The 509721-nt window shown below is 40.2% G+C and overlaps 2 protein-coding genes and 2 non-coding genes across 20 annotated transcripts; 2 read left to right on the plus strand and 2 right to left on the minus strand.

Annotated features, from left to right (window-relative positions):
- Positions 1–48287: 48287 nt before the first annotated feature.
- LOC131276914 (uncharacterized) lies at positions 48288–385723 on the plus strand. 17 transcript variants are annotated; one of them, XM_058290504.2, is made up of 11 exons: positions 48288–48372; positions 73129–73205; positions 85135–85230; positions 135247–135380; positions 176597–176813; positions 262182–262315; positions 306151–306203; positions 317511–317554; positions 317692–317763; positions 327442–327477; positions 328572–329839. In XM_058290504.2, exons 6-11 carry the CDS (start codon positions 262275–262277, stop codon positions 329748–329750), a joined length of 1425 nt encoding a protein of 474 aa, XP_058146487.1. In that variant the 5' UTR covers positions 48288–48372; positions 73129–73205; positions 85135–85230; positions 135247–135380; positions 176597–176813; positions 262182–262274; the 3' UTR covers positions 329751–329839. The 17 variants fall into 17 exon arrangements, 13 of the variants coding, with proteins under 13 accessions (XP_058146487.1, XP_058146491.1, XP_058146489.1 ...); XM_058290508.2 differs by lacking the exon at positions 135247–135380; XR_011647776.1 differs by lacking the exons at positions 48288–48372; positions 73129–73205; positions 85135–85230; positions 327442–327477; positions 328572–329839 and adding exons at positions 105269–105436; positions 303050–303265; positions 346601–346644; positions 385470–385723 and having other exon boundaries at positions 176597–176997.
- Positions 153450–153511, minus strand: LOC131276963 (U7 small nuclear RNA). The gene has a single exon (XR_009184178.1). It is a non-coding gene; the product is annotated as a U7 small nuclear RNA (small nuclear RNA).
- LOC111759753 (U7 small nuclear RNA) lies at positions 279597–279658 on the minus strand. Its single transcript, XR_002793646.1, has one exon. It is a non-coding gene; the product is annotated as a U7 small nuclear RNA (small nuclear RNA).
- Positions 385724–481325: 95602 nt separating the features above from the next.
- LOC101427861 (vomeronasal type-1 receptor 4-like) lies at positions 481326–482231 on the plus strand. The gene has a single exon (XM_058290187.1). It carries the CDS (start codon positions 481329–481331, stop codon positions 482229–482231), a length of 903 nt encoding a protein of 300 aa, XP_058146170.1. The 5' UTR covers positions 481326–481328.
- The last annotated feature ends 27490 nt before the right edge of the window (positions 482232–509721 follow it).

Here is a 509721-nt window from a genome sequence, read left to right on the forward strand (position 1 = left end):
CCTATGAACAATCCCTTAAATAGTTAAGGCAACAGGTAACAGGTTGTAGGTGGGAGGAATAAGGCAGCCAAAGATGAAATTTATATTTCTACCTGCAGGCCCCATGCACAACTCACTGCCCAACAGGCCATAAAAGAGAACAATTATTTACAGAGCACCAGTGGCTCACTTGGTGCCTTCCAAGAAGATCCTGTGGAGGGGGAGACAAGTCTTCATTAGTCCTCTGAAGGAACTAACCCCCTTTAACTAGGTTTCTTATTTGGAAAAGCATTCCAAAGCCCTGACCTTCACAAATTGACCTCTTCTTCTGTTGACCAATCCATAATTACAGTCAACTATACCAGTTTCTTTCTCATGAACAGAGAAGCACAATGTTGTCAGGGCTGGCAGGGACCTTGGAGATGATCTTGCCACTTAATTTTTAAAGAGGAGACCCTTGGGGCAAAGGGCCTGGTGCAGGGTTACACAGCCAGAGTGTGAGACTGAAGAAGACTGTGTCTCCAGGCCTAGCCCATGCTAGTGTACTATTCTGAGCCCATCCTTTAAAGCTCTAAATGGGGCAATTAATATAGCTTGTGCCTGGACCCTTTCAAAAACCCCTGGTTTTTACAAGTTCAGGAACTGGATCTGTATGATTTGGTTAAAATATCCAAACTTTCACAAAAAGGAAACCAACCTAACTGAAGTGCAGTTTCAGGTTTCTCCTCATGATTCTGCTTCTCTCTGATTTCATAAACTATGTGCTTTACCCACATTTCTTTTCCACCAGTTGACAAGCTCATCAGGAAGCAAGGACAAGCTATGCTCAGCAAGAGCATCAAGCTGCCATCCATGCCTCCCTTACCCTGGAGTCAGGCTACATCAGAGCCAGCAAGCATCATGTGGATTGGTGGGTGCTGGTGACTTAGGACTCTGCAGAGCCTGCACTGGTCAGAGGGCCAAAGACACCCACCTGCACACAGTGTGTGGGCATGGGGAGGAAGCTGCAGCCACGTGTGGATCCAGCTCTAAATCATTGAAACTGTCCCAACCATGAAAATTAGCATGGATGTACGAGGACTTAAAGGTTTCTGTGGATCCACGGTTCTGAAACTCTCCATAGTCAATTATAAAAGGGAGAAGTTGGGGTAAGACACAAGGCTAATGCCAGTCCAAAGGGCACATGTGTTGAACTAAGAAAAGGCTCCCTCCTTCTGGGCAACCACAGTCCCACACCAGGGCAAACAGTTTTTCCAACTGAGGGACATCTGGATTTCTGCCCCTATCCATCCCCTTGATTAGATGCCCTTGTGCAGCAAACAACTAGCACAACTTCAACAGGGTAGCCCTGCTAAGAGGAAGGAGGAGAAAAACAAAAGCTCTTAACATGGTATTTCTTAAAACTCAGGCTGCAACCCATTGGTGGGCCATGAAATTTGAGAGGGTGAGAGTGTTTTTAATATATTAGGAAATATAAGAAATCTAAAGTGTCTCATACTTAATTTTTATATGCATATATACATACACATTTGTATGCATGTGTACTGGGTTGAGATGTAAAATGCATTTCCTAGTATTTGAAAGTCACTGACTTAACAAGGTCTAAGTTGCAATGTGAAACTAATTTGGAGGCTTGCTTTTGGCTTTATTCTGCACTGCCCTGGGAGAAGCACTAAGGTATAAGAGAACTAGCATACATTTTGGAATCAGATAGATTGAAGTTCATATGCAGTTTAAATACCACTAAGTTTGGACCTTAGGCAAGCCTTTTATGTTTTCTGATCCTCAGGTTCCTGATCTGTAGATAGGTCTGATAATATCTGTTTGAGAGGGTTGATGCAGTGCCTAGTTTTCAGATTCCTCTCTCCTTTTGACTCTGAAGAGGGGCTGATCCCCAGCAGATATCAACCGTCCAAGGTGCACATTTAGCTGTAAAGAGGGTTTTCAATGCCAGGAGCCATAAATGCTAAGGAGAGCCAGTGTCCTGTATTAAGTGAAAAACGTTAAATGACTTTCTCCCATACAAGTAGCTCTGTCTTTCTGGAAGAGTACATCCCACAGCATGCTTGAGCTAAAATTATAGCTTGGTCCAGCTAATTAAATAATTTAAGTGAAAATGCTACATGTAAGCTGGTTTTGAAAAAGAGAAGTTTGGTAATATGGACACAGTTAGAATTTGGTCTTTTGTTTACAGTAAATGTATTAGATTGCTACTTTGATATTGTTAGGGTACTCTACAAATTAAGTATTAGGCCTTCCAAGGACTAAAATGGAAAACGAAAATCAATCTTTAGGTCACGTAGGTCAAGCCTCTCATTTGCCAGTTGGGAAAATAGGGGCCTTGGGAGTTGCAGACTTCCCCAAGGTCAAGTGGCCAGAGAATGCATGGACTGGGAGTCTTGTCTACGAATTCCTCATCACAAGGCAACCTTTTCTAGAATAATCCATGCACTGAAACAAAAACAAAGAACTGAAAAACTTTTAGGCTTTATTCAGGTGTGTTAATATGAGGAGAACTAAAGTTATTGATTCTCAGCATCTATTTGTAGGATCTCTGCATTAGTCATCACAGAAAACTTTAAAAATGACACCAAGTATGCACAGGAAACTGGCAATCCATAAAAGAAAATTTTAATTCTCAATAAACATATTTTTCAAAACAACTTCCCAACTAATCAACAAAATGCAACCTAAAGCAATGAAATGCCATGTTTCACCTATGACATTGGCAAAGATTGAAAATCATTAGAGTCAATAGTATCATAAATTTTACTCCATAATTCCTACTTCTAAGAAAGCAGAAGATTCATGTGTAAGACTATTTCTTGTAACATATTTTCAGCAATAAAACATTGGAGTGAAAATGGCTTTATGTATTGTAATACTAGACAGTAAATAACATCTTAGAAAAACATTGATGATGTGGAAAAATGCTTATGTCAAGGTAAAAAAAATACAGTAAAATTGTGTATTCTCTATATGCCAAGGCACCATTTATATTATATATATCCAATATAACATCAATTTACTTAAATATGTGTGTTTGTGAGAGAGAGAGAGAGAGAGAGAGAGGGAGAGAGAGAGAGAGAGAGAAAAGTTGGTAAGAATATGTGCAGAAATGTGCACGGTTAACTTTGGACAGTGCAATGGGGGGATTATAGACCATTTTAATTTTCTTTTTTATGTATTTGTGTTTCTTATGCTCCTATAAGATGAACATATATTACTTTCAGTATGCAGTAACAATATTATTTAACAGGCTTGTCTAAAATCTAAAGTGACCTTTATCAAACTTCCTCAAAGAATTGCCTCAGACTTGATTGGACTAAAAAAATTCCTGTTGGTAGGATTTTTGTCATTGAAGAACATTCCTATGACTGTCTGCTTGTATTAAGCATTATGAGAGAAAACAATTAAGATTCCCTTATTATATGCATTCTCTTTTGCCAAATCCTGAAATATATTTCTGGCAATATGATGGTTTAAGCATATTCAGAGAATATTGCACAACAAATTGATAGATACTATATTTTAAATCCCCTACTATGTTAGTGAAGATAAGGATTTCTTAGAACCCAGGACATCAAGGAAGCTCCAATCTGGAGGTGTCTGCATTGCTTTGCCGTTCCTCAGTAACCAAGACATGAGGTGTTTAGAAGCTAGAGACGTGAGGCCTAAACAGGGGAGTCAGTTCAGAGACTCCTGTCCTCACAGGAAGATGAAAACCCTGAAAGGCTGACACTGTGAGTGGGGTGATAAGGAAAACATTCTGCCTAGCAAAGGGAGACGGAGGGATGGGAGGGAGGAAAGAAGAGAGGGGAGAAGGAAGGAAGGGAGGGAGGGAGGGAAGGCGGGATGTAGGAGTCTCCCACAAGGATTCCTAACCACCTTCATTCCCACCATCATTTAGGGTGGAATGGCTCTGGGCTGGTCGTACCCCCAGGCGCCTGACAAGCAGACACAATCCTCTCTGGAGGAAATGTACTTTTAACCCAGGCCTTAATGAAATCCCACAAGCAAAGTTCCAGGGAACATGCATTCAAAAGTTTGAATAAAAAAATCACTAAATATACAAGGAAACAAATTCGTATGACTGAGAATCAATAAATGGTACAACCAGAGTTGTAAGGATATTAATAATTGAATGACCAGATATGAAGTACAAAATATATTTAACATATTTAAAGGAATTAAAAAAGAATTAAAAGAATGAAGAAATATAGAACAATGAAAACCTTGGAATATTTGAAAAACAGTTAAAAAGAACTTTTAAAAAATGCTGTTACAAAACATCAAGGTAGAAATTAAAACCTAAACTTAAAACCATTGACAATGGGGGAAAGGTGACTGAATTAAAATGTTCTAAAATCCTTAGGATGTTCAACATTTATATTAAATTAAATATAAATGTTATATTAAAATTTTCTAGGGAAAGCATAAAAAATAGAAATAGGGAAAAACAAATTTAGGAAAAAAATTCAATCCAAAAAAGAAATTTAAAAATTTAAGAAAAAAAATGAAAATTTATGTCCCAAACAAAAACCTGCATAGGAATGTTTATAGAAGCTCTATTCATAATTGCCAAAACTTGGAAGCAACCACAATGCCCTTCCACAGGTGAATGGATAAATAGCCTCTGGCAAATTCATACAATGGAATATTATTCAGTGATAAAACAGAAATGTACTATCAAGGCATGATAAAACATGGAGGAAACTTACATGCATATTATGTAAAAGAAAGTCTGAAAGAGTACAAACTGTATGACTCCAACCATATCAACCATATCACACTGTGGAAAAGGTAGGACTATAGAGACAGTGAAAAGATCAGTGGTTGCAATGGTTTCAGTGGGAGTGACGACTATGGAGAGTACAGGGCATTTTGGGAGCAGTGAAACTATTCTGTATGAGACCATAGTGGTAGATACGTGATATTACATATTTGTCAAAACTCATAAATCTGTATAAAGAGAGAATCCTATTGAAAACTATGGATGTTAGTTACTAAAAATGTATCAGTATTGATTCATCAATTATAAGAAATTTACCACATTAAGCAAGATGTTACTAACAGGGAAACTGTGTATATGCATGTATGGGCAGGCAAGAGAATATGGGAAATCTGATTTCTCTGCAATTTTTCCGTAAACCTAATACTGTTCTCTAATATAGAACACTTTTGGGGTCACAAAACAAGTCTCAATAATTTTTAAAAGCTGAAATTATATAAAGCATCTTCTCTGACCATAGTGGAATGAAGCTGGAAATCAAGAACAAGCAGAGAATCATAAAATTCATAAATATATGGAAGTTAATACTCAAACAATCAGTGGGTCAAAGAAGAAATTACAAGGAAAATCAGTAAATGCCTTGAGACTAATAAACACAAGAAAAAAACATATCAAAACTTATGGGACATAGCTAAGACAGTGCTCAGAGGAAAAATTATAACCCTAAAGGGTAACATTAAAAGAGAAGAAAGCTAAAATCAAAACCTAACAGCACACCTGGAGGAACTGGAAAAAGAACAGCAAACTAAACCCAAACAGAAGGATAGAAATAACAAAGATTAGACCAGAAAGAAATGAAATTGAGAATATAAAAACTAATAGAGAGGGAAGTGGCTGTGGCTCAATGGAATGGGCTCCCATCTACCATATGGGAGACCCTGGGTTCGTGTCCCAGGGCCTCCTTGAGAAGGCAAGCTGGCCTGCACCCACGGAGAGCTGATGGCCCATGCCCATAGAGAGCTGGCACAGCAAGATGATGCAACAAAGGGAGACAAGCAGACAAGCAGAAGAACGTGCAGTGAATGGACACAGAGAGCAGACAGCAAGCAAGCCACAAGGAGTGGGGGGATAAATATATATATATGTATATATGTAACACTACATACATATATATATATATGTAACACTAGAAAATTTAAAAAGGAAAAACTAATAGAGACATTAACAAAACCAAAAGTTGGTTCTATGAAAAGGTGAATAAAATTGAAAAAGCTTTAGATAGAATGATGAGGGAAAAATATGCAAATAAAATGAGAAGTAAGGGGTGGCATTACTATTGATGTCACAAAAATAAAAATGGACCATAAGAGGATATTTTGAAAAACTACATAACAAATTAGACAACTTAGATGAAATGGACACATTCCCAGAAATGCACAAACAACCTACACTGACTCTAGGAGGAAGATCTCAGAAGACCAATTACAAATAAAGAGATTGAGTCAGTCATCAAACCTCCCAACAAAGAAAAGCCCAGGACCAGACAGCTTCACAGGGGAATTCTACCAATCATTCCAAGAAGTAATCCCCATTAAGCTCAAACTCTTCCACAAAATTTAAAAGGAGGGAACCTAACTTATATTATGAGGCCAACATCACCCTAATTTCAAAGCCAGATAAAGATACTACAAGAAAAGAAATTTACAGACCAACTTTTCTTATGAACGTAGATGCATAAATCCTCAACAAAATACCAGCAAAGTAAATCAAACAGCATATTGAAAGAATTATACACCAAGGACAAGTGAGATTTATCACTGGTATGCAAGGATGAGTGAACAAAAGAAAATCAATTAATGTAATAAACTATATTAACAGAACAAAGGTAAAAACATATGATCACTTTTATAGATGTAGAAAAGATGCCTGACAAAATCCAGCATCATTTCTTAATGAAAACACTTAGTAAAACAGGAATTAGAAGGAAACTTCCTCAGCAAGACAAAGGGCTAACATAATTCCCAATGGTGAAAGACTAAAATCCTTCCCTCTCAGATCTGTAACAAGACAAGGATGTCCACTGTCACTAGTGTTATTTAGCTTTGTACTGAAAGGTCTAGCAAGTACAGTTAGGCAAGAAAAATAAATAAAAATGATCCAAATTGGAGAAGTAAATCTTTCATTCTTTACAGATAACATGATCCTATATGTAGAAAGTCCCAACATATCAATAACAAGGCTACTAGAGATAATAAATGAGTACAACAAAGTGATGGGGTACAAGATCAACACTCAAAAGTCAGCAGTGTGTCTATACACTAGCAATAAGCAAGCTGAGGAGGAAATCAAGAAAAAAAAATCCATTTACAATAGCAACTAGAAGAATCAAATATCTAGGAAGAAATTTAACCAGGGATATAAAGGAACTTTACACAGAAAACTACAAAATATTTCTAAAAGTTTTCAAAGAAGATCTAAATAAATGAAAGATCATTCCATGCTCTTGAACTGGAAGACTGAATAGCGTTAAGATACCAATTCTACCCAAAGTGATTTACAGATTCAACACAGTCCCAATCAAAATTCCAAGTTTACTTTGTAGAAAAAGAAAGGCCAATTATCAAATTTTATTTGGAAGGATAAGGCCCCCAAATAGCCAAAACTATATTGAAAAAGAAGAGCAAAGTTGGAAGACACACGTTTCCTGACCTTGAAACTTAATTATAATTATGCAGGGGTCAAAAGAGTATGGTACTGACACAAGGATAGATATATAAACCAAAGGAATCAAGTGGAGAGTTCAGAAATAGGTTCTTATCTCTGTGGCCAATTGATTTTGGACAAGGATGCCAAGTACACTCCATTGGGAAAGAATAGTCTCTTCAAACAATTGGTGTTGGGAGAACTGGATATCCATATGCAAAAGAATGAAAGAGGACCCTTATCTCACACCATATAAAAAATTAATTCAAAATAGATTAAAGACCTAAATGTAAGAACCAGGACTATAAAACTCCTAGAAGAATATGTAGGAAATCATCTTCAGGATCTTGTGTTAAACAATGGTTTTTAGACTTTATACTCAAAGCACAAGCACCAAAGAGGGGGAAAAAAAGATAAATGGGAACACATCAAATTTAAAACTTTTGTGCATCAAAGCATTTTATCCTGAAAGTGGAAAGACAACCTACTGAATGGGAGGAAATATTTGGAAACCACATATCCTATGAGGTTTTATTTATTTAGTTAGTTATTTAGCTATTTTAGGAAGTTCCAGGGATTAAACTTGGGACTTTGTATATGGGAAGCAGACCCTCAACCAAAGAGCTACACCCACTTCCCTATAAGGGTTTAACATCCAGAAAATATAAAGAAATCCTACAACTCAACCAAAAAAAGGCAAACAACCTAATCAAAAAATGGTTTGAATATGCATTTTTTCAATGATACACAAATGGCCAAAAAGCACATGGAAAGATGCTCAACATAATTAGGTATTAGGGAAATTAAAGTCAAAACCATGAGATACTGTTTCACACTCACTAGATAGGTTACTACATTTTAAAAAAGGAGAAAATTACACATGTTGGCAAGAATGTGTAGAAATAGGAAGACATTTATTGCTGGTAAAATGGTGCAGGCACTGTGGAAGACAGTTTGGCAGTTCTGCAGAAAGCAAAGTATAAAATTAACATTGACCTGGCAATCCCACCCAGGGTATATATCCAAAGAATTGAAAGCAGGAAATCAAACAAATATTTGCAAACTGATGTTCACAAAGGCATTTTTCACAATTGCCAAAAGATGGGAGCAACCCAAGTTCCCATCCACCAATGAATGGATAAATAAAATGTGGTGTACAAATACAATGAATATTACTTGGCATTAAAAAGGATTGAAGAGGAGGTGGGGCAAGATGACATCTGAGTGAAGGGACCTCACAGTCTCTCCTGCAAAGAAGCGGCAAGTGGGGTTGGAGTCTTGCTGGAGTGGGTTGTTTCGGGGGCTTGCAAGGCAGGAGGTGTATGGACGTCGATTTGGAGAGACTGTGACAGAAGCAGTGCCTGCTAAAGGGAGAATTGCGGGTTACAAGCACAGAGTTCGGAAGCTGTGGAGAGGCGGGACTCTTCCCCCTAGGGTTGGGGGCCGCAGTGTTCCCTGAGAAGTGTAAGTTGTGTGGAGGCATCCTGGGCCCCGTGATCCCCAGATGCATGGTCCCAGGTCAGTGTCCCCTAAGCCCCCATAGCCCACAGTCCACACACCTACACACCCTGAATCTGCAGTGTCCTGGACTCCCCTTTCCTGAGTCCAGAGCTCCTAGAGGTCCAGGATTGCCCTAGCCCACCGGTTTTGGACTGACTCCCTGAGTGGGAGGGATTCAGTGGGAGGTGCAGCAGAGGGGCCAGGCGAGTGTGGGTTCAATTTTCTGGTCACCTCCCCACCTTTTTAAAATTTTTTGTGGAGGAGCATAGCAGCTGGCTTGGGAGAGCCTGGGAAGAAAGGAGTGGTGAATCTGCTGAGAAAGAAAAATTTACCTAAATACCCTTGGATAGGAAAATTTGTCTGGGAGAAGGTGGAGTCAGAAAATCAACTAGCCCTCTGGTAGCACACCTAAGGGAGAGGGACTGTAGGAGGTGCTTCAAAGCCTCCAATAGCTTACTTGGGGTTCCTGGTGAGGTATGGGTGCTCTCTCTCTGGAAAGTAAGAGTCATTGTTTTCTGTGCTGAGCTGATTTAACAAGGATGCACTTGAATCCCTTACTGGATCTCTCAGGTAGCTTTCCTGCTGCCCTGGGAGAGAGGGAAGTGAGGAAGGGAGAAAGGGGAACGTCAGATTCCTAAGCATTTCATTTAACTGCAAAGAGGATTCTTGCTTGAAACTTTGTCTGGTATTTTGTTGGTTTGTCTTCTTGTTTTTCCTTCCTATTTATTCCCCCAAAGCCTTTCTTTCTTTCTTTTTTTTCCTTTCTCTTTCTTTTTCTTGGTTGCTTCCACTCCCTTTGGCCTCCCACCCCCTTTTTTTCTTTCTTTCTCTTCTTCTTCTTTTTTTTAAAATATATATTAGATGCTGCAGGGAGCACTTCACATTTGTTGTATTTCCTCATCCTCCATTTCCTCTTTTCTCTGTGTATTGATTTTGGCCACCAACATTATCCCCTTTCCTCTACATCTTTCTATCCTCCATCATTTATTGTTTCTCTTACATTATACCTCTCTTTGTCCCCCCCCCCATTTTTCTGACTTTTTATTTCTAAACCTTTGTTCTGTTTTCTGTCTTATATTCACTCTTTATATTATTGTCCTTTCTTTTCTCTTTCCCTCTCTCCTGAACACACTGGACTTTTAATTCACACTATATTCCTCCCCATATTCAGTTTACTGTCTCATTATACTTATTCTACTTTTCTTATTGTTATAAGTCTGTATAGCTTACATGAGTCTAATATCCATTCTCCTAGATCTCACATGGTTCCTCAGTTAAAATTTACTATCAATACTACTATTATTCATTTCCTTTTCTACTCCTTTGCTTTCTCTGGCCCTAATATTTTTCCTTCAAGTGCATTTAGCCAATGTCAAGGAAATAGAATAAGATGAACAAAGTGACAAATATAAGACTTAACTCGCATGCAAAAACAACTAATTAAACCCCAAACTACATAAGAAGCTAAGCAACTGATTAAACCCATCAAGATAAAATGATAACCAGAGAACAACAAAAACCTACAAACCAAACAAATAATCAGGAAAACATGCCCCAATTCAAAGAACAAACTAAAAACCAGGAAGAGAAGCTGAACATCAAACAAATAATTAAAGCTTTCAACACATATATTAGGGACCAATTTGATGAAGTGAAGGAAGAGATTAAAAATATGAAGAAAACACTTGGAGAGAATATAGAAGAAATTGTAAAAATACATAAAGGATAATGAATATAATGGTGATGAACAGCACAATTCAAGAAATCAAAAATACACTGTCAGCAAAAGACAGCAGATTTGAAGAGGCAGAGGAGAGATTAAGTGATGCAGCAGACAGTACATCTGAAATCAAACAGATAGTAGAAATGATCGATAAAAATAGAAAAAATCCAGCAGGGACATAGAGACCTGAATGACAATGCAAAATGCACAAACATATGCATTATAGGCATCCCAGAAGGAGAAGAGAAGGGAAAGGGGAGAGAAGCAGTGTTGGAGGAAATAATGGCTGAAAACTTCCCAAACCTATTGAGGGAGATGGATGTACATGTCCAGGAAGCATACTGCACCCCAATCAGCATAAATCCCAACAGGCCTACCCCAAGACATATATTTGTCAAATTATCCAATGCTCAAGACAAAGAGAAAATACTAAAAGCAGCAAAAGAAAAGAGAAAAATCATATACAAAGGAGGCTCCAAAGATTAAGTGCTGATTTCTCATCTGCAACCATGAGAAGGCAGAGGTATGTCATAGTCAAAGTACTAAAAGAAAAAAATTGTCAACCAAGAATACTCTACTCAGGAAAGTTAGCATTCAAAAATGATGGAGAGTTCAAAATATTCACAGATAAACAGAAACTAAGAGAGTGTGCCAACAAGAACCCTGCCCTTCAAGAAATACTAAAGGGAGTTCTTCAGGAAGAAAGAAAAAAACAAGAGAGACAGAGTTGGAGGACTGTGTAAGAGCAACTAAAAATACAAAAACAGAAAAAAAATATGACAAACACAAATCCAAAGAAATATGGCTAATATAAATAATTCCTTGAAATTAATAACACTGAATGTCAATGGATTAAACTCCCCTGTCAAGACTCAGACTGGATGATTGGATAAGGAAATAGAACCGTCTATATGCTGTCTACAAGAAACACATCTTAGACCCAGAGATTCAAGAAGGTTCAAAGTGAGTGGCTGGAAAACAATCTTACAAGCAAAGAATAACCAAAAAAGGGCAGGAGTAGCTATATTAATATCAAACAAAATAGACTTTAAATGCAAACAATTGTGAGAGACAGAGATGGACACTACATGTTAGTGAAATGGATAATCTTTCAAGAAGAAAGAACAATCAAACATTTATGCTCCTAAATAGTGTATCCTCAAATACATGAGGCAAACGGTGGAAAAACTAAGTGAAGGAATAGATGCCTCTACAATTATAATGGGGGACTTTACTACACCACTATCAACTTTGGACAGAACATCTCAAAAGAGAATCAATAAAGAAACAAAGACTTTAAACAATATATTAGAGAACTGGACCTAACAGACATATACAGAACATTATACCCAAATAGAGCAGGATAGACATTTTTCTCAGGTGCACATGGATTATTCTCAAGGATAGACCACATACTAGGCAACAGAAAAATTCTCTATGAACTCAGAAAGATTGAAATCATATGAAATAATTTCTCTGACCACAATGGAATGAAGCTGGAAATTTGAAAGCGCCAGAGACCCAGATTTGGCACCAGGATTTGGAAGTTAAACAGCATACTCTTAGAAAAACAGTGGATTGAGGAGAAAATCTCAAAATAAATAAATAATTACTTTGAAACAAATGAAAATGATAATATAACATATCCAAACTTATGATATGCAGCAAAAACGTAATGAGAGAGGAATTTATAGCCATAAATTCAGACATCAAAAAAGAAGAGCATCCACTGCTGGTGGGAATGCAGAAGGATCCAACCATTCTGGAGGACAGTTTGGCGGTTTCTTAAAACACTAACCATAGATTTGCCATATGATCCAGCAATACCACTGCTGGGTATATACCCAGCAGAACTGAAAACAAGGGCACAAACCGATATATGTACACCAATGTTCATAGCAGCATTGTTCACTATTGCCAAAAGTTGGAATCAACCCAAATGCCCATCAACAGATGAGTGGATCAATAAAATGTGGTATATACACACAATGGAATACTACTCGGCTGTAAGAACAAATACACTACAAACACACGTGATAACATGGATGAATCTTGAGAACCTTATGTTGAGTGAAGCAACCCAGGCATTGAAGGACAAATACCACATGACCTCAATGATATGAAATAAACAAGCTGCCTCAGAGAGCTAGAGACTGAATGATAGGCTTACAGGAAATCAGGGGGTGGAGGAAGGATGTGAGCCGACGTCTGCAGGGGTGGAATTTATGATGAGCTGGTGGTAAGTATGAACACAAAGAAGAGATAAAATGGGGGCAATGGGCTGCCTTTGGGGGGGCTTTGCGGGTTTGAGGGGGGCTGGGGATGGGCAGATGAGTAATATTGCCCAAAAAGTAGGGGTAGGGAGGGGTAGCATACGAACACAGGAGAGTGTCAGGTGTTGGTTGAGAGTAAAATGCTGAAAAAATCGTATCAAAATATAATTAAGAGGGTTACCTGTTTAGGATGCTCGGAAGGGATGGCCCGATGCGGGACAGGCTCCTGGGGAATGTCTGAATGCTCATTTTGCCAGAGTGGGTGATACCATTGGGTAGAGACCCAAGTAGTGAGAGTGGGGGTGGACCCACATCCTGGGGAGGACTAATGCCATCAAATAGAGGGAACTGTATCTCTCTGGAGAAAGGGTGGCTCCCAGGGCATTGGGGCAGCTGAGCAATTTAGGACCTGAACACTGTTGCAAGTATCTCTGGACGTGGCACCTCGGGAAACGGAGGTTGGCTGTCACTGTGGGCACCAAGGGGATGGGAAAATGTATGTTAAATGTGTGAAACCAACGTAAATGAGGGGTAAGAGAGGAGTTTCGTGAGAATACACAAGGAAGGATATAAAATATGTAATATTACATCATAAACATATAGGGGACAACAGAATGACAATGTAAACCATAATGTAAAACATAGGATAACTAAAAATGTTAGAAAACTGCGTGTCCTAAAGTATGCACCACAATGTAAGCACAGATGTCACCTGGTTTGAAAGCTATTGTCTCAGACTATGTACATCACTTTAAGTAAATATGTTGTGATAGGTTGTAAGAGTATCGCTGTGGAAGGGAAAAGGTTTTGTAATGGACGTGTGGGAGTGCTGTATATTGCATACATGAATTGCTGTCGTCTAGGGCTCTTGTGAAGAGAAGGTCAATAATTAGGGGGAAAAAAAAGGAAAAAAAAAAAGATAGGATGTAGAATTTTTCCAAGTCAACACGTATTCTATATCTAACCTTTAAACCCATTGCTATATTCCATTTTGCTAGTAAGAGATCCTGACATGATATTGGGGCTTCAATATTCAGGAAGTTCTGGATCCCAGAGTGGTCCAACAATGGCAGTGGAGAAATACTGGTATGGGATACTATTGACAGGAGATATATGGCTGACAGGGAGCTATACAGGACATATGTCCAGGGTGCATGGTAATGTTTGGATATACTCATAGTGGCAACAATTAAAAACTAAAGCTGGGGGGGTACTGGGTCCCTGGCCGGGGGTGCTGTGCCGTGGTCCCTAGGGGAGCAGCGGCAGTTCCCCAAGTGCAGCAGCAAGGACCGAGAAGGAATGAAGGTCCAACAGTAAGCCCCTGATACTAATGACTATGCTTGTGAGCCTATAGGCCTGAAATAAGAACAAGGCCTAGAGCAGCACTGTGCCTGAGAATTTCCTCCTGACAGCCTTCATGTTACTCAAATGTGGCCAGTCTCGAAGCCGAACTCAGCATCTAAATGCAATGCCTTCCCCCCAGCGTGGGACATGACACCCGGGGATGAGCCTCCCTGGCACCGAGGGATCACTATCAATTAACAACTGATAATGCAACTGGAAAATGACCTTGAATTGAAGGTTCGATGCGGATCAGTAGAATATCCCTGTCTACATAGAATAATATGACTTTAAAATGCTGTTTGACCTAATGTAAGGGGGAAATAGAAAGGAGAAATGAGTTTATATGGCTATGAGTCTCTAAAAAATAAAAGAGTCTGGAGGCTGTCAGAAGGATTTCCCTTATGCACAACTGAGCAGAGTCTAAGAGACAGATAAAGTAGATACAATCCCCAGGTATTGGTTCCTTTGAGGGCTAAAGGGACCCACGGGTTCTACGGTCATGGCAGATAGGGTTCACTGCCATGTCAGATGGCCCTTCTATGGAGCTGGTGTTTCTGAGTGATGAAACTGGACCCAGAGGGGATCTCTTTTCATAAGACTATCATGCTACTTTACTGGAATTGTAGTTGGTATTGGGGTTTAAGATATATTTAGGGGATTGAATCTTTTTACTGACAATATGATAGCCAGGCCCTGAGCCTCAACAGACTTCAGCTCCTACAATCTGATTTATTGGACTCACCTCACTCAGCTAAGATGGAGTTGAAGAAGGACAACCACCACACCATGGAGCCTAGAGTGCCTACAACTGAAAGCAGGAGGATTGCATCCAGTAACCATGTGGAATCTGAGCCTCCTCTTGACATAGAGGTGCAACGGACACAACCAATCCAAGGACCTCAGAGAAAAGGTGGCAATGGAGTGGGAAAAGTGGACATGGTGGCTGTTGGGTATGGGGAATGGCAGGAAGAGATGAGATGTGGAGGCACCTTTGGGACTTGGAGCTGCCCTGGATGGTGCTTCAGGGGCAATCACCGGACATTGTAAATCCTCCCAGGGCTCACTGGATGGAATGTGGGAGAGTGTGGGCCATGATGTGGACCAATGACCATGAGGTGCAGAGATACCCAGAGATGTACTTACCAAATGCAATGGATGTGTCATGATGATGGGAGTGAGTGTTGCTTGGGTGGGGGGGGGAGGGGTGCGGTGGGGGTGGTGGGGTTGAATGGGACCTCATATTTTTTTAATGTAATATTTTTACAAAATCAATAAAAAAAAATCCAGTGAAACTGCACAACAGGGAGCATATTGACATCCTCTTTGTAGTAGCTTTTATTGGATCTCTTATTTAAACAACAAAAAAAGGATCCTTTTTTACTTTCCTTATTTTACTCACTAAAACATAATATATCCTGCCATAACCCACTGAATGTACTGGGGGAGAGTGTTAACTACAATGTAAACTATAATCCATGCGGTGCAGCAGTGCTCCAAATGTATTTGCCAAATGCAATGAATGTGCCACAATGATGAAAGAAGTTGTTGATGTCGGAGGAGTGGGGTGGGGGGTATGTGGGAACCTCTTATATTTTTTAATGTAACATTTTTTGTGATCTATGTATATTTTTTAAAAAGATAATTTAATTTTAAAAACTAAAAACAAATAAAAATAAATAAACTTTTAAAACCTGAAAAAAAAAAGAAGAGCAAAAATTGAAATACTAACTGCACACGTGGAGAAATTAGTATTAAAAAAAAAAAAACTAAACCCAATGGAAGAAAAAAGAAAGACATAACAAAGATCAGAGCAGAACTAAATGAAATAGAAAATAAGAAGGCACTTGAAAAACTTAAAAAAAAACAAAAAAAAAAAACAAGAGCTGGTTCTTTGAGAAGATCAATAAAGTTGACAAACCCTTAGCAAGACTAACAAAGAACAAAGAGAGAAGATGCAAATACTCAAAATAAGAAATGAGAAAGGAGATATCACCACTGACCCCAGAGAAATAAAGACTATCATAAGAGGATACTTTGAAAAACTATATTCCAACAAGGACAACTTAGAGGAAATGCACAAATTCCTAGAAACACATAAGCAGCCTACATTGATGAAAGAAGATATTGATGATCTCAACAAACCAATCACAAGTAAAGAGATAGAATCAGTCATTAAAACCCTCTCGACTAAGAAGAGCTCTGGACCAGAAGGTTTCACAGGTTAATTCTACCAAACATTCGGGAAAGAACTAACACCAATCTTGCTTAAATTCTTCCAAAAAACAGAAACAGAAGGAACATTGCCTAACTCATTCTATGATGCCAACATTACTCTAGTACCAAAACCAAACAAAGAGACCACAAGAAAGGAAAATTACACACCAATCTCTCTAATGAACATAGGTGTGAAAATCCTCAACAAAGTACTTGCTAATCATATTCAACAACACATTAAATGAATTATACACCATGATCAAGTGGGTTTCCTTCCTGGTATGCAAGGATGATTCAACATAAGAGAATCAATTAATGTAATACAGCATATAAACAGATTGAAGGGGAAAAAATCATTGACAAATACAGCATCATTTCTTGATTAAAATATTGCAAAAGGTCAGAATAGAAGGAAATTTTCTCAACATGGTAAAGGGTATAATTGAAAAACCCACAGCTAACATCATTTACAATGGTGAAATCCTAAAATCTTTCCCTCTAAGATCAGGAATGAGACAAGGATGCCCACTATCACCCCTTCTATTCAATATACTCTTAGAAGTACTTGCTCGAGCACAGAGGCAAGAACCTGACATAAAAGGCATCCAAACTGGAAAGGAAGAAGTCAAAATTTTACTATTTGCAGATGATATAATCCTATACATAGAAAACCCTGAGAAGTATACAACAAAGTTTCTAGACCTTAAAACAAGTTCAGTCAATTCACAGGGTACAAGATCAACACACAAAAATCAGTAGCATTTCTGTACACCAATAATGAGCAATCTGAGGAGGAAATCAAGAAACAAATACCATTCACAATAGTACATAAAAAAATCAAATGCCTAGGAATACATTTAACTAAAGATGCAAAAGACTTCTACACAGAAAACTGCACAACACTGTTCAACGAAATCAAAGAAGACCGAAATAAATGGAAGAATATTCCCTGTTCATGGATAGGAAGACCAGATATTATTAAGATGTCTATCCTACCAAAACTGATCTACAGATTCAATGCAATCCCAATAAAAATCAACACAGCATTCTTTAAGGAACTAGAAAAACTATGAAATTTATTTGGAAAGGAAAGAGGCCCCGAATAGCCAAAGACATATTGAAAAAGACAAATGAAATTGGAGGAATAACACTACCTGACTTCAAAACATACTACAAAGCTACAGTAGTGAAAATGGCAGGGTATTGGCACAAGGATAGACACACTGACCAATGGAACTGAATTGAGAGTTCAGATATAGATTCTCATATATACAGCCATATGGTATTCAACAAGGCCACCAAACCCTCTCAACTGAGGGAGAATGGCCTCTTCAACAAATGGTGCCTGGAAAAATGGATATCTATAGTAAAAGAATGAAAGATGATTACCAACTCATACACTTATACAAAAATCAACTCAAGATGGATAGAAGACCTAAATATAAGAGACAAGACCATAAAGACCTTGGAAAGCAATGTAGGGAAGCATCTACAGTACCATGTAATAGGAAACATCTTCATTCACTTCACACCAAAAGCGCAAGCAGCAAAAGAACAAATAGATAAAAGGGACTTCCTCAAAATTAAAGCCTTCTGCACCTCAAAGGAGTTTGCCAAGAAAATGAAAAGATAGCCTACACAATGGGAAAAATATTTGGTAACCATATACCTGATAGGAGACTTATATCCTGTATATGTAAAGAACTCCTGTATCTTGAAAATAAAAAGACAGACACTTCTCCAAAGAAGATACAAATGGGTGAAAAACACATGAAAAAATGCTCAAAACCGCTAGCTATTAGGGAAGTGCAAATCAAACAACAATGAGATACCCTCTTACTCCCATAAGACTCATAAGACTGGCAGCTATCAAAAAATCAGAAGACTAAAAGTGCTGGAGAGGATGTGGAGGACTAGGAACACTCATCCACTGCTGGTGGGAATGCAGAAGGATCCAGCCATTCTAAAGGACAGTGTGGCAGTTTCTCAAAAAACTATCTATAGATTTGCCATATGACGCAGCAATTCCACTGCTGGGTATATGCCTAAGAGAACTGAAAACAAGGACACAAACTGATATATGCATACCAATATTCATAGACGCACTATTAACTATTGCCAAAAGTTGGAATCAACCCAAATGCCCATCAAAAGAAGAATGGATAAATAAAATGTGGTATATACATACAATGGAATACTACTCAGCTATATGAACAAATACAGTACAAACACATGTGATAACATGGATGAATCTTGAGAACCTTACGTTAAGTGAAGCAACCCAGGCATTGAAGGACCAATACTACTTGACCTCTCTGATATGAAATAAGAAAACCAAGCTGCCTCAGAGAGCTAGAGACTGGATGATAAGCTTAAAGGAAGCTGGGGTATAGAAGAAGTTTGTGAGCTGACTCCTACATGGGTGAAATCTATGACAAACTGAAGGTAAGTATTTGTACAGAGACAGGATAAAATGAGGGGGGCATAGGGACACCTTTGGGTGGGGCTTTGTGGGCTTGAGGGGGACTAGGGATGGGAGGATGGTTCAGATGCCCCAAGAAACTGGGGGGAGGTAGTGGAGGAATATTTGAACATAGGAGATTGTCAGGTATGTGGTTGAAATTATAATGTAGAGAAAACTCTTTAGAAAATATAATAAGGAAGGTTACCTGTTTCAGATGCTTAAGGGGGGGCATCTGACACAGGGCAAGCTTCTAGGTAGTATGTGAGAAGTGATTTTTTCATAGTGGGTTTTATCATTGGGTGGAGACCCATACAATGAGAGTGATGGTATACCCACATCCTGGGAAGGACTGATGTTCTCAAACAGAGGGAATTGTATCTCTTGGGAGAACTGGTGGCTCCCAAAGGATTAGAACAGTCCAGTATGTCAAGCCCTCAATATTGTTGCAAGTATCTCTGAATATGGTCCTTCAAGTAATGAAGACTGATTGTCACAGTGGGCCCTGAGTGGAGGGGAAAGAGGTATTGAATAGATGGAATCAGTGTAACTGTGGGGCAATGGAAGTGTTCCACAAGATCATGCAATGATGGCTATAGCACATGTTAAATTACATCAAAAATGTATAAAAGTCTATAGGCTAAAATGTAAACCATAATATAAAACATAAGATAACTAAAATTTTAGACAATTGTATAGTCTGAAATATAAACCATAATGTAAACCCAAATGGAACCAAGTTTGACAGCTATTGTTTCAATATCTGTACATCAGCTGCAGCAAATATAATATGAACATGAAAAAAGATCTTTGTTTCAGAAGGGACAAAGCGTTTGATGTTGGATATGTGGGAGTAACATACTGTATATGTGAACTACTGTGATCTAAAACTTTTGTGAAGACAAATTTAATAATTAGGAAAAAAAAAGAATAAAGGATGTAGACACTGAGGAAGAAATGGAATAAATTGCCTTGCCACTGTACATATGGGGTAACACCTACAGCAGTGATGAAAGGCAAAATGTCAAAAATAAAGCTTTTTCGTTCTTTCATTTTTTTTTTTAGAAATCAAAGGGACTATTTATTCAGAGCTTATCAAAATATTAAAATCAATTATAATCCATTCCATGACCAATAAATGATTACACTGAATACCATCAAACATTTCTCATGATTCTCTATGTACACCTTGCAAGTACATTGATGCTTAGTTTTCTCTGTTTAAAAGAATCTTTTGCAACTTTTTTTGTTTCTTTTTTTTTATTGACTTTGTAATAATATTACATTAAAAATATATATGTGAGGTCCCATTCAACCCCACCCCCCCACCCCCCCTTTTCCCCCCCTTTCCCCCCCCCCAACAACACTCGTTCCCATCATCATGACACATCCATTGGATTTGGTAAGTACATCTTTGGGCACCTCTGCACCTCATAGACAATGGTCCACATTATGGCCCATACTCTCCTCCATTCCATCCAGTGGGCCCTGTGAGGATTTACAATGTCCGGTGATTACCTCTGAAGCACCATCCAGGGCAGCTCCATGTCCCAAAGACGCCTCCACCTCTCATCTCTTCCTGCCTTTCCCCATACCCATCGTCCACCATGTCCACTTTTCCCAATCCAATGCCACCTCTTCTATGTGGACATTGGATTGGTTGTGTCCATTGCACCTCTATGTCAAGAGGAGGCTCAGATTCCACATGGATGCTGGATGCAATCCTCCTATTTTCAGTTGTAATCACTCTAGGCTCCATGGTGTGGTGGTTGTCCTTCTTCAACTCCATCTTAGCTGAGTGTGGTAAGTCCAATAAATCAGATTGTAGGTGCTGGAGTCTGTTGAGGCTCAGGACCTGGCTATCACATTGTCAGTCCAGAGATTCAAATCCCCTAAATATATCTTAAACCCCAACATTAACTGCATCTCCAGCACATTAGCATGAAAGTCTTATGAAGGGAGATCCCATCTGAGTCCAGATTCATCACACATAAACACCATTTCCAAAGAGGGGCCATCTGCCCTGGTAGTTAACCCCATCGGCCATGACCATAACTCCCATGGGTCTCTTTAGCCCTCAAAGGAACCAATATCTGGGGGTTGTATCTGCTTTATCTGTCTCTCTGACTCTGCTCAGTTGTGTCTTTCATTTTTTGATACCCCAATTTATTTTTACTTTCATTGTTCTAAATTAGTATGTATTCTATGTCTAACCTTTAAAACCATCACTATATTCTATTTTACTGTTAATGGAACCTGGCAATATATTAGGCTTCATTTTTAAAGAAGTTTAAAGCTACAGAGAAGTTCAACTATGGCAGGGGAGGAACACAGGTGTGGGGTGTTATTGATAGGGGGCACATGGGTGGGAGGGAGTTTTCCAGGGCATATATACAGGGTACATAAAAATGTTTGGATATTTTCATAGTGGTTTCAATTAAAAATGACAAGTGAAGTAGTGCTGAGTTCCTAGCCAAGGGGTCTCTATGACATTCCTAATGGAATAGCAACAAAGCCCCAAGTACAATAAAGATGGTAGGTCCAACAATGAGCCCTTGATACTGATGGCTACAATTGTGAGCCTGTGTGCTTGAAATATGAACTAGGCCTAGAGCTGCAGGGTGCCTAAGAGTTACCTCCTGAGATCCTTCATGTTGCTCAAATGTGGCTACTCTTTAAGTCAAACTCAGCATGTAAATGCATTACTTTCCCCCCAGCGTGGGACATGACTTCCGGGGATGAGCCACCCTGGCACCAAGGGCTTACAACCAAGCACCAGCTGATGATGTAACTGGAAAAAGACCTTGAATAAAAGGGTCAACTCAGACCAGCAGAATATCTCAGTCTACATGTAATATCAGTATTAAAAACTGCTTTTTGACTTTGGAAAAAAGGGGGAAATGGAAAGGACAAATGAGTTTATATGGCTATGAGTCTCCAAAAAGTTGGGAGGTTATCAGAATGGTAACACTTACACATCCTTCAGCAGGGTATCAGAGACAGCCAAAGTATATAAAAACTCAGGTACTGATTCTCCTGAGGGCTACAGATACCCACAGGTTCTATGGTCATAGCAGAAGACTCTGGAGTTCAGTGCCATGTCAGTTGGCCCTACTTTGGAGTTTTGTGTTCCTGAGTGTGATGGAGTTGGACTCAGAAATGACCTTTCTATACATGCCTCTTCTGTTACTTTTCCCGGACCTGTGGTTGGCATTGGCATTGGTGTATACTCAGAAGACCTGAATCTCTGGACTGTCCATGTGACAGCTGGGCCCTGAGCCTCAGCAGATTTGCAACTCATATCCTTTGGTTTATTGGACTTACCCTGGCCAGCTAACAGAGAGGTGAAGAAGGTCAACCACCACACCAGGGAGCCAAGAGTGCCTACAATTGCCTGCAGGAGAATTGCATCCATCATCCATGTGGAACATAAGCCCCCTCTTGATGTAGTGGGGAACTGGACATAACCATCCCAGTGTCCACAGGATGGAATAATAGAATATGAATTTTGAGTGGACTTACTGGTGTTCTTCTGTGGAACTACTGTGATGAGTAATGGAAGAAATTATAGCACTGATATGGAGAAAGTGGCCACAGTAGCTGCTGATGGTAGGGAGAGAGAAGAAGAGATACCATATGGGGGCATTTTCAGGACTTGGAGTTGTCCTGGGTGCTGCTGCAGGGACAGATGCTGGGTATTGTGTGTCCTGTCATGGCCCACTGGTTGGACTGAGGGAGAGTGTAGACTACAATGTAGACCACTGTCCATGTGGTGCAGCAGTGCTCCAAAATGTATTCACCGGGTACAATGAATGTGCTACGATGATGGAAGAGGTTGTTGATGTGGGAGGAGTGGGGTGAGGGGAGCTGGGGATATATGGGGACCTCATATTTATTTTTTTAATGTAACATTTAAAAGAAATAAAGAAGAAAAAAATGAAAAAAAAAAAAGAAAGGAATGAAGAAGGAAGTGCATTTGGCTAAAGTGATTGAGCTCTTGCCTACCACATGGGATATTCCCCTTGCCTTCTAAAGAGATGAGCAAGACAGCAAGCTGATGTGGTGGACTGGCCTGGTGAGCTGACACAAGATGACACAACAAGAGACATAAGGAGGAAAAAATAAGGAGAGATACAACAAAGCAGGGAGTGGAGGTGGCTTAAGCAATTACATGTCTCCCTCCCACATGGGAGGTCCTGGGTTCAGTTTCCAGTGTCTCCTAAAAGGAAGACAAGCACACAAAGAACAGACACACCAAGTGAAAATAAGGCGGGGTGTGGGGGGAGCAGAAATAAATAAATCTATCTTTAAAAAAATAGAATGAAGTTCTGATTCATGCAACAGTATGGGTGATCCTTGACCATATCATATTGAGAGAAATAAGCCAGACATAAAAGGAAAATATTATATGACATAACTTATATGAAATAATTAGAATACGCAAGTCATAGAGTCAGAATCTGGAATAAACATTACTAGGGGCTGCGTTAGAGTAGGGAATGGAGTTAATACTTAAATTGTACAGAATTTCTATTTCAGGTAACTGTAAAGTTTTGGTAATGGATGGTGGTGACTGTAGCACAACATTGTGAATGTAACTAACAGCATTGAATTATATATGCAAATGTGGTTAATAGGGGAACCTCTAGTTCATATGTATACTATTAGAATAAAAATTAAAAGATAAAATGTAGGACTATACAACACAGTGAATGAATTCTATTTGTAAACAATGGAATATAGTTAATAGTATAATTATTAAAATGTTCTTTCAGGAATTATAACAAATGTACTACACTAATGCAAGATGTTAATAATTGGCTGATAGAAGGAAACTGTATTTTATATATTTTATACATGAAAGTTCTGTAAACCTACTTTTCTAACAAAAATTATTAATAAAAATACAAGATAGAAAAGAATTCAATGTAACTGTAATCACAATCAATATAAACAACCTAAACTTTCCAGTCAAAGATAATGATTATCAAATTGAATTAAACAAAATTCACAGTATTCTATTCACTAGAGGCTTACCTAAACCAAAACAAGGTTGAAGATAAAAGAATGGAAAACCAGAACATTCAAATACACATCATTAAAGCACTTGCCTCCCAACAGCCAGAGAGCAGCTCTCTCCTTAAAAAAGAGAGAAATAAAGAAAAATCCTAAGATTAGGTGATCCCTTACTCTTTTGGGGCAGAAGAATTCATAAAGTTCAGGGTGCCTCTTGTTGGGGAAACCAGAGTAGCAATGAGCTCTGAACTTCGTGCCTTAAACTCCACTGGGCTCTTTCAGGTCTCTTCAAATGCCTCCTTCACTTTCTGCACAACTGCATTAGCAGCAACTGATTTCTAAAAAATATAAGCAGATGAAAACAAAACAAGGAAAATATTGGCATAGAGGGTCCATCCCTAGATACACCCCCCACACACATTCACAGGCATCTAGTCAGTTCAGAAATTTAATGCCTATTTTCTTTCTTTTGAGAAAAAAAGGAAATTAGTTTCCAAGACTATCTATTAATAGCATCTTTTATTTACTGTAAGAATGATTTTACCTTCCTTGAAGTTTGTACATTAATTTTACTAATTTATATATAAGAATTTGAGAAGGAACAAAAGTTGAGTCTTATAATGGAGCCTGTGTCTTAAACAAGTTTGGGGCTACATATTTATGCTCACAAAATTACCTATACACCTATAAAAGAAGATCCTTCACTTTATGAGGCCTGATAGCGTTTCAATTTATACTTTGAATTGCAAAAATTCTGTTTATAAACTTTCCAAGACCCCACAAACTGCATAAAACAAGGCATCCTGTGTTACTGTCTCGTGGCTGTCCAGCTCTCAGCTTTAAGAATCCTTATTTAGACTGTTCCCTGCATTGAACTGGACCTACCAGCTGTGAGATTACAGAGCCAGCTCTAACAGGAAGTTACACACCATGGACAACTGCTTTAGGGGCAACGACCTCCCAGCACTTGAACAGCTCAGTGGGTCCCAGCAGCGAGGCCAGGCAGAGCAAACTCCACTGAGTCAGACGGAGTCTCTGTGTGTGCTGAACGCCACTGCTTCACCTTCCATGGGATTCTTATTTATTCCTAAACAGCTATGGAGAAGTTTTAAGAAGAGAGCACCAATCACCTATGAGTAAAAATACCCTTAAAACAAAAGTCTCTGCTTGGCATAGTATTTATCTCTAAACCCCAGCCAGTGTCCTACTTAGTCAATCAAAATTCTACACAATAAAATTTCAGAGCAACAAAGGTATTTGGATGTCCCCTTGGAGTTTACAACCCTATTTGGCTGCATATATTCACTATATATGAACTGAAGCTTAAAAATATTATAATATGAAAAACAGGTGCTTTTAAGCGGGACAATGGCTTGCTTAACTCACCAGGTCAGTGGAGGGAATTCAGTCCTCAAAGAATGTTTTGAAATTCTCAAATTTGAAATAATTTTTTCTGATTCACCTTTTGTTTAATTAGAGAAAAGAAAGGGAAGTAACATTTATTGAACAGCCCACATTTGCCAAGGACAGTTAGCCACTTAACATTCATTTCTACATTTAAATAAATGTCCCCAACCTTATGAAGGAGGTATTAGTCTCATTTTCCAAATGAAGAAACTGAGGCTCAGAAGGTTTAAGTGATTTCTCTGAGGTCACAGGGCTTATTATAGTCCTGGGATTAAAACCCTGTCCTCCGATTACTACCTGTCACTAACTGGTGATGCAACTAGAAAGAGACCTTGAATAAAAGGGTCAACTCAGACCAGCAGAATATCTCAGCCTACAAGTGGATCCGGTATTAAAAACTGCTTTTTGACCTTGAGTAAAATGGGGAAATGGCAAAGACAAATGAGTTTATATGCCTAAGAGTCTTCCAAAAAGAGTCGGGAGGTCAGCAGAGGGGTCACGCTTATGCACACCTCAGCAGAACCCCAGAGAGAGCCAAAGTAGATACAACCCTGGGTGCTGGTTCTCCTGAAGGCTATGGAGGGCCACAGGGTATATGGTCATGGCAGATGGACTTGGACTTCTGTGCCATGTTGGAGGGCCCTACTTTGGAATTTGTGCTCCTGAGTGTGATGGAGCTGGACTCAGATGTGACCTTCCTACACACACCCCTTGTCACTTTTACTGAACCTGTGGTTGGTGCTAGGGATGGTGCATACTCAGGGGACTTGAATCTCTGGACTGCCCATGTGCCAGCTGGGCCCTGAGCCTCAGCAGAGTGGCAACTCCTACTCTCTGGTTAATTGGACTTACCCAGGTCAGCTAACAGGGAGGTGAAGATGGTCAAACACCACACCAGGGAATCAAGAGTGCTAACAACTATAAGCAGAGGAATTGCATCCATCATCCATGTGGAATCTAAGCCCCCTCTTGATCTAGAGGTGGAGTGGACATCACCATCCCAGGGACCACAGAATGGAGGAATAAAATATGGATTAGAGTGGACTTATTGATATCCTACTATAAAACTTTTGTGACTACTGATAGAAGAAATTTTAGCATCGAGGTGGAGAAAGTGACCACAGTAGTTGCTGAGGGCAGGGAGGTATAGAAGAAATGTGATGTGGGGGCATTTTTAGGATTTTGAGTTGCCTTAATGATATTGCAGGGTCAGATGCTGGACATTATATATCCTGCCATAATCCACTGAATGTACTGGGGGAGAGTGTGAACTACAGGGTAAACTATCATCTGTGTAGTGCAGCAGTGCCCCAAAATGTGTTCACTGAGTGAGATGAGGGTGGCACAATGATCAGGGGGTTGTTGGTGTGGGAGGAGTGGAGGGGGTATATAGGAACCTCTTATATTTTTTAATGTAACTTTTTTTGTGATGTATATATCTTCAAAAAGTACAATTTACAAAAATGATGGGGTAGGGGGTGGGGAGCAGGGTATATGGGAACCTTTTATCTTTTTTAAGTTTTTTGTTTGTGTTTTTTAATGTGTCCTTCTTTGTGATCTATTAACTTTAATTTAAAAAGTGTAAAAAATAAAATAAAATAAAGTATATCTTCACTAAAATAAAAACAAAAAACTTTCCTCCCTGAGTCAAAGCTCTGCAATGGCACTACAAAACTTTCATAAAGAGAAATGGTGTCACTTAAAGACATAATAATAAATACACACACACACGGTAGAGCAGTTAAAGGGGACGAGAAACTACTGTTATGAAAAAAAAAAACCCACGTCACATTTTTTCATGCTTCAAAGTGGCCCCATGACATACATCATCAATAATGGAACCAAATTAAAGTTTCCAACTTGTCCATGAAGTAGTTCCAAAGATATTTCACTGCCCAAATTCCAACAGAGTTGATGCTTTTATTTTTCTTTAAACAAGAACCTTCTGGTGATTTGTAAAAGAATACCTAAATTGTGTTCCATCCACTTTCTCAAACTCCTATCTCCCATATCCCCCATGATTGGAGAAATAAGGCAATGATACTGCTTTTGCATGAAAATATTATTAGCATTTCCTTCCCTAAATCCTTGTACAGCACATCTCTCCCTATGAAGACCCCACCGAGGGCCACACCTGAACTGCGGTCTTTTCTCCCAGTGTCTGATGACGTCAGACACACTGAGTTCTGTGGGAAAGTGGGGTGAACCACCAGAGACAACCCCTGGACCACAGAACCAGATGGCCACACCCAGGAGCTCACCCCTCTTCAGGATACCTTATGCCCTGGGCTTGGGGAGTGAGACCTCTACAAGATTCTGAAATTGGGCATACGATAAGGCTAGAATTGCTGAAAAACATTCTTTTCATAGCAGTGGTTCAAACGTGAAATTGGCAAGGTGAGGTTTTCTGCAGGAAATCATGCAGCATTACCCACCGTTCCACCCACAGATGTAGGACTGTGTTCTGGCATTTCCCAGGACTCCCAAGCAGGTCATAGCTATGATGTAGAACTTTCCATTCCCCTGATTTATAGCTCATTCTAATTAGTGAATGCCAGGAAACTATAATGATTAAGTGGAATAAATTATAACTATTTGGTGATAAAAGGAAAATAATACATGAACAGGTTTTGGGTAAAATCAGACACAGGAGATATAGTCACAAATAAAACCTGCTTTCTTTTTAAACTGGGTAACCCTACATTTCCAAATAAAGGAATGCACAATATTAAGCTTAGCATAATTATGGATACAATTAGCAGTACAGGAATGTCACCCTGAACTGATGATTTTTAAAATTATTATATGAAATGACATGACAGTCAATTAAGTGAGCAAGTGAAGATCCTGCCAGAATTGCTTAAAGAAATGGTTCATAATTGCATTAATATGATCAGAAAAGTGTATTTAAAAAGTTATTTACCAAATGCCTGAAACCAGATTTCCCTCTGCTAGGAATTCGGCGTTATAGCACCTCCCACCCAGGATTGCCTGGAGGATGAAATGACTTAAAACATATTAATCATGTAGAATAGGATGTGGCACATACTAGGCATTTATGGTCATGTATGTATAAACCCAAACACTTTAGTAAAACCAATGTTAGGTATAGACTGCCATTGTGTGTGAGCAGAAAAATCTTATAGATGGAAAATATATGGGTTCGTCCCACCTTAAATCATGCAACAAATAATCTACCAGTGCTAAAACTATCCTATTTCTCCCAGTACTATGTATTTGCCAACTGACAATTATTCGATTTGTTTTCTTTTAGTCCAATTACATAATTCCCAGTTACAAGCAAACTTTTCTGATCTAATCTTTCATTAATCACTCATGAAAGATTTAAATAAACGTGGAAAAGTTTGAGTATTAGGGGAGGTAGAGCTCATTTTCTGCAGATATAAAGATCCCATATCAGATGCAGAAAAACAGCTCTTCAAAATTTAAGTTTACAAAAGAATGCTCTGGTGACAGAAGAAACTGTGGTCCTTAAACATTTCGATATTATTTTCAGTTAAAGATTAAAAAACCACAAAATTTTAGTCATATAAAAAATAGATGAATCAGTAAATTTAACTCCTAATGCAGTGAAAGGTCCTCTAACAAGTCAGCTATTTCGAGACACCAATGTGCATTTCAAAATCAATATGCAAGCTGCAGCAATACCTCTGTCCAAAAAAATCTATCAAAAATAGCCCCAACACTGAAATCTAGATTAGATATGGAGAGAAGAATTTTCATTCTCTACCCACAGGGAGATGGGTAAAATGTCAGGACAGGGAAGCGGATAATCAGATTCCTTTTTAAATCGTTTTTCTTTGAAAACACAGATTTTAAAAATTCCATATTGGAGCCGTGTTTAATCTGATTAAACACACGCCCGTGAAACACTGAGATTTGGGGGAGCTCAGGTTTGCAGAGCAGAGCAAGCGCATCTGCACAGGAGAAACCAGGCTGCGCTGCTGCTCAGAGCTGACCCGCCCCGCCCCTGAGGTCCCCGCCCAGCAGAGGCCACGCTGAGCACCACGACGAGCGCCTCCCCCGGCCCCGGATCCTCACCTCGCCCGGCGGCAGAAGGACCCACGCGGCTGCGGGGACCGCCCAGCTCCCGCCCACCCCCGCGCCCTGGGGCTGCCTCCCCGGGGAAGTGTCCCCAGCCGCGCCCTAATCTGCCCTGTAGGCCCCCAACTTTCCCTGGTTGGTTAAAGGAGAATAAAGGACAGACGCCCTCCTTGGGAGCCGGAGCCGGGATCTGGGAGGCGGCTTGGGAAAGGCTGGGTCTGCGTCTCCCCGGGTCGCTGTGGGTGGGGGGAAAGGGGGGTGACCTCTGCGAGTCTCCTCCGACGGCAGGACCTGCCCCGCGCCGCCACCACCGGCCTAAAGGAAGGCTGGCTGGAGGGAGAGGCGGGGCCGGGAAACCCGACCTGAGCCCAGAGAGGCAGCTGCGCGCCAGCCGGGCCTGGGGGCGCAGAGCCGCGGAGGAGCCACCTGTGCGCCTGCGCCAGGAGGGGTGTACGCAAAGGGGCCCGGGGACAGCGACCACCAGGCCGCCAGGCCTGGCCCGGAAGGGAGTCATGTCCCAAGCTGGGGGAAGGTAATGCATTTACATGCTGAGTTTGGCTTAGAGTGTGGCTACGTTTGAGCAACACGGAGGCGGTCAGGATGTAACTCTTAGGCACCTGCAGCTCTAGGCCTAGTTCACATTTCAGGCACACAGGTTCATAAGCATAGTCATCAGTATCAAGGGCTCATCATTGGACCATCCTTCTTCACTTTCTTTGCCCTTGCACTTGGGGGGTTGTTGCTATTTTGATAGAGCTCCCCTGGGTAGGAACTCAGCACTCCCTCAGTTGTCATTTGTAACTGTAACTGCTATGAAAATATCCAAGATATATCTGAATATTTTTATGTACCCTATATACATACCCTAGAGTACTTTCTAACCATGTGTCCCCCATCAATAACACCCCACACCAGTGTTCCTCCCCTGCCATAGTTGAACCTCTCTGTGGTCCAAAACTTCTTCAAAAATGAAGCCTAATATATTGCCAAATTCAACTATTAGGAAAATGAAAAACAGTGATGGGTTTAAAGATTAGAAATAGAATACATACTAATTTAGGAAAACTAAAATAAAGTAAGAATAAATTGGTGTATTTAAAAAATGGAAAATATTATAAAGCTTTGTTTTTGGCATTTGGCCTTTCATCACTGCAATAGGTGTTGCCCTATAGGGACAGTGGCAAGACAATTTCTTTCCTTCTTCCTCAGTGTCTACATCCTTTTTTCTTCTTCTGATTTTTCATTTTGTCTTCTCACAGAAGTTTTAGAGCACTGTAATTCAGATATGCAATATAGGGGACACCCATATATCCAGCATCAAACGCTTTACCCCTTCCCCAGCAATGATCTTTTTACATGTTCATGTTACATTTGCTGCAGCTGATGTACAGATATTGAGGCATAGCTTTCAAACATGGTTCCATTTTGTTTCACATTATGGTTTATGTTTTAGACTGTATAATTTTCTAAACTTTTAGTTACATTATGTTTTACATTATGGTTTACATTTTAACCTATAGACTTTTATACATTTTTTGTGTGATTTAACATGTCCTATATTCATCATTGCATGATCCTGTGGAACACTTCCATTACGCCCCAGTTACCCTGATGCCATCTCTTCTATACCTCTCTCCCCCTCCCCTCAGGGCCCACAGTGACAATCAATCTTCAAAACTTGAAGGATCATATTCACAGAAACTTGTAACAGTGCTGAGGGCTTGACATACTTGATTGCCCTAAACCACTGGGAGCCACCAATTCTCTCGAGAGACACAATTTCCTCTGTTTGAGAACATCTGGCCTCCCCAGGTTGTGAGTACACCTTCACACTCATTGTGTGGGTCTCCACCGAATGATAAAATACAATATGATAAAAGGGGCCCCCACAGACTCCCTAGAAGCCTGACCGTATGCCAGATGCCCCCTCCCATGCACCTTAAACAGGCAATCCTTCCTTATTGTATTTGCTAAAGAGTTTTCTCAACATTATAGTTTCAGTCACAAACCTGACAATCTGCCATGTTCAACTGTTCCTTCCAGCCCTCCGCCTAATTCCTTTAGCCATCTGACCCATCCTCCCAACCCTAGCCCTGCTCAAGTCTGTAAAGCCCCACCCAAAGATATCCCTATGCCCCCATCTTATCCCTTCCCTGTACAAATAATTACTACCAGCTTATAGATTTCACCCATGTAGCTGTCAGCTCACAACCTTCCTCTCCCCCAGCTTCCTTTAAGCCCATCATCCAGTCTTTAGCTCTCTGAGACAGCTTGGTTTGCTTGTTTCATATCAGTGAAGTCATGTAGTATTTGTTCCTCAGTGCCTGGCTTGCTTCACTCAACATAAGGTCCTCAAGATTCATCCATGTTATCACATGTGTTTGTATTGTATTCGTCCTTAGAGCTGAGTAGTATTCCATTTAATGTCTGTAACACATTTTATTTATCCATTCATCTGTTGATGGGCGTTTGGGTTGATTCCAACTTTTGGCAATTGCAAATAACACAGCTATGAACATTGGTGTCCATATATCAGTTTGTGTTCTTGTTTCCAGTTCTTCTGGTATAATCCCAGCAGTGGGATTGCTGGGTCATATGGCAAATCTATAGTTAGTTTTTTGAGAAACTGCTAAACTCTCCTCCAGAATGGTTGGATCCTCCTGCATTCCCTCCAGCACTGGATGAGTGTTCCCATTCCTCCACATCCTCTGCAATGCTAGTAGCGTTCTGTTTTTTGCTGCTTGTGTATTGTGTATGAAGTTCATGAAGCCATTTCCTATTACAAGGTCCTGTAGATGCTTCCCTAAATTGTTTTCCAAGGTCTTTATGGTCTTGGTTTTTATATTTAAGTCTTTGATCCATCTTGCATTGATTTTTGTGTACAGTGTGAGATGTGAATCCTCTTTCATTCTTTTGCACATGGATATTCAGTTGTTCAAGCATCATTTGTTGACGAGGCCATTCTCTCCCAGTCTACTGTGCTTGGTGGCCTTGTCAAATACCATATGACTATATGTGAGGATGTATATCAGAACTCTCAATTTGGTTCCATTGGTCAGTGTGTCTATCCTTGTGCCAATACTATGCCATTTATAGTACTGTTGCTTTGTAGTGTGTTTTGAAGTCAGGTAGTATTATTCCTTCAATTTCATTTTTCTTTTTCAATATGTCTTTGGCTTTTCAGGGCCTCTTTCCTTCCTAGTTAAATTTCATAGTTAGTTTTTCTAGTTCATTAAAAATTGCTGTGTTGATTTTTATTGGGATTGCATTAAATGTGTAGATGAGTTTTGGTAGGATAGACATCTTAATAATATTTAGTCTTTGTATCCATGAACAGGGAATATTCTTCCATGTATTTCAGTCTTCTTTGATTTCCTTGAACAGTGTTGCATAGTTTTCTGTGTATAAGTCTTTCATATCTTTAGTTAAATTTATTCCTAGGTATTTGATTTTTTAAATTTACTATTGTAAATCATATTTGTTTCTTGATTTCCTCTGCGTATTGCTCATTATTGTTGTACAGAAATGCTATTGATTTTTGCACATTAATCTTATAACCTGAGACTTTACTAAAGTAATTTATAAGTTCTAGAAGTTTTCTTGTAGACTTTTCAGGGTTTTCTATATATAGGATCATGTTGTCTGCAAATAGTGAAATTTTGACTTCTTCCTTTCCAATTTGGATGCCTTTTAATGTCTGGTTCTTGCCTCAGTGCTCGAGCAAGTACTTCTATCACAATGGCAAATAGAAGGGGTGATAGTGGACATCCTTGTCTTGTTCCTGATCTTAGAGGGAAAGAGTTTATGATTTCACCATTGTAAATGATGTTAGCTGTGTGTTTTTCATATATACCCTTTATCATGTTCAGAAAGTTTCCTTCTATTCCTATCTTTTGCGGTGTTTTTTTATCAAGAAAGGGTGATGTATTTTGTCAAGTGCTTTTTCCACATCTATAGATATGATCACGTGATTTTTTCCTTCAATACGTGGTGTATATTACATTAATTGATTTTCTTATGTTGAACCATCCTTCCATACCAGGAGTGAAACCCACTTGGCCATGGTGTATAATTTGTTTAATGTGTTGTTGAATATGATTAGCAAGTTTTTTTTGAGGATTTTTGATAGGTTCATTAGAGAGATTGGTCTGTAATTTTCCTTTCTTTGGCTTCGGTATTAGGGTCATGTTGGCATCATAGAATGAGTTAGGCAATTTTCCTGCTCTTTTGAGCAGAGTTTCAAGCAAGATTGGAAGAGTTTAAGCAAGATTGGTGTTAGTTCTTTCTGGAATGTTTTGTAGAATTCATCTGTGAAACCATCTGGCCCAGGGCTCTTCTTAGTTGTGAGGGTTTTAATGACTGATTCTATCTCTTTACTTGTGATTGGTTTGTTGAGATCATCGATTTCTTCTTTCATCATTGTAGGCTGCTTGTGTGTTTCTAGGAATTTGTCCATTTCCTCTAAGTTGTCCTTCTTGTTTTGAGATTTCCTCCTTGACCCACTGTTTTTCTAAGAGTGTGCTGTTTAATTTCCAAATCGTGGTGTGAAATCTGGGCTTCTGTCCCTTGCAAATTTCCAGCTTGTTCTCTTTTGAGATGTTCTGTCCAAAGTTGATAGTGGTGTATTAAAGTCCCCCACTATAAATGTAGAAGCCTATATTCTTTCACTTAGTTTTTCCAGTGTTTGCCTCATGTATTTGGAGGTGCCCTTGTTAAAAGCATAAATGTTTATGATTGTTTGTTCTTCTTGAAAGATTATCCCTTTCACTAATATGTAGTGTCCATCTCTGTCTCTCACAATTGTTTTGCCTTTAAAGTCTATTTTGTCTGATATTAATATAGCTACTTCTGCCCTATTTTGGTTATTGTTTGCTTGTAAGATTGTTTTACAGCCATTCACTTTCAACCTCCTTGAATCCCTGGGTCTAAGATGAGTTTCTTGTAGACAACATACAGATGGGTCATATTTCCTTATCCAATCTTCCAATCTGTGCCTCTTAACAGGTGAGTTTAATCCATTGACATTTAGTGTTATTACTTTCAAGGAATTACTTATATTAGCCATATTTTCTTTGGATTTGGATTTTTCTTATGTTGTTTGAATTTTTTTTCTCTTTTTGTAGTTTTAGTTGTTCTTACACTCTCCTCCAACTCTGTCTATCCTGTTTGTTTCTTTCTCACTGCAGAACTCCCTTTAATATTTCTTGAATGGCAGGTTTCTTGTTGGCCTTCTCTCTTAGATTCTCTTTATCTGAGATTACTCTGAACTCTCCATCATTTTTGAATGCTAGCTTTGCTGGATAAAGTATAGTTGGTTGGAAATTCTTTTCTTTTAGTATCTTGACTGTGTCATACCACTGCCTTCTTGCCTCCATGGTTTCAGATGAGAAATCAGCACTTAATCTTATGGAGCCTCCCTTTTACATGATGGTTCTCTTTTCTCTTGCTGCTTTTAGGATTTCCTCTTTGTCTTGCACATTGGATAATTTGACAAATATATGTCTTGGGGTAGGCCTGTTGGGATTTATGCTGTTTGGGGTGCATTGTGCTTCCTGGACATGGACATCCATCTCCCTCAATAGGTTTGGGAAGTTTTCAGCCATTATTTCCTCCAACACTTCTTCTGTCCCCTTTCCCTTCATTTCTCCTTCTGGGATGCCTAGAATGCATATGTTTGTGTGTTTTGCATTGTCATTCAGGTCCCTAAATCCCTGCTGGATTTTTTCTATCTTTTTATCGATTAATTTTACTATCTGTTTGACTTCAGATGTACTGTCTTCCACATCACTAATTCTTTCCTGTGCCTCTTCAAATCTGCTATTATTTGCCGAGTGTGTATTTTTAATTTCTTGAATTGTGCTATTGATCCCCATTATCTTTGTGATTTTTTTGTGCATGATCACAATTTCTTTTGTATGCTCTCCAAGGGTTTTCTTAATATGCTTAATCTCTTCCTTCACTTCATTGAATTGGTCCATGATACATGTTTTGAGAGCTTTAATTACTTGTTCAGTGTTCCACTTCTCTTCCTGGGTTTTAGTTTGTTCATTGTATTGGGCCATGTTTTCCTGATTATTGGTATGGTCTGTAGTTTTTTGTTGCTCTCTGGTCATCATTTTATCTTGTTGGGTTTATTCTGTTGATTATCTTCTTATTCTAGCATTGGGGTTTAATTAGTTGTTTTCATGTGCGTGTTTTAAGTCTTCTCTTTCTCACTCTTTTCTTCTTATTCTATTTTCTTGTTGTTGGCTAAGTTCCCTCAAAGGAAAATATTAGGTCCAGAGAAAGGAAAAGGGGTAAGAAAAGAAAAATATAATAGTAGTATTGATAGTGATTGTTAGCAGAAGAACCATGTGAGATCTAGGAGAATGTATATAGAACTCATGGAATCTGTGTATAGTTATAACCGTAAAAAAGTGGAGTACCTATAATGAGATATTAAACTGAATATGGAGGAGAGGAAGCAAGATGGTGGCTGAGTGAACTTACCTTGCGGTCTCTCCTGGGAAGAGGCAGCTGGGCGCCGCTGGAGGTTCTCCGAGACCAGGCTTTTCCGGGATTTTTGCAGGCTAGGAAGTGTCTGGACATCGATTTGGTGGGAAGGTATAGGAGAGGATTGGTCTATAAGATATAATTTGGGTTCTATTTCCCAGAGGTGAGACCTGCACACGGGTTGTTCCCTCCTTGGGGGTGGGTGGAGCCGCAGTACTGGCACTGCAGTCGCGCTTTTTGGTGGCTCTGCGGTGCTGGGGAATTCGCGAGTCCTGGGCAGGCTGTTGGGGGGTTGATGGGATGGGACGCCTTTGCGGATCGATTTGGGGAGACAGACGGTGTTTTGTTGTGAAGCAGGGGAATTTTTGATTGCGGACACAAGTAATAGCGCTTCCACCTGGAGCCCCACCCTCACAAGCCTGGCTGCCGATCTGCAACGGATTTAGATTGTTGGGAATAAAGGGACGTAATTGGGAGGTTGTTACAGGGTGCGGCGAGGGAGGGGGACACGTCTGGAAGCCGATTGGGGAATATTTTGCGAAGCTTGGGAACTCCGGTTTTGGAATCTATTGTCGGCGTTTCCAACTGGAGCCCAGCCCACAGCCGGGCTTCTGATCTGCATCATTAAATTGGCTGCGGTGTAGAGGCACCCTCAGGTGGCCGTTTTGTGGGATCACAGGGTGGGAGCTGTCCAAAAGCTGAATTGACGATATGTTCACAAAAATAAACCCTAGTGAGTAAGTGAATTGCAGGGTTCAGACATAATATAGTTTGCGGATCCAACTTCCCCCATAGGGCTGGCACACAGCTGCGGGGATCCCTGAGGGTTGTGTTACACTGCGGGGTTCCCAGGCTTCCTATTGACCAGATTTGAGGTTGCCAGGTCTGAATCCCCTAAACTCCAGTGGCAAACACCCTAGAGACTCACACCTCTTGAGTCTTCAATATCTCAGACTTTCCACCCCTGAATGCATCATGCCCTGAGGTCCAACTGAGGTCCTTGAAAGCCCTAGTCTTCAACATATGTGTTTTTTCTTTATCGTTTCATTTTGTTTTGTTTTTATTTTCATTTTATCTTATTTTTTACTTTTTTTTAATGTCCTGATTGCTAATATTGCATTACCCCCTAGTCTTTCCTCCCAGGGTATCCCCCAAAGTCTTTTTTTTTATTCAGTTATTTAGGGTCTTTTTTTTGTTGTTGTAGTTGGTGTTGCAATTGTGGTTCGTGTAAATCTGTTTTTTTTTCTTTCCCCTACCTGTTCCCCACCCTTTGCCCACCCCCTTTTTCTTTCTTCCTTTCTTCTCTTTTCTTTTTTTATTTTTTATTTATTTTTCTTTTTCTGTTTTCTCTCTCCCTCTTGTCCCTCATTTTCTACTTATTTTATTTTAACTCAATTATACAATAAGTGCTGCAGGGAACACCTCACATTTGCTGGGTTTTCTCATCCGCCACTGCCTCAATTCTGTGTGAACTGATTTAGGCTACCTACACTATCCCCTTTCCCCTACATCTTGATATCCACCATCATTATTGTCTATCCTATATTCCACCTCCCACCTCCCTTTCTTTGATCCACAAAGTGTCTAAGTCTTAATTTCTAATACCTTTGTTTTGTTTTCTGTCTCGTATCCACTCTTGAAACTATTACCTTTCTTTTCTCTTTCCCTCTCTCACGAAAACAATAGCTTTTTAGCTCATACCGTATTTCCCCCATATTCAGTCATCTATCTCATAATAGGTACTCTACCTACTGCTATAACTCTACACAATTTACATGATTCTAACCTCCATCCTCCCAGATCTCATATTCTTGCTTTGTTAACATATATCACCAATACTACTTTACACTTTTTCCTTGCTCACACAATTGCCTTTCCCTGGCACTAATACTTTCCTTTAAAGTGAACTTAACCAGCAACAAGAAATTAGAATAAGAAGAACAAAGTGACAAAGAGAAGATATAACACTTATGCAAAAACAACAGCTAATTAATCTCCAAGATTGACAAAGAAGCTAAGGAACTGATTAAACCTGTCAAGATAAAATGATGACCAGACAGCAACAAAAATCTACAAATCAAACCAGTAATCAGGAAAACATGGCTGAATCAATCAACAAACTAAAAATCAGGAAGGGGAGAAGATCTTCGCACAAGCAATGAAAGATCTCAGAACATTTATGACCGACAAATTTGATGAAGTAAAGAAAGAGGTTAACAACATGAAGACAACACTTGGAGGGGAAATTGCAGACATACGCAAAAAGATAACAGATATGATGGGAATGAACACTACATTTCAAGAAATCAAAAATACACTTGGAGCAAATATCAGCAGACTAGAAGAGGCAGAGCAGAGAATTAGTGATGTGGAAGACAGTACATCAGAAATCAAACAGATAGTAGAAGGGGTCGATAAAAAGATAGAAAAAATCCAGCTAGGATTTAGTGACCTGAATGACAATGCAAAATGCTCAAACATACGTGTTATAGGCATTCCAGAAGGAGAAGAGAAGGGAAAGGGGTCAGAAGGAGTGTTGCAGGAAATAATGACTGAACACTTCCCAAATCTACTGAAAGAGACAGATGTACATATCCAAGAAGCACAGCGCACTCCACTAGTCATAAACCCCAACAGGCCCACCCCAAGACATATACTTGTCAAATTATCAAATGCTCAAGACAAAGAGAAAATCCTAAAAGCAGCAAGAGAAAAGAAATCCATCACATACAAGGGAAGCTCCATAAGATTAAGTGCTGATTTCTTATCTGAAACCATGGAGGCAAGAAGGCAGTGGTATGATATAGTCAAGGTACCAAAGGAAAAAAATTTCCAACCAAGAATACTCTATCCAGCTAAACTAGCATTCAAATATGATGGAGAGTTCAAAATATTCGCAGATAAACAAAAACTGAAAGAGTATACCAACAAGAAACCTCCCCTTCAAGAAATTCTAAAGGGAGTTTTGCAGGAAGAAAGGAAAAAGCAGGACAGGTAGAGTTGGAGGAGAGTATAAGAGCAAAAAAAAAAGAGAAAAATAGAAGGAAAAAAATACAAACAAAATATGACAAACACAAATTCAATCAAAATATGGCTAACACAAATAATTCCTTGAAAGTAATAACACTGAATGTCAATGGATTAAACTCACCTATCAAAAGATTCAGACTGGGACAGTGGATAAGGAAATATGACCCATCCATATGCTGTCTACAAGAAACACATCTTAGACCCAGAGACATATGGAGATTGAAAGTGAATGGCTGGAAAACAATCATACAGCAAACAATAACCAAAAAAAAGGCAGGAGTAGCTATATTAATATCAGACAAAATAGACTTTAAATGTGAAACAATTGTGAGAGACAAAGAAGGATACTACATTTTAGTGAAAGGGAAAATCTGTCAAGAAGATCGAACAATCATAAATATTTATGCTCCTAACAAGGGCACCTTTAAATATATGAGGCAAACGCTGGAAAAAGTAAGTGAAACAATAGATGCATCTACAATTATAGTGGGGGATTTTAATACACCACTATCTACCTTGGACAGAACATCTCAAAAGAGAATCACTAAAGAAACAAAACATTTGAACAGTATATTAGAGGAGCTGGGTCTAATAGACATATATAGAACATTATACCCAAACACAGCAGGATATACATTCTTCTCAAGCGCACATGGATCATTCTCCAAGATAGACCATATGCTAGGCCACAAAGAAAGGCTGAATGAATTCAGAAAGATTGAAATCATACAAAACAATATCTCTGACCACAGTGGAGTCAAGCTGGAAATTTGCAAGGGACAGAGGCCCAGGTTTCACACCACAATTTGGAAATTAAACAGCACAATCTTAGAAAAGCAGTGGGTCAAAGAGGAAATATCAAAAGAAATCAATGACTACCTTGAAACAAATGATAATGATAGCACAACATACCAAAATTTATGGGATGCAGCAAAAGCAGTACTGAGAGGGAAATTTATAGCCATAAATTCACATATCAAAAAAGAAGAAAGAGCAAAAATTGAAGAACTAACTGCACATTTGAAGGAATTAGAAAAACAACAGCAAAGTAACCTGACAGGAAGAAGAAGGAAGGAAATAACAAAGATAAGAGCAGAACTAAATGAAATAGAAAATAAGAAAGCACTGGAAAAGATAAACAAGACCAAGAGCTGGTTTTTTGAGAAGATCAACAAAATTGACAAACCTTTAGGAGACTAACAAAGAAAAAAAGAGAGAAGATACAAATACACAAAATAAGAAATGAGAAAGGTGATATCACCACTGACCCCACAGAAATAAAGACTATCATAAGAGGATACTTTGAAAAACTATATTCCAACAAAAATAACAATTTAGAGGAAATGGACAAATTCCTAGAAACAGGTAAGTAGCCCATATTGACGAAAGAAGAAATTGATGATCTTAACAAACCAATCACAAGCAAGGAGATAGAATCAGTCACTAAAAATCTCCCAACTAAGAAGAGCCCAGGGCCAGACAGCTTCACAGGTGAATTCTACAAAACATTCCGGAAAGAACTAACACCAATCCTGCTGAAACTATTCCAAAAAATCGAAACAGAAGGAACATTGCTGAACTCCTTCTATGATGCCAACAATACCCTAGTACCAAAGCCAAACAAAGACACCACAAGAAAGGAAAATTACAGACCAATTCTCTAATGAACCTAGACGCAAAAATACTTAACAAAATACTTGCTAATCGTATTCAACAACACATTAAACGAATTATACACCATGACCAAGTGGGATTTATTCCAGGTATGCAAGGATGGTTCAACATAAGAAAATCAATCAACGTAATACACCATATAAAAAGATTGAAGGAAAAAAACCACATGATTATATCTATAGGTGCAGAAAAAGCATTTGACAAAATACAGCACCCTTTCTTGATAAAAACACTCCAAAAGATCAGAATACAAGTCAATTTTTTGAACATGATAAAGAGTATATATGAAAAACCTACACCCAACATTGTTTACAATGGAGAAATCCTAAAATCCTTCCCTCTAAACTCAGGAACAAGACAAGGATGCCCATTGTCTCCACTCCTATTTAACATTGTCTTAGAAGTACTTGCTCGAGCACTGAGGCAAGAACCAGATATAAAAGGCATTCAAATTGGAAAGGAAGAAGTCAAAATCTCATTATTTGCAGATGACATGATCCTATACATAGAAAACCCTAAGAGATCTACAACAAAGCTTCTAGAACTCATAAATGAGATTAGTAAATTCGCAGGTTATAAGATCAATGCACAAAAATCAGGAGCATTTCTGTATACCAATAATGAGCAAGATCAGGAGGAAATCAAGAAACAAATACCATTCACAATAGTAAATAAAAAAATCAAATACATAGGAATAAATTTAACTAAAGAGGTAAAGAACTTATACACCGAGAACTATACAAGACTGTTCAAGGAAGTCTACTAAGACCTAAATAAATGGAAGAATATTCCTTGTTCATGGATAGGAAGACTGAATATTATTAAGATGTCTGTCCTACCAAAACTGATCTACACATTCAATGCAATCCCAATAAAAATCAACACAGCCTTCTTTAAGGAACTAGAAAAACTAACTATGAAATTTATTTGGAAAGGAAAGAGACCCCGGATAGCCAAAGACATATTGAAAAAGAAAAACGAAATTGGAGGACTCACACTACATGACTTCAAAACATACTACAAAGCTACAGTAGTGAAAACAGCATGGTATTGGCATAAGGAGAGACACACAGACCAATGGAATCGAATTGAAAGCTCTGATATAGAACCTCACATATATAGCCATATAATATTTGATAAAGCCACCAAACCCTCTCAACTGGGAGAGAGTGGCCTATTCAACAAATGGTGCCTGGAGAACTGGATAGCCATATGTAGAAGAATGAAAGAGGATTACCATCTCACACCTTATACAAAGATCAACTCAAGATGGATCAAAGACCTAAATATAAGAGCCAAGACCATAAAAACCTTGGAAAGCAGTGTAGGGAAACATCTACAGGACCTTGTAATAGGAAATGGATTCATGAATATCACAGGAAAAGCACGAGCAGCAAAAGAACTAATAGATAAATGGGACTTCCTCAAAATTAAAGCCTTCTGCACCTCAAAGGAGTTTGTCAAGAAAGTAAAAAGGGAGCCCACACAGTGGGAGAAAACACTTGGCAACCATATATCTGATAAGAAACTTATAACTTGCATATATAAAGAACTCCTATATCTTGAAAATAAAAAGATAAACAACCCATTTAAAAAATGGGAAAAAGATTTAAACAGACACTTCTCCAAAGAACAAATACAAATGGCTAAAAAGCACATGAAAAAATGCTCCAAATCTCTAGCTATCAAGGAAATGCAAATCAAAACTACAATGAGATACCATCTTACTCCCATAAGATTGGCAGTTATGAAAAAAACAGAAGAATACAAATGCTGGAGAGGATGTGAAGAAAGGGGAACACTCATCCACTGCTGGTGGGAATGCAGAAGGATCTAACCATTCTGGAGGATAGTTTGGCAGTTTCTCAAAAAACTAACCATAGATTTGCCATATGATCCAGTAATACCATTGCTGGGTATATACCCAGCAGAACTGAAAACAAGGACACAAACCGATATATGTACACCAATGTTCATAGCAGCATTGTTCACTATCGCCAAAAGTTGGAATCAACCCAAATGCCCATCAACAGATGAGTGGATCAATAAAATGTGGTATATACACACAATGGAATACTACTCGGCTGTAAGAACAAATACACTACAAACACACGTGATAACATGGATGAATCTTGAGAACCTTATGTTGAGTGAAGCAACCCAGGCATTGAATGACAAATACTACATGACCTCAATGATATGAAATAAGAACGCTGCCTCAGAGAGCTAGAGACTGAATGATAGGCTTACAGGAAATCGGGGGGTGGAGGAAGGATGTGAGCCGACGTGTGCAGGGGTGGAATTTATGATGAGCTGGCGGTAAGTATGAACACAAAGAAGAGATAAAATGGGGGCAAGGGGTTGCCTTTGGCGGGGGCTTTGCGGGTTTGAGGGGGGCTGGGGATGGGCGGATGGGTAATATTGCCCAAAAAGTGGGGGTAGGGAGGGGTAGCATACGAACATAGGAGAGTGTCAGGTGTTGGTTGAGAGTAAAATGCTGAGAAAATCGTATCAAAATATAATTAAGAGGGTTACCTGTTTAGGATGCTCGGAGGGGATGGTCTGATGCGGGACGGGCTCCTGGGGAATGGCTGAATGCTCATTTTGCCAGAGTGGGTGGTACCATTGGGTAGAGACCCAAGTAGTGAGAGTGGGGGTGGACCCACATCCTGGGGAGGACTAATGCCATCAAATAGAGGGAACGGTATCTCTCGAGAGAAAGGGTGGCGCCCAGGGCATTGGGGCAGTTGAGCAAGTTAGGTCCTGAACACTGTTGCAAGTATCTCTGGACGTGGCTCCTCGGGAAATGGAGGTTGGCTGTCACTGTGGGCACCAAGGGGATGGGAAAATGGAGGCTAAATGTGTGGAAGCAAAGTAAATGTGGGGTAAGAGAGGAGTTTCGCGAGAGTACACAAGGATGGATATAAAACATGTAATATTACACCATAAACATATAGGGGACGACAGACTAATAATGTAAACCATAATGTACAACATAGGATAACTAAAAATTTAGAAAACTGTATATCCTAAAATATGGACCACAATGTAAGCACAGATGTCACCTTGTTTGAAAGCTATTGTCTCAGAGTCTCTACATCACTTTAAGTAAATATAATATGAATAAGTTATAAAAAATATCGCTGTGGAAGGGAAAAGGTTTTATGGTAGATGTGTGGGAGTACTGTATATTGTATATATGAATTACTGTGGTCTAGGGCTCTTGTGAAGAGAAGTTCAATAATTAGTGGAAAAAAAAAAAGAAAAAGATAGGATGTAGAATTTTTCCAAGTCAACATGTATTCTATATCTAACCTTTAAACCCAGCGCTATATGCCATTTTACTAGTAAGGGATTCTGACATTATATTGGGCTTCAATTTTCAGGAAGCTTTGGATCACAGAGTGGTTCAACAATGACAGTGGAGGAATACTGGTATAGGATACTATTGACAGGTGATATATGGCTGACAGGGAGCTATACAGGGCATATGTCCAGGGTGCATGGTAATGTTTGGATATACTCATAGTGGCAACAATTAAAAACTACAGCTGGGGGGTACTGGGTTCCTGGCCGGGGGTGCTCTGTCATGGTCCCTAGGGGAGCAGTAGCAGTCACCCAGGTGCAACGGTAAGGACCAGGAAGGAATGAGGGTCCAACAGTGAGCCCCTGATACTAATGACTATGCTTGTGAGCCTATATGCCTGAAATAAGAACAAGGCCTAGAGCAGCACTGTGCCTGGGAATTTCCTCCTGACAGCCTTCATTTTACTCAAATGTGGCCAGTCTCAAAGCCAAACTCAGTATGTAAATGCAATGCCTTCCCCCCAGCGTGGGACATGGCACCCGGGGATGAGCCTCCCTGGCACCGAGGGATCACTATCAAGTACCAACTGATGATGCAACTGGAAAATGACCTTGAATTGAAGGTTCAATGCGGATCAGCAGAATATCCCTGTCTACATATAATAACATGACTTTAAAATGCTGTTTGACCTAATGTAAGGGGGAAATGGAAAGGACAAATGAGTTTATATGGCTACGAGTCTCTAGAGAAGAGTCTGGAGGCTGTCAGAAGGATTGCCCTTATGCACAACTGAGCAGAGTCTAAGAGACAGATAAAGTAGATACAACCCCAGGTATTGGTTCCTTTGAAGGCTAAAGAGACCCACGGGTTCTATGGTCATGGCAGATGGGGTTCACTGCCATGTCAGATGGCCCTTCTTTGGAACTGGTGTTTCTGCATGGTGAAACTGGACTCAGATGGGATCTCTTTTCATAAGACTTTCATGATACTTTACTGGAATTGTAGTTGGTGTTGGTGTTTAAAATATATTTAGGGGATTTGAATCTCTGGACTGACAATATGATAGCCAGGCCCTGAGCCTCAACAGACTTCAGCTCCTACAATCTGATTTATTGGACTCACCTCACTCAGCTAAGATGGAGTTGAAGAAGGACAACCACCACACCATGGAGCCTAGAGTGCCTACAACTGAAAGCAGGAGGATTGCATCCAGTATCCATGTGGAATCTGAGCCTCCTCTTGACATAGAGGTGCAACGAACACAACCAATCCAAGGTCCACAGAGAAAAGGTGGCATTGGAGTGGGAAAAGTGGCCATGGTGCCTGATGGGTATGGGGAATGGCAGGAAGAGATGAGATGTGGATGTGCCCTTTGGGACTTAGAGTTGCCCTGGATGGTGCTGCAGGGGCAATCACCAGATACTGTAAATCCTCACAGGGCCCACTGGATGGAATGGGGGAGAGTATGGGCCATGATGTGGACCATTGACTATGAGGTGCAGAGATGCCCAGAGATGTACTTACCAAATGCAATGGATGTGTCATGATGATGGGAGTGAGTGTTGCTGGGGGGGGGAGTGGTGGGGTGGGGGTGGTGGGGTTGAATGGGACCTCATATTTTTTTTTAATGTAATATTTTTACAAAATCAATAAAAAAAATAAACTGAATATGGGGAGCAATATACTATGAATTAAAAGGTCAGTGTGGTCAGGAGAAAGGGAAAAAGAAAAGAGAGGACAATAACATAGAGAGTCAATTGGTGATAGAAAACAGATTAGAGGTATTAGAGATAAAATGTCAGAAATATTGGGGGTTAAACAGAGAGAGGTGGAATGTAAGAGAAACAACAAATGATGGAGGAGAGAATGATGTAAAGGAAAAGGGATAGCATTGGTAGCCATAATCAGTACACCAGAAAAGAGAAAATTGAGGATGAGGAAGCACAGCAAATAAGAAATGTTGCCTGCAGCACTAATATAAAAAAAGAAAAAAGGAAAAAACAAAAGGAGAAAGAGAGAAGAAAAAAATGCAGAGAGAGAGGGGAGAAAAAAGAAAACAAAAAGGGTGGAGGGGGGATACAGAGGAAGAAAAAACAAGAAAACAGACCAAGAGAAAAGACCAGACAAGGCCCCAGGCAAAGAATTCTCTTTGCAACTGAATAAACTGCTTAGGAGTCTGACCTTCCCCCTTTCTCCCTTCCTCCCTTCCTTCTCTCCCAAGGCAGCAGGAAGGCTGGGTGAGGGCTCCTGTAGGAAATTCAAATGGGTCCTCAGGTGAACTCACCTGAGAAAATAATGACTCTTAATTTCTTGAGTGAGTACCCACCCCTTGCCAGGAACCGTAAATATGTTATTGGAAGCTTGTTAAGCACGTCCTACTGTCCCTCTCCCTTAGGTGTGCTACAAGGTGGCTGGTTAATTTTCTGACTCCACCTCCTCCCAGACCAAGTTTCCTATCCCAGAGCACTCAGGTAAATTGGACTCTCTCACCAGATTTGCCTCTTTTCTATTCCTAGGCTCTCCCCAGGTCAGCTAATATCTCCTCCAAACTCAATGAAAAGGGGGGTCCAGAAAATTGAACCTGTACTACTTGGCCCCTCTGCACCTCCGACCTAAACCCTCCCATTTCCAGAGTTAGTCCACGTCCTGAGGGGTAGGGCAGTGCGGATTTCCAGGAGTGCTGGGTTCAGAAAACAGAGGCTTGGGAGAATGTGAACTCAGGGTGTTTAGTGTGGGCCACGGGGGTTTGGGGGACACAGGCTTGGGGTTCATGTGTTTGGGGGACACAGGGCTTGGAAACTCTGCCCCATGACTGGCAGTTCTCAGTGACCTCCGCGGCTCTTAGCCCTAGGGGGAAGGGGCTTACCTTCCCATGGCTTCTGAGTTCAGTGTTAGAAACCAGCAGTTCTACCTTGAGCAAACACCAATTCTGCTGCAGTCTCCCCAGATTGATGTCCAGACACCTCCTGCCCTGCAGCTTCCTGAAATTGCCTGCTCTGCTAGGACTCTGTCACCATAGAGCCGGTATCTTGTAGGAGAGATGATGATGGTGTACTTACTCAGACGCCATCTTGCCCCACCTCCTCTCCATCATTTTTGAATGCCAGCTTTGCTGAATAGAGTATTCATGGTTGGAAATTTTTTCTTTTAGCACCTTGTCTATATCGTACCACTGCCTTCTTGCCTCCATGGTTTCAGATGAGAAATCAGCACTTAATCTTATGGAACCTCCTTTGTATGTGATGGTTCTCTTTTCTCTTGCTTCCTTCCGTATTTTTCTTTGTCTAGAGCATTGGATAATTTGACAAGTATATGTCTTGGGGTAGGCCTGTTGGGATTTATGCTGTTTGGAGTGTGTTGTGCTTTCTGGACATGTACATCCATCTCCCTCAATAGGTTTGGGAAGTTTTCCGCTATTATTTCCTCCAACACCCCTTCTGTCCCCTTTCCCTTCATTCCTCTTTCTGGGTTGCCTATTTGTTGAAGAGGCCATTCTCTCCCAGTTGAGTGGGCTTGGTGTCCTTGTCGAAAATGAGGTGACTCTCTATGTGAGGATCTGTATCAGGACTCTAAATTCAGTTTCATTGGTCAGTATGTCTATCCTTGTGAGAACACCATGCAGTTTTTACCACTGTAGCTTTTTAGTATGTTTTATGGTCAACTAGTGTGATTCCTCTGATTGGATTTTCTCTTTTCAATATGTCTTTGGCTATTCAGTGCCTCTTGCCCTTCCAAATAAATCCCATAGGTAGTTTTTCCAGTTTATTAGAAAATGCTGTGTTGATTTTTTTGGGGATTGTATTAAGTCTGTAGATTTGTTTGGGTAGAATAGACATCTTAATGATATTTATTCTTCCTTTCCATGAACAAGGAACATTCTTCCATTTTTTTACTCTCAATTTCCTTTAACAGTGTTACGTAGTTTTCTGTTTATAAGTCATTTACGTCTTTAGTTAAATTCATTCCTATGTATGTGATTTTTTTTTAGTTACTATGTTAAATATTATATTTTTTCTTGATTTCCTCCTCAGATTGATCATTATTGATATACGAGTTTGAATTTTAAGAGCATGTCGGACAGCACGTGATTGGGTGCCTCATGCTGTCTGGTCAAGGGTAGGGCCCCTCCCCCTTAGGGGCAAGGAGTCCCTGAGCGGGCAGGACCTCATTGGCCCAGGCGCTGGCGTGGAAGCTCTGCCCCTCAAGTCCCGCCCCGTCCACGTCGTGGGGGGCTCCTCTAAGAGCTCGCGGTGTTTGGGAAGCTCGCGGTGTTTGGGGAGCTCGCGGTGTTTGGGGAGCTCGCGGTGTTTGGGGAGCTCGCGGTGTTTGGGGAGCTCGCGAGAACCTGCTGGCGTGTTCCTGGTAGGAGGACGTGTAAGCCGGCGTGGGGACTGCGGAAGCACGCGGCCCATCGCACAGGGACCCCGCCTGTGGACCCACCCCACGGTAATGGTAAGTTTGGGGACCCAACTTGGCGTCGGGGTGGGGCGCAGGTGGGCGGGGACCCCCAGAGGCGCGGAAAAGCGGGCGAGCCAGTCTCCCCTTGCTGCGTCGAGGGGGCACCCGCGCCGCGACCCCTAAAGTTCCTGCTGGCTCCCCTGTGGGGGGTGCGGGGGGCGGAAAGTTGTGCGCGCCTCCCGGGTCCCGGAAAGTTGTACGGGGCGCCCGGGTCCTGCGCGCCCTCGCGGCCTGTTGGGGACCAGGCAGGGCCGCCCCGGGTGGGGGCGCTGCTTCCGCGGGCGGCGCGGGGCGGGGGGCGCAGGGTGTAGTCGGGGGTCCCGGCCCAGCCCAACTGTCCTGCGGCTCGGGGCCCCATTTCAGAATAAGGGTCCCGCGGCCCACGGGAAGGGCAGCCTGCCCCTCCCTCCCACAGCCCTACCTTTCCCCCACCATGGTCATGTTCCCCCCCACTGTCCCCCCTTTACCCCCACGGTCATCCTGCCCTCACCACGGTCCCTCTTGTCCTACCCATGGCCCCTTCTGCTCCCCCACCTACTGTCGCTGCTCTCCCCCACGGTTCCTGTTCCCCCAAGATTCCTCCTATCCTCCAGGATCCCTCCTCCCCTCCATGGTCCCTTCTCCCCCTCCACAGTCCCCCCTCCCTCCCTGCATTCCCCAAGGTCCCCCCGGGGTCCACCCCTTTGCCCCTCCCTCTGCCCTCCTGACCCTCCCAGGTGCCTGGGACCATCCCCTTTCAGTGCCCACTTCCCAGGCCCTACACTTTGAATTTTCCTCTGGAGCCAGGCAGAGGCTGCTTGGCTTTCTTCTCCTCCCACGTGGGAGGTTAAGGCTCAGGGCCTGGCCTGCAGCAGCTGGCTCTTAAAGGGGTTACTGCTGAGGGGACTTGATGGCTCCCAGGGGAAGGGCTCCTGGGAAGGCCCAGGGGGAGTGTGACTGACACCTGGTGTGTGCCTGCAGGGAGCCCAGTGAATGGGGACCCCTCCCGGGTGGGGCCTCTGGGTGCAGGTTTGTGCCAAGCCTGGGAGTTTTGCAGGGATCACAACAGTTTGCAACTAAAAGTGTGTATCCTTCCCCAGTGGTCTGCAGGTGTGGGCCCCTCCTCCTCTTAGGCACTTGCATTCTTTGGGTCAAAGCCCTGGTGGGTCACTTGAGCCTTTAATTGTGTGTCTTTCCTGTTTTACTCCTTTCTGCTCTCTGAGATTCCACAGGGCAGGTGAGGTCTGGATTCTAGGGGCCCACTCCCACTGTGTCCCCTCCTGGCTGTGGCTGCACTAGAAGCCCTGGGACAGCTTCAGCCTTGGCTTCCCTCAGAGCTCCCCATGGTCCCAGGAACACTCTTTTCCTTTTGTTAGTGGTTATAAGTTTTCTTAAAAGTTTGATTTCTTGGGGTAATGCTGGGTAGACATGGTTGGTGAACTCTTGCTAAGGTGGTAGCTTGCTAGGGCTGGAGGAGGGCAGCTGGCCAGTGGGGGCCCCTGGATTTGGGTGCCTGCTAGGACCCTCTGCGCAGACTGGGGAAGGGCGCCGGCTGGTCAGGCCACCTGCCGGAGGCTGCTGAGGGAGCCCAGGGGTGTGCTGAGTGTTTCCAGGAGCTCTAGGGAGCCTCTCCTTGGCAGGGAGGTGACTGGGTGACTTGGGGACACCATTCTTGCCCTGCTTTGTCTGCCAAGAGCAGTCACCCACCTGGCCTTAAAGGAGCCGGGCTGCAGAGGAAGCCTCTGTGTTTACTGTTCTCAGCCTCTTAGAAGAGTTGTTCCCGTTCTAGGGGAGCAGTTGAGGGCTGTGGAGCTGCTGTTCTTAGGACAGATGGCCTGGACCTTCTCAACCCCCAGCCCCTTCTTTTGTCCCCTGCAATTCCCCCTGAACTTCTGCAGGTGGTTTTCACAGGGTTGCCACCCTGGAGGGGAGTTGCCAGGCAGGGCTCCTGGGTGCCCTGTCACTTCCGTACAGATGACCACACTGTTCTCCTAATGCACTATCACTCAGCAGATCCTAAGTATGACCAGGAAGAATATAATGCTATTCTCAGTGGAAAAATTCGGGAAAGTTTTATACCAAAACCTTAGCAATGACATTTTTGGATGAGGATTAGCAGTCTTATTTTTTAATTTTCAAAGAAATTAATTTTATTGATACACCTATATTTTTTAACAAATCAGTTTTATTGATAAATGTTAATAAAGCATACAATTCATTTAAAGTGTCTAATGCATGGCTTTTGTATAATCATGTGCATTCATTACCTCAGTCATTGGAATATTTTCATTATTTCAATAATAAGAAAAATAAACTAATGAAATTCTTCACCCCTCTATTTGTTTTCCCTGCTGGAAATAGCTTCTATTTCTTGCTTTTCTAGCACAATTATTTATGTTTTAAGCAGTTTCATTGAGTTTTATTCACATACCATACAGTCTATCCAAAGTGTATAATCAGTGGATTTTAGTATTATCACAATGTTGTGCATCCATCACCATAAAATATTTTAAACATTTTCAGTACTCTAAAAAGAAAAACCCCATGTCCTTTAGCAGTCCTTCCCCAGCCCTACATAACCACAAATCTAACTTCATCTTTATAAACTGATTTACATTTTTCATAAATGGAATCTTGCAATATGTCGAACTTTGTGTCAGGTTTCTTTCACTTAGCATAAGTGATATTAACATTTTGTAGTGTGAACATACATTTGTTCAGTTTCAAAGAATAGATTATCTCTTTTTTGTTACCTCTTTTTCTTGAGTTATAAATTACATCTTAAGTCTCCAATTTTCAACTCTTCAGTGTAACGTCACTTTTTTTTAACTTTATTTTGTACATTTAATAATTGACTATATAAACAATAGTTTTAAAAAAGAAAACACTTGAATAAAAGCATACATTTCTAAATTAAATATATTAGAAACATATAAATTTTTTTCAATCATATAATATATTACACGGTATATTTGGTTCATAGTAACGCAGTCATATGGTATTTGTCCTTTTGTGTCTGGCTTGCTTCCCTCAACGTAGTGTCCTTTAGATTCATCCATGGGGTCACATGCTTTCCGACTTCATTTCTTCTTACTGCTGCATAATGTTCCATCACGTGAATACACCACAGTTTGTTTATCTCTTTATCAGTTGATGGACACCTGGGTTGTTCCCAACTTTTTGCAATTGCAAATAATGCTGCTATGAACATCCGTGTGCAGATAGATGTCTATGCCTCTGCTACAGATTTTCTGGCTATATTCCCAGTAGTGATATTGCAGCATCATGTGGGAAGTTTATATTCAACTTTAGGAACCACCAAACAGTCCTCCACAGTGGCTGTAGCATTCTGCATTCCCACCAACAGTGAAGAAGTGTTCCTATCTCTCCACGTCCTCTGCAGTACTTTTGGTTCTCTGTCTGTGGCAGGGGAGGATCATTGGTGCAGGTGTCAGTGATAGGATAACATGGAGGAAGCTCACCTGGGCATATATATAAGGCATATAAATGTGTGTTTATGGAGCATTGCCACGATGGATGGAGATTCATACAATAACCAAAGAAATATCAAATTCCCATTGTGGGGAGCTCTGCTACATTCTCTAAGGTCAGCAAGAATCCCCCGAGTACAGGAGCAGTGACTAGTGAAGGAGGATGTTCTACTAATGGACACTTGATATAGATGACTGTGCTTATGAACCTTTACGCTCGAAATTGAAACTTAGACTAATATTACAGGGTGCCTAAGAATTGTCTCTTGGGAGCCTCCTTGTTCAAATGTGGCCTCTCTCTAAGCCAAACTCAGCATATAAATACTATACCTTCCCCCCAGTGAGGGACATGACTCAAGGGTATGAGACTCCCTGGCACTGAGGGATTACTACCAAGCACCAACTAGCAGTGCAACTGGAAAAAGACCTTGACCAAAATGGGGAAAAGATAAAGACAAATGGGTTTATATGGCTAAGGTACTTCAAAGTGAGATGAGTCCAGAGATCATCCCAGAAGTAATGCTTCTGTATGTATCAGCAGGATCTCTTTGACTGCCAAAGTAGATACTGCCCCAAATAGCTGGGCTCCTGAGGGTTCTAGAGGCATCTAGACACTTGAGTCAGGGCAGATAGCTCAGGAGTTTGGTGCCTTGCTGGTGGTCCCTACTTTGGAATTTATGTTCCCCAGAGTGACAGAATTGGACTCAGTTGTGGTTTCCCTACACATGGCTCTTCTGTCCTTCTATTTGAATCTATAATCAGTACTAAAGTTAGTCCTGTAGAGCCATGCGTACCCTCCAGGTAGGATGTGGACAGGCCCTGTGGGGTTGTTTCCAAGGATAGCGTGGAGCGGGGTATGTGCCTGAAATTAGATAGTTGAAGGTGCAGATCTATTTATGGATGTACCACCTTTTGTTATCCATGCACCAGCTAATAGACATTCGTGCGTTTTCCCCCCCAGTTTTGGCTGCCATGCACTTGCCCTAGGAATTATTGCATGGATATGATTTCATTTGTCTTGGACAGATTTTTTGAAGTGGAATTAGCAAGAATTATGGTAAGTTTATATTTTTAAGAAACTGATAAGATGTTTCCCAAAGTGGCAGCACCATTTTGCATTCTCACCAGAAATGTATGAGAGCTACAGTTTTCCTACATCTTCTTTAACAGTTGGTATTATGTCTCTTGATTTTAGCCATTCTAGTAAATATAGCAGATTTTAATGTGTATTTCCCTTGTGATTAAAAGAATGGAACGTTTCTTCTTTTGCAAATGTGTATTCACATATTTTCCCATTTTTAAGTGTTGTTTGTCTTTTTTTTTTTTTTTTAAAGCGTCCCATTCATCCACAGTGCACAATCAGTGGTGGTATTCGGCACTGTCACATAGTTGTGCTTTGATCACCTCAGTCATTTTTACAGCATTTTATTTCAATAATAATAATAATAAATGAAAAATCAAATAAGAAAATCCATCACCTCTCCATCTCTCTATGCTTCCACTGTCCACAGATCCCATAGCTATTTTTGCCCAGATACTTTTTTTCCTCTATAAATTGATTTATATTTACATTTCATATAAATGGAATCCTACATTATGTTACACAATATACGTAGGTCATAGTAATGAAAGGTTCCTGTATTTGTCCTTTGGGTCTGGCTTGCTTCATTCACCATACTGTCCTCTAGGGTCATCCATGTTGTCATATGGTTTATGACTTCATTTCTTTGTACCACTGCCTAATATTCTATCATGTGAATACATCATAGTTTGTTTACCATTCATTGTCTGATGGACACGTAGGTTGTTTCCATCTTTTGGCAATTGTGAATAACGCCACTATGAATGTAGGTGTGCAGGTGTCCGTTCATGTCACTGCTCTCATATTTCTGGGTATATACCCAGTAGTGGTGTTGCAGGGTCACGTTGCAAATCTATATTCAACTTCTTTAGGAACTGCCAAATAGTCCTTCACCATGCTGTACCATTCTGCATTCCTACCAACAGTGAATAAGTGTTCCTATCTTTCCACATCCTCTCCAACACTTGTAGTTCTCTGACTTTTTAATAGTGGCCATTCTGATAACTGTGAAATGATATCTAGTTTTGATTTGCATTTCCCTAATCATTAATGACATTGCATATTTTTTCATGTGTTTTTTGCCATTTGTATTTCTTCTTTGGACAAATATCTATTCATGTCTTTTGCCATTTTATAATTGGATCATTTGTTTTTTTATTGTTGACTTGTAACATCTCTCTATATATCCCGTATATTAAACTCTTATCTGACATGTAGTTTCTAAGTATTTTCTCCCATTGAATTGGCTGTCTTTTCACCCTTTTGACAAAGTCCTGGGAGGTGCAAAAGTGTTTACTTTTGAAGAGGTCCCATTTATCTAATTTTTCTTTGGTGTTTGTGCTTTGGATGTTAAGGTCTAAGAAACTTCACATACCACAAAGACTTTAAGATGCTTCCCTACATTTTCTTCTAGTAGTTTCATGGTATTTGCTTTTATATTTAGGTCTTTGATCCATTTTGAGTTGTTTCTTGTATAGAGAGTGAGATAGGGGTCCTCTTTAAAAATTCTTTTAAGTATAGACAACCTGTTCTCCCAGCAGCATTTGTTGGAGAGTCTGTTTTTCTCCCATTAACACAGACTTGGTATGCTTGTCAAAAACTAGTTGACAATAGATGTGTGAGGGTTTATTCCTGTACTCTCAGTTCTATTCCACTGATTGATATCTCTCTCTCTATGGCAGTATCATGCTGATTTGTCCACTGTAGCTTTGTAATATGTTTCAAGGTCAGGCAGTGAAATTCCTCCTTTGTCACTCTTCATTTTAGAATGCTTTTGGGTGTTCATGTGCACTTTCCCTTCCAAATGATTTGGTAATTGTCTTTTTTGGTTTTTTAAAGTAGGCTGTTGGAATTTGGATTGGTATTGCAGTGGATCTATCAATCAATTTGGGTAGGATTCACATCTTTATGATGTTTAGTCTTCTAGTCCATGAACATGGAATGTCTTTCCAATGGTTTACGTCCTGTTAAATTTATTTTGGCATTGTTTATTAATATTCTCCATATAGGTCCTGTACTTCTTTTTTTAAATCATCTTGCTAGATATTTGAGTCTTTTTCTTCCTATTGGAAGAAAATGGAATTTTCCCCTGGTTTCCTCCTCAGATTGTGCAATAGTAGTGTAGAAAAATATTACTGATTTCTTCATGTCGATCTTGCTGCCTGCCACTCTGCTGAACTCATGTATTAGCTCCAGTAGCTTTGTTGTAGATATTTCAGAATTTTCTAAATATAAGATCATGTCATCCAGAAGTAGAGTTTTACTACTTTTCTTAATTGGATGCCTTTATTTTTTCTTCTCTAATTGTTTTACCCAGAGCTTCTATTACAATGTTGAATAACAGTGGTGCTAGTGGGCTTCCTTGTGTTATTCCGGTCTTAGAGGGAAAGCTTTCAACCATTGCCCACTGGGTAAGATGTTAGCTGTGGGTTTTTCATCTATCCTTTTTATCAATTTAGGAATTTTCCTTCTATTCATCTCTTTTGAAATGTTTTTATAAGAAAGGATGCTGGATTTTGACAAATGCTTTTTCTGCCTCGATTGAGGTGATCGTGTTTTCTTTCCTTCGGTTTGTTAACATGGTGTATTACATTGATTTTCTTGTGTTGAACCAGCCTTCTGTAACAGGAATAAATCCCACTTAGTCTTTTGATATGCTGCTGGATTTAAATTATAAATATTTTGCTGAGAATTTTTGCATCAGTATTCATTAGAGAGATTGGTCTGTAATTTTCTTTTCCCTACAATGTTCATGTTTGGCTTTGGTATTATGGTGATATTGGCATCCTACAAAGTGTTGGGTTATTTTCCCTCTTCTTCAATTTTTGAGAAGAGTTTAAACAGGATTGGTGTTAATTCTTTTTGAACCGTTTGGTGGAATTCACCTGTAAAGCCAAATAATCCTGGAGTTTTCTTTGTTGGGAGATTTTTGAAGACAGTTTCAGTGTCTTTAAATGTGATTGGTTTGTCAAGTTCTTGTATTTTTTCTTGTAGTGTCAATGTAGATTGGTTGTGCATTTCTAGGAATTTGCCCATTTCACCTAAGTTGTTTAGTTTGTTGGCATACAGTTTCTCAGAATATCATCTTATGATCCTTTTTAGTTCTGTGGGATCAGTCATAACTTCCCTGTCATTGAAAATTGTTTTTATTAGGTTCTTTTTTTTTTCTTTGTTAATCTTGCTAGAAGTTTGTGAATTTTACTGATCTTCTCAAAGAACCAGGTTTTGATTTTCTGTATTTTATTTTTCTCAATTTCATTTATTTCAAATCTAATTTTTATTATTTCTTCTGTTTGCTTTGATGATTGGTTTGCTGTTCTTTTCCTAGTTTCTCTTGTTATTCAGTTAATTCTTTGAGTTTAGCTCTTTCTTTTTTAATACCTTCTAGAAGTATAAATTTCCCTCTCAAGAATACTGCTTTAGTCAGCCAAAGGGGTGCTGATGCAATATACCTGAAATTGATTGGTTGTAAAGAGTGTTTATTTGTGTTAGGAGCTTACAGATACCAGGCCAGAAAGCATAAGTTACTTCCCTCTGCAAATTCTATTTTTACGTGTTGGAGCAAGATGGCTGCTGATGTTTGTGAGGGTTCAGGCTTCCTGGGTTTCTCTGGGCTCAGCTCCTCTGTTTTCTCCGCAAGGCCAGCTGTAGACTATGATGCTCTCTAGGCTTTGCCTCTCTCCACAAGGTCAGCTCTAGACTATCAGATGAATGGCTCTGTCTCTGTACCTGGGGCTCCAGCTTCAGCATCGATCTCCACCATCAAAACTCGAATTTTTTTTTTTAGGAAACAATAGAAATGGAGAAATTTAATGAAGATAAAGGGACAAATAAGCTTAATGAAAAATAGATCGAAGAAATTTGATAGTGTTGTATATGTAATATATTTCAATAAAATATAAACCATTAGATATTCCATATTATTTTTACTCCATTAAAATATTTTCATTAAAACTTCTAGGAGAAAGACCGGTTTTGGAACTCTGAGCTACCATCTTAATTTTGAACATCATGTATGGAATTTCTTTTATTCTTTTTTAATTAAAACTCGAATATTAAAAACCCCAATTCTGTCCTTTACCATGCTTTTCATCTGTGAGTCCCCGCCCCCTGGGGCCCATCAATGCCTAATGACATGGCCAAATCAAAGCCCTAGTCATAACTTAATCATGTCCACGTATAGACCAGATTACAAATATAATCCAATATCTATTTTGGAATTCATAAGTGTTGGAGAAAGTGGCGCTTACTGGGACATGGAGACTGATATAACCATAGGCAGAGAAAGAATTTACTGGGAAGCTCTCCCAAGAGAGGGGGTCTGAAGAACAGACTTCAACCCCCCATCAGCATGGCGGGGGTCTGAAGAGAGTCTTCAGCCCGCCCCTGGAATGGGGGATTTGAATTTATATAGAACTTTTCTAGGTGGGGACATGGTAGTTGATGGGAGGGGGTTGAGGGTTCGAGTGAGGTGCAGGGGCCAATAGGAAGCCCTAGAGGTGAAAATTTTCCCTGATAGTGGCTAGGAGATAGTGGGTTAGGGAGTTATGGTTTCTTGGCATGCTGCAGGAGCAGATGTTTCTTTGATCTGTAGGGATTTTATCTCCCTCTGATATGCAGGTAGGGAAGGTTTCCATTTCCCTTTACTCCCGCCTGTATGTGATGTCTTTGTTTATCCTGTGGGGTAGTGCTGTGCCCTTAGACACGTAGGCTTATGGGGGATGGAGTTAGCCTTTCCCCAGTGCATATCAGGGGAAACTGAGTTACAGCTTGTTAATTATTGCAGGCCTATAACAATAACCATATCAAACTGCTACAGGTGCCTTGGCTGTATCCCATAAGTTTTGATAAGTTGTGATCTCCTTATCATTTGTTTGAATACATTTACTACTTTAACTTGTGATTTCTTCCTTGACCCACCGATTATTTAGGAGTGTGTTGTTTAGCCTCCACACATTTGCCAATTTACCTTTTTCCTGTCTGTTATTGGTTTTCAGTTTCATTCCCTTATGATCGGAGAAGATGCTTTGCATAATTTCAATCTTTTTATATTTATTGAGAGCTGTATTGTTCCCTGACATGTGGTCTATTCTAGAGGAGGATCTATGGGCATGTGAAAAGAATGTATAACCCACTGAGTTTGGATGCTGTGTTCTGTATATGTCTGTTAGGTTTAACTTATCCTATTGTTTAAGTTCTCTATTTCCTTGTTGATCTTCTATCTAGTTCTACCTTATGATGTGAGAGGTATGTTGAAGTCTCCAATGATTATTATAGGGATACCTATTTCTCCTTTCAGTTTTCCCAGAGTGTGTTTCATGTATTTTGAGGGAACTTAGTTAGGTGCACAGATTTTCTTTTTTTCCTCTCCCCTTCCCCTCCCCAGTTTTTTTGTTCTCTGTGTCCATTTGCTGAGTGTTCTTTGCCCGCTTCTGTTGTTGTCAGTGGCATGGGAATCTGTGTTTCTTTTTGTTGCATCAACTTGTGTCAGCTCTCCGTGTGTGCGGCACCATTCCTGGGCAGGCTATACTTTCTTTCGTGCTGGGTGGCTCTCCTTTTGGGGTGCACTCCTTGCGCATGGGCAAGGAGTCCCTTGCCCTACACGGGGGACACCCCTGCGTGGCAGGGCACTCCTTGCGTGCATCAGCACTGCACGTGGGCCAGCTCCACAGGGGTCAAGGAGGCCCGGGGTTTGAACCGCGGACCTCCCATGTGGTAGACAGATGCCCTAACCACTGGGCCAAGTCCGCTTCCCAGGTGCATAGATATTTATGTCTGTTACATATTCCTGGTTGATTGTCCCTTTTATTAATATTTAATGGTCTCTTCTGTATCTCTTCTGACTTTTTTGCATTTATAACCTGTTTTGTCCAATATTAGTATAGGTAACACTGCTCTTTTTTGGTTACTATTTGGATGGCGTATCTTTTTCCAACCTATCACTTTCAGCCAGTTTGTATCCCAGGGTCTAAGGTTGGTCTCTGGTAAGCAGCATATGAATGACACATCCTTTTTTTAATACATCCTGTCAGCTTATATCTCTTGATTGGTGAGTTTAATCCATTTACGTTCAATGATTTTACTTTATTTTATTTTATTTTTTTAAAGATTTATTTTTTATTTATTTCTCTCCCTTTCCCTCCCCAACCGCCCCCGCCCCATTGTCTGCTCTCTGTGTCCACCTGCTGCGTGTTCTTCTTTGTCCGCTTCTGTTGTCAGCGGCACGGGAATCTGTGTTTCTCTTTGTTGCATCATCTTGTGTGTCAGCTCTCCATTGTGCGATGCCACTCCTTCACGCTGGGCGGCTCTCCTTACGGGGCGCACTCCCCCCATGTGGCACGGCACTCCTTGCGTGCATCAGCACTGTGCGTGGGCCAGCTCCACAGGGGTCAAGGAGGCCTGGGGTTTGAACCGTGGACCTCCCATGTGGTAGACAGACGCCCTAACCACTGGGCCAAGTCCGCTTCCCAGGTGCATAGATATTTATGTTTGTTACATATTCCTGGTTGATTGTCCCTTTTATTAATATTTAATGGTCTCTTCTGTATCTCTTCTGACTTTTTTGCATTTATAACCTATTTTGTCCAATATTAGTATAGGTAACACTGCTCTTTTTTGGTTACTATTTGGATGGCGTATCTTTTTCCAACCTATCACTTTCAGCCAGTTTGTATCCCAGGGTCTAAGGTTGGTCTCTGGTAAGCAGCATATGAATGACACATCCTTTTTTTAATACATCCTGTCAGCTTATATCTCTTGATTGGTGAGTTTAATCCATTTACGTTCAATGATTTTACTTTATTTTATTTTATTTTTTTAAAGATTTATTTTTTATTTATTTCTCTCCCTTTCCCTCCCCAACCGCCCCCGCCCCATTGTCTGCTCTCTGTGTCCACCTGTTGCGTGTTCTTCTTTGTCCGCTTCTGTTGTCAGCGGCACGGGAATCTGTGTTTCTCTTTGTTGCATCATCTTGTGTGTCAGCTCTCCATTGTGCGATGCCACTCCTTCGCGCTGGGCGGCTCTCCTTACGGGGCGCACTCTCCCCATGTGGCACTGCGCGTGGGCCAGCTCCACATGGGTGAAGGAGGCCTGGGGTTTGAACCGCGAATCTCCCATGTGGTAGACGGATGCCCCATCCACTGGGCCAAGTCTGCTTCCCTGATTTTACTTTAAATGCATTATTTATTTCTACCATTTTCTTCATGTGTCATGTCAGATTTTAGTCTGTCTTTTTACTCTTGTTGTTATCCTTTCTGGTATTCTTTCTTCTCTGCTCTCTTCCAAGCCTCTCCCTCCTGTCTTTTCTTTCAGGTTCTAAGGCTTCGTTTAATATATCCTTTGAGGTGGATTCTTTATTGTGAACTATCTTAGATTCTCTTTGCTTGTGAATATTTTATACCCATATTCCTATGTAAAGGACAGTTTTGCTAGATGCCGAATTCTTGGTCGCCAGTTTTTCTCTTTCAGTCTCATAATCGTGTCATTCTGCTGTCTTCTCACCTCCATGGTTTCTCATGAAGAATCTGTATGAAGTTTTACTGGGTGTCCCTTGTAAGTGATGTTTCCCGTCTCCCTTACTGCTCTCAGAATTTTCTTTTTATCTTTGACATTTATGACCTTCTGAGTAGAATAGACTAGGTCTATTTGGATTTCTTCTGATTGGGGTACAATGGGCTTCTTGGACATGTAGGTTCATTTCTTTAATAAGAGTTGGGAAATTTTCACCTATTTTTCCTCAAATACTCCTTTTCCCCCTATCCTTTCTCTTCTCCTTTTTGAGCTCTTATGACATGTTGTCATTCTTCTCCCTGATCTCATACTCATTTTTTCCCTTTTTCTCTCTTCTTCAGTTTCAGCTGTTCTGTCTTCAGTATCACTTATTCTTTCTTCTGTCATTTCAAGTTTGTTGTGTGTGCCTTTAATGTGTTTTTGATCTCACCTATTATGTCTTTCATTCACATCAGCTCTTTTTTTTTTAAAGATTTATATTTATTTCTCTCCCCTCCCCCCCCGTTGTCTGTTCTCTGTGTCTATTTACTGCGTCGTCTTTGTCCGCTTCTGTTGTTGTTAGTGGCATGAGAATCTGTGTTTCTTTTTGTTGCGTCATCTTGTTGTGTAAGCTCTCCGTGTGCATGGAATCATTCCTGGGCAGGCTGCACTTTCTTTCTCGCTGGGTGGCTCTCCCTACGGGGTGTACTCCTTGTGTGTGGTGCTCCCCTACGCAGGGGACACCCCTGCGTGGCTGGACACTCCTTGCGTGCATCAGTGCTGCGCATGGGCCAGCACCAGACTGGTCAAGGAGGCCCGGGGTTTGAACTGCAGACCTCCCCTGTGGGGAGACGGATGCCCTAACCACCGGACCAAGTCTGCCGCCCACATCAGGTCTTTTTACTTTTTTTCACCTGAATTTCAAATATTTCTCTGTGCTTGTTCAGTATCTTCTTGATCTCATTCATTTCTTTAGCCATATTGTCTTTCATCTCATTAATTTCAGAAATTTGTACAATCTTGTTAACTAGTTATCTCAAATTGTGCATCTCTTTTGGGGCTTTGATATATTCCTTTTCCTGGGCCATTCTTCCATTTTCTTAGTCTGGCTTGAAAAGTTTTGCCAATGTCTAGGCATCTGGTTAAGGTGCAGTTTACTGAAATGCTCAGTTTCTTTCTCATTTTGGGATTTAGTGGCAGGAGGCTGTGAGTTAGTCCTGCTCTTTGATTCTTGGTTCAACCTGGATCATTAGGGTTGTCCATGTTAGTTGTCAAAACTAGGGTCTGGACCCAGTGTATTAGTCATCCAAAGGGGTGCTAATGCAAAATACCAGCGATGTATTGGACTTTATAAAGGATATTTATTTGGGGTATAAGCTTAGTTACCAGGCCATAAACTGTAAGCTACTTTCCTCCTCAAAGTCTTTTCCAACATGTTGGAGCAAGATGTCTGCTGATGTCTGCCAGCGTTCAGGCCTCCTGGGATCCTGTCTTCCCACGGTTCATTTCTCTCCAGGATCAGCTCCTCTGTTTTCACCAGAAGGTCAGCTGTAGACTCTGAGGCTCTCTAGGCTTTGCCTCTTTCCACAAGATCAGCTGTAGACTATCAGGCAAATAGCTCTGTCCTCTCCTTGGGGCTTCTGCTGTGTCTAAGGGGCTGTCTCTATTCCTTTGATGATGTTCTCCTGTGTGTTCATTTCCTGGGCTCCAGCTCAAAAACTCCAGCCATCTTTTCTGCCGTGTCGTTTTCTCTGTGAGTCCCTGTCCCAATGGGGCAGGGATGCAACATCCTACTGATGTGGCCCAATCAAAGCCTTGACCATTATTTAATCATGTAATCCTCTGAATTCAATATAATCTAATATGCCCAGAGAAAAAGACCAGTTTACTAACATAATCCAATATATATTTTTGGAATTCATCAGTAGTATCCAAGTGCTACACCCAGTAATGGGTTGCAGACTTGCTTCGTAGGGCCTTGGGAGGGAAGCTATAAAGGCCAACAAAAGCCTCTCTAACATGCTTATTTTTCATTTTCTCCTGTGTACTACCTAGTTCTGCTAGCAGATGGCACTCTTTGGCAGCCCTTTCAGTTCAGTGCCTGGTTGGAGTGTTCTTGCTGTAACACAGACTGGATCAATGTGATAAAAGTTCCTGCCTGGAGATTTTTCCTCAGAAACAATTCTCCAGCCTTCTCTGGTAGCCCCCTCCCTTTTCCTGGGTAGGAAACGATTCCATTCCCCTCTGTGTCCTCAACAGTCATTCCTGTTTAGTAGAGAAGTAGATCGAGAGGGTCAGATCTCTTTAGTCCTTTGCAGGCTCCCAAGGCCAATGATAGTATGTCTTCTCCAGCCAGGTGGGGCTCATGGGACAGTGCAGACCAAATTTGTGGGTCAAAAACTGAGCCAGCCTTATGCTGTATCCCCCTCTCTCATTTCCTGCAGAGGTGCCTCCTCAGCAATCAGTCCTGGCCATAAGAGAGGGAGACTGAGTGTCAGATTTCTCCATTTCAGTTAGGGTCCCAAGGTAAACAACGGGGCTTTCTCACCCAGCCTGGAAAGGGTGGTGGAACACAGCAGACCAGATTGGAGGGTCAGAAGCTGTCAGCCCTAGGCTGTGTCCCTCTTCCTCCCCTTGCCAGGGGTGGTAGATCCCTGGAGACCCCTTTGTGGGTGGCCAGCTCAGAGCCTGGGTATTCTAGTGTCTTTAGTGTGGGGAGGTTCCAGCAGTAGTAGCCCCTCCTTCATCCCTCTATGTTCTGGGTGGTGTCTGGCCTTCACCTGCTGTCCTAAACTCTGGAAGATCTTTTTCTAGTCCATTTCACTCTGTCCTCCACCTAGTTTTCTGGCGGAGGAGAGAGTCCCATGTCTTTCTAATCCACCATGTTCCCAGAAGTCCTCAGTAGTATCTTCTTTTTTTTCCCCCCTCCCCTGCTCCCACCCTGCTGTTTTTGCTGTCTGTGTCCATTTTCTGTGGGATCTTCTGTGTCTGTTTCTGTTTTTGTCTTCTCTTCTCATTTTCTCTTCTAGGCTTCACCAGGATTCAATACTGGGTACCTCGGATGTGGAGAGAGGTTCCCTGTCACCTGCGCCACTTCAGTTCCTGGTTTCTTTTGTGCCTCGCCTTGATTCTCCCTTCATCTCTCTTTCCTGGCATCATCATCTTGCTGTGTGACTCACTTGCTCAGGCCCTTGGCTTGCTGCATCGACTCTGGCTCATCACGCGGGCACTTGGCTGGCTGCATGGGTGCTTGAATTGCCACGCAGGTACTGGCTTAATGCACAGGCACTTGGCTCCAAGCACCGGCACTCCTTTCCCAGGAGGCCTCGGGGATTGATCCCAGATTCTACCATATGATAGGCAGAAGCCCTGTCACTTGAGCCACATCTGCTTCCTGCTAGTATCTTCTTGACATCGCCAGTGAATTCATTCTCCATGGATCTGTGTAAACTGACACTGCATTTACCATATATACTACAGGAATTTCTACTTGATTAGAAGCAACCTTTTTTTGGTGGAATCAGTTCAATCCTAGGCAATCCATTCTAACACATTTATTCACTAATGTTTGTATTAAATATAATAATTACAGGTATGAAAATATTCATATCTTACCATTTAAAAATGGTCACTTAATAATAGTGTATTTTTCCATCCAGTCTTCCTTTCTTCCACCATGTGTGTTTGTTCATTGAATTACTGGCCATTAACAGTGGGACAGTCATTATGGAGGGACGCAGAGGGTCAATGCTGACTCCCTCTGAAGTTGCTCTTTAGTTGTATTTCAACCAAGGTTTTGGACACTAGCTTAAGAACTGAGTGGAGGGAAGTGGACTTGGCCCAGTGGTTAGGGCATCCATCTACCACATGGGAGGTCTGTGGTTCAAACCCTGGACCTCCTTGACCCATGTGGACCTGGCCCATGCACAGTGCTGATGTGCCCAAGGAGTGCCGTGCCACACAGGGGTGTCTCCCGCAAGGAGTGCACCCCATAAGGAGAGCCGCCCAGCGTGAAAGAAAATGCAGCCTGCCTAAGAATGGCACCGCCCACACGGAGAGCTGAGACAAGATGACGCAACAAAAGAAACACAGATTCCCGTTTCTGACAACAACAGAAGCAAACAAATGAAGACGCAGCAAATAGACACAGAGAACAGTCAACTGGGGTTGGGGGGGGGGAAGGGGAGAGAAATAAATAAAATAAATCTTAAAAAAAAAAATGAAGAACTGAGTGGAATCAGAATTCTTATTTGTCACAGACCCTACTGTGTGACTCATAGCATTTTAACATCGAGAGGGTCCGTGGCACTGATATAATCCAGTGCACTAACTTTTCTTCCCAATACCTATATGCTGTGGCAGAGCTCCTGGCTGTGACATCAGCGTGAGGGTTGACAGGTCATTCTGTGTGATGCTTCACAACTCTCAGGATTTTGATCTAACCCAGAGTCCTATGAGTTTTCTTTTTGTTTTGGACATCAGGAACTATGCTAGAGTCTGAGGTGATCTGCTCAGCTAGCTTCCCTAGACCCTGTGATCATGGATGGATAGTTTGGTCTCTCTGTAGAGTCAGGTAATTGTAAGCACATGCACAGATGGTGGAACTCCCTTGCATGGTTTCTTTTTTTTTGCTGTAGTTGTTTTAATGGTTTTTTGGTTCATTTTGGTGATTTTTTAAAAAGATTTCTTTTCATTCATTTATTTCTCCCCACCCCCTCATTGTTTACACTTGCCGTCTCTATGTGTCTTCTGTTGTTTCCTTAGGAGGCACTGGGAACTGGACCTGGGATCGCTAATGTGGCTGGGAGGCATCTAATTGCTTAAGCCACATCAATTCCTTGCCATTGTTGTGTCTCTCATTATGTTTTTCCTTTTGTGTCTTTTGTTGCATTGTCTTGTTGTGTAAGCTTGCCATGCCTGCCCAATGTGCCAGCTCACTGTCTTTTTTAGGAGGCACTGGGAACCAAACCATGAACCTCCCATATCATAGGTGGGAGCTCAGTCCCTTGAGCCACCTCCACTTCCCTGGGTGTTTGCTAATAGTCCCGTGACTGAGTGATAACTGCAGGTCTGTAGTGCAGAGCATTGGAGCCACATGCCTGGGTTCACATTAAGGCCAGTCCCCTTGGAGCACAAGAGCTTGAGCAGTCCATCTCACCTGGGAGAAATGCACACAGTCGCCCCACAAGCTCACACACAGTCTCACAGTCACACCACAGGGACCACACATGGATTGCCTTAAGCCTCCACACAGCCTAACCTGTAACTTCCAAAAGGAACAGATCCACTCTTGGGGACTGTTAGGAAGGACAGAAGTCCTGAATTGAAAATCTTTCATCATATCCCATATCCCCATTTTACAATGAGGATGGGATCAGGCTAGGTCTACAGCCTAAAGCTTGCAGGAAGCCCCCTATTTTATGTCACCTTTTCCCACATTACTTCTATAAGCCCAGAATACCTACCATTTTCATTTGCTCTCAAGGTCACCTGCAATGGCAGAAAAGAAAAAACAGTGAGGATAGGATCATGTTGTGTGTTTTCAGGTCTTCATGATTTTAAAAAACAGTTGGGAAACAGTGGTAAATTCAAAGACCCCATGAATAAGCTTGGAAACACCTGTGGGGAAGGCTCCAGCTCTTCCTGGAGGATGCGATTTCCAAGTCTATTTACCAAAATAGGCAATTACAAAAGTCTTAGTCAAATAAGAGAAAATGTTGCTCTGATAATTAACACAACCTTTCTATTTGGTTTATAACCAGATGCTGCCATTTTTAAAGCCCTCTTGTGTCAGGGTCTGTTCATAGGATTCTTACTTTCAGTTCTTCCTTCCCCAGAACAGCAGCTAATGTCTATAGGTATAACATATAGTAAGATCTGTACTCAATGTGAAAAGGAATGTGAGAAAGAAACATTTCTGTCTTAGAAAAAAACAGATGGCCTTACCTCAGCATTAGAGGGAGTCTCCTCATCTGCTCTGTCACTAGCAGCCCCTCCATCAGGTCTTCCATGGAACTAAAGGGACACAGAGTAGCCGTCAGTACACTGGGTGCAGTTCATGCATTACCTGGGGAACTTTAACTAGGACAAGGGGCTACGGTGATCAGGGCTGGTTGGGTAGAAAGTACATGTGATGCTACTCAGACTTCCTTTGTGCAAGAAAGAGAGACTAATGAGAACAGGAAAATTAGAAGTAGAGCCCTTGGCTTTGGAGCATAAAGGCAATCTAGTGAAATAGTTCATCTAATATTGGTTCTAAATTACACACTGAGTCAAACACAGAGCCCCTATCCTTCTGCCCATTTCGAAGCGCAACTAAATTTCCATTATCTCCTTGACATCAAGTTCATTACTGATTTGCCTGTCCCACGTATGTTATAAGATTTTTTAAAATTTCATAGGTTGACATAAGCATAATAAAAATTCCCATTTTAACCCTTTTCTACTGGTACAATTAACTCATTCACCTTAATTACATTAACTATTTTTAATATCACCATTAATCTCCAAAATTTCTTCATGACCTGAAACAGAAGCTCTTTATCTATTAAATATTAATCTCATTGTCCTTCCCCCAAATTCCTATTAATAATCCTTAATTGCCTTCCTTCTGTTTTCTTTTGTAGATGTTTCACATATGCAGAATCATACACTCTTTGTCTTCTGTGTCATCTAATTTCACTCAGTATAATCATGTGGATGTCATCCCTACAGTAGGATGTCTCAGAACTTCCATTGCTTGCTATGGCTGAATTCCATTGTATGGATGTAGCCGTTTTTCCTTTTTTTATCCATTCATCTGTTGATGGACACTTGCATGGTTGTGAGCATTGGCTGTTGTGAATAATGCTGCTGTGAACATCGGATTGCAAGTATGTGTAGTCCTGTTTTCCAATACACAGATATATATCTATGTGTATATATGTATGTATATAGATTTGTTAAATTGCTGATTATATGGTTACTCTATATTTCACTTTTTGAGGGATTGCTCAAAACTCTTTTCCACAGTACAGGACAGTATGCCTTGGTCAAAGCCTACAGAGCTTTTCAACAGATATTGAACCTTCCTAGGGATGTATTGATACTGGCCCTTGAATTGTGCTTCCAACTAAACAATGAATGTAGTATGCTGAGCAAGAAGAGGAAAGATGGGAGGGGAGGATGCAGGAACCTCAGAAGTATCTTTTCATTTTTATGTGAATCTAAAACTGCTCTACATAAAGTCTGTTAATTTTTTCAAAGTATGGAAGCATTATTTCAGGACGTGTTTTAGTCAGAGGGGTGCTGATGCAAAGTGCCAGGAATCTGTTCTTGCCATAACCTAGAAAATTGTAGGAGAGAGTGTAAACTACAATGTGAACTATATTCCATGTTTAGAGAGAATGCACCGAATGTTCTCACTTTCATTCCTTAAATAATTATTTGCTTCTCTCTTCTTTCTCTTTGTCTGGATAAAGGTTTGTCAATTTTTATCAGTCTTTTCAAAGAACCAAATTTTGGTTTCATTGATCCTTTCAATTGTTTTTCTGTTCTTTATCTCACTTATCTCCACTCTAATCTTTATTATTTCTAGTAATGTTAAGTTTGGCTTAGTCTTCTTTCCTTGAGATATGAAGTTAGGTTATTGATTTGATATCATTCTTTCTTAATGTAGGAATTTATAGCTATAAGTTTCCCAATGAGCAGTGCCTTGCTCCTTCCCATAGTTCTTGGCATGTTTCTTTATTTTTTCCTCTAAGAATTTTCTGATTTCCCTTGTAGGTGGATTTCAGAAAATTATCCTATTGTTTATTTAAAATGGGTCATATATTTTCCACTTAAGAATACAATTCCAGTTTTCCTTCTGTTATTGATTTTTATATCATTTAATTGTGGTAGGAGGGAAACTTCGTGTGATTGCAGTTTTTTCATTTTTATTGTCTTGTTCCCTAACATATTGTCTAGCCTGGAGAAGGACCCATGGACACTTTAGAAGAATGTGTATTATACTGTTGTTGAGTGATGTTCTGTATATGTTTGTTAGGTGCCGTTTTTTTTTTTTCTTTTGTGTTATTGTTCACATCCTTATTTTCTCTCCTGATATTCTGTCTTGATAATCGATTCATTCTTGAAAGTGGTGTTTTGAAGTCTTCAACTATTATTTTACAAGTATTTCTTCTTTCAGTTTTGCCAGTGTTGTTTCATGTATTTTGTGGCTCTGTGCATATGTGTTGATGATTGTTATACCTTCTTGGTGGATTGACCCTTTTATTAATATATAATTTCTTCCATTTTCTTTTTTTGTAGTTTCATACTTCAAGGTTATTTTTTTGTTAGTAGTATAGCCACCCCAGCTCCCTTCTAGTTACTCTTAATATGTAATATTTTTATTCACCTTGAAACTGTTTGTTTCTTTGCATCTAAAGTGAGTCTCTTTAAAATAACATAGGTATTCCAAATAATTTTTTAATACGTTCTGTCAATATCTGTCTTTTAATTTGTGAGTGTAATCTATTTATTTTTTAAAAGATATTTAGATTATGTGATATATAAAAAACATAGCAGATTGCCATATGCCCTGCTCTACATCTTTCACATTTTCCCACATTAACAACATCTTTCATTAGTGTGGTGCATTTGTTACAATTGAACATCCTTTGGTGCATTCCCTCTAAGCATGGAATATAGTTCACGTTATAGTTTACACTCTCTCCTACAATTTTGTAGGTTATGGCAAGATACATAATGGCCGGTATCTGTCACTGGAATGTTATTCAGAGCAATTCCATGTCCCAAGAATGCCCCCCCCATATTACACCTGTTCTCCCCTCTCCCTTTCCTCAGAACCTCCAGTGGCCACTGCCTCAACATCAATGACACAAGTTCTTCCATTGCTAGAATCACAATAATTCTATAGTAGAATACCAGTAAGTCTACTTAAATCTGTAGTTCATTCCTCAGTCCTGAGGATTCTGGGATGGTGATTCCCAATCCACCTCTTGTTAAGAGGGGGCTTCTGGAAGGGGACATGGCCCAGTGGTTAGGGTGTCTGTCTACCACATGGGAGGTCCATGGTTCAACCCTGGGCTTCCTTGACCCATGTGGAGCAGGCTCATGGGCAGTGCTGATGCACGCAAGGAGTGCCCTGCCACGCAGGGGTGTCACCCATGTAGGGGGCCCCATGCGCAAGGAGTGTGCCCGGTAAGGAGAGCCGCTCAGCGCGAAAGAAAGTGCACCCTGCCCAGGAATGGCGCCCCCCACAAGGAGAGCTGACACAAGATGATGCAACTAAAAGAAACACAGATTCCTGTGCCGCTGACAACAGAAGTGGACAAAGAACACGCAGCAAAGGGACACAGAGAACAGACAACTGGGGGCGGGGGGAAGAGGAGAGAAATAAATAAAAATAAATCTTAAAAAAAAAAAAGAAGGGGCTTTGATCCCATAGAGTAGATGGATGGGACTATCTTGTTTGCATTTGCAGACTCTCTCTGTTCCTTGGGATAGGCATTGTCCATCATCATCTCCTTGTTGTTTGTCCTGGGTGAGTCCAATGAACTGTAGAGTAGGTGTTGCAACTCTGATAAGATTCAAAGCCCAGCTGGCACATGGACAGCCCAAAGATTTAAGTGCTTGTATGTACCCCTTTAATATATTTATTTCCACGCAATTACTTTGAACATCAGGATTTATTTAACCATTTTAATATTCATTTCCTGTTCATCTTATACTTTTTACCCCTCTTTTCCTCCATTGCTGCCTACTTTTGTGTAGAGTTGATCTTTTGTCATAGAACAGTTTGATCCCATTCTTATTTCTTTGTATATTTTTTAGATATTTTCTTTGTGGGGTTATATTGTAGTTTATATTTAACATCAGAAATTCATAATAATCTTGTTTGAGTTGACACAAACTTATCTTCAATTTCAACACAAGAGAAGCTAAAAGTTAATAATTCTTAGATAAAACACTTATAAACAAAATTTAATTCAGAAATGAATTACATTTTAAGATATATAAGTGAAAGTACATTTAAAGCTAATTTATTCTGAAAATACATGTGCATTTAAAGGCAATGACTAGATTTTGTCAAGGTGGTGGCATTTTTTTCCTTTCATAACAGGAACTTAGGGGTAAAAATTAATAATCAAATACAGAATGAAAAAAGAAAAGGACAGGTAGAATAGAGTGAATGAAGACCCATATTTAAGGTTGGGAGAGGTACAGAACCAGGAAATACCCAGAACTAAGCGGCCATATTTTTGAGCATTTTACAGAAAGAACAGGAGAGTCAGCTTTGTGAGGTTGGGAACACTCTTCTGAATCACAGTATTACCTACAAATTCAAGGGAAAAAAAATCATATAAAATAGCCAATAGAAAAAATACTGATGTCAGTTGGCATAAGGCAAAAATGGAGTAAGTGCAGAGTAACAGCACCACAAAGAAATGAAAAATCCTCATTTTGATGTACTTTTATGCTGTACCTTTTGAAAAACAAGGTGTATAAGGTATTCAGAAAACAAAGTTAGATGTGAAAAGACATCAGATAAGAAATACTCAAAGAATGAAGGGACAGGAATGAGGAAAGCATATGAAAAAAAAAGGAAAATCACTTCAAAATATAATGTAAGACTAGAAGAAACACAGTGACTGATAATGCTTTATAAGAAATAGAAGGTGAAATAAGAAAAAAATATTCAAGAGAAATTAACAAAGATTGTAAAGATTTGGGGAAAAGTGTCAGAAGTTAAGGATAGGTACAGAAGAGCCAATATATAAATAACTGGAGTGCATCTAAAGAGAAAACCAAAGCAGAGACCTGAAAGAAATTTAAAAGTTATCCTTTTTTTTTTCTGGAAGTGGGAGGAATGTGTTGAAGCCATTTAGGAAAAGTGCAAATTGAGCACTGGAAGAGAATGATTATAAGGGCAATATATATTCTAGTCAAATTGATGGGCTTTAAAGAAAAAGAGAAATCCTTTGTGCATCTAGGAAAAAGTAAGTGGCATGAACAGAACATTAGAATCTCATCAAGGATTTTGAAACCATGCATCATGTCGAAGGAAAATGGAGTCATTAGTTTTGTATCAAAAAAATTGACCTGCAAGTATGAAAGTCATGGAAGTTCCAAGTTTTATAATCAGACCGTGGGCCATGTGTAGTATTGTTCCAATGTTCCCTTCCATGTGAGTGAGCAGCAGAGTTCAGTAAAGGAAGTGTTTTAACTATGACTAAATGAGGGTTCTATGAGAGAGGGAGTGTCCTTGGCGGAAGCCACTAGGAAGACTGACTCGGGATAATTCAGGAAGTTCTAACTCTCTTTAGGTTGCATATCTGTATTTGTGTTTATTTTATTGATAAATATTAAGAAAAACAAGTAGTAGGGCCTATTTCTAAAACTCACTTTAATCTATCAAACTGAAAACTAAACTTTCACTGAATTGGCTGGTTAGAGAAAGGGTATAAGGGATTGAGTCATGAGACTTCTCCATTTCTTTGCTTTTATGCCTTCTTTCAGTCTCCAAACACCACCTCCTCTCAGGCTCCACCAAAGACCATCAGTTCATGCATGGTTTTTGTAGCTGTCAGTACTAGGACCTGCAACGCAAACACAGGTTCTGGAATCTGGAAAGGCAGAGAGATGAATGGAGGAGGAAGCTGTACATGTTGACCCTACAGACACCTATAAGCCCTCTTCTCTATATTGAGGAGCTCTTGGATGGATGACCAAGCACCCTAGGGGCTTATATGGAATGGGTTGCTGTCCCCAGGTAGAAGTTTTCAGGACATCCTTCACTTCCTGTGCCTGTTTTTACCAGCTAGTTCTTATCTCCACTTGCATGTTCACATAAAATATTAATTGCAGCCACCCTTGTGTTCCCCTCAGTTCTGCTGAATTTCCTGAAGTGCCAAAAAGAGAGCTCGAAAAGCAGTGGATTCCATATGCACTTGTTTCCCTTCCCCTCTTCTGACCTGCTCCACATTTCCTCTTCTTTCTCTTCAACTCTTTTTAGTTCCCAGATCTTTTCTCTTAAACCTAGTACAGGATAATTTCTGGAACCACACTTGTTCTGGAAAAGTGTTGACAGCTGGGAGAGGGAGGGAAGGAAACATTTATGCGTGTCCAGTGACCCAGTGCAGGAAAATACCTGGTGGCCTGAGGAAAGTTCACAGGGAGGGGCATGAGTAGAGTTTGGGGGACAGGGCAGACTGTCTCACTGGAGCTGTGGGTTCTGAGAGAGCAGGGGGCCCTCAGCCCTGTGGTCCAGAGATGCTGTGGTGGACCTGGTTCATTCCAGGAGACCAGGTCAGCAGTGTTGTGAGAGCCAGTGTGTGAAACAAGGCAGTCAGTAGCCCCTTCACCAAGTCCTCCAGAAACCCTGCCAGGCCTTGGAAAGTACTGGGGGGCAGCTGGACAGCAATCTCTCTCAAATGGGAGTCAATTCAGGTTTTATTCCTAACCCTGGAATTTTGGATTTGGGTGAAGAGTGGAGGCTAGAAGTGAGTTCAAGGATATGCATCCCCCTGTCCCCAACCAGGACACACACTCACACCCCTCCCCTGCCCCACACACTCACTAGCACACCACACAGACTTACACAGACTCCCCAATCCCTGCACACAGAATCCATGCCACCTTAGGGGAACACTGATGCTTACAAGAACTGTAGTTCTTTACCTGGAAAACGACTTTCTTTAACCATACTGGAACCATTGTTTCTTCTAGGAGATGGAACCAGAATGATTCTCCAGACAAAGCCAGCAAGAATGCTCTGATTTTCTTATGCAGAATTTTCCTCAAAAGTGAGTGATTTCAGAAAATGTACTGTTTTTGCTTGTTCTTAAGTCATACCAAATTACAGAAAGGAAAACTGTGTATCAGATCATGCGGTGTATTGTTTGTTCAGGTACTTAGTTCTCTTGGTGCTTTAGAAGGATAGATGGGAAACGGTGGTCAAGTCAGAGGCCCAATAAGGAAGTATAGGGACATCTGTGGAAGGGCACATGTTTTGCTTGAAAATAAATCTCTCAAGTCCATTTTGCTTTGCAATTGCGAAATTCTTAATCAGTGGAGAAACAAATGCTGCTGAGGTAACGATCCTTACCATGTAGTTAATAATCTGCTGTTGCCTTTTGTGATGCCTTTTTAAAAAAGGGGTCAATTTGAAGACCCCAAGCACATTGGGGTTTTAGCCATGAATTACTCAGGGAGTATTCTGGTCTTGGACAAGAGGGTAGAGTGTTTAGAGTGTGTGGTTTAACAAGTAAAATATAAGCTGCTGCTGGGCCTCCTTCTTACTATAAGAAGAATAGCGAAGACAGTAGGATGAAAGAATTGTGAATCAGAGTGCTTGGTTTTGTAGTTAATGGCAACCTAAAATAACTTGTAATGAGCAGTTTACAAATGGTACAAAAATTCAGTGACAATGTCCCTTGGTGCCTCCCATTTGTTCTGTATCTCACCTAAATTTCCAAAATTGCCAGTGTTTTCTTGACATCTTTCAGATCATTTCAATCTCCATGTATCCACATATGCTGACTAAGCATTTACCATATGTTTTACCATTTTGGTGGACTGAATTCAATCCTGGGCAACACAAATGCTCTGGATTTGAAATCATCTCATTTTTTTCCCTCAAAACTGAGTGTTTCCATAGTATGCACTGATTTTGCTTGGTCTTGAGGCATCCTGCATTTACATAGAAGAAAATGCTATGAGAGTTCATTCTGTATAGTGTTTGCTCAGATCTTGGTGATTTTAGAAAACCAGATTTTGGTGATTTTAGAAATAGCAGTAAAGTCAAAGACCAGAAGAATAAGTGTAGAGCTGTGCCTGTCCATTTGGTGGTAATTATAAAAGTCTTATTCAAGGAAGAAAAATTACTTCTGAGAAAAAGGCTCCTTACCATACAGTTTATAAGCTGAGGCTGCCTGTTTCATTAGGAGTCCCCTCTCCAAAATTTCTCCTCCCCAAAAGTGGTAGCTAGCATTTGCAATGTACGTAGTCATATTTTCATGTCTATACTCAATTGAAAAAGAATGAATCCAAGGAAGGAACATATCTATCTTAGAGAAAAAGAGGTGACTTTATCTTGGCATTAGATATGGCCTCCTCATCTACCCTGTTAGCCCGAAGCTCCTCTAATATGTCCACCAAGGGAGCTGGGAGGCAAAGAAACTGTCACCTTGCTCAGGGAACTTGACTTGACTTGGGCCAGGAAGGGGCTAGAGTGTATGGAAGCTGTTGGTTAACAAACGTGGACTGACGTCCTACTCAACATTGCATCATAGAAGAAAGAGACCAAGGAGAGGAGCAGGAAAGAAATAAGAAATAGACTTCCTGGTTTTGTAGTTAAAGACAATTCGTATTAGTGTAAAATAATCAGCAAATAGTCCTGTGGTGCTGTGCTACACTGTGATTCAATGACAGAGTCCTGTTACTCCTCCTGCCCGTTTTGAAACCGAGCTAAATTGCCAGTATCTTTTTTATTCCATCTAAGACAGTTTCTGCCAACATTGCATTTCTCATATATAGGATTTTAAAGAATTACTAAGGTAACATTTAAATAACATAAAATTTGCCACTTCAGCCACCTTTTTTAGATTTATTTTATTTCATTTATTTCTCTATTCCCCTCCCCCGCATTGTCTGGTCTCTGTGTCCATTCACAGCATGTTCTTCTGTATCTGCTTGTATTCTCATTAGGTGGCTCCTGGGACCTTCCCGAGTGGGAGAGAGGCAATCATTCTCTTGCTCCACCTCAGCTCCCTGATCTGCTGCTTCTCTTATTGTCTCTTCTCTGTGTCTCTTTTTGTTGCTTCATCTTGGTGTGCCAGCTCTCCGCATGGGCCAGCATTCCTGCATGGGGCAGCACTCTGTGTCGGCCAGCACTCCGCTCAGGCCAGCACTCTACATGGGCCAGCTCACCACATAGGTGAGCTTGCCTTCACCAGGAGGCCCTGGGTATTGAACCCTGGACCTCCTATATGGTAGAGGAGGAACCCAATTGCTTGAGCCACATCCACTTCCCTCATCAATTTTTATGTGTGTAATTCAGTGGGATTAATTACATTTACACATTGTGTTTCCATCACTACCGTCCAATACTAAAGCTTTTTCATCACCCATACATAAACTCCATATATAGCACTCCATTCCCCCTGACCCAATAATAGAAGTCTTTGTGAATTTATTCTAGAAATTTCCTATTAGTAGAATCATACAATATTTGTCCTTTTGAGTCTATCTTATTTTACTTAGTATAATGTTTTCAGGTTCATTCATGTATTAGCATGTATTAGAACTTGATTATTTTCAAAGACTGAATAATGTTCTATTATATGTATAGAACAGAGTTGGGTTGCTTGAGCTATTTGGCTGTTATGAATAATGCTTCTAGGGATATTGGTGTACAAATGATTGTTTGGGTCTCTATTTTCAATTCTAATATACCTGCTAGTAGGGTTGTAGGTCATATGGTAATCCTTTTAAGTTTTTGAGGAGGCGCTGTGCTGTTTCCAGAGTGGCTATAAAATTTTTCATTCCCACCAGCAATGTATGAGGACTCTTATTTATTCACATCCTAGCACTTGTTATTTTCCTTTCATTTTTTTTATATTGGCTATCATAGTATAACTCATTTTCATTTCCCTAATATATAATGTCTTTGAATATCTTTTCATGTCCTTATTGGTCATTGGTATATCCTCTGGAGAATTATGTTTTCAAGTCCTTTGCCCATTTTTAATTGGGTTGTTTTTCTTTCTGTTGTTGTGTATGTTTTTTTTTTAAATTTTTATTCTCTTTTTTTTAAGATACATAGATCACACAAAATGTTACATTAAAAAGTATAAGAGGTTCCCATATACCCCCACTTTCCATCCCCCCCATTCCTCCCACGTCAACAACACACTCATTGCATTTGATGAATACATTTTCCAGCACTGCTACATAGCATGGATTATAGTTTACATTGTAGTTTACACTTTCTCCCAGTGCATTCAGTGAATTGTGGCAGGATATATAACATCCTGCATCTGTCCCTGCAGTGTCATGCAGGACATCTCCAAGTCCCAAAAATGCCCCCATGTCACACTCCTTTTCCTTTTCCCTGCTGTCAGAAACTCCAGAGGCCACTGAGTCCACATCAGTGAGATAATTGCTTCCATTGCTAGAGTCACAATAATTCTATAGTAGAATACCGGTTAAGTCCACTGTAGTCCATATTTTATTCCTCTATCCTGAAGACCCTGGGATGGTGATGCCAACTCCTCTTGATTGAGAAGGGGCTTCTTTCCCACATGGCTGGTGGATGTGACTCTCATGCCTGCAGCTGTATGCTCTCTTGGTTCCTGGGTGTAGTGGTTGTCCATCCTCACCTCCATTTCAACTGACCTTGGTAATTCCAATGAACTGGAGTGTAGCTGAGGCTCAGGGCCCAGTTGGCACATGGACAGCCCAGAGATCCAAGTCCCATGGGCATATAGCATTCCCAACCCAAACAGAGATTCAATAAAAGGGACAGAAGAGGCATGTGTAGAAAGTCACATCTGAGTCCAACTCCATTACACTTAGGAGAAAGTTCCCAATTCGGGCCCACTGTTAAGGCACTGATCTCTTGAGCTATCTGCCATGACCATAGGACCAGGGTGTCTTCATAGCCCTCAGGAGCACCACTACCTCAGGTTGTCTAGTATCATCTTTGGCTGTCTATGAGACCCTGCTGAGATGTGCATAAGCATGATCCCTCTGATGACATCTCAACTCATTTCGTAGTCTCTTAGCCATATAAACTCATTTGTCTTTACCATTTCCCCCTTTTAATCAAGGTCTTTTTCCAATTACATCACCAATCTGTACTTGGTTGCAATCCCTTGTGCCAGGGAGCCTCATCCTCATGAGTCATGTCCTACGCTGAGGAGAAGGTAATGCATTTATATGCTGTTAGGTCAGAGAGTGGCCATTTTGGAGCAACATGGAAGTTCGCAGAAGGTAAGTCTTAGGCACCCTGCAATACTAGGCCAGGTTGAAATTTCAATGACAAAAGGTCCATAAGCATAAGCATCAGTATCAAGGTCTCATCATTGGACCATCCTTCTTCACTGGTCATTGCCCTTGCCCTGTGGGGATTGTTGGTGTTCCATTGGGGAATGTGTCAGAGCTCTCCAGATGGGAACCCAGCACTCCCTCACTTGTCGTGTGAAACTCTACCCACTGTGCCAGTACCCAATGAACATACAAACATATCTACACCCTGTATATCCATGCCAAGGTGAGCTCCCTCCCATACATCCCCCATCAGTGACACCCAACAGCAGTGTTCCTCCCCTGCCCTACTTGAACCCTGTGTGATCCAAAAGTTCTTCATAATGAAGCGTAATATATGGCCAAATTCAATTAATAGGAAAATGAAATAGTAATTCTTAGTTTAAACATTAGAAAAGAAATACATGTTAGTTTAGAACTAAAAAAAAGCTTAAAATTTGGGGTATTAAAAAACGGAAAATATTGCAAAAGTATTTTTTGACATTTTGCCTTTTATCACTGTAATAATAGGTGTTGTCTTATATGTACAGTGGCAAGGCTATCTTTTCCATTTCTTCCTCAGTGTCTTACCTCTTTTTTATATATTTTTTGTTATGTCTTCAAAGAAGTTTTAGGTTACATTAAAGTCACATACAGAATATAAGGGACTCCCATATACCCAACATTCTCCCCCTTCTCTCCCTTCCCCACCAATGATATTTTTACATGTGGATGTTTCATTTGCTACAACTGATGTATAAATATTGAAACATAGCTACTAACCATGGTCAGTCATTTACATTATGGGCTACATTTTAGAATGTCCATTCTTTATAAGTTTTTAGTGAAATTCAACATGGCCTTTATCCATTGTTGAGTGATCATGCAGAACACTTCCATTGCCCCCCAATTGCCCCTCTTCCATCTAGTCTATTCCTCTCTTCCCCTCCCCTCCTGGCGCACAGTGACAACCAAGCTTCAGTGCTTGAAGAACAAGATTCATAGATACTTGTGACAATGCTGAGGGCTTGACATACTAGCCTGTCCTCCTCCGTTAGGAGCCACCCTATTCTTGAGAGACAACATCCCCCCTGAAATCATCAGCCTCCCCAGGATGGGGGTACAACACCTTCCTACTCATTGTGTGGCTCTCCATACTGTGACAAAATGAGCACCCACACACACCCTAGAAGCCTGCTTCAGGTGCATCCTTTTTCAGATGTTCCTCTTCCAAACCCCTAAACCAATAACCCTTCATTGTCATATTGCTAAAAGGTTTTCTGAACATGGTAGTTTCAGCCACATACCTGCCAATCTCCTGTGTTCACTCCCCCAACATTCCCTCTAGTTCCATGGACTTCCAACCCATCCTCCCCGCCTTAGACCCTGTTAAGCTTGCATCGCCCAACCGGATAGTATCCCAACACCCTTCATATCCCTTCATTGCCCAACTACTCACTTCCTCTTTATCTGAATTTTGCCTGTGGGTATTTGCTCACAACCACCTTCTACCTTTCTATTTCCTGTAAGCCTGTCTTCCAGACTCTAGCTCTCTGAGTTGGCTGGGTTTGCTTAATTCACATCAGAGTGGTCATGTAATATTTCTCCTTTAATACCTGGCTTCCATCACTCGATATAAGGTTCTCAGGATTCATCCATGTTATCCCGTGTGTTTGTACTGTATTCCTTCTTACAGCTGAATAGGATTCCATTGTATGTGTATATCACATTTTGTTTGTCCATTCGTCTATTGAAGGGCATTTGGGTTGACTCCAACTTTTGGCAGTAGTGAATAATACCGCTATGAACATTGGTGTGCATGTATCCATTCGTTTTCAATTCTTCTGGTTATATACCCAGCAATGAAATTGCTGGGTCATATGGCAGATCTATAGTTAGTTTTTTGAGGAACCACCAGTCTGTCCTCCACAATGACTGGACAATTCTGCATTCCCACCAGCAGTGGAAGAGGGTTCCTATTCCTCCACATCCTCTACAACACTTGTAGTCCTCTGTTTTTTTAATAGCCGCCAGTCTATTGGGTGTAAGATAGCATCTCATTGTAGTTGCTTTTCTCTAATAGTGATGTTCGGCATCTTTTCAGGTGCTTTTTAGTCATTTATATTTCTTTTTTGGAGAAGTGTTTGTTCAAATCTCTTGCCCCTTTTTAAATCGTTTTGTTTATCTCTTTATTTTTTAGATAAAGGTTTTCTTTATATATGCTGGCTATTAGGCTCTTATCAGATATATGGTTACCGAATATTTTCTTTCATTGAGTAGGCTGTCTTTTCACTTTCTTGACAAACTCCTTTAAGGTGCAAAAGGCTTTAATTTTGAAGAGGTCCCTTTCATCTGTTTTTTTCTTTTTTTCCTCCCGCTTTTAATGTGAAGTTCATGAAGCCATTTCCTATTACAAGGTACTGTTGATGCTTCCCTATATTACCCTCCAAGGTCTTTATGGTCTTGGCTTTTATATTTAGATCTTCGATTCATCTTGAGTTGATTTTTCTATAAGGTTTGAAATGGTGTTCCTTTCTCATTCTTTTGCATATGGATGTCCAGTTCTCCAAGCACCATTTGTTGAAGAGGCCGTTCTCTCCCAATTGAGTGGGCTTGGTGGCCTTGTCAAATATCAGGTGACTGTATATGTGAGATCTGTATCAGAACTCTCAATTCGGTTCCATTGGTCAGTATGTCTATTCTTGTGCCAATACCATGCAGTTTTGTAGCTTTGTGTAGTCTATTTAAAGTCAGGTCATGCGATTCCTCTGATTTGATTTTCCTTTTTCAGTATGTCTTTGAGTGTTCAGGGCCACTTTCCCTTCTAAATAAATTTCATAGATAGTTTTTCAAATTCAATAAAAAGTGCTGTGTCGATTTTATTGGGATTGCATTAAATCTGTAGATTAGTTTGGATAGGATAGACATCTTAATGATATTCTTCCTTTCCGTGAACAAGGAGTATTTTTCCATTAATTTACGTCTTCTTTGACTTCCTGAAAGTGTTGTGTAGTTTTCTGTGTATGTCATTTAAGGCATTAAATTCATTCCTAGCTATATGATTTTTTTAAGTTACTACTATAAATGACATTTTTTTTGTTGATTTTCTCCTCCGTGATCTTTACTGGTACATGTGTTAGAATTTTGCATAAGTGGTGTTCCGCTAGCAAGTCCGAGAGCACGTGATTGGGTGCTTGGCGCTGTCCGTCAAGGGTAGGGCCCCTCCCTCTTGGGGGCGTGGAGTCCTGGAGTGGGGCGGGCCCTCATTGGCTCAGGCGCAGAAGCTCCGCCCCTCAAGTCCCGCCCAGTGCACTGCGTGGGCCTCTCCTTTAAGAGCTCGCGGTGTTTGGGGAGCGCACGAGGACCTGCCGGCGTGTTTCGGGGGCGCAGCTGGGGACCCCGAGGGCAGGAGGGGCATGTGTAGGCCGGCGTGGGGGCTGCGGGAGCGCTAGGCCCCGGCTTCCAGGGACCCCTCCCGTGTCCCCGGCCCACGGTAGCGGTAAGTTTGGGGACCCGACTTGGAGTCGGGCGGGGCGCAGGCGGGCGGGGACCCCCAGAGGCGCGGAAAAGCGGGCGAGCGAGCCTCCCCTTGCTGCGTCGAGGGGGCGCTCATGCCGCGCCCCTAAAGTTCCTGCTGGCTCGCCTGCGGGGTGCGGGGGGCGGAAAGTTGTGCTTGTCGCCTGGGTCCTGTGCACCCCCAGGGCTTGTTGGGGACCGGGCAAGGCCGCGCCGGGTGGGGGCGCTGCTTCCGCGGGCGGCGCGGGGCGGGGGGCGCAGGTTCCAGTCGGGGGTTCCCGGCCCAGCCCGACTGGCCTGCGGCGTGGGGCCCTGTGTCAGAATAAGGGTCCCCGCGGCCCACGGGAAGGTGGCCCGCCCCTCCCACAGTCCCACCTCTCCCCCACCATGGCGATATTTCCCCCCACTGTACCCCCTGCCCCCCAGGGTCCTTCCTCTCCCCTCACAGTCCTCCTGCCCCCCCCCCCCCCCGTCTCCCCCCATCCTCCTGTACTCCACTACTCCACACAGTCCCTCCTACCACCTGGAGAAGGGTTCCCCCACGGTCCCTCCCATCTCTCCCATCTCGGAAAGTCACTCCCCCACAGTTCTTCCAACCCCGAGGCCCTTCCTACGCCCACAGTCTCTCCTGCTCCCCCATAGTCCCACCCCCTGCAAGGGCCCTGCCCCCTCCACCTTTCCTCCCCCCCACTTTGGGGCCTTTCCTGCCCAACAAAATTACCTCTCCCTGCCCTAAGGTCCCTCCCTGCATATGGTCCCTCCTAGGCTCTTATGGTCCCCTTCTCCCCCCCCAAAGTTCCTCCTCCTCGCTTACTGTCCCTCCCCCACATGATCACCCCTCCCCCGTCACCGCCCCATGGTTCTCCCCCCATAGGCCGTTCTGCCCCCCATTGGTCCCTGTCCCTCCAAAATCTGTCCTTTCCCTCTCCATTCCCTCCCCACATGATCCCTCACCCCCACAATCTCCTCTGCTCCCCATTACCCTTCCTGCCCCCCTCACTCCTGTTCCTGGATGGTCCCCTCCTGCTCCACCATGCTACCTCCACCCCCACAGTTTCTCCCGCCTCCCCAATGTCCTTTGTCTTCCCCCAAAGTCCCTCTTCCATCCCCACGGTCCCTCACTTCCCACAGTCCCTCATGACTCCCCTTTCCTCCTGTCCTCATGGTCACTCCCACCTCCGGAAAGTCCCTCCCACCAAGATCTCCCCCTCAGGGTCTCTCCTGCTCTTACAAAGTCCCTCCTTCCCCCTTACTTTCCCTCTTCCCCCACAGTCCCTCCTGCTTCCCCCAGGGTCCCTCCCCCCCTCAGTCCTTCCTCCTCCTCATGGTCCCTTCACCCCACTGTCCCCGCTTCCTCCCCATAGTCCCTCCTGCTCCCCCCACAGACTCTGCCCTTGTCCCTCCTCTCCCCCAGTCCCTTCCCCCCAAAGGTTCTTTTGGTCCTCTCCAACATCCCTTTTGTCCCCCCCCCCTCATAGTACCTCCCCCAAGGTCCTTCCTGCTCTGCCATGCTACCTCCAACCCCCACAGTTCCTCCTGCACCACTAAAGTCCCTTCTTCACCCCCATAGTCCCTCTCACCCATGGCCCTTTCTGCCCCCCATGGGTCTCTGTTCTCCCCCACAAACCCCTCTGCCCCCCCCCCCCCCAATACCTTCTCCCTGCCAAGGTTCCTCTGTTCCTCCAAGGTCCCTCCTGTTCCCCACAGGACACCTCCTGCTCTACCATTCTCCCTCCACTCCCACAGTTCCTCCCGCCTCCCCAGGGCTCCTCCCCCCACGGTTCCTCCTTACTGCTCCGTGCTCCCTCTTCCACCCACCCTACAGCACCTCCTGTCCCCTGGGTTCCTCCCCCCCACTGTCCCTCCTGTCATCTCAGTCCCTCCTTGCCACCATGGTCTCTCCTGTCCCTCCTGTCCCTCCTTGTCCCCTTCTGCTCCACTGTGCCCCCCCCCACATTCCCTCCTGCCTCCCCTTGGTCTCTCCTGCCCACCACAGCCCTTTGCCTCCCTCCCCCCATGACCCCTTCCTCACCCCTTTGGTCCCTGCACCCCTCCATGGTCCCTTCTCCCCCTCCACAGTGCCCCCTGTCTCCCTGCATTCCCCTGGGTCCCCCGCATGGTCCACCCCTTTGCCCTGCCCTCTGCCCTCCTGATCCTCTGAGGTCCCTGGGTTGCTTCCCCTTTCAGCGCCCCCTTCCCAACCCCTGCCACTCCCACCTGGAAAGGTGAGGACTCAGGCCTGGCCTGCAGCAGCTGGCTCTTAAAGGGGTTACTGCTGAGGGGAATTGATGGCTCCCAGAGGAAGGGCTCCTGGGAAGGCCCAGGGGGAGCGTGACTGACACCCGGTGTGTGCCTGCAGGGAGCCCAGTGAATGGGGGACCCCTGCCCTGGAGGGGCCTCTGGGTGCAGGTTTGTGTCCAGCCCAGGAATTTTTTAGGGACCACACCAGTTTGCAACTAAAAGTGTGTATCCGCCTCAGGTCTGCTGGTGTGGGCCCCTCCTCATCTTAGGGACTTTGCATTCTTTGGGTCAAAGCCCTGGTGGGTCACTGGAGCCTTTCATTTTCTGTCTTCCTCCTGTGTTGTACTGGGTTCTGCTTTCTGGGAGCACACAGGGCAGGCGAGGTCTGGGTTCTAGGCGCCCACTCCCATCGTGTCCCCTCCTGGCTCTGGCTGCCCTAGAAGCCCTGGGACAGCTTCAGCCTTGGCTTCCCTCAGAGCTCCCCATGGTCCCAGGGACACTCTTTTCTTTTGATAGTGGTTACATACCATATAATTTCTCCAAAGTGTATGATGCGTGGCTTTTAGTGTAATCACAGTATTGTGCATTCATTACCACAAAAATTTGAAGACATTTTCAGTACTCTAAAGAGAAAAACCCCATGCTCCTTAGCAGTCCCTTCCCCAGCCCTACATAACCACTGATCCAACTTCATCTTTATAAACTGATTTACCTTTTATGTAAATGAAATCATACAATATGTAGTACTGTGTGTCTGGTTTCTTTTACTTAAATGATATTATGATAGTAATATTTTTTAGTGTTAACATATTTTTGTCCAATTTCAAAGAAAACAGTCATATATGCAGTTTTATCCATATTTAATTTTTCGCTTCTTTAAAGATAAATAGATCACAGAATGTTCCATTCAAAAACATAAGAGGTTTCCATATACCCCACTCCACCCCCCACCCCCACTTCTCCCACATCAACATCCCCTTTCATCCTTAAGAAACATTCATTGCATTTGGTGAATACACCCAGTGAATGCCCCATATCACACCTTTTCCTCTCTCTCCTTGCCATCAGCAACTCCCATGGCCATCGTCTCCCTATCAATGATATATTTTCTTCCATTTCTAGAGTCACAACAGTTATATAGTAGAATACCAGCAAATCCACTCTAATCCTTAATATATTCCTCCATCCTGTGGATCCTGGGATGGCAATGTCCACTCCACCTCTAAATCGAGAGGGGGTTAGATCCCACATGGCCAATGGATGCAATTCTACTGCTTGCAGTTGTAGACACACTCGGTTCCCTGGTGTGGTTGTTGACCATCTCATTTCCCTGTCAGCTGACCTGGGTAAGTCCAATGAACTGGACAGTAGGTGTTTCAACTGTGCTGAGGCTCAAGGCCCAGCTGGCACATGGATAGCCCCGAGATTCAAGTCTCCTGAGCATACACCAAGCTCAGCTCCAACCGCAGGTTCAGTAAAAGTGACAGAAGAGGCATGTGTAGAGAGGTCACATCTGAGTCCAACTCCATCACACTGAGGAGCACAAATTCCAAAGTAAGGCCCGCTGGCAAGACAGTGAACTCTAGAGCCAGCTGTCATGACTGTAGAACCTGTGTGTCTCTGTAGCCCTCAGAAGCACCAGTACCTGGGGTTGTATCTACTTTGGCTGTCTCTGAGATTCTGCTGAGCTGTGTGTAAGCGTGACCCTGCTAATGAACCCCTGACTCATTTTGAAGTATCTTAGCCATGTAAACTCATTTGTCTTTACCATTTATCCCTTTTATTCAAGGTCTTTCTCTAGTTGAATCAGCAGCTGGTAGTGATAGAATCCCTCCATGCCAGGGAGGCTCAGGGTGCCTGAAATTAGGTAGTTAAAGATGCATATATATTTATGGATGTACCACCTTTTATCCATGCACCAGCTAATAGACACTCATATTTTTTTTCCAGTTTTGGCTGCCATGCAGTTGCCCTAGGAATCATTGCATGGGCACAATTTCATTTGTCTTGGATTTATTTCTTGGAGTGGAATTAGCAAGAATTACGGTAAGCTTATATTTTTAAGAAACTGACAAAATGTTTCCCAAAGTGGCAACAACATTTTGCATTCTCACCAGAAATGTATTAGGGCTCCAGGTTTGCCACATCTTCTTTACCAGTTGGTATTATGTCTCTTGGTTTTAACCATTCTAGTATGTATAGCAGAAGTTTTTTTTTTTTAGATTTATTTATTTATTTACCCCCACACCTTGTGACTTGTTTTTTTTTTTTGCTGTCCTCTGTGTCAGTTCACTGAGTGTTTTTTTGTTTTTTTTTTCCGTCTGCTTGTCTCTCTTTGTTGTGTCACCTTTTCTGTGTCAGCTCTCCATGGCGCACCGGCTGTCAGCTCTCTGTGGTGCATGGGCCAGCTCACCTTCACAAAGAGGCCCTGGAATGGGAACCCAGGGTCTCCCATATGGTAGATGGGAGACGGAGCCCAACTGATTGAGCCACAGCCGCTGCCCTGTATGGCAGATTTTGACATGTATTTTTCTAGTGATGAAAACAATGAAATGTTTCTTCTTTGGTAAATGTGTATTTACATGTTTTCCCATTTTTAGAAACTGTTTGTCTTTTTTTAAAAAAAAACAAAAAAAAAACAAAACAAAAACATATAATTCATCCAAAGTGGCCAGTCAGTGGTATTCGGCACAATCACATAGTTGTTCACTAATCACCTCAGTCATCACTAGATCATTTTCATTATTTCAGTAATAATAATAAGAAATGAAAAACAAATAAGAATTCCTCACCTCTTGATCTCTCTATGCTTCCCCTGTCATCAACAGATCCCATTTCTGAATACTTTTTATTTCCTCTAAAAATTAATTCATGGTTTACATTTTATATAAGTGGAATCATATATTATGTTACACTATATTTAGGTCATAGTAAAGCAAGATTCCTCTATTTGTCCCTTTGTGTCTGTCTTGCTTCACTCAACATACTGTTCTCTAGGTTAATCCATGTTGTCATATGCTTTATGACTTCATTTCTTTCTAGTGCTGCATGATTTTCTATTGTGTGAATACACCACAGTTTCTTTATCCATTTATTGGCTTATGGACAATTGTGTTTTTTCCAGCTTTTGGCAATTGTGAGTAATGCCATTATGAATGTAGTTGTGCAGACGTCCATTCATGTTACTTCTCTCAGTTCTTCTGGGTATATACCCAGTATAGTGGTATTTCAGGGTTATGTGGCAAATCTATATTCAACTTCTTTAGGAACTGCCAAGCAATTATCTGCAGTGGCTGTACCATAATGGTCCTACCAATAGTGAATAAGTGTTCCTGTCTCTCCACCTCCTCTCCAACACTTGTAGTTCTCTGACTTTTTAATAGTGGCCATTCTGATAGCTGTGAAATTCTATCTCGTTTCGATTTGCATTTCCCTAATCGTTAATGGGGTTGAATATTTTTTCATGTGTTTTTTGCTGTTTGTGTTTCCTCTTTGGATAAATGTCTACTCGTGTCTTTTGCCCTTTTTTTTTTATTCCCCCCCCCACCCTTGTGGCTTTTTGCATCCTGTCTGTTCTCTGTGTCCATTTGCTGTGCTTTCTTCTGTGCCTGTATTTATTTTATTTATTCCATCCCACCTTGTGACTTGCTTGCTGTCTGCCCTCTGTGTCCATTTGCTGCCCGCAGTGATTGCGGGCTGGGTGGCACTCTGTAGCGCCCGGGCCGGTGGCTCTGCACAGCGCGTGGGAGAGCCTGCTTTCACAAGGAGGCCCCAGGACGTGAACCCAGGGCTTCATATATGGTGGATGGGAGCTCAACTGATGGAGCCACAGCCTCTTCCATTTTGCCCATTTTTCCATTGGGTCATTTGTCTTTTTATTAAGTTGTAACATCTCTCTTTATATCCTGAATATTAACCCCTTATCGAACAGGTAGATTTCTAAGTATTTTCTCCCATTGAGTCAGCTGCCTTTTGACCCTTTTGACAAAGTCCTGGGAGGTGCAAAAGTTTTAAATTTAGAGGAGGTCCCATTTATCTGATTTTTCATTTGTTGTTTGTGCTTTGGGTGTAAGGTCCAAGAAACATCTTTAAAATGTTTCCCTCCTTTTTCTTCTAATAGTTGTATGGTATTTGCTTTTATATTTAGGTCTTTGATCCATTTTGAGTTGATTCTTGTATAGAGAGTGAGATAGGGGTCCTCCTTAATTCTTTTGGTTATAGATAACCTGTTCTCCCAGCAGCATTTGTTGAAGAGTCTGTTTTTGTCCGATTAACACAGACTTGGTAGGTTTATCAAAAACTAGTTGACCGTAGAGATGAGGGTTTATTTCTGTACTCAGTTCAATTCCACTGATCATTGTGTCTCTCTTTATGGCAGTATCATGGTGATTTGTCCAGTAGCTTTGTAATATGTTTTAACATCTGGCAGTGAAATTCCTCCTATGTCGCTCTTCTTTTTTAGAACACTTTTGTCTACTCATGTGTACTTGCCCTTCAAAATGATTTCGTAATTGTCTTTTCTGTTTTTGTAAAGTTGACTGTTTTAATTTTGATTGGTATTGCTGTGAATCTATAAATCAGTTTAGGTAGGATTCACATCTTTCTGACATTCAGTCTTCCTGTCCATGAACATGGAATGTCTTTCCAATTGTTCAGGTCTTTTAAAATTTCTTTTAGCACTGTTTTGTTGTTTTCTACATGTAGGTCCTGTACTTCTTTTTTTAAATTGATTCCTAGGAATTTGTTTTTTTGTTGCTATTGTAAATGGAATTTTCCCCTGATTTCCTCCTCAGATTTGTGCACTACTAGTGTATAAAAACATTACTGATTTCTGCATGTTGATTTTGCTGCCTGCCACTTTGCTGAACTCATTTATTAGCTCTAGTAGCTTCGTTGTAGACCTTTCAGAATTTTCTAAATATAAGATCATGTCATCCACAAAAAAAATATCTTAGTTCTTTTAATTCCTTTTTCTTTTCTTATTGCTCTACCTAGAGCTTCCATTACAGTGTTAAATAACAGTGGTGCTAGTGGGCATCCTTCTCTTCTTTCCGGTCTTAAAAGGAAAGCTTTCAACCTTTCCACAGTGATTATGATGTTAGATGTGGGGTTTTTCATATGTGTCTTTTATCATATTAAGGAATTGTCCTTCTTTTCATCTCTTTTGAAATGTTTTCATAAGAAAGGATACTGGATTTTGTCAAATGCTGCCTCGATCGGGATGATCATATGTGTTTTTTTCTTCCTTCCTTCAGTTTGTTAATGTGGTGTATTGCTTTGATTGATTTTCTTATATTGAACCAGCCTTGCCTACCAGGAATAAAGCCCACTTGGTTGTGATATATAAGTCCTTCGATATGCTGCTGGATTCAATTTCTAAATATTTTGTTGAGAATTTTTGCATCAATGTTCCTTAGAGAGATTGGTCTGTCATTTTCTTTTCCTTGCAGTGTCCTTATTTGGTTTTGGTATTATGGTAATATTGGCTTCTTAAAAAGTGTTGGGTTATTTTCCTTCCTATTCAACTTTTCATGAGAGTTTAAAGAGGATTGATGTTAATTCTTTTGAAGTGTTTGTTAGAATTCACCTGTGAAGCCACATGGTCCTGGAGTTTTCTTTGTTGGAAGATTTTTGAAGACAGAATCTGTGTCTTTAAATGTAACTGGTTTACATTCTTGTATTTCTTGTATCAATGTAGGTTGGTTGTGCATTTCTAGGAATTTTCCCATTTCATCTACGTTGTCTCGTTTGTTTGCATACAGTTTCTCAGAATATCCTGTCATGATCCTTTTCAGTTCTGTGGAGTCATTCATAACTCTCCCCCCCCCTTTAATTTCAAATTTTATTTATTTGTTTCCTTTTTTTTTTCCTCTTAATCATGCTAAGTGTTTGTGAATTTTATTGATGTTCTCAAACCAGCTTTTGTTTTTGATATTCTCTATTTTTGAAATTCTCAAATTTCATTTATTTCTGCTCTAATCTTTATTATTTTTTTCTGCTTGCTTTGAGGATAAGTTTGCTGTTCTATTTCTAGTTTCTCTTGTTGTTCAGTAAATTCTTTGAGTTTAGCTTTCTTCTTTTTTAATACAGGCTTTTTGGTCTATAAATTTCCCTCTCAAGACTGCCTTTGCTGTATCCCGTAAGTTTTGATAAGTTGTAATCTTGTTTTCGTCTGAATACATTTACTGATTTCACTTGCAATTTCTTCGACCTCCTGATTACTTAGGGGTGTGTTGTTTAGCCTCCACACGTTTGTGAATTTACCTTTATCCTGTCTGTTTTTGATTTTCAGTTTCATTCCCTTATGATCTGAGAAGGTGCTTTTTCTAATTTCAGTCTTTTTATTTCTTGAGAGTTGTGCTGTGCCACAGCCTATGGTTTATCCTGGGGAAGAATAAATGTGCATGGGAAAAGAGTTAATAACCCACTGAGTTTGCATGCTGCATTCTGTATATGTCTGTTAGGTCTAACTCATTTTTTATATTGTTTAAGTTCTCTAGTTCCTTGTTGACCTTTTGTCTCATTCTATCTAATGATGTGAGAGATGTGTTGATGTCTCTAATGATTAAAGTAGAGATGCCTATTTCTCCCTTTAGTTTTCCCAGAATTAGTTTCATGTATTTTGGGGGACCTTGGTTAGGTGAATAGACATTTATGTCTCCTATATCGTCCTGGTTGATTGTCCCTTTTATTAATATTTAATGTCCTTCTGTATCTCTTATGACTTTTTGGCATTTATAATGTTTTGTCCAGTATTAGTGTAGCTACCCCTGCTTTTTTTTGGTTACTTTTTGCATGGAGTATATTTTTCTAGGCTTTTACTTTGAGACAGTTTGTATACCTGGGTCTAAGGTGTTTCTCTGATAAGCAGCATATGGATGGCCATGCTTTTTCTTTAATACATCCTGTCAGCCTATATCTTTTGACTGGTGAGTTTAATCCATTCACATTCAATGATATTACTGTAAATGCATTGTTTATTTCCACCATTTTCTTCTTTGGTCATCATATGCCATATCAGATTTTGGTCTTTTTACTTTCTTGGTTATCCTTTCTTCTATTCTTCCATTCTTTCCTCCAAGCCTCTCTCTCCTATCTTTTTCTTTCAGATTCTAAGGCTTCCTTTAATATATCCTTCAAGATGGATTCTTTATTAAGAACTGTCTTAGTTTCTCTTTGCTTGTGAATATTTTATACACACCTTCACATTTGAAGGAGAGTTTTGCTGGATGCAGAATTCTTGGCTGGTAGTTTTTCTCTTTCACTATCCCAATTGTATCATACTACTGTCTTCTCACTGCGATGGTTTCTTTTCTTTTATTTTTTTTAAAGATTTATTTATTTATTTTATTTCTCTCCCCTTCCCCACCCCCACCCCAGTTGTCTGTTCTTTGTGTCTATTAGCTGCGTGTTCTTCTTCGTCTGCTTCTGTTGTTGTCAGCGGCACAGGAATCTGTGTTTCTTTTTGTTGTGTCATCTTGTTGTGTCAGCTCTCTGTGTGTGCGGCGCCATTCCTGGGGAGGCTGAACTTTCTTTCGCTCTGGGCGGCTCTCCTTAAGGGGCGCACTCCTTGTGCATGGGGCTCCCCTACGTGGCGACACCCCTGCGTGGCACAGCACTCCTTGCGCACATCAGCACTGCGTGTGGGCCAGCTGCACAGGGGTCAAGGAGGCCCAGGGTTTGAACCGTGGACCTCCCATGTGGTAGGTAGACGCCCTAACCACTGGGCCAAGTCCGCTTCCCTCCATGGTTTCTTATGAGACATCTGTACTAAGTCTTACTGGGTGTCCCTTGTAAGTGATGGTTCCCGTCTCCCTTACTGTTCTCAGAATTTTCTCTTTATCTCTGACGTTTGACCTTCTGAGTAGTATGTGCCTTGGAATAGGTCTACTTGCTTTTATTCCGTTCGGGATATGGTTGGCTTCTTGGAAATGTAGGTTCATTTCTTTCATGAGAGTTGTGAAATTTTAAGCTATTATTTCCTCAAATACTCTTCCCACCCCCCCCTTCCCTTCTTTTCACCTTCTGGAACTCTTATGACATGTATGTTGTTGCTTTTTGTGTTGCCATTCCACTCCTTGAGCTCCTGCTCATTCTTCTCCATTCTTTTCTCTCTCCAATTTTAGCTCTTCTGTCTTCAGTATCGCTCATTCTTCTATCATTTCAAGTTTGCTGCTGTATGACTTTTATGTGTTTTTTTAATCTCACCTATTGTGTCTTTCATTCCCATTAGCTCTGTTACTTTTTTTTTTTTGTTACTTTTTAATTTCGGATTTCCAATTTCCTTTGTGCTTGTTCAGTATCTTCTTGGTGTCGTTCATTTCTTTAGCTGTGATTTTTTTCATGTCATTAATTTGATTTCAGAATCTGCACGCATCTTGTTAATCAGTTCTCTCAAATCCTGTATCTCTTTAGGGGCTTTGATAATATTCCTTTTCCTGGGCCATGTCTTCCATTTTCTTAGTCTGGCTTGTAAATTTTTGCTCATAAGAGACATCTGATTAGGATGCAGGTTAGTCAGATGTTCAATTTCTTTCCCTTTTCTTGGGATTTGGTGGCGGGATTCTGTGTGTCACTGCTGCTGTTTGATTCTTGGTTCAACCTGGATCATTAGGCTTGTCCCTCTTAGTTGCTCAAAATGGGGTCTGGACCCACCGTTTGTACTAAAGGAGTGCTGATGCAAAAAGCAGAAGTCTGCTGACCTTTATAAAGGGTATTTATTTGGGGTAGAAGCTTATTTATCAGGCCATAAAGTATAAGTTGCTTCCCTCACCAAAGTCTTTCCATGTGTTAGAGCAAGATGACTGCTGGTGTCTGCAAGGGTTCAGGCTTCTTGGGTTCCTCTTCTCTTGGTTCATTTCCAGGATCAGCTCTTCTGTTTTCACAAGGTCAGCTCTAGACTATGAGGCTCTCTAAGCTTTGCCTCTCTCCACAAGTTCAGCTTGTAGACTATTAGGCAAACAGCTCTGTCCTCATACCAGGGCTTCTCCTGTGTCTAAGGAGCTGTCTGTCTTCCTCTGGTGATGTTCTCCTGTGTGTTCACCTCCTGGGCTCAAGCTCAAAAGCTCCAACCATGTTTTATGTCATATCGTTTTCTCTGTGAGTCCCACCTACCAAGGGGCAGGGATGCAACATTCTTAATGTGGCCTAGCCAAACCTTTGATCATTATTTAATCATGTACATCTAGGAATCCTATATACTCTAATTGCCCAGAGGAAAAGACCAGTTTACATGCATAATCCAGTATTTCTTTTTGGAATTCATCAGTAATGTCCAACTGCTATACCCAGTAATGGTTTGCAAACCTGCTTCCTAGGGCCTTGAGAGGGAGGGTATAAAGGCCAGCAAAAGCCCCTCTAACTTACTTATTTTTAATTTTCTCATATGTACAACCTAGTTCTACTAGCAGATGGCACTCCTTGGCAGCCCTTTCAGTTCAGTGCCTGATTGGAGTGTTTTTGCTGTGAGGCAGACTGGATCTGTGTGGTAGAGGTTCTTGCCTAGAGATAAAGAGACTTATAATTTAAACTTTCTCAGAAACAGTTCTTCAGCCTTCTGTCAGCCTGCTCCCTTTTCCTGGGTAGGAAATGATTCCATGCCCCTCTGTGTCTTCAACGATCATTCCCACTTAGTAGAGAAGTAGATCGAGAGGGTCATGATCTCTTTAGTCCTTTGCTGGCTCCCAAGGGAAACAATGACATGACCCCATCCTGCTCGGTAGAGCTCATGGGATACAGCCTACTAAATTTGTGGGTCACAAGCTGTCAGCCTTAGGCTGTGTCCCTCTCCCTCCCCTTTCTGGGGGTAGTTGATCCCTGGAGACCCCTTTTTCTAAAGTTGGTCAGAGGCCTGCGTGTTCTAAAGTCCTTAATGTGGGGGATGGTGCCAGCAGCAAGAGCTGCTGCTTTCAACTCACAGTTTTGCTGTTGCGATTCCCCTCCTTTGTCCGTCTCTGTCCTGGGTGGTGTTCAGCCTTACCCTGCTGTCCTAAACCCTAGAAGGTCTTTTTCCAGTCCATTTCAGTCTGTTCTCCAGCTGCTTTTCTGTTGGAGGAGAGAGTCCCATGTCTTCCTAGTCTGCCATCTTCCTGGAAGTCCTCACAGGTGTCTTTTGACATCTCCAATGAATTCAGCCTCCATGGATCTGCATAAACTGACACTGCATTTACCAAATATACTACAGGAATTTCTACTTGATTAGAGGAAACCTTTTTTTGGTGGAATCAGTTCAATTCTAGGTAATGCATTCTGTCATGTTTCTTCACTCATCTTTGTGGGATAAGATAATAATTATAAATCTGACACCATCGATATCTTACCATTTAAAAATGATCATTTAATAATACTGTATTCTTCCATCAGTCTTCCTTTTCTCCACGAGGTGTGTTTATTCATTGAATTACTGGCTCTCCATCTTCCGTCTTTAACAGTGGGACCGTCATTATGGAGGGACACAGAGGGTCAATGCTGACTCCCTCCAATGTTGCTCTCTAATTGCATTTCAACCAAGGTTTTGGACATCAGTTTAAAAACCAAGTGGAATCTGAGTTCTTATTTGTCAAAGACCCTCATAGGATTTGAGCAGCTAGAGTGTCCAAGGTAATGATATAATGCAGTGCACTAACTCTTCTTCCCAATGCCTGTGTGTTGTGTCCAGGCTCCTGGCTATGACATCATTGTGAGAGTTGACAGGTCATTGTATGTGATGCCTCACAACTCTCACGATTTTGATCTAATGAAGAGTCATATGGGCTTTCCTTTAGTTTTGGACACCAGGAACTATGCCAGCATCTGAGGTTATCCTCACAGTTAGCTTCCCTAGGCCCTGTGATCTGGAGGCCACCTAATAAAGATGGACAGTTTGGTTTCTCTGTAGACTCAATTGTAAGAACGTGCACAGATGGTGCAACTCCATTGCATAGTTTCTTTTTGTTGTTGTTGTAGTTGTTTTTTTGGTATCTCTTTGGTTGTTTTTTTGTAAAGATTTGTTTTCAGTTCTTTATTTCTCCCTACTCCCATGTCGTTTATACTTGCTGTCTCTATCCATCTTCTTTTGCTTCTTTAGGAGGCACTGGGAACTGAACCTAGGACTTCTGATGTGAGAGGTAGGTGCCTAGTCACCTAAGCTGCCTCTGTTCACTGCTTTGTTGTTTCTCTCATTGTTTTTCCTCTTGTGTCTCTTGTTGCATCATGTTGTTGTGTCAGGTTGCCATGCCTGCCTATCATGCAGGCTCACTGTCTTCTTTAGGATGCACGAAGAACCAAACCACGAACTTCCCATATGGTAGGCAGGAGCTCAATTTCATGAGCCACACCCTGGGTTCACATTAAGGCCCCTCCGCTTGGAGCACCGGAGCTTGAGCAGTCCATCTCACCTGGAAGAAATGCACACAGTCATCTCCACAAGCTCATACAGTCTCACAGTCACACCACAGAGACTCACACATGGATTCCCTTAAGCCTCCACACAGCCTAACCTGTAACCCCCAAATGAACAGATCCACCCCTGGGGACTGTGGAAGGAAGGACAGAACTCCTTAATAGAAAACCTTTCATCATATCCCATATCCGCATTTTACAGTGAGGCTGGGATCAGGCTAGGTCAACAGCTTACAGCTTGTAGGAAGCCCCCTATTTCATCTCACTTTTTCCCACAATATTTTGATGAGCCCAGAATACCTACCATTTTCATTTGCTTTCAGGGTCACCTGCAATGCAGAAAAGAAAACAGGGTGATGATAGGATCATGTTTTGTTGTGTTTTTCCAGGTCTTGGTGATTTTCAAAAAGAGATGGGAAGCAGTGGTAAATTCAAAGGCCCCATGAATGAGCTTGGGAGACACCTGGGGAAAGGCTCCAGCTCTTCTTGGAAGAAGTGACTCTCAAGTCTATGTACCAAATTAGGCAATTACAAAAGTCTGAGTTAAAGGAAGGAAAATGGTGCTGAGATAATTAACACAACCTTTCTATTTGGTTTAAAACCAGATGCTGCTATTTATAAAGCCCTCTTGTGTCAGGGATCTGTTCATAGGATTCTTACTTTCAGTTCTTCCTTCCCCAGAACAGCAGTGTGTGTCAATAGGTACAACACGTAGCAAGATCTGTACTCAATGTGAAAAGGAATGTGAGAAAGAAACATTTCTGTCTTAGACAAAAACAGGTGGCCTTACCTCAGCATTAGAGGGAGTCTTCTTATCTGCTCTGTCACTAGCAGGCCCTCCATCAGGTCTTCCGTGGAACTAGAGGGACACAGAGTAGCCGTCAGTACACTGGGGTGCAGTTCATGCATTACCTGGGGAACTTTAACTAGGACAAGGGGCTACAGTGATCAGGACTGGTTGGGAGAAAGCACACATGTGATGCTACTCAGACTTCCTTTGTGCAAGAAATAGATTAATGAGAACAAGAAAATGACCAGAAGTAGAGTCCTTGGCTTTGGAGCTAAAGGCAATTTAAATTAATGTGAAGTAGTTCATCTAATATTGGTTCTAAATTACACACTGACTCAAACACAGAGCCCCTACTGTTCTACCCATTTTGAAACCCAACTAAATTTCGTGTATCTGCTTGACATCCAGTTCATTACGGATTCGCCAGTCCCATGTATTTTATAAGATTTTGTTAAATTTTATAAATTGACATGAGCATAACGAAAATTCCCATTTTAATCATTTTTATTGGTACTTAACTCATTGACATTAATTACCTTAACAATCTTTAACATCACCATTGATCTCCAAAATTTCTTGATGACCTGAGAGAGATACTCTTTATAACTCTTAATCTCGTTGTCCTTTTCCCCTAATTCCTATTGATAATCCTTAATCTCCTTCCTTCCTGTTTTCTTTTTGTAGATGTTTTACATATGCAGAATCATACACTCTTTCTCTTTTGTGTCATCTGATTTCACTCAGTATACAATCATGTTAATGTCATTCATGTATTAGGATGTCTCAGAACTTCCATTGCTTGCTATGGCTGAATTCTGTTTTATGGACGTAGCAGTTTTTCTTTTTGTATCTGTTCATCTGTTGATGGACACTTGTGTAGTTGTGACCATTGGCTATTGTGAATAATGCTGCTATGAACAGTGGTTTGCAAGTATCTGTAGTCCCGTTTTCCAATACATAGATATATATCTATTTGTATATATGTATGTATATAGATTTGTTGGATTGCTGGTCATATGGTTACTGTGTTTCACTTTTTGAGGGATTGCTCCACTGTTTTCTACAGTACAGGACAATATGCGTTGGTCATAGCCTGCAGGACTTTTCAACAGATACTGAGCCTTCATAGGAATGAATTGATGCTGGCCCTTGAATTGTGCAAACTAATCGACTACTGTAGTATGCTGAGCAAGGAGGGGAGAGATGGGAGGGGAAGATGCAGGAACTTTAGAAGTATCTAAAGTATTCATTTGTTTGTGAATCTAAAACTGCTCTGAATACAGGATGTTAATATTTTTATAATATGGAAGCATCACTTATCAGGTGTATTAGCCAAAAGGGTGCTGATGCAAAGTAACAGGAATCTGTTGGCTTTTATAAAAGGTATTTATTTGGGGGAGAAGCATATAGTCAGAAGGCCCTACCTAAAGATCCCTCTCAAGGTACTCTAAGAAGTAATTGGTCACCTGAAGTCATTTACCACGCGTTGAAACAAGATGGTGGGCACCTCTGCAAGGGTTGAGCCTTCCTTCTTCCCTTAAGGCTCCATGATCCCAGCTTCCTCCCATCTCACCTGTAGGCTGGCATGAGGCTGAGCTCACAGGGCTTCTCAGCTGCTCTCTTCGCTTCAGCTTCAAACTATCAGGCTCATCTCTGTATTCTTCTCTGCATCTTATTCTGTGTGCTCCCTGAGCGAACATCTGCCTTTTCTTCATTTAATAAAGTGAAAGTGAAACCTTCGAATTTAATATAATCAGAGGGATATCATGTCCACAGGAATAGACCAGTTTACAACCATGATCAATATCTCTTTTTGGAATTCATAAATAATATTAAACTGCCACAGGAAGGATGTTTTTCATGTAATGTTCAAAATTAAACTAATAACCAAACTTTAGGTTAAAACACTGGCCACTATTAGATGTGAACAAATCTTGTGTTGTAAATGTATCCTTAATTCTGTGATTGTGGCACTTCTGATTTAATTAGTAAATTAAAGTGTTCACATGTGAAAAAAAGAATATGGCTTAGGCATTTTATGAATTTTCCCTATATATGGGACTGAATAAACTGCAGTCATTATTCTTGAATCGACATGATTGCATTTCCATATTGCCTTCGGTAGGGCAGTTCCTCGGTGATATCTTCCCATGCTCCCTCTTCTTGGGCAGATAGTGCTTTTCATGCTGCTGATGGACTGGGTGTCATGTCAGTAGGTTTTTTGACTAAGAAACAAATTTTCTCTTTTTAACCTTGAGACAAAAACCTGGGAAAATCATTCCGGATTGAAAGAGCTGTTGACAACTTACAGTCAAAGCTAGGAACATTATTAATACTTTATTTACAGTTGAAACTTCTGATCCCCTTATTCATAAGTTGCCTAATGGACACATGTGAATTAAAGTCAGAGTTCAAGAAAATCTTGTCATTTTATTTTTACATAAAACACCCAACAGGTTGATATGAAAGCTTGTGAAATTTGCAATAGGTGATGTGCCTACTTAGCTTACCTTATAATTTTGGGCAGTATTTGGAAACTGTAGGCTTGGGAAATTTCAGCAATATGCACAGATGCTACATCTCCCTTGTACAATATCTAATACTCCCATTTCACAGTTTAAGGAAAGGCTCATTGTATCAACATTGAGGTTACTTGATAGGTGTATGTTAGACTGTTCACATGAGTTTGGGAACATTTGTCTCCACGCCTGGGATCCTCCTTCTGAGTTGTGTGTATAATAAACAACCCTACTACCTATGGGTGATGAGGACTGAATGTGTTCCTGTATGTAAACTTTGCAGTGGTCAGATTATATTCTTGACGTAGTTGACAGTGGCAGTTGTCCTGTGTAAATAAGACCTATGTTTAGGATAAATACACAGTAGCATATATACACACACATACATGTGCAATTATACTACTTAGACTTAAACATTGACAAACTGCAACTCCAATTTATGGTAAGCTAGACCCCCCAATGGGAATCCAGCTGATTCCAGGAACTGTAGTAATGTGATCAAAGATCTCTTCCTGAAAATCAGTTTCTCTCACCACATCCATCATCCTCACTCCACAAGTGAAACGTTATCACTGTGATATCCATTCTAAAGCCAACAAGGAAACACCATCATAGTCCTCTAGATTTCTTTCCACAGCCAGGAGATAACAGAATTTCCTCTGTACTTGAGGCCACCTGTAATGAAGGAAAAGAAACGCTGTGAGGTTTGTATCCTTGTAGGTTCTGTTTCCACGGATTTTTTGCTGTCTTTCTTGCTCCAGAAAAGCAGATGGAAAGCAGCGGTCATGTCAGAGAACACAAAAGCAAGATTAGAAGATGTCTTTAGAAGAGGCCTTGAGGAATTTTATTTCAAGTCCATCTGGTTGACAATTACAAAATTTTTAATTGAAAGAGGATAAATGTCAGCCATTAAAAGTCCTTATACCATACGCTTTCCTCTCTGGTCTTATCGACCTTGAATGCCCTTGGAACCAGGCATCAGCTAGTAAGGGATTCCACTCACACACACACACATGTACACACTACACACACAAGAGGATGGTACCTAAATTCTATGATCTGCATCATATTTTCAAATCTGAACTTGACTGAAAACAAAAAAAAACAAGAAAGCCACATAAGTACTTAAAGCAATAAAAGTAATCCTTATCTAAGAATTGGATGGGTTTTCCTCTTCTGCCTGGCAGTTGGAAGCTTCTCCAATGTGTCCCCAGCGGGAACCGAGAGGACACAAAATAACTGTTAGTACTTTGGTGGTTTTGCTCGTGAGTTACTCAGGGAAACTTTCTTGTTGAGAAATGGCCTCTGTTTATCACTGTTGTTTAACAGGTATGAATTGAGCATTTTATCTTCAAAGAAGCTTTAGGTTACAGAGAAGTTATGTACAGAATAGAATGGATTCCCATATACCCAACATTCTTCTCCATTACCCTTTCCCCTTTTAATAACATTTACTTGTGTATGGTATATTTGTTACAATTGATGTACAAATATTGCAACATTTGTCAATGATTTATATTATGGTTTACATTGTAGACCACACACTTATATAAGTTTGATGAAATTTAACATAGCCTGTATACATCATTGCAAGATCATGTAGAGAAAAAGAATAAAAGCACAAAAAATAAAAAGGAAAAGAAAAAAGATCATGTAGAACACTTCCCCTGCCCACAAAATGCCCCATGTTCCATCTAGTCTGTTCCTCCTTCCCCGCCCCTAGGTACCCATGGCAACCACCAAGCTTCACTCCTTGAAGAACAAGATTCATAGTTACTTGCAGCAATGTTGAGAGCTTGACATACTGGCCTGTCCTACACTATGAGGCACTGCTTATGCTCTCAAGAGTCTCCCTCCCCTCTATTTGAGAACATAGCAGTAATTCTCAGGATGGGACTCCATCACATTCCCGCTCATTATGTGAGTCCCACCCATGACACAACACACTGTGAGAAGGCGAACACTTACTCCCTAGAAGCCTGCCCCAGGTGTGCATTCTCCCAAATGCTCTCCAGAACACCCTAAACCAGTAACTGTCCCCTACCTTACTGCCAAAACAACATTCTGAACTTTGTAGTTTCAAGCAGGTACCTTCAGATACCCAGATGTTACCTGGTCCCTCTCCAAATGTCCCCCCTATTCCATGAATAGTCCAACCCACCCTCCTCACTCTACCTCACACACAGACCATCCCTGTAGTGTCACTTCACCACTGACATGCCCATCCACTGAACAGCTACATACTTCTACCTTATCATAGATTTTTTCCCATATGGGCATTTGCTCACAACTTTCTTTTCCCTGTCTCTTGTAAACCTGTCTTCCAGATTCTAGCTCTGTGAGTCTGCTCAATTTATTTAGTTCACTGAACTAAAATTTATTTAGTTCACTTATTACACTGAGGTCATATAATAATTGTCCTTCAGTGCCTGTCTTAGTTCACGCAACATAATGTCTTCAAAATTCACCCATATCATCCCATGTGTTCTTACTGCATTCCTTCTTACAGCTGAGTAATATTCCATTGTATGTATATACCACAATTTGTTTATCCATTCATTGGTTGATGGACTTTGGGTTGTTTCCAAATTTGGCAATAATGAATGATGCTACTCTGAACATTGGTGTGCATATATCTGTTTGTGTCTCTGCTTTCAGTTCTTCTGGGTATATACCCAGCAGTGGGATTGTTGGATCATATGGTTGTTGTATAGTTAGCTTCCTGTGGGACAGCCAAAATGTCCTCCACCATGGCTGTACCATTCCACATACCCACCAGCAGTGGATGACAGTTCCCATTCCTCCACGTCCTCTCCAACATTTGTAATCCACTGTTTTTTTTTAAATCATTGCCCGTCTAATGGGTGTAGATGATATCTCATTGTACTTTTGATTTGCATTTCCTTAGTAGTGATGTTGAACATCTCTTCAAGTGCTTTTTAGCCATTTGTATTTCTTCTTTAGAGATGTGTCTGTTCAAATCACTTGCCCATTTTTAAAACGGGTTGTTAATTTTTTTATTTTTGAGGTGTAAGAGTTCTTTATATATGCTGGATACTAGGCCTCTATCAGATATATGGTTACCAAATATTTTCTCATATTGTATAGGCTGCCTTTTCACTTTCTTGACAAACTCCTCTGAGGTACGTAAGTTATTTATTTTTTTTTTGAGGAGGTGTAGGATTCCTTTATATATACTGGATACTAGTCTTCTTTGATGTCCTTTAACAGTGTTGTGTAGTTTTCTGTGCGGAAGTCATTTCCATCTTGGGCTGTTCAGTTCGTCTTTCTTCTTTCATCAATGTAGGCTGCCTGTCTGTTTCTAGGAATTTGCCCATTTCCTCTGAATATCCTTTTGGTTGGCATAAAAGTTTTCAAAGTATCCTCTTATGATACACTTTATTGCTGTGGCATCAGTGGTGATATCTCCTTCCTCATTCTTATTTTATGTATTTGCATCTTTTTTTTTTTGTTAGTGTAGCTAAGGATTTGTCAATTTTATAGATTTTCAAGAACCAGCTTTGCTTTTGTTTATTGTTTCTAGTGTTTTTTCCTAGTGTTTTCTTATTTTTTATTTCATTTATTTCTGCACTAATCTTTGTTATTTCCTTCTTTCTACATCATTTGGGGTTAGTTTGTTGTTCTTTTCAAGTTTCTCCAGGTGCCTAGATAGGTCTTTGATTTTAGCACTTCTCTTTTAATACAGGCATTTAAGGCTGTGAATTTCCTTCTCAGTATAGCTTTTGCTGCATACCATAGGGTATGGTACTTTGTGTTGTAATTTTCATTTGTTTCAAGGTAGTTACTGATTTCTTTTGGAATTTCCCCCTTGACCTACTGATTGTCTAAGAGTGTGTTGTTTAACTTCCATATCTTTGTGCCTAATCTGCTTCTGTGCCCCTCGCTGATTTCCAGTTTCATTCCATTGTTGTCAGATAAATTATTTTGTATAATTGCAGTCTTTCGGAATTCATTGAAAGTTGTTCTGTGGCCTAGCACGTGGTCTATCCTAGAGAGTGATCCACGTGCACTTGGGAAGAATGTACATTCCAGTGTATTTGGGTGTAATGCTCTGTAATTGTATTTGTTTATTTAACTTTCTTTCAATTCTTTGAAAACTAATACAGGTTGAACATACTTTGCCTAGATAATACTTTTAAAAATATTTTTTATTTCCTTTTCAAAGACACATAGATCACACAAAACGTTACATTAAAAAATATAGGAGGGGGAAGTGGCTGTGGCTTGCTTAAACAGTTGGGTTCCCGTCTACCATATGGGGGGCCCTGTGTCTGCATCCTGGGGCCTTCTTGTAAAAGCAGGCTTGCTGGCAAGCTGGGATGTGCTGCCAGTCCGGGTGCCGCAGTGTGCCGCCCAGCCCGCATGGCCACGGAGTGCCACTGGCCCCTAAGCGCCACAGAGAGCTGACTTAGCAAGGTGACACAAGAAAAAGGGAGACAAGCAAAAAAACCAAAACACAGAAGAACTTGCAGCGAATGGACAGAGAGGAGACAGCAAACAAGCCACAAGGGAAGGGGAATAAATAATTTTAAAAAACCACAAGTTAAATACCGACCCAAAAGTACACACTGTGAATGGACACAGAGCAGACAGCACACAAAATGCTACGGGGGGTGGAGATTAAAAAAAATACATTCTTCTAAAAAACAAAATAGGTTCCCAGATGCCCCACTCCCCACTCCCCCATCTTTCCCACATAAAGAGGTTCTTTCATTAGTGTGGTACATGCATTGCATTTGATGGATACATTTTGAAGCACTGCCACACAGCATGGACTATTATTTAGAGTAGTTTACACTCTCTTCCAGCCCATTCAGTGGGTTATGGCAGGATACATAATGTCCTGCATCTGCCCTGCAATATCATTCAGGACATCTCGAAGTCTCAAAAATGCCCCCGAGTCCAGTCAATGACATAATTGCTTCTGTTGCTAGAGTCACAATAATTTTATAGTAGAATATCAGTTCCATTCTAGTCCATATTTTATTCCTCTATCCTGAGGACCCTGGGATGGCGATGCCAAGTTCTTCTCTTGATTGAGAAGGGGCTTCTTTCTCACGTGGCTGGTGGATGTGACTCTCATGACCGCAGCTGTAGGCTCTCTTGGGTCCTTGGTGTGGTGGTTGTCCATCCTCACCTCCGTTTCAACTGACCTGGATAATTCCAACTGGAGTGTAGGTGCTGCAACACCACAGAGGCTGAGGGCCCAGCTGGCACGTGGGCAGCCCAGAAATCCAAGTCTCCTGTGCATACTGCAATCCCAGCACCAACCACAGGTTCAGAAGAGGCATGTGTAGAAAGTCACATTTGAATCCAACATCATCACACTTAGGAGTACAATTCCAAATTAGGGCCCACCATTAAGGCACTGATCTCTCGAGCTATCTGCGATGACCGTAGGACCAGGGTGCCTTCATAGCTCTTAGGAGCACTACTACCTGGGGTTGTCTAGTATCATGTTTGGCTCTCTATGAGATCCTGCTGAGACATGCATAACCACGACCCCTCTGATGACCTCACAACTCAGTTTGAAGCCTCTTAGGTCTCTCAATCTATCTTCCAGACTCTAGCTCTCTGAGTCGGCTCAATTTGCTTAAGTCATATCAGAGAGGTCATGTAATATTTGTCCTTTAATACTTGCCTTGCTTCACTCAACATAAGGTTCTCAAGATTAATCCATGTTATCCTGTGTTTCTGTACTGTATTCGTTCTTAGAGCTAAGAAGCATTCCTTTGTATGTGTTATACCATATTTTGTTTATGCACTCATTTGTTGAGGGGCATTTAGGTTGATTCCAACTTTTGGCAATAGTGAATAATGCTCCCATGAAACATTGGTGTGTATATATCTGTTGATATCCTTGTTTCCAATTCTTCTGGTTATATACCCAGTAGTGGAATGCTGGGTCACGTGGCAGATCTGTAGTTAGTTTTTTGAGGAACAGCCAATCTCTCCTCCACAGTGGATGGATCATTCTACGTTCCCACTGTCAGTGGATGAGGGTTCCCATTCCTCCACATCCTCTCCAACACTTGTAGTCCTCTGGCCTTTAATACCCATCAGTATATTGGGTCTAAGATGGTGTCTCATTGTAGTTTTGATCCCTTATAGTTAGTGATGTTGAGCATCTTTTCATGCACTCTTTAGTCATTTGTATTCCTTCTTTGGAGAAGTTCTGTTCGAATCTCTTGTCCTTTTTTAAAATGGGTTGTTTGTTTTCTTATTTTTGAGATAAAAGATTTCTTCACGTATGCTAGATATTAGGCTCCTATCAGATATATGGTTACCAAATATTTTCTTTTATTGGATAGGCAGTCTTTTCACTTTCTTGACAGACTCCTTTGAGGTGCAAAAGGTTTTAATTTTGAGGACTTCCCTTTTATCTATTTTTTCTTTTTCTGCTCCTGCTTTGAGTGTGATGTTCATGAGCGGATTTCCTGTTACAAGTCCCTGTAGATGTTTCCTTACATTATCTTCCAAGGTGTTCATGGTCTTGGCTTTTGTATTTAGAGCTTTGATCCATCTTGAGTTGATTTTTTAGTAAGGTTTGAAATGGTGTTGTCCTCTCAGTCTTTTGCATATGGATATCCAGTTTTCCACCCACCAATTTTTGAAGAGGTCGTTCTCTCTCAGCTGAGTGGGCTTGGTGGCCTTGTCGAATACCAGGTGACTCTATGTGAGGATCTGTATAAGAACTCTAAATTCAGTTCCATTGGTCAGTATGTCTATCCTTGTGAGAATACCATGCAGTTTTTGACCCCTGTTGCTTTATAGTATGTTTTAAAGTCAGGTAATGTGAGTCCTCTGATTTGATTTTCCTTTTTCAATAAGTCTTTTACTGTTCTGGGCCTTTTGCCCTTCCAAATACATTTCATAGGTAGTTTTTTCAATTCAGTAAAAAATGCCGTTTTGATTTTTATTGGGATTGCATTGTCTGTAGTTTAGTTTGGGTAGGATAGCCATGCTAATGATATTTATTCTTCCTTTCCATGAACAGGAAATATTCTTCCATTTATTTACGTCTTCTTTGATTTCCTTGAACAGTCTTGTGTAGTTTTCTGTGTCCGTCATTTACAGCTTTAAAGTTATTCCGATATATGCGATTTTAAAAATTTATTATTTTAAATCATAGTTTTTTTTTCTTCATTTCCTCCTCAGATTGGTCGTTACTGGTGTACATAACTGTTGTGATTTTTGCACAGGTGGTGTCCCGGGGGCAGGTTCCACAGTACCATGACTGGGTGCTTGGCGCTGTCCGTCAAGGGTAGGGCCGCGCTCTCTTAGGGGCGTGGAGTCCTGGAGCGGGGCGGGGCCTCATTGGCCCAGGCGCAGGCGCAGAAGCTCCGCCCCTTAAGTCCCGCCCAGTCCACGTTGGCGGGGCTCCTCTAAGAGCTCGCGGTGTTTGGGGAGCGCGCGAGGACCTGCTGGCGTGTTCCGGGGGTGCCCCCCGGGACCCCGAGGGCAGGAGGGACGTGTTGTCAGCCGGCGTGTGGGGCTGCAGGAGCGCTTAAGGGCCCCGCCTGTGTTCCCACCCACGGGAGCGGTAAGTTTGGGGACCCGACTTGGCGTCGGGGCGGGGCGCAGGCGGGCGGGGACCCCCAGAGGCGCGGAAAAGCGGGCGAGCGAGCCTCCCCTTGCTGCGTCGAGGGGGCGCCCGTGCCGCGCCCCCTCAAGTTCCTGCTGGCTCGCCTGCGGGGCGCGGGTCCCGGAAAGTTGTGCGCGGCTCCCGGGTCCTGGAAAGTTGTGCGCGGCGCCCGGGTCCTGCGCGGTCTCAGGGCCTGTTGGGTCGCAGGGCCGCGCCGGGTGGCGGCGCTGCTTCCGCGGACGGGGGGGCGGGGGGGCGGCTCAGGGTGCAGTCGGGGGTCCCAGCCCAGCCTGGCTGGCCTGTGGCGCGGGGCGCCGTGTAAGAATAAGGGTCCCGCGGCCCACGGGAAGGGTGGCCCGCCCCACCCCCGCCCTCCTTCCTCCCCCGCCCCCCACACGGACCCTGCTAAACCCCCCCTCCTGTCCTCCCCATGGCCCCTCCTACAACCCCTCCCCCCACTGTTCTTTCTCTCCGAAAAGGTCCCTGTTCTCCTAAGGTCCCTCCTTCCCTTCAGGGTCCCTTCCCCCCTGATACCATCCTGCCTTCCCCATGGTCCCTCCTCACCCCCAAAGCCTCTCCTGTCCCCTCCAAGGTCCCTCCTCTTCCCCCCACAGGTTCTCCTGTTCCTGGATGGTCCCTCCTGCTCTGCCATGCTACTTCCACCCCTACAGTTCCTCCTGTCACCCCCACTGTTCCTCTTGTCCTCCCCCCTAAGGTCCTAGTAGCTCAGACGTCCCTCCTGCCCCCCTATGGTCCTTCCTCCCCCCTTCCCTCCTGCATCCCAGGCTCCCTTCACCCTCATGGTCACTCCCACCTCCCCAAGGTCCCTTCCCACCAAGGTCTTTCCTCACCCTCGAGGTCTTTCCTGCCCCTTCCAAGTTCCTCCTCCACCTCTACCTTTCCTCCTCCCCTCAGTCCCCCCTGCTTCCCCAGGGTCCCTCCTGCTCCTCCACCATATCTCCTCTTGCCTCATGGTCCCTCCTTCCCCTCATGGTCCCCCCCCCATTGTCCCATCTGCCCCCCACAGTTCCTTCATTCCCCAAAGGTTCCTCCTGTCCTCTCCAGCATCCCTTTTGTCCCCCTCCAGTCCCTCTTGCTCCCCCCAAGATCCTTCCTGTTCTGCCAGGCTTCTTCCACCCCTACAGTTCCTCCCACCTCCCTAGGTCCCTCCCTCCCCCCCATGGTCCCTCCTCACCCCAAAGTCCCTCCTCCAGCCGACATTCCCTCCCACCAAGGTCCCTCCTGCCACCCCATGGTCTCTACTCCCCCCCCCACCAACCCCATAGTATCTCGAACCCCCTGAAGTCCCTCTTTTCCCCCCACCAGTACCACCTGCCCTGCTGCAGTCCCTTTATTCCCACAGTTCCTCTTGCCTCCCCATGGATCCTCCCCCTCAAGGTCCCTCCTTCCACCTCCATGCTCCCTCCTTCCCCCCAGTGCTCCCTCCTCTCCCCCCATGCTCCCTCTTATACCCCACGGCCCCTACTGCCCACCCATGACCCCTCCACACCATGGTCCCCCCTGCCCCCCCTCCCACCCCCCATGCTCTCTCCACTCTCACATTCACTCCTGCCTCCCCACAGTCCCTCCCCTACATGGTCCCTCTTCTTGCCCAGTGCCCCCTCTCCCCTTCCAAAGTCCCTCTCCCTCTCCTGTGGTTCCCCTCCTCCATGATTCCCCCTGATTACCCCACCCACGGTCTCCCCCCTAAAGTCTTTCCCCCCCATTCCCTCCTGCCTCCCCTTGGTCTCTCCTGCCCCCCATAGCCCTTCCAGCCACCCCATGACCCCTCCTCTCCTCCATGGTCCTTTCTCCCCCTCCACAGTGCCCCTTCCCTCCCTGAGTTCCCCAAGGTCCCCCCATGGTCCACCCCTTTGCCCCTCCCTCCGCCCTCCTGACCCTCCCAGGTGCCTGGGTCCTTCCCCTTTCAGCGACCCCTTTGCAGGTCCTACACTTCAAATTTCCTCTGGAGCCAGGCAGAGGCTGCTTCGCTTTCTTCTGCACCTGGGAAGTTAAGGCTCAGGGCCTGGCCTGCAGCAGCTGACTCTTAAAGGGGTTACTGCTGAGGGGACTTGATGGCTCCCAGGGGAAGGGCTCCTGGGAAGGCCCAGGGGGAGCGTGACTGACACCTGGTGTGTGCCTGCAGGGAGCCCAGTGAATGGGGACCCCTCCCGGGTGGGGCCTCTGGGTGCAGGTTTGTGTCCAGCCTGGGAGTTTTGCAGGGATCACAACAGTTTGCAACTAAAAGTGTGTATCCTTCCCCAGTGGTCTGCAGGTGTGGGCCCTTCCTTCTCTTACAGACTTTGCATTCTTTGGGTCAAAGCCCTGGTGATTCACTTGAGCCTTTAATTGTGTGTCTTTCCTGTTTTACTCCTTTCTGCTCTCTGAGATTCCACAGGGCAGGTGAGGTCTAGTTTCTAGGGGCCCACTCCCACTGTGTCCCCTCCTGGCTGTGGCTGCACTAGAAGGCCTCGGACAGCTTCAGCCTTGGCTTCCCTCAGAGCTCCCCATGGTCCCAGGAACACTCTTTTCCTTTTGGTAGTGGTTACAGCCTTTCTTAAAAGTTTGATTTCTTGGAGTCATGCTGGGTGGAAATGGTTCGTGAACTCCTGCTAAGGTGGTAGCTTGCTAGGGCTGGAGGAGGGCAGCTGGCCAGTGGGGGCCACTGGATTTGGGTGCCTGCTAGGACCCTCTGCACAGACTGGGGAAGGGCGCCTGCTGGTCAGGCCACCTGCCCGAGGCTGCTGAGGGAGCCGAGGGGTGTGCTGAGTATTTCCAGGAGCTCCAGGGAGCCTCTCCTTTGCAGGGGGGTGACTGGGTGACTTGGGGACACCATTCTTGCCCTGCTTTGTCTGCCAAGAGCAATCACCCACCTGGCCTTAAAGGACCCTGGCTGCAGAGGAAGCCTCTGCGTTTACTGTTCTCAGCCTCTTAGAAGAGTTGTTCTCATTCTAGGGGAGCAGTTGAGGGCTGTGGAGCAGCTGCTCTTAGGACAGATGGGCTGGACCTTCCCCCAACCCCTTCTTTTGTCCCCTGACCTTCACTCTGAACTTCTGCAGGTGATTTTCACAGGGTTGCCACCCTGGAAGGGGGAGAGCCAGGCAGGGCTGCTGGGTGCCCTGTCACTTCCAGGCAGATGACCACACTGTTCTCCCAATGCACTGTCACTCAGCAGACCCTAAGTATGACGAGGAAGAATATGATGCTACCATCAGTGGGGAAATTCAGGAAGGTTTTATACCAGAACCTTAGCAATGAAATCTTTGGATGAAGATTAACAGTCCTTTTTTTTTTTTTTTTAAACAAAATAATTTAATGATATATGTGTATATTTTTAACAAATCAGTTTTATTGATACTTATTAATAAAGCATACAGTTATTTCCAAGCATACCATGCATGGTGTTTGATATAATGACATAGATGTGCATTCATTACCTCAGTCATCATTAGAATATTTTCATTATTTCCATAATAAGAAAAAGAAACTAGTAAGACAGTTCTTTAGCCCTGTATCTGTTTACCCTGCTAGAAATCACTTCTTTTTCTGGCTGTTCTAGCACAATTATTTATGTATTAAGCAGTTTTATTGAGACATATTCACATACCATACCATCTATCCAAAGTGTATAATCAGTGGCTTTTAGTATAATCGCAATATTGTGCCTTCATCACCATAAAATTTTTTAGAACATTTTCAGTACTCTGAAAAGAAAAACACCATGCCCCTTAGCAGTCCTTCCCCGGCCCTCCATAACCGGAAATCTAAGTTCATTTTTATAAACATATTTACATTTTCTATAAATGGAATCATGCAATATGTAGTACTTTGTGTCAGGTTTCTTTCCCTCAGCATAAGTGATATTAACATTTTTGTAGTGTTAACATACATTTGTTCAATTTCAAAGAATAGAGTCTTGTATATGCAGTTTTATTCATATTCATATTTCACACATGGTTTTACAATGCTGAAAAATAACTTTTTGGTTACTCTTATCTCTTTTTTGTTACCTCTTTTGAGTAACAGATCACATGTTAAGGCTCCAATTCTCAACTCTTCAGTGTAACCTCACTGTTTAAATTTTAAACCTTATTTTGTAAATTTAATAATTGAATATGTAAGCAATAGTTTCTTAAAAAAGAAAATACTGTTGAATGAAGATATACATTTCTAAATTAAATATATTGGATACATATAAATTTTTTTCAGTCATACATTACAATATATTAGGTTCATAGTAATCCAATCCAGTCATATAGTATTTGTCCTTTTGTGTCTGGCTTGCTTCCCTCAACATAATGTCCTTTAGATTCATCCATGTTGTCACATGCTTTCCGACTTCATTTCTTCTTACTGCTGCATAATGTTCCATCGTGTGAATACCTCAATTTGTGTATCTGTTCATCAGTTGATGGACACCTGGGGTGTTCCCAACTTTTCACAATCGTGAATAATGCTTCTATGAACATCCGTATATGGATGTCTGTGTCCCTGCTACAGTTTTTCTGGGTATGTACCCAGTAGTGATAATGCAGCATCATGTGGGAAGTTTATATTCAACTTCTTTAGGAACCACCAAACAGTCCTCCACAGTGGCTGTATCATTCTACATTCCCACCAATAGTGAATAAGTGTTCTGTCTGTCCACGTCCTCTCCAGTACTTGTGGTTCTCTTTCTGTGGCAGGGGAGGATCACTGGAGTGGGATGTCAGTGACAGGGGATAACATGGCAGGAGGCTCACCTGGGCATACGTATATAAGGCATGTAAATTTATGTTCATGGGGCATTGCCATGGTGGATGGAGATTCATAAAGTAACTGAAGGAATATCAAATTGCCATCTAGGGAGCTCTGCCACATTCTCTAAGACATCAGCCAGAATCCCCCGAGTACAGGAGCAATGACTAGTGAAGGAGGATGTTCTACTAATGGACACTTGATATTGATGACTGTGCTTATGAACCTTTACACTCAAAATCAAAACTTAGCCTAGTATTATAGGGTGTCTAAGAATTGCCTCCTGGGAGCCTCCTTGTTGCTCAAATGTGGCCTCTAAGCCAAACCCACCATATAAATACATTATCTTCCCCCCAGTATCAGACATGACTCCAGGGTATGAGACTCCCTGGCAGGAAGGGATTACTACTAAGCACCAGCTAGCAATGCAACTGGAAAAAGACCTTGGCCTAAATGGGGAAGAGATAAAGATAAATGAATTTGTGTGGCTAAGAGATTTCAGAGTTAGGTGAATCAGAGGTCATCCCGGAGGTAATGTTCATACATGTATCAGCAGGATCTCTTTGACTGCCAAAGTAGATTCTACCCCAAACAACTGGGCTCCTGAGGGTTCTGGAGGCATCGAGACACTTGAGTCAGGGTAGATAGCTCAGTAGTTTAGTGCCCTGTCAGTGGTCTCTACTTTGGAATTTATGTTCCCCAGAGTGACAGAATTGGACTCAGTTGTGGTTTCCCTACACATGGCACTTCTGGTCTTCTTTTTGAATCTATAATCAGTACTAAAGTTAGTCCTGTAGAGGCTTGTGTACCCTGCAGGTTGGTTGTGGACAGGCCCGGTGGGCTGCTTCCAATGGCGGCGTGGGGGAACGGGGAGGTTGCCTGAAATTAAATAGTTAAAGATGCAGATCTATTTATGGATGTAGCACCTTTTCTTATCCATGCACCAGCTAGTAGACATTCGTATTTTTTCTAGTTTTGGCTGTCATACAGTTGCCATAGGAATCATTGCACAAACACAATTTTGTTTGTCTTGGATAGATTTTTAGAGTGGAGTTAGCAAGAATTATGGTAAGTTTATATTTTTAAGTATCTGACAAAATGTTTCCCAAACTGGCAGCACCATTTTGCATTCTCACCAGAAATGTATGAGGTCTCCAGGTTTTCCACATCTTCTTTAACAGTTAGTATTATGTCTCTTGATTTTAACCATTCTAGTATATATAGCAGATTTTAATGTGTGTTTCTCTAGTGATGAAAAGAATCATTAGTTTCTTCTTTGGTAGGTATGTATTCACATTTTTTCCCATTTTTATGTGCGATTTGCCTTTTTTTTTCTTTTTAAAGGCATGCAATTCATCCATAGTGCACAATCAGTGGTTTTAGGCACAATCACATAGTTATGCTTTGATCACCTCAGTCATCATTAGAGCATTTTTATTATCTCAATAATAATAAATGATAAAACAAATAAGAAAATCCATCACCTCTCGGTCTCTCTGTGCTTTTTCTGCTGTCCACAGATCCCATTTCTGGCTATTTTTGCACAAATACTTTTTTCCTCTATAAATTGATTTATGTTTACATTTTATGTCATGGAATCATACATTATGTTACACAATATACTTAGGTCATAGTAATGAAAGCCTCCTGTATTTGTTCTTTTGTGTCTGGCTTGCCTCACCATACTGTCCCCCAGGTTCATTCACATTGTCAAATGGTTTATGACTTTATTTCTTCTTACCACTGCATGAGATTCCATCATGTGAATACATCACCGTTTGTTTCTCCATTTACTGGCTGATGGACACCTGGGTTGTTTCCAGCTTTGCAATTGTGAATAGCACCACTATGAATGTAGGTGTGCGGATGTTTATTCATGTCACTGCTCTCAGTTCTTCTGGGTGTTTAGCCAGTAGTGGTATTGCAGCATCACATGGCAAATCTATAGTCAACTTCTTTAGGAACTGCCAAACAGTCCTCCACAGTGGCTATACCTTTCTGCATTCCTTCTGACAGTGAATAAGTGTTCCTACCTTTCCACATCCTCTCCAACACTTGTAGTTCTCTGACTTTTTAATAGTGACCATTCTGATGCTGTGAGATGATATCTCGTTTTGATTTGCATTTCCGTGATCATTAATGTTGAATATTTTTCCATATATTTTTTTCATTTGTATTTCTTTCTTTTTTTTTTTTAAAGATTTATTTATTTAAATCCCCCGCCCCCCCCCCCCCCCCCCCGTTGTCTGTTCTCAGTGTCTATTTGCTGCGTCTTGTTTCATTGTCCGCTTCTATTGTCCTCAGCGGCACCGGAAGTGTGGGCGGCGCCATTCCTGGGCAGGCTGCACTTTCTTTTCATGCTGGGCGGCTCTCCTCACGGGCGCACTCCTTGCACGTGGGCTCCCCTACGCGGGGACACCCTTGCGTGGCATGGCACTCCTTGCACGCATCAGCACTGCACATGCGCCACCTCCACACGGGTCAAGGAGGCCCGGGGTTTGAACCGCGGACCTCCCATGTGGCAGATGGACACCCTAACCACTGGGCCAAGTCCGTTTCCCTCATTTGTATTTCTTGGACAAATGTCTGTTCATGTTTTTTGCCCATTCTATAACTGGATCGTTTGTCTTTTTATTGTTGAGTTGTAACATCTCTCTCTATATTTTATATATTAAACCCTTATCGACGTGTGATTTCTAAGTATTTTCTCCCATTGAATTGATGACCTTTTCACCTTTTTGACAAAGTCCTGGGAGGTGAAAAAGTGTTTAATTTTCAGGAGGTCCCACTTACCTAATTTTTCATTTGTTTTTTCTTCTTTGGATGTAAAGTCCGAGATACCACCCTGTACCACAAGGTCTTATGTTTCCCTACATTTTCTTCTAGTAGTTTTATGGTACTTGCTTTTAAATTTAGGTCCTTGATCCATTTTGAGTTGATTCTTGTACAGAGAGTGAGGTAGGGGTCCTCCTTAATTCTTTTGGTTATAGATAACCTGTTCTCCCAGCAGCATTTGTTGAAGAGTCTGTTTTTTTTCCGATTAACACAGACTCGGTAGGCTTGTCAAAAACTAGTTGACCATAGAGGTAAGGGTTTATTCCTGTACTCTCTATTCAATTCCACTGATTGATGTATCTTTCTTTATGGCAGTATCATGGTGATTTGTCCACTGTAGCTTTGTAGTATGTTTCAAGATCTGGCAGTGAAATTCCTTCTATGTTGCTCTTTTTTTTTTAGAATACTTTTGGCTGTTCACGTGCACTTTCCCTTCCAAATGATTTCGTAATTTTCTTTTCTATTTCTGCAAAGTAGGCTGTTCGAGTTCAGATTGGTATTGCAGTGAAATCTATAATATAATCAGTTTGGGTAGGATTCACATCTTTATGCTATTTAGACTTCCAGTCCATATACACGGAATGTCTTTCCAATTGTTTAGGTCTTTTAAAATTTCTTTTGGCATTGTTTTGTAATTTTCACCATATAAGTCCTGTACTTGTTTTGTTAAATCAATTGTTAGGTATTTGAATCTTTTAGTTGCTCTTGTAAATGGAATTTTCCCCTGATTTCTTCGTCAGATTGTGCAACGCTACTGTACAAAAACATTACTGATCTCTCTGTTGATCTTGCTGCCTGCCACTTTGCTGAACTCATTTATTAGCTCAAGTAGCTTTGTTGTAGACATTTCAGAATTTTCAAAGTATGAGATCATGTCATCCACAAATAGAGTTTCACTTCTTCTTTTCTTACTTGGATGCCTTTAATGTTTTTCTTCTCTAATCGCTGTACCTAGAGCTTCTATTAAAGGTTGAGTAACAATCGTGCTAGTGGTCATCCTTGTCTTGTTCCAGGTGTTAGAAGGAAAACTTTCAACCTTCCCCCACTGGGTAAGATGTTAGCTCTAGGTTTTTCATATGTGCCTCTTTTATCATATTCAGGGATTTTCCTTCTCTTCATTGATTTTTTTGAAATGTTTTTATAAGAAATGAAGCTAGATTTGGTCAGATGCTTTTTCTGTCTTGGTTGAGATGATCATGTTTCTTTTTTCGTTCAGTTTGTCAATGTGGTGTATTACATCAATTGATTTTCTTACGTTGAACCAGCTTTGCCTACCAGGAGTAAATCCCCTTTGCTTGTGGTGTAGAAGTCTTTTGATGTGCTGCTGGATTTGATTTATAAGTATTTTGTTGAGAAATTTGCATCAGTGTTCATTAGAGAAATTGGTCTGTAAGTTTCTTTTCCTTCCAGAGTCTTCATTTGATTCGGGTATTACGGTGATGTTGGCTTTCTTAAAAGTGTGGGTGATTTTCCCACCTCTTCAATTTTTTGGAAGATTTTAAACAGGATTGGTGTTAATTCTTTTTGAACGGGGGTAGAATTCACCTCTGAAGGCATATGGTCCTGGAGTTTTCTCTGTTGGGAGATTTTTGAAGACAGATTCAGTGTCTTTATATGTGATTGGTTTGTTAAGTTGTTGTATTTCTTGTAGTGTCAATGTTGGTTGGTTGTGCATTTCTAGGAAATTGCTCCTTTCCTCTAGGTTTTTTAGTTTGTTGGCATACAGTTTCTCAGAATATCCTCTTATGATCCTTTTTAGTTCTGTGGGGTCAGTCATAACTTCCCCCCTTTCATTTCAAAATGTATTTATTAGGTTCTTTTTTTGTTTTTCTTTGTTTATCTTGCTGGGGTTTGTGAATTTTATTGATCTTCTCAAATGATTAGCTTTTTTAAAATTTTTAAATTTTTTAATATTTTAAAAATTTCCCCTTCCCCCTTGCTTGCTTGCTGTCTGCTCTCTGTGTCCATTCGCTGCATTCTCTTCTGTGTTTTTGCTTGTCTCCTCCTTTTTTTTGTTGTGTCACCTTGCCGAGTTTCCACTCCGCGGTGTCTCTATGCCAGGCTGTGCCCCGTGGTGTCTGTGGGCTGGGTAGCTCTCCTCCGCACTTGGGGGCCCAGCGGCTCTCCACAGCATGCAGTGGAGCCAGCCGTCACAAGGAGGCCCTGGGAGGCGATCTGAGGGCCTCCCATATGGTAGACGGGAGCTCATCTGATTGAGCCACAGCTGCTTCCCTCAAATAACCAGCTTTTGGCTTTGATTTTCTCTATTTTTTTCTTTTCAATTTCATTTATTTCTAGTCTTTATTATTCTGTTTGCTTTGAGGATTGCTCTGCTGTTCTTTTTCTAGTTTCTCTTGTTGTTCAGTCAATTTTTGGAGTTTAGCTTTTTCTTTTTTTTTCCTATAGGCTTTTAGGTCTATAAATGTCCCTCTCAAGACTGCCTTTGCTGTATCCCATAAGTTTTCACAAGTTGTGATCTTGTTTTATTTGTCTTAATACATTTACTGATTACACTTGGAATTTTATTTTTTTAATTTTTAAGGATTTATTTATTTCTGTATCCTTTCTCTGCTCCCCCCTCTGTGTCTATTCACTGTGTGTTCTGTGTGCACTTGTATTCTCATCAGGCTGCACTGGGGTCTGTGTCTCTTTTTATTGCATCATCTTGCTGCATCAGCTTTCCGTGTGTGTGGCACCACCCCTGGGTGGACTGTAGTTTTGCTCGGGGTGGCTCTCCTATCCCAGTGGCCATTCCTTGCATGGGGGGCATTGTTACACGGGGGCGTCCTTAGTGGGCCAGCACTCCTTGTGCGCAGCAGCACTATGTGTGGACCAGCTCACTCTATGAGCAAAGAGGCCCTGGCCATCGAATCCTTGGACCTCCTATATGGTAGGTGGACCCTCTATCAGTTGAGCCACAACCACTTTCCATATGTCTTCTTTGACCCACTGATTATTTAGGGTGTGTTGTTTAGCCTCCACACATTTGTCAATTTACCTTTTTCATGTCTGTTAATGATTTTCAGTTTCATTCCCCTATGATCTGAGAAGATGCTTTGTGTAAAGTTCAATCTTTTTATATTTATCAAGAGCTGTATTATGCCCTAACATGTGGTCTATTCTGGAGAAGGATCCATGGACACATGAAAAGAATGTATAACCCGCTGAGTTTGGATGCTGCTTTCTGCATATGTCTGTTAGGTCTAACTTACGGGTCATATTGTTTCAGTTCCCTGTTTACTCGTTGATCTTCTGTCTAGTTCTGTCTAATGATGTGAGAGGTGTGTTGAAGTCTCCAGTGATTATTGTGGAGATGACTAGTTCTCCCTTCATTTTTCCCCGAATTTGTTTCATGTATTTTGAAGGATCTTAGTTAGGTACATAGATATTTATGTCTGTTTTATCTTCCTGATTGATTGTCCCTTTTATTAATATTTAATGGCCTTCTGTATCTCTTCTTACTTCTTTGGATTTATAGTCTGTTTTGTCCAGTATTACTCTTTGGTTATCCTTTCTGTTATTCTTTCTTTTCTACTCTCCTCCAAGCCTCTCTCCTGTCTTTTTCTTTCAGATTCTAAAGTTTCCTCTAATATATCTTTCAAGATGGATTCTTTATTACAAACTGTCTTAGTTTCTCTTTGCTTGTGAATATTTTTTACCCTCTTTCATATGTGAAGGACAGTTTTGCTGGATGCAGAATTCTTGGCTGGCAGTTCTTCTCTTTCAATCTCCAAATTGTGTCATACTACTGTCTTCTCACCTCCATGGTTTCTCTTGAGGAATGTGCACCACATCTTACTGGTTGTCCCTTGTAAGTGATGGTTCTCGTCTCTCTTATTGCTCTCAGAATTTTCTCTTTATCCCTGACGTTTGACTTTCTGAGTAGTATGTGTCTTGGAATAGGTCTATTTGGATTTATTCTTTTTTTTTTTTTTAAAGATTTTTTATTTATTTCTCTCCCCTTCCTGCCCCCTCCCCCCAGTTGTCTGCTCTCTGTGTCCATTTGCTGTGTGTTCTTCTGTGACTGCTTCTATCCTTATCAGCAACACCAGGAATCTATATTTCTCTTTGTTGAGTCATCTTATTGTATCAGCTCTCCGTGTGTGCGGTGCCATTCCTGGGCAGGCTGCAGTTTCTTTCGCGCTGGGCGGCTCTCCTTATGGGGTACACTCCTTGCACGTGGGGCTTCCCTACGCGGGTGACACCCCTGTGTGGCAGGGTACACCTTGCATGCATTAAGCACTGCGCATGGGCAAGCTCCACATGGGTCAAGGAGGCCTGGGATTTGAACCACGGACCTCCCGTGTGGTAAGCGGACGCCCTATCCATTGGGCCAAATCTCCTTCCCTGGATTTATTCTGATTGGGGTACAGTGGGCTTCTTGGCATATAGGTTCATTTCATGAGAACTGGGTCATTTTCACTTATTATTTCCTCAAATACTCTTTTTTCCCTCTTTTCCCGTCTCATCTCCTTCTGAAACTCTTATGACATATATTTTGTTGCTTTTTGTGTTGTCATTGCGCTCCCTGAGCTCTTGCTCATTTTTTTTCCCCTTTTTTTTCCTCTCTTCAATTTCAGCTGTTATGTCTTCCTTATCACTTATTCTTCTATCATTTCAGGTTTGCTATTGTATGACTTTAATGTATTGTTTTTTTTTAATGGTTTATTCCCCGCCCCCTTTGTCTGTGCACTCTGTCCATTCCGTGTGCGTTCTTCTGTGTCTGCTTCTATGTTGCTGGCAACTCTCAGAATCTGAGTTTTTTTTTTTTTCATCGTGACACATCCATTGCACCTGGTAAGTACATCTCTGAGCATCACTGCACCCCATAGTCAGTGGTCCACATCATAGCCCACACTCTCCCACATTCCATCCAGTGGGCCCTGGGGGGATCTACAATGTCCCGTAATTGTCCGTGAAGCACCACCCAGGACATCTCCTCGTCCCGAAAACGCCTCCACATCTCATCTCTTCCTCCCATTCCCCAAACCCAGCAGCCACCATGGCTACCCTTCCCACACCCATTCCACATTTTCTCTGTGGACATTGGATTGGTTGTGTCCATTGCACATCTATGTCAAGTGGGGGCTTAGATTCCACATGGCTACTGGATACACTCCTCCTGCTTTCAGTTGTAGACACTCTAGGCTCCATGGTGTGGTGGTTGACCTTCTTCAACTCGATGTTAGCTGAGTGCGGTAAGTCCAATAAATCAAAGTGTAGGAGCTGAAGTCTTTGAGGCTCTGGGCCTGGGTGTCATATTATCAGTCCAGAGATTCAAATCCCCTAAATATATCTAAAACCCTAGCACCAACTACAATTCCAATAAAGTAGCATGCAAGTCTTGTGAAAAGAGATCCCCTCTGAGTCCAATTCCATCACTCAGAAATGCCAGCTCCAAAGAAGAGCCATCTGCCATGGCAGTGAACCCCATTTGCCATGACCATAGAACCCGTGGGTCTCTTTATTCCTCAAAAGAACCAGTACCTGGGGTTGTATCTACTTTATCTGTCTCTCAGACTCTGCTCAGTTGTGCATAAGGGGATTCCTTCTGACAACCTCCAGACTCTTTTTTAGAGACTCATAGCCTTAGATTCTCATTTCTCCTTTCCATTTCCCCCTTACATTAGGTCAAACAGCATTTTGAAGTCATGTTATTATATGTAGACAGGGATATTCTGCTGATCTGTGTTGAACCTTTAATTCAAGGTCCTTTTCTAGTTGCATCTTCAGCTGGTATGTGGTAGTGATCCCTCGGTGCCAGGGAGGATCATCCCCGGGTGTCATGTCCCATGCTGGGGGGAATGCACTGCATCTACATGCTGAGTTTGGCTGTGAGAGTGGCCACATTTGAGTAACATGAAGGCTGTCAGGAGGAAACTGCTACTCTAGGCCTTATTCTTATTGCAGGTGTATAGGCTCACAAGCATAGCCATTAGTATCAGGAGCCCACTGTTGGGCCCTCCTTCCTTCCTGGTTCTTGCTGTTGCACCTGGGGGACTGCCGCTGCTCCCCCAGGGTCCATGACAGTGACCCCCCCGGCCAGGGGCCCAGTACCCCCCCAGCTGTTGTTTTTAATTGTTTCCACTATGAGTATATCTAGACATTACTATATACCCTGGGCATATGCCCTGTATAACTCTCTGTCAACCATATATATCCTGTCAATAACATCCTATATCAGTATTCCTCCGCTGCCATTGTTGAACCACTCTGTGATCCAAAACTTCCTGTAAAGTGAATCCCAACATAATGTCAGCTTCACAAGAGTCTTAGATCACCGAAATTCATATATACAATATACAGTACTTCCCCAGATTCACCATAAAACCTTTTCCCTTCCACAGCGATAATCTCTTAACTGTTCATATCATATTTCCTGAAACTGATGTACAGATTCCGAGACAATAGTTTTCAAACCAGATGACATCTGTGCTTACTATGTGGTCCATACTTTAGGTTGTACAGTTTTCTAAATTTTTTAGTTATCCTATGTTTTGCCTTATGGTTTACATTATTAGTCTGTCGTCCCCTATATGTTTTTGGTGTAATATCACATGTTTTATATTCATCTTCGTGTACTCTCACAAAACTCCTCTCTTGCCCCCATATTTACCTTGGTTCCATCCATTCCACATCCATTTTCCCCTCCCCTTGGGGCCCACACCACCAGCCAATCTCCATTTCCCGAGAAGCCATGTCCAGAGATACTTGCAGCAGTATTCAGGGCCTGACTTTCTCAACTGCCCTAATGCCCTGGGAGCCATCCTTTCTCACTAGAGATACAGTTCTCTCTATTTGACGGCATTAGACCTCCCCAGGATGTGGGTCCACCCCAACTCTCACTTCTTGGGTCTCTTCCCAATGGTACAACCCACCTTGGCAAAATGAGCCTTCAGCTATTCCCCCGGAGTCCGTCCCGCATCAGACCGTACCCCCTGAGCATCCTAAACAGGTAACCCTCCTACTTATACTTTGATACGATTTTCTCAACATTTTGTTCTCAACGAACACCTGACACTCTCCCATGTTTGTATGTTGCCCCTCCCTCCCCCCAATTTTTGGACAATATTACCCCTCTGCCCCTCCTCAGCCCCCCTCAAACCCAGAAAGCCCCACCCGAAGGTAACCCCTTGCCCCCATTTTGTCCCTTCTTTGTGCTCATACTTACCGCCTGCTCATCAGAGATTCCACCCCTATAGACGATAACTCACATCCTTCCTCCACCCCACGATTTCCTGTAAGCCTCTTTTCCAGACTCTAGCTCTCTGAGGCAGTTTGTTTATTTCATATCATTGAGGTCATGTAGTATTTGTCCTTCAATGCCTGGGTTGCTTCAGTCAACATAAGATTCTCAAGGTTCATCCATGTTATCACGTGTGATTGTAGTGTATTTATTCTAACAGCCGAGTAGTATTCCATTGTGTGTATATACCACATTTTATTGATCCACTCGTCTGTTGATGGACATTTGGATTGATTCCAACTTTTGGCGATAGTAAACAATGCTGCTGTGAACATTGGTGTACATATATCTGTTTGTGCCCTTGTTTTCAGTTCTGCTGGGTATATACCCAGCAGTGGTATTGCTGGGTCATATGGGAAATCGATGGTTAGTTTTTTGAGAAACCGCCAAACAGTCCTCCAGAATGGTTGCATCCTTCTGCATTCCCACCAGCAGTGGATGAGTGTTCCCCTTTCTTCACATCCTCTCCAGCATTTGTATTCTTCTGTTTTTTTCATAGCTGCCAATTTTATGGGAGTAAGATGGTATCTCATTGTAGTTTTGATTTGCATTTCCCTGATAGCTAGAGATTTGGAGCATTTTTTCATGTGCTTTTTAGCCATTTGTATTTCTTCTTTGGAGAAGTGTCTGTTTAAATCTTTTTCCCATTTTTTAAATGGGTTGTTTATCTTTTTGTTTTCAAGATTTATGAGTTCTTTATATATGCAACTTATAAGCCTCTTATCAGATATATGGTTGCCAAATATTTTCTCCCATTGTGTGGGTTCCCTTTTTACTTTCTTAACAAACTCCTTTGAGGTGCAGAAGGCTTTAATTTTGAGGAAGTCCCATTTATCTATTTGTTCTTTTGCTGCTCGTGCTTTTGGTGTGATATTCATGAAGCCATTTCCTATTACAAGGTCCTGTAGATGTTTCCCTACACTGCTTTCCAAGATCTTTATGGTCTTGGCTCTTATATTTAGGTCTTTGATCCATCTTGAGTTGATCTTTGTATAAGGTGTGAGATGGTAATCCTCTTTCATTCTTCTACATATGGCTATCCAGTTCTCCAGGCACCATTTGTTGAATAGGCCATTCTCTCCCAGTTGAGAGGGTTTGGTGGCTTTATCGAATATTATATGGCTATATACATGAGGTTCTATATCTGAATTTTCAATTCGATTCCATTGGTCTGTGTGTCTCTCCTTATGCCAATACCATGCTGTTTTCACTACTGTAGCTTTGTAGTATGTTTTGAAGTCAGGAAGTGTGATTCCTCCTATTTCATTTTCTTTTTCAATATGTCTTTGGCTATTCGGGGCCTCTTTCCTTTCTAAATAAATTTCATAGTTAGTTTTTCTAGTTCCTTAATGAAGGCTGTGTTGATTTTTATTGGGATTGCATTGAATGTGTAGATCAGTTTTGGTAGGATAGACATCTTAATAATATTCAGTCTTCCTATCCATGAACAAGGAATATTCTTCCATTTATTTAGGTCTTCTTTGATTTCCTTGAACAGTCTTGTATAGTTCTCGGTGTATAAGTTTTTTACCTCTTTAGTTAAATTTATTCCTAAGTATTTGATTTTTTTATTTACTATTGTGAATGGTATTTGTTTCTTGCTTTCCTCCTGATCTTGCTCATTATTGGTGTACAGAAATGCTACTGATTTTTGCGCATTGATCTTATAACCTGCGACTTTGCTGAACTCATGAGTTCTAGAAGCTTTGTTGTAGATTTCTCAGGGTTTTCTATGTATAGGATCATGTCATCGGCAAATAATGAAATTTTGACTTCTTCCCTTCCAATTTGAATGCCTTTTATATCTGGTTCTTGCCTCAGTGCTCGTGCAAGTACTTCCAAGACAATGTTAAATAGGAGTGGAGACAATGGGCATCCTTGTCTTGTTCCTTTGTTTAGAGGCAAGGATTTTAGGATTTCTCCATTGTAAACAATGTTGGCTGTAGGTTTTTCATATATGCTCTTTATCATGTTCAAAAAGTTTCCTTGTATTCAGATCTTTTGGAGTGTTTTTATCAAGAAGGGGTGCTGTATTTTGTCAAATGCCTTTTCTGCATGTATAAATATAATTATGTGATTTTTTTCCTTCAATCTGTTTATATGGTGTATCACATTAATTGATTTTCTCATGTTGTACCATCCTTGCATACCTGGAATGAATCCCACTTGTTCGTTGTGTATAATTCATTTAATGTGTTGTTGAATACGATTAGCAAGTATTTTGTTAAGTATTTTTGCGTCTAGGTTCATTAGAGAAATTGGTCTGTAATTTTCCTTTCTTGTGGTGTCTTTGTTTGGCTTTGGTGCTAGGGTAATGTTCGCCTCATAGAAGGAGTTTGGCAGTGTTCCTTCTGTTTCGATTTTTTGGAATAGTTTCAATAGGATTGGTGTTAGTTCTTTCCGGAATGTTTTGTAGAATTCACCTGTGAAGCCGTCTGGCCCTGGGCTCTTCTTAGTTGGGAGATTTTTAATGACTGATTCTATCTCTTTGCTTATGATTGGTTTGATAAGATCATCAATTTCTTCTTTCGTCAATATGGGCTGCTTGTGTGTTTCTATGAATTTGTCCATTTCCTCTACATTGTCATTTTTGTTGGAATATAGTTTTTCAAAGTATCCTCTTATGATAGTAGTCTTTATTTATGTTGTGTCAGTGGTGATATCACCTTTCTCATTTCTTATTTTGTATATTTGCATCTTTTCTCTTTTTTTCTTTGTTAGTCTCGCTAAAGGTTTGTCAATTTTGTTGATCTTCTCAAAAAACCAGCTCTTGTTCTTGTTTATTTTTTCAAGTGTTTTCTTATTTTCTATTTCATTTAGTTCTGCTCTTATCTTTGTTTTTTCCTTCCTTCTTCTTCCTGTTCAGTTACTTTTTTGTTGTTTTTCTAATTCCGTCAAAAGTGCTGTTCTTCAATTTTTGCTCTTTCTTCTTTTTTGATATGTGAATTTATGGATATAAATTTCCCTCTCAGTACTGCTTTTGCTGCATCCCATAAATTTTGGTATGTTGTGTTATCATTATCATTTGATTCAAGGTAGTCATTGATTTCTTTTGAGATTTCCTCTTTGACCCACTGTTTTTCTAAGAGTGTGCTGTTTAATTTCCAAATTGTGGTGTGACGTCTCGGCCTCCATCCCTTGCAAATTTCCAGCTTCACTCCCCTGTGATCAGAGATATTGTTTTGTATGATTTCGATCTTTCTGAATTCATTAAGCCTTTCTTTGTGGCCTAGCATATGGTCTATCTTGGAGAATGTTCCATGTGCGCTTGAGAAAAATGTATATCCTGCTGTGTTTGGGTGTAATGATCTATATATGTCTATTAGATCCAGCTCTTCTAGTATAGTGTTCAAATGTTTTGCTTCTTTAGTGATTCTCTTTTGAGATGTTCTGTCCAGATTTGATAGTGGTGTATTAAAATCCCCACTATAAATGTAGATGCATCTATTTTTTCACTTAGTTTTTCCAGCGTTTGTCTCACGTATTTAGAGGAACCCTTGTTAGGAGCATAAATATTTATGATTGTTCGATCTTCTTGACAGATTGTCCCTTTCACGAAAATGTAGTATCCTTCTTTATCTCTCACAGTTGTTTCGCATTTAAAGTCTATTTTGTCTGATATTAATATAGCTACTCCTGCCTTTTTTTGGTTGTTGTTTGCTTGTATGATTGTTTTCCAGCCATTCACTTTCAACCTCCATGAGTCTCTGGGTCTAAGATGTGTCTATTGTAGACAGCATATAGATGGGTCATATTTCCTTATCCAGTGTCCCAGTCTGAATCTTTTGATAGGTGAGTTTAGTCCGTTGACATTCAGTGTTATTACGTTCAGAGAATTCTTTGTGGTAGCCATATTTTGGTTGGATTTGTGTTTGTTATATTTTGTTTGTAATATTTTGTTTTCCCCGTCTATTTTTGTCTTTTTTGTTGCTCTTACACTCTCCTCCATCTCTGACTGTCCTGTTTTTTCCTTTCTTCCTGCAGACCTCCCTTAAGTATTTCTTGAAGGGGAGGTTTCTTGTTGATATACTCGTTCAGTTTCTGTTTATCTGTGAGTATTTTGAAGTCTCCATCATTTTTGAATGCTAGTTTAGCTGGATAGAGTATTCTTGGTTGGAAATTTTTTTCTTTTAGTACCTTGACTATATCATACCACTGCCTTCTTGCCTCCATCGTTTCAGATGAGAAATCAGCACTTAATCTTATGGAGCTTCCCTTGTATGTGATGGTTTTCTTTTCTCTTGCTGCTTTTAGAATTTTCTCTTTGTCTTGAGCATTGGATAATTTGACAAGTATATGTCTTGGGGTGGGCCTGTTGGGGTTTATGACCAGTGGAGTGCGCTGTTCTTCTTGGATATGTACATCTGTCTCTTTCAGTAGATTTGGGAAGTTTTCAGTCATTATTTCCTGCAACACTCCTTCTGACATCTTTCCCTTCTCTTCTCCTTCTGGAATGCCTATAATGCGTATGTTTGAGCGTTTTGCATTATCATTCAGGTCCCTAAGTCCTATCTGGATTTTTTCTACCTTTTTATTGACCACTTCTACTATCTCTTTGATTTCCAATGTACTGTCTTCCACATCACTAATTCTCTGCTCTGCCTCTGCTAGTCTGCTGATATTTGCTGCAAGTGTATTTTTGATTTCTTGAATTGTGGTGTTCATTTCCATCATATCCGTTATTTTTTTGCGCATGTCTGCAATTTCCCCTCCAAGTGTTGTCTTCATGTTGTTAACCTCTTTCATTACTTCATCAAATTTGTCGGTGATAAATGTTCTGAGATCTTTCATTGCTTGTGCGAAGATCTTCTCCCCTTCCTGATTTTTAGTTTGTTGATTGGATTCAGCCATGTTTTCCTGATTACTGGTTTGGTTTGTAGATTTTTGTTGCTGTCTTGTCATCATTTTTTCTTGACGGGTTTAATCAGTTCCTTAGCTTCTTTGTCTAGTCTTGGAGATTAATTAGCTGTTGTTTTTGCGTAAGTGTTATATCTTCTCTTTGTCCCTTTGTTCTTCCTATTCCAATTTCTTATTGCTGGTTAAGTTCACTTTAAAGGAAAGTGTTAGTGCTGGGGAAAGGCAATTGTGTAAGGAAGGAAAAAGTGTAAAGTAGTATTGGTGATATATGTTAACAAAGCAACAATATGAGTTCTGGGAGGATGGAGGTTAGATCGTGTAAATTGTGTGGAGTTATAGTACCTTTAATGAGTACCTTTAATGAGGTAAGTACCTTTAATGAGGTAGACGACTGAATATGGGAGGAGTATGGTACGTACTAAGAAGCTATTGTTTTCGTAAGAGAGGGAAAGAGAAAAGAGAGGTAATAGTTTCAAGGACGGATACCAGATGGAAAACTAAACGAAGGTATTAGAAATTAAGAGTTAGACACTTTGTCGGTCAAAGAAAGGGAGGTGGAATATGGGAGAGATAGCAGATGGTGGAGGATATCAAGTTGTAGGGGAAAGGGGATAGTGTAGATAGGCTAAATCTATTCACAGAGAAATGAGGCAGTGGAGGATGAGGAAATCCAGCAAATGTGAGGTGTTTCCTGCAGGACCTATTGTATTGTTAAGATAAAATAGAATAAGAAGAAGATCAGGGACAAGAAAGAAAGGGAAAAAAAAAAAAAAAGAGACTTTGGGGGATATGCTGGGAGAAAAGACTAGGGCATAATGCAATGCCAGAAATCAGAACATTAAAAAACTATAATAAAAAATAGAAATAGAATAAAAATAAAAACAAAACAAAATAAAACAAAGAAGAAAAAAATGCAAACGTTGAGGACTAGGACATTCAAGGGCCTCAGAAGAACCTCAGGGCGTGGTGGATTCAGGGATGGACAGTCTGAGGTATTGAGGCCTCAAGAGGTGTGAGTCTCTTGCGTGTGGGCCGTTAGAGTCCAGGGAGCTCAGACCTGGCAACCTTGCGTCCAGTTAACAGGAAGCCTGGGAGCACCACAGTGCATCACTGCCTTCAGGGATCTCCGCAGCTGGATGCCAGCCCTATCGGTGAGGTCTCATCCACAAGCTCTATCCTGTGTTCTGTGTTCTACAATTCACTTACTTACTAGGGTCTGTTGTGTGGATATATCACCAATTGACTTCAGGAACCCTCCCACCCTGTGGTCCCCGGGAACGTCCAACTAGGGGCTCCTCTAGGCTGCAGCCAATTTAATGACTCAGATCAATATCCAGTTCCGGGGGAGGGGCTCCAGCCAGAAATGCTAATAACAGAGTCCAAACCCGAAATTCCCACGCTTCACAAAATATTCCCCTAATCAGCTTCCAAACGTCTGCCACCCCGCGAGACCCTGGTAGCGTCTCTTTGTTGCTATCCCTTTGAGACTGCTGTAGGTCAGCATCCGGGCTTGGGGGGGGTGTGTGGCTCTAGGCGGAAACGCTATTGTTTGTGTCCGCAATCAAAAATTGCCCCCACTTTGCCCTAAAATCCCCGTCTGTCTGCCCAAATTAGTCCACAAGCACTTCCCTTCCCACCAACCCCCAATAGGCCGCCCAGGGCCCATGAACTTCCCAGTACTGCAGAGCCTCCAAAAAAAAAAAAGAAAGAACAAAAACCCCACCGCCGGGCTCGGCCCAGCTCTCTCGGTCGTCGGCGCTCGGCCCGGCTCGGCACCCACCCCCCCGGACGCCGCCGCCGCTCGGCACTCGGCCCGGCTCAGCCAGCCGCCGCGGCGCCAGACGCCTCAGCTCTGCCTACCCAAGGAGGGAATCCTCCACACGTAGCTGGGATGTCCGTATATATTTCACAGACGGATCCTCTCTGTTACCTTCCCTCCAAATTGATGTCCAGACACCTCTGGACCAGCAAAAGTCCCGAAACAGCCCGGTCCCAAAGAGTCTCCAATGCCGCCCAGCCAATTCCCCACAGGAGGTAGTAACCGGGAAGTTCACTCAGCCGCCATCTTGCTCTCCTCCCTCTCCTGAGTTTCTTTTTGTTGCATCATCTTGCTGCGTGTGCTCTCTGTGTGGGTGGCACCACTCCTGGTGGGGCTGTACCTTTGCACAGGGTGGCTGTTCTTGGTGGGGAGGCACTCCTTTGGGGGGCACCCCTGTGCCAGGCAGCACTGCTTGAGTGCAGCAGCACTCCACGTGGGCCAGTCACCACACGGGCCAGGAGGCCCTGGGTATCCAACCCTGGACCTCCCATATAGTAGGCGGAAGCTATCAATTGAGCCACATCTGCTTCCCTTTAATTTGTTTTTGATCTTACCTATTGTGTCCTTCATTCCCATTAGCTCTGTTAATTTTCTTTTTCTGGTTTCACCTTTTTCTTTTTGCTTATTTCAGCAAGTCCTTGATCTCATTCATTACTTTAACCACATTGTCTTTCATTTCATTTATTTGACTTTGGGAATTTGTATACATCTCGTTAATTACTTCTCTCAAATCCTGCATCTCTTGGGGGTTTGGTGTATTCCTTCTTAGTATGGCTTGTAAATTTTTGCTGATGCTAGGCATCTGATTGGGATGCAGTTTATGCAGATGCTCAATTTCTTTCTCTTTTATTGGGATTTGGTGGTGGGAGGCTGTGTGTTATTCGTGTTCTTTGATTCTTGATTCAACCTGGATCGTTAGGGTTCTCCCTGTTAGTTGCTCAAAACTGGGTTCTGGACCCAGTGTATTCGTCAGTCAAAGTGGTGCTAATGCAAAATATGGGAAATCTGTTAGCCTTTATAAAGGGTATTTATTTGGGGTAGTTGCTTATATACCAGGCCATGAAGTATAAGTTATTTCCCTCACCATGCCATGTGTTGGAACATGATGGATACCGATGCCTGCCAGGGTTCAGACTTCGGGGTTCCTCTCTTCTCAGGGTTCCTTTCTCTCCAGGATTAGCTCCTCTGTTTTCTCCTCAAGGTCAGCTGTTGAATGTGAAGATGTCTAGGCTTTTTCTCTTTCTACAAGGTTGGTTATAGACGATCAGGCAAACAGCTCTGTCCCCTCCCTTGGACTCCTGCTGTGTCTGAGGAGCTGTCTCTAATCTCTGGTGATGTTCTCCTGTGTGTTCACTTCTGGGCTCCAGCTCCAAACTCCAACCATCTCTTCTGTCATGTTTTTTCAGTGAGTCTCCACCCGCCAAGGAGTCGAGGATGCAACGTCCTAAAGATGTGACCCAATCAAAACGCCTTGATCATTATTTAATCATGTAAATCTCTGAATAAAATATAATTTAATATGCCAGAGGAAAAGACCAGTTTACAAACATAATCCGATATTTCTTTTTGGAATTCATCAATAATGTCAAACTGCTAATATCAAACCCAGTAATGGATTGTAGACTTGCTTCCTAGGCATTGGGAGGGAAGCTATAAAGGCCAGCAAAAGCTAATTGAACTTATTTTTAATTTTCTCATGTGCACTATCTAGTTCTGCTAGGAGGTGGCATTCTTTGCAGCCCTGTCAGTTCAGTGCCTGGTTGGAGTGTTCTTGCTGTGACACAGGCTGGATCAGTGTGGGCAGAAGTTCTTGGCTGGAGATTAAGAGCTTGTAATTTCAACTTTCTTAGAAACAGTTCTTCAGCCTTCTCTGGCAGCCCCCTCCCTTTTCCTGGGTTGGAAGTGATCCCACTCCCCTCTGTGTCCTCAACAGTCATTCTGTTCAGTAGAGAAGATTGAGAGGGTCAGATCTCTTTATTCCTTTACAGGCAAATAATGGCTGGGCCCCGGGCTCATGTGACACAGCAGACCAAATTTGTGGGCCAAAAGCTGAGTCAGCCTTAGGCTGTTTCCCTTTCTCTCCTGTTTGCTGCAGAGGTCAGTCCTTTTTTTTTTTTTTGTTATTTATTTATTTATTTTTTATTGACTTTGTAATAATATTACATTAAAAATATATATGTGAGGTCCCATTCAACACCACCCCCCCCACCCCACCTCTCCCCCCCCAACAACACTCGTTCCCATCATCATGACACATCCATTGGATTTGGTAAGTACATCTTTGGGCACCTCTGCACCTCATATACAATGGTCCACATCATGGCCCATACTCTCCTCCATTCCATCCAGTGGGCCCTGTGAGGATCCACGATGTCCGGTGATTACCCCCGAGGCGCCATCCAGGGCAGCTCCACGTCCCAAATACGCCCCCACCTCTCATCTCTTCCTGCCCTTCCCCATACCCATCGTCCACCATGTCCACTTTTCCCAATCCAGTGCCACCTCTTCTATGTGGACATTGGATTGGTTGTGTCCATTGCACCTCTATGTCAAGAGGAGGCTCAGATTCCACATGGATGCTGGCTGCCATCCTCCCATTTTCAGTTGTAATCACTCTAGGCTCCATGGTGTGGTGATTGTCCTTCTTCAACTCCATCTTAGCTGAGTGTGGTAAGTCCAATAAATCAGATTGTAGGTGCTGGAGTCTGTTGAGGCTCAGGACCTGGCTATCACATTATCAGTCCAGAGATTCAAATCCCCTAACTATATCTTAAACCCCAACGTTAACTGCACCTCCAGCAGATTAGTATGAAAGTCTTATGAAGGGAGATCCCATCTGAGTCCAGATTCATCACACATAAACACCATTTCCAGAGAGGGGCCATCTGCCCTGGTAGTAAACCCCATCGGCCATGACCATAACTCTCATGGGTCTCTTTAGCCTTCATAGGAACCAATATCTGGGGGTTGTATCTGCTTTATCTGTCTCTCTGACTCTGCTCAGTTGTGCATGAGGGCAATCCTTCTGCCAGCCTCCAGACTCTTTTTTAGAAACTCGTAGCCATATAAACTCATTTCTCCTTTCCATTTCCCCCTTACTTTAGGTCAAACAGCATTTTAAAGTCATGTTGTTTTATGTAGACATGGATATTCTGCTGATCCGCATTGAACCTTCCATATAAGGTCCTTTTCCAGTTGCATCATCAGTTGGTATTTGATAGTGGTCCCTCGTTGCCAGGGAGGCTCATCCCCGGGTGTCATGTCCCACGCTGGAGGGAAGGCATTGCATTTACATGCTGAGTTTGGCTTCGAGCCTGGCCACATTTGAGTAACATGAAGGCTGACAGGAGGAAATTCCCAGGCACAATGTTGCTCTAGGCCTTGTTCTTATTTTAGGTTTATCAGCTCACAAGCATAGTCATTAGCATCAGGGGCTCACTGTTGAACCCTCACTCCCTCCCGGTCCCCCCGCTGTACCTGGGAGACTATCGCTGCTCCCCTAGGGACCACGACAGAGCACCACTGGCCAGGAACCCAGTACCCCCCCTGCTGGGTTTTTAATTGTTGCCACTATGAGTATATCCAATCATTACCATGCACCCTGGACATATGTTCTGTACAGCTCCCTGTCAGCCATATATCACCTGTCATTGGTATCCCATACCAGTATCCCTCCATTGCCATTGTTGAAACACTCTGTGATCCAGAACTCCCCGAAATTTGAAGCCCAATATAATGTCATGGTCCCTTACTAGGGAATGGCATATAGCGATGGGTTTAAAGGATAGATAAAGAACTTGGATAAAGTTAGATAAAGAACTTAGATAAAGAATGTTGACTTGAAAAAATTCCACATCCTATCCTTTTCCCCCCCCCCCCAATTATTCAGCGTTTATTCGTAGGAGTCCTAGACCACAGCAATGCATATATATAATATACAGCACTCCCATACATCCACCACAACACCTTTTTCCTTCCACAGCGATACTCTTACACCCTATTCACATCATATTTACTTAAGGTGATGTACAGAGTCTGAGATATTAGCTTTCTAACATGGTAATATCTGTGCTTACATTATGGTGCATACTTTAGGATACACAGTTCTTTACATTTTTAGTTCTCCTATGTTTTACATTATAGTTTACATTATCAGTCTGTCGTCTCCTATATGTTATGGTGTAATATTACATGTTTTATATCCATCCTTGTGTACTCTCAAGAAACTCCTCCCTTGCCCTCCATTTACTTTGGTTCCACACATTTAACGTCCATTTTCCCTTCCACCTTGGTGCCCACAGTGACAGTCAACCTCTGTTTCCTGAGGAGCCACTTCCAGAGATAGATGGAATAGTGTTTAGGGCCTAACTTGCTCATCTGCAGAGGTCAGTCTTTGACAATCAGTCCTAACTGTAAGAGAAGGAGATTGGGCCTGGAAAGGCTGGTTGGAAACACAGCAGACCAGATTTGTGGGTCAGAAGCGTCAGCCTTAGGCTGTGTCCCTCTCTCTCCCCTTTCCAGGGGCAGTGGATCTCTGGAGACGTCTTTGTGTAAATTTGGCTCAGAGGCCTGAGTATTCTCAAGTCTTCAGTGTGGGGGAGGGTGCCAGCAGTAGTAGCCTCTGCTTTCAACTCAGGGTTTCACTGTTAGGATTCCTCTCCTTTGTCCCTCTCTGTTCTGGGTGGTGTCCAGCCTTCACCTGCTGACCCAATGCCTAGATCTTTTTCCAGTCCATTTCAGTCTGTACTCCAGCTGCTTTATTGGAGGAGGAGACAGTCCCATGTCTTCCTAGTCTGCCATCTTCCTGGAAGTCTTCACAGGTGTCTTTTTTTTTTTAATTAATTAATTTCTCTCCTCTTCCTCCCCCCCCCCCCCCAGTTGTCTGCTCTCTGTGTCCTGTGTCCATTCGCTGTGTGTTTTTCTGTGACTGCTTCTATCCTTATCAGCGGCACGGGAATCTGTGTTTCCTTTTGTTGTGTCATCTTGTTGTGTCAGCTCTCCATGTGGGCAGTGCCATTCCTGGGTAGGCTGCACTTTTTTTTGTGCTGGGCGGCTCTCCTTACGGAATGCACTCCTTGCGCGTGGGGCTCCCCTACGCGGGGGACACCCCTGTGTGGCAGGGCATGCCTTGTTCGCATCAGCACTGCGCATGGCCAGCTCCACACGGGTCAAGGAGGCCTGGGGTTTGAACCGCAGACCTCCCATGTGGTAGGCGGACGCCCTAATCACCGGGCCAAGTCCGCCGCCTTCACCAGTGTCTTTTGACATCTCCAATGAATTCAGCCTCCATGGATCTGCATAAAGTGACACTGCATTTACCAGATATACTGCAGGAGCTTCTGATTGATTACAGGCAACCTTTTTTTGGTGAAATCAATTCAATTCCAGGCAATTCATTCTATCACATTTATTCACTAATCTTTGTGGTAAATATAATTATAGGTATGAACACATTGATATCTTACCATTTAACAATGACCACTTAATAATAGTGTATTTTTCCATCCAGTCTTTCTTTTCTCTATCATGTTTGTTTATTTCTTGAATTACTGGCCCTTAACAGTGGGACTGTCATTATGGAGGGACGCAGAGGGTCAATGCTGACTCCCTCTAAGGTTGTTCTCTAGTTGGAGTACAACAAAGGTTGTGGATACCAGGTTAAGTACCAAGTGGAATCTGAGTTCATGCTTGTCAGAGCCCTACTGTGTGACTCGTAGGCTTTTCTTTAAAATTTATTTTTACTTCTCCTTTCCCCCTTGCTGCTTGCTTGCTGTCTGCTCCCTGTGTCCATTCCTTGCGCATTCTTCTGTGTCTGCTTGTATTCCTTTGTTGCATCATCTTCCTGTGCCAGCTCTCCACGGATGCAGGCTGTCAGCTCTGTGCAGGTGCGGGTCAGCTTGCCGTCTCAAGGAGGTCCTGGGAAGCAAACCCAGGGCCTGTCATATGGTAGATGGGAGCCCAGTTGACTGAGTCTCATCCTCTTCCCTGACTCATAGGATTTTAGCATCTGGAGGGTCTGTGGTAACGATATAATCCAGTGCACTAACTTTTCTTTCCAGTGCCTCTGTGTGGTGGCAGAGCTCCTGGCTGTGACATCAACATGAGGGTTGATAGAGGATTCTATGTGATGTCTCACAACTCTCAGGATTTTGATCTAACGCAGAGTCAAAAGGCCTTTCCTTTAGTGTTGGACATCAGAAACTGTGCCAGAGTCTGAGGTTATCTGCACAGCTAGCTTCCCTAGGCCCTGTGATTTGGAGGCCACCTTATAAAGATGGACAGTTTGGTCTCTCTGTAGACTCAGGTAATTGTAAGCACATACACAGATGATGGAACCTACCTTGCATGGTTTCTTTTTTTGTTATTTTGGTTTTTTTTTTTTTTTTTTTAATATTTATGTCTATTTCTTTATTTCTCCCTACCCCCTCATTGTTTACCTTTGCTGTGTCTGTCTGTCTTTGTTTTTTTAGGCAGAAGGACCTCTAATATGACAGGGAGGTGCTTAATCACTTAAACCACCTCTCTTCCCTGCTTTGTTTTTTCTGTCATTGTTTCTCCTTGTGTCTCTTGTTGCATCATCTTGATTTGTCAGCTTGTTGTGGCTGCCCGCCGTGCCGGCTTGCTGTCTTCTTCAGGAGGCACTGGAAACCTCTTCTCTCTGCTTTGTTGTGTCTCTTGTTGCATCATCTTATTGTGTCAGCTTCCCGTGTCTGCCCATAGTGCCATCTCACTGTGTTCTTTAGGAGACACTGGGAACCAAACCACGGATCTCCCGTAAGTAGGCAGGACCTCAGTCTAATGAGCCTTATCCGCTTCCTTCTGTGATTTCTTCTGGTCCCATGTCTGAGTGATAACTGCAGGTCTGTAGTTCAGAGCATTGGAGCCACATGCCTGGATTCACATTAAGGCCCCTCCCCTTGGAGCACCCGAGCTTGAGCAGTCCCTGTCACCTGGGGGAAATTCATACAGTCACCCCCCCACAAGCTCACACACAATCTCACAGTCACCCCACAGAGACTCTTACATCGATTCTCGTAAGACTCCTCTCAGCCTAACCTGTAACCCCCAAATGAACAGATCCTTCCCTCGGGACTGTGGATGGAAGGACAGAACTCCTTAATGGAAAACCTTTCATCATATCCTCATTCTACTTTGAGCCTGGGACCAGGCTAGGTCTCCAGCCTACAGCTTGCAGGAAGCCTCCTATTTTATCTGTTTTTCTTGTTACATACTTTGATGAGCCTAGAATAGTTACCATTTTCATTTACTTTCAAGGTCTCCTACAATGGCAGAAAAGAAAATACAGTAAGGATTGGACCATGTTGTGTTGTGTTTGTTCATGGCTTGGTGATTTTAAAACACAGATAGGAAACAGTGGTAAAGTCAAAGACCCCCTGAATAAGCACGACAGATACCTGTGGGTAGTATTGGTATTAGAATAATATTGAGTCTTACCATCCATGGACAGTGGATGTCTAGACATACATTTAGGTCTTCGAAAATATCATTCACCTATGTTTGCTAATTGTTGAATTGCTTCACCCTTTCATTAAATTCATTGCTAATTGTTGAATTGCTTCACCCTTTCATTAAATTCATTCTTAGGTGTTTTATTTGTTAGAGGCTAAATGAATGGATTTTCCTAAAAAAATCTATTTCTTATTATTTTCGGCTGTATGAACAAAACTGACTTTTGAGTGTATGTGTAGTACAATTCAAGTTTACTTAATGTCTTCACTTGTTCCAGTAGTGTTGTGGATTCTTTGGGATTGAGTATTTAAAACTCTATGTCATCTGTGTATTAGGACAGTTTACTTCTTCCATTCCAATTTGGATGACTATTTCTTTTTCTTGCGCGTTTGCTCTGGCTGAAACTTCCAGTATAATGTTGAATAACAGTGATGAAAGTGAGCTAACATCTTGTTCCTGACCTACTGGGAAAGACTTTCAGTCTTCCGCTTTTGAGTGTGTTAGCAGTGGGTTATGTCAGTGCAGCTGTGAACAGAGTGGAATGTGTTCCCCCAATGACTGTCCACTCAGAGAGCAGCAGAAAGCCCCCAGGATGTGGGGTGCCTGTGAGTGCATTTCTAAAATCCTGGAATAGGAGCTAATTGTCTAAGACCTACATTTTTGTGGTTTTGAATTACATATTTCTTACTAATATGCATGTGTTCCAGTTTTAATAATAAGATAATGATAGTATGCCTGAAATGTTTGTGTTCTTAAACTTTAAAAATTCCGAAAACCCTATTAAATGAACTTTTCTTTTTACAGGTTATTTATAAAATAGTACTTTAACTGGAGCAAGAACCAAGTACTCACCGGAATCCTTGAGGACCATGAGAAGTATAAAGATTATTTTGCGGGATGTTGGTGTATTTTCCTGATGATAGATATAAAGCCATAAGGTGGTAATATTTTATTCCAGATATTAATGACATTGAACCTATGTGATTGTGAATCTAAAGCAATGGAAATTTTTAAAAAATTTGCGGAATATAAACTGCCGTTGCAAACACTAAGTATGTATGAAAAGATTGATATAAAATTAAATAGAAATTTAATCACTCTGTAGGCAAATGACTCAAAGTATAAAAACAAAACATTTCATCATAAAATAAATATAAGAAACTAAAATCTAATGATTGTAGGAATACAGTACATATATACACAAAGAACATAATTTAGAAATGAAATCCAGTGTAACTTACTGAAATAACTTAGATAATTGATTTTGAAAATATATGGACCTTTAGATTTTGGTGATGTGGTAATGTTCTCTTCAAGGGAGGAGTACATATAAAAGAAGTGTCAGTTGGAGAAAGACAAAATAGATAACAAAGGGTGCAATAGAAGTAATGAGAGTGAGGGCCCGTTTATAAGAATGATAGAAGTACAGAATCCAGAAATATCAGGAAGAAAGCTTTCATCCGTCAAAACCTTTCATGAAAAATCTAGAAAGAGAAATCTGTGTTGTTGAGAAAGCTGTTTTGAATCTCACTTTAATCCACAATTTTTTAAAAGTGTACGAATACCAACAGAAAAAAATGCATGTTACTTTCAAGTACCTGTGTAATACAGGGAGAAAAGGAGTAAGTGAAGAGTATCTTACCGCGAATGAAAGCTCTTCGTCATGACTACATGATGTTCTGAAATATACTTTCTGAAAAGAAGATAAAAGGCATTAAGAAAATGAAACAATGTATGATAAGACATCATAAGTTGAAAAAAACTCATAGTGAATGAGAATACCATAATAAGAACAATGGGAAAATAGTTCAAAAGTGAAATGTAATCTCTTAAGAAATAGGGTGACAAGATGATACTTAAGTACAAAGTGAAGGTTAAAAGAATAGAAAGAGCTAAAAAGAAATTAAGTGGAGAATGTTAAAATTCGTAAAAAAAACCTTTCTGAAAAGATGAGGAATGGTACAGATGGTCCAGTATTTGCACTCTGGAGTGCCTGGACCAGGAGGCGGGTGGGGCCATCCCAGTCCCTAGGCCCTGGCTAGGCCCTGTGGTCTGGGTGGGCCTGCATGTGGGTGGTCCTGGAAGCTGCCCCCTTCCCTTTCCTCCCATGATGCTCAGCTGCAGGCTGCAGGCCTTGGCAGTTGGTGGGTGGTCCTGGAAGCTGCCCCCTCCCCTTTCTTCCCATGATGCTCAGCTGCAGGCTGCAGGCCTTGGCAGTTGGTGGGTGGTCCTGGAAGCTGCCCTGCCTCCTCCCATGATGCTCAGCTGCAGGCTGCAGGCCTTGGCAGGTGGTGTCCAGGCTTCAGTAGCCAGGCCTTGGGTGATGGCTGTGGCTCCCCAGGTGCCAGGCCACCTTGAGCTCTGCAGCCTGGGGATGTTTGTGGTAGGTGTTAGTCCTGTGCGGTGAGGAGGGAGCCGACCCTTCTGCTGAGTTTCTTGTCCTTTACTGCACTGAACGTCCTGTGGCAGGAGTGGGAGGTGGTGCATTTGTCTGCCGTGGACCTGAGGGGACTCCAGAGCACTGATTTGTAAATTAACGTGGTGTGTTCCTGCTTGTCCAGGGCAGTCCTGGTTTATGTCTGTTGTCCTACTTTTTCATGTCACTCCCTCTCACTAAGAATATCCTGATGTGACTTTATGTTATATGGTCATGTTATTGGGTGTATAATGAAATTTACTTAAGAAAGTTTGACTTAATGGCTGAATAACTTAATAATTCAGGTAAAAGTTTAAAAATAGGATGTACGATCAATCACAGATATATATGCTTGTACCTGGCTGGCCTATTCATTCAAGGAGGTGAGAGAAATTGTAAGTGGATGTCTAGGAGGGGGTAGAACTGAGGGAATGGACTGGAGAGAGAGTGGCTTACCTTTAGTTGTGTACCTGTTTCAACATTTGATTTGTTTATTAATATGAGCATGTGTTTATTTTCCACAAAATACAAAATAATAAATACAGATTATGGGGAGGGGTCACTCCAGGCATTTGAAGTATGTCCTGTTATGTGCATTTTCCTTCCAGGAGGCCCCTAGTCAGCTGAACATTCCTAGACAATAGGACAAAATTTTGGTTTTATATTCCTGTCCTTTGTTTTTTGAAATGTCATTAATTATTGATTCAAAAAATTAATGACTATAGGGTTATTCTAATTATACTTTTGTTCCTGTATGAGTTTTGTTAATTTGTATCTTTCAAGGAGTTTTGGGTCATTACATGTAAGTTATCAAACTCTTGGACATAGGGTTGTTCATAGTCTTGTTTGAGTATCCTTTCAATGTGTAGGGAACTAGTAGTGATGACCCCTCTTCCATTCCTGGTATTGGTAATTTGTATCTTCTCTGTTTTATGTTTGATTAACGTAGAGGTTTATCAGTTTTATCTTTTCAAAGAACAAACTAATGCTTAATCTGGGCTTAGTTTTCATTTTTTGCGAGTAATGTGAAGGAGTGCACTTGCTGGACTGTATGATAAGTGTATATTTAGTTTTAAAGAAACGGGTAATTTTCAGAGTGACTATCATCTTTGAGCACTAAAGAGAGATCCAACTTCTGTGCATTAGCAACAGCATTTGGTATTGTCACTTTACATTGTCTTAATAATGGTGTAATTTGCATTTCCCTAATTGTTAATTATATCATTGCATCTCTTCATGTACTTATTTCCTATCTGTGTATCTACTGTGGTGAAATGTTTGTTCATGTATTTTACTCACTTTCTAATAGTAATGTTTTTATGATTGAAGTTTGGAAATTCTTTTATTATATTCTAGATAGGAATTTTTTTTTTTTTTTCCTAGAACCATGTCTGGAGTTTGAACCTGGGATCTCAAAAGTGGGAAGCCAACATTCAACCACTGAGCCAAATTGGCTCGATCAAGTTGTTTTTTTTTGTTTGCTTGCTGGTTCTCTGTTGTTTTTTTTTTTTTTTTAAGAGGTATTGGAACTGAAGCTGGAACCTCCCATATGGGAAACAAGCACTCTCGCTTGAGCCATATCCACTCCCAATTTTCTAGATATCTGTTCCAGATATCAGCTCTAGATTTCCTAGATATGTGTTCTTTCTTTGTCATAAGTTTGCAAATATTTTTGCCTGTCAGTAGTTTGCCTTTATAATTTATCATTTGCAGATCAGTATTTTAAAGTTTGTTGAAGAACGATGTGTCATTTTTGTTTTTTTATGGATCTCTCATTCAGTGCACTCTTCCTTAGGATTCTGTCTCCATGTTTTCAAATATCAAATAGTTTTGATGATGCCCCAGTATTTCTATTGCCTATTCTGACCACTCCACTGATTCTTCTGCTTCTATGTAAAAATTAAAAAAAAAAAAAAACTTTTTTGTTTTTAAAGTAGCTTTAAATGACATAAATGTTCCATCATAAATATAGGGGATTCCCATGTACTCTACTCCTTCCCTCTACCACACTTTCCCCCATGAACAACATCTTTCATTAGTGTGGTCCATTTGTTACACAGCTACTGCTTTGTCTAATCCACCATGTATCTTGCCGGGACTACTGTGAGAGCTGCCTACCTGGTCTGCATTTTGATCTGCTTGCCACTGTGGTTCTTATCTTGTAGCCGTTCTTATCTTGTAGCCAGAATGAGCCTGTTAAAGCCTGAGTCAGATCCTGTCCCTTGTTATTCTTTACTGAACCCCCATATATTCCCAGCTATAGTAAAATATGAAGTTCTTATACTGGACTACAATGTGTGCACCAAGTTTTAAAAACAGTTTTATTGAGATATATTCACATACCATACAATCTATGGAAAGTGTCCACAGTTACTTTTAGTATAATCAAAGAGCTGTGCACTCATCAACACAATCAGGTTTAGAACATTTTCTCACTCCAAGAAGAAAAGCCCCATACCCCTTAGCAGTCACCTCTCAATCCCTGTCATCCCTCAACCCCATCCTTAGCTAACAACTAATCTTAGTCCATCTCTATAAATTCCTTTATCCTGACATTTTATATTAATGAAATAGTAGAATATGTTAGTACTTTATGTCTGGTTTCTTTCACTTAGCCTATTGCTTTCTTAAATTGTTGAAAATTTTTAATAGTGAAGTTGTATGTTTATAGAAAATTCATGTAAAAAATACAGTGTTCCCATGTATCTCTCTATTGACACTTGGCATTAGTGTGGTACCTTTTTTAGGATTGATGAAGGAAAATAAGATATTACTGATACCTATAGTTCATAGTTTTCATTAGGTGTTTTTTTCCATATACCATTCTATTATTAACAACATATAATAGTTTCATACATTTGTCATAATTCATGAAAAAATAGCCTTGTATTTGTACTATTAACCCCAGTCCATCATCCACAACAGTGTTCACTTAAACAATCCCGTGTTTTGGCTTCTAACTTTCCTTTCTAGTAAAGTACATGACCTTAAACTCCTCCTTTCAATCTTACTCATAAACATAATTCTGCACAGTTAACTACATTCCCAATAATGTGCTACCATCATCACTATCCTAAATAGAAATTGTGCACAATTCAAGCATCAACTCTACATTTGCTATACCCATTCTGTCCCTGGGTAAGTTCTATTCTAGATTCTAAATCTCTTGAGTTTGCTTATTATAATTAGTTAATATCAGTGAGATCATACATTATTTGTCCTTTAGTGTCTGGCTTATTTCAATGCATATAATATCCTCAGGGTTCATCCATGTTGTCACATGCATCTGGACTTCATTCTTTAATAAAGCTGGATAATATTGTGTTGTATGTATTTACCACATTTTGTTTATCCATTCCTCTCTTGGTGGGTATTTGCTGTTACCTTTTGTATTTTGTGCGTTAACATTGGTACACAAATAATTGTCTTAAATCCTGCTTTCATTTGTTTTCGATGTATATCTAGAAGTGGGATTGCCAGGTCATATGTTAATTCTAATTTAACTTTTTGAGTTACTGCCCAACTGTTTTCCATATTTGGCTCCATTATTTATATTCCTGCCACCAGTGTATAAGGTTTGCTATTTATATACATCCTCACTAGCACTTGGTATTTTCCAATTTTTAAAATAATAGCCATTTTAATGGGTGTGATGTGATAACTCATCATACTTTTAATGTGCCTTTCCCTAATGGCTGATGAATTTGAGCATCTTTTCATATGCTTATTGGCCTTGGAGGTTAGCTGGTGACTGTCTTCCTTGTCCCCTTGTCACTGGCTAATTCTTTGATGTGGAAATACCTCCTCACCACTTGGCTGCTTCCTTCTCCTCTGATCCCCAGCTCCAATCTCGTCTCCTCTGACTTGGGTAAAATAATTTTTTTGGGGATTCCAGGGCTGGACATTGAATCTGGGACCTTGTTTGTGGGAAGCTGGCACTGAACCACTGAGTCAGTTGGTTTATTCATTTGCTTGTTTGTTTTTAGGAGGCACCAGGAACGAAACTTGGGACATCCCGTATGGGAAGCAGGTGTCCAACTGCTTGAACCACATCCACTGCCAATATCTTTCTTACCTGCTCTGTTATCCTACCACTGACCCCTCATGTTGTATTTGCTGATTCTTTAGCTTTTGCTCCCTGGATTGTAAATGACTCCTATAAGGTTTACATTCCTCTCTCCCTGCCCTGGGCCTAGCACAGGGTCACATATACAGTCATCACTCACTCACCATTTAGTAGAGTGAAAAGAGTGGAGGACAGTGCCTGGTGCCTGGCTCTTTCCACCATCTGTACGATGCCTCTCCTGGCAGGGGAGGTGCTTTCAGACCATCACATCTGCAGGACTTGGATGTAGTTGAGACTCGCTGTGGGCTATGAGGTCAGCCCAGCTTGGGTGGAATTGTGACTCCTGTGAAGTCATATTCACAGGGTGTAGCCTAACGTTAGACTTCCCTGTACCTAGATCCTGACATGTACTTGCTGGGTCACTTGAGGGAGAGTACTTGAGATCTTTGTGCCTGTCGCTCATCTGTAAAATGGTGATTAATAAACATACCTAAGTTTTAGACTTTGTTTTATAATTAAAATCTAACGTTAGCTTGCCTGCCTCCTCAAGCAGTCTCCTTCCATCCTTTATTCCTCCGAAAGGAGAGTCATAGACTCAGTGGGTCCTATGCGTATTTTAAGAGAAATTGTCCAGAAATATGTCATATCTTAGGTATATGCATTTTACTATACAGAGCAGAGGTGACTTTTCATCCTTTGTTCGCTCTGGTCCTAGGGCCTTGATGTCAGTCCCACACTCTCTAGGTGAGCTGTGATTTGTCTAAACCTTAATTCAAAGCAAAAATAATCACCAGCTTCAAAACACTAGATATATCAGATGTGTTTTATTGTGTGTACTAGCGATGACTCTGCCCGTTCCACTGTCAGACTCCCCTTCCCTGGGCCCACCCTCTTCACCCCAGGCTCCCCATCTACCATTACCTTCCCCGAGGCTGCTTTTACCCTGGGCACCCCATCTGTCCTTTCCCTGGATCCACTATATCTTTTTTCTTTTTTTTAAGATTTACATTTTATTTCTCTCTCCTCCCCTCCCACCCTTGTTGTCTGCTCTCTGTGTCCATTCACTGTGTGTTCTTCTGTGTCTGCTTGCATTCTTGTCAGCAGCACCAGAAATCTGTGTCTCTTTGTGTTGAATCATCTTGCTGTGTCAGCTGTGTGTGTGGCGCCGCTCCTGGGCAGGCTGCACTTTTTTCATGCGGGGCAGCTCTCCTTGCAGGGTTGTACTCCTTGTCCATGGGGCTTCTCTACACGGGGGACAACCTGTGTGGCAGGACACTCCTTGCATGCATCAGCACTGCGCGTGGGCCACCTCCACATGGGTCAGGAGGCCCTGGGTTTGAACCCTGGATCTCCTGTGTGGTAGGCGGACGGTCTATCAGTTGAGCTAAATCCCTTCCCAATCTTGAATTCCCATCCCTTAAAGTCAAAACACATTTTTAATATTTCTGGGTCAGGTTTCTACTCAGGTTTCATCTGTCGTGCTGCTTTCCTCACCATATTAACTGGGACATCAAAACTTTAAAGAGTTAAGTCTGGCTTCATCTGTCTCCAATTCTACACATCAGTGGCTTCTTTATACTTGATTTACAGAGAATAGATAAATTATATAAAAGAAAAAGAACCAGGTTTTTAACATTTATTTCTCTCCCCTCCCCCCCCACCCTGTAATCTGCTCTGTTTCCATTCACTGTGTGTGCTTCTGTGACCACTTATCTCCTTATCAGCGGCACCGGGAATCTGTGTTTCTTTTTGTTGCGTCATCTTGCTGTGTCAGCTCTCCGTGTGTGTGGCGCCATTCTTGGGCAGGCTCCACTTTCTTACGCGCTGGACGGCTCTCCTTCATGGGGCACACTCCTTGCGCGTGGGGCTCCCCTACGCCAGGGACACCCCTGCGTGGCAGGGCGTTCCTTGCGCGCATTAGCACTACATGTGGGCCAGCTCCACACGGGTCAGGGAGACCTGGGGTTTGAACTGTGGACCTCCCATGTAGTAGGCGGATGCCCTATCCATTAGGCCAAGTCCACTTCCCAGAACCAGGTTTTATTTCTAAAATGTCTGGAAGACTGACAAGAAAAATGGGAAGGGCAGGAGGCACCTGTGGGCAGCAGTGGACTCTGCTGGCTCCATGTCCGGAGGGGATAGGCCGAGGCTTCCTCTCCTGTCTGAGTAATCTGACTGCTGGGATCCTTCCAGATGACAGCCCCAACCCCCAACTTCTGTAACAAAACTGCAGGAAACAGAGAGGAAATGGAAACCTTAGTCTTTGGGGCTCCATTTGGCTCTAGGAGTGCAGAGAACAGGTGTTGATTTGTATAACACTTTTAAAGTTAACAACCCCTGGTCCAGCCTGCAGGAAAGTGGACAAGGCTGCTTCTTGAGGTTCTGCTGCCTCAGGCCAGCATTTGTCTCTTAAAACTTGTCATGGTAGAGCCGCACGTGGAGAGAAGTGAACGGGCTGAGGGCCCAAACAGTTCTGTCTCCTGCAAAGCCCTGACTCGTGGTGACAGAACCCTGTAGGCAAGGCTCCTCCTAGTGGGTTCATGAAATTAAAGGCTGGGATGGATGTGAATGTAAATCCAGTATGTCTCTGAGAGGTGCCAGGTCCTCCACAGGAAATAAGGGGGCCCTGCTGGGGCACACCCCTGGGTGTTGGGCAGCATGTAGGGCATTAGTGCCTTCATCCACAGGGTTATTCTTAGGGGTGCTGGCCCCTATGTTGGCCATCGGGTGCTTTGGCTCCAGGGCCCCAGGTCTTTAGGCCTAAGCTTACCCCAAAGTGATATGTGGTGTGGGGGCCCCACTCCTTTCTCCTCTTATACTGAGTGCATCAATGTTGGAGCTCAGATCTGTGATCTCCACTTGGCTCCCAAAGCTCTTATGGGCTGCTGAAACCCGACCTGGAGACGACTGGAGTGGTACTGCCGAATGTTGAGCATCGCTGCTTCATGCTGGGGTTGAAATAGGTCACAGCACAGGGCGTGTTGGTGGTGGCTGCAAAGCCAGAGGCATTGCCTGTGGTGGAGGAGAACACGGTGGGGGTGGACCCAAAGGCCAGCTGGAGCCTGGCGTGGCTGCCCAAGGTGAAACCTCTAGGTATCAACCCACCAAAGCTAGCAGTGGTGATGCTCAGGTGTACCTGGCCTTTAGCAGAGGCTGAGGTGGGAGTTGCCAGGTTTTCAAATTGGAAAGAATGGTCAAAGCCGAGGTTTCCAGGAAGCTGCCCACTAGGGACTCCACATAGGAGCTGGGGTGCTGCTACAGGGTTAAAGGGGAGTTTACACTTTGGGGTCGGGCTGCAGAATCCAAGTGTGTGCAGGCTGGGGGTGTCTGTGGCTGAGGCAGCGCCGCCGCTGGATGTGCCTGAAGGGCCTGGTCAGATGGTAAGAAGCTGGCACTGGAGCCAGCAGGAGGCCCACAGAGCAGTGGAGGGGGGAGGGATGTGGTATTCATCAGGGAGACCCGATGGTCAGAGGAAGGTGGGCAGTCAGGGCTGCAGGTGTGCTGGTTGAGGGGCTGGAAGTGGCTGCAGAAGCAGCCTCTGGAAGGCCCGTGGAGTGAGGGTCCCCAGGCCTAGTGGTGGGAGGGGTGTCCATGAGAAGGAGTCAGGGGAGTCCACACACGCCGGAATCGCTGAGCTCATTCTGAATATGATGGGATACCTGCGGAGGGAGGAGGTGCTGGGAGCTGTGCGGAACTCAGAACTGGCATCAGTTGTAGCTGTCACAGACTCTGGGATGCACAGGGACTCCTCTCTGGAGTCTCCCCGAAATTGGCTTGACCATGCAGCAGCTGCAGGAGCAGGCTCTGGGCTTCTTTCACAGTTCCCACCTTCTGTGGTGCCGGGATCCAGGGCAGAAGAGGACCTAGCACACAGCCCAGCCTGGTTGGTATCTGATGGTGGGGTGGCAGCAGGGCTCAGCTAGGTGAAAGAGGCTGAGGGGAGAGGGTGTGCCAGCACGTCAGGTGGGGCTGGGACAGTGAGGAGAGAATGGGTCTGCTGCGCAGCATTTCTTCTGAGGGAAAGGACCCTCTGAGGTGGCTGCTGCAGTGGATCCCAGGATGAGCCCTGGGCCTGGGGAGTCCTTCCCACATCTCCTCAGCTGTGTACTATTGTGGGGGATGCAGAGGCAGCTGGTGGAGGAGCAGGCCAGGGAATGTCCTAGAAGGCTCTGAGGTGCTGCATTCTGGGGTGCTTCAGTCTTACCACCCGGGGAACTGTTGATTCGTCCAGCGCACTGTTTCCTTTTCCTGGGTCTAGATTCTCAGCAGTGACTCAGTACCCTAGCTGGTGTGTGTGTTTGTGTGTATGTGTGTGAGAGTGTGATGGCAGCCTCAGGTGGGCCCGTCACCTGTGTGACAGCAGAGGAATTTTACGTTAATGGTGCCTGGACTGTGGAATATGGGTGAGCCATCCCCTAACTTTTTTCTGCTCTGAGGTGACTGAAGCCTGATTGATCTGGATTTTTCTCGGGGTTTTCATGGAGGCCGAGGAGATAGGAAGATGCCCATCCTTGCTCACATTCTTTGTGTATCTGTAAAGCAGCTGGGAGACAGACAGGGCTGGATCTCTCCTCTTCTCAGGGGCAGCACACCTGGAATGGAGCTCTCTGAGTTCCTGACAGCATTTCCTATGTGCATGGTTCAGAGAGCTCCAGGAGTTCTGGGTGGAGCTGCTTTCTGTGCTTTGGCAGGGAGTTTTCTCTTAAGGCCCAGGTATGGGCAGGAGGGAGGCCAGGCTTGCCCTGACCCTCAAAGGCCTAACGCAGACTCTGCAGTCCCGGAGCCATCGGAACCCTTCTTTCATTGTCCTGATAGGTCTTTGGCCTTGTTAGGAGCACAGCTTGCCCAGGGAACTGCACCCCTAGGATTAGGAATGCCTGAGAATTCAAACTAGGGGGCCATGAAATGGAAAGTCATACGTAGGTTCCTCCAAGAAACCCAGACCCCAGTGACGACCACAACGAAAAACGCTGTAAGTTGCGTCTAGTTCAGGGACATCATTTGTTTGTCATTGGTTAGAATTCCTCTCTAGGCCACTAGAATTAGCAACACATTTTCAACCATAGCTATTTATGTTCTTTTTCTTTTTTATAAACTTTAACCTCTGAATACTTCGTGTGTGATTTCAAAATATGTTCTGTGACTGAAAGTACAAGAAGAAAAAACAAAACCAATGTCATGCTGTAGCCAAGAGAAATGATTATTTTTGTTCACCTAAAATCCCTGTGTGCCCCTCTTTTAGCTGCTTAATTGTATGTCCTAGATAAAGGCCAATATGGTTCTCCTGTTTTTTACTTTGTTTGGAATTGTTTTCAGTGTTTGCTCTGGGGATAACTTCTCACATACTAATCAGTTAATTTTTTAACAATTCAAATAAAAGGTAGATCCCTCACAGTGATATAGAGTATTTAAACTCCTACTCTTGGTTATACTTGTCATATGCATTCTCTGTACATGTGGTATGGCCATCTACCCCCAAAATGGTCTAATTTCTGCCAAATATTCATTCATATATTAATTTAATGATATCTGTTCCTGAAGTTCAAAATTTTCCTCTTATAATTATTTTTATTCTTCCTGAAGATGTTTCTTTCGCATCTTTATAGAGCAAGTTGTCTAGTGATGAATTTAGATTTGTCTGTCCTTCCCGTTTTCTTTTTTGCCTTGAATCCTTGGACAGGTTTTGGTGTATGTAGTATTCTGGGTTGATATTATTTTATTTCAGCACTTCAAAGATCCTGTTTTACTCTCTTCTGGCCTCTATTGGGTCTGAGGAGAAATGACAGGCCTTCAAATTGTTTTTCTCCTATAATGTGTTATTTTTCTTAGGGTCCTTTCAGAATTTTTCATCTTCGATTGTCAGCCGATATTTTAAATGATGTGTCAGGGTGTGATTTTCTGAGCTTCTCAGATCTGTGTATCACAAGGTTGGGTAGTGTTCAGGCTGTTTTAGCCCATATTTATTCTGAACCATTCTGTGTCTTCTCCCTTCAGCATTTAGCATGAATATTGACTGTCCTACAGGTTTCTGAGGTTCTGTTAACTTTAGTTTAACCTTTTTGCCTGCTCTGTGTTCTTCATTATATCACGTTACTGCTCTGCGTTCCATGTCACTGATTCTTTCCTCTGTTACTTCCATTCTCTTATTTATCCCACCCAAGGAACTTCTGAATTGTGGGTTGTTGTGAACTTAGAAAACGAACATACATAGCATCATACAGGGCTCTCAACGTCACTCTACCACCAATGCCTTACAATGTCAAACATTTTTAATCTTTAAAGAGCATCCTCAAAATATTACTAGTAATCAAAATACCTTATGATGGTGTATTTTTCCCCAAACCCACCCTATCATCATTATTTTTATATGATTTATATGTGAATATGCATAAACAATAGTGTGTAGTGGAAGTTGTGAACTTAACAAAGCAAACGTGTATAACATCATGAAGGGGTCCCGTACATCAGCCCACCACTGCGGTCACCCCTCGGGCTGATGTGTGGTTTGCTGGCTCGGCGGGGGAGCGGCTGCGGTAGGCCTAATTCCGCTGCCCCCATAATAGGGTGGTTGGTCGGGTCCACCGCCACCCCTGAAGGGAGCTCGGCATGGGCGCAGAGTGCCCTCGGGTCTCCCCTTCTCGGCAGCCATGCTTCCGCGGCCGCCCCTCCTCCCGGATGGCGCCACACGATGCCTGTGGGGCGGCACCCTTCTTCTTCTTTCTCCCTGCGCAGGCGCAGGGCGGAAAATTCCAGTCTGCCCTTTTCCCCTCCCCCGACAGCAGCAACAGCCAGGCGTGGGCGGAAAAATCCAGTCTGCCCTTTTCCCTTCCCCCGACAGCAGCAGCAGCCAGGCGTGGGCGGGAAACTCAAGTCTGCCCTCCACCCCAGCAACAGCAGCCACCAATCCCTAAACCCTGCCCCTTCCCCCAGCAACAGCAACAGCCAATCCCTAACCACCACCCCTCCCCCGTCCAGTACCGCCCACTGACCTTTCGCCGGCAACCAATCAGAACAGGGCGTGGCTTCGACCAATCAGCCTTCCCCAGCCCCTATAAAACTGTTGCCTCTCCCTCAGTAAAGTGGACTTGCGTGTTTACCTTGTCTCTGCGGTAGTTCTTCTGCCGTGCACCCTCCAGTCCTGAGAGCCCCCGACAAGGGCCTGGCCTCCCTTGTCCCCAGTTCGTCGCCTGCTTCTCCGGGCGACCCCTTCGTCGCCAGCTTCGCCGGGCAACCCCGTCAGCCGAACTACTCAACCCCTGTGAGACCGATCCCTCGTCTGCTGCCGGACCGACCCCTCGTCCCAAGTGGGACCGACCCCTCGTCCCAAGCGGGACCGACCCCTCGTCCAGAGTTGGACCGACCCCTCGTCCGCAGCCAGACCCCACCTCTACCGACCGAGCAAGCCGCCGCAGTTGGCGCCCAATGTGGGGCAAGGCAACCGCACCTCTACCGACGGAGCAAGCCGCCGCACACTGCCAACAGTGTTCATTGTTACGTGACATTTGTAACAAAATATGAAAGATTGTAATCAAAATCTTACTACTAACTATAGTCCTTATCTTACATTTGGTGTATTTTTCCTCCAACCTACCTTATTATTATTTTTAAAACATTTTTTTTGACAGAAGTTGTAAACTTAGGAAACAATCATGCACATGTGTAGAATTCCCATACAACACCCCTCTAGCAACATACCACTGTGTGATGGCACATTTGTTAAAGATTATGAAATAATATTGGGTAATTATCAGGTTCATAGCTTATATTTGGCACATTTTTTCCATACTCGTACATTATCAGCACAGTACATCTTTGGTATATAAGCATGAATATTACGCTATTATTGTTAACCACAATCCGTAGGTCATTTCAGTTGTATTTTTCTCATGCTTCTCCATATTCCCATCCCCCCTGCAACAGTGATGTATATCTCCTATAGATCACAAAGGACACTCTGTCCTCTGTACCATCAACCAAAATTCTCATCCGCCTCTGTGTTTACTGTGTTAGCCCCTAGATTATTCCCTAGCTGTCTGTCAATTGCCTTTATATCCCTAGACTACACTTTTCAGTCACATTCCCATTTATATAACAGATGTTAATCACTCTAATATATTACCATTCAGCTATATATGTTTTCACCCTTTTACAGTACTTTTAATTAAAACGTCTGTATAAATTAAATATCAGTAGTCCATGTCAGTCCTGCTCTTATCTCCTTGAAGCATCCACTACCTACTACTGAGTCTTCAAGATACTTTACTACATTTTTTTCCAGAAGCTTTATGGTTTTTGCTTTTGTATTTAGGATTTGGTTCTATTTTGAATTAATTTTTGTATAAGATGTGAGGTAGGGGTCCTTTTTCTTTCTTCTGGCTATGGATATCCAGTTCTCCCAGCACCATGTGTTGAATGGACTGTTCTCCCTGAACTGGGTGCATCTGACAGGCTTGTCAAAAATCTCTTGACCCTTGATGTGAAGAGCTGTTTGTATTCCTTGAAAGAATCAGTTGATATCAAAAGTTTGGGAAGTCTAGTATTCAAGCCCCCAGCATTGTTGCAAGTATCTGTAAATCTGGTCCCTGAAGTAGTGAAGATTGATTGTCACTATGGGCCATGAGGGGAGGAGGGGAGAGGTATAGAATAGATGGAAGCAGGGTAACTACGGGGCAATGAAACTGCTCCATAAGATCATGTAACGATGGATATAGGCTTTGTTAATGTACACCAAAAATGTATACAAGTCCATAAACTAAAGTGTAAACCATAATGTAAACACAGGGAAACTAAAAATTTAGAAATTTTACAGTCTGAAATATAAACCGTAATGTAAACCGAAATGGAACCAGGTTTGGAAGCTATGTTTCCAAATCTATACACCAGCTGCAGCAAATATAACATGAACAGGTAAAAAGATCGTTGCTGGGGAAGGGGGAAAGGGTTTCATATTGAATATATGGGAATCCCCTCTATTGTGTATGTGAATTACTGTGATCTAAAACTTTTTTGAAGACAAGGTTAAAAATCAGAAAAAAAAATTAAAAAAAGAGGAATGAATGTAGACACTGAGGAGAAGAAATGAAAGAAAGTGCCTTGCCACTGTACATACAGGGCAACACCTATTACAGTGATGAAAGGCAAAAAGTTAAAAACAAAGCTTTATGATATTTTTTATTTTTATTAATACACCAGTTTATATTTTCTTTATCTTCATATTTCTAAATTAGTATGTGTATTTCTAATCTTTAAACCCATCAGTTTATTTCATTTTCCTATTAAGTGCATTTGGCAATATATTAGACTTCATTGTTCAAGACATTTTGGACCACAGAGAGTTTCACCTATGGGGAGGGGAGGAGCACTGTTGTGGGTTGTTATCAATGTGGGTCACATGATTGGGAGGGTGTTCTCCAGGGCATGTATATAGGGGCCATAAAAATGTTCTGATATATGTTGGGTATTTTTATAGTAGTTACAGTTACAGATGACAACTGAGGGAGTACAGAGTTCCTACTCAGGAGAGCTCTGTAACATTCCCCGATGGAACAGCAGTAATCCCCCAAGTGCAACAGCAAAGACCAACAAGGAAGAATGGTCCAACGATGAGCCCTTGATAATGATGACTATGCTTATGAGGCTGTGTGCCTGAAATGTGAACTAGGCCTAGAGCTGTAGGGTGCCTAAGAGTTACCTCTTAAGAGCCTCCATGTTGCTCAAATGTGGCCAATATCTAAACTAAACTCGGCACGTAAATGCAATACTTTCCCCCAGCGTGAGACATGACTCCCAGGGATGAGCCTCCCGGGCGCCGATAGATTATTACGTCACCAACTGGTGATGCAACTAGAAAGAGACCTTGAATAAAAGGTCAACTCAGACCAACAGAGTATCTCAGCCTACATATAGGATGTGTTAAAAACTGCTGTTTTACCTTGTATAAAAGGGGGAAATGGCAAAGAGAAATGAGTATATATGGATGACAGTCTTCAAAAAAGAGTTGGGGGGGGTCATCAGAGTGGTCGTGCTTACGCACACCTCAGCAGGACCCCAGAAACAGCTTAAGGAGATACAACCCTAGGTACTGGTTCTCCTGAAGGCTATGGAGACCCACAGAGTATATGGTCATGGCAGATGGATTTTGAGTTCTTTGCCATGTCAATAGGCCCTACTTTGGGATTTGTGCTCCTGAGAGTGATAGAGCTGGACTCAGATATGACCTGTCTACACATGCCTCTTCTGTCACTTTTACTGAGCCTGTGGTTCGTATTATGTATGGTGTGTACTCAGGAGACTTGAATCTCTGAACTGCCCATGTACCAGCTGGGCCCTGAGCCTCAGCAGAGTTGCAATCCCTACTCTCTGTTTCAGTGGACTTATCCAGGTCAGCTAACAGGGAGGTGAGGATGGTCAACCACCACACCAGGGAACGAAGAGTGCCTACAACTGCAAGCAGGAGAATTGCATTCATCAGTCATGAGGAATCTATGCCTCTTCTTTATATAGAGGTAGAGTGGACATCACCATCCCCAGGGTCCACAGAATGGAGGAATAAAACATGGATTAGAGTGGACTTACTGATATTGTACTGTGAAACTATTGTGACTAGTAATAGAAGAAATGGTATCATTGACGTGAAGAATGTGGCCACAGTAGATGCTGCGGGCAGGGAGAGGGAAGAGAGATGTGATGAGCGGGCATTTTTGGGACTTGGGATTTTCTTAAGTGATATTGCAGGGTCAGATGCTGGACATTATATATCCTGCCATAACCCACTGAATGTACTGGGGGAGAGTGTGAACTACAGGGTAAACTATTCTCCACGTGGTGCAGCAGTGCTCCAAAATGTGTTTGCCAAGTGCAGTGAGTGTGCCACAATGATGGGGGAGGTCGTTTGTGTGGGAGGAGTGGGGTGGGGGGCTGAGGGGTATATGGGAACCTCTTTTTTTATAATGTAACCTTTTTTGTGATGTATTTATCTTCAGAAAAATACAGATTACAAAAATGATGGAGGTGGGAGTTGGGGACTAGGTTATATGGGCACCTCTTATGTTTTTTTAATGTAACATTCTGTGTCATCTATTAACTTTAATAAAAAGAAATGTGTTAATAAAACAAAAACCGATGGTTTGTGAAACCATCACTTCATTTCCATTGGTCTATGTATCTGTCTTTATTTCAGTACCATGGTGTTTTCACCAGTATAACTTGGTAATACGATTTAAAGTCCAGAAATGAGCGTCCTCCAACTTCAGTTTTCTTCTTTAAGGTGTTCCTAGTATTCAGGACCCCTTAACCTTCCAAATAAATTTGATAATCATGCTTTCCAATTATTTTAAAAATGGTGTTGGAATTTCTATCAGAATTGCATAGAATCTGTATATCAATTTGAGTAGAATTTACATCTTAATGTTATTTAGTCTTCTAATATGTTAGCATGGCGTGTTCTTCCAATTATTTACAACTTTTAAAATTTCTTTTAATAATGAGTTGTAGTTTTCTGTATACAAGTGATTTACAATGTTAGGTTGATTCTTAAATATTGGTGTTTTATCTGTCATTTTATTTTACCATTCTTGACACTTTCGGTTACTTTTTCTTACATACTCTATATTTCTAGACTCTCCTGATTTTTCTTTTCAGGCTGTAACATACCCTTTAATATTTCCTGCAAAGCTGGTCTCTTGGTTATAAACTCTCTCAATTTCTGTTTATCTGTGAATATTCTAAACTCACCCTCAATTTTGAAAGACAGTCTTACCGGGTATAAGATTCTTAACTGGAAATTTTTCCTTCACAGTATCTTAAATATATCATACCAATGTTGTCTTCTTTTTATGTTTTTTAAGAATACCCAGTTTACTAAGGCGAACTTAACTTTATTGTTAAATATGTGGAATGTGGGAAGCACATGTGACTCATGTGATAGGGTCTCTGCCTACCATAGGGGAAGTCTCAGGTTTGGTCCCTAGTGTCTCCTGGTGAAAAAGAAGAGAAAGTGTGCCTGTATGGCAAGCCATTGTCAGCGTGACGAGCCAAATGTTTACACTAAGCCAAGTGCCCATATGGTGAGCCGAGTGTCCTCATGGTGAGCTGAGTGTCCACATGACAAACTGAGTCCCCACTTGGTGAGCCAAGTGCACACGTGGGTGTCTGGGTGGTATACTGAATGCCCACACGAGTGCCCGTATGGCGAGCCAGTGCCTGCATGTTGAGCTGAGTGCCCACACAGTGAGTCAGCACCTGTGGGAGTCATGCAGCAAGATGATGACACATTAAAAAAGAGACAAGGGAAGAGTCAAGGTGAAGCGCAGCAAGAGACCAGGAACTGAGGTGGTAGAATTGACAGGGAACTTCTCTCCAGATTAGAGTTCCCCAGGATGGAATCCTGGTGAATCTTAAAGGACAAAGATGAGAAGAGAATACAAAAAAGAGAAATTGATAAAGAAGATCACACAGCAAGTGGACACAGACAGCAATAACAGCAGGACAGGGGATGTAAAGAAAAAAAAAAAATATGGGGAAAGTAAGGGTCTTCCAGCAAGAGCCAGAAGACCTACTGAACAAATTCTAAAAGACCTGTAACACTCACCACTCTCTCTTGCCTCCATGGGAACTCTGTACTTAATCTTATTGGGTGTCCCTTATATGTTATGCATTGGCTCTCTCTTGCTCAGAATTCTCTGTCTTTGGTATTTGACATTATAATTAATATGTCTTGGGGTTGTACTCTTTGAAATTATACATAAGGGAGTGCGTTGTGCTTCTTAGGTATGGATATCCATGTCCTTTAATAGGGTTGTGAAATTTTCTACCGTTATTTCTTAAAACATTCCTATTACCCTTTTCCCCTTTTCTCCTTCTTGGACACCTTTTACACATATATTTGCACATCTTTTGTTGTCATTTAGTTCCCTGAAACCTTGTTCAATTTTTTCCATTCTTTCTTCCACTGTTCTTTTTTACTTTTGCTTTCAGAAGCTATTTCTTCCAGCTCATCAGTCCTTTTTTCTGCCTCCTCAAATCTGTTATATGACTCCAGTATTTTTAAAATTTCATTTATTGCACCTTTAATTCCCATAAGATCTCCAGTTTTTCTGTATGTACTTTGAAATTTGTGCTCGTCCAGTGCCATCTTTTTTTAGTTTTTTATTAAGTTGTCTTCTCTTTTTAAAAGATACATAGATCACAGAAAATGTTACATTAAAAAATATAAGAGGTTCCCACATATATCAACTGTCGCACATTCATTGCTTTTGGTGAATACATTTTGGAGGACTGCTGCACCACATAGATAATAGTTTACATTGTAGTTAACACTCTCCCCAGGCCATTCAGTGGGTTATGGTAAGATATATAATGTCCAGCATCTGTCTCTGCAATATCATTTAGGATAATTCCAAGTCCCGAAAATGTCCCCACATCTCATCTCCTCTTCCCTCTTCCTACCCTCAGCAACTACCGTGGCCACTTTCTCCAGATCAATGCTCCAGTTTCGACCATTAGTAGTCACAGTAGTTCTATAGTAGAATACCTGTAAATTCATTGTAATCTGTATTTTATTCCTCCATTCTGTGGACCCTGGTTTGGTGATGTCCACTCCACCTCTATATTGAGAAGGAGCTTAGAGCCCACATGGTTGATGGATGCGATTCTCCTGCTTGGAGTTATAGGCACTCTCAGCTCCCTGGCATGGCGGTTGACCATCTATACCTCCTAGCTGACCTGTGTAGTAAGTTCAACAAACCGGAGAGTAGGATTTGCAGCTCTGCTGAGGCTCAGGCACATGCCCAGTCCAGAGATTTAAGTTCCTTGGTATATACCAACCCCAACCAACCATGGGTTCAGTAAAAGTGATATAAGAGGCATGTGTAGAAAGGTCACATCTGAGTCCCAATCCATTAGACTCAGGAACACAAATTCCAAAGTAGGGCCCATTGGCAAGGCAATGGATATATTAGGCTTCATTTTTGAAGTAGTTTTGTACCATGGGGCGTTCAAGTATCGCAGGCGAGGAGCTTCAGTGTTGTCTTAATATATCTAATCTCTTTAGTCATCTCATTGAATTTGTTAAGGTGATTTGTTTGAACATCTATGATTAGTTGTCTCAACTCCTTTATGTCATCAGGAGGCTTACCATGTTTCTTTACCTGGGTCATATCTTCCTGTTTCTTTGCATGGATTGCAGTTTTTGTTGGTATCTTGCCATCTGGCTTACTAGATGTATTTATTCTGGGTGCAGTTTCTCTCTTTAGTTTAGTGTTTTTTTGTCCTTTCTCCCTTGCCAGTTGTGTAGTGGGAGCCAAGGATATAATTGGTGTTGAACGCAGTGGAGACTCAAGCTGCCCTTGTTTCCCAAGGACTGATGAATCTCCTCCCTTCTTTCTCCTTTGCAGGGTATGGATAGTGCCACAGCTGTGTGGAATGATCCAGGGTGCGCAGACCTAGACTGTAGTCACCTAGAGAGACTGAGGAAGCTTAAGGTCCCCTCCCCTGCATTGGCAGGGATAGAGCTGCATGTGTGGGCAACATGCTATGCTGTACATGTGCAAAATGACCATAGTTGCCCTGGTAGTCTTCCCAGTATTCAGTCTGGCAGCCGAATGTTCCTGCAGTTCTCCAGAGAGGCTGGTGCAGGGCCCGCCAGCTTCCTCCCTGGTAGAGGTGGGGTTGATGCCTAGGCTAGGGCTGCAGGCTGATCTCGGTACAAGAAGCCAGTCCCTACGATCACTATGATTTTCATCCAGCCCAGCTTCCCCTCATGCTGGGGGCAAAGTCAAAATGGTGTCCACTGGCTTCTTTCTGACTTGGACAGGTGCAAACTTTACCTGTTCTTAGGGTTCTATTTCAGCCAGCCATATTTACTAATCACTAGCTGCAGTTGGTGGCCAACCATCCTTTCCTTCCCTGTTTTTTGGAAAGGGAGCTTCCAATTCCAGAATAGGCCCTGAAGCAGTCAGAGTAGAATGACTGTAGTCCTGTGAGGCATGGCCTTTATTTTCCTGGAGAGGCTGGTGCAGGGCCCCACAGCCTCCTCCCTACTGGAGGTGGGGCTGGGGTTTAGCGTAGAGCTACAATCTGATAAGAATGGAAAGAAGGCTGTCCTTACATCACTGGAATTTTCTCCTTGTGCCAGGGGCAGAGTTAAAATAGTCGTTACCAGCCTTGTTGCCACCAGTGTGCGCTGAGGAGCGGCCTGGGGGCCTCCCGAGGTAAGGAGGAACAGAGCACAATAACACACAGTAACTCAATAACACACAGTAACTGCTCTGGAGACATAGGCTGGTGGGGCAGGTCTGATTTATTAGGGAAGTGCAACAGCTTATAAGGGCTGGAGTGGGGGTTGAGGGGAATGTGGCATGCGCTGATTGGCTGGGCAAAGGGGACGGAGTGTATAGGTTGCTCGCTCTTGTTGCTGGGGAAAGAAGCAGCTTTCAGGTTGGCGAGCCAGGTAGCGCCGGAGGCCATCTCGGTACAATCCGAGACATTTTGCTAGGCTGAGATGTGCTGCCTACAACACAGCCTCTTTCTGACTTGGATAGGTTCAAATTTTAGCCATTCTAAACATTATACTTTAGACTGCCTAATTTACTTTACTAATCAGTATCTGAAGCTGGTGCCCAGTCTTCTCTTCCTCTGCCTTTTTTGGGAAGTGGAACTTCTGATTGCAGCTGAGGAATAGCTCTGAGATGTCTTGTGCTGGCTCTGGAAGATGGGCGCCAGCCTCTGGGGTGTGGAGTGTTCTACTTATAAATCTTCTCTGCAGATGGGCAGTGTCTCCTTCCATGCTTTCAGGGATGTTGGAGGATGCTTCTTCTGGTCTCCTGGAGCCCCCAAACAGGTGCTTTAGTAGATAGCTCAGCGTGATTGCTAACTGTCCTGTGGCATGAACTGACTCTCGGAACTCCTTCCTCTGGCCACCATCTTGCTGGTTTGTCCCTGAGTTTAGATGTTTTATATGTAGGTCTAAAGTTTCCCTCTTACATCTTTTTGTTGTTTGTTTCTTTGTTTTGAACTATCTTTTCTTTCACTCCAAGGAGAGTATTTACCTTTCTCATTGAGCAGAGACTTAATAACTGCTTTGTCTCATCATTCTTTCTGTGGTTCCTTTGGGGCTGTATCTGCTGATTGTTTTTTTTCCCCTGGAGAACAGACCAGATTTTTTTAGTTCTTTTTTTTTTTTTTTAATTTATTAATTTAAAAAAAAATATTACATTAAAAAAATATGAGGTCTCCATTCACCCCCCCACTGCTCCCACCCCACCACTCCCCCCACAGTAACACTCTCCCCCGTCATCATGACACATCCATTGCATCTGGTGAGTACATCTCTGGGCATCGCTGCACCCCATGGCCTGTTGTCCACACCATAGCCCACACTCTCCCACGTTCCATCCAGTGGGCCATGGGAGGACATACAATGTCCGGCAATTGTCCCTGCAGCACCACTCAGGACAACTCCAAGTCCCGAAAATGCCTCCACATCTCATCTCTTCCTCCCATTCCCCGCACCCAGCAGCTACCATGGCCACTTTTTCCACACCAATGCCACATTTTCTCGATTATTAACCACAATAGTTCATGAATAGAATATCATTAAGTCCACTCTAATCCTTACTGTATTCCTCCTCCTTGTGGACATTGGCTTGGTTGTATGATATGGCATGATATCCTGGTTGCATGTGGTTGTTATTTAGTTGTGAGACTTCTGAAAGATTGATTTTGCTAGTTGGGACCTCTTGCTATTCCATATGAATTTGAGGATCAACTCTTTCCATTTCTCCAAAAAAAAAAGACCGTAGAGATTTTGAGAAGTATTGCATTTAATCTGTAGATTACTTTAGGTAATATCTTGCCATTTATTAGGTCTTTAATTTCTTTTCAGTAGTGTTTTGTGGTTTTCATTGTACAGGTCATTCATCTCTTTGTTTAAATTTATTCTCAGGTTTTTTTTTTTTTTTAGGTGCTGTAGTGAATAGAATAGTTTTTTTTAAATATATGTTTTATTTTTTTAGAAGATAAATAGATTACATAAAATTTTATACAGAAATGTAAGGGGTACCCAAATGCCCCACTCTCCACACCTCCCACTCTTCTCCACATTTAACAACTTCTTTCATTAGTATGGTAAATTCACTGCAGTTGATGAACACATTTGGAGCATTGCCACTAAGCATGGTTTACAGTTTACATTTAGTTTACACTCTCTCCCACTCAATTCTGTAGGTTATGGCAGGGAATTAATGTCCTGTATGTGTCGTTGCAATGTGCTTCAGGACTATTTCATGTCCCAACAATGACCCCATATTTTACACCTCCTTTTCCCTCTCCCTCCCTTCTGCTCCTCTAGTGGCCAGTGTTTCCACATCAATGATAAAATTTCTTCCATTGCTTGAATACCAGTATGTCTGTAGTAGAATACCAGTAAGTCCCCTCAATTCCATATTTTATTCCCCAATCCTGGAGATTCTGGGATGGGTGATGACCACTCGACCTCTAATTGAGGGGTGGCTTCAATCCTATATGGCCAGTGAACTGGAGAGTAGCTGCTGGAATTAATGGAAATGGTGTTTTTTTCCTTAATTTTTAAAAAATTTATTGAAGTATATCACTCATACAGAAACATGTAAACAATAAGTTTATATTAATAGTTTTGAGCTTACAAAGGAAACATATATAACATCAACAGGACTCTTATACCTCACCCTACCACCAATACCTTGCTTTCTTGTTAAACATTTTCCAGTAATGATTAAAGGGCAACATAAAATATTTCTACTAACCAAAGCATTTTTCCCCCAACCAACCTTGTTTTGTTATCTTTATCTCATTTATGTATAAACATACATAAACAAGTGTATAATAAAAATTGTGAACCTACGAAGCAAACATGCATGACATATGTATGGGATCCCATATATCGGCCCTCCATCAATACCTTTCGTTATCGTGAGACATTTTTTATAGATTATAAAAGAATATCGAGGAAATTTTACTACTAATTATAATCCTTTTATTATATTTGGTAGGTTTTCCCCCAACCCACCCTATTACTATTTTTTAATGTATTTTTATGACAGAAGTTGTAAATTTAGGAAATAATTGTGCACATGTGCAGAATTCCCAAACAAATCCCTCTATCAGCATACCACACTGTGGTGGAATATTGGTTACAGATTATATGATGATATCATCCAGTTGTTACCATATCGATAGTGTACATATGGCACATATTTTCCATACTGCACCATTACCTACACAGTATACCTTTGGCATAAATGCGAGAATACTACATTATTACTGCTAATCACAGTCCATCTGCCGCTCCAGTTGTGCTTTTCCCATGTTTGTCCTCTCCCACTGTATTGTATATGATCAAATAGTGATGTGCATTTGCTCCTTCTGACAAAGGACACTTGAATCTGTACCATCAACCACAATTCTCATCCACCTCTTGGTTTTCTGTGCTATTCAGTTCCTAGTTATTCTTTAGGCATTTACAAATGTAGACTGTTGAACGAGGGGCTCGTTGGGGTAAGGACGACGGAGACAGACTCACTCCGGAGACGGGTTCATGATGCACGTCTGCTTTATTGAGGAAGTTGCAGCGTTTATATAGCGGTTTGGCTTACGGGGCATAGCTGACAGGTGGAGGGCTCACGGGAGGAGGTTGAGGTGGGGCTGGAGACATTTGGCTCAGTGCTGGTGCGCCATCTTTTGGGTGTGCCCAAAAGCGTGTGGACTAGAGAGAGTGCTCATCTAGTCGCTCACAACACAGCCAGACTGAATGTCTCTGCCGCTCTACCTACATCTCCCCCTCTGTTATTAACTAGAGCCTACTATACTAATTTCCTTTCTTCAGTTTTTTGGGATAAAGCTTGAAGGCTTTTGTTGATACATCAATAGACAATACATATGACAACAATTAAGATTCCTATTATAAGCCATAGCAGAAGGTTGGGAGATGATAGGAGGGACTGTACATGCTCTAGTATTGCAGCTAGTAAAGAGGTGTCTACTCCGGAGGCTCAGGTGTTGTTAATCGATAAGATTTGGGATGTTAAGAGTTGGGTGAGGTTGAGGAACTGTGGAGCGTCCATGTCCACGGGCATAAGAAGAGGCGGATGTCGTACTGCGGTCCAGAGCAGCTGTCTGTGTGCGGAGTTTGTTGTGAAGATCGAGCAAATGAGGAGGAAGAGGGTTTCGGGTGTTGCAGGGGCAGGTGCCATACGTTGGGCTTCTGTGCATAATGATTCGATGTTTCCCCGTGTGATGCGACACGTGGGATGGGCAGGAGTACGGTGTTGATGGCATCGTCTCACAGGGCCGCCTTCTTCTCGCCTTTCTTCCAGGGACAGGTTATTTATGTCGCCTGCGAGTAGAGTGACTGTCTGGGGGGTCATCTTCGGCGGCGGAGGATCGGCCATCTCGTTTTTCGGTGGGCACGGCGAGCTGTATCAATCTGCTGGGGACCCAGATGGGCTGGTCTGCGTTTTCTGGAAAGACACAAGCAGACCCTCATCCCGGTATTAGTAGGAGATGGGGCCCATTCCATTGTTGCGTCAGGGGGTCTTTCCAGCGCACCAAGGGCATTGGTGTGGGTATAGAGTGGAGTCCTCCCCAGTGCTTGTTGGCGGGAGAGAGACCTTCAGAATTGAAAGAAAAGTAATTTAGTGTAATTAGGGCTTTTGTTATGATGTTTTTGAGTATATCCCTAGGGTCCTCCCCCTTTTGTTTTATTATGTGTTGTTTCAGGGTGGCATGGACACGTTCAACGATGGCTTGACCCTGTGGGTTGTGTGGGATGCCTGTATAGTGTTTGACCCGCCATTCAGAACAGAAGGATTGGAAGGATTGGGAGGTATAACAGGGTCTGTTGTCTGTTTTTACACCCCCATTTGTAGAATGGCCTGCAACAAGGCAGAAGTAGCATGACGGGTATGCTCACGAGAGAGAGCGGTGGCAAACACAAATCCGGAATATGTGTCAATAATTACATGGACATATTTCAGTGTCCCAAAAGAGGGGACGTGGGTGACGTCCATTTGCCGTAAGCTGTTATGATGTAACCCTGTTGGGTTGACTCCTTGGGGTTGAAGTGGTCCTGGTGGTAACAGGGGACACACTGCGCGCAGGGGCGAGTTAGGTGTTTGCATTGTTGGTGAGAGAGCGAATGAAACAGCCGCTTGAGGGCATGTGCAGACATATGGAATTTGGCGTGTAAAGTGGGTGCTTGATCAATAGCAGGTGCAGTGAGTATTAATCAATGGATTCGTCTGCTTGCTGGTTCCCTCGTGCTAGAGGGCCAGGCAATCCAGTATGTGCTCTAATATGTTGTATGTACCATGGCTGTGCTCTGTTTTCAAGGATAGCCTTGGTTTGGGTTAAAAGGTCATCTAGTTGGGTTTTTCTTAAGCGGAAGACTGCATGTGGAAGGCTATGTAGGGTTTGTACCACATATGCACTGCCGGAGAAGATATTTATAGGGATATTCTGACAATGATATAGCGCAAGGAAGAGTGCATGTAGTTCTCTGAACTGTACTGAGCCGTCATGGGGGCATTTTATAATCCGATCCATTTGTTTTTGTTGTTTTATGAGTACTACATGGAATGACTTATTGGCGTCCGTAAAGACAGGGGTTTCATTTGGGAGTGGCTTGGACGGCGGGTAAGCGTTCTCATGGAAACTGCACGGCAATTGCTCGAGGGTGGAGAGAAGTTTGTGAGCGGGCCGATGATGATCTATTTGCCCAGGGAATCCTGCTACAAGCGTTTGTATTTCGAGGTTGGTTTGGAGGAGGTGGGTGATATGCTCTCCTGTAAGAGGCAAGATTAATTTGTCTGGCTCCTGGCCGTAGATGCTTTTTGCTGTGTATCGTAATTTTCTCCCCAGTAGGCAAAAGTCTGTTAATTGGGGTATGATTTTGCTGAGACTATTGAAGGAGAGGTGCACCCAGTATAGGGGCTCATTTTGACATAGAACTCCAGTGGGCGTTCCTTGGGTTGCTAATACTATGGCAAGGAGAGGTTTATGAGGATTAAATTTGGCCAGTTCTGTGTTTTGCATTTGGGAATTGATATATTTTATGACGTCTTCAGCTTCAGAAGTGAAGACACGACGACTCGTGGGATTGGGGTCTCCCCCTTAAAGGGAAAAGAGGGGGGCTAGTTTATGTAATGATAGGGATAGATGTGGTCTGATCCAGTTTATGTCCCTGCAGATTTTCTGCAGTTCACTTAATGTGCAGTTTTGTGTTATTGTTAGAGATGGTGACAAGGGCTTGATGCCCTTATTGATACGATATCCTAGAAAGCTGAAGGGCGATTTAGTTTGCACCTTTTTGGGGGTGATTTGCAGTCCCAACTGTTTTAGATTATGGAGTAACACCTTAAAACAGTTTGTTAAGTGATCCTGATTAGGGTGTGCTGTGAGAATATCATCCATGTAGTGGATGATTTGGCAGTAAGTTTGCAGTGGTAACATGGCATTGCCTACGAAATTTTGACATATTGTGGGACTGTTTTTTCATGCCTTGGGGGAGGACTTTTCCATTGGTACCGCTCAGCTGGCAGAGCATGGTTAATTGCCGGAACTGTGAAGGCGAAATATGGGTGGTTTTGTTTATGCAATGGGATGGAAAAGAAACAATCTTTTATGTCTATTATAAAAATATAACTATTTTCGTGTATAGCTGAGGGATGGGGGCCCCCCGTTGTGGTGAGCCTATCTTTTCCATGTGAGAGTTGGTGGCCCGTGGGTCATGAAGGAAGCGCCATTTGCCTGTTGCTTTCTTTTGTATAATAAATACAGGGGTATTAAGGGGGCTGGTAGTGGGCTCTAGGTGCCTGAGGTCTAGCTGTTGTTGGACAAGGATTTTGAGTTGAGTGAGTTTTTCACGAGGCAGGGGCCACTGGTTCACCCAGATGGGTTGTTTAGTATCCCATTTTAGGGTGACTGGTAGGGGTTTCATGATTGTCATTAGTGGTGGAGCAGTGGCCTTTAGGATTGGGGGAACTGGTCGGTTGTTAGGACAGTTCCGAGCTGAGGCATTTTGTCTCTGCCCCATAGGGTATTAGGGAGTTGTGTCAACACCAAGGGTTGGAATTGTCCTGCAGTACCATCTGGGTCTGTCCAAGTTAAGGGTTTTGAAACTTGGCAGGAAGTTTTTAAGCCATCCACTCCCTGAATAATGGGCCCGATCTGTAGGGGCCATTCTGGCTCTAGATCTTTACTACTTAGGACGGAGATATCCGCCCCTGTATCAAGCTGCCCTACTATGGATTTTCCATTGATATCTAGGGTTAACCACGTTTTGTTTTGGGTGATGGGGACCGTCCAATAAATGCCTGGATTTAATCGAGTTTCCTCTCTTACTGGTGGGGCTGAGAGGTGCCCTGCTTCTCATTTAAAGGCAGTAGGGTTTCTCCACGGGCGTTGTTGTGAGACCTACAGTCGCGTTTCCAATGGAGCCCCTTGTGGCACCTAGGACAGATTGGATTTGGCTTGCCAGGAGAGGATTTTTGTGACTGTTTTTGCGGGCATTCTCTCAAAATGTCTAGTAGAGTGACAGTGGAAACAATTGCCTGAGTTTGATTTGGGGGATACCTTGAGATGCTAGGCTAGGGTGGCCACCAACATGCTGGTGGATAGCGAGCCGACGTCACGACAAGCTAGCACCCAGTCTTCCGGTGTGCCCTTGCACAACGGAGCGATGGCTCTACGGCATTCGCCCTAGGCCCCCTCTCATTAAAGGTCCTTTACTAGCATGTCCGCTGCTGTGGCATGGGTGACTTTTCTCTCTACCGCTTCCTTAACTCGGCCAGAAAAGTTAACAATGCCTTCATTAGCGCCTTGTACAAGTTTAGACATTTGAAGGGGATTTCCTTTTGGATTTATTTTTTTGAATGCTCTCATAGTGCATAAACGGCTTTGATCAAAATATTGGAGGGCCCTGTGGCCTGGACAGTAGGAGATGCATATTGGCCCTCTCCTTGTAGGGATTCTGTGGGAATATTAACTCCAGCCCACATTTCTTTCTCCCAGTATTTCAGCCTCATCATAATAGAGTGCTTTCCATTGGATATAATCCCCAGTGGGTAATAGAGCGCGTGCTAGGTTTTTCCAATCAGTGGCACAATTAAGGTCTACATTGAGGTTTTCTAATAACATTTGTGCACATGGACTGTTAAGGCCATCCTCTTGCATGACACGGCGTAAAGTGGTGATTGTTTTTTGTTCATGGGGATACCGTTGTGCTGGGCGGGCAGCAGTGGGGTTTACATTAACAGGATAGAAGTGGGGCCATGATTCTGCTCCTGTGTTAGAATGGGCATCTCGTTGCCAGCAAATCTGGGAGTAGTTAGTTAACCATGGACTGCTGGTAGGAGAGTCTGAGGTGTCACAGGGAGTGCCCATAGCCCAGGCTTCCTGGGGAGCTGGGTTCTGTGGAGGGGGAAGTTGCGAAGTGGGAAGTGCTGACACGGGGAGTTTTGCAGCAGAGAGTTCCTTTGGCGTGGGGACTCCCATAGCGGAAATTTCCTCTGTAGCGAGTCTCTCTCTCTCTTTTTTTTTTTTAATTTTATTTTATTTATTCATTTTCTAAAAAATATTACATTCAAAAAATATGAGGTCCCCATTCACCCCCACCACCCCCACCCCACCACTCCCCCCACAGTAACACTCTCCCCCATTATCATGACACATCCATTGCATCTGGTGAGTACATCTCTGGGCATCGCTGCACCCCATGGCCTGTAGACCACACCATAGCCACAGTCTCCCACGTTCCGTCCAGTGGGCCATGGGAGGACATACAATGTCTGGCAATTGTCCCTGCAGCACCACTCAGGACAACGCCAAGTCCCGAAAATGCCTCCACATCTCATCTCTTCCTCCCATTCCCCGCACCCAGCAGCCACCATGGCCACTTTTTCCACACCAATGCCACATTTTCTCGATTATTAACCACAATAGTTCATGAATAGAATATCATTAAGTCCACTCTAATCCTTACTGTATTCCTCCTTCCTGTGGACCTTGGCTTGGTTGTGTCCATTCCACATCTATGTCAAGAGGGGCCTTAGATTCCACATGGATACTGGCTGCAATCCTCCTGCTTTCAGTTGTAGGCACTCTAGGCTCCATGGTGTGGTGGCTGACCTTCTTCAACTCCATGTTAGCTGAGTGGGGTAAGTCCAGTAAACCAGAGTGTAGGAGCTGAAGTCTGTTGAGGCTCAGGGCCTGGCTATCATATTGTCAGTCCAGAGATTCAAATCCCCTAGATATATCTTAAACCCCAGCACCAACAGTTCCAGTAAAGTAGCATGAAAGGCTTGTGAAAAGAGATCACATCTGAGTCCAGCTCCATCACGCAGAAACACCAGCTCCAAAGAAGTGCCAACTGACATGGCAGTGAACTCCACCTGCCATGACCATAGAACCTGTGGGTCTCTTTAGCCCTCAAAAGAACCAATACCTGGGGTTGTATCTACTTTATCTGTCTCTGAGACTCTGCTCAGGTGTGCATAAGGGCAATCCGTCTGACAACCTCCAGACTCTTTTTTAGAGACTCATGGCTATATGAACTCATTTGTCCTTTCCATTTCCCCCTTACTTTAGGTCAAACAACGTTTTTAACTCCTGTTATTATATGTAGACAGGGATGGTAGCGAGTCTCTTGGGTGGCTCTGCCTCGTCTTAGCGTCAGGTGGTCCTGGGGGGCCGGTAGCATTGGTGTCTGAGCTGATGGCCCCCACAAATTCCAATAGAGGAGAGTGTAGGGCATTAGTATCGGGCGATGTAGTCGAGCCCCACAACTGTGCGAGGGTTAAGGTATAAGGCGGTGCTGCTGGGGAGCAGTCTGCAGGCATTATATCAGGGATAGGGGCTGGTTCATCTTCCAGAGCCCCTGTAAGGCAAGCATGAATAGCTAGGAGCGCAGGGATAAGGCTGAGAGGGAATGTTTTGTTTTCATGACCCTCTGCAGAACGCACGTGCTTTAACAGTTTAGCCCAGGTCTCAGGGTCCCATAGAGACGCAGTCGAGAGCCAGGGATTGAAGTGGACTATCATATCCCAGTACTGGTTAAGTTCTTTTTCTGATATTTTAATATGCCTACTTGCAAGAGAGTGGGCAGGGCTCGAGCCTTCAGAGTCCGAGGGGAGGAGGGGAGGTTACCCATGGCAAGGATCACTTACCCGAGTCATAAGACGACAGGAGCATCGACTGCAACGAGTCCCTGTTTGGGTGCCACTTGTTGAACGAGGGGCTCGTTGGGGTAAGGATGACAGAGACAGACTCACTCCAGAGACGGGTTCACGATGCACATCAGCTTTATTGAGGAAGTTGCAGCGTTTATATAGCGGTTTGGCTTACGGGGCATAGCTGATAGGTGGAGGGCTCACGGGAGGAGGTTGAGGCAGGGCTGGAGACATTTGGCTCAGTGCTGGTGTGCCATCTTTTGGGTGTGCCCAAAAGCGTGTGGACTAGAGAGAGTGCTCATCTAGTTGCTCGCAACACAGCCAGGCTGAATGTCTCTGCCGCTCTACCTACAGTAGACTACCGTTTTCAGCCACATCCCCATTTATGAACTGGCTGTTACTAGCTATGTGTTACTATCCACTCTATACATTTCCACACTTTTACAGTAAAGCGAATTAAAACTTCTATATACAGTAAGTATCAGTAGGCCATCTTAGTCCTTCTCTTGTGTCCTTTAAGGAACAACCACCTAGTATTTATAGTAAATATTACCAGAGGAATCATGTGAGATCTAGGAGAATGCATATTAGACTCCTGTAAGCTCTGTAGAGTTATAACAGTAAGCAAAGTAGAGTACCTATAATGAGACAGTAAACTGAATATGGGGAGGAATATAGTGTGAATTAAAAGGCTAGTGTGTTCAAGAGAGAAGGAAAGAGACAAGAAAGGACAATAACATAAAGAGTCAGTATAAAACAAACCAGAACAAAGGTATTAGAAATAAAAAGTCAGAAAAATAGGGGACCAAACAAAGAGAGGTGTAATGTAAGAGAAACAATAAATGATGGAGGATAGAAAGATGTAGAGGAAAGGGGAAAATGTTGGTGGCCAAAATCAATACATACAGAAAAGAGGAAATGGAGGATGAGGAAATACAGCAAATGTGAAGTGCTCCCTGCAGAACCTAATATAAAAAAAGTTTAAAGGAAGAGAAAGGAAAAAAAAAAGGGATGGAGGGATCAAGTAAGGAAAAAAAAAAGAAAGAGAAAAGGGCCTTGGGGGGATAAATAGGAAGGAAAAACAAGAAGACAAACCAGCAAAATACCAGACAAAGTTTCGAGCAAGGAATCCTCTTTGCAGTTAAATAAAATGCTTGGGAATCTGACATTCCCCCTTTCTCCCTTCCTCACTTCCCTCTCTCCCAAGGCAGCAGGACAGCTGCCCGAGAGGTCCACTCCAGTAGGAGATTCAAGTGGGTCCTCGTTGAACCAGCTCAGCACAGAAAACAATGTCTCTTTAATTTCCAGAGAGAGAGCACCCACACCTGACCAGGAACCCCAAGTATGCTATTGGAATATTTTCTGAATGTAACATTGAAAAAAAAAAAATAAGGAAAAAGTATATATATAGGGATCAGGGAAGCAGCTGTACCTCAATCGATTGGGCTTCTGTCTACCATATGAGAGGCCTTGGGTTCGCGTCCTGGGGCTTCCTTGTGAAGGCAAGCTGGCCTGCTCCTGTGGAGAGCTGATGGCTGGCACCCACGGAGAGCTGGCGCAGCAAGATGATGCAACAAAGGGAGACAAGCAGTGAATGGACAGAGAGAGCAGACAGGAAGCAAGATGCAAGGGGGGGCGGATAAAATAAATGATAGCAAGTATATATATATACACAACACACACACACACACACAAAATAACACCTATCACCAGGTCTTGCAGATATTTTCCTTCATTTTCTTCTAGAAGCTTTATGGTTTTTGCTTTTATATTTAGGTGTTTGAATCATATTTAGTTAATTTTTGGATCAGGTGTGAGATACGGACCCTCATTCCTCCTTTTGGCTATTGATACTCAGTTATCTCCATACCATTTGTAGAATGGGCTGTTCTGCCAGAGCTGAGTGGGTTTGACAGGCTAGTCAAAAATTGCTTGACCATACATGTGAGGGTATGTTTCTGAAACATCAGTTTGGTTCCATTGGCTTATGTGTCTGTCTTTAGGCCAGTACCATGTTGTTTTTACCACCCCAGCTAGGTAATATGATTTAAAGTCTGGCCATGAGAGTAAGCCTCTGGCTTATTAGAGTATTTATTCTGCATGCAGTTTTTCTCTTTAAATTAGGGTTTCCTGCCCTTTCTCCCTTGCTGGTTGTGCAGTAGGAACCAAGAATGTAGTTGGTGATGTAAGCTGTGGAAGCTCAAGTTTCCCTTTTAACCCCAAGAACCAGTGAAGCTTCTTCAAACTTTGTCCTTTGCCAGGGATAGGGACCGAGTCACGAGTGTGTGAAATAATCCAAGTCATGCAGGCCTGGACTGTAGTTGCCCAGAGAGCCTGATGAAGTGTCATGCCCCCTTCTCCCCTGCTTGGGGCGGGTATGGAGCTGCATGTGTGGGCAGCAATCTTTGCATTACAGGCCCAAGATGACCGCAGCTGCCCTGGTATATTCCCAGTTATTCATTCTGTGCCAACCAAAGGTACCTGCAGTTACCTGGATAGGTGGGGCAGTACCACCAGTTGCCACCCTGACAGAGGTGGGACTGAAGCCTAGCCTAGGGCTGCAGGTTGATCTGAGTGAAAGAAACTATTTCATACCTTCACTGTGATTTTCAGTCAGGCTGGTTTCCCCTCATGCCAGGAGCAGAGTCAAAATGGAGGTGTCTGATCTCTGTCCGACTTGGCAGGTTGATACTTTAGCTGTTCTTAATATTATACTTTAGCCCACCGAATTTACTCATCAATAGCTGATGTTAGTGCACAATATCTCTTCCTCCCCCAGTTTTGGGAAGTGGACCTTTTGATACCAGCCACGGAATAGCTCCGGAGGTGGCTTGTGCCTCCAGTGGAGGATGGGCACCAGCCTCTGTGACGTGGAGTGCTCTATTTAAGAATCTTTTCTGCAGTGGGACAGTCTCCTCCCTCCATTCCTTCCAAGCATGTTGCAGGATGTTCTTCTGGTCTCCTGGAGCCCCAAACAGGTGCTTTAGATAGTTGTGTGATTACTAACTGCCCTTAGCAGGAGCTGACTCTTGGTCCTTACTCTGCTGCCATCCTGCTGGTTGTCCTTGAATTAGATATTTTATATCTAGGTCTAAAGTTTCCTTTTATATTTTTTTTGTTGTTTGTTTCTTTGTTGTGAACTATCTCTTCTTTCATTCCAAGAGTATTTATTTACCTTTCTCACTGAGCAGAGATTTAATAACTGCTTTGTCTGATAATTCCTTCTGTGGTTCTTTTGGGACTGATCTGCTTGATTTTTTTTCCCCTGGACAGTAGATGAGGTTTTTCTAGTTCTTTATATGGTATGTTATACAATTTGGGATGATATTGTGGTTGCATGTGCTTATTATATAGTTACAAACTTCTGAAAGATTGTTTTGACTAGTTGTGGCCTCTTGGTATTCCATATGAATTTGAGGATCGACTTTTTTCATTTCTACAAAAAAATGCTGCAGAAATTTTCATAGGTATCGTATTTCATCTGTAGATCGTTTTAAGTAGTAATGGTATTGTAACAATATTAAATGTGAAATGTGGACACACTGTATCTTGACATTTACTTAGGTCTTTAATTTCTTTCTGTTTTGTTTTGCAGTTTTCATTGTATAGTTCATTCTTTTAATTTAAATTTATTTTCAGGTTTTTTTTTTCTTTTAGATGCTATAGTGAATGGAATTAAAAAAAGATTTTTTTCAGAATACTTAGGTTTCGCAAAATGTTAACAAATATAAGGAATTCCCAAATGCCCCGTTCCCCACACCTCATACCCTTCCGCACAATAACACCTTCTTTCATTAATGTGGCACATTCATTGCAATTGATGAGCACATTTGGAGCTTTGGCACTAAGCATGGATTATAGTTTAGATTGTAGTTTACATTCAATTCTGTAGGTGGTCGAAGGTATATAATGGCTTGTATTTGTCATAGCAGTGTCATTCAGGACAACTCCATGTCCCAGAAATGCCCCTATATTGTACCTCTTTTTCGTTCTCCCTGCCTTCAGCACCTCCAGTAGCCACTACCTCCACATCAATGATATAATTTATTCCACTGCTAGAATACCAATAAGTCTATAGCAGAATACCAGTAAGTCCTCTCTGTTCCATATTTTATTTCCCAGTCCTGAGGGTTCTGGGGTGAGGATACGTATTTCATCTCTAATTGAGAGGTGGCTTCAGTCCCATATGGGTGATGGATGGAACTATGAAGCTTGCAGTTATAGACTCTCAGTTCCTCTGAGTGGTGGTTGTCCATCCTCACCTCCCTGTTTGCTGTCCAAGGTGAGGCCAGTGAACTGGACAGCAGATGTTGCAACTAATGGAATTGGTTTTTAATGCCCATTTCAGATTGTTCTTTCCTGGTATGAAAAAACAAAACTGATTTTTTAAGAGTTTTTCTTGTACCCTGCACCTTCACTAAATTTATTTTCTGTAGTAGTTTTCTTGTGACTCCTTTGGGATTTTCATTATGGACGGCCATACCATCAGAGAGAAGTGTTAGTTTTACTTTTTCATTTCTGATTTCAATGCCTTTTTCTTTTTTTGTCTAATTACCCTGCCAGGAACTTTGAGTATAATTTTGAATAGAAGTGATAAAAGTGGGCAACCTTGCCTTGTTCCTGATCACAGGTTGCAGTCTTTCATTGCAAGTTTTCATTCTTTCTTACATTGACTACGATGTTTGCTGTGAGTTTTTTGTGTTTATCATGTTTTGGTTGTTACCTTTTATTCCTCTTTTTCTGAGTGATATTATTATGAAATCATGGTAGATATCATCAGAAGCTTTCTCTGTGGTATTAAAGTGATCATATGGATTTTTTCTTCTTGGGATAAGTCACCCTTGGTCATGTGGTATAATCCTTCTAATTTATGTTGTTGGATTTGATTTTCCAGTGTTTTGTTGAGATTTTGCTTCATTAGAGAAGTTGTTCTGTTACTTTCTTTTGATGTCTCTATCTGGTTTGGGTATCACAGTAATACTAGCCTCATGGAATGAATTAGGAAGAATCCCGACCTCTTCGTTTCTTTTGGAAGGCTTTGTGAAGGATTTGTGTTAATTCTTGTTTGAGTGCTTGGTACAATTCTCTCTAAAGCCATCTGGTCTTGGACCTTTCCTTGTTGGGAGGTTTTTGATTATTCAGTCTTTTTGCTTTCATAGGTCTCTAAAGATCTTTTATTTCTTCTTGAATCAGTGCAGGTTATTTTTATGTTTCTAGGGATTTGTTCATGTCCTCTAGGTTATCTAGTTTGTTGGCATATGAATGTTCATAATATTCTCTTATAACCCTTTTAATTTCCACTAGATCAGTGATAATATTCCCACTTTCACTCCTTAAGTAGTTATTTGCATCTTCTTTCATTTCTCTTCTTTTGGATAAAGCTTTGTCAATTTTATTAATCTTTTGAAAGAACTAAATTTTGGTTTCATTGATCCTCTCAATTGTTTTTCTGTACTTTATCTCACTTATCTCTACTCTTTATTATTTCCTTCCTCCTAGTAATGTTAAGTTTGACTTATTCTTCTTTCTTCAAGATAGGAAGTTAGGTTATTGGTTTGATACCATTCATTCTTAATGTAGAAATTTATAGCTATAAGTTTCCCTTGTAGGTATAAGGGGCAGTGCCTTGCTCCTTCCCATAGGTTTTTGCATGGTTTTTTTTTTTTTGTTTTTTTTTAATAAGAATTTTCTGATTTCTCTTGTAGGTGGGTTTCAGAAAATTATCCTGTTGGATATTTAAAAATGGGTCATATATTTTTCACTTACTTGTATAATTCCAGTTTTCCTTCTGTTATTGATTTTTTTCTTTAAATATTTCTCTCCCCCCCTTTGCAGCATTTTTGCTTGCTGTCTACTCTGTGTGTCCTTTCACTGTGCATTCTTCTGTGCCTGTATTTATTTTTAAAATTTATTTCCATACACACCCCCCTTGTGGCTTGCTTATTGTCTGCTCTCTGTGTCCATTCACTGTGGGCTCTTCTGTAGTTTTTGCTTGTCTCCCTTTTTGTTGCCTCACCCTGCTGAGTCTGCTCTCCTCTGCTCTTGCGGGTCTGCAGCATTATGCAGCGCTTGCCGATGAGCCTGCCTTCACAAGGAGGCCCCGGCACGTGAACCCAGGACCTCCCATTTGGTGGATGGGAGCCCAACTGATTGAGCCACAGCCACTTCCCCGTTACTGATTTTTATATAAATCAATTGTGGTAGAAGAGAAGCTTTGTGTAATTTCAGTCTTTTAATTTTTATTGTCTTATATCTTAACATACGGTCTAGCCTGGAGAATGATACAAGGATAGTTTAGAAGAATGTGTATTCTTCTGTTGTTGGGAGGCATTCTATATATGTTTGTTAAGTGCAGTTTATTTATAATATTGTTGACTTCCTCAGTTTCCTTTCTAATATTCTGTCTTGATGGTTGATTCATTCTTGAAAGTGGTATTTTGAAGTCTCCTAGTATTATTGTATAACTATTTATTCTTTCAGTTTTGCCAACGTTGTTTCATGTATTTTGCGGCTCCTGTGCATATATGTTGGTGATTGTTGCACCTTCTTGTTGGATTGACCCTTTTCTTAGTATATAGTGCTCTCCATTTCCTTTTGTTCTGAGTTCGGACTTTGAGGCTGTTTTTTTTCTGATAGTAGTATAGCCTCCCTTCTTGTTACTCTTTGTACATAATACTTTTATTCATCTCAAAACTTTCAGAGTATTCGTTTCTTTGGATCTAAAGTGAGTCTCTTCAAAATAACAGAGTGTTTGAAGTATTTTTTTAAAATACATTCTGCCAATATGTGTCTTTTAATTGGTGAGTTTATTGTTTTTATTATTTTTTGAAGATACTTAGATTACATAAATGTTATATAAAAAATAGTATGGGTTGGAGGAAAAATACATCAAATGTAAGAGAAGGAGTATAGTTGGTAATAATATTTTGACGATGCTCTTGAGTAGTTTGTAATAAATGTTTGACACCAATGGATAGAGTTTGTGGAGGGGTGATGTATGAGACCCCTGTGTGATGTTATGTGTGTTTATTTTTTAAGTTTGCAATCTTTACTATACACTTATTGTGTATATGTGTATGAGTGATATACTTCAATAAAAAATATACATACAAAAAATTTATACATACAAAAAGTATTGGGAAATACTTTGGTAGTAATATTTTGACAGTGCTCTTTAATCATTAGTTTAAAAGGTTTAACAAAAATGTAAGGTGTTGGTGGTAGGGTGACTTATGAGAGTCCTGTATGATGTTATATACATTTGTTTGTAAGTTCACAACTATTACTATACACTTCGTTTATGTATGTTTGTGGGTGTGTAATATATTTCAGTAAATATATTTTTAAAAATACAGGGTTTTCCCATATACCCCACTCCCTATACCTCTCATGTTTCTCCCCATTAACAACATTCTTCATTAGTATGGTATATTTGTTACAATTGATGAATACATTTTAGAGCATTGCCTCTAAGCATGGATTATAGTTGACGTTGTAATTTACACTTTCTCCCAAACAATTTTAAAGATTATATGAAGATATAAATGGCCTATATCTGTGATTGTGATGTCATTCAGGGCAATTTCCAAGTCCCAAGTATAACCCTATATTGAACCTGTTTTTCCCTCTCCCTGACCTCAGAAACTCCATTGGCCACTGCTTCCAAATCAAGGATATAAATTTTTCTATTGCTAGAATCACAAATAGTCTATAGTAGGATACCTGGAAGTCTACGTTAGTCCATAGTTCTATTCCCATTCCTGAGGATTCTGGGATGGTGATGCCCATTCCACCTCTAATTGAGAGGGGGCTTCACTCCCATGAAGCAGATGAATGGAGCTGTCTTGTTTACAGTTGTAGACTCTCTATGTTCCTTGAAATGTTTGTTGTCCATCTTCATCTCCTTTTTAGTTGTACTGGGTGAGTCCAATGAGCTGTGAGTAGGTGTTTGCAACTCTGTTGTGATTCAAAGCCCAGGTTGGACATGGACAGCCCAAAAAACTTAGGTCTCTTGGAAGTACACCTTATAATCTATTTAGTTTGAAGCAATTGCTTTGAAAAGCAGGATTTATTTAGGCATTGTAAATTCATTTCTTTTACATCTTATACCTTTTACCCCTCATTTCCTCCATTGCTGCCGCCTTTTGTGTGTAGTTGATCTTTCATAGTGAAACAATTTGATCCCTTTTTTTTTTTTCTGTATATTTTTTAGATATTTTCTTTGTGGGGTTATGTTGGAGTTTATATTTAACATCAGAAATTGATGATAATCCTTGAATTGACTTGAACTTTCAGTTTCAACAGTAATAATAAGAAACTAAAGGTTAATAATTCTTAGATAAAATACTTATATGTATGTATTTCAGAAATAAATTACATTTTGAGACATTTAACTGAAAATACCTTTGAAGCTAATTGATTCTGAAAATATATGCCCATTTAAAGGTAACGACTAGATTTTGGCATGATGACAGCATTTGTTCCCTTTCAGAACAAGAACTTACTATAGGGGTGAAAATCAGTAATTAGATACAGAATGAAATAGAATAGGACAGGTGCAATAGAGGTAGTGAGAACAAAGACCCATATTTAAGACTGGGAGAAATATGGAGCCAGGAAATACCCATAAGTTAGCTGCCATATTTATGAGCATTTTATAGAAACAACAGGATGGACAGCTCTGTGCGGTTGGGAAAGCTATTCTGAATCATACTACCTACAGTTTCAAAGAAAAAAGCACGTGAAATGACCAATAATAAAAATACCTCGTGTCACTTGACATACAAAAGGGAATATAGGGCAAAAAAGGAATAAGTGCAGAGAAACAACAGTACAAAGAAATGAAATATCTTCATTTTTGTGTACTTTATGAGGTACTTTTTCAAAAACAAGGTATAAGGCATTAAGAAAATGAAGTAAGATATGAAAAGACATCAGAAAAATACTCAAAAAATGAAGGGTCATAAATGAGGAAAGAACATTAAAAAAAGGAAAAAATTACTTTAAAATGTAATGTAAGCTAGAAGAAATACAGTGAATGATAATGCTTTATAAGAAATAGAAGTTGAAAAGAGAAAAACATATTCAAGAGTAATTAACAGAAATTGTAAAAGATTTGAGAAAAAGTGTCAAAAGTGAATGCTAAGTAAAGAAGAGCCAATATGTGAAGTCCATGAAAAGACAAAACCAAAGCAGAGTCCTGAAACAAGTAAAAAATCTGTCTTTTTTTTTTTTTTTTTGGAAATAGAAGGAATGCTTTGAAGCTGCTTATTAAAAGTGTGTACTGAGCAGTGAATGAGAATTATGGCAATATGTATTCCATTAAAATTTATGGGCTTCAAAGAAAAAAAAAAATTTGTGCATTTAGAAAAAGCCGGTGGCATAATAGAAAGAAAATTACAATCTCATAAAGGTTTTGGGAAACAATGCATCGTTTCAGTCCTCATCTCCAAAAAAGCCATTGGATGGATGGCTCAGCAACCTAAGGGCTTGTATGGAAAGGGTTGCTGTCCCCGGGTAGAAGTTCTCAGGACATCCTTCAATTCCTGTGCCTATTTTTACCAGCTAGTTCTTATCTCCACTTGCATGTTCACGTAAAATATTAATTGCAGCTACCTAGTGTTCCCTCAGTTTTGCTGCATTTCCAGAAATGCCAAAAAGAAAGCTAGAAAAGCAGTGGATTCCATATGCACTTGTTTCCCTTCCCGTTTTTTGACCTGCTCCACATTTCCTCTTCTTTCTCTTCACCTCTTTTTACTTCCCAGATCTCTTCTCTTGAACCTAGTACAGGATGATTTCTGGACTCACACTTGCTCTGGAAAAGTGTTGACAGCTGGGGGAGGGAGGGAAGGAAACATTTATGCATGTCCCAGTTACCCAGGGCAGGAAAACACCCAGTGGCCTGAGGAAAGCTCACAGGGAGGGGCATGCGTAGAGTTTGGGAGACAGGGCGAACTGTCTCACTGGAGCTGTGGGTTCTGAGAGAGCAGGGAGCCCTCAGCCCTGTGGTCCAGAGATGCTGTGGTGGACTTGGTTCATTCCAGGAGACCAGGTCAGCAGTGTTGTGAGAGCCAGTGTGTGAAACAAGGCAGTCAGTAGCCCCTTCATACAAGCCCTCCAGAAACCTTGCCAGGCCTTGGAAAGTATTGAGGTGCAGCTGGACAGCAGTGTCTCTCAAATGGGAGTCAATTCAGTTTTATTCTTAACCCTGGAATTTTGGATTTGGGTGAAGAGTGGAGGGTAGAAGTGTGCTCAAGGAAATACATCCCACTGCCCCTCTCCAGGACACACAGTCACACCCCTCCCCTGCCCCGCACACTCACCAGCACACCACACAGACTTACACGGACACTACCCAGACCCTGCACACAAAATCCATGCCACCTTAGGGGAACACTGATGCTTACAAGAACTGTAGTTCTTTCTCTGGTAAATCACTTTCTTTAACCATACTCCAATCCTCATGTCTTCCAGGAGATGGAACCAGAATGACTCTCCAGGATGCTCTGATTTTCTTATGCAGATTTTCCCTCAAAAGCGAGTGAATCCTGGGAAGCGTATGTGGCTCAGGGCCTCTGCCTACCATATGGGAGGATCTGGATTTTATTCCTGTGACCTCTCAGTCAAAAAGAAGAGAAAATGTGCCTGCATGGTGAGCCAGTGCCCGTGTCACGAGCTGAGAGCTTGCGCGGTAAGCCATGTGCCCATGCGAGTGCCTGTTTTGGTAAGCCGAGTGCCTGCGTGGCGAGTGCCCACATGGCGAGCTAGTGCCTGCAGAACAAGCAAATGCCCATGTGGCGAGCCGAGTGCCCATGCAGTGAGCCAGTTCTCACGCAAGCTAGTTATGCAGCAAGATGATGATGCAACAACCAAAAGTGAGTGAATCGGAATATGTACTGTTTTGCTTCCTTAGAGTCATGCCCAATAGCCTAAATGAAAACTCTCGAGAATTGGATCATGCTGTGTGGTCTTTGCTCAGGTACTTTGTTCTCTTGGTGCTTTAGAAGAACAGATGGGAAAGGGTGGTCAAGTCAAAGGCCCCGTAAGCAAGTGTAAGGACGTTTGTGGAAGGGCATTTATTTTGACATAGATCTCTCAAGTCCATTTTGCTTTGCGATTACAAAATTTTTAGAATCAGTGGAGGAAAAATGTTGCTGAGGTAAAGACCCCTACTGTGTAGTTTATAATCTGCTGCTGCTTTTTTGGGATGCCCCTTTATAAAAGGGGTCAGTTTGAAGGTGACCCCACTTGACACTCTCCTCTCCTAGGAAATTGTGTATGTCAAATATAATGCACATAATTAGATATACTTACTTGAAGGCAATGGAAAGAGAAAAAAAAGGTAACATTTGTATCTTAGGCACAGAATAGCGACCCCACCTCATCTCCCTGGTCATTAGGAAGCTACACCATCATTTATTATTTCAGAGCTAGGTGGACAGAGAGTATCTCTGAGCACATTGGTGTTTAACCATGAATGACTCAGAGAGTATTCTCACCTTGGATAAGAGGGTAGACTGGAGTTTTGGATTAACAAGTATAGCATGAGCTGCTGCTGGGCCATCTTCTTACTGTCAGAAGAACAGCAAGGACAGTAGGAGCAAAGAAATTGTGAATCAGTGCTTGGCTTTGTAGTTAATGTCAACCTAAAGTAACTTGTAATAATCAGCGTACAAATGGTACTAAAATTCAGTGACAGGGTCCCACGGTTCCTCCTGTTTGTTCTGTATCTCACCTAAATTTCCAAAATAGCCAGTATCATCTTGATATCTTCCAGATCATTTCACCCTCTGTGGATCCACATATGCTGACCATGCATATACCTTATGTTCTATAGGAATTTCTCTAATGAGTAATGACTTTGAATATCTTTTCATGTGCTTATTGGTAATTGGTATATCCTCTGGAGAATTATCTAGTCAAGTCCTTTGCCAGTTTATAATTGGCATGTTTTTCTTTCTGTTGTTGAGTTGTTGGTGTTCTTTTTATATACTGGCTATTTTAACCCTTTCTTAAAATACGATTTGCAACCTTTTCTGTAGGTTCTTTTCACTTTCTTGATAATGTCTTTTGGTCCACAAAGCTTTTGACTTTTGGTAAAGTTCATTTCTGTTTTTTGTCATTGTTGCATATGCAATCCCGTACCTCAGTTTTTTCACCCAAGGAGTAGAATAGTGAATCATCCATGACGTGTGTCTGTGAGTGAGTTAATATATGTAACATGTGTAAATGCTCAGAAAGGTTAATTGAAGATACAATGTCTTGGCTCACATTTGACTTAATAAGACTCAAAGCTGGATTCATACCTGGAAGTGGAAACTCCAGGGTCAGTGCCCTGTCCTTTAAACATGGCTGCTTTGCCAATACACAACTACTTAATTTTAGTCATTTCTTAAATTAAAATGTTTCTCAGAAATGGTGTAGAGGGTCGTGAGCAATTGTGGGCAATATGTATGGTAAGGCGGAAGGGTGTAGTCGTGCAGTGGATGGGTATGACAGTGGGCAGTGATGCTACTGGGTTGGGTGGTGCTGGTTTGTGAGGGGTTAGCGAGGGGAGGGTTGGACTGTCCATGGAAGTGGGGGGAAGGTTGGGGAGGGAGCTGGTGAACACTTGGGATTTTTGGATATGTGATTGTAAGTATAACATTGGGAATGTTATTTTGACAAATATGGCATGAGACGGTTACTAGTTTAGCTTGTTGGATGTGGGGAGCAGGCAGGACAGGGTGCACCAGGGGCAGGCTTCTAGGAAGTGTGTGAATGTTCATCTTTTTATAGTATGTTGTGTCAGTGGGTGCTGACCCACATAATGAGTGGTAAGGTGTGGTACTCCCATTCTGGGCAATCCTGCTATGTCCTCAAATAGAGGGGCTGGAGTCTCTTGAGAGCATAGGCAGTGCCTAGTAGGAGAGGACAGCATAGTATGTGAAGCCCTCAGTGTTGTTTTAAGTAACTATAAATCTTTTCCTTCAAGGAGTAGAGCTTGGTGGTTGCCCTTGGTCCTGAGGGGAGAAAGAGGGAAGAATAAAATAGATGGAACATGGGACATTTTTGGGGTGATGGAATTGTTCTACATGATCTTGCAGTGCTGGATACAGGCCATATTAAATTTCATCCGAATTTATAAGTGTATAGTCCTAATTGTAAACCATAATGTAAATCATTGACCATGGTTAGTCGCAATGCTTCAGTATGTGTGCATCAATTGTAACAAATGTACCATCCACATGTAAAATGTTATTAGTAGGGGAAACAGGAAAAGGGGGAGGATATTGGGTATATGGGAATACCCTGTATTCTCTACATGACTTTTCTATAGCCTGAAGTTTCTCTGAAATTACAGTGAAAAAAATAAGACTCTGGGGGAATAAGTGGAAGAACATGTCACTGAACATGGAAGACAACAGATCTTATATGACAAAAGATATAATGGAAAATTTTTCAATTATTTCAATTTTAAAAACGTTATTGTATTTGTATTTTTAAAACTACCATCATTTCATTTTCTTAAAAATCGTGTTTGATTCTTTTATTGACTTCGTTTTAAGAGAAATTTTGGATCCCAGAAGGATTGCAACTGTTTCAGGTGAGGATCATTGGTGTGAGGTGTCCATGATGGGGAATTCATGGAAAGACGTTCACCAGGTGCATCCCAGTAAGGCATAGGCATGTGGTCAAATGTTCATGTGGCATTGTCACAGTGGGTAGACTTTCCCACAGTAACCAAAAGAATAACAAAACCCAGTTCTGCAACATTCCCAAATAGAACAGCAGGAATCCCCAAGTACAGAGGCAGTGACTAGTGATGGAGGGTGGACATTGATGCACCCTTGATGTTGATGACTCTACTTATGAACCTTTACTTTTGAAATTGAAGCTTAGCTTAGTATTATAGGCTGCCTAAGAGATTTATTCTGAGAACCTCCTTGTAGCTCCAGTGTGGCCTCTCTCTGAGCCAAACTCAGCATATAAATGCACTAACTTCTCCCTGGCATGGGACATGACTCCCAGCAATGAGGCTCCCTTGCACTGAGGGATTGCTACGAAGTACCAACTAGCAATTCAGCTTGAAAAAGACATTGACCAAAAGGGGTAAAGCGTAAAGACAAATGAGTTTATATGGTTAAGAGACTTGAAAATGAGCCTGATAATCATTCTAGAGGTTACACTTATACACGTCTCAGCTGGATCTTATTGACTTTCACAGTAAATATTGCCTCAAATAGCTGGGCTCCTGAGGGCTCTGGAGAAATCCAGACAGTATAGACAGGGTGGACGACTCAGGAATTTGGCTCGCTGAGAAGGTGATAATCTTGGACTCAGTTGTGGTTTGCTTACACATGGCTCTTCTGCCAGTTTTCTTTGAACCTATAGTTAGTAATAGAGTTGATAAGGTTATGTCAAAGAGACTTATACTGTTGAGCTTTCCATGTGCCATTTGGGCTCTGAAACTCAATAGAGTTGCAGCACGTACTCTCCAGTTCACTGGACTCACCAAGGACAAGTGACAAGGAGATGATAATGGATAACAACCATTCCAAGGAACAGAGAGTCTACAACTACAAGAAGATAGTCCTATCCATATGCCCCTTGGGATCTAAGCCCCCTGTCGATTAGACACAGAGTGGGCATCACCAACCCAGAATCCTCACGGTTGGGGAATAAATGATAGATCACAGTAGACTTACTGTTATTCTTCTATACACTTATTGTGATTTTAGTAATGGAAGAACTTTTATCATGGATGTGGAGACCATGGCCACCGGAGGTTTTGAGGGGAGGGAGAGGGAAAAATAGGTGTAATATGGGGACATTTTCAGGACATTGGAATTGTGCTCAATGATGTTGCAATGTCATATACAGGCTGTATGTATCTTGTCATAACTTAAATTGTATGGGAGAGAATTTAAACTATAATATAAACTATGATCCATATAGTGGCAATGTGCCTGTATGTGTTCATCAGTTGTCACAAATGTACAACCTTAATGAGGGATGTTCTTAAAGTGGGAAAATGTGTGAAGGGGAGGGTGTTGTGCATATGGGAATTAGGAAAGGGAAAGATTTTCCTGAGCCCTTTAACCTTCCCAACTCCCAGGGCCTTCTTTTGGCCAGAACTTTGAGGGAGGGCCTGGTGTGGCAGATTAAAACTATAATCTAGGCTGGGGAATTAAGAATCAGTGTATCCTGTAGGTCCCCAATTTAAACATTTTAACAGCTTTAAAATACGGGTGGTTAATAATCCTGTTAACAAATTTCAGTAAGTAAAGGAAAACTTCTTGAAAATCATGGAAAGATATTTTCTAAATTATAGTTAAAACAAATTTAAACAAGTATGATATATTCCAGAAGCTAGCATTAAGTATGAGTATACTCACAGTTTTAAACCTCCTGTAAAGGAAGGAAAAAGAATATTTCTGGAATAACCTATAATGGTTTCAATTTTATTTAGCTTAGGTGTAATCTCCCTAAATTTTTAGACTACAATTAAATAAGTTAATATTATATTTACTAAATCTTTAATGTGACGAAAGTTCAAAATTCATTTTTAATGGAATTAATTTTAAAAAGGAAAAGTAAATCTGCACTCTCTTCAATGAATAAAGTGAACTTCCTTGGTTGCTAATTGTAATTTTTTAAAAAAGACTTGTTTTATTTATTTATTCCCCCCCACTTTGTTGTTTTGCACTGATATGTGCTTCCCATGTTTCCTTTTTTCTTTAAAGAGGCACCAGGAATTGATCTCGGGAACCCAGGTGTGGGAGAGAGGCATCCAGTCCCATGAGCACCCTCATCTCCCTAGTCTGCTGCATCTCCCACTGTCTCTCCTCTGTATCTCACTTTGTTGCATCATCTCGCTGTGTCATGTGGGGATTTCATCCACTTTTAACCAGGGTGAGGACCCATCATCCGTCAAACACCGTAGAAAAGCCAGAGAGGTTCATGCCATGTCAGTAGCAGGAAGTAACTGCAGAAGAATGACCTTTGCCCCTCAGTACCCCTTTAAGAATAACGGAGTGAACTCTCTTAAGGGGGGAGTTGAGGCAGTTTAGTACAGGGTAGTGAGGAGAAGATGAGCCACAACATGGCCAACAGATTATAAATATGTAGCCATGAGACCCCGCTGATTCTTTGACCTTGAGGTTCCATTTAGAGCTCTTTTGTGAGCTGAGGGGAGGCCCTGCATATTCTAAACAGTACTCAATTTTGGCCCCCAAAATTGGTGGGATAACCAATAGCAGCTTGGGCCCCTCCCATTAGCCTTAGTAAGGGGAGGAATAATTAATAGCTTTAAAGGTGCCCGTACTGTCAGAACTCACTTTCTCTCTCTATAGAAGCCTATACAAAATTTTAGTGCTTGTTTCCATCCTTTCCATTTCTCAGAAAGTTCTGTTCTTTCCTCCATTTCTCAATAAAATATTTTTCCTGGTCTAACTAAGGAAAAGAGAGATCACAAGCAGGTGTTATAGATGCAGCTGTGAACAGGGTTCTCTTGACTTCCACAAGTGACAGTTCACTCAGTGTGAGCAGGAGAATGTCCCCAGGGAATAAGAAGCCTGGGTATGCATTTCTGAAATCCCAAAACGTTACCCCATTCGTAAGGGGACCAACATTTCGTGGTTTCAGTTTAAATAGTTCTTACTAATTGTAGATATTTTCAAGATGCTCAGTCAGACAACCATGGTGTAATGTGGCTGGCAGGATTTTATGCATACATGAAAAAATTTAAAATATCAGTAAACATTATTATATCTATTCTTTCTTGCTAGAGGCTATTTCTAAAATTAAGTATTGAATTATAGTATGGGCAAAAGTTACTGATAAGTCTTCGGACCATGATATATACATGAGTTACTTTGGTGGGTCCTTTATATGCCTGATAATAGGAAAGCCAATTGTTGGTAAATTGTAGGTCCAATTAAAATGACTCTGAACCTATGTGACTGGGAATCTAAAGGAATGGAAAAAAATAAAAAACGTATCTAAAAATAAATGCTACCATGAAAACCAAATTCTTAAAAACTAAATAAAAAGAAAGTAACTGAAATCAAATGCCTGATATGAATGATAAAATCAATGAAAGTGCAGCACTAAAATGCAATAAGTAAACAAAATTTAGTAATCATAAGAATAAAATACTCAAATATACTTAAGAGTGGATGAAATTCGGAAGCAGGAAGTACGGAGGTAAGCTGCCATAGTTTTTAGCATCCATCTGCCCAATTGGATCTAAGTCCCCACTCCTTTAGAAATGGATTGGGCATCAGCATCCCCAAATACCCAATATTGGGGAATGAACAATGGACTAAAGTAGACTTATTACTATTCTCTTTGTATCATAATCTTACTTTTGTTCCAGCAGTAGAAGAACTTTATCACTGATATAAAGGTATTGGCCACTGGCGTTTCCAAGGGGCGTTTTTGGGACATTGGAATTGTCCTGCATGACATTGCAATGACAGATACAGGCCATTATACACACTTTGTCACAGTCTATAAAAATACTTCGGGCAGAGTGTAAACTAAATATTAGTAGCAGTGCTTCAATATGTGTTCATCCATTGTAACAAATGTACCACACTAATGAAAAATATCAGTGATATTTGGAAGTGTGTGATGGGGTGGCGTATATGGGGATCGCCTCTATTTTTTATGTAACATTTATGTAATCTAAAATTTCTTTAAAAATAAAAATTTTAAAAATCAACTGCCATAGTTCTAGCATTGCAGACAAATAACAGGAGAAAGAGAGAAAGGTTTGTGAGGTTTGGAAAGCTGTTCTGAATCTCACACGGAGGTCTACAATTTCAAGAAAAAGTTCATAGGTAATGACCAGTAGGAAAAATATTCAAACCTTTTCCCATTCATAATTAATAATAGAGGGAAAAGTAATGAGTAACACCATTGGAAATAAATGGTAGATCTTGATCTTCATATGTTTTACATACTGAAAAGTACTTTTTCAAAAATAATGTAAATGAAATTAGATATGAAAGGATATAATAAACCAGATTTAAAAGCTTAAAATTCTGCATCATCTTTCAGTGATGACTTTAGGCCATGTTAAATTTTATCAGATTTTATAAAACTGTATGGCCCAAAATGTAAACCATATTGTGAACCATTGAGGGAGGTTAGTAGCTATGTTTCAGTATTTGTGCATCAGTTGTGACAAGTGTACCATCCACAGATAAACTGTTATTGATGGGGGAAAGGGAAAAAGGAGGAAGATGTTGGGTATATGGGAATTACCTACATTCTGTACGTGACTGTGATGTGACCTAAAATTTCTTTGAAAAAAAAATTGAAAAAATAGTAATACACTAGGAGAATAAATGGAAAAAAATGCCACTGTGCATACAGGATAACAGTCTTACAGTGATGAAAGGCAAAATGCCATAACAAGTTTTTTTCCTTTAAATGTATTTTCATTATTTTTTAATGTCCCAATTTTTTAAAATTTTTATTTTTACTTTTTATTATTTCGGTATTATACTCCTTACATATAAAATGGTCATTATTGTTTCATTTTCTTATTAAGTGAATTTGGCAATTTTATTGACTTCCTTTTTGAAGAGGTTTTAGATCATAGAAGGGTTACAACTGTGGCCGGGATACTCATTGGCGTGAGGGTCAGTGAGTGGAGATTCATGGGAGGAAGTTCTCCCGGGTATATATATGAAGCATATTAACGTGTTCAAATTTCAAATGTTACAGTGGGTGGAGATTCACACCATAAACAAAAGAATATCAAATTCCCATCTGGGTGATCTCTGCCACATTCTGTAATGGAACAACAAGAATACCCCAAGTACAGTGACAATGACTTGTGAAGGAGGATATCCAGTCCATTGAAGGACCTTTGGTATGGATGACTATCCTTATGAGCCTTTGCTCTTGAAATGGAAACTTAGCCTAGTAAAATAGGGTGCCTAAGAGTAAGGGACTGGGAGCCTCCTTGTTGCTTGTGTGGCCTCCCTCTAAGCCAAATTCAGCATATTAAAGCAATAACTACTCCCCAGCGAGGGACATGACACCCAGGGATGAGCCTCCCTGGAACCAAGGGATTGCTGCCAAGTTCCAAAAGCAGTCATCTGGAAAAGAAAAGAAAAAAGACCTTGATGAAAAATGGGAAAAGCTAAAGACAAATGGTTTGTATGGCTAAGAGACTGCAAAGTGAGTTGGGAGGCCATCCCAGAGGGAGTGCTTATGCTTTGGTTGTCACTGACAGACAAATTAGATACTGTCTGAAATAGTGAAGCTCCTCTGGGATATTGAGATATCCAGACACTATAATCAGGACAGATAGCTCAGGAATTTTGCCCCTTGCCAGTGGGCCCTAATCTGGTATTTTTCCTCCACAGTGTGACAGAGTTAGACTCAGCAGTGAGTCTTCTATCCTGCTATTTGAACGTATAATTAGTACTAGTATTGGTTGGTGTACATCCAAGAGACTTAAATCTTCGGGTTATCCATTTTACAGCTGAGCTCTGAATTTCAGTGGAATTGCAGCTCCTATTCTCCATTTCAGTGAGCTCACCCAGGCACACAGGCACACCCACAGGCAAAACGGATGTTGTCGCGACTTTCCTGGGGTTTCTCTGCCGGGTTAGGGCTTCCGCCTCGAGCCACCAAAGGAAGGGGCTCTTAGCAGGGGTAAGGCAGCAGTTTCAGCCACACAGGCACGCTTAGCCATATAGGCACACACACAGGCAGAACGAAAAGAGACTCTGGAGACAGCTTGATGGGATAAAGCTAGTCCATTTATTGTAAAGGGGGAGGCTATCTTATACTCGTTTTTTGAAGGATCGTGTAAAAGATGGATTGGATGATATTGAGTGAGGTGAGACTCATGTCAGAGCTCTAGTGCTGGTTGCCGCGCCCTTATTGGGTCTGTGCTCACTCGGATTCAGTTGCCTTTTCCTGGAAACTGCTGGTTTCCAGTATATGCTGAGTCATTGCCCCAGGCGCTCTTTTGTTACTTTCTTGCTCTTTTGTTCTTTCCCAGCCCTTTGGTTGCCCCAGGCGCCATTTTGTTTTCTCAGGGGCCTTAGGAAGGGGATCACCACACAGGACAACTAAAAGGAAGGAGATAGATGATGGACAAATAACATGTCAAGGAACCGAGAATTGCTGTAAGCAGGAGAGTCCCATTCATTGGATATATGGAATCAAAAACCCCACCTCAATTAATGGTGAAGTTGGAATCATCATCCCAGAGTCCTCAGGATTGGGAAATGAGCAATGGACTAAAATAAAGTTACTAGTATTCTTTGATAGATTTATTGTGATTCTAGCAATGGAAGAAATACCGTTATTGAGGCGTCATTGAACCATGGATGTTCTGGCATTAGGGAGAGGGGGAAACAGGTGTAACATAGGGGCATTTTTGGGACTTGGGACAATGACATTATATATCTGGCACCAGGGAACCAAAAGAGTTTTCAACTGCAAGCAGGAGAATCCCATCCATCGGCCATGTGGGATCTAACCCCCTCTCAATTTAGAGGTGGAGTGGACATCACCATCCCAGGGTCCACAGGATGGAGAAATAAAATATGGATTAGAGTGGACTTCCTGATATTCTACAATAGAACTATTGTGACTCTAGCAATGGAAGAATTTGTGTCATTGAATTGGAGACAGTGGCCACTCAGTTTGTCGAGGTCAAGGAGAGGGAAGAAGAGGTGTCATTTTCAGGACTTGGAGTTGTCCTGCATGATATTGCAAGGACAGATGCACAACATTGTGTATCCTACCATAACCCACTGAATGGACTGGGGGAGAGTCAACTACAATGTAATCTATAACCCATGCAGTGTAGCAGTGCTCCAAAATGTATTCACCAATGCAATGAATATGCCACACTGATTAAAGAGGTTGTGATGAGGAAGGAGTGCGGGGGGGAACGGGGAGTGGGGTATATGGGAACCTCTTATATTTCTTAATGTAACATTTTGTGTGATCTATGTATTTTTAGAAGAAAGACAATAAAAAAGTTTGCAAAAAGAAATCAAGTAATTTGTCCACATTCCCTTGGACTGCAAGTCAGACAGTGTTGTATCCGTGGTGTGATCACTTAAGTCAGTGGAAACTTCCAGGGTTCATCAAGATTTGGGGAAATTGGATGGGAGGGGCTTCTACACAGGAATGAGGAAAGATAACATGGAGGAGCATGACTGCAGTGTGGGGACAGGGCAGAGCTAGCTTTCTGGAGCTTGGGTTCAGAGAGGAGCAGTGTCACCCTGGCCCTACAGCCCCGAGGCTCTGTCCTGGGTCTGTTTCTTTCGAGAAGTGGTTAGTGGGCCTCTATGAGGCAGTGTGTGAGGCATTGAGCAGCCCCTGCACACAAATCTCCCAGAAACCAAGCCAGGCCTTGGATGGTCTTGAAGGGCAAACTACACACAAACTTCTGTCAAATGGAAGCAAATTCAGGTTTTATTCCTAATCCCAGGATTTGTATTTGGGTGAGAGATGGAAACTAGATGTTTGTTCAAGTATATGCTTTCTACTGCACCTCACCAGGTCAGGGGAGCACGTGTAGTGAACCTAGAAATCCAGAGGCTTTGAGGATTGGCAGTCGTCAGTGCATGAAAGAGCAGGTCTTGTGGGAAAAGATATTCTTAAATAGCAAAATCCAGAAAAGAAGATTGCAAACACAAACGCTGAAATGCCATGGTCCTCTAACCTCTGTTATAGAATTAAAATATGAAAAGAACAAAGCAGAGCTCCTTATGTATTTACTTTCTGTTTTGTACTCCTTTGTTCAGCCTGCAAAGTAGCAGATGCAATATAACTGGTTCTTGTGATCCTCTGTTTGGGTGCTTCAGGTGTCTATCTGGACTGTCGTGCTCATCACTCCTGGTAGAGTCTTACCACTGATCTACAAGTCAATATTTAGGAACACAAACATCTGCAAGAAAGTTACTAGAGACGGTGGCACACCCATCCCTTCCTTCTTCAGTTGCGACCAGACTGGCCACCCTAGATCATGATGCTCTTTCTCCTGGGATCCCAGACCGTCCCAGGGCTCTGTGGAGTCAGAGGCCTTCAGCAAGATAGTTCGTAAGTGAGATAGAGGAGGTGAAACAATCCCTTGTCAACTTCTCACTTCCACATTTAGGTGGACCATCACAGCACTCTCCTGATTACAAGAATGTAGGCTTTTGCACATTACATATTATGTCAAGGCCTCAGTCTATGATAAAAGGAACCTGTAACCTCTGTGTGTCTTGAGATCACAGAGGCTGCTTATAATAGAGAACAGGGATTGGGGTTTTTACAGTTTGGATACTTCCAGGAATACAAATGGATTTTCAGTCTCTCTTTTCTGGTGTACAAAGAAAGTGACTGTTCCATCTCAGAGTAAGGTGATCTTCCCTTGGAATTAGATGGGGCGTCATCATTTGTGCTGTCACTAGGAGATTCCTACAGCAGGGCCTAAGGAAGAGCTAGAAGGTCAAAGAGTAACTGTCAGTTCTTTGGGGTGTTGCTCCTGGGTCATTTGGGGAGCTGTATACAACTTGGGAAGAGGCAAGGAAATCTGGAGGCAGAGGGATAGGAAGCCTGGAATGATGAGTTGGTGAGCCATCATCCTTTTTAGAAGAAGGATGGTAAATGAGAAAAACAGGAAACAAAAGAGAAATAAGATACTTTGGCTATGTAGCTAAAAGCATCCTAATGAAAAGTGAAATATTCCATCTACAAATGGTACAAGCCGTGATTTACTGTCATCTACAAGCCGTGGTTTACTGTCACAATCCCATCACTCCTTCTCCCTCTTTTGAAGCTAGGAGAATATTGAGTGTCCTACTGAACTTCCCAAAGATCGTTTCAAACTCCCCAGATTCAGAGTGCTGCTGTGTAGTATTTTTTCTCTTTAAATGATAAGTAGTGTGTTATTGGTTGACTGGTTTTAATTTTAGGGAAAAGAGCCTTTTTCATAAAGGTAATTATAGAGGTTTTGATTATACTCTTACCTTACCATATTAAAAATAGTGAATGTTGACTTTGTAATATTTTTCCTTTCATGTTCTTTTTCATTACTTAGATAAGAGTATTCACTGGGTTATGTGACTCTCCATGCTCACATCAGCCATCCCATGGTTCATTAGAAAGGAGGCTGTAAGCTCAAGAAGAGAGTTGGAAGAAGGGATGAATACTAGGCTATTGACTACTAGGAACTTTGAGTTCTTGTTGGTTACTGTCCCTCGGATGTGTAGTGTTGGAGATTTGGACCCGAAGGTTATGGGGAATGAAAGAAAGAGAAAAGGGAATAGGAAACAAAGAGAAAGAACGGGAGAGCTGGGATCAGGGGGTCTGCGAGTAATGACTCCTCAGACAGCTTTATTGTTTACAAGGGGCTCTTGATATACTCCAGGGTACGTGCCAAGAAGCAGGCATACGTAGCCTACGTGCCAATAAGCATAAACACATAGCCTACGTGTCATTAAGCAGCAACATGTATTAACTATCAGCATTACCCGTAGTCTAAGGAATTAAAAAAAATCTTAAGGTACAAAGTCTAAGTGTTCTATTCACTACAAAAGGTATGTGCTCATCTTTTCTTTCAGCCTTTAACAGCTTCATCCCATTTGCTGGGAACTCTTATTTACCACATTCCTTAGGTTGCAAGCATAGCCATCGAGACAGCACTAGCATGGAGACAGCACCTCTCTCCTTGAGAGGCCACTGTGCCTCAGTTTCCAACAGTGTAGCTCACAGATTTCATCATTTGTAGGTCTTGAGGTGATGAAGTTATCAAATAGATCCAAATATCTCCCTGATTCTTTTCTGCTTGGACGACGTGCTGAGCAGTGACTGAGTCTTGGCAGAGGTTGACCAGCTTGTCATACTGCTGGTTCACAACTTGCGGACTCCGTGAGCTTGCCAGAAACATGGGGATTTCTATGTGCCTTTCACACTGATACCCATGTCTAAATATCTGGTGCTTTTCATAGTAATAACTATGCCTGAATACCTGGTAAAATGCCCCCAAATGCTAACTTAAATTATGGGACCCTTGAGGCTACCAATAAAGAATAGCAGTGTTTAGAAACCCTATAAGCTGTGCACTTCCAGGTGCACACATGGATGATGGGCATCCCTTGCCTGGTCACTGGTGACTCACGGCTTTGAGGTGAGTGAAGGTGAGAAGTTCAGCATATCAACACGGGCACATGGTTGCGTTCACATTTTGGCTCTGCTCCTTAGGTACTTGAAATCTTGGGTCACTAATCTGTGCACCTGAGAATCTCCATGTGAAAGTTGGGGAGAGTAAATATAATCCCAGGAATGATTATGGTGAGGATTTTATGGGTTAATATATGCAAAGTTTGCAGTGGTCATGGGATTAGTTTTTAGAAAATTTGCGATGGCAGTTACCCAGTATTATGTTTAACACATCTCTTAGAAAACTGACACAGAAACTCCCTTCTCCAAATCACATCACATGGAGTAATGCATACACACTTCCTAATACCTGCACACACAAATCAATGACATGTAAAGGGAACACAGCTACTGCTTTCAGGAATGTAGTACATTCCCATAGTCCTTCCCTGGAAAATCACTTTCTTTAACCACACCCCCAGTCCTTATTCTCACCAAGATCTGGAACCATGGTTCCATTCTAGACAGACTTAACAAGAATGCCCTGGTTTTCCTATCATCCAGATTTTTCTACATCAGTGATTCTAGTTAATGTTCCATTTTCATTTGTTCCTTGTGTCACCTGCAATTGGAGAAAACTCTATGAGGATCATATCATGCTGTACCCTGTTTGAACAGGACTTTTGCTTGCTTGCCACAATGAGGAAGCTACATGGGAAACTGGTCGAGTCACGACCCCATAATCAAACATTACAGATCCATCTGGAATTCACAAGCCTTTCCTCGACATCTATCTCTCAATTCCATTTTGGTTGGTGGTTATAAAATTCTTAATCCTTAATCCAAGGAGAAAAAGAAATACAGCTGTGTGACAGGCCCCTGCCTTATAGTTTATAACTTGCTGCTGCCATTCATGGGTGCCCCTTAATTCATTTATCAGTTGGAAGAGACTCCCAGTCAGTGATCTCTGCCCTGAGAAAATTGTATATATCATCTATAATGTAAATGATTAGATGATGTCCTTACATGAAATTAATTGAAAAAGGAAGAAACCAAAAAAACAAAACATATTACTGGGTCACCTCAGACAATGAAAAGGAATGTCACCTTGCATTAGTTCTGGCCTCTTCACATTTTGCGTCATTTGGAAACACCACAATGAGCTGCTCCTGGCAAGCTAGAAGGAAACAGAATAACTCAAAGACAGTAGTGTGTTACTCATGAAATACTGGGAGTATTCTGGTTAGGACAAGATGGGCGTGTATTTAGAGTTGGAGGTTTAACAAGTACAGTATGAGCTGCCTCAGTACAGTCTTCCACGATGAAAGAAGGATGGCAAAGAGCAGGAATAAAATAAGAATCAAAGGACGGGAAGCGAACTTGGCCCAGTGGTTAGGGCGTCCATCTACCACATGGGAGGTCCGCGGTTCAAATCCCGGGCCTCCTTGACCTGTGTGCAGCTGACCCATGCGCAGTGCTGATGCGCGCAGGGAGGTCCCCCGCGTAGGGGAGCCCCACGCACAAGGAGTGCACCCCATAAGGAGAGCTGCCCAGCGTGAAAGAAAGTTCAGCCTGCCCAGGAATGGTGCTGCACACACAGAGAGCTGTCGCAACAAAAAGAAACACAGATTCCTGTTCCGCTGACAACAGAAGTGGACAAAGAACACGCAGCAAATAGACACAGAGAACAGACAACTGGGGCGGGAAGGGTGGGGAAGGAGAGAAATAAATAAATCTTAAAAAAAAAAAGAATCAAAGGTGTAGATTTGTAGCTAATGGCCACCAAAAGTAACTGGCCATAGTCATTCTTACAGTGGTACTAAAATACATGCTATGATTCAGTGACAGCGTCCCATTAAACTTCGTGTTCATTTTGTATCTCACCTAAGTGGCAGTATGTTCTTGACAAATTCTAAAACAGTTCTGCCTCCATGATCCATATATACTGACAGCAGTTACCATATGTTCTACAGGGATTTCAAGTTGATGATAAGTATCCTTGTTAGTGGAGTGGATTCCATGTTAGACAATACATTTAAATGCACTTACTAATACTTAGTTGGAAAGATAATTATAGAAAATTTGAAAATATTGAAATCTTACCTTCTAAAATCCACCATTTACTAATCCTACTGTAAATAATGCTACTATGAACACTGGTGTACAAATACCTGTTTGTGTCTGTACTTTCAATTCCTTTGAGTACATACCTGGAAGTGGGATTGCCAGGTCATATGGTAGTTCTATGTTTAAGTATTGAGGAATTGTCTAACTATTCTGTAACATTTTACATTCCTACCAAAAATATACCAGTCTTCCTATTCCTCACATCTTCAACAGAGCTTATTACTTTTTGGTTGGTTTATTGTTGTTGTTATTGTTTTAATAGTAGTCATTGCAGTGGATGTGAGGTAGTATTTCATGGTTTTGATTTTTGGTTTGCAGTTCCCTAATGGCTAAAGGCATTGAGTGACTTTTCATGTGCTCATTGGCCATTTGTTTATCTTCTTTGGAGAAATGTCTATTTAGGTCCTTTGTCCATTTTAAAATTGGATTTGTGTGTTTTTGTTGCGTTGTGGAACTCTTCATATATTCTGAATGTTAAACCATTGTAACATATATAGTTTCCACATATTTTTTTTCCCATTCTTCTGGTTTTCTTTTAACTTTCTGGATGATTTGTTTGATGAACAAAAGTTTTAAATTTTGATACAAGATCCTGGTGGTAGTTCTCTCTGTGTGTTCTAAGGTTTTCATAGTTGTACTCTTATATTTAGGTGTATGATCTGTTCTGAGAGGAAAGTGAGACTAATATATATTTACAGAGTTTGTAATATTAATATTATTTAGTACTTCTGATTTTATTCATTTCTTCATGTGGATTTGAGTTATCATCTCGTACCATTTCCTTACTCCAGCCTACAGTACAGCTTTGCTTCCACCCACATCCTTTGTGCTACTATTATGAAGTATATTTCATTTCTATGTTTCATAGGCCCCCAAATACAATAACGTTACAATTACATTTATGTAATTATCCTTTAAATCATTTAATAAGTAATTTTATTACATTTCATAATTCGCAAAATAGTTACCTTTACTTTGCTCTTTATTTTTTCAGGTGGACTCAAATTAAAATCTGGTACTTTCAGTCTGAAAAACTGTAGGTTTTCTAGCAGTCGTATTTGGAATAAGATTCTTTGTTGATAGATTTTTCCTTTCAACACTTCAAATATGTCATCCTATTTCTGTCCATGATAACTGTTTTTGCTCTTCCCACTTTCAGGATTTTCTACTTGTCTTTGTCCTTCAGCATTTTGACTATGATCGTGTCTGGGTGTAGATATTTTTCAATTTGTCTAACTTGGTATTCCTTGATCTTGCATGGTTATATTGATGTTTTTCATCAAATTTGGGGAGTTGGTATTCATTATTTCTTTGAATATTATTTATACTTCTTTCTCTCTTCTCCTTTTGATACTCCCATAGTGTGTGTGTTGGTGTGCTTTTATGGTGTTTCATATTTCTCTAAGACTGTTCATTTTTCTTTCTGTTTTTCAGATTGCATAATCTCTTATCAATCTGTTTTCACATTCACTGATTCTTTTCCCAGTGCCTGTCTACCTTCAAGGCATTCTGACAAATTACATTATTACTGTTATTGGACTTCTGCTCTCCAGAATTTCCATTTGTTCTTTTTATACTTTCTATTTCTTTATTGATATTTTGTTATATGAGACATCAGTATTATAAATTCCTTTCATTCTTTAAGCATGGCTTCTTCTAGTTCTTGGAACATATTTAGAATAGCTTCTTTTAACTTTTTGTCTGCAAAGTCCCAAGTCTAGGCCCTTTCAATAGCAGTTTCTGTTGCCTGTTTTTTTCCCCTTCTGTATGAGTTGTACCTTCTTGTTTATTTGCATGCTCATAATTTTTTTGTTGAAATCCAGGCATTTTATATAATTTATTTTGGAAACTCTTATATTATCCCTGCTTTTCCACCCAAGGCTCTCATTGTTGTTTACTAATTTGCTTGTTTATTTTTTCAGTGACCTGTCTGGGCTAATGAATGAAGACAAACATTTGCTAGTTTGCAGGTTTATTTTCTAAGTGACCTTGCCACTCAGTTTCCCTGAAGTGTGTAGCCTCTACTGTTGCTTCTCAGAGGCCTTGTACATGTTATCAGTCACCCTGAGTCTCCCTACTCCACCACTGACGGTGGTTTGAGCCAGTCTCTCTTTGATTGTGTCTTTCCCAGATTTCTCTGTTAAGCTGCTAGCTTGTCTTCTTGTATCAGTATCAGATAGCTTGTATTCTTCCCTTGATATCAGACACTGCAGGTAGACTCCCCTAATTTCTAGCTTATAGTTCTGTTTTTGTTTTTTTGTTTTTTTTTTTAACAAAGTACCAAGGACCAGGCCCAGGAACCCAGGCCCTCGTACATGGGAAGCAGGTGCTCAAACCACTGATGTGTACCTGCTCCCCTATTGTTTTTAACAACACTGTGGGTCACAAAATGCTCCACAGTATTATCCAATCAAAGTCAGGTCCCATCACAGTGGTAACTTTACAGACCAGAATTTGGGGCTTGCATGACCCCAGGAGTGTTCTATATATGTTATTTCCTTTGTTGTTTATTACTGTTAAACTTCTAGCCAGTCTTTCTTTTCCATTATTGCTTTAATCATACTAAAGGTCTCTTGTTGATTGCTCCCAACCAAAATATCCATTATTTTAGACAGTGCCCTTAGCTTGGAATTGCCCCACTTTGGGTTCCATATAAAGTCAGTCCTCTTAGTGAGAACTATGGAGCTCACTGTTCTTCCAGTGTGCCTCTGCCTCCTGGGCAGAATACTGATGCTACTGTTCTAGAGCTTTGGGTGGGGAGAGTGGCCTGTTTTTCTTAGAAATATACTCCTACTCTATGAGCAGGGTGCTGGGTGAAGGTGGGATACTCTGGTCTTCTTGGCTTGCTTCTCCCAGCGAGGAACTTCTTCCTTAAGCATGAGTTGATGTGAGGGTGATTGTGGCCCAGTATCTGTGGCCTGTTGTGCCTGATATAGAACTTCTTGTACAGAAATAGGGTCTGGGTGGAGGAAGAGCGCTCCCAACTGCTCTGCCACTCCTGCCTGGAATAGAGCTTCTGCAACATGAAGTTCATGGAGATGAGAAATACTGTAGACCTTCCACTCCTGGGATATACCACAACTCTAGAGAGAACACTTCAGTGAGAAGAATTTGTCTTTTAGGCATCTCATGCTTGGAGTGGAGCTTGTATCTTTAAGAGCTGGGGTGGGGGGAAAGGGAGCAGATCATGACTTGAATCCCTGCTCTTTGTACCAAGATGTAATAGATTTTCTGGAAAAAATATTTCTTCATATTCTGTATGCCCTTAGGATCATTTCTAGAGACATTAAATGATTGTGTCTTATATTTTTCATGAGTTACTGTTATTTCAGTTTAACTGGGGAAAAAAGCATGAAGAGCTCTTCACCTTGGTTTTTCAGAAATGTTTCTGGCCCAGAATTTTAAAAAAAACAAACAACGTATAGCATCTATACAATGAAAAAATTTTTTTCATCTCTGGATACTTTTCAAAGAAGTTTATTATCATGGAGAATACATCACCATTTGAAACCTCTTGTGGTCACCTCGTGTTGGGAGGCCATATCTTCCAAGACTTCAAGATGGAAATGGAGACAACATTTTCTGATTTCTTATTTCTGTCCTTAATTGTGGTGGTAGATGTAGGGATAAATAGAAAAGAGAGACCTAATCCAACCTTTTAATTCCTGGCCCTAATTTTCCAGCCTTTTCCAAACTATTTCCTACGTCAATAAATATTTCTATATCCTGACTCTATGACTGGAAAACAACCCTCATGCCATCAACCCACCTTCTCAATATTCTCTTTCTCTATTTTTAAATAACATCTAAATGTTATGTACCAAACTTTGGATCTTAAAATTCAGTGTTTTTCTCCCTCAAAAATCACAACTGTTATAGATCATAAATGTTGTTTTTACTTTCAGTGAATTGTCTTTTTTCAGTAAGTTTTCTTTTTTTAAAATGATTTATTTTTTCATTTATTTTTCTCCCCTACCTCCCCCCACCCCCCCTGGTTGTCTGCTCTCTGTGTCCATTTGCTGTGTGTTCTTCTGTGACTGCTTTTATCCTTACCAGTGGCACCTGGGAATCTGTGTTTCTTTTTGTTGCGTCATCTTGTTGTGTCAGCTCTCCGTGAGTGTGGCACCATTCTTGGGCAGGCTGCACTTTCTTTCGTGCTGGGCGGCTCTCCTTATGGGGTGCACTCCTTGCACGTGGGACTCCCCTCCCCTATGCCTGGGACACATTACACATCAGCACTGCGCACGGGCCAGCTCCACACGGGTCAAGGAGGCCCGCGTTTTGAATCGTGAATCTCCCATGTGGTAGGCAGATGCTCTATCCATTGGGCGAAGTCCGCTTCCCTCAGTAAGTTTTCAATAGCCAAACAAACAATATGGCTGTTTATTCCCAGCTTCCCTTAAGGGTGGTACATGAGGAAAAGTTTCATTATTGCCCAACTATTGGAAGTAGGGAAGGTAATGCATACAGGAATCTTGGGCAAAGAAACCTCCGTAAACATCTCAAAATATTATCCTGCTGTATTTTAGAATTTTTCAGCAAATCACACAGCCCTGGCTGTGTTATTTGGGGGAGGTTGAGTATAAAGGAGTAGAATGGAGAGAGAGTGGCTGCTATAATGAAATCTTAGTTCCTTTTTTCTGTAAAAACAGAGTATAATTTAGAAAAGAAAGAATAATAATGGAATATACTACATCCATATGTTTTCTTTTAAAATAATGATTTGCAAACCTGTTTCTCTTTAGCTTTCAGAGTTTCCACATCCTGTCTAATGAATCCATTGCTCTTGGTCTCTGACATTCCTTGTTCATCTTTTGAGCATTTATAGACTGTTGTGGTTTTACCCTGCTTGTATAGATTTTGGTTGGGCATTTTCATTCTTCTCTGCTTTTTATGTAAACACTGCTTTGATTGCTTCATGCCACATTTTAGAGGATGTCTAAAAGTCAACACCAGCAAAGCCAAAAAAGCAATTTTTCATTTTAAAAGAAGTTGAGAATTAATTACAGATTGTCTTTTTTTATTAGGAAGCCGAAGGGAGTGTTCTCTAAAAATAGTCATCAAAAGAAAATGACAAAGGTTCTGACATGTTTGCATCTTCTCTGATTAGTTTTTCCTAATTTTTTTAAAAAAACTAAGCCCTTTCTCTGTTCAGTAATCAAGTTTGGGATGTAGCCATTCATGCTGGGGTAGGGGGATTGCCTCTTCCTTATTGTTGGCAGTTTTATTGAGATATATTCATATATCGTACAATCCTTTTTATTTTGAACACCTGTATCCTTATTAAAATAGGAATGGCTCAAGAAATAGACCCAATATTCTGGAGAATACTTTACCAAGAGCAAGATTTTTGCTCCTCACTCTAGGGAAAAGAAGAGCTAGAGAACAACCCAACAGTAAGGGTTCCCTCGAGAGAAGCCTGCATCATCTCCATGGATTGCTTCGTGTGGGGGAGCCACAAGTCACCAAACAAGTTTTTAGGACCTTACAGAATAAAAGTTTGGTTTCCCAATGCCCAGGTTCATCTGTTCATCCAAAATAGACACCGAGTCCCAAGAATAAAAATATTCTTTGTGTTTTCCAGGCGTTTTCCCCCTCCCTAAGATTTCCATACCACACCCTTATGTTGTAGAAGCAACTGAGTAATCTCCATGTACCCAAGGGTGTGTAGAAATGAAGTGTGCCACTAAATGGACCATGCATATGAAGTGGAGGTAGATGGCTTTGGTAACTCTGTGAAGCAATGACTGAACCCCAGGCAGGGTTATAGGTGTCTGAACATAGAGCAGCACAGGCAGAAGTCATGGAAGTCTAGTTCCCTGAGGTTTTACAGTAGGTAGGACTTTAAGAACTTAGAGGTAATCCAAATGAAAATAGTGGAAACTCCAAACTTATATGTTATTATGTCTCTACTTTATTATCAATATTTAAGCTTGAAAGAGACTTTGTTACTTATTTTGCACACTTGAGTGTTGTACTGAGGTTAATACAAGCTACACCTCTTAATTTCTATTGCTCTAACCCAACGCATTTTGGACAGAGAGCACTCACCAAAGAAGAAGCTAAATTTATCTTCACTATGTCCCATGGTTGGAGATACATTGTTCTTGAAGGAGTGGAAGCAGTAGTCTATAATGGAAACAGCGTTAGATTGAATTCAGATGTAAATGTGAATTTTGATTTCAGCAAATATAAGTGTTGAATAAGTTTTAAAAGCCCCTTAGCCTTGTTTTGCTTAAATGTAAAATGAAAACAATAATATACTATCTTCAGATACACCTGGTATACCTCCAGGCACATAATTGGAGCCAAATAAATGGGAGTGTTTATAATAATTATTAATTTCTTAATTAAAACTATTACTAATGTTCTGTAAGACAGTGCATCAGCACATTGGGTTTGAGAATGTTCATCCTGAGAGAAATCAAGAGAATTGAAAGTCGATTAAAATATGAAATCTCTAGAAGAGCATAGGAGCTCTAGAAGGAGGTAACTTCAAATTGACGGTAAGGATAATTTAGTAGATGTAAATTCCATATTCCAATTCTTGGGATGTAGTTAATGCTCTTTAAATAATAGCTACTTGTGATCTCCATTTTGGGTAAGAAACAAACGATTTATTTCTCAGCAAAGGAAATATTAATACAGTGACTGAATCTGGGTTATTAGCGTATTGAAATAGTATTAAGCCTAAGGGAAGGAGAAGCTGCAAGAAGAAACACCCAGGAACCAGAATGCCCAAATCAACACCATTAAGAAAGCTAAATAAGATACGGAACACCCAAAATCAAGAAGAGAAGGTTTTCCATGAAAGAGGTCACATAGTCCAGTCAGTGTTAATATGCTGGGACCATGTGAAAAGGCTTCCAAAGGGCTGGCTCAGAGTGCACACAGGAAAGACCCTATTTCTTCAACTACTTAAGAAAGAGAGTGATGCATCTATGCTTAATGTAGAAGTGGAGTAATGATGTGGCTAATCCTAAGTGCCTGGAGAAATATAAATAGAGTCCAGATATTGTGTATATTGCTTTGGTACTGTGCCAATCACACTTCTTACTTTTTAATAAAATTATACTTCTGTAATCCCAGCAGTATTTGAGATAAATAAAAGCACAAGAGTCTTTTCATCATTTTACAGAAAAGGGAAGTGAGACTTAAAGACAGGCCAGTCACAAGTTTGTTCTAAGTAAACTCAGCACGTAAAACCCACTCCCTCCATACCTAGGCTTAAACTGTGTCCAGGCACTAGATGGCCTTTCTCAACTCATTTCTATTTGAGTTTGTTCTCTAAGAATCACTTTGCTCATAATGGAGCACGATGTGCTTTTGTACGACTCCAATAGTACTATCTATATATGTAGCTAACTTTTACCAAGGGCTTTTGTGCTAGGTACTATGCATTATCTTATTTCATCATCACAGTATGAGTGATTACTATTCTTGCTTTATAGATAGGAGAACTGGCTCCATAAGCTCAGATAATTTGCCAAGGTCACAGCTCGTAAAGTGGTAAGTACAAAATCACAGGATGTGGGAGGACACAGTTGACAAAAGAGAAACAGACAAGCATCAGGCAAGAACGTTTTATTCCTCCCTACTACCCCCTACTTATATCTTTTTAAGTAGTAGAGTATACCCATTCCCTAGGTACGGCGGCTTGCTCGGTCGGTAGAGGTGGGGTCTGGCTGCGGACGAGGGGTCGGTCCAGCTCTGGACGAGGGGTCGGTCCCACTTGGGACGAGGGGTCGGTCCGGCAGCAGACGAGGGATCGGTCTCACAGGGGTTGCGCGGTTCGGCTGACGGGGTCGCCCGGCGAAGCCGGCGACGAAGGGGTCGCCCGGAGAAGCAGGCGACGAACTGGGGACAAGGGAGGCCAGGCCCTTGTCGGGGGCTCTCAGGACTGGAGGGCGCACGGCAGAAGAACCACCGCGGAGACAAGGTAAACACGCAAGTCCACTTTACTGAGGGAGAGGCAACAGTTTTATAGGGGCTGGGGAAGGCTGATTGGTCGAAGCCACGCCCTGTTCTGATTGGTTGCCGGCGAAAGGTCAGTGGGTGGTACTGGATGGGGGAGGGGTGGTGGTTAGGGATTGGCTGTCGCTGTTGCTGGGGGAAGGGGCAGGGTTTAGGGATTGGTGGCTGCTGTTGCTGGGGTGGAGGGCAGACTTGAGTTTCCCGCCCACGCCTGGCTGTTGCTGCTGTCGGGGGAAGGGAAAAGGGCGGGCTGGATTTTTCCGCCCACACCTGGCTGTTGCTGCTGTCGGGGGAGGGGAAAAGGGTAGACTGGATTTCTCCGCCCACGCCTGGCTGTTGCTGCTGTCGGGGGAGGGGAAAAGGGCAGACTGGAATTTTCCGCCCTGCGCCTGTGCAGGGAGAAAGAAGAAGAAGGGTGCCGCCCCACAGGCATCGTGTGGCGCCATCCGGGAGGAGGGGCGGCCGTGGAAGCATGGCTGCCGAGAAGGGGAAACCCGAGGGCACTCTGCGCCCATGCCGAGCTCCCTTCAGGGGTGGCGGTGGACCCGACCAACCACCCTATTATGGGGGCAGCGGAATTAGGCCTACCGCAGCCGCTCCCCCGCCGGGCCAGCAAACCACACTTCAGCCCGAGGGGTGACCGCACCTAGGAAGTACTGGTAGGAATTTAGCTCTCTACCTACATCTCTTCTGGGTTCCCCCAAATGCACTGTGACACAGGCTTCATCTATCCATGCATTACCTTTCAAACACTTTACAGATGGGAGAAAAGCTGTATACCCAATAGAAGCCCAAGTCTGCAGTCAAGTCACATAGCCAGAATTCTGATTCTTAAGGCTCTCATTAAGGAATCATTCTCGAAGTCTCTTGCATTTGTATTTTCATACTACATCCTTGATTTGAATTTTACAAATTGTACCCAAATTTGTAAGTCTCACAATTGAAATCTCGTAAACAATTGATTTTGACTCTTCTTGTGATAACAGTGTATATAATGTGCCCGTGTAAAATGGGTTTATCCCCCAGATTCCCTTCCTTCCATTGTTTCACCAGGAGTACTTCTACATTTATATAGGACTGTGCTCTTTGTGCATCATCTGTCTGACATTTTCTGAGGTAATGAAGTGGTCAGGATTAAGTTCAGCACATATATCCTGCAATTGTGCTAAACTTATTCAAGTGGATTAAAAAAAAACATAGATTCCATCTGATGCATGAGCATGTCATCTGCAAATGAAGAGGGTTTATTTTTCTTCTTCTAAACTTGATGTATTTTATGTGTTTTTCTTGCACAGGGTAGAACCTCCAGTACAATATTGACTAGAAGGGGTGAGATTAGATTTCTTGGTGTCTTACTTCTGAGCCCATTGATTCCTCAAATTTTTTAGTTCTTCCATCCCCTCTTTTGGTGACTTCAATTACGTGTTTCTTATGTCACTTGAAATTGTTTTACATTTCACTGGTGATATTTTCATTTTTTAAACATTTTTTCCTAAGCTTCATTTTTGATCCTTTCTATTGCTATGTCTTCAAGGTGGTTAAATCTTCACTTCTTCATTGTTTAATCTGTTGTCAATCCTATCCCATATATCATCATCACAGACATTGTTTTTAGGAAGTTTGATTTAGGTCTTTTAAAAATATTTTCCAAGTCTCTAACTTTTTTAACATATGGAATATAATTATGCCAACTGTTTAATATCCTTGTTTGCTACTTCTAACATCTGTGTCAATTCTGGTTCCTTTTCACTTCCTTGATTCTTTAAATCATCAGGGGTTGTATTTTTCTGCTTTTTTGTATGCCTAGTGATCTTTGATTGGATGGTAGATACTGTGAATTTTACCTTTTTGGGAACTAGATATTTCTCTGTTATCATAAATTTTCTTGAGCTTTGTTCTTGAACATTTTTTACTTTCTTGGAGACAGTTTAATTCTTTTCAGTTTTCCATTTTCTGTTTTTAGGCAGGAAGAAAGCAGACTTTAGTCTAAAGAAGCAAGACCTTTCTACGTACTCTACCCAACGTCATGGGAATTCTCAGGCTTCCCTGTCTTCTGGTTGGAATAGGATCTATTTCCATCCCCATAAGAGTGTGTGGTAATGTTCCTTCTCACTCATTTGTGTGGTCCTTCACTTGGCCTTGAGTAGTTTTCTAAAATGTGTTTGATGATTAGTGTTCAGCTGAATACTCAAGGGGGTTTCTCTGGAGATCTCTGGAGTTCTCTTTCCATGCGTCTCTTTCCCCTCCTCTACTCTTTCCTGTTAATGCTAGCTACCTTCTTCTCATACTTTCAGCTCTGTCTCCTCACTCAAGAGAGCTTCCTATGCTCTGCCTAAATTTCCCCTCCATGAACTTCAGCTTAGACCCACTCAAAGCAGTAATTCAGGTGTAGCAGTTTAATATTATTGATGAATTCCAAAAAGAAATAGTAGATTATGCTTGTAATCTGATCTGTACCTTGGTGTGATTAAGTTATGATTAGGGTGGGGACTCACAGATAAAAGGCATTGCAAAGAACAGAGTTGAGGGTTTCTGACTTTGGAGTTTTGATGTTGGAGTTTGATGCTGAAGACTTAAGATAGTGCCCCGGGAAGTCAGCATACAGAGGAAAGAGAAGCCAGCCCCAGGAAGGAAGGAACCTTGAGCCGAGAGAAAAGCAAGCCCCAGGAATGTAGGAAACCAGGAAGCCTGAACCCTAGCAGATGTCGGCAGCCATCTTGCTCCAAATAGACTTTGGTGAGGGAAGTAAATTATGCTTTATGGCTTGGTATCTGTAAACTCCTACCCCAAATAAATAACCTTTATAAAAACCAACCAGTTTCTGGTATTTTGCATAAGTACCCCTTTGGCTGACTAATACACCAGGTTAATTTTAGAGCTAACCCTATTTGTTTCTTACCTTGAAGAATAACTTTACTTCATTGCCTGATATCCAGTGTCTCCAAAACCTTTGTTTGTTTCTTTTTTTATCTCTTATTCTTTATTTTAAGAAAGAGGGGTTAATCAGATCCCTGTTATTTCATCTTGTCTGGAAGTGGGAGTCTCTTACTTTCTTTTTTCTATTCATTATTAAACTTGTAAATCTCACCTGCATGGTGCTTTGTAAAGTGTTTTGATATTCTTTGTAATTTGCCAAGAGTCAGGTGAAATTAGCATATATACCATACTTCTACAGAATACTTTTGAGTATTTCCATCTTTGATTCTGCCTCCCTGCCCATGAAATTTGAATCTGGAGGAGGTGAGAATTAGTTTAGGAAGAGAAGGTTTGGGGATCCAAACCCTTGTGAGAAAGGTTTGGATCCAGACAAGTGGTAAGCACTATCCTGAACAACACTGTACTGTAGAAATGGCCAAAGGCCAAGGTGCATTACTAGCTGATTATGTTGGAGTTCCCACTGTATTACATATCTGTGGACTTTACCTCATCCAAATCAGATTTCTTGCATAGTGTTTATCAATTAATGCATTATAAATGGAAAGGTCCTGAATTTATGGCATTACCAGATGAACTAGGTTTTAGTTTTAGATCTGGTTTAAGATAATATATTTGCAGGATAAGTAATCTCTCTTTCCTAAACCTCAGCTTTCTCTTTTTTTTCTGGGAGGGAATAAATTGCTTGATTTTTGCAACATAGATTTCTTTGTTGTTGTAAAATACCTTTTGAAGGTAAGTAAACAAAAGGGAGTAGACATCGGAGATCTACTCCCTTAGCTTTTTCCATCCCCAAAACTTTGCAAGTCCTACTTACACTAAATTCTCCATATAAAACTTACTGTATTTGGTTTGTTGTACTTTATTCCCTCCTACAACTGATATTATTTTGTTTTTGCTAATAAAAAAGTGTTGCAGAATAGAATTAATGCCCATAATTTAAATGCAAACAATTTCAGGATATAAATTGAGTTGAATATCATGACTGGACATTTTCCATTGACAAATTATTCTTTGTAAGTTTTAGGGGGAGATGTGCTTGAATTTTCTAACTTAAGGGTGCAGAACAGCTTTGTGGATAGGAATTGTATTACTGATATATTGTTTCTAATACATTTTACAGAAGCAAAATATCTTCCACTAAACAACATCTACTTGCAAGTGAAGAGGGAACAAAAGTTCATAAAAGTGCAATAAAATATTTGTGTTCAGCAGTATGATTGATTTTTTCACTGTGGATTTGTGACCCTAGAAGTTCATTGCTAGATATTTAATATATCAAAATAGCAGAACAAGGAGCTTGTATTAAGAAATGTGTTGTGAAACTTGTGATGTACCAGAGCAAATGGTTTTCTTTTTTTCTGATAGGTTTAATAAAACAGTAGGAATATTGAATTAACTTGGCATAAATTTAGATTGCCTGATGAGAAATTTGATACTGCTTTTGTGTTACCATTTATTGTACAACATACATATTTGGTTTTGTGGATCATCACCCACCCCAGACCCTCAGATTGTCTTGGGTGCTAATGATGGTAATAGGGTTGTGTGTGACTGTGTCTGGGCCTCTTCCTTTGATTTCCTCTTTCTATCATAGAGGAGGAAAAGTTCGCTCTGTAGAAACCTGTCCAAAAGAGAAAACAGGTTATTATAGCTGGCTGCCTTCCCTTCTGCAGTTTCTTTGCTGAAAGCCTATCGCTTTAAAAATTCTTCAGTACTGTAGCACCTTGAAATAGTGTTTTGCCTTGTGATGTTCAGTGTATGCATGAGAGCTTCTTTTTATGATTGAAATAGCCCAGATAGCAGAAAGCCATAAAAGAACATTGTAAATCTACAGTCTCTACATTTTCTCTTTTGAATTGTCTGCTGTTATGAATTACTCTCTTTTTGCTCACATTTTCTTACTTTTTTGCGCCTATAATGAGAAGTAGGTACACACAAAGGAAAAACACTGTCTCTTGAGATTGGTAGGTGGGAGTTAGACAGTTCATGTTGAGAAAGATTAGAAGACTGTGAGCTGGCAGAGGAGGAACAACTTCAGTCCCCATAGTTCAACCAGCATGCATTTTGAGAGTAGAGCCACTAAATGGATGATGTGGCCATAGAGTTTCCAACCAGAGTCCATCTCAGTTCTTAACCATAAAGCTTATAACTGCTGGCTTCTTGGGAATTGCTTTGTGAATTTCCAATCAGAAGGACAGTTCCCAGAGAGTTGTTGAGTCTGGATCTTTGTTACAAAAAGTAATTAAGTGTAAATGAACATCATGGATGGGAAAAAGTCAATAGTTTCCTTTTGATTTGATTTGAATGGAAAAAAGACTAGATTCTTTTCTCTCCTCTACGCTAGTGCAGCAGGGTAATAAGATGGGGAATCAATGGATAGACGTGGGATCTGGCAGAGAGTCCATGTAGACTCTACAACCCCCAAGAGGCTGATGGAAGACCCTCCCCAAGATTCTGCCACTCAGAACAAAAGTTTCCTTGAGGAGCCAGGAGAAGCCCCTGATAGTCCCCAAGAACTTTATCATGGGGCCCTTATGGGGGAATGATGAGAGGGATAATCAGTCAAAACAGCAAAGAGCTGGAACTCCTCCCCTGCCATTAGCAACGGGGTGGAATAATTAATGGCTCAAAAAGTATTATACAGGGTTTCCTGGCCTGTGACCGCCCTGGGGAAGGGGAACTCCCATGGCATCCATTTTGGCCCTGCCTGCCTCTTCCTAGAAAAGCGGGTCTCCTCCTCAATTAGAGCCAAAATGTAAGGAAATTTACTCTGTAGTTCCAGTCACTTCCACAGCTATTAAAGGAATTTCCAGCTTGGTGTACTAATCCTGAATAAAGCCAGCTGCCCAAGGAAGTGCCAGTTCACCAGAAGTATGAATGCCAGTCATTGATCAGCCTGAAATACCTCTTCAAGACAAAGCTAAGTAGTGTCCATGTCAAAGTCAGCTTGTCCTTCTAACTCTAACCCAAATACCTGTTGCTAGGAGAAGGGTAAATCAGACACTGCTTTTTAAATAAATCTTGTCTGTTTTCATCTCTTCAACTTAAATAAGAAGGGCATTGTCTCTTCTCATTAAACTGAAGTAAGAGTACTGTTTTCATCAACTTTGGGAAAATGCAGCCTTTGCTGGCACCCTGCCTTTTCTACTTTCGTCGTCCAGTATCCTCTTAGTGGGACCATATATTCTCAGGATTCTAATTAATTCTTCCACAATCAAAATTTTCTTAACCATATGGGGACTTCATTCAGCTTCGCCCAAGATGCCAGATCTGTCTGCTGCCTCCTGAGCTAGAAAAGCAAGAGGGTTTTACACCTTGCCAGGTAGGGCCTGCAGCCCCTAACCAACATGAAGTAGCTGCAGAAGAATGGTCATCTTCCTTCAGCACCCCTTTAAGAATAAAGTTGTAAACTCTGAGGGGGGAACAAAGCAGAGGAATCAGTTGATGGATCTGGAACCTGTCAGAGTCCAGGTGGACATCAAAAACCCCAAATGGCTGCTGGAACACCCTCTCCAATTTCTGCCATTAGGAACAAATCTTTCTCCAGAAGCCAAGAGACGCTCCAGATATCCCCCAAGGATATTATCATTGGGCCCTCATGGGGAATTGATGAGTGGGGTAATCAGTCAAAACATCAAACAGCGGAACTCCTCCACTTCCATTAGCTAAGGGGTGGAATAATTAATGGTTCCAAAAGGAGGCACAGGGTGGGGAGTGGGTTATATAGAAACATTTTGGTTTTTTTAATGTAACATTTTGTGTGATCTATGTATCTTTAAAAAAAAGCAAAATTTCATTTTCAAAAAAAATCAGGACATCCAACACCTGTCATTACCCCTCCACATTTAAAAAAAAAAAAAAAAAAAAAAAAAAAAAGGCAGCAAGACCTGAATTTGCTCTCTTGCCTTTGGACCCCTGTTCCTTCCTGCCTTCTGTGCCCTGCTCTCGCTGTTTTTCCCCTGCCATGGTCACCACACAAGTAAATCCTGTGGAATTATCATGTATAATGGGAAATTGTAGGCTATCAATCAGCCCTCTTTATCACTTTTCAGTCCCTTCCTCTTCACCTGGGAACCATGGTCTGTTTTTTTCTCCCATTACTCATCCCTCCCTGTCTGAATAAATTACTGACCTAGCTCACCCGATGTACTCTTGAAATTCATTTCTGCAGGATAGTCAAGAACCGCAGCAAAATCCAGTAACAGTAGTGCTTCGTGTGATTTTGTAAGTCATATTTTTAAACATGCTATCGAATAAACCCTTTGCTGTCCTTCACACATCTGGCCTTGTTCTCATGTCCCAATGTATGCTCTTGGTAGTTGGAACATACATAAATTAATAAGGTCTATAGGAAGCCAGCATTTCCAAGCTTTTGAGCTAAGACATGCAGCATTCTTAGTACCCTCCATCCATGTTTATTGATTTTTCTAGTCAAAGAAGATGTTAAAGATAACACAAAGGATAGACCTGACTCATTGAAAACTACTCATTAGGCTTCTGTCTGAATTTTACTCAGAGTGATTCATCAACAGCTGATGGTGAGATTTTTGTCTGGAAAATTCCACCCAGGAGCTTAAAAAGAGATGAACTTCATGACATCTCTGTGAGCTTATGGTAGAAAATAAGATTTTCTGTTTCCATCAGAGTAACATGATTATGTGAGTGCCTTCTTCTCAGGTCCTGATTAAAAGGGCCAAATAAATTTAATAATAGGAAAAAATACATCAATATCTCTTACTAAAATAACAAACATAAAATTGCACCATAAAAATGCATCAAATTATGTAGTTTGAAAAATATTCAGAAATGTTAAAAGCAAAGTATTGGCAAAAATATTCCTCATTTAAATAAAAAGAGCAGGGGTAGCAACATTAATTGCAAACAAAGTATAATTAAATGCCAAACATTAAGTGCACCAGTATCACCTAGTTGTTATTGACAGCACAATATTTAAATATTTTAAAAACTGCATCCATTGCATCAGGTAAGCTAACATCAAATTACATATAATAATCAAAATATGCAGTTGGTAGAAACCCAGATGTTGAAAGGAACACAATACTAATGGAAGACTATTTTTTTATTGTCCTGGAGACATCAGGAACACACAAGTAATAAATAAACCAGTATCCTACAGATTTTTGCCATTTCTTCTCAATACTCATATGTTGTGGGAAACTGGCCTATTAGTTGTTTCCTGTTATTGTACAAGATGTTCTGAGTTGCCTCCTGTTATTGTAAATTACCTTATTGTAGATGTTGCAAGTTATTTCTTACGTTGCAAGTTGCTTCTTGTAGCCCAGAGCTGCTTCTTAGCTTTCAAATAAATAAGATGGGGAAACTAGGGTTGAGGCTCTCAGTTTCAAAAGCTGTGAAATCCCCTGGTCTCATCTTTGTTTCCTCTCTTGTGTCTTTCTTTCTGTCCCTCTATTTCTTCAGTTCTGCGTTGCCTTCCCTTCATGCAGACCTATTGCTGAACTGGTTTCAGCAACTGGCCCCTGAACAGGGACATGAAGGGAAGAAGAGCTTCAAGCTAAAAGGCGTTGTCACGGCACAGAGGCTCGAGTTGTTTAGAAGGCCTTTCAAGTCCTTGGTGAGTAAGGACACTCTCGGGTATTCTAGCAGGGTATGATGGGAAATGGACACAGTTAAACAAAATATCATCCGTGTGTCTGTCTCCTCAATTCCTCAAGGCAGGAGGCGTCAAGGTCAGTGAGTCTCGTATTTTAGAACTTTTACGGATTATAGAAAAATATTGCTCATGGTCCCCAGCAGAAGGAAGTTTAGAATTAGAAGACTGGGGAAGAGTTGGAAGAGAGAATTTACATGTACAAGGTGTCCCACTTCCTTTAACTATTTGGCCCACCTGGACAATTATTTGGTCTGTTTTGGAACCTTTGCAAACAGAAGATGAGGAAGAGAAAACAGGAAATAGAGGAGGTGAGGAAGTTCCTCCCTCTGAATTTTTTTATACTAATTCTAAAGTTATTTTGCTTTCAGCTCCACCATTAGCTGACTTTAGAAAGTCACTTTCCCTCCTGCTGACACGTCCTCCCCCTCCTATGCCTGGAAATATTCAGCAAAAGTTGTCAGCTTTACAACAGGCATTTTACAGGCTAGAAGGGAGGGTGACTTGGAGGCACTTCAAATAACTTTTCCAGTCACTGTACAAGAAAGAATAGCTCGTGGAGTGGCTCCTCAAAATCCGAATGGGATTTATGAGTTCACTCATGAACCCTTCCCATTTAAATTTTTGAAAGAGTTAAAAGCAGCTATGCAACAATATGGTCCAAATTCTCCTTTTACCTATATGGTACGGTGCAGGGGCTGACTGAAGGCTTTAGGCTGATCCCAGCTGACTGGTATGCATTAGAACCCATCACCCTAGGGTCTGGAGAGTTTTTACAATTCAAACCCTGGTGGACTGATCATGGCAGAGATTCAAACTGCTCATAATAGAGCCCATAATATCCCCATTTCCTTGGGTCAGTTAGTGGGGGTGGGGAATAGGGCAGGAGTAGATCAGCAATTAACAATGAATGATCAAGCCATCGCAAAGGTCCATCACTGTTGCTTAAGTGTGTGGGAAAAAATTGAGGCTAAAGGCCAGCCTCCAGTGTCATTTCCAAAAAATATTACAAGGACCTAAAGAACATTACCCTGACGTTGTTGCTCGGCTACAAGAGGCTATCAAAAAACATGTCAATGATTTAGAAGCCACTGATAACATTTTGCAGCTAATGGCTTATGAAAATGCTCATCCGAATTGTCAGAAGGCTATTGGGATTATGATAGGTAAAGTGGATTTGACTGGATATATTAAGTTGTGCCAGGATGTAGGGGAAATGTAATACGTAAATCAGACATCTAGACACCTAGGAGGTATAAATTTAGAGAACCTTTATTTTTCGGCCAGGCACACTCCACCATAAGTAGGCAAAGGGGCCCCAGCTCAGGGGAACTTGGGTTGTATAGGGATCCATACAAAAGGAAGGGGTAGTTTTCGCATGCTTAGAAGGAATTTTACTGGTTAAACTAATTAATTGTGCTTTCTAATGCTGAGCAAGCAAGTTAAGAAGCGGAACATGGGCAGTTAGCCGAGCTATAGGGGGTGTTTTACCCTGGGGCGGGGGCAGATGTGAGGCCGAACACATGTCCGGCTCTCAGGCTGTTGGAATAGACCCAGGTCTCAGTTCACCCTGCTTTCTCTGCTTCATTCCCCACTCCTCTTTGTGACTAAGTCAAACCCTGACTCAGATTCTGTTGTCAGTGGGGTGTAATGGGAGCGCAACACCATTAGTTTAACAGCTTGCACTCTCTTCTGGATGTAGGAGGTGAGGCAATTAATAGCGATGGGGGCTACTAAGAGGCCACTCAATAAAAGAATAAGAGGTCTGGCTACTGCACTGACAGTGGTGGTTACCCAGGGAGGCCAGGAGAATAATTTTTCATACCAATTTGCTTCCCTAACTCGGGCTTCTTCCCGTTCTTTTAATCTATTCCTTACCAAGAACAGGCTATCTCGAATAATATTGGAATGATTAGCAGAGAAGCAGCCAGTTTCCCCTAAGTTTACACAGAGTCTTCCTTGCTTTAAAAATAGAAAGTCGAAGCCTCTTCTGTTTTGAAGTACCGATTCAGCTAGTGACGCTACAGAAGTTTCAAGATAAGTAACAGATTTTTCTAGCGTTTGGAGGTCTACGTCTATTTGTTTACTAAGGGTTTTTTAATTTTCTTCTCCAGTTACTAGAGCGGCGGCACCTACGGTGGCAGACCCTCCAATTCCGAGATTCGCTAAAATAGGGACGAGGAGTACTGCCCTCTTATACCTGTCAAAGGACCTGAGATGCTCACGTCCGCCTTCTCCAGAGTAATAATATACTTGGGGAATGATATGTACTAGGATGCAGATGGCCAGGCTAGAAGTATCTTAACAGGGTTGTGGGGGAAAAGCAGGGGCTGATTCCCCGGGTGCAAGCAAACCAGGTGCTATTTGTGGCTATCCAGTACCAGGTTTCTGAGAAATCATTGTATAAACGATTGACGAACAGGGGTTTTAAAAACGATTCATCAACCCTAGCGTGCTGTGACGCGAAACAGGCGCCAGGTCCCTGTACGTCCCCCAGAGTTAACATGGGTTTACGTCCCCATATGCACCTTGTTTTACTCTCTTCTGTGGCCAGGTAGATGTATAGAGGGTCACTTGAATTGTACATAATGCCATTTCTCCCAGTTTCCACGTAGTAGGGAGGTTGGGGATTCAGGCATAGCCAACAGTCACTTGTGGCATTTGGCTGACTACCATCCAGGAAAACAAAAACAGAGTCTAACATAGTGAGTAAAGTAGATTTGACAGGTTCATGGTTTTTCTTTTCTAATCCTGAGGTCTCCTGGCTCAATCTTACAAGGACCTCGCGATTCAGGCTAATGGGGCTGAGTGGGGGTGGCTCCAGGACAGCCCTCTGTATGGTGAACTCTGTTCCAGGGTCTAGTCCTATGACATATAACCTGAGGCCCCAGGTTCTCCCTCCTACCCAGTGATTATTAAACCCATCCAAAATGTGAATGTGGATCGGGTTATATTCCCCTCTTTTGTCTCCCTTGTTTTTGCCCCTGCTCAGGGTAATAGTTTGCTCCCTAGTGGTCCATGGGGCTAGGGTTTCACAGCCCCGTGCAGTGCAGTGATACTCACCTGGGCGTTACATTCAGGGGGTCCATCTGATGAGCATGCATAAATTTGATCTCGGGATAGCCCTTTCTCCAAGGAACTGCTTCCACATCCCCTACTCCCTACTCCTGCTCTACCTCCCCGACGGTGCCTGTTTACCAAACAGGGCACACAGGTCAAAAGTGAGGATGGGATCTTTGCTGGATGAGTTGGTGCTATTTAAGATGGCCCCATTCTCAGTTCGGACAGTGTTTCAGGTGTAGGTCATTACCCAAAATGAACGGGCAGTTAGGGCTAGGGAAAGTGCTAGGAAGGAGATGAAGTAAAATAGTCATTTTTTTCCAATCCCAGTCTTACCCATGCGTCCCATCTTGAGTCTTAGCGGTTCCTCAGTTTTTATGATAGTCCATTCTTCCTCTGCGCTTCCATTGGGCTGATCTGAGCGGGCTTAAGGTGGGACACGTGTATCCAGTGTTTCTTCCCCGTGACCTTTACCGCAGTAGGAGTAGCTAAGATTATCACGTACGGACTGGTCCACCAGGCTCAAGCATTCCCACCTGGAATTTCCATACCCACACCAGGTCTCCAGGCTGCCCCTGAAAGGAAGATTGGTTAGTACCGGCCAGTGTATTCTGAGTTGTTTGGATTATATGATTTATTTCCATCCGAATTTTGTTGAGGGCTCTTAGAGATGAGAATAAATACTGGTTATCAAATTTGGCGGCCACTTCTAACCCCACTTTGGTCAGTAAAGGTGGAGGCCATCCAAACAGAATCTCATAGGGCATTATGCCTTGTATATAAGGGGTTCACCTGGCTTTTAGGGCAAAGGGAAGGAGACTCACCCAGTTTTCGCCAGACTCCAGAACCAACTTGGTTAGAGCATCTTTCAAGGTGCGATTCATCCTCTCTACCTGTCCCAAACTTTGGGGTCGAAATGCACAGTGCAGTTTCCAATTTATATTCAGGGTTTTTGCCATTTGGTGAGTCACTTTAGCTATAAATGCTGGCCCATCATCAGAACCTATCCTAAGGGGTAGTCTAAATCTGGGTATGATTTCTGTTATGAGCTTTTTTACTACTATTATTGCAGTTTCACTTTTTGTAGGGAAAGCCTCTACCCAACCCGAAAACGTGTCTGTTAATACCAGCAAATAGCGATACCCATACCTTCCTGGTTTAATCTCAGTAAAGTCTATTTCCCATTGTTCCCCTTGGTCTAGTCCTCGGAGCCTTGTCCCCTCCTGAATCTTTGCTCCTCCCCTTTGGTTTACTTTAGCACAAGTTATGCACCTTGTTGTGGCATCACAACAGATTGTGTGTAGATTGTGGAAATGAAAATCTCTACCCTCCAATTCCACCAGTTTGGTGCTCCCCATGTGGGTAGTTTCGTGCAGCCTTTTAACTAATTGCCTTCCCACAGCCTCAGGTAAGTAAATTCGGCCATCTGGTAAACATAACCATCCATCCTCTGTGCGCACGGCATTCAGGCTCTCTCCTCGACCTGTGTTCTCCGGTGGATAGTGGAGCACCACCAGGCTCCATTCTGGTACAGATGGGAGGGTCCATATGGGCGCAACTGGTGATTGAGCCGCTCTCCAGGCCGTTTCATCTGCCAGTCGGTTGCCACGTGCTTGGGGCAATCTCCTTTTTGATGACCTTTACAATGTATAATCACTACTTGCTTGGGAAGCCAGATAGCTTCCAGTGAGGCTAGGATCTCTGTGGTATTTTTGACATCCCGGCCTCCTGAAGTTAATAGTCCCCACTCCTGGGACAGGGCCCCATGGAAGTGGGCTGTGGCAAAAGCGTATCTGCTGTCAGTATAAATGTTGACCTCTCGATTCTTGGCCCATGGAAGTGCCTGGGTGAGGGCTGTGGGTTCAGCCCGTTGAGCAGATGTGTGGCCACTGCTGCACCTGCATACCTGGCTCCCTCCTGAATGAAACCGCTGCCGTCGACATACAGGATATGTTCTGCTTCAGGAATGGGGGTATCAGTAAGGTCGGGTCATAGCCCCGTCAGAGTTTCCAGGAGATGTAGACAGTCATGAGCCAGCGGGGGTCCATCCGTACTGGGAAGCAGAGTGGCAGGATTCAATGCTTCTGTTTTAGAAAAGATTACTGACGGGGGGTTCAAAAGTAGTACTTGATATTGCATTATTCGAGCATTGGGTAACCAGTGAGCGGGAGGAGGGCTGCAGAGAATAGTCTCTACTGAATGCGGGGCTGTGACTACTATGTCTTGCCCAAATGTTAGCTTGGAAGCTTCTTTTACCAACAGAGCTGTGACTGCCACTTCCCGCACACAGTTGGGCCAGCCGGCTAACACGTAGACCAATTTCTTAGGTATGCCACAGGCCTTCTCCAGGGGCCAGTGGTCTGGGTCAAAACTCCCTTAGCCACTCCCATATTTTCATCCGTGAATAGATGAAAAGGTTTAGTCAGGTCTGTCAACCCAAGGGCTCAGGCACTCACCAGGGCCGTCTTCAGACGCTCAAAGGCTTCTTGCCGTTCGCCAGTCCAGGACAAATGGTGTTCTTCCTGCTGTGGCAGCGTGGAGAGGTTTTGCTATTTTGCCAAATCCAGGAATCCAGAGCCAGCAATAATCCACAGCCCAGAGGAACTCCGACCTGCCGGATGGTTGTTGGTTCGGGGATGTCCAGAACAGCCTTGACTTGGGCCAATGAAAGCCAACGTTCCTCTCTTTCTATAAGGTAACCCAGGTACGTTACCAAGGGAGAGCAGAGCTGGGCTTTCTTTGCGGAGACGCAGTATCCCATCTCTGCCAAGGCACCCAGTAAATCCAGAGTAGCCCCCCGACAAGTGTCGAGGCTGTCAGCTGCTAGAAGGTCATCATCGACACATTGAAGCAAGGTTATGCTCGGGTATTGTTCCCTAGATAGGGACAGATCCCGCCCCAAAGCTTCCCCGAAGAGAGTGGGGGAACTCTTGAAGCCCTGGGGGAGTCTAGTCCAGGTTAATTGCCCTGTTCCCTCAGTACAGGGAACTTCGAAAGCAAAAACCGGTTGGCTGATCGGTGACAGTGGAATAGAGAAAAAAGCGTCTTTAAGATCCAGGACATAGTAAACAGTGCGGTCGGGGTAGTTGACTTAAGAGCATATACGGGTTTGGGACGGTAGGATGGACACTCTCCACTCTTCGTTAACCTCCCTCAGATCTTTCATGGGGGGATAGTCCTGGCTTCCTGGTTTTAAAACAGGGAGCAATGTGGTATTCTACCGGTGTTGAACTCGGTTACCCCCTCGGGTGAGGACAATGGAGATAAACACACTCCAGAGACCGGTTCAAGGCACGAATCTACTTTATTGCGCAGCATCAGCGGCTTATATAGAATGAATGGCGGGGTGTTGGTTAGCTATTGGCGCTAGCGCAGTGTAGCTTGTGTGTAATTTTTTAATTGGATAGTCTGCTAACAGACGGAGGCAGGAGGGTGGCGCTTGATCGCTTCTGCTCTCTGCTGGTGTGCCATCTTTAGGGTGTGCCCTAAAGTGTGTACGCCTGAGAGTTTGCTCATCTGGCGGTGCGCAGCACAGCGAGACTGAAGGTTTCAGCAGCTCTACCCACACAGCGGGGCTGGCAGAGGATTAGAATACCAGCCTCAAGAAGGCGATTGCTGTGCTGGCTGATTCCCCATCTCGCCTCCTGACTGATAGTATACTGACATATTCTTACGGGGAGAGAGGTGCTCAGCAGTTGAACCACTCCTGGAGTCTGGTGTCATGCCAGGCCCGGAGAATTTGTTTCAGCCCAGACTCCAGGAACTAAACGTTGGAATTCTCATTATAAGACCTCATCCGGGGAGGGCAACTCAGTAGGAGTGAGGGCATATTCTTCAATAAGGGGATGGTAATTAAGAGAGTCTGAGGTTGGGAGCCAAAGGTTAATTTGGCTGCACCACTATGGAAGGAAATAGTGGCCTTTAATTTTCGCAGTGTCTCTCCCAAGCAGGGGATATGGGCAGTTAGGCATAATGAGGAAAGAATGGGTGACTGTGCCGGCTCTGAGGTCTACAGTCCGGGCCGTGGTCCGTGGGAGAGAATCTAACTTTCCTGTAGCCCCTGGATGAGTATTTGCTCAGTCCAGAATGGGCCTGGGTCTGTCTTCAGTGTGGAATAGGTGGCCCCAGTACCCACTAGAAAGGTAACTGGGGTGCCCCCGACTTTTAATTTCACCACGGGCCCTGGCCCCGTCAGTTTAATAGTTCTAAAGCAGGTTTCGGGTTAACTTTTCAACCGGGCACTCATTTTTCCAGTGTCCAGTTTCCTTCCAGTATGCACCCTGATCTCTCTGTAGCCTCGGTCTGCCTGTCCCCAACTTTCCTTGCCCTCCTGGAGGCCCACGTGACAGTCCAGGGGGTGCCTAGCACTGGCCTCAACTAATGAACTAAGGAGAACCTTTGCTACCTTTTTTGTCTTTTGGGTTTCAGAATCCTCCCTGTTATTGTATGCCTTCTGGGCAATTTCCATCAATTCGGACAAAACTTCCCTTCAAATCCCTCTGACTTTTGTAATTTCCTGTGAATGTCAGAAGCCGATTGGGACATGAAAGCTATATTCATTGCTCTCCTATTTTCGGGGGCCTCAGGATCAGTGGGGGTGTAACGCCTGTAGGCCTCTGAGGCGTACTAAGAACGTGGACGGTGACTCGTCTAGTCCCTGGATGGTTTCACTTACTTTAGAAAGATTAGCTGGTTTTCTGACAGCAGCATGGAGGCCACTTAGCAGAGTCTGGAGAAACCGCCTGAGAGCCTCCTAACCATGACCGTCATAGTCCCAACCCAGTCTGGTGGAGGGGAAAACAGGCTCGATGCGTCTAGTGTCATTCGCGGTTGGCTGTCTCGTCCCAGAATGGTTTTGACAGCCTCCCTCTGCGCTCTCTTTCCTCTGACGTAAACAGAACCTGTAATAGCTGTTGACAATCATCCCAATTGGGATTATGAGTAAAAAAATAGGTACTAGGAGAGAGATTAATCCCTGAGGCTTTTCTGAAAATGGGGAATTTTGATGCTTCAAATTGTACAGGTCTATGGAGGAAAATGGGGCATACACTAGAAAAGGCTGACCATCAGGCCCCGCACCTAGACCAGCCTGTCGCAGAGGCAGGAGGGGCACAGGAGGGGTTTGATCTGTTGAGCTGGTGCTGGTGGAATCTGCCGCAGCCTGATACGGGGTACCCTGCCACGTATGGGGGGTCTGGCCACAGGAGGGACAACCTGCGAGCTTGTAAGCTTCGGGATCAAAGGGTAGAGGGAAGTAATGGAAGAGGGAGCTGAGGCATTAGGGGCCAGGTAGGGAGGGGGGTCTAGAGTGGAGTCTTCAGGTTGTTCTTGCAAGACTGGAGGCTTGGGGTCCTTTTTTTGGACTTTCAGAGGAAGAATTGCATCCGGTCAGCTACTTGCAGCTGCTAGACCTGAAAGACAAGACTTTAGCTTCTTAGGGGTCTGAGTCAGATCTATCCAGGCATCAACGTAGGGCCTCTGGTCGGGGCCGGGTTGGCCATAGATAACACGCTGGACAGCGTAAGCAGTTCAGAGATCCGTAGTTCCTATGCTGGGCCATCTGACCTCAAAAGTGGGCCCCTCCAGCTCACAGAGAGTCTGGAGTTTCCCGGGGTTGACTTTTACGCCGTATCCCGCGGCAGACTTTTTGACTTCCTGAAAATTTTTAAGAAAACAGTCGAGGGGAGTGGACGCACAGGAGGCGGACTGACCCAGGACAAAGACAAACAGTGCAAAGTAGAGGCACAACAGTAAAAACACAGACAGAAGAACACAGACACGAAACCAGTTATACAATAACCAGAATAACGCCGAGGGGTCCCTGAGGGCCCCAGGTGACATCTCGCCCAGAGGCCTGGATGAGAATCTGTAACTGCCTCTGGCAATTCAACAGCCTTCTCCAGATCCAGACTTACCTGAACAGAACAGAACAGGTGGTTCCTAAGGCCAAGCCAGCAGTCCCTCCAGAGTGTCGAGCCCGGCCAGGGCATCCTGGGGCTGAGGCACGTCTCTCAGAAGCCTTCCCCTAGGAGTCCTGGCAAGGTTGGCTCCGTCAGATCTCGCTGGGGCCTCCAACTGAAATACCACTTCATAAATCAGACAGCTAGACCCCCAGGAGGTATAAATTTAGAGAACCTTTATTTTTCAGCCGGGCACCAGGTGAGGGTGCCCCAAACTCAGGGGAACTTGGGTTTTATAGGGGTCCATACAAAAGGGAGGGGTAGTTTTCACGCGCTTCGAAGGAGTTTTACTGGTTAAATTGTGCTTTCTAATGCTGAGCAAGCAAGCAAGAGAAGCAAAACGTTGGCAGTTAGCCGAGCTATAGGGGGTTAGGGTGTTTTACCCCAGGGGAGGGGGAGGCTGGTGTGAGGCTGAACCATGTCCAGCTCTCAGGCTGTTGGAATAGGTCAGTTCTCAGTTCACCCTGCTTTCTCTGCTTCAGTAGGGACGGAGGGTCACTATGCTACTATGATGGCTCAGGCTATGGCAGGAGTGAAAATTAGTAAAAGGTTCTCTGGGAAATGCTTTAATTGTGGGAAAATTGGTCATATGAAAAGATTGTTGGAAAAGGTCTGAGGGAAAAACAATGCCACCCAGACAGAATATTTCTGCTCAGAAACCATTTGAGCCCTGCCCCTGCTGCAATAAAGGAAATCATTGGTCTAGCCAGTGTCGGTCTAATTATCATAAGTATGGCACTCCCTTGTCAGGAAACTTCCAGTTGGGCTCACTGGAATGGTTTTTCCTATTTAGCAGAGAAATCCGAGCACTCCCCTGTACTCTGCAGGGCCCTTGACTTTTCCCCACCATGACAGGAAATGCAGCCATAGGTATCCCTATGGCAGAACCTGGTATCTTGCTTCCAGGGGATACCCCTGTTGGTGTAAACACGGGAATAAGGGGACCTTTACCAGTTGGTATGGTTGGACTTCTTGGGAGGAGCAGTCTCACCTCCCAGGGAGTTAGAGTGATTATGGGAGTAATTGACGGTGACTGTCAAGGAGAGATTCAAGTTATGTCCACCTCAGTTCCATGGAAGACTGATATTGGAGATCGCATAGCTCAATTGTTGCTCCCTTATTCTCCTGTAGGAGCTAGTGAGAAAGTCCATAGGAAAAATGGTTTTGGAAGTACAGGAATAGCAGGAGTATTTTTAACTGAATCTTGTCCTGTTTGTGAAGTAACCATTCAGAACAAACTGTTTGACATTTCTATCATTAGTTCTAACCATTGGCCCTCTGCTTGGCCATTACAAGATGCATCTATTTCTGTTGTGGGACGTGGCACTCCCAGAGGTCTAAAACAGAGTGTCCAAATTTTTCATTGTCTGGGACCTGATGGGCAACACGCCACCCTGCAGCCGATGTTGCAGACTTACCTCTTAATCTCTGGGGACGTGATCTATTAGAACAATGATAGGCTGAAATCTGTTTTCCCCAGATTAGCCAATATAATAAACAAAGTCCATAATTAATAAGGAAACAAGGGCATGTTCCAGGGTTAGGACTGGATAAGTACTACCAGGGAATTATTAAACCGGTAGATCCCACAGCTCTGAAATAGGTTGTGAGATACCTTGGTTATGTTTACCCAAACTTTTTCCGGGGATGAAATCCATGTTAAGCATCTGGGCAGTGACAGCACTACTGGGACTGCACATGAAGACTTTCATTTGTGCAAGGATGTCCCGACCCCACAGATTGACTGGGAGGTTAGGAAGAACGAATGGAATTACCGTGCCTTTGTTTCCCTCGTCATCTGCCCAGCTAAGTGTTTGTGAGCTTTGGAGAGGGTTGGAGCTCTCCCCTATTCCTTGTAAATGGGTGGCGGCGGCCGTAAGAGGCCAAGATTTAGGCCAGTGATATGAGGAGATGACTGTGGCATCAGCTCCGGTGTCTAAAATGCCCTCAAAAGGTTTGCCATTTAATTTTAATTTTAGGGTGGGCCGAATATGAGTTATGGCTTGGGCCCAGAAGACGTCAGAAGAACCAGGGTTTTCGGTGGCACAGTGCAGCCTTTTAAGGTTTGAGTTAATTTGATGTAAAGGGAGGATAACAAGCTGCGCCATTCGTGTGCCAACGGGAATGGGAACTATATTTTGTGAAGTGGCTGCAATTATTTTCACTTCACCGTTAAAATCATTGTTTAGTACTCCTGGGAGGATTTGAACCCCTCTTAAGGAGGTGCTGGCTCTTCCCAGGATAAGGCCGAAAGTGTTTGGGGGTAATGGTCCATATACTCCCATTGGGATGGGGAGAGGACTAAATTCTGGGGTTAATACTGATTCGGAGGCGGCACAGAGGTCCAGTCCTGCGCTTCCTGCTGTTGCCCTCCATAAGTCGGAGATGTAACAGGGTGACGGACGGGTGTGAGTGCAGGTGTTGTGAAAGGGGTTGGCTGAACAAACCGTACTGCCCTGGGGTTTGTTTTGGGAGGGGCCTGGGGCTGGCCCCGATGGGAGTTTCCCGGCAGTGGTTGTCTAATGGGCTGCCCGTTAATATCATAACGAGAACAGCATTCAGATGCCCAATGGAGCCCCTTCTTGCACCTCGGACATGCTGAGGTGGGACGTGGCTGGCCTGTTGATGGAAAAGCCGGCGTGGGGGAGAGTTGGTTAGTCTTGGGGCTCTTAAAAGGGCAGAATTTTGCATAATGTCCTGTTTGATTACAGTTAAAGCAAACAGGTGGATTGGCTAGGGATTTCTTGAGGTCTTGAAAAGCGGCACCAAGTTAAGCCCTGAACACTATTCCATCTATCTCTGGAAGTGGCTCCTCAGGAAACGGAGGTTGGCTGTCACTGTGGGCACCAAGGTGGAAGGGAAAATGAACGTTAAATGTGTGGAACCAAGGTAAATGGGGGGGTAAGAGAGGAGTTTCTTGAGAGTACACAAGGATGGATATAAAACATGTAATATTACACCATAACATATAGGAAATGACAGACTGATAATGTAAACCATAATGTAAAACATAGGATAACTAAGAATGTAAAGAACTGTGTATCCTAAAGTATGCACCATAATGTAAGCACAGACATCACCTTGTTAGAAAGCTAATGTCTCAGACTCTGTACAACACGTTAAGTAAATATGATGTGAATAGGGTGTAAGAGTATCGCTGTGGAAGGAAAAAGGTTTTGTGGTGGATGTATGGGAGTGCTGTATATTATATATATGCATTGCTGTGGTCTAGGACTCCTGTGAAGAGAAGCTGAATAATTAGGGGGAAAAAAAAAAAAAGAAAAAGATAGGATGTAGAATTTTTTCAAGTCAACATTCTTTATCTAAGTTCTTTATCTAACTTTATCCAAGTTCTTTATCTAACCTCTAAACCCATCGCTATAAGCCATTCCCTAGTAAGGGACCATGACATCATATTGGGCTTCAAATTTCAGGGAGTTCTGGATCACAGAGTGTTTCAACAATGGCAATGGAGGGATACTGGTATGGGATACCAATGACAGGTGATATATGGCTGACAGGGAGCTGTACAGAACATATGTCCAGGGTGCATGGTAATGTTTGGATATACTCATAGTGGCAACAATTAAAAACCACAGCAGGGGGGGTACTGGGTTCCTGGCCAGTGGTGCTCTGTCGTGGTCCCTAGGGGAGCAGCGACAGTCTCCCAGGTACAGCGGCGGGGACCGGGAGGGAGTGAGGGTTCAACAGTGAGCCCCTGATGCTAATGACTATGCTTGTGAGCTGATAAGCCTAAAATAAGAACAAGGCCTAGAGCAACATTGTGCCTGGGAATTTCCTCCTGTCAGCCTTCATGTTACTCAAATGTGGCCAGTCTCGAAGCCAAACTCAGCATGTAAATGCAATGCCTTCCCCCCAGCGTGGGACATGACACCCGGGGATGAGTCTCCCTGGCACCGAGGGACCACTATCAACTACCAACTGATGATGCAACTGGAAAATGACCTTATACGGAAGGTTCAATGCGGATCAGCAGAATATCCCTGTCTACATAAAATAACATGACTTTAAAATGCTGTTTGACCTAAAGTAAGGGGGAAATGGAAAGGAGAAATGAGTTTATATGGCTACGAGTTTCTAAAAAAGAGTCTGGAGGCTGGCAGAAGGATTGCCCTCATGCACAACTGAGCAGAGTCAGAGAGACAGATAAAGCAGATGCAACCCCCAGATATCGGTTCCTTTGAGGGCTAAAGAGACCCATGGGAGTTATGGTCATGGCCGATGGGGTTAACTACCAGGTCAGATGGCCCCTCATTGGAAATGGTGTTTATGTATGATGAATCTGGACTCAGATGGGATCTTCCTTCATAAGACTTTCATGCTAATGTGCTGGAGGTGCAGTTAATGTTGGGGTTTAAGATATACTTAGGGGATTTGAATCTCTGGACTGACAATGTGATAGCCAGGTCCTGAGCCTCAACAGACTCCAGCACCTACAATCTGATTTATTGGACTTACCACACTCAGCTAAGATGGAGTTGAAGAAGGACAACCACCACACCATGGAGCCTAGAGTGATTACAACTGAAAGTGGGAGGATTGCATCCAGCATCCATGTGGAATCTGAGCCTCCTTGTGACATAGAGATGCAATGGACACAACCAATCCAATGTCCACATAGAAGAGGTGGCATTGGATTGGGAAAAGTGGACATGGTGGCTGATGGGTATGGGGAAAGGCAGGAAGAGATGAGAGGTGGAGGCGTCTTTGGGACATGGAGCTGCCCTGGATGGCGCTTCAGAGGCAATCACTGGACATTGTAAATCCTCACAGGGCCCACTGGATGGAACGGAGGAGAGTATGGGCCATGATGTGGACCATTGAGTATGAGGTGCAGAGGTGCCCAAAGATGTACTTACCAATTCCAATGGATGTGTCATGATGATGGGAATGAGTGTTGCTGGGGGGGGGGGAGAGGTGGGGTGGGGGGGTGGGGTTGAATGGGATCTCACATATATATTTTTAATGTAATATTATTACAAAGTCAATAAAAAAATAAATAAATAAATAAATAAATAAAAAGAAAAGCGGCACCAATGGCCATGCCAATACTTTTAGCAGGGGTAACATTTGCACATAGACGCACCCAATTAGAAAGATCAGTGTTGTGAAATGGACGGATGGCCTGTTGGCAAGGCTCATTTGCATTTTCAAAAGCAAGTTGCTTAATAAAATCGCATCCAGTTTCCGTGTCACCAAACAAGTGTTCGGCTGTGGCTTGCAACTGACTAAGGAAGTCAGCAAATGGTTCTTCTGGCCCCTGAGTTAATTTTGCCAGAGAAGAAGTTGGGTGGCTTTTTTGTGGCAATTTTTTCCAAGCCTTAAGGGCCGCCTTCTGAATTTGAGAAAAGAGCCCAGCGCTAAACTGGGCCTGAGCTGCATTGGACTGGGCGGAACCTTGGCCCATGAATTTTCTCACTGTCCAAGCTTTTGTTTCTTCCCTTTTCTCATTGCGTATAGCACGCCCTCTGGCTGCTTCCTCATAGTGTGAGCGCCAAGGAATGAAATCTCCCCTGGAAAGCACGGCTTTAGCCAGCTGGATCCAATCGTTAGGCGTTAGCTCTTTATCGCCTAATGCCTCTATTAGGGCAAGGGTGAATGGAGCGGTGGGCCCATATGAATGAACTGCCTTTTTAAATTTTTCAATGGTTTTGAAATTTAAGGGACGATATACGTCGGGGAGGGACTGCGCCACCGCACATGAGCGCTCGTCCTGAGTGGGGTGGGTTCTGGTCTGGTGGACCGGGGTTCAGCTTCCCCGGGCTCTGGCCTGCTGGATTGACCGGGCTCTGGCTTGCGGGGTCGAGGTTCATCTTCCCCGGACTCATCAGTACTATTGTCAGAGAGGGCTAACGGGTCTCTGTCCGAAGCGGGAGGGCGGCGTCCAGCAGAAGTGGACCGCCCACTTCGGAGGATAGGGAAGACTTGGTGTGATTGGGGAGAGGATGTGGAACTAATGAGCGTGTGTGTGAGGGTTTCTAGTTTTTGTGTTAAAGTGAGAATGGGTGTGAAATCAGGGAATGGAGGAGGAGCGACAGCGATGGGTGCAAGGAAAGGGGGTGAGAGACCTAGAGGCGCGTATGGTGGGGGTTTGAATATAGGGATTTCCCGGGGGGCGAGATCAGGTTGGGAGACAGTTTGGGGGAATGGGTGTGGATTTGGAGGGGCGGAGGTGGTAGCATCTGGTTGGGCGGGGGGTGGTCTCTCCGAAGGTGGGGGGGGGCCAGTGTCCTCATTAAAGGAAATTAGGCTGACTTGATCATCCGGCAGGGCGTAGCGACTGCGGCAACCGAGGGTGCTCAGCTCAGGAGGGTGCCCTGGAAGGGGCTTGTGATCTTAGGATATTTTCTCCTTCTGTAATAATCTCACTAATGTCGGGAAAACGGGGAGAAATGCGAATTATATTAAAGATTAGTTGACAGTAACTGAAGGCAGTGACTGGAATTTTAGAAGGGCCAAACGTTTTATAATAAGTCATTCAGACAGTCACTAACCCTTTTCCAACATCTTTCATCTATGGTCCCTTCTTCAGGAAACCAAGGGCAAGTTTGTATGATGAACTTAAAGAATTCACTGAGACCCTTTCTCTTAACTACAACTCCACGCGTCTTGAGTGCTTTCTTTATCTGGCTTAGATACAATTCATGTTCGGATTGTGCCTGTCCCATGGTGAATAGAGAAGTGAAATTTAGTGAAAACTCTTACCTTAAGTTGCTCTTCCCAGGACTCCCTCCTGGATGGGATCCTTCCCGGATTCCCGGACTTCTGCACCGCTAGTTTTGCCTTTGCTTCGGCCAAGGTGAAGAGAGCTCTCTATCTTGGTGAGGGCGGCGGTTTTCTCTCCTAACGCAGACCACTAGCCCCACGTTGGGCGCCAGCTGATAAAGTAGATGAGCCCCGACCTGCAGGGCTGCAAATGGGGGCTTGTGGTTGCGTGGAGGAAAATAGTGAGCCAGGAGACACGAAGAATGACAGCGAGACAGGGTGATGATCAAGCTGCCAAATTTTACTGAGGGAACAAAACATATATACTCTTGGGAAGGGGAGGGGAAGTGGGAGGGATGGCGGTTAGGGATTGGCTATTGCTCTTGCTGGGGGAAGTGGCAGGGTTTAGGGATTGGTGGCTGCTGTTGCTGGGGTGGAGGGCAGACTTCAGTTTCGCGCCTTGCGCCTGCGCATTACTGTGTTAGCCTGGGCAGTGGCGGGAACAGAGAACAAAGGAGCAGGGAGGGAGAAGAACCAGGAAATGGGCTCCGCTCTGGCGGCATGCCATTGGTATTGCTGATCTCAGCGTATGCCCACACCAATTGTCCCCAACAGACGGTGACTGTCAAGGAGAGATTCAAGTTATGTCCACCTCAGTTCCATGGAAGACTGATATTGGAGATCGCATAGCTCAATTGTTGCTCCCTTATTCTCCTGTAGGAGCTAGTGAGAAAGTCCATAGGAAAAATGGTTTTGGAAGTACAGGAATAGCAGGAGTATTTTTAATTGAATCTTGTCCTGTTTGTGAAGTAACCATTCAGAACAAACTGTTTGACATTTCTAGCATTAGTTCTAACCGTTGGCCCTCTGCTTGGCCATTACAAGATGCATCTATTTCTATTGTGGGACTTGGCACTCCCAGAGGTCTAAAACAGAGTGTACAAGTTTTTCATTGTCTGGGACCTGATGGGCAACACGCCACCCTGCAGCCGATGTTGCAGACTTACCTCTTAATCTCTGGGGACGTGACCTATTAGAACAATGGTAGGCTGAAATCTATTTTCCCCAGGTTAGCCAATATAATAAACAAAGTCCACAATTAATAGGGAAACAAGGGCATGTTCCAGGGTTAGGACTGGATAAGTACTACCAGGGAATTGTTAAACCAGTAGATCCCACAGCTCTTGGTAATCGTGAAGGATTAGGATATTCACCTTTTCCATAGTGGAAAAGTCTAGCCTCCTTCGACTCCCCAAACCCATTCCTCTTAAATGGACTACAACCTCTCCGGTTTGGCTTGAACAGTGGCCATTAACCCTAGAAAAATTGGAGGCACTTCGTAAATTAGTTATGGAACAGTTAGATAAAGGGCATATTGAAGAATCTTTTAGTCCTTGGCACTCTCCGGTGTTTCCTATTAAGGAAAACCAGGCAAGTGGAGACTTTACAAACCTCTGAGCAGTTAACGCAGTCATTCAACCTATGGGTGCGCTGAAGCCAGGCTTGCCCACACCAGCTATGATCCCTCACAGCTGGCCACTTGTTATTATTGATTTAAAAAATGTTTCTTTATAATACCTTTGGCTCCCCAGGACTGCGAGAAATTTGCATTCTCAGTGCCTTCTTTCAATAACAAAGATCCTGTGAAAAGGTTTCAGTGGAAATACTTCCCTCAAGGAATGCTTAATAGCCCCACCATATGTCAAAATTTTGTGGCTTAAACATTACATCCAGTAAGATTGGCTTTTCCTTCTTGTTATATTGTACATTACATGGATGATATACTGTGTGCTGCTCCCTCTTCCCAGACTCTAGTTTTAACACATCAGGCCTTAGAGAAGAGCTTAACTGTAGCAGGATTAAAACTTGCCCCTGAGAAAATTCAAAAGGTTACCCCTGTTTCTTATTTTGGGACTATTGTTGATAAAAGTACAATTAATCCTCAGAAGGTTCAGATTCGTAGAGATTCTACTAAAACTTTGCAGAAATTATTAGGAGATGTAAATTTTCTGAGGCTCAAAGTAGGCATTTCCACATATGGACTGTTAAACAGCCCCCGGGTTCTAACAAGAGAGGCAGAACAAGAACTAAAACTCACAGAGAAAAAAATTCAGAATGCCCAAGTTGAGCGCATTAATCCAGAACCGCCACTGCAAGTAATTATCTTGCCTTCCTTACACTCCTCCATTGGAATCCTTATGCAACAAGATCATATTGTAGAATGGATATTTTTACCTAACAGTATTGTTAAAACTTTATCTTCTTATGTGGATTTTATGGCCCAAATTACACTCAAAGGCCATGAGCACACTCGGGCCCTTCATGGACAGGACCCTTCTCATATCATTCTTCCACTTTTATACAAGGAAGTTGAGGCTTGCCTCCAGAACCACTTACAATGGCAAATAGCCTTTGCTGATTATATTGGACAGATAATCATTACCCTAACAATCCTGTTTTACAATTCGTTAAAAACACTCAATGGATTTTACCTAGCATTACTAAATTTCAGCCACTACTTGATGCCCCTACAGTCTTTACTGATGGGTCTAGAAAGGCACCGTTGGGTATACCGGATACAAAACTAAGAAAATTCCTACTCCTGCATTTTCAGCTCAGCAAGCTGAATTAATAGCAGTGCTTAACTGCTTTGCAAGACATACCAGAGTCCATAAACATTCTTTCAGACTCTGCGTATGTCGTCCAGGTTACTCAATTGATTGAAACAGCTCTTATCAAAACTAACAAATCAGTTTCTTTATAAGCTTTTTCACAAACTTCAACAAATAATTGAGAAAAAGTCCATTTTACACCACTCGTGTTCAATCTCATTCAAATTTACCTGGACCATTAGTACAAGGCAATAATGCCGATGATAAATTAGTCACTCCGGTTTTACAGGAAGCTATTCAGTTTCACAACCTAACCCATATAAACGTAGCTGGCCTCAAGGCTCGTTTTCCTTTAACATGGACATAAACTAGGGACATTGTTCAAACTTGTCCATCTTGTCAAATCCTTAATAATCCCAAACCTTTGGACCTGGAGTAAATCCCTGTGGTTTAACTGTTAATTCTCCATGGCAAATGGATGTGACTCCTATCTCCTCCTCTGGAAGATTATGTTATGTCCATGTCTCTGTAGATACTTGTTCAGGATTCATTTGGGCTATGGCTCAGATGGGAGAAACTATTTGACACGTAAGACTGTTGTAGAGAAATCGGGTGTGCGCAGTATCGAAGGCCAGGACATGAGAGTACCGAGAAGGAAGTTGGTTTATTTCGACCGGCCGGGCTCGGCAGACTCTTGTCCTAATAAAAACCGAGCCCCAATTAGAATTTTGGGTTCCCTTTTATACAGAAAAGATATAAGGGTAGGGAGTTAAATGGTGCTTTTGTGAAAGAAAATGACTTTCCTTGTTAAGTGTTTGTCTGAGTACCAGATAAGTTTTGAATTATAGTACCCCTATATTTTAGGTGAGCTTGAATTAGCATATCGCCCACATCTCAGGTGAGCTTGAATTAGCATATTCGGATGCAACCTTGAATACACATTTGTCTTACATCCTTTTTGAACATTCAGAGACTATAGGGCCTATATTACTTATTTGGCCATCTTGGGGACTAGGTACTCTTGGAAACAATTTTGAATGTATGCACAGGCTATATCAAGACAACATTTGTTAGCTTGCTTTGCTGTAATGGGACTTCCCCAGTCTTTAAAAACAGATATGCTCCTGCTAATACCAGTATCTCCCTTAAAGTGTTTCTAGATCCTTGGCGTATTTGTCATACTACAGGACTTCCTTATAACCCCCAGGGGCAGGCTGTTGTGGAGTGAGCAAATCAAACCCTTAAACACATGTTACAAAAACAAAAATAGGGAAGATAGGGAGACACTGTAGGTGCAGTTACACAAGGCATTATTCACTCTTAATTTTCTTAACTGTGGAACAACCCTGGAAGGGACAGCAGCTGAAAGGCATTTCCAAACTAATTCTAAAACTCAAACCCAAACTCTGTCTGAAAAACTTTTAATTTAGTGGAATGATCCACTGACCAATAAATGGTCAAGAGGGAAGTTGTTAACTTGGGAAAGAGGTTTGCTTTCATTTATCCAGGAGATGGAGAACATCCTGTGTGGGTACCAGCTTGTCAGACAAAACTATGCCGTGAACATCAAGAGACAACGAAAGTTCCTATGGAACCCAGAACCTGTGGTCATGCAGATGGAGAAACTGACACTGAAGACTGCACAGCTGGGTCCCATTCTGAAGGTTGGAGTAGCTTCACCTCCCACCTGGGGGTGAGTTAAAAATCTAAAGTCAAGAAGCCAAACAATAGCTGACCAAGAGGTCAGTTGCCTCTTAGATCAGGACTGAGTCCTCGCCTGATATGTACGCTTTGCTAGTTTTCTTACAAAAAGTATTTTAACACACAAAAAGGTTTATAGGCTAGAATGGCTTTACCTTAAGTATTAAACAAAAGAAAGGAAGAAAGGACTGCTTTTGTGTTTATCTGGTTTTTCAATGTCAGTGTGTGTGTGGTAATTGTTTCAGTATGTGCTATAATGGTTTTTGTGATCGTTCATTGTCAGTGTATATTTTGATACCTCCGGATGGTGATATAATTTGGTCAATAAAATTTTCTGAAAGAGCTCTATTAAAAAAAATACTACTACTGCTAATAAGCGCTTATACTACTACCTGTTTAAAATGTTAATGAGATCTTTATAGTTGTAAGTCTTGAATAATAAAATGCATATAGCAAGTAGTAAAAGTATTGTGGTAGCATTCAGTGAGATAATGTATTTCATAAAAGTAAAATAATCCTGAATGAATACAAAATGTGGAAAAACTGTGTGAAAAGGGCAACAATGGACTTTTGCAGTTTTTCAAGGCTTCTGCCCTGACCTGATGGCAATGAATCTGCCTGCATAGAAGAAACCTGTGGCAGTGACCCTACGAAAAACAAAACAAAGAAAAAAAACCCATCAGACACAATGGTATTTTAGGGGCCTGGAAATAGGCAGATAATTGGGACAGGCTGTAAGGTCCCTGCTGTTTTATCAAATTCTTAAATGTTGTTTGGTTGGGTAAGACAAAACTATACTTTCTGCTGTAATTGATGTAGTATAATGTTGTCTCATGTTAATAGAATTTGTAATATTGTTGGAATGCTAAAAATCTTTTATCCCTGACATGTATTAATTAGGAAAGGTCCTTCATGGGAGTAGGAGGACCTCCAGCAGGTTGAGAAAAAAAAAAGGCCGGGGGTGGGGGGGTGGGGAAGGGGGGAGACAGGGAGAAGGTGGATATTGACTTAACCTGTGAATTGGATATGGTCAGCACCAATATTAGCCTTGGGTGTGGTTTGTGGCAAAGGTAACATTCTAATTGAGTACCCCTCGGGCTATAGTCATAATTGTGGGGAAAGGCAGTAAGTCCATTATAAAAAAGCAATTGTGTGCAGCATAGGAAGCCCTGCTAAGAGTGAAAAGCTTAACCCAATAGTGTCTGGTTACTCTCAAGACTACCATCCCTATCGAGGGGAGAATTCTCTGTGGAAGAACATCCTGGACACCTGTCAGCAGTGACAGGTAACTGTCATGTCATGTCCCTGCCTACTCCTCTAACATCCTTCTCAGGACTGTTGAGGCAGATGCCTCATGAAGATCCAGAGCCATACAGTTGAGACCTGAGAAGAAGCAGAGTGGCTCCACCGGAAAGGCGAATGTCGTGAGTACCAGACCTTGCGGTGCCTAACCCAGCGTTTCCAGCTGCCTGTTGTTCACCAGCAGTTGTTCATCACCCATGGATGTCCTTCCTGCTCACTTCAGTGACTGTGGCATCGGTCCTCTCCTGCTCTTGGGAAGGGCAGGATGTGCTTTCACTGGTACAGACACTACATCAGGACTCATAACAAGCCAGCTTGTGTTTTCTGCCTGGAAAATGAGTCCTCACAATGATGGACTAAGCTAATTCAACACTGAGTTGTGGCCTCAGGTCCAGTGAAGATGCTAAGAGCAGGACCAATGAAGGCATTGAAGTTATGTGATAAACTTCCAGCTGCCCCACAGTCCAAAATGGGGAAGTAACAAAAATTTGTCATTGCCTATGCCTCAAACTACAAATTGGGGGAAAAGGTCATTTTTGATCAAGTACTGGCCTGTACAGCCTTGCTGGTAAGAAATCTTAAACCCATGAAAGATAAATCATCTTGTTAGTTGGAAGTTTGTATAAATCTGCTGTAGTTATGGATTGTCTAAAATGCTGTTTTCTGATTTGCCATTGTTACTTAAGCGGTAAGCACACAGTGAGCCCTTCAGGGTATGAGGCAGTAAGAAACCACCTAATCTGCCTTCATTGCTTTATATAAACAAAAAGGGGGATATGTTCGGGAAAACTGGCTTACCTCTTAGTTGTCTGTTGTTATTGTACAAGATGTTCTGAGTTGCCTCCTGTTATTGTAAATTACTTTATTGTAGATGTTGCAAGTTGCTTTTTGTTATTGTACAAGATGTTTTGAGTTGCCTCCTGTTATTGTAAATTACCTTATTGTAGATGTTGCAAGTTGCTTCTTATGTTGCAAGTTGCTTCTTGTAGCCCACAGGTGCTCATTTGCTTTCAAATACATACCAGGGGGAAACTAGGGTTGAGGCTGTCCTTTTCAAAAGCTGTGAAGTCCCCTGATCCTATCTTTGTTTCCTCTCTTTTGTCTTTCTTTCTGTCCTTTTATTTCTTCAGTTCTGCCTTCCCTTCGTGTAGACCTATTGCTGAACTGGTCTCAGCACTCATAGAGCATTGGTTATATAGAAATTCCAATACCTTGCAAAGTGCATGTATTGAATTTTGAGAATATATTTTTGGACCGTAATGGAATAGATTTAAAAAAATAACAAAACAAATAACAAAATCAATACTAAATAATTTAAATGGCCATCCCCAAAGCTTTTCAGGGTCATATTATAACTCTTCTTACTAATTCTGTTCAAACATTTAAAAAATTCTTTCAGAGGGATTCTTCATATGGAGCCATTTCCTGTAGTCGCCATACCATCATCAGTCAGGACTTATGATTAATAACCTATCGGGATTCTTTCTGGCTAGTTATGTAGTCAAATGACTCTAGTTCTTGCAGCACAAGAAAATGGGTTAAATCACTGAACCTTAGCAGACCTTCACCAAAGGCATGTGCCTTTGACACAGTTAACTGCTACATGTGTTTCCTTATTTATTCTTATCAATGTCCCTAGTTTCACAACGTTTTTTCCCTTTGTAACATTTAAAAATAAAATGAAGATGCTCCTAAGTAATTTTTAAACTAAGAGGAAATAAAAATATAAATTATATAATATGTAGAATTGTCAGTAATATGAATATTATATATTACAATTTGAGAGTTTCCAAAGTTGTGCTCAGGGGAATAAATGTCTCAATATACTTTAATGCTAAAAGCAAAACACAAAAATTAAAAAGTAAAAATTGCATTCAAGAGGTTGCAAAAGGAATATCTGAAATTAAGCAGTGATTCACAAACTGCAACCCATGAGCCAGTTTTGGCTTGCATCTGTTTTTGTAAATAAAGTTTTATTGGAATACAGCTGTGCTCATTCATTTAAAATTGTCTATGGCTGCTTCTATGCTTCAAGGGCAGGTTTAAGTAGCTCCAACAGAGGCCGTATGACCTGCAATGACAAGGCCTTTGAGAATGTTTGCTGACCCTTAATCTAAGGTAAGCAAAGAATTATTGATGATAAAATGATAAGCATTATTTGGGAAACATTATCCAGAGACATCAATTATAAATTTTTTTAGCCACTAGAGAACTGTGGGATGTTGTGAATCTTATTACTTTGTTAACATTGTCTCAGCCTCTAAAGCATTGAGTAAAGAGCATTGACAAAACTGTGAATATTAGAAAATCTAATTTAGCAGTGTATGTATTGATAACTTGGAACTAAGATTTATTCCAAGAATGTAAATTATCATAAATAAATATATTACTATGCCTCATCACATCAACTAGATCAAACCAGAGAAAGCATCCTTCATCTCAGTTGATACAGAAAATATTGGTCTTTTTATGATAAAATAATCTAAAAATAAGAAATTACAATCTTGGTATAATATCAAGAGCAACATTATTCTCAAAGCAGAAAACGTAAGAAACATTCCCATTAACCCACACTTCATTAGTGTTTTTTTGTTTGTTTTTAAGATTTATTTTTATTTTTCTCCCCTTCCCCCCAATTACTGTTTAAGATTATAAAAACTTTGAAAAGTTCTGGACAGTGAAATAGGAAATGAAAAATAAAAATGAGAATTTTATGTATGTGTGTGTGTGTGTGTGTGTGTGTGTGTATGTGTATATATATGTATTATATATATATAAAGATTATGTAATTGTATTTCTGAAAACAAAGCAGAAAATTCAGAAAATTAACATTGATATATCCCTATCATCTAATCCTTGGGCCACAACCACAGTTGCCCAATTGACAAAAGGTTCTGATTCAGAGTTATGTATTTTACTTGTCAGGTGTCTATTATCTTTCTGTCTGGAATAGTTCTTTATTGTTCCTTATATATGTCATACCTTGTCAGTGTTGAAAGTTATAAGCCAGTTATTTTGTAAAGTATTTGTTGATATGGTATGTCTGAATTTTTTTATATTAAAGTTTTGCTTCTTTGTCAGGAATATTACAGAAGTAGTCTGTGTAATTTATTTCATCAGATGGCACATATGTTTTTGTTGTCTCATTACTGATAATAATTGCCCTTGAAGAGTAGATTAAAATGGAATCTACTGGACTGTTCATTGTAAAGTTACTACTTTTCCTTTTATAATATTATATGAGGAGGATAGTTTCAGACTAGTAAATGTCCTGTTCCTCGTCTCTCTCTTCCCTCCCTCCATTCCTTCCTGTCTTCCTCCCTTTTTATCATCTATTAGATAAGGAATAACCTAAAGGGAATTGCAGTCAGACCATGAATTTTAAATCATTATAACTAGGCTCAAATATATTCTTATTAAAATCAGAATAGGAACCATTACAATCAACACATTTTTGCCAATGAGAAATGTTTGTATATTCCTGTAGCATAAAAATCGGTGCTTCAGGATTTGGCAAACTATTGGAAAACATTTTCTGTGTCCTTCAGTTATGGAAGCATTTTCCTTGCAAAAAGTTATCAAGGTACTTGAGGAAGTCATAGTCCGTTGGTGAGAGGTCAGGTGAATATGACAGATAAGGCAAAACTTCGTAGCCCAGTTCGGTCAACTTTTGAAGCCTCGGTTGTGCGATGTGCAGTCGGGTGTTGTTGTGGAGAAGAATTGGACCCTTTCTGTTGACCAGTGCTGGCTGCAGGCCTTGCAATTTTGGTGCATCTCATCGATTTGCTTAGCATACTTGTCAGATATAACGGTTTCACCGGGATTTAGAAAGCTCTAGTTGTTCAGACCGACAGCAGACCACCAGTGACCAAAACCTTTTTTTCGTACAAGTTAATCTTTGGGAAGTGCTTTGGAGCTTCTCAGTCCAACCACTGAGCTGGTCGTCACCAGTTGTATAAAATCCACTTTTTGTCGCATGCCACAATCCAATTGAGAAATGGTTTATTGTGTAGAATAAGACAAGACGACACTCCAAATTGGCAGTTTTTAAAATTTTTTTAGCTCATGAGGCACCCACTTAACAGTTTTTTCACCTTTCCAATTTGCTTCAAATGCTGAACGTTGAGTTCTTTGACAACTCCTCATTTAGTTGTAAGAGGATCACCTTCGATGATTGGTCTCAATTGATGGTTGTCAACTTCTGATGGCCGGCCACTATGCTCCTCGTCTTCAAGGCTCTCATCTCCTTCCAAAACTGCACCGTACCTTCATCAGCAGTTCCTGGCTGAATGTGCTGTTGATGTTACAGGTTGTTTGCAACCTGCTGTTCTAATTTGCTTTTTTTTTTTAATTTATTTTATTCTTCCCCCTCCCCCTGCCCAGTTGTCTGTTCTCTATGTCTATTTGCTGCCTGTTCTTCTTTGTCTGCTTCTGTTGTTGTCAGCAGCACGGGAATCTGTGTTTCTTCTTGTTGCGTCATCTTGTTGTGTCATCTCTCCATGTGTGCGGCACCATTCCTGGGCAGGCTGCACTTTCTTTCACGGTGGGCGGCTCTCCTTACGGGGCACACTCCTTGTATGTGGGGCTCCCTTATGCGGGGACACCGCTATGTGGCACAGCATTCCTTGCGCGCATCAGCACTGGGCGTGGGCCAGTTCCACAGGGGTCAAGGAGGCCCAGGGTTAGAACCGCGGACCTCCCATGTCGTAGATGGACGCCCTAACCACTGGGCCAAGTCTGCTTCCCCTAACTTGCTTTTTGTCTAACATCATTCCATATTCCAAAATAAACATAGAATAAACAGCAAGAAATAAGTCATTAGCAAAAAAACAAAGTTAGAAATGCACATTAAAATGATATACAACATAACCACATTTATTTAAGAATATATTCCAATATCAAATGGCAAATTTCAACAATGCAAAACCACAATTACTTTTACACCCACTTAATATTTATCAGTATGATTCATGATTTTCTATTTATATTTTATTTAATGATTATAATTTGTGTCCATATTTATTTTGATGCTCAAATTGACCCAGATTTGGCCCTTGGGAGCCCCTTGACCTTTTCATATGTCCCCATTATTCTTTGTGTGCTTCTGTACTGCCTGGTATTACAATACCATCTTATATTTTCCTTGTCAGCGACCTAGAATCAGCCTTTTCTGTAGGTGTCCTGGCCGATTTTTTGGGAAATTAAAGATCTGGTTGCTAGGTTCAGTAATTGCTATTGGAATTTTGCTGCTCCCAGACTCACTCTCTCAATGGAAAGATCTATTTTTATGTATGTATTCATACACATTATCTACATTTAAGTATCTAGTTATATATATTTAAAATCTTGAACTCGTACACTTCCAATCCAACACCCCAGGCTTTATCCTAGTTTCTTTCTCTATATATTTTAAACTCCCTTTTCCAATAATGAGAAAGAGGCATGCATTATCCTTAATTTACTGACATGATTCATCACCCTAATGTTACCAGTCTCCCATTGCTGCTGTCATCTCCTCCTTACTCCACAGCAGGCAGCAATCTTTCCTGACCCCTACATGTCTTCAGTATTGGACTGTCCAGGAAAGGAATCGAAGAGGAAAAGGAAATGCATAGCACACTGCTTGAGAAAGAAGAGATAATTAAGTAAATCGAAATTAAGTGAAATAGAAAGCAAATAAAGCGTATAGACCCATTTCTCATGTTATGCAAAGAAACACATCTCAGTGGTTTATGATCTAAATGTGAAAAGTCAATATAAAAATTTTTTTAAACGAATGTTTTTTTGGAGTAGAGAGAGATACTTCTGGATGTAAAATCAGAGCATACTTTTAAACTATGACAAGAAAAAATAGGAAAGTGTATATTGCAAATAATGTATTTCAACATATATTGCATAAAATTTTCATTATTATATGTTGCACTTTTACAAATCAATAAAAATACTCCAATAGTTAAACAGGCATAGGTTGTATTTGGAAATTCACACATGTTAAAAAATACAAATTGCCAGTAATAATGAAAGTTGCTCAGCCTCTCCAGCAATAAAATAAAATAGTAATAAACCTTTTATATTTTCAGAATAATATGCTGAAATGAGATAATACCTAACATTAGAAAGGTTGGCAAATGTTGATAGTCTAATGTACTGTTTGACAAGACAGAAATCGGAAACACATTTCTGAAGGACAATTAGTATCAAGTGTATTAAGAATATACATAGTTTTTGCCCTGGTAACTTTACCTCTAGGAATTAGCCTTAGTAAAAAATCAGAAGTTAACCAATAATTATGATGGTGCTTTTGTTATTTAACATAGATATATAAGTTAGTATGAGATATATAAAAATTATATTTAATATACATATTTAAAACTTTCTTACAATAAATTGGATAATTATGTACATAGTTGAAATATCATAAATTAATACTTTTTGAAAATCATAAAAGTATTTCATTAAGTGAAGGAAACCCAATACAAATGATCAGTGGACTGTGATTCTGCCTGTGAATGTATGTCCATTTATTTTGGTGCGTGTGCAGATAAATGTACATGTTGATGTAGGTATATCTAGGATAAAATACACCAATATGTCAACTGTGATTTGATTATGGGTTAAGTCAGTTTCGCTGGGCTAAAGTCAAGGTGTTTTTGGGGCCGGTTCCTACTGGAGACTTTGACAAGAGAATCTATTTTCTTCTTTTCAGCTTTTATTGGACACCTGTATTCCCTGGTTTGTGGCCCCTTCCTCCATTCAAAGCACATCTCTCCAATCTTTGCTTCCATCATCATATTACCTTCTTCTGTGACTCTGACTCCTGCTCCATCTTATAAAGACCTTTGTGATTACATTGTGTCCATCTGGATAATCCAGGTCACATAGCCCCATCTCAAGATTCTTAATGGTGTCTGCAAAGTCCCTTCTGCCATATAAGGCAAGATTCACAGATTTTAGGAATTGGAGCATGGGCATATTTGGGGATCATTTTCAGCCTGCCACAACAGCAGCAATTAATTACTATTGTTCCATTGTTATTACAGAAATATAAGCGTTAGTATGGCAATACTCGAGGTGGATTTGATTTTCTTAAACTGTTGTGGAAAACAATATACATTACTAAAAGATACAGGTGAGGAAGAAGGATAGATATATATCTCAGGACCCTGGAGTTCAACAGGGGAGTTTTATTGGAATAAGGATATATATAGGAATTCATAAACTATATACTGAAGAGAAAGAGAGAGATATTTAGTAATGTCAACTATTAACATGAAATAGTTGCTTGTTCTGGAAATAAAAAACATGTGGATCGTGGCTAGCACCTCATTTAAGCATTGATGCATAGCATGTTGATTGCTACCAAGCACCTGAAGGTATGTTTTACTAGGAACATGTTTCCTTTTAGGAAAATGGTCACTGGGATAGCTACTGATAACTTACCTTAGCCAGAGAGCCATTATCTACACTAAATTTAAAAAGACATTCCCTATTCAAAAAGATCAGAATGTATTGTTTCCTGGCAAATATTTCAAATATAGTGATATGCAGAGTCGTTTTATACACACAACTTTAGAGGGTTTAATAAAAACTATGTCATCATATAAAGTGGAATGTAGATAGTCCTAAAATTATAAAGTATATTTTTCATTACATCAGAAAGTACTTGTGATAATATTAAATGAAGCAAACTCAGTGCAAAATTGCATATACTGTGATCTCAAATGTATGAAAAAAAGCAAGAGGATGTGGAGGCTATATTAAAATAAGTATTGTCATTTCACAGGTGGAATTATGAGTGACTCTTTCTTTTAGAGTTCCTTAGTTTTGCTAAGGAAATATTTTTAAAATCAGAAGGAAAAAAAATCTGTTAAAAGTGTTGAATCAACTCCCCATAAAACATTGACTCCGTTTTGGGGCTAAGGGAAATTTTACTACCCGGGAAGCTTTAATTTTCTTACTCTGTATCACTTCACAGGAGAAAGAGAGGTGGCAGCCTTTTTCTTTGTGGACACTGGGCAGAAAGATATGTCATTAAATCTACTAAGTGGAGAGAACAATCATTATCTGCCAGGTGACCTAGAAATAGTGGAGATCCAGAAACCCTGGCTATAATTTGCTCTACAAATATTACAGTAAATCAGCTCCCTTATCTCCGTTGGGACATATGCACCTGAAAGGAGGTTTAGCTGTAGCCAGAAAGAAAGAAATACACAACACCTATAAACAAACAACAATATAAATAAAAGGCCCATTTGTCAAAAGTTCATTACTTGATCTCATTGATTTGAAACAATTAAAGCAAGCAAACTCATTGATTCAGAATCTAGGTTACCAGGGTAACAGGTAGAGTTAGGGAATGAGAATTGAGACTTAAAATGTACAGGATTCCTATTTGGAATGAAGAAAATGTTTTGGTAGTGGATGGTGGTGATGGTAGCACAACATTGTGAATACAACAGACTGAAATATATATCTCAATGTGATTAAAAGGGAAAATGTTATATTGTATATATGGCAAATATTTTTGAAAATCCATGGACCTACACTACCCAAATAGTGAACCCTAAGGTTCAGTATGTCTTCAGGATATTTGGTTTGTTCTTTTGACTTGGCCTTTCTCCTTTCTCCTAGTATGGCTTGTAATTTTTCACTAATGTCTAGGCATCAGAATATGTCAGTGAATTTACTCTGATGGCTAATTTCTCTCTTTCCTATTGTTTTTCTTAACTGCTCCTCTTTGATATTTGACACAACATATTCTCAGTCTTTAAAATTACCCAGGTTATTTTCAGAACAAGGCCAGGGACTCACTAGTAGGGTGCAAATTTTCTCCCAGGGGTTGGATACAGAGCACATGAACAGTTTTTGTCCAGACAATTTCCAAACCCTCCAGCAGATAATACTAGTCAGCACACACTTCCACTGAAGTGTCTCAGTCATCAATTTCCTGTGTTCCTGTGCTGAATCTCTTGATTCAACACCAGCTCTGTTGACCAAATTCACCAAAGAAAATTCCCCTTACTCTCCCTCCCCTTTTCCTTTTAAACAGCTGACAGGAGGGAAAAATCTGTTCCTCTCTCAGTGTGTTGCAAAGAGCCAGGAGTTTTACCCCATCTTAATATCTTTGGGATGGGGGAGGGCTGCCAGAGGGGCTTGGTAACTCATGTTTGTGATTTTGGCTTCTTCATCTCTCTGTTCCTTACCCTCCTAGGAGTTCTGTAGCACTGTCCTGATCTGCTAACCCCCAAAGCAGTTCCTAAAACAGATTTTGGCTCTTTCTTCATTGTTTATGTGAGAACTTTCAACTCTGCCTGTTAGTGCATTGCTATCTTTGCACAAATCTCTCAGTTTTCCTTTTAAAGTCTTCAATTTCAAACATGCCAATGTTTGAAGATATGGAGTCAGAAGTCCAGAGAGATCAAGACTGATAGAGTTCAAAGTACAGAATATCAATGCAGAAAGAACTGTACTGATAGAAACCCAGAGAATTGTAACAGTCTTCTTAAGTATTGATCAGAGTGCAGTTTTGCACATAGGAGAGAGACAACTAACCATTGTTATCAGAAAAGATGTGATAGGATTAAAAAATAAAGCATGTGGCAATCACTCAGGACAAGGCGTAGGACCTGTTCCTATAGGATAAACTAAGGGATAAAAAACGTCAATATTCACAAGGCATTTCATAAACAAGAGGCTATCATCTTTGTTGTGGAGAATAGCTATCCCTAGATTGACTTCTACTAACACTTTACCTAATCATGAAATCAAAACTCAAAAGGATAAACTGTTTCTAAATAACTTGTTTCCTACAACCAATCTCAAGAACACTTATGGCTGTACGAATATATGCAGCAACGAACAAGATAAAATTCATAATGAATGGCATCCAAGTAAAGATTATCAAAGAGACAGGAAAATATGTCTCATAATAATGGGAATATTCAATGAATCAAAATTTAATCAGAATAGAAGCAGAGGGAACGTTTTCTAACTCATTTTATGAGGTAAGCATTACCTTAACACCAAATTCAAAAAATTTAAGAGGAAGGAAAATTGTAGAGTAATATTTTGCATGAGCATTGTGCAAAAATTCTCAATAAAATATTAGTAAATTGAATCCAACAAAGTGTAAAATAATTACACATCATGACCAAGTGGGATTTATTCCAGGTATGCCCATACTGACTCATCAATCAAACATTAATTAATAGAATTGTCTTAGGGTTCTCTAAGGTAACAGAATTGAAAAGATTCAATTATATACTTACATAGCACAAATATTATGAGAATTATTACAGGAATTGGCTCACACATTTGTGGAGATGGGCAAGGATGAATTCTGTAGGGTAGATCCTCAAGCTGGGAACCCAATGAAGGTTTTTACTGAGTTCATCTGGAGAAGATGGATGGCTGAAATAGAGATGGGAATTCTTCCTTATAACTGCTGAAAACATTAGTTCTCCCTTTAAGACCTTCCTTCAACTGATTGGATTAGATTTTTCCCTTTGTTGAAGGTATACTCCTTAGTTGATTATACATATAATCAGCCATAGACACAATCAACTTACTGATAATTGTAATTTATGAAATACCCTCACAGTAATGATCAGATAAATGCTTGTTTGACCAAAAAACTGGACACCATAATCTAGCCAAGTTGACACATGATCATAATATCACAGTAATTTGCTGCTAAAGGAACTCTGAACAGGATGAACTGGATCAGACCCACAACATTCCATGTTATAATCCAATTGTTTAATGACAAAGAAAAAGAAAGAATTCTGCATGCTGCAAGAAAGACACAATATGTATCATAAAAGGGACCTGAACAAGACTATGTTCTGATTTCCCAGGAGAAACCATGGATTAAAGAAGGAAAGTGTGACTATATTTGAACTGATGGAAGCCAAACAGCCAAACAAGGTGCCTTGCCAGTTGGCCCTACCTAGGTGTTTGTGCTCCGAAGTGTAACAGAGCTGGCCTCAGATGTGACTTCTCTACATTTGCCTCTTTTGTCCCTTTTATTGACCTGAAGTTGGTGCAGGAATTGGTGGGTGTATGTCCAAGAGACTTGAATCTCTGGACTGTCCATGTGCCAGCTGAGCCCTGAGCCTCAGTGGAGTTACTATTCTCCAGTTATTCGGACTCATCCAGGACAACTCACATGGCGGTGAGGATGAACAACCACCACACCAAGGATCCGAGATTGTCTACAACTGCAAGCAAGACAGTCCCATCCATCAGCCATGTGGGATTGAAGCCCCCTCTCAATTAGAGGTAGAGTGGGCATCACCATCCAGAATCCTCAGGATTGAGGAATAAAATATGGGCTAGAGTGTAATTGCTGGTATTCTACTGTAGACTTTGTGATTCTCTCAATGAAAGAAATTGTATCATTGATGTGGAGACAGTGGCCGCCGGAGGTGCTGAAGTCAGGAAGAGGGAAAAAGAGGTGTAATATGCAGGTACTTTCAGGACTGGAAATTGACCTGAATGACATTGCAATGATAGATACAGGCCATTATATATCCTTCCATAACCTACAGAACTGAGAGGGAGATAGTGTAAACTACAATGTAAACTATAATCTGTGCTTAGTGGCAATGCTCCAAAATGTGTTCATCAAATGCAATGAATGTACCACATTAATGAAAGAAGGTGTTAGTGTGGGGAAAATTAGGATGTGTGGGGAGAGGGGCGTATGAGATTCTCTTATATTTCTTTATGTAATCTAAATATCTTTTAAATATAAAAATAAATAATTTTAAAGAAGAACTATATATCCAGGGAAATCATTTTAAAAATGAAGGATGGAATTAGATATTTCCAAATAAACAAAACCTGAGGGTGTTCATCATCATTAGACCAGCCCAACAAACTAGACACTGTAGATGAAATGGAAAAATTCCTAAGAACGTATCAGTAACCAGAGAGCCTGCATTTGCCTGGAAAGGCTGGTGCAGATTTCCCCAGCTTCTTTCCTGCTGAAGGTGGTGCTAGAGCTTAGGCTAAAGGCTGCAAATGGATCTTGGTGGAGAAAAGCCAGTAACTACTGTCACTGTAATTTTCAATCAGCCCCACTTCCCCTCATGCTGGGGGTGGAGTTACAGTGGCAGCTACCAGCCTCTTTCTGATTTGAACAAGCTTAAACTTTATTTTTATATGAGACACACAGAGTGGGACCAGGAGAGGTTTTGGCTCCAAAAGACTCTTTGTTAGTTTTTTTAGTAGGGTTTAGGGGTTTGTTTGGATACCAGGTTAGCTTGAATTAACATACCACCCACATTGTGACTGGATATAAGCTAGAATAGACATTCAGTTTACATCTTTTCTGAATACATAAAGCCTATAGAGTTTATATCACTTAATTGGTCTCCAGAAACTAGGCAAATTTGGATACAGAATTAGATAAGTTTGAAAACACTTATATACACATACAGGCTATATTATTTCCCCACTTGGATGCCTGCTTATGTTAAGCTTTGGCATCATTATTTTCAGAGTTATGGGGTGGGTGGCTCTCTGTGTTTTTACTTGCATCATTTATTAAAGCATGTACCCTAACTATTAATTAGGGGAGGAAGCAGAAAAGTATGATGAGAGCATAGGAGGAGTTCCAGGTGCACACTGCTTTGCTGATTTTTCCCACTAATTTTTTAAGTAGGGCTCAATGATAAAGTTTTTTGGGGGGATATTGGGACTCCTCATGGCCTCAGGAGGAAGTCCTCTTCAGAGTGGCAGAATCTTGGGGAGGGTTTTCCAGCAGCCATCTTGGGAGCCATTGATGTCCACATGGACATCTTGCTAGGTTTCAGATCCACCCACTGATTTTCTATCTTACCAGCCTGCTTTATTCCCCCCTTAGAGAGTTTACACCTTTAATTTTAAAGGTGTGCTGAAGGGAGATTATCATTCTTCTGTAGCTACTTCATGCTGGTTAGAGGCAGTAGTTCCTACCTGACAAGGTATAACACCCTCCCTGCTATTCTAGGTTGGAGGAAGATAGATGTGGCATCTTGGGCAAAGTTGGATGAAATTCCCATATGGCTAATAAGATGTTGATTCTGGAAGAAATAAACTTAATTAGAATTTTGAGAATATATGACTCTACTAAGACATATTGGATAAAAGTTCAGGTGTCTGCAAAGGCTGCGTTTTTCCAAAGTTGATGGGAAACAGTATTTTTCCTTGAGTTATTTTATGCTGTTGGGTAACTTTAGAGAGAAATTGCAATAGACAAAAGGGTTAGGTATAAATTGCCAATTTCAATTTTTATGGTAGGAGTGAAGAATGGGAAGAGGCACTACCCTTTTAGGTAAGTTAAAGGAAATGAAATCAGACAAAGTTTGGTTTTCCTCCCCTCTAACAATAGGCATTAGGGTTAGAGTTAGTGGGAACAGTTGTCTTTGATATATTCACTACTTAGTTTTATTTTTTGATGAGGTATTTTAGGCCGTTCAATGACTGGCATTTGTACATCCCATCAGGTGTTTCTGGTGAACTGGCACTTTCTTGGGCAGCTGGCTTCATTCAAGATTAGTGCACCAAGCCAGATATTCCTTTAACTTTAACAGCTGTGGGAGTGATGAGACCTACAGAGTAAAGTTGTTTTTAGTGGCCTTTTTTTTTTTTACATTTTTGGTTTTAACTGAGTAATTCCTAGTAATTTTTTGACTGTTTTTACCAGGCTTTGGTTTTTTGTAAACCTGGTTGGCTAGGCTGATTAGGGCATTCTTCCCCAGATGAGTGGCTTGGTGAGGTCCACGAAGGACTTTCCACTGCCCTGCTACTGGCAGATAGCCTTGAGTATCTTTAACAAGTCATCCATTAATTTCCAGGGTGTATTCCAGGCTAGCTTTAAACTTTGGGTATGGACATTTAGCTTTGCTTTCTGGGCTGAAGTTCCAGGGAGAAGAGCTTTGGCCTCCATGAATTCAAACTGAGAAATCACTGCATAGACTGCCTTTTTAAAACTTTCCTTAAAAATTTAAAACTGCTTTCATTTGTGACCCATTTAATGTTTGGGTTCACAAGACATTCATCCTCTAAATCTGGCTGGCTTGAGTAGTTTGGGTTAAGAGTCTCAAGTCAGGAGGGGAGAAGGGGTTCTTCAGGATCTGACTTTGTGCCCTCTACCTGTAGTAGGGTGGCCAGGTTCAGGGTTTGACACACCCTTATTTGCACCTTGGGGTTTTTTATTAATTGGGCCTGGTATTAATTAGCTATCTACTAGGAAGCCCCTGGTAGCTCCTGCCTCAAGCACATTCTTCTCCTGGTGTGGGGTGAAGATTGAGAGGTTGCCCCCAAGCTAATTTGTTGGCTTTTTCAATTAAAAGGGCTGTTGGCTTCACTGCTTGAAGGCAAGGTGGCCATTCCTTTACCTTACAGACATGTTCATTAACTACTCAGAAAATGAAGTTGACCAGGACTTTTAACATGTTTAATGCCCTTTTGCATATGATTTACTAGGAGTATTACCATAATCCTCGGGCATATATCTAGAATAAGCTATAGGTACAGTATTTAATACTAATTAATGTACTACTCTATGCGTAAGTTTCTCCTTGAGCTCCAATTAATAGCTTTAAGTTTCAGGTTTGCAATACCATACACATTCTCTCTCCATGGGAGCAAGCTATAGTGACAATTACGGTTAACTTCTCCTCACAGTACTTTGGTATTCATTGCTCCACTTGATATGTTCTTCACAGAAGCTACAGCACCATTGACCCTAGAGAGAAGCTAGGAAAGTAGGTTCCAGTATTTCACCGGCCTGGTACATAGCACTGTTTGGCACTATAAAACAGTGGCAATTTGGAGGTGATATATCGATTGTACATTTGGCTGCAATGAGTTATTGTTTGCTGCTTCAGGAGTTTGAAACTGCAACAGAGTTCTCATCCACTTTAGGAGCATGAGCAGAGATGTAGTTGATAACTTCATTATTTTAGGGGTCAGTGACCAACCTAGTCAATAACTCATATGGAGAAGTACCCTGCAGTGTATTGAACACCTGGTTTGAATGCACAAGAGAGTTTGACAATGCTGAAGTCTATCTCTTGATTTTTATATACATTTTAAACATTTTTAATGCAATGTGTTACATATTAAGTGAATTTTAGTACTTTGCTTTTTCTACACTTTTACCATGAAGACATTAATTACACACTTATTTTACTTTAGCAATAGAGAAAAACTACTTTTTTTTTCTATTTTTAAAATGTAAAATGAAGATTCCCAGTGGAATTAAAGTAACTTTTCATTACCACCACTTCTATATGCACGTTAAGGTGACTTTCAGAATGATTTTATTGCCATGAAGTTCCTTTTTGCCATTAACATCAATTTAGGTTTTTAGTTAATAATGACTTCTTAGAACTAGCTATTTAGATATTTCACTTTAGAAGATGCTTTTACAAACTTTTTATAATTAACCGCCAATACACAGACTGGTTAATTTACCTTAGATTACAATTAGCAACTGATGGATTTTACTATATGCATTTAAGAGAGGGCAGATCTACATTTCTTCAACTTAATTTTATTAGATATCAACTTAGAAATTTTTTCATAGTAAAGACTTAATACATACAATATTAATTTATTAACTTAGTATTTTATAAACAAAAGAATACCCAATTTAAATAAATTGAAACTGTTATAGTTTATACAAATAATTTTTTTTCATTTCTTTACAGGGAGCCAAACCCTTTTTGATATAAACTGATTCTTAATTTTTTCTGCTTAGAAGAGTTTTGATCTGTTACACCAAGCTCCTCCCTCAGAGCTCTTGCAAAGATAAGGCCCTGGGGGTGGATAAATTATAGAACTCAGGATAATCCTTTTCCCTTTTTTTAAAATAGTTGCTATATTCAGATTTCTATATGACCTTTTGTCCCCTCCAGGTTTTTTAGCTTAATGTGTGTTCTAGAAGTATTTATTACATATAAAACTGCATATTTAATTTTAACAAATTGAACAGAGCTTTTGTTAAGAATTATTTGTTAATTTGATATTATTATCCTGTTGTATGGTGATACATACTGAGCAAATAGGCAGACATGACTAGTTTGACATAGAAACACAACTTAGTTACTTAAAACTTTCATTCTTTTAAAAAACAAGTTTAACTGGAAAACAACATTTGAAAGATTTTCCGTAAGGCTTTTTTTTTAATTTGCACTATGACCATACACTTTTACACAAGAACTTTTTTCTTAATTAATGGCTGATAGCTAAAATGTTTCCAATACTCTAATACAAGTTTTCTTTTCCTCAGAACCTTATCTATTGCCTTGATTTCAGCAGACCCTGGATAAGCAAGACTAATTACTTGTATATTCATTGAAGCTATTAAGGCTTCAGGGAAACTGATTTCTCTCAAGAATTATTACTTTTAGGAACACCAACAGTCAAGGCAGGCTTCTTTTACTTCTCAGTCCTCAGAGATAACAAGACTCCCCTCATGGGCCCTGGACCGGGGAGTGGTGTCTAACCTGGAGGGTTAAGAATTCTACCAGGCAGTAATTTAGCCCACACTTGGAGCCATGAGAGAAAGCAGGTTTATTAACACCAGTAGAACTGAAACAGGGATGTCTCAGATCTGTTTTGTTCCCAAGCCATAGGGGCAGAAGTTGTTAAGAAATAACCATATGCATAGGCCAGGGGTGGGGCTAGACTTGTAGTAACCATAAACAAAGGCAAACTCAGTTTATAATTACCATTACAGTAGCTGAAGTTTAAGGGTTAGGTGAGGCTAGTTATAAAATAATTATAATTAGAGGTAAGTTTAATTTATAATTACCATTACTATAATAAATGTGAGATGGATTTGAAGTAGCCATAACCAAAGGTAAATTAGTTTAAGATTACCATTACAATAGCTGAAATCTAGGCTACATTTACCTCATTGTAAAAATTTCAGGGTTTTTTTTTTTTTTTTTTTTTGCCATTTTATATATAAAGGCATTTATACAATGATTTTACCTCTTAGTTTCTAGAAAGTTTTCATTTAAAATGAATTTGGGCACCTTTATTTATTAACCAAGCAACTCAAATAATTTATTAATAGCAACTTTGTGAAGTTTCTGGGTATTTTTTCTTTCAGCAATTATATAAATTTCACTTGTGATTTATGCATTAAATGTACTAGCAAGACAGTATTGAAAGATTTATTTTTAGGTTACCTTTCATCATTATTCAATTCTAAACAGGTAAACTCCTAATCTGATTTTCCAGGCATATGCAAACTGAAAAAGTTAAATGCAGATTTAAAAATTGAACACAGAGTTAAGCACAGATTAAAACAGAAGAGAAAATTCTATACCTTTAGCATTTCTAGGAAATTTTTTTATTTTAATTGATGGCATATGACCTCCTTTTATTTTGATCACTATTTGCACCTTTTATAGGCACAACCAATTTTACACTAATGGAAGTTAAGGTTTATTTTTTCATTTCTTTAAGGAGACACAATGTGAGGTTTTTGGGCCTTGGATCTATCTGTTCTCTTTTTTTATGCTTGTTTAACTGGAATTCAGGGTTCCACACAGACTGCTCTGTGGCCATGCAGCCCAGCAGCAGGCAGAACTTCCTGATTCCTGAGGAGAGACTCCCATGAGAAGCCCACTGGCATGCCAGAAGTCATGCTTATCATTCTAGGAAGAGTGAAGAGACACCCTTTTAGTTGACTCACCTGGTGTCCCAGAGTTCCAGCCTAACCAAAGTTCACCCTTTCACACAGTTCAGTGTACCACCATCTGGAAGCATGAAAACATACAATGGCACTGAACCAATGGACAAATAGTAAAGAGTCACAGCACACAGAAAGAAACATAAAGTTCATTAATTACACTTTTACTTCTTATTCTTTTGGTATGTGGTTTCCAAGCTTTCAATGATTTCCCATTTTTTATTTTTATTGCTTTTAAGAATTTTGACTGGCACCAAGAGGACTCACACAGTATTAATTCACAGTTTTGGGGAAGTGTCTTGTTCTCCGACATGTAAGCTATGGGAGGGGTTTATGAGGGAGGGGAGCTTCCATCAGGACCCCTCACCCATGCTTACCATCTACAAAACAAACTCAATTGCATTCCAGCACCAAAACAAAGAACTCTTTGTGGCCAAACTTTTCCACTGCTCAACTCCTATACAGACTAATGTTCATTACAAAAACCAATCCACTTTTCTGTAACCAAGACCCTCCAAATATATACCAATATCTCAGGATGGGAGGGAGTGGGACTTCAACCCACAAAACCTCCCTCACCACTGCCGTACCTTTAACTTGCAGCTCACCAGAACCAAATAGTAGGTTGGTATAAACCCCAACTCAGATGAAGAGCTCCAGAGCATGCCTTCACTGCTCTTGACCAGATGAGGTTGCTACAGTACTGCAGTTTAGGAGTCTGCTCTTACCCCATGTTCTCCACAGTTAGACACACACAGCCACCACTTTTTTTCTTTTCAGACCTGGAGAAGATGGCTTTCCCCCAACTTCCTGGGAGTCCTAGATCCTTGTGGGGTTGATCAAGCCCCTTTCTAACGTTTAGGTAGGTTTTTCTTACACTATGCCCCCAGGTGACTTACCCATCTGGCATGTGGAGCTTTTCTGTTCTGTGCTCAGGGTTTCCCTTTAAAGCCCTCAGTGCCTCTGGTTTCTTTTGGGAGGGCTTCATTGGAGTCCACAACATCTTTCTGGAGTAAAGGTGTCAGGGGCACCCAAGGCTGGGGTTCACCTGGGCCCTCCCGACTTCCTCAGAGGTATCTGAGTGGCAACAAAATGCTCATGTCTCTGGCCTTTGCAGTGATTCTGGATGAGCCCCCAGAGATGTAGTGGAAGCAGACAGAAGTTAGTGATTGTATCTTGAAGGCTAGAACATAGGAATTCTCTGAGAAAGAAGGTTTATTATGACTGGCCGTGCCCAGCAGATTCCTGTCCAAAAACCCAAGCCCTGAGTCAGTCTTGTAGGTTGCTTTTATACAGAGAGCATGGGGGTGAAGCTAGGAAGCAGTGGGTTGAAGGGTAAGGTTTTGGTTTCTCAGGGCTTGGGGTCTTTCTGGGTAATAGGCAGGGAGGCCTGGGTGGTGTGATTACAAGAGGTGGGGTTGCAGTTCTTAATTGTTTGCAGGCACACATGGCTTATGCTGGAATGTTAAGTTTTGTGAGCTTACACACGTATCCCGGGTTCTTCTTGAACACACATTCAGGCTAATACATGCACAGGCTATATCAACAATAGAGCAATAAACACTTTAACCAATATACAATGGTAAAAATAACATTGATTGACTCATGGGCTGATGGAAGACTTGGATAAATCAGTGGCCATTGACCAAGATGGTCCTGATCAAGGCAAAAATTAAGATTTGTGGAGAGGAAGGCAGCCAAGGAGAGAGTCCATTATTCTGGCCCAACTTTAAAGAATCTCAGGACTCAAAAATATATGTTCAATAGAGATCAACAGCAAGATAAAAGATGGACTGAAAACAGACAGATTATTGATGTCTCTGTAGGGAGCCAATGGCTTACTCATTTTACATTGCTCGCCATGAGCAAAATGACTGGTAGTCAAGCATTTGGCCATCTGAGATGATTCAGTAAGCAGCACGATAAATGTAAACAAACACCTTCAGCACTGTGCAACACACACAATGAACCTAATATAGATTATATTTATGGTATAATTGCAATGGTATTATTTCACCTATTGTAACATAGATACGACACCAATGTGAAATGTTAATAGTAAGGAAAACTGCGTATGGGAGGCAGAATTTGGGAACCCTGTACTTTCTGCATGATTTTTCTGTAAACCTACAACTTCTCTAATAAACAATAAACAAAGAAAGTATGCCCAGGTAAGGTGAATTCTGCATTCTTACCTTTATTAATCAAACTTTAATTGCATTCACCACCAAATAGCTTTTATAAAATCACAGTGGTTTCATGTCCACATCCATGAAACTCCAGGGCACTGTTTATTTCCTCATTCTTAACTATTAAGAGACCACCACATACCAGTTGGTGCTGATATACATTGTAACTGAAATAGATCTAGATGAACAATCAAACAAAAAAATATTCCTGTGGGAGGAGAAACAAATTTAGGGGAAAAAAGCCCCACAAAGCTAAATATAAAATGAACTCCAAATTAATATCCTCATAGATATGAAATACAGAATTTAACAATAACAAGGAATAAGTGGCAACCAGAAAGAAATAGTCAGAGAACATGAAAGCACTTATCAAAAGAAAATTAAGATTGTAAAAAAAAATTATAAAGAAATAGAAAGCTTTGGACAAAAATATCATAGAAAATCTATCAGAGGGCAGAATAACAGTAGCAAGCACAAGAGACAAAAAGATAAAATAAAATTTAAAAAACAGAAAGATTTTTCCCCCAGTATTAATGCTATAGAATGTCCTAAACTGAAGATACAATCCCAGTATGCCATGTACCAAGTAAGAATGAGCACAGTGGATGAGAAAAAGAAACATACTTGGATACATTGCTGTAATTTTAAAAGTCTAATATCAAAAAGTGATTCTAAATATATGTGGAGAATATTAAAGCACTTAGTTTGCAATACTGAATGCTGTAAGAAAATGGCACAAGAAAATAAAAATTTTGAAAAGAAATGAGTTTAAAACTAAGAATCTATACTAAACCAAACTATCATTCAAAAGAAAATGCAGAGAAACAAATTTAAGAAATGCTGGCACTTACAAGGTTTTTTCTTGCATGTGCTTTTGTAAGAATTATGCTCAACAAAATAAAGCAAAACCATGAAAGAGATAACCAAGAAACTTGGAAGCAGTAGATTGAAATGTGTAGAGTTGTAAAGGGATATTTCAATATCAGTCATTAGAACATGCCTAGAGAGCAGACAATTCCGACTGGAACAGAATATAAAAATGTCCCAAAAGCTGAACACTAGAGTAAAGGAGCATCTTTACCTTAAGTAATATAATGTAGAGATTGGGAAAATATTGAGGCTTTGGTGAAAATAAATAATACTAGGGGAAAAAAAGACATGTATAATAGAAACTCCAAAAGAACCATAACCTTGAATTTAAAATAATATTGCCAGTAATTTTCTCTGCAATGAAAAGTACTCATGTAATCAAAATAATATTTAATGTTTTTAAAGAACCCAACTAATATTCAAAGGATATATTGGAAACAGGGTTGGATTAAGAAAACTAGTGACCATCTAATCTATCATTATATGAAATTAGAAGATTGTATGTAAACCTGATAATGTAAAATCACAGAATAAAATGTTTAGAAAAATGGAGATAACAATCAGTAGGAATAACTCAGAACTGAGTGTGATCACTAAGGTATATTAATTAGGAATGGATACATATTGCCACTTTTTGTAAGAATTTAATTTTCCAGTAAAATTGTTTTAGCACCTTTATTGAATGATAATTTATACACCATAAAATCCTCCTTTTAGTGTATAATTCAGTGATTTTTAGTAAATTTGCCAGCATAGACACCCATCAGCACAATCCAGTTTTAGATGATGTCCATTACAACCCTCACGATTGTAATCATTTTATCCTCATTCCCACTTCTAGGTCCAGGCAACTACTAGTCAACTTTCTGTCTCTGTGGTGTTCCCATTACTGACATTTTATATGATTTCATTTTAAGCTGCAATGAAAATCCTTGTATAGACCAATTTACCCATGATTGTAGCTACTTAAAAGTGAGATCAAAAGATAATTTTACATTTAGTTTTTCTTGAAAATTTGCATTTAGCTAGATTTGGTATTAATTTGAGTTCAAATTAAGTCACCCAGAGTGAAAAATATTTCTAAAATTTTAAATGATTTTCATTCATATTAGCTGGAATAGGGCTATATATAGTCACTTTTATGGCTTGGACAATTTTCATGTTTTGTCTTTGTTTACATATAATAGCAGAATAGCTTTGTTTCTCTGGCTTGATCCTTTATGTTCACAGAATAGCCTTTTCTGCTTTTGATGCTCTATGAAATCAAACAGGTGGACAACAAGACCTAAGTGTGAATGGCAGGCCAGCTCAAATTTTAAGGACTGCTTTTGTTCTTCTCAATATAATTTACATAAAATTTTAGTTAATATCAAGGAGCTCTATTTTCAGTTCTTTTCTTAAAATTCTCCAATATTTAAAAGTATTTGAAGTAATTAATTTGGAACTATAGTGACCGGCAGTGTCTAGAACTCTCGGACTAAAGAATTTACCTAGTTTCTAGTCTTTCTCAAGTCTTTGTCCCAGAGATTATTAACTTCACATAATAAGGGCCTAAAATGTCCAGTCTTAAGATTCAGAATAATAGGGGAGGAGATAGACTAGCGGACATACAATAACCAAAACACATAGGGTATTACAGAACGTGAATTTCTTGCCCTCATGAAGAGGTTGTTGAAGGCAGGTAAATTACTTAAGATTTATGGTTAAGTGTGCCATTCTTTTCCGGAAATTCTTAAAATATCATCTTTTTCATAGCAACATCATTTTCATAAATCAAATAAAAAGAGTGATTTTTAAAGATAACCACTACTGTTGAAAGATAATTTTAAACTTTCTGTTTCTGTTTCTGTGCACTCTCAGAGACTATACATCTCGTAAAAAATTATTTTCTTCATTATTTATAAGATATTTTAATGTTTTCCTCTTAGTGTTTTTTTGCTTTCAGAGAAATTGATTTTTTTCTGAACTATAGGTTTCCACTTACATTTTTTTTGTAGTGTGTTTAACATCTGGTGTTAGTAATATTTTGTTTTGTTAAATTGACCATCCTTTCCTCCATAGATTATGATTTTGTCTGTAAGAAAAGAAACTATTCCACCTCCTGAAAACTTTCTTTTAATTCTGTCTTTTTTTATTTTTTATTTTAAATGAAATATGTGGTTTTGCATGTTATGTAACGTTAACAGAAATCTGATACTTTGACTACATAAATTTTTGGTTGTCTCACAAACAGATATAAAATAATATATTATTTCTTTTGTAAACAAAAATGACCCTTTCAACAAATATTTTAAAATATTAAAAATTCATGCAACAATTGTGTTAATTTCTGGGTTCTCTATTTACCTATATTATATCTTCATTATGTACAATGTTATTTTGATTACTGAATATATATACTGCATTTTAATTGCCACCTATGATCATTGGTCCACATAATTTTTCAAATTTCATTTATCTTTAATTCCAACTGAAATTTACATCAGAATTTTTCCAAAATAACTCATTAAGGATTTTGATTAGAATTTTGCTGGTTTTGTAGATTAATATTGGAGATAAATATTATCTTTATGGTACTTGATTTTTTCATGTAGGAACATCATAAATCTTTCTAGGTTTTCAGGTTCTATTTTATTTCCCTCACTAAACTCTTATAGATGGCTGAATTCTATGATAAATACCCTAACTTCCTCAATCCTTTGTTAACGTTTAAAGAGCAAACACCAGGGCACAAAACAAACCTACCTAAATGAGTGCATATTTACAATTCTTTCTTTTCTTTCAGATGTTATATCCATGTTAACTGTAGTCATTTTTTTAATGCCGAACAACAAATAAGTCCAAAACTTAGTGGCTCAAACAGCATTCCTCACTTATCTCTCACAGTTTCTGTGGTTCTGGAATTCAGGCATTGGAGAGCTGATTGTGCCTCCACATCTCTCATGAAGTCACAGTCAAATATTTGCTCAGTCTCCAGCCATCTAAGACCATGAATGGGCTGGAAGACACACTTTAAGGTGGCTCTTCTACGTGGTGATTATTAGACAGCCTCAGTTTCTCTCCACAAGGGCCTCCACAGTACAACTTGAGTATTCTCAGGACATGACATTTGGCCAGAGAAAGAGGTCCATTTGAATGTGGAAGCTGCAATACCTTTCAGGACCTAGCTTTGAAAGCTATGCATTATTAGCTCCACAGTATTTTTTGGTCATTCAGGCTACCCATATTTAAAGTGGGAAGATTCATGAAGCAAGTTTCATTGGGCCATCTCATACAATGGATACTATTCAGTGTCATACACAAATCTCAATTGTACCATCAGATGAGTTTTGATTCATATATGCATATGCTTGTGCGAAGATCTTCTCCCCTTCCTGATTTTTAGTTTGTTGATTGGATTCAGCCATGTTTTCCTGATTACTGGTTTGGTTTGTAGATTTTTGTTGCTGTCTTGTCATCATTTTTTCTTGACGGGTTTAATCAGTTCCTTAGCTTCTTTGTCTAGTCTTGGAGATTAATTAGCTGTTGTTTTTGCGTAAGTGTTATATCTTCTCTTTGTCCCTTTGTTCTTCCTATTCCAATTTCTTATTGCTGGTTAAGTTCACTTTAAAGGAAAGTGTTAGTGCTGGGGAAAGGCAATTGTGTAAGGAAGGAAAAAGTGTAAAGTAGTATTGGTGATATATGTTAACAAAGCAACAATATGAGTTCTGGGAGGATGGAGGTTAGATCGTGTAAATTGTGTGGAGTTACAGTACCTTTAATGAGTACCTTTAATGAGGTAAGTACCTTTAATGAGGTAGACGACTGAATATGGGAGGAATATGGTACGTACTAAGAAGCTATTGTTTTCGTAAGAGAGGGAAAGAGAAAAGAGAGGTAATAGTTTCAAGGGCGGATACCAGATGGAAAACTAAACAAAGGTATTAGAAATTAAGAGTTAGACACTTTGTGGGTCAAAGAAAGGGAGGTGGAATATGGGAGAGATAGCAGATGGTGGAGGATATCAAGTTGTAGGGGAAAGGGGATAGTGTAGATAGGCTAAATCTATTCACAGAGAAATGAGGCAGTGGAGGATGAGGAAACCCAGCAAATGTGAGGTGTTTCCTGCAGGACCTATTGTATTGTTAAGATAAAATAGAATAAGAAGAAGATCAGGGACAAAAAGAGAGGGAAAAAAAAAAAAAAGACTTTGGGGGATACGCTGGGAGAAAAGACTAGGGCATAATGCAGTGCCAGGAATCAGAACATTAAAAAACTATAATAAAAAATAGAAATAGAATAAAAATAAAAACAAAACAAAATAAAACAAAGAAGAAAAAAATGCAAACGTTGAGGGCTAGGACATTCAAGGGCCTCAGAAGTACCTCAGGGCGTGGTGGATTCAGGGATGGACAGTCTGAGGTATTGAGGCCTCAAGAGGTGTGAGTCTCTTGCGTGTGGGCCGTCAGAGTCCAGGGAGCTCAGACCTGGCAACCTCGGGTCCAGTTAACAGGAAGCATGGGAGCACCACAGTGCATCACTGCCTTCAGGGATCTCTGCAGCTGGATGCCAGCCCTATGGGTGAGGTCTCATCCACAAGCTCTATCCTGTGTTCTGTGTTCTACAATTCACTTACTTACTAGGGTCTATTGTGTGGATATATCACCAATTGACTTCAGGAACCCTCCCACCCTGTGGTCCCCGGGAACGTCCACCTAGGGGCTCCTCTAGGCTGCAGCCAATTTAATGACTCAGATCAATAACCAGTTCCGGGGGACGGGCTCCAGCCAGAAACGCTAATAACAGAGTCCAAACCCGAAATTCCCACGCTTCACAAAATATTCCCCTAATCAGCTTCCAAACGTCTGCCACCCCGCGAGACCCTGGTAGCGTCTCTTTGTTGCTATCCCTTTGAGACTGCTGTAGGTCAGCATCCGGGCTTGGGAGGGGGGTGTGGCTCTAGGCGGAAACGCTATTGTTTGTGTCCGCAATCAAAAATTGCCCCCACTTTGCCCTAAAATCCCCGTCTGCCCAAATTAGTCCACAAGCACTTCCCTTCCCACCAACCCCCAGTAGGCCGCCCAGGGCCCATGAACTTCCCAGTACTGCAGAGCCTCCAAAAAAAAAAAGAAAGAACAGAAACTCCACCGCCGGGCTCGGCCCAGCTCTCCCGGCTGTTGGCGCTCGGCCTGGCTGCCCCCCCCCCTCCCCGCCGCCGCCGCCGCTCGGCACTCGGCCCGGCTCAGCCAGCCGCCGCGGCGCCAGACGCCTAAGCTCTGCCTACCCAAGGAGGGAATCCTCCACACGTAGCTGGGATGTCCGTATATATTTCACAGACGGATCCTCTCTGTTACCTTCCCTCCAAATTGATGTCCAGACACCTCCGGACCAGCAAAAGTCCCGAAACAGCCCGGTCCCAAAGAGTCTCCAACGCCGCCCAGCCAATTCCCCACAGGAGGTAGTAACCGGGAAGTTCACTCAGCCGCCATCTTGCTCTCCTCCCTCTCCTGAGTTTCTTTTTGTTGCATCATCTTGCTGCGTGTGCTCTCTGTGTGGGTGGCACCACTCCTGGTGGAGCTGTACCTTTGCACAGGGTGGCTGTTCTTGCGTGGGGAGGCACTCCTTTGGGGGGCACCCCTGTGCCAGGCAGCACTGCTTGAGTGCAGCAGCACTCCACGTGGGCCAGTCACCACACGGGCCAGGAGGCCCTGGGTATCCAACCCTGGACCTCCCATATAGTAGGCGGAAGCTATCAATTGAGCCACATCTGCTTCCCTTTAATTTGTTTTTGATCTTACCTATTGTGTCCTTCATTCCCATTAGCTCTGTTAATTTTCTTTTTCTGGTTTTACCTTTTTCTTTTTGCTTATTCAGTAAGTCCTTGATCTCATTCATTACTTTAACCACATTGTCTTTCATTTCATTTATTTGACTTTGGGAATTTGTATACATCTCGTTAATTACTTCTCTCAAATCCTGCATCTCTTTTGGGGTTTTGGTGTATTCCTTCTTAGTATGGCTTGTAAATTTTTGCTGATGCTAGGCATCTGATTGGGATGCAGTTTATGCAGATGCTCAATTTCTTTCTCTTTTATTGGGATTTGGTGGTGGGAGGCTGTGTGTTATTCGTGTTCTTTGATTCTTGATTCAACCTGGATCGTTAGGGTTCTCCCTGTTAGTTGCTCAAAACTGGGTTCTGGACCCAGTGTATTCGTCAGTCAAAGTGGTGCTAATGCAAAATATGGGAAATCTGTTAGCCTTTATAAAGGGTATTTATTTGGGGTAGTTGCTTATATACCAGGCCATGAAGTATAAGTTATTTCCCTCACCATGCCATGTGTTGGAACATGATGGATACCGATGCCTGCCAGGGTTCAGACTTCGGTGTTCCTCTCTTCTCAGGGTTCCTTTCTCTCCAGGATTAGCTCCTCTGTTTTCTCCTCAAGGTCAGCTGTTGAATGTGAAGATGTCTAGGCTTTTTCTCTTTCTACAAGGTTGGTTATAGACGATCAGGCAAACAGCTCTGTCCCCTCCCTTGGACTCCTGCTGTGTCTGAGGAGCTGTCTCTAATCTCTGGTGATGTTCTCCTGTGTGTTCACTTCTGGGCTCCAGCTCCAAACTCCAACCATCTCTTCTGTCATGTTTTTTCAGTGAGTCTCCACCCGCCAAGGAGTCGAGGATGCAACGTCCTAAAGATGTGACCCAATCAAAACGCCTTGATCATTATTTAATCATGTAAATCTCTGAATAAAATATAATTTAATATGCCAGAGGAAAAGACCAGTTTACAAACATAATCCGATATTTCTTTTTGGAATTCATCAATAATGTCAAACTGCTAGTATCAAACCCAGTAATGGATTGTAGACTTGCTTCCTAGGCATTGGGAGGGAGGCTATAAAGGCCAGCAAAAGCTAATTGAACTTATTTTTAATTTTCTCATGTGCACTATCTAGTTCTGCTAGGAGGTGGCATTCTTTGCAGCCCTGTCAGTTCAGTGCCTGGTTGGAGTGTTCTTGCTGTGACACAGGCTGGATCAGTGTGGGCAGAAGTTCTTGGCTGGAGATTAAGAGCTTGTAATTTCAACTTTCTTAGAAACAGTTCTTCAGCCTTCTCTGGCAGCCCCCTCCCTTTTCCTGGGTTGGAAGTGATCCCACTCCCCTCTGTGTCCTCAACAGTCATTCTGTTCAGTAGAGAAGATTGAGAGGGTCAGATCTCTTTAGTCCTTTACAGGCAAATAATGGCTGGGCCCCTGGCTCATGTGACACAGCAGACCAAATTTGTGGGCCAAAAGCTGAGTCAGCCTTAGGCTGTTTCCCTCTCTCTCCTGTTTGCTGCAGAGGTCAGTCTTTGACAATCAGTCCTAACTGTAAGAGAAGGAGATTGGGCCTGGAAAGGCTGGTTGGAAACACAGCAGACCAGATTTGTGGGTCAGAAGCGTCAGCCTTAGGCTGTGTCCCTCTCTCTCCCCTTTCCAGGGGCAGTGGATCTCTGGAGACGTCTTTGTGTAAATTTGGCTCAGAGGCCTGAGTATTCTCAAGTCTTCAGTGTGGGGGAGGGTGCCAGCAGTAGTAGCCTCTGCTTTCAACTCAGGGTTTCACTGTTAGGATTCCTCTCCTTTGTCCCTCTCTGTTCTGGGTGGTGTCCAGCCTTCACCTGCTGACCCAATGCCTAGAAGATCTTTTTCCAGTCCATTTCAGTCTGTACTCCAGCTGCTTTATTGGAGGAGGAGACAGTCCCATGTCTTCCTAGTCTGCCATCTTCCTGGAAGTCTTCACAGGTGTCTTTTTTTTTTTTAATTAATTAATTTCTCTCCTCTTCCTCCCCCCCCCCCCAGTTGTCTGCTCTCTGTGTCCTGTGTCCATTCGCTGTGTGTTTTTCTGTGACTGCTTCTATCCTTATCAGCGGCACGGGAATCTGTTTCCTTTTGTTGCGTCATCTTGTGTCAGCTCTCCATGTGGGCAGTGCCATTCCTGGGTAGGCTGCACTTTTTTTTGTGCTGGGCGGCTCTCCTTACGGAATGCACTCCTTGCGCGTGGGGCTCCCCTACGCGGGGGACACCCCTGTGTGGCAGGGCATGCCTTGTTCGCATCAGCACTGCGCATGGCCAGCTCCACACGGATCAGTGAGGCCTGGGGTTTGAACCGCAGACCTCCCATGTGGTAGGCGGACGCCCTAATCACCGGGCCAAGTCCGCTGCCTTCACCAGTGTCTTTTGACATCTCCAATGAATTCAGCCTCCATGGATCTGCATAAAGTGACACTGCATTTACCAAATATACTGCAGGAGCTTCTGATTGATTAGAGACAACCTTTTTTTGGTGAAATCAATTCAATTCCAGGCAATTCATTCTGTCACATTTATTCACTAATATTTGTGGTAAATGTAATTATAGGTATGAACACATTAATATCTTACCATTTAACAATGACCACTTAATAATAGTGTATTTTTCCATCCAGTCTTTCTTTTCTCTATCATGTTTGTTTATTTCTTGAATTACTGTCCCTTAACAGTGGGACCGTCATTATGGAGGGACGCAGAGGGTCAATGCTGACTCCCTCTAAGGTTGCTCTCTAGTTGGAGTACAACAAAGGTTGTGGACACCAGGTTAAGTACCAAGTGGAATCTGAGTTCATGCTTGTCAGAGCCCTACTGTGTGACTCGTAGGCTTTTCTTTAAAATTTATTTTTACTTCTCCTTTCCCCCTTGCTGCTTGCTTGCTGTCTGCTCCCTGTGTCCATTCCTTGCGCATTCTTCTGTGTCTGCTTGTATTCCTTTGTTGCATCATCTTCCTGTGCCAGCTCTCCATGGACGCAGGCTGTCAGCTCTGTGCAGGTGCGGGTCAGCTTGCCGTCTCAAGGAGGTCCTGGGAAGCAAACCCAGGGCCTGTCATATGGTAGACGGGAGCCCAGTTGATTGAGTCTCATCCTCTTCCCTGACTCATAGGATTTTAGCATCTGGAGGGTCTGTGGTAATGATATAATCCAGTGCACTAACTTTTCTTTCCAGTGCCTCTGTGTGGTGGCAGAGCTCCTGGCTGTGACATCAACATGAGGGTTGACAGAGGATTCTATGTGATGTCTCACAACTCTCAGGATTTTGATCTAACGCAGAGTCAAAAGGCCTTTCCTTTAGTGTTGGACATCAGAAACTGTGCCAAAGTCTGAGGTTATCTGCACAGTTAGCTTCCCTAGGCCCTGTGATTTGGAGGCCACCTTATAAAGATGGACACTTTGGTCTCTCTGTAGACTCAGGTAATTGTAAGTACATACACAGATGATGGAACCTACCTTGCATGGTTTCTTTTTTTGTTATTTTGGTTGTTTTTTTTTTTTTTAATATTTATGTCTATTTCTTTATTTCTCCCTACCCCCTCATTGTTTACCTTTGCTGTGTCTGTCTGTCTTTGTTTTTTTAGGCAGAAGGACCTCTAATATGACAGGGAGGTGCTTAATCACTTAAACCACCTCTCTTCCCTGCTTTGTTTTTTCTGTCATTGTTTTTCCTTGTGTCTCTTGTTGCATCATCTTGTTTTGTCAGCTTGTTGTGGCTGCCCACCGTGCCAGCTTGCTGTCTTCTTCAGGAGGCACTGGAAACCTCTTCTCTCTGCTTTGTTGTGTCTCTTGTTGCATCATCTTATTGTGTCAGCTTCCCGTGTCTGCCCATAGTGCCATCTCACTGTGTTCTTTAGGAGACACTGGGAACCAAACCACGGATCTCCCGTAAGTAGGCAGGACCTCAGTCTAATGAGCCTTATCCGCTTCCTTCTGTGATTTCTTCTGGTCCCATGTCTGAGTGATAACTGCAGGTCTGTAGTTCAGAGCATTGGAGCCACATGCCTGGATTCACATTAAGGCCCCTCCCCTTGGAGCACCCGAGCTTGAGCAGTCCCTGTCACCTGGGGGAAATTCATACAGTCACCCCCCCACAAGCTCACACACAATCTCACAGTCACCCCACAGAGACTCTTACATCGATTCTCGTAAGACTCCTCTCAGCCTAACCTGTAACCCCCAAATGAACAGATCCATCCCTCGGGACTGTGGATGGAAGGACAGAACTCCTTAATGGAAAACCTTTCATCATATCCTCATTCTACTTTGAGCCTGGGACCAGGCTAGGTCTCCTGCCTACAGCTTGCAGGAAGCCCCCTATTTTGTCTGTTTTTCTTGTTACATACTTTGATGAGCCTAGAATAGTTACCATTTTCATTTACTTTCAAGGTCTCCTACAATGGCAGAAAAGAAAATACAGTAAGGATTGGACCATGTGGTGTTGTGTTTGTTCATGGCTTGGTGATTTTAAAACACAGATAGGAAACAGTGGTAAAGTCAAAGACCCCCTGAATAAGCACGACAGATACCTGTGGGTAGTATTGGTATTAGAATAATATTGAGTCTTACCATCCATGGACAGTGGATGTCTAGACATACATTTAGGTCTTCGAAAATATCATTCACCTATGTTTGCTAATTGTTGAATTGCTTCACCCTTTCATTAAATTCATTCTTAGGTGTTTTATTTGTTAGAGGCTAAATGAATGGATTTTCCTAAAAAAATCTATTTCTTATTATTTTCGGCTGTATGAACAAAACTGACTTTTGAGTGTATGTGTAGTACAATTCAAGTTTACTTAATGTCTTCACTTGTTCCAGTAGTGTTGTGGATTCTTTGGGATTGAGTATTTAAAACTCTATGTCATCTGTGTATTAGGACAGTTTACTTCTTCCATTCCAATTTGGATGACTATTTCTTTTTCTTGCGCGTTTGCTCTGGCTGAAACTTCCAGTATAATGTTGAATAACAGTGATGAAAGTGAGCTAACATCTTGTTCCTGACCTACTGGGAAAGACTTTCAGTCTTCCGCTTTTGAGTGTGTTAGCAGTGGGTTATGTCAGTGCAGCTGTGAACAGAGTGGAATGTGTTCCCCCAATGACCGTCCACTCAGAGAGCAGCAGAAAGCCCCCAGGATGTGGGGTGCCTGTGAGTGCATTTCTAAAATCCTGGAATAGGAGCTAATTGTCTAAGACCTACATTTTTGTGGTTTTGAATTACATATTTCTTACTAATATGCATGTGTTCCAGTTTTAATAATAAGATAATGATAGTATGCCTGAAATGTTTGTGTTCTTAAACTTTAAAAATTCCGAAAACCCTATTAAATGAACTTTTCTTTTTACAGGTTATTTATAAAATAGTACTTTAACTGGAGCAAGAACCAAGTACTCACCGGAATCCTTGAGGACCATGAGAAGTATAAAGATTATTTTGCGGGATGTTGGTGTATTTTCCTGATGATAGATATAAAGCCATAAGGTGGTAATATTTTATTCCAGATATTAATGACATTGAACCTATGTGATTGTGAATCTAAAGCAATGGAAATTTTTAAAAAATTTGCGGAATATAAACTGCCGTTGCAAACACTAAGTATGTATGAAAAGATTGATATAAAATTAAATAGAAATTTAATCACTCTGTAGGCAAATGACTCAAAGTATAAAAACAAAACATTTCATCATAAAATAAATATAAGAAACTAAAATCTAATGATTGTAGGAATACAGTACATATATACACAAAGAACATAATTTAGAAATGAAATCCAGTGTAACTTACTGAAATAACTTAGATAATTGATTTTGAAAATATATGGACCTTTAGATTTTGGTGATGTGGTAATGTTCTCTTCAAGGGAGGAGTACATATAAAAGAATATTCAGTGTCAGTTGGAGAAAGACAAAATAGGTAACAAAGGGTGCAATAGAAGTAATGAGAGTGAGGGCCCGTTTATAAGAATGATAGAAGTACAGAATCCAGAAATATCAGGAAGAAAGCTTTCATCCGTCAAAACCTTTCATGAAAAATCTAGAAAGAGAAATCTGTGTTGTTGAGAAAGCTGTTTTGAATCTCACTTTAATCCACAATTTTTTAAAAGTGTACGAATACCAACAGAAAAAAATGCATGTTACTTTCAAGTACCTGTGTAATACAGGGAGAAAAGGAGTAAGTGAAGAGTATCTTACCGCGAATGAAAGCTCTTCGTCATGACTACATGATGTTCTGAAATATACTTTCTGAAAAGAAGATAAAAGGCATTAAGAAAATGAAACAATGTATGATAAGACATCATAAGTTGAAAAAAACTCATAGTGAATGAGAATACCATAATAAGAACAATGGGAAAATAGTTCAAAAGTGAAATGTAATCTCTTAAGAAATAGGGTGACAAGATGATGCTTAAGTACAAAGTGAAGGTTAAAAGAGTAGAAAGGGCTAAAAAGAAATTAAGTGGAGAATGTTAAAATTCGTAAAAAAAACCTTTCTGAAAAGATGAGGAATGGTACAGATGGTCCAGTGTCTGCACCCTGGCCTGCCTGGACCAGGAGGTGGGCGGGGCCATCCCAGTCCCTAGGCCCTGGCTGGGCCCTGTGGTCTGGGTGGGCCTGCATGTGGGTGGTCCTGGAAGCTGCCCCCTCCCCTTTCCTCCCATGATGCTCAGCTGCAGGCTGCAGGCCTTGGCAGTTGGTGGGTGGTCCTGGAAGCTGCCCCCTTCCCCCACCTCCCATGATGCTCAGCTGCAGGCTGCAGGCCTTGGCAGTTGGTGTCCAGGCTTCAGCAGCCAGGCCTTGGGTGATGGCTGTGGCTCCCCAGGTGCCAGGCCACCTTGAGCTCTGCAGCCTGGGGATGTTTGTGGGAGGTGTTAGTCCTGTGCACTGGGGAGGGAGCCGACCCTTCTGCTGAGTTTCTTGTCCTTTACTGCACTGAACGTCCTGCAGCTGGAGTGGGAGGTGGTGCGTTTGTCTTCTGTGGACCTGAGGGGACTCCAGAGCACTGATTTGTAAATTAACGTGGTGTGTTCCTGCTTGTCCAGGGCAGTCCTGGTTTATGTCTGTTGTCCTACTTTTTCATGTCACTCCCTCTCACTAAGAATATCCTGATGTGACTTTATGTTATATGGTCATGTTATTGGGTGTATAATGAAATTTACTTAAGAAAGTTTGACTTAATGGCTGAATAACTTAATAATTCAGGTAAAAGTTTAAAAATGGGATGTACGATCAACCACAGATATATATGCTTGTACCTGGCTGACCTATTCATTCAAGGAGGTGAGAGAAATTGTAAGTGGGTGTCTAGGAGGGGGTAGAACTGAGGGAATGGACTGGAGAGAGGGAGGCTTACCTTTAATTGTGTACCTGTTTCAACATTTGATTTGTTTTTTATTAATATGAGCATGTGTTTATTTTCCACAAAATACAAAATAATAAATACAGATTATGGGGAGGGGTCACTCCAGGCATTTGAAGTATGTCCTGTTATGTGCATTTTCCTTCCAGGAGGCCCCTAGTCAGCTGAACATTCCTAGACAATAGGACAAAATTTTGGTTTTATATTCTTGTCCTTTGTTTTTTGAAATGTCATTAATTATTGATTCAAAAAATTAATGACTGTAGGGTTATTCTAATTATACTTTTGTTCCTGTATGAGTTTATTAATTTGTATCTTTCAAGGAGTTTTGGGTCATTACATGTAAGTTATCAAACTCTTGGACACAGGGTTGTTCATAGTCTTGTTTGAGTATCCTTTCAATGTGTAGGGAACTAGTAGTGATGACCCCTCTTCCATTCCTGGTATTGGTAATTTGTATCTTCTCTGTTTTATGTTTGATTAACGTAGAGGTTTATCAGTTTTATCTTTTCAAAGAACAAACTAATGCTTAATCTGGGCTTAGTTTTCATTTTTTGTGAGTAATGTGCAGGAGTGCACTTGCTGGGCTGTATGATAAGTGTATATTTAGTTTTAAAGAAACGGGTAATTTTCAGAGTGACTATCATCTTTGAGCACTAAAGAGAGATCCAACTTCTGTGCATTAGCAACAGCATTTGGTATTGTCACTTTACATTGTCTTAATAATGGTGTAATTTGCATTTCCCTAATTGTTAATTATATCATTGTATCTCTTCATGTACTTATTTCCTATCTGTGTATCTACTGTGGTGAAATGTTTGTTCATGTATTTTACTCACTTTCTAATAGTAATGTTTTTATGATTGAATTTTGGAAATTCTTTTATTATATTCTAGATAGGAGTTTTTTTTTTTCCTAGAACCATGTCTGGAGTTTGAACCTGGGATCTCAAAAGTGGGAAGCCAACATTCAACCACTGAGCCAAATTGGCTCGATCAAGCTGTTTTTTTTTGTTTGCTTGCTGGTTCTCTGTTTTTTTTTTTTTTTTCAGAGGTATTGGAACTGAAGCTGGAACCTCCCCTATGGGAAACAAGCACTCTCGCTTGAGCCATATCCACTCCCAATTTTCTAGATATCTGTTCCAGATATCAGCTCTAGATTTCCTAGATATGTGTTCTTTCTTTGTCATAAGTTTGCAAATATTTTTGCCTGTCAGTAGTTTGCCTTTATAATTTATCATTTGCAGATCAGTATTTTAAAGTTTGTTGAAGAACGAGTGTCATTTTTGTTTTTTTATGGATCTCTCATTCAGTGCACTCTTCCTTAGGATTCTGTCTCCATGCTTTCAAATATCAAATAGTTTTGATGATGCCGCAGTATTTCTATTGCCTATTCTGACCACTCCACTGATTCTTCTGCTTCTATGTAAAAATTTTAAAAAAAAATTTTTTTGTTTTTAAAGTAGCTTTATTTTTTTATTTTTTATTTTTTTAAAGATTTATTTATTTATTTAATTCCCCCCCTCCCCCGGTTGTCTGTTCTTGGTGTCTATTTGCTGCGTCTTGTTTCTTTGTCCGCTTCTGTTGTCGTCAGCGGCACGGGAAGTGTGGGCGGCGCCATTCCTGGGCAGGCTGCTCTTTCTTTTCACGTAGGCGGCTTTCCTCACGGGCGCACTCCTTGCGCGTGGGGCTCCCCCACGCGGGGGACACCCTTGCGTGGCACGGCACTCCTTGCGCGCGTCAGCACTGCGCATGGCCAGCTCCACACGGGTTAAGGAGGCCCGGGGTTTGAACCGCGGACCTCCCATATGGTAGACGGACGCCCTAACCACTGGGCCAAAGTCCGTTTCCCTAAAGTAGCTTTAAATGACATAAATGTTCCATCATAAATATAGGGGATTCCCATATACTCTACTCCTTCCCTCTACCACACTTTCCCCCATGAACAACATCTTTCATTAGTGTGGTCCATTTGTTACACAGCTACTGCTTTGTCTAATCCACCATGTATCTTGTCGGGACTACTGTGAGAGCTGCCTACCTGGTCTGCATTTTGATCTGCTTGCCACTGTGGTCCGTTCTTATCTTGTAGCCAGAATGAGCCTGTTAAAGCCTGAGTCAGGTCCTGTCCCTTGTTATTCTTTACTGAACCTCCATATATTCCCAGCTATAGTAAAATATGAAGCTCTTATACTGGACTACAATGTGTGCACCAAGTTTTAAAAACAGTTTTATTGAGATATATTCACATACCATACAATCTATGGAAAGTGTCCACAGTTACTTTTAGTATAATCAAAGACCTGTGCACTCATCACCACAATCAGGTTTAGAACATTTTCTCACTCCAAGAAGAAAAGCCCCATACCCCTTAGCAGTCACCTCTCAATCCCTGTCATCCCTCAACCCCAGCCTTAGCTAACAACTAATCTTAGTCCATCTCTATAAATTCCTTTATCCTGACATTTTATATTAATGAAATAGTAGAATATGTTAGTACTTTATGTCTGGTTTCTTTCAGTTAGCCTATTGCTTTCTTAAATTGTTGAAAATTTTTAATAGTGAAGTTGTATGTTTATAGAAAATTCATGTAAAAAATACAGTGTTCCCATGTATCTCTCTATTGACACTTTGCATTAGTGTGGTACCTTTTTTAGGATTGATGAAGGAAAATAAGATATTACTGATACCTATAGTCCATAGTTTTCATTAGGTGTTTTTTTCCATATACCATCCTATTATTAACAACATATAATAGTTTCATACATTTGTCATAATTCATGAAAAAATAGCCTTGTATTTGTACTATTAACCCCAGTCCATCATCCACAACAGTGTTCACTTAAACAATCCCGTGTTTTGGCTTCTAACTTTCCTTTCTAGTAAAGTACATGACCTTAAACTCCTCCTTTCAATCTTACTCATAAACATAATTCTGCACAGTTAACTACATTCCCAATAATGTGCTACCATCATCACTATCCTAAATAGAAATTGTGCACAATTCAAGCATCAACTCTACATTTGCTATACCCATTCTGTCCCTGGGTAAGTTATATTCTAGATTCTAAATCTCTTGAGTTTGCTTATTATAATTAGTTAATATCAGTGAGATCATACATTATTTGTCCTTTAGTGTCTGGCTTATTTCAATGAATATAATATCCTCAGGGTTCATCCATGTTGTCACACGCATCTGGACTTCATTCTTTCTTAAAGCTGGATAATATTGTGTTGTATGTATTTACCACATTTTGTTTATCCATTCCTCTCTTGGTGGGTATTTGCTGTTACCTTTTGTATTTTGTGCGTTAACATTGGTACACAAATAATTGTCTTAAATCCTGCTTTCATTTGTTTTGAATGTATATCTAGAAGTGGGATTGCCAGGTCATATGTTAATTCTAATTTAACTTTTTGAGTTACTGCCCAACTGTTTTCCATACTTGGCTCCATTATTTATATTGCTGCCACCAGTGTATAAGGTTTGCTATTTATATACATCCTCACTAGCACTTGGTATTTTCCAGTTTTTAAAATAATAGCCATTTTAATGGGTGTGATGTGATAAATCATCATACTTTTAATGTGCCTTTCCCTAATGGCTGATGAATTTGAGCATCTTTTCATATGCTTATTGGCCTTGGAGGTTAGCTGGTGACTGTCTTCCTTGTCCACTTGTCACTGGCTAATTCTTTGATGTGGAAATACCTCCTCACCACTTGGCTGCTTCCTCCTCCTTTGATCCCCAGCTCCAATCTCGTCTCCTCTGACTTAGGTAAAATAATTTTTTTGGGGATTCCAGGGCTGGACATTGAATCTGGGACCTTGTTTGTGGGAAGCTCGCACTGAACCACTGAGTCAGTTGGTTTATTAATTTGCTTGTTTGTTTTTAGGAGGCACCAAGAACGAAACTTGGGCCATCCAGTATGGGAAGCAGGTGTTCAACTGCTTGAACCACATCCACTCCCAACGTCTTTCTTACCTGCTCTGTTATCCTACCACTGACTCCTCATGTTGTATTTGCTGATTCTTTAGCTTTTGCTCCCTGGATTGTAAATGACTCCTATAAAGTTTACATTCCTCTCTCCCTGCCCTGGGCCTCGCACAGGGTCATATATACAGTCATCACTCACTCATCATTTAGTAGAGTGAAAAGAGTGGAGGACAGTGCCTGGTACCTGGCTCTTTCCACCATCTGTACAATGCCTCTTCTGGCAGGGGAGGTGCTTTCAGACCATCACATCTGCAGTACTTGGATGTAGTTGAGACTCGCTGTGGGCTATGAGGTCAGCCCAGCTAGGGTGGAATTGTGACTCCTGTGAAGTCATATTCACAGGGTGTAGCCTAACGTTAGACTTCCCTGTACCTAGATCCTGACATGTACTTGCTGGGTCACTTTAGGGAGAGTACTTGAGATCTTTGTGCCTGTCGCTCATCTGTAAAATGGTGATTAATAAACATACCTAAGTTTTAGATTTTGTTTTATAATTAAAATCTAATGTTAGCTTGCCTGCCTCCTCAAGCAGTCTCCTTCCATCCTTTATTCCTCCGAAAGGAGAGTCATAGACTCAGTGGGTCCTATGCGTATTTTAAGAGAAATTGTCCAGAAATATGTCATACCTTAGGTATATGCATTTTACTATTTACATAGCAGAGGTGACTTTTCATCCTTTTTTCGCTCTGGTACAAGGGCCTTGATGTCAGTCCCACACTCTCTAGGTGAGCTGTGATTTGTCTAAACCTTAATTAAAAGCAAAAATAATCACCAGCTTCAAAACACTAGATATATCAGATGTGTTTTATTGTGTGTACTAGCGATGACTCTGCCCGTTCCACTGTCAGACTCCCCTTCCCTGGGCCCACCCTCTTCACCCCAGGCTCCCCATCTACCAGTACCTTCCCCCAGGCTGCTTTTACCTTGGGCACCCCATCTGTCCTTTCCCTGGATCCACTATATCTTTTTTCTTTTTTTTAAGATTTACATTTTATTTCTCTCCCCTCCCCTCCCACCCTTGTTGTCTGCTCTCTGTGTCCATTCACTGTGTGTTCTTCTGTGTCTGCTTGCATTCTTGTCAGCAGCACCAGGAATCTGTGTCTCTTTGTGTTGAATCATCTTGCTGTGTCAGCTGTGTGTGTGGCGCCGCTCCTGGGCAGGCTGCACTTTTTTCATGTGGGGCAGCTCTCCTTGCAGGGTCGCACTCCTTGTTCATGGGGCTTCCCTACACGGGGGACAACCTGTGTGGCAGGGCACTCCTTGCATGCATCAGCACTGCGCGTGGGCCACCTCCACATGGGTCAGGAGGCCCTGGGTTTGAACCCTGGACCTCCCGTGTGGTAGGCGGACGGTCTATCAGTTGAGCTAAATCCCTTCCCAATCTTGAATTCCCATCCCTTAAAGTCAAAACACATTTTTAATATTTCTGGGTCAGGTTTCTACTCAGGTTTCATCTGTCGTGCTGCTTTCCTCACCATATTAACTGGGACATCAAAACTTTAAAGAGTTAAGTCTGGCTTCATCTGTCTCCAATTCTACACATCAGTGGCTTCTCTATACTTGATTTACAGAGAATAGATAAATTATATAAAAGAAAAAGAACCAGGTTTTTAACATTTATTTCTCTCCCCTCCCCCCCCACCCTGTAATCTGCTCTGTTTCCATTCACTGTGTGTGCTTCTGAGACCACTTATCTCCTTATCAGCGGCACCGGGAATCTGTGTTTCTTTTTGTTGCGTCATCTTGCTGTGTCAGCTCTCCGTGTGTGTGGCGCCATTCTTGGGCAGGCTCCACTTTCTTACACGCTGGACGGCTCTCCTTCATGGGGCACACTCCTTGCGCGTGGGGCTCCCCTACGCCAGGGACACCCCTGCGTGGCAGGGCGTTCCTTGCGCGCATTAGCACTGCATGTGGGCCAGCTCCACACGGGTCAGGGAGACCTGGGGTTTGAACTGTGGACCTCCCATGTAGTAGGCGGATGCCCTATCCATTAGGCCAAGTCCACTTCCCAGAACCAGGTTTTATTTCTAAAATGTCTGGAAGACTGACAAGAAAAATGGGAAGGGCAGGAGGCACCTGTGGGCAGCAGTGGACTCTGCTGGCTCCATGTCCGGAGGGGATAGGCCGAGGCTTCCTCTCCTGTCTGAGTAATCTGACTGCTGGGATCCTTCCAGATGACAGCCCCAACCCCCAACTTTTGTAACAAAACTGCAGGAAACACAGAGGAAATGGAAACCTTCATCTTTGGGGCTCCATTTGGCTCTAGGAGTGCAGAGAACAGTTGTTGATTTGTATAACACTTTTAAAGTTAACCCCTGGTCCAGCCTGCAGGAAAGTGGACAAGGCTGCTTCTTGAGGTTCTGCTGCCTCAGGCCAGCATTTGTCTTTTAAAACTTGTCATGGTAGAGCCGCACGTGGAGAGAAGTGAACGGGCTGAGGGCCCAAACAGTTCTGTCTCCTGCAAAGCCCTGACTCGTGGTGACAGAACCCTGAAGGCAAGGCTCCTCCTAGTGGGTTCATGAAATTAAAGGCTGGGATGGATGTGAATGTAAATCCAGTATGTCTCTGAGAGGTGCCAGGTCCTCCACAGGAAATAAGGGGGCCCTGCTGGGGCACACCCCTGGGTGTTGGGCAGCATGTAGGGCATTAGTGCCTTCATCCACAGGGTTATTCTTAGGGGTGCTGGCCCCTATGTTGGCCATCGGGTGCTTTGGCTCCAGGGCCCCAGGTCTTTAGGCCTAAGCTTACCCCAAAGTGATATGTGGTGTGGGGGCCCCACTCCTTTCTCCTCTTATACTGAGTGCATCAATGTTGGAGCTCAGATCTGTGATCTCCACTTGACTCCCAAAGCTCTTATGGGCTGCTGAAACCCGACCTGGAGACGACTGGAGTGGTACTGCCGAATGTTGAGCATCGCTGCTTCATGCTGGGGTTGAAATAGGTCACAACACAGGGCGTGTTGGTGGTGGCTGCAAAGCCAGAGGCATTGCCTGTGGTGGAGGAGAACACGGTGGGGGTGGACCCAAAGGCCAGCTGGAGCCTGGCGTGGCTGCCCAAGGTGAAACCTCTAGGTATCAACCCACCAAAGCTAGCAGTGGTGATGCTCAGGTGTACCTGGCCTTTAGCAGAGGCTGAGGTGGGAGTTGCCAGGTTTTCAAATTGGAAAGAATGGTCAAAGCCGAGGTTTCCAGGAAGCTGCCCACTAGGGACTCCACATAGGAGCTGGGGTGCTGCTACAGGGTTAAAGGGGAGTTTACACTTTGGGGTCGGGCTGCAGAACCCAAGTGTGTGCAGGCTGGGGGTGTCTGTGGCTGAGGCAGCGCCGCCGCTGGATGTGCCTGAAGGGCCTGGTCAGATGGGAAGAAGCTGGCACTGGAGCCAGCAGGAGGCCCACAGAGCAGTGGAGGGGGGAGGGATGTGGTATTCATCAGGGTGACCCGATGGTCAGAGGAAGGTGGGCAGTCAGGGCTGCAGGTGTGCTGGTTGAGGGGCTGGAAGTGGCTGCAGAAGCAGCCTCTGGAAGGCCCGTGGAGTGAGGGTCCCCAGGCCTAGTGGTGTCCATGAGAAGGAGTCAGGGGAGTCCACACACGCCGGAATCGCTGAGCTCATTCTGAACGTGATGGGATACCTGTGGAGGGAGGAGGTGCTGGGAGCTGTGCGGAACTCAGAACTGGCATCAGTTGTAGCTGTCACAGACTCTGGGATGCACAGGGACTCCTCTCTGGAGTCTCCCCGAAATTGGCTTGACCATGCAGCAGCTGCAGGAGCAAGCTCTGGGCTTCTTTCACAGTTCCCACCTTCTGTGGTGCCGGGATCCAGGGCAGAAGAGGACCTAGCACACAGCCCAGCCTGGTTGGTATCTGATGGTGGGGTGGCAGCAGGGCTCAGCTAGGTGAAAGAGGCTGAGGGGAGAGGGTGTGCCAGCACGTCAGGTGGGGCTGGGACAGTGAGGAGAGAATGGGTCTGCTGCGCAGCATTTCTTCTGAGGGAAAGGACCCTCTGATGTGGCTGCTGCAGTGGATCCCAGGATGAGCCCTGGGCCTGGGGAGTCCTTCCCACATCTCCTCAGCTGTGTACTATTGTGGGGGATGCAGAGGCAGCTGGTGGAGGAGCAGTCCAGGAGCAGGCCAGGGAATGTCCTAGAAGGCTCTGAGGTGCTGCATTCTGGGGTGCTTCAGTCTTACCACCCGGGGAACTGTTGATTCGTCCAGCGCACTGCTTCCTTTTCCTGGGTCTAGATCCTCAGCAGTGACTCAGTACCCTAGCTGGTGTGTGTGTTTGTGTGTGTGTGTGTGTGTGAGAGTGTGATGGCAGCCTCAGGTGGGCCCGTCACCTGTGTGACAGCAGAGGAATTTTACGTTAATGGTGCCTGGACTGTGGAATATGGGTGAGCCATCCCCTAACTTTTTTCTGCTCTGAGGTGACTGATGCCTGATTGATCTGGATCTTTCTCGAGGTTTTCATGGAGGCCAAGGAGATAGGAAGATGCCCATCCTTGCTCACATTCTTTGTGTATCTGTAGAGCAGCTGGGAGACAGACAGGGCTGGATCTCTTCTCTTCTCAGGGGCAGCAAACCTGGAATGGAGCTCTCTGAGTTCCTGACAGCATTTCCTATGTGCATGGTTCAGAGAGATCCAGGAGTTCTGGGTGGAGCTGCTTTCTGTGCTTTGGCAGGGAGTTTTCTCTTAAGGCCCAGGTCTGGGCAGGAGGGAGGCCAGTCCTCCCCTGACCCTCAAAGGCCTAACACAGACTCTGCAGTCCCGGAGCCATCGGAACCCTTCTTTCATTGTCCTGATAGGTCTTTGGCCTTGTTAGGAGAACAGCTTGCTCAGGGAACTGCACCCCTAGGATTAGGAATGCCTGAGAATTCAAACTAGGGGGCCATGAAATGGAAAGTCATAGGTAGGTTCCTCCAAGAAACCCAGACCCCAGTGACGACCACAACCAAAAACGCTGTAAGTTGTGTCTAGTTCAGGGACATCATTTGTTTGTCATTGGTTAGAATTCCTCTCTAGGCCACTAGAATTAGCAACACATATTCAACCATAGCTATTTATGTTCTTTTTCTTTTTTATAAAGTTTAACCTCCGAGTACTTAGTGTGTGATTTCAAAATATGTTCTGTGACTGAAAGTACAAAAAGAAAAAACAAAACCAATGTCATGCTCCAGCCAAGAAAAATGAATATTTTTGTTCACCTAAAATCCCTGTGTGCCACTCTTTTAGCTGCTTTAATTGTATGTTCTAGATAAAGGCCATTATGGTTCTCCTGTTTTTGACTTTGTTGGGAATTGTTTTTAGTGTTTGCTCTGGGGATAACTTCTCACATACTAATCAGTTAATTTTTTAACAATTCAAATAAAACGTAGATCCCTCACAGTCCTACAGTCCTATAGAGTATTTAAACCCCTACTCTTGCTTATACTTGTCATATGCATTCTCTGTACATGTGGTATGGCCATCTACTCCCAAAATGGTCTAATTTCTGCCAAATATTCATTCATGTATTAATTTAATGGTATCTGTTCCTGAAGTTCAAAATTTTCCTCTTATAATTATTTTTATTCTTCCCGAAGATGTTTCTTTCGCATCTTTATAGAGCAAGTTGTCTAGTGAGGAATTTAGATTTCTCTGTCCTCTCCATTTTCTTTTTTGACTTGAATCCTTGGACAGTTTTTGGTGTATGTAGTATTCTGGGTTGATATTATTTTATATCAGCACTTCAAAGATCCTATTTTACTCTCTTCTGGCCTCTATTGGGTCTGAGGAGAAATGACGGGCCTTCAAATTGTTTTTCTCCTATAATGTGTCATTTTTCTTAGGGTCCTTTCGGAATTTTTCATCTTTGATTGTCAGCCGATATTTTAAATGATGTGTCAGGGTGTGATTTTCTGAGCTTCTCAGATCTGTGTATCACAAGATTGGGTAGTGTTCAGGCTGTTTTAGCCCATATTTATTCTGAACAATTCTGTGTCCCTTCTCCCTTCAGCATTTAGCATGAATATTTACTGTCCTACAGGTTTCTGAGGTTCTGTTAACTTCAGTTTAACCTTTTTGCCTGCTCTATGTTCTTCATTATATCACGTTACTGCTCTAAGTTCCATGTCACTGATTCTTTCCTATGTTACCTCCATTCTCTTATTTATCCCACCCACGGAACTTCTGAATTGTGGGTTGTTGTGAACTTAGAAAATGAACATACATAGCATCATACAGGGCTCTCAACCTCACCCTACCACCAATGCCTTACAATGTCAAACATTTTTAATCATTAAAGAGCATCCTCAAAATATTACTAGTAATCAAAATACCTTATGATGGTGTATTTTTCCCCAAACCCACCCTATTATCATTATTTTTATATGATTTATATGTGAATATGCATAAACAATAGTGTGTAGTGGAAGTTGTGAACTTAACAAAGCAAACATGCATAACATCATAAAGGGGTCCCATACATCAGCCCACCGCCAACAGTGTTCATTGTTACATGACATTTGTAACAAAATATGAAAGATTGTAATCAAAATCTTACTACTAACTATAGTCCTTATCTTACATTTGGTGTATTTTTCCTCCAACCTACCCTATTATTATTTTTAAAATATTTTTTTTTGACAGAAGTTGTAAACTTAGGAAACAATCATGCACATTTGTAGAATCCCATACAACACCCCTCTATCAACATACCACTGTGTGATGGCACATTTGTTAGATTATGAAATAATATTGGGTTATTATCAGGTTCATAACTTATATTTGGCACATTTTTTCCATAGTCGCACATTATCAACACAGTACATCTTTGGTATATAAGCATGAATATTACGCTATTATTGTTAACCACAGTCTGTAGGTCATTTCTGTTGTATTTTTCTCATGCTTCTCCATATTCCCACCCCCCCCCCCCCCAACAGTGATGTATATCTCCTCTAGGTCACAAAGGACACTCTGTCCTCTGTACCATCAACCGAAATTCTCATCCACCTCTGTGTTTACTGTGTTAGCCCCTAGATTATTCCCTAGTTGTCTGTCAATTTGCCTTTATATCCCTAGACTACACTTTTCAGTCACATTCCCATTTATATAACGATATTAATCACTATAATATATTACCATCAGCTAGATATGTTTTCACCCTTTTACAGTACTGCTAATTAAAACGTCTACATAAATTAAATATCAGTAGTCCATGTCAGTCCTGCTCTTATCTCCTTGAAGCATCCACTACCTACTACTGAGTCTTCAAGATACTTTACTACATTTTTTTCCGGAAGCTTTATGGTTTTTGCTTTTGTATTTACGATTTGGTTCTAGTTTGAATTAATTTTTGTATGAGATGTGAGGTAGGGGTCCTTTTTCTTTCTTCTGGCTATGGATATCCAGTTCTCCCAGCACCGTTTGTTGAATGGACTGTTCTCCCTGAACTGGGTGCATCTGACAGGCTTGTCAAAAATCTCTTGACCCTTGATGTGAAGAACTGTTTGTATTCCTTGAGAGAATCAGTCGATCTCAATAGTTTGGGAAGTCTAGTATTCAAGCCATCAATATTGTTGCAAGTATCTGTAAATCTGGTCCCTGAAGTAGTGAAGATTGATTGTCACTATGGGCCCTGAGGGGAGGACGGGAGAGGTATAGAATAGATGGAAGCAGGGTAACTAGGGGGCAATGAAACTGCTCCACAAGATCATGTAAGGATGGATATAGGACATGTTAATGTACACCAAAAATGTATACAAGTCTATAAACTAAAGTGTAAACCATAATGTAAACACAGGGAAAGTAAAAATTTAGAAATTTTACAGTCTGAAATATAAACCGTAATGTAAACCAAAATGGAACCAGGTTTGGAAGCTATGTTTCAAAATCTATACATCAGCTGCAGCAAATGTAACATGAACATGTAAAAAGATCGTTGCTGGGGAAGGGGGAAAGGGTTTGATATTGAATATATGGGAGTCCCCTCTATTGTGTATGTGAATTACTGTGATCTAAAACTTTTTTAAAGACAAGGTTACAAATTAGAAAAAAAAATTAAAGAGGAATGAATGTAGACACTGAGGAGAAGAAATGAAAGAAAGTGCCTTGCCACTGTACATACAGGGCAACACCTATTACAGTGATGAAAGGCAAAAAGTTAAAAACAAAGCTTTATGATATTTTTTATTTTTATTAATACACCAGTTTATGTTTTTTCTTTATCTTCATATTTCTAAATTAGTATGTGTATTTCTAATCTTTAAACCCATCACTTTATTTCATTTTCCTGTTAAGTGTATTTGGCAATATATTAGACTTCATTGTTGAAGACATTTTGCACCACAGAGAGTTTCACCTATGGGGAGGGGAGGAGCACTGTTGTGGGTTGTTATCGATGCGGGTCACATGATTGGGAGGGTGTTCTCCAGGGCATGTATATAGGGGCCATAAAAATGTTCTGCTATATGTTGGGTATTTTTATAGTAGTTACAGTTACAGACGACAACTGAGGGAGTACAGAGTTCCTACTCAGGAGAGCTCTGTAACATTCCCCGATGGAACAGCAGTAATCCCCCAAGTGCAACAGCAAAGACCAACAAGGAAGGATGGTCCAACGATGAGCCCTTGATAATGACAGCTATGCTTCTGAGGCTGTGTGCCTGAAATGTGAACTAGGCCTAGAGCTGTAGGGTGCCTAAGAGTTACCTCTTGAGAGCCTCTATGTTGCTCAAATGTGGCCAATATCTAAACTAAACTCAGCACATAAATGCAATACCTTCCCCCCAGCATGAGACATGACTCCCAGGGATGAGCCTCCCGGGCGCCAATGGATTATTACCAGTCACCAACTGGTGATGCATCTAGAAAGAGACCTTGAATAAAAGGTCAACTCAGACCAACAGAGTATCTCAGCCTACATATAGGATGTGTTAAAAACTGCTGTTTTACCTTGTATAAAAGGGGGAAATGGCAAAGAGAAATGAGTATATATGGATGACAGTCTTCAAAAAAGAGTTGTGGGATCATCAGAGTGGTCGTGCTTACGCACACCTCAGCAGGACTCCAGAAACAGCTTAAAGAGATACAACCCTAGGTACTGGTTCTCCTGAAGGCTATGGAGACCCACAGAGTATATGGTCATGGCAGATGGATTTTGAGTTCTTTGCCATGTCAATAGGCCCTACTTTGGAATTTGTGCTCCTGAGAGTGATCTAGCTGGACTCAGATATGACCTGTCTACACATGCCTCTTCTGTCACTTTTACTGAGCCTGTGGTTCATATTATGTATGGTATGTACTCAGGGGACTTGAATCTCTGAACTGCCCATGTACCAGCTGGGCTCTGAGCCTCAGCAGAGTTGCAATCCCTACTCTCTGTTTCATTGGACTTACCCAGGTCAGCTAACAGGGAGGTGAAGATGGTCAACCACCACACCAGGGAACGAAGACTGCCTACAACTGCAAGCAGGAGAATTGCATCCATCAGTCATGAGGAATCTATGCCTCTTCTTTATATAGAGGTAGAGTGGACATCACCATCCCCAGGGTCCACAGAATGGAGGAATAAAACATGGATTAGAGTGGACTTACTGATATTATACCATGAAACTATTGTGACTAGTAATAGAAGAAATGGTATCATTGACGTGAAGAGTGTGGCCACAGTAGATGCTGCGGGCAGGGAGAGGGAAGAGAGATGTGATGAGCGGGCATTTTTGGGATTTGGGATTTTCTTAAGTGATATTGCAGGGTCAGATGGTGGACATTATATATCCTGCTATAACCACTGAATATATTGGGGGAGAGTGTGAACTACAGGATAAACTATTATCCACGTGGTGCAGCAGTGCTCCAAAATGTGTTCGCCAAGTGCAGTGAGTGTGCCACAATGATGGGGGAGGTTGTTTGTGTGGGAGGAGTGGGGTGGGAGGATGGGGGTATATGGGAACCTCTTTTTTTATAATATAACCTTTTTTGTGATGTATTTATCTTCAGAGAAATACAGATTACAAAAATGATGGAGGTGGGAGTTGGGATGATGGGCAACCTCTTATGTTTTTTTAATGTAACATTCTTTGTCATCTATTAACTTTAATAAAAAGAAATGTGTTAATAAAATAAAAACTGATGGTATGTGAAACCATCACTTCATTTCCTTTGGTCTATGTATCTGTCTTTATTTCAGTACCATGGTGTTTTCACCAGTATACCTGGTAATACGATTTAAAGTCCAGAAGTGAGAGTCCTACAACTTCAGTTTTCTTCTTTAAGGTGTTCCTGGTGTTCAGGACCCCTTAACCGTCCAAGTAAATTTGATCATCATGCTTTCCAATTATTTTAAAAATGGTGTTGGAATTTCTATCAGAATTGCATAGAATCTATCAATTTGAGTAGAATTTACATCTTAATGATATTTAGTCTTCTAATATGTGAGCATGGCGTGTTCTTCCAATTATTTACATCTTTTTAAATTTCTTTTAACAATGAGTTGTAGTTTTCTGTATACAAGTGATTTACAATGTTAGGTTGATTCTTCAATATTGGTGTTTTATCTGTCATTTTATTTTACCACTGTTGACACTTTCGGTTACTTTTTCTTACATACCCTATATTTCTAGACTCTCCTGATTTTTCTTTTCAGGCTGTAACATACCCTTTAATATTTCCTGCAAAACTGGTCTCTTGGTTATAAACTCTCTCAATTTCTGTTTATCTGTGAATATTCTAAACTCACCCTCAATTTTGAAAGACAATCTTACCGGGTATAAGATTCTTAACTGGAAATTTTTCCTTCACAGTGTCTTAACTATATCATGTGATATATACTCATGTGATAGGGTCTCTGCCTACCATAGGGGAAGTCTCAGGTTTGGTCCCTAGTGTCTCCTGGTGAAAAAGAAGAGAAAGTGTGCCTGTATGGCAAGCCATTGTCAGCGTGACGAGCTAAATGTCTGCACTGAGCCAAGTGCCCGAATGGTGAGCCGAGTGCCCTCATGGTGAGCTGAGTTTCCACATGGCAAACTGAGTCCCCACTTGGTGAGCCAAGTGCACACGAGAGTGCCTGGGTGGCATACTGAATGCCCACACGAGTGCCCGTATGGCGAGCCAGTGCCTGCATGTTGAGCTGAGTGCCCACACAGTGAGTCAGCACCTGTGGGAGTCATGCAGCAAGATGATGACACATTAAAAAAGAGACAAGGGAAGAGTCAAGGTGAAGCGCAGCAAGAGGCCAGGAACTGAGGTAGTAGAATTGACAGGGAACTTCTCTCCAGATTAGAGTTCCCCAGGATGGAATCCTGGTGAATCTTGGACAAAGATGAGAAGAGAAGACAAAAAAGAGAAATTGATAAAGAGATCACACAGCAAATGGACACAGACAGCAATAACAGCAGGGCAGGGGATGGAAAGAAAAAAAAAATATGGGGAAAGTAAGGGTCTTCCAGCAAGAGCCAGAAGACCTACTGAACAAATTCTAAAAGACCTGTAACACTCACCACTCTCTCTTGCCTCAATGGGAACTCTGTACTTAAATCTTATTGGGTGTCCCTTATATGTTATGCATTGGTTCTCTCGCTCAGAATTCTCTGTCTTTGGTATTTGACATTATAATTAATATGTCTTGGAGTTGTACTCTTTGAAATTATACATAAGAGAGTGCGTTGTGCTTCTTGGATATGGATATCCATGTCCTTTAATAGGGTTGTGAAATTTTCTACCGTTATTTCTTAAAACATTCCTATTACCCTTTTCCCCTTTTCTCCTTCTTGGACACCTTTTACACATATGTTTGCACATCTTTTGTTGTCATTTAGTTCCCTGAGACCTTGTTCAATTTTTTCCATTCTTTCTTCCACTGTTCTTTTTTACTTTTGCTTTCAGAAGCTATTTCTTCCAGCTCACTAGTCCTTTTTTCTGCCTCCTCAAATCTGTTATATGACTCCAGTATTTTTAAAATTTCATTTATTGCAGCTTTAATTCCCATAAGATCTCCAGTTTTTCTGTATGTACTTTGAAATTTGTGCTCTTCCAGTGCCATCTTTAATTTTTTATTAAGTTGTCTTCTTTTTTTAAAAGATACGTAGATCACAAAAAATGTTACATTAAAAAATATAAGAGGTTCCCACATATATCGACTGTCGCACATTCATTGCTTTTGGTGAATACATTTTGGAGGACTGCTGCACCACATAGATAATAGTTTACATTGTAGTTAACACTCTCCCCAGGCCATTCAGTGGGTTATGGTAAGATATATAATGTCCAGCATCTGTCCCTGCAATATCATTTAGGATAATTTCAAGTCCCGAAAATGTCCCCACATCTCATCTCCTCTTCCCTCTTCCTACCCTCAGCAACTACCGTGGCCACTTTCTCCAGATCCATGCTCCAGTTTCGACCATTAGTAGTCACAGTAGTTCTATAGTAGAATACCTGTAAATTCACTGTAATCTGTATTTTATTCCTCCATGCTGTGGACCCTGGTTTGGTGATGTCCACTCCACCTCTATATCGAGAAGGAGCTTAGAGCCCACATGGTTGATGGATGCGATTCTCCTGCTTGGAGTTATAGGCACTCTCAGCTCCCTGGCATGGTGGTTGACCATCTTTACCTCCTAGCTGACCTGTGTAGTAAGTTCAACAAACCGGAGAGTAGGATTTGCAGCTCTGCTGAGGCTCAGGCACATCCCCAGTCCAGAGATTTAAGTTCCTTGGTATATACCAACCCCAACCAACCACAGGTTCAGTAAAAGTGACATAAGAGGCATGTGTAGAAAGGTCACATCTGAGTCCCAATCCATTAGACTCAGGAACACAAATTCCAAAGTAGGGCCCATTGGCAAGGCAATGGAAATATTAGACTTCATTTTTGAAGTAGTTTTGTACCATAGGGGGGTTCAAGTATCGCAGGTGAGGAGCATCAGTGTTGTCTTAATGTACCTAATCTCTTTAGTCATCTCGTTGAATTTGTTAAGGTGATTTGTTTGAACATCTATGATTAGTTGTCTCAGCTCCTTTATGTCATCAGGAGGCTTACCTTGTTCCTTTACCTGGGTGATATCTTCCTGTTTCTTTGTATGGATTGCAGTTTTTTTGGTATCTTGCCATCTGGCTTACTAGATGTATTTATTCTGGGTGCAGTTTCTCTCTTTAGTTGAGGGTTTTTTTGCCCTTTCTCCCTTGCCAGTTGTGTAGTGGGAGCCAAGGATATAGTTGGTGTTGAACGCAGTGGAGACTCAACTGCCCTTGTTTCCCAAGGACTGATGAATCTCCTCCCTTCTTTCTCCTTTGCAGGGTATGGATAGTGCCACAGCTGTATGGAATGATCCAGGGTGCGCAGACCTAGACTGTAGTCACCTGGAGAGACTGAGGAAGCTTAAAGTCCCCTCCCCTGCATTGGCAGGGATAGAGCTGCAGGTGTGGGCAACATGCTATGCTGTACATGTGCAAAATGACCACAGTTGCCCTGGTAGTCTTCCCAGTATTCAGTCTGCCAGCCGAATGTTCCCGCAGTTCTCCAGAGAGGCTGGTGCAGGGCCCGCCAGCTTCCTCCCTGGTAGAGGTGGGGCTGATGCCTAGGCTAGGGCTGCAGGCTGATCTCGGTACAAGAAGCCAGTCCCTACGATCACCATGATTTTCAGCCAGCCCAGCTTCCCCTCATGCTGGGGGCAAAGTCAAAATGGTGTCCACTGGCCTCTTTCTGACTTGGACAGGTTCAAACTTTATCTGTTCTTAGGGTTCTATTTCAGCCAGCCATATTTACTAATCACTAGCTGCAGTTGGTGGCCAACCATCCCTTCCTTCCCTGTTTTTTGGGAAATGGAGCTTCCAGTTCCAGAATAGCCCCTGAAGCAGTCAGAGTAGAATGATTGTAGTCCTCTGAGGCATGGTCTTTATTTTCCTGGAGAGGCTGGTGCAGGGCCCCACAGCCTCCTCCCTGCTGGAGATGGGGCTGGGGCTTAGCCTAGAGCTACAGTCTGATAAGGATGGAAAGAAGCCTGTCCTTACATCACTGGAATTTTCTCCTTGTGCCAGGGGCAGAGTTAAAATAGTGGTTACCAGCCTTGTTGCCGCCAGTGTGCCCTGAGGAGCGGCCTGGGGGCCTCCAGAGGTAAGGACGAACAGAGCACAATAACACACAGTAACCCAATAACACACAGTAACCGCTCTGGAGACACAGGCTGGTGGCGCAGGTCTGATTTGTTAGGGAAGTGCAACAGCTTATAAGGGCTAGGGTGGGGGTTGAGGGGAGTGTGGCATGCGCTGATTGGCTGGGCAAAGGGGACGGAGTGTATAGGTTGCTCGCTCTTGTTGCAGGGGAAAGAAGCAGCTTTCAGGTTGGCGAGCCAGCTAGCGCCAGAGGCCATCTCGGTACAAGCTGAGCCATTTTGCTAGGCTGAGATATGCTGCCTACAACACAGCCTCTTTCTGACTTGGATAGGTTCAAATTTTAGCCATTCTAAACATTTTACTTTAGACTGCCTAATTTACTTTACTAATCAGTATCTGAAGCTGGTGCCCAGTCTTCTCTTCCTCTGCCATTTTTGGGAAGTGGAACTTCTGATTGCAGCTGGGGAATAGCTCCAAGATGTCTTGTGCTGCCTCTGGAAGATGGGTGCCAGCCTCTGGGGTGTGGAGTGTTCTACTTATAAATCTTCTCGGCAGATGGGCAGTGTCCTCCTTCCATGCTTTCAGGGATGTTGGAGGATGCTCTTCTGGTCTCCTGGAGCCCCCAAACAGGTGCTTTAGTAGATAGCTCAGTGTGATTGCTAACTGTCCTGTGGCATGAACTGACTCTTGGAACTCCTTCCTCTGGCCACCATCTTGCTGGTTTGTCCCTGAGTTTAGATGTTTTATATGTAGGTCTAAAGTTTCCCTCTTACATCTTTTTGTTGTTTGTTTCTTTGTTTTGAACTATCTTTTCTTTCACTCCAAGGAGAGTATTTACCTTTCTCATTGAGCAGAGACTTAATAACTGCTTTGTCTCATCATTCTTTCTGTGGTTCCTTTGGGGCTGTATCTGCTGATTGTTTTTTTCCCCTGGAGAACAGACCAGATTTTTCTAGTTCTTTTTTTTTTTTTTAATTTTATTTTATTTATTCATTTAAAAAAATATATTACATTCAAAAAATATGTCCCCATTCACCCCCCACCGCCCCCACCCCACTACTCCCCCCACAGTAACACTCTCTCCCATCATCATGACAAATCCATTGCATCTGGTGAGTACATCTCTGGGCATCACTGCACCCCATGGCCTGTGGTCCACACCATAGCCCACACACTCCCACGTTCCATTCAGTGGGCCATGGGAGGACATACAATGTCTGGCAATTGTCCCTGCAGCACCACTCAGGACATCTCCAAGTCCCGAAAATGCCTCCACATCTCATCTCTTCCTCCCATTCCCCGCACCCAGCAGCCACCATGGCCACTTTTTCCACACCAATGCCACATTTTCTCGATTATTAACCACAATAGTTCATGAATAAAATATCATTAAGTCTACTCTAATCCTTACTGTATTCCTCCTTCCTGTGGACCTTGGCTTGGTTGTATGATATGGCATGATATCCTGGTTGCATGTGGTTGTTATTTAGTTGTGAGACTTCTGAAAGATTGATTTTGCTAGTTGGGACCTCTTGCTATTCCATATGAATTTGAGGATCAACTCTTTCCATTTCTCCAAAAAAAAAAGACCGTAGAGATTTTGAGAAGTATTGCATTTAATCTGTAGATCACTTTAGGTAATTTCTTGCCATTTATTAGGTCTTCTTTAATTTCTTTTCAGTAGTGTTTTGTGGTTTTCATTGTACAGGTCATTCATCTCTTTGTTTAAGTTTATTCTCAGGTATTTTTTTTTTTTTAGGTGCTGTAGTGAATAGAATAGTTTTTTTAAAATATATTTTTTATTTTTTTAGAAGATAAATAGATTACACAAAATTTTATACAGAAATATAAGGGGTACCCAAATTCCCCACTCTCCACACCTCCCACCCTTCTCCACATTTAACAACTTCTTTCATTAGTATGGTAAATTCACTGCAGTTGATGAACACATTCGGAGCATTGCCACTAAGCATGGTTTACAGTTTACATTTAGTTTACACTCTCTCCCACTCAATTCTGTAGGTTATGGCAGGGAATTAATGTCCTATATGTGTCGTTGCAATGTGATTCAGGACTATTTCATGTCCCAACAATGACCCCATATTTTACACCTCCTTTTCCCTCTCCCTGCCTTCTGCTCCTCTAGTGGCCAGTGTTTCCACATCAATGATAAAATTTCTTCCATTGCTTGAATACCAGTATGTCTGTAGTAGAATACCAGTAAGTCCCCTCAATTCCATATTTTATTCCCCAATCCTGAAGATTGTGGGATGGGTGATGACCACTCGACCTCTAATTGAGGGGTGGCTTCAATCCTATATGGCCAGTGAACTGGAGAGTAGGTGTTGGAATTAATGGAAATGGTGTTTTTTTTCTTAATTTTAAAAAAATTATTGAAGTATATCACTCATACAGAAACCTATGTGAACAATAAGTTTATATTAATAGTTTTGAGCTTACAAAGGAAACATATATAACATCAACAGGACTCTTATACCTCACCCTACCACCAATGCCTTGCTTTCTTGTTAAACATTTTCCAGTAATGATTAAAGGGGAACATCAAAATATTTCTACTAACCAAAGCATTTTTCCCCCAACCAACCTTATTTTATCTTTATCTCATTTATGTATAAACATACATAAACAAGTGTATAATAAAAATTGTGAACCTACAAAGCAAACATGCATGACATATGTATGGGATCCCATGTATCGGCCCTCCAACAATACCTTTCATTATCGTGAGACATTTTTTATAGATTATGAAAGAATATCGAGGAAATTTTACTACTAATTATAATCCTTTTCTTATATTTGGTAGGTTTTCCCCCAACCCACCCTATTACTATTTTTTAATGTATTTTTATGACAGAAGTTGTAAATTTAGGAAATAATTATGCACATGTGCAGAATTCCCAAACAAATCCCTTGATCAGCATACCACACTGTGGTGGAATATTGGTTACAGATTATATGATGATATCATCCAGTTGTTACCATATCCATAGTGTACATATGGCACATATTTTCCATACTGCACCATTACCTACACAGTATGTCTTTGGCATAAATGCAAGAATACTACATTATTACTGCTAATCACAGTCCATCTGCCGCTCCAGTTGTCTTTTCCCATGTTTGTCCTCTCCCACCGTATTGTATATGATCAAATAGTGATGTGCATTTGCTCCTTCTGACAAAGGACATTTGAATCTGTACCATCAACCCCAATTCTCATCCACCTCTTGGTTTTCTGTGCCATTCAGTTCCTAGGTTATTCTTTAGGCATTTACAAATGTAGACTGTTGAACGAGGGACTCATTGGGGTAAGGACGACGGAGACAGACTCACTCCGGAGACGGGTTCATGATGCACGTCTGCTTTATTGAGGAAGTTGCAGCGTTTATTCAGCGGTTTGGCTTACGGGGCATAGCTGACAGGTGGAGGGCTCACGGGAGGAGGGTGAGGTGGGGCTGGAGACATTTGGCTCAGTGCCGGTGCGCTATCTTTTGGGTGTGCCCAAAAGCGTGTGGACTAGAGAGAGTGCTCATCTAGTCGCTCACAACACAGCCAGGCTGAATGTCTCTGCCGCTCTACCTACATCTCCCCCTCTGTTATTAACTAGAGCCTACTATACTAATTTCCTTTCTTCAGTTTTTTGGGATAAAGCTTGAAGGCTTTTGTTGATACATCAATAGACAATACATATGACAACAATTAAGATTCCTATTATAAGCCATAGCAGAAGGTTGGGAGATGATAGGAGGGACTGTACGTGCTCTAGCATTGCAGCTAGTAAAGAGGTGTCTACTCCGGAGGCTTGGGTGTTGTTAATCGATAAGATCTGGGATGTTAATAGTTGGGTGAGGTTGAGGAACTGTGGAGCGTCCGTGTCCACGGGCATAAGAAGAGGCGGGTGTCGTACTGCGGTCCAGAGCAGCTGTCCGCGAGCGGAGTTTGCTGTGAGGATCGAGCAAATGAGGAGGAAGAGGGTTTTGGGTGTTGCAGGGGCAGGGGCCATACGTTGGGCTTCTGTGCATAATGATTTGATGTTTCCCCGTGTGATGCGACACGTGGGATGGGCAGGAGTACGGTGTTGATGGCATCGTCTCACAGGGCCGCCTTCTTCTCGCCTTTCTTCCAGGGACAGATTATTTATGTCGCCTGCGAGTAGAGTGACTGTCTGGGGGGTCATCTTCGGCGGCGGAAGATCGGCCATCTCGTTTTTCGGTGGGCAGGGTGAGCCGTATCAATCTGCTGGGGACCCAGATGGGCTGGTCTGCGTTTTCTGGAAGGACACACGCAGACCCTCATCCCTGTACTAGTAGGGGATGGGGCCCATTCCATTGTTGCATCAGGGGGTCTTTCCAGCACACCAAGGGCGCTGGTGTGGGTATAGAGCGGAGTCCTCCCCAGTGCTTGTTGGCGGGAGAGAGACCTTCAGAATTGAAAGAAAAGTAATTTAGTGTAATTAGGGCTTTTGTTATGATGTTTTTGAGTATATCCCTAGAGTCCTCCCCCTTTTGTTTTATTATATGTTGTTTCAGGGTGGCATGGACACGTTCAAAGATGGCTTGACCCTGTGGGTTGTGTGGGATGCCTGTAGATGTTTGACCCGCCATTCAGAACAGAAGGATTGGAAGGATTGGGAGGTATAACAGGGTCTTTGTCTGTTTTTAAGGCCCATGGCACCCCCATTTGTAGAATGGCCTGCAAGAAGGCAGAAGTAGCATGACGGGTACGCTCACGAGAGAGAGCGGTGGCAAACACAAATCCGGAATATGTGTCAATAATTACATGGACATATTTCAGTGTCCAAAAGAGGGGACGTGGGTGACGTCCATTTGCCATAAGCTGTTATGATGCAACCCCGTTGGGTTGACTCCTTGGGGTTGAAGTGGTCCTGGTGGTAACGGGACACACCGCGGGCAGGCGCGAGTTAGATGTTTGCATTGTTGGTGAGAGAGCTAATGAAACAGCCGCTTGAGGGCATGTGCAGACATATGGAATTTGGCATGTAAAGTGGGTGCTTGATTAATAGCCGGTGCAGTGAGTATTAATCAATGGATTCGTCTGCTTGCTGGTTCCCTCGTGCTAGAGGGCCAGGCAAACCAGTATGTGCTCTAATATGTTGTATGTACCATGGCTGTGCTCTATTTTCAAGGAGAGCCTTGGTTTGGGTTAACAGGTCATCTAGTTGGGTTTTTCTTAAGCGGAAGACTGCATGTGGAAGGCTATGTAGGGTTTGGACCGCATATGCACTGCCGGAGAAGATATTTATAGGGATATTCTGACAATGATATAGCGCAAGGAAGAGTGCATATAGTTCTCCAAACTGTACTGAGCCAGCATGGGGGCATTTTATAATCCGATCATTTATTTTTGTTGTTTTATAAGTACTACATGGAATGACTTATTGGCGTCTGTAAAGACAGGGGTTTCGTTTGGGAGTGGCTTGGACGTGGTTAAGCATTCTCATGGAAACTGCACGGCAATTGCTTGAGGGTGGAGAGAAGTTTGTGAGTGGGCCGATGATTATCTATTTGCCCAGGAAATCCTGCTACAAGCATTTGTATTTCAAGGTTGGTTTGGAGGAGGTGGGTGATATGCTCTCCTGTAAGAGGCAAGATTAGTTTGTCTGGCTCCTGGCCGTAGATGCTTTTTGCTGTGTATCGTAATTTTCTCCCCAGTAGGCAAAAGGCCATTAATTGGGGTGTGATTTTGCTGAGACTACTGAAGGAGAGGTGCACCCAATATAGGGGCTCATTTTGACATAGAACTCCAGTGGGCGTTCCTTGGGTTGCTAATGCTATGGCAAGGAGAGGTTTATGAGGATTAAATTTGGCCAGTTCTGTGTTTTGCATTTGGGAATTGATATATTTTATGACGTCTTCAGCTTCAGAAGTGAAAACACGACGACTCATGGGACTGGGGTCTCCCCCTAAAAGGGAAAAGAGGGGGGCTAATTTATGTGACAATAGGGATAGATGTGGTCTGATCCAGTTTATGTCCCCACAGATTTTCTGCAGTTCATTTAATGTGCAATTTTGTGTTATTGTTAGAGATGGGGACAAGGGCTTGATGCCCGTATTGATATGATATCCTAGAAAGCTGAAGGGCGATTTAGTTTGCACCTTTTCGGGGGTGATTTGCAGTCCCAACTGTTTTAGATTATGGAGTAACATCTTAAAACAGTTTGTTAAATGATCCTGATCAGGGTGTGCTGTGAGAATATCATCCATGTAGTGGATGATTTGGCAGTAAGTTTGCAATGGTAACGTGGCATTGCCTACGAAATTTTGACATATTGTGGGACTGTTTTTTCTTGCCTTGGGGGAGGACTTTCCATTGGTACCGCTCAGCTGGCAGAGCATGGTTAATTGCTGGAACTGTGAAGGCGAAATATGGGCGGTCTTGTTTATGCAATGGGATGGAAAAGAAACAATCTTTTATGTCTATTATAAAAATATAACTATTTTCGTGTATAGCTGAGGGATGAGGGACACCTGGTTGTGGTGAGCCTATCTTTTCCATATGAGAGTTTGTGGCCCGCGGGTCATGAAGGAAGCGCCATTTGCCTGTTGCTTTCTTTTGTATAATAAATACAGGGGTATTAAGGGGGCTGGTAGTGGGCTGTAGGTGCCCGAGGTCTAGCTGTTGTTGGACAAGGATTTTGAGTTGAGTGAGTTTTTCACGAGGCAGGGGCCACTGGTCCACCCAGATGGGTTGTTTAGTATCCCATTTAGGGTGACTGGTAGGGGTTTCATGATTGTCATTAGTGGTGGAGCAGTGGCCTTTAGGATTGGGGGAACTGGTCGGTTGTTAGGACGGTTCCGAGCTGAGGCATTTTGTCTCTGCCCCATAGGGTATTAGGGAGTTATGTCAACACCAAGGGTTGGAATTGCCCTGCAGTACCATCTGGGTCTGTCCAAGTTAAGGGTTTTGAAACTTGGCGGGAAGTTTTTAAGCCATTCACTCCCTGAATAATGGGCCTGATCTGTAGGGGCCATTCTGGGTGTAGATCTTTACTACTTAGGACGGAGATATCCGCCCCTGTATCAAGCTGCCCTACTATGGATTTTCCATTGATGTCTAGGTTTAACCACGTTTTGTTTTGGGTGATGGGGACCGTCCAATAAATGCCTGGATTTAATGGAGTTTCCTCCTTTACTGGTAGGGCTGAGAGGTGTCCTGCTTCTCATTTAAAGGCAGTAGGGTTTCTCCACGGGCGTTGGTGTGAGACCTACAGTCGCGTTTCCAATGGAGCCCCTTGTGGCACCTAGGACAGATTGGATTTGGCTTGCCAGGAGAGGATTTTTGTGACTGTTTTTGTGGGCATTCTCTCACAAAATGTCTAGTAGAGTGACAATGGAAACAATTGCCTGAGTTTGATTTGGGGGATACCTTGAGATGCTGGGCTAGGGCGGCCGCCAACACGCTGGTGGATAGCGAGCCGACGTCACGACAAGCTAGCACCCAGTCTTCCGGTGTGCCCTTGCACAATGGAGCGATGGCTCTACGGCATTCGCCCTTGGCCCCCTCCCATTAAAGGTCCTTTACTAGCATGTCCGCTGCTGTGGCATGGTTGGCTTTTCTCTCTACAGTACCTTAACTTGGCCAGAAAAGTTAACAAAGCCTTCATTAGCGCCTTGTACAAGTTTAGACATTTGAAGGGGATTTCCTTTTGGATTTATTTTTTTGAATGCTCTCATAGTGCATAAACGGCATTGATCAAAATATTGGAGGGCCCTGTCGCCTGGACAGTAGGAGATGCATATTGGCCCTCTCCTTGTAAGGATTCTGTGGGAATATTAACTCCAGCCCACATTTCTTTCTCCCAGTATTTCAGCCTCATCATAATAGAGTGCTTTCCATTGGATATAATCCCCAGTGGGTAATAGAGCGCGTGCTAGGTTTTTCCAATCAGTGGCACAATTAAGGTCTACATTGAGGTTTTCTAATAACGTTTGTGTGCATGGACTGTTAAGGCCATCCTCTTGCATGACACGGCGTAAAGTGGTGATTGTTTTTTGTTCATGGGGATACCGTTGTGCCGGGCGGGCAGCAGTGGGGTTTACATTAACAGGATGGAAGTGGGGCCATGATTCTGCTCCTGTGATAGAATGGGTATCTTGTTGCTGGCAAAGCTGGGCGAAGTTAGTTAACCATGGACTGCTGGTAGGAGAGTCTGAGGTGTCACAGGGAGTGCCCATAGCCTAGGCTTCCTGGGGAGCTGGGTTCTGTGGAGGGGGAAGTTGCAAAGTGGGAAGTGCTGACACGGGGAGTTTTGCAGCAGAGAGTTCCTTTGGCGTGGGAACTCCCAAAGCAGAAAGTTCCTTGGTAGCGAGTCTCTTTTCTTTTTTTAATTTAATTTTATTTATTCATTTGAAAAAGTATATTACATTCAAAAAATATGAGGTCCCCATTCACCCCCACCGCCCCCACCCTACCATTCCCCCCACAGTAACACTCTCCCCCATCATCATGACACATCCATTGCATCTGGTGAGTACATCTCTGGGCATCGCTGCACCCCGTGGCCTGTAGACCACACCATAGCCCACACTCTCCCACGTTCCGTCCAGTGGGCCATGGGAGGACATACAATGTCTGGCACTTGTCCCTGCAGCACCATTCAGGACAACTCCAATCCCAAAAATGCCTCCACATCTCATCTCTTCCTCCCATTCCCCGCACCCAGCAGCCACCATGGCCACTTTTTCCACACCAATGCCACATTTTCTCGATTATTAACCACAATAGTTCATGAATAGAATATCATTAAGTCCACTCTAATCCTTACGTATTCCTCCTTCCTGTGGACCTTGGCTTGGTTGTGTCCATTCCACATCTATGTCAATAAGGGGCTTAGATTCCACATGGATATTGGCTGCAATCCTCCTGCTTTCGTTGTAGGCACTCTAGGCTCCATGGTGTGGTGGCTGACATTCTTCAACTCCATGTTAGCTGAGTGGGTAAGTCCAATAAACCAGAGTGTAGGAGCTGAAGTCTGTTGAGGCTCAGGGCCTGCTATCATATTGTCAGTCCAGAGATTCAAATCCCGTAGATATATGTTAAACCGCAGCACCAACAGTTCCAGTAAAGTAGCATGAAAGGCTTGTGAAAAGAGATCACATCTGAGTCCAGCTCCATCATGCAGAAACACCAGCTCCAAAGAAGGGCCAACTGACATGGCAGTGAACTCCATCTGCCATGACCATAGAACCTGTGGGTCTCTTTAGCCCTCAAAGGAACCAATACCTGGGGTTGTATCTACTTTATCTGTCTCTGAGACTCTGCTCAGGTGTGCATAAGGGCAGTCCTTCTGACAACCTCCACACTCTTTTTTAGAGACTCATTGCCATATAAATTCATTTGTCCTTTCCATTTCCCCCTTATTTTAGGTCAAAGAGCATTTTTAACTCCTGTTGTTATATGTAGACAGGGATGGTAGCGAGTCTCTTACTGGGTGGCTCTGCCTCGTCTTAGCGTCAGGTGGTGCTGGGGGGCTGGTAGCATTGGTGTCTGAGCTGATGGCCCCCACAAATTCCAATAGAGGAGAGTATAGGGCATTAGTATCGGGTGGTGTAGTCGAGCCCCACAACTGTGTGGGGGTTAAGGTATAAGGCGGCGCTGCTGGGGAGCAGTCTGCAGGCATTATATCAGGGATAGGGGCTGGTTCATCTTCCGGAGCCCCCGTAAGGCAAGCATGAATAGCTAGGAGCACAGGGATAAGGCTGAGAGGGAATGTTTTGTTTTCATGACCCTCTGCAGAGCACACGTGCTTTAACAGTTTAGCCCAGGTCTGAGGGTCCCATAGAGATCTAGTCGAGAGCCAGGGATTGAAGTGGACTATCATATCCCAGTACTGGTTAAGTTCTTTTTCTGATATTTTAATATGCCTACTTGCAAGAGAGTGGGCAGGGCTCGAGCCTGTGGAGTCCGAGAGGAGGAGGGGAGGTTACCATGGCAAGGATCACTTACCTGAGTCATAGACGGCAGGAGCATTGGCTGCCACGAGTCCCTGTTCGGGCACCACTTGTTGAAGTAGGGGCTTGTTGGGGTAAGGATGACGAAGACAGACTCACTCCGGAGATGGGTTCACGATGCACATCTGCTTTATTGAGGAAGTTGCAGCATTTATATAGCAGTTTGGCTTATGGGGCATAGCTGAGAGGTGGAGGGCTCACGGGAGGAGGGTGAGGCGGGGCTGGAGACATTTGGCTCAGTGCCGGTGCGCTATCTTTTGGGTGTGCCCAAAAGCGTGTGGACTAGAGAGAGTGCTCATCTAATCGCTCGCAACACAGCCAGGCTGAATGTCTCTGCCACTCCACATACAGTAGACTACCGTTTTCAGCCACGTCCCCATTTATGAACTGGATGTTACTAGCTATGTGTTACTATCCACTCTACATTTCCACACTTTTACAGTAAAGCTAATTAAAACTTCTATATACAGTAAGTATCAATAGGCCATCTTAGTCCTACTCTTGTCTCCTTTAAGAAACCACCACCTAGTATTTATAGTAAATATTACCAGAGGAATCATGTGAGATCTAGGAGAAAGCATATTAGACTCCTGTAAGCTCTGTAGAGTTATAACAGTAAGAAAAGTAGAGTACCTATAATGAGACAGTAAACTGAATATGGGGAGGAATATAGTGTGAATTAAAAGGCTAGTGTGTTCAGGAGAGAGGGAAAGAGAAAAGAAAGGACAATAACATAAAGGGTCAATATAAGACAAACCAGAACAAAGGTATTAGAAATAAAATGTCAGAAAAATAGGGGGCCAAACAAAGAGGTGTAATGTAAGAGAAACAATAAATGATGGAGGATAGAAAGATGTAACGGAAAGGGGATAATGTTGGTGGCCAAAATCAATACACATAGAAAAGAGGAAATGGAGGATGAGGAAATACAGCAAATGTGAAGTGCTCCCTGCAGAACTTAATATAAAAAAAGTTTAAAGGAAGAGAAAGAAAAGAAAAAAGAGATGGAGGGAGCAAGTAAGGAAAAAAAAAGAAAGAAAAAAGGGCCTTGGGATAAAGAGGAAGGAAAAACAAGAAGACAAACCAACAAAATACCAGACAAAGTTTCGAGCAAGGAATCCTCTTTGCAGTTAAATAAAATGCTTGGGAATCTGACATTCCCCCTTTCTCCCTTCCTCACTTCCCTCTCTCCCAAGGCAGCAGGACAGCTGCCTGAGAGGTCCAGTAGGAGATTCAAGTGGGTCCTCGTTGAACCAGCACAGCACAGAAAACAATGTCTCTTTAATTTCCAGAGAGAGAGCACCCACATCTGACCAGGAACCCCAAGTATGCTATTGGGATATTTTCTGAACGTAACATTTAAAAAAAAATAAGGAAAAAGTATATATATAGGGATCAGGGAAGCGGCTGTACCTCAGTCGATTGGGCTCCTGTCTACCATATGAGAGGCCTTGAGTTCGCGTCCTGGGGCCTCCTTGTGAAGGCATGCTGGCCTGCTCCTGTGGATAGCTGATGGCTGGCACCCACAGAGAGCTGGTGCAGCAAGATGATGCAACAAAGAGAGACAAGCAGTGAACGGACAGAGCAGACAGGAAGCAAGATGCAAGGGGGGGGGATAAAATAAATGATAACAAGTACACACACACACACACAATAACACCTATCACCAGGTCTTGCAGATATTTTCCTTCATTTTCTTACAGAAGCTTTATGGTTTTTGCTTTTATATTTAGGTGTTTGAATCATATTTAGTTAATTTTTGGATCAGGTGTGAGATAGGGATCCTCTTTCCTTCTTTTGGCTATTGATACTCAGTTCTCTTCGTATCATTTGTAGAATGGGCTGTTCTGCCAGAGCTGAGTGGGTTTGACAGGCTAGTCAAAAATCGCTTGACCATACATGTGAGGGTATGTTTCTGAAACATCAGTTTGGTTCCATTGGCCTATGTGTCTGTCTTCAGGCCGTACCATGTTGTTTTTACCACCCCAGCTAGGTAATATGATTTAAAGTGTGGCCATGAGAGTAAGCCTCTGGCTTATTAGAGTATTTATTGTGCATGTAGTTTCTCTCTTTAAATTAGGGTTTCCTGCCCTTTCTCCCTTGCTGGTTGTGCAGTAGGAACCAAGAATGTAGTTGGTGATGTAAGCTGTGGAAGCTCAAGTTTCCCTTTTAACCCTAAGAACCAATGAAGCTTCTTCAAGCTTTGTCCTTTGCCAGGGATAGGGACCAAGTCACGGGTGTGTGAAATAATCCAAGTCATGCAGGCCTAGACTGTAGTAGCCCAGAGAGCCTGATGAAGCTTCATGCCCCCTTCTCCCCTGCTTGGGGCGGGCATGGAGCTGCATGTGTGGGCAGCAATCTATGCATTACGGGCCCAAGATGACCGCAGTTGCCCTAGTATATTCCCTATTATTCATTCTGTGCCAACCAAAGGTACCTGCAGTTACCTGGATAGGTGGGGCAGTACCACCAGTTGCCACCCTGACAGAGGTGGGACTGAAGCCTAGCCTAGGGCTGCAGGTTGATCTGAATGAAAGAAACTATTTCATACCTTCACGGTGATTTTCAGTCAGGCTGGTTTCCCCTCATGCCGGGAGCAGAGTCAAAATGGAGGCAGCTGACCTTTGTCCGACTTGGCAGGTTGATACTTTAGCTGTTCTTAATATTATACTTTAGCCCACCGAATTTACTCATCAATAGCTGATGTTAATGCACAATATCTCTTCCTCCCCCGGTTTTGGGAAGTGGAGCTTTTGATACCAGCCACGGAATAGCTCCAGAGGTGGCTTGTGCCTCCAGTGGAGGATGGGCACCAGCCTCTGTGACATGGAGTGCTCTATTTAAGAATCTTTTCTGCAGAGGGACAGTCTCCTCCCTCCATTCCTTCCAAGGATGTTGCAGAATGTTCTTCTCGTCTTCTGGAGCCCCAAACAGGTGCTTTACATAGCTGTGTGATTACTAACTGCCCTTAGCAGGAGCTGACTCTTGGTGCTTACTCTACTGCCATCCTGCTGGTTGTCCTTCAGTTAGATATTTTATATCTAGGTCTAAAGTTTCCTTTTATATCTTTTTTGTTGTTTGTTTCTTTGTTATGAACTATCTCTTCTTTCATTCCAAGAGTATTTACCTTTCTCACTGAGCAGAGATTTAATAACTGTTTTGTCTGATAATTCCTTCTATGGTTCTTTTGGGACTGATCTGCTTGATTGTTTTTTCCCCTGGAGAATAGATGAGGTTTTTCCAGTTCTTTATATGATATGTTGTACAATTTGGGATGATATTCTGGTTGCATGTGCTTATTATATAGTTACAAACTTCTGAAAGATTGTTTTGACCAGTCGTGGCCTCTTGGTATTCCATATGAATTTGAGGATCGACTTTTTTCATTTCTACAAAACAATGCTGCAGAAATTTTGATAGGTATCATATTTAATCTGTAGATCGTTTTAAGTAGTAATGGTATTGTAACAATATTAAATGTAAAATGTGGACACACTATATCTTGACATTTATTTAGGTCTTTAATTTCTTTCTGTAGTGTTTTGCAGTTTTCATTGTATAGTTCATTCTTTTAATTTAAATTTATTTTCAGGTTTTTTCTCTTTTAGATGCTATAGTGAATGGAATTTAAAAAATTTTTTTTCGAAAATACTTAGGTTTCGCAAAATGTTAAAAAATATAAGGAATTCCGAAATGCCCTGTTCCCCACACCTCACAACCTTCCCCACAATAACACCTTCTTTCATTAATGTGGCACATTCATTGCAATTGATGAGCACATTTGGAGCTTTGCCACTAAGCATGGATTATAGTTTAGATTGTAGTTTACATTCAATTCTGTAGGTGGTGGAAGGTATATAATGGCTTGTATTTGTCATAGCAATGTCATTCAGGACAACTCCATGTCCCAGAAATGCCCTCATATTGTACCTCTTTTTCCTTTTCCCTGCCTTCAGCACCTCCAGTAGCCACTACCTCCACATCAATGATATAATTTCTTCCACTGCTAGAATACCAATAAGTCTATAGCAGAATACCAGTAATTCCTCTCTGTTCTGGGGTGAGGATACGTATTTCATCTCTAATTGAAAGGTGGCTTCAGTCCCATATGGGTGATGGATGGAACTATGAAGCTTGCAGTTGTAGACTCTCAGTTCCTCTGAGTGGTGGTTGTCCATCCTCACCTCCCTGTTTGTTGTCCAGGGTGAGGCCAATGAACTGGACAGCAGATGTTGCAACTAATGGAATTAGTTTTTAATGCCCATTTCAGATTGTTCTTTCCTGGTATGAAAAAACAAAACTGATTTTTTAAGAGTTTATCTTGTACCCTGCACCTTCACTAAATTTATTTTCTGTAGTAGTTTTCTTGTGACTCCTTTGGGATTTTCATTATGGATGGCCATACCATCAGAGAGAAGTGTTAGTTTTACTTTTTCATTTCTGATTTCAATGCCTTTTTCTTTTTTTGCCTAAATACCCTGCCAGGAACTTTGAGTATAATTTTGAATAGAAGTTATAAAAGTGGGCAACGTTGCCTTGTTCCTGATCACAGGTTTCAGGCTTTCATTGCAAGTTTTCATTCTTTCTTACATTGACTACGATGTTTGCTGTGAGTTTTTTGTGTTTATCATGTTTTGGTTGTTACCTTTTATTCCTCTTTTTCTGAGTGATATTATTATGAAATCATGGTAGATACCATGGGAAGCTTTCTCTGTGCTATTAAAGTGATCATATGGATTTTTTCTTCTTGGGATAAGTCACCCTTGGTCATGCGGTATAATCCTTCTAATTTATGTTGTTGGATTTGATTTTCCAGTGTTTTGTTGAGATTTTGCTTCATTAGAGAAGTTGTTCTGTTACTTTCTTTTGATGTCTCTATCTGGTTTGGGTATCACAGTAATACTAGCCTCATGGAATGAATTAGGAAGACTCCCAACCTCTTCGTTTCTTTTGGAAGGCTTTGTGAAGGATTTGTGTTAATTCTTGTTTGAGTGCTTGGTACAGTTCTCTCTAAAGCCATCTGGTCTTGGACCTTTCCTTGTTGGGAGGTTTTTGATTATTCAATCTTTTTGCTTTCATAGGTCTCTTAAGATCTTTTATTTCTTCTTGAATCAGTGCAGATTATTTTTATGTTTCTAGGAATTTGTTCATGTCCTCTAGGTAATCTAGTTTGTTGGCATATGAATGTTCATAATATTCTCTTATAACCCTTTTAATTTCCTCTAGATCAGTGATTATATTCCCACTTTCACTCCTTAAGTAGTTATTTGCATCTTCTTTCATTTCTCTTCATTTGGATAAAGCTTTGCCAATTTTATTAATCTTTTGAAAGAACTAAATTTTTGTTTCATTGATCCTCTCAATTGTTTTTCTGTTCTTTATCTCACTTATATCTAATCTTTATTATTTCCTTCCTCCTAGTAATGTTAAGTTTGACTTATTCTTCTTTCTTCAAGATAGGAAGTTAGGTTATTGGTTTGATACCATTCATTCTTAATGTAGAAATTTAGCTATAAGTTTCCCTTATAGCTATAAGGGGCAGTGCCTTGGTCCTTCCCATAGGTTTTTTTTTTTTTTTTTTAAAGATTTATTTATTTATTTAATTCCCCCCCCTCCCCTGGTTGTCTGTTCTTGGTGTCTATTTGCTGCGTCTTGTTTCTTTGTCTGCTTTTGTTTCTTTGTCCGCTTCTGTTGTCCTCAGCGGCACAGGAAGTGTGGGCGGCGCCATTCCTGGGCATGCTGCACTTTCTTTTTCACGCTGGGCGGCTCTCCTTACAGGGCGCACTCCTTGCGTGTGGGGCTCCCCTACGCGGGGGACACCCCTGCGTGGCAGGGCACTCCTTGCGCGCATCAGCACTGCGCATGGCCAGCTCCACACGGGTCAAGGATGCCCGGGGTTTGAACTGCGGACCTCCCATATGGTAGACGGACGCCCTAATCACTGGGCCAAAGTCCGTTTCCCCCCATAGGTTTTTGCATGGTTGTTTTTTTTTTTTTAATAAGAATTTTCTGATTTCTCTTGTAGGTGGGTTTCAGAAAATTATTCTGTTGGATATTTAAAAATGGGTCAGATATCTTTCACTTACTTGTATAATTCCAGTTTTCCATCTGTTATTGATTTTTTTCTTTAAATATTTCTCTCCCCCCCTTTGCACCATTTTTGCTTGCTGTCTACTCTGTGTGTCCTTTCACTGTGCATTCTTCTGTGCCTGTATTTGTTTTTAAAATTTATTTCCATGCACACCCCCCTTGTGGCTTGCTTAATGTCTGCTCTCTGTGTCCATTCACTGTGGGCTCTTCTGTAGTTTTTGCTTGTCTCCCTTTTTGTTGCCTCACCCTGCTGAGTCGGCTCTCCTCTGCTCTTGCGGGTCTGCGGCATTATGCAGCGCTTGCCGATGAGCCTGCCTTCACAAGGAGGTCCCGGCACGTGAACCCAGGACCTCCCATTTGGTAGATGGGAGCCCAACTGATTGAGCCACAGCCGCTTCCCTGTTACTGATTTTTATATAAATCAATTGTGGTAGAAGAGAAGCTTTGTGTAATTTCAGTCTTTTAAGTTTTATTGTCTTATGTCTTAACATACGGTCTAGCCTGGAGAATGATACAAGGATAGTTTAGAAGAATGTGTATTCTTCTGTTGTTGGGAGGCATTCTATATACGTTTGTTAAGTGCAGTTTATTTATAATATTGTTGACTTCCTCAGTTTCCTTTCTAATACTCTGTCTTGATGGTTGATTCATTCTTGAAAGTGGTATTTTGAAGTCTCCTAGTATTATTGTATAACTATTTATTCTTTCAGTTTTGCCAATGTTGTTTCATGTATTTTGCGGCTCCTGTGCATATATGTTGGTGATTGTTGCACCTTCTTGTTGGATTGACCCTTTTCTTAGTATATAGTTCTCTCCATTTCCTTTTGTTCTGAGTTTGGACTTCGAGGCTGTTTTTTTCTGATAGTAGGATAGTCTCCCTTCTTGTTACTCTTTGTCCATAATATTTTTATTCATCTCAGAACTTTCAGAGTATTCGTTTCTTTGGATCTAAAGTGAGTCTCTTCAAAATAACAGGGTGTTTAAAGTATTTTTTTAAAATACATTCTGCCAATATGTGTCTTTTAATTGGTGAGTTTATTGTTTTTATTATTTTTTGAAGATACTTATATTACGTAAATGTTATATAAAAAATAGTATGGGTTGGAGGAAAAATACATCAAATGTAAGAGAAAGAATATAGTTGGTAATATTTTGACGATGCTCTTGAATAGTTTGTAATAAATGTTTGACACCAATGCAGAGAGTTTGTGGAGGGGTGATGTATGAGACCCCTGTGTGATGTTATGTGTGTTTATTATTTTTTAAGTTCGCAATCTTTACTATACACGTATGTGTGTATGTGTATGAGTGATATACTTCAATAAAAAATATACATACAAAAAATGTATACATACGAAAAGTATTGGGAAATACTTTGGTAGTAATATTTTGACAGTGCTCTTTAATCATTAGTTTAAAAGGTTTAACAAAAATGTAAGGTGTTGGTGGTAGGGTGACTTATGAGAGTCCTGTATGATGTTATATACATTTGTTTTGTAAGTTCACAACTATTACTATACACTTCCTGTTTATGTATGTTTGTGGGTGTGTGATATATTTCAGTAAATATATTTTTAAAAATACAGAGTTTTCCCATATACCCCACTCCCTATACCTCTCACATTTCCCCCCATTAACAACATTCTTCATTAGTATGGTATATTTGTTACAATTGATGAATACATTTTAGAGCATTGCCTCTAAGCATGGATTATAGTTGACATTGTCATTTACACTTTCTCCCAAACAATTTTAAAGATTATATCAAGATATATAATGGCCTATATCTGTGATTGTGATGTCATTCAGGGCAATTTCCAAGTCTCAAGTATAACCCTATATTGAACCTGTTTTTCCCTCTCCCTGACCTCAGAAATTCCAATGGCCACTGCTTCCAAATCAAGGATATAAATTTTTCTATTGCTAGAATCACAAATAGTCTATAGTAGGATACCTGGAAGTCTACGTTATTCCATAGTTCTATTCCCATTCCTGAAGATTCTGGGATGGTGATGCCCATTCCACCTCTAATTGAGAGGGGGCTTCACTCCCATGAAGCAGATGAATGCGCTATCTTGTTTACAGTTGTAGACTCTATGTTCCTTGAGCTGTTTGTTGTCCATCTTCATCTCCTTTTTAGTTGTACTGGGTGAGTCCAATGAGCTGTGAGTAGGTGTTTGCAACTCTGTTGTGATTCAAAGCCCAGGTTAGACATGGACAGCCCAAATAACTTAGGTCTCTTGCAAGTACACCTTATAATCTATTTATTTTGAAGCAATTACTTTGAAAAGCAGGATTTATTTAGGCATTGTAAATTCATTTCTTTTACATCTTATACCTTTTACCCCTCATTTCCTCCATTGCTGCCATCTTTTCTGTGTAGTTGATCTTTTGTAGTGAAACAATTTGATCCCATTCTTTTTTTTTTTTTCTGTATATTTTTTAGATATTTTCTTTGTGGGGTTATGTTGGAGTTTATATTTAACATTAGAAATTGATGATAATCCTTGAATTGACTTGAACTTACTTTCAGTTTCAACAGTAATAATAAGAAACTAAAAGTTAATAATTCTTAGATAAAATACTTACATATATGTATTTCAGAAATAAATTACATTTTGAGACATTTAACTGAAAATACCTTTGAAGCTAATTGATTCTGAAAATATATGCCCATGTAAAGGTAACGACTAGATTTTGGCATGATGACAGCATTTGTTCCCTTTCAGAACAAGAACTTACTATAGGGGTGAAAATCAGTAATCAGATACAGAATGAAATAGAATAGGACAGATGCAATAGAGGTAGTGAGAACAAAGACCCATATTTAAGACTGGGAGAAATATGGAGCCGGGAAATACCCATAAGTTAGCTGCCATATTTATGAGCATTTTATGGAAACAACAGGATGGACAGCTCTGTGAGGCTGGGAAAGCTATTCTGAATCATACTACCTACAGTTTCAAAGAAAAAAACATGTGAAATGACCAATAATAAAAATACCTCGTGTCGCTTGACATGCAAAAGGGAATATAGGGCAAAAAAGGAATAAGTGCAGAGAAACAACAGTACAAAGAAATGAAATATCTTCATTTTTGTGTACTTTATGAGGTACTTTTTCAAAAACAAGGTATAAGGCATTAAGAAAATGAAGTAGGATATGAAAAGACATCAGATGAATACTCAAAAAATGAAGGGTCATAAATGAGGAAAGAACATTAAAAAAAGGAAAAATTACTTTAAAATGTAATGTAAGCTAGAAGAAATACAGTGAATGATAATGCTTTATAAGAAATAGAAGTTGAAAAGAGAAAAACATATTGAAGAGTAATTAACAGAAATTGTAAAAGATTTGAGAAAAAGTGTCAAAAGTGAATGCTAAGTAAAGAAGAGCCAATATGTGAAGTCCATGAAAAGACAAAACCAAAGCAGAGTCCTGAAACAAGTAAAAAATCTTTTTTTTTTTTTTTTTTTGGAAATAGAAGGAATGCTTTGAAGCTGCTTATTAAAAGTGTGCACTGAGCAGTGAATGAGAATTATGGCAATATATTTATGGGCTTCAAAGAAAAAAAAATTTTGTGCATTTAGGAAAAAGCCGGTGGCATAATAGAAAGAAAATTACAATCTCATAAAGGTTTTGAAAAACAATGCATCGTGTCAGTCCTCGTCTCCAAAAAAGCCATTGCATGGATGGCTCAGCAACCTAAGGGCTTGTATGGAAAGGGTTGCTGTCCCTGGGTAGAAGTTCTCAGGACATCCTTCAATTCCTGTGCCTATTTTTACCAGCTAGTTCTTATCTCCACTTGCATGTTCACGTAAAATATTAATTGCAGCTACCTGGTGTTCCCTCAGTTTTGCTGCATTTCCGGAAATGCCAAAAAGAAAGCTAGAAAAGCAGTGGATTCCATATGCACTTGTTTCCCTTCCCCTTTTTTGACCTGCTCCACATTTCCTCTTCTTTCTCTTCAGCTCTTTTTACTTCCCAGATCTCTTCTCTTGAACCTAGTACAGGATAATTTCTGGAATCACACTTGCTCTGGAAAAGTGTTGACAGCTGGGGGAGGGAGGGAAGGAAACATTTATGCTTGTCCCAGTTACCCAGGGCAGGAAAACACCCAGTGGCCTGAGGAAAGCTCACAGGGAGGGGCATGAGTAGAGTTGGGGAGACAGAGCGAACTGTCTCACTGGAGCTGTGGGTTCTGAGAGAGCAGGGAGCCCTCAGCCCTGTGGTCCAGAGATCCTGTGGTGGGCACAGTTGATTCCAGGAGACCAGGTCAGCAGTGTTGTGGAGCCAGTGTGTGAAACAAGGCAGTCAGTAGCCCCTTCACCAAGTCCTCCAGAAACCCTGCCAGGCCTTGGAAAGTACTGAGGGGCAGCTGGACAGCAATCTCTCTCAAATGGGAGTCAATTCAGTTTTATTCCTAACCCTGGAATTTTGGATTTGGGTGAAGAGTGGAGGCTAGAATTGTGCTCAAGGGAATACATCCCACTGCCCCTCTCCAGGACACACAGTCACACCCCTCCCCTGCCCCGCACACTCACCAGCACACCACACAGACTTACACAGACACTCCCCAGACCCTGCACACAAAATCCATGCCACCTTAGGGGAACACTGATGCTTACAAGAACTGTAGTTCTTTCTCTGGTAAATCACTTTCTTTAACCATACTCCAATCCTCGTGTCTTCTAGGAGATGGAACCAGAATGACTCTCAAGATGCTCTGATTTTCTTATGCAGATTTTCCCTTAAAAGCGAGTGAATCCTGGGAAGCATATGTGGCTCAGGACCTCTGCCTACCATATGGGAGGATCTGAATTTTATCCCTGTGACCTCCCAGTAAAAAAGAAGAGAAAATGTACCTGCATGGTGAGCCAGTGCCCGTGTCACAAGCTGAGAGCTTGCATGGTAAGCCATGTGCCCATGCCAGTGCCTGTGTGGTAAGCCGAGTGCCTGCGTGGCGAGTGCCTACATGGCAAGCCAGTGCCTGCAGAACAAGCAAATGCCCGTGTGGCAAGCCGAGTGCCCATGCAGCAAGCCAAGTGCCCATGCAGTGAGCCAGTTCTCATGCAAGCTAGTTATGCAGCAAGATGATGATGCAACAACCAAAAATGAGTGAATTGGAATATGTACTGTTTTGCTTCCTTAGAGTCATGCCCAATAGCCTAAATGAAAACTCTCGAGAATTGGATCATGCTGTGTGGTCTTTGCTCAGGTACTTTGTTCTCTTGGTGCTTTAGAAGAACAGATGGGAAAGGGTGGTCAAGTCATAGGCCCCGTAAGCAAGTGTAAGGACGTTTGTGGAAGGGCATTTATTTTGACATAGATCTCTCAAGTCCATTTTGCTTTGCAATTACAAAATTTTTACAATCAGCGGAGGTAAAATGTTGCTGAGGTAAAGACCCCTACTGTGTAGTTTATAATCTGCTGCTGCTTTTTTGGGATGCCCCTTTAAAAAAGGGGTCAGTTTGAAGGTGACCCCACTTGACACTCTCCTCTCCTAGGAAATTGTATATGTCAAATATAATGCACATAATTAGATATACTTACTTGAAGGCAATGGAAAGAGAAAAACAAAAAAGGTAACATTTATGTCTTAGGCACAGAATAGCGACCCCACCTCAGCCTTCAATGGGGCCACTTCATCTCCCTGGTCATTAGGAAGCTGCACCATCATTTATTATTTCAGAGCTGGGTGGACAGAGAGTATCTCTGTGCACGTTGGTGTTTAACCATGAATTACTCTGAGAGTATTCTGGCCTTGGATAAGAGGGTAGACTGGAGTTTTGGATTAACAAGTATAGGATGAGCTGCTGCTGGGCCATCTTCTTACTGTCAGAAGAACAAACAGCAAGGACAGTAGGAGCAAAGAATTGTGAATCAGAGTGATTGGCTTTGTAGTTAATGGCAACCTAAAGTAACTTGTAATAATCAGCTTACAAATGGTACTAAAATTCAGTGACAGGGTCCCATGGTTCCTCCTGTTGTTCTGTATCTCACCTAAATTTCCAAAATTGCCAGTATCTACTTTATATCTTCCAGATCATTTCACCCTCTGTGGATCCACATATGCTGACCATGCATATACCATATGTTCTATAGGAATTTCTCTAATGAGTAATGACTTTGAATATCTTTTCATGTGCTTATTGGTAATTGGTATATCCTCTAGAGAATTATCTAGTCAAGTCCTTTGCCAGTTTATAATTGGCATGTTTTTCTTTCTGTTGTTGAGTTGTTGGTGTTCTTTTTATATACTGGCTATTTTAACCCTTTCTTAAAATATGATTTGCAACCTTTTCTGTAGGTTCTTTTCACTTTCTTGATAATGTCTTTTGGTCCACAAAGCTTTTGACTTTTGATGAAGTTCATTTCTGTTTTTTGTGATTGTTGCACATGCAATCCCGTACCTCAGTTTTTTCACCCAAGGAGTAGAATAGTGAATCATCCATCACGTATGTCTATGTGAGTTAATATATGTAACATGTGTAAATGCTCAGAAACGTTGATTGAAGATACAATGTCTTGGCTCACATCTGACTTAAGACTCAAAGCTGGATTCATTCCTGGGAGTGGAAACTCCAAGATCAGTGCCCTGACCTTTAAACATGGCTGCTTTGCCAATACACAACTACTTAATTTTAGTCATTTCTTAAATTAAAATGTTTCTCAGAAATGGCCTAGAGGGTCGTGAGCAATTGTGGGCAATATGTATGGTAAGGCGGAAGGGTGTAGTCATGCAGTGGATGGGTATGACAGTGGGCAGTGATGCTATTGGGTTGGGTGGTGCTGGTTTGTGAAGGGTTAGTGAGGGGAGGGTTGGACTGTCCATGGAAGTGGGGGGAAGGTTGGGGAGGGAGCAGGTGAACACTTGGGATTTTTGGATATGTGATTGTAACTATAACATTGGGAATGTTATTTTGACAAATATGGCATGAGACGGTTACTAGTTTAGCTTGTTGGATGTGGGGAGCATGCAGGACAGGGTCCACCAGGGTCAGGCTTCTAGGAAGTGTGTGAATGTTCATCTTTTTATAGTATGTTGTGTCAGTGGGTGCTGACCCACATAATGAGTGGTAAGGTGTGGTACTCCCATTCTGGGCAGTCCTGCTATGTCCTCAAATAGAGGGCCAGGAGTCTCTTGAGAGCATAGGCAGTGCCTAGTAGGAGAGAACAGCATAGTATGTGAAGCCCTCAGTGTTGTTTTAAGTAACTATAAATGTTTTCCTTCAAGGAGTAGAGCTTGGTGGTTGCCCTTGGTCCTGAGGGGATAAAGAGGGAGGAATAAAATAGATGGAACATGGGACATTTTTGGGGTGATGGAATTGTTCTACATCATCTTGCAGTGATGGATACAGGCCATATTAAATTTCATCCGAATTTATAAGTGTATAGTCCTAATTGTAAACCATAATGTAAATCATTGACCATGGTTAGTCGCAATGCTTCAGTATGTGTGCATCAATTGTAACAAATGTACCATCCACATGTAAAATGTTATTAATAGGGGAAACAGGAAAAGGGGAAGATATTGGGTATATGGGAATACCCTGTATTCTCTACATGACTTTTCTATAGCCTGAAGTTTCTCTGAAGTTACAGTGAAAAAAGTAAGACTCTGGGGGACTAAGTGGAAGAACATGTCACTGAACATGGAAGACAAAAGATCTTATAATGATGAAAGATATAGTGGAAAATTTTTCAATTATTTCAATTTTAAAAACTTTATTGTATTTGTATTTTTAAAACTATCATCATTTCATTTTCTTAAAAATTGTGTTTGATTCTTTTAGTGACTTCGTTTTAAGAGAAATTTTGGATCCCAGAAGGATTGCAACTTTTTCAGGTGAGGATCATTGGTGTGAGGTGTCAATGATGGGGGATTCATGGGAAGACGTTCACCTGGTGCATCCCCATAAGCCATAGGCATGTGGTCAAATGTTCATGTGGCATTGTCACAGTGGATAGACTTTCACAAAACCAAAAGAATAACAAAACCCAGTTCTGCAACATTCCCAAATAGCAGGAATCCCCAAGTACAGAGGCAGTGACTAGTGATGGCGGATGGACATTGATGCACTCTTGATGTTGATGACTCTACTTATGAACCTTTACTTTTGAAATTGAAGCTTAGCTTAGTATTATAGGCTGCCTAAGAGATTTATTCTGGGAACCTCCTTGTGGCTCCAGTGTGGCCCCTCTCTAAGCCAAATTCAGCATAAAAAGAACCATCACATAAAAGGGAAACTCAATAAGATCAGTGCTGATTTCTCATCTGAAACCATGGAGGCAAGAAAGCAATGGTATGATGTAGTTAAGAAACTAAAAGAAAAAACATGCAGCCAAGAATTCTTTCTCCAGTAATACTGGAATTCAAAACTGATGGAAATCAAAATAGTCACAGATAAACAGAAATTAAGAGAGTATGTCACTAAGAAATCTGCCCTTCAAGAAATACTACGGAGAGTTCTCTAGGCTGAGAGGAAAAAACAGGAGAGAGAGTTTGGAGGAGTGTAAGAACAACTACAAAGACAGAAAGAGAAATAAAACAACGTGTGACATACATGAACTAAACCCAAAGAAAATATGGCGAATGTAAGTAATTCCTTGAGAATAATAACACTGAATGTTAATGGATTAAACTCACCAGTCAAGAGACACAGATTGGCAGAATGGATAAGGAAATATGACCCACCTATATGCTGTCTAAAGGAAACCCAGGGATTCAAGGAGGCTGAAAGTGAAAGACTGGAAAACAATCTTACAAGCAAACAATAACCAAAAAAGGGTGGGAGTAGCTATATTAATACTGGGTAAAATAGACTTAAATGCAAAAGTATTACAAGATATAAAGATGGACACTATATATTAGTAAAATGGGTAATCTTTCAAGATGAAAGAACAATTATAAACATTTATGCACTTAACCAGGGTGCCTCAATATATGCGGCAAAGACTGGAAAAACTAAGGTGGAGAAATAGATGCCTCTACAGTTATACTGGGGGACTTTAATACACCATTATCACCATTGGACAGAAACTCTTGAGAGAGAATCAATAAAGAAACTTTGAATGATAACATTAGAGTATCTGGACCTAATAGACACATAGAACACTACACCCAAATACAGTGGGATAAATTTTTCTTGAGTGTGCATTGACCGTTCTCCAAGATAGACCACATTCTAGGCCACTGAAAAATTCTCAATGAACTCAGAAAGATTGAAAGTATACAAAGTAATTTCTCTGACCACAGTGGAATGAAGGTGGAAATCAGTAAGGGGTAGAGAACCAGATTAGATATGGAAATTAAGATACGGAAATTAAATAACACACTCTTAGACAAACAGTGGGTCGAGGAGGAAATTTTGAAAGAAATCAGTAATACCTTGAAATTAATGAAAATGACATGGGAAGCAGCTAAAGCTGTAGTGAGGGAAATTCATAGCCATAATGCACATATCAGACAAGAAAAAGGAGCTAAAATTCAAGGCCTAATTGCACACCTGGAGGAATTAGAAAAAGAATGACAAACTAACCATAAAGAAAGTAGAGGGAAGGAAATAACAAAGATTAGAATTAAAGGAAATAGAAAATTACCAAGCACTAGAAAAAAATGAACAAAACTGAACACTGGTTCTTCAAGAAGGTTAATAAAATTGACAAACCCTTAGCTAGACTAACAAAGAAAAAGAGAAGCTGCAAATGTAAAAGATAAGAAATGAGGAAGGTTATATCACCACTGACTGTACAGAAATAAAGAGAACCATAAGAGGATACTTTGAAAAAATTATATGCCAACAAGTAGCACAATTTAAAAGAAATAGGCAAATTCCTAGAAACACACAAGCAGCCTACACCTATGAAAGAAGAAATTGATGAACTCAACAGACCAATCACAAGTAAAGAGATAGAATCAGTCATTAAAAACCTACCAACTAAAAAGAGCCCAGGACCAGACAGCCTCACAGGTAAGTTTTACTGAACATTCCAGGAAGAACTACCACCAGTGCTGCTTAAAGTCTTCCAAAAAACAGAAGTAGAAGGAACATTGCCTAACTCATTACATGATGCAAACCTTCCCCTAATACCAAAGCCAAATGAAGATGCCACAAGAATTGGAAAACTACAGATCAATCTCTATAATGAACCTAGATTTTAAAATCCTTAGCAAGATACTTGCTAATTATTTCAACAACACATCAAATAAATTATATGCCATGACCAAGTTGGTTTCATCCCAGGTATGCAAGAATGGTTCAAATAAGAAAATCCCTCAATGTATTACACCACATAAACAGATCTAAAGCAAAAAATCACACAATCATCTCTACAGACACAGAAAAAAACATTTGACAAAATACAGCACCCTTTCCTGATAAAAACACTGCAAAATATAGGAATAGAAGGGAACTTTCTGAACATGGTAAAGGGTATATATGAAAAGCCAACAGCTAACATCACGTACAATGGTGAAATCCTAAGAGTTCCCCCTCTAATAATTAGGAACAAGACAAGGATGCACACTATCTCCATTCCTATTTAACATTGTGTTAGAAGTACTTGCTTGACCACTGAGGCAAGAAAAAGATATAAAAGGCATCCAAATTGGAAAGAAGAAGTGAAAATTTCACTATTTGCAGATAACATGATCCTCTACATAGAAAGCCCTGAGAAATCTACAATAAAGCTTCTAGAACTTATAAACAAGTTTAGTAATGTTGCAGGTTATATGATCAATGTGTAAAAATCAGTAGCATTTCTGTGCACCCATAATGAGCAATCTGAGGAGGAAATCAAGAAAAAATACCATTTACAATAGTAACTAAAGAAATCAAATACCTAGGAATAAATCTAACTAAAGATATAAAAGACTTATATGCAGAAAACTATACAATACAGGAAATCAAAGAAGACTTAAATAAATGGTAGAATATTCCCTCTTCATGGATAAGAAGAGTAAATATCATTAGATGTCTCTCCTACCAAAACTAATCTACAGACTTAATGCAATCCCAATAAAAATCAGCACAGCATTTTTTACTGAATTGGAAAAACTGTGAAATTTATTTCAAAGTACAAGAGGTGCTGAATAGCCAAAGACATAGCAAGAAAGAAAAATGAAATTAGAGGAATAACTCTACCTGATTTTAAAACATACTACTACAGAGCAACAGTGGTCAAAACTTCATGGTATTGGCATAAGGATAGACATACTGACCAATGGAGCTGAATTAAGACTTCTGATATAGAACCTCACATATATAGTCTTCTGATATTCAACGAGGTCACCAAGCCTACTCAACTGGGAAAGAAAGGCCTCTTCAACAAACGGTGCTTGGAGAGCTGGATATCCACATCCAGAAGAATGAAAGAGGAACACCATCTCACACCTTATACAAAAATCAACTCAAGATGGATAAAATATCTAAATATAAGAGCCAAGTCCATAAACACTGGAAGATAATATAGGGAAGCATCTATGGAAACTTGTAATAGGAAATGGTTTCATGAACTTCACACCCAAAGCATGAAGCAGGGAAAGAAAAAATAGATAAATGGGACTTGCTCAAAATTAAAATGTTTTGCATCTCAAAGGATTTTGTCAAGGAAGTCAAAAGACATCCTACACAATGGGAAAAATATTAGGTAACCATTTATCTGATAGGAGCCTTATATCCAGCATATATAAAGAAATCCTATATCTTAAAAATAAAAAGACAAACAACCCATTTAAAAAATGGGCCAGTGATTTGAAAGACACTTCTCCAAAGAAGAAATACAAATGGCTAAAGAGTACATGAAAAGATACTCAACATGACTAGCTATTATGGAAATGCCAATTAAAACTACAATGAGATACCATCTTACACCCATTAGACTGGTGGCCATTGAAAAAACAGAGGACTACAAATGTTCGAGAGGATGTGGAGGAAAGGGAGCACATGTACTGCTGGTAGGTATTTAGAATTGTCCCACCATTGTGGTGGACAGTTTGGTGGTTCCTCAAAAAACTAACTATAGATCTGCCATATGACCCAGAAATTCCACTGCTGGGTATATACCCAGGAGAACTGAAAAAAAGGACATGGACAAATGTATGCACACCAATATTCATAGTGGCATTCTTCACTTTTGCCAAAATTTATAATCAACCAAAATAACCATTAACAGATGGATGCATAAACAAAATGTGGTATGTACATACAATGGAATATTACTCAGCTGTATGAAAGAATACAGTACTAATACATGGGATAACATGGATGAATCTAGAGGATCTTATGTTGAGCGAAGTAAGCTAGGCATTGAAGGACAAATATTACACAACCTTTCTGATATGAATTAAGGAAATTGAGCTGACTCCGAGAGTTAGAGACTGGAAGATAGGTTTACAGGAAATAGAAAGCAAGAAGAAGGTTGTGAGCCAACACCCACACCGCGAAATCTATGATAAAGTGGAAGTGAGTAGTTGCGCAATAAAGGAATATGACAGTGGTGTAGGGATATTATTGGGTTGGGTGCTGCAAGCTTGACAGGGGACTAGGATGAGGAGGATAAATTGGAAGGTCCATGAAACTGGGGGAAGGGTTGGGGCAGGGAGCAGGTGAACATGGGGGATTGGCAGGTATGTAGTTGAAATTACTATATTAAGAAAACTCTTGGCAATATGACAAGGAAGAGTTACTGGTTCAGGATGTTGGATAGGGGAGGGGCTTTCAGCACAAGGTACACCTGGGGCAATCATCCAGAGAATGTGTGAGTGATTATTTGGTCAAAGTGTGTTGTATCAGTGGGGGGAGAGGAACATAATGAGTGGGAAGTAGTTGGACTTCCAAATTGGAGAGGCTCAATATGTTCTTAAACAGAGGGTAGGTGTCTCTGAAGAGCATGGGCGGTTCCTAATAGGGCAGGACACACTAGTGTGTCAAGCCCTCAGCATTATTGCAAGTATCTATGAATCTTGTCCTTCAAGCAGTGAACCTGGTGGTCACTGAGGGCCCTGAGGGGAGGGGGAGGGAGGAATAGAATAGATAGAAGAGTAGTAGTTAGGGGGCAATGGAAGTGTTCTGCATGATCTTGCAATGATGGATACAGGCCATGTTAAATTTCATCAAAAATTTATAAAAGTGTATGGTCTAAAATATAAACCATAATGTAAACCACTGACCATGATTTCAATATTTGAACATCAGTTGTAAAAAATGTTCCATCCACATGTAAAAAGGTTATTAATAGGCAAGGGGGAAAGGAGGAGGATGTTATGTATATGGGAGTCCCCTATATTCAGTATGTGACTCTACTGTGACCTAAATTTGTTTGGGGAAGCGGATTGGCCCAATGGATAGGGTGTCCGCTTACCAAATGGGAGGCCTGCTATTCAAACCCTGGGCTTCCTTGACCATGTGGAGCTGGCCCATGTGCAGTGCTAATGTGTGCAAAGAGTGCCCTGCCACGCAGGGGTGTCCCCTGAGTAGGGGAGCCCCATGTACAAGGAGTGCATCCTGTAAGGAGAGCCACCCAGCATGAAAGAAAGTGCAGCCTGCCTAAGAATGGCCCTGCACACACAGAGAGCTAACACAGCAAGATGACACAACAAAAAGAAACACAGATTCCTGGTGCTGCTGATAAGGATAGAAGCCGTCAGAGGAGAACACACAAAGAATGGACACAGAGAGCAAATAACTGGCGGGGGGGGGGGGGGAAGGGGAGAGAAATAAATAAATCTTTATAAGAAAACAAAAAAAAATTCTTTGAAGATGAAATGAAAAGTAAGACACTGGGGAAGAAAATGGAAGAAAATGCCACTCTACATACAGGACAATAGTTATTACAGTGATGAAAGGTAAAATGTCAAAAAAAAATTTTTAATTATTTTTCATTTTTTGTGCCCGAATTTTTTTTCACTTTTAATTTTTCAAAATTATTATGCACTTTATTTCTTATGTTTAAACCTATCGTTATTAGTTCATTTTCTTATTAATTGAATTTGGCAATATTCTTAGCTTCATTTTGAAGAAGTTTTGGATCACAGAAGGGTTACAACTATGGCAGGGGAGCATCATTGGTTTGAGGTGTCAATGATGGGGGATACATGGGAGGAAGTTCACCTGTGCATATGTATAAGGTCTATAAATACCTTCAGATGTTCATGGGGCATTGTCACATTGGGTAGAGATCTGCACAGCCACCAAAAGAATACTGAATTTCATCCTGGGGAGTGCTGTCACATTCTCTAATGGAACAGCACAAATCCCCCTAGTACTGGAGCAATGAGTAGTGAGGAAGGCTGATCCATTAATAGGCCCTATATATTGATGAGAATGCTAATGAGCCTTTTGCTCTTGAAATTGCAGCTTAGACTAGTGTTGTAGGGTGCCTAAGAGTTACTGCCCAGGAGTCTCCATGTTGCTCAAATGTGGCCTCTCTCTTAGCCAAACTTAGCATATAAATGCATTACCTTCCCCCCAGTGTGGGACATGACTCCCAAGCATAAGCATCTCTGGCACCAAGGGATTACTACCAATAACCAGCTAGTGATGCAACTGGAAAAAGAACTTGAATAAAAGGGGGAAAAGATAAAGACAAATGAGTTTATATGATTAAGAGACTTCAGAGTGAGTCAGGAGGTCATCAGAGAGGTAATGCTCATGCACATATCAGTAGGATCTCACAGACAGCCAAACTAAATACTACTCAAAATAGTGGTGCTCCTGAGGGCTCTGAAGACACCCAGATCCTATTGTCATGGCAGATAGCTCCAGAGTTTGGTGCCTTCCCAGTGGGCCCTACTTTGTTTTTTGGTTCCCAAGTGTGATAGCATTGACCTCAGAACTGTCTTCTCTACACATGCCTCTGCTGCTGCAACCTGTAGTTGTTGGTGGAGTTGGTATGTGTATGTCCAAGAGACTTGAGTTTCTGGGCTGTCCATGTGCCAGCTGGGCCCTGAGCCTCAGTGGAGTTGCAACACCTACTCTCCAGTTCATTGGACTCACCCAAGCAATTAACAAGGAGGTGAGGATCGGCAACCACCACACCAAGGAACCAAGAGTTTCTACAACTGCAAGCAAGAGAGTCCTATCCATCAGCCATATGGGATCAAAGCCCCTCTCAATTAGAGATGGAGTGGGCATCACCATCCTGGAATCCTCAGGATTGGGGAATAAAATACGGACTAGAGTAGACTTACTGGTATTCTACTATAGACTTATTGTGATTCTAGCAATGGAAGAAATGATATCATTGATGTGGAAACAGTGGCCACTGGAGGTGCTGAAGTCAGAGAGGGGGAAAAAGAAATGTAATATGGGGGAATTTTCAGGACTTGGAGTCATCCTGAATGACATTGCAAAGATAGATACAGTCCATTACATATTCTGCCATGACCTGCAGAATGGAGTGGGAGAAAGTACAAACTACCATGTAAAATATAATCCATACTTGTGGCAGTGCTCCAAAATGTGTTCATCAATTGCAGTGAACGTACGACACTAATAAAAGATATTGTTAATGTGGGAAAAGTGGGAGGTGTGGGGAGTGTTGCATATGGGAATCCCATTTTTTTTTTTATGTAACCTTTTACATAATCTAAGTATCTCTTAAAAATAAATAAAAAATATATTTAAAAAAACAAATGCATACGTAGGCATAAAAAAATAAAAGAGTATGTGGTCATGGCCTCAGTCTTTTTCTCCTTGCTCTTCCTGATCTTGGTGCTGCTGTTCATCGTGGTATGGTGCGGCTGTGCAGGAGGAACAGGCTGCCTCGGGGTGTCATTGCTCAGAGCCAGAGGGTCCCTTTCCAGGCCATTGGGTGGGTGTTAGTGGCACTAGGACCCTGTTCCAGGATAAGGTGTGTCTGATGAGACACTCCAAAAGTAATGAGTTCAAATTCTTTAAGCCTGTCTTCTCCAACCTTCTGGCCATGACCCTGGGAGGAAAACAAGGAAACCCCATCTTTCTGAAATGTGTAGATCCTTGAAACTTCCCCACTGAGTGTGTGAGTTTTGTCTCTCTCACTTTTTTTTTAACCCTATAATAATCTGTAATCCTACTTTTTTCTTCTTTTTTCTCTATTTTCCTTACTAATATTACTCCTGATTTATTGGCTAGGTTGCTCTGTAATTACTTTTCCAATGATTTCATTTTAGTAAAAATACAAGTCAGGAAATTTCACAATGTGGACACTTGCATATAGCAGTGTTTTGTTTAGTTTTGTTTTTTAAGTATGACTATCTGTTGCTGTTTAGGGCATCTCATGTTTTTAGAGCCTTCTGTATTCTGTCAAGCCTGTCTCTCCCATCTCCTCGATTATCTTTTTAGACTGCTCATTTCCGTCTTAGGTATCTTGCTTCATAGTACTGCAGCCTCAGTTAGGTCCATTATTTTATTTGCTTCATTTTTAAAAATTTATCAGAGTTTGAAATATCTGGCCAATTGATACATTTTTTTTTTGAATGGAGAATTTTTATTATGTCATAATAACTGGAGTTATTAACAACTGGGCCCTTACACTATGTCCCTGCTCAGGCATTGACCAGGGATTGCCCAGAAAAGAATACAATTTCCTCCCAAAAGCTGAGACAGACCCTGAAGGAGCTAACAGCTGAAGAATGCCATACTCTTGGCAGCTGGGCAGCAAGTGCTTTTCTGAAGGGAGTTCTGAGCAGGCACATCCATGCCTGCCTCAATGGTTATTGTGTGGGGTGCTGGCCAAAAATGATTCTGAGGAAGTGTTGGTATTCAGTGGGCAAAGGCAAACAGAGATGTCATAATTGATTTAGTCTTTGTTCAAGGATGTTGAGCAAGGAGGAGAGGCCAGCTTACCAGGAAATTACACTACTAAAATAGATTGTCTCAAAAATCTCCAGCTCCGACAAATTTAGTTCTTTGCTTCCTTCTTCAGCAGTTCTCTCAGACCCAAGCTGACAGGATGTCCTGAACCTAAGACCTTGCTACTCCCTTCACCATAAAACTGTCTATGCTATCTCCTGAGAGGGAGAAAAGTATTCAAATATCAGGAAGCTCCAGACTCATGGAATCATAGCTCACTGTTCAAAGTCCCACCCTCAGTTTTGGCTCATGTGTCCTTCTCATAACCTTGTCCAAGGCCAAGAGTTCCTCAGCCACCTTCAGAAGGTCAGTCCCAGGTCTTTAAAACAACTGTTGCTTCTCTGAGTATTTAACCAATTTCTGGGTTCCCTGAGAGTGTTCTGGAGTTCAGAAGTCCAAAATAAGTCTCACTGGACTAAAATCAAGGTATGACAGGGTTGTATTGCTTTGGATGCTCCAGAGGAGAATCCATCCCTTACCGTTTCCGGCTCTTGGATGCTATTTTCATTCCTTGTTTTGTGGGACCCTTTCACAACTGATGTCACTTTGACCTCTGCTTCCATCATTGCAACTGCTTCTCTTTCTCTGCTTCCATCATCATGTCACCCTCTCTTACACTGACCCTCCTTCTTCTTACCAAGGCCCTTGTGATTACATTGGACCTACTAGCATGATTCAGACTAATCATCAGATCTTAAAATCCTATATTTAATCACATCTGCAAAGCCCCTTTTGCCACATATGGTAACATGGCAGGTTCCAGGCACTAGGATGTGGACATCATTGGAGATATAATTCAGCCAAACCACAGTGACCCTGCAGCTGCAGAGGTGTCTTCCATCTTGATTCTCTAAGGTTGCTTGTTGTAGTCTCATGGGACAGAAATAATGTCTCTTCCTGGGCACATAGGAAAAGCATGTTTCTTGACCTCTTTGCGATTAGGTTAGAGCAAATGAAGGATTCAGGCCAAAGGGATGTATTCAGAAGGAAGGTGAGTCTGTGCTTTTCAAGCTGTGGGCTATGAGACAGCAGCACCACTATTACCTTAGGGCTTGCTAGAAATGCATATCCCAAGCTCAATCTCCAACCTCCTCAATCAGAATCCTCATTAACAAGATTCTGGGTGATGCACATTAAAGAAGAAGCACTGATGTAAGTCACTTTCAACCATGGCACTTAAAATATGGTGCAAAATCCAGTCCTCCGTCTCTTTCTCTACTGCAATGACCTTAGAGGCCAAGAGTTCTAGGAGTAGAAAACATATTTTTTGTCACCTTAGATTAAGCAAATATTTCTTATTTATGACATCAAAAGTACAATCCATAAAAGAAAAAAACCCCAAACTTTGGCCTTTATCAAAATTTAAAATTTCTGCTCTTTGAAATATAGCATTAGGACAATGAAAAGTTACTGGTTGAGGGAAGATTTTTGCAGAACATGACTGTATTCAAATATAAAAAATACTTTCAAAGCACAAATTTAAAAAATACTCCATCTAAAAATATGGGAAAAGGTTTTGAGTGGATACTTCACCAAAGAAGATATATGGATGGCAAAAAGAACATGAGAATATGTTCAACATCATGTGTCATTAGGAAATTAAAATTAAAATTACAATGTGATACTCCATACCTAGCACTAACAATGAAATCCGGAAAAGTCCACTGCTGGTTGGAAGGAAGAGCAATTGGAATTCTCATACTTTGCTAGAGGGACTGTTAAATGCTACAGCCAAACTGAAAAACAGTTTATCAGTTACAAATATAGTTAAAAATATACTTACTGTATCACCCATCAATTTCATTCCAAAATATTTACTTAAGAGAAAACTGATGTTCACAAGCAAACTTTTATATAATATATATAGTGGCTTCATAAATAATTGGCAAAACCTGGAAACAACCCAATGCTTTTAAACTAGTGAATAAACAAACTGTTGTACATACATACAGTGGAATAAAACAGCAATAAAGCAGAAGGAACTGTTGAAGCATCTAATAATATGGATGAATCTCACATGCATTAAACCAAATCAAAGTAGCCAGATTCAAAAGACTACAAACTGTGATTCCAAATACATTATACTCTGGGAAATGCATAACTACAGAGACAAAAAGTGGATCAGTTGCTGCCATTGGCTTGAGTTAATCACAAAATGGCATGAAGAAATTTTGGGGGCTGATGGACCCATACTATATTTTGATCGTTCTGGTAATTACACATTTGTGTGATCGTAACATACTGTATTTTTAAAAAATTTTATTTATTTCTCCCCACCCCCTCATTGTTTGCATTTCTGAGTCTGTTTGCTGTTTCTTTAGGAAGTCAACGGGAAATGAACCTGGACCTCCAATGGAGGAAAGAGGTACCTAATCACTTGAGCCACCTCCATTCCCTGGTTTGTTGTATCTCTCATTATGTTCTTTCTTCTTGTGTCTCTTGTTGCATCATCTTGTTGAGTCAGCCTGCTGTGCTGTTGCACCAGCTCTCTTTCTTCTTTAGGAGGCACTGGGCACCAAACCATGGACCTGTGGTAGGAGGGAGCTCAATCGCTTGAGCCACATCTGTTTTCCTGTACGTATTTTAATTATGTTCGTAAGTATATGTGTTTGTCAAACCCATAGAATCTTACACTAAAAAGGGTCATTTTACTACATTTAAAGTATAACTCAATAAACAGTACATTAAACCAACTTAGGGAATTTGTTGAATCTATCATTAGAGTCATTCGTTATGATAATAAATAAAGACTTGAGTCTATTATAATTTGTATCTTACCAGGTCATTAGTATATATGGATCATACTCATTGAGTACCTTATTCTGTGCCAAATATATATTTGCTTTTATATGCTGTTAGGGTTGGAGTGTTGGGTACAAGGTGTTGAGGCAATGGGGTTAGGAGAATAAAATAGCAAATATGACACTCACTTATATTTTCCCTGTATTGCTACATTGCATATATACATAAATAGCTTGGGTAGGCATTTTAATTCTTAGAAACAACTATTTAACTTCTATCCATACTCATGTAGCCATGGACACAGAAATACACACACACAGTGAAGTCTTGCCTTCCTCTTCAATATCACCTCCTATCCCCCCTCCCCCAATCTTCTATCAATAATGAGTAACTGAACAATTCCCTAAAGGGCTATGCATTCCATGCCACCCTTTCTTTTTACTCACCTGAGATCTTCCTGGATTGTTCTTGCTCCACTTATCTGACTGGTGAACTGCTCCTTATTTCTTTACATTTTAAGAACTAAATTAAGCTTTCTATTCTCACTGAAGCTTCCTGCTCCCTCAAGGCAGTCACCAATCAACTTTGTTCTGAATTACTATGTTTCCTCCATTCTGTCACTTCTGATGCCTTCATGTGATTAATTACAGTTATGTTTATTTTACATAATAAATAAATACCAAATTACTAAACAAAACTCCTTGTTTTAGAAATTTTCTATCCCCTTATCTCCCTGTATAGTGCATAACATATAGTGCGTTCTCAGCATATTTTCACTGAGTGAACTAATGGAAAAAATACACTTTCTTGAAAAACAGCAATATGGCTGCCAATTGTATTACACATTAAATTTTTTTTCTTTTTTCTTTTTTGGTTTCTTCTTAATTGACTTGTAAATATAGGTACTCCTATTCCTTCATATGTAAAAGGGTAAAGGTTATAATTTATTCAAAATGTATTCTTTAATTTTAAAACTACTCATTGCATAAAACAAAAAACTAAACAGAAAAGTAAAATGATCACTTTTAAATGGGTTTAGGCTACTGATCCATTTCTATTTCTGGAACACAAAATTTGCTTTACTTTAGGATAATAGGGGTTAAGCATTTTGATCAGAAGTGTTCCCATTATCATCAGGCTTTTGGAAAGTGTAAGCAATCAATTGGCCTCTTTATTCATTAGCATTTAAAGAGCAGACTCTGGATGAAGCTAGAGATATGATTATTGGCAGTCCCATGAGAAACACAGAATTTATTAATCATAGTCATATGATTACATTATGCTCATGAACAGAAAGGATTGCAGCATCTATTTTTGATGTGTGGGCAAGGCTCGTGAGTATACAAAGGTTGACAGTCTTTGGTGGTCATTACTAATTTAATAAGCAGTCTTCAAAGTTCTTGCAGATACAAAGGAATCTGAAGTTACATGTGTAATGTATAGCATGAGCAAAATTCTTAATTCCATTCACTATGACACCTAGTGGAGAGTTATTTAAATTTTATGGTGCAAATTAAAATTTAAGTTTAAAATACAAGATCAAAAGAATTTTTCCTTTTCCCTCAGTGCTATTAAGAACCAGCTTTTTGAATAGAGAGGTTCAATGTCCAATGTCATGTCCTTTCTCTCTGGAGAGCCAGATTAGAGCTAATCAAAAGTGACTAGAGAAACATATCTATTTTTCTTCAAGTGGGAAGTTTTTTATAACTTTTTTGTATATAATGTAACTGTAGTCACAGAGTAGAAAATACAAATCAAATATGATGGGCAAATTTTGGAGAAGCAAGTGTGGTGTGAGACAAGGCAAAATTTACATTGATGATACTCCTAGCACTCTGAAAAAGCATACCCTTTAAGGACAACAAATACAGAAACACACAATTTCACCTCTACCCTTGACTACTTGTGATTTTAAAAAGGCATCAATTACCATATGACCCAGCAATCCCACATCTTGGTATATACTGAAAAGAATTGAAAGCAGAGCCTGGAACACATCTTTCTAAACCAATGTTCATAGCAGTATTATTCACAATAGCTGCAAGGTGGAAGCAATCCAAGTATCCATCAATAAATGAATGGGTAAACAAAATGAAATATTAGTCAACCATAAAAAAGAAATGAAGTTTTGATATGTGCTACAACATGGATGAATCTTGAAGACATTGGGCTGAGTGAAATAAGCCAGAAACCAAATGACAAATATTATAATGATCTCACTTATATGAAATATGTGGAATAAACAAATTTCTGAGAGAAAAATAGGAGATTACAAGTTACCAGAGTCCAGGGGTGGGGAGGTGAGCGGTACCTTATTGCCTAATGAGGGCAGTATTTGTTTGACGTGATGAAAAAGAGTAATAGATATTGGCGATGGCAGTACAATAGTGGTAATGTAATTAACAACACTGAATTGAAAGTGTTAAATGGGAAATGTTCTGGAGGTCATATTTTAGGTGAGAAAAGAACTGGTACAAAGGAAAGCATTCTAGATATTAGAGAGTTGAGAAATGATGGCCTAGAAGGAATTGTTGAAAGAATTTAAGACGTTTAACCTTAAGAGAAAACCTAGAAGGGTAAGAATCTTGGATTGCAAACTGAAAGGCATAAAGACTGAAGTAGGCCAGATGGGCTGTCCTTAAAAAAAGAGGTAAATTGTTGCCATGTGGACCCAATATTTCTGGATCTTTGGATTTTATAAGAGGAGGCAGAAAGCAAGGTTTTCATGTGAACTTCTTAATTTTTAAAAAATAAACCTCTGTCTATTGTTTTAAACATTTATTTTATTTCTCCCACTCCCTTGTTGTTTCTCCCTTGCTGTGTCTGTTTGTTTTCCTTGTTTCTTTAGGAAGCACTGGGAACTGAACCCAGGACCTCTGATGTAGGAGGGAGGTGACTAATCACTTGAACCACCTACACTCCTTGCTTTGTTGTGTCTCATGCTGTTTTTCCTCCCCACATCTCTTGTTGCATCATCTCATTGTGCCAGCTTGCCACACCTGCCTGTCACATGAGCTAGTTGTCTTCTTTAGGAGACACAAGGAACTTCTGCTCCTTGCTTTTATTGTGCCTCTCAGAATGCTTTTATTGTGTCTCTTTTTGTGTCAGCTTGCTGCACATGCCTGTTGTTACAGCTTGCTATCTTCTTGAGGAGGCACTGGGATCCAAACCAGTGACCTCCCATGTGGCAGGTGGGAGCCCAGTCGCCTGAGCCACATCTGTTTCCCTTCTCCTTATTATTAATTGTCAATGTTCTCTCTTTTTAAAAAAATCACTTGGTGGTCCAAGGTATATCTGCAGATCTTGTATGGATATTGTGTGCCTATTGGTTTATGCTAGTAATCAGAAAACTATGGCTTACGTGTCAAATCAAGCCTGCCACCTATTTTTGTATGGCCTGATAGCTAAAGATAATTTTTATATTTTATTACTGGTTGACAAAAGCAAAAGAATATTAATATTCCATGGCACATGCAAATTATATGAAATTTAAATTTCAGTGTAGAACATGTCCATGCTTATTCATTTGCATATTGTCTTTGGCTGTTCTGATCATACAAAAGCAAATTAAGTAGTTGCAACTTAGACTGTATGTGACTTTCTCATCAGACTCAGCACATTACAACTTGCAATGACAGTTACAATTTGACACCATTTCAAAACACATATTATCATACTACAATGTTTTATTTTATTTTTTAAATTATCAATGCATATCCACCATTTCAAAACAATTAAAGAAAAGTAGGCTTTGTATATGTGGTAGACTGAATACCCCAAAGGTGTCCATATCCTAATCCCTGAAACCTGAGAAATTATTACCAAATTTTTTGGCAAAAGGGAATTTGCAGTTATGCCTAAATTAAGGATCTTGAGATATGGAGAAAATCCTGGGTTATCCTAGTGGCTTCAGTGTAATCACAAAGCTCCTTCTAAGAAGGATGCTGGAAAGTCAGATGTAGAGAGAAGGCGATGTAATGAGAGAAGCAGAGATTGGGAAGATGCAGGGAACTGCCAAGGAATGCCAGCAGCCTCTAGAAGCTGGAAGAGGCAAGGAATATATTAATCCCTGGAGACTCCAGAAGGAACTGCCCTGTTGACACCTTGATTTTAGCCCCTTAAGACTCTTTTCACACTTTGAGCCTCCAGCACTATAAGAGAATAAATTCGTGTTGTTTTTAGCCTCTAAACTCATGGTAATTTGTTATATTAGCAATAGAAAGCTAATATGGAATGTCACACATTTAATGAACAATGGGATGTGAATTATTTTATTAGTAAATCCACATCATTGTGTTTATGATGCAGTGACAGTATGGATGTGATAAAAGAATATGTCATATATGGACATTGCCAGAATGAACACTCATCAAAATATACCAACACACAGGAAAATATTGATCAGGAAAATTAGAAAGTTTTTTTTCTTTAATCTCATTTCAACAGAAATTCTTCACAAAAATAAAAAATGGACACACAACCAAAGTAAACTTTCAGATGGCTCATTTATTAAATAAGCAAGAAAAGCCAGTGATTTACGATAAGCTAATTGGATCATGTTTGATTGAATACTTATGTGAAGAGTTGAGGACATTTGTAACAATTGCCAATTAAAATAAAGACCAACAACTTTGAGAGCATTTCCTTGGGTGAGTTGACAGATGCAACCTATACTGCTCAGTTGTTTGTTTAAGGGTCAATAAAGTGTTTGAAGTATGTCAAGAATTAGCCCTACAAATACTCTCTGTGGAACATTTACAGGCAAGAATATTTTCAAAGAATTTAAGGAAACACTAATTCAGTACTACCTGAAGTGGAATCTGCTAAGACCTGTAGTAAGTAAAAGTAGTAAAAATACAGGTCGAGCAGAAATCGATTTGGTCAGACAAATTTACAATGCTTGTGAAAATGTAAAATGTATAAAGCCTATGGTTATTCATTATATTATTTATTGCCAGGTAGCTTACATAAAACATTTGAATCTGTAATGTGTTCTTGATCTGGTAGTGTCAGTGGTGAACTTCATTTACTCTTGTGAAATAATCGTGATTTTTTTCTGAATTTTTATAAGCAGTAGAAACTGAATGTCCTGATTTGCCCTACCACACAGAAGTCTTATGGCTTCCCAATGATAAGATTTATTTAGGTTGAGTTCAGTACTGAGATTGAAATTTTTCTGAATGAGAACCATCTTCAGCCATTATTATGAAACACTGCATGTTTTTTCAATTAGCTTTTGCTATAGGTTTGATAATATTTGTGAATTAAACCTAAATTTACAAGGCAAAACAGTGCTTTTGTGTGAAATTATCCTCTGGTAAAGTCATTTTGAAAACAACTAACACTGCTTGAATCACAAGTAATGTTAAACTGCTTTCTATACTTCCTAGACTCTTAAAAGTTAAAATAAGAAGTGAGAAATCCAATCTCACAAAAATTTGTCTATATTTTCCAAGCTCATACTACAGTCCTGAAGCATATTTCAGATCTCAATACAAGTGCTTCCACCTAATCTTCAACTGGAGGTGACTAATCTGCATGGCAAAGACATGCTAAAAAGCAAATATCAATAAAAGAATCTAATAGACTTCCAAATGACATAGATACTGAGTTAAAACCAAATGCTTGTGACCTGGTATCAGTAGTTAGCAGTGCCTGTCTGTCTGAAAAGACATTTTCAAAGGTAAAGTACATAAAATCACATTACAAATCAGCATTAACAGATTAACAGTTGCAATTGATTTGGATAATAAGGATTTCTTTTGATCCAATTAAGTGAAATCTAACCTGCCAAAGAGAAAATAATCCCCTTCTCCTTAGTAGACTTGTATTAAAAATAAATATTATTATAATTTCATTTTTTTCAGTAAAAATTTTTGGGATTTGTTTTTCTTTTTCTTATACAACTTTCCTACATTTTGCCTCTTAGTTCACAAATATTGGGCAAAATAGTTATTATCTGGCTCTTTACAGAAAATCTATTGACACTTGCTCTAGTTGGTTTTTTCCAACATCTGACTTGAACTGCCTATGTCTATCTTGATTCGTGTGGATGGAAAGTATGTGCAGGAGTGAGGGGAACTCCCAAAGTACAAATTGAGGATGTTTCTGGAAGCAGAAAATCTTCTGGTAGGCAAACAAAAATGAACACTCACCCACTGTATACCTGAAGTTCATCTACCTTCAAACCAGCCTCAGAGTAATTATTTCCCTTCCAGAGGAGCCCTTATCTAGAATCACTGATCAGCCCTCTACACTCATAAGTGGCCAACCCCAAGCAATAGAAAGCCAATAGGCATTTGAAACTTTAAATCAGAGGAAGATAAGGTAAAGTAAGCCACCAGTCTAAGTACACACCCAGGTCTTTGAAGTATTCCTGAAGCCTCACCACTGGTACCTCCTCAGGTTTTAGGACTGTCTTGCACCACTTCTCTGATTGCCAATTTCCTATTGATTATCTCTGGCATCCAGAGCCTCATCTCCACAGGCCCCTGGCAAACTGGAATAGGCAGAGAATTAGCACTACTGGGAATCACCTTCTGCAGACTCTCCCTCCAGTAGCATTGCTCTGATACACATGGGTCACACTGACCCCCAGATCCCCAGTCAATCCCCAGATCCAGAAGAATGACTTGTTAACATGTTCTTCATAGCTACCTCCCCTTCTCTGTCTCACTTTCCTGATCATCTTTTCCTTCCTGGGATCACTTACTTCTGAACTCTTCTCTCAGGGTCTACAACCTAGAAGTCAGGGTTGTAAATATTTCCTGCAAAATACCTATCTTGTACCAAAGCATTAAACATAGGACTGGGAGAGTTTGCATAATCTCTTGGCCCAGAAGTCCCCTTTTAGCATGATTTCAATTAAAATTAAAAACAATATGCACTTATGTAATTGGAAGATATAAATAGTATGAAGGGAAAAATATTAAAACTGAAAATCCACACACTCATCTCTTCACAGATAAGGCTATTATCTTATGATTCTTCTTACAGAAAGAATAAATGGAGAGAGAAAAAAACAACAAAAAGAAAAAAAAAGAGGGAAGTATCATTAGTTTTGGAGGAAAGCCAGCTACTAAATGGAACCAAATATGTTTCTTAAAACTTGTACCAAAAAGAGTTTGATTTTTTAATATCTTCCAATAAGATAACCTGTAATTTTACAGGTATATTTAAGTGACAGTGTGGTACTGGTTACTAATTATGCTCAGTTAACTCAACAGGAAAAATACAATAAAATCTTTGCTAATTGAGAATGGTGATCGGCACTGAAAGTCTTGCCATATCTTTGAAGAGAATATTTTTATCTCCAGGGTAGCCAACATTTTTACAAATGAGTCTATTAAAACTCATGTATATGAGTTTACCAGCCAATATTTTCAATGCTTATTGAGCCATGCTTTTAAAAGCTATACATTGTTCCTTTGATTTTTAAAATTTCCTTTTTTTACATTTCTCTTTGATTTTAGTGATACTACTTTTATGGAAGGAATGAAGTAAAGAACTAATGTTTTCTATAAATAGGTTCAGCAGCTTTTCAAGTGGGCCACAAATTAATACACAAAAAAGCCCACACAGTATTTTTAGAAGAGAGGTGGTCACCCAGGAAAGGAGGAGACACAGAACTTCTCATAGGAGCTTCCATTGGTGTTTAGAGCCTTGAATTATGCACAGCAACTCCAAGTGATTTATTCTCACAACAGAATCTGCTAGACCTGGAAAGTTTACTTAATACCATGCCACAGTCTTTTTGATTTGATATTTTTATAATCCCTTCAGAAAAATGCACATGCACACACATGCAACTAGGCATTTCCATTAATGGAAATACATAGAAATACTGAGTTTCCTTGTATAAATTCCAGGTCATCAGGTCTATATTATCACTTGTGGGAGAAACAGAAGCCAGTGCCCAGTTACTCCTGGGCAAACGTCTCAGATTCCCATTTCCCTTCATTCTGGAAATCCATCTCTTTGGCTACCCACTTGTCTTATCAGATTATGTTGACTGCAGCTTTCTTCCCAATTATCTGAAAACCTCCTGTATTGATTTGCATGCCCCAAATTCCCATTGGCATTTAGATCAATTTCTAGATTCTACTCTGTTTCCTTTAATTTTGTCTCTATCCTGGTATTATACCAAACTGATTTAACTGTGGTTGCTTTCTACTATGTTTCTCTCTCAGGTGGGCTAGTTTTCTCTCCTAATCCTTATTTTTCATGTATCTTCTTCATATATTATCTTCCTACTTAAACTGGTCTGGGTGCTCTGGGTCAAGTCTGACAGGAGAAAATCAGAGTTATTTCCATGGTTTGTAATCTTAATAATGAAGCTGTCATTATTACAGCTATGCTATATGCCTGCTGAAATGGGAGATAAATATGTATGCATGTGTGAGTGAATATAGCTATTTAATATTCATTGTTTTAAGAATTATTGAGAGGCCAATAGTATTTTGGTTAAAACTTAAAAAGTAGAAGTCAAAAATCAGAAATCTTTTCACAAGATAAGTAACATAGGTTAAATACTTTTTTAAAAAGTTAATATTTCCTTTATGATACTTCAGATTCCCCTCAGCCGGTGTCAAAATCCAGTGGGTTTAGGACAGGTTGGGGTCAAGACTTTCAAGAGCTTCTGGGAGAAATTCTGGGGAGGCTATGGGGGCCTGGAAGACAGGGACCAGCAAGGTGGGTGCTATGTGCTGAGAGGCGCTTTCGGGCAGAATGCCCATAAAATGATTTTGCTGCACAAAAATTACTAAGTCTGAACCTATAAATTATTAAATTATTCTTCTAATTAAGTTATTTGGCATGGGGGGGTCCTAGCATCTCTCTCAAACTTGTTGGGTGCCCTTTTAGTATCTGTAATAGCATCTACATTGCCAACTCATGAGTGTATGTGGGTTTGTTTGTGTGTGTTTAATCAAAATGGAATAGTTTGGGTAAACTTGAAAGATAGCTGAATTTTATACCTGGGTTCATACAAAACAAGCAGAAAGGTGGCAGAGCTGGAGTTGAGGGCACAGAAATACCGAAAGTGTAAAGTACTAAGAATTTGCAAAAAAATTATTGAGAAAGCATCAAACAGTCTGGGCTATGGGTTTGATGGCATCAAAGCTGAAAGCACCAAGGAATAAAGCAGGAACAGTTCCTATCTGATGATATTGTACTGAGGTATACGTATGCTATTCTGTAACTGTGCAGTTGGCTGTGCTGTGGGGTCTTTAAGGTGGGGGAGGGGCCCTGGCCCCCTCCTGTGCCCCTCCCCCACCCTCTCTGATTGGGCTCTGTGATGTGGGCCTGTATCTCCAGGCAGCACAGGCTCAGCTCTCAGTACTCAGTGCTGCCTGAGGCAGGTGTGCGCTGGGGAAGATGGAGACAGATTTCTACTTCCCTAGAAGCCACAGTGCCCCATGGACGAGCACAAGTACTTCCGCATGGATGGTTGTATGCAATGTTTTCTTACTGTGTGGGTTATTGCTCTTCCTATTTCTGTTCGTAATCCAGATGAATCTATTTGAGGAAGATGGAGACAGAGATGAGGTAAGGGAATCCCAGATCCAACCCCCATCATAGATGGACTCTTGCTTTCTCTGCTCCTTCCACTTCCCTAAATCATTTATGTTTCCACAGAGATGGACCCTCTAAGGAAAGATGAAAACCTTTCTTTAGGGAAACAGGGTGAGGCAGCAGAGAGGCTTCTATCCACACTCTTGTCTCCTTGGGGGTGGCAGAGGACACCAGGGTAAATTTCAAGTGCTGTGACTCAGGGTCCCTGGGCTGGGTTATTAAGAGAATATAGGAAATATTTGGGGGAGAAATGTCTCTTAATGTCAGCATCAAACAGCCGCTATGATAATTATTCATCATTCTCCTTCCCAAGTCTGGTGTCTCTGGGTGAAGCTGACCTGGAGAGTGAGACTGAGCCTTGGAAGGCCTCTGGTCAGATGCTAAACACAAGTTCTGGCCTTGGAGCAGAATCTTACAAGGCCCCCCAGGCACCTAAAGATTGGAGATTACACTCTCCTCAGCAGAGCACTGACTGCAGTATCAATAGAGGATCATGTGCATAAAGTACTTTGAGATTTTCAAAGAAGGAAAATCTTTTTATTCTTTAAAAGAATAAAAAGAAAGGAACACAGTTCTTTGCATTCTAGGTAGAAAGTCATATAGTTTATGAAAAATGAATGTCTGCAGTTTGCCTAAGAAATGACAGAACTGGGTCCCAGGCCCTCATTCTTTCTGGGTCAATTCAGAGTCAAGAGAAGGAGGTCCTTAGCTGGGCCCACAATCTCAGGATATCACTCTCTCCCCCAAGTCCGCCATCCCATGAATCCCACGAATCACTCGCCTGCCATGCATGCTCCACCACCCGCTCTTCCACTCCAATACCACATATGCATCTTATACTGACTCGGTCTGACTTGCCTCCTTTTCTATTGAACACTGGCCCAGAGAGCTCAACTCCACAGTGTCCCTTTGGATTAGAGCCTTCTGTTCTAACAATATCAGGCCTGGAGGACTCAGGCTTGCTCATTTCAGCCTTCTCCTGGAGGCAGTTACCTGACAAGAGCTTGTCTTTTCCACGTTCCCACACTGTGCTCCATAAAGTGTGTCTTTCTCTTCATCTTTCACAGGCCTCATCCTGGGCATACCACGAATGCTGTCATAGGGCATCAAGTGACTTCTTTGGCCTTCACCATTTTCTTCAGGAGCCCCTTGATAGAACAAGGATAGTGGTTGTCCAGGTGGTGTTGGAGAAAGAAAAGGAGGAAGAAGTATTTCCAAGAAAATGCAGATGGAAATGTGGACTCAATCCTGAAAAAACTGTAGATTTACCTGATATTGATGGGGACTTCCCAGGGCCCCCTCCCTTCCTGAGCACTGGCGATCAACCAGAGCAGTTGTATGAGGAAACCAGCAAGGCTGGGGAGACCATTGTCTCCAGACCCAAATCAGGAGATTTCCCATGGGCCAGTGATTTTGCAGATTCCCAATTTATTGATGAATTGTTCAATATAAGGAATATATCACCTGGTGAATGCCCCACAATACTGAACCTAATGGGGGAGCAGGATGTAGGGAAATCACCTCTGAAAGTTTATCATGATAGTGAGCCAAAGCTCCAACTGGAGGGAGAGCCACAGAGCCAGTCTCCTCCTGGCTGTGCTGCTGAAGGGTTCCCCAATTCACCTAGTTTGTCTTCTGAGGACTATGAGCCCTGGTTCCCAAATGTGTGTAGAGGAAACATGACCAATTCCCACGTCCCCTATATCCACCTAGAGGACAGAGGGAGCAACCTGGGCCTGCAGGAGATAAGGGATTCTAAGGTTAAGACCTCTTGGATGGTCAAAGATGCTAGTTTAAACCTAAATATAGGAAAAGAGGACCCTGAGGATTTCACATTGGAAGAATACCCAGAAAGAGAGTCAGGGTCAGGGCCCTCCCTTGGAATAGAGATGATGGATGACCCTTCTCAGGATGGTGGATCAACAGAGAGTGTGATGCCCCAGTTCTTGCCCCGAAAGGGACAGGGACCTCAAGAAAGCAAACATCGGAAGAGGGTTAGCCGTATGCTACAGTGGATTTGTCTAGGGAGAAAAAGAAATAGCCATCAAGCTGCATTGAAATCAACTAGGTCAGTGTTAGTCTCCCAGCAACTACGTCCAAGCCGTACTTCTACCATTCCGCCCATGGAGTTGATGACTCCCATCAGGGCCCACCAGCATGTACCAAGAGTGCAAGGTCCCCGAGACCGCCGTCACCACTTCCCCCTGCTATGCTTTATGTCCTGTGTCTCCCCCACCGAATCATGAATTTTCTTCCCCGCCCCCAGCGACATACCACATTTTCTGTTCTAACTTAAAAAAAATTTCCTTAAAAATATATTTCTTTGTTCAAATAAGAGTGTCGTATCTGTGTCTGCCACATTTGGATTGAGGTTTAGGGTATTCCAATAGCTTGACCTTAAATAAAGTGGTAGTTTTAACACCTATTAGGTGCCTGTTTTGGCCTCTAAAAGAAGCCCGAGTTCATAGAGGGAATTTAATACTGACATTGCACATCCACTGCCACCAGGCAGTTCATTTTCATGTGCTCAGATATCTTACATTTAAAATATGTTTTCCTTACATTTTCATTTTAAAAATTTCAAAAAGCATCCATTAAAATTTCTATGAGTCTATAAAGTTCATAGAGATCCAATCCCAGTCCTGCCTCAGGAAGTTCCTCCCTATCCTCCCTTTCTTGAGAAGGATGGGATGAATGGGGATAAACAGGTTTACTAGAAACAGAAATTGCCATCCAGGAAGATGGGAGACCTGCAGCATTACATATCTCCAATGTGAGAAGGGGAAGTCTGGGGCTGCCTCATTGCTGAGTTCAGAAGGGTGGAAGTAATCTATATCAATTTATTGTGAGAAGAGAAGACACCTTCACCCAAGTCTCCTTTCTTTCCTGATGAAGATGGGGGAGATGGGCCCTGCTTTCCACTTTTTTTGTTTAGCCTTAATGAAATGGAATACATTCCACCACTTGTAATTCTTCTACCCCTGAACACACTCTAGAGCTATTGTATCTATGTGTGTACACAGGGAACAGTCAGGGAGTCTACTGTGGGACTTGTTTTCCTCTCAGCCCCAATGAAAAGTTCAATGATCATGTAACCTCTCTCAAGCCCAGAGTCTGGGCAGGCAGGTCCATGAATGGTGATAGCTGCACACACAAGTGTGGTGACCTTGGCTATTGACTGCTGAACACGGTAGCCCTAGGTGGTGGGTTTGTGGGGACACACAGAGAAATTTCCTTTCTCTGTTCTTTTTTCCTCTAAATGAAAGGGTATGTGATAGAAGGGAGTGGTTCAGAGGAATAAGCCTTTCAAATTGGGATGAGAAGAGGAGAGGCTATTTATAAGCTTGGGCAAGACATCTCTTCACATATTCAAGTGGTTCACAGGTTTGTTTACAGCCATACCATGAGAACTGGATTCAAAAGTGGAAATATGAACACTCACCTCAGGCCTGGGTCAGGTGTCCCCACTGTCCCCTCAGCACAAGTCAACCCAGCTGTAGAGGAGTTCAGGGATGGGAACACTTTCTGAAACATTGTGGCTTTTATCATTTCACAAAATATATACTGTATTTGGCAGGGGTGTGTGTGTGTGTATGATGTGCTCTTGGATGGATGATGTAAAGTTGAAGAACAGACTATTAGCTTAGGGCAGTGAGTTTTAATTTAAATTTAAAAAAGTATTATTTTGGGGATGTGGAGGTGCAGATGTGACATATTAAAACACTGTATAGTGTGCGCTTAGTAAGGGGTCTGTGGTTTTCCCCTGACTGGCAAAGTGTTCCATGGAACCCCTGGCTTAGGGGATATTTGAACTGGGCAATGATACCACCCATTGGGCGTACTCTATTTGGAGGGGAATTCCATCCCTATCAAGTCTTTGCCAGGATATGGCTTGATGACTTTATTGCGGGTAAAGGAATTACTCAGTCATTCATACTGGAAATGTTCACATTGCCCAAGGGAAAATGTGGCAGAGTGAGGAAAAATGTGGGTATGGTGGAAATCAAGGAAAGAGAATGAAGAATCAAAAATAGCATTGGGATGTTAGAAGGAGTAGACAGGTCCCTAATCTCCTAATCAAGATTCTCCCCTTGTGATCTTGACGAGTATTGGGGAGTCATGACAGGTTTTGCCCAAGGCCACCCTCAGGTCATGTCCACATGTGGGTCCTGTAGTTTTTCCTCTGGGTACAGTGGTTCTGGGACTTACCTTGGCACCAAAGTAGCCAGGTCTCCATCTGTTTCATCTCCATGTCACCTGTGCTAAAGACATTAAAAGGCCCATTGGAGTTGCTGCTGGCAAAGAAGTTATGAAAGGGGTGGGGACCACTAAAGAGGCAAATGTTTTGTGGGGAGGTCCCCATGAATGGTTTATGAAAGAAGCCACCAGAGCTCCCTAACATATCAGTGCTAAATTTCATGCTGATAGGTTGGCAGATTAGAGGCTAATGGAGTACAACCCGGCTTCATCCCAGTGCCTCCACATGTCCCAGCTCCTGAACGATAAGCCTAGAAAAGATGTTTTTTCTAATAATTGATTTTTATATTATTTTTTGTTTTTAAAGCCCCCATGGGATTTAATCTAAGAAATCTAGAGGCTTGCCTCCTGAGTCTGTGACCCTTCCTTGGCTTTCCTGTCTTTTACTCCAGACCTTCCTCTGCTGGGGCCCTGTGTTATTTCCATTCCTAATTCCTTTACAAACTCTGGAGCTCTGTTACTACTAACAAAAATTATGATCGACTCATTACTGTTTTCTGAGTTCATAATATATTGGGTTAGCAAGTAGTGGAAGTGGATTCCGGAGTCTGGGTTCTCAAATGCAACCTCTGGCTATGATGTTTCAACATCCATGTTTTCTATTTTCTAGATAAAAAAGGAAAGGACAATAGCACATAATAAGCACCTGCTCTATTGTATCTATATGAAGTTTGAGAAAACTTTTCTTAACCACTGGATCACATTAATCCAAATTATTGGTTATTTAAAAATGTGAGGAACTGTATAATTTTCAATAATTCAAAAATAATCCAAAACATTGATTAATATTAATCTAGCTAAAATGTTGCATTCATAGAGATACGATGATGGTTTTGTCTAAAAGCAGTGATAAACTGTTACTTTAGTCACTTTTCCAGATTAACATTATGGAGAATCATTTCCCCATCTAAAATAACTTGGCCATACAAGTGTCACACTCAAGAATCCTGTTCAATCAACTTTCTAGATCCCACTTCAAAGCTGTCACACTGCTGCCTGTGCTTTTAAATTACCATAAACAGATTGTACTTAATTATTAGCAATTAATATTCCCCTATCTGTACACATAAAAGCAGAAATCTCCTGTGTAAGAGATTCTAGAAGAATCAGTTCTTATACTGAGAAGCATTTTTCAGTTTGATGTAATCTATAAAAGAGTCATTTTAAAAATAAAAGTAGAGTCATAGGTATAAAACATTGGATTTTTTCATTGGAAATGAATGGGGAAATTTTATGTAACCCAAATGACAATATATACATTTCCATATCTATCTCTTTACTCATTGATCATACAGACTATTATTACTGTGGCTTAAAAATGGGAGTGAATAGGCAGCATAGGGAATTGGAATAAGCTTTACTGGGTTATAACTTGCAATGTAAGTCCTAGGCAAAATTTCAGAATCCAGAGATATGTACATCATTGTGAAAACAAGGCAGACTGAGAATTTTGGAGTTGGGGGTATTCAGCTTCACTGCCACACAGGGAACGTAATATTCAAAACAAAGCAGGATATTGGGGGATTTTCAAAGCCCTGTCCCATCAGGAAACATCAAGGCAGATTGGCCATAGAAAGAGACCTGTGATGGCAGAGGGGTCACGAAAGGCTGCAGGATGGGCTGCAACTAGACCACTGATTACTTCACTGGTGGTGGAGAGGTCCTCCAGGCAAGGGACACCTCTATGGGGAAAACTCTGAGGTGAGAATTAAGGCAGTATTTTTTGGAACAACCAGGAAGTAAGACATACTGAATTGGTTTATTTAATAGAAGTAGGAAGATTACTAAGGTAGAAAATGCTTAATATGAGTGGGAAGATTACTGTTCTAGGAACTGACAAGCAGTAGTAGGGGCTCCTGCTCTGTTACTGTCTCTGAGAAATTGAACCAGTGACTGAATGTACTTCTGCCTCATTTCTCCATGGATGAGAAGATGATATTGTATGAACTTCAAGATGCTGTTCTGAAACTCAGTCCAAACATAACCCCAGTTATTGTTTATATACAGAGTCAATTATAGGCAGAAGACTCAAAATAACAGTTTTCAAGAGGCATTGGTAAACAGAGGAGAGGCAAGAAAAACAGACATCTTGAATATGGTGGTGTGAGGACAGTAAGCATGAAAAGAATGGACAGATATTATTGATGGAACAAAACCAGATGCTCTTTCATTTCCAAGTGCTATATTCCATGGCTAATTCCTATTTCTTCCAACATTAGACCAAGAATAAAATATTTAGAAAATTTACTGGGTTTTCTTGCCTTGGTTTTCCTATGTTACTAAATTTAGCAAGTTTTCATTACTTTTTATCCATTTATGTGTTTATATTCAGTTCTACATGACAACTCAAAAGCCACCTAATCTGAGCGAACTTGCCAGACCACCCTTTCCTGCATAGGGCGTCTGTTTTCATTCGATGGCCTTCTCCTCTGCATTTTTTTGCTTCATAAATCAGGGCACCAACTGAAAGATAAAATATAAACTCTAAATACTAACTCACTAAAATATTAACTTGGAGGGCGAAAATTAAAATTAAAATTGGTGACTTGAACATTTAAAATATGTTTTTTTAAGATTTATTTATCCTCCCTCCCTCTCCCTCCCCCTCCCCCTCCCCCCCACCGCACCCTGCTATTTTTGCTGTCTGTATCCATTCACTGTGTGATCTTCTGTATCTATTTCTCTTTTTGTCCTTTTCTCATCTCTTCTTCTCTTGGATTCGATCCTGGGGACCTCTGATGTGGAGGGAGTTTCCCTGAGTCTCCCTGTCAGCTGCACCACCTCAGTTCCTGGTCTCTGTTGTGCTTCACCTTGACTCTCCCCTTCATCTCTCTTGTTGCATCATCATCTTGCTATGTGACTCACTTGTGCGGGCACTGGCTCACTGTGGGGAAACTCAGCTCACTGCATGGGCACTGACTCACTCCACAGGCACTGGCTCACCACACAGATACTCATGCAGGCACTGGCCTTGCCATACATGCACTCAGCTCGCTGTGCAGGCACGTGCATGGGAACTTGTGTGGGCACTCGGCTTGCTGTGCAGACACTGGCTCACCATGCAGGCATGCTTTCTCTTCTTCATTTTCACCAGGAGGCCCCAGCGATTGAAGCCAGGTCCTCCCACACAGTAGGCAGAAGCCCTATCACTTGAGCCACATCAGCTTCTCTCAAAATATGTTTTATTGAATTGAAGATGTAAAATGCTCCTATGCTAATAATGAAGAAAATTTCCTCCAATTAATGTCCTGAACAGTAAATATTAAAAACGAACATACACTAGAGACTGAAAGATTTTGCTTTTTTGACACTCTCCTCACTTTTTGTGCAAGATAAGTTAAGATTTTGCTCTCATGTGAAACAATACTTCCTGAAATCACATGTTTTTCTTTCCTTTTTTGAGTTGGTATTAGCTGTGTACTTGGCTATCCAGTTGTTGGAAACTGAGGCATGGTGGTCTCACAAAGGGAGATGTGCTGTTTCCATGGCTAAGCTTTTAATATAGGAATGCAGCAATTAAGCCTTTCGAGTCATCAGGACAGAGCTGTCTGGGGCAGGGAGAAATATGAGTAAACACACTTTGTAGTTTGAAAGGAATACTAAATCTTTGTATTTAGAGATAAGTTATTTAATTTACCAGTCTTGTTAATGGGTAGATACACTCTTTGTTTTCTCAATAGTTTGAGTATATATAATGCCACAGGTAGAAAATAAAGTTGTCTGATGAGTGACTACATGCAGAGCCCCTAATGCCAGCTTTCTCCTTCTTTCTTTGTTTCACTCTCTCCTTTTCTCTTTCTTTGATTCCTGATACCCTTCAGGTCCAAACTCCAACATCCAGTTTTCCACTCTCTTGACCTTTGTTTTGCTTATAAAATCTTAATGTGCTTCTCTGCAGTGTTCCCGGATGTAATTTGTTTTTGTTTTTTTTAAAGATTTATTTTTTATTTATTCCTCTCCCCTTTCCCCCAACCCCCCATTGTCTGCTTTCTGTGTCTATTTGCTGGATGTTCTTCTTTGTCCGCTTCTGTTGTCAGAGCATCAGCTCTCCGTGTGTACAGTGCCATTCCTGGGCAGGTTGAACTTTCTTTCGCCCTGGGCGGCTCTCCTTACGGGGCGCACTCCTTGCACATGGGCCTCCCCTATGCAGGGACACCCCTGCGTGGGACGGCACTCTTTGCATGCGTCAGCACTGCGCATGGGCCAGCTGCACATGGGTCAAGGAGGCCCAGGATTTGAACCGCAGACCTCCCATGTGGTAGACGGATGCCCTAACCACTGGGCCAAGTCCGCTTCCCTCCCAGGTGTAATTTGATGCAGTCTCCAGTTTTGCTCATTTTTCATACAGAATAAATAATTTTATCTTCATGGTCTGTATCTCTCCCTTCCTTTTTCTCTCCAGTTCTATCTATCTCCACCTTTTATTACCAGCTAGAAATCCATGCCATCTATACCATTTATGTGAAGCAATAAAGTAATACACATTTTTTTGTGATAACCTTCATATGGCAAGATCCTGAGTGCCTTCGGAATCATCAGTGCATGATATTCTAACAAAACTTTGAGAATTAATATTTCAGTAAAGTACTATGATAACTTGCAACTAAAATTGGGAGTCCTGACTCCATTGTCATATTGGATAATAGAGTTTGAGGTATGCAAGTTTATTTATCTTTTACCACAGACTGCGTTTGGATTCTGTTGCTCACACTGATTAATCAAATCATTAATACTGTAGAATATAGGGTAGGGCATAGGGTAATAAAAGATTGAGTTTTTTTAGCTAGTAATAATTATTATTTTAGCTAACATTATTGTCCTAGGCCTGATGTTGAGTGCTTTAGTATGCACTTGCTCATTTCATTCTTACAGCAATCCTATGAAACAGATATCAGTATAAACCTCATTGCTCAGAGAGGAAATGGAATACATGGAGAGCTTTTTAAAAATTCTCAAGACCACAGAACTAGAGTGTGATGGATCTAGGACTTGACACTACCCCAGTTTGACTCTAAAGTCTATCCTCCTAACTTTATCCTTGTTATCATTTGGTTGTATCTATTTTATCTACTGATCTGTTCATCTCTCTGTGAACCATTTGCAAGTAAGTTGCAGACATCAAACCACCTCACCCTTAAATACTTTAGTTTGCATATTCTAAAATAAGAATATTTTCCCACACCTAAGAAAACTGACAATAACCTTCTAATTCTATAATCTTATGTAAATGCTGACCAAATTAAAATTTCTTCTTTAGTTTCATTTAATCTAGACTAGTCCCCCACTTTTTCCTTTATTTTTTTGAAAATGATATTGACTTATGAGAAGACCTAGCCAGTTGTCTTTCAGAAATTCCCCTTCTTGTATTGGTCTTATTGTTCTGCCATGTCATTAACTTGTTTTTCTATGCCATGTGTTTTTAGTAAACCAAAAGATTAATCTGAAGGCTTGCCTAGATTAGGGTTGCAATTATTGAAAGAATATTTCATAGAAAATGTTGAATTTCATGCTGTCACCACTGTATTGTATCAGTATAAATGATGCTACCTATGATCATTTGGTTAAAGTGGTGACCACTTCATTGAAGCCCATTTTTGGTTTATGATTTTTTCCTAACTAAAAAATAATCTGTAGGATGATCTGTGGCAAGATATAAATAGTGTATTCCCCAGTAATGTTTGGGTGATCACAATAATCCTTGCATGATTCAATTATTACTCTGGAGCTGCAAAGTACATTTTTCTAGCATATCATATTTCTATTATTCCTTTCATATTTCTTGCATTACTCTTTAAAGGAGTGTCCATGATTAATTTGTGATGTTTACACATGAGCAGGAGGAGTAAATGGTGAAATGTGATTTTTTATGTTTCATTTCTGATGTAAATACATTCTCACTCAAGTTTCAGAATTTAATGTTCAAAATGGCTTAATTTTCATTCAATGTGCTGAATAGCTGCCATATACCCACTAATCTCTGTTTTATACATAACTGATAAGTTATGATTGCCTATATCAGATTATTAAGTTTTACTGATGAAACCTTAAAATAAGTCTTCCAGGTATTTCATATAAGTCAGTCATATAATATTTGTCTTTTTGAGTTTGTGAATGTAATTAATACCAGTGAATTGTGTACTTGAAATTAGTTAAAATGGGAAACTTTGAGTTGATATATATTACTACAATAAAATTTTTTTAAAAAACTGCCAGTGATTTTCACCAATTTATATATAAATCTGGGAAATTTCATTTTATATTTGGTACAATTTCCAAGAGTTTCATGACTGTTATCTGATTTAATTCTTTAATGATTATGTGAGATTGCGTTGACTACTGGTGAAAAAATATTAAGAATGAGTAAACTCGGAGTCAGACAATGCATAACTAATCCATGGTTAATCCAGCATTGAACCCTAAGTCTTCAGAGTTTTTAAAAAGTTTTCCACTCTAGCATATAGGTTCAACATAAGTTTCATAGACTTGAATATGGGTCCTAGGGCTGCAGGTTAACATCAGAGTTGTGCCAGGTACTATGAGCTGGAATTGATAGGCTGGTGGTTGTTTCATATTTACCAATAGTTTAGATGTGGTCAAAATCACCTAGGTGACCAGATGGCAGCATCTTTCTCTTATAGCTGATATGGCATCAACTTCCCTTATCTCCATTTAAAAATTATGGAATAGTATGGAAAATACACGCATATATTTAAACTTTATAAATGTTCATACTAAAATGTATGATATGGGAATCAGCTGTACCTCAATCAGTTGGGCTCCCATCTACCATATGGGAGGCCCTGGGTTCACATCCCAAGGCCTCCTGGAAGGCAGGCTCACCCACATGCTGCAGAGAGCCCCTGGCCTGGGCACCGTGGAGTACCACCCAGCTCACAAGCACTGCAGAGAGCCAACTCAGCAAGGTGATGCAACAAAAAGGGAGACAAGCAAAAATGCAGAAGAGAGTGCAGTGAATGAATACAGAGAGCAAACAGCAAACAAGTCACAAGGGGGGGATAAATAAAAATAAATACAGACACAGAAGAAAGCACAACAAATGTACACAGAGAGCAGACAGTATGCAAAAAAAAAAAAAGCCACAAGGGAGGGGAATTTTAATAAAAGTGTATGATTAACCATAGGAGTTACATTTCACTATTTCATACAATCAAAAAACATGAAATAACCAGAATGCACAAGAAATTATGGCACATTCATAAGTTTATATTACACTGCATTATAAATAAAGTTGTAAACATATATAAAGCTTTGTAAAGCACATTAACTTTATCTACTCAAGCTGAAAAATATTTATACCTTATGTGGTAACTAGAATAATGACTTCCCAAAGATGTCCATATTCTAATTCCTAGAACTTGTGGATATATTAGATTACATGATAAAGAGGAATTAAGGTAGCCAATAGAAATATGGCTGCTAATTAACCTTAAGATAGGGAGATTATTCTAGGTTATTTGGGTGAACACAGTGGATGTAACAAGGGCCCTTGGAGATGGAAGAGGGAAGCAAGAAGGTCAGTGTGAGAGTATTAGGATATGAGAAAGACTTAATCAGTTAGAGCTGGTTTTTGAAGTTGGAAGGGGACTGTTTTAGTCAGCCAAAGGGGTGTTGATGCAAAATACCAGAAATTGGTTGGCTTTCATAAAGGGTATTTATTTTGGGGTAGAAGCTTACAGTTACCAGGCCATAAAGTTTAAGTTACTTCCCTTACCAAAGTCTTTTGCCACATGTTGGAGTAAGATGGCTGCCAATGTCTGCCAGGGTTTGGGCTTAGGTTCCTCTCTTCATGGGATTCGCTTCTCTCTGGGTGAGGGTTCCTCTCTTCATGGGGCTGCATATCTCTCTGGACTTAGTTGCTGTGCTCATTCCACAAGGCCAGCTGTAGACTATCAGGCAAATGGCTCCATCTCTCTGCCCCGGGCTTCTGCCATGTGTAAGGAGCTGTCTCTTTTCCTCTGTGTTCATCTCCTGTGTGTACACTTCCTGGGCTCCAGCTCCAAATTCCAAAATCAAAATTCCAACACCACAAAATCCAACATCAAAATCCCCATCTCTGTCCTTTGCCATGTCTTTTATTTGTGAGTCCCCACCCATCAACACCCTACTGATGTGGCCCAAGAGAAGCAGTAATCATAATTTAATCATGCCCAGGTATAGACCAGTTTACAAACAAAATCCAATATCTAATTTTGGAATTCATAGCTATATCAAACTGCTACAGGGACTCTAGCCAAGGAATGTGGGCAGTCTATAGAAACTGGAAAGAGCAAGGAAATGGATATTCCCCTAGAGCCTCCATAAAATAACAGCCCTGTTGACACCTGTTTTTAACCTAATGAGGCCCATTAAAAAAAATCTAATTGGTAAATCAGTTATAGGAAACTAATAATTTGCAACCAATAATACTCCTTATAGAACATTAGATCAGGGGAGCCTGAAAAAAATGTTCATTTGTTTTAGCATTTTTATGGCAAATTATGAACATTGCTCTTTCAAAGACTCTTAATAAAATTAAAAAAAAGAATCCTTAAGTCCGAGGTTGGATTATATCAAATTTATCTACAGTTATTGGACGCAGTATTCCATATATGCCTGTCAGTTTAAGTTCATCAATTCTATTCAAATTTTCTATATCCTTTCTGATTTTTTTTGGATTGCTTGATCTAACAATTACTGAAAGATGGTGTAAAAATAATTGACTGTGGAGGTGAATTTATTCTGTTTGATAATTCTTTCAATTTTTGCAGTACATACTCTTGAGACTAACATTATGTACATTATATTTCAGAATTGCTTTTGTTTTCTTCCCAGAGTATTTAATCTCTTTTGATTAAGAAGTGATCCTCTCTACCTCCCCTCAAACTTTTTGTTTTTTAGCCTATGTTGCCTTAAATGTCATCATAAAGTACATAACTGGATTTGCTTAATTCCAGTTTGTAATCTTTCACATTTAACAAGTGCACCTAGTCCATCTACATTTCTTATAATTCTTTCTGCTATTTTTATTTCATGATTTCTATTTGTCTTGATTTTTCTGTTTCTTCTTTCTCCATTAACTATTAGATTTTTCATATTTTTTATTCATGTAACCACATTTTAGTGTTTATCATAGAAAGTCAAATGTTTTTAAGTTTTTCAACTCTAAAGTTACTTAATAACTTATGCTTCTCTTGAAGAATATGAGGACATTAGACCTTAGACTATTTTAAACATTTTAACTCCTTGTTTGAGATATCACTTGCATTTTTTTGATCTACCATTTTTTAACTTGATAGTATATTTTCTTTTATTCTGTTTGGGATTAATTGGGAATTTGGATTCTGTGGTTTGCTACCTTTAATCATTTCTGGACCTTTCTCCATTATTTCATCAAAATATTTTCTCTGATCCAATAATTTTCAGTTATTCATTTGGAACCCCTAGTAGCTGTATTTGAACATCCTCATTCTCTTCTCCATGTTCAATACACTCCTTTGAAAAATATTTTCCATCTTTCTGTTCTTTTGGTACTTCATTTCTGGATAATTTCCAGTTCTATCTTTCAGGCTGTTAATTTATTCAACTGTACTATGTCTGCACCTAAACTGCTTTTAACCCTATTGAGCTTATTATTGCTTCAATTATATATTAAATTTGATATATATTTATACATCATAATCATATATTATATTTCAGTTATAAAAATATTCATTCCTAGAACATTCTACTTTGTTTTTCAAATACTCTTAGTCACTATACTTTACCTCAGTGTTTTTAAAAAAATATTTATATATTAAAAAATACTTATTTTATATTGTGTTTGACAGTTCCAATATTGGAATTTATAGGTCAGATTTTACTCTCTTGTTTCTGTTGGTTGTTATTCATAGTACATTATTTTCACCTGAATCTTTTATTGTTTGCTGTGAGCCCATATTTCTTGGAATTTTAACACTGTGAATACTTTTCAGCCTGGGATGAACATGGGTTCTTTCAGAGAATATTTCCAGTAGTTCCTGCTATATGACTGGTAGCACCTCCAAATTTAGACCATTAAATCTGAGGAACTATTCAAGGGAAGGCTGTTTGTGGTTATTAGTTCTGAAAGAGAAACATTTTTTAATTTTTAACTTTTTTTGTAGAGACATATACATAACTCAAAATTTCCCATTTTAACCACTTTCAAGTGTACAGTTCAGTAGTATTAAGTACATTCACATTGTTGGACTTTTCCCCCTTAATACTGACAGAACTTGAAACAGCCAGTCTTCTTGCAGGTCCCTGTTGGTAGGAGAAGGCAAGGGAGCAGAGCTTTTTTCTGATCTATCTTGCATTGAAATGTCTAGCCCTGTATGGGTCACAGGCTTATAAATGAGTGTCCTATCATATTCCCATCTTGGAAGTGTGTCCTGGTCTTTGTCTCTGTTCTCTGATATTCTTCTGAGTCCATAAAATCTAAGCTTAAGTTCCCTGGGTTCAATTAATGCCTTAAATGCAAATGTGAACTTCTTATTTCTGTAGGTTCCTGCCTTTCTATGAATTTTGGCCCAACTATGCCCTACATAATATATTGAAGAAGATATATGTATATTTCATCTGGAACTTTTAGGGCAAATTAATTTTTATTCTATTATTCTGTTTATCTTTATCGTATTGGATTGGATAAGATTTCCTTATCGTTTTTATTTTATTTTTGCATCCCTGGCTTGGAAGTTGTACATTCTACAATTTTAAAAAATTCTAAAATTTAAAAAAGGATAGCATACATATTTGACATGAATTCTAAAGCAATTTATATCCTTTTCTCCTAAGAATACAAAGACTAAAATGCTTTTTATGTTATTTGATTTCTGACATTTTAGTTTTACTCCCTGCCCCTTCCAACTAGAAATCATTTTTATTATTGTCTTATATAGTCAACCCTTCTTTAGATGTAGCACTCTATGCAGTACATTCCTTTCTCACCACTCCTTCTTGCAATACATTTCTTCCTTCTGAATTTAACTTCTTTTACCATGAAGTATATCCTTACTTAGAGGAAATCTTCTGTCTTTTGTTCTTGATTTAAAATTGTTTTTTTTTCCTTATTTCAGAATCAAAGTTAAGCTGGATAGTGATTATAAACAATTTTCTTTTAGCACATTAATTTTATTCCCATATATTCTGGACTCCATTATTGCTACTAAAATATTAGTAAAGGTAAAATTTCTTTTTTAAGAAAATTAGTCAGTTTCTTTCTCTTTGACTATTTTTACCAAATGTTCTTTGCCTTTTTATTCAGCAGTTTAATTTCAATGTGGTCAGGTGTACATTTTGCTTTTATTTTTTTCTATATTTTATTAAATATGTTTCCCTAGTCAAGGACCCTTATCTTTAATCAGTTATGGGAAATTCTCAGTAGTAATCTTCGATATCAGGTTTTTCTGTTCTCTGGATTCTTTTCTTCCAATGCTTTAATTAATATGTTAGACCTTCTCATTCTATCTTCAAGGTCTGTTAACTTTTCTTCCTTGTCTTCTATTTAACTGTGTTCATTCCTGGGTAATTTCATCACATACATATTCAAATGTACTAAATCTGTCTTCTGAGGATGTATTTATTTATTTATTTTTTCCAGAAGTCTAACTTCATTCTTTTTAAAATTTCCCAGGTCTTTTGTGATTATGCCTTTTTTATTATAACTTATACCTTCAATTTCTTTTTCCTATTAATATAATTATTCATATTTAAATCTATCTGACAGGTGTTTTTTAAAGAGTTTAGAAAGGAAATACAAATATTTTATTAAAGGATTTATAGAAGGACATACACAAACACAGTAGTTATCTCTGTATGGTGAGATTAGTGTGGATTTTTCATTTTGTCTATTTGTTGTTGTTTTTACTTTATTTCTACATTGCTTATGTAATAACAGATACCCTTCAAAGCCAGAGAAAATAACTAGTGCTATGGTGCCAGGTTACCTATCATACAAACCTCCTGATAATAAATAAATGTCAAATAGCCAAACCTACAATATGACAATCTACTGAGATCATTCAGATACCTAAACTGATTGGGGATCAGTCATAACTACGGTTTAATACCACACGTTGGATATTAAAAAAAAAAAAAAAAAGTCAAGGCTTTAAAAAAAGACACACTTTCTTAGATATTTTCAAATACATTTTATATCCACCTCTGAAGTGTTTTCAAGCCAATGGAATGTCTGTGGCTTTCAGAATATTGTGCAATTTTCCTTTTCATATAATATTTCCCATTATGCATAATCTAACTGCAGTATGATTCTGTTTTAATACAAATCAATAATTCTCAAGCATTTTTAACAACCTACTTCATGCCATTTTAGAAAAACACACATAAACATACAGCCCAGAGTATACACTTCTGATTTATATAACAGGAATTATCCATTTAGCTTTTCTACAAAATACTTTAGGCTAAAGAAAATAAGAAATAATTTGAAAATTGCATAAAGAGAGAAAAATCATTGTGGCATCTTCCAGCTAACAATTTTCAAATATAGCAAAACTTTTTTTCCTTATATATTATACTACTATGCTTCAAGAATTCTTTACAGTCATTCTGTAAGTATTTCTATTGAAATTTATGAAGCATGTATATTAAGACAATGAAAAATTCACCAATTTTGATTAGTACACTTCAACAAAAAATTTTTTTAGCTTAAATGGCCAGAGCATTACTTCACGTACATATAAATTTTATTGGACCCAGAAGCTGACAAGTTTGTTCAAAAGTGATGATGGACAGATTTCTGAAACAAAAGAAAGGCTCAATAGCAACTTTAAAAGAAAAATCTTTGTTCAAAGAAACATTTTAATGTCCCACATAGTGAGAACTTTCTTCCTTTTCCAGTTTTAAAGTATTTTTTTATGGCAACGTCCATATTTTCTTGAAATTCTTTAAATGTATTAGTTATTGGAAGAGATACTACACTTGTTTCTAATAGGAAAATCCATCTGCAGGCACTCAGTTGAAGGAGTGAGTTTAAATTCAGTAGGTGGAATGGAACTGCAACCAGTTGCAAAAATAAGATTATCTTTCATTGTTGTTGCAGATTTACAATTTTCAATAGCTTGTAAGTAACTGTTCCAAAATCCCAAAGTTGTATGTTAGACAACGGGTAAACTGTAAAAAGATCACTAAGAATTTTCACAGAAAGATTATAAGGTTTATGATAGGATGCTGCAAAATACTTCTGGAGAAGTCAGAATTTTCTCTAAAATGTAGAGTTTTCAGACCCTGCTTAAAACTTTTGAAAGGTGTTTGGGCTCTCTTAACTACATGGTCGAAAAGTATGTCTTTTACCAACGTATATTTATCACTTATTGTCTAAGACATCCAATAAGCTGTATGTAGTTAGAGCATTCATTTATTGCTGAGTTAAAGTCAGCCATATTTGTTGTAGTATTTATCTTGGGCATTAAGGGACAAGTTCTTTGACAAGGACCCTTCAAATAATGATGAGCTTTCAAGATGCTGCATTGAAAGACTCAAAAACTCTTGTTTTGATCCAGGATGCTCTTGGCCAAATTTATCATTTTCATTTACATAGGCTATTTCAATTGAGTATACAGGATTAAAGCTTTGATTTCTGAATCTATCTAAGGCACTATTCCAGATATTGGCTTTGTTGATATATAATCTTTTAGTTTTTCTTTTAATTGGGAATCCTAACTCTATTAATACAGTTTAAAAACTCTTCTAAATTTGCTGCCTTGCCTTCTTCTAACAGGTTGATTCCTTGCTCCTTTCCAAACCAGTGGGACTTCCAGGGGTGTTCTCATTAGATCTGGGCTCCAGGTGACTGAGTAATTTCAGTGATGACTCTTCTAACAAACAATCAGTGATATCCATGTTATTTGAATTAGGCTAAGTGTGCTTTTTGGCTTCTTTTGAAATCCCCTGAATTGTAGATGATACCTTCCACATTCCAAACACTCCCAATTTTGTTCCCAGGATTGTAGTGAGCAACAGTCTAAATGGGTTCCACTAGAACCACAACATTGACAGTGTTTTATTTCTCATTTGCTGTCAGGTCCATTCTATTCTTGCCCTTTACAGTGACATCCTTGGACATCACAAGGCTCATGGTGCTGCAAAAGCTCTCAATAAGCATTTTCCTCTAGTTCCCAAGATACATCTTTTTCAGGAATATGAATTCCATTCTCAACATCTCTTTCTGAAATGTATCACTATCATTGCATACATGCATCTGAAGAAAAACACTCCTGCGTTTATTGCTTGAAACTGTAAACCGTTTCTGTGAAACCAAGCATTCTTACTACAAGGATTTCATAATATACTGTATGTTGGACTAGGCTCAATAAATTCCAAATGGCACATGGTAAGGACTGTCTATAACAATTAGATGTAATTATTTGAACAGGTTGATGGTTCCAACGAATGACCCAAAATTGCCAGTGATCTGGAAAATACATTCTCTCTGAAGGCCACATGGAAAATGATAACTTTTTACATCGGAGTGCAACATATTCAATTAAAGCACCAGATTCCTGGCAAAGACAGGTTTTCAGTTTAGAACCTCTCCACTTACTTCCTGATGTCTTCTATAGAAAACCATAAACTCCTTCTTTACCTCTCTGCCAAAATCTACTTGACATCAACGAGGTTCTGTGTGTCACCAGATTAATTTTCATTCATTTTACAACGCGGTTTTGGCAGAAGTTCCAGGACCCGGGGTAGCACTTTTCCATTCTCGCGCCACGGGACACGCCAACGGGCTGCAGCCCCATCCAACGGCCAGTAAGATTCAAATGCCCCTGCAGTTTTATTTAAAATGTTTTGTTTTTGTCAGGTCTGCTGACCATATGGACTACCCTGCAAGAAGCAAGCTCTCAGGTAAGTTATATGCTTTAGTGTTCAGTAACGTTGTGTTTTGCACGATTGTTGTTACAAGACCTTTATCCTTTAAAGGAGGTTAGCATCTGTGTCTCCCAAATGTCTTTAATGATTATCACTGGCCCTTTTATGTTCATTTTACAGATTGGCAGTACCCAGAGCGAGCAAATTGGAAACATAGGCCTGTAACTTCTCAGGGAAGACTGTTTTCCCAATCAGAATTCAACCTTAGAAATTTACCATTCCCTCTCATTAACTTGTACCATTTGTTGGATGATTGGTCATTTAGAGGATTTTCACTGATTTATTAATCACCAAAATGTACTGCCTTCATCTGTGAACCTGAATGTTAACACCCTCTCCTCTCCTGTATTTCAATGATTTTAAATTCTAAGCCCTTTTATTTTGAGACTAGTAACTCTCCATACAGCTTCTATGGATTCAGCTCATTCACTAGATCATCTGGTTTCCAGTTTTCTTGTGGCTTTTATTCCTTGAGGGAGACAAATGCATTCATATAGCTTTGCACTTTTTTTTTTGCTTTTTTTTTCTTTATTTTTAAAGAAGTTTTATATTATATAAAAGTTACATCAAAAATACAGGGATTCCCATATACCCCACCCCTTCCCCATTAACAACATCTTTCATTAGTGTTAAAATTGATGAACAAATATTGAAGTGTTGCTGCTGACCATGTTCTCTAGTTTACATTATGGTTTACACATTACACATACAACTTTTAGATTTTGACAAAATGTATAATGGCCTGTATCTGTCACTGCAGTATAATGCAGAACAAGCCCAATGCCCCTCAAATGCCACATTTTATACCTATTCCTTCTTCCTCCCCTCAGAACCTCTGGTGACCACTGCCTTTATATCAGTGTTACAAGCTCTTCCAATTCTAGAATAATAAAAAGTCTACTTTGGTCCATAGTTGCATTCCCCCCTTATGTTTGTTCATTCCTCAATTTTGAGGATTTGGGGATAATGATGCCCACTCTGCTTCTGATTGAGAGGGGGCTTAGATCCCATGGGGCAGATGGATGGAACTGTCTTGCTTGTAGATGTAGATACTCCGGGTTTTGGGATGGGAGCTGTCCATCCTCATTTCCTTGTTAGTTGTCCTGGGTGAGTTCAATGAACTGGAGAACAGGTATTTAGCTGCAACTCTGCTGAGATTTGGGCATATGAATAGACCAAAGATTTAAGCCTCTGGGACATAAATTTAATAGGTGTAGTGCTAATTATAGGTTCAAATAAAGGGGCAAAAGAACCAAGTGTAGGGAAATTATAAGAATCTAACTCTGATTCTTTGGGGAGATGGGTTATCATATATTTCAAGGTAAGATCTATCAATGGGGTGCCAATTTCCTGGGTTTGTCTGCCTTACTTATTGGGTCCAGGTGTCTCTAGAGCCCTTTGGAGCACTCCTGCTTGAGGCATTGTTTACTGTGGCAGAAATGAGATCTTTCAGAGAGGTGAATAAGCACAACCTCTGGAAATATCTCTTGATTCACTTTGAAATCTCTTAGCTATAAGAAATAATTTGTATTTAGTATTTCCCCCTTTTGGTCAAGAAGCATCACTAATTGGTGCTTGTTAATACTCCCTTGGTGCCAGGAAGGCTCATCTCATGTCCCTTATCAGGGGGAAGGCATGGAAGTTTTGCTTTTAGAAGAATGCTTGCTGTACTTCTTCTAGAATTTCTCTGCATTTTGTAGCAAGGTTTTTAGTCAATATTACAGAAATGGAAGTCGATGGTGGTTGTTATACAAATCCCTAATAGAAAGGGCTACTTTTCAAGAAGCAAACTTTCAGTCAGATGAAGTGGATGAGAAAGGCCAAGGACCACTTCACTGGGATTAGACAGAGGTTTGTGTAAGATCATTTCAACTCTAATATTCTATGATAGAAATTTTACTTTATAATTCATATAGGGATGAAATTGTCAATTGTGTACTAATAAACTGGATCTCAAACAAATGAGCAAAACAAAAATAAATAATTCCCCAAAGCACTATTTGTAGCATTTGCTAATTTTCATGGTGTAAACACTGCCACTGATAGCTGATTCCTGGATATGGCCAGCCTGATCTTACTATTATGAACCAGTTCCAGTACATCACTGCATTTAGTATATATTCCCAGATATGTATTTGTGATAGAAATGATATTTTCACTTTTTCTTGGCAAAAGATATCCTGAGTTTGAATTTCAGACTACACTTCAGAACAGATATCATCAAACTTTTTAAAATAAATGGCATGGTAATAAATATTTTAGGCCTCATATACTCTCTGTTGCATATTCTTTCTTTACAAGCCTTTAAAATGAAATGACTGCTCCACAACAAGCCCAAAGATGGATTTGATCAAGGGCTAGAGTTTGCTGGACCCTGCTCTGGCAGCTTGTGATTATTTTGCCTTATAACAAACTGTGATTGAGCTTTCTTAGAGAAAATAAGAAAATCACAGTCTCTCCTAATGTCTTGTACCATTTCTGCAATTATCAAACCAAGAAATTTCTTCTGGAATCAGTGACCTGGCATAGGAAAAAAATACATGCTTTAAAAATTCATTAAGAAACTTCCCATAAAAAGTGAACATACAGATTGCTACCTTATTATTATAGAAATACTTTCTGACCAGCTGCAGTTATCAGTTTTAAGATTTCAGTATCACTGAAACAAAATTGATGAAGATACAGCACATTGTAAATCGAATACAGAAAATTCCACTTCCTATCAGAAATAAAAAACTAAAAATCAGATCAAATGAGACAAAGGGGCAACTGGGAGGAGGAAAATGGAAAAGAAACTTGTTTTTCCTTTATCTATAAAGTGAGATTAGGTAGCAAATTTGAGATGGTTGTCAGAATAAACAGCTAGAAATCAGAGCATAAATCACAAGGTATATATTATTCATTAGCTGATAGCTGTGTTAGTGTATTTTAACTCAGAATTAATTGCTAGTAGTTACTTGAGTAGTTGAGAGATGTACCCATTTTCTAAGTAAGTAGAAAGCTTTATGCCCAAATCAGTAATTTCTTGTATAGTTCTGAACTTGGTCATCTCTTAAAGGCTCAGCAAAAGTCTTTGCTATTGCCTTGGTGAATATTGAGAAATAAATATCTTTCTTTCAGAATGGTGGTGATTTCCATAACACATATATTCTAAAAGAAAATGAAATTTTCTTATACCAGCAATGGCTGCCTTATAGAAGATATCTCTAGGTTATTAAATAGGGATAACTAACTTCTATGATGTATTTGTATCCTTGTGATAAAGCTAGTTTACCTTTAAAGAATATTCCAGGTAAAGAAGGTACTCATTTTTTAACTCAGAAAATATTAATTGATTTCCTCTTTTGTGCTAGACAGTGTTTCAGGCACTAAAGATAGAGCAGTGAATAAGACAAAGCCTATGCTTTCCTGTTATTTATAGTCAGAGATATTGGGTGGAGAGTGGGAGGGAAAAGAGAGAGAACAAAAATAAATATATGATATATCAACTGGTGATCAGGTCTAAGAAGAAAAATATAGAAGGATGGAGAAGTTCTATCTGATATGATTGCAGCAAAACTCTGAAAGATGGTGAGGGAATGAGCCATTTGTATATCTGCTGGACAAGAGCTCTTGGGAAGAGAAACAGTAAGAGTCTGATGAATGATGAGTGAAAGAAGAGATGCAAGATTGTGGAGATAGCTGGGAGAATACTACCTAGAGCCTAAAGGTTTTATTCTGAAGGATAAGGTTGGCTTTGAAGTATTCCAAGTAGAGAGGTGTGGTGTTTAAAGCTGTATGTACCCCAGAAAAACATGTCCTTAAATTTACTCCATTCCTGGGGATGTGAACCCATTATAAATGGAAGCTTAGGATGAGAATACTTCAGTTCATGTGCTACCCACCTAAATCAGGATGACTCTTTAGTGTACCACTGGAGTCCTCTATGAGAGAATGAAATTTAGAGATGTAGAAAGCCATAGCAGCAAGAAGCTAAAATCAGTGAATCCTGGAAAAGAAGGAAAAGACCAGCACTGCTGCCATATGCCTTGCTGTATGACATAATGAAGGATTGCCAGCAACTGATCTTCAGGAAGGAAGCATTGTTTTGATAGTGTCTTTTTGTTGTTGCTGTTTATTTTATTATTTATTTCTCCCCCTACCCCCATTCCTCCCAGTGTCTACTCTCTGTGTCCATTCACTGTGTTTTCTTCTGTGTCTGCTTGTATTTTCATTAATTGGCTCCAGGAACTGATCCTGGGACTTTCTGAAATGGGAGAGAGGTGATTACTCTCTTGTACCACCTCAACTCCCTGTTCTGCTATGTCTTCTTATTTTCTCTCCTCTGCATCACTTGTTGCATCATCTTGCTGCACCACCTCTCTGCATCAGCTGGCACTCCTGTGCAGGGAGGCTTTCCTGCACTGGGTGGGATTCCACACAGGGTGGCACTCATGCGTGGGGCAGCATTCCCACATGGGCCAGAATTGGTGTGGGCCAGCTAGCCATGTGGGCCATCTTGCCCTCACCAGGAGGCCCTGGGCATCAAAGTCTGGATCTGCTATATGAGAAGGAGTCCAATTGGTTGAGCCACATCTGTTTCCTATAGTGTCTTGATTTGGAAATTTTCCTCCTCAAAACAGAGTAAATCAATTATCATTGTTTAACAATGCCTAGGAAATCAAAACAGTGTTGATACCAGGAGTGGGGTGCTGCTATTGAGAAAAGAAAAGTGTGGAATGGGTTTTGAATTGCATAATAGGTAGAGACTGGACGAATTGTAAGGCATTTGATAGAAAAGTTCTTGATTGCTTTGACAAAACTGTTATATAGAACATATATGCTAAAAGTACTTCCCATGAGGACTCTGAAGAAAATAATGAATGTGTTATTGGGAACTGGTGGAAAGGTGATCCTTGTTTTTTTTTTTTTTTTAATTCATTTTTTTAAAATATTACATTCAAAAAATATGAAGTCCCATTCAACCCCACCACCCCCACCCCTGACTCCCCCCACAGCAACACTCTCTCCCATCATCATGACACATCCATTGCATTTGGTAAGTACATCTCTGGGAATCGCTGCACCTCATGGTCAATGGTCCACATCATAGCCCATACTCTCCCACGTTCCATCCAGTGGGCCCTGGGGGGATCTACATTGTCCCATAATTGCCCATGAAGCACCACCCAGGACAACTCCAAGTCCCGAAAACGCCTCCACATCTCATCTTTTCCACCCATTCCCCACACCCAGCAGCCACCATGGCTACTTTCCCCACACCAATGCCACATTTTCTCTGTGGACCTTGGATTGTTTGTGTCCATTGCACATTTATGTCAAGAGGGGACTTAGATTCCACATGGATACTGGATGCAATCCTCCTGCTTTCAGTTGTAGGCACTCTAGGCTCCATGGTGTGGTGGTTGACATTCTTCAACTCCATGTTAGCTGAGTGGGGTAAGCCCAATAAATCAGAGTGTAGGAGTTGAAGTCTGTTGAGGTTCAGGGCGTGGCTATCATATTGTCAGTCCAGAGATTCAAATCCCCTAGATATATCTTAAACCACAGCACCAACTACAATTCCAGTAAAGTAGCATGAAAGTCTTGTGAAAAGAGATCCCATCTGAGTCCAGTTCCATCACACAGAAACACCAGCTCCAAAGAATAGCCAACTGACATGGCAGTGAACCCCATCTGCCATGACCATAGAACCTGTGGGTCTCTTTAGCCCTCAAAAGAACCAATACTTGGGGTTGTATCTACTTTATCTGTCTCTGAGACTCTGCTCAGGTGTGCATAAGGGCAATCCATCTGACAACCTCCAGACTCTTTTTTACAGACTAATAGCCATATAAACTCATTTCTCCTTTCCAGTTCCCCTTACATTAGGTCAAACAGCATTTTAAACTCCTGTTATTATATGTAGACAGGGATATTCTGCTGGTCCACGTTGAACCTTTAATTCAAGGTCATTTTCTAGTTACACCATCAGCTGGTACTTGGTAGTGATCTCTCGGTGCCAGGGAGGTGCATCCCCGGGTGTCATGTCCCATGCTGGGGGGAATGCATTGCATTTGCATGCTGAGTTTGGCTTCAAGACTGGCCACATTTGAGTAACATGAAGGCTGTCAGGAGGAAACTCCCAGGCACAGTGCTGCTCTAGGCCTTGTTCTTATTTCAGGCTTATAGGCTCACAAGCATAGTAATTAGTATCAGGGGCTCACTGTTGGACCCTCATTCCTTCCTGGTCCTTATCATTGCACCTGGGGGACTGCTGCTGCTCCCCTAGGGACCACGACAGAGCACCCCCGGCCAGGAACCCAGTACCCCCCAGCTGTTGTTTCTAATTGTTTCCACTATGAGTATATCCAAACATTACCATGCATCCTCAAGGTGATCCTTGTTTTAAAGTGGCATAGAACTTGGAAAATTGAGTTCTGATGTCAGATGGAAAGCATAACTTGAAGACTATGAACTAGGATATTAATCTGAAAGATTTCCAAGCTAAATGTAGACAGTGCAACTGGTTTCTCCTGGCAGCTTCTAATAAAATGCAAGAGGAAAGAAATTAACTGAGAACTGAACTCCTGGGCACAAAGGAACTGTAAATTGATGGTTTGAAAAATTCATAGTTTCTGGAAAACCAGTCCCCAGACAATAGTTCTCCAGGGGATGATTTAACTTAAAATGGAGTTAATCAGCAATTTCCATGCAACTCAAAATTGGGGGTGCAATTATGCATAAAGGATCTATGGAAAGTTATTTTATCTGTTGGTTTGGGACCTCATGTACTACCTGCGAAAGTGCCAGGTTTTTCTGTGAGATCGCTGTGAATAGAACCACTGCCAACCTGGATTACAAAGGACAGAAAAGGGACAGAACCATGGAAGCTGAGGTCTAGATCTAAGACAACTTCTCAGGCCAAGAGAATGGGCCCACCCATGTGTGTGGAAAGGATAATTCTTCCCTGGCTCTTGGAGAAGATGGGCTTTCTTCACCATTGTTCAGGATGAGTGCCGCCCCACCAGTATTCTGAGAGGGTGGAGCTTGTGCTCAAGAATTTGCAGAGAGCTTGGCTGCCATCCAAGTGCTTAGAGATTGTGGAGTCTTAATCCCAGGGTTCGAGGAGAGGATGGCTGCTGGGCAAGTGATTGGATGGGGTGGGGCTGCCACTGCATTCTGTGTTTATGGATTGGGAGATTACATATCATTAAGATGTCAATACTACCCAAAGCAATTTATAGATTCAATGCAATCCCCATCAAAATTCCAGCAACAATCTTTGCAGAAATGGAAAAGCCAATCATCAAATTTAAATGTAAAGTTAATGGGCCCCAGAGAGCTAATGCCATCTTGAAAAAGAATGAAGTTGGAGGACTCACACTTCCTGATCTTAAAACTTATTACAAACTCTTGGTAAACAAAAGAGCATGGTACTGGCACAAGGGCAGACATATACACAAAAGAAATAGGAGTGAGAGCTGAGAAATCAACCCTCAATCAGTTTATGGCCAACTGATTTTTGACAAGGTGGCAAAGACTCCTCCATTGGGAAAGAATAGTCTCTTTAACAAATGATGCTGGGAGAACTGGCTCTCCATTAAAAAAAAAAAAGGCAAGGAAGACTCCTACTTCACATCATATACAAAAATCAATTCAAAATTGATCTAAGACCTAAATATAAGAGAAAACTATTAAACTCCAATTTAAAAAATTGTGGAGAAGCATCTTTAGGACCTTGTGCTAGGCAATGGCTTCTTGGACTTTATACCCAAAACACAAGCCCTAAAAGAAAAATTAATAGGACCTCATCAAAATTAAAAACTTTTGTTATTCAAAGGAATTTATCATGATAGTAAAATGACAACCCATACAAAAGTAGAAAATGTTTGGAAACCACATATCTGATAGGGGATTAATATGCAGCATATATAAAGAAATGCTTCTACTTATCAAAAAGACAACCCAATTACAAAATGGGCAAAAGGCCTGAACAGACATCTCTCCAAAGAAGATATACAAATGGGCAGAAAGCATATGAAAAGATTCTCAACATCATTAGACATCAGGAAAATGCAAATCAAAACCACAATGAGGGAAGTGGACTTGGCCCAATGGATAGGGCATCCGCCTACCAGATGGGAAGTCTGCAGTTTAAACCCCCAGCCTGCTTGACCCATGTGGAGCTGGCCCATGCACAGTGCTGATGTGCACAAGAAGTGCCATGCCATGCAGGGGTGTCCCCCACATAAGGGAGGCCCATGCCCAAGGAGTGTGCCCCATAAGGAGAGCCACCCAATGTGAAAGAAAGTGCAACCTGCCCAAGAATGGTGCCACACACACGAAGACCTGACACAGCAAATGATGCAACAAAAAGAAACACAGATTCCTGGTGCTGCTGATAAGGATAGAAGCCATCACAGAAGAACACACAGCAAATGGACACAGAGAGCAGACAACTGGGCAGGTGGGAGGAGGGGAAGGAGAGAGAAATAAATAAAAACAAAACAAAAAAAACCCACAATGAGATACCATTTCATACCCATTAGAACAGCAGTTATTGAAAAACTGGAAAATAGCAAATATTAGAGAAGATGCAGAGAAATAGGAACACTCATTCGTTGCTGCTGGCAATGTAAAATTGTACAGTTTCTGTGGAAGACATTTTGGCAGTTCCTCACAAAGTTAAGTATAAAACTAAAATATGATCTGGCAATTCCACTACTACGTATATACCCCAAAAGAATTGAAAACAAGAACTCAAACAACTATTTACACACTGATCTTCATAGTGGCATTATTCACAATTTACAAAAGATGGAAGCAACCCAGGTGTCCATCAACCAATGAATGGATAAATAAAATGTATATACATTCAATGGAATGTTATTCAGTCTTAAAAAGGAAAGCAATTCTGATACATACTGCAACATGGATGGCCACTGAAGACATCTCGTTGAGTGAAATAAGCCAGACAAAAACATAACAAATATTGTGTGATCTCACTGATTTGAAACAATTGGAATAGGCAAACTCATAGTCAGAACCTACAATATAGGTTACCAGGCATTGGGGTGGGGATATGGAATGGGAACTACTTCAAATATACTGTGTTCCTATTTGGAAGGATAGAAATATTTTGGAAAGGGATGGTGATAATGATAGAACAACACTGGGAACACAACAGCACTGTAATATATGTCTGAATATGTTTAATAGGAGAAACATTAGATTGTATATATGGTAACAGATTACAAATTTTTAAAAATCTAGGGAAATACACTGCACAAACAAGCAACCCTAAGTTAAACCACGGACTTTAATTAATAGTATAATTATAAAACTGTGCCATCATCAATTGTAACAAATATTCCAAACCAATGCAAAGTATTGATGGTAGGGTGATATATGGGAATCCTGTATTTACACCTGATTTTTCTATTAACGCACAATTTTTCTATTTAAAAAAAAAACCAAACTAAACACATAAATGAAACATAAGCAAATAAATTCCCATTGTTTAACCTGACCAATTTCACGGTATTTGCTTTAAGCACCCTGGAAATAGAACAACAGCCTTCTGGCTGTTATCTGAGATGAGGACGATGGGATGAGTGGGGGGAACTGTAGACATGAGCTATGTAAAGTGTTCAGATAGGCATTAATGTTAATTTTGAGAATTTTATTTTATACTAGCCACCATTATATGTCCAGCTGCTGGAAATATTTTTGGAATGTAGGAAAGTTTAAAACCAGAGAGGTATTTTATGATGATATTTAAAAACATCAGTTGATGATGATGACATGTAGTGTTTCCTATGGGACAGGCACAGTTTTAATCCTCAGAGCAACCCTGGAGGACAGGGTTACATTTTATGAATGAGAAACCTGAGGCACAGGGAGGTTAATTATATTCCTAATAATCTGCTTACACTTAGTATGAAGCAGAATTGTTACCAATGTTACATTAATTGTAACAATTATTCCACAGCAATGCAAGTGGTGTGGTGGTAGGGTGGTATATGGGAATCCTGTACCACATTGTTTTGTAAACCCACAACTTCTCTAATAAAGAAAAAACATTTTTCAAACTGTAAAAAATAGGAAAGGACCTGCATTTTTAAAAAGACAGTTGCTAAATATTTATAATGTGGCATCCTTTGTTAAGATGGATTTTCTCCTTACCATTCTTGTGCTCTATTGTCTGGACTAGGAGTGGATAACTGGGGCAGGCTAGTGCAGGGAAAGGGAAGATTTGGGTCACAGCTGAAGACCTGGCAGACAACATGGCAGATGAACAACATGGCTGTGAGACTTCACCCAGAAACCTCCTGAGGGCAAGGCTGCTTGAAAGATTTCCCAAGACCTGGCTACAAGATTCTACTTTGAACTCTTTCTGGGGTCAAGGAGATGCCCCAGATAACCCCAAAGAGGCCTCCTCATTGGGCCTCTGAGAGCTAAATGTGGGGATCATAAGGCAACCAATCAGAAGAGCAAAAGGTTGGAGCTTTTTCCAACATTTGGAAGGGGGAAGAGTCAAGGTTCTAAAAGGCCTAACGTGAGCCTTCTGCCTGCATGACTCACCCTGCAGCACGCTGCAGTCCATATCTAGGAAAATCCGTTCTTTTCTTGTTTCTTAATAAACTCTTTACTCCCTTTACTACTCTATGGCTGTCTTTAAATTCTTTCATGTGACATAATTCAAGAACCTAGAAGCCCAGGACCCAGAGGGTTCTCCTAGCATAACCAAAAGTCCATGGGCAAAATCCAACTCACCCTTTGATTTTGTAAATAAAGTTTCACACACACATGCAAAGACACTGAGTTGGGATGTAAACTCAGGTAGAAGGACTTCCAGAATCACACTATATTCTTCCACATGAAAATCACGGGAATAGCCAATACCATGTACCTCCTGATAGGATGCATTGGGAATAAATCAGCATCATTTCATCACATCTGAGATGCTCCTGCCAAAAATGCACAATCTGAATCTAATGATAAGGAAACATCATGCAAATCCAAATTGAGAGACATTCTGCAAGATAACTGGACTACACCTTTTAAAATGTCAAGGTCATAAAAGACAAAACTCAGCCAAATTAAAGATTAAAGTAACCTGAGAACTGAATGCCAAGCATTCTTTTGGATTTTCTGTTGCTATAAAAATCATCACTTTGACATTGGTAAAATTTAAATAAAATTTGTGGATTAGAGAATAATATTGTGTCACTAATGTCTATATTTTATATCTCTTAAATCATACTTAACATGCTTTAAAACATGTCTGAAACTATTGGCCAAGATTTCTAGGCAGAATAGACACTTGATAAATATATGTGGACTGCGTGAATGAAATGTGTAAGAATTTGAAGTGATTTTTCAAATTTGATTTCTTAATACCAAAGCTGGGAATTCTCCTATAGTGAGGATTTTCCAAGTACAGTGTCTGGTAGCTAATAAGAATAGCTATAATTATTGAGAAAGTGATACTTCACCATCACCATACTCTGGCACCATCTGTGGAAGTCTTGCAGGAAAGTGTCACTTGTACATGCAGAGAGGAGTGAACAGGTAGAAAGAATGGTGTGAACAAACTCCTAAGGGAATGTTGACATTTTGTTCTAGCAACAATGACTTGAAGAATTTGACTGAGAAGATTTAGCCCATGTAGAGGAGTTAAATTTAGAGATGTCAGGAGAGGGCAGCTTACCATATCTTGGGTTCCATGATGAGAAGATTGGACTTCACCCAGTGCCTACTAAGGAGGGACTAAAGAATTTTGAATAGGGGTGAAATGTCCTGAGCATTAAGAGAATTAATTTAATAATAAAAGAGTGAAGTTTTCACAGAGATAAGGAATGAGCTAGGATATTATTACATTACCTTTCATTATTTAACTGTAGTTAAATGTGCCTACTATTAAATATATTTGAAATTTTTCATTTGGGCTATAGCAGTTCTTTTTAAAAATGACCTCTATTCTATATAATTCTTGCTAAATATTGAGGCATGACAAAAAACATACCAGGCAAAAGGTGACAGTGGTTTACCCTTGAAACTAAAGAGGGTCATCTATAACCCTTGGCATCCTTTTATTTATTTTAATGGAAGCTGAAACACTAGGACATTTCTACTAGCCCACTACATTTAATAACCATCATAGTTATGGTTTCCTGGAAGTAACAGATATGTCCAGAGAAACTTATTCCTTCATAAAAAGTTCATCTTTTAGAGTTTTCCAGACATGATGAAACATTTAGGGTCTTGGTTAGGTCTCCAGAGTATAACAGAAGTCTAGTAAATGGACTTAGAAAATGCAAAACCTCTACATTTCAGAAGGTTGCTGTAAGTTATTTGTTACATCCTGACTACACCCATAAAACACCTCATTCTTGTGTATTTCCTTAGGGAATGCCTCTATTCCACATACAAATAAGAAAGAGATTGGCTTGGGAAAGTTGTAACAGATGACCAAGCTGGGTGGTAAATGTGAGGCAGATGCAGAACTGAGATGTCTCCATCATACAAGTCTTTTCTTAACTTGCCTACTCAGAGTGGGACCACCAGAGCTCCTGGCAGAAACTCCTGTTATATATCTACAGACATAATTGTTTCACTGTGGATCCCTCTTTCATCCTGTAATATTCAATGTGTTCATTTTTTAAACCCACAAAATCCTACAAGCTCTCTGGAATAGCTGGACTGATTGGTTAATTTGATGTGAAATTGTTTAGACACCAGTTTAGTTGGCCCACGTGGTAGGAAGACTAAGAGGAACATTAGTTAAAACAAAACACACAAAAACTAGAGGTTTATTTATACACCACTGACTTTTGTTCATATATTCCAAAAGGCAATTTGAGGAAGAAGTGTAAACACATTTATACAATTTCCTTGATGTCCATCACCACACATACAAAAAGAGATACCTAGCTTATTTCTATTTTCTAGAATTGGGCATTTGCCTTGATTTTTATTTCACACTGATATCTAGAAATAGGACTAGTTAATTGTTTCTTGGCCTTTTGGCTAAGATCAAGTGTAGAAATAGTGTTAGGAATCTGTCATTTTAATTAATTTAAATTCATTTTCTATAAGGAAAAACAATTAGCATTCAGTATATTTTAATGTGCATTTTCTCACTATGAGGAAAACTCCAGTGAAGTTTTTTAGTAATACCTTATTCTGAGTTCTTTTGTGTGATGCAGGAAAACAGCTATTTTTTGGGGGGGGGGTGCCATTTTTAAAGTCCTCCCTCAAGAAGACCAATTGCCCAGGGACTTGACGTTTGGGGAAAGTTGTGCAGATTTCTAGAAAGCACATTTTTGGCTTGGAAGAGAGTGATAGTCTTGCACAAGACTTAAACCTCAAGACATCAGTAGGTGGTAAGTGACTTAAGAGCCTTAAAGGATGTGATTTGTTACTGAATGTCAAATGCAGCTCTTCAAAGGGACTAGCAGGTAAAGTGGAAAGAAATCAGATAAGTGATATTTGTTCAGAGGGATGCTAAATGATCAAGAGATTCTGAGATGGAGTTGCGGGTTTAGGATTGTTTTTGCCCCTCACCTTGAGTCTTGCTGAAACACGCCACAGTGGTGGTGTTTCCATTCCCTGGGAACAGGAATAATGAGAAAGATTTTAGTTCTTAACTCTTTTGCAGTTTTTCAGGAATGCTTTCACCCATGTTTTTATTTTTTGTTTCTATCATCATATAAGGGTAACTTGGTGGCAGATATCTGGAGAAAGAGTGTAATGATTTGGCCCTTTATTGCATCTTATCTTTCTAAGATGGTATAGCATGTTTTATATCTTAGGGGCAAATAAAGATTACAGGAACAAGGGACTCAATTTTATTCTATTAATTCATATTAGCAACATAAGAGTGTTCATGTATCATAGCTACATAACAGTAATTTATTTATTTGCCTCACTAACAATATACAAAATAAGAACCTATATTATGTAAGTACATGTCGATAACTTGATTCAACCTCATGTTCACTGATGGAGTAAATAGTTATTAAAATGATGTCATTTTAGTTGACAGGATATGGAGTTCTTACGGATAAAAGAACTATTTCCTCTCTACTGTCACCTTGAGAACACCAGGAAACCAAACATTAGATGGGCACTCATTTGTGTTGTTCAGTATTTTATCAGCTGTTTTCTTAGGATGCATTAAAGAAATAATAAACACCACTACATTTTCCACACTGTGGAAAGGCACTGATTATAAATTTAATGCTGGTGTGAGGTGCCAGTGATATATTCCAATTCATACTTTTCCCTTAATTCTTTGAATAATTTGGAATTAAGATGATTATAGATAGATAGATACCTTATCTATATCTTAACTGTAAATATATTCCACTTTACGAATGGATTTTGGGGCTTCTTCCTGTAATGATTAATGGTTTGGTAATGCACCCAGGTTTTTTTTACTTTTAAAATAGAAGAGATTATTTAAGAAATATATGTTGGATCAGTCTTACTTTGCCAGCTCTAGGACAATACCACACATGGTGTGGCTTACCAACAGGAATGTTTTAGCTCATGGTTTCAGAGACTTGCTGGCTTTCTCCCAGGATCTGTAGGTTCTGCATGGCCATCAGTCTTTGGGTTCCTTGGCTTTCCCATCATACGGTGATGTCCTCTCCTTTCTTTTTTGGGCTCAGTTGACTTCCAGCTTCTTCTCCTCCATAAAGACTCTAAGAATAGGATTAAGGCCCAACCTCATTCTAGGAGTTTAGCATTGGAGCACTCACCAAGCAGAACTGATTAACTTTAACACTGCAACAACTCATCAGGAAAGTGGAACATTATGTTTCCCTTTGAATGAAAATCCTTTCCTTAATCTTCTATTATTTCAATTCAATAACAAATCTCCATCTTGAGCAACCTTTTCCTTTCTTATCTCTCCTATATACTTAGTATGTTGAAGAACATAGTAATATCTTACCATCAATTTTATGACTATTTTACACTAGAACAATCTTACATATCTATGAAATAACCGTATTTTGTTATTCTTACAGAGGAGACAGGCTCTGGTAGACTTTTAAAAAATATTTAATTTGAGCAGAATTACAGGGAATTTATTTTTAGGGAGATGTAAATGCTTAAATTAGAAATGAGTTATATATATTCATAAACATTAGCAAGGTTATAATTTTGGCTAGCAAAGGCTGTATCAAAGTCTTGATTATGTTCATAAAGATATAAGAGGAAAAGAACATAGCCTTATGTCTGAGTTATATGCTTCTGCAGATCAGTATCCTCAATCATATAGGTTATGGAATATTTTAAATTGTTTCTTTTTTTCTGGGTTCTTATTTATATTTATAAGTATAGACTTCTTTTTCCTGTTTTCCCTGTCAAAGTAACTTACAGTCTCATTGAAATATAGCAAACAGAACTGCCTCAGAGGCATGGAAGATTCCTTAATGTGGTATTAAGCAACACAAACTAACACATTCCGTAAACTCTTCCAACTGCCAATTCTCTCTTGCACTGCATCAAAAATGAGATGTACACAGCAATTGTATCATTAATTACAAAGAATAAAGCTACAATGGCTGAAATATAATACTATCACATCTTCAGGAATTTTCCTCTGGATGAAATGATAGTAAAATTCAACTGGAGAGTAAATTCCACACTAAGAAAGTTGGTTGCCCTAAAGTGAAAATATACATAGCATGACCACTACTTTATTGAAGCCATATGTTTGAGCATTTGCCTACTCATCAAGGAGATAGCAGTTTTCAGGGGGACATTGCTGCAAATAAGATCTACATTGAGGGGTGTTGGAGAAGCTGTAGATTTTCATCCCAGGGAAGAGTTTGGAAAACAATTTCCTGGCTGTCTATCAAAGTGAATGTAGTTGTTTTGATAAGCAATGGGTTGAAAGTTGTGGTGACTTTGAAATGCAGTCACACAGGTTAGTATTTCTTTCTTGAACTCTTCCCTCCAGCTACACTGATCACTGGTTGGAAAGCTCATAGCCAAGATCTGACTGCTTTGTTTTTGGTCTATTCATGTAAATGCATTTATGTATTTATTTATTAGCGAGTTGCTGGATCTTTTGAGTAAAGAGGCCAGCATCGAGTCAAGCAAAAGCCACTTCTTATATTTTAGATCAAGTGTCATAAGTGTCCTTCCAATTCTATTGTTTGTGTTCCTTTTACAGAACAGTTTCTAAACCCTGGCAATATTGATATTTTGGGCCAGACAGGGCATTGTGGGGGGAATGAGGCTTCACATTGTAGGATATTTAGTAGCATCTCTGGCTTCTGCCTACTAGATCCAGTATCACACCCTCATTGTTATAATAAAAAATGGCTCCAGATATTGTCAAGTGTCCCTGGAGGACAAAACTCATCCTTGGCTGAAAACCATTCTTTGCAAAACAAGTCAGCAGCTTTTGAATTTTGAAGTATGAGGGAAAACACTTACATTCTTTGTAATTAAAAAAATATATATTTTACTTCCTATGAAATGTAGAATTAGTTAGGGAAAGTGGGATTGAAGAAACAATATAGGAACTGGATCCAATCATTCCCATGCTTAAAGCCCTGCAGTGGCTACTCAAGTCACAGAATGTAAGATCCAATATTTTTACCATGGTCTATAAGAGCAAAATTTTTCACAATCTGGCCTCTGTTCTCACTTCACCCTCTACCATTTGCCCCTTGCTCTCTCCAGCCACTCAGCCACTAACTTTCTGAAAGTTTGCTTCTTGAACAAACCAAGCTATTTCTTGCCTTAGGGCTTTTGCACAAGCTTTCCTTTCTTTCTGGAATATTCTTCACCTTGTGTACAGCTCTTTTTCCTCCTTGTCATTCAAATTTTAGCTTAAATGTCATCTCTTAAAAAACTTTCTGACCATCCTATCTTGATAGCAAATTTCCATTCAAGCCACCTAATCTCTATTCCATTACTAGAATATTCCCCACAGCATCAACACTGTCTGAAATGACACTGTTTATTCACTTGTTTTTAATTTTACCTTTCCCTTCTCCAACCACCTCTATTTCTTTTGAATATAATCTCTATGAGGACAGGGGTCTTGACCATTTTGCTCACTGCATTATCTCCAGGACCTAGAATGTGCCCAACACAGAACTGATAATTTATACATATTGGTTGACAGGGAATTATTTCAGTAAAGAAATATTTAGGTTTGCTTGTAAGGCTTATTATTATAGAAGTCTCATCATGCCTTTCTTTTTGTTTTTTTAATGTTACCCTTGACTAACTAAGGGCTCCTGGGGAAGAGGAAGAAAGAGATCACCCCTAACAAATAAAGTGTTGGAGATATGGTTGTATGATATATTGTCAAGCCAGTTAATGAAATCTAAGAGAAAGGGTTAAAACACAAATCCTATTCTTTTGTTTAAAACACACACACAGGCTTCAAATTCCTTTGCAAAGTGTCTTCTGAGATTTCAGATTTTAATGAAAGATAATTTTTAGCTGGTTCCTATTTTTATCTTCCAGAAATGAAAACATATGGAAAGAAAATATCTAGATTTCCAAGCTTGAAAGTATATTACTGATACCAAAAATACTTGCAAAGTGGTGTAATAGATAAAACTCCACAGAACTGCATTTCATTTGACAGTCCTGAGACTTTTTTCAGTGACTGCACAAAAGCATTAACTAGAAATGACCTAGGGATAGGTACTGGATCAATACACACCAGTAAGTTTGTGAAATCAATTTTTTGCTCCTCAGATACAGGAAAATTGATATAACAAAAGCTGTGTAGCTCCTATTAATTGCCCACAGTAACAGAAAAGTTATCAATTAATTATTGATGTGTTCAAAACCATGGGAAAACAGCAGTAGCTCCAAGGTTAAGTGTGTAATATAGAAACCTTCCCTAGCTGAGTGAAGGTGCAACTAGAAGCCAAACAGATTTTATAAAAGTAAATAGTTACAAAAATTGATAGCTCTATATTTGGGTTCATGTCCCTCCCCAACTCATGTCTTGCCTCAGACATTAGGGATCTCAAGTATGCCTCTTAAGGCTTTTGATAGAATCCTTGCTAACATTAGTAATTAACATTTCCTAGGATTTACCATGTGCCAAATATTTTGATAAGAAAATGACATTAAGTATGATGCCATAATATCAGAACGGGAGACTATTAGAATGTGCTCTGTGGAAAGCAACAGAAAATCTAGAAAAAAGGGGCTTAAGCAAATGAGATTTTAAGTTTTTCCATATATCAAAAGTTCAGAGGTTAATGTCTAGGGATGGTGCATTTGCTCCATGGTATGTAAGAAATCCTCTGCCATCTTACTGTATAGTGTGCTTCCTCATGTACAATATAGCTGCTTCTAGTCCAGGTACTGTGTCTACACCAGAAACAAAGGGGGAAGCAAAAGAGAAAGGGCTAAAATTGATTGCCTGGTGATTCTGCTCCTAGATGAGAATCTTTCTTGGAAGCCCCTCTCAGAATTTCCTCATATATCTCAATGGCTAGCGTCAAGCCAGGGAAAATTGAATATTAAGTTGGCACATTGATGCCAAAAACTAATTGGGGTTTGTGTATAAGGACGAAAGGGAGAATGGATATTGGGTAGTCAATTTGCTGCCACTGAGATTAACCAAGATAAAGTAACTTGTCAAAGTCACATGGCATATAAAAGGCCAACCTGGGTTTTGAATCAGGTCTGTCCAACTCCAAAGCACATGTTGCATGTCTCTTGACCTCTGCTCAACAATTAACACGTTAAAGAGGAATGATTGTTGGTGTGTTTCTTTGTGATTCTAAAATTAAGTGCTTGACAAAAAATATAAAGTTTATTAAACTCAAACACACTTGTGAAATTGTGAAATACCAATTCACAATTTCCCTTATTTATACCGGTCAGGTTAGAAATAGAATATTTTGATTATGTCACTGAACACAAACCCATTATTAGAAATACAACTTATGAATTTGACACTGCATCTTGTTCTGCTATAACTGCTCATTTTTTCCTACCATGGTGTCCATAGGTATGGTTATATATTCTTTCTGTTACTATAATTTTAAAAGACACACATTTTAATGAAATGGGTTAAACTTGGCTTTCTAAAAGTCCATTTTCATTGTTTAAGTCTAAAATCTTTGTCAAAAGCATCATAAATGACCCAAATATTCTAGAATAGAGAAACACTTTGAACAGTCCAAATGTATTTGCTGTATAGATAGGAATTAGCTGAGCCAGATCTGTCTTTGGCTAAATGAAGTTAAATGTTCAGTTCAGGGTTACCCAGCTATTAATTGACAGAGCTGACATTTGACCTGAGGTCTCTCTGGCTCCATAGCACATACTCAAACATTGTAACTTGTTCTAGTTTGCTAAGCTACTCTAGCAGATACGGTGAAATGTGTGGACTTTTACAAAGGGAATTTATTAGATTACAAGCTTACAGTTCTGAGGTCCTGAAAACATCCAAACCAAGGCATCATCAAAATGATGCCTTCTTCCTGAAGTCCCGCTGTTGGTGATCCTGGACTCCTCTATCACATGGCAAGGCATGTGGTGACATCTGCTGGTCTCTCCTTTTCCAGGTTTTATTGCTTCCGCATCTTGCTCTGTGGCTTTCTCTCCCCTGTCTCTCAGTTTTATTGAGATGTAATTCATATACCATACAATTAATTTATTTTAAGTGTGTGCTTCAATGGTTTCTAGCACATTCACAGACTTGTGTATCCATCACCACAACTAATTTTAGAACACTTTTATCATCCCCAAAAGAAACCTCATACCCCATTGGCAGTCATCACCCTTTCTGCCACCCAACCCCCAGCTCAGCCCTAGGCAACCACTAATCTACTTTTTGTCTGCATGGATTTGCCTAGACTGAACATTTCACATAAATGGAGTCATGGAATCATACACTATGTGGTCTTTTGTGACTGGCTTCTTTCTCTTAGCATAATGTTTCTAAGGTTTATCCATGTTGTAACAAATATCAAAAGTACATTCTTTTTAATGGTAAAATAACATTCCATTGTATGCATATACCACATTTTATATATCATCAGTTGATGGACATTTGGGTTGTTTATACCTTTTGGTTGTTATAATTAAGGCAGCTAAGAACATTCACTTACAAGTTTTTGTGTGGATATATGTTTTCATTATCCTTGGGTCCACACCTAGGAGCAGGATTGGTCATATGGTAACTCTGAGTTTAATATTTTGAGTAACAGCCAGATTATTTTCCTAAGTGGCTATACCATTTTACATTTCCACCAACAGTGTATGAAGGATCCATTTCCTGTAGTTCTTGATGTTGTTTATCATTAAATATGTTTTCCTGTAAGTGTATAATTTTCTCAGCATGTTTTCCTGATACTTTGGGTAGAAGAAAAGCTATTCTTCTTTGAGAAAATCCAGGTTGGTCACAAGTAGAGAAGATTCTAACTAATGAGGTGCATTAACCTCAGGAATGCATGGAATCTTGTCCAAGGATTCATGGGAGAAGGGGACGATGGGTGCCCAAAACATGTGTGAATGGCTGAAGTCAAGAATTCGTGGAGGAAGACTGTCCACGGTGTTTTTATGTTTTCAAGACAGAGAGAGTTTGGTTTAGTTATCTTGTATCAAGTAATTCCCCATGAAAGCCATCTCAGCCTTTTTAGTGCCATTAACAAGTTTAGAAATGTTATTGATTAAAGATAAGCAGATACTGGGTCTACAAATTTATATTCGGTGAAAGACACCAATGTACCCTATAAAATATCAGCATTTAGTAATGAAATTACAAACATTTCCTGAAGAGTTTCAGGCTAAAATTTATTTCCATGATCCTTTGTTGGAAACTTGATCAATTGGATTTAATTTAAAGGACTGACGGGCAAAATGAATTCAATGAAAGTCAATGCAGAACAGAAGCACATTGTTTATGCTGTATAGGCTCACTTTATGTCTAGATGCATTGAAATGTAACAAAAACCAAATTGTATATTTGGCTTCTATAAAGCCTGAGATCCTGTTAGCTTTTTATTGCAAGATGGCAAAGAGCAACAGCAGCAACAACAAAAAATAATAAAGAATTTCAAAGGACCACAAAAGAACTTTTTCTGGTAAATGTATAAACAAATATGAGATATTATCTGTTTTTATCAGTAATATATATATATATTAAAGATTTATTTCTTTTTTATTTATTTCTCTCTTTCACCCCAATTGTCTGCTCTCTGTGTCCATTCGCTGTGTGTTCTTATGTGTCTGCTTGTATTGTTGTCAGTGGCACCAGGAATCTATGTGTTGTTTTGTTTTGTTTTTGTGTCATCTTGCTGCATCAGCTCTCCATGTGTGCAGCCCCACAGCCCCACTCTGGGGCAGGCTGCACTTTTGTCTCACTGGGCTGTTCTCCTTACAGGGCACCTCCTTACATGTGGGGCTCCCCTACGTGGGGAACACCCCTGTATGGCGCCGCACTCCTTGTGCACATCAGCACTGCATGTGGGCCAGCTCACCCCAGGGGTCAGGAGGCCCTGGGTTTGAACCTTGGACCTCCCATGTGGTTGGAGAATGCTCTATCCATTGAGCCAAATTTGCTTCCCAGTAAATATTGTATTATACCATAATGATAGTAAAGGTAAATTCTTCATTTAGAGTATATATCATTTCAAGAGACAATCTCACTAACAAGAAGAAAGCAGAACTTTCGTTGTTATTATTTTTGTAAATGTTGCCAATGCCTTCCCTACCTAACTTCTGCATATCCAGTGAGCTACTTTTTCAATAATATGTTATTTGAATTAGTAAAGCATCTTTTCTTCTCCATTGCTGGTTTAAAAGGCATTTCTAAATTCACTTTCCTTTCACAGGGAGGCAGTTAAGTAGACATCATTCATAATTTTCTGTCTAGTGAATCTTCCTGCTTTTATCTATGGTCTCTTCAAACACCCCTTTGAGGTCCCAAATCCATTTAATACCTTTACTATGAATCCACACTAACACCTTGTTAAATAAGACCATCAAGATCTTACCATTTGCCAATTTTTCATTCTTTCTAGTGTATATGGGCTGAATTTAACAAACTGATTGAAAAGTAATCCTTAGCAACACAGTTTTAATGGAAACAAATTACATCTGTGATACTTCTATATAACAGTAAAAATCAACACTTACGTTTGGGTTCTAGAATATATAATATATTCAAGAAGAAATTAGAAACAGGTATTTCAATGCACAGTTCATTGGTGATGAATGAAATGCATAATGCATATGGAAATCATTTATTAAATTAGTGCCTAGAGGAGAGATGGAGATGGAAGTAAATTTGGGAAAAATCTTTTTATTTAAAAGTCCTGGGCATATCAAATAAATAACATAATCAATAATTTAAAACAGTATTAATTATGCACTGAATAAAAGAAAAATGACCCAATGAAGTCCAGTCATAAGATGTCTCAAAATAAATAGAGTTTTATAAGGGCAGGAAAAAAGATTAACAGGTGATGTTGGTAATAGTTTCAGTAAAATGTCCTGATGTGGATTCTGTTCTTTTGGCTTTGTGGTAGGTGTATGTGATATGTATAGGCCTCAGAGAGATGAAATTTAACATTCAGTCCTCTCACAAAGCTCCTCAAAACAGTGTTTTGGAAAAGAAATTGTTCTGTAGCTCTAACTGTAATTTTGATTATCCTCACACTATCCTAAAATGAAGTTAATTTAAGAAATCTATATAATGGAGTTCTAAACTTATTCTCCAATAAATCACTGCCATTGTAATAATGTATTACTTAACATTACTACCTGGTGCATGGAATTCTTGTAAGCTCTTCTAATTAATTTCTATTATATAGACCCAGTCAACTACTATGAGAGTAAGTGGTGGCTATACTTGGTGTTTCATTTCAGAAAAAAAATATACTTGTTATCTGTATCATCTGATATTCAACTCTCTATAAGTAGGGTTACCATATGATCTATCATGCAAGCTAGGACACTTTTAAGAGCAGAAGAGGCACTATTATAATTATGGCAGAAATATAGGTGTAGAGTGGGAACAGGAAATATGGAACATACGGTTACTCTACATATGGAGCTTTTATGCCCAACAATAATCCATAGTTCTCTGATTTTATCAAGATGAAAACAACCAAAATATTTACCAACTGTGGAATGGATAAATAAATTGTATTTATACAATGGAATACTACACAACAATTTAAAAAGAATGAACTATGGTTACATGTAATATATGGATGAAATTCATAGACATAATGTTGAGCTACGGAAGTTAAGCTGTGATTATATGATTTTTTTATGATCTTTTAAAATAGGCAAAACTAATAGATGATGATTAAGGTCAGAATAATCTCCTTTTATGAAATGTTGGATGAAGGCACATGGAAGTGTTTTAAGGTTCTAGAAATCTTGATTTGGCTAGTAATTACATATTTGTACATGTTTAAAAGTTCATTTTCTTATGACTTTATACTGAACATAAGCTAAACTTCAAAAAGTGAAGCAAATGTAGAAAAGGGATAGTATTCTCAAATATGTCAGAGAGCAGTTATCAGATAAGTTCAATGGATGCTGGTTGGATAAAAATAAAGACAAGAACAAAATGAATGTTTACCACTTGGATCCTCTGCCAGGTCAAATCCTTCCACCCTGGCTCCCAGATGTACCTTTCTAGCTAAACTTAAAAATTTGCAAAGATGCTCTCTGCTCTTTATGGAATTTAACTTTGTTCTTTGCCATATTTATGAATTTGCTTATTCTGAATTGTTTCTTTAATATCCTTACCCTCAATAACTGCCTGCCAAAATCTTCCCAAGTCTGAAAAAGCACCTCAAATCCCTTCTTTATGATTACCCTCTCAGGTATACCAAGAGACATGTCCTCTGTTTCTCATTTTCTGCTCAGCATTGATCCATCTTTCTTTTCTCTAGTCTTTTAATTATTCATTCAACAGATCTGTTGGACCTTATTCTTGTAACAGGAAATAAATACAGTGGTGGATGAGACCAAGGCTTTACCCTGGAGTAGCCTATAGTTTCTTACCTAATGGTCTTTATTACCACATTCTGCCTTCTAGTGGAGGTATTTTGTGTCTGTATCTGAAGCCATTCTACCTTAATAAAGCTCCTTGAAAGCACAGGGAGCCCAAATTTTATTCATCTTTGCATTCCCCATAATGCCTCAGTGACAAAAATGGTTGTGAATTAAAATAAATTTAGTTGAATTGCTTGAAAATTTTCTGTGGGAAAATACCATAAAGGATTTTAAAGTTTAGCTAACAATAGCTGGTTGATAAGATTAGTTAGCACTTTTAATAACCCAGGTCCATTGTACAGAAAATGTGCTGCCTAAAATTTAAGATGTTCTCCAATAGAATGACTTCCCAAGTTTCAGCAGAGCCTGTGTGAATTAGGTTAGTGTAATTCAAATTATTTCTGTTTCCATCAGTTTTAAACATGGTTTATTTCACCACTTATTCATAGGGTAGAGAGGATCTGTCACCAAGATCTCTAGGAGATTGGCCTTTGTACTCCATGTTACTTTGTTAACATGCCTGTGTGTTTTCATGAGAGTCTTGAACCCAGTTCAGTTTGAATTAGATTCAAGAACACTTTTGGGGAACTAATTTAGAAGCTTTGAATTAGATGCTTTTCTTCCTCTTTTGACTTCCTTCTCTTGTATTACTGTTTACCTACCCTCAATTATTGTTGAGATTTGTATAAACTTGTATAAACATCAAAGATGAACTCTAAGGGAAGCAGATGTGGCTCTACCGGTTGAGCACCTGCATCCCACATAAGAGGTCCTGGGTTCATGGTCCCCAGGACCTCCTAACAACAAAACAAACAACAAACAAACAAATGAAAAAACCAACTCAGGGGAGCTGATGTAGTTTAGTGGTTGAATGCTGCCTTCCCACTTATGAGGTCCTGGGTTCAATCCCCAGCCTCGGTACCTCAAAAAAAAAAGATGACCTCTGAGATACAATGATCTTCTGTTCTATTGCATAATTTTTTAGGGCTTCCTTACTGCCTACAAAATTACATTTAGAGAGAATCCCAAGTTCCTGGTATATAACATTAATAGTGAGAACAGATAAGCCTACATATTGGATTCAATATACAAATCATTTAATGTGTTAGTAAATGTAATCATGCTATATATTTTATTTCTTACATAGATATTTTGTAGATATAGAACAAGGTATAGCCATGAAAATTATCTTTATCTGGGAATTTAGTGTTTTTCTCTTATGAAAATCATTCTAAATTGAAAGAAAAAGCAGGTGACTAGAATAGGAATTTCATAAAGAAAACTTAACTAAAAACTGTAAAGTCCCTGTCACTAAACATATTCCAGCAGAGACTACAAAGCCATCTGTCAGATAAGGTGTAAAAATAGTTGCTACCTTGAAACAGAAGTTGGTCTTGATGATCTCTTAGAACATTTTTAAGTCCAGGATTTTAGAAAGAAAATAGTGTCACTGAGTTGAGAATTTAAAGAATGGCCTGTGTTGGCGACAATAATAATAATAAAATAATGACTCCAATTTATTGAGCTCATTTTATTTGCCAGGCATGTTATTAAAGAGATTTAGATTATTCTATGATGACCTTCATAAAGAAAACACAAGTTTAACATGTTTCCAAATCACAGTAAATCAAACTCAATAGCCCCACTTCCAAAGTTGGCTAGAAGTTCAATACCATGGAAAATCCTTCTTTTCCTTTGTGCTGTGCATGATAATTGGAAGGACATTGACCTTTACTCCCCATTGGTCACTTTGGCAACTGCTTTTGCCCATGCCCAATCGATCATTTAAGGCTAAGCTACCCCACTGGTGCTGCATTTGCCCAAGGACAAACCTGCCAGATGGGCTTTCACTGAGATGCCGAAATTACAGAGTCTAATCCTCATTGTCACCTCTAAGCTTATACCCTTCCAATGTTCAACTGCCTCAAGGCCATGACCTTGATCTAGTTCATGCCTCTCCATTCACAATATCAATACCAGGAAATCCAGCACATCTGGAATGGATCCCTCAATACTTTCTGCTTTGATTCCGAATTATATATTCTCTCATCATGGGCTTATAGATCTGTTAGGATAATTACTCCGTGCCATTTAAAATAATTTAAAAAATACCTTCTAGAGATACAGAAAATTTGGAATCCTGGAATAAAGGCCTGAGCATAAAGGAAAAGGAAAAAGTTTAACACTCTCATTTCCTTTTGGGTCTATAGTAACAAAAAATATTTTGTCAATAAGTTATCCTACTACATGAATTTTCCAATGAAATTTCCTGCCAATATACTTTTAAAAAGTTTATTAAAGTATATCATTCATACATAAGCAATAAGTGATAATAGTTGTGAACTTACAAAATAAACATATATAACATCATACAGGACTCTCATAACTCACCCTACCACCAATAACTTGCCTTCTTGTTAAACGTTTTTAACTAATGATTAAAAAGCATTGTCAAAATATTACTAGTAAACAAAGTATTTTCCCCCAGCAATCCTATTATTATTATCTTTATATCATTTATATATAAACATACATAAACAATTAATGTATAGTAAAAGTTGTGAATTTACAAGGCAAACATGCATACCATCATACAGGGGTCCCATACATCAACCTTCCACCAATACCTTGCTTTGTATAGATGTTTGTTACAAATTATAAAAGAATATTTTCAAAGTGTTACTACTAATCATAGTACTTATCTTACATTTGGTGTGTTTTTTCCCCCCACCCCACCCTATTATATTTTTTAAATACATTTTTTATGACAGAAGTTGTAAAATTATAAAACAATCATGTACATGTGCAGAATTCCCAAACAACACCCCTCCATCAACACACCGCAATATGGCATGTCATTTGCTACAGATACAATAATATCATCAGATTGTTACCATGTCCATAGTGTACATTTGGCTCACATTTTCCATACTGCCTCAGTATCAACAAGTACATCTTTGCACAGATGCAAGAATATTATATTATTACTACTAACCACAATCCATAGGTCACTCCAGTTCTATTTTTCCCATGCTTCTCCACATTCCCAACACCCTTCAGTAGGGACATACATTTGTTCTGGCTAACAAAGGACACTCTTGCATCTGTACCATCAACCACAATTCTCATCCACCTCTTGGTTTACTGTGCTATCCAGTTCCTAGATTATTCTCTAGCTTTCTGTCAATTGGCATTTACATAACTAGGCTACCATTTTCAGGCACATCCCCATTTATAAACTAGCTGTTACTCACTGTGTGTTACTATCCACTCTATACATTTCCACACTTTTACAGTAAAGCTAATTAAAACTTCTACATACATTAAACATCAGTAGTCCACTCAGACCTCCTCTTATCTCCTTTAAAAATCCACCACCTATCACCAGGTCTTGAAGATATTTTCCAATCATTTCTTCTAGAAGGCTTATGGGTCTTGCTTTTATTTTTAGTTGTTTTTTTTTAATCCATTTTGAGTTAATTTTTGGGTAAGGAGTGAGATAGGTGTCCTCTTTCCTTCTTTCAGCTATGGCTTTCCAATTCTTTCAGCACCATTTATTGAATGAATTGTTCTGCCTGAGCTTTGTGAGTTTGACAGGCTAGTCAAAAATCACTTGACCATAGCTGGTCTGTTTCTGAACCATAAATTTGGATCCATTGGTCTATTGTGCCTGTCTTTAGGCCAGTACCATCCTGTTTTTACCACTACAGGTAGGTATTATGATTTAAAGTCTGGAGAAGAGGGTTCACTTTTCCTTTTTATGATGTTTCTGGCTATTCAGGATTCTTTACCCTTCCAAATAAATGTAATGATCCTGTTTTCCATTTTTCCTTTAATGCTGGTGGAATTTTTATTGGGATTGCATTAAATCTTTATATCAATTTGAGTAGAATTGACAACTTGATGATATTTAGTCTTCCAATGCATGAGCATGGAATGTGCTTCCAGTGATTTAGGGTTTTTTAAATTTGTTTTAACACTGAGTTGCAGTTTTCTGAATACAAGCGCTTTAAATCATTGGTTAAGTTTATTCCTGGCTATTTGAGTTTTATCTGTCATATTTTATTTTCACCACTCTTTTGACATGTTTAGTTACCTTTATTGATATAATCATCATTTCTAGATGTTGATATATCAGACTACTGTCTCCTTGTCTCCATGGTTTCTGGTGAGAAATCAGCACTTAATCTTATTGCATATCCCTTGTATGTTATGCATTGTTTTTCTCTTGCTGTTCTCAGAATTCTCCCTGTTTTGGCATTTGACATTCTGATGAGTATGTGTCTTGGAGTTGGTCTATTCAGATTTTTTCAGATTGGAATACATTGTGCTTCATGGACAGAGATATCTGTGTCGTTAAATAGGTTAGGAAATTTTCTACTATTATTTCTTCAAATATTCCTTCTGCCACTTTTCCCTTCTCATCTCCTTCTGGGACACCATGACACATATGTTTGCATACCTTTTGCTGTCATATAGTTCCCTGAGACCCTGTTCACTTTTTTTCTATTCCTTTCTTCATCTACTCTTTTGTATGTTCACTTTCAGAGGCCATTTCTTCAAGCTCACCAATCCTTTCTTCTGCTTCCTCAAATCTGCTATTATATGATTCCAATGTTTTCTTAATTTCATTTATTGCATCTTTCATTCCCATAAGACCTGCTGTTTTCCTATGTATGCTTTCAAATTCTTCTTTGTGCTCATCCAGTGTCTTCTTAACATCCTTAGTCTCTTTAGCCATCTCATTGAATTTATTAAGGATATTTGATAGAACATCTATGATTAGTTGTCTCAAGTCCTTTATGTCATCTGGAGGCTTTTCTTATTCCTTTAACTGGGCCATAGCTTCCTGTTTCTTGGTGTGGATTGTAATTTTTTGTTGGTGTCTTCGCATCTGGCTTACTAGAGTATTTTTCTCTGGGTGCAGTTTTTCTCTTTAGTTTAGGGTTTCCTATACTTTCTCCCTTGCTGGTTGTGCAGTAGGAGCCAAGCATGTAGTGGGTGCTGTAACCTGTGGGGGCTCAAGCTGTCCTCATTGCACCAGGGACCAATGAAGCTTCTTCCAACTTTCTCCTTTGCCAGGGGTAGGTACAGAGTCAAAGTTATGTGGAATAATCCAAGTGCAGGATTAGGCTGTAGTTGCCCAGAGAGATTAATGAAGCTTCACATCCCTTTCTCCTATGCCTGGGGCAGGGAAGGAGCTGCAGGTGTGGGCAGCAATCTGCAGTGTGGGTTCAAGATGACCACAGTTGCTGGTAGACTGCTAATTTTCAGTCCATGCCAGCCAAAGTTACCTGCAGTTACATGTATAGGCTGGTGCAGGGCTCCTCAGCCTCCTCCCTGCCAGAGGCAGGGCTGAAGCCTAGGCTAGGGCTGCAGGCTGATCTGTGTAAAAGAAACTGGTACCTGCTGACACTGAGAGTTTCACTCAGCCCAGTTTCCCCTTATGCTGGTGGTGGAGTCAGAATGGGGGCTATTGGCCTCCCTCTGACTTGGGCTGGTTCACACCCCAGCTGTTCCCAGGGTTATGTCTCAGTCAGCTGAGTCTACTAGTAAGTAGCCACAGTTGGCAGTCAACCATCTCCTCCTACCCTGTTTCTGGGAAATAGAGCTTCCAATTCCAGCCACAGAATACCCCCTGGGGTGGCTCATGCCGCCAGAGTAGGACAGTCACCCGCCTCTGTGGCTTGGCCGGTAATTTCCCAAAGAGGCTGGCGCACGTCCCTGCAGCTTCCTCCCTGCCAGAGGTGGCAATGGGTCCTAGGCTAAACCTGCAATCTGACCCGGGTGGGAAGAAGCTGGTCCCCACCAGCGCTGGGATGTTCAGTCCACCACGTTTCCCCTCATGCCAGGCATGGAGTTAAGATGGCAGCTCCCAGCCTCTTTCTGATTTTGACAGACTCAAACTTTAGGATTATATGGTAGCCCGCTGAATTTACTCATGAGTAGCTGAAACTGGTGCTCAACCATCTCTTTCTCCCCAGTTTTGGGGAAGTGGATCTTTCAATTCCAGCTGCAAGACAGCTCCCGAGGCAGCTTGTGCTTCCAGTGGAGGATGGGCACCAGTCTGCGGAGCGTGGAACCTCTACTTATGAGTCTTCTCTGCAGATGGGCAGTCTCCTCCTTCCACTCCCCCAAGGACATTGCACGATGCTCTTCTGGTCTCCTAGAGCCCCCAAACAGGTGCTTCAGCTAGCTCCAGAGAGCTCTGGGTGTTTACTGTCTGCCCTGTAGCAGGAGCTGAACCTAGGAGCTTCTTACTCCACCGCCATCTTGCTGGTTCTTCCTACTAATATACTTTTGAAATATTAGATTTAATGCTTACAACAGCATTATAAGAGAAAAAGAATCACTCCATTTCATCGATGGGGAAACTGAGGTTTAAGGAAGTAAAGCACTTTCCAAAGTTTGCACAACTGATAAGTGGGAGGACCTTTATTTTCTGGTCTGTCTGATTGAAAACTTGAGTTCATAGTCATTAAAGCACATCACCTAGAGTATATTATCCTGACCCTGAACAATTCACTTAGAATGTTCTGAATAGTTCTGTAGGTTTGTATGGCCCTAAATATTTTTCCTTGTGTGAATATGAGTGAGGTGATGAGCCCTTCGAAATCATATGGCATGATTTAGACTAGAGTTAGCTCCAATGATTCAATTAATTCATGAAAATTAGTGACCAGACTAATTGCCAAGATTCAATCTGTGAAAGGTCTGAGATTTTACCCTATTTGCAAGCTAACAAGTTAGGCAGTAGCAATTTCATGGATGTCGGCAGAAGACACAAGGGTCCAGATTGATGTCTGCTCACACGGTGGGTAGCATTCTAAGGGAGAAATCCTGAATTTAGGAAACCAGAATCTTTTCCAATGGTAGTAAGAATGACTTCCTTCCTTCAGGAGGGCATCACTAGCTCTATCCCCCAACTCTATTCCTTACACAGATGTTTCTGAGATGATTGTGCATAAAACGCAACAGTACCTTGAGCAGAAGATATGAAGAAATACAGGAGACCCATGGAGAATTATCTCCCAATACCAGTACTACTTGGACTTAATTGACAAGGAAATGTAAATGCAAATTAAATAAATGGTCAGCTTATGAACTGTTACTTTTCTACATTATAATAACAAGCTGCTTTGGAGTTGTGTAAACATTGACTAATCTTTATCTTTTCAGTAAAACTTATCCCTATGATTACATGCTTTAGAACAACAACAACAAAACAATTTCAAGTGCGTACAAATGTCCTACAAGTAACATAAATGAGTAAAATGGATTGGGTATAAAATGATAAAAGTCTTTTTTAATTGGGTTCAGTGTTGGCAACACAATCAAGAATGCCAAGGTCTATGTACAGTGTAAATGTGTGTTCCATTTAAAGAGAGAGGGCTGGCTTAGGTTTGGTTATTTTTAGATTTTCCAATTTTTTTTTTGAGATTTATTTATTTCTTCCCCCACTCTCTCCTTGTCTGCTCTCTGTGTCCATTCGCTGTGTGTTCTTCTGTGTCTGCCTGTCTTCTCTTTAGGTGGCACCAAGAACTGGTCCTAGGACCTTCTAACTGGTTCATATTTGAGAAGCCAAATTCAAGCTGCTGGTCAAAATTGACAATGTATCCAAAGGAATGGATCAATTTCAACTCACCAGAGTGTTGTTTTACTGAGCTGTCAGGATTAGCATTCTTCCACTGTGATTTGAACACTGCCCAGGAGGGAGTAACCATACATTTCAGGCAAAGAATTTAAGAAGGGGAAGGATATTGCTTATAATAATGGGAACACAATGGAGGTATTGTCCTATGCATATGCAGAATCCAATATTTTCTAATTACTTTTCACATTGTTAAAAGTCTTCTATTGTTTGTATAGACATGTAATAGATTTAGTATAATTTATTATAAATTAAATAATTTAATATTACATATTAAATACTATATAAATAAACAGAAATAACAATGCATAGGGTGATCATTGGAAAAAAGCAGCAGCAAAAATGAGAAAATTATGTTTGCTATTTAAAAGCTTGGAATTTAAGGAGCAGATGTTCCTCGAGCAGTTGAGTGCCTGCCTCCCACATGGGAGGTCTCAGGTTTTGTTCCCAGTGCCTCCTAAAGAAAAAAACCAAACAGACAATGAGGAAACAAACAAACCAAAACAACAAGCAGACAACAAGCAAAAACAAGCAGACAGTGAGGGCAAACAATGAGGAGACAATGAGCACAAACAGCAAGCAAACAGACTACTAGAGCTGAGTAATAGCTGTCCTCCCTAGGTGGGGCAAGTGCTTAACAATTCTCAAATCATGAAAGAAATGCGTACATGTGTGCCTTTCTGGGAAGGGAGTCTTTAGCTTTCATCAGTGAGATTTTAAACCAAGGAATTTTAGGAACTTCTGGTACAGGTGTGATGAAGACCGTGCTTTGGTAAGAAAACATAGGGACACTGAACAAAATAAGCACCAGGACAAGGAATGGAAAATGCAGACCAATTGGAAATTTATTATATTAATCATTACTAACTAAAAAAAAAAGGCTTTAAATTAAAATAAGAGTAGAGATGGCATGAGAGTGGTTAAAATCATGTCTTACAATGAAGAAACTGAAGCTCAGGTCTGTTAAGTAACATGCCCAAAATCACACAGCCAAAATTCACTTCAACAGGCAAGATGTGAATTCAGTTTTACTGAATCTCTAACTCCTTTTTTACTACTACTTTGTCTCTCTTTCAATACATCATGGAAAAGAGGCAGACACACCATTAAGGCAACACACTGAATGCTGGATGGATCCAAGTCAAAGAAACACCTATAAGCCCTATTAAGGTTGCACTCTAAATGAACTAAGCACTCAGAACTAAATGCCTGGCATATAAATTACCCCTAATTGGATGAAGGAATCATTATTTATCCTAGACCACTTCCACCATATCTTTTTAAACTGAATGGTTCTCCTCTGATGTATGAGAATTATTATATGACGAATTTCAAAAGATTTATATTTTGGTTGGAGATGGAGAGAGATTTTTATGTGACCTAAGGAAAGCCCATCATTAATTACATGAAAAAATTTTATTTAACAGGAAGAGATTTTAAATTATGGGACAAATTTTGGCTAAAGTTTAGTTGATATATTTCTCCTTAGTATCCAAACTGTAAAAAGTCAACTACCTTTCTTTATTACCCATTCTCTATTTTGGTGTTCAATCCAAATTGAAAGAGTTTTATGGAGTTATCTAATACTGAAGACTCCCGTAATCATGCATAACATCAGTTCTTTTGGAAGGCAATAACTTAATGCTACTAAAACAAAAACTTTATTGGTATTTTTGACAGTGCTTTGAAATGATAATGCCCTAAATCCACTAGCTGTTTTATGAAGTCATTACTATTTAGGGATAACATAGTTGGCATCAATTTTATTGAAAATAGGGAATTGCTATTTTTATGCAAATGTCATGGCAAGAGGTGAGCATGATTATTACACGTTAAGGGGGGCTGGAAATTAGATGTTCTTTTGATGTAAATCCAAAATCTAGAGTAAGAATTAAGAGTACTTGATTTTACCCTGAAAAAAGAAGTAAGGATGGCTTAATCCTTTGTCAGACATTAGGCAATTTCTCTCTGGGTTAGAGGTTGGGGGATTTCTCCATGTCACAGATAAGATGTAGGATTGCTGATATGGGAATAGGAAGTATATTTGCTGCTTCTAGTATATAACTCCACAGTGATAACAACCAGAACTTAGTTTGCATGGTTGGAGTGATCTTTCTATTGCTGTGCAACAAAGCAACAGCTGCTACCTTGCACATTTTCTAGAAGAAATATGTATACATATGGAAGAGAATATATTTCATTTATAATTGGAGAGACCATCTTGCACGATATCCTTTCTTTTAATCTTTTTTTTTTTTAAAGATTTATTTATTTATTTAATTTCCCCCCCTCCCCTGGTTGTCTGTTCTTGGTGTCTATTTGCTGCGTCTTGTTTCTTTGTCCGCTTCTGTTGTCGTCAGCGGCACAGGAAGTGTGGGCGGCGCCATTCCTGGGCAGGCTGCTCTTTCTTTTCACGCTGGGCGGCTCTCCTCACGGGCGCACTCCTTGCGTGTGGGGCTCCCCCACGCGGGGGACACCCTTGCGTGGCACGGCACTCCTTGCGCGCATCAGCGCTGCGCATGGCCAGCTCCACACGGGTCAAGGAGGCCCGGGGTTTGAACCGCGGACCTCCCATATGGTAGACGGACGCCCTAACCACTGGGCCAAAGTCCGTTTCCCTCTTTTAATCTTATTTTCAACCCAAGTTAATAATCATCAAAAAAAGCTAGTAAGATATATTATTGTTATTATATGCTATTATTATTCTTATTGCCATTTCAAAGGGAAACATTTGAAGTGTCTTAGTGCAGTAATAAATCTTTCATTCATTGGCTGTTGGCTTTGCCAATCTAAATGCCAGAGATAAGAAATCAATCAGCATCTGAATATGTCTTCTCTTGTAGTTCCTATTTTGCTTGTGGAACTTTTAGTGGGAATATTTGTGGAGCCAGGAGACAACACCAAATGCTTTTTTAAAAAAAAACTAAACTAAATATCATTTAATGAATATTAGATTGTAAATATACAGATTTGGAATCAATTTTATTTTTATAATACATGAATATTCAGTTTGATGAACTTCTGATCTGAAAATGTTGGCTGAATGCTATTAGCATATTACTAGAGAGGATACCACAGCTAAAGTATATTTTGCTACTATCATCATGTATCAGATCCCAAGAGTATTTAAATATATTTCTGATGAAATCGAGTGCTGGTATATTGATGGATAATTTATTTTATAAAACTAAGCCTACAATGTTAATTGTTTTCACATTCAGAAATTCATTTGTACTTTGCTGTGTTTTGTTCTTTTTCATTTAATTAAAATACTGTATTGCACTTGCTCTGTACTCTTTAAGATGTCAAAAACTTAAATTCTCTGGGTGGTGGGTGGGCTCGGGCTTGCAGTCAGGGTCATGGCGGGCAGGATCTCTGACCTTGCTTCTCTAGCTCCTGCCAGGGCCACTCAAGCCGAGTCCTAGCACGCTGTGTCCTTCTCATTTCTGTCCTCTGTACTCTGAGACCCGCCTGTGTTCTCAGGCTTCAGCTATCAAGCCTGTGACAATGTGGTGCATTCGTTTTAGGGTCATTCCAGTTCTGCTCTGGAACTACAAAAAGTTTCTGGAGTAATTTCCTTCTTTTTTAGTTGTATAGGGCCCGGAAAAGATATACAAGAATCCAGCAATAAAAATAAAGGCAATGTAGTCTTTAAGGGTACAGACATAAATGGATTGCCCAGAAAAGGAGCAATGGAAATTTCTGATGAAAATTTTTAAAAATCCCAAACTGTCCCATCGTTTTAAAAGTGCACCTGATAATATGAAACAGTGCCTTCTTTGCAATTTTCTCTAACCTTTTCTTTAAGACTAGAATTCCAGATATATAGTTTAGGTATTTCCTGGATGCTAATTAGGAAATACATGGTATTTATATTTAAAATGTGTTTAGTTATATTTAATGAACTCATCCCTTAATTCTTTTTTCATTAATGTAGCTTTTATTTCTATTTTTGTGTTTTTTATAATACAAATAAAATAGAGCTTCTAGTTTGAGTTCTAAATGATTTAACTAAATGAGCGAATGATTTTTATTTTTCAATAAATTATTATAAAGTAAGGTTTGGTGAAGCTATTAGGTAAAGGACAAATGAGTTTATAAGGCTATGAGTCTCAAAAAAAGAGTCTGGAGGTCATCAGAGGGGTTACACATATGTATGCCTCAGCAGGGTCCCAGAGACAGCCAAAGTCTATACAAGCCCATGTATTTGTTCTTCTGAGGGCTACAGAGACCCACATGTTCTATGATCATGGCAGATGACTCTGGATTTCAGTGCCATGTCGGTTGTCCCTCCTTTGGAGTTTGTGTTCCTGAGTGTGATGGAGTTGGACTCAGATGTTATCTTTCTACACATGCCTCTTCTCTTACTTTTACCAGACCTGTGGCTGGTGCTGGGGTTGGTGTATACTCTGGAGACCTGAATTCTGGACTGTCCATGTGAAAGTCAGGCCCTGAGCCTCAGCAGACTTGCAACTCCTACGGTCTGGTTTATTGGAATTACCCCAGCCAGCTAACAGGGAGTTGAAGAAGGTCAACCACCACACCAGGGAGCCAAGAGTGCCTAAAATTGCAGGCAGGAGAATTGCATCCATCATCCATGTGGAATCTAAGCCCCCACTTGATATAGAGGTGGAGTGGACATAACCATCCCAGGGTCCACAGGATGGAGGAATAGAGTATGAGCTAGTGTGGACTTACTGATATATACTATGGAACTATTAGGATTAGTAATGGAAGAAATTGTATCATTGATATGGAGAAAGTGGCTGTGGGAGCTGCCGAGATAGGGAGAGGGAAGAAGAGATATGAGGTGGGGGCATTTTCAGGACTTGCAGTTGTCCTGGGTGGTACTGCAGGGACAGATGCTGGACATTGTATGTCCTGCCATGGTCCAATGGGTGGACTGGGGGAGAGTGTAAACTATAATGTAAACCATTATCCATGTGGTGCAACATTGCTCCAAAATGTATTCACCAAATACAATGAATGTCCCATGATGATGAAAGAGGTTGTTGATATGGGAGGAGTGGGCTTAAGGGGGTGGGGGTTAAATGGGGACCTCATATTTTTTTAATGTAATATTTAAATATAAAATAAAGAACATTTTTAAATAATTTTAAAACAGCAGTGAAAATAAAATATGACAGTTAAAACTCAAATAGAAATAAATTACCAACAATGTAAAGCACTTGTATTCAGAAAACTGAAACTCATTGTTAAAAGAAATAAAAAAAGAGCTAAATTACTGGAAGAACATTCCATGCTCATGGATTGGAAGATTAAATATCATTAAGATATCAATTCTACTCAAATTGATAGACAGATTCAATGCAATCCCAATAAAAAGCCCAACAAATATTTTTTTAAACTGAAAACTTGATTATCAAATTTATTTGGAAGGGTAAGTCATCCTGAATAGGCAGAAGCATCTTAGAAAGAAAGAGTGAACTCTCCTCTCTAGGCTTTAAATGATATTACCTAGCTACAGTGGAAAAAAACCGCATGGTACTAGCATAAAGACAGACACATAAACCAATGGAAAGAAACTGATGTTTCCGAAACAGACCCTCACATGTGTGGTCAAGTGATTTTTAACTAGCCTGTTAAACCTACACAGCTCTTGCAGAACAGTCCATTCAACAAATGGTGCTGAAAGAACTGGATATCCATATTCAAAAGAAGGAAAGAAGACCTCTGTCTCACACCTTATCCAAAAATTAACTCAAAATGGATAAAACACCTAAAAATAAAAGCCATTACCATAAAGCTTCTAGAAGAAATTGTGGAAAAATAGCTTCAAGACATGGTGCTAGGCAGTGGATTCTTAAAGGAGATAAGAGGAGTACTGAGATGGACTACTGAAGTATAACTATATGTAGAAGTTTTAATTAGCTTTACTGTAAAAGTATGGAAATGTAGAGAGTGGATGGTAACACATAGTAACTATTAGTTTATAAATGTGGATGTGGCTGAAAATGGTAGTCTAGGTATGAGAATGCCAATTAGCAGACTACTAGAGAATATTCTAGGAACAATGGCACAGTAAACCAAGAGGTGGATGAGAATTGTGGTTAATGGTACATGTGCAAGAGTGTTCTTTTTCAGCTAAAGCAAATGTACATTACTATTGCAGGGTGCTGGGAATGTGGAAAAGCATGGGAAAGATACAACTGGAGTGATCTATGGACTGTGATTAGCAGTAGTAATATAATATTCTTGCATCTATGCGAAAGATGCACTGTGTCTATAATGGGGCAGTATGGAAAATGTGTTCCAAATATACACTATGGACATGGTAAAAATCAGGTGACATTATATTATTTGTAACAAATGTTCCACTAGTGTGGTGTGTTAATATAGGTGTGCTGTTTGGTAATTCTGCACAAGTGCATGATTGTTTTATAAGTTTCCAACTTATGTCATAAAAAATATATTTAAAAAATAATAATAGGGTTGGTTGGTGGGAAATACACCAAATATAAGATAAGGACTATAATTCATAGTAAGATTTTGACAATATTCTTTCACGATTTGTAACAGACATCTCATGACAGTGCAGGGTGTTGGTGGAGGGTTGATGTACGGGAACCGCAAATGATGTTTTGCATGTTTGCTTTTTAAGTTCACAACTTTTATTATACTCTTATTGTTTCTCTATGTTTATATATAAGTGACAAAGATAATAATAATAATAGGGGGTTAGGAGAAATAACTTTAGTTGACAGTAATATTTTGACAATACTTTTTAATCATTAGTTAAAAAGATTGGACAACAATGCAAGGTATTAGTGGTAGCTGTGAGAGTCTGGTATGATGTTATATATGTTTGCTCTGTAAGTTCACAACTATTACTGTACAATTATTGTTTATGTATGTTTATGTATGAGTGATATACTTCAATAAATTTAAAAACAAAGAGAAAAAGCAAAATTAAAAGTATTGGAAAGAATGAAGAGAAATACGAAATTTCATTTTTTGCTGGTGAGAATGAGTATTTGTAGACTCAGTGTGGAAGTTCCTCAGAAAGTTAAGTATAGTATTAGCATATGACCAATCAATCCCACTTCTAGGTATGTACACTAGAGAAGTGAAGGCACAACTTGAACAAATATTTGCAAACCTGTGTTCATAGTGGCATTATTCACAGTTGCCAAATGATGGAAGGAATCTAAGTGTAATGGATGAACAGAAGATGGCAGATATATTCAATGGAATACTATTCAGCTGTGAAAAGGAATACATGTGACAGCATGGATAGACCTTGAAGACATCACATTGTGTGAGGTAAACCAAACATTTGTTTATTGAATGATCACACTGATATAAAACAATTAAAACAATCTAACTCATGGAGTTAGAACCTAGAATATAAGCTACCATGGGATAGGGTGGGGTTCGGGAACAGGGAGTTAATGTTTAAACTGTATAGCATTAGTATTTGGAAAAGTGGACAAGTTTTGTTAATGAATGGTGGTGATAGTAGCAGAGCATTGTGAACAAAATAGTAAGATATATATCTCAGAATGTGATTAAAAAGGAAAATGTTTGCTTGTATATATGGTATATGATTTTAAAAAAATTTGTGGATCTGCATTATGCAAAAAGTCAACCCTTATTTAAATCATGGACAATAGTTAATATTATCTTTATATAAACATGCTTTCATTAATTGGAACAAATGAGCCACAGTAATACAACGTGTTAATGATAGACTGGAATATGGGAATCCTGAATTTTATGCATTATTGTTGTATAAGCCCACAACTTGTCCAATTACAAAGTAAAAAATTCTTACCATGGCTGAAGAAATGCTGAGTTTCCTGGCCTTTGCCTACCTACCTTATAATCATGGTTTAGTAATCTGAATCAGAATCACCTGATTAATATAGTTGGACTCCGATAGAGCCATGTGTTCACTCATCCCAAAGTTTATGAAAAGCCTTGCTCCCTGATGGACTCATGCTGTGCTCTCATTTACCTACCTGTTTCCTTCATTACCACTGATCTCAGCTACATTAGCACTTCTTCAGAAAATGTATGACATCATAAGTAGTCCAAATCTCTCTAATATATATTCATATTGAACCATATACCTTCTACCAGAGCATTCATTGGAACAACAATTTCGCGTTTATTTTAGAAATGTAATATATACATCTATCACAAAATAGCAACTTCATTGTGACTGAGGATTCCTTCTTTTCTTTTTTCTTTTTGGCATTAATACTTCTCAATTACCAGTAACACAATAGGCAGTTAATAACCATATGCTCAAAAAATCGATGACCTTATATGAATGAGGCAGATGTAAGAAGTCAGAGTCCCACTTTTGAGACATAATTTCTACAAATATTTTATCTGTATCCTCTGAAATGCTGATGATGAATTTATTGCTATGCTTTGTAGTGTACCACAGGTCCGTTTGGCTCCATTCATCTTTCTTCATTCTTTTTTAATTTCTGCTCAAAGACTAGATCATTTCCGTTGTCTTGTTTTCAAGTTTACTGTCAAGTCTGTTGACAACCCTTCAAGGAAATTTTCATTTCAGTTTAGAATTTATGTTTGGCTCCATTTTATCATTTCCACCTTTTTATTGATATTCTCATTTTGTACATACATTGGTTTCCTAATATCCTTTGGTTCTTTTTCAAGGTTTTCCTTTATCTATTGAGCCAGTCATTCTACATATATATATATATATATATATATATATATATATATAAACTACCACAAAGAAAAGCCAGGACCAAATGTCTTCAGAGGGGAATTTTACCCAAGATTCCTAGGTAAATTACTACCAGACCTTTTTGGACTCTTCCAGAAACCTGAACAGAAGGGAACAATACCTAACTCTTTCTTTAAAACCAGTATTACCCTACACTATAAAGTCAGATAAAGATACAAAAAGAAAAGAAAATAGCATAGCATTTAAAAGTGAATATATATGCTAAATTCTTCCATAAAATACTAGTAAATTGAATTCCAATGGCACTTTTAAAGAATTATACAACTGTATGAATTGGAATTTACCCCAGGTATGCATGCTGGGGTTTTAACATATAAGATAAATTATTGTAATATACCACATTGACAAAACAAAGGGAAAAACATGATCATCCCTATCTACACAGAAAAGATGTTTAACTTCAAAACATTGCTGCAATAAATTAAGGAAGACCTAAATAAATGGAAAGAATTCCATCTTCATGGACTGGAAGATTAAATATCATTAAGATGTCAATTCTACCCAAATTGATCCAGATTCAACACAATCCCCATTAAAATCACAACAGCTTGATATACAGAAATGGAAAAGCAAAAAGTCAAATGTATTTGGAAAAGTAAGGGGCCCAGATTACCCATAAACCTCTTAAAAAAGAAGAATGTAGTGGGAAGACTCAGACTACTAGTCTTTAAAGTATAAGAGAAATCTACAGCAGTCAAAACAGCATGGTATTAGCATAAGGTTAGGCATACAGATTAATGGAAGAAAATTGAGAGTTTAGAAATAATTCCACACACCTAGAGCCCACTGATATTTGACAGGACTTCCAAGTCCACTTCACTGGGAGAGAATAATCTCTCCATAAATGGTGCTTGGAGAACTGGATATCCATATTGAAAAGAAAGAAAGAGAGCCCCTATCTCAACACTGTACAGAATTCTATTCAAGATGGATTAAAAACATAAACATAAAAACCAGGACCAAAAAACTTCTTGAAGAAAATATAGAGAGGCATCTAGCAGATCCTGTGGTACCATTTTCATAAACTTTACCAAGAAAGTATGAGCAATGAAAGAAAATTGAGAAAAATGGGGTCTCCTCCAAATTAAAAATATATGGTTTCAAAGAAGTTTTTTCAAGAAAGTGAAAAGGCAATGTACACAATGGGAGAAAATGTTTGGAAACCACATATCTGATAAAGGTCTAATATCCTGCATCTATAAAGTCTACAACCCAATACAAAAACATTATACAACCCAATTAAAAAAGGTCAAAAGACTTGAATAGACACTTTTCCAAAGAGGAAATACAAATTTTTAAAGAACACATAAAAAGTTACTCTACATCACTTGCTATTAGAGAATTTCAAACCAATACCTTAATGAGTTACCATTTCACATCTCCCAGACTGACCACTCTTAAAATACAGAAAATTATGTAAGTAATGGAGAAGATGGGGAGAAATAAGAACTTTTATTTCTCTTTATATTTCTTTATATTTTTCTTTATATTTCTGGTGGGAATGTAGAATGGTGCAGACTCTCTGGAAGACAATTTGGTGGCTCCTCAGCAAGCTAAGAATAGCATTGGCATCTGATCTTGCAACCCTACTAGTAGGTATATACCCAGAAGAGCTGAAAGCAGGGATATGAACAGATATATGCACACCAACGTTCGTAGTTGCATTAATAAATATTTCCAAAAGATAGGAGCAACCCAAGTTTCCATCAACAGAGGAAAGGATCAACAAAATTTGGTTTATACATAAGATGGTATATTATTTAGCTTTAAGAAGGAATGAAGTACTGATGCATGAAACAAGGGTGTGTCTCAATAATCTTATTTGAGTTAAATAAGACAGAAACAAAAGGATAAACAATGTATGGTCTCACTAACATGAACTAATTATATTATATAAACTCCTAGATGTAGAACCTAGTAGATATTTTACCAGACGATAGAATGGTGGTAAGGAATGTATAGCTGATGCTTATTCTCTGCAGAATTTTAAATTATGTTGACTCTAAATGTTTGGAAATTGACAGAGATCATGGTAGCACAAATATTTTGAGTATAATTAATAGTGCTCAAGTATTAGTGTGAATATAGTTAAAATGGGTCTGTTTTGGGTCATATATATTACTAGAAGGAAAGCTAGAGTATTGACCTGGGGATTGTATAACACAGTGAACTCTTTGGTAGATGAACATTGCAGCTAATAAGGGAAATATAAGAATGTTGTTTCAGTATCTTTCTAACAAAAAAACATTGCTAGTGTAAGATGTTAGTAATAGGATGGTCTATGGGGGAAAATGCACCTAAAGGTAAATATGGATTTTGGTTAATAATATTTTAACATTCTTATTCTTACATCAATTTTAACAAATGTACTGAGTCCACATTAAGTGTCAAAATAGGTTGTATGTAACAAATTTCATTTCCAGTTGTATGTTTTTACTCTGAGGCTTCTCTGAAATACATGCAGTGAGCTGCAGATCAAGACTCATATTAAGAAGAAAAAAAGAAAAAAGAACTTTACATGAGACCCAAGACAAGAACATAAATTATGTTCTACCTGATAATTAACTTAGCCCTCGTAAGAAGGTAAAAGTGGGTCATGGAAGGTGGGTCAATGGATAGGACATCTTGAACATCTTGTACATTATATAGCTCCATATTTCTATGGGATTTAAATGTTGCCTTGTTGCCATAGGTACGTTTTCTGGAGAGATATAGGCCATTACAGTAGCTAGCAAAATGTTAAACTTTTTTCCTGAGGAAGTCCTGTTACTATCTCAAATAAGATGTCCAAAAACTCTGGAATAAATAAGACTTGGCTGATAAAAGAAACCAGGCTAATAAGCCAAGCCCTCAACCTTGATGTTTGCACTTATGAACCTTATTCCCATAATAAGGATACTAATGCTAATTATAATTAATGCCTAATAGTTACCTCTTGAAGACCTCCTTTTTAATCCAAGAGAGGCCTCTCTATTAGCCAAGATCTACAAAAACAATCTCACTACTTTCCCCCAGGGATGGGACATTACTCCCCGGAATGACCATCCCTGGCACTGATGGATTATTAACAGGCATTAATTAATGATGCATTTGGAGAAACGCTTTGCTCAAAAATTGGAAATATTAAATTAAATATAATTTTAGGACAAATAGATTTCAAAGTGAGTCAGGAGGTCACTCCAGATCTCACACTTACACAGGTCTCAGTTGTGTTCTCAAAATGCTACAGTAAATAAAGCAACAAAAAAGTGTTCCTGAGGGCCCTAGAGATGTCCAGATGCCATAGGCAAGCCACATTGCCTCATGACATCAATACCCCTCAGCAGGTTCTTTCTGGAAATATGTGAAAATTTCTTCCCCTAATATAACATAGTTATACTTGTTTATAAATTGCCAATTATGATTCTTCTCCTTAATTTATTTGAACCTATAACATTCAAATTATCTGTTAAGTATAATTCTATATTAGTCAGCCAAAGGGGTGCTGATGTAGCATATCAAAAATTGGTAGGTATTTATAAAGGGTATTTATTTGGTGTAGGAGCTTACAGATACCAGGCCATAAAGCAGAAGTTACTCCCCTCAACAAAGTCTATTTCCACGTGTTGGAGCAAGATGGCTGCTGATGTCTGCGAGGATTCAAGCTTCCTGGGTTCTTCCCTTCCTCAGGCTTCTTTTTCCTGGGCTCAGGGTTTCTCTCTTCCTGGAGCTTGCTTCTGTTTCCTCTCTGAGTTCACTTTCCAGGGCTCTGGCATAAGGCTTCAGCATCAAACTCCAACATCAAAACTCCAACATCAAAAACCCCCAGCTCTGTTCTTTGCCATGTCTTTTATGCCCTAATCATAAGCCAATCATGCCCAGGTACAGATCAGATTACAAGTACAAACCACATCTATTTTTGGAATTCATAATCATATCAAACTGCTACAATTTTTCAGAGATTTATGAATTTGGATTTTTCCTATGCAGGTTGAGCTCTGAAACCCATGAGATGTGTGGCCAATTCCTAGTCTCCTCTTTTTCTGACCTGTCCTGGACAACTACAAAACAATGATGCAGGACATTATATACCCTGCCATAACCCACTGAATAGACTTGGAGAGAGTGTAAAACTTCAACATAAACTATAATCCATGCTATGTAGCAGTGCTCCAAAATGTACTCATCAAATGCAATGAATGTACCACACTAATGAAAGAAATTGTCTATGTGGGAAGAAATGGGGTTGTGGGGAGTGGAGTATATGGGAACCTCTTATTTTTTTTTAATATAACATCTTTTTGTGTCTACATATCTTTAAAAGTGATAATAAAATTTTAAAAAACCGATGATAGACCAGACAAATGACAAAAGGAAGGAGCAGCTTCAATTTCAAGCCAAAAAATTCCAAACCTCTGCCCCATAACAACTATGTCCCTTCTCAGCCTGAAGCAGTCAGAGTGGACATCATCCCAAATTGCTCAAGATTGAGAAATGAACAAAAATAAGGGAGGGGAGGATTGTAATCTCTGCTCAAAGCTGATTCATCATTGTAGTCATTTTATGCTTACAGAGTAACTTGAGAATATTGACATTTACTTCCCCAGACTTCACTTTTCAGCCACAATCCAATTTATAAACAGGCTGCTACTCATTAATATGTTACTATCAACTCTATCCATTTCCACACTTTTACAGTAAAGTTAGTTGAATCTTCTACATACATTAAGTATCAGTAGTTCTTCTCAACCCTCCTCTTATCACCTAATAACCTATATTCTAGGTTTTAATGTCATGTGTTTATTCTTCATATTAATAAGACCATGCAATATTTGTCCTTTTGTGACTGGTCTACTTCACTTAGTGTAATGTCTTCAAGATTAATCCATATTATCATATGTGTCCCAATTTCATTTCTTCTTACTGCAGCATAGTATTCCATCATATGTATATATCATAATTTGTTTATCCATTCATATTCATTGGTTGACAGACACCTGGATTGTTTCTATCTTTTGGCAATTGTGAATAATGCTTCTATGAACATGGGTGTGCAGATGTCTGTTTGTGCCATAGTTTTTAATTCCTCTGAATATATTTTTAGTAGAGGAATTCCTGGATCATATGACAGTTCTGTATTTATCTTCCTGAAGAATTTCCAAACTGTCTTCCACAGAGGCTGCACCATTTTACAATCCCACAAAGAGTGAAGGAGTATTCCTATTTCTCCATATCCCCTCCATCATTTATTTTGTCTTTTTTTAAGTAATGGTCATTTTATGTGGGGTTAGATGATATCTTATTGTGGTTTGTTTTGTATTTCCCTAAGAGCTAGTGATGTGGAACATTTTTTCATGTGCTTTTTGGCCAATTGTATTTCCTCTTTGGAGAAATGTCTATTTAAATTTTTGCCCATTTTTTGATTGGATTGCTGGCTATTTTATTCTTATTAAATTGTCTTTCTTGTAAAGACACATAGATCACAAAAAAAGTTACATTAAAAATATAAGAGGTTCCGACATAGCCCACCCCCCCACTACTCCCACATCAACAACCTCTTTCTTCATTGTGGCACAATCATTGCATTTAGTGAATACATGTTTTGGAGCACTGCTGTACCACGTGAATTATAGTTTACATTGTAGTTCACACTCTACCCTGGTACATTCAGTGGGCTATGGCAGGACATATAATGTCCAGCATCTGTCCCTGCAATATCACATAGGACAACTCCAAGCCCACATCTTACCTCCTCTTCCCTCTCCCTGCCCTCAGCAACTATGATGGTCACTTTCTCCAGAACAAGGCTATTCTTTCTTCCATTACTAGTCACAATAGTTCTATAATAGAATACAAGTAAGTTCACTCTAATCCATATTTTATTCCTCCAACCTGTGGACCCTGGATTGGTGATGTTCACTCCACCTCTATATCAAGAGGAGACTTAGATCCTATGTGGTTGATGGATGTGATTCTCCTGCTTGGAGTTGTAGGCACTCTCAGCTCCCTGGTTGGTGGTTTACCATCTTCATCTCCCTGTTAGCCTACCTGTGTAAGTCCAATGAACTGGGAAGTAGGAGTTGCAACTCTGCTAAGGCTCAGGGCCTAGCTGGCACATGGACAGTCCAGAGACTGAAGTATTCTGGGTATACACCAAACCTCGCACCAACCACAGGTTCAATAAAAGTGAAAGAAGAGGCATTTGTAGAAAGGTGACAACTGAGTCCATCTCCATCACACTCTGGAACAAAAACTCCAAGATAGGGCCCACTGACAAGGCACTGAGCACCAGAGCCAACGTGCCATGGCTGTAGAACCTGTATGTCTCTATATCCCTGCAGAGAATGAGTACCAGGGTTTTATTTACTTTGGCTGTCTCTGGCATCCTGCTGAGGCATGCATAAGTGAAACCTTATAATGACATCATGAATCTTTGAAGATTCTTAGCCATAAAAACTCATTTGTCTTTACCAATTCCCCCTTTTATTCAAGGTCTTTTTCTACTTGCATCTCCAGTTACTGATTGGTAGTAATCTCTCAGTGCCATAGAGACTCATCCCTAGGAATCATGTCCCACGTTGAGGAGATGGTAATGCATTCACATGCTGAGTTTGGCTTAGAGAGTGGTCACATTTGAATAACATGGAGGTTCTCAGGAGGTAACACTTAGGCACCTTGCAGCTCTAGGCCTAGTTCAGTTTTGAGGTACACGGGCTCATAAGCCTAGTCATCAATATCAAGGGCTCATCATTGGAGCATCCTTCTTCACTAGTCTTTGCCCTTGCACTTGGGAGATTGTTGCTCTTCCATTGGGGAATGTGACAGAGCTCCCCGCTAGCTAGCAACTTGGCACTCCCTCAGTTGTCGTTAGAAACTGTAACTACTCTGAAAATACACAACGAATATCCAAACATTTTCATACACCCTATGTACATGCCCTGAAGGACTCCCTCCCAACCATGTGTCCCTCATATGTATCACCCCACACCAGCATTCCTCCCCTGCCATAGTCGAAACCCTCTGTGGTCCCAAACATTTTAAAAAAGGAAGCCTAGTTTATTGCCAAATTCAATGTATAGTAAAATGAAATAGTAAGGATAGTTTTAAAGATTAGAAATAGAATACATACTAATTGAGAGAAAATAATGTAAAAATAAATTGGAGTATTAAAAAATGAAAAATATCATAAAACTGTTTTTGCCATTTTGCCTTTTGTCACTGTAATGGTAGTTGTCTTGTCTGTACAGTGGCAAGGCAATTTCTGTCATTTTTTTCCTCAGTGTTACATCCTTTTTCCCCTCATTTTTAATTTTGTCTTTAAAAAATTTTAGATCACAGTAAGGTCACATATAAAATATAAAGGACTCCCATATATCCAATATCAAACTCTTTTCCCCCTTTTCCAGCAATAATATTTTCACATGTTCATGTTATATTTGGTGCCGCTGATGTACAGATATTGAAACATAGTGGGAAACGGACTTTGGCCCAGTGGTTAGGGCGTCCGTCTACCATATGGGAGGTCCGCGGTTCAAACCCCGGGCCTCCTTGACCCGTGTGGAACTGGCCATGTGCAGTGCTGATGCACGCAAGGAGTGCCGTGCCACGCAAGGGTGTTCCCCGCGTGGGAGAGCCCCACACGCAAGGAGTGTGCCCGTTAGGAAAGCCGCCCAGCGTGAAAAGAAAGAGCAGCCTGCCCAGGAATGGCGCCACCCACACTTCCCGTGCTGCTGACGACAACAGAAGCAGACAAAGAAACAAGATGCAGCAAATAGACACCAAGAACAGACAACCAGGGGAGGGGGGGAAATTAAATAAATAAATAAATCTTTAAAAAAAAAAAGAAAAGAAACAAAGCTATCAAACATGGTTCCCTTTTGGCTTACATATGGTTTATATTTAGACTGTGCAAATTTCTAAATTTTTTGTTACATTATCATTTGCCTTATGGTTTACATTTTAGCCCTTAAACTTTTATACATTTTTGTTGAAATTTAACATGTCCTGTATCCATCATTGCATGAACTTGTGGAACAGTTTCATTGCCCCCTAGTTACTCTCCTCGCATCTATTCTATTCCTCTCTCCCCCTTCCCTCAGGGCCCACAGTGACAATCAAGCTTCACTGCTTGAAGGACCAGATTCACAAGTACTTGTAACAATGCTGAGGGCTTGACACACTGGATTGTGCTCCCCATTGGGAACCCCAATCTCTCGAGAGACACAATTCCCTCTCTGACATCATCAGCCCTCCCCAGGATGTAAGTACACCTTCCCAGTCGTTGTATGGGTCCCCAAACAGTGTTATAACACAATATGACAAGATGCACACTCTCACAGACTCCCTAGAAGCCTGTCCCTGTGCCAGATCCTCCCCTCAAGTGCCTTAAACAGTTAATCCTTCCTTATACTTTCTAAAGGGTTTTCTCAAAATTATAGTTTCAACATCATACCCAAAAATCCCCCATATTCAACTATTTCCCCCAACCCTACCCCCAATTCCTTGGGCCATTTAACCCATTCTTCCAACCCTAGATCACCTCAAGACAGCAAAGCCCCACCCAATGGTATCCCTATGCCCCCATTTTATCCCTTCCTTGTACAAACACTTACCTCCACTTCATCATAGATTTCAACCATGTAGGCATCAGCTCACAACCTTCCTCTCTCCCCCCAATTTCCTGTAAGCCTATCATTCAGTCTCTAGCTCTCTGAGACAGCTTGGTTTGCTTATTAATTATCAGATTGGTTGTGTGTTATTTGTCCTTCAATGTCTAGCTTGTTTCACTCAACATAAGGTCCTCAAGATTCATCCATGCTATCCCATGTGTTTGTACTACATTACTTCTTATACTGGAGTAGTATTCTATTGTATGTATATACCACATTTTGTTTATCCATTCATCTGTTGATAGGCATTTGGGTTGGTTCCAACTTGTTTCCATAGTGAATATTGCCACTATGAGCATTTGTGTGCATATATCGGTGTGTCCTTGCTTTCAGTTCTTTTGGGCATATGCCCAGCAGTGGAATTACTGGGTCATGTGACAAATCTATAGCTAGTTTTTTGAGAAACCACCCAAACTGTCCTCCAGAATGGCTGGATCCTTCTGCATTCCCACCAGCAGTGGATGAGTGTTCCCATTCCTCCACATTCTCTCCAAAACTTGTAGTTTTCAGATTTTTTGATAGTCAGTCTTATGGGAGTAAGATGGTATCTCATTGTAGTTTGATTTTCATTTCCCTAATAGCTAGTAATCTGAAGTACCTTTTCATGTGCTATTTAGCCATTTGTATTTCGTCTTTGGAGAAGCATCTGTTCAGATCTCTTGCCTATTTTTAAAATGGGTTGTTCTTTTCTTTTTACTTTTGAGATATAGGTGTTCTTTGTATATGCAGCATATTAGTCTCCTATCAGATACATGGTTACCAAATATTTTCTCCCATTGGGTGGGCTGTTTTTTCACTTTCTTCATAAACTCCTTTGAAGTAAAAAAGGCTTTAATTTTGAGGATGTCCCATTTATTTATTTCTTCTTTTGCTGCTTGTTCTTTGGCTGTGAAGTACATGAAGTCATTTCCTATTTCAAGGTCCTGTAGATGCTTCCCTACATTCAATTTCAAGTTCCTTGAATCCCCAGGTCTAAGATGTGTTTCTTGTAGACAGCATATAGTTAGGATATATTTCCTTATCCATTCTTCCAATCTGTATCTCTTGACAGGTGAGTTTAATCCATTGACATTCAGTGTTGTTACTTTCAAGGAATTACTTACATCAGACGTATTTTCTTTGGATTTGTGTTTGTCAAATGTTGTGGGTTTTTTCTCTTTTTCTTTTTAGTTGTTCTTATACTCTCCTTCCACTCTGTCTCTCCTGTTCTGTTCCTTTCCTCCTTCAGCACTCCCTTTATTTTTCTTGAAGGGCAAGCATACTCTCTTAGTTTCTTTTTATCTGTGAATATTTTTTACTCTCCATCATTTTTGAATGCCAGTTTTGCTGGATAGAGTATTCTTGGTTGAATTTTTTTCTTCTTCTACCTTGACTATGTCGTACCACTGCCTTCTTGCCTCCATGGTTTCAGATGAGAAATCAGCATTTAATCTTATTGAGCCTCCCTTGTATGTGATGGTTCTCTTTTCTCATACTGCTTTCAGTATTTTCTCTTTGTCTTGAGCATTGGATAATTTGACTAGGATATGTCTTCAAGTAGGCTGTTGGGATTTATGCTGTTTGAGGTGTGTTGTGCTTCCTGGATATGTACAAACATCTCCTTCAATAGGCTTGAGAATTTTCCAGCCATTATTTCCTCTAACACCCCTTCTGCCTCTTTCCCTTCTCTTCTCATTTTGGGATGCCTATAATGCATTTGTTTGTGCATTTTGTGTTGTCATTCAGGTCCCTAAGTTCCTGCGGCATTTTTTCTATTTTTGTAAATCAATGCTACTATCTATGTGATTTCAGATGTACTGTCTTCACCATCACTAATTCTATCCTCTGCCTCTTCAAATCTGCTCTTAGTGGGTGAGAGTGTGTTTTTGATTTCTTGGATTGTGCTGTTCACCACCATCATATCTATTATGTTTTTTTGCGTAGTTACAATTTATTTTGTATGCTCTCCAAGCATTTTCTTAATATCCTTAATCTCTTCCTTCACTTCATTAAATTGGTCCATGATATATGTTTTGAGAGCTTTGATTAGTTGTTCAATATTCTGCTTCTCTTCCTGGTTTTTAGTTTGTTCATTGGACTAGGACATGTTTTCCTGATTATTGGTATGGTTTTTAATTTTTTTTGCTCTCTGGTCATCATTTTATCTTGATGGGTTTATTCAGTAGATTAGCTTCTCTGTCTAGTCTTGGGGTTTATTTAGGTGTTGCTTTTGTGTGAGCGTTAATTCTTCTCTTTGACAGTTTGTCCTTTTTCTATTTCCTTGCTGTTTTCTAAGCTCCCTTGAAGGAAAATATTAGGGACAGGGAAATTAAAAGAGGTAAGAAAAGAAAAAGTATAATAGTCATATAGATAGTAAATGTTAGCAGAGGAACCATGTGAGATCTAGGAGAATGGATATTAAACTCATGAAAGCTATGTAGAGTTGTAACAGTAAAAAAGTGGAGTACATACAATGAGATGTAAAGTGAATATGGGGAAGAATATAGTATGAATTAAAAGACCAGTGGTCAGGAGAGAGAGGATGAGAAAAGAAAGGACAATAACACAAAGAATGAATAAAAGATAGAAAACAGAATGGAGGTTTCAGAAATATAAAGTCAGAAAAATTGGGGACTAAGCAAAGAGAGGTGGAATGTAAGAGAAACAATCGACAATGGAAGATAGAAAGATGTAAAGGAAAGGGAATAGTGTTAGTAGCCAAGATCAGGACACACAGGAAAGAGGATATCAAAGATGAGGAAGCACAGCAAATAAGAAACACTGCCTGCACCACCTAATAGAAAGAAAGAAAGAAAAAGAAAAGGAAAAGAAAAAGAAAAAAAAAGCAAGCAAGGAATAAAAAGGGGTCTATGGGGGAATGAAGAGGAAGGAAAGACAAGAAAACAAACCAACAGAAAAGACCAGACAAGGCCTCAAGCAAGGAATCCTCTTTGTAATTGAATAAACTGCTTAGGAGTCTATCCTTCCCCATTTCTCCCTTCCTCACTTCCCTCTTTCCCAAGGCAGTCATAGGGATTTATGAGGGCTCCCCTTGGAGATTCATATGGAACCCTGGTAAACCAACTCACCAGAAAAAATAATGATTGTTTCTTTGAGAGTGAGCATCCACACCTTGCCAGGAACTCTAAATATGCTAGTGGAAGCCTACAAAGCACATCCTACTGTACCCCTCCCTTAAGTGTGCTACAGAGAACTAGGTAATTTGCTGACTCCACCTTCTCCCAGACCAAGTTTCCCAATCTCAGGGCTTTTTAGGTAAATTATGCTCTCTCAGCAGATTTACATCTCCTCTCTTCCTGGCCACTCCCCAAGCCAGCTGGTATGCTCCTCCAAGCTCATAAAAATGGGGACCAGAAAATTGAACCTGCACATCTCAGGCCCCTCTGCACCCCTCAGCAAAACTCTCCCACTTTCAGAGTTCATCCAAGAGTGGAGGGCTAGGGGAATGCCTGAGCTCAGGGACTGATGGGTTTGGGGAACATGGGTTTGGGATAATGTGGGCTCGGGGTACATGGCTTTGTGGAAAGAGGGTTAAGGAGAATGTAGTGTTTGGGGAATGTGAGGTTCAGGGAACACAGGTTCAGGGATCATCTGTTTGGGGAACATGGGGCTCAGGAATGTCGCTGTGTGACTGGCGGTGTTCAGGGACTGCTGAAGCTATCAGCCCTAGGGGAAGGGTTTGTCTTCCCACAGCTTCAAGCTCCATTGTGAGAAACCCATGGTTTTACCTTGAAAAAGCACTGCTTTTTAGCTGTCTCTCCAGATTCATGTCCAGATACCTCCTGCTTTGTAGGTTCCTAACACTGTTCACTCAGACTGGATTCTGTCCCCACTCAGGTTTTTTGCAGGAAACATGACAAGGGTGCACCCACTTGGATGACATCATGCCCTACCTCTTCCACCAGGCCTTTAATATGTTTCCCTACATTTTCTTCTAAGATCTTTATGGTATTTGCTTTTATTTTTAGGTGTTTGATCCATTTTGAGTTAATTTTTATATAAGGTTTGAGATAGGGGTCTTCTTTCTTTCTCTTGGCTATGGATATCCAGTTCTCCCAGCACCATTTATTAACTAGACCATTCTGTGCCACCTGGGTGGGTTTGACAGGATTGTAAAAAATCACTTAGCCATAGATATGTGGGTCAATTTCTGAACCATCAATTCAGTTCCATTGGATTATGTGGTCATCTTTATGCCAATACCATGCTGTTTTTACTGCTATAACTAGGTAATATGTTGTAAGTCATGAAGTCCAAGTCTTCAACTTCATTTATCCTTTTAAAGAGGTTTCTGGCTATTCAGGGCCTCTTAGTCTTCCAGATAAATTTGATAATTGTGCTTTCTGTTTGTTTAAAAAATGCTGCTGGAAATTTTATTGGGATTGCCTTGAATCTGTATATCATTTTGGGTAGAAAAGGCATCTTAATGATATTTAGTCTTCAAATCCATAAGCATGAAAGGTTCTTCTAATTATTTGTATTTTTTAAAAATTTCTTTTAGCAATGCACTCTAATTTTCAGAATGCAAGGGCTTTACATCCTTGCTTAAGTTTATTCCTAAATAATCGATTCATTTATTTGCTACTGTAAATGGAATTTTTTCTTGATTTCCTCTTCACATTGCTCATTAGTAGGATATAGAAACACTGCTGATTTTTGCGTATTGATCTTGTATCCTGACACCCTACTGAAATATTTATTAATAGATCTAGCAGCTTTCTTGAAGATTTTTTCAGGAATTTCTAGATATAGGATCATATCATTTGTGAATAGCAAAGGTTTTACTTCTTCCTTTCCAATTTGGATGCATTTAATTTTTTTTAAAGATTTATTTTATTTATTTATCCCCCTTCCTGCTTGCTTGATGTCTGTTCTCTGTGTCCATTCACTATGCATTCTTCTGTGTCTGCTTGTCTCCCTTTGTTTCATCATCTTGCTGCATTAACTCTGTGGGCATGGGCCATCAGCTCTGCACAGGCACCGGCAGTCAGCTCTCTGTAGCCGTCAGCTCTCCTGAGCAGGGCCATCAGCTTGCCTTCACAAGGAGGCCACGGGAATTGAACCCAGGGCCTCCCATATGGTAAATGGGAGCCCAGTCAATTGAGCCACATATGCTTCCTGCCTTTTACTTCTTTTTGTTGCCTGATTGCTCTAGCTAGAGTCTCTAGCACTGTACTAAACAAGAGTGGTGACAGTGGGCATCCTTATTTTGTCCCTGATCTCAATAGGAAAGCTTTCAGTCTTTGACCATTGAGGACAATGTTATTAATAGCAACAGGTTTTTCACATATGGCCTTTATCATGTTGAGAAAGTTCCTTTAAATTCCTTTCTTTGGTAGTATACATATCAAGAACGGATGTTGTATTTCATCAAAGCCTTTTCTCTGTCAATTGATAAGAACATGTGATTTTTCTTCTTTGATTTATTAATGAGGTGTATTATGCTGATTGGTTTTCTTCTGTTGGACCACACTTGCATGCCTGGTATAAAAATTCACTTGATCATGATGAATAAGTCTTTTAATATGTTGTTGGATTCAGTTAGCTTGTATTTTATTGAGGATTTTTGCCTCTGTATTCATTAGAGAAATGGGTCTGTAAGTTTATTTTTTTGTAATATCTTTACCTGTCTTTGGTATTAGCATGATACTGGCTTCATATAATGAGTTTGGTAGCATTCACTCTTGTTCAATATTTTGGAAGACCTTGACTAAGATTGGTATTAAATCTTCTTTGAATGCTTGGTAGAATGTACTTGTGAAACCATCTGGTCCTGGGCTTTTCCATTTTGGGGTGCGGTTTGATGACTGTTTCAATCTCTTGTGATTGGTTTGTTGAGATCTTCGATTTTTTCTAAGGTCAATGTGCATCTCTACATTTCTAGGAATTTATCCAATTCATCTACATTGTCTAGTTTTTTGACATAAAGTTGTTCATAGTATCCTCTTACAATCTCTATTATTTCTGTGGGGTCAGTAATAATGTCACTATTTTCAATTTTTATTTCATTTATTTGCATCTTTATTTTTTTCTTGGTCAGTCAAGCTAAGTGTTTATCAATTTTGTTAACCTTCTCAAAGAACCAACTTTTGGTTTTAATTCTATTTTTTTGTTCTCAATTTCATTTATTTCTGCTCTTATATTTGTTATGTATTGCTTTGGGATTAGTTTGCTCTCTTTTTCTATTTGCTTTAGATGTGGTAGTTAGGTAACTGATTTTAGATCTTTGTTCTTTTTTAATGTAAGCATTGAGAGCTATAAATTTTCCTATCAACACTACCTTTGGTGCATCCCATAGGTTATGATACATGGCGTTCTCTTTGTGATTCATCTTGAGATATTTATTGATATCTCTTGGAATTTCTTCTTTGACCCATTGATTATTTAAAATGTGTTGTTTAATTTCCATATATGTATGCAAAGTTACCCTTTTTCTGCCATTTGTTCATTTCCAACATTACTTCTTTATGATCAGAGAAAGTACTTTGCCTAATTTTGACTTTGTTGAATTTATTGAGATCTGCTTTGTGATTTAATATATGTTCCATCCTGGAGAAAGATTCATGACCAGTTGAAAAGAATGAATATCCTGCTGTTTGGGTGCACAATGTTCTGTATATATTTATTAGATTTTTTCATTCATCACATTATTCAAGCTCTTTATTTCTTTGTTGATCCTCTGCCCAGATGCTCTACCCAATGGTGAGAATGGTTTATTGAAATCTCCAACTACTATTGTAGCAATGTCTATTTCTCTCTTATTTTCTAGTATTTACTACATGTATCTTGGGACATCTCAGTTAGGTGCATATTTGTTTATGATTGTTATTTCTTCCTGAGGAATCATCCAATTTATTAATATTTAATATCCTTCCTTGACTCTAATAACAGTTTTGCTTTTAAAGTCTATATCATCTAATAAAAGTATTGCTACCCCAGCTTTTTTGTTTGTTTTGGTTATGCCATGCATGGAAGATATTTTTTCCAACCTTTCACTTTCAATGTATTGGTATCCTCTCTGCTGGTGGTGGTGCTGGAGCCTAGGGTAAGGCTGCAATCAGATCTTGGTGGGAAGAAGCCATTATCTAACTTCACTGGATTTTCAGTCAGCAAGGCTTCCCCTCATGTCAGGGGCAGTGTCAAAATGGCAGCTATGGACTCTTTCCAGCATGGACAGGTTCAAACCTTAGCTGTTGTACTTTAGCTAGCCAAGCCCACTATTCAGTAACTGAGGTCTGTGGACAATTGTCTCCTCCTTCACAATTTATGGGAAATGGAACTTCTAACTCTAGGAACAGAATAGCTCCTGAGGTGGTTTGTGCTGCTATAGTAGGATTGGCACCAACCTCTCTAGATGGCTTGCCATTTCACAGGGAGTTGGTGCGGGTCACCCCAGCTTCCTCCCTGCCAGAGGTGGTGCTGGTTTTAGGCTACAGATGCAATCTGATCTGAGTGGAAAGCAGCTGGTCCCTACAAGCACTGTGATTTTCATTCAGCCGCCCTTTCCCCTCACACCAGGGGCAGAGTCAAAATGGTGGTTTCCAGCCTCCTTCTCACATGGACAGGCTCAAAGTTTAGCTGTTTCTAGCATTATACTTTAGCCTGAGTATAATCTGAATAATAGTCTGAGGGGGAGTTTATAATATCCATACATAAACAAAAAATTAGATAGTTTGTCAACAAAAAATTGGCCTACAAGAATTACTAAAAGGAGTTTTGAAGGTTAAAAAGAAAAGACAAGAGAAAGTGGCTTGGAGTTGTGTAAGAAAATGAAGATTACCAGGGTAACTAAAAGCATAAATGTAAAACCCAGTGTACTGATTCTGACTGTATAACTCTACTCTTTAATTCCTAAAAATGTCAGAATACAATTGAACAAGAAAAAAGCATATTTCTTGATAATGGGCAAGTATAATACAAAGTGGTAAAGTGGGAAAAAAGAACATAAAGAGGGGAAACAGGGATATTGGAGCAGAAAAAAATGTTCATAATTGATCATAAGTTGTTATCTTTTCAATAAGAGTATTATAGATGAAGTCTGTGTAATAAGAACACCAAGGTAACTACAAAGAAAGCATTTCTAAAAAGAAACAGATACATAAATGACAAAGGGATCAGTCAGATACCTCACAAAAGAACAATACAAAAACGGTGGTTGCAATAAAAGAAAAAAAAAGACAAGAAAAGACATGACATATAAACACCAAAGTACAAAACAACTGAAGTAAGTACTGGCAGTACAGAAATAAAACTAAATGTTAATGGATTAAACTCCCCAACGAGCACACATAGGTTTGCAGAATGGATAAAAAACAAGACTCAGGTATAATTTACTTACAGGAGACTCACCTTTGAAACAAATAATAAAATATGCTGAAAGTGAAATATTATAAACATAATGCCATCCAAATATTAGCTAAAAAAGAACTGGAGTAGCTATACTGATATCAGACAAAATAGACTTTCAGCCAAAAGCTGTGGTAAGTTACAAAGAAGAATACTAATACTTATTAATGAAAGGGGCAAGTCAACAAGAAGAAATAAGAATCATCAATATTTATGAACCTAACCATGAAACCCCCAAATACATGAGGCAAACTAGCAAAAATGAAGGGAAACATAAATGTGTCTACAATAATAGTTGGAGACCCCAATATACCACTCACAACAATAGAAGAAAAATAAGAAAGGAAGCAAAGAACTGAATAATAGGATAAATGAACTAGACCTAACAGACACATACAGAAAATTCCACAGAAGTATATTCATTCTTCTCAAATGCACATGAATCTGCCTTTTTTAAATTTTATTGACTCATTTTATATTGTTGATAGATCCCATAAAACATTACATTAAAAAAAATAAAAGGTTCCTATATACCCCACTCCCCACCCCACCCCATCATTTTTGTAAATTGTATTTTTGAAGATATATACTTCACAAAAAAAGTTACATAAAAAAATATAAAGTTTCCCATATACTCCCACCTCCCCACTCCACTCCTCAGACACCAGCAACCTCCCCCATCATTGTAGCACACTCATCACACCTGGGGAACAAATTTAGGGGCACTGCTGCACTATGTGAATATTAGTTTACCCTGTACTTCACACTCACCCCCAGTACATGCAGTGGGTTAAAACAGGATATGTAATGTCCAGCAACTGACCCTGCTATATCATGTAGGACAACTCCAGGTTCCAAAAATGCCCCCTCATCACATCTCTTCTGCTCTCTCTCTGCCCTCTGCCACTACTGTGGAGACTTCCTCCATGCCAGTGATACAATTTCTTCTATTACTAGTCACAATAGTTTTATAGTAGAATATCAGTAAGTCCACTCTAATCTATATTTTATTCCCCCATTCTGTGGAACCTGGGATGGTGATGTCCACTCCACCTCTACGATTGGGTTTAGGTTCCACATGACTGATAGATGCAGTTGTAGGCCCTCTTGATTCTCTGGTGTGGTGGTTGACCATCTTCAACTCCCTGTTAACTGACCTGGGTAAGTCCAAAGAACCAGAGAGTAGGGGTTGCAACTCCGCTGAGGCTTAGGGTCCAGCTGGTACATGGGCAGTCCAGAGATTGAAGTCCACTTAGTATACACCATCCCTAGCACCAACCACAGGTTCATTAAAAATGACAGAAGAGGCATGTGTAGAAAAGCCACATCTGAGTCCAGCTGATCACTCTCAGAAGCACAAATTCCAAAGTAGGACCCAATGACATGGTACAGAACTCAAAATTGATCTGCCATGACCATATATCCTGTGGGTCTCTGTAGCCATCAGGATTACCAGTAAATAAGGTTCTATCTACTTAAGCTGTTTCTGGGGGTCCTGCTGAGGTGTGCGTATGCATGACCACTCTGATGACCTCCAAACATTTTTGAAGACTCTTAGCCATAGAAACTCATTTCTCTTTACCATTTCCCCTTTTATTCAAGGTCAAAAATCCTTTTTTAATACATGATCATACATGTAGGCTGAGATATTCTGCTGGTCCTTTTGTTCAAGGTCTCTTTCTAGCTGCATCCCCAGTTAGTGATTAGTAGTAATCCCTCAGTGCCAGGGAGGCTCATCCCTGGGAGTCATGTCCCACACTGGGGAGAAGGTTTACATTTACATGCTGAGTTTGACTTAGAGAGTGGCCACATTAAGCAACATGGAGGTTCTCAGGAGGTAACTCTTAGGCATACTGCAGCCCTAGGCCTAGTTCTTATTTCAGGCACACAGGCTAATAAGCATCATCATCAGTATCAATGGCTCATCATTAGACCATCCTACCTTGTTGGTCTTTGCCATTGCATTTGGGGGATTTTTGCTGTTCCATTAGGGAATGTGACGGAGCTTCCCTGAGTAGGAGCTCAGCACTTCCTCAGTTGTCGTTTGTAACTATAACTACTATGAAAATACCCAACCTATATCAGAACATTTTTTTGTCCCCTATATACATGCCCTGGAGAACTCCCTCCCAACAATGCGTCCCCATCAATAACACCCCACAACAGTGTTCTTCTCCTGCCATAGTTGAACCTTTTTGTGGTCCAAACTTCCTCAACATTGAAGCCTAATATATTGCCAAAATCATATAATAGGAAAATGAAATATAGTGAAAATATAGTGATGGGTTTAAAAATTAGAAATATACATACTAATTAAGAAATACTAAGATAAAGTAAAAATAAATTGGTGTATTGATAAAAATGATAAATATTATAAAGTTTTGCTTTTAATGTTTTGCCTTTTATCTCTGTAATAGGTGTTGCCCTGTATATACAATGGTAAGGAATTTTCTTTCATTTCTTCCTCAGTGTCTACATCCATTCTTTATTTTCTTTTTTTCTAATTTTTAATTTTGTCTTCAAAAACGTTTCAGATCACAGTAAATCACATATACAATATAGGGGAATTCCATATAACCAATATCAAGCCCTTACCCCCTTCCCCAGCAATGACCTTTTTACATGTTCATGCTACATTTGCTGCAGCTGATGTACAGATTTTGAAACATAGCTTTCAAACATGGTTCCATTTTGGTTTACATTATGGTTTACATTTTACACTGTACAAATTTCCCAAATTTTAGTTTCCTTATGTTTTACATTATGGTTTACATTTCAGTTTATAGACTTGTATACATTTTTGGTGTACCTTTTCATGTCCTATATCCATCATTACATGATCTTGTGGAACACTTCCATTGCCCCCTAGTTACACTGCTTCCATCTATTCTATACCTCTCTTCCCCTTCTCTCAGGGCCCACAGTGAAAATCAATCTTCACTACTTGAGGACCAGATTTACAGATACTTGCAACAATGCTGAAGACTTCACATACTAGACTGCCCTAACCCATTGGGAGTCACCGACTCTCTCAAGGGACACAATTCTCTGTTTCAGAACACCAGGTCTCCCCAGGATGTGGGTACCCTTCACACTCATTGTGCAGTCTCCACCCAATGATTTATCACACTATGACAGTGTGAATACTCACACACCCCCTAACAACCTGACCCTGTGCCAGTTGCTCCCCCTTAAGCACATTAAACACATAATCCTTCCTTATTATATTTTCTAAAGAGTTTTCTCAACCTTATAGTTTCAACCATATACCTGAGAGTCTCCCATATTAAATCGTTTCCCCCATCCCAACCCCAATTCCTTGGGCCATCTGACCCATCCTTCCAACCCTAGTCTCCCTCAAGTCCACAAATCTCCTCCCAAAGATATCCCTATGCCCCCATCTTATCCCTTTCCTGTACAAATCATAGATTTCACCCATGTAGGCATCAGGTCCCAATCTTCCTCTCCCCCCCTCCAAAATCCTTTAAGCCTATCTTCCAGTCTCTAGTTCTCTGAGACAGTTTGGTTTGCTTGTTTTGTATCAAAGAGGTCATGTAGTATTTGTCCTTCAATGCCTGCCTTGCTTCACTCAACATAAGGTCCTTAAGATTCATACACGTTATCCCATATGTTTGTACTGTATTCCTATTTACAGCTGAGTAGTATTCTATTGTATGTTTATACCACATTTTATTTATCCATTCATCTGTTGATGGGCATTTGGGTGGATTCCAACTTTTGGCAGTAGTGAATAATGCTGCTATGAACGTTGGTGTGCATATATTGGCTTGTATCCTTGTTTTCAGTTCATCTGGGTAAATGCCCAGCAGTGGAATTGCTGGGTCATATGGCAAGTCTATAGCTAATTTTTGAGAAACCGCCAAACTCTCCTCCTTATTGGCTGGGTTGTTCTGCATTTCCACCAGCAGTGGATGGTGTTCCCATTCCTCCACTTTCTCTCCAGCACTTGTAGGCTTCTGTTTTTTTGATAGCTATCAGCCTTATGAGAGTAAGATGGTATCTCATTGTAATTTTGATTTGCATTTCCCTGGTAGCTAGTGATTTTGAGCATTTTTTCATGTACTTTTTAGCCATTTGTATTTTTTCTTTGGAGAACCATCTGTTAGGTTTTCCCATTTTTAAATGTTTTGTTTGTCTTTTTATTTACAAGATATAGGAGTTCTTTATATATGCAAGATATGTCTCCTATCAGATATATGGTTACCAATGTTTTCTCGCATTGGTTAGGCTCTCCTTTCACTTTCTTGACAAATTCCTTTGAGGTGGAAAAGGCTTTATTTTTGAGGAAGTCCCATTCAACTATTTGTTCTTTTGCTGCTCCTGCATTGGGTGTGAAGTTCCTGAAGCCATTTTGTATTACAAGGTCCTGTAGATGCTTCTCTACATTGTTTTCCAAGGTCTTTATTGTCTTGGCTCATAATTTAGGTGTTTCAGCCATCTTGAGTTGATTTTTGTATAAGGTGTGAGTTGGTAATCCTCTTTCCTTCCTTTGCATACAGATATCCAATTCTCTAGGCATGATTTGTTAAAGAGGCCATTCTCTCCCAGTTGAGTGGGCTTGGTATTCTTGTCAAATATTAGATGACTGTATAAGTTAAGATCTATATAAGAACTCTCAATTCAGTTCCATTGGTTAGTCTATTCTTGTGCCAATAACATGCCGTTTTCACTACTGTAGGTTTGTGGTATGTTTTAAAGTCATGTAGTGGGATTCCTATGATTTCATTTTTCTTTTTCAATATGTCTTTGGCTATTGAGGCCTCTTTCCTTTCAAAATAAATAAATAGCAAGTTTTTCTAATTCATTGAAAATGCTGTGTTGATTTTTATTTGTATTTCTTTGAATCTGTAGATCAGTTTTGGTGGGATAGACATTTTAGCAATATTTAATCTTCCTATCCATGAACAGGGAATATTCTTCCATTTATTTAGGTCTTCTTTGATTTCCTTTAAGTGTTGTATAGTTTTCTGTGTGTAAGTCTTTTACTACTTCAGTTAAATTTATTCCTAGGTATTTGATTTCTTATTTACTATTGTAAATGGTATTTGTTTCTTGATTTCCTCCTCACATTGCTTATCATCAGTGTACAGAAATACTACTGATTTTTGCACATTGATTTTATAACCTGCATTTTTACTGAATGCATTTTTAAGTTCTAGAAGCTTTTTTGTAGATTTCTCAGGGCTTTCTACGTGTATGATCATGTCATCTGCAAATACTGAAATTTTGACTTCTTCCTTTCCTATTTGGAGCACTTTTTCATCTGGTTCTTGCTCAGTGCTCAAGCAGATACTTCTAATACAATGCTAAATAGAAGGGGTGATAGTTAGCACCCATGCCTTGTTCCTGATCTTACAGGGAAAGATTTTAAGATTTTACCATGGTAAATTATGTTAGCTGTGGGTTTTCCATATATACCCTTTCTCATGTTCAGAAAGTTTCCTTCTATTCCTATCTTTTGCAGTGTTTTTATAAAAAAGGGGGCTGTATTTTATTGAATGATTTTTGTGCATCTATAGATACAATCATGTGGGTTATTTTCCTTCAATCAGTTTTTGTGGATTACACTAATTGTTTTTCTTATGTTGAATCATTCTTGCATACTACAAATGAAAGCCATTTGGTCATGGTGTATAGGTGATTTAATGTGTTGTTGAATGTGATTAGCAAGTAGCTTTTGAGGATTTTCACATCTAGTTTCCTTAGAGAGATTGGTCTGTAATTTTCCTTACTTGCAGTGTCTTTGTGTGACATTGGCATTAGGGTAATGTTGGCATCATAAAATGAGTTAGGCAATGTTCCTTCTATTTCAATTTTTTGGAAAAGTTTAAGCAAGATTGGTGTTAGGTCTTTCCAGAAAGTTTGGTAGAATTCACCTGTAAAACCATCTGGCTCAGGGTTCTTCTTAGTTGGGAGGATTTTAATGACTGAGTCTCTTTATTTGTGATTGGTTTGTTGAGATCATTGATTTCTTCTTTCATCAATGTAGGCTCCTTCTATGTTTCTAGGAATTTGTCCATTTCCTCTCAATTGTCTTTCTTGTTAGAATATAGTTTTTTGAAGTCTTTATTTCAGTGGGGTCAGTGGTGATATCCCTTTATCTTTTCTTATTTTGTGTATTTGCATTTCCTCTCTTTTTTTCCTTGTTAGTCTAGCTAAGGGTTTATCAATTTTATTGATCTTCTCAAAGAACCAGCTCTTCGCTTTGTTTATTTTTTTGAGCACTTTCTTATTTTCTATTTCATTTACTTCTGTTCTGATCTTTGTTATTTCTTTTTTCTTCCTTTGGGTTTAGTTTGTTGGTTTTTTTACTAATTCCTCCAAGTGTACAGTTAGATCTTCAATTTTAGCTCTTTCTTTTATGATATATGAATTTATGGCTATGAATTTCCCTCTCATATAAATTTTTATATATTGTATTATTATTTTCATTAGTTTCAAGGTGGTTATTAATTTCTGTTGAGATTTCTTCCTTGGCCCACAGCTTTTCTAAGAGTGTGTTGTTTAACCTCCATGTGTTGGTTCCAAATCTGGGTCTCTGGTCCTTGCAGATTTCCAGTTTCATTCCACTGTAATCAGAGAAATTATTTTGTATGATTTCAAGCTTTCTGAATTCATTGAGACTTTCTTTGGGGCCTAGCATATGGTCTATCTTGGAGAATGATCCATATGCACTTGAGAAGAATGTATATTCTGCTGTATTGGGTGTAATATTCTATATATTTATGATATCCAGATCCTCTGACATATTGTTTCTTTAATGATTCTCTTTTGAGATATTCTGTCCAATGGTGACAGCAGTGGTGTCTTAAAGATCTGAACTAAAATTATTGAGGCATCTATTCCTTCCCTTAGATTTTGCAGTGTTTGTCTCACATATTTTCAGGCACCCCTGTTAGGTGCATAAATATTTATGATTGTTTTTTCTTTTTGAAAGATTATCCCTTTCACTGATATATAGTGTCCATCTTTGTCTCTCACAAGTGCTTTGCATTTAAAGTCTATTTTGTCTGATATTAATATAGCTACTCCTGCATATTTGTTATTGTTTGCCAGTAAGATTATTTTCTAGCCATTCACCTTCAATCTCCTTGAATCCCTGGCTCTAAGACATGTTTCTTGTAGACAGCATAGAGATGGGTCATATTTCCTTATCCAATCTTCATATCTGTGTCTCTTAACAGGTGAGTTTAATTCATTGACATTCAGTGTTATTACTTTCAGGGAATTGCTTATGTTAGCCCTATTTTCTTTGAATTTGTGTTCATCGTATGTTGTTTGAATTTTTTATCTCTTTTTGTCATTTTAGTTGTTGTTAACTCTCCTCCAACTTGTCTCTCCTGTTTTTTTCTTTCGTCCTGCAGAACTCTCTTTAGTACTTCTTGAAGGGCAGGTTTCTTGTTGGCATACTCTATTTGTTTCTGTTTATCTGTGAATATTTTGAACTCTCCATCACATTTGACTGCTAGCTTTGCTGGATAGAGTATTACTGGTTGGAAATTATTTTCATTTAGTACCTTGACTATGTCATACCACTACCTTCTTGCCTCCATGGTTTCAGATGAGAAATCAGCACTTAACCTTATGGAGGCCCCATTATATGTGATAGTTCTCTTTTCTCCTGCTACTTTTAGTATTTTCTCTTTGTCTCGAGCATGAGATAATTTACCAAGTATATGTCTTGGGGTAGCCTGTTAGGATTTATGCTATTTAGAGTGTGTTGTGCTTCCTGGACATGTACATGCATCTCCCTCAAGTAGGTTTGGGAAGTTTTCAGCCATTATTTCCTCCAAAACCCCTTCGATCCCCTTTCCCTTCTCTTCTCCTTCTGGGATGCCTATAATGCTTATGTTGCCACATTTTGCATTGTCATTCAGGTCCCTAAGTCGTGGCTGAATTTTTTCTATCTTTTTATCGATCAATTCTACTATCTGTTTGATTTCAGATGTACTGTCCACAGCAATAATTCTTTCCTCTGCCCATTCAAATCTGCTGTTATTTGCTGAAAGTGCATTTTTGATTTCTTGGATCGTGCTGTTCATCCCCATCACATCCATTATATTTTTGTGCATGATTACTATTTCTTCTGAATTCTTTCTAAGTGTTTTCTTAATATCCTTAATCTCTTCCTACATTCATTAAATTGGTCCATGATACATGTTTTGAGAGATTTAATCAGTTGTTCAGTGCTCCACTCCTCTTCCTGGTTTTTAGTTTGTTCACTGGATTGAGTCATGTTTTCCTGATTGTTGGTATGGTTTGTAGTTTTTTGTTGCTGTCTGGTCATCATTTTATCTTGACACGTTTATTCAGTTGATTAGTTTTTTCTGTTGGGGTTTAATTATTTGGTTTGTGTGTGTGTGTGTTAAGCCTTCCTTTTGTCACTTTGTTCTTATTCTATTTCCTTGTTTTTGGCTAAGTTCCCTTGAGGAAGCCCTAATTTTGTCTCAGTCTGTCCAGGTCAATGTTCAGGCACCTCCTGCTTTGTAGGTTCCTGAAACAGCCCTCTCTTACAGGATTGCATCACCACTCAGATGGTCCTGGGTGCCCTTTAGTCAGCTGGAAGGAACTTGGTGGGCCCTGCATCCAGCTCGTACTCACACTCCTGGGACAGCAGGGGTACTGCAGGGTGGTGGACCCTGCTCCTAGTGGCCTGGCTTACAATAAACCGTGAAGTCCCCTTGCTGGCCCTGAGGACAGGCACTAACCGCCTGCCAGTGTCTCCCACTCTTGCACTCCCACCCACTCTCATGCTCCCTCTTGCTGGTTCATCCTTCATGATAGCTTACATTGGGTCACAAAACAAGGTTTGATAAATTTAAACATATTAAAACTATGCAAAGCAACTTTTCAGACCATAAAGGAATGAGGCTGGAAATCAATAACAGGTAGAGAAATGAAAAATCCACATATATATGGAAGTTAAGCAATATGCCATTAAACAATCTGTGGGTCAAAGAAGAAATTACAAGGAAATTCGGTGAATACTTTGAAGTGAATGATAAAGACAACATATCAAACTTATGGGATGTGATGAAGTCAGTGCTGAGTGAGAAATTTATAGCCTTAAATGCTTACATTGAAAATATAACAAGAGCTAAAAATCAAAGTCTTAACTGCACACTTTAAAGAACTAGAGAATGGACAGCAAATTATTGGCTTAGACTACTTTCAGCGGGGAGACTATCAGACAGTTAACTTAAGGCAATGCAACAGTTTAGGAGTGCTGTAAAGGATACTTTCTTTCTGGATGAAGGCATAAAGGATCATTTTGAAAGACAAATTATCATTAATAGCATTACCTTACCTGTACCATCTGGAGTCGAGCATGTTCCTTCCGCAGGTGTTGGTTTGTCACTTTACCTGTATCTCCACATATGTGCATTACATTCCAATGCTTATAATTTGACCGTTATTTCAGTCATACCCTTTTTTCTTCCATACATTTTCTTTTCTGAAGAGATAGGTACAAAAACTAATCTAAGTTAAATAAAACCTAACCAGCATTAAGCTTGGGTGATCTGAGTGGATGATAGAAGCCAAATCTTTTACTGTTGGAGATAGAAGTTACAGAAAAGTAATGGGAAAAGACTGGAATGATCACATTGGAATAGATTAGAGTTGGAGATATCACTATGTGCTCATGTTTACTTCTCTATATATTTACAAATGGATACATATTGAAATTTTTATGGGTACATGACTATGCATGTACTAGAAGCAGTGACACCTCAGTAGCAAAGATTACATTTGGCATCCAGATTTTTGCATCTAATGGTATTTTACATTAAATGAAACCAGGGTTCCTTGGAGAAATGAATGATTCTAGGCTTGGGGCAAGAAATATATATATATATATTTGTTCAGTAGCTTGATTCTAATTCTCAAAGAACAAACCTTTATTATGGGCAACTAAATAAGTAAATGACCCAAGTAATTAGATCAGCCACTGATATTGGTTTCCCCAGTTACATACTTAAATAGGTGTGCTCTTGATCTGTAAATCCATACATTTGCAGGTGTCAGACAAAGCATCAAGACTACAATAGCCCTGGAGTCTGAATTCTGACCAATGAATTGAATGACCTTACCTATTTTCCATTCAGCATAGCTGGCACTGTGGCCAGACAGCCACTGCAACTTTGTGGAAACCATTCGCTTTTAGGTTGCTTCATCATCAATGAACAAGGGCTCAACATTTAGTGGATTTTCAGAGAATTAAGGATCATGTAGGTTAATTTCCCTTTCTTCAGACTATAGCGAGTGACATGACATTTTCAACAAAGGAAGAAATACCATATTTTTTCCTGTAAAACCAAGATGATGCTGGGTTCTTTAGAGATACATTCTTGAATATATACATTCTATTTGACAAGCATGAGTTTTTTTAAGAAAAGTTGTGAGTTTACAAAATAATCACCTGTAACATACAGGATTCCCATTCATTGCCCCACTACTAACACCTTACATTGCTGTGGCATATTTATTATGAAGGATGAATGTATACTGTAATATTTTTGCTACCTTTGTCTGTAGCTTATATTTCATATATTTTTCCACAAGCTATCCTATTATTAACACCATATTAATTAGTATTATATATCTGTTTTATTTCCTGAAAGAACATACCGATGTTTATACTGTTAACCAAGTCCATCTTCCACCATGGCATTCACTGATTTATACAGTCTCCTACCTTGTGTAATCCAACTAAAGTGCAAACTCATGGGCTCTCAATTTCATTACATTGTTGTACCATCATCAACCTCATTCATGCTAAAATGTTTTCATTGCTCTAAAAGGAAGAGTCCTATACCCATGTATACATCACAATTGTTGACCTTTACCACTGATATAGGACTTTCTTTCACTTTCCTGCTAAAATAGTACAATATTACTTTTTTCTATAGTCTATATGTTATTATAAGGATGAGAAGCCGAAGAAGAGGATGACCCAGCCAGAACAGGACCAAACCAAGAACAAACAGCAACAGGAAAAACCCAATCCTGAACCCTTTTGCAAATATGCCCTTCCCTGACCATCTGGACTTGTGACACTGGTAGGAAGAAAGAAAAAACAACACAATTAAATGAATCTCAGAGAAGGTGCTGGGGGAGCTATTAAAAACAAATCTCCACAGCAGCTCTTCAGCTATTTGATAATCTTCTGCTTTCCAGACCCATTCATTCCCACCCCTCTGCTTTTTTAAAGTTCAGCCACCAAGGTTTTCTTCTAAGGTGAATCACCCTTGTTAGAAATATTGGAGCTCTCGCTAATAAAGTATGAGTCCCCCAAAACAGTATCTCCATATTCTAAACATATTTTAGTAGACGAACGTTCTTGTACTTGTATTATTAATCACAATCCTCATCCACCACCAAAATCACTAGGTTATACAAACCCTGGATTATCCTCTGTCTTTCAAATGACATTAAACTCCCTAGACTTTTTTTTTCAAAGATTTATTTATTTATTTAACCCCCCCCAGTTGTCTGTTCTCTGTGTCTATTTGCTGCGTCTTGTTTCTTTGTCCGCTTCTGTTGTTGTCAGTGGCATGGGAAGTGTGGGTGGCACTATTCCTGGGCAGGCTGCACTTTTCTTACGTGCTGGGCGGCTCTCCTTATGGGTGTACTCCTTGTGCGTGGGGCTCCACTACGCGGGGGACACCCCTGCGTGGCGGCACTCCTTGTGCACATCAGCACTGCGCATGGGCCAGCTCCACACGGGTGAAGGAGGCCCCGGATTTGAACCGCGGACCTCCCATGTGGTAGACGGACGCCCTAACCACTGGGCCAAGTCCGTTTCCCAAGACTTCTTTTTTCAACCAAAATCATATTTATAAATAAGGAGTGTTAGTTATACTCTTCACAGTGTGTTACTGTCAATTGTATTCATTTCCATGCACTTTAAACAACCTTACTAAACACTCTACAGAGATTCAACATCAGCTCCCCTTTTACAACCCACATTCTGTCCCCTAGTAATCTATACTCTGGAGTTTAACTCCATGAGATTACTCATCATATTGCGTTATCAGTGAGACTATGCAGTATTCATCCTTTTGTGTCTGGCTAATTTCACTCAACAAAATGTCCTCAATGTTTGTACATGTTCTCATATGCATTACCAGTTCATTTCTTTTTACAATTGAATAGTATTCCATCATATGTGTATATAATATTTTGCTTACCCATTTTTGCTTAATGATTACTTGGGCTGCTTCCATATTTTAGTTATTATGAGTAATGCCAATATGATCTTTGGTGTGGAAATGTCTGCTCCCATCATTATCTTTAGTTTTCTGAATATTTTCCTAGGATCAGGATTGTAGGATCATCTCCAGTTCTATATTTAGCATCCCGAGGAACTGGAAAACTGTCTTTCACAGAGGCCACCCCATTTTACATTTCCATCAACAGGGGGTAAATATTCCTACTTCTCCAACTCCTCTCCAAGACTTGTTTACTGCTATTTGTTTTAATTTACATTTTTTAAAAGAAAAATTTAGATTACATAAATTTTACATTGAAATTATAGGGAGATTTCCATATGCCCTAATCTTTCACTCTTCCACCCTTTCTCCCATTAAGAGCAACTTTCATTAGTGAGGTATATTTGTTACAATTCATGAATTCATATTGAAGAATTGCTACTATGTCTACTAGTTTACATTATAGTTTATACTTTGCACTGCACAGTTTCATGGGTTTTGACAAAATGTACAATTGACTGTATCCATCATTGCAATTTATTTCAGAACAATTCCAATGTTACATACATACCCATATTATATCTATTCTTCCCTCTTCCTCCTCTCAGAAACTCTGGTGACAACTCCTTTTATATCAATGTTACAAGTATTTCCATTGTTAGAAAAATAATAAGTCTACTTTAGTCCATAATTGTGTTCCATCCTTATTTTTGTTTATTCCTCAATCTTGAGGGTTTGGGGATGGTTAGGGCCAATGTGATTCTGTTTGAGAGGAGATCTTGATTCCATGGGTCAGATGGATGAAAAGGTCTTGCTTGCATTTGTAAATCCTCTGTTTTTATGAGATGAGCATTGTCCAACATTGTCCTTTTGTTAGCTGTCCTGGGCAAACCCAATGAACAGGACAGTAAGTGCTACAGCTCTACTGAGATTCAGGGATGAACCATGGTATGAACAGACTAAAGCTTTACATCTCTGGGACATATATTTCATGATTAGTGTGCTAATTGTAGGTTCAATTAAAAGGGTCTGAAGAGTCAAGTGTAAGGAAATTATAAATGAGTATGACTCTTGTTACTTTGGGGTACATATATTCCAAAGTAGGACCCACTGACAGCTTGCCAAATTCCTGAGACTGCTTATAATGTCCAGATGTCTCTAGATCCCTCAGGAGCGCACCAGCTTAAGACACTGTTTGCTGTGGCAGTCAATGAGACACGAATAAACATAACATCTGGAATGATCTCCTGACTCACTCCTGAGACATGAATAAGCATAACATCAGGAATGATCTCCTGACTCACTTTGAAATCTCATAGCCATAAAAACTCATTTGTATTTACTATTTCCCCCTTTAGGTCAAGGTCTTTTTCCAAATGCATTGCTAGTCCAAAATTCATAGAAGTCCCTCAGTGCCTGGGAGGTTTATTCTCCCTTGCTGGGGGAAGGTAGTGAGTTTATATGCTGAATTTGACTTAGAGTGAGGCCACATTGGAGCAAAAAGGAGGCTTTCAGGAGGTAACTCTTAGGCAATACATATGACTAGGCTAAGTTTCAATTTCACAGGAACAAGGTTTATAAGTAAAACCATCAATGTCAAGGGCTTTGTGTATTGGTCTGTCCACTTTCATGAAGAATTATCCATGTAATCTAGGGATTCTTGCTGCTCTATTAGAAAGCATAGCAGGACTTTCCAGGATGGGAATTTAATATTCTTTCAGTTATTGTGTGTGTCTCAATGCACCAAGGCAACACACAATGACCACTTGAATATATTCAAATTCCATAAAGGCATGCTACAGGTGCCCCTTTCCCAACACATCCTTCCATTTTTACCCACACTGGTGATCCTCCCTTGCCACAGTTGTGACCCTTCTGTAATCCAAAACCTCCCCCAAAACGAAGCCAAAAGATAAACAAAATCATTAAAACTAATAATAAACAAATAAAATACTAAAATAAAAATAAATTTTCACTGTTTTATTAAATCACTGTAAGGTATGTTTATTTTATGTACAAAGGCAATTTCTCTTGTATGTTCCCTCATGCATTCCTTTTTTTTCTGTCTTTATTTTTTTAAATGTTACATTCAAAAAATATGAGGTCCCCATTTACCCCCCACCTGCCTCACCCCATTCCTTCCATATCTACAACTTCTTTCCTCATGATGGGACATTCATTGCATTTGGTGAATACATTTTTGAGCACTGCTGCACCACATGGATAATGGTTTGCATTGCAGTTTACATACTCCCCCAGTCCACCCAGTGGGCCATGGCAGGACATACAATGTCCAGCATCTGTCCCTGCCATACTACCCAGGAGCTTTAAGTAAGAGAAAAGTCATGTAGAAAATATAGGGGATTTCTCTATACCCCACATCCTCAACTTCTCACAGTTTCCCCTATTAATAGCATCTTACAAGAATATTGTACATTTCTTACAACTTTGTACCGATTCTGAAGCATTACTACTACCTTGTAGAATGACTTACATTATGGTTTACATTTTTCACCATACACACTTATAGTCTTTCATAAAATTTATAATGACCTGTATCAATCATTGCAAAAGCATGCAGAACAATGTCACTGCTGTATAAGTGCCCTGTTCTATCTTCCATTCTTCCCTTCCCCTGTGCTCAGAATGTATGGTCTCCACTAAGTTTCAGTTTTTGAAGAATAACATTCATAGCTATATGCATTAATCCAAAAGGCTTTGATATATTGGTCTGTTTTCTATTAGGCATGCCCTATGTTCCCTAGACATTCTTGTCATCTAATTGAGGACATATCAGGACTCTCCATAATGGGAGTTTAATGTTTCCTTGTTTAATGTGTGGGTGTCCAGCTACTGAGACAACACCCCATGCCAAGATAAACACAATCACATTCAATAGAAGCATGACCCAGGTGAGGCTTGTCCCAAATATCCCCCTATCCCCAATATCATACACCAGTAACCATACCTTGCCATAATAGCCAAAAGAATATACAATTATAGTTTTTTCTTTTTTATGATTTTTTAAAGAAACATAGATCACACAAAATGTTACATTAAAAAATATGAGGTTCCCATATACCCCATTCTGCACAAATCCCCCTCTTTCCACATTGACAACTTCTTTCATTAGTGTGGTACATTCATTGCACTTGATGAGTGCCTTTTGGAGCATTGCTACATAGCATGGGTTATAGTTTATGTTGTAGTTTACACTCTCTCCATTTCCATTTATGAGTTATGACAGAATATATAATGTCCTCCATCTGTCCCTCCAATATCATTCAGGACAACTTCAAATCCCAAAAAATGCCCCAATATCACCTCCTTTCCCTCTCCCTGCATTCAACAATTACTGTGGCTAGTCTCCACAACAATGATTTAATTTCTTCCATTACTAGCATCACAATAATTCTATAGTAGAATACCAGTAAGTCCACTCTAATAAATATTTTATTCCTCCACCCCATGACCCTGGCATAGTGATGCCCACTAAAACTCTAAATTAAGAGGGTGCTTGGATTCCACATTGTTGGTGGATGAATTCTTCCCCCTGCAGCTGTAGACTCTCTCAGATCATTTATGTGGGGGGTGACCATCTTCACCTCCCAATTATTTGTCTTGGGTAAGTCCAACAAACCAGAACATAGGTCTTCTAACTATACTGAGACTCAGGCCCCAGCTGGCAAAAAGAAAATCCAGAGTTTCAAGTCTCCTGGGCATATACCAACACCAGAACCAACCAGAGGTTCAGTAAAAGTGACAGAAAAGGCATGTATAGAGGGGTCACATCTATGTCTAGATCCATCACACTCAGGAGCACAAATTCCAAACTAGGGTCCACTGGCAAGACACTGAAATCCAGAATCATCTGTAATGACCATATGAACTGGGTGTCTCCAGAGCCCTCAGGAGTACCACTAGCTGTGGTTATATCTACTTTGGCTCTCTCTAGGATCCTGCTGAGAAGGACATAAGCACAACCCCTCTGATGACTTCCCAACTCACTTTGATGTCTCTTACACATATAATTCATTTGTCTTTACCATTTCCCCCTTTTATTCACAGTCTTCTCCTAGTTGTATCATCAGCTGGTGCTTGGTAGTACTCTCTTTTTTTTTTAAAAAGATTTATTTATTTATTATTTATTTAATTCCCCTCCCCTCCCCTGGTTGTCTGTTTTCTGTGTCTTTTTGCTGTGTCTTGTTTTCTTTTGTCCACTTCTGTTGTCGTCAGCGGCACGGGAAGTGTGGGCGGCACCATTCCTTGGCAGGCTGCTCCCTCCTTCACGCTGGGCGGCTCTCCTTATGGGTGCACTCCTTGCGCATGGGTCTCCCCTACGCGGGGGACACCCCTGTGTAGCACGGCACTCCTTGCGCGCATCAGCACTGCGCATGGGCCAGCTCCACACGGGTCAAGGAGGCCCGGGGCTTGAACTGCGGACCTCCCATGTGGTAGACAGACGCCCTAACCACTGGGCCAAAGTCCGTTTCCCAGTAGTACTCTCTTGATGCCAGGGAGGCTCACCCTGGAAGTCATGGCCCATTCTGAGGGAAGGTAATGCATTTACATGCCGAGTTTGGCATAGAGAGTGACAACATTTGAGCAACATGATGGCTCTCTGAAGGTAACTCTTAGGCACCATGCAGCTCTAGGCCTAGTTGATATTTCAAGTACATAGGCTCATAAGCATAGTCATCAGTATCAAGGGCCCATCATTGGACCATCCTTCACCACTGGTCTTCACCCTTGTTCTTAGTGAATTGTTACTGCTCCATTAAAGAGTGCAACAAAGTTTCCTGAATGGGAACTCAGTACAGCCTCAGTTGTCATGTGAAACTCTAACCACTATGTCAAAACCCAAAGAATATCTAAACATATCTCTATATCCTATATGCATACCCTTGAGATCTCCCTCCCACCCATACCTCCCCCATCAATGTCATCCCACATCAGTGCTCCTCCCCTTTCATAGTTGAACCCTCTGTGATCCAAAACTTCTTCAAAAGAGAAGTAGTATATATTGCCAAATTCAGTTAATAGGAAAATGAAAGGTAATGATAGGTTTAAAGATTAGAAATAGAATACATAATAGTTTTTTAAAGAACTAAAATAAAGTAGAAAATAAATAAAAAGTGAAAACTATCATAAAATTTTTTTTGCTATTTTGCCTTTCATCACTGTAATAGGTGTTTCCATGTATGTACAGTAGCAAGGCAATCTCTTCCATTTCTTCCTCAATGTCTACATTGTTTATTTTAAATTATGTCTTCAAAAAAGTTTTAAGTCACAGTAAAGTCACACATAGAACATAGGGGACTCCCATATATACAACATCAAACCCACTTCCCCTTTCATCAGTGATGATCTTTTTACATGTTTATGTTACCTTTACTGCAAATGATGTACAGATATTAAAACATAGCTACTAACTATGGTCCCATTATAGTTTACATTTTAGACTGTACACTTCTATAAGTTGTTGGTTACATTACGGTTTATATTATGGCTTATGTCTTAGACTTTACACCTTTATAAATTTTTGATGACATTTAATATGGCCTGTATCCATCATTGCACATTTATGCAGAACATTTCCATTCCCCCCCCCTCCCAGTTATGCCCGCTTCTATCTATTCCATTCCTCTCCTGCCCTCCCCTCAGGGCCCAGAGAGACAATCAAGCTTCACTGCTGTTTATTCTGCTGTTTGGGCATGTATTGTTCTATAAATCCCAGTTTCAGTTAGTTAATTTATTCTATTTTTCCAGTTCTTTGTTTCTTCTTTTATCCTCTATCCAGATGTTCTTTGCAGTGTTGGGTGTGGTATATTAAAATCTCCAACTATTATTTTAGAGACTATTATATTTTTACCTTTAGTTTTGAGAGTGTGTTCCTCATATATTTGGAGCTGCAAGTTAGGTGCAAAAATATTAATTATGAATTTTTCTTCCTCGTGAATTGTCCCTTATATTGTATATAATGACCATCTTCATCTCTTGTAATAGTTTTGTGTTTAAAATCTATTTTATCCAATATTGATATCACTTCTCCAGATCTGTTCTGATTATTATTTGCATGGAATATATTTCAGTCTGATTGTGTCCTTGAATCTAAGTTGAATCTCTTGTAGAAAGCATATACTCAGCTCACTTTTAAAAATCCATTTTATCAGTCTATCTTTTGACTGTGGATTCCATTCCATTAATGTCCATATTATTACTGTAAAGATATTACTTACTTTGGCCACTTCAAAGCTTGGCTCTCCATTGCCATATCTTACTATTGCCAGACATTGCACTCTTTTAGTTATCTTTACTTACAGTCTTCATTTCTACACTCTTTTCTAAACCTCTTACATTTGCCTTCTGCTTTCAGGTTGCACCATTTCCTACTGTATCTCTTGTAACCAGATCTCTAGTTGGAAAAGTCTCCCATTTTTGTTTTTCTTTGAAGACTTTAAACTCAAATTTCATATTTAAAACATAGTTTTTCCAGAAAAAGAGTTCTTGGCTGACCGTTGCTCCCTTTCAGGACCTTAAATAAATCATACCACTTTCTTCTCATCTCCATGGTTTCTGATGTGGTATCTGCATTGGTCTGACGGAGGATGCTCTGCTTTTCTCTTGCTTCTTCCACAATCCCTCATTATCTCTACAATTCGACACTCTGAATAGTAGGGTGTCTCAGAGTAGGTTTTCCTGGATTTATTCTGATTGGGACATGTCGATCTTATTAGATCTTGATATTTGTGTCATTATCAGCATTGGGAAATTTTAAGTCATTATTTCCTCAAATATTTTTTCTGCCCCTTAGGTTCTCAATTCCTTCTGGGACACCTCTAATGTGTCAGTTTATGTGTTTCATGCTGTCACTCTATTCCCTGAGACCCTGTTCAATTTCTACTTTTGGTTCTTTTCTGTTTTCTCTGTTTTCAAATTTGATGCTCTATCTTATAATTCATTAATTCTGTCCTCCATCAATTGAAAGTTGCTTTTATGTTTCTCTTGTGTATTTTCAGAGTTAAGTTTTGATTTTCAAAGAAGCTTAGATTAAATAAATGTTACATCAAATATATAGGGGAGAGAACCAGCAAGATGGCTGCAGAATAAGCAGCTCTTAGAGTCAGCTGCTGCTACAGGGAAGTGAGCAAACACCCAAACACTCTGGAGCTAGGTGAAGCACCTGTTTGGGGGCTCCAGGGGGCCAGAAGAGCATCCTGAAACATCCTTGAAGGAATCAAAAGAGGGACTGCTCATCTTCAGAGAAGTCTCATAAGTAGAGTGTTCCACACCCTGGATGCTGGGGCCCATCCTCCACTTCTGGCACAAGCCACCTCAGAAGCTGTTCTGAGGCTGGAATTGAAAGCTCCACTTCCCAAAAAAGGGGGAGGAAGAAACAGTTGGGCACCAAGTTCAGCTACTGAAGAATAAATTCAGCAGACTAAATTATAATCCTAAGAACAGCTAAAGTTCGAGCCTGTCCAAGGCAGAAAGAGGCCAATAGCCACCATCTTAACACTGCACCTGGCATGAGGGGAAGTGGGGTGGGATGAAAATCACAGTGCTGGTGGGGACAGGCTTCTTTCCATCCAGGTCAGATTGCAGCTCTAGCCTAAGCCCCAGTGCCACCACCAGCAGGGAGGTAGCAGCAAGGACTTGCACCAGCCTCTCTGGGAAATTACCAGCCAAGCCTTGGAAGCTGGTGATTATCCTACTCTGGTGGCATGAGCTTCCCCAGGACCTATTCTGTGGCTGGAATTGGAAGCTTGATTTCCCAAAAATGGGGGAAGTGGAAACGGTTGACTGCCAATTTCAGCTACTGATTGGTAGATGTGGGTGGCCAAGATATAACGCTGGTAATATCTGGGGTGTGAATCAGCCCATCAAAAGAGGCTGGTAGCCACCACGTTGACTCCGCCTCCAGCCTGAGGGGAAGCCAGGCTGAATGACAATCACAGTGATGGTAGGAACCAGTTTTTTCACCCATATCTGCCTGCAGTCCTAGCCTAAGCTTCAGCCCCACCTCTGGCAGGGAAGAGGCTGGCGGGCCCTGCACCAGCTTATCCAGGAAACTGCAGGTAACTTTTGCTGGCATGGACCAAAAATTGGATATCTACCTGGGCAACTGCAGTCATCTTAGGACCTGGACTGCATAGATTGCTGCCCACACCTGCAGCTCAATCCCCACACCAGGCAGGGGAGAGAGGGGCATGAAGCTTCATTAGACTCTCTGGGCAACTAGAGTCTAGGCCTCCATGACTTGGATTATTCCACACACTGTGACTCTGTGCCAACCCTGGCAAAGGAGAAAGTTGGAAGAAGCTTCATTGGTCCCTGGAGCAATAAGTGCAGCTTGAACCTCCACAGCTTATAGCACCAACTACATGCTTTGCTCCTACTGCATAAACAGCAAGGGAGAAAGGGCAGGAACCTGAAAACAAAAGAGAAAAACTGCACCCACAATAAATATTCTAGTAAGCCAGATGCCAAGACACCAATCAAAAGTTACAATCTACACCAAGAAACAGGAAGCCCACTTAAAGGAAGAAGATAAGCTTCCAGATGACATAAAGGACTTGAGACAACTAATCATAGATGTACAAACAAATCTCCCTAATATATTCAATGAAATGGCTAAAGAGATTAAGAATATAAGGAAGACAGAGGATTAGCACAAAGTAGAATTAGAAAGCTTACATAGAAAAATAGAAGGTCTTATGTGAATGAAAGGTGCAATAAATGAAATTTTTTAAAAAATATCAGAATCATAATAGCAGATTTGAGGAGGCAGAAGAAAGCATTGGTGAGCTTGAAAAAATGGCCTCTGAAAGTGAACATACAAAAGAACAGATGAATAAAAGAATGGAAAAAATTGAACAGGATCTCAGGGAACTAAATGACAGCAAAAGGTGTGCAAACATATGTGCCATGGGTGCCCCAGAAGGGGAAGAGAAGGGAAAAGGGACAAAAGGAATATTTGAAGAAATAATGGTAGAAAATTTCCCAACACTGTTGACGGACATAGATATCCATGTCCAAGAAGCACAACGTACTACTATTCAAGAAAATCCAGGGAGATGGACTTTGGCCCAGTGGTTAGTGCGTCCGTCTACCATATGGGAGGTCCGCAGTTCAAACCCCGGGCCTCCTTGACCCGTGTGGAGCTGGCCATGCGCAGTGCTGATGCGCGCAAGGAGTGCCGTGCCACGCAAGGGTGTCCCCCGCGTAGGGGAGCCCCATGAGCAAGGAGTGCACCTGTGAGGAGAGCCGCCCAGCGTGAAAAGAAAGTGCAGCCTGCCCAGGAATGGCGCCGCCCACACTTCCGTTGCCGCTGACGACAACAGAAGTGGACAAAGAAACAAGACGCAGCAAATACAGACAACCAGGGGAGGGGGGGAAATTAAATAAATAAATAAATCTTTAAAAAAAAAAAAGAAAAAAAAAAAAAAGAAAATCCAAATAGACCACTCCGAGACACATACTCATCACAATGTTAAATGCCAAAGACAAAGAGAGAATTCTGAGAAAAGTAAGAGAAAAGCAATGCATCACATATAAGGGATATCCAATATGATTAAGTGCAGATTTCTCATCAGAAACCATGAATTTAAGAAGAGGTGTGATATATTTAAGATACTACAAGAGAAAAATTTGTAGCCAAGAATCTTATATCCAGCAAGACTGTCTTTCAAAAATGAGAGCAAGATTAGAATATTCACAAATAAACAGAAACTGAGAGAATTTCTAAGCAAGAGACAAGACTTTCAGGAAATACTAAAAGGTGTCCTGGAGCCTGAAAATAAAAAAGACAGGAGAGAGAGGCCTGGAGGAGAGTATATAAATGAAGATTATATCAATAAAAGTATCTAAAAGTGTCAAAAGAGTGATGAAAATAAAATATGACTCAAATAGCCAGGAATAAACTTAATCAATGATGTAAAGCACCTGTATTCAGAAAACTGCAACTCAGTGTTAAAAGAAATTTTAAAAGGCCTAAATACCTGGAAGAAAATTCCATGCTCATGGATTGGAAGACTAAATATCATTAAGATGTCAATTCTACTCAAATTGATATACAGATTCAATGCAAACCCAATGAAGATTACACCAGCATTAAAAATATATATACATGAAAACATGATCATCAAATTTATTTGGAAGGGTAAGAGGTCCTGAAGAGCCAGAAACATCATAAAAAAGAAAAGTGAACCCTCATCTCCAGACTTTAAAAGATATTACCTAGCTATAGTGGTAAAAACAGCATGATACTGGCCTAAAGAAAGACACATAGACCAATGGAACCGAATTGATGGTTCAGAAACAGACCCTACAAAAAATAAAACAAACAAACAAACAAAAAAAGAAACAGACCCTCACAGGTATGGTCAAGTGATATTTGACTAGCCTGTCAAACTCACACAGCTTGGGTAGAACAATCCATTCAACAAATGGTGTTGAAAGAATTGAATATCCATAGCCGAAAGAAGGAAAGGAAAGAGGAGGCCTGTCTCACGCCTTATTCAAAAATTAACTCAAAATGGATCAAAAACCTAAAAATTAAAAAAAGAGCCATAAAACTTCTAGGAGAAATTGTAGGAAAATATCTTCAAGACCTGGTGGTAGGCGATGGATTCTTAAAGGAGATAAGAGGAGGACTGAGTGGATCACTGATGTTTAATATATGTGGCAGTTTTAATTAGCTTTACTGTAAAAGTGTGGAAACGTATAGAGTGGATGGTAACACACAGTGAGTAACAGCTAGCCTAAAATGGGGATGTGATTAAAAATGTTAGTCTAGGGATATAAATTCCAATTGACAAAATGCTAGAGAATAATCTAGGAACTGAATTGCACAGATGAGAATTGCGTTTGATGGTACAGATGCAAGAGGGTCCTTTGTGAGCTAGAGCAAACATACATCTCTACTGTAGGGTGTTGGGAATGTGTAGAAGCATGGGAAAAGCACAGCTGGAATGACCTATGGATGTGGTAAATACTAATAATATTCTTGCATCTATGCAAAAGATGTACTGTGTTGATAATGAGGCAGTATGAAAAATGTGAGCCAAATGTATAATATAGGCATGGTAAAAATCAGATGATTTTATCTTAGGTATAGCAAATGGTCCACCACAATGTGATGTGTTGACAGAGGGGTGTTGTTTGGAAATTCTACACATGTGCAGGGTTGTTTTATAAGTTTACAACTTCTGTCATAAAAAATATATTTAAAAAAAATAGGGTGGGTTGGAGGAAAAACACAACAAACGTAAGATAAGGACTATGATTAGTAGTAAGATTTGAAAATATTCTTTCATAATTTGTAACAAACGTCTCATGACAATGCAAGGTTTTGGCGGAGGGTTGATGTATGGGACCCCTGTATGATGTTATGCATGTTTGCTTTGTAAGTTCATAACTTTTGCTATACACTTGTTTATCTATGTTCATATGTAAATCGTATAAAATTAATAATAATAGTGTTGGTTGAGGGTAAATACTTTGGTTAGTAGAAACAGATTGACAATGCTTTTAAATCATTACTTAAAAAGATTTAACAACAATGCAAGTTATTGGTGGTAGGGTGAGTAATGAGAATCCTGTATGATGTTGCATATGTTTGTTTTGTAAGTTCACAACCATTATTATACACTTATTGTTTATGTATGAGTGATATAGTTCAATAAATTAATTTTTAAAAATTAAAAAAATAAAATAATATAAAATAAAAAATATAGGACATTCCTATATATCTCACACACTCCCCCCAACACACACTTTCTCTCATTAACAACATATTTCAATAGTGTGATACAAGTTTAGTAGCTATGCTTAAGTATGTTCATCAACTGTAACAAACATACCACTCCAATATATTTTTCATAATCTTATCCATTGTGTCTTTTATTCCTATAAGCTCTATTACTCTTGTCTGTAGATTTTCTTTTTTTTTTAAAGAAATTTTGTGTTAAATAAGTTACATAAAAATATCAGGGATTCCCATATGCCCCAAATCCTCCTCTTACTTTTCCCCTTATCATTAACAAATTACATGAGTATGGTGCAGCCATTACAACTGATGATCAAATATTGCTATGAACTATGGTCAATGGTCAGTGGTTTACATTATAGTGTATGCTTTGTACTATACAATTTTGTAGGTCTTGACAAAATGTATACTGGCCTGTTTCCACCATTCCAATTCAGGCAGAACATTTCCAATGCTCTAGAAATGCCCTATGTTCTTCTCAATATTCCTCCTCTCCCCATCTTGGAACTTGTCATACTACTAAATATCAGTTTTGGAGCAATAATATTCAAAGTTACATACGCTAATAAGGAGAGTTTGGCATTATGGTCTGTTTTATATTTGTGTTTCATTATTTTAAAATTAGCCACTGCCTATGAACTTGAGAGACTCTATCTCCTCTGTTTTAAAATGTAGCATGACTCCCCAGGATAGGAGATTAATATTTTCCTGTTTATTGTGTGGATCTCCCCCCAGTCAGATAAAACCATATGACAACATACATACATTCATATTCCATAAAGGAAGCCCCAAGTGCACCTTTTCTAAATATCCCCCACCATTGACACACTGCACCAGTGACCCTCTCCTGCCATATTCATCAAAAGAACATTCCCAATGTAGTAATATCAATCACAGACCTATAAATCCCCAGAGTTCACCTTTTCCTTCCTCCAGCCTTCCCTCTAGGTACATGGATAGACCAACCCATACACCCTTACGCTGCTTCCAACACCACCAGCCTCACTCACATTCCTGCACAGCCATCACCCACACCCACTGCCAAATCTCCCCTCTCCACCTTATCAAAGGTTTTTCCCATATTGATAATCAGCTAAACACACTCTACTCCCTTTCTGTCTCCTGAGAACCTATTTCCCAGGCTCTAGCTTCATGAGTCTGTTCATATCACTGACGTCATGCAGTATTTGTCTTTAGTGACTGGCTTACTTCACTCAACACAAAGTCTTCAACATGCATTATATGGTCATGTGGGTAAGAGTTCATTCCTTCTTACAGCTGAACAATAATTGCCTTGCATGTTTATACCACATTTTGCTTATCATTCATCTGTTGGTTTATTCTTGTGTTGTTTCCAATTTTTGGCTATATTGAATAATACCACTATGAACATTGGTGTTTATATATCCATTCATGGCCGTGCTTTCAAATGCTCTTGGTTTATAACCATCAGGGTATTCATGGATCATACTGCAATTCCATAGTTAAATTCCTGAGGATCCTCTAAACCATCATACACAATAACTGCACCAGTCTACATTCCCACCACAGTGGATGAGGGTTCCCTTTCCTCCATATCTCCTCCAACACTTGTAGTTCTGTTTTTTATTTCAAATACTTGGCCATTCTAATAGGTGTAAAGTGATATCTCATTGTAGTTTTGATTTTCATTTCCACAATACCTAGTGATGTTGAGCATCCTTTCATGTGCTGTTCAGACATTTTTATCTCCTTTTTGGAAAAATATCTATTCATATCTTAGACATATTTTTTAATGGCTTGACATTTTATTTTTAACATGTAGGTTGTTTTTATATATCCTTATTGCATACATGATTCCCAAATAATTTCTCCTGTTGAGTAGGTGGTCTTTTCACTTCCTTGACAAACTCCTTTGAAGAACAAAAGTTTTTAATCTGAGGAGTTCACATTACCTATTTATATTTGTGTTTCTCATACTTTTGAGTATAAATGTTATGAAACCATTTGCTACTACAAGATCTCATAATTGCTCCCTACATTATATTCTATGACCTTTATGTTCTTCACTCTTATATTTAGATCTTTGTTCTATCTTGATTTAATTTTTCTATATGGCATGAGAAGGTGAGCCTCTCTAGTTCTTTTGGATAGGGACATCCAGTTCTCCCAGCACTATTTGTTGAAGAGGCCATTCTGTCCCAGTTGAGTTGGCTTGGTGATCTTATCAAGTATCAGTCTACCATATCAATTCAGTTCCAATAGTCTATATGCCTATCCCTTTGCCAATACCATGCAGTTTTTACCTTTGTAGCTTTGTATCATGCTTAAATGTCAGATGTCGTGATTTTTCCAATTTTGTTTTTCTATCCCAATATATTTTTGATTATTTGAATGTCCCTTATCCTTCCAAATAAGTTTCCTAATTGCTTCTTCAGTTCAATAAAAATACTGCTGTACATTTTGTTGGATTGTGTTAAATATGTAAATCAATTAGGTTGGGGCAGATATCTTAATGATACATAGTTTTCCATCTATGAACATGGAATATTCTTCCTTTTATTTAGGTCTTCTTTGATTTCCTTTACAGAGTTGTATTTTTTGTGTACAGTCATTTACATCTTTAGTTAAATCTATTTTTAGATATTTTATTCTTTAATTCCTATTGTAAATGGATTTTTTCTAAATTCCCCCCTCAGATTGCTCATTGTTAGTGTAAAGAAATCTTACACTTTTACATCTTGATCCTATATCCTGCTGCTTTACTGAGCTCATCTATCAGCTGTAGAAACTTTGTTGTAAATTTTTCAGGGCTTTCTACACTTAGAATTATTTCATCTGCAAATAGTGAAATATTTGCCTTTTCCTTTCTTAATTTGGATGTCTTATATTTCCTTTTCCCGCCTAAGTCCTCAAGCAAGTGTAACACAATGTTCAACAAGAGTATTTGCCATGGGCATCCTTGTCTTTTTCCAGTTCATCAAGGGGAAGTCTTTAGAATTTCACCCTTAAGTATGATATTATATGTGGGTTTTTCATATAAACCCTTTATCATATTGAGGAAGTTTCCATCTACTTCAATCTTTCAAAGTTTTTTTTTTAATCTAGAAAGAATGGAGTATCTTGTCAAATCCTTTTTCTTCATCAATAGAGATGATCATGTAATTTTGTTTATCTGTTAATGTGGTATAATACATTGATTGCTTTTCTTATATTGAAATATCCTCACATGCCAGAGATAAAACTCACTTGTTAATCATGTATAATTCATTTGATTAGTTTTGGAATAGGATTAGGCACTATTTTCTTGACAATTTCAGTATCTAGTTTTTTTAAACACTTTGGTCTGTAGTTTTATTTTCTTTTTCCATCTTTATGTGTCTTTGGTATTAGGGTGATGTTTCTCCATAAAATGAATTATGGAATGTTCCCTCCATGTTTATTTTTTGGAGGATTTTAACAGGATTTGTGTTATTTATTTCCAGAATGATTGATAGGATTCTCCCATGAAGCTGTCTGTGGTTTTATTGGTTGGGAGTTATATATATATATGTATGTGTATGTATGTATGTATGTATACATATTTTTAGTATTAATATTTTATTTATTTTTAAATTTTATTTTTAATTAAATTTTTAAAAGTTAATAGATCTCACAAAATACTACATTAAAAAACGTAAGAGGTTACTATGTACCCCACTCTGCACTCCCCATGCCCTTCAATTTTTGAAGAAACAGAGATCCCAAAAAATGTTACATTCTAAAAATATAAGAGGTTCTCATATACCCTGCACCCTGATCACCCGACTACTCCTACATCAACAACCTCTTTCATCATTGTGGCACATTCGTTGCAGTTGTGAATACATTTTGGAGCACTGCTGCACCACATGGATAATAGTTTACATTCTACTTTGCACTCTTTCCAAGTACATTCAATGGGTTATGGCAGGATATATAATGTCCAGCATCTGTCCCTACAATACATTTAGGAGAACTCCAAGTCCCAAAAATGCCCCCACATAACTTTTCTTCTTCCCTCTCCTTGCCCACAGAAACTACCTTGGCCACTTTCTCCATATTAATGTTACAACTTCTTCCATTACTAGTCACAATAGTTCCATAGTTGAGTATCAGTAAATTCATTATAATCCATATTTTATTTCTCCATCCTGTGGATCCTGGGATGGTGAAGTCCACTCCACCTCTATATCAAGAGGGGGCTTAGATTACACATGGATGTTGGATGCAATTCTCCTGCTTGTGGCTATAGGCACTCTTGGTAGCCTGATGTGGTGGTTGACCATCTTCACCTCCTCGTTAGCTGACCTGGGCAAGTCCAAAGAACAAGAGGGTAGGATTTGCAACACTGCTGAGCCTCAGCACCCAACTGGCTTATGAACAGTCCAGAGACTCAAGTCTCCTGAATATACCCAAACCCTAGTGCCCAACACAGGTTCAGTGAAAGTGACAGAAGAGGCATATGTAGAAAGGTCACAACTGAGTCCAAAGCGAGTTCTCCAGGGCATGTTTATAGGGTACATAAAAATGTTTGGATATATGTTGGGTATTTTCAGAGTAGTTACAATTACAAACAACAACGGTGTTCCTACCCAGGGGAGCGCTATCACATTCCCCAATGTAACAACAACAATTCCCCACATGCAATGGCAAAGACCAATGAAGAAGGATGATCCAATGATGAGCACTTGATACTGATGGCTATGCTTATGGGCTTGTGTGCCTGAAATATGAATTAGGCCTAGAGCTGCAAGACTTCTAAGAGTTACCTTCTGAGAGCCCCCACGTTGCTCAAATGTGGCCACTCTCTAAGCCAAACTCAGCATGTAAATACATTGCCTTTCTCCCATCATGGGACATCATGGGACATCATGGGGATGAGCCTCCCTGGTGCCAAGGGATTACTACCAATCACTAACTGGTGATGTAACTAGAAAGAGACCTTGAATAAAAGGGTCAACTCAGACCAGCAGAATATCACAGCCTACATGTAGGATCATGTGTTGAAAACTGCTTTTTGACCTTGAATAAAAGGGGGAAATGGCAAAGACAAAAGTGTTTATATGGCTGAGTCTTCAAAAAATGAATTGGTTGGGAGGTTTGATGGCTAATTCAATCATGCTAATTGTGATTGCTCTATTGAGTTCATCTATTCTTCTTTCATCAGTTTAGGTTGTTTGTTTCTATAAATTTGGTTATTTGATCTATGCTATGTGTCTTGTGGCATACAATATTTCAAAGTGTCCTCTTAAGCTACATTTTATTTATGTGGGATAAGTGGTGATATCCCCCCTCTAATTTTTCATTTTTATTTTTGGATGTTCTCTCTTTTCTCTTTATTAGTCTAGCTAAGTGTTTATAAATTTTATTAAGATTCTCAAAGAATCAGGTTTTGGTTTTGTTTATTTTTTTCTATTGTTTTATATTCTCAATTTCATTTGTGTTTGCTCTAATCTTTATTTCCATCTTCTTGCTTGCTTTAGGATTATTTTGTTGTTCCTTTTCTAGTTCATCTAAGTGTCTGATTTTAAGCCTATCTTCTTTTTAAATGCAAATATTTATGGCTATAAATTTCCCTCTCAGCACTGCTTTAGCTTCATCCCATAAGTTTTGATACATTGTGTTCCCATTTTCATTCATTTAGAGTTATTTACTGATTTCCTTTGCAATGCCCTTCATGACCACTGAGTGATTAAGAGTGTGTTGTGTAACCTCCATATCTTTTTGCCTATCTGGTTCTCTGCCCATTATAAATTTCAAGCTTTATTCTGATGTGGTCAGAGAAAAGGTTTTCTATAATTTCAATCTTTCTCAATTCATTTAGACTTGTTTTGTGACCTATCATATGTTTTGTCCTGGAGAACAATCCATGTTTGCTCAAGGAGAAATTTTGTCCTCTTCTATTTCAGTGTAATATTCTGTATGTGTCTAGTAGGTCCAGTTCCAGTCACCTATTTTTCATTAGACTGGGCAACATGTATATGTTTTGTTAGTACAACTGTATTTTTTGCTGGTGTCTAGGCATCCAGTTTAGATGCTGGGCATATTCAGTTCATTAGATGCTCTTTCTACTTTAGAGATTATTTCTTTTGTTTTGCATTAAGGGTCCCCTTTGAGACTTGGTTCCACTTATTCTAAATTCTTGTCACTGTCTGTTTTGTTCCCCCAAAATATTAAGAACATGGAAATAGAAAGCAAGAAGAAGGCTGAAAAAAAGAAGTTAAAGGAACCTTAAAAGCACTATGGAAAAAAGTAATAAATTGAAAATCTTCAAAAAATACAAAGGAGTATTAACAAGTTTGAATAAAAAAAGAAACTGCAAAAATTTTTTGAATAAAATTAAAGACTGGAAAGAAGAAAAGAGAAGAAAGGAAATGAATACCAGAAAGACAAGATGGAATGAAAGAAAGCATCAGAAGAAGGAAAATTAAAAGGAAGAAAAGGAAGAAAAAATATAAGGTGAATAAAGACAAAAAAGATAGAAAAGGAAAGAAAATGAAATGAAAGAAAAGAAACCCAGAAAATACAGGACACTCAGGTCACTAGAAACTTTCTCAGGCTGCCATGTCTCATCAGTCAATCACCCTGCATCCCACACTCCACATGGAAGTTTACCTTGTGTAGAGAAAAAATAAAGAATAAATTATTAAACAATTTAAAAATATATAATTAAAAAAAAAACTCAGTCTAATTTCCCTGTCGTGAGGATTCTTTTCTCTTAACTCCCCTTCTCTAGGACCTGGCCGGGTGCTCAGTAATCAATAGATTGCTCTCTGGAGCCCTTCTCTTCAGGGCTGGTTAGGCCCTTGACAATATCTGGGCTGCCTCTCCCCACCACCTCAGGCTGTTGTGTGTTTGAAGGCTGGCTAGCTGCTTCTGCCTGCTCTCTTTTCCTCATGTCAGTTGGGCTTATTAGTGCTTGCTGCCTGCCTCTCCTGGCTTCCCTCTCTCCAAGACTGTTATATGCCTGTCAGCCCAGCTCCTTACTGAACCAGTTCCTCTCTCTCCCAGGGAGGGTGGGTGTGACAGTCTGCCTGATCAGCTCCCTACTTCCCCTCTCTGGAGCCATTTTACTGCTGCCTGACGTCTTTCCTTTTTATTTCTAGTTTAACACCCTCTCTCAATTTCCCCTAGTCTTCTCTCCCATCGAACTGGCTAGTTTCCAGCTCCATACCTGCTTTCTCCACAGCTCCCACTCATCAAGAACCTAGTGGGTATTAGAATGCACCCCTAGTCACCTGGGGGCTTTCTACGCTCTCAGAGCCGGCTGTGCACTCATCTTCCACCTATATCACTTCCCTGGCTTCCTTCTCCATCTGTGCCAGTTGTTTGCTGGCTTGCATGCGATATCTCCCCTGGCTTCCCTTTCCCCCAGCTAACTGGTTCACCCCAGCTGTCCTCTCCAATTGGCTCATTGGAGAGGTCTCATGGTTTCTCTTCTGACAGGTGAACCTGCCTACCTTCCACAGTTTCTGGAGTGCATTTTCCTACTCCACCATTTAGATCTCCCATTTTCAGACTTCTCAACATCTGAATATTATCAGGGTCTAGAACTCTTTTCTTTTTGCCCAGGCATGCACCCATGTTTACCCCCACAGCCTTTGGTTCTTTCAGCCTCATTTGCTTTTCACCCTCCCTGCCCATATGATATTAAGCAAGATGGGATGGTGATGTACACATCTGTATTCAACAGATTTCTAAATGTTTGAATTCCTCCCTTCCCTGAAATTCCCAAGAATATTTTCTTTTTTACTTAATGATACAGGAATTGAAATACAGGCATAGGTATTTTGATTCTACCTTGATTGTTAATCTGAATTTTAAACATAATGGAAATTGTAGAAGAGTAATAAAGTACTGTAGGAAGAAAACAGCATTCACAGGGTCACAGAGACTGATGATTGCAGAAAGAAATTTTATTGGGAAGCTTTCCCAAAGGAGTGGGTCTGAAGAATAAATGTCAACCTGCCCCTGGCAGAGGTGGTCATGAATTCATAAAGCACATCTATCGGTGGGAAAATACTTAGTCAGATGGAGGTGGGGCTTGATAAGACCTGAGGGCCAATAGGGAACTGTAGAGGAGAATTCTTTCTCTTGTATGGATAGGGGTAATGAATTCTAGAGGGGCAGGAGGGGGAGGAGTTGGTGAGGCCATGTGGCTCCTTTGTCTATCTTTGTGAAGAATTGAGTTGTATCTCTGAACATAGTCTATGGCTTTTTCAACCAATCACTTAGGCTCTGGATGGGGGGCTGCTCTATGTCACAGGAATGCAAGTCACTGTTTATTAACCATTGTAAACCTTGTAATCAGTTAATCATTATAAACCCTGTAAGGGAGAAACTTTTAACAAGTACATTTATATCATTTTCTAGTAGGAAGCTACTTCTGGCATAGGAAAAAGTCAACCTAAAATTATACTTAATTAAGAGGCTATCTTCATCAAAAAAGAAGTAAATAGAGAGGCAAAAGAGAGAGAGAACTGGTATCAGTATATACAGGGAAACAAAACAAATAAGAAAAAGGCAGAGAAACAATGAAAAAAATGAGAAAAGTAAACCAACAAACACTTCAACAAAGAGGTTCCCAATGGTGAATGAACATGTGAAAAGATCTTCAGTTTCCTCAGTAATCAAGGCAATTCAAATAAACCACTTTCTTATATCATGAAACTCCAACCATAAGACTAAAAGAGAAATGATAAAACCAAGTGTTGGTAAGGATGTGGATATACCAGAAATCTCATATATGTTGGGTGTGAAATTGGTAAAAAAGGTTTGGAAAATTTATAGCAGAATCTAATGATAATGAAACAGATGCAAACCTATGACCTAAGAATCCCACTGCTACATAAAATACCCAACAATATTTTGTACATGTGTCACCAAAACACAAGTTCTAGAATTTACACATTAGAAGTATTCATAATGAGCTCAAATGGAAAACACCTCACAGGACCAGCAACAGCATAATAATTAAATTAATAGGTTAGTGTTTCCACAACTAAATGCTACACATGAAACTTTATAAATGTTACCCAAAACATACTGCGATATAGGTAAATTCACCAAGAACATAAGGAGTGTTTAGGAGCAAAATGTAAAAGAGTTCATATTGTACTATTTCATTTATACAAATTAATAACCAACAAAAGTAGGCTATGTAACAATAGTTATTCTTAGGGTTAGTTAGTAGAAGGGGCACAGACAAGGTAGGGATGGGGAGGCTGACAATATTTTCTCCCAAGACCAAGGGGCTGCCTATAGATTCAGAGTGCATACAGGTATAGAGTGCACACATTTCAGTTTGTGAAATTCTATTGAGTTGTAAGCTTTGTCCTGCATAAGTGTATTTGCTTTTTAAAAATATATCACCAATAAGAAATGGTGGGTGGAAGTATGTAGAGCAGTGATTTAATGCCCTTCTATTGTCAAAATAGGGATTGGAGAACTTAAATAACTTTATACCACGATTCAATTTTTAAATTATGCTGGCATTTTAAGCTAAAAATATTAAGAGATGTTGAGTATATAACCTCCAAAAAAGAGTTAAAGTGTTGCATTATTTTTAGAAACCAATACTGAAGAAAGTTTATAGAAATAAGAAGATAGACCAGGTATAATAAAGATCCCATAATAAGTAGATTGGTAAATCCAAACTGAAATATTAACATTACCAGAGTAAATAAAATATGTCGGTTGCCCTTCTTAATTATAAATACTTATTGATGATATTCAGCTGGAAAATTTTTTAAAGAGATACAACTAAAATATAAATTTTGAGGTAAGAAATGAAAGATACACTGTACACTAAACAATTAACATTTTAGTATAGAAAACAATTTAATATAGAAAAAAGAAACATGGATTTTAAGATTAAAGTAATTTGTCATAAGTGCAATTATGATTAATTTTGATTTCTTAACATACTATTCCCTTTATTAATATTCCTGGAAAATGAGCAATTTGTCTGAGTTATATAGATATAGAAATTTACCCATTAATACGCAGACACACATGTACATGAATACAAACGAAAGTGTGTGTGTTGTTTTGATATTTCTCTCTCTCTTTTTGCTTAATGTGGTATAATTGTTTATGAAGAAAAAAATAACATGAGGGAGTGGGTTGGGGAAAGTACCTCAAATATAAACTATGGACTGTAGTTAGTAGCTATCCTTTGACAATGCTCGTTCCCTAATCTGTTACAAATATTTCACAACAATACAAGGTATTTATAGTGGGATGTTGTATGGGAGTCCCCTATGACCTTATGCACGTTTGTTTTCTAAGTGCACAAGTTTAACTGTACACCTATTTTTATGTATCACCAGATACATTTGAACCTGGTGGTTGCTGCCTGAAATTCATAATTATAAAATTACCATTTTTTCTAAATTTTGCATCCCTAACTTCAAGAGACAAGCCATTCTTTTGTGCATAACCTTGTTCTCTGGCCCTTGTAGATTTCCAGCTTCATTCAATTGTGGTCAGAGAAATTATTTTGTATGAATTCAATGTTTTTTAATTCATTGAGACTTTCTCTGAGACAGCATGAAGTCTCTCTTGGAGAATGATCTATGTGCACTTGAGAAGAAAGTATATCTCGCTGTCTTTGGGTATAGTATCCTGTATATATCTGTTAGGTCCAGATGATCTAACATATTATTCAAAATTTTTGTTTCTTACTGATTTCCAGTTGAGATGTTTTAATGGTGATAATGGTGTATTTAAAGTTGCCCATTATAATTGTAAAGGCATCTATTCCTCCACTTACTTCTCCCAGTGTTTGCCGTGTGTATTTTGAAGTACCTTGGTTAGGTTCATAAATGTTCATGATTGTTCTTTCTTCTTGAAAGATTATCCCTTTTCCGAATATATAGTGTCCATCTTTGTCTCTCACAATAGTCTTGCATTTAAAATCTACTTTGTCCAATATTAGTATAGCTACACCTGACTTTTTTGATTATTGTTTGTTTGTAAGATTATTTTCCAGCCATTCACTTTCAATTTCCTCGAATCACTAGGTCTAAGTTGGGTTTCTTGTAGACAGCATATAGATGCATATTTCCTTACCCTTTCTGCCAATCTGTGTCTCTTGACTGGTGAGTTTAATCCATTATCATTCAGTCTTATTACTGTCAAGGAATTACTCACATTAGGCATATTTTCTTTGGATTTGTGTATGTCATGTTATTTTTATTTCTCTTTTTGTCTTTCTAGATGTTCTTACACTCTCTTCCAACTTTGTCTATCCTGCTTTTTTTTCAACATGCAGAACAAATTTTAGCATTTATTTTACATTATATCATTATATTGTTTTTTAATTAACTAATTAATTAACTAAGAGGTACTGAGAAGTAAAGCCAGAACTGCATAATTTGAAAGCAGGAGCTCAACGATGGAGCTACATCCCCCATCCACATTCCCACATTATTTCTTTATTTTTTTATACTTTTTTATTATCATTTCTTTTTCTTTTTTTAAAAGATTTATTTATTTATTTTTTATTTCCCCTTTCCCCCCACCTCCCACCTCAGTTGTCTGTTCTCTGTGTCTATTTGCTGCGTCTTCTTTGTCTGCTTCTGTTGTTGTCAGTCGCACGGGAATCTGTGTTTCTTTTTGTTGCGTCATCTTGTTGTGTCAGCTCTCCATGTGTGCGGCACCATTTCTGGGCAGGCTGCACTTTCTTTCTCACTGAGCCCCTCTCCTTATGGGACACACTCCTTGCGCATGGGGCTACCTTATGTGGGGGACACCCCTGCATGGCACGGCACTCCTTGTGTACATCAGAATGCACATGGGCCAGCTCCAGACAGGTCAAGGAGGCCCAGGGTTTGAATCGTGGACCTCCCATGTGGTAGACGGACACCCTAACCACTGGGCCAAGTCTGCCACCTATCTTTTTTTAAAGATACATAGATCACAGAAAATGTTACATTACAAAATAGAAGAGGATCCCATATACCCCACTCCCTACAACCCCCACTCCTCTCACATAGAAAACTTCTTTCATTAGTATGGTACAATCATTGCATTTGATGAATACATTTTGGAGCACTGCTACACAGCATGGATTATGGTTTACATTGTAGTTTACATTCTCTCCTAGTCCATTCAGTATGTTATGGCAGGATATACAATGTCCTGCGGCTGTCCCTGCAAAATTATTCAGGACAACTCCAGATCCCAAAAGTGCCCCATATCATGCCTCTTTTTTCCCTCTCCACATCTTAGGCAACTCCTGTGGCCATGTCTCCACATCAATGATATAATTTCTTCCTTTGTTAGAGTCACAATAATTCTCTAGTAAAATACCAGTGAGTCAACTCTAATACATATTTTATTCTTCTATCCTGAGGAACCTGGGATAGTGATGTTCACTCCACCTCTGAATTGAGAGGATCTTAGATCCCACATGGCTGATGGATCCAATTCTTCTGCTTGCAGTTGTAGACTTTCTTTGATTTTTGCATCTTATTATATTTGATTCTTTTAGTGGTTATTGTAAGTGAAATTTTTTTCTGATTTCATCCTTAAAATGCACTTATGATTATATAGAAACACCACTGTTTTTTAAGTATGAATATTGAGTCTGGTTACTCTAATGAAATCATTTATTAGCTCTAGCAGCTCTGTTGTAGATTTTTCTGGACTTTTTAGGCATGGGATCATACATCTGCAAACAGCAAAAAATTGTACTTCTTTTTCAATGTGGATGCTTCTTATTTCTTTTTCTTGCCTGATTGCTTTTGCTAGAATCTCTAGCAGTATATTGAACAACAGTGGTAAAACTGGATATCCTTGTGTTGTTCCTGTTCTCAATAGGAAAGAGTTCAGTCTTTCACCAATGAGTAAAATGTTAACTGGGTATTTTGCATATAGGGCCTTTATCATGTTGAGAAAATTTCCTTCAATTCCTATCTGTTGCAGTATTTTTATCAAGAAAGGATGCTCTTTTTTGGTCAAATTTTATTTTTGTATCGATAGAATCATATGATTTTTCTTTTTTGATATACTAATGTAATATATTACACTGATTGATTTTCTTGTGTTGAGCCACACTTGCATGCCCAATACAAAACCCACTTAATCATGATGAATGATTCTTTTAATGTGTTGTTGGATTCAATTAGCAAGTATCTTTTATTGAGGATTTTGTCACTTGTATTTGTTAGGGAGATGAGCCAATAATATTCTTTTTCATAATATCTTTATCTGGCTTTAGCATGAGGGTGATATTAGCTCCATAGAATAAGTTTGGTATCATTCCTTCTTTGTCAATTATTTTGTGCGAACATGAGTAAGATTGGTAATAAATCTTCCTTGAACGCTTGATAGAACTTACATGTGAGACCATGTGTTCCTGTGATTTTCACTTTGGAAAGATGTTTGATGAGTGTTTCAATCTCTTGTGATTCCTGGAATTTTTCCGTTTCATCTACATTGTCTATTTTTTTGGAATTGGCAGTTGTTCATAGTATCTTATCATGATCCTTTTTTATTTCTGTGGTGTCAATAGCAATATCGCAATTTACACTTTTAAAAATTTAATTATTTTCCATCTTTTCTCTTTTCTTCTTTGACATCCTAGCTAAGGGTTTGGTGATTTTGTTAATCTTCCCAAAGAACCAACATTTTATTTTGCTAATTCTCTCCATTGATTTTGTTGTTATTGTACTCAATTACATTTATTTCTGCTCTGGTCTTTGTTATTTCATTTTTTCTACTTGTTTTGTGATTAAATTGCTGTTCATTTTGTAGATTCCCCAAGCTGTGTAGTTAGAGCATGGATTTTAGCTCTTTCTTCTTTTATAATATATGCAGTGGGGGCTATAAATTTCCCTCTCAGCACGGCCTTCACATCCAATAGGCTCTTTGTTTGATTCTCATTTTCACTCATCTCAAGCTATTTATTAATATCTCTTGAATTTTACTCTTTGACTCACAGAAAAATAATGTGCTATTTAATCTCCTTATATTTCTGAATTTTCCATTTTTCCTCTTATTATTGATTTTCAACATTATCCCTTATGATCAGAGACAGTCCTCTATATAATTTCAATTTTGCTGAATTTATTGAGATCTCCTTTGTGAACAAATATGGTCTATATTGGAGAAAGGTCCATAAGAACTTGAAAAGCGCATATGTCCTGCTACTTGGGGATGCAGTGTTCTTTATTTGTATATTAGCTTTAGCTATTTTTCATATGATACAAATTTTTTGTTTCTTTATGATCCTCTGTCCCCATGTTCTATCCATTTCTGAGAGTGGTGTATTGAAATGTCCCAATATTATTGGAAAGCTATCTGTTTCTCCCATATGTTTTGCCAGTGTTTGTCTTATGTATCTTAGGGCATCATGGTTAGGTGCATATACATTTGGGATTGTTCTTTTATCCTGGTAAATGGTCACATTTATTTTAATAGAATATCCTTCCTAGAAAAAGACAGGACAGACAGAATTGCAGGAGAGTGTAAGAACAACTAAAAAGACAAAAAGAGGGGGAAAAAAACAGCATATGCAGTACACAAATCCAAAGAAAATGTGGCTAATGTAAGTAATTCCTCAAAAGTAATAACACTGAATGTCAATGGATTAAACTCACCTGTCAAGAGACATAGATTGGAAGAATGGATAAAGAAAGGTTACCCATCTATATGATGTATAAAAGAGACCCACCTTAGACCCAGGGATTCAAGGAGGTTGGAAGTGAATGGCTGGAAAACAATCTTACAAGCAAATAATGACCAAAAAAGGGCAGGAGTAGCTATATTAATATAGGACAGAATAGAATTTAAATGCAAAACTATTGTGAGAGACAAAGATGGACACAAAATTTAGTAAAATGGATAATCTTTCAAGAAAAAAGGACAACTTCAATGTTTATGCTCCTAACCATGGCAGCTCCAAATATGTGAAGCAAACACTGGAAAAACAAAATGAAAGAATAGATACTGCCACAATTATAGTAGGGAAATTTAATACATCAGTGTCAACATTAGACAGAACATCTCAACAGAGACTCAATAATGGAACAAAGACTTTGAACAATATATTAGAGGAACTGGACCTAACAGACATATAAGGAACATTCCACCCAAACACAGCAAGATATACATTCTTCTCAAGGATACATGGATCATTCTCCAAAATTGACCACATGTTAGGCCACTGAGAACTTCTCGAGAAGGTCAAAAAGATTGAAATAATACAAAATGATTTCTCAGACCACAGTGGGATGAAGCTGGAAATCTGCAAGAGCCAGAGAACCAGATTAGGCACCAAAATATGGAAGCTAAGCAACACATACTTACACAAACAGTGGGTCAAAGAGGAAATCTCAAAAGAAATCAGCAACTACCTTGAAACTAATGAAAATGACAACACAACATATCAAATCTTATGGGATGCAGCCAAACATTTACTGACAGGAAAATTCATAGCTATAAATTCATACATCATAATAGAAGAAAGAGCTAAAATTGAAGACCTAACTACACACTTGGAGGATTTACTTAAAAAAACACAACAAACTAGCCCAAAAGGAAGAAGAAAGGAAGAAATAACAAAGATCAGAACAAAACTAAATGAAATAGAAAATAAGAAAGTGCTAGAAAAAATGAACAAAAAAAAGAGCTGGTTCTTTGAGAAGATCAATAAAATCGATAAACTCTTAGCTAGACTAACAAAAAAAGAGAGAAGATGTAAATACACAAAATAAGAAATGAGAAAGGGTATATCACCACTGATCACACAGACATAAAGAATATCATAAAAGGATACTTTGAAAATCTATATGCCAATGAGAAGGACAATTTAGAGGAAGTGGACAAATTGCAAGAAACACATAAGCAGCCTACATTGACAAAGGAAAAAAAATTGATGATCTCAACAAACCAAAAACATGTAAAGAGATAGAATCAGTCATTTAAAACTGCCCAACTAAGAAGAGCCCAGGTACAGACAGCTTCACAGATGAATTCTACCAAAAATTCTACAACGAAAGGAACTAACACAAATCTTGCTTAAACTCTTTCAAAAAAATTGAAATAGAGGGAAGATTGCCTAACTCATTCTATGATGCCAACATTATCCTAATACCAAATTCAAACAAAGACACCACAAGAAAGGAAAATTGCAGACCAATCTCTCTAATGAACCAAATGCAAAAATCCTCCACAAAATACTTGCTAGTAGTATTCAAAAACACATTAGGTGAATTAGACACCATGACCAAGTGGGTTTCATTCCTGGTGTGCAAGGATGGTTCAACATAAGAAAATGAAACAATGCATTACATGACATAAACAGATTGAAGGAATGAAATCACATTATCATATCTATAGATGCAGAAAAAGCATTTGACAACATACAGAAACCTTTCTTGATAAGAACACTGCAAAAAATAGGAAGAGAAGGAAACTTTCTAAACATGATAATGGGTATATATAAAAAACCCACAGCTAACATCATTTTCAATGGTGTTAATGGTGTCCATGGTTTCAATCTTTCCTTCTAACATCAGGAACAAAACAAGAATGCCCACTATCACCACTCTTATTTAACATTGTGTTAGAAGTACTTGCTGAGCATGGAGGTAAGAATCAGATATAAAAGGCATCCATATGGAAAAGGAAGAAGTAAAAATTTCACTATTTGCAGATGACATGATCCTATACATAGAAAGCCCTGAGAAATCTACAACAAAGCTTCCAGAACTTATGAATGAGTTTAGTAAAATCACACGGAATAAGACCAATGCGTAAAAATCAGTAGCATTTCTGCACACCAATAATGAGCAATCTCAGGAGGAAATCAAGAAAGAAATACCACTTATAATAGTAAACTTAAAAAATAATATACCTAAAAATAAATTTAACTAAGGATATAAAAGACTTATATACAGTAAACTACACAACACTGTTCAAGGAAATCAAAGAAGACCTACATAAATGAAAAAATATCCCTGTTCATGGAGAGGAAGACTACATATCATTAAGATGTCTATCATACTCAAACTAATCTACAGATTCAATGCACTCTCAATAAAAATCAACCCAGCATTTTTTAATGAACTAGAAAAACTAACAATGAAATATATTAGGAAAGAAAAGAGACCCAGAATAGCCCAAAGACATTTTGAAAAAGAGAAATGAAATTGGAGGAATCACACTACCTGATTTCAAAACATACTACAAAGCTACAGTGGTGAAAATAGCATGGTATTGGCACAAGGATGAATATACTAGCCAATGGAACCAAATTGAGAGTTGTGATAAATATCCTCACATATACTGCCATCTGATATTTGACAAGGCCGCCAAGCCCACTCAAGTGGGAGAGAATGGCCTCTGCAACAAATGGTGCTTGGAGAACTGGATATCCATATGCAAAAGAATGAAAGAGGATTACCATCTCATACTTTATACAAGAAGAAACTCAAGATAGATCAAAGACCTATCTATAAGGGCCAAGGCCATAAAGACCTTGGAATACAATGTAGGAGAGCATCTACAGGAAATGGCTTCATGAACTTCACACCCAAAAGACAAGCAGCAAAAGAACAAATAGGTAAATGGGACCTCCTCAAAATTATATCCTTTTGCACTTAAAAGAAATTTGTCAAGAAAGTGAACTGACAGCCTAACCAATGGGAGAAAATATTTGGTAACCATATATCTGATAGGAGACTAATATCCTGCATACATAAAGAAATCGTACATCTTGAAAATAAAAAGACACACAACACACTTTAAAAAATGGGCAAGAGATTTGAACAGACACTTCTCCAAAGAAGAAACACAAATGGCTAGAAAGCACATGGAAAGATGTTCAGAATCACTAGCTATTAGGGAAATGCAAATCATAACTACAATGAGATACTATCTTACTCCCATTAGACTGGTGGCTATTAACAAAAAAACAGAAGACTACAAATGTTGGAGGGGATGTGGGGGAATGGGAACCTTCACCCACTGCTGGTCAGAATGCAGTAGGATCCAGCCATTCTGAAAGACAGTTTGGTGGTTTCTCAAAACAACTAGCTTTGCCATATGACCCAGCAATGGAATTGCTGGGTAGGTACCCAGAAGAACTGAAAACAAGGACACAAGCCAATATATGTACACTAATGTTCATAGTGGCATTATACACTATTGTCAAAATTTGGAATCAACACAAATGCCCATCAACAGAGGAATGAATAAACAAAATGTATTATATACATAAAATGGAATACTACTCAGCTATAAGAAGAAAACAGTAAAAACACTTAGGATAACTTGCATGAATCTTGAGGACCTTATGTTGAGTGAAGCATGCTGGGCATCGAAGAACAAATACTATATGAACTCTCTGACATGAAATAAGAAAACCAAGCTGTCTCAGACAGCTAGAGACTGAAGTATAAGTTTACAGGAAATTAGGGGGGTGGGGGGAGGAATGGAAGATTGTGAGCTGATGCCTACATGGGTGAAATCTATGATAAGGTGGAGATAAGTATTTGTCCAGGGAACGTGCTGAGACCAGCTTAGCAATACTTTGGCTTGAAGGAAAGGCAAAGCAGAACTTCAAGAAATAAAGGACAGAGAGAATGACACAAGAAAGGAAATAAACGTGGGACTAAGGGTCTCACAGCTTCTGGAACAGACAGCCTGGACTCTAGTTTCCACAATGATTCATTTAGAAACTAACAAGCAGGTGTTTGTTATTTACAATAATAAGGAACAAGTGCAACACTTTCAATAATAAGGAACAGGTCATACAAAGTTCAAATGCCTCATCACACAAACATTTTTTCATTCTGACCAGATGGTGTTCCGTCTAGCCAAGGCCCAGTTTTCCAAGTCTGCACTGTTTGTCTACATTTAGAAATGTTTCAACTTCAAACCATGTTCTTACTATTTTCCACAACATTTCCACCTTTTTTGTTTTTTGTAAAGCAGTGATGGGAGATTTTGTGATTTCTTGCTGCTCGAAGGGGCTTTTTAAATGAACACATATAATGGTTTTGAACTAAGTGAGTGATGAAAGATTTTTAGTATTCTAACATTATTATAAAGTTCATTAACATAAGAAAACATTGTACTTTATCCATTACAGTAGATGGTATAGTTTTATTTCACCCAATGAAACATTTAAGAATTTGATAGAGTAGTAATGGATACAGCATGTCCCAATTTTTTGTCTATTCCAGGCCCTTAAGGTACCATTGTCTCTGATGTTTCTTTTAATTTTGAAACAGAAAAAAGTACTCAGTAACAAAATATCATCAGTAGGGTCACTGCCACAGGTTTCTTCTATGCAGCCACATTCATTGCCATCAGGCCAGGGCAGAAAGCCTTGAGGAAGAGCTGCAAAAGTCCATTATTAACCATTTCACACAGTTTTTGCACCTTTTGTATTCATTCAGGCTTGTTTAATTTTACAAACCACATTATCTCACTGAAAGCTACCACAATACTTTTCCAACTTGCTGTATGCATACTAGTTCTGTCCCACATATCTCCATTTCTGATTTTATAAAACTAACCATTGTATTTTAGGACAAAATGCACCTTATTAAATTTCAGTTAGTAGTCTCACAAACTCTACCTTTTTCAATATTCTCTTAACTTTTACATCTTTCACCTTATCCTATGAAGAAAACTAAACTATTCATTTCAGTTTAAGCAAGAACTATTTTTTTATGAAGAGACATAGTAATTCTATTAATCAAGACTTACAATTTTTATTACTATAGAGATCTCATTAGCATTTTAAACTTAGGTAATAATAAAAGCACTTATTTAATTTTTGGCTATTTGAATAGAGCTCTTTCAGATCTTTTTATTTATCAAATTATATCACCATCCAGAGGCATCAAAATATACACTGGCAATGAACAATCACAAAAACAATTACAGCACACTAAAACAATTACAACACACACACTGACATTGATTAAGCAGACAAACACAAAAGCAGTTTCAAATCTACTAACTTAGAATTAATTTCTTCATTGAGTTTAATTTGATTTCCCCAAGCCATACTTGCTTTATGATGCCATGCTTAAACAAATTCTTCAGTTTAGGTTCTTTGATGTAAAGCCACTCTAGAAACAGCAGATAATATAAAAAGGGCAATAATGCCCATAATAGCTACTATTAATACTCCTCCAAAATTTTTTGCATGCTTGAACACTTTTTGTAAGAATAACAAAGCATGCATATCAGGCAAAGACTCAATCCTGATATAAGATCTAGCTGAGCTCTTACAATGGCTGTTATTATAGCTAATATAGCTAGCACCAAGTTGGGAGCAGTAACTGTCAATTCCTCCTTTTCCAACCCTTGTTTGACTTCTTGACTTAGATTTTTGATTTGTCCCCATGTTGGGGGTGAAGCTGCTCTAGTCTTCAGAGTGAGACCCAGCCATGTAGTTTTCAGCATCAGTCTCTCCATCTGCATGACCAGAGATTCTGGGTTCCACGGGACTTTTGTTGTCTTTTTGCACCCATGATATGGTTTTATTCGATGAGCTGGCACCCACTCAGGACATTCTCTGTCACCTGGGGAAATAAAAGCAAACCAAGTTAACAGCTTTCATGTTGACCATTCATTGGTCAGTGGATTATTCCACAAAATTAAATGTTTTTCAAACAGAGTTTGAGTTTGAGTTTTAGAATTGTTTTGGAAATGCCTTTCAGCTGCTGTCCCTTCCAGGGTTGTTCCACAGTTAAGAAAATTAAGAGTGAATAATGTTTTGTGTAACTGCACATGCAGTGTCTCTGTCTCAGCCTTTATGCTTATGTGACATGAGTTTAAGGATTTGCTCAGACCTTTTCTGACAATCTTTTCTCATAGGACCAATTTTTCCACAATTAAAACATTTTCCAGGGAGCCTCTTATTGATTCTCATCCCTGCTATAGATTGACCATCATTGTAGCATGTTGGCCCTCTGTCCCTACGTTCTGGCACAATTTAACTCCATTCAGGCTTTGAGGATCAACTCTGGGAAATATTATTTCTCATATGTTAACCAGAAAAGTCATTTGATGCACCTCCAAGTCATCCTCCATTCTAGTTTGTAAAATGCCCTATTGTAAAGCTGACAAACTTGGCTGAGCATCTCCCAGTATTGAAGAAAGAGGAGGAGGTGTCAGTGGAAGGGAAAGTGACTTTTTAAAGTCAGTTAATGAAGGAACTGAAGACAGAACAGTTTTAGATTCAGTATCATCAAAAGATTCAGTGAGAGGGACGTCATTACATTCTCTATCCTCATTCTCCTCCTCCTCATCTTCTGTTTGCAAGGGTTCCAAAACAGATTTTATGATAGTCAAACTGGGCCAAATAGTAACAGGGAAAAAAACACCTTCTACATGTAATTTTTTAAACTCTTTTCCCACTCTTTCTCAGGTCTACTAATTCTAAATTTCTGAATGCTTGGAACTATGGAAAATATTTTACTATAATCTGTAAGAGTTCTAAAGTAATAATCTGTAGGAGTTTTAAATATGAGGCTCACTAGCCTTGGCTTCTCCTGCTTTGAGGTGCTGTTCCAAGAGACAGACTTATAGGCAATATTTTGATGAACTTTCTCACTTCCCATCATAACCCTGTGAAAATACACTAGAGTGTCCTTACTTTCCAAGACTATGAAGGCCTTCCAAAACCCTCAGAGCTCTGCACCATTATGACTTTAGTTTCGCTCAAAGCAATCCTTCTTCCATTTAATTCTCTGTTCAGGTGCCAATCGCTAAGATCAGCTCACCATTAGTTTGACTCAAAGGGAAGGTGATGCAGAATTTAATAAATAAAGGGCAGAGAGAAAAACACAAGAAAGGAAATAAAGATGGGACCACAGGACTCACAGCTTCTGGAATTGAGAGATTCGAACCCTACTTACCACATTGATTTATTTAGGAACTAACAAGCAGCTGTTTGTTATTTATAATAATAAGGAATGGGTGCAACATTTACAATAATAAGGAACAGGACAAACAAAGTTCAAATGCCTCCTCATGCAAACGTTTTTTCATGCTGACCAGATGGTGTTCCATCTAGTTAAGGCCTGGTGTTGCTAAGCCTGCACTTTTGTCTGTGTTATGGAAATGTTTCAACATCAAACCATGTTCCTACTATTTTCCCACAATAAGAAAGGATAATATGGGGGTCTAGGGATACTTTTGGGTGGGGCTGTGCAGGCTTGAGGGGGCTTGGAATGGGAGGATGGGTCAGATGGCCCAAGGAATTGGGGGAAGGGTTTGGGGGAACAGATGAACATGGGAGATTGTTGCATATGTTGATGAAACCATAAAGTTGAGAAAACTCTTTAGAAAGTATAAGGAAGGGTTAGCTGTTTAAGGTGCTTAATGTGGAGCATCTGGCACTTGAGAAGACTTCTAGGGAGTGTGTGAGTGCTCATTTTGTATTTGAGTGTTATATCTTTGGGTGGAGACCCATACAATGACTAGGGAGGTTTACTCCCATTCTAGGGAGGCCTGATGTTCTCAAACATAGGAAAATAGTTCTCTAGAGAGAATTGGTGGTTCACAATGGGGGAGGACAGTCTAGTGTGTTAGGCCCTCAGCCTTGTTGCAAGTATCTGTGACTCTGGTCCTCCAAGCAGTGAAGCTTGGTTGTCACTGTGGGTACTGAGAGGAGGGGGAGAGAGGAATAGAATAAATGGAAGCAGGGTAACTGGGGGGCAATGGAAGTGTTCCACAAAATCATGCAATGATGGATATAGGACACATTAAATTTCACCAAAAATGTATAAAAGTCTGTAGGTTAAAATGTAAATCATAATGTAACTAAAATTTTTATATTGTGCAGTCTAAAATATAAACCATAATGTAATCCAAAATGGAACCATGTTTGGTAGCTACAGATAAACATCAGTACATCAACTGTAGCAAATATAACATGAATATGTAAAAAGATCATTGCTGGAGAAGGGGGAAAAGGATTTGATGTCTGTACACGAGAGTCCCTATATTGTGTAGGTAACTTTACTGTGATCTAAAACTCTTTTAAGATGAAATTAAAATTTTTTAAAAATGTGTAGTCACTGAGGAAGGAATGAAAGAACTTGCCTTGCCACTGTACATATAGGCAATACCAATTCAAATGATGAAAAGCAAAACATCAAATTAAAGTTTTGTGATATTTTTCATTTTTACTACCTTAATTTATTTTTTACTTTATTTTAGTTTTTCTAAATTAGTATATATACTATTTCTAATCTTTAAATCTATTGTTACAATTTCATTTTCCCATTGATTGAATTTGGCAATATATTAGGCTTCATTTTTGAAGAAGATTTGTATAACAGAGAGGTTCAACTATGGTACAAGAGGAACACTAGTGTAGGGTGCTATTGATGGGGGCCACATGGCTGGGAGGAAGTTTTCCAGGGCATGAATATAGGGTACGTAAAAATGTTTTGGTATTCATTGTGTATTTTCATAGTACTTACAGTTACAAATGACAGTTGAGGGAGTACTGAGTTCCTAGCCAGGGGAGTACTGTCACATTCTTTGGTGGAACAGCAACAATCCCCCAAGTGCAAGGGGAAAGACCAGTGAAGAAGAATGGTCCAATGATGAGCCCTTGATCCTGATGACTATGCTTATGAGGCTGTGTGCTTGAAATATCAACTCACCCTAGAGCTGTAGTGTGCATAAGAGTTATCTCCTGAGAGCCCCCATGTTGCTCAAATGTGACCACTTTCTAAGCCAAACTGGGCATGTAAATGCATTACCTTCCCCTCAGCATGGAACATGACTCCCTGGGATGAGCCTCCCTGGCACCAAGGGATTATTACACATCACTAGCTGGTGATGCAACTAGAAAAAGACCTAGAATAAAAGGGGGCTAATTGTAAAGACAAATGAGTTATATGACTAGGGATCTTCAAAATGAGTTGGGAGGTGATCAGAGGGGTCACACTCACATGCATGTCAGCAGGATCCAAAAGATAGTCAAAGCAGATACAACCTCAGGTATTGGTTCTCCTGAGGCCTATGGAGACACATAGGTTCTAAAGTCATGGCAGATGGCTCTGGAGTTCAGTGCCTTGTCTGTGGGCCCTACTTTAGAATTTGTGTTCCTGAGTGTGATTGAATTGTACTCAGATGTCACAATTCTGCACTTGTCTCTACTGTCACTTTTAATGAACCTGAGGTTGATGCTGGGGTTAGTGTATATTCGGGAGACTAGAATCTCTGGACTGGCCATGTGCCAGATGGACACTGAGCCTCAGCAGTGTTGCAACTCCTACTCTCCTGTTCATTGGACTTACCAGGCCAGCTGAAAGGGAGGTGAAGATGGTCAACCACCACTTCAGGGAACCAAGAGTGCTTACAGCTGCAAGCAGGAGAATCACAACCACCAACCATGTGGAATCTAAGCTCCCTCTTGACCTAGAGGAGGAGTGGACATCACCATCCCATGGTCCACAGGATGAAGGAATAAAATATGGTTAGAATGGCTTTACTGGCATTCTACTATAGAACTACTGTGACTCTAGCAATTGAAGAAATTGTATCATTGTTGTGGAGACATTGGCCATGGAAATTGCTGAGGGTATGGAGAGGGTAGAAGACATGTGATGTGGGGCATTTCTGAGATTTGGAGTTGTCCTAAATGATAGTGCAGGGACAAATGCTGGACATAACATATCCTGTCATAACCCACTAAATGTACTGTGGGAGATTGTAAACTAAATGTAAACTATAATCCATGCAGTGCAGCGGTGTTCCAAAATGTATTCACCAAATGCAGTGAATGTGCCAAAATGATGAAAGAGGTTGTTGATGTGGGAGGAATGTGGTGGGATGGAGTGTGTGGTATATGGGAACCTCTTGTATTTTTTACGTAATATTTTTTGTGATCTATGTAACTTTTAAAAAAAAGGCAGTCAAATTTTAAGAATTCCAAAAAAGATGCCCAGTTTTCCCAATAGTGGGCATTTTTTAGATGTTATAGCATCTCTTTAATCAAGGAAAATTAAAAGCAGTATCTATAAAACTAAATATGTATATATGCACACACACAAGGTTATGCAATGATGGATATAGGACATGCTAAATTTCATCTCATATATTTTAATGGAACATTTTCTTGTGATCTATATATTGTTAAAAAAAGAAAAAAGAAATTAATTTTTTAAATCTTTAATTATCTCTAATAATAGTTTTGTATTAAAGTCTCTTTCATCCAATATAAGTATGGCTACTCCAGCTATTTTTGTTGCTATATGCCTAGAATATCTTTTCCCAGGCTTTCACTTTCAATCTATTGCTGAAACTTGGGTCTAAGATGAATCCCTTGTAGGCAGCTTATAGATGGCTCATGTTTTCAAATCCATTCCTCAAGCCTGTCTTTTGATTGGGGAGTTTAATCCACTAACATTCAATGTTATTATTCTAAAGGTAGTTCTTGTTTCACCCATTTTGACCTTTAGATCTTATCTGTCATATATCATTTCTCCACTCTTTTGACACTTCTAGTTACTTTTACTGATATAATCTTTATTTCTAGACCTTTTCCAAGCCTCTCTTTCATGTCTTTTCTTTTGGGCTGTAGCACTTCCTTTAGTTTTTCCTACAATGCCAGTCTCTGGTATAAACTCACTCAGTTTCTACTTAACTGTTATCATTCTACACTTACCCTCATATTTGAAAAATAATCTTGCTGGATATAAGATTCTTGGCTAGAAGTTTTTCTCTTCCAGTATCTTAAATATATCATACCACTGTGTTATTGCCTCAACATTTACTCTTATTGGTTATCCCATATATGTTATACATCATTTTTCTCCTGATACTCTCAGAATTCTCTGTCTTTGGCATTTGACATTCTGATTACTATGTGTTTCACAGTTGGTCTATTCAGATAATTGGACAGGCATACATTGTGCTTCTTGGACATGGATATCTATGTCCTTCAATATAGTTGGGAAATTATCTACCATTCTTTCTTCAAATATTCCTTCTGACTCTTTTCCCTTCTCTTCCCCTTCTAGCACACCATGACTATTGCCATCATTTTGTTCCCTGAGACCTTTTCCGATTTTTTCCCATTCTTTTCTATTCTTTGTTTGCTTTTAGAACCTATTTCTTCAAGTTCACTGAATTGTTATTTTGCCTCCTCAAGCCTGCTATCATATGCTTCCAATGTATTTTTTATTTCATTTATTGTGCCTTCCATTCCCATATGTTCTGTATACTTTCAAATTCTTTGTGCTTAACCAGTGTCTTCTTTTATTATTACTTTATTGTCCTTTTAAGAAAGATAAATAGATCACATAAAACATTGCATCAAAAAACATAAGAGGTTCCCATATATCACACTCCGCAACCCACCTCCACTCCTCCCACATCAACATTCCCTTTCATCAACAAGGCACATTCTTTGCATTTGGTGAATACACCCTGGAGCACTGTCGCACCTCATGGACCATAGTTTACATTGTAGTTCACCCTCTCCCCCAGTCAACGAATGGGTTATGTCAGGCTATACAAAGTCCTGACATATATCCTTGCAAAATCTTTCAGGACAACTCCAAGTCCCAAAAGTGCCCCATATTACACCTCTTCCTCCTTCTCCTTGCCTTCAGCAAATCCCATGGACACTGTCTCTATATCATGATAAAATTTCTTCCATTGCTACAGTCACAATAGTTATATAGTAGAATACCAGCAAGTTCACTCCAGTCCATATTATATTCCTCAACCCTGTGAACCCTGGGATGGCAATGTCCACTCCACCTCTCAATTGAGAAGGGGCTTAGATCCCACATGGCTGATGGATGCATTTCTCTTGCTTGCAATTGAAGGCACTCTCAGTTTCCTGGTGTGGTGGTTGACTATCTTTACCTCCCTGTTAGCTGACCTGGGTGTCTTCTTAATACCCTTAATCTCTTTACCCACTTCATTGAATTTATTAAGGTGATTTGTTAGAGTATCTATGATTAATTTTCTCAACTTCTTATGTCATCTGGAGGCCTTTCTTCTAAGTCTTTCTTGATATAGACTGTAATTTTTTGTTGGTAAATTTTTTAAAATTTCTGTTATTATCTTTTTTTAAAGATACATGGTTCACACAAAATGTTACATTAAAATTATAAGAGGTGTGGTTTTTTTTTGGTATTTTGACATTCAGTTTTCTAGATGATTTTATTCTGAATGCAACTTCTCACTTTAGTTTAGAGATTCCTTGCCCTTTTGTCCTTGCTGGATGCATAGAAGGAGCCCGGGGTGCACTTGGTGCTTTTAAGCTGTGGAGGCTGATGCTGTCCACCATTTACCCAGGAACTAACAAAGATTCTCCCAACTTTCTCCCCTGCCAATGGTAGGGACAGAGCCACAGTTGTATGTAATTCAAGTCTTGCAGGTCAACGCCATCTGTCATTGCTCTGAGAGTCTCATGAACCATCATGCCTGAGGCAGGGATGGAGCTGCATGTATGGACAGTAATCTATGGCATGTATATCTAAAATGATCACAGTTCCTCGTGTAGACTGATGAAGTATCTGTCCCCTACCAGAGGTAGGGATGGACCCTCTAAGTGCACAAAAATCTAATCCATATGTGTGGTTTGCATGTGCAGATGACCTGTAAGGCTGAGGGAGTTCTTTCACTTTTGCCTTTTAGGGGATGGGAATGGAACCACTGATTCCCAACAGTTCAGTCTGTGTAGACTAAAAGTGACTGCCTTTGCCTGGAGAAGCTCAGGAAACACCAGTCCCCTTCTATTATATTGGGTAATGGATCCAGAGGCACCCAACATTTCAGTCCCAGTAGGCCAAAAGTATTTGCAATGTCAGGCAGAATGATTCCAATGCCTCAAAATGCCCTATTTACACCTATTCTTTGCTCTCTCTACCCTCTGTGACTACTAACTTTATATTATTGTAGCAAGTTCTTCCATTGATAGGGTAATAAGTCTATTTAATCCGTACTGCAGAGAGGTTTGTTCATTCCTCTCTCTTAAAGATTTTGGGGTGGTGATGCAATTTCTGCTTCTGATTGGGAGGGGACTTAGGTGCTATGGGGCAGATGGATGGAACTGTCTTGCTTGCAGTTAAATACACTCTCTGCTTCTTGGTATGGGCATTGTCCATCACATCCTTTTGTTGGTTATGCTGGGTGAGCCTGATGAACAGGAGAATAGGTGTTGGCTGTGATTCTGCTGAGATTCAGGGCTCACCCGTCATATGAACAGCCAGAAGATTAAGTCTCTGGAACATATATTCAACAGGCAGTGTCAATTATATGTTGAAATACAATGATGATAAAGCCATGTATAGGAAAATTATAAATGAATCTCTACCTCAGATACATTGGGGTAGATGGGTTATCATATATTCCAAGGTAAGGTGTGCCAAATTCCTTGCATTGTCTGCCATGCCTACACTCCCTAGATGTCTCTAGAGCCCCCAAAGCACCCCTAACTGAAACACTATTTACTGTTGCAGACAGTGAGTTTCTACTAAGATGTACAGAAGGTAAAATCTGGAATAACCTCCTGACTCATTTTTAAATATCTTAGCCATAAAAAGTCCTTTGCACCCATGGGAGTTATGGTCATGGCCGATGGGGTTAACTACCAGGTCAGATGGCCCCTCTTTGGAACTGTTTATGTGTGATGAATCTGGACTCAGATGGGATCTCTCTTCATAAGACTTTCATGCTAATGTGCTGGAGGTGCAGTTAGTGTCGGGGTTTAAGATATATTTAGGGGATTTGTATCTCTGGACTGACAATGCGATAGTCAGGTCCTGAGCCTCAACAGACTCCAGCACCTACAATCTGACTTATTGGGCTCACCACACTCAGCTAAGATGGAGTTGAAGAAGGACAACCACCACACCATGGAGCCTAGAGTGATTACAACTGAAAGTGGGAGGATTGCATCCAGCATCCATGTGGAATCTGAGCCTCCTCTTGACATAAAGGTGCAATGGACACAACCAAGCCAATGTCCACATAGAAAAGGTGGCATTGGATTGAGAAAAGTGGACATGATGGCTGATGGGTATGGGGAAAGGCAGGAAGAGATGAGAGGTGGAGGCGTCTTTGGGACATGGAGCTGCCCTGGATGGTGCTTCAGGGGCAATCACCGGACATTGTAAATCCTCACAGGGCCCACTGGATGGAATGGGGGAGAGTGTGGGCCATGGTGTGGACCGTTGACCATGGTGTGCGGGGGTCCCCAGAGATGTACTTGCCAAATGCAATGGATGTGTCATGACGATGGGAGGGAGTGTTGCTGGGGGGGGAGAGGTGGGGTGGGGGTGGTAGGGTTCAATGGGACCTCATATATATATATTTTTAATGTAATATTATTACAAAGTCAATTAAAAAAAAAGAAAAAAAATAAAGTATATAATGACCTTGAAAAAAAAAAAAGTCCTTTGCATTCAGTTTCTCCCCTTTTGTTCTAGGTTTTTCTCAAATGCATTATTAGTTGGCACTTTGTATTAATCCCTGGTGCAAAAGGCTCTTCCCTGGGAGTCCCATGTAGCAGAGAAGGCAGTGAATTAATATGTTGATTTTGGCTTAGAAAGGGGCTACATTTGAGCATGAGGAGGCTCTCAGGAGACAACTTTTAAGCAATATATATTATTAATATGAAACTAAGTTTTGATTTCACAATCATCAATAACAAGGCCCACCCTCCCTTGCAAAACACTACCCAGTTACTCCAAAGATTCTCACCATTCTATGCGAGAATGTAGAAATATTCACCAGGATGGGAGTTCAATATTCCATCGGTTATTGTCTGGTCACCACCCACAGAGACAACATTGTATGTCCACATGAACCCACTCACACTCCTTAGTGGCATGCGCAAGTTGTACCACTATCCACGAGTCTCCCATCACTGCCACCCTGGACCAGTGATGCTACAACCAATCTGTTACAACCCATCTGCAACCCAAATCCTCCCCCAAAACAAAGCCAAGAAAAAATAATAAAATTTAAAAATAAAAAGCAAAAAATTAGATTAAAAAAATGAAAATAAAAATTGAATTGGGCCTTTCATCACCTTGAGATCTGTGACCTTTTATACATATTGCCAATTTCTTCTGTGTGTGTCCCCAGTGTCCTAATTTTTACACTTTATTTACTGAGAAGTTTTAGGTTACCGAAAAGTCGCATAGAAAAAACAGGGGATTCCCATATATCCCACAATCTTCCTCCCATCCAGACCTACCAATAATATCCCACATGAGTATGGTACAGTTTTTTCAATCGGTGAATAAATGTTGAATCTTTTCTACAGAACATTCTCAGCAGTTTACATTATGGTTTGCCTTTTACACTGTATACCTTTATAGCTTCTGAAAAAAAATATATAACGGCCTTTATCCAATGGTCTTTATTCACCAGTGCAAGATCACACAGAGGAATCCAATGTCCCAAAGATGCCCTGTGTTACCCCTGGCTCTCTCTACCCTCAGAACCAATAGCAAACATGAAGTTTCAATTTTTGGAAAATAATGTACATAGCTACACACATTAATACTGACACCTTGACATATGGGTCTGTTTTATTTTATTGGATGCTGCCTATATACTCGAGATATTCTTGCCCCTCTAATTGAGGACATGGCTGGATTCTGCAGAGTGGGAGTTTGGTATTTTCTTGGTTATTGTGTGGGTCTCCTCCCATTGAGACAATACCCTATGCCAAGATGAACACATTCACATTCCATTGAAGAATACCCCAGGTGGACACTTTCCCCCTTATCCAACCCACCAACACCCTCTACCAGTGACCCTCCCGTAGAGTTCCAATCACAGATCCATAAATCCCCAGAGTTTACCTGCTCCTACCTGCAGTCCTCCCCTAAGTTCTATGAATATTCCATCCCAAACCCCTGCCCTTCTCAGCCTCATATTCCAGCATCATCCACCCCATTCATGCATCTGCACTATCATCACCTGCTTTCACACCCAAACCATCACCTTCCACCTAATCCTGGGTTTTGCCCATATTGAGCATCTCCTCAATGCACTCTACTCCCTTTCTGTCTCCTGATAACTTATATTCCAGATTCTAGCTCTATGAATATTCTCAATAGGCTTAGGTCATTTCAGTAAGGACACACAATATTTACCTTTAAGATTGTCTTACTCACTCAACATAAGATCTTCAAGATTCATTCATATTGTTGCATGTTTCAATACTTCATTTTTTTTCTTACAACTGAGGAATATCTATTGTATGTAGATACTGCATTTTGCTATCCATTCTTCTGTTGGTGGACACTTGGGTTGCTTCCAACTTTTGGCAACAGTGAATAATGCCTCTTTGAGCAGAGGTGTGCATATATCTCCTTGTGTCCCTGCTTTCAAATCTTCCAGGCATATACCCAGCAGTGGTATGGTAATTTTATAATTAGTTTTCTAATGGACTGCCAAAATTCCTTCCACAATGACTGAACAATTCTTTATTCCCACCAGCAGTGTATGTAGATACCCAATTCTTACACATCTTCCCCAACACTTGTAGTTTTCTGGGTTTTTTAAAAAATAGCCATCAGCCTAAAAGGTGTAAAGTGATATCTCGTTGCAGTTTTGATTTGCATTTCCTCAATACTTAGTGATGTTAGGCATCTTTTCATGTGCTGTTTAGCCATTTGTATTTCCTCTTTGGAAAAGTGTTTATTCAACCCTCATGCCAATTTTGTTTTTTTATTTGTTTGATCATATTTTTCTTTTTGGAACATCTTCATCACTTTATTTTTCTTAACTTCATTTTGTATATTTAATAATTGGAAATGTAAACAAAAACTTAAAAAGAAAAACAATTGAGTAAAAACATACATTTCTCAATTAAATGTACTGGTTACATATAATTTCTTAAATCATAAATGGATTGTTGGTCCTTTTATTTTCAAGATGAAGAATTTCTTTATATGGGCTGGATATTAGGCCCTTATCAGATAAGTGGATCCCAACTATTAACTCCCATTGAGTAGGTTAACTTTTCAATTTTTGAACAATCTCCTTTGAAGTTATGTTTCTTTTTAAACTTAGAAATACTTTATGCTTAGCCAGTCTCTTCCCAATATTCTCCTTCTCTTTAGTCATGTTTTCCTTCATCTCCTTGAATTTATTTGGGAGATTTGTTTGAATGTCTTTACTTTTTCTAAATTCTGTTTTCCTCTGAAGTTTTAATTTGTTCCTTTGACTGAGACATATCTTCCTGTTTCTTAGTATGGCTTGTGATTTTTCGCTAAAATCTCCACAATGGTTATTTTAATATGTTAACTCTGAAAGTCAGTTTCTCCCTCCTGTCTAGGGAGTTTTTTCAATTGATTGGCTTTGTGTTAATGCTCTACTTTGACACTTGTCTAACTTCTTTATATTTAGAGTAGCCCATTTTTAACTGTTTAAGTGTTCTCAGTTTTTTCCATTGATTCTTGCCCTGGATGTGTGGTAAATTTTAAGATGGTCCTTTTTGTGCAATTGTTTCATGTTCTCTCTTCCATCCGTGGGAACCTTGATCTGCTCTGTTTTTGGGCAGAATTTCCTCCCCAGTTGCCATGATATATTTAAATTCTTTCCCTCATTTTTTTCCTTATACTTTCAGTTCTGTCATGCTGTCTTATAGCATTTCAGTCCCCTTCTCCTATTTTTGTGAGGCTTTTCTACCCACCGGTTTCTAACTCATTCAGGTATCCTGCCACAGGGAACAAAATCGTATTAATCTAGCAAAGCCCATTTTGTGTTTCAGTGGTTCAATCACCTAAGCTTGACTGAGTGTGTGTACCTGTTGCCAAAATTTCTGTTATGGTCTCTTTCTCTCTCTCTTTTTTTTACTTGGATGACCATTTTTATGTTGCACCCATTGGCTACTTCTGTTCTTCCCTGATTTCTGAGGACTTGGATCTGTGCCTGGATTTGTATGGGATTCTAACATGCTTCTGTGAGTGGCTAGTTAGTCTGCATCCATTTATTGAGGGACCAGGGCCATGCTGCCTTTATGTCTCTCCCAAACCACTTGGGACCATGTGAGACTGAGGTGTTTGGACTGACAGAGCTTGAACAGAAATCTCTTACCTGATCTTGGAGATCTTTTTACTATTTCTTCAATTAAGCATTTGCAGATTCTTTCTCCAGTCTTTATTATCTTTCAGAGTTCCAAGCATGTCAGATTTGTCCTTTTATTAGTTGATTCTGATGGGAGACATTTTCAGAATATATCTTATATCACCATGAGGATGACATCTGCCAACTGACTTTTTTTTCTTCTTTATTTTCTTTTAAATGTTACACTCAAAAAATATGAGGTCCCCATATACCCCCACCCCCACCCCACCCCTCTCACATCAACAAACTCTTCCATCATTGTGGCACATCTACTGCACCTGGCAAATACATTCTGGAACACTGCTGCACCACATGGATAGTGGTCCACATCGTAGTCCACACTCTCCCCCAGTCCACCCAGTGGGCCACGACAGGACACACAACATCCAGCATCCATCCCTGCACCACCAACTAGGACAACTCCAAATCCTGAAAATGGCCCCCCACCATATCTCTTCTTTCATCTCCCTACCATCAGCAGCCACCGTGGCCACCCTCTCCACATCACTACTACTGTTTCTTCCCTTATTAATCCCAATAGTTCCCTAGCAGAACACCAGTAAGTCCACTCTAATCCATACTCTATTCCTCTATCCTGTGGACCCTGAGATGGTTATGACCAGTTCCACTCTACATCAAGAGGGGCTTAGATTCCACATGGATGGTGGATGCAATTCTCCTGCTTGCAGCTGTAGGCACTCTTGGCTCCCTGGTGTGGTGGTTGGCCCTCTTTGCCTCCCTGTCAGCTGGCCAGAGTAAGTCCAAGAAACCAGAGGGTAGGAGTGGCAAGTATGCTGAGGTCCAGGGCCTGGTCATCACATGGACAATCCAGAGATTCAGGTCTCCTGAGCATACACCAACCCAAACGGCAACCACAGGTCTGGTAAAAGTAACAGAAGAGGCATGTGTAGAAAGGCCATATCTGAATCCAACTCCATAATGCTCAGGAACACAAACTCCCAAGTAGGGCCAACTGACATGGCCCTGAACTCCAGAGCCATCTGCCATGACCATAGAACCTGTGGATCTCTGCAGCCCTCAGGAGAACCAGCACCTGGGTTTCCATCTACCTTGGCTGTCTCTGGTACCCTCCTGAGGCGTTCATAAGCATCACCCCTCTGATGACCTCCCATCTCTTTTATGGAGACTCATTGCCATATAAACTCACTTTTCCTTTCCATTTCCCCTTTTTATCCAAAGTCAAAAACAGTTTTTAACACCTGATATTACATGTAGGCTGAGATATTCTGTCGTTCTGAGTTGACTTCTTTATTCAAGGTCTTTTTCTAGTTACATCATCAGCTGGTACTTGGTAGTAATCCCTCAGCACCAGGGAGGCTCATCCCCAAGAATCATGTCCCACAATGGGTGGAAGGCAATGCACCTACATGCTGAGTTTTCTACGGACTTTTGACCAGTGTGCTAAGTACAAGCAGTAAAGATAGAATAGTGTTTTCAATAAATTGTGTGATAAAAAATGGTTATCCACAAGCAGAAGAATGAAATTAGACCCTGACTTCACATTATATAAAAAATAAACTCTAAAGGAATCGAGATCATAAACATAAGAGTGATACATGTAAAAATATTAGATGATAACACTGGGGAAAATTTTTATGATGTGGCATAGATATGATACTAAAAGCCTGAGATATAAAGGTTTAAAAATACATACAATTTAATGCATTAAATCTAAAAATTTCAGTACATCAAAGGAAATAATCAATAAATTAAAAATACTGCCTACAGAATGGGAGAAAAAACTTTCAAACCATATATCTCATATGTGTTTACTATCAAGATTCTACAAAGGATTTTTACAATGCAGTAAAACAAAATGATAAAGAACCCATTAAAAAATGGCCAAAGCAATTGAATAGATATTACTTTTTAAAAAAACATGCAAATAGCCAATAACCACCAAAAAAGAAACTGAAAACAATTAGTTCTTGGGAAAATGAAAATTAAAGCCACAATTAGATAACACTGCACAACCACAAAGACTACTGTTATTTAAAAATTGTGTGATATTTTTAGAGAAATTGGAACTCTAGAGAATGTTTGTAGGAATAAAAAGTGATGTAGATACAGAAAGCAATATAGCCATCTTTCAGAAAATAAAGTAAAGAATTACCATTGGGCCAAGCAATTCCAATTCTGTTAATATACTCAAACAGAGTCACAAACAGGTATTTGTGCATCATTGTTTATAACAGCATTATGCACAACATTCAAAATCTGGAAGCAACTCCACTATCAATGAATGAATGAATGGATAAACAAAAAGTGTTGCTCAGACACAATGAAATATTATTTCACAATAAGAAAAAATGAAGTTATGAGACATGCTGCAACATGGGACAAACTTGAAAATGTTATGCTCTCTGAAATAAGCCACACACCTAAGGACAAAAATTTAATTGTATCACTTATAAGAGATGACTAGAAAGAGTAAATTGGAAGTAATAGAAAGCAGATCAGAGTTTATGGGAAATTTTAAAAGATAAATTATGGCATATCTATACAATAAGAATTCTTTTTTAAAATGTTTTAACACTAATTGATACTTCAAAAAGACAAAACATGGCTTATCTATAAAATGGGATATTGTTCAAACATAAAAGAAAGAAGTTCTCATACATGCTATGGCATAGCTGAATCTTAAAAACATTATGCTAAGTGAACAAGACACCAAAGAACAAATACTCCATGATTTTCCTCATAGGAAATGTCTAGAATAAGCAAATCCATTGAGATAGAGAGTAGATTAGAGATTACAAAGGTTAGGAGTGGATGAGGAGATACTGCTTAGTGGGAGCAAAATTTGTGTCTCAGGTGATGAAAATGGTTTGTAACAGATGTCGGTGAGGGTAGAACAACACTAGAAATTAATGCCATTGATTATATCTTTAAAATGTTTAACATACAAAATTTAATGTTATATATAATATATATAAACATTATAATATGTGTGTGTGAAAAAGACATTAAAATGTATGTTTGCTGTCTTGAAGAACTTCTCAATGAAAACTTTTGAGTGAGTTTGTGATTCAAAAGAAAAAATTATTAATTTAATATATCATCTCACCATGAAGGAAAAGGAATCCTTAAATCCATTGTGATAATAAAAACAGAAAAGTGTAAAAGGGAAAACTCTTCTTGACCTAGGAATGTGAACTGATGAATATAGAATTAACAGAACAATTCAAACTATCATATGATTGATTCAGACAAAAAAAAATTATCAGTAAATGATAAAATAACTAGTGTTTTTCATATGAAGTTATTAAAACAATCTTGCTGAAATTCAGGGTTCAACTCTCATATGTAGAGACTGAAGATTTAAATCTATGAGATATATATTAATGGGTAGAGGTAAAGTTATCAGTTCAAATAAAAGGGGTAGAAAAATCATGATTAGAGAAATTAAAAATGATTCTAAATTTGTTATATTGGGGAAATAGTTTATCATGTTTTTCAAAATAGAGCCAGCCTAGGAGATCTTGATTTCATGAGGTTATATGCCTTGCCTACAGTGCCTGGATTTCACCAGCCCTCAGAAATATATTTGTCTGGGGCTTCTATTATTTTTGCAGTTAGTGAGAACTGCCTGAGACCTCTGAATTACCTCCCAACTTGCCTTCTAACCCCTTATCTGTTTAAATTCTTTTGTATTCAATATTTCAACCTTTTGGCCAAGGTATTTTAACAGATGCATTTCTGGTTGGTCCTCGTTAATAATTCCTTGGTGCAAAGGAGGCTCATCCCCAAGAGTCATGTCCCACTTCAGGGTGTAGGAGTGAGTTTATTTGCTGAATTTGGTTTAGAAGGGGCCACATCTGAGAAACAAGGAGATTTTCAGGAGGTAGCACTTAGGAATAAATTATAATTAAGCTAAGCTTCATTTTTACAGAAATAATATTCTTAAGTACAAGCATATTATTTAAGAATAATATTCTTAAGTACAAGACCAGGGACTTGGCGTATTGGCCTGTTTACTTGCATTAGTTGCTGTATATATTTATATATGAGATTTTTGCCATTTTATTGACAAAGTATCAGTATTCCCCAGAATGGAAGTTTAATCTTTTGTTGGCTATTTTGTGGGTTCCTAAAAAGAAAACTTTCACGTACCAAAGAAATATGTTTTAGGTGCATTTTCCTCCATATATTGCCCCACTATGAACACCCCGTACCAGTGACATACCTTCACCATAGATCTTGAAAGAACATTCTTATAACTGTATTCTTAACCACCATCCTCAGTATAGAAAAATGTCATGAATTTAATAGCAAATAATATCACCATTTGTTTTCTCACAGTTCATGTTTCAGAAGTCCCCTGGCCTTAGCTTGTTTCTCGATGTAGAGTCTCACAAGTTTGAAATAGATTGCAGCCAAATTAGGCTCTCATCTGTTGGCTTTCAGAGAGAAAACACCTCTGGGATGATTCAGGTTGTTGGGAGAATTAATTTCCTTCTCATAGTTTCATGTGACACCTTTTATCTTCAGAGTCATCAAGAGAACATCAGAAGAGGTGGGGCAAGATGACATCTGAGTGAGTGTACCTCATAATCTCTCCTGCAAAGAAGCAACTGGGTAGGGTTGAAATGTTGGTGGAGCAGGCTGGAGAGGGGGCTAGCAATGCAGGAATGAAAAGACATCAATTGGGAGAGACTGTGACAGCAGTAGTGTTTGCTAAAGGTAAAATTGTGGGTTTATAGCACAGAGGTTGGAAGTTGTGGGGGAGTGGGACATTATCCCTAAGGATTGCGGCTGCAGTGTTCCTGAAAACTGTTGGTTGTGTGGTGGCATTCCCAAGCCCTGTGTTCCCCAGATGCATGGTCCCCAGATCCGTGCCCCCTAAACCCCCTTAGCCCACATTCCACAGACCGACATACCTTGAGTCTGCAAAATCCTAGACTTCCCTTTCCAGAATCCAGTGCTCCCTGAGGTCCTGGAATACCCTAGCCCTCTGGTTTTGGACTGACTACATTAGTGGGAGGGATTTGGTGTGAGATGCAGAGGGGCCAAATGAATGTAGCCTCAATTTTCTGGTCCTCCCCTCCCACCTTTTTTGAGCTTGGAGGAGCATACCAGCTGACTTGGGGAGAGCATGGGTAAAAAGGAGAGGCAAATGTGCTACGAAAGCCCAATTTACCTAAACACCCTGGGATGGGAAACTTGGTCAGGGAAAAGTGGAGTCAGAAAATCAACTAACCTTCCTGTAGGGTACCTTAGGGAGAGGGACTGTAGGAGGTGATTTCCAAGCTTCCAATAGCATATTTGTGGTTTCTGGTGAGGTGTGGGTGCTCTCTCTCTGGAAATTAAGAGTCACTGTTTTCTGTGCTGAGCTGAGTCATCAAAGACCCCCTTGAATCTCCTACCAGACCCCACATGCAGCTTTTCTGCTGCCCTGAGAGGGAAGTGAGGAAGGGAGAAAGGGGAAACCTCAGACTCCTAAGCATTTTATTTAACTGCAAAGAGGTTGCCTTGCTTGAAACTTTTTATGGCTTTTTTGTTGGTTTGTCTTCTTGTTTTTCCTTCCTCTTTATCTCCCCAGGGTCCTTTTATCTTTCTTTCTCTCTCTTTCTCTCTCTCTCTTTTTCTTTGTCTTGCTTTCTCCTCCTCCCCCCCTTTATTTTTTCTTTCTTTCACTTCTGTTTTATTTTTTTAATATTAGTCCTTCAGGGAGTGCTTCATATTTGCTATGTTTCCTCATCCTCCCTTTCCTATTTTCCATGTGTGTTGGTTTTGGCCACCAACACTATCCCCTTTCCTCTGCATCTTTCTATCCTCCATCATTTATTGTTTCTCTTACATCCCACCTCTCTTGGTTGGCCCCCAATTTTTGTGACTCTATTTCTAATACCTTTGTTCTGTTTTCTGTCTTTTATTCACTCTTTATATTATTGTCCTTTCTTTTCTCTTTCCCTCTTTTCTGAACACACTGGCTTTTTAATTCATACTATATTCCTCCCCATATTCAGTTTACTGTCTCATTATAGGTACTCTACTTTTCTTACTGTTATAACTCTACAAAGCTTACATGACTCTATTATCTGTTCTTCTATATCTCACATGGTTCTCTGTAACACTTACTATCAATACTACTCATACTCTTTTTCTTTTTATACTCCTTTTGCTTGTTTGGGCCCTAATATTTTCCTTCAAGTGAACTTAGCCAACAACAAGGAAATAGAATAAGAAGAACAAAGTGATAAAGAGAAGACTTAACACACACACAAAAACAACTAACTTAAACCCCAAGACTAGGAAAAAAGCTAAGAAACTAAGTAAACCTTTCAAGATAAAATGATGACCAGGCAGCAACAAAAAACTACAAACCAACGCAATAATGAGAAAAACATTGCTCAATCCAATGAATGCACTAAACAGCAGGTAGAGGAGCAGAATATCAAACAAACAATTAAAGTTCTCAAAACATATATTAGGGACCAATTTGATGAAGTGAAGGAAGAGATTAAACACTTGGAGAGAATACAGAAGAAATTGCAATCACACCCAAAAAAATAACAGATATGATGGAGATCAACAGCACAGTGCAAGAAATCAAAAATACTCTCCTAGCAAATAACAGCAGATTCAATGAGGCAGAGGAAAGAATTCGTGATGTGGATGGCAGTACATCTGAAATCAAATAGATAATAGAAATGATTGATAAAAAGAGAAACTCCAGCAGGGACTTAGGGACATGAATGATAATGCAAAATGCACAAAAACATACATTGTAGGCATCCCAGAAGGAGAAGAGTAGTGGAGGGAACAGAAGGGGTATTGGAGGAAAACTTCCCAAACCTACTTGTGGGAAATAGATGTATATGTCCAAGAAGCACAATGCACTCCAAACAGCATAAATCCCAACAAGCCTACCCCAACACATATACTGGTCAAATTATTCCATGTTCAAGACAAAGAGAAATTACTAATAGCAACAAGAGAAAAGAGAACTATCACATACAAAGGAGGTTACATAAGATTGTTTATTTCTCATCTGAAAACTTAGAAGAAAGAACTGGTATGACATAGTAAAGGTACTAAATGAAAAGTTTTTCCAACGAAGAATATTCTATCCAGCAAATTTAGCATTCAAAAGTGATGAAGAGTTCAAAACAGTCACAGATAAACAGAAACAAAAAGAGTATGCCAACAAGAAACCTACACTTCAAGAAGTACTAAAGGGAATTTTGCAGGAGGAAAGAAAAAAACAGGAGAGACAAGTTGGAGGAGAGTGTAAGAACAACTAAAATGAAAAAAGAGATAATAAAATGAACAACATATGACAAACACAAATTCAAAGAAAATATAGCTAATATAAGTAATTCCTTGAAAGTAATAACACTGAAAGTCAATGGATTAAACTCGCCTATCAAGAGACTCAGACTGGAAGACTGGATAAGGAAATACAACCCATCCATATGCTGTCTACAAGAAACACATTTTAGAGCCAAGGATTCAAGGAAATTGAAAGTGAATGGCTGGAAAACAATCTTACAAGCAAACAATAACCAAAAAAGGGCAGAAGTAGCTATATTAATATCAGACAAAATAGACTTTAAATGCAAAACTATTGTGAGCGACAAAGATGGACACTACATATTAGTGAAAGGGATAATCTTTCAAGAAGAAAGAACAATCATAAACATTTATGCTCCTAACCATGGCAGTTCCAAATATGTGAGGCAAACAGTGATAAAAACTATGTGAAAACTATGTGAAGACACTCTATAATTACAGTGTCTTTAATACACCATTATCAATTTTGGACAGAACATCACAAAAGAGAATCAATAAAGAAACAAAGACCTTAAATAATATATTAGAGGAGCTGGACCCAATAGACATATACAGAACATTACATCCAAAAACAGAAGGATATACATTCTTCTCAAGTGCACATTGATCATTCTCCAAGAAAGACCACATGCTATGCCACAGAAAAAGTCTCACTGAATTCAGAAAGATTGAAATCATCCAAAATAATTTTCCTGACTACAGTGGAATGATGCTGGAAATGTGCAAGGACCAGAGACACATATTTGGCAACAAATTTGGAAGTGAAACAAATCACTATTAGAAAAACAGTAGATCAAGGGGGAAATCTCAAAAGAAATCAATAACTACCTTGAAACTAATGAAAATGATAACACATCATATCAAAACTTATGGGATGCAGCAAAAGCTGTACAGAGAGGGAAATTTTTAGCCATAAATTCATACATCAATAAAGAATCAAAACAGAAGGGACATTGCCTAACTCATTTATGAAGCCAACATTACCCTAATACCAAAGCCAAAGAAAGACATTGCAATAAAGGAAAATTACAGGCCAATCTCTCTAATGAACCTAGACATCAACAGCCTCAACAAAATACTTGCAAATCATATTCAACAATACATTAAAGGAATTATACACCATGACCAAGTAGGATTCATTCCTGGTATGCAAGGATGGTTCAACATAAGAAAATCAATTAATATCATACACCACATAAACAGATGGAAGAAAAAAAAACACATGATCGGAAACACATGATCGGATTGACCCAGTGGTTAGGGCATCCGTCTTCCACATGGGAGGTCTGCAGTTCAAACCCTGGGCCTCCTTGACCCGTGTGGAACTGGTCCATGCACAGTGCTGAGGCATGCAAGGAATGCCCTGCTACTCAGGAGTGTCCCCATGTAGGGGAGCCCCACACACAAGGAGTGCACCCTGTAAGGAGAGCGGCCCTGTGCGAAAGAAAGTTCAGCCTGCCCAGGAATGGTGCCACGCACACGGAGAGCTGAAACAACAAGATGACAGAAAAAAAAAAAAAAAAAAAAAAAAGGAAACACAGATTCCTGTGTTGCTAACAGAAGTGGACAAAGAAGTACATACAGCAAAAAGACCCAGAGAACAGACAACTGGGATGGGGGAAGGGGAGAGAAATAAACAAATCTTTTTTAAAAAATCACATGATCATATCTATAGATGCAGGGAAAGCATTTGATGAAATACACCATCCTTTCTTGATAAAAACTCTGCAAAAGCTAAGATTAGAAGGAAACTTTCTGAATATAATAAAAGGTATATAAAAAACCCACACCTCATATCATTTACAATGGTCAAATTCTAAAATCTTTCTTCTAAGATCAGGAGCAAGACAATGATGCCCACTATCACCCCTTCTATTCAACATTGTTTTGGAAGTACTTGCTTGAGCACTGAAGAAAAAAACAGACATAAAGGCATCCAAATTGGAAAATGAAGAAGCCAAAATTTCGTTATTTGCAGATGACATGATCTTATACATAGAAAACTCTGAGAAGTCTACAACAAAGCTTCTAGAACTTATATATGAGTTCAGTAAATTTGCAGATTATGAGATCAATGTGGAAAAATCAGTAGCATTTCTGTACATCAATAATGAGCAATCTCATAGGAAATCAAGAAACAAATACCACTTACAATAGTCAATAAAAAAATCAAATACCTAGGAATAAATTTAACTATAGATGTAAAAGACTTATAAACAGAAAATTACACAACACTGCTAAAGGAAATCAAAGAAGACTAAATAAATCTAAGAATATTCCCTGTCCATGGATAGGAAGACTAAATATTATTAAGATGTCTATCCAACCAAAATTGATCTACAGACTAAACGCAATCTCAATAAAAATCAACACAGCATTCTTTAATGAAATAGAAAACTATGAAATTTATTTGGAATGGAAAGAGGCTCTGAATTGCCAAAGACATATTGAAAAAGAAAAATGAAATGGAAGGGCTCACACTACTTGACTTCCAAACATACTACAAAGCTACAGTATTGAAAACAGCATGGTATGGGCACAATGATAGACACACTGACCAACAGAACCAAATTGAGATCCTCATATATAAAGTTATATGTTATTAGAGAAGGCCACTAAACACACTCAACTGGGAGAGAAAAGCCTCTTCAACAAATAGTGCCTGGAGAACTGTATATCTATATGTAAAAGAATGAAAAAGGATTAACAACTCATACTTTATACAAAAATAAATTTAAGATTGATCAAAGACCTAAATATAAGAGTCAAGACCATAAAGACCTTGGAAAGCAATGTAGGGAAGCATCTACAGGACCTTGTACTAGGAAATGGCTTCATGAACTTCACACCCAAAGCACGAGCAGCAAAAGAACAAATAGATAAATGGGACTTCCTCAAAATTAAAGCCTTCTGCACCTCAAAGGAGTTTGCCAAGAAAGTGAAAAGAGAGCCTACACAATGGGAGAAAGTATTTGGTAACCATATATCGGATAGGATATTATATCCCGCATATATAAAGAACTCTTATATCTTGAAAATAAAAAGACAATCTATTTTTAAAAAGGAAAAAGATCTGAACAGATGCTTCTCCAAAGAAGAAATACAAATGGCTAAAAAGCACATGAAAAAATGCTCAAAATCACTAGTTATTAGGGAAATGCGAATCAAAACTACAATGAGATACCGTCTACTCACATAAGACTGGCAGCTGTCAAAAAACAGAAGCCTACAGGTGCTGGGGAGGATGTGGAGGAATGGGAACACTCATCCGCTGCTGGTGGGAATGCAAAAGGATTCAGTCATTCTGCATGACAGTTTGGTGGTTTCTCAAAAAATTAGGTTTAACATATGACCCAGAAATTCCACTGCTCGCTATATACCCAGAAGAACTGAAGATAAGGACACAAACTGATATATGCACACCCATTTTCATAGCAGCATTATTCAGTATTGCTAAAGTTGGAATCTACCCAAATGCCCATCAGCAGATGAATGGCTAAATATAATGTGGAATGTACATACAATGGAATACTACTCAGCTGTAAGAAGGAATACAGTACTAAACACATGTGATAACATGGATGAATGTTGAGGACCTTATGTTGAGTGAAGCAAGCCAGGCATTGAAGGATAAATACTGCATGACCTCTCTGATATGAAATAAGTAAACCAAGCTGTCTCTGAAAGCTAGAGATTGGATGATAGGCTTAAAGGAAGTTGGGGGGTAGAGGAGGGTTGTGAGCTAAAACTTACCTGTGTGAAATCTATGCTAACCTGGAGGTAAGTATTTGTACAGAGAAGGGATAAAGTGGGGACATATGGGTACCTTTGGGTAGGGCTTTGAGGGCTTGAGGGGGACTAGGGATGGGAGGATGAGTCAGATGGCCCAAGAAATTGTGGGAGGGTGGGGGGAGCATTTGAACATAGGAGATTGTCAGGTATGTGGTTGAAACTACAATGTTGAAAAACTCTTTAGAAAATATGATAAGGAAGGTAACCTGTTTAAGATGCTTAATGGGGGGCATCTGACACAGGCCAGGCCTGTGTGAGTGCTCATTTTGTCATAGCGCATTATATCATTGGGTGGAGACCCATACAATGAAAATGAAGGTATACCCACATCCTCGGAGGACTGATGTTCTCAAACAGAGGGAATTGTATCTCTCAAGAGAATTGCTGGCTCCCAACGGGTTAGGGCAGTCGATTATGTGAAGCCCTCAACATTGTTGTGAGTATCTGTGAATATGGTCCTTCAAGTAATTAAGATTGACTTTCATGGCAGGCCCTGAGGGAAGGGGGAAAGAGGTGTTGAACAGATGGAATCAGTGTAGCTGTGGGGCAATGGAAGTGTTCCACAAGATCATGCAATGATGGAATAGGACATGTTAAATTATATCAAAAATGTATAAAAGTCTATAGGCTAAAATGTAAACCATAAGGTAAAACATAAGATAACTAAAAATTTAGAAAATTGTGTAGTATAGAATATAATGTATACCCAAATTGAACCATGTTTGAAAGCTATTGTTACAATATCTGTACATCAGTTTCAGCAAATGAATTACGAACATGTGCAAAGATTATTGCTGGGGAAGAGGCAAAGTGTTTGGTGTTTGATATGTGGGAGTAAAGTATATTGTATGTATGAATTACTGTGATCTAAAACTTTTGTAAATACAAACTTAAAAATTAGAAAGAAAAGAGAAAGGATATAGACACTGAGGAAGAAATGGAAGAAATTGCATTGCCACTGTACATACAGAGCAACAACTATTGCAGTGATGAAAGGCAAAATATCAAAAACAAACCTTTTTCATTTTTCTCATTTTTGATACTCCAATTTATTTTTACTTCATTTAATTTTTTCTAAATTAGTATGTGTTCTATATCTAACCTTTAAACCCATTGCAATATGCCATTTTACTATTACTGAAACCTGGTAATATATTAGGCTTCATTTTTAAAGATGTTTTAGACCACAGAGAGTTTCAACTATGGCTGGGGAGGAACACTGGTGTGGGGTGTTATTGATAGGGGGCACATAGTTGGGAAGGAGTTCTCCAAGGCATGTATTTAGGGTACAAAAAATTTTTGGATATTTTCATAATGGTTACAGTTAAAAATGACAACTAAGGCAGTGTTGAATTCCTAGCCAGGGGAGCTCTGTCACATTCCCCAATGTAACAGCAATAATCCCCCAAGTGCAATGGCAAAGACCAATAAAGAAGGATGGTACAACAATGAGCCCTTGATACTGATGACTATGCTTATGAGCCTAAGAGCCTGAAATATGAATTAGGCCTAGAGCTGCAGGGTGCCTAAGACTTACCTCTTGAGAGTCTCCATGTTGCTCAAATGTGGCCACTCGCTAAGCCAAACTCAGCATGTAAATGCATTACCTTCCCCCCAGTGTGGGACATGACTCCCAGGGATGAGCCTCCCTGGTGCTGAGGGATTACTATCAAGCACCAGTTGATGATATAACTAGAAAGAGCCCTTGAATAAAGTGGTCAACACACACCAGCAGAATATCACAGCCTACATGTAATATCGGGTGTTAAAAACTGCTTTTTGACCTTGAATAAAAGGGACAAATGGGAAGCCAAATGAGTTTATATGGCTATGAGTCTCCAAAAAAGAGTCAGGAAGTCATCAGAAGGGTCATGCTTATGTATGCCTCAGCAGGGTCCCAGAGACAGCCAAAGGAGATACAACCCCAGGTACTGGTGCTTCTGAGGGATAGGGAGACACACAGGTTCTGTGGTCATGGCAGATGGCTCTGGAGTTCAGTGCCTTGTCAGTTGGCCCTGCTTTGGAGTTTGTATTCCTGAATGTGATGCAATTGGGCTCAGAAGTGAACTTTCTACACATGCCACTTCTGTTACTTTTACCAGACCAGTGGTTGGTGCTGGGGTTGGTGTATACTCAGGAGATCTGAATCTCTGGACTGTCCCTGTGACAGCCAGGCCCTGAGCCTCAGCAGACTTGAAACTCCTACCTTCCTCTTTATTGAACATACCCCAGTCAGCTAACAAGGAGGTGAAGAAGGTCAAACACCACACCAGGGAACCAAGAGTGCCTACAACTGCAAGCAGAAGAATTGCATCCATCATCCATGTGGAATCAAAATCCCTTCTTGATATAGAGGCGGAGTGGACATAACCATCCCTGGATCCACAGGATGGAGTAATAGAGTATGGATTAGTGTGGACTTACTGATAGTCTACTATGGAACAATTGTGAATAGTAATGGAAGAAATTGTAGCATAGATGTGGAGGAAGTGGCTATGGTAGCTGCTGAGGATAGAGAGAGGGAAGAAGAGATATGATGTGGGGGCATTTTCAGAACTTGGAGTTGTCCTGGGTGGTACCTCAGAGACAGATGTTAAACATTGTACGTCCTGCCGTGGCCCACTGGGTTGACTGGGAAAAGTTTAAACTACTATGTGAACCATAATCCATGTGGTACAGCAGTGCTCCAAAATGTATTCACCAAGTGCAATGGATGCCCCACGATTATGAAAGAGTTTCTTGGTGTGGGAGGAGTGGGATGAGGGGGGTGGAGGTATCTGGGGACCTCATTTTTTTAAATGTAATATTTAAAAAATAAATAGAGGAATGAAAGAAACAATTAAAAAATAATAATAATAATAAAGTGAACATCAATGCAATGCAGCAGTGCTCCAAGATGTATCCACCAAATGAATGTGCCACAGTGATGAAAGATGTTGTTGATATGGAAGAAGAGAGGGATGGGGTGTGGTGTGGTGGATATGGAACCTCTTAAACCTTCTTTTAAAGATTTATTTATTTGTTTCTCTCCCCTCCCCCCCATTGTCTGTTCTCTGTGTCTATTTGCTGCGTCTTCTTCTTGTCCGCTTCTGTTGTTCTCAGCAGCACAGGAATCTGTGTTTCTTTTTGTTGCATCATCTTGTTGTGTCAGTTCTGCCTGTGGGGGGCACCATTCTTAGGCAGGCTGCACTTTGTTTCACACTGGGCAGCTCTCTGTACGGGGCACACTCCTTGCACATGGGGCTCCCCTACTCGGGGGTCACCCCTGCATGGAACTGCACTCCTTGTGTGCATCAGCACTGCGCATGCGTCAGCTCCACACGGGTCAAGGAGGCCCAGGGTTTGAACTGCGGACCTCCCATGTAGTAGACGGACACCCTAACCACTGGACCAAGTCTGCTTCCATTAACCTTTTTAATGTAATATTTTTGTGATGTATGTATCTTTTTAAAAAGACAATAAAATAACTCTATAGTAGAATAAAAATAAAAGAGCATCAAATGCCCCTAGTGCTTCAAATGTATGACTTTCTACGCTGAGACATTTCTGTGATTTTACTTTAATGATTCATGTGATTACATCAGGCCTGCCAAGTTTATCCAGAATAAGCTCCCTGTTTTAAGGCCAGATAATTAGCAGTATTAATTATGTCTGCCTAGGCTACAACATAACACAAACATGGAGATCTGCATATGATATTATGAGACTATTGAAATTTTGGTCAAATTTATGTATATAAATTTTATATGCATATTTGTGTATAAAATTACATATATATTTGTTGTGTCTACAATTTTATTGTCTTTCATTACATCTTTGAGGGTATCTCACAAGGAAGAAGCAAGTGGAAAACATAATTAAAATTTGCAATGTATTATTTTATTTTCTAATAATTAAACATGTGTTCTACTTTAGAAACACCACATTTAAAATGTTTTTTATTTCATACCAGTCTTGGGAAATTTAAGCAATTTGTAGCATAGGCAGAACTTGGGAAAAGGACAGACTGGCACCTCTTTCCCATATTGAGGGCCAGATATTAGTCAACAGACTTTCCTGCCAAGGCAGCTGTGGTCACACCTGTACCTGATATCCCAAGAGCAGAGAGGCTGTGGAGATTTGATCCCCCAAAATCCAATGTGCAGTCCTTTACTATATGCTCAGCTTGAGAGGTTTTAAGCATATTTAGTGCAAGAAAGGTTTTTACCTCATATACTGAAACTAGACTCTATCAATGAATATGTTCTAAGTTGACTGTAAATGTGTGAATCAAAGAATGGTGGAATGATTTAATGACTCATCCGCCACTGTAAATTTTATCCCCAACCTTCATGCCTTCTTTCCCTGCATAGTTGTGATTTGTAGGCATTCCTTAAACATCCACCTGCCACCTCACCTACACTCAATTATTCTCAACTTCTTTATTGCTCCCCTGAATCCACCCCATATCCCTTTTGACCTCCATCCCTCCATGGTTCATATTCCAGAATTAGCACAACCCTCTGAAATTACATTGTCTCCACAACCTTCCTCCTCCATGCCTTGCTGAGACCAGCTCAGCAGTAGGTCTGCACAAAGGGAAGGCAATTCAGAATGAAGAAATAAAGGACAGAAAGAGAGACACAAGAGAGGAAACAAAGATGGTATCAGGGGGCTTCACCGCTTTTGAAACTGAGAACCTCAACCCTAGTTTCTCCATTGTATTTACTTGAAAGTTAAGAAGCAACTTGCAAAATCTACAATAAGGTACTGGAACATCTTGACAATAACAAGAAAAAACAAATAGGTAATAAACAATAACAGGAGGCAACTCCGACCATCATGTACAACAAGAAACAACTAATAGGTAAGCCAGTTTCCCACAACAATGCCTTCCTTCTCCCCTACCCTAAAACAACTCCCCTGTTCCAATGATCTCAGGCTATTTCCTGAGACTTTGGTTTCTGCTGCCCTCGAGCCCAAACCCATGACCATAGGGCATGCTTGGGTCCCATATGTCTGCCATCCACACCCCTTCAAAATTATGCCAATACTATGAAGCCTGTTCATTTCTCCGGGGACATTTAGTTCTATGATGCCAACTAGCTTCCTCACATCCATTAATTGCCCTTTGCACATTTTGCATCCCTTTGTCATTGTTGTTCATAACCTTCATCTCCTTTTTCCACCCTCTATCCTTCCCTTGAGAAACTAAGTATCCTGGTCTTCATACCTCAATAGTTATTCCTCTTCTCCCAATGATGTTCTTTAACCCCTCAAAGCTATTAAATCTCTTGTGCCTCTTATTCATACCTGCCTTTTTCTATGCCTTTTATCCTTCTTTATTTTCTATTTTCCCTGCATTCTTTACCCTCCTGTGCCCCTGAATCTGCACCCATGTATTATTCCTATGTTCCCTTTCCCAGTGCACTTTTTATTACCCTGCTCTATCACACACATAGGAAAATTCACTCCCCTAAACGCTCCAGCACTCCCACCATGAAACCTTGATCATGGCCACGGTAGTTGCTGAGGGTAGGAAGAGGGAAGAAGAGATGAGATGTGGGGACATTTTTGGAACTTGGAGTTGTCCTAAATGATATTGCAGAGACAGATGCTGGACATTATTTATCCTGCCATAACCCACTGAATGTACTGGGGGAGAGTGTAAACTACAATGTAAACTATAATCCATGCAGTGCGGCTGTGTTCCAAGATGTATTCACCAAATGCAATGAACGTGCCACAGTAATGAAAGAGGTTGATGTGGGAGGAGTGGGAAATGGGGGTGGGGTATGTGGGATCCTCATATTTTTTAATGTAACATTTTTTGTGATCTATGTATCCTTTTTAAAAAGACAATTTAATAAAAATTTAAAAATAGAATGTTAAAATAAAAAACAACTCATTTGTAAATGCTGAACATGGAAAATGAGGCTTTTGTAGGTGATTGGAGTCTTGGGAAGATCACAAATATGTAATAAGCACCACCTAGGCCTCCAGAGGTCTGAAGGTATCACTACTCTTCCATACATGAGCAATTTACTTCATTACACATCCACGTGGTGACGGTGAGGGTGTGAATTTATGAGAGTGGGTTTGACTGTGTGAGTTTATGTGAGCGTGCATAATTGAGAGGGTGTTTTTACATGGTAAGTGTATGCATGAGTGCAAGTGTGTGAGACTGAGATTGTGGGAACGTGGATATGAAGATGTTTATGCGAATAGATGTGATTTGGGATTATGAGTGATCATGCACGTGTGTGTCTGCATCTGTGTGAAAAGAGCAAATTTGTGTTTGTGCATGTTTGTAAAGTATGGGTAGTCTATAAATTTACAATTCCTGACATGTAAAATGGGGCAGATGGATTGAATAGTGGACAGGATCAAATTGTTTTTTGGTGAAAACAAATGATTGGTTGGTACACTTATATTTTAGGCTTCTTCATTAATAACAAAAATCAATGAATTCTTATAATTCAAAATTTTGCAAAAAACAATGGCAATTGAGTAAGTAGCATTGACTTATCTGTTAAAAGAATGGGTAGATCTGTCTTTTAAAAACCTGATCCTGGATGTTTTATTTCTGAGGAATCCTTTTATAAACTTTTCTCTTTTTTCTATCATTGTTCTAATTATTTATTTCTAGTGTGGGACAGTACTAGAAAAATGCATTTTCCTAAAAAATTCCATATTGATAGACATTCACTTGTGTAAATCAATCTGGTGATTTCTAATATAAGTTATTAGAAGCATGTTTTCTTTTTCTTATAGCTCTTTGAAAATCCTCAGTTATTTTGTCTGATTCCCTATCTGCTCATGTGGCAGGGTGAGATATTAGAGTCCTATATGGTGTTATATATGCTTGTTTTGTAAGTTCACAACATTACTATACACTTATTGTTTATGTGCATTTATGTGTGATTATATACTTGAAAAAATTTAAAAAATAAAGAAAAGTTTTAAAAAATTAAATGATGTTTACCTAAATAGTATGAAGATTAGGAAATAACTCACTTTGTGGTATAAAAGCTTATAAGGGAAGCAGAGAATAAAGTGACTTACTGCGTGCTCAGACATGAACGTTTCCTGCTTCTCTTCATATGTGTCCCTGTTTGCCTCCAGGGATTATAGAAAAGAAAGAGCCTCATGCAAACACTCCAATGGTCTCTTCTGAGACCCTGATTAGAAACTTGTAATTGTTTTTGGTAATTAGCGACTGCAAAAATGTTTTTCAGAAATATTCTCAGGAACCCATGACTGCACTCTCATGATACAAGTGAAATTATAATTGTTGCATGGGGAGGTGAGGTCACAAAATCACAAAACCCTATTTCAGGATCTTATTTCCCCTCTACCACACACATATTTGCAATCATTACTGCCTCACTGAGACCAGAGGATTGAGAGTGAGAAGAATTTGGGTAAGTATTTTCTAAATCAATGGGAAAGGCAGAATCATAAGAGAAGGAGGCCTATCAAGTGTCAGGATAAGTGATACTATTCTAAAAAGGAATTCTTCAGGGTGTGAAACTGCTCCAGAATAAAAAATGCACAGATGAGAAGAAAAATTCCTGCAGCATGAGCTAAGCTAGTAAAGAAAAGTGTGGGTCCTAGATCCAATACCATTCCCTGGTGTTTCCTAATGTAATTTGGTTAATTCCTCACTGACGGTAATTGTTAATGTTTAGTCCAAGTGATCAAGAAATCTCTGATTTTTACAATGATTAAGGATTGCAATTCTGTAACGAATCTGCTGTTTAGTCAGTCTACCTAATAGGAATCATATAAAAAATTCTCAGAATTAATATAGGTGTGCATGTAATACATCCATGTTTGTAATAATGAACAGGACGTATCAACAGGAATCATCCAATCCTGTGCAGAAATTGTGTATCTGAACCACAGTTGACAAAAAGGAAATGCTTTCTTTAAGTCAGGGGTTATGAATTGCTTCATGAAGACAGTAAATGTGCCTTTACTGAAAATATCTGTGGTCTCTTGATTATGGTGAGACTGTTTTGCTCCTTGATGTTAGGGAAGGAATATTTAAGGATAATGTAACTTTATTAACAAGTCTTTCAGACAGTGTCTGTTAGGCTCAAATATATCTTTCAATATTTTCTGTTTTAAAAACAGATTATCAAACATAATCTTATTATTTTTATTTATACAGTGCAGAAGATTTCACGCTTTACAGATGCTATTTTTCATACATCTTATATTTTGATATCTTTCACAGATTTATCTTATTGGTAACTCAATTTAGATAGTAATAGATAAATATATGATCCACAATTAGTAAGGATATAGTTTCAACTCCATGATATTTTATCATGCTTTAGCGTTTCAAGTCCCTTATATTAGAGCATGACCTAATGTTGTTAAATAAGTTCAGTGAGAGATGTCATTATACTTTTTTTTCCTGACATTAAAACAAAGGAATCTTTCTCTTGCCATCTTAAATCAGAATTTATCAGGCATTTACCAAATCCATTTTGTCATAGCATAGGTTTGTGTAGTAATATGCTACAAAGAGGACATCCATATTTTACTGTAATCATTAAATCCTTATTCATAACTGATATTGAGCTATGTAATAACTTCAATACTTACTTGGAAAGCTTTAAATAAAATGCCATCAATCTAAAATAAAATGATAGGTTGTAAGAACAAATATAGAGAGATTATTTGAATAATACAGGTAGGTATCTTCCTTAGTATAGCATGTGTGGTTAAAGCTACCTAGGGTGTAAATTTTGCAAATCATTTAACTTCTTTGTGCCTAAATTAACCTCAACTTTATGATTAAAGTTCCAGTGTGTGCATCATGGATTTGCAAAGAAAATAGAAATTAGTATATGTACAGACTTGATAGCAGAAGTTCATACATAGTAATTTCTCTTTATATAGTCAATGCTTAGATATCTCTTAATTAAAGAAAAACTAATATGTCTTTAAGTACAATCTAACAGTAAGTGGAGAATTTTGTATTTTGATTGAGATGATAAATGTAGCTCATGATTTATGTTCCCAATGCAGTATTTTCTGGTTTTGAGATAATCAGTCACAGATAACTGACAAAATGGCCTCCAAGGATTTGGCAATAGGAATGATCTTCTTATTACAAACCGTATTTGGAATGCTGGGGAATTTCTCACTTTTTTGCCATTATATCTTCCTTTCCTTCACTGGGTGCAGATTAAGGTCCACAGATTTGATTGTCAAGCACCTGTTAGTAGCCAATTCCTTGGTCCTTCTATGTAAAGGAATACCACAAACAACGGCAGCATTTGATTTGAAAGATGTGTTCAATGATTTTGTATGCAAAGTTGTTTTGTATCTTCACAGAGTGGGAAGGGGGGTGTCCATTGGAACCACCTGTCTCTTGAGTATTTTCCAGGCCATCATGATCAGTCCCAGGAATGCCCGGTGGACAGAGTTGAAATTTAAAGCCCCAAAGTACACTGGTTTTTCCCTTTTCCTGTGCTGGATCATCTACATTGCAGTAAATATTATTTTTCCAGTGCATATGTCCGGCAGACAGAACACCAAAAACATCACAAACCTTAAAAGTTTTGGATACTGTGCTTCTGTACGTCATGACAAAATCTCAGACTCACTCTATGCAGTGTTGTTATCAGTCCCTGATGCTTTATGTCTGGGGCTCATGCTCTGGGCCAGTGGCTCCATGGTTTGCAGCTTGTACAGGCACAAGCAGAGGGTCCAATATATTCATAGGAACAATGTCTCCCCCAGATCCTCCCCTGAGTCCAGAGCTGCCCAAAACATCCTTTTACTGGTGAGCACTTTTGTAACTTTTTATACCTTTTCCTCCATATTTCAGATTTGTCTTGCTCTTTTAAATAATCCTAGTTGGTGGCTGGTAGACACCGCTGCACTTCTTAATTCCTGTTTCCCATCTCTCAGCCCCTTTGTTCTCATGTGTCGTGACCCCAGTGTTTTCAGGTTCCACTCTGCCAAGTAAGGCGTACAGAATTCCCCATCTTTTCAGAAATATGTAAATGTACGTTTCTGCAAGATGTTCAGTTATGATTTATACATCTCCTAGTTTATCATAAGAACTGTTATGAAAAGTCACACTTCAAGTGCAAGGAAAAAGACAACCTAACCTGCCTTTGCCACAAGAATAAACAAATGATAACAACAATTGAAAATGAAATATTATGCAATTACTACATAAGTATGTCTTCGAGTATGTAAGTTTCTACCTGATATAGTATATTTTTCCAAAAATTCACTACATATCAAATTGTTGCACAAGTTATATAATAAAGGAAGAGAGTGTGTGTGTGTGGGGGGGGGGGGGATTCAAAATACCTAAAAGAAAATATCTGCATGGAATAATGAAGAAGTAGGGTGTGAAAATGGAATCTGTATTTCAGATTCTGAATCAGAGAATATGATCGTTGTGGGCAAGTTATGATTTTGGTATCTAATGTAATTAGATAGATGGCAGTCATTTGAAATATGATGCTGAGAAGAGAGATTGGCATATATAAAATAGTGTAGAAATGTTCATATAGAACTGAAATAGATCAAACAAGAATGGAAAAATATGTTTTTGCTGTTTTTTGGAGAGATCAGATGAGTTTGAGAATATGAAAAAATCTGGGTAACTGGTAGAAAATTTCATGGATTTTTGAACTGTAGATGGAAGTTTGTGTGTCTTGGGGTGTTTTATTTGATATTATGAGAACATTTCTATTGGGCATTTTGGCAACAAAAATTTTGGGAAGAGCACTCTCATTTCTTTAAGTTAAAGGACATAAGATTTTCACTGAGCCTTTCATTAACCTTGGAGCAGTAGAAGAATAGCCATTTGAAAGAAGAAAAGCATATATCCTTTTTTGGTTTATAATGTGGAGTTAATAACTTATTGGATTCTGAATTATCATAATGATGTTTCCTCAACTTTAAGAAACATTTTCTTACATCTCTCTCTCTGTAGTTACATGTAAAGCAGATGTAAAGTGGTAAAATCATAAAAATTTTAAACAGCAGCATCAGTTTGCTGTACATTGAATGTTATGCCAAAATATAAACAAACACATTTTAGCTCCCCCAAAACATATAACTTATATATATTTACATATACACATATATTAACATTTTCATGTACATATATATGTGCATATATATAAAACGAGATTATGTTTGATATAAAATAATATTGGAAAAGTATAAATTGAGAAATTAAAATAACAGCAAATTTTGTTTAACTGTAAAGCATATTTAAACTGATGATTTATATCACCAGGCTTGTTACTTTATTTGTTAAAATTATAACTATGTGTAAGTATATATACTGAAATAGTTAATTAGCTGAATTAATGAGAAACTGTTTTAACTGAATAAAATCATAATATGAAATGTAATGAAAATGAGGTTAAAAACTATTCTATTGTAATTATGTATTAGTAATATCTCTTTAAAAATATCCTATTTAATATATGCAAATATTGTTTGATATTAATAGGAGCAATAATATACTTAGGAGTAATATAATGATGCCTGTATTTGAGAGTGTATGTCCAAATTTGTTGCGTGCTCTTTATTATATCACACTTAGTTAACTTCCTTGTTCTTTGTATCTTCTGCTTATTTGTGTTTAAAATTCCACATTTTGCCTTTTTTCTTTGGAGGTTGCAAACTCAGTATCTCTTAGTTTATAACCTAGAAATTAAAGTATACTTTAAAAATTAATCACAGGGTAAAGTTACCCGATATGTTCAACTGCCTTCCTGCAAATATAAAGTCAATGCAACTCTAATCTACAGATATAACTTGTTTTATTGTACTTTGCTTTATTGCATTTTGCATGTGTTGCAATTTTTTACAAATTGAAGGTTAGTGGCAACCCTGCATTGGGCAAGTCTGTCAGCACCATTTTTCCAAAAGCTTGTACTTGTTTCTTTCTCTATGTCATATTATGCTAATTACACTAATATTTCAAATATTTATTTTATTATTATATCTTTTAGGTTATCTGAGATTTTTGGTGCTATTGTTATAATTGTTTGGGGAGCAACATGACCACATAAGATGGCAAACTTAATAAATGCACGTGATCTGACTGCTCCACTAAGCAATCATTCCCACATTTCTCCTCCCTTCCTCAGGCCTTATTCCCTGAGACACAACTTTATTGAAATTAAGCCAATTAGTAACCCTAAAATGACCTCTATGAGGTCAAATGAAGAGATGCACATCTCTTACTTTAAATCAAACTTTGAAATTATTAAGCTTATTAAGGAAGGCATGTTGAAAGTTAAGATAGGCCAAAAATGTGGACTCTTGTGCCAACAGTTAGCCAAGTTGTGAAAGTAAATGAAATGTTTTGGAAGGAAATTAAAAGTGCCACTTCAATAGGCACACAAATGATAAGAAAACATAAAACCCATATTGCTGATGTAGAGAAAACCGTAGTGATCAAACCAACACAACATTCCATTGAAGCCAAAATCTAATCTGGAGCAAGGCCCAGCTCTCAGTAATTCTATGAAGGCTGAAAGGAATACAGAAGACGAAAAAGGAAAACTAAGGTAGCATAGGTCACTGCATGAGATCTAAGGAAATAACTCACTTCCAAAGCATAAAAGTGCAATGTGAAGCAGCAAGTGCTGAGATAAATGCTGAAGCAAGTTATCTAGAAGATCCAGCTAAGTGCAGATTGAAGGATTTTTTATGTGGAGGAAACAACCTTCTCTTGGAAGAATTTACATCTAGGACTTTCATAACTGAAAAGAGAAGTCAGTTTGATTTGCCTTCAATGCTTGGAAGCACAGGCTGACTCTAATATTAGGGGAAAATACAGCTGCTGACTTTAAGTTGAAGCCAGTGCTCACTTACCACACTGAAAATTAGGACCCTTAAGAATTATGCTAAAATGGAATAACAAAGCCTGGATGACAGCAAATCTGTTAACAACACAGTTTGCTGAATATTTTAAGCCCATTGTTGAGACCTACTGCTCAGAATCAATAATACCATTCTAAATATCACAGTTCATTGACAACACACCTGTTCACCCAAAAGCACTGATGAGTATGTACAATGAAATTCATGACTTTGCCACAACATCCATTTGCAGTGCATGTATCAAGGAGTTAATTTTGACTTTCAAGTCTTATTCTTGAAGAAATAGATTTTGTAAGACATAACTGCCTTAGATGGTGATTCCTCATATGGATCTGGAAAAGTAAATTGAAAGCCTTCTGGAAAGGATTACTTTTTTTGATACCCTGAAGAACAAACATGGTTCATGGTAGGATATCAAAATATCAACATCAAAAGATGTTTGAAGAAAGGTGAGTCTAACCCTCTTGGATGACTTTGAAGCATTGAAGATGTCAGTGAAGGACATCTCAGCATATGTGAATTCAAGATAACTAGAATTAAATGTGGAACCTGAAGAAGTAACTGAATTGTTGCAATCTCATATCAAAACGTGAATAGATAAGGAGTTTTTTTTTTTTATGTATGAGGAAAGAAAGAGGTTTCTTGAGATGGAATTTTCTGGTGAAGGTCCTGTGAACATCGTCAAAATGACAAGAAGAGATTTAGAACATTACACCAACTTCATTGATAAAGTAGCAACAGGCTTTGAAAGGATTGATTCCAATTTTGAAATAATGTCTACTGTGTATAAAATGCTATCAGACAGCATGGCATACTACAGAGAAATCTGTTGTGAAAAAGTCAATCAATGCAACAAAATTAATTATTGTCTTATTTTAAGAAATTGTTACAGCCAGTCCAAACTTCAGCAACCTCCACTGTTACCATTCAGCAGCTATTTACATATAGGAAAGACCTTCTACCAAGAAAAAGGTAATGACTTGTTGAAGGATCAGAAGATGATAAGCATTTTATTTTAGCAATAAAGAGTTTTTAAATGAACCTATGTACATTTTTTTAGATGTAATGCTATTACACACTTCATAGACCAAGGTACAGCATAAACATAGCTTATAATCACCGGGTAACCAAAAATTTTGTCTAATCACTGTATTGTGATATTTATTTTATTGTGGTTGTCTGGCATCAAACCTACAAAATCACTAAGTTATGTCTGTCATAATGCTCTACCAACCTTTTACATTGCTTTTATGTATTTAAGACTATTTATAAGATGTATGTATTGATATTACATGGAGAACTTCCAAATCCTGAGCAAACTATTTGTATTAGTCTGCCAATGCAGTGTCAATGCAAAGTACCAGAAATCTTTTGGTTTTTAGAAAAGGTATTTTATTTGAGTTAAAAACTTATTGTTACAAGGCCCTAAAGAGTTCAGCTCAAGTTGCTTTCCCACCAGAGTCAGTTGCCAAATGTTGAAGCAAGCTGGCCAGTGATCTCTGCGTGGGTTCATCCTTCCCCTCTGTTCTTCCTCTCTCTCAGCTGCAGGCTGGCATAAGGCCTGTCTCTCAGGGCTTCCTCTCTCTCCCAACATAGAGCTCATTTATTTCTGGGCCTTCTGTATCAATTTCAGCTGTATGGTTCTGTTTCCAAGGTCAGCTGCAAACTACCAGACAAATGACTTATCTCTCCCTGGGGCCCCAGGATAAACTTTGCCAGAGCTCTCTCTCTTCCCAACATTTCTTCTTAAGTGTCAATTTATATTGGTCCACCAAGAGTCAGGGAGTCAACCTGAGTTAAGTGTTACTCACATGGTAGAATCAAAGCCCTACTCTTAAGAGGTAACTTAATTAAGGACCCCTCAAATGAATTTAATATTATCAAATGAATTTAATAATCAAAGGGCAACACACCCAGAAGAATAGAATAGTTTACAAACATAATATTTCTCATTTTGGGATTCACAGAAATAATTGCAAACTGTAACACCACCCAAACCAGAATACTGATATGCTCTAGCATCATTTTATGTTTCCTCCGTGCCACTATCCACACTGGAAACACTAGTCTGACAGCTATTACCACTGAGCAGTTTTTTACTTTATATAAATGGAATCATTTAGCAATAATGTTTTTGTACATTGAGTTTCCATTCCTTATGTTTTTTGTGACAATATGTACTGCTACAAGTTCTTGTGGATCATTCATTAGGATTGTTGTATAAAATTCCATTGTATCATTATCAAATATTTAATATAATAATTCCATTGGTTATGTGCATGTGAATAATTTTCATTATGGAGCTATGATCATTAGTGAAGGTATTCAAATGGCAGAATTTGTGTTTTGGTGAAATGTATGAGTTTTTGTAACCTCTATGTGTTTACTGAAATTATTCATCATGTTTACATCCATTCTGACACAGATGATGATGCCAAACTGTTTTCCTATATTTCTGTAGCAATTTTCACACCCACCTTAAGTGGATGAGATTTCTTATTTATCTACATCATTATCCACATTTGATTATTTTTGTCATTTTCATTTTAGCCTTCTGGTTGTTGTGTCATGCTACAAGTTAATGGTTTACTAAAGAAGTTGAACATGTTTTCACATGTTTATCAGCCCCTTACTGACTCTTTCTGGGAAATGCCTGTTCATTTACTCTGTCCATTTTTTCTCAGTTGAATTTTCTTTCATTCTCTTTTCAGTTTGTAAGCATTCTTTATGTACTCTGGAAACAAGTTCTTAACTTCTATGTCCCCGATTCTCTTTCTCTCTCTCTGATAAGCTCTTAATTCTACTAAAATCTAATTTGCATTCACCCCTTTAAATTTTTTTCCTTTATAAATATTTTTCTTTTCTAATGCCATAGAAATGTTCTCTTTTGTTTTCTTATAAATATTTCATTATTAGTCTTTAAAATTTCAATCAACCATTCACTAAGAATGGACTTTTTATGTGGTGGGAGTATGGATTGATGTTTTTCCAAAAACAACTATAAATACAGTTCATTCTGAAAATAAATCATAATTTGATTTCATTTGCTCTCACTTGCCATTGTGTCAAATAGGTTAACATCTCCCCATCCTTGGAGATGTTTATTCATACTATTTCTACCTATCATCTTATCTTTTAGCAATCCCACTTTGTCACACCAGCAAGATGGGACTTGGAGAAAAAAAATCTTCAAAATCTTTTTGGTCATAGGATTGATTTTTCCCATATTTTAATGTGAAAGTTGACCCTATTAGGATATATTTCTCAGTGGGTATCTCAACTTTTTCACGTATGCATCAGCTTTATTTCAAAATAAATTTTTAATGATTCTTGTAGTGCAAGCCAGCTTTCAATATGTTATTAAATTATTTCTCTGGGGCATAGGTCATATTAATTACCTGGTGATTGTAATATAGGTAAATCCTCCCACTGAGGAAAAACTAGGGCAAACTTCATGATAATGCAGTTAAAAATTGGGGGATTCTGGGAAGTGGACATGACTCAACTGACAGTGTCCACCTGCCATATAGAGGTTCCAGGGTTTAATTCCCTGGGCCTCCTGACCCATGTGGTAAGCCAGCCCATGCATGGTGCTGCTGTGTGCAAGGAGTGCTGTGCCATGTAGGGGCGCCCCAGAGTAGGGGTGCCCCATGTGCAAGGAGTGCACCCCATGGGGAGAGCCACCCCACGTGAAAAAAGCACAGCCCACCCAGGAGTGTTGCTGCACGGAGAACTGATGCAGCAAGATGACTCAACAAGAAAGAGATGCAGTTTCCCAGTGCCCCTGAATTAATATAAGTGGATGCAGAAAACACACAGTGAATGGACACAGAGAGCAGAAAACGGAGTCAAGGGGAGAGAAAGAAAGAAAATAAATCTTTAAAAAACAAAATTGAGGGAGTCATATGCCCAAGTCCCTCACTTATAGCACAAATCTATTATTTGTGCAGCATATACCTGAGTTCCTTTGTATTAACATCATGGAACTTGCAGGGGGAAAGAGTGAGCAAGAGGAATAATATTAACACGAAGATATTGTTGCCAGGCGTGCAATGAAAAATAAAGCCTTTTGTTTCAGATCCAGAATCCTCATGCCTTCTGCCAGCATCCATGAAACCGACTGTCTAGTTTGTTAGCTTGCAAATAGGGTTGAATATAAAATCATACATATTCTTTGATAATGTTTGTGATGAAGATATAATGCTGACAGAGACCTAATATCTGGAAGAGGAAAGGACAAGGACACTTTGTGGTTATGGTATGAGAAGCCTCCCTTGAACTAATAGAAAATTCTCTAACCCAATGTTGGGTGAGGTGGAGCGAAGGGCCCTGCACATTTAATGTGGAAACTGTGTGAAAGGTAGGATTGAAAGAGGTAGCTACGTGTGCTTTGTTTACTGTCTACTCTCCTTCTGCAGCAGGAGGAACCATCAAGAAATTTTGTTCATTCTCTTCTTGGCAGGAGAAAGGTCAAGCAGTCCCCAAAACTGATGGTTAAGGTAAATCAAAATTATGTTTTGAGGTCATGTGGGTGATCTGCGAATAGTCACTAGGTCACTAGGCATGAAAAGGGAATGCGTCTTGCTCACTCTCACACTTTGTGTCCCTTGATGTCTTCCTCCACCTGCAACCTGACCTCCAAATCTTTAAGGAAAAGTTGAATTTGTGTGGGATTTGAGGGAGAGAAGGGTTTAGAACTTTTATAGTCCTTTTGGATACTTGTGCCAAATTTGTCATCTTTTATCATAGACCCAGGGGAGGGATGTTACTTGCAGAGGTTGTTAATCATGGCTAGGGATGTGGAATTGAGCATGGCCGCAAGCAGTCAGAAAGAAAGATGCCCCGAAACCTTGGTATTCTCCAGGTGCTGCAAGGCACAAGACTTTAAGATGAGAATTCTAAGAAAAAGGAGAGAAATAGGAAAAATCTCCTCATCCTGGTGCTATTCCCCCATGGTTGCCTCTTTTGGCTCCTTAAGATCTCCAAGCTCCTGCCTAGGGGACACACTAATCTTGCTGCAGCCCTTGACTCATGCTGGTGTTAAACTCTTTCATCTGTGTTCATGTAATAAAAATTAATAAAATAAAATAAAAACACTCAAACTCAACTGGTAGTGTTTTCACAAGGTGCACAATGAGGGAACAGAATTTATCTAATGATGTAGATGGGGCCTTATGAGATAATTCAACATCCAATTAATTTTTTTCCATGAGAATCTATTTTTGGAATTAATGTATTATATACTTTACTTCCCTTTTCCATAATGCCACAGGGGATTATCCTAATTGTGGCAAGGTGCTAGTAGAGAAGTATTGATGAGATAAACTCCCCTGCCATTTGCTCTCAGTGGGCAGGTAAAAATGAAGCACGTGCACCTCTACCTTGTGATTACAACTTTTCAATCTGTAGATGATGTTCTATTTATTGGAAAGTCAGAAGCCTCAGTCCCAATAGCCCTGCAGTAGACATTATCTTATGATCTCCAGGGAGGGGGGAAAAAAGAAAAAAAGAACAAAAAAAGAAATCCAGAAATATGACTCCTAGTTAAATATTATTGAATGTATTTCGGAGGATTTACACTACTCAATTCTTCAAGGAAAATTATGACAGTATTTTGTCATTTGCAGCTGCTGGCAAATGGAGGCAGACTTTAACTAGAGATATCCCTTGTAGCTACTTATTCCTTTTTTTTTTTTTTGAGTTTATTTTTAATCAAATTCTACTCAATTTATTCATTTTTTAAAAAATATTACATTCAAAAAATATGAGGTCCCAATTCACCCCCACCACCCCCACCCCACCACACCCCCACAGTAACACTCTCCCCCATCATCATGACATATCCATTGCATCTGGTGAGTACATCTCTTGGCATCGCTGCACCCCATGGCCTGGTCTACACCATAGCCCACACTCTCCCACGTTCCATCCAGTGGGCCATGGGAGGACATACAATGTCCGGCAATTGTCCCTGGAGCACCACCCAGGACAACTCCAAGTCCCAAAAATTCCTCCACATCTCATCTCTTCCTCTCATTCCCCGCACCCAGCAGCCACCATGGCCACTTTCTCAACACCAATGCCACGTTTTCTCAATTATTAACCACAATAGTTCATGAATAGAATATCATTAAGTCCGCTTTAATCCTTACTGTATTCCTCCTTCCTGTGGACCTTGCCTTGGTTGTGTCCATTCCACATCTATGTCAAGAGGGGGCTTAGATTCCACATGGACACTGCATGCAATCCTCCTGCTTTCAGTTGTAGGCACTCTAGGCTCCATGGTGTGGTGGTTGACATTCTTCAACTCCATGTTAGCTGAGTGGGGTAAGTCCAATAAATCAGAGTGTAGGAGTTGAAGTCTGTTGTGGTCAGGGCCTGGCTATCATATTGTCAGTCCAGAGATTCAAATCCCCTAGATATATCTTAAGCCCCAGCACCAACTACAATTCCAGTAAAGTAGCATGAAAGGCTTGTGAAAAGAGATCACATCTGAGTCCAGCTCCATCACACAGAAACACCAGCTCCAAAGAAGGGCCAACCGACATGGCAGTGAACTCCATCTGCCATGACCATAGAAGCTGTGGGTCTCTTTAGCCCTCAAAAGGACCAATATCTGGGGTTGTATCTACTTTATCTGTCTCTGAGACTCTGCTCAGGTGTGCATAAGGGCAATCCTTCTGACAACCTTCAGACTCTTTTTTGGAGACTCATAGACATATGAACTCATTTGTCCTTTCCATTTCCCCCTTACTTTAGGTCAAACAGCATTTTTAACTCTTGTTATTATATGCAGACAGGGATATTCTCCAGTGTTTAGGGGACACAGACCTGGCAACCTCAAATCTGGTTAACAGGGAGCCTGGGAGCACCACAGTGCAACACAACCTTCAGGGATCCCTGCAGCTGGTTGCCAGCCCTATGGGGGAGGTCACATCTGCAAACTCTGACCTATGTGTCAGAAACCCACAATTCACCCTCTCACTAAGGTCTCTTCTGTGACTGTATCACCAATTCGAGTTCAGGATTCCTCCCACCCTGTAAGCCCCCGAAACAGCCACCTGGAGGCGCCTCTACACTGCAGCCAATTTAATGACGCTGCAGATCAGTAGCCAGGCCTGGGGGGGCGGGGCTCCAGCTGGAAGTGCCGATATCAGTGTCTGAAACCGAAATTTTCAAGCTTCATAAAATATTCCCCTAATCGGCTTCCAGATGTCTCCCACCCTGCCAGCCCCTGAAACAGCCTCCTGGTGACGTCTCTTTATTGCAAGCGATTTAAGGCAGGGGAGAGGAATAAATAATGAAATAAAATAAATCTTTAAAAAAATGAAGCCAGCAAAATAACCAAATGAAATTAATACAAAAAAGAATTGGTAGTTTTAAAAATAACACATAAAATGCAAATAATTTTAAAAACATTATTGACTAATAAAAATAAATAAAAACATAAAATCAAAATAACTTTTTTGACATTATGTCTTTCATCACTCTAAGATATGTTGTCTTGTATGTATGATAAGACTTTTTTTCTGTTTATTCCCCTGCCATCTTCTTTTTTTCTTATTGTCTTCAAAGAACATTTAGGTTACAGAAAAGTCACATACAGATTATAGGAGATTCATTTATACCTCTTTTTCCCTTTCCTTTATTAATAACATTTTACATGTGGATGCTACATTTGTTACAATTTATGTACAAATACTGAAACATTGTTTTGAACCACAATCAATGGTTGACATTGTGGTTTACATATTGGACCATGCACTTTTATAATTTTTTATTATTTTTTTTATTAATTTTGTAAAAATATTACATTAAAAAAATATGAGGTCCCATTCGACCCCACCACCCCCACCGCACCCCTCCCCCCCCAGCAACACTCACTCCCATCATCATGACACATCCATTGCATTTGGTAAGTACATCTCTGGATATCTCTGCACCTCATGGTCATTGGTCCACATCATGGCCCACACTCTCCACCATTCCATCCAGTGAGCCCTGGGAGGATTTACAATGTCCGGTGATTGCCCCTGAAGCACCATCCAGGGCAACTCCAAGTCCCAAAGGCGCCTCCACATCTCATCTCTTCCTGTCATTCCCCATACCCATCAGCCACCATGTCCACTTTTCCCACTCCATTGCCACCTTTTCTCTGAGGTCCTTGGATTGGTTGTGTCCGTTGCACCTCTATGTCAAGAGGAGGCTCAGATTCCACATGGTTACTGGATGCAATCCTCCTGCTTTCAGTTGTAGGCACTCTAGGCTCCATGGTGTGGTGGTTGTCCTTCTTCAACTCCATCTTAGTTGAGTGAGGTGAGTCCAATAAATCAGATTGTAGGAGCTGGAGTCTGTTGAGGCTCAGGGCCTGGTTATCATATTGTCAGTAAAAAGATTCAATCCCCTAAATATATCTGAATCCCCAATACCAACTACAATTCCAGTAAAGTAGCATGATAATCTTATGAAAAGAGATGCCCTCTGGGTCCAGTTTCATCACGCAGAAACAGCAGCTCCAAAGAAGGGCCATCTGACATGGCAATGAACCCTATCTGCCATGACCATAGAACCCGTGGGTCCCTTTAGCCCTCAAAGGAACCAATACCTGGGGATTGTATCTACTTTATCTGTCTCTTAGACTCTGCTCAGTTGTGCATAAGGGCAATCCTTCTGACAGCCTCCAGACTCTTTTTTTTTAGAGACTCATAGCCATATAAACTCATTTCTCCTTTCTATTTCCCCCTTACATTAGATCAAACAGCATTGTAAAGTCATATTATTCTATGTAGACAGGGATATTCTACTGATCCGCATCGAACCTTCAATTCAAGGTCATTTTCCAGTTGCATTATCAGTTGTTAGTTGATAGTGATCGCTCGGTGCCAGGGAGGCTCATCCCCGGGTGTCATGTCCCATGCTGGGGGGAAGGCATTGCATTTAGATGCTGAGTTAGGCTTTGAGATTGGCCACATTTGAGTAACATAAAGGCTGTTAGGAGGAAATTCCCAGGCACAGTGCTACTCTAGGCCTTGTTCTTATTTCAGGCATATAGGCTCACAAGCATAGTCATTAGTATCAGGGGCTCACTGTTGGACCCTCATTCCTTCTCAGTCCTTGCCGCTGCACTTGGGGGACTACCGCTGCTCCCCTAGGGACCACGGCACAGCACCCCTGGCCAGGGACCCAGTAGCCCCCAGCTTTAGTTTTTAATTGTTGCCACTATGAGTATATCCAAACATTACCATGCAACCTGGGCATATGCCCTGTATAGCTCCCTGTCAGCCATATATCACCTGTCAATAGTATCCTATACCAGTATTCCTCCGCTGCCATTGTTGGACCACTCTAGGATCCAGAACTTCCTGAATATTGAAGCCCCAATATCATGTCAGGATCTCTTACTAGCAAAATGGGCTATAGCGATGGGTTTAAAGGTTAGATATAGAATACGTGTTGACTTGGAAAAATTCTACATCCTATCTTTTTCTTTTCCTTTTTTTTTTCCCCTAATTATTGAACTTCTCTTCACAAGAGCCCTAGACCACAGCAATTCATGTATGCAATATACAGCACTCCCACACATCCACCACAAAACCTTTTCCCTTCCACAGTGATACTCTAACAGCCTATTCACAACATATTTACTTAAAGTGATGTACAGAGTCTGAGACAATAGCTTTCGAACCAGGTGACATCTGTGCTTACATTGTGGTGCATACTTTAGGACATGCAGTTTTCTAACATTTTTAGTTATCCTATGTTTTACATTATGGTTTACATTATCATTCTGTCGTCCCCTATATGTTTATGATGTAATATTACATATTTTATATCCATCCTTGTGTACTCTCACGAAACTCCTCTCTTACCCCACATTTACCTTGGTTACACACATTTAACATCCGTTTTCCCATCCCCTTGGTGCCCACAGTGACAGCCAACCTCTGTTTCCTGAGGAGCCACGTCCAGAGATACTTGCAACAGTGTTCAGGTCCTAAATTGCTCAGCTGCCCCAATGCCCTGGGAGCCACCCTTTCTCTCGAGAGATACAGTTCCCTCTGTTTGATGGCATTAGTCCTCCCCAGGATGTGGGTCCACCCCCACTCTCACTACTTGGGTCTCTACCCATTGGTATCACCCACTCTGGCAAAATGAGCATTCAAACATTCCCCAGGAGCCCGTCCCACATCGGACCATCCCTTCCAAGCATCCAAAACAGGTAACCCTCTTAATTATATTTTGATACGATTTGCTCAGCATTTTACTCCCAACCAACACCTAACACTCTCCAGTGTTCGTATGCTACCCCTCCCTCCCCCCACTTTTTGGGCAATATTACCCATGCGCCCATCCCTAGCCACCCTCAAACCCGCAAAGCCCCACCCAAAGGCAACCTCTTGCCCCCATTTTATCTCTTCTTTGTGTTCATACTTACCGCCAGTTCATCATAAATTCCACCCCTGCAGACGTAGGCTCACATCCTTCCTCCGCCCCCCGATTTCCTGTAAGCCTATCGTTCAGTCTCTAGCTCTCTGAGGCAGCTTGTTTATTTCATATCATTGAGGTCATGTAGTATTTGTCCTTCAATGCCTGGGTTGCTTCACTCAACACAAGGTTCTCAAGATTCATCCTTGTTATCACGTGTGTTTGTAGTGTATTTGTTCTTACAGCCGAGTAGTATTCCATTGTGTGTATATACCACATTTTATTGATCCACTCATCTGTTGATGGGCATTTGGGTTGATTCCAACTTTTGGCAATAGTGAACAATGCTGCTATGAACATTGGTGCACATATATCGGTTTGTGTCCTTGTTTTCAGTTCTGCTGGGTATATACCCAGCAGTGGTATTGCTGGATCATATGGCAAATCTATGGTTAGCTTTTTGAGAAACCGCCAAACTGTCCTCCAGAATGGTTGGATCCTTCTGCATTCCCACCAGCAGTGGATGAGTGTTCCCCTTTCTTCACATCCTCTCCAGCATTTGTATTCTTCTGTTTTTTTTATAGCTGTCAATCTTATGGGAGTAAGATGGTATCTCATTGTAGTTTTGATTTGCATTTCCCTGATAGCTAGAGATTTGGAGCATTTTTTCATGTGCTTTTTAGCCATTTGTATTTCTTCTTTGGAGTAGTGTCTGTTTAAATCTTTTTCCCATTTTTTAAATGGGTTTATCTTTTTATTTTCAAGATATAGGAGTTCTTTATATATGCAAGTTATAAGTTTCTTATCAGATATATGGTTGCCAAATATGTTCTCCCACTATGTGGGCTCCCTTTTTACTTTCTTGACAAACTCCTTTGAGGTGCAGAAGGCTTTAATTTTGAGGAAGTCCCATTTATCTATTAGTTCTTTTGCTGCTCGTGCTTTTGGTATGATATTCATGAAGCCATTTCCTATTACAATGTCCTGTAGATGTTTCCCTACACTGCTTTCCAAGGTTTTTATGGTCTTGGCTCTTATATTTAGGTCTTTGATCCATCTTGAGTTGATCTTTGTATAAGGTGTGAGATGGTAATCCTCTTTCATTCTTCTACATATGGCTATCCAGTTCTCCAGGCACCATTTGTTGAATAGGCCACTCTCTCCCAGTTGAGAGGGTTTGGTGGCTTTATCGAATATTATATGGCTATATATGTGAGGTTCTATATCAGAGCTTTCAATTTGATTCCATTGGTCTGTGTGTCTCTCCTTATGCCAATACCATGCTGTTTTCACTACTGTAGCTTTGTAGTATGTTTTGAAGTCAGGTAGTGTGATTCCTCCAATTTCGTTTTTCTTTTTCAGTATGTCTTTGGCTATTCGGGGTCTCTTTCCTTTCCAAATAAATTTCATAGTTAGTTTTTCTAGTTCCGTAAAGAAGGCTGTGTTGATTTTTATTGGGATTTCATTGAATGTGTAGATCAGTTTTGGTAGGATAGACATCTTGATAATATTCAGTCTTCCTATCCATGAACAAGGAATATTCTTCCATTTATTTAGGTCTTCTTTAATTTCCTTGAACAGTCTTGTATAGTTCTTGGTGTATAAGTTTTTTACCTCTTTAGTTAAATTTATTCCTAAGTATTTGATTTTTTTATTTTCTATTGTGAATGGTATTTGTTTCTTGATTTCCTCCTGACCTTGCTCATTATTGGTGTACAGAAATGCTACTGATTTTTGCGCATTGATCTTATAACCTGCAACTTTACAAAACTCATTTATGAGTTCTAGAAGCTTTTTTGTAGATCTCTCAGGATTTTCTATGTATAGGATCATGTCATCTGCAAATAATGAAATTTTGACTTCTTCCTTTCCAATTTGAATGCTTTTTATATCTGGTTCTTGCCTCAGTGCTCGAGCAAGTACTTTTAAGACAATGTTAAATAGGAGCGGAGACAATGGGCATCCTTGTCTTGTTCCTGAGTTTAGAGGGAAGGATTTTAGGATTTCTCCATTGTAAACAATGTTGGCTGTAAGTTTTTCGTATATACTCTTTATCATGTTCAAAAAATTTCCTTGTATTCCAATCTTTTGGAGTGTTTTTATCAAGAAAGGGTGCTGTATTTTGTCAAATGCTTTTTCTGCATCTATAGATATAATCATGTGATTTTTTTCCTTCAATCTGTTTATATGGTGTATTACGTTGATTGATTTTCTTATGTTGAACCATCCTTGCATACCTGGAATAAATCCCACTTGGCCGTGGTGTATAATTCGTTTAATGTGTTGTTGAATACGATTAGCAAGTATTTTGTTAAGTATTTTTGCATCTAGATTCATTGGAGAAATTGGTCTGTAATTTTCCTTTTTTGTGGTGTCTTTGTTTGGCTTTGGTACTAGGGTAATGTTGGCGTTTTAGAAGGAGTTTGGCAATGTTCCATCTGTTTCAATTTTTTGGAATACTTTCAGCAGGATTGGTGTTAGTTTTTTCTGGAATGTTTTGTAGAATTCACCTGTGAAGCCATTTGGCCCTGGGCTCTTCTTAGTTGGGAGATTTTTAATGATTGATTCTATCTCTCTGCTTGTGATTGGTTTGTTAAGATCATCAATTTCTTCTTTCGTCAATATGGGCTGCTTATGTGTTTCTAGGAATTTGTCCATTTCCTCTAAATTGTCATTTTTGTTGGAATATAGTTTTTCAAAGTATCCTCTTATGATAGTCTTTATTTCTGTGGGGTCAGTGGTGATATCGCCTTTCTCATTTCTTATTTTTTGTATTTGCATCTTCTCTCTTTTTTTCTTCGTTAGTCTCGCTAAAGGTTTGTCAATTTTGTTGATCTTCTCAAAAAACCAGCTCTTGGTCTTGTTTATCTTTTTAAGTGCCTTCTTATTTTCTATTTCATTTGGTTCTGCTCTTATCTTTGTTATTTCCTTCCTTTTGCTTCCTGTTGCGTCACTTTGTTGTTGTTTTTCTAATTCCTTCAAATGTGCAGTTAATTCTTCAATTTTTGCTCTTTCTTCTTTTTTGATATATGAATTTATGGCTATAAATTTCCCTCTCAGTACTGCTTTTGCTGTATCCCATAAATTTTGGTATGTTGTGTTATCATTATCATTTGTTTCAAGGTAGTCATTGATTTCTTTTGAGATTTCTTCTTTGACCCACTGTTTTTCTAAGAGTGTGCTGTTTAATTTCCAAATCGTGGTGTGAAACCTGGGCCTCTGTCCCTTGCAAATTTCCGGCTTGACTCCACTGTGGTCAGAGATATTGTTTTGTATGATTTCAATCTTTCTGAATTCATTCAGCCTTTCTTTGTGGCCTAGCATATGGTCTATCTTGGAGAATGATCCATGTGCGCTTGAGAAGAATGTATATCCTGCTGTGTTTGGGTGTAATGATCTATATATGTCTATTAGTTCTAGCTCCTTTAATATACTGTTCAAATGTTTTGTTTCTTTAGTGATTCTCTTTTGAGATGTTCTGTCCAAGGTAGATAGTGGTGTATTAAAATCCCCCACTATGATTGTAGATGCATCTATTGTTTCACTTAGTTTTTCCAGCGTTTGTCTCATGTACTTAGAGGCACCCTTGTTAGGAGCATAAATATTTATGACTGTTCGATCTTCTTGACAGATTTTCCCTTTCACTAAAATGTAGTATCCTTCTTTGTCTCTCACAATTGTTTCACATTTAAAGTCTATTTTGTCTGATATTAATATAGTTACTCCTGCCTTTTTTTGGTTGTTGTTTGCTTGTATGATTGTTTTCCAGCCATTCACTTTCAGTCTCCATGTGTCTCTGGGTCTAAGATGTGTCTCTTGTAGACAGCATACAGATGGGTCATATTTCCGTATCCAATGTCCCAGTCTGAATCTTTTGATAGGTGAGTTTAATCCGTTGACATTCAGTGTTATTACTTTCAAGGAATTATTTGTGTTAGCCATATTTTTATTTGATTTGTGTTTATCATATTTTGTTTGTATTTTTTTCCCCCATCTAGTTTGTCTTTTTTTGTTGCTCTTATACTCTCCTCCAACTCTGCCTGTCCTGTTTTTTCCTTTCTTCCTGGAGAACTCCCTTTAGAACTTCTTGAAGGGGAGGTTTCTTGTTGGTATACTCTTTCAGTTTCTGTTTATCTGCAAATATTTTGAACTCTCCATCATTTTTGAATGTTAGTTTAGCTGGATATAGTATTCTTGGTTGGAAATTTTTTTCCTTTAGTACCTTGAGTATGTCATACCACTGCCTCCTTGCCTCCATGGTTTCAGATGAGAAATCAGCACTTAATCTTATGGAGCTTCCCTTGTATGTGATGGTTTTCTTTTCTCTTGCTGCTTTTAGGATTTTCTCTTTGTCTTGAGCATTGGATAATTTGACAAGTATATGTCTTGGGGTGGGCCTGTTGGGGTTTATGACCTGTGGAGTGCGCTGTGCTTCTTGGATATGTACGTCTGTCTCTTTCAGTAGATTTGGGAAGTTTTCAGCCATTATTTCCTGCAACACTCCTTCTGACCGCTTTCCCTTCTCTTCTCCTTCTGGAATACCTATAATACGTATATTTGAGCGTTTTGCATTATCATTCAGGTCCCTAAATCCTAGCTGGATTTTTTCTATCTTTTTATTGACCCCTTCTACTATCTGTTTGATTTCTGATGTACTGTCTTCCACATCACTAATTCTCTGCTCTGCCTCTTCTAGTCTGTTGATATTTGCTGCAAGTGTATTTTTGATTTCTTGAACTGTGGTGTTCATTCCCATAATGTCTGTTATGTTTTTGCGTATGTCTGCAATTTCCCCTCCCAGTGTTGTCTTCATGTTGTTAACCTCTTTCATTACTTCATGAAATTTGTTGGTGATAAATGTTCTGAGATCTTTCATTGCTTGTGCGAAGTTCTGCTCCCCTTCCTGATTTTTAGTTTGTTGATTGGATTCAGCCATGTTTTCCTGATTACTGATTTGGTTTGTTGATTTTTGTTGCTTTCTGGTCAACCTTTTATCTTGACGGGTTTAATGAGTTCCTTAGCTTCTTTGTCTAGTCTTGGAGATTAATTTGCTGTTATTTTTGCGTAAGTGTTATATCTTCTTTTTGTCATTTTGTTCTTCTTTTTCTAATTTCTTGTTGCTGGTTAAGTTCACTTTAAAGGAAAGTATTAGTGCCGGGGAAAGGCAATTGTGTAAGCAAGGAAAAAGTGTAGAGCAGTATTGGTGATATATATTAACAAAGCAAGAATATGAGATCTGGGAGGATGGAGGTTAGATTCATGTAGATTGTGTAGAGTTATAGCTGTAGGTAGAGTACCTATTATGAGGTAGATGACAGAATATGGGAGGAATATGGTATGAGCTACAAAGCTATTGTTTTCGTGAGAGAGGGAAAAAGAAAAGAAATGTAATAGTTTCAAGAGTCGATACCAGACAGAAAACAAAACAAAGGTATTAGAAATTAAGAGTTAGACACTTTGTGGTTCAAAGAACGGGAGGTGGGGGGTGGAATATAGGAGAGACAGTAGATGATAGCGGATATCAAGATGCAGGGGAAGGGGGATAGTGTAGGTAGCCTAAATCAGTTCACACAGAAATGAGGCAGTGGAGGATGGGAAAACCCAGCAAATGTGAGGTGTTCCCTGAAGCACCTATTGTATACTTGAATTAAAATAAAATAAGTGGAAAATGAGGGACAAGAGGGAGAGAGAAAACCAAAAAAGAAAAACTAATAATAATAAAGAAAAAAAGAAAGATGAGAAGAAAGGAAGAAAGAAAAAGAGGGTGGGCAAACAGTGGGAAACAGGTAGGGGGAAGAGAAATACAGGTATACACGAGCCACAATTGCAACACTATCTAAAACAACAATGAAAAAACCCCTGAATAACTGTATAAAAAAAGGACTTTGGGGGACATGCTAGGAGAAAAGACTAGGGGATAATGCAATATTAGCAATCAGGGCATCAAAAAGAGTAAAAAATAAGATAAAATGAAAATAAAAAGAAAACAGTATGAACCAATAAAGATAAAACGCAAACGTTAAGGTCCAGAGCACTCAAGGACCCCAGGTAGACCCCAGGGCGTGATGGATTCAGGGGTGGCAAGTCTGAGACACTGAAGACTCAAGAGGTGTGAGTCTGGGGTGTGGACCACCAGAGTCCAGGGGACCCAGACCCCCAACCTCAAATCTGGTCAACAGGAAGCTTAGGAGCCCTGCAGTGCAACACAGCCCTCAGGGATCCCCGTAGCTGGGTGCCAGCCCCGTGGGCGAAGCCAGATCCGCAAACTTTATATTTAATGTCTGAACCCTGCAATTTCCCTACTCCTCAGGGTTTCAGCCTTTGGACAGCTCCCTCCCTGTGCTCCCACGCAACGGCCACTTGAGGGCGCCTCTACACCACAGCCAGTTCAATGACCCAGATCCCAATCCCCTCCGGGTGGGCTGGGCTTCAGCTGGAAACGCCGAAAACAGACTCCAAAACCGGAAGTCCCAAACTTCGCAAAATATTCCCCAATCGGCTTCCAGACATGTCCCCCTCCCTCACTGGACCCTGTAACAATCTCCCAATTGTGTCCCCTTATTGCCAAAAATCCAATTCCATTGCAGATCGGCAGCCGGACCTGTGGGGATGGGGCACCAGGCGGAAGCGCTACCACCCCTGTCCGCAACCAAAACGTCCCCCACTTCACAACAAAACACCGTCTGTCTCCCCAAATCGATCTGCAAAGGAGTCCTGTCCCATCAACCCCTCACCAGTCCACCCAGTACCCACAAATTCCTCAGCACCGCAGAGCCTCCAAAAAAAAGGAAAAAAAACCCTGGCCGTGGCGGCTTCCCAAGCTGTAGCAGCGCCCAATACCGCGGCTCCGCCCACCCAAGGAGGGAACTTTCCGCGCCCAGCTGGGACCTCAGTTTATATATTATAGATGTATCCTCTCTGTTACCTTCCCACCAAATCAACGTCCAGACACCTTCCAACCAGCAAAAATCCCCGAAACAGCGCAGTCCCAAAGAGCCTTCAACGCTGCCCAGCCGCCCCCTGCAGAGACATTACCAGGGAAGCTCACTCAGTCACCATCTTGCTCCCTCTATAATTTTTTTAAATTAAATTTTTAATTGTCCTTTTTTAAGAAGCATAGATTACAAAAACTGTTACATTTAAAAACATAAGAGGTTTCCATATATCCCACACTCCACACATTCACTCCTCCCAGCTCAACTACCTCTTTCATCATTGTGGCATACTCATTGCATTTGGTGAATACATTTTGGAGCACTGCTGTACTGCATGGATTATAATTTACATTATATTTTACACTCTCCCCCAGTCCATTCACTGGGATATGGCAGGATATATAATGTTCAGCATCTGTCCCTGCACTATCATTTAGGACATCTCCAAGACCTGAAAATGAACCCACTTACTTTTCTTCTTCCCTCTCCCTGCCCACAGCAACTACTGTCACCACTGTCTTCACAACAGTGATATAATTTCTTCCATTGTTAGAGTCACAATAGTTGTGTAGTAGAATATCAGTAAGTCCACTCTGGTTCATATTTTATTCCTCCATCCTGTGGTCCCTGAGATGGTGATGTCCACTCCACCTACCATGGCCTGTATCCATCATTGTGAGATCATGTAGAACAATTCCATCAACCCTCAAATCCACATGTTCCAGTACAATTATTTCTCCCTCTCCCTCCCCTCAAAGCCCATGACAACCACCACTTCATTCCCTGAAGAAGAAGATTCATCACTGCTTGCAACAACTCTGAGGCCTTGACATACTGGCCAGTCTTTCCCCAATAAGCACTGCCTATGCTCCTATGAGACTCCAGCCTCATTATTTTAGAACATAGAAGGACTCCCCAGGATGGGAATCCTACAACTTCCCATGCTTTCTGTGGCTCTGCACCCACAGATACAACAAACTATGACAAGGTCAACTTTCTCATACTCCCTTGTAGCCTGCCTCAGGGGTGCCCAGTCCTGCATCCCACGCATATCCCCATCCTAAACCAGTAATCCTTCCCTGAAATATTTCCTAAAAGAACATTCCCAATATTGTAGTTTCAACCACATACCTGCAAATCCCCAGGGGTCACCTGTTCCCTCCCCTAACCCTCCTCACAGTTCCATGGACAACTCAACCCACCTTCCCACACTAACTCCCTCATACCTCAGCACTTCCCCCACTGAATATCATCACTGTCCCGCTATACCACTTTCATGCCCTTCCACTGCACAATAGCTTTCCACATTATCATAGATTTTGCCAATATGGGCATTGGCTCACAACCTCACTCTCCCTTTCTGTCTCCTGAAACCTATTTTCCAGAATCTACCTCTGTGAGTCAGCCCAACTCACTTAATTCCTTTCAGTGACATCATGTACTATTTGTCTTTCAGTTCCTGTCTGGTATCACTCATTATAAGGTCTTCAAGATTCATTCATGTAATCCCATGTGTTAACACTGCATTCTTTCTTACAGCTGAGTAATATACCACTGAATGTATATACCAATATTTGTTTATCCCTTACTGTTGATGGACATTTGGGTTGTTTCCAACTCTTGGCAAAAGTGATTAATGCTTGCGGCGGCTTGCTCGGTCGGTAGAGGTGGGGTCTGGCTGCGGATGAGGGGTCGGTCCCGCTTGGGACGAGGGGTCGGTCCAGCAGCAGACGAGGGATCGGTCTCACAAGGGGTTGCGCGGTTCGGCTGACGGGGTCACCCGGCGAAGCCGGCGACGAAGGGGTCGCCCGGAGAAGCAGGCGACGAACTGGGGACAAGGGGCTCTCAGGACTGGAGGGCGCACGGCAGAAGAACTACCGCGGAGACAAGGTAAACACGCAAGTCCTCCTTATTGAGGGAGAGGCAACAGTTTAATAGGAGCTGGGCAAGGCTGATTGGTCAAAGCCACACCCTGTTCTGATTGGTTGCCGGCGAAAGGTCAGTGGGCGGTACTGGACGGGGGAGGGGTGGTGGTTAGGGATTGGCTGTCGCTGTTGCTGGGGGAAGGGGCAGGGTTTAGGGATTGGTGGCTGCTGTTGCTGGGGTGGAGGGCAGACTTTGGTTTCCCGCCCACGCCTGGCTGTTGCTGCTGTCGGGGGAAGGGAAAAGGGCAGACTGGATTTTTCTGCCCACGCCTGGCTGTTGCTGCTCTCGGGGGAGGGGAAAGGGCAGACTGGATTTTTCCGCCCACGCCTGGCTGTTGCTGTTGTCGGGGGAGGGGAAAAGGGCAGACTGGAATTTTCCGCCCACGCCTGGCTGTTGCTGTTGTCGGGGGAGGGGAAAAGGGCAGACTGGAATTTTCCGCCCTGCGCCTGCGCAGGGAGAAAGAAGGCATCGTGTGGCGCTATCTGGGAGGAGGGGCGGCCGCGGAAGCATGGCTGCCGAGAAGGGGAGACCCGAGGGCACTCTGCGCCCATGCCGAGCTCCCTTCAGGGGTGGCGGTGAGTCCAACCAGCCACCCTATTATGGGGGCAACGGCTTGGCCTGCTGCAGCCGCTCCCCCGCCAGGCCAGCAAACCACACTTCAGCCTGAGGGGTGACCGCAAATGCTGCTTTGAACTTGGATGTCCCTATATCTTTTCTTAGCCTTGCTTTAATTCTTTTGGATATATACCCAGCAGTGGGATTACTGAATCATAAGACAGTTCTATAGTTAGTTTCCTGAGGAACTGCCAAACTGTCCTCCACGATGCCTGCAACATTCTAAGTTCCCACCAGCAGAGGATAACTGTTCCCATTCCTCAACATCTTCTCCAGCAGTTGTTGTTCTCTGTTTTTTTTTTTGTAATAACCACCAGTCTAATGGGTGTAAGATGATATCTCCTTGTAGTTTTGATTTGCATTTCCCTAATAGCTAGTGATTTTGAGCATCTTTTCATGTGCTTTTTAACGATTTGAATTTCTTCTTAAGAAGTGTGTATTCAAATCACTTACCCATTTTTTAAATAGTTTTTGTCTTTTTATTTTTGAGTTGTAGGAATTTTTATATATGCTGATATTAGACCTCTATCAGATATATGGTTACCAAATATTTTCTCCCATTGAGAAAATTTATCTTGACAAACTGCTTAGAGGTGCAAAGCTTTTTCATTTTGTAGAGGTCCTATTTATGTTTTTTTTTTCATTTATTGTTCATGCTTTGCATGTAAAGTTCATGAAACCATTTCCTGATACATGATCTTGTGGATGATTCCCTACATTATTTTTCAAGAGATTTATGTTTTTGGCTCTTATATTTAGATCTTTGATCCATGTTGAATAAATTCTTGTATAAACTGTGAGATGGTGTTCCTCTCTTAATCTTTTGGTTATGGATATCCAGTTCTCACAGCACCAATTGTCAAAGGGGCCATTTTCTCCTAGTTGAGTGGGCTTGCTGGGTTTGTCCAATATCAGTTGACAGTATGTGTGAGGATCTGTATCAGACCTTTCAACCAGATTCCATTGGTCAATATGAATATCCTTGTATCTATACTGTGCAGTTTTGACCACAGTTGTCTTTTAGTATGTTTTAAAGTCAGGCAGTGTGAGTCTTCTGATTTTGTTTTTCTATTTCAATGTGTTTTTGGCTCTTTGTATCCCCTTGCCTTTCCAGATAAATTTCAAAGTTAGCTTTCCCAATTCAAGAAAATAATTCTGTGTTAATTTTTATTGTAATAGTGTTTAATCTGTAAATCATAATGGATAAGATAGACATCTTAATGATGTTTAGTCTTCCTCTCCAGCAACATGGAATATTCTTCCATTTTTTTATGACTTCTTTAATTTCCTTTATCAGTGCTGTGTAGCTTTCTGCATATAAGTCTTTTACATTTTTAGGTAAATTTATCCCTATTTATTTGATTCCTTTAGTTGCTATTATAAATGAGATTTTTAAAAATTTCCTCCTCAGATTGCTCAGTATTGGTGTACGAAAATGCTACTTATAAACATAAGTACATTTATCATATAACCTGCCACTTTACTGAACTCATTTTTTGTAGATTTCCCTGGGCTTTCTATGTCAATGATGATGACATTTGCAAATAGATAAATTTTTACTTCTTCCTTTCCAATTTGGATGCCTTTTATTATTTTTCTTGCCTGAGTGCTTGAGCAAGTTCTTCTAACATAGTGTTAAATAAGGGCAGTGACGATGCACGTGTTGGTTTTTTTTCCAGATCTTAGAGGGAAAGATTTTAGGAATTCACCTTTGAATATGATGTTAACTGTGTGTTTTTATACATACCTTTTTTCATGTTGAGGAAGCTTCCATCTATTCCTAACTTTTGTATTGTTTTTATAATGAAAGTTTTCTTTATTTTGTTAAGTGTTTTTCTGCATGTTTTTAGATGATCTTATGGGTTTTTTTTCTTTCAATTTGTTTATATGATGTATTATATTGATTGATTTTCTTAGTTTGAAACTAATACCTAGGATGAAACCCATTTGGTCATATTGTATAATTCACTTGATGTGCTGTTAAATATGTTAGCAAGTATTGTTGTTGAGGACTTTAGCATCTAAGCTCATTAGAGAAATTGGTCTATAGTTTTCTCTTCTTGTGGCATCTTTGTTTGACTTGGTATTAGGGTGATGTTGACATCCTAGAATGAGTTAGACAATGTTACCTCAATGTCTGTTTTTTGGAAGAGTTTAAGCAGGAAGAGTGTTAGTTCTTTCCCGATGTTTGGATTAACTCACCTGTGAAGTTATGTGGCCCTGGACTCTTTGTTGGGTGGGTTTTTGTTTTGTTTTGTTTTTAAGATTTATTTATTTATTTGTCTCCCCTTCCCCCTCACCCCGATTGTCTGTTCTCTGTGTCTATTTGCTGCATCTTCTTTGTCTGCTTCTGTTGTTGTCAGCAGCACAGGAATCTGTGTTTTTGTTGCATCATCTTGTGTGTCAGCTCTCCATGTGTGCAGCACCATTCCTGGGCAGGCTGCACTTTCTTTTACGCTGGGCAGCTCTCCTTATGGGGCACACTCCTTGCACGTGGGGCTCCCCTATGCGTGGGACACCCCTGTGTGGCACGGCACTCCTTGGGCACATCAGCACTGCACATGGGCCAGCTCCACATGGGTCAAGGAGGCCCAGGGTTTGAACTACGGACCTCTCATGTGGTAGACAGAAGCCCCAACCACTGGGCCAAGTCCACCGCCCATTGGGTGGTTTTTCATGACTGATTCTATCTTGTTACTTGTGATTGGTCTGTTGAGTTCATCGATTTCTCCTCTTGTCAATGTAGGCTGCTTGTGTGTGTCCAGAAATTTTTCCATTTCCTCTAAATTATCCATGTTGTTGGCATACAATTTTTGAAGGTATCCTCTCATGATACTCTTATTTCTGTGGGGTCAGTGGTGATATTCCCTTCCTCATTTCTTATTTTATTTATTTGCGTCTTCCATTTCTTTTTTTCTTTGTTAGTCTAGCCAAGGGTCTATCAACTTTATTAATCTTCTCAAAGATATAGCTTTTGGTTTTGCTTATTTTTCTGGTGCTTTCTGATTTTCTATTTCATTTATCTCTGCTCTAATCTTTGTTATTTCCTTCTTTCTACTTACTTTGCAGTACTTTGTTGTTCTTTTTCTAATTCCTGCATGTGTGCAGTTAGGACTTTCATTTTATCTCTTTTGTCTTTTTTTAATATAGACATCTATGTCTATGACTTTCCCTCTCTGTACAGGTTAGGCTGCATCCCTCAGGTTTTGATACTTTGTGTTGTCATTTTCAATCATTTCAAGGTGGTTTCTGATTTCTTTTGCAATTTCATCCTTGTCCAACAAATTGTCGAAGAGTGTGTCGTGTAACTTCCCTATCTTTGTTCCTAATCTAATTCTCTACCCCTTACTGATTCATTGCCTTCAGGTCAGAGCAATTATTTGTATAATTTAAAACTTTCTGAATTCACTGAATGTTGTTCTGTGGCCAAACATGGGGTCTATCCTGAATGATCATCCATGTACCCTCAAGAAGAATGTCTTTCCAACTGCATTGTGGTATAATGTACTATGTCTATTAGGTCTATCTCCTCTAATGTAATATTCAAGGTCTTTGTTTCTTTACTGAGCCTCTGTGGAGATGATCTGTCTCATGCTGTTAATGGTGTATTAAAGTCCCCACTATAATTATAGAGACATCATTATTGGTGTACAAAAATGCTGTTGAGATTATCTGTCTATTGCTGTTAATGGTGTATTTAACTTCACACTATAATTGTAGAGGCATTTATTTCTCCACTTACTTTTTTCAATGTTTGCCTTATGTCTTTTGACGTACCTCATTAGGTGCATAAATGTTTACCATTCTTCTTTCTTCCTTGATAGATGACCCCTTTTATTAAGATACAGTGTCCTTTTTTTTCTTATAGTCATCTTGCATTTAAAGTTTATTATGTCTGGTTTTAATATAGTTACTTTCACCATTTTTTGGTTATTGTTTGTTTTTGAAATTGTTTTCCAACAATTCACTTTCAGCACCCTCATGTCCCTGGGTCTAAGATGGGTTTCTTTTAGGCAGCATATAGGTGTGGCATACTTCCTTATCCATTCTGCCAATCTGTGTCTCTGTATTGGAGAGTTTAATCCATTATTATTAAATGTTACTACTGTCAAGGAATTACTTACTTCCACCATATTTTCTTTAATTTTATGTAACCATGTGAAGTTTTTATTTCTCTTTTTATATTTTTGTTTGTTCTTACACTCTCATCCAACTCTCTCCTCTTTTTTTCCTTTCAACCTACTGAACTCCCTTTATTATTTTTTGAAGGGCAGATATCTTATTGACAAGCTCTCTTATTTTCTGTTTATTTGCAAATATTTTGAAATCTTCCTCATTTTTGAATGCCCGCTTTGCAAAATAGAGAACTCTTGACTAGGAGCTTCTTATTTTAGCACTTTACTATGCCATACCCCTGCCCTCATGCCTCCATGGTTTAGATGAGAAATCAACACTTCATCTTCTCAAGCTTCCATTGTATGTGATGGGTCTCCTTTCTCTTGCTGCTTCTAATATTTGTCTTTGTCTTGAGCATTGGGCAATTTGACAAGCATATGTCTTGAAGTAGACCTATTAAGATTTATACTGTTTGGTGTGAGCTGTGCTTTTCCCTCAGGCTAATTCGGCTTCTGTTGGTTTGTTGGTTGCCACTCCTGGCTTCACTCTCTCCAGGACTGTTAGGTGCCTGTCAGTCCT

Source organism: Dasypus novemcinctus, chromosome 30 (genome assembly GCF_030445035.2).
Source record: "Dasypus novemcinctus isolate mDasNov1 chromosome 30, mDasNov1.1.hap2, whole genome shotgun sequence".
Lineage (NCBI taxonomy): Eukaryota > Metazoa > Chordata > Mammalia > Cingulata > Dasypodidae > Dasypus > Dasypus novemcinctus.

Coding starts and splice junctions, on each gene's coding strand:
- LOC131276914 (XM_058290504.2), top strand. CDS start 262,275: ATGTTGGTGTATTTTCCTGATGATAGATATAAAGCCATAAG. Junction 306,204..317,510: donor AAGGATTGCAACTTTTTCAG/GTGAGGATCATT, acceptor CTGTTTCTTTAG/GAAGTCAACGGGAAATGAAC. Junction 327,478..328,571: donor AAGATGGAGACAGAGATGAG/GTAAGGGAATCC, acceptor CATCTTTCACAG/GCCTCATCCTGGGCATACCA.
- LOC101427861 (XM_058290187.1), top strand. CDS start 481,329: ATGGCCTCCAAGGATTTGGCAATAGGAATGATCTTCTTATTACAAACC.